Source organism: Mercenaria mercenaria, chromosome 12 (genome assembly GCF_021730395.1).
Source record: "Mercenaria mercenaria strain notata chromosome 12, MADL_Memer_1, whole genome shotgun sequence".
In the NCBI taxonomy this organism is placed as follows: Eukaryota; Metazoa; Mollusca; class Bivalvia; order Venerida; family Veneridae; genus Mercenaria; species Mercenaria mercenaria.
In genome coordinates, this window is record NC_069372.1 from 40,553,412 (window position 1) to 41,059,473 (window position 506,062).

General features: G+C 35.3%; 17 protein-coding genes across 42 annotated transcripts; 8 read left to right on the forward strand and 9 right to left on the reverse strand.

Moving 5' to 3' along the window:
- Positions 1-460: 460 nt before the first annotated feature.
- On the reverse strand, positions 461-13,005 carry LOC123534945 (lactase/phlorizin hydrolase-like). Its single transcript, XM_045317435.2, has 16 exons — positions 12,707-13,005; positions 11,296-11,414; positions 10,893-11,150; positions 10,376-10,559; positions 9,838-10,062; positions 9,378-9,501; positions 7,996-8,156; positions 7,615-7,827; positions 7,170-7,274; positions 6,521-6,648; positions 5,798-6,055; positions 4,034-4,217; positions 3,372-3,611; positions 2,816-2,942; positions 1,736-1,917; positions 461-1,164 (listed from the first exon to the last, which is right to left on the reverse strand). The coding sequence occupies exons 1-16, from the start codon at positions 12,843-12,845 to the stop codon at positions 965-967; spliced, it is 2,847 nt and encodes a 948-aa protein (XP_045173370.2). The 5' UTR covers positions 12,846-13,005; the 3' UTR covers positions 461-964.
- A 925-nt stretch (positions 13,006-13,930) lies between these two features.
- On the reverse strand, positions 13,931-25,523 carry LOC123533270 (lactase/phlorizin hydrolase-like). Of its 4 annotated transcripts, none has more exons than XM_053519812.1 (17): positions 25,404-25,523; positions 23,511-23,660; positions 22,725-22,843; positions 22,241-22,498; positions 21,804-21,987; positions 21,088-21,291; positions 20,499-20,622; positions 19,390-19,550; positions 18,539-18,751; positions 18,181-18,285; positions 17,860-17,987; positions 17,385-17,642; positions 16,968-17,151; positions 16,193-16,432; positions 15,619-15,742; positions 14,931-15,112; positions 13,931-14,663 (listed from the first exon to the last, which is right to left on the reverse strand). In XM_053519812.1, exons 2-17 carry the CDS (start codon positions 23,650-23,652, stop codon positions 14,464-14,466), a joined length of 2,826 nt encoding a protein of 941 aa, XP_053375787.1. In that variant the 5' UTR covers positions 23,653-23,660; positions 25,404-25,523; the 3' UTR covers positions 13,931-14,463. The 4 variants fall into 4 exon arrangements, with proteins under 4 accessions (XP_053375787.1, XP_053375788.1, XP_045170848.2 ...); XM_053519813.1 differs by lacking the exon at positions 25,404-25,523 and adding an exon at positions 25,260-25,390; XM_045314913.2 differs by lacking the exon at positions 25,404-25,523 and adding an exon at positions 25,075-25,367.
- Positions 25,524-25,731: 208 nt separating this feature from the next.
- On the forward strand, positions 25,732-96,965 carry LOC123534954 (uncharacterized). Of its 3 annotated transcripts, XM_053519808.1 has the most exons (71): positions 25,732-26,186; positions 26,416-26,462; positions 26,938-27,111; positions 27,907-27,993; positions 28,288-28,438; positions 28,913-29,122; positions 34,170-34,281; positions 34,544-34,728; positions 34,926-35,089; positions 35,762-35,927; positions 36,305-36,435; positions 36,823-36,943; positions 37,611-37,747; positions 38,033-38,216; positions 39,582-39,824; positions 40,035-40,164; positions 40,924-41,108; positions 41,781-41,947; positions 42,592-42,754; positions 43,333-43,436; positions 43,664-43,838; positions 44,232-44,314; positions 44,617-44,800; positions 46,222-46,443; positions 46,818-46,947; positions 47,621-47,805; positions 48,371-48,533; positions 49,122-49,273; positions 49,649-49,779; positions 50,524-50,781; positions 51,121-51,196; positions 51,417-51,524; positions 51,970-52,212; positions 59,745-59,874; positions 60,264-60,448; positions 60,938-61,100; positions 61,605-61,756; positions 62,131-62,261; positions 62,917-63,174; positions 63,509-63,584; positions 63,796-63,903; positions 64,351-64,593; positions 70,073-70,202; positions 70,592-70,776; positions 71,286-71,448; positions 71,965-72,116; positions 72,480-72,610; positions 73,264-73,521; positions 73,884-73,959; positions 74,203-74,310; positions 74,728-74,970; positions 75,382-75,511; positions 75,912-76,096; positions 76,547-76,709; positions 77,266-77,408; positions 77,910-78,040; positions 78,627-78,884; positions 79,112-79,187; positions 79,824-79,931; positions 81,668-81,904; positions 82,240-82,366; positions 84,816-85,000; positions 85,864-86,181; positions 87,853-87,980; positions 88,422-88,497; positions 89,123-89,304; positions 89,867-90,041; positions 90,208-90,450; positions 90,788-90,917; positions 92,472-92,656; positions 93,020-96,965. In XM_053519808.1, exons 1-71 carry the CDS (start codon positions 26,021-26,023, stop codon positions 93,397-93,399), a joined length of 11,589 nt encoding a protein of 3,862 aa, XP_053375783.1. In that variant the 5' UTR covers positions 25,732-26,020; the 3' UTR covers positions 93,400-96,965. The 3 variants fall into 3 exon arrangements, with proteins under 3 accessions (XP_053375783.1, XP_053375784.1, XP_053375785.1); XM_053519809.1 differs by lacking the exons at positions 51,417-51,524; positions 51,970-52,212; positions 59,745-59,874; ... (4 more) ...; positions 62,917-63,174; positions 63,509-63,584; XM_053519810.1 differs by lacking the exons at positions 51,121-51,196; positions 51,417-51,524; positions 51,970-52,212; ... (4 more) ...; positions 62,131-62,261; positions 62,917-63,174.
- LOC123534951 (uncharacterized) lies at positions 96,519-103,439 on the reverse strand. Its single transcript, XM_045317451.2, has 6 exons — positions 103,229-103,439; positions 100,221-100,348; positions 99,511-99,608; positions 98,532-98,744; positions 97,035-97,067; positions 96,519-96,590 (listed from the first exon to the last, which is right to left on the reverse strand). The coding sequence occupies exons 1-6, from the start codon at positions 103,349-103,351 to the stop codon at positions 96,577-96,579; spliced, it is 609 nt and encodes a 202-aa protein (XP_045173386.2). The 5' UTR covers positions 103,352-103,439; the 3' UTR covers positions 96,519-96,576.
- A 2,593-nt stretch (positions 103,440-106,032) lies between these two features.
- On the forward strand, positions 106,033-107,985 carry LOC123533271 (uncharacterized). The gene is made up of 2 exons (XM_045314914.2): positions 106,033-106,100; positions 106,421-107,985. The coding sequence occupies exons 1-2, from the start codon at positions 106,086-106,088 to the stop codon at positions 107,921-107,923; spliced, it is 1,518 nt and encodes a 505-aa protein (XP_045170849.2). The 5' UTR covers positions 106,033-106,085; the 3' UTR covers positions 107,924-107,985.
- Positions 107,986-114,537: 6,552 nt separating this feature from the next.
- LOC123534948 (beta-1,3-galactosyltransferase 1-like) lies at positions 114,538-194,584 on the reverse strand. Of its 19 annotated transcripts, none has more exons than XM_053519817.1 (4): positions 176,009-176,271; positions 139,531-139,633; positions 137,904-138,064; positions 114,538-119,706 (listed from the first exon to the last, which is right to left on the reverse strand). In XM_053519817.1, exon 4 carries the CDS (start codon positions 119,167-119,169, stop codon positions 118,069-118,071), a length of 1,101 nt encoding a protein of 366 aa, XP_053375792.1. In that variant the 5' UTR covers positions 119,170-119,706; positions 137,904-138,064; positions 139,531-139,633; positions 176,009-176,271; the 3' UTR covers positions 114,538-118,068. The 19 variants fall into 19 exon arrangements, with proteins under 19 accessions (XP_053375792.1, XP_053375791.1, XP_045173376.2 ...); XM_053519816.1 differs by lacking the exon at positions 176,009-176,271 and adding an exon at positions 173,928-175,942; XM_045317441.2 differs by lacking the exons at positions 139,531-139,633; positions 176,009-176,271 and adding an exon at positions 138,989-139,096.
- A 5,207-nt stretch (positions 194,585-199,791) lies between these two features.
- Positions 199,792-207,174, forward strand: LOC123534946 (uncharacterized). Its single transcript, XM_045317436.2, has 4 exons — positions 199,792-199,958; positions 202,071-202,580; positions 203,016-203,170; positions 203,636-207,174. Exons 1-4 carry the CDS (start codon positions 199,907-199,909, stop codon positions 204,803-204,805), a joined length of 1,887 nt encoding a protein of 628 aa, XP_045173371.2. The 5' UTR covers positions 199,792-199,906; the 3' UTR covers positions 204,806-207,174.
- Positions 207,175-208,185: 1,011 nt separating this feature from the next.
- Positions 208,186-251,275, reverse strand: LOC123533272 (uncharacterized). The gene is made up of 58 exons (XM_053519811.1): positions 251,125-251,275; positions 250,574-250,786; positions 249,629-249,734; positions 248,772-248,953; positions 247,816-247,979; positions 247,405-247,570; positions 246,792-246,922; positions 246,026-246,146; positions 245,610-245,746; positions 244,978-245,158; positions 244,519-244,761; positions 244,139-244,268; positions 243,613-243,797; positions 241,331-241,497; positions 240,684-240,846; positions 240,078-240,205; positions 239,613-239,784; positions 239,232-239,314; positions 236,918-237,098; positions 236,401-236,643; positions 235,420-235,549; positions 234,922-235,106; positions 234,061-234,223; positions 233,728-233,879; positions 233,272-233,402; positions 232,489-232,743; positions 231,901-231,976; positions 231,373-231,480; positions 230,486-230,728; positions 229,763-229,892; positions 228,561-228,745; positions 227,665-227,827; positions 227,064-227,203; positions 226,532-226,662; positions 226,052-226,309; positions 224,735-224,810; positions 224,385-224,492; positions 223,823-224,059; positions 223,355-223,484; positions 221,481-221,665; positions 220,888-221,205; positions 220,192-220,319; positions 219,859-219,934; positions 219,289-219,470; positions 217,975-218,149; positions 217,554-217,796; positions 215,885-216,014; positions 215,335-215,519; positions 214,836-215,113; positions 213,830-213,944; positions 213,041-213,168; positions 212,303-212,378; positions 211,676-211,857; positions 211,159-211,333; positions 210,576-210,818; positions 209,785-209,914; positions 209,362-209,546; positions 208,186-209,159 (listed from the first exon to the last, which is right to left on the reverse strand). Exons 1-58 carry the CDS (start codon positions 251,237-251,239, stop codon positions 208,588-208,590), a joined length of 9,918 nt encoding a protein of 3,305 aa, XP_053375786.1. The 5' UTR covers positions 251,240-251,275; the 3' UTR covers positions 208,186-208,587.
- Positions 251,276-253,764: 2,489 nt separating this feature from the next.
- LOC128547549 (uncharacterized) lies at positions 253,765-257,362 on the reverse strand. Its single transcript, XM_053520533.1, has 4 exons — positions 257,131-257,362; positions 255,804-255,850; positions 254,283-254,456; positions 253,765-253,911 (listed from the first exon to the last, which is right to left on the reverse strand). Exons 1-4 carry the CDS (start codon positions 257,276-257,278, stop codon positions 253,765-253,767), a joined length of 516 nt encoding a protein of 171 aa, XP_053376508.1. The 5' UTR covers positions 257,279-257,362.
- A 14,407-nt stretch (positions 257,363-271,769) lies between these two features.
- On the forward strand, positions 271,770-298,513 carry LOC123533885 (A-kinase anchor protein 10, mitochondrial-like). The gene is made up of 14 exons (XM_045315839.2): positions 271,770-271,923; positions 275,944-276,048; positions 276,933-277,007; positions 277,785-278,543; positions 278,959-279,057; positions 279,983-280,067; positions 281,434-281,557; positions 283,950-284,083; positions 286,259-286,403; positions 286,973-287,084; positions 291,223-291,433; positions 293,724-293,862; positions 294,175-294,323; positions 296,249-298,513. Exons 1-13 carry the CDS (start codon positions 271,899-271,901, stop codon positions 294,277-294,279), a joined length of 2,118 nt encoding a protein of 705 aa, XP_045171774.2. The 5' UTR covers positions 271,770-271,898; the 3' UTR covers positions 294,280-294,323; positions 296,249-298,513.
- Positions 298,514-301,103: 2,590 nt separating this feature from the next.
- Positions 301,104-317,251, reverse strand: LOC123543840 (transcriptional adapter 2-alpha-like). The gene is made up of 12 exons (XM_053519824.1): positions 316,964-317,251; positions 315,843-315,934; positions 315,329-315,426; positions 315,053-315,103; positions 314,475-314,639; positions 313,988-314,051; positions 312,984-313,027; positions 311,873-311,983; positions 307,541-307,701; positions 305,776-305,857; positions 304,061-304,134; positions 301,104-301,759 (listed from the first exon to the last, which is right to left on the reverse strand). Exons 1-12 carry the CDS (start codon positions 317,219-317,221, stop codon positions 301,580-301,582), a joined length of 1,380 nt encoding a protein of 459 aa, XP_053375799.1. The 5' UTR covers positions 317,222-317,251; the 3' UTR covers positions 301,104-301,579.
- A 5,734-nt stretch (positions 317,252-322,985) lies between these two features.
- Positions 322,986-364,082, forward strand: LOC123534118 (uncharacterized). 2 transcript variants are annotated; one of them, XR_008366467.1, is made up of 19 exons: positions 322,986-323,221; positions 328,466-328,585; positions 330,767-330,887; positions 332,552-332,671; positions 333,056-333,182; positions 334,441-334,614; positions 335,233-335,316; positions 345,324-345,452; positions 345,779-345,888; positions 347,730-347,882; positions 348,383-348,555; positions 350,347-350,479; positions 351,351-351,481; positions 352,225-352,331; positions 354,339-354,441; positions 355,762-355,904; positions 356,792-356,969; positions 358,294-360,524; positions 360,570-364,082. XR_008366467.1 is itself a non-coding variant. In XM_053519823.1 (18 exons), exons 1-18 carry the CDS (start codon positions 323,069-323,071, stop codon positions 358,417-358,419), a joined length of 2,385 nt encoding a protein of 794 aa, XP_053375798.1. In that variant the 5' UTR covers positions 322,986-323,068; the 3' UTR covers positions 358,420-364,082. The 2 variants fall into 2 exon arrangements, 1 of the variants encoding a protein (XP_053375798.1); XM_053519823.1 differs by having other exon boundaries at positions 358,294-364,082.
- Positions 364,083-365,080: 998 nt separating this feature from the next.
- On the reverse strand, positions 365,081-411,450 carry LOC123534926 (uncharacterized). 2 transcript variants are annotated; one of them, XM_053519821.1, is made up of 32 exons: positions 411,205-411,450; positions 409,706-409,816; positions 409,032-409,234; positions 406,760-406,806; positions 404,585-404,763; positions 401,263-401,379; positions 400,417-400,578; positions 399,373-399,432; positions 398,282-398,382; positions 395,529-395,561; positions 393,133-393,275; positions 392,105-392,369; positions 391,097-391,189; positions 390,415-390,538; positions 390,109-390,185; positions 388,940-389,051; positions 386,462-386,554; positions 386,026-386,115; positions 383,503-383,584; positions 382,288-382,361; positions 381,923-382,047; positions 380,841-380,956; positions 378,905-379,162; positions 378,248-378,420; positions 375,744-375,823; positions 373,849-373,915; positions 373,177-373,347; positions 372,564-372,633; positions 371,734-371,849; positions 370,694-370,879; positions 369,949-370,151; positions 365,081-366,719 (listed from the first exon to the last, which is right to left on the reverse strand). In XM_053519821.1, exons 1-32 carry the CDS (start codon positions 411,238-411,240, stop codon positions 366,563-366,565), a joined length of 3,924 nt encoding a protein of 1,307 aa, XP_053375796.1. In that variant the 5' UTR covers positions 411,241-411,450; the 3' UTR covers positions 365,081-366,562. The 2 variants fall into 2 exon arrangements, with proteins under 2 accessions (XP_053375796.1, XP_053375797.1); XM_053519822.1 differs by lacking the exon at positions 395,529-395,561.
- Positions 411,451-411,565: 115 nt separating this feature from the next.
- On the forward strand, positions 411,566-421,172 carry LOC123534927 (ribosomal RNA small subunit methyltransferase NEP1-like). The gene is made up of 6 exons (XM_045317409.2): positions 411,566-411,741; positions 414,552-414,653; positions 415,506-415,647; positions 416,947-417,005; positions 419,659-419,808; positions 421,005-421,172. The coding sequence occupies exons 1-6, from the start codon at positions 411,631-411,633 to the stop codon at positions 421,116-421,118; spliced, it is 678 nt and encodes a 225-aa protein (XP_045173344.2). The 5' UTR covers positions 411,566-411,630; the 3' UTR covers positions 421,119-421,172.
- Positions 421,173-426,322: 5,150 nt separating this feature from the next.
- Positions 426,323-442,944, reverse strand: LOC123534200 (mevalonate kinase-like). Its single transcript, XM_045316326.2, has 9 exons — positions 442,769-442,944; positions 438,597-438,744; positions 437,371-437,512; positions 435,296-435,420; positions 433,099-433,233; positions 431,830-431,875; positions 431,014-431,104; positions 430,544-430,669; positions 426,323-427,573 (listed from the first exon to the last, which is right to left on the reverse strand). Exons 1-9 carry the CDS (start codon positions 442,844-442,846, stop codon positions 427,292-427,294), a joined length of 1,173 nt encoding a protein of 390 aa, XP_045172261.2. The 5' UTR covers positions 442,847-442,944; the 3' UTR covers positions 426,323-427,291.
- Positions 442,945-442,973: 29 nt separating this feature from the next.
- On the forward strand, positions 442,974-459,206 carry LOC123534201 (corrinoid adenosyltransferase MMAB-like). The gene is made up of 9 exons (XM_045316327.2): positions 442,974-443,128; positions 444,420-444,484; positions 444,831-444,924; positions 445,318-445,375; positions 446,146-446,218; positions 446,872-446,969; positions 447,673-447,737; positions 453,775-453,834; positions 458,903-459,206. The coding sequence occupies exons 1-9, from the start codon at positions 443,052-443,054 to the stop codon at positions 459,000-459,002; spliced, it is 690 nt and encodes a 229-aa protein (XP_045172262.2). The 5' UTR covers positions 442,974-443,051; the 3' UTR covers positions 459,003-459,206.
- A 7,011-nt stretch (positions 459,207-466,217) lies between these two features.
- LOC128547125 (uncharacterized) lies at positions 466,218-470,226 on the forward strand. The gene is made up of 5 exons (XM_053518846.1): positions 466,218-466,370; positions 468,305-468,421; positions 469,192-469,308; positions 469,465-469,575; positions 470,057-470,226. The coding sequence occupies exons 1-5, from the start codon at positions 466,218-466,220 to the stop codon at positions 470,120-470,122; spliced, it is 564 nt and encodes a 187-aa protein (XP_053374821.1). The 3' UTR covers positions 470,123-470,226.
- The last annotated feature ends 35,836 nt before the right edge of the window (positions 470,227-506,062 follow it).

Genomic DNA, 506,062 nt, shown 5'->3' on the forward strand with positions numbered 1-506,062 from the left:
GGCAATTAATCAATTAAACTTCATAGAATGAATGTCTTTTTGTGAATGTATGGTCTGTATTGTTTTGGAGAATCACCAGTTTTTTATACCTTACTTCAGACCAAAGTACATTGAACAGGCCACCAAGGGGACATGAATATGTTCTACGATTCAACTCTCATTTTCAAAATAGGCCAGATTGTTCAGTATAAAAATAACATATAAATTATAAACATATAAATAATTAAAAATATATAAACATTAACTTAATCTGAACGAAATTCATCAACATTGCCCGGAGAGTACATTGGTCTTTGTATGAAAATAGTTACACGTGTATATCTCGTCCTGTATTGCATATCACGCCTTTAACTTTCATATCGGTAACATACTCTAGAGGTAACAGGAATTATCATTTTATGAAAAAATATCACCAGTACGGAAATAGTGAAAATGAAAACAGCATAAGGATAAACTAAGCTTTCATTTCATTATCTATTTTATTGACGATTATCAGCTTGCCTGTATGCTGCTGCTATATTCCAAAGTATGAAGTTCCACATATTGGACGTGAAAAAGAAATAAAGCCCTACGAAATTTTGTCTTTTAAGAAAGATGTATAGCATTTATATGTAGAATATTGGCTAAAGTGTTTATATCTATGTAATTTACGTATACTGATAAAAATTCGAAACAACACTGATTCATAAGGTAGAAACCCCAAAGCCAACAAAAAATATTACTACAGAATTCTGCCACAGTAATTGCGGGATCTCTTACATATATCACAGCAATAACAAAACAACAAAAAAACTTCAGTTATCAGTTTTGCTGAATTTTCTGTCCTATACACTTTACAACTGACCAAAATAGGGGTTGTACTGTTTTGATATTTTGTTGAAATGAAAATTGCGGTCTAAATGTATAAATTCCATGTACCATACTGCACAATAAATTGGTAAAATTGTATTCAGTCATATGTAATTCAGTTACTAGGAAACCCGTTGTCTTTTACAAGCTGGGTATAGAATCTTGCAGAGTCTTTTGGTGTTCTAGGTCTATCTGGATCTGTGAAGTTAACATTGTACAAGCCAAACTTGATAGTATACCCGCTGGTCCATTCTAGGTTGTCCATCAGAGACCAAGCCATATATCCCTTCACATTACAGTTGTCGAGACGTATAGCTGCAATAATACGGAACAAAATTTACTCATTTTAATTAGTAAGTTGACAATTTTAAAGACCTGTTCACTCATACAGCTGCTTTCCTCGTTAAATGAAAAAAACACAACAGTCGGATGTCTTCAAACCGGTTTTAGTAGTAACATTAAAGGTCCATTACTAAGGGAAAGTGAGTTGGCAATTTTTTTCATAGCCAGTGCATAGACTTCTGCAAGACACTAAATAATGAAGATTGGCAGGTCAAAATTTACAGAAGGTCTTTGGAACTCAAAGAAATGTATGTGTATTATGTTGAAATTTCAATGAATCGACAGAATGACCCCCCAGGTCTTTTTAACTTTCTTCATACTTCATAGAAAAATAATTGTACATATACTGCGATTTATTTCGAATTTTTACATACCAACTTTCATTTTCCAATAAAATGAAATAGTTTCTGTGCTTTTTAAAAGAAATTAAAATGTTCACTTTCCTTAGTATTGGACCTTTAATCGAGTTATAAATAGCTGACAGACACTATTCCAATGCGGAATTCTTACAAAATGTAAATCAAGTGCATTCCTTTTTCCTTACCTTTCAGCATCTCGTTTGTGTATGACCTATAGTAATCAACTCTTCCAGTATCTTGTATTTCACCGTCATCTCCAAAACCATTTTCTGTGACATACAAAGGTGGATTGTTATACCTGTCCCGTATCCAGCGTAATAAACTCCTTAATCCCCAGGGGTTCACCTTCAACCAGCCTGCTTTCGAACTAAAACAGACGAAAATAAATGTAATGTTAATAAAAGCCTTCATTTACAGTCGTAAGTTCTAAGTTTAGGTTATGTAAAATCTGGATACGAGAAGACTTGCAACAGAGATCTTTTATCATCGCTGAAAGCAAGGAACACGTGCATTTACGGCCAAACGCTTTCTTTGACACCATAATATGACGGGTATACTGCAGCACACCCAAGGGGTAGACTGACACTGACTGGACTGAGAAAAGTCTCACTATTTACAATCATATTTTCCTATCTAGTGCACACACTCGAAGTAAAACAGGGATCCTTTTTAAGATTTGTCCGACCCATTTATATAGCAGACACGACAAATACTGTGACCTCGCATCTTAAAATTCATTCAGGTTTGTTGAAGCTAGGTCTAAAGTCTTTAAGAATTTTTCACTGGTTGTAGATGCAGAACGGAATATCTCATTTGATGGCAACTGTTTACCTCTTGAAACAGTTACCCGAGAGCTGGATCCATATTTTCACCCACACCTATAACCAGTGACAGATTCTTGCATACTGTGTATTCTTCAAATAGAACAGGAAGCAAATAAGACGAATGAAAATTCTTTTAAGCACTATTTAATTATAGTAGCGGTTGAATTTATTCAGTATTTACAGCATGGGTGAAAGCAATGGCGAAAACACGGAAAACTCCTACCCGGCAGGCAAAAGCAGGTTTTAACCAGTGAAAGATTGTTGTAACTTTTAGACACATGTTGAAGGAACAATGGAAAAAGGGTAATACCAACAGAATTGTATGACCTTAATGCCTAGCTTCTTGATACATAGAAAGCAGGAACACTATATCGCTTAGCAACTGATAGGAAGTGGATTATGAAATTTGGTTGTATGTTTTGTAAACATAAAGACGGTCACCCCGGCCAGCAGTCGTCAGTCTTTGTGTATAGATCCTGGTCTCCCTCGTAGTTCTCTCTTCTGTTATCAGGGTTATGTCGAACGTACTGGGTGGTGTAGTGATTCAGGCCGAAAAAGTCGTAGGAGCCTGTTCAAAATATATGAGAGAGAAAATGTTATTTTTGTTATAACGGAAAATTTGATAGGGCTTACAGTCTATGTTACAAATTATATTTCTCAAAATAATAATTATACCTGACCGCATTCCTTATAGAAATGTGTGTCCACATCGGTTCAAGTTTTTTGCTGAATCAAAAGAACAAACATATCTCTTCCCGTTATTTTTACCACAAAACGAAGGAAATAAATCTGTATCAAAGCTTGTGGTCGATTTTCTCAAAATGTTGATTATGCAGATAAAGTTCGACGCATCTGGTCTAAGCTTTGGAGTTTGAGAAGTTTGATTGTGTCTTTGTCACTTTTTGTTATACGCATTATTTTTGCATACTCTACATTTTGAATATGATTACCTTCAATATTAAAACTATATTATTGATATTTCTAGAAATATTCTTACCACTGTTCATTTTTATCTCTTCTTCAGTAAACACGGGCAATCGTGATTCATTGCGACCTTCCTCTCGGCTTCTCTTATCCACGACATGTCTCATAACAGCAGGGTAATCTCCGTTACCATAGATAGGATTAGCAAACCATCCCAGTTTGAACTGCAGCGCCCGCTCAGCAGCGTAATGGTCCATCCCCCATGCTGTAATAGGTTCCTTCCAATCGCAATCTAACGTTATACCAACTTTGCCTGGAACAATATCAGAGTATTATCAAAAAGCACTGACATTAGTTTCTTTGTGTATGTGTTTTGATACATTTGTATGTCTTCAGAGCTGTAATATAAATCATAGGATGGGATAGACGATTTCATTATTCAAACCAACATTATAAAGCAAACTTTTGTACTGGACTACAGTACCTTCAATAGCACCACTATGGGTTTACGGCGACAATATAATAATGAGATCAATATATCATAGTTGATATAAATGTAAAATATATAATAATAAAACAAATTCCACGTTAACAGTCGGGATGCTGGCCGATGCCTTAAATTTTGGACCAGCTTCAAAATATTAAATTTCACTAACCATTTTTATTGGTTGAGTCATGCTGTTAAAATTATGTTTTTTTATGTACCCATGACGTAGACAAAGAAACATATCTCACCATGATATTTATGTCTGAATAGTTTATCGTATGTATGGTAGGCTTTTACATGTGATCTGATGATGTTATGTGCCACCCTGTATACTCCATCTCCTGGACTGTTGATACCTGGAGCGAACACGCCAATACCATAGCCTAACCATGACACCACAAACGCCTCGTTAAATGTGAGCCATAGTGGTACCTTCATAATATATTGCAGAATAATCAGATCTTTATAATTAAACATAAAATCACAGAGGATGCAATTTAGGTGCCTTGCGGAAGGTCGGTGGTTCTACCAAGGCGCCCGCCCATGTCTTCGACGGTAGGGTACTAACTAGTATTCCTCCGCCGTCAAAAACTGAAGTCTTCGTATTACCTATAATTACACTGGTGTGGCAATAAAGTAAAAAAGTATTAAATTAACTTTAAACATGCTACATGATTCATTTTGCTTCTATGATGACAGTAACTCTGCCATTGCAAAAGTATGTTTGAATGTGGAATAGTTCCCTCAGAGTTGTTGTCGATATGCAGCACCGATTTATTTCATGTTTCATCTGTAAATGCAGGTATACATTTCCTTTCTAAGAAATATTCCACAAAACAAACGTGATTATCATGATTAATCGTTATTTGAGCCGTGCCATGGGAAAACCAACATAGTGGGTATGCGACCAGCATGGATCCAGACCAGCCTGCGCATCCGCGTAGTCTGGTCAGGATCCATGCTGTTCGCTAATAGTTTCTCCAATTCCAATAATTTAAGGATAACATGGTGTAATAGCCATATTTCATATCTCGAACTGGATGGTAATATTTAAATGAAATTTGGTAACTTTAAAGACATTCAAAATTTAAAACGTTTCACCGAGAGATTTTTCGAATTTTATCATTTTTGGGGGAGATAATCGGTATTGAAGTTAACATTGATGCCTATGTGAAATATATAATTTCTTTGATTATGAGAATCTGAGCTTGAGTTTTCGAGAAAATTTTACGGTAGAAAGCTGCATTTTATGATTCTGATACAAATATCAAAAAGAAATTTAAAATTCCCCGTAGGGAAAAGGAGAAAATTATTTTTTTCTAGTTTTCAGGGGAGATAACTCATGAAAAACCAAAATTTTCAGGGGAGGTAATGTAAAGGATCTGTCACTATATAACTTGTCAATATGCACTTTATTTCTATCGTTTAACTTTTACAAAGCTTACATTATCAAGTTGTATGCACGCGTATGTTGAAATTGAGGCCTATTACGGGCAGTCATCCTTAAAAGCGAACAGCATGGAGCCTGACCAGACTGCGCGGATGCGCAGGCTGGTCTGGATCCATGCTGGTCGCATACCCACTATGTTGGTTTTCTCATGGCACGGCTCATTTACATCAGTACTAATATAAATCTGATAAATATAAATACCTGAATATATCAACAATGCATGTTGATATGTTGTTATAAAATCTCAGCTTCCATATTTTGCAGAAGACCAAATTAACAACACAATAAACAGAAATTGCAATGATTCGTTCTTTCAAGTAAAGTTTTCAGGACTAAGTCTTGCAGCTGCATTCAGTCGATTGGTCTCACTTAGATTATTCAATATCATTGGAATAATAATACATTGTATCTGTTTCATTCACCATGTGAACAAATTAGTATAAACAATGATGTTCACAAAAATAACTACAATCACTATTTTTTTTTCTCTCTTTTCTCGGTCGAATGATTAAAACCTGTCAGAAGGCAACTTAGAAAGAAATATGAATATAAGAAACTTTACCCTATCCCCAAATTGCTCGAAACACACTTGAGCATAATCATTGAAATAGTCGACTATTGTATCATTCTCAAATCCCCCGATCTCCTGTAGAGCTTGTGGTAAGTCCCAGTGATACAGCGTCACCATTGGTGTGATACCATTGGCAAGTAGTTCATCTATCAGGTTGTTATAGTAATCAACACCAGCTTGGTTCAGCGACGTGGACCGGCCGTCAGGTAACACTCGACTCCAAGCAATAGAAAATCGGTAATGTGAGACCTGCAATCATTGAAACAATGAATTTAATAAAGTTCATTACGTCCCTCTAATTCAAATATTTCAAATATTGCCATTGCGTTGAATAACAGAAATTCGTACTAAACTCTAAGTAAATTGTTACTTTCAGAGGATTGGCAGTACATGTCTCTTTTTTTTCTACTTTACAACGCGTCTGTAAATATATAATGAAAATATATTCTTTTATGCTATAAAATTACATTAAAAAAAGAACCACATGATTTATAACCTTAAGCCTGTTGGCAGCAAGTGATTCTGCCTACCAAGACCAGCCTGCACGTCCATGCAGGCTGATCATGGTCTCTGTTCGCTATTCGGTCAGAAAATTTTCATTGAACACCCCTTTGAATAGTAAGTGGTACTTCCCAAACTTAATGATGGACCAGTCCATTTTAGATATTTAGCAGGGTAAAAGTTAATATTATCGCAAAGCAGCGGTAGACTTACTCCTAATTTTTTGATATTCTGCACATCTTGTCTGTATTTATGGTAACTATCACAGGCAACATCTCCTGTCTGACCATAGGCAAGCCGATTGTTGTGAGAGAATTTATCCCAGATACTAGGTCCCTTCCCTGAAATTCAAGCAATTCTTTTGGTTTCATGTATATGCTAGCTGTAATGCGGATTATAAGGAATTTGAAAATATGCATACAAAGATCCTATTGTAAAGGCAGATCAGGTGCTACTGGCAACGACTCTATATACAACAGCATATAACCATCATACCATAGTTTTTGGTTATTGGATACCGACTGTAATCCAAACAGTCTGGCTATCCGGCAGTTAGTCAGGCTCCATACATTTCCTTATTATGCCTATTGGAAATTGAGAAACGTACGCACAGCATGATCCTCCAGACTGCGCGATGCGTAGGCTGGCCAGGATCCATGCTGGTCGCAAGCCCACATAGTTGGTTTTCTCATGCGCGGCTCATATAAAAACAGCTTATGTTAACCAGTTCTACTACACTGTATAGTTGTTGGCTAATATTGGTATACCGACTGATAAACCCAATGAGTTGTCTTATCAAAAGGAAATTACAGAGTACTATACAATTTTTATTTGACAGGAAAACGGTTGAAAGTATAAGTACCGTCTTCGTTCCATCCTCCTTCAATCTGGTACGCTGCCGTGGCCACGCCCCACGAGAATCCCTGTGGAAAGGTCCCATGCATAAACTCGTCTTTCTGGCGGATAGCTTAGTAAAATACAGGGAAGTAGATAAATATGCATTCAATTAATATGTTTTGTTGATCATTTGGAATTAGGTACGTCTTCTAAGAAAGGTTTAACAAATTTCTACAATATTTATGTCACCTAGTAGTAGACAGCTTTAAACAAATTTATCTGAACTTAGACGCACATCGTCAGTTAGAATAAGCCCGATCACTGGTCGAAAAAAAACACAACAACACTTAAAGTCATTTTATGTTTTTAAAAATCATTTTGTTGTACATTAAGCAAGTGTATAGACAAAACTCTACTTCATGTGCAAGTCTGTTTTAAACTCTAGTGTTGACAATTAATAGTATACATACTATCAGGAACAAAGTATTTTGGATAGGCGAACTCGTTTCCATTATGCTGAATCAGTGTTCTGTAATATCGTGCCGATGCTTTCTCCATGCGTTCTTTATTACCAAACTCAACGTGGTAGAGACCATACTTAGTTTTATAGCCGTCCGTCCAATCAAATCCGTCCATTATCTGCGCAGCAAAGAATCCACCTAACTGTACACCGTCGCTCATTGCTGAAAATGAAATTAGTAAGCAATAATGGACAAACTCTTGCATTACTATGTACCGAACAAAAACTTTTTTCAGTAAACGCTCTTTTTTAACTTATTTCATTCGTCTTAGATGCAAACTATAACAAAATTATAAAAACTATAAAAAAATAATGGGGAAATGAAACAAACCATTTCTCAGCGCAACCATGGTTTGTTTCATGAAGTCTATCCTATCTTGGTCATACAGGGTTCCACAATCGCCGAATTCACCATCAAACACGTGCAGGAGGGGATTGTTATACTCCGTTTTTATCCATACAAGTAGTTCTCGCAGGTCAGTCTCGGGAGACCTAAAGACATGTACAGATATTATATGGACTACACCTAATGCAAATAAAGCATAGGTCTTTGCAGGTTCTATATAGCACAACTATGTTTTAAATATGCTGAATGTTACATATTGTGAAGGTGAATGTTATCTAACTATATCGTATAAACACGACCGACTTTTAATCTTGTATTTTAGAATGAGCTCGGTAAAAGAGCATTGAATCACGTAGATTAAACACCAGCTTTAACATTTTTAACTACCGCATACTAAAAGTTGGTCACAATATGTGCTTAAAGTCATCGGTACTATTTTTGCCTCATGCTCATTTTTGTTTGCTTTATTTTGTTTTACGGTTATAACATATGCTATATTGTATTTAAAAATGTGAAATCTTGAAGTTAAAAAACACTTTAAATATGGCACTTTAGTAGATATACAGGTTACTCTTCGATAGTTTAGTATCCCTGTAAATATTTCAGAAGTCATTGCCACCTCTCAAACAAGGGTTTACTTAATTTTGCCGGGATGTAGTACACTTGTAAATGTCTTATAATTAGTATTCATCGATGATGATTACAAATTTTAAGACATATATGAACCATACTTTAAAATGTCTCAAAATAATTTGACTATTTTTACAGAATGATAGAGTAATACACTGAAATATTAATTTGTTTGAAACAATTTAAAATATACTTCATATGACAATATGAATATACCTTTACACATGCATGCACATTTAATGGCAAAATCACGTGAAATTGTGTCACCATCTTATCGCCATTTTTTTCCAAAACATATATTTTTAATCCGTATTTGTAAATATGTTTTGATTTGTCGTATGTCCCTTTAGACTCTAGCAGTTTTGGTTTACTTTGGTGCAAAGTATTTGAAAAGAATTTTTTTTAAACTCAGAGGGAGGATGGCAAAGAGTCTTTGGGCTTCCCCAGATCAGAGGGAGGATGGCAAAGAGTCTTTGGGCTTCCCCAGATCAGAGGGAGGATGACAAAGAGTCTTTGGGCTTCCCCAGATAAGAGGGAGGATGACAGAGTTTTTGGGCTTCCCCAGAACAGAGGGAGGATGGCAAAGAGGCCTTTGCAATAAGCACATATATACACAATTATTGAAACACACTTGTACAAGTGATATTTCATTGATGTTGATTTTCTATATTGTTTCGACATTTTCCTATTATCATAATTCTTCCATTGACATTTAATACATTTATAAACTTAAAGACCTTTGAATAGCTGTTCCTTCGACGTTTAAGTCGTCATAGTAACTGGCGTTTGATTGCTGGATGCTTTTCTTGTCCTTCACTCTCCAGGTAAGATCTTTTGTAATTCCAAAGAAGTTGCTGGAGCCTTGAATATAAATGTTTTTTTTGGTACTAGAACATCGGCAACATGGGAGACTGCATTACAATTTAATTTATAGTACTTAATCAACAGGATAACGCCCATCTTTTTCACGATGTTGAAGTACTACGTATATAATATAGTTTACTTATAGCATGTCTAAAAAAGTATATTCTGCTATGTGCGTGTTTACTATAATTTCTGTAGATCTTAATCAAAAGAATTATATATTATATAAGTAAAAGGCTACTTGATTAAAGAGAAATGAAAAGTTACTGGTTTTCAACTTTTAGTGAAAATAAATGCTGTATATATTTTCAAACTGTTCAACGTAAATCTTACCTTTATTTTTCGCTATTTCGTCGGTGGTGAATGCTGGAAGCCTTGAGGTTCCAGAAGTAGACCGTGCCATTACTGTGGTTTTCATAATTTCCGGATAATCGCCATTACCGAAAATAGGTTCAGCAAACCAACCAGTGGTAAACTGCATAGCACGTGAGACAGCCTCATTATCAGAAGGAGATTCCGGAATCATCCATTCAGAGTTCAAGACAATGCCAATCAGTCCTACAAATATATGAAAACAATATTTGAATCACAGTTTAACTTACTTAAATACCTTGAATAGCCTTTGTAAAAAATTGCCGCTCTTCAAAGAATTCAAATTTGTTCAAAATATCTGTAAAAAACTAACAAGGCTAATCATAAAACAGCCAAATAATGTCAATATACAATATTCTTGTAACTTACAAACCCTATTATTCTGTATAAATATATAAATAAATGATAAAATCTTGTCATTCGCCCTAACAGATGCTTGATTGATTTTCAGCATTATAACCTTAGACCTTCATAGAAAAAATATCTTATATACATTTACCTTTCTGCCTATCCTTAAATTCGTTTTGATATACATGGTAAGCCCTGGCATGCGCTCGTATTAAGTTATGAGCTACAGTATACGGAGCCGTGCCCGCCTGTTTGATACCAGGAGCATATGTGCCATCCCCATATCCCCTTTGCGCTTCTTTTAGGGGTTCATTGATTGTTATCCAGGTCTTAACCTTAAACATCAAAATAAATAAACTGATTGATAGATGTCATGTACATTTTCGCTTAAGAATATACATCTCTTAACATAACGCAAGTAGTACAAATTTCTTTTCTTAGAATAAGAAACACCCTGGAGATTTGTTGATTGAAAGTTAAATGCAATGTGTTTACCTTAGGCAATATTAAAACAAATAAAATACAAAAACTGTATATATCATTTAAAATTTTCTGATTTAGATAAATAAGAGCAAATTAAATATCATCTTAACCTTGCAGCAATTGTGTAAAGAGTTTGAAAATTAGACACACTTGTGTCGTGTAAATATATTTCCAGGACTACTAACCGAATCACCTAGTTCCGTGAACATTAGTCTTGCATACGCTTCAAAATGATCTACTGTTGTTTCGTTCAGCCAGCCACCCTGTTCATGGAGGGCCGTTGGCAGATCAAAATGATACAAAGCTGCTACTGGGGTTATATTATTCTTCAACAGCTCGGCAACCAGATTCTTGTAATACTGTAGCCCTTTGTCGTTTTTGCTCTCAATAATACCAGACGGCAAAACACGCGACCATGAGATGGAGAATTTATAATGTGTTACCTAGGAATGAAACAATATAGCGATTAAATTGATCGTGTAAATTATGTCTTCAAGAAGCAAGCGATATATTCTTTACGAAGTGTCTACCATTATATGGCTATGACAAAAATATACTAGTGTATATTAAGACAAAAAGTATACGCACTTTCAGTTCTTTAAGATGTTGTACATGGTCCTTGTATCTATTGTAACTGTCACATGTATCGTCTCCATTGTCTCCCCCTTTGTCATGTGTAAACGTATCCCAGATACTTGCACCTTTCCCTGAATAAAGATAAAATGTCATTTGGAACCGAATACTTTCTACACATAATAACGTGCAAGTTAATCATATATGTTTGAAGACCTATGACATAGAAGCTACATTGCTAGAAGATAAAGTGGGGTATTTTAAGAAGAATGGCAAGGTTTTAACTTTTTATCATAATTATATAAAACAGCATATAATAGGATTTTTAACTTGACCGTCGCATTTGGGAACATTTGGAGTATACTCCGTTCTTTCGACTTTCTGGATAAATAAAGAATACTTATGGTATAATTTGTTTAAAAATGACTGTGAAACATTTTACATATACAATAATATTTTAGATATATATTTGAAGTACTCTAATTAAGGATGTACGAGCGAATTTTTTCTAACGTTAAGAATTTTTTCATACCCTGTGAGCTTGTAGAACATTAGTTTCTAAGACAAACAAGAGCAGGAAAAACATAAGTCACCGGACTCATTTTAATTTTATAGGGTATTTTCTTCACCCATTGTTTACGCATTTCTGAAATTTTGTAAAATTGAAAAAATGTTGGTACTTTATAAAACATATAATATCCTATTTAATCTTACAGGGATTTCAGGTCTTTCAGGTTAATATGAATAAATGGTGATGTCAGTTATATGTAAGCATAAATGTCAGTAACAAATCTCTTTAATTTTTACATGTTGACATAATTATCCCACCCACTTTATTTTCAATGGAAAAACGTATTTAGATCTAAAAAAAAATTCTGACGATTTTCAAAATATTTTGCAGCATTAATGACACACAAAAATGCTTCAAAATGGAAAGAAAAAAAAGTTGGGGTCTCCGTGCATCTAAGAGATTTATTAAGAAAAAACGGTTAAAAAGTGGTGAACTTCGATATTTTTTGTTCTTTTTGTTTTAATTCATATTTTCTAGATATTATAAAGTGCTATCTTGAAAACTTTTATTTTATTTATAGCTTAACATAATATGTATCAGTCAGAAAAATATCAAAACCAAACCTGATCTACTTTAATAGATATTTGAAATTACCTACTCCTACCCCACTGTAAATTGTGTGTCAATTTTAGGCAAATGCCAGCCAAAAATAAGGGTGAACTTTTTTTTCGCAAAAAGCATAATATATTTGGTTAAATGATACATTATTAGCCATATTTTAATTATGTAGCATTAATTTTTGGCAAAACTTTTGTTAGAAAGCAATATTCGAAGAAACATTTTTCAAAATGGCGGATGTCCTGGAAAAAAAACGCTCGTACATTCTTAAATAAGAAAAGAAAATATATAACATACCATCAGCGTTCCAGCCTCCTTCTATTTGATATGCTGCAGAAGCCACGCCCCATACAAAATCGTCTTGAAACGCATTAGCTCCCGGTGGTGACGCGAATAAATAACAAACAAAAGTCAGAAGAACAAGAGGCCGGACCATAATGAATATCTTCAATTAAATTTCTGAACTGTTTCAGACTGAACTGATCTTAATATTTTTCATCTCAATTATAACTGCATATCATACACTTGTCACATTAATTGAACTCGTACGTGTATACTAGTATTATGAAACTATATTAGAGATGGTAGAATGCATGCATTTCATATCTGTTTAATCAGTAATCCCCAAGTTTTAAGTGATAAAGACGTTAAATTATATACATGTAGAAACGTAGGTATGTTTAAATATGACCTTTTAATTAAATGTATTTCATTGATATAAGCTGATAATGTATAATGTTCTTTGTGTTAAAATTTGACATAGACATAAATTTGTCCTGTGACATCAAACACATTCATCCAGTTTACTGAACGATCCTATAAGCAGTCTGCCTTATTTGAAAGTAATACTAATGTATGCTATTTAATATTTCGGATACACAGTGGAAAGTTCCAACAACATTTATTGAAAGTAATAATATTCGGCAATACGGTATAATCATATCTGGCAAAAAGGAGTCAAACATGTAGTCTTTAAGTTATAATGATAATCAAAATAACAATAATTGTTATTGTCACAGGGTGAGAAAAATGTGCAGTCAGACCGGGACTCGAACCCGGGGCCTCGGAATACCGTTCCGATGCTCTACCGACTGAGCTACCCGGCCGCGTACACATTTTATCCCCGTTTTTTAATATTCAAGTCCTATACCGTGACATTATTATTATTATAATCATCATCATCAACATTTTTATTTATTACCATATTTATAAAACAATATTCGCCGGCAAACAAGTTCAAGAGTGCTTTGCTGTAGTTACTCAAAAGAAAACAAATTAATACTACGTAACAACTCTGATATGAAACCAAAACAAGACAAACATGTTGCGGTAAGTAACGCTGTCCATTCTGCATTACTACAATCACCTTAAGCAAAACTCATTCCAGACACATGGTAAAAATAAGTACAATATATCTGCGCAATTTTATGGAAGAATTCAAATAAATGATACAAGGATCTCAATAAACATTGAAGTTATCACACCAAACTACTGCTGATGCTTATAAATCAACAAAATAGGTCAGCCCCTACCAGATTTATTCCCAAAAAGTTACCGAACATAAAATAAAAAGATAAAGGTTTTAGCTACCATACATGCCGTGTTAAGTATATAATACTTATACCCAAACATGTTTGGCCAAATTTATTGTTAGAACTGGACGGAAGATATAATGTCTACTAACTAATTATCTAAAATCATGAGCTAGCTTCCCTTCGAACTAGCTTACTTGTTTTCTGCCGTATAATTATAGATGCACATTTTCCAAGAAAGTAAATTAACTATACCAAGAGTAGTTCAAATAGAATAATACACAATTGAAATTATTACATATATCTTATATTATAAAATAAAATATAATGCATTTTGAAAAGTTTAGCCTTACACTGCTTGAAGTGTTTTTATACATTTTGTATTTCCTGGTCCAATGGGATCAAGTATCCATTAAATGTATATGTACAGCAGTGCCCTGCTTAAGGCAGTGCCAGGGGTACATACTTTTATATATTAATTATATGTGACATATTTCTTGCACATGGGAACATTAACATTATTTAGTTTCCAGGGAACCCATTGTTATTGACGAGTTCAGTATAGAATCTTGCAGACTCTTTTGGTGTCCTAGCTCTGTTTGGATCTGTAAAGTTGACATTATAGAGTCCAAATTTAACTGTGTAACCACTGGTCCATTCTAGGTTGTCCATCAGTGACCACGCCATGTATCCTTTCACATTGCAGTTGTCAAGTATTATGGCTGAAACAAACAAGAATGCGCATATGAAAAGCACCGTTGGTCAATTAAGAATTATTCCCGATTTTAGTCGTTTTGAAAAAAAAACACCATCTTTTCATTCCATTTGTAAAATCCATTCTAATTATGACACAAAACTGTATAACAATTTGATAGAATTGGCAAGGTCAATGAGTGCTGCGTCATATCTTATCAGATGTTTTCAATGCATCTATACGATTAAAAGTAGATTAGAAGTTCATGCAATTATATACTATCCTTGCAGCTTACCTTTCAACATTTCATTTGTATAGGATTTATAATAGTGTATTCTAGCCTCGTCATGTAGGTCTCCTGTGTCACCAACCCCATTCTCTGTGACATACACTGGTGGATTATTGTACCTGTCTCTAACCCATCGTAACAAGCTTCTTATACCCCAGGGATTTACCCTCAACCAGTCAGCACTGGAGCTGAAAGCACGGGATAAAATAAACTTAACCTTACTCTCCAAATTCACAGTCAGTCTGAACTTTTATGGCGAAAATAGGCAAGCGGTTTCGGAATTCTCCGTTTTCACGGGAAGCTAAAAGCGCGTTCAGCCACATTTACTTCCGAATAATGCCGAAATGCATAACAAGACTACGAAATCATACGGAACTTCTCGAGTATTATTACAGATGTCTAGTTTTCAGGTTGCTACAGTTGTCTGGAAATAGCGAATTAGTTAGTTCTCATGTACTGTTTGTATTATGAATATATGGCAACTGTATTTCTAGTTTAGTGTCAATTTTAAAGATTCAATTATAAACGGTGGTCATTCTTGAAATTCCTAATTACATGTAGTCCAGGAGACACGGAGAACTGATCATACGTTTAACAAACATCTTTTGCTTAACTTGCAGATACTCGCTAAAATTCCTCAAGAGAAAAATCAAAACACTTGTGTTCGCACAATGAATTCTTAAACAATATATACCCAGGCCAACAGTCGTCGACTGTAGTGTAGAGATCTTGGTCACCTTCGTAAGACTTCCGGTCATCCGGACTGTGATGGACATACTGGGTAGTGTAGTGGTTTAATCCGAAGAAATCAAAGGACCCTTTAAAATATAATCAATATTCCATGACAACCTCTTTCCAATTATCATACCATGTTTTTGATGATTATTGGATTTTAAACCAAAATTCAGCCGTATTAAGTAGTAGTATTAGTAGTAGCGTTTTCAGTTGAATTTCGTATTTTGGGACTAGAAAAACTGTTACTTATAACCGAGTGTTCCTTATAACCGAGTTCCCTATAACCGAGGAATTTTACATTGAATAAAGAAGGAATTAGATCGGGGAATTGAAAACTGTTTCTTATAACCGAGTGTTCCTTATATCCGAGTTCCTTATAAGTGAGGTTTAGTGTAATAGTTTGAATGCTGTAAAGATGAATTCGCCCTTTTAACTGAAACCATTTTACTAGTAGCCAATTATTTTTAAAGTAAAGTTCAAATCAAATATTTAATTTAAATAGTCCTTAAAATAGGGTTATAAAAAGGGATTGCCTTTATTCATCTCTATCTCCTCGGGTGAAAACACTGGTAATCGAGATATATTCCGCCCTTCTGCACGACTTTTACTGTCAACAAACTGTCGCATAACTGATGGATAGCCCCCGTTTCCATATATTGGATTAGCAAACCATCCCAGTTTAAACTGCAGAGCGCGCTCAGCAGCATATCGATTCATAGCTGAGGATGTGGCAGGCTCCTTCCAATCACAATCTAAAGTTATTCCTACCTTACCTGTAAGATAAACACGTATGACATATACGTCATACAATATGTATATTGTATCTTGACAAATCCTAACCCTCCCGCCACCCCCCGCCACCCCCCAACCCCCACAAAAAAATCATCTCGGAATTTGTCAAAACTTGCTGAAACTTACAAAAATCGAATTGTGGGTATTTTTACAAATATAAAGGTTTCCCACAAAAATATGTAGAGGATTTTTGTTTGTTTCAGTGTAAGCTTGAAATATTTTTCACAAGTCCGGATGCAATATTTTCACGGAGTGAAAATGCGAGATATGGTGTTCATGAGTGAAAGAAATTTTGATCTTACGTGTAAAACTTTATTTCATATTTTGACTAACTTTATTCATTTTATAGTTTTTTACCAGTGAAAAATATATTTAATATTCTTATTGTGAAAAATAACAGATATTTTTCTGTCTAATATTTCAGTAATTAGCTGGGAAAAAACCTATAAACAATAAAATGAATTATACAAATTATACTTTTTGATGAGATATTTCATAAAGTGGAAGCATTCCTACCGTGATAAAGTTTCCTGAACAATCGATCGTACGTGTGATAAGCTTTCACATGTGAACGAATGATGTTATGTGCCGCTGTATATGGGCCTTCTGCCGGCCTGTTCACTCCCGGGGCAAACACAGCAATACCATACCCAAGCCAGGAAACAACAAACGCCTCGTTAAATGTGATCCATAATGGTACCTGAGAAAAAATAGGACTAAGTTGTTTTTCTCTTTATCCAGCCAGCACTTTCTTTTTTGATCAAAGTGTGAAGCATGATGAAACTGTTTCGTTTTGGTATTGCGTTTAAAAAGAAAGTTATGTGGCCTCTTGGAACAAGATTTCCAAGCTTTGAGCAAGATTGAATGCATTAAAATATTGTTGACAATTTCTGAAATAATATTCATTTTGTTACATTTTTTGCATGTACCTACCCTGTCCCCAAACTGTTCAAAGCAGACCTTGGCATAATCGTTAAAATAGTCCGCAATAGACTCATTCTCAAACCCTCCAATGTCTTGCAGAGCTTGTGGTAGATCCCAATGGTACAGTGTCACCATCGGAGTGATACCATTAGCTAGCAACTCGTTGATCAGGTTGTTGTAGTAGTTTACACCAGCCTGATTGAGGGATGTGGACCTTCCGTCTGGTAACACACGGCTCCAGGCAATAGAGAAACGATAGTGTGAAACCTGTTGTTAAGGTTAAGTAAGTCTGTAATTTTAATCATATGCACGCGTGCGAATAGACGAAAAACAAAACAAGTGCTGTTCGGTTTTATTACTTTAATTACTTATTTATTCTAAATGTTTATTTTTCCAGCATGCTTTTCATAACTATCAGGAGGACAATACATAATTTCATTCAGTGCGGCTGATTCTCTTATTAGTTAGAGGTAACTAAACTTACGCCAAGTTTTTTGATATTTTGCACATCCTCTTTGTATTTGTGGTAACTGTCACATGCAACATCTCCTGTTGCGTTATTAGCAAGTCGATTTTCATGCGCGAAAACGTCCCAAATGCTCTGCCCCTTTCCTGAAAGACAACAAAAAGAACCACAAAACAAAACTGATGAATATAAAATCAATTTTCTTTTTTTTTTGAGTGACAGACATAAGACTATATTGTTGAGTTTAATATCATAAATAAGATATCGAATGTTCCACATACAACTTTAGTCTCTAAATGCAAAAATTGGAAATTATGTCTGTTTGAATAAAACGCCTACCGTCTTCATTCCAGCCACCTTCTATCTGATATGCAGCAGTAGCCACGCCCCATGCAAAGTCTTCTGGGAAATATCTATGCATAAAGTCGTTCTTTTGACGAATAACTGAAATGGACGAAAACATTGAGCATTTGCGTTTTACAATTTTATTTGTATTTTGATTTGGGAATACGCATATTACCCGAGAAATGTTTCGTGTATTTATATCATAATTTCATTATTTCAAAATTAATTTCATGGTCACCGTCGTAAAGATTTGTGAATCCGTTTTAATTTCAAGAAATAAAATGGTTCGAAATACGATTTTATGTTTACCTGTAGGCTTGAAATGTTTCGGATATTTTAATCAATAGTTTACCTTCAGGAACGAAATGTTTCGGATATGTGAATTCATCTCCATTGTGTTGGATTAGAGTCTGGTAATATCTAGCAGATGCTCTCTGCAACCGTGCTTTGTTACTAAAGTCCACATGGTACAGTCCATATTTTGTCTTGAAACCAGTTGTCCAATCAAATCCATCCATCAACTGAGCCGCGAAATATCCACCAATTCGTACCCCGCTTGATTTTGCTGTAAAGAAATGTTTCAGAAAGAACATAGAAAAACTTTATACAGGGAAGTATTTTATTCTTTCCGTTCTCTCACTTCATGTATCGACTGAATTTAGTCTTCTATTTCAATAAAATTACTGATATATCTGTAAGGCTTGAAGTCTCGATTACCACGAGTCTACAGTGATTCCTTGGTAGGACGTCTCGTTTCGCAACTGTATCAAGTCTCTAATGGATTATGCTAAGTCATATCAAGTTCTATTTAGAAACAAGGATAAATTTCCAATATGGAAAGCTACGTTCGAAGAACGCTGTCCTTCCCAAAACGAAAACCTACAGTGGTGTGTGCATAGATGGATAGATATATAGATAGATAGATTTCTTTGTACAATGTACATATTCATGGCAATATATATAACAAGACACAGAATAACAATGAACTAGTATGAATGTTAAATAAAGCCATGCCATATATATTATTCACAAAGGATGACACAAAAAAGAGATAGATATCATCTCTTATAATACCTTGGATGACATCTACACAGTAATACATAGACAGGTTATAAGACATAGACGACAAGGGCAAAATAACAACAAACAAATAAAGGAATACGGCGGGGCACTGCCGACAAAACACCACCACTGATACTGTACCATTTCTTAATGCAGTCATGAATTGTTTCATGTACTGAATCCTATCTTCATCATACTGAGTACCGCAATCACCAAATCCTCCGTCAAACACATAAATTTGTGGGTCATTGTATGATTTCTGTATCCATTTCAATACATCTTCTACAGATTCATCTATTGGTCTATAATTATAAATAATATTACAAAGAAATAACTGATAATTAGTAAGGTGAGTCATAATGCATACCGAATTTCCTTTTCAAAATAAAACCCATTAAACATCACTTGAAAGCATAGGACTTAACAAAGCAAAAATAATAGCAGACTCGGTTTGATTGAGTCTGCTCATTAGAGGTAATAAAATGTGCAACACCTCTCATGCCACTAGCACTGGCTTAAGAATGATATTATTATAGTAAAATTGAGTGTGCTCCAAAGGACTATAAAGTATAGCAAAGACAACTGTTGTGATAGTTAAAAAAGTGATAGTTAATAAGATCCTTCGGAAGCATGAAACACAGATGAGTAGATTACAGTGGAATGATTCTTCTTCGAGTCCAGCAAAGTTGTACGTGAAGTGTTATTTGTTTTTTTGACAAAACCAGAAGTTAATAATGACAACATATTCGTTATGGAGTATATCATACCAAACTTATACAGCAACCTTTTCATGACAAATACGCACAAAGGTTTATGTATAAAGACACCATTCAGAGCGCTAATTCATCGACTACTAACACAGACGCAGAGCAATTAGATGAGAGAGGGACAGAGTGAGAGGAAGTCCCCAGAACAGAGAGAAACATTTCAGATTAGGCATGTCCGGCTAAATTAGCGCAGCTCTTTTTGAACTTTACCGCGGCCTATGTACTTAACTACATACGCTATTTCTGTACAAAGGGGTGCGTTATCTCTACGTGGGCATTCTTTCTGGATCTTTGACCCTGCTTTACATTTTTTAGATTACTTCATATCAGAGTCAAACATCAAACGTCTGAATTTTATTGACCCTGATTTATATCTTTTAGATTACTTCATATCAGAGTCACACATCAAACGTCTCAATTTTATCTGTTTACGTCGGCATCGTATGAATTATGTTTTATTATGAATTCAAAAAGTTTATATACCTTTGTATCAGTGTGGCAGTATAATCTAGTTCCTCCATGTCAAATTCACCTAATGTCTTACTGTTGTCCCGTTTGCTGACAGAAAAGGTTTTCCCAATGGTTAAACCAAAGAAGTCACTTGATCCTAAAATAATGATATATAGAAAGAAATTTGGAATGATGATCTAAATATGTTTGATATGTTAAATATACATACATCTTATGAAATATCTGAAGTAGCCACTAACTGCTTTTAATTTTGAATAGTCCAATAAACAAAGTGTTTGTTTGTTTTTGGTTTAACGCCGTTTTTCAACAGTATTTCAGTTATGTAACGTCGGGTAATTAACCTAACCAGTGTTCCTGTATTCTGTAACAGTAAAGTAATTGTCAACTTCCCCGCATGAATAAGAGGTGGAAGACGAATGATTTCAGTCACAATTTTTTGTTATCAAATCGTCAAGGAGAAAATAACAAAGCTTGTGGATCGAACTGACGAACCAACGATCAGTAGATCTGCGTTTTCTCTACTGAGCTAAGCGAGGTACATCATTTACACCGTAGTATACACTTTTGGTATATCACTGCTTTTTCTTATTTACTTACTTACCCTTCATTTTAATCCTTTCGTCGGGACTGAATTCAGGCAGTCTTTCTTGCAATCTTGTTTTCATAACCTCAGGATAGTTTCCGTTTCCAAAAATAGGTTCTGCAAACCAACCAATAGAAAATTGCATCGCACGAGAGGCAGCTTCAGCGTCCGCATCTGTTGCTTGAACTATCCAGTCAGTGTCCAGAACAATACCAATATCGCCTTAAAAAAGAAACAATGCGGTGTGCCATGACACAATAATTAAATCGCATCCGTTTTCACTTTGGGAAAATGAAATGAGTTCTTTTTATTCTTCATTTCGATAACATGACAAGAGGTTGCAGATGTTGGCACTGACATTCGAGTATTGTTTTTAATGCTAAGAGTAACGCTGACATAATTTATGTCACACTCTGACTGTTCAAGCACATGATGGTGGAGAAAAACCACCCACTGGTGCCCCTGCAGACATTATTTCATATCGGGCGGGCACCTGGGTAGAACCACCGTTCATCCGTAAACCAGATGTATGTCTCTCTGACATGAAAAATTCTGCACCCCAAATGATTTCGAATCCCAATCGATGAGGGGCAAGTGATTTGGTATCAGTGAACTTAACCACTCTGCCTTGGAGGCCCGTGCTCACGTTCAAATTAATTCTAGGTTAATAATACAACATTAATACTACGGCTTGTAGTTCATCCGATGTACACATATATTTACAAAACATATACCATTTTTACTGCTTGCGAAATCGTTTTTGTAGGCATGATATGCTCGTGTATGTGCACGCATCAAGTTGTGTCCAACGATGTAAGGAGCTGTAGATGATTTCTTGACACCGGGCGCATAATCACCATACCAGTATCCACTTACCGACTGTTTCCATGGTATGTTTATAGTTACCCAACGCTTGACCTGCAAGGAACTTTCATAAGAATTTTATAGCGTAAAACCGATCGGACTTAATATGCCATAAGGTAAAAGAAAGTTTAGTAAGATGAGCATGAAGTAAGCTAGACTATTACCTATTAAGGGGCGTTTAAAGAAGAGCGAAATATGATGATTTCGGTAAATTTCCTTCTTACAAATCTTCATAAATATGTATGTCCAGTTATCATTACACATATCTATTTCTCAGAATAGACAAAAATGTCCATATGTTTCTTACCTTATCGCCTAGTTCTTTGAATACAAGTCTTGCATATTTTTCAAACCTATCTACTGTTGAATCGTTCAACCAACCCCCATATTTCTGAAGCGCTTCCGGTAAATCATAGTGGTACAATGTCGCTACCGGTCTTATTTTGTTTTTAACGAGTTCAGAGACAAGATTCTTATAATACTGCAATCCAAGTTCATTTCTGCTCGATGTTGTGCCGTCTGGTAAGACACGTGACCAAGTGATTGAAAATTTATAATCTTTCACCTGAAATTGGTGTGACTTATCAGATCATCAAAACATAACTAAATAGAATATAAAACTATGTAGTAGATATACTGACAATATACTGTCAGAGAATCATTTGACTCAATCTTTATGTTTACAAATGACTTTACAAAAGAGGTCAGGAATCTTCGAATCTTCAATTTATTATATATGATCTTTGTGACCTTTGGTTAGAACAAAACTATAATAATAATTTTATTCTCGCCTTTAGTTCTACCAAATGTTGAACGTGTTCTTTGTATTTGTGGTAACCGTCACATGCGGTATCACCATTGTCTCCACCATTCTGGTGAGTGAATGTATCCCAAATACTTGGGCCTTTACCTGTCAGAAACAATATTAGAGTCTTTTGATAATTTTCTGCAAAACTTCTCGTCGTGTTGATTCAGTACCATCATAATATGTATTTCCAATTGTGATATGATTTCTACATTCTACATTACAATGCTTTATATTCCTAAATTATTACTTGTTCGAACTTCACTATAAACTTACGCTATGGTCATATCCATACGGGCATTTACATGATTTCTTCGTTATAAATGAGATTGTTCATTCCGTATGTTTGCATTAGCATGTTATCGCAGCATGTTACTGCAATGGTATCTGCTTCTTCTGTACACGTGGACGGTTTCTACATTCATTTCTTCTTATTGTATTTGAACCGCATTGGTACTCTAGTTCAAGCAAATTAACATTGAATACAACAGTTACCGATAATGAAAAGAAAAGGCAAGACTCAAATGACTACGTATGCAAAAAGACTGATAGCTTATACTAATCGATTTTAGCTCAACTGCAAAATGATCTTGACGCTTGTTTGATTCACACAGGAGCTTGCATTTTGCAAACGATACATGTGAATGTTGAGCGATTTTCCCAGTCGAGGTTTGGACTTGCAACCTGAAGGTCGGTCGGTCTTTATTTTTCAATGCAATTACTCTCATTTGAAAGCAAATTGCTACAATTCAAAAGATCTATAAACAGTTACCGTCTTCGTTCCATGCACCCTCTGTTTGGTATGCGGAGGAAGCCACGCCCCATGAAAAATTGTCATCAAATGTTCCAGCTGCAGATGAAGGCGTAATCACATATGCCAAAATGACTACAGAAAAAAGTCCTGAAAACTGCATAATTCCGGCTATAAAGAAATAAGGTTTTCTTCTTGCTATCTGGCATGAACTTGTTTCAATATTGTTAATTTTACATTTGGAGAGGATCTTATCTCAGCGATTAATGTAAATCAATCAAAAAAAATAAAAATAAATAAAATAAGATAAAATAAAAAAAGTACTAGTTCACCTCCAATATACCGTTAGAAAATATATCACCCTAAATTACCTTAATACTTCGATACTTTAAAATAGTTACAGAGGCATTTTAGTATTTGTGATAGAAAATAAATGAACAAGTGGTAATATTGTACCCGATGATACCCTAGATATTTAGCTCAAGGTGAGTACAAAACATGAGTGTCAATCACTCTTAGCTGGGTAGCCATATTTTCAGGCCCTGAAATATTTCAAGTGCTTGGTAACATCCAAGTCGACTTTGGAGCTTCTATCACACGAAAAAGGTCGAGTTCTATATATTTTTGATCGTTTCAATTTCTTCTCTATTTGCAGTCGGCGACCAACCTGTTCCGTAATAAATTTTTTACCCGATTTCTCTTAAGGCACTTCTATTGAAACTACACAGTATTCAAACGATATCCAAGGGTGATAAAAACTTATAATTTTTAAAATATCTGAACACCAAAAGATGCTAAAGTTTCAATTTTGACTTTATTTGCTGAAATACTTTCAGGACATCTGAGTTAGCATAAAATATACCTTTCTATGCAAACGTCGAAAAGTATAAAATGTGATTTTGTCCGATTTTCATAACGGGGAAAATACCTTTCGGTCATGAAATTAGCATTGCTAAATATATTTTAATAATTGAAATAGGTCCTACCACCTCACACGGAAACTTTTAGAATGATTATAATTTGTAAGTGATTCCTCCACATTTAAAGCCGTAATTCACGCAAAGCCCTGCCATGGATAAGGTGGATCAACAGTATCAAAGCAGTGAAAGCGATTTGAATGTTACAACAGAACATTACCTATTTAAATCACTATCTGTATATATTTTTAAATCATTTGTTTTGGTTTTATTTAGAATTTGACAATATCTTATATCCCCCGAGCAGCCCGGTGTTCTTTTTTATTATATATCATAGATGCCTTTCCTGTTTTTTACCAGCCACTTAAAAGAAAATGTTAGCATTAAAAAATCTTCAGTAGCAACGCCGTTTTTTAAGGCAATGGATTCATAACGACAATCGGCAATTGCCGTCCATTTACGCATCAGCCGTATTTGATTCCGGTTTCCTTCTGCCATATTTTCATATATGTTTTTCATAACCACCGGAGAATGCCGAAATTACATACGGTGACAATGTAAACAAACGAAAATTGCGGGTCCACTATCTTAGTAGAAGAACTTCATTTTGTAATTACATTTTCATTTTGATGTGACTTATTGCAGTTTAAATACGAATAACTCCAGACCTGTTGATATTTAAATTAATTATTATACTTTCATAGCGTTCGAAATGTTATATTCAAAATAAAGCCCCGTTGATCTATCAAGTGTTTTCTTGAGGTAAATGTATAACATAACATAGGTCAAAGAGGGTGATATTGGATGTTGTATATTAAAATTGAATAAAAGTCATATCCGATGGTTTCATCACTTTTCTAAAGTTGACAAATATTCCGTATCACCCCAACATGCTTTTCTTCTTTGTTTCACTGTAAACTCAATCCTGAGAGATTTAACAAGCCTTATAATTCTCCAGTTGCATCCTTTCCTCCCCGATGATTAATGGCAAACTCACGTATTTTATCCAGTTCTTTGTAAGCATTTTCACTCAGTCGCCTCAATGCCTTTTAAACCTTCCCGGTGATATTCGACTTGATATAAATTCAAAATAAATCCTTGATTGTCATGGGGTGTTTATAAAAGGTATAATAAAAAGCAATATTGTATTTGCGTTGCATTTTGTGTGATGTTATGCATGTAAATGGAATGCGTTAAACGTAATATGAATAATATAGTGTTTGTCAGTGTCTGTTTCACATACTTACCAGTTTTTTTTTTGTAGTGACATTATATTTCGGCGGACTATACTAAAACATCAGTTTTCATTTTGCAAAATCATTTCATAAGGTCAAGACGAACGATATAAATACCGGATATCCAAAACAACGGAGGTATTACAACGACGTGTATACCTATCATTACGTGACTGACATTCGTGTTTGTTTTAGTAAATCCTATTTGATGTATGTATAGATAACAACGAGCAGCTACCCGGTGCAAACGAGCTTATCTATGTGACAGATATGCAAATTAGCAATTCTTGAAGGATTTGTAACTTGAGAATTTTCAAGAAAATATCTCTTGCGTTGTAAAAATGCCAAACATTTGACGGGTCCAGTTAAATGTACGAATATGGCTTCTTTAATAACTTATGTTCTTGCGGCATACATAAGTTTTGCAGCGTCTTACAATTTGACCAATGGAGATGAAAGTTTTCTTTTTGATACATTTCCTGGAGACTTTCGATGGGGAATCACAACGTCTGTTTACAGGAATTTTAATAACGGGAACCAAACAGGTAAAATTTAATTTCTTCAAGTTCATAATTTTATCATTTCAAAACATTGTGAATTTTTAAAATATATTTACCTGTAAAAACCCAAACTTCATGCACGTTTTTGAAAATTTACCCTTTTTTAACATTTGCAATCTGTTTGATGATGCATTTTTGTCATAGAATTTTTCTTGTAATGTATTTAATAGCTTTCTCTGAAAATTATCTTAAGACTTCTGCTTTTGTGTTGCAGCGATTCAAAGACTTCAGGAAGACATAGAAGGGCTTAAATACATTGGGGTATGCATTCAGTATTTCTATAACTATAGTGAAACATTTTAAGCAAGTCTAATGTAAATCTCTGTTTTTTTTAATCTAGAATTTCTTTTATTTTGAAATTCAAGATAAATTTCATGTGCCACTTAGTCTTCCGAGAGCAGTTTTAGACGTGAATGAGTGCAAAAGATATTTTATCTGAAACGTCTTTTGCTTTCGCCCGTCGATCTGTATTCTGTTTGTGTGCTAAAGAGCTAACAAGAAAAAACGAATAACAAAATTTGGTCGAGCACTATTCTTTTCCATCTTCTAAAACTGAGCATTGTTATGGAACACACGGCACACATATCGAAGACGCATACAGTTATAATTTTGTTATGTTTTGTTATAAGTATAATCGGGCGCGACAAATTGATTCCAAAAGTCACCTTAATGGCGTTATACCGCAACGTTGGATTCAAATACAAATGTGGCCCATTTATTGTGTCTGTTATTCTAGGTATCCACATTTAAATTGACACTAGACTGGGATGCCCTGGCAAACAATTCATCCACTACAGGGCTAGACGAGGAAACAGTTGGTTTTTATGTAACGGTGCTCGAACAACTACAACGTTATGGAATAGAACCGCACATAACATTGTTTGAAAAAGACGTTCCTGCAAAAATAAGGGTATATCTTAAAACAAACATTCTATTCGAGAAAGGTTTCGAACTGTTCTAACATTATGAACACATTTATTAACTTACAGAACTGGAAAGAATAGACAATGAGGACTTTCGTGTTTTATTGTTATATGGGTCGAATGCTGAGTATCTCACCAACCAGACTTTCCAAGCAATAAACTTTGTATCTTTATTTTGGAATACATTTTTGAAACGTAAGAAAAACGAATTAAGGTTGTTTTTTCCCTGTCATACTCCCATATAGCCTGTAGCACTAATGTCTAGGACAATATTTCACCTGACCTTGTAGAATTACTTCAAAATTCATAAATTGCTCTTTATAAACATACGCTTTATCTTCACACAACTCATTTAAATCCATGAAAAATGAATGGTTTTAGATGTTCTTGTTTAGTTTCTAGTACGTGGAGGAATGGTCGATAACATTTCTGTACTGCAACGACTATGAAACTATTATTAACCTTTACCCTGCTAAATTTCTATAACGAACTTGTGTATCTTTCAATTTGGACAGTATCATTAACTGTTAACAGGGTGCTTACCAAAAGATACTGACTGAATAACGAACAGTGCAGGTCATGATCAGAATGCACGGATGTGCAGGCTGATCATGATCTACACCGGTAGAATCAGTCTGTCCAGTATGATAAGGGTTTAGTCTATGCGGGATGTTTAAACATTGACAAATTCGTGCTAATGAATGCAGCTCAAACCAGTCATCGAATTTATTGAGCATAAATAGATATTTAGGAATGTTCATGTACTCGGTTTTCTTTTTCAGGATGCCGGGGGTTGGTTCAACAACAACAGTGCTGTTGACGCATGTGCCTTTGCTAAGAATGTTTTTGAACAGATTGGTTCTTCTAAGGTAAAATGCAAGTGTAAAGCTGTAAATGTTTTAATTGAAAAATATCATAGTAGCGACGAAGCTATAGTTTCGATAATATCAGCTTTGTCTTTGTTTGCGTGACCGTTAAAATGAGATTTAAATAAAATAGTATTGTGTTGTTGGGCGAAGTCCTTAAAGACATTTTTGACACAAATTTTAAATTTTTGTTTTTAATCTGATTAATAAGTATATACACTTTGTTTTCTCTTTGTAGAAATCATTAAATGATTATCATATTTGATTATTTATTTGTATTTCATTTGTCTTTACAAGGTTAAAATGTGGAGTACTTTTTCGGATCCAGTAAATATGGCCATAAAGACTTATGGAGATGCTGATAATAAAAGTGTCTACATTGCAGTACATAACAAGCTGAAAGCCCATTCATGCATATACCAAGAATATCATAAAACAGTAAACAAAGGTATCTACAGCGATCTTAATTCTGGGTTTTAAAGACCTGCTTGTTTTTTCACTCATACCTGCCAGGTTAAGGAAGCCGTCCACTGGCTTGTGGAAGCTCTAACCCAGTTTACCACCCGTATCTGAAACAGTATCCGGAATAGAAGAGCGCACATGGTCTTTCTTCCTCTGTTAATATCTGGAAAGTCATTACTTATACTGAACTTAGTCAGTTAAACCAAAGAAAGTTAGTTAGTTATACCAAAGAAAACAAACATGTATAAGGCGATTTCAGTATTAAAACTTAACTTCACGTACAAGTAAATATTTTACCCCGGCTATTTTTCAAACGGTTTCTTTCTCTTTTTCTCCACGTTTTTTTTATTTCATTCAATATCGGAAGGAATGTCAGTCATCATTTCCTCTTTAGTTCTTTTTCGTCAGTCGTTACTTTGATACTTTGAAGTCTTATTGATTTTTAATCCTCGCTTTCTAGGTAAAATAGGCTTAGATCTGAAGGGTAGTTGGTTCGAGCCAGAATATCCATTGGCGTCTGCCATAAATGATACATTAGATAAAGCGTTCGCGTTTGAGGTTGGTTTGATTATGGGAGTACTGAGTACAGGGGACTATCCGTCAGTGATGAAAGAAAGACTTGGTAGCAGACTACCGACATTCACTGAGCAAGAGCAATCTTCTTTGATAAGTAAGTATATGATTTATCTTTAGTTTTCGTCAAAACTTATCAGAAAGGTTACATATGGTATATTGAAATGAGTATAAAATATAATCTTTATCTCATAAAAGTCTGTTGGACAAAATCTAGGTCAATATTCAGACAAACGTTATCAAATTATAAGTTTTTATAAGGGTATGGTAGATATCATCTCATTATTTAAAATTGTAACCGAAAGGTTACGAAATATATGGTGTTTTACTCCCTTATTTTCTTTCCATTACAAGCAGATAAATAAACCTTAGTGTTCTGTCTCGATATCAGGAATGCATTAGGAAAATGACTATGAAAAGCATCATAAGATAAGATAATATTTATTTAACGTCAGTTATAGATAAAAAAAAATCAACATAAACTTGAAGCTTGTATCCTACATAAACATACTATCCTATAACATGCAAACAAACAAACTGTAAATAAGAGCATCATTAAGACATGACTAAAAATATTAGGTTCTGAAAATTAATATTTTGTAGCAGCCTAAAACCATATTTGAAAGACATGATATGACATCACAGCGAGAGAGACAAACACATAAAATTAATTGATCAATACTAATGAAAATACTTATAAAACAGTGAAATAAGACATATTTATACAAAAACTTAGACCTGTGTAGTGTCTGCTGATCATGATTAGGAGTCTAAAACTACTTGTATCTTCTCATAGACAAGTTTAGATGAAGTGATCAGCAGCTACCTTTCAGGATGGATTTAAACATGAAAGTATTATAAACAAAGAGAAATACATACAGCACATATGCAAAATAACTAAAACTAAAACTAACTAGGACATTAGCTTAAAACATGCAGCTAAGATAGAACTAAAATAAATAAGGTACAGCAAATTAAGAAGGATGCATAGCAGGGGGGCATCAAAACGAAAGAAAACACTAAGCAGACTGGGTATGATTTAGGCGCACATGGAACACGCACACTTGTGACCACTCCAAGTTTGGATCAGTCGCTTGAATTCCATATAACTGTCGTACACCTAACTTCGTTTGGAAGACTGTTCCAGTCAAAGCGAAAACCCTTCTTACCGTATGTGGTTGTGCTTACTATGGGTACCTCAAGAGTGTTCGTATATCTGAAACTGTAATTAGAGGATCTTACTGAAACAAGTTCTTGTATATATACAGGAGGGATTTTATTTAAACTTTTAAAACCTCCATAGCAATAAGTCTTAGTCTACCTATGTGAAGTGCTGGCATATCAATTTTGCTTAACAGTGAGTAATTACTAGATGTGTAATCATAAAATACAATTTTCAGAGCCCTAGGTTGCAATTTTTTCTAACTTATTAGTATTTTCTTTACTACAAAAATGCCAAAACTAACGGACTGTAATTGAAATTCGATCTTATGAAACATTTGAAAAAAATAAAATTTTAGTATCTTCTTTTAAATAGCGACTTAACCTTTTTAATACATTTGATTGTCTCGCCGCCTTATTACAGACACTTGAAAGGTGAACATTAAAATTTAATAGCGAGTCAGTTTCAACTCCAAGCAGTTTTTCATGAGATTCACAAGGTATATTTGTGTCTGATATTTGAAAGCTTTTGATAATAGAGTTTGAGATTTCAACCTTCGCCTTCCCCTTCAACGTCTCTTGTGAAGTTAACGTATGAAGTTGAAGTTCGATTAAAATTCCTTGAGATTTCAAACATTAGAATGAACCTTACTTCTTTTAATCCGCCCATTCAATTTATCCGTAATTATGATCGTTTTTTTTTTCGTGCATTTTGGTACCAATTGTCCGAAAGGGCAGGAATTTTACAAGAGGTTTTAAAAATGAAAAGAATGAAAATTAAATGAAAAAAAAAAAACATTTCAATTAATATAATCATCGCATGGATATTAGAGCGATTACCTAAAAAATCAACAACAAAAAAAAAACACAGAAAAAAACACGATAAAACAATGTGAACAATGTAAAAAACTCGTTAGTGTTGCTCCAAACATTTAGGTTTTATATAAAATTATGTCAGTATAGTCAGTATACAATGCACGATTGTAAATCATACACGAGAGGAAATAAAAATGATTATTACATTCCTAAAATTATTTTCCATTGGGTTTCAATGGACCGCGATCGTGCAATATTTTTCCATATCATGACGTTGAACGCTTTCATATCGGACTAGTCCCAATCCGTGACTCTAGTTACCTCCCCTGACGGTCCGTCCATTGCGAATCTCGTTTCTTTAGATTTCTGTTGCTATTGTGTATTTGTTTAATTTGTAATTTATGCAACATTTTGTTTACTTTTACACTTTGATTAATCTGACCTATTAGATACTGGCATGTAGTAATTTATCAGACTGAAATGAAATGAAAGTTATAATTACGTCATGAGTTGGACTAATATAGGACGTGATATGTTTTCTTAACGTTGTAATGGAAAGAATCGCGTGACGTCCATGGCGTCCACGCGCACGTTGCGACAACAAGTTGACGTCATTTTCGCGGAAAATATTAATGCGCGTCAGTTTGATTTGTTTATTGCATTTTCGGAGAATTCTTTTCCGTATTTTTTCCTGTCTTTCGTGACAAAACGATAATTTATATATAAATTAATCATTTGATAGTGGATATGTAATAAAAAGGTTATCAACTTTGTATGTGGATATTTGCACTCGTTCTTTCGCGGACAATATTGCGCTCCTAAAGTCGCGCAATATTACCGCTGCAGAACTCGTGCATATATCCACATACAAAGTTAATAGCCTATTATGATCATATCAAAGTGATAATGACACTCTGTATGACTCTGTATAATGCCAAACTCTCAGACAGCACAATATGATTTTAATATACTATTTTATAAATAAAGCATCTGCGGATCCAGGACTTTTTGTTAGAGGGACACCAACATTAAAGAGGGGGTTAGCCATTTCAGGGGATGGGGGGGGGGGGGGAGGGGGGTAGGGTAGGGGTAGGGTAGAGTCACACCGAGTTTCAAGACTGACTTTCTTTGTAAAATGTAAGAATCAAAGGGGGAATTAACCCACAATGTCTCTCTGCCAGGCTCTGGTTCCATGCATTTAAAAAATGGAGTTATCCCATACGGCTAACAGGCAAAGTCTCTCATCATGATATCATAAATCTGAAATTGTCTGATACTTCAAAAGAATTTTCCGTCTAACTAGTACCATTTTTATATGTTAATAATTAAAACGCAATTGTCGTATTAAGTGTCCGACAGAAACAGGTTGATTTTATTTGGATGTGAAAATAAAATGTTCCACCAAATGATCGCGCGTATTTTTTTATTTTTTCAAGTAAAATGACTGTCATGCCATGTCCCTCCATCCAGATTTCAGTCTTTGATGCCGAGTATGTGGACAGAGTAGATGTAAAAAGAATGAAGTTTCGACTTTCGTGATATACGTCTCCGGACGTTTAAAACTTCACTTCATACGACAAAAAGGCCCATCTGGTATAATCGATACCGCCTGAGGACACAAATATGCCGTAGAAGTTAAAGTTTGAACAAAATCTCAAAGTTTCTCAAAATCATTTGATAACTTTATACTTCCAGGTTCAATTCAATGTATTTAGTTAAAATCATTAGCCATACAAAACGTCATTATTCTTATACCTATTGATAGTGTTTCGCATCAAATTTAGTCTAATTATATATATGGATAATCAAATAACTTAATAAGCAGAAATCCTGAAACTAAGCTTTTTATTTCGCATAGTAATAAAGCGAAGTCTTAGGCTTACGTGATATTACATGGAAAACTTTAGTAGCAACGTGTGATTTAAATAAAATACACGCATGTCGGTGACGTTTTACCCAAAATATATATGAGAGACGTTGAAGGGAAAGGCGAAGTTTGAAATCTCAAACTCTCTAATATCAGATGTGTTACTTCCAATGCGTGTTGCCTGGAACTTGTCTGGATTTGAATGCATAAGATTGTTCTCAAACCAGTTTATCATATTAATGCTGTCTTCTTGAAGAGTGGTGTTAAGCATATTCATATCTTTATGTTTAAAAGAAAGCGTGTTGTCGTCTGCATAATTGTAAATAGAATTATGCAGTTTCAAGCTGACATTCTACAAGAACGTACCGGCGCTTGAATACAATAAATTTTTGCAATGTTTTTATGCAAATGATGTTCGTTATACACGGTAAAATCATAAAACTGAATCATGCAAAAATGCCAGCCGAAACTTTTTCTTATATAACGATAATATACTTTATCAAGGCTTTGCTTTTATTATTGTTTTACAAATATCTCTTGTTGACAAAAGACACAAATGAGACTTTTATGGGCATATTTGTAACAAGTTTTAAAGAGGTAAATGACATTTATAAACAACATGCAATTTAATCGTTCTTGATTTATGTGTTTTATCTTAATATGAGCGCAACGTCTAGAAAGATAACAAGTTGTAGATGAAAACAAAACGTCGCAACTGCTCACGTACGATCACTCAGCTGAAATATATGGCTAGAAATTTATTTTGAATATCACAGGCAACTTAAAACCGACTGAAGCTCTCACTTGAAGTCATGGAAGCTTTTATCAAGTGTATCTATGTATAAGAGCATTAATGGTTTGGGCATTCTTTATATAAATATGTTTAACAGGGGTATTTTATGATAAACATAGCAATGTACATGCTAATATCAAAAACACCATAATTACCATGTAAATACTATTTTTGAACGTTTTTTTCGCAATTAGTTTTATTTGATCTAGTGTTGCATATATTTTAAAGTTTAAAATATCTTGATGATGAGATGCTTTGTGTGCTATGTAGGGTTAACATATTTCATTGGAATTTAAATGCTATTACTGTATCAGGTTATATTAAGACACACACATTTGACCTTTAAATTTTTGATAGTACAAAGTATAAAATAAACCGCACTGTAAACTCTAAAGAAGTAAAAGAGCCGCACAAAAGAGCCGCATTAGTGGATTTAATATCATTTTACACAACGAGAAAGTACGAACGTCCAATGGCAGTAACTATTTCAAAAATTTATCTTCACAGATTCAACTGATTTTCTTGGTGTTGCATATTACGGAGCCTTTCTTATAGCTAAAGATGACAGAAAAGATACTGACAAAGGTTTTACTCAGAGTGTAAACACCATATGGAAAAGGTACGATTTACTGTCAGCGAAAACATACCTTTTTAATGATAATAAAGTTCAAGCAGAATTTTAAACGGAAGTGTATAAATAAACGAAGTATTTTTGACAGAGAAAGTATTTTTCGGTAGTGACTGACGCTGTAATATATATATATATATATATATGTTTAAGTAAAAGATGTCTCTTTTAATGCTGTAAATGATCACCGCTTATTTTATATGAAAAATAAGGTTTTTTTTAACTGGTACAATATACTCATTGCAAATGTAAGGCGAGATGATCCGGCGACGTATATGTATTCGCAAGGCTTGCGGCTTCTTCTGAAACAGCTGAGTGTTAAGTACCCTGGTGTAGACATATACGTTACCGACACGGGTGTCACGGACGTTACCGATGGTGTTCGCGACAAAATTAGAGTAGAATGGATTAGAGAGCATGCGAACGAAGTTCTCAAAGGTACGTTTAATACTTAAATTCCAACGATAAAAAAAAGTAAATTCAGCCTGAAAATATTCTTTCTTTCTTTTTTATAATCTGACAACTTTTCTTTCAAGTATAACCTTACTGTAGGTGAAATTTCCTTTAAAAACACGCAAATGTCGACGAAGTCATTATAAATTACGTCTATCTGTATTGAATTTGTTTTCCTTTAGCAATAAAAAAGGATCATTTGGGAAATGTAAAAGGGTTTTACGTTAGAACTCTGGTCGATGAAATACAGTCGCCTCTTGAAAAACAGACAAAAATTGGACTGTACACACTTGAAGAGGACAACATTTCTAGATCAAAGAAATCCTCCGCGGTGTTATACAAACAAGTATGTTTATTAGTTATAGAAAGAAAAATAACTTGTTTTTCTGCCGCTGCATTTGTTTAACTGATTTATCATCTGACATAGGAAGGAGAAGAAACTAATCCAGCTTCTTCAATGAGTGCCTGAAATAATTCTTCAACTCGAACAAAAAACAAACCAGCAGGATTTTATTTTGTTTTTGTTTGGTTTAATGTCGCACCGACACTATTGGAGGTAATACGGCGAGTTTTCAGCTTTTATGGGGGAGAAAGACCCCAGCTGCTCCAACATGCATTATTTCATCACGGGCAGGCATCTAGGTAGAACCACCGACCCTTCGTAAGCTAGCTGGATGGTTTCCTCACATGAATATATCAACGCCACGAATGAGGCTCGAACCCACATCGGTGAGGAGCAAGTAATTTGAAGTCGGCGACCTTAACCATTCGGCCACGGAGGCCACTTCAAGAGGAAATACCGAATCTTCCGCTTTAAATATAACACCAAAAATAGGTAGCTAACTTTCTCACATGAACAACAGAATTCAATATCGAGGTTTAGAACCAACACCGGTAAGGTACAAGTGATTTCGATCCAGCGAATTTGGCCATGAAGCTTCCCCCATTCCCCCACAAAAATGAAGAAAAAAGAAAATGATGTCTGATAAAAGAAGAAAACAATTTGAATATGTTTCAGATAATTACTGATAATGGCTTTGAAAGGGGTTACAATGGACCTGGTGGATTTCCAAGTGGACCAGTCTACCATGAAGATGGGATATACTATGACGAATTTCCCAAGGACTTTGCCTGGAGCTCGGCCACGTCTGCTTATCAGGTCGAAGGAGGATATAACGAAGATGGTATTGTTTTACACATGGCTTTCTTTTCAGACTGTTCATTGCAAAAGGGCAATAAAAATTGTAGGAAAATGAATTATACTTTGCAGTATGTTTGTAAAGCAATTGAATGGTTATTGTTATTCTTACAGGTTTGTTCTGAATTGACACATTAATTTGCCTATATCTATTTAAGGAAAAATATTACAAAGATACTTGTGTTACGTTTTGTTTAAAATTATAATTTATTTTGATAGAATAATTATGTCTGCCTGAGGTAATTTGTATGTAAAAGTGAGATTCAGTTCAAAAATATCATATAACTTCCATAGTTCTTTGATAATCAGGAAGGTATCAAACTATGCTAAACATTCTGATTTTGCATATTATCCCTTTTCAAGGTAAAGGCGTGAGTATATGGGATGTCCACGCTAACACGCCTGGTGCTGTTGCAAACAACGATAATGGAAATATTGCATGTGACAGTTACCATAAATATATGGAAGATATAAAGATCCTGAAAGCTTTAGGGGTAAAACATTTAGCAATATAAGGTTACAGAAACATTTTAATAACATGTGAGCCTGTTATGACACCAGGTTAATCTAAGTAATAGTTCTTTATAATCTAATCATGAAAACTCGAGTACCTAGGCCAAACACTCCCGCCTCATCCTAGCCTATCATGATCTAGAGTCAATCAGACTTCCATTGTTTAGTATAGAAATCATGAACTTGTTTTTGATCTTCAGGGTGTAAAATAAAAGAAACCGGCATAAAACGAGAGGAAAATGTTTAATAAATGTTTGTTTGTTTGTTTCTGAGAAAACTCAAATACTTATTAAAGTTGTGATGACGTGCATTTATTATTTACATTATGGGTGATGGATAATTTACTGTATAGAAATGGTTCATTGCAGACAAAATACTACCGTTTTTCGATCGCATGGACGAGAATTTTGCCAAACGGAATAAACGATACCATCAATGAAAAAGGAATAGAATATTATCTGAATCTAACCAAAGCTTTAAAAGAAGCAGGTGAGTTAATGTCAGAATTAAGCCAGAATTAAAGACAGAAAGGAATAAAAACAATTAAGGGATATAGTTTCTGTTATTTTGAATCACTTGCCACTCATTATCCCAAGTTCAAACTAAGGATATAAAATTGTGTTGAGGAATCAAGCTGTCTTTTGGGGAAGTAGACGCTACTTCCCATATTCTTGAAATATATTAGGAGATGCATTTGCGGTCTTATTTCACCATTAAAACAGTTTAATGTTGCCATACGAGTCAAACTGATGTCGCGTTTGGATAAAACGTGACTTTTTGAGTCTTTTCCTAAAAAAACAACATATTGGCGTCTTATTTGGAAGTGAGTGTTGCTTGAATTCCACATATATAATGCACTTATTACTTCTAGATATGTTCGTATTAGCAAATCCTCACTATAGCTTAGTAACTTGAGACATCAAATATGGCAATTTGGCTAAAGATTATTAAAGGTGTAACTTTTTCTTAAAATTTAATATCACCTACTTATCAAAAATGTATCATATTAATAATTCGTTGCTAATAAAATCCGGGGAGATACTTGAACAATTAACATGTACAGAATAAACTAATTAATACTATGAATGAATGAATTTATTGTTTAAATTTTCCTACATTTGTTCTCCAATATAATTTTGATAAATGTTATTTGTAGGAATTGAACCAATGGTGACACTGTACCACTGGGATTTGCCCGAAGAACTTAACAAGATAGGAGGATGGCTGAACGAAAGCATAGTGGATTATTTTGCTGAATATGCAAAACTTTGTTTCCAAAGATTTTCCGAACATGTAAGTTGAAATTGAAAATAATGTGCATCAACTATACCATTGACAAAGAGGATAAATAAATGTTAAAACATTCAGCTTAATTTACATAACATTGTTTTACACAGATATTAAAAATTTATTTCAGAGTAATATCCTCTACAGCAATTGTATACTGTATTCCAGTACAGCTTAACTTTTTCAAACTTGTTTTTGCCGGTTTATGGTTGTTGTTAATAGTTCAAGACTAACCATATCGCTGTAATGTTAGATAATTGTGTAAAATATAGCTTCATATTCAATTTGCAGGTTAAATACTGGATCACATTTAACGAGCCAAAGTTGATTGGACAAGCAGGGTATGCTGACGGCTCGTTCCCACCAAATATACACTCCCCTGACGTAGGTGGCTACATTACTGCGCATCATATTATTAAAGCACATGCAAAGGCATACAGAATATATGATAAGGAATTCAAAACCCGTTATAGAGGTAAAACTGTAGATGTAATGTTTCCGTGTTGTCTGTAATATTTACTGGTTAATCAAACCGAGTCTGTTATTACTTTGCTTGGTTCTATTCTATGCTTCGAAAGGATCCTCTTACAGACTTTATTAACTATCGCAACAGCAATATTAACGTGTCGTGTGGCGGCCTTATAAAGTCTTCACATGCTTGTTTTCAGTGTTGTTATATTTTCTGGTCCTTTTGGATGACGGACTTAATTCAATGTCTGTGTAATAGAGTTCCGCTTAAGGGGTGTTTTTATTACCTCTCATGAACACACTCAATCAAACCGAGTCTGCTATTATTTTTCTTGGTTGCATTCTATGCTTCCGAAGGATCTTCTTACTGATCTTATTGCTATTCAAAAGTCAGGTCCCAATTTCACGAAAAAACTTAAGTAATTGCTTATCTAAGTCTGTTATTTCAAATGCTTGTACTCGCCCTTTATGCGTCTTCAGTGTTGACTTTCTCATCCATAACAGAACCGCATATGTCTATTTCATAGATCAAAACACAAAATTTTTGAATTTTACAGAAAATGCAGTATAGAAATAAGAAAAATAATTAAGCAAATACTTAAGTTCGTTATATCGGGCTTAAATAGAAATATCATATTTGCGTGACTGAAATGAGTACTGCAGACAAATACAGTAACTACTAACCATAGTGTATTTTAGCTATAAATACATTGTTATAGACAAAAATGAACTTTGAATAATAATTACTTAAGTAATAAAACAATTTTAGAATAACAGACTTAACTAAGTAATTACTTAGTTTTTTTTCGTGAAATTGGGGCCAGATTTATTAATTGGCATTGTTAACTCCCTTTGAAATATCAGTTCTATCTGTTACACAGTTCTTTCGACCCACCTCCAGGTAGGTTACCCTTCAGGTATTGCTAATGAAGATTCTGTAACCAAATTGTTTTGTAAACTTGTTGCCTACTGGCTGGGTTCATTTTGCAAGTCCTGGATTTGAAATCTAAGTCTGGTTCCTACTGAAACTGCTTTGGAATGAATAATTTGTTTTCCTGTTCACAGTGTATAATTAAAGTTTGATCACATTTATTTCTTATTCAGATACATTTTGACTACATGTGTTTATTCTGCATATAGGCCTACTGGTAAATTATTTTATAAAGTCTACTGATTGCTATACAAATCAAAACAAGTAATGAGGACATTTGTCTGCGATTAAATTACGTTGCAGAGAGGTATTCTTATTCGTTACTTGTGTGTATAATTTCGCATTCCTTTGTTATACCTCAGTGCCACTACTGAGAAGAATGTTTCATCCGCTTGGTCTGTGATATGTTAATAGATTAAAAAATCATTTTATAACTTGTAGGTAAAATCGGTTTCACTGTAAGCGTGGGTTGGTCGGAACCAAATGACATGTATAACCCCGATGACTTAGAAGCCTCAGACCGGGCAACTGCATTTAGCTTTGGTTGGTATGCCCATCCAATATACATCAACGGCGACTATCCTGAAGTCATGAAGAACACCATCAGTGAGAAAAGCAGGATTCAGGGCTACAATGAATCAAGGTTGCCGGAATTCACAGACGAAGAGAAAGCCGAAATAAATGGTACATGTAGATCTTTTTACAAGCATCTAATTGTTAAAATAGCAACAGTGCAAAGTTATTTTACTGTTAATTATTGCAAACATTTACAAGGAGGCATGTTTTATCGAGACCGCGTGCTTGTTCACTTTTCGATACCCTTAAATGTTGCAGATAAATAGAACGAAGAACACCTTAATCGGTTAGACAAATAATCGTATTTTTGCTTTTCAGGCACGTTCGATTTTTTCGGCTTGAATCATTACTCTTCCAGCTATGTGACTTCTGACAAGAAAACGGACACAAACGCAAGTTACTGGGACGACCAAGACACGCGTGGTTTTGCCGATCCCAGTTGGATCGGGTTTGTTCTTATTTGTGGTTTTATTGTTATGTTTAGACCAAATGCGCGATCTATTAAAGTAAATCCCTTCAGAAATAGCAACTGGGTTATATCTTTCTTGTTTGTTAGTTAAATCATGTGCTAGTTTATTGCGATCTGAATGGTACCTGGTAAAATATGTATAGCCTTAAACCTAAGTGAGTTATCTGAGCCGAAGCGATACAGATACTGAATTGGTAAGATAAACTATAGCAGCTTGTAACTGATTTATTGTCTAAATATTTTCAGCAAATGATGTAGTTAATTAATATACTAATACTTTATTGCTTTTCTATACATTCAACATGGTAAGTAAATAAAATATACAGAACAGAATGAAATAAGTGCAAGAAAAAGAAAAATCTTATTATTTAAAACAAAAACCTTTTAAGAAAGTCAGTAATAGTGTTCCGAATTTTGAAAGCATTCGAAACTTTGTACATAATCAACTGAAGAAAGAAAATATGAAAAAAGTTCAACAAAGCCAAAAAGTGAACAGTTTATATTCGTTTACATTCAAAAGATAAAAGAAAGCAAATTCTGTTGAAGTAAATTTCTGGTATAGGTCTGAATCAGGTTGGCTGAAAATAGTTTTTAAACGCAATGACCATACATTCCTGTTACAGATCTGGATCAAGTAAGCTAGATGTTATTTCTAAATAAGATGGTTTGTTGTTTTATTTTAGGTGTAGATAAAGATGATTATTACTTTTCTATTTTAGTTGGTATAATAAATTTCAGATCTGGATCGAGCTGGCTAAAGGTGGTACCTTTCGGCCTGAGAAAGATCTTGAACTGGATTAAGTCTCATTACAACAACGTGGATGTGTATGTCACAGAGAATGGTGTGTCTGACAGGAACGGTACATTGAGGGACTATCATAGGATTCACTTTTATAGAACATATATCAACGAAATTCTTAAAGGTATTAGGGGATAGGGGGCATGGCGAATTCCTTTGTCGAGGTACATGGTTTTAAGTTAATAATACTAAATTCTGAGATACATGTAGAGTTGACACAACGACGATTTGCATAAGAAAGTGTAAAAGATTTGGAAATCAAAACAGACAAATATAAAACAGCATAAATAGCAAGGGAAAATGGAGCAAATATCTAACAGCTTGTACACAAATACGCGTCCTTTGAATTGAAACTTATTAATTATACACAAGAATTTTTCAGCTTCATTTTTCTTCTTTTTTTTTGTTGCTATTATTTACACTTTACATATAGTTTGTATTAACTGTTCATTGTGTTGTGACTTTAAAACATTGGCAACTGAATGATAATCAGGCCACATATTCGGTCTCGGCTGAGTTGTTCGAGACTGAAATTTTGATTTTGCAGATTTTACTATAACTTCAAGAATGAATTCCAATCGAAACTTACAATTAAGACTGGATAAACACTAACTTGAAAATTCATTTATTATCATTTTTTAAAGAGGTTTTGCGGTTTTGATATTAATGACAAATAAAGTTTCATTATCAAACACAGCTGAAACTGAAATAATTTTGTGAGCAAGGGGCCAGCATATAACTGTTTTATTTAACGCTTTTGTTACTTTAATGAACGAATTTGCATACTTGTTTCTAGCCGTAAAACTTGACGGTTGTAACGTCAAAGGCTACACAGCATGGTCGCTTATGGACAATTTTGAATGGAATGTTGGTTATACAGAGAAATTTGGAATTCATTACGTAAACTTTAGCGATCCCGAGAGACCTCGAATTCCTAAAGGATCTGCTTACTGGTACACACAGGTAAACGAACTCTGCTTGATTTTGTTGGTTGACATAGAGCGATGTAAATCAGATGCAGATCTAAGACATATTAATACTTTATTTAAGAAATAATTTATAGCAAAAGAGTGCTTTAACTATATTTATGCACGATGGGTGGTTATACGTCGGGTGTAATAATTTCACGAGGGCGCAGCCCGAGTGAAATTATTTGAACGACGTGTTATCACCCGAGTGTATATTATAGTTAAAGCTCGCTTGTGCTATAAATTATTTCGATTCTAATATGCCCTTAATCTCAAACATTAGATAGAATATAGAAGCGCTCTTTCTTGGTCGCAACAAAAACTTTGACGTCATCGCACGTAAACGTTACGTCATTCTAGCGTAAGAGTGTTTTAACAGAGGCAAGCATATTAGAATAATGGTTCAAGCTATTTTCTTGAGGTCTGTTTTGATTATGACACAATGCAGTTTGTTGAAAACCATATAAATATCTGCAAACGTTTCCATTTTAGAATGTGAAGGGAAGAATGTGTTTACTGTAACTGGATAATTTAGTTTCGTTGACTATCAATAGCCTATCTGATCATAGACATACAGACTATCGATTTTCAACAAAGACAGAATTATTTGTATAATTGTACATCGTTTTATTAATTCAGCTTATAAATGAGAATGGATACAAACCTGGTTATCCTGCCCTAGGCGGGCGAGGTACAGCCCCGGACTTTGTCGGCAAGTTTTACTACGATCGATTTCCAGATGGATTCGAATGGGGCGTGGCAACAGCTGCATACCTTACAGAAGGAAGTGCTAATAACGACGGTTAGGCATATTATTGAGAAACAATTTTTCTCTGTTTACACTAAAGAATTAATTACAACCTAAGGGTCTCCGTGGCCGGGCCGTGTGGTTGAGGTAGCTGACTTCAAATCGCCCCTCACCGATGTGGGTTCGAGCCTCACTCGGGTACTGAAAAATGTTCAACGGTTAAAGTACTTGCATTAGTTGTGACGTCTAATTAGACGTCAGAAATGACGCAACGATGATGCTCCATGCGTCAAAAAGTTCACCATTTCATCGAGTTTTCAACCTTTTTTTTCAAACTGTGGCTGATAACACACTAGAAATAGGTATATGCATATAACAAAAGAACCATTTAAGCAGTACCATGATCTACAATAATTCATTCGGCTCTTGTTGACTTTGCCGTTAACGTATCACACTGGACGCAAGAGTCCTATGATTCAGGCCTGACAACATCAAAGTATGTTATGATAAACCTGCTATATCGTTGATGCTAAAGATAGCATTTTCTCAACATTTGTCTAACTTTTTCATCTATGTATATAAAAGCAGACCTTAATAATTTTTTTCATTGACAATGTATGTTACGGCTTCAGGTCGAGGAGTTAGCATTTGGGACAAACACACAGGTGGAGAAGTGGTGACAGCAGATGGTTACCACAGATATAAAGAGGATGTACAACTTTTAAGACATCTCAAGGTATGTATGAATGCACAGACGATTACAACACACATAATTAAATTTTATTGTATTAGATATATTGTTGTCAGATTAAAGTTTCGTTTCGTAATTTTACTTCTTTTACTTAATGCAAAGCGTTGAAAGATGTTTATAAAATCATTATTATTATTAATATTATTATTATTTTTTTATTTTATTATGCCATTGTAATATTCTTTTGTAAATATTGAAATAATGGTTTTCAGGTCAACTCGTATCATTTCTCCGTGTCCTGGTCAAGGATATTTCCAAATGGCACCAAACCTATGAATATTATTGGAGTACAGTATTATAAGGACTTAATTAAAGAATTAGTAAAGTGGAATATTAAGCCTGTTGTGACATTGTATAACTACTGGGAGCTTCCACAAGCGCTGCAAGGTATGCTCGTGATAAACATGCGACTTCAGTCATTTTACACGGTTTTATGTCGAAATGATATAAATTAACGACCAAACTTGCTCGAGAGATCATGTCTATTAAGAGATTATTTTTCAGTTCCTTTTCCTGTTCATAAAAAAACCAAATTATATTGTATTTATAGACCAGCCGTGTTTAGAGACTGCATTTTGAACATCCGTTGGGTGGTCCCTTAATGTACTATATACACAGGCCATGTTATTGTATATTGTTTAGTGTAGGAATCAGAAGGTCAGTGACCGAAATATTAACCGTAAATTAATTGACTGTTTTCTTTCCTGTATGAAATATAACAATTCATTTATTGTCAGGTAAGGAATAGAAAATATAGATCATTAAATGTTTTACTTTTAGACAAAGGCGGTTGGTTGGACAACAGAACAGTCAAATACTTCAGTGACTTTGCTGACACCTGTTTCAAAGAATTCGGAGACCAGGTTATGTGTTAATCTTGCCTATAGAATAAATATCATTTTTCTGGTACACATTTTGTTTACACGTTTGACATTTTTGTGTCAAAATTAGTTTCATCAAAACAGTGTAATAAATACAGCACAGTAAAATATGAGAATTGCTTTGAACGAACCGTAAGTTTAATGTATGTTACGGTGCAGTTTGTTAAAATAGTATCATACATATATTACAGGTAAAAATGTGGATAACTGTGAACGAACCGTTCAGTGTTAGTAATATATGTGACGGTGCGGTTTGTTAAAACAGTATCATACATGCATTGCAGGTAAAAATGTGGATAACTGTGAACAAACCGTTCAGTATTAGTAGTATAGGTTACGGTACTGGATATGGCAAAACTAATAATAACGAACCTGGAGTAACAAACTATATAGCTGCTCATAATCTGCTAAAGGCGCATGCTAGAGTATACAGACTATACCAGACCAGATATGTTGGCACACAGAAAGGTAATTGAGATACTAGTACGTGTTACAGAAAGAACTGAATTTTAACTAAATTATAGTTATTCGGATCTAGTAGTGCTTCTAAGATCTTGAGCGTTACATTGTTAAGTTTTTTAATGTTATTACAACAGATAAAACGAAAATAAGTTGATTGTTCAGTATGTGGCAAATCGCGAAACAATGTTAAACCATGTTGTCTCTTATCTACAGCTATAATGTGCATACTTACACATAGCTCGAGCATTTTAGTACTGTTTCATACTAATGTAAAATTAGGAGCATTGTGATACCTATTAACGCCCCCCCCCACCCTGAGGACATTGCGTACTTCTGATCAGCATAAAGCTCCACGGGGACATATACATATTATTTAAAGCTAGTGGACAATCGTTTCTTTTAAAGCTCCCCAACACAATTGTGATCAACATAATTTTAATAAACTCCATAAATATCATCTTTATCATCGCTTTCGTTGTTGTCAGTTTCTTAAGAACACCATTATAAATGTTATCAAATATATTGGTCATTTTGGCTGGATTGACACCTTCCCCAGTGTCATATTTCAACGTTAAAAACCTTGTTTAAACTGAACCTGTTTATTTTAAAGGTTAAACATAACGTGTGAAGCCAGTTTTCAATGATATTGTAACAACAGTGCGTGCATTGTCCTCGCAAAGCATCTTGCAAGTAAAAATCCCAACGGAATCGTGTTAGGACCTTCGAATCATCGTGTTATCACTCGCAACACTCGCGCCTTTTGGCACGGTAAGGCTCGTTGTACCGTAGCTCTTCACTCGTCTTTTCTTATTCCATTACAATTCATTAGGAATTATTAACAATTAATTATTTATCCGGTGCAGAATTAACTTGACGCTTGTTGATGCCTTACATGATCTCGCCTAAGCTCAAAAGCATTAAAGTGAGTCCTGCACAGCTTCTATCCCGACGGGTCAGTCCTGTAAACGGGACATATACCGATCTTGTACATTGACATACGGGTATAAACGATGAGGAAGTAGATGATGATAATGATGGTTTTGTTGATGATTCTATGTTGATGACGAAAATCCACTCTGTATAAAGCTACCAGGGAGCGTTATTCGGGTGGGCTACAGTCGTCATATACAACTCTCCGGGAGCGACAAAGGGTTTTGTTGATGATTCTGATGTTGATGACGATACATCCACTCTGTATAAAGCTACCGGGGAGCGTTATCCGGGTGGGCTACGGTCGTCATATACAACTCCCCGGGAGCGACATAGGGTTCCACAGAACATACAGTTTTGTCTTTTTGACGGTACTCCTGTATATTTATCCGATATATATAAGCTATCGGCCAAGTAAACCGTGTGAAAGTGGGTTCCTCTTCTGACTAATTTTGACGAAAACAAATAGTTTTTGATGATTTGCTATCTTATTACAGGAAAAATTGGTATTGCACTCGATGTCGAATGGAGAGAACCTAAGGACGAGTTTTCACCATCTGACTGGACCGCTTCCGAGACCGCGATGTTGTTCAACCTAGGCTGGTTTGCCGAGCCTATATTTGGCGGGAACGATTATCCACAAGTAATGAAAGACAAGATCTGCAGTAGAAATAGAAACGGGAACTGTAGATTACCTTCGTTCACCGAAGATTTGAATGGTCTGTATAGACAAATATATTTTGTAGAGTGATACATCACACAACGACTAGCGGATACGGGAAATTCTCAATTAATATACGGCCATAATTAAATATGATACTACTATCGCAAGCCTCCACGATCTATATGCTAATGTCTTGTTTCTTGATATCCATGTGTTTTTGTTCGAAATATTTTTAGTTGTAATCAAATAATCAATAAAGCATTTAGGCCAGATACCGTTGAATAAGTCTAGGCCTCCATCAGTAGCACTGCCGAAGTAAGACTTTTGCAATAATATTTCTGAAAATCTGTTCTAAAAACAAGTTTAATGTTAAGAATGATATGATTAAAGTTTATGAAATTCATAATGTATTCTAAAATTTCTTCGCAGGATCAGCAGATTTTTTCGCTGTTAATATCCAACCAGCGCAGTTATGTCAACAGCATGAATATGACGCCAGTAAAACAGGTCTTTGGCCGGATAGTGGTGTTGAATGCAAACAAGATCTTAGATGGAACGAGTACGCGTGTTTTAATGATAAGTAATTATGGAAAATTAAGGAAAACTGTGGTAAACATTGACATACCCATCATGTCTTCACATGTGTTAAACATTGCATGAAAGTACGAATAAGTAAGCGAAGCCTCCGGGAAAAGGTTAGGTTGACGTTAAGATAGTTGAATTATTAGGCAAAACATTGTTATCTTTATTTCCCTTTCTATCTGTACCGAATATTAGTAATTACTTTATTGTCTCAGATACATGAACCATGGACAAAGCAATGTTATCTTTCTTTCTTTTCCTATCTTTACCAAGAATGATTGTCTTAGATACTTGAGCCATCAAGCAAAACAGTAATCTGTCTTTCCCTTTCTATCTATACCAAGTATCGCTCTCTTACATACTTAATCCATTAGACAAGCATGGCAATCTCTCTTTCCCTTTCTATTAGTACCATTCTCTTAGATATTTGAACAGTTAGTTAAACATTGTTACCTCTATTCCCATCTCTGTCAACACCGTGTGCCACTATTTTTAATAACTGAACCATTAGGAAAAACACGGTCGTCAATCTGTAAAAATTAAAATCTGTAGATAAAGCTTGAGAAATAAGGGAAAACAGTTAAATCTTTATAATTCTTTTGACGTATTTTGTAACAAACAATTACTAAAAGTCAATGTATACATTTTAGGCCAGATTCTTTGATGCCCAAGGACAGCCCATGGGCAATGAGAAAAACATTGAACTGGATCAAAGCTCACTACGGGGATGTTCCAATTTATGTTACGTCTAATGGTGTTGCTGATTCTACCGGACAGCTTAATGACACAGAAAGGGTTAATTTTTACAGAGAGTACATTGATGAAATGCTGAAAGGTATTTATGTTAATACGTTTTCTTGAACAATTATTTAAAGTAAAAAATGAAATATGTTTGATTCTTATTTATAAAATGAACAATATTATCTTGGCTTTGGAGTACACGTTATGGCGTTATATCCAAAGCCCAAGTTGAGCATGAGCGCAGCCCGAGTGATATTATAATACGCATCTGAACAAAAATGATTGTATTCAATTTTAGATTTAATATTTCAATTAAAACACGAAATCAGGAATTACTGTCTAATGCTTGACAACGTCCACTAAGTAAAATTTCCTGTTTTTGTGTGGTTTTCTTTTCCAACGCGCTGCAGTGGCTCTTAAAGCTGACGATATAGTTGCGACGTACAAACAGTGATTTTGTTTCATAATAACGTCACAGTTTCGGTTTTCTTCGTTTGATATGAAAACAATTGTGATCGTGTTAGAATTCATGTATGTTATGGTCAGAAAATATATAGTCACAACAGCGTCACCCCTTCAGTATGGCGGTCATGAAACCGTCGCTGCTTCATACTGATCGCCTATGTAAAATGTAAATAAAATGAATTAATTTTATTTAGCTACCAATCTGGATGGAGTAAATGTGAAAGGTTACACAGCCTGGTCGCTTCTAGACTACGAGGACGGTACTTCCGGACCTCAACAGTATCATGGATTCTACGGAGTGAATTTTATAGATGGAAACAGACATAGGACACCAAAAGCATCAGCAATGTTTTACAGGTAAACGCTATAGCTGTAAGTCAGGTTTAATTTTTTGTTGGGGTTAACGTTGCACCGACACAATTATAGGTCATATGGCGACTTTCCAGCGTTTGATGGTGGAGGAAGATCCCAGGACCCCCTCCGTGCATTATTTCATCACGGACTGGCACCTGGGTAGAACCACTGACCTTCCGTAAGCCAGCTGAATGGCTTCAAATATCTTAGATCTGCATCTCATCTCTGTAACAGTCATAACGAAACGATTTTAATTGCTGTCAAGTTGTTTTTGATGAGTAATTTGTAATGACACTATAGAAAAATGAAATTAGTTTTACTTCGTGCATTATTTCATCACGGACTGGCACCTGGGTAGAACCACTGACCTTCCGTAAGCCAGCTGAATGGCTTCAGATTTCTTAGATCTGCATCTCATCTCTGTAACAATCAAAACGAAACGAATTTAATTGCTATCAAGTTGTTTTTGATGAGTAAATTGTAATGACACTGTTTATAGAAAAATGAAATTAGTTTTACTTCGTCTCTGTCGTCCGTTTCGATACTTAATTTAATTCCATCCTTTGTTGATGACTATAATATCCTTTCTAGAAATGTTATAAGCAACAATGGATTCCGTGAAGATGATTTAGATGTTTATATACCGCAAGAAAACGAGTTTCTGAAAGAAAATCTTCCTGACGATTTTGTATGGAGTGCAGCAACTGCCGCCTATCAGGTAGAGGGCGGATGGAACGAAGGAGGTACTTATACATTGGGATATAAACTAGAGTACAATTGTACAATAGAGTATAGATTACATTTATCTTCGGCCGTATTCAGTCATATTTGAAATGTTGTTTATCATTCTTAGGGCTGAACATATGTATAAACATTGAAAGCGCTTCCAGGTAAAATTAGAAAACTATTGAACTTGCAGCGTTATTGTTTCCTAAAAACTCACATTTTCACCTTTACGTATAACATACAGCACAATGAACTTTTATTACATTTGATATTATATTCCTCATATATTATGACATGAATTGTAAACCATATACTTATTTGGCAGAGAAATATTGAATACACTGCTTCAGCAAATGCCACAGTCTGTATACTTGTAACTAAATGTATTTCAGGCCGTGGGCCAAGTATATGGGACACGTTTTCTCAAACACCGGGGAAAGTAGACAATAATGATACTGGTAATATGGCATGCTACAGCTACAAGTATTATGAAAAGGATGTAAAAATTCTTAAAGCACTAGGGGTGTGTATTCAATTGTTTCTATGATATACTAAAGTATGTATTTGGATATATTTTTTGTCAGTTATTAACATTTGTTATAACGCATAGTCATGCCATGCAGAAGACTTCGATGGATGTAACTAATACACGGTTTCTTTCACTTATTATTATACTCCTGTAACTACCAACCTAGACTATTTTGGAGAAAGACTACACTGTACATAGAAGTAATAAACTCTAAATATATTTGTAAAGTGATACAATAAAAAGGTACTTATCATATTTTTGTAATGCCGAAATTGATATGACATTTAAGCTGGTCAAAAACGGTGTTTTTCATTATCTTAAATTAAACAAATATTTAACTTAACACCCTGGTTGTGAGGTAAGCCAAGATTTAAAAAAAATAAACATAGATGCCCATATTTTACAATATTCTAACTACTTAGCCATCAGTGCTTTAGTCAATTAACATATATCAAGTATAAATGTAACAACCTGTCTCGCAGATTTATTTTGCACATGAAATTGTTAATTTTTGTACTTTTCAATGAATTAAAATATAAATTATTGATCATGTTTACGTAAAACATCGACAACTTAGTTGTAGTTCAACATTATGAGACGTTAAGACAGAACATGGAGATAGGCAAGACATAACATTTTGAATATGTTTTAAAATTTAGTAACTAAGCCACTCTAACTTAAGAAGAACTTATTTTACAGCAGTGTCGTCCAAATAATGCTCAGCTAATATCCTTTCAGGTCAGTCACTATCGGTTCTCGATATCGTGGCCTCGAATATTTCCCAATGGTTATGGTGATGTTCCCAACAAGGAAGGTATAGATTACTACAACAGGTTGATAGGTGCTCTCCTAGGTGCTGGTATAACTCCTATGATAACATTGTATCACTGGGATCTACCTCAAGCATTGGAGGACTACGGAGGATGGAGGAATGAAACTACGGCTGAACATTTTGCCGATTATGCTGATGTTTGTTTCAATGCTTTTGGAGACAGGGTATTTGAAATATTGCTCTTTGTGTCTTATTGATTGTCAGATGATTTGCTTAAATAATAATCAAATATATATTAATGTGTACAATGTTATTAGTTCTATGATTTTATTATGACCTTGTTATTTGGCCCAGGGTGGGTAGTTGTGTTTGCCTAAGACGTATTGCCAAAGGTCGATTCGACTGCCAAGGACAAATAATAACACACGATAAGGTTTTCATAGGACTGCGAAAGCGACAGTGTTTATTAATAATAAAACAGTTTAAAAATAGATAATTTTGCTTAATGCTTAAATTCTGTTTCTGTCTTATGACTACCTTATTCCTGACATATTTTGTTTTAGGTGAAGTTCTGGATAACGCTGAATGAGCCATGGGTTGTATCATTATTGGGACACGAGTATGCAGCCATGGCACCAGGTACATACTTTCATTGTATAATCATGTTGTTGTAATAACTGATAACGATTGTTTTTAATTTTTTTACAAATATATGGCAATCTCAGAAATTTAGCTATAGTAGTTTCTATCATTACTTTTATAGCCCCATTTTCCACAAAAAATACATAAACACATCTCCTTTTTTCAATAGAGTAGGTTTTTGGTGGCATTGTTGTGGCAGCAACATTTTTATTTATAGGTTTGAAGACAAGTGGTACAGCCATATACACGGTTTCGCGGACTCTTATTCTAGCCCATGCTAAGGCCTATAGAGTATATGAGAAGAAATACAGGGCCAAGCAACACGGTAAACTGATTTTCAAGACCTTTAAAAATAACATAAATATTCACAAATATTTACAGATTTAGTGAAAATGTTCAGTATCTTTGGACAAAAATGTACGAAGTGCTGATAATTTAAGGTGATTATGGCATCATTTTGGTCCAACGGGATGAATTTTTTATGTATCATAAAATATGACACGTGCAGATAAAGATATAATTAATTATCAAATATATGAAATAGTCAAGTATATATTTTTCCAGACTACAAATGCATTGTAACGAAGTTTATCTTTTCAGAAAATTTGATTGTTTTCTCTACAGTAATGCTTACATCAATTAGTTTGCAAGAAATACCACTTTTGAAAATAATTTAAAAAATAGATTGCGAAGATTCCTTTTATACAAAATGATCATTTACGAATCGCCTTTAGATACCTATACACATGGTATGCTATATTTCTCTACAGGACAGGTTGGAATAACTATGAATTGTGATTGGTGGGTACCGAAGAATCCATTTGACCCAGATGATAAGAACGCTGCAGAGCGAGGTCTTCAGTTCCATCTTGGATGGTTTGCCCATCCTATTTATGTAAATGGTGATTACCCAGACATCATGAAACAACAAATTGATAGAAGAAGCAAAGAACAGGGACTGAACAAATCCAGACTTCCACCATTTTTAGATGAAGAAAAACGCTTAATAAATGGTTAGTTGCTACAATATTTTGTTCCCCCCATAAAAATCATGATATTGTTCCAAAGCGCATCGTTCCCACATTTTAGGAAAAAAAAACAACAACAAACATTTCTCTCAATAGTAGTTTATTTGAGTCTCATCATTGTACAAATATTTACATACATACAAATATAAAGGTCATAAAAAGTAAAATGCCATTCATAATATTGAATTATAAGATACTATTAAATAAAACATTAAAATACTCTATCACACATTCCTGAAATTTCAACTTCATATCTAAACATTAAGATGTTGAAAATTTAATAACCTTATTATTCTAGGATAGAATTCCTAGGTTGACGTACCATCATATAACCTAAGCTTTCATGTTTAAAAGAAAATAACAACACTTCCGATTATAAACACAAGTTTTATTTTCGTTTAGGGTAAGTGTGGATTGAAAGACGGTCATAGTGGCTTACAACTTCAAACGTTAAATGGCGATTGAAGTTGAAAATCCTCACAAAGGGTGCGACCTTAGATAATTTGAACCTCGTTGCGCCAAAGCCAGGTAGAACCAGGCACCACCTTTGGTACCATATAAAAACCAGGTACTTCCATGTACCATTTACAAACCAGGTACCCATTTTGTACCATATACGAACAGGTACTTCCATGTACCATATGGTACTTCCATGTACCATATACGAACCCGGTACCCATTTTGTACCATACACGGACCAGGTACTTCCATGTACCATATACGAACCCGGTACCCATTTTGTACCATATACGAACCAGGTACTTCCATGTACCTTATACAAACCAGGTACCCCTTTGGTACCATACAATAACCAGGTACACCATGTACCATATACGAACCAGATACCATTGGCGCAACATAAACCTAATAACAACAAATGTAACCTATGTAAATGGTTGAGCAACTATAAGAACGCCTAGCCCTTTTCGCTCTCTGGCCAATTCTTATATGCTCGAAAAAATGAACCAGAAAAAATTGAATTTTGAACCCTCGAGTGTCGGTAAATGGCGGCGGCTGGTCAGGGACCCATGAGTATGCAAAAAGATTTAGTAACTGACAGTTAACAACTCAGTATGGCATGCCCTAGTCGCACCCAGACGTAAGAACTTTCCGCCAGTATGACAGAAGAAAGATTAGAAGAGAGAAAATAAATAAAAGAGATGAAAGTAAAAGAAAATATTTAGAGTTTAAAGTTATAAGTTCTGGTACCGGCTTAATATAACAAGCTAAGCAATTTTAAAATGACAAACAGGAATATATATATCTCCTTGACGCACTCACTTCACATCATTTATAACTGTCACCATGTACATCTGATTTGCAAATGGTATAAGTAATCATAATCATAAACTAGGCAAAATGTCTTAGAGTCAAGTGTTTCAAATAAACACCTTTAAACCTAAGTAAAAGTTGACAAACAGGAATATATGTATCTCCTAAACACAGGCACTTCACATCATTTCTAAATGTCACCATGTACATCTGATTACAAATGGTATAAGTAATCAAAATCATAAATTAGGCAAAGATGTCTTAAAGTGTCAAGTTCTTTAAATAAGCACATTTAACACAAGTAAAAGTTAACGCTGGTGAATATTAACGGTCAATATAGATATTTTGAACTAGTACAGAATACATTTCCATCACAGTGTCACCGGTTTCATCGTATCCTGTGATCCTTCCGAATAAGGCTGAATGATATAATCATTGGCTTCTGAGCGATACTATGATGTTGAACTTCAAAAGTAGCATATTGTGTCGATTCTGTCTGGTTATAGCGTTTCTTGACTCATGTGCTTTAACATCTGATGCCATAAAAAGTAAAGCATTCTGAAAGAGTGAGAAAAACTCGGCAGCAAAAAAGTAACAAGAATGTTGTAAAAATAGGCTAAGTATTGCATATAACGTGTAACTGCCTTAATACTTTACCATTATAATTATTGATTGAAAATCTATAGTATCATAAAACAAACGAAATAGTATTTAAATTATGCTAAAAAGGGGTGCGGTGGGCGGGTAGCTCTTAAAACGGCCTCGTGCTGAATGGCAAATCGGAAGCACGGCAAACACGTGACTTTACTTATAAATTATCGTCTGCTACGAAATCTCGCGATACATACCATAGCAACGACTTAGCGTTATGACAACCGATGCAAAATTACAAACAAACAATTAAATTGGAATTTAGCCAGAATAAACAAGATTAATTGGAAGGATTAATCTATATTATTCTAGGATAGAATTCCTAGGTTGACGTACCATCATATAACCTAAGCTTTCATGTTTAAAAGAAAATAACAACACTTCCGATTATAAACACAAGTTTATTTTTCGTTTAGGGTAAGTGTGGATTGAAAGACGGTCATAGTGGCTTACAACTTCAAACGTTAAATGGCGATTGAAGTTGAAAATCCTCACAAAGAGTGCGACCTGGGCATGCCTTAGATAATTTGAACCTCGTTGCGCCAAAGCCAGGTAGAACCAGGCACCACCTTTGGTACCATATAAAATCCAGGTACTTCCATGTACCATTTACAAACCAGGTACCCATTTTGTACCATATACGAACCAGGTACTTCCATGTACCATATGGTACTTCCATGTACCATATACGAACCCGGTACCCATTTTGTACCATACACGGACCAGGTACTTCCATGTACCATATACGAACCCGGTACCCATTTTGTACCATATACGAACCAGGTACTTCCATGTACCTTATACAAACCAGGTACCCCTTTGGTACCATACAATAACCAGGTACACCATGTACCATATACGAACCAGATACCATTGGCGCAACATAAACCTAATAACAACAAATGTAACCTATGTAAATGGTTGAGCAACTATAAGAACGCCTAGCCCTTTTCGCTGTCTGACCAATTCTTATATGCTCGAAAAAATGAACCAGAAAAAATTGAATTTTGAACCCACGAGTGTCACCAACCCCGGTAAATGGCGGCGGCTGGTCAGGGACCCATGAGTATGCAAAAAGATTTAGTAATTGACAGTTAACAACTCAGTATGGCATGCCCTAGTCGCACCCAGACGTAAGAATTTTCCGCCACAAAATAACAAAGAAATAACTTAAATTTCTTTTTATTTCCCCCAATATTCTTACAATACTAGTTATAGAACACGTTCATTCAATGAATCCCATGGTAATATTCCCAAACGGACTGAACCGTTATTATCCGAGAGCAAGCAATTGTATCGCGTGCTTTAAGCCCTAAAGACACACACTTCTCTTGCACCAGCAAGCGACGGACAAATTACAGGGTAACTTCGGGTTAACCTTATAAAGTCTCCGATTATTCTTCGTTAAAAAGATGACATTAATACTGAATGTGTGACATGCGAATCCTGGGTGTATGACATATGACAACAAGCGCCACCTGCATAAAACCTTATGGTACTTCCATGTACCATATACGAACCCGGTACCCCATTGGTACCATACACAAACCAGGTACTTCCATGTACCATATAAAAACCAGGTACCCATTTGGTACCATACAGTAACCAGGTATTTCCATGTACCATATACTTACCAGGTACCCCTTAGCCATAAAGACGGATCCCAAGCCTTGCCAATACAAAAACTATGCGTTTAAAAGTTTTAAAAAGTCTTAAACCTACGGAAAGATGTGCACTTGCGCAATATCACCGGAAATTGATATCGAGTAGCGTGATTACCATTTTTTTTTTTTTTTTTTTTTTTTTTTTTTTTTTTTCATTAACAAATCGTGGGCCTTCCCAACTGGAACTTGCCTTCGAATGAGTTAGGGCCGACTCAGTTGTTAAATTCAAAAGGTATACTGATCGTATCCGAAGTATAACAACAATTTGTTTCAAATGAATGCATTATGATTTGAACCGAATTGATACGTTCGAGAACAATGTTTTTAAATTGTATTGTTACATTGTGTTTCGCCGACGCGAAATAGTCAAGAAAAACATACAAACAAAGAAAAAGAAAACCATACAACTAGTCAGAACAAGGTCCGGAAAAGTTTGGACCAATAACCATTATATTAAACAAATTCCAAGTATTACCCTACAAGACCAAGTATGTTCAAGTTTTTAGAAGTGATACAAAGTACTATTCAAGTTAGCAATGTATTATAAAATGCCTCGAATATCAAAACTTCGATTTTGAATAAAGTACTGTCATATCACATTATCATGTTGTATGTTTTCTTATTGTTTCATTATACTGTTCGTCTTCAAATAATTTGAAATGCTGCTGTACCAAATATCGCATTAGACTTATATATTGTTAAAATTTAAATTATTAGGGATGCATATTAGTTTTCAACTGTCAGACCGTTAGTTAGATCGCTCGCCCGCCACGTCAACTTTGTGCCTGAAGACGTCTTACTCGCGAAGCACTGCACCCAGGATGCTCAAACTTCACATGCTGAAAGTACTTATTGAGTATACGACCCCCGCGACCCCGGGGTCACCAGGTCAAAGGTCAGAGCCACAAGACCAAAGCGCTGTGGGGCACCATCCAACACCAGTGACAGCTCATGTTTTTATTTATTTATTTATTTTTATAAAGAAACTAGCACCCGTATAAATATATATGTGGGCAATATCCCTACTCGCGTCAAACACTCTGATGACCAAAATAAATGAAGCAATTTCCGATTATTTCACGAATTGGACATAAATTCAAATAAAACTTAAATTTATCAGAAGAGGAATTCAATTCTTCATTGCCTTATGTAAAAATAAAAAATTACAAATTGTTCTGATGATATAAACCTATATTTGTACTGTGCCTACCCGCAGGCGATAAAACCAGTAACTTATATATGACTGTGAACCATTATTTTGGTCCTTAATATAACAGTTTTGACGTTTGGACTGCCAATCACAAACATACAACAATCCGACAGTCGAATTATTTTGACTGACAAGAACTGCTTATCCCTATATTTTCTAAAAACAACAATAATAAAATCAATTCAAACTTACCAAAACGTTACGACATCCTGTTAATACACTTTATGCTAAGTCGCAAAAATTCTATTTATAGACTCGTCAGCCAAATAGGGTGATCAAAATGATTTACCTAGCTATATTTAGATCTGAATTACTATTTTTACTGAATAACACTACCGAGATAACGGACCATTCCATTATTAATCAAGGAAAGCGCACTACACAGTGTATGTACTTTAACATGTGTAAAATTTTGCTAAATAGCAGTTAACGCTAAGTTTTTAAATTGCTGCAATACGTTCATTATTTAATATTTTCCCATTCTGATTTTTGTATTTTGCAGTCCAACATCTGAGCTTTATGCATATAGTGTGTTACATTTATTTACTTTTTGGACAAACGAAAAATTAAAGAACGCGCTGTATAAATTCGTAAGCATGCAATTTCATTGAAATCGACCGTTTTTGTAGAATTTTGTCTGTATTTCTTTCATTATCTTATTTTAACTGTTATAGAATTCAAACTTTATCATTTCACAAGTGGTGATAGAAATATTAAACTTTTAATAGTAAAACGAAGGTACCATGCGCGCGTTGTATATATACGCGGCGCCTACGGATCGCGAAGTTTCTGTTTATTACTTGCGCAAAGCTGATACTTGCAACTGTGTTCGTCTAGTTGATTACTAAATTTCTGCTATACGGGTATTTCCTATAAAGGACTCTTTCACGTACCTACTGCTTGCTACGGTCACCCGCCGGTCAATGCGTGCCCTCATAGCTCCCTATTCTAATTTATAAACAAACGTGGTGACCTAACTTTTGTGGGCAATAAATTTATTTGTTTAAAATATTTTGATAAAATTTCACGCAATTCCGATTTATAGGATACTGACCAATTTTAAATGGATTCAGCAGTTCACGCAATTTGTCTGGCTGAATTAAGGTATGTAACGTATCCCTTCGACGTTCGATTGAACCAATATTGTATCAACAGTTGTTTGAACGACATTCTATCGTACCGGTGTTTGAAACCTAGGAGTGAAATCCACTAACTCCACCGCACCCTTCAATTCGCCCCTACTTATATATATATATATACATTGTGTGTGTTAAGCTCGAATGAACATGCACAGTAATAACATTCTAAAGTAAACATGTAGTATTAATATTCTGCATCATAAAATCTGAGTAATAAAAAAGTCTCATTTCCTTTGTTTACGCGGTCCTATGTACCGCAGTTTGAAACCGAATTGTAATCTGTGGTAATAGCTTGATTACTACATTCGATAAAGGACAGAATTTTCTGTCTTCCTATTACGAAATGACTGCTGACACACGAGACCGTGAGACTCAAATAATTTGCTGGAAGTCGATAAAATTACCTCTAAAATTCTCCATCCCATCTGCGGCGTTTCTCTTATACCTTGCCGGTACCCAACACTTCTTGTTTTTTGCCACGTGGCATAACTATCGCTTAGCATATTTGGTATTCATGTCTTGTTCTTAAAACGGCCTCGTGCTGAATGGCAAATCGGAAGCACGGCAAACACGTGACTTTACTTATAAATTATCGTCTGCTACGAAATCTCGCGATACATACCATAGCAACGACTTAGCGTTATGACAACCGATGCAAAATTACAAACAAACAATTAAATTGGAATTTAGCCAGAATAAACAAGATTAATTGGAAGTTTTAATCTATATTATATTACATGTTAGCTTTAAGTCTAAACAAGAGCTGTCGGTGGACAGCAACGCTCGACAATTCAACAGTCTTGTAAATTGAATGAATGGGCATAATTTTGTAAAGTTGCAAAACAGGGTTATGGAAGCTAAAACGTAACCAAAAAAATTTAAGTCGAAAAAGGGGCAAATGCAAAATAGAGTTATGGAACCTGTGCACTGCATGCAAGATCATCATAATGATCAATTGTGTGAAGTTTCAATCCACTCCCATCAGTGGGTACTGAGATACCAGCTTACATACAAAAATCTAACCAAAAGTAGCTAAGTCAAAAAAGGGGGCATATGAAAAGGAAAAGCAATATGAAAATGACCAGTCGTATACATTTATTGACAAAGTGTTTTTGTATCGAAATGAAAAACCAAAAATATTATGCAACGCTTTGAAAAAAATGAGGCAAAGCTTAGCTTTCTACTTGCCCTTTAACCTACGTCTAATATATGTTTTAACTCACTTCGTCATGTTTCAGTATCATATAAACATTCTTTGCCAAATTTGGTGGAAATTAACATGTTGAAAAATTTACCCGAACTGTGGGCGAGTCACATTAAGGTACTATGTCAGTTTCACATTAATTTTGAATAATCTTTATCATGCTCTTTTGAAAATTTTTATTATTTAATTTGTTGATTTCCATCCGTCTTTTCATTGTCAAGTGTATACATTATAACACGACATAAGAAATGAATGAAACCATTTAAGATTTAGCATTTTTAGAAAATAAAGAAATATACTTCTGTTGTTCAATCAAACTATTATATAATTGCATATAAGATAGGTAAAAGCACGTGACTTGTATTTTGTTACAACAGGTACTTACGATTTTTTTGGACTAAACCATTACACTTCTGTGTGGGTGTCTCACCACACGTGCAATATTTCCGATAGCTCTTATAACTGCGACAAAGAACTCAATGAAGATAAAGATCCAAACTGGCTAGGGTAATAATATTTTGATCTTATAGGTATATTAGAACTTAGTACAGTCTAAAATGAAACGTATCAAGCTGATGATTTCTAAAAAAAGCTATACTGAAAACTGATATAGTCATATTGGTTTATCTTTCACTAATATTTTCGAATTCCATTCTACCGCGAATATTCAAAAGATCGCTAATATGTCAGTTATATGTTTATCAAACCGCAAATTATTACTCGCGCGAAATTCTACAGTATTTTGAATAAAGTTTGTATGGTGAATAAGCTCACAATATTACGTATTTAAAACTAAATCGCTATTCCTCTCTCTCAATGATACTTTTGCCACAACTACTTTGTTATATAGCATGCCATATTGTTTAAAATGTGCACTTGTTTCTGCTGTTTTGAAGATCTGGATCAGACTGGCTGAAGGTAACACCTTGGGGAATACGGAGAATGTTAAACTGGATCAAAGATCAGTACGGAGATGTACCTGTCTATATCACCGAAAACGGGGTCTCTGATAGGAATGGTTCGCTAAATGACCAACACAGAATATATTTCTATAAAAATTATATCAACAATGTTTTAAAAGGTATGTTCTTTGATTATATTTTGTCTTATACTGATGTAGATATTGCAAAGTGCAATCGATAAATCTTTTCCCGAAGTTTCAGTAATAATTGGTCATAATGCGGTAGGGTTTTAAATACAGAAATATAAGTTTCGAAGTGCAATCATTACATCGCTTTTTGTTTGTTTTTTGTTGCTTTTGTTTTACCTACATAATTTATGTCATATTGCGACTTTTCGATGCTGACGACCAGTTCGTCGTAGCCTAATAAATTGAAAAAGACACCAGCTGCTTTGAAATCAAAAGGACCAGTTCAGCTCTGTTCAAGTTATACTTTTAAAGTAATAATTGTCTATTTTCTGTCTGCAAGTTCCAACGTGAAGCTAAGGATGATGGATCTCCAAACTTTGTGTTAAATTAGATTACTTTATAAATATTTTGTATCGTTTATTATTATGGATAGCAGATTGGCAGCATAATTCAGTAATTTGAGATCTTTTTCTAATTCAGCCGTTAAAATCGACGGATGCAATGTCAAGGGATATACAGCATGGTCTTTGATGGACAACTTTGAGTGGGCACGCGGATATACAGAGAGATTTGGTCTGCATTTCGTAAACTTCTCTGATCCTGAAAGGACAAGGACTCCAAAGGCATCAGCAGTGTGGTATAGGTAACACACCTTTGTTGAAAACTATTATAGTTGAAGACATATATATATATATGTTGTTTGTAAAGTAGTTTAAGTGTTAAAACTAACATGTACAGTCCTGTAAGATGTGGCGACCGAAAACTATTCTTGCATTTTAAACATCTTTTTATGTAATGATTAGGGAGGATTTAATAATGTTCAAAAAATTATTAGTTTATCTAAACACCGACACAATTATAGGTCATATGGCGAGTTTTCAGCTTTTGATGGTGGATGAAGACCATAAGTGCCCCTCCGTGCATTATTGCATCACGGGTAACCATCAACCTTCCGTAAGCCAGCTAAATGGCTTCAAATGTCTCAGATCTGCAAGTCTGTAACAATCAAAACAAAACGGGTTTTGTTACTGTTAAGTTGTGCGTGATAAATGAATTGTAATGAGATTGACTTTAGAAAAATGACCGTTTTGTCCGTTTCGATACTTCATCTAATTCCATTCATTGTTGATGACAATTTCCTTTCTAGAAATGTTATAAGCAACAATGGATTCCGTGGAGTTGACTTAGATGGTCATATGCCGCAAGAAAACGAGTTTCTGATAGAAAATTTTCCTGACGATTTTGTATGGAGTGCAGCAACTGCCGCCTATCAAGTAGAGGGTGGATGGAACGAAGGAGGTACTTATACATTGAGATATAAACTAGAGTACATCACAAGTTATTGTACAGTAGAATACAGATTACACATGCATTCGGGCATATTTGAAATGCTGTGTATTATTTTACGGGCTGAAGATATGTATAAACATTGAAAGCGCTACCAAGTAAAATTAGAAAACAATGGAGCATGCAGCGTTTTCGTTTCCAAAAAGAAAAACAACAACAAAAAACTAGCCTTCAAACCTTTACATGTAACATACAGCACAAGGAACTTTTATTACATTTTATACCTCATATATTGTGACAGGAACTGTTGACCATATACTTTTTTGACAGTGAAATATTGAATACAGCCACAGTCTGTATACGATATGTAACTAAATGTATTTCAGGCCGTGGGCCAAGTATATGGGACACATTCTCTCATAAGCCTGGCAATGTGGACAACAATGACAATGGCGACATGGCATGCTACAGCTACAAGTATTATGAAAAGGATGTGAAAATTCTTAAAGCACTAGGGGTGTGTCTGTCAATATCTTTCGATGATATATGTATATGGATATATTTTTGTCAGTTATTAACATTTATTATAACGTATAGTCATGCTGAAGACTTCAGTGGATGTAACTAATATACAGCTTCGTTCACTTATTATTATACCCCTGTAATATTTCGAAATAAATTGTCCAACTTACCTTTTTTTTGAAGAAAGACTATTCTGTACATAGAAGTAATAAATTCTAAAAAGTATTTGCTAAATAGTGACACAATACAAAGGTATTAATACATATTTGATAGGACATAAGTCTGGTCAAAATGGTGTTTTACATTATCTTAAACTAAACGAATATTCAACTTAATATTCTAGGTGAGATAAGTCAAGATTTTAAAAAAAGCATACATGCCCATATTTTACAATTTTCTAACTCCTTAGCCATCAGTGATTCATTCAATTCACATATATCAAGTAACAGCCTGTCTCACTGCTTTATTTTGCACAAGAATTTGTTAATTTTTGTACTTTTAAATAATATTAATTGATCATGTTTGCGTAAAACTTCGACAGCTTAGAGGTAGTATAACATATGAGAATGTAGATAGACTAAACCTCTCTTCAAGAAGAACTTGTTTTACAGCAGTGTCATCCAAATAATGCTCAGCTAATATCCTTTCAGGTCAGTCACTATCGGTTCTCGATATCGTGGCCTCGAATATTCCCAAATGGTTATGGTGACGTTCCCAACAAGGAAGGTATAGATTACTACAACAGGTTGATAGATGCTCTCCTGGTTGCTGGCATAACTCCTATGATAACATTGTATCACTGGGATCTACCACAGGCATTGGAGAACTACGGAGGATGGAGGAATGAAACTACGGCTGTTCATTTTGCTGCTTATGCTGATGTTTGTTTTAAAGCTTTTGGAGACAGGGTATTTGAAATATTGCTCTCTGTGTCTTATTGATTGTCTGATGATTTGCTAGAGTAATAATCAAATATATATTAATGTGTGCAATGTTATTAGTTCTATGATTTTATTATGACCTTATTATTTGGCCCAGGGTGGTTGGTTGTGTTTGCCCAAGACCAATTGCCAAAGGTCAATACGACTGCCAAAGGACAAATAATAACAAATGATAAGGTTTTCACAGGACTGCGAAAGCGACAGTGTTTATTAATAACAAAATAGTTTAGAAGGAGGCAGTTTTGCTTAAATTCTGTTTCTGTATTTATGACTTCTTTATCCTTGATCTATTTTGTTTTAGGTTAAGTTCTGGATAACGCTGAATGAGCCATGGGTTGTATCATTATTGGGACACGAGTATGCAGCCATGGCACCTGGTAATACTTTCATTGTATAATCATGTTGTTGTAATAACTGATAACGATTGTTTTTAATTTTTAACAAATGTATGTCAATTTCAGACTTTTAGCTATAGTATTTTCAATCATTACTTTTATAGCCCCATTTTCCACAAAAATACATAAACACATCTCCCTTTTAACAGAGTTTTCGGTGGCAATGTTGTGGCAACAATATTTTTATTTACAGGTTTGAAGACAAGTGGTACAGCCATTTACAAGGTTTCACGAACTCTTATTCTAGCCCATGCTAAGGCCTATAGAGTATATGAAAAGAAATACAGGGCCAAGCAACACGGTAAACTGATTTTCAAGACCTTTAAAAAAGATAAATATCCACAAATATTTATATTTTTAGTGAAAATGTTCAATATCTTTGGACAAAAATGTACGAAGTGTTGATAATTTAAGGTGAATATGGCATCATTTTGGCCCAACGTGATGTGTTTATCACCTATCACACAATATGACACGTGCAGATAAAGATATAATTAATTATGAAATATATGAAATAATCAAGCGAAGTATATTTTTTCCAGATTTCAAAGACGTTGTTACGAGGTTTATCTTTTCAGAAATTTGATTTTTTTGCACTACAGTAATGCTTATATCAATGAGCTTGCATCAAACACCCCTTTTGAAAGTAATTTAAAAAATAGATTGCGAAGATTTCTTTTATACAAAATGATTATTTACGAATCGCCTTTAGATACCTATACATATGTTGTGCTACATTTCTTTAAAGGACAGGTTGGAATAACTATGAATTGTGATTGGTGGGTACCGAGGAATCCATTTGACCCAGATGATAAGAACGCTGCAGAGCGAGGTCTTCAGTTCCATCTTGGATGGTTTGCCCATCCTATTTATGTGAATGGTGACTACCCAGACATCATGAAACAACAAATTGATAGAAGAAGCAAAGAACAGGGACTGGAAGTATCCAGGCTTCCACCATTTTCAAATGAAGAAAAACGCTTAATAAATGGTTAGTTGCTACACTCCCCCTCCCTCTTAAAAATCATGATATTGTTTTAAAGCGAATAACCTTTGCCACAGGTAATATAACTTAAATTTACTGGAGTGAAAACTTGGTTGCGTCAATGAAAATATTAGCGCAAATATATGGGAATTGATCATGTGTCTTTGTCTAAATTGACATCTGAATTTAATGAAAAAGTGCCTGTTTTTCTGAAATAATCTTTACGCGAGACCTTCAACTGTTCAGTCTTGTAAAGCTTTATTAGTATTTCATACTGCGATTTTCTTCAGTACTTTATTTTTAACGCTATAGTTGAAATGACCAACAGTGCATGATGTCACAAAAATTATTTTTCGGTATTTTTCTCGATTTGTATCAGGTAAACTGGTATTACTCAGTTCCACAGATTTTTTGCTACGGCTAAAATTTATTTAGCGATTGAATGTTAACCATGTTTCAGTATGTTATACAAACTGGTTTTGTCCAGTTAACATATAGGGGAATATCTTGTTTATCATGTTTAATTGTATATAGATTTTTATAGAGAATATAATAATGTACCTGTATACGCTCATATGTATTATATCAATTTTTATTCATCTACATTAAAAACATTTTTAGATAAACTGGTATTACACAATTTCAAGTGTTTTGTTACGGCTAAAATTTATTTAGCGATTGAATGATAACCATGGCTATACAAACTGGTTTTGTCCAGTTAACATATAGGAATATTTTGTTTATCATGTTTACTGTAGATAAATGTATATAGATGATTGAATAATGTATACGTTCATATGTATTATATCAATTTGATTTGTAATTTGTATTTATCCACATTGAAATGGATAACACTTCTCTTTGCATTCGCACGATGTCTGATAGTACGTGCCCGTTTATCTCATTCATATATGGGACATAAACTTGTCAACATGTTTTTTTTTTAAAATCTAACAATAATTGTCTTTCTTCTAAAGATTTTGTAATTGATCTCTGCTTTTTCCTTATAGCTACAATTATGCAAAAAAGATTTTTGACTCTCGTAAATTACGCTTTTCATTGAACTGCATATTATATCAGTATAAAATATGTTATAACAAATTTCTAACTTCTATCTACTAGATTCCTTAAAAGAGTTCCTTGAGTTATTTCTGGGTTATTTAATTTAAATCATTTTTAAATTTCAATTTGGCAAAATTTAGGAATATGAACTGTGTTTTGATATTGTGCTTCTTGTTGTGGTGTTCCGAAGTGCTGCCCGGCCGTCCTACGCTCCCGTTCGCCCCGATTCTCGTACTGTTGTTCTGCGAATTGCTACATACAAATGCTCTCATTAACCGATTTTCGCTCCGATTCTTCATTCCTGTGATGCTATACCCAAATGGGTAACGACTTCAACTTATGGAGAGCGTCAATCGGTTTGTATTATAACAGGGGGCACTGTGTCACAAAACTATGCTCGTTCAGACTAAAATTTTTTGATATTCTAGTGTTTGCGCAGTATGTGTTTAAATTGCGGTCAGAATACTCATTTCTCACCTGTTTGAAAGTGTTCTAAACGTGCGCTTTGCTCTTGTCACATGTTTTCTACTCCAAGATTGTATTCTAACTTCTTCCTTGAATGAGAAATTAACGCCGAGTCTAAACAAAAACTCTTACTACTTTACCGAAAACTTAAATGTTATGTACTTCTTGAAAATGTTGCTTTATCTATCTGGCGATAACGAAACAAAACCTGGACCGGATAGTGAGGTCGATCACTGCTTCTCAATCCTTCATCAAAATATTCGGAGTATTAGGAATAAATTTGAGTACATCAAAGATAATTTTCTAGACTTCGACATTCTTACATTTACGGAAACTCATCTCTCGCCAGAGATTTCAGATGTAGGTATAATGCTTGAGGAGTTTGACAAGGTATTCCGCAAAGATGTTTCATCTCATTCTGGAGGTATCCTTACCTATTGTCATTCAAGTCTAAAACCAAAGCGAGTATTCGAACTGGAGCATATTTTACCAGAATCTTTAAATATTCAAATACACGATAGAACAAAGTCCTTCCTTATCTGTACAATATATCGAGCACCAAACCTTAAAGTTGAATTCTGGGATAGACTAAATGTATTTATCGAACAGGCATCTGAAATCACAAGTAGCATTATTCTGGTGGGGGACATCAATGAAGGCCAACTTAATGTATCAAATCATAAACTCCGTGATATTCTTCTTTTGAATAGCATGAATAATATTATAACAGAGCCTACTCGTGTACAAATAACTCAAGTACGTTGTTAGACCCGATAGCCATTTCCAGTGATATTATCCCGCTATACTCGGGCGTTTATTACACACAACGCGACATAAGTGATCATTATGGAACTTTTGCTTATATTAAAAGTGATTTTATATCTTCTACCTCTTATAAACGGAGAGTATGGAATTACAAACAAGCTGACTTCCAAACATTGAATAATTTGGTATTGTCGACAGACTTGTCTTTTTTATATACTGGATCAATTGATGATGCAACTCACCTTTTTCATCAAAAATATTTAGAATTAGTCGAATCCTGTGTTCCTTCTAGTATAGTAACAATACGGCCTAACGATAAACCATGGTACAACTCTGAAATTCGCCGTACCTCGAGACAACGCGACCGTCTAAAACGAACCGCATTAAGATCTGGTAAAAATGCTGACTGGTTAAAATTCAAAACAATACGAAATAAAGTTAATAATATAATAAAGTACTCAAAGGAAATATTCTTTAACAATTTAGAATTCTCGATGAATGAAATCAGTTCTTCTAATCCTCTGCAATACTGGAAATTGGTAAGAATGTTAGTAAAAGAAAACTCGATCAATATTGACTATATTCCGCCATTATTAAACGATAATAATGAGTATAATAGCTCCAACGAAGACAAAGCAAACCTTCTTAATAACTATTTCGTCTCTATCTCAACGCTTGATGACTCACAAACTGGTCTTCCAGAACTCAGTCTTAAAACCAGTATCATCCTCAACAACATTGTAATAACAGAACAAGATATAACGGACATTTTTATCGAACTTAGCTATTAATAAGGCTAGCGGCCCGGATGAAATAGGCCACCAAATGTTAAGATAGACGTCAAAGTCAGTATGTTTCCCGTTAAAAATCTTATTTAATCGATCACTATCTGAGCAAATATATCCGAATCCATGGAAACTAGCAAATGTTATGCCAATCTTTAAAAAGGGCGAAAAATCTTCGCCTTCCAACTATAGACCCATTTCCCTAATAAGCTGTTTAGGTAAAGTAATGGAAAGAATCATGTTCAAGAATATATATAATCATCTCCATTCCAACAACCTTGTATACAAACATCAGTCTGGCTTCCTACCTGGCCATTCCACAGTCTACTTTCTAACTAATTGATATCTATAATCAAATATGTAAATCCATTGACGAAAAACAACCGACATGTATGGTATTTTGTGACATATCTAAGGCATTTGATAGAGTTTGGCATAAGGGGTTAATATTCAAACTTAGAAAGTATGGTATCCCGGGCAATATTCTCAGCTGGATAGATAACTACTTAAAAGACCGTTCTCAAAAAGTATTCGTCAGACAATCATTTTCTGATACAAAATATGTGAATGCTGGGGTTCCTCAAGGATCAGTGCTTGGTCCCTTACTATTTTTAGTTTACGTTAATGATATTGCTGAGTCACTTATAAGTACTACTCGTCTATTTGCCGACGACAGCTCCCTTGCAGTTTCTACCAACAACATTCCTCTCATGGAAGAAATGTTAAATTCTGATCTTGAAAAAATTTCTTCTTGGGCAAAGCAATGGCTGATCAAGTTTAACCCAGCTGTTCTTCGGGCTATCTAATTCCATGAAACCATCCCTTATTTTTGAAAATACACCGCTTAGATTTGTCGACCATCTTAAACATTTAGGAATTACCTTCAGCCAAGATGGCAAATGGCATGACCATATCAATAATATTTTGGCATCAGCATCGAAAGTCAATTAAAATACAAACTGAAACGCGTTACACTAAATCAAATTTATATAGCTTACTTAAGACCTCTTTTTGAATACGCATCAATTGTTTGGGACAGTTGCACGGAATATGAAAAGAACTCTCTGGACAAAATTCAATATGAAGCTGCCAGAATAGTGACAGGTCTCACGCGTTCCGTATCAATAGAACGTCTTACACAAGAAATAGGTTGGGTCTCCTTGTCAGATCGTAGAAAAATTCAAAAACTGAATCTGATTTACAAATATAAGAATGGTCTATTGCCAGAATACCTTAGGGAACTTTTTCCCAACTCTGTTGAAGATTCGACTCCATATAACTTACGAAACAATTGTGACATCGTCACGCTATCAAGACGTACTGAAATGTACTCTAAATCTGTCGTCCCGTCATCACTGAATCTATTTAATGACGTACAGGTTTACATAAAAAATACAGGACGATTCCATCAACAAGTATAATTAATGGTCACAGATTACATGTAGTATCTATTTCAACAGGGGGTCGAGCATCGCGGGGACGGCCTTCGGTTGGGGGGGGGGGGGGGGGGGGGGGGGGGGGGGGGGCGGTAGCGTTGGTGGCATTGTAACAGAAGTACAACCATAGTTTTTGTATAATCATTTTTTCCCTTTTTGTTTCCACTTTTTCTTTTCTTTTTTGTTTGTATAACTGAAACATTTTTCTATGTGTTTTTCCTCATTTCTTTAAATTATAAAAACCTCCATTAGTTTAATCTACAATTATTTGACGCAGTGGGAAGGGCTGCTTATAATGTTGGTATAACTTAAAGTCCAGCCCATTTGCTATTTTCATACTTCTGTATTACATATGTGTATATTATGTATATAATGAAAATATGCAATAAAATATGATTAAACTAAAACTAAACTAAAGCGCATCGTTCACTCATTTTAGGTGAAACAACAACAACAAAATGTCTCTCAAATTGAAAGTGACCAGTCGTACTCATTTATTGACATAGAGTTTTTGTATCGAAATAAAAAGCCCTAAATATTGTGCAACGCTTTTGAAAAAATGATGCAAATCAGCTTTCTTCTCGCCCTTTTAGCTAGGTCTAGCACCTGTTTTCACTCACTCCGTCATTTTCAGTATCATATAAACATTCTTTACCAAATTTGGTGGAAATTAACATGTTGAAAAAATTCACCCAAATTGTGGGCGAGTCACATTAAGGTACCATGTCAGCGTCACACTAATTTTAAATAATCTTTGTCATGCTATTTTGAAAACTTTTATTATTTTTGTTGACTTCCATCCGTCTTTTCATTGTCAAGTGTATACATTATACCACGACATAAGGAAATGAATGAAACCATTTTAAATTTAGCACTTTTAGAAAATAAAGAAATATACTTCTGTTGTTCAGTCAAACTACTGTATAATTGCATATAAAGTATGTAAAAGCACGTGACTTGTATTTTGTTCAGGTTCTTACGACTTCTTTGGACTAAACCATTACACTTCTGTGTGGGTGTCTCACCACACGTGCAATATTTCCGATAGCTCTTACAACTGCGACAGAGAACTCAATGAAGATAAAAACCCAAACTGGCTAGGGTAATGATATTCTGAATTTATAATCATATTAGAACTTAGTACAGTCTAAAATGAAACGTATCAAGCTGATGATTTCTCAAAAAAGCTATATTGAAAACTGTTATAATCACAATGGTTTATCTTTCACTAATATTTTCGAATTCCATTCTACCGCGAATATTTAAAAGATCGCTAATATGTCTGTTATATGTTTATCAAACCGCAAATTATTACTCTCGCGAAATTCTACAGTACTTTGAATAAAGTTTATACGGTGAATAAGCTCACAATATTACGTATCTAAAATTAAATCGCTATTGCTCTCTCTCGATGATACTTTTGCAACAACTACTTTGTTATATAGCATGCCATATTGTTTAAAATTTGCACATGTTTCTGCTGTTTTGAAGATCTGGATCAGACTGGTTGAAGGTAACACCTTGGGGAATACGGAGAATGTTAAACTGGATCAAAGATCAGTACGGAGATGTACCTGTCTATATCACCGAAAACGGGGTCTCTGATAGGAATGGTTCGCTAAATGACCAACACAGAATATATTTCTATAAAAACTATATCAACAATGTTTTAAAAGGTATACTATGTTCTTCGATTATATTTTGTTATACTGATGTAGATATTGCAAAGTGCAGTCGATAAATCTTTTCCCGAAGTTTCAGTAATAATTGGTCATAATGCGGTAGGGTTTTAAATACGGAAGTATAAGTTTCGAAGTGCAATCATTTCATCCCTTTGTTGTTTTTTTTTTGTTTTGTTGCTTTTGTTTTACCTACATAATTTATGTCATATTGCGACTTTTCGATGCTGACGACCAGTTCAAACTCTCGTCGTAGACTAATAAATTGAAAAAGACACCGGCTGCTTTGAAATCAAAAGGACCAGTTCAGCTCTGTTCAAGTTATACTTTTAAAGTAAAAATTGTCTATTTTCTGTCTGCAAGTTCCAACGTGAAGGTGAGGATGATGGATCTTTAAACTTTGTGTTAAATTAGATTACTTTATAACTATTTTGTATCGTTTATTATAATTATGGATAGCAGATTGGCAGCATAATTCAGTAATTTGAGATCTTTTTCTTATTCAGCCGTTAAAATCGACGGATGCAATGTCAAGGGATATACAGCATGGTCTTTGATGGACAACTTTGAGTGGGCACGCGGTTATACAGAGAGATTTGGTCTGCATTTCGTAAACTTCTCTGATCCTGAAAGGACAAGGACTCCAAAGGCATCAGCAGTGTGGTATAGGTAACACACCTTTGTTGAAAATTATTATAGTTGAAGACATATATATATGTTGTTTGCAAAGTAGTTTAGGTGTTAAAACTAACATGTACAGTCCTGTAAGATGTGGCGACCGAAAACTATTCTTGCATTTTAAACATCTTTTTATGTAATGATTAGGGAGGATTTAATAATGTTCAAAAAATTATTATTTATCTAAACACCGACACAATTATAGGATATAAGGCGACTTTCCAGCTTTTGATGGTGGAGTAAGACCCTAAGTGCCCCTCCGTGCATTATTGCATCACGAGTAACCATCGACCTTCCGTAAGCCAGCTAAATGGCTTCAAATGTCTCAGATCTGCAAGTCTGTAACAATCGAAACAAAACGGTTTTTGTTGCTATTAAGTTGTGCGTGATAAATGAATTGTAATGACATTGACTTTAGAAAAATGACATTAGTTTTATTTCGTCTGTTTTGTCCGTTTTGATACTTCATCTAATTCCATTCATTGTTGTTGACAATTTCCTTTCTAGAAATGTTATAAGCAACAATGGATTCCGTGGAGTTGACTTAGATGGTAATATGCCGCAAGAAAACGAGTTTCTGAAAGAAAATTTTCCTGACGATTTTGTATGGAGTGCAGCAACTGCCGCCTATCAAGTAGAGGGTGGATGGAACGAAGGAGGTACTTATACATTGGGATATAAACTAGAGTACATCACAAGTTAGTGTACAGTAGAATACAGATTACACATATATTCGGGCATATTTGAAATGCTGTGTATTATTTTACGGGCTAAAGATATGTATAAACATTGAAAGCGCTACCAAGTAAAATTAGAAAACAATGGAGCATGCAGCGTTTTTGTTTCCAAAAAAAAACTAGTCTTCAAACCTTTACATGTAACATACAGCACAAGGAACTTTTATTACGTTTAACATTATATACCTCATATATTGTTACAGGAACTGTTGACCATATACTTATTTGACAGGGAAATATTGAATACAGCCACAGTCTGTATACTTGTAACTAAATGTATTTCAGGACGTGGGCCAAGTATATGGGACACATTCTCTCATAAGCCTGGCAATGTGGACAACAATGACAATGGCGACATGGCATGCTACAGCTACAAGTATTATGAAAAGGATGTGAAAATTCTTAAAGCACTAGGGGTGTGTCTGTCAATATCTTCCGATGATATATGTATATGGATATATTTTTGTCAGTTATTAACATTTATTATAACGTATAGTCATGCTGAAGACTTCGGTGGATGTAACTAATATACAGCTTCGTTCACGTATTATTATACCCCTGTAATATTTCGAAATAAATTGCCCAAACTTACCTTTTTTTGAAGAAAGACTATTCTGTACATAGAAGTAATAAACTCTAAAAAATATTTGTAAAATAGTGACACAATACAAATGTATTAATCATATTTGGTAGGACATTAGTCTGGTCAAAATGGTGTTTTACATTATCTTAAACTAAACGAATATTCAACTTAATATTCTAGGGGAGATAAGTCAAGATTTTGAAAAAGCATACATGCCCATAGTTTACAATATTCTAACTCCTTAGCCATCAGTGCTTCAGTCAATTTACGTATATCAAGTAACAGCCTGTCTCGCTGCTTTTTTATGCACAAGAAATTGTTATTTTTTGTACTTTTCAATAATATTAATTGATCATGTTTGCGTAAAACTTCGACAGCTTAGAGGTAGTTTAACATATGAGAATGGAGATAGACTAAACCTTTCTTTAAGAAGAACTTATTTTACAGCAGTGTCATCCAAATAATGCTCAGCTAATATCATTTCAGGTCAGTCACTATCGGTTCTCGATATCGTGGCCTCGAATATTCCCAAATGGTTATGGTGACGTTCCCAACAAGGAAGGTATAGATTACTACAACAGGTTGATAGATGCTCTCCTGGATGCTGGCATAACTCCTATGATAACATTGTATCACTGGGATCTACCACAGGCATTGGAGAACTACGGAGGATGGAGAAATGAAACTACGGCTGTTCATTTTGCCGCTTATGCTGATGTTTGTTTCAATGCTTTTGGAGACAGGGTATTCGACATATTGCACTCTGTCTCTTTCTGGTTGCCTAATCGATGATTTGCTAGAATAATAAGTGTTTTTGATATTGTTTATAATGTTCTTAGTTATATGATTTCATGTCGGCTTTGTCATTTTGCTGAGGATGAGGTCAATTGCCAAAGGTCAATACGACTGCCAAAGGACGAATGATAAGTCTATAATGAAATCACTTGATAAAATTGTAATGAGATTGCGAAAGCGACAGTGTTTGTAAAATATTAGATAGCATAAAGGAGGTTATAATGCTTAAAATCTGTTTCTGTCTTTATGATTACTTTATCCCGTATTTGAATTTAGATATATTTTCTAGGAGATATTTTTTTTGGTTTTAGGTAAAGTTCTGGATAACGCTGAACGAGCCATGGGTTGTATCATTATTGGGACACGAGTATGCAGCCATGGCACCTGGTACATACTTTCATTTTGTAATCAAGTTGTTGTAATTACAGATAACGATTGTTTTTATTTTTTTAACAAATAGATATCAAATATTTAGCTATGGCATTTTTCTGTCATTACTTTTATAGTCCCTTCTTCCACAGAAAAAACCAAGAAAAAAACAACAACAAAAAGAAACATAAACACATCTCCCCTTTTCAATAGAGTAGGTTTTTGGTGGCATTGTTGTGGCAGCAACATTTTTATTTATAGGTTTGAAGACAAGTGGTACAGCCATATACAAAGTTTCGCGAACTCTTATTCTAGCCCATGCTAAGGCTTATAGAGTATATGACAAGACTTACAGAGCCACACAACACGGTAAACTGATTTTCAAGACATTTAAGAATCAGATAAATACCCACAGATACTTACAGATTTAGTGAACATTTTCAGTATCTTTGAACAAAAAGTGCTGATAATTAAAAATGATTATGGCACCTTTTGGTCCAACGGAATGATTTTTTTATCTATCACAAAATATGACTCGTGCATATAAAGATATAATTAATTATCAAATACAATGTATATGAAATAGTCAAGCGAGGAATATTTTTTTTTCCAGATTTCAAAGGCTTTTTAAAATCTGAATGTTTTGCTCTACAGTTATACTTATGTCAATAAGTTTGAATCAAGTACCCGTTTTAAATTAAAAAAAAAAATCAGAAGATTTCTCATATTTGCAAATTATCTTTATATACTTATACATTGTACATGTTGTGTAACATTTCTCTACAGGACAGGTTGGAATAACTATGAATTGTGATTGGTGGGTACCGAAGAATCCATCTAACCCAGATGATAAGAACGCTGCAGAGCGAGGTCTTCAGTTCCATCTTGGATGGTTTGCCCATCCAATTTATGTAAATGGTGATTACCCAGACATCATGAAACAACAAATTGATAGAAGAAGCAAAGAACAGGGTCTGAACAAATCCAGGCTTCCACCATTTTCAGAGGAAGAAAAACGCTTAATAAATGGTTAGTTGCTTCACTTCTTTGTTCCCATCATAAAACTCATGATATTGTTTTAAAGTGCATCGTTCACACATTTTAGGTGAAAAAACACACAACATTTCTCTCAACTCGTACAAACTTATTGACACAAAGTTTTTCTACCGAAATGAGTAACCAAAAAAGTTGTGCAACGCTTTTGAAAAAATGAGGAAAATTAGCTTCTTCTTGTCCTTTAACCTATATCTAATGCTTATTTTCACTCACTTCGTCATTTTCTGTCTTTTTCTTTCAAGTGTATATGTTATACCACGAGAAACCATTTAAGGTTTAGCACTTTTAGAAATTAAAGAAAATACTTTTGTTGTTCAATCAAAATACTGTACAATTGCTTATATGATATGTAAAAAGCACGTGTCTTATATTTTGTTACAACAGGTACTTACGACTTCTTTGGACTAAACCATTACACTTCTGTGTTGGTGTCTCACCACAAGTGCAATATTTCCGATAGCTCTTATAACTGCGACAGAGAACTTAATGAAGATAAAGACCCAAACTGGCTAGGGTAATAATATTTTGATCTTATAGACATATTAGAACTAAGTACAGTCTAAAATGAAATGTATTAATTAAGCTGATGATTTCTTAAATAAGCTATACTGAAAACTGTTTTTATTCACAATGGTTTATCTTTCGCTAATATTCGCGAATTCAAATCTACCTCGAATAGTAAGAAGCATAATCCTATTAACGTTAATATTAGTGATCTTTAACAGATCGCGAAACATTACTGATGCGAAAATTTTGAAGTCTACAGTACTTGGAATAAATAAGCTCACACTATGACTGCTAAAAACTAAATCGCTAATGCTCTCTCTCAGTTATATTTTTGCCATAATCTAACTACTTTATTCTACAGCATGCTATATTGTTTAATAATGACACATGTTTCTGCTGTTTTAAAGGTCTGGATCAGACTGGTTGAAGGTAACACCTTGGGGAATACGGAGATTGTTAAACTGGATCAAAGATCAGTACGGAGATGTCCCTGTCTATATCACCGAAAATGGGGTCTCTGATAGGAATGGTTCGCTCAATGACCAGCACAGAATATATTTCTATAAAAACTATATCAACAATGTTTTAAAAGGTATGTTCTTTGATTATCTTTTGTCTAATACTGATGTAGATACTGCAAAAGCAATCGATATGACTCTTCCCGAACTTCGTATTAAATACTGAAGTATATGTTTCGAAGTGCATCGCTTTGTTTTATTGTTGTTCTTGTTGTACCTACATAATTAATGTCATATTGTGACTTTTCAATGTTGAGGGCCAGTTCAGACTCTCGTCGGAGATTAATAATTAGAAAGTGACAGCAGCTGCATTGAAATCAAAAGGACCAGTTCAGTTCTTATTCGGTTTATTTTTAAAGCAAAAATTGGCAATTGTCTGCCGAAAGTTCCTACGTGAAGGTAAGGATGATAGAACTCCATATTTTGTATTAGAAAAATCATTTTATGAATATTTTGTATAGTTTATTATTACGGAAAGCTGATTGGCAGCATAATTCAATAACGTCAGAATTTTTCTTATTCAGCCATTAAAATTGACGGTTGCAATGTCAAGGGATATACAGCATGGTCTTTGATGGACAACTTTGAGTGGGCACGCGGTTATGCAGAAAGATTTGGTCTACATTTTGTAAACTTCTCTGATCCTGAAAGAACTAGGATTCCGAAGGCATCAGCGTTATGGTATAGGTAACACACATTTGTTGAAAACTAGTGAAAGACATTTCTGAATGGAGTTTTCAAAGTAGCGTAGGTGTAAAAACTAACGTGTGCAGTCTTGTTAGGTATAGCGGCCGAAAATTTTCTTACATTTTAAAAATCATTTGTATGTAATTATTAGGGAGAAGTTTATAATGTTAAGATAATAATAAGCTGATCTACTTAATATTTTTCAAAATCTGAAAATGAATAACTGGTTCGTAAACGGAAACGTAAAACATACCACCGAAATAACGTCGACGTAATGTCACCAAAATATCGCAAGATTCTGCACTATGCCAGTGCACTTCCGTCTTTAATGTCTGCATTAACTTTTTATCGTAGAAACTTTTTCTGACTAGTGCAAAACTATATTCATACAAAGATTTCCTTTTTACAGTTCTTCACTGTCTGCTGTTCCATGTCAATTCTCATTATTATCTTTAATAATATATTGTACATGCAACAAAGTACACGGTGGTAGTTTTTACGCAAGGTGGAAACGATGTTTTCAACTGAAAACTTTATATCGTCACATACTTTCCAGAAAGTTGGTAGAACGTCATGGTTTTGCGGAGGATACGCGACTTCAGTATCAGAATGAGATGTTATATGGACAATTTCCCAAAGACTTTACTTGGGCTGCAGCAACAGCTGCTTATCAGATAGAAGGTGGATGGAAAGAAGGTGGTAAGGTCTCACTCTCTATGGTTTCAGAAAAGAAGATTTTTAAAGATTTTCCTATATAATTCTACATTTTCTACAAAATATTCAAAGTGCGCAGTAAGCAGTGAGCAGTAGGCAGTAAGCACTAGGCAGTAAGCGGTAGGCAGTAAGCAGTAGGCAGTAAGCACTAGGCAGTAAGCAGTAGGCAGTAAGCACTAAGCAGTAAGCAGTAGGCAGTAAACACTAGGCAGTAAGCAGTAGGCAGTAAGCGGTAGGCAGTTAGTAGGACGCTATCGTTTATGGAATTCTATACTTCTCTCAACTGTACTACAGCAAACAATTACACTTATATTTTTCCAAAACTTGCCATCATTTTGTAATATAAGTATAAAAATGAATTTAATATAATATTAGCTTAAAATATAGGAATTTAACACATTCTTTTTTTATAAAAAAAATGCTGTAGTAAACCGAAGTTCAGTAGTTTCGTTTCGGTATGGAATACATAGGTGTGTACTTTTTTAGGACGTGGTTTAAGTATCTGGGATGTCTTCTCACAAACACCGGGGAACGTCCTGGAAAATGCTAACGGAAACATTGCAGACGACAGCTATCACAAATATCCTGAAGACATAAATCTTTTGAGAGCATTAAAGGTATGGGTTTTTTTTTTCTTTAACCATTCGTGGTAAGTTTGTTTAGTCAAGCTTTAACCGAGTATTGAATGTGATATTGAAATAAAGGTTAATTCTTCCATAAGATCTGCTGACGATTTGCGATCATTTATATCATCTGCAGGGTATATGCTTAAGGCTATTTTTTGAACATATGATAACAGCTTAACACAACGATTATATCATGCATTTTATGAGTCATTCTATAGTTAGATTGTAGTTTATAATTATAATAACGTATTCCAAATGTATATGTGTCAAAGAGATATATGTCTCATGTGACCAGCTTATTGGATTAGGGAGATGGGGCGGAATGTAATTGTTCTGACTAAAATTATTCACATATTTAAATGATGTAGAATAGGAGTTCTACCGGTATAATTTCTACACAAATATAATTATGCACTGAAGCAAAAATGAAGTATGGACGACTTCGTCACGGAAAAGATCTACATTGACAAGAAATCGGAATAAGGAATTACGCTGATTTTGTTGTGTTATCCCGACATATAGTGTGTTTCAGATACCCAAGTTTCAGAATTTAGCATAAAATGTACTATATTACCAGGTTACACACTACCGTTTCTCCATCTCTTGGCCGCGGATATTTCCAAACGGTTCTGGTACACCAAATCAAGCAGGCATAGACTACTATAACAAGGTGATAGACATGCTCCTTGCTGCAAACATAGTTCCCATGGTTACGCTGTATCACTGGGATCTCCCTCAAGCTATACAAAAGCATTATGGCGGTTGGATTAACAGGACCACGGCCGATTTGTTTAAGGATTATGCTGACGTCTGCTTCAGAGAATTTGGCGATCGGGTAAACTTCTGTTTTCTAGATTTTTTTTTCATAAATGTTTAGGAACATCTGGATGACGGAGACTGCATCTGACGGACAAAGTTTATACATTTTCTATTATACTTTCTTGAGAACAGAAAACGAATGATTTTTTTTTAAATAAGATAATGTAATATGAATTCATATAGTTAATTCATCAAAAAATCTCAAAGCGATAATTAAGCGCAATTTACCTCACAATGTTTCAGGTGAAGATATGGATAACATTGAACGAGCCCTGGGTTGTTTCATTTGCGGGATATGGAAACGGTGAAATGGCGCCAGGTATAAATATTCTTTAGATACATAGGCTACCCTATACCTTTTTTATTTCATGTAAAATGCCGAAATAATTACAGTTGTAAACTGGTAGCTTTTCTAAGCATGAATCTCGGCCTTTAACACTTCGCCCGGTGCCTGTAACATTGAATATTGACCACGTCGGAAATTGACCCCATTGAAATTTTGGCGGGGTCAATTCTCAACGTTGAAACAGGACGTTTTGATCAAACTTTTAATGTTGAAATGTTGACAGGGTCAATTATCAACGTTGGTCAATATTTAATGTTACACCGGCAAACGATTTTGGCTCTGCGACAAGTGCAGACCAAGATCAGCCTACAAATCCTTTCAGGCTGATCATGGTCTGCACTGTTCGCTATTCAGACAGTAATTTTTCAGGAAACAACCCTTTAGTTAATGAATGGTATTGTCCAAATTGAATGATAAACCTGTCGATTTTAGAAATTTAGCAGGGTAAGGGTTAATTGAATTCACTTTGGTTGTCTTCATTCACATTCTCTATTTTAATTATTTAATTAAATTACTCTACTGAATCCTTGTAGAATCAAGTTCTGTGCTACTTTACATATTATGAAACTTACACGTTTTGTGATCTATTAAACACATTTTTATTTATAGGCATAAATAAAACTGGGACGTTGGATTATGAAGCTGGACATACACAAATTATAGCCCACGCAAAGGCTTATAGGTTGTACGAGAGGAAATATAAAACTTCCCAACAAGGTAGGATAAGTACGAGCGAAAATATAAAATTTACCTTGTTAAGATATGTGAGAGAGAAAATATAAAATTTCCCTACTAGGTGGGATATGTACGAGAGAACATATAAAATGACACAAAGCAGGATATAAACGTGCGAAAATTTTCCACGATAGGATATGTAAGAGAAAAAATATAAAATTACCCGACAAGAAGCGATATGTACGAGCGAAAATATGAAATTTCTCAACAAGGTAGGTTATGTACGAGAGAAAATATAAAATGCCCCAACAAGATACGATATGCAAGATAGTCAAACGGTAGGATACGTAAGAGAGAAAGTATAAAATGACCCAACAAGGTAGAATATGTACGATAGAAACTGTAAACTGTAAATTGTCCCAAGGTAGGATACGTTTAAAAAAAAAGAAAATATGAAATGTATCAAAGAAGTAAGGCATGCACGACAGAAATTATGAAATGTTTAAATAAGGTACAACATATACGACTAGAAAACAATGTAGGGTATGTACGACAAGAAATACAAAATGTTCCATTAAGGTAAGGCATGTACGAGAAGAACTATAGAATGTCCAAACAAGGTAAGGCACATTGGAGATGAACTATAAAATGTCTGAACAAGGCAGAACATATACGATAGGAACTATAAAATGTCCCAACAAGGTTTCAATTCAATTCAATTCAATTTTATTCAGGTTATAAGAATACAATATCACAATATAAAAACATACATCACATAAACATATACGTGTTCAATTAAAAGGCAATAATTGTTCTGAAAACATGGTGCTTATAAATAATCGTATGCAAATTCGATCTTATAGCTTATAGATAAGGTTACATGCATATAGGAGAAGAACTATAAAATGTCCCAACAAAGTATGGCAGAACTATAAAATGTCCCAACAAGGTAAGGCATGTACGAGAAGAGCTATAAAATGTCCAAACTAGGTAAGGCATATACGAGATGAACTATAAAATGTCCAAACAAGGTAAGGCATATACGAGATGAACTATAAAATGTCCAAACAAGGTAAGGCATATACGAGATGAACTATAAAATGTCCAAACAAGGTAAGGCATATACGAGAAGAACTATAAAATGTCCAAACAAGGTAAGGCATATACGAGAAGAACTATAAAATGTCCAAACAAGGTAAGGCATATACGAGAAGAACTATAAAATGTCCAAACAAGGTAAGGCATATACGAGATGAACTATAAAATGTCCAAACAAGGTAAGGCATATACGAGAAGAACTATAAAATGTCCAAACAAGGTAAGGCGTATACGAGATGAACTATAAATTGTCTTAACAAGGTAGAACATATATAAGATAGGAATTATAAAATCTCTGTTCAAGGTAGGGATATACAAGAGGAATTATAAAATCTCGATAAGGTAAGGCATAAACGAATGGAAAGACATGATTTGTCAGCAAGGTTTAACGTTTTTTGAAAGGAAAAATAAGATTTTAGTAAGGTATGACATGCGAGAGAATAAATAAAGCATGTATACGAAAGTAGAGAAATACAATGATGATAGAGTTTAAGGTAATAAAGTCTGGTTTGACTTGATTGAATATAAGGTCACGGTTCTTGCGAAAGTCCATGCAGTTTTCGAATAATATTTATAATAGTAAGAAGACTTTTTTTTAGGTTTTATGGTATTGTAAAACTTTGTAGTGTACGTATAATGACAATAAAAAAAACACCTAAAATCGTTTCTACTTGTTCTAGGTACGGTTGGTATCACGTTGAACTGTGACGCAGCTATACCAAAGAATCCTAACAGTACACTAGATCATGAGGCAGCAGACAGAAGAACACAGTTCCATCTTGGCTGGTTCGCTCACCCTGTCTTTGTTGATGGTGACTATCCAACCGTCATGAGACAAAAGGTTGATAAGAAGAGTGAAAATTTAAGCCATTCAAGATTGCCAAGGTTTACTGATGAGGAAAAAGCTATGATCAAAGGTACAAATTGTATTTATTCTTTTAAGTTTTTATCGTTTTATTTTAGCATTTGAGTGAAATAAACAGTCTCTTTCAAGTTCGTTTTGTGGGAAAAGTTAATCGTTTTGCTAGTTGCCCGGCATAGCAGAGACAAGAATCCATGGCATTTGAAACGAGTTACTTTTACACTATCCACGATGCCCATTATCCGCTGTTAAAATGATCTCTAGTTTATATAATCTCATTTACCATATATTTTATTGCAGAAAATTAGACAATATTAATGTTTAAATATTCAAGATACTGATGGTAAACAATACGATAAAATAAAACATAATGTGCATTTGTTTTCTAAGGATCTTCCGACTTCTTCGGTATAAACCAGTACACAGCAGTGCGAGTAGCAGATGCCGAGTTACCTACAGACCACACATATTATAATGACATGGACGTAATACAGGATGTAGATCCGAGTTGGCCACCGTAAGTATAGTCCGTAGGAATTTTATGATAAAATCGAAATGGTTTGAAAGCATCAACTGGTTTTATTCATTCGAATGAAAAGAACGTCTGTAAAAGCGACTAAGCCACACATCGTGACGTGAGATTAAAAAAAAACTAAAAAAAACAACAAACAACCGTTTACTTTTATTTACACTTATGTCGCATATTTGATATTCTAATAATGTATTTTTATCGAATTCTGTTGAAAATAGTTGTTTTCTTTATAAACTAAAAATAAAAACATTCGTCTACTATTTCTGATAAGGGTTTCCTGGTTTATAAAAAAGAATGAAATTCCGTTTAGCGAGCACCATGCTAACATTACGTGACAGTGAGAGAAAATAACACCAATTAGTATTATACATTTTCGTCGGGAAGTCGATTCCTAGACCCGAAAAAATTTGTTTTTGAAACTGTATTTATCACATGTTTGACGTCGCGGGAGCCATTAAATAAAAATGATTATACACGTGTAGTGTAATAAAGCTTTGACGTCGACGTCGTTTATAGTATAGGAGAAGTTGATCCAATTGACTTGTTTATATAGTAAAAGAAAGTAGAATTTTTGATGTTTCGACAGGAAAGGCTAACATTTGATAAAAAGAATATTACATTTGTGACTTTTCACATTGAATTTATTACACACTTTTCTTTGTTAAGTCAACGTTTACGCGACCAATATGTTCAGAATTGGAACGATATTTTAAGTAACCAGACAAAGATGCAATACTATGTAAAGTTTAAAACAGATTTCAAATTTGAAAAATATTTCGATGTTTTACAAAGTGAAAAAGTTAGAATAGACTGTCTTTTGAACATTTACGCCAAAAATTAATCAAAAATAGTTCTTGGACATTTGTTACCAAATTTACAAATGTTATGTCTAGTTCAAATGTTAGAACCATTAAAAGTCTTGCAAAATATGTGTATAGTGCAATGAAAATTAGGAAGGAAAAACTTACAGTTATTGCTGCTTCTTAGAAATGTGTAATATTAATAATGTATATTGAAATTGTTTATTGTATGTATATATGTTCAGCCTCTTGGTCATATTTATTTATTTAATGTGTTTGCAAATGGCCAAAGGCATTGTATAAATGCTGATTTGCCAATAAACTGAAACTGAAACTGGAAATAATTTCAGTATCGATGGATTTAAAGATACTACCGATTCTATACGAAAATAAAAACAAAATAATTAAATAGAAACCTGAGAGAACAAACTTACACAAAGTATGTAATGCAAAGAAATAAAATGTTGGTCGGATGCAAGGTTCGAACCGTCAAAACCATCACTACAAAATGAATATACATCCATCCACTAAGCCTGCTGCGTCTTCAAGCCAACCATTTAGTTTAGTATATCTTTTATTTTAAACGAGAATGCTGCTGACCGTTTATTTACATATTGCTAAAAATAATCAAAGCCTTGAAATGTCTGATGGTTGCGAGTTTTTGGTACATTAAATTTATTTTCTGTTTAAATGCCAGTCTATGAATATACATGAATGAGAAACAAATACAAATTTAATGTGCCTCATATCTAACATGAACTCTGCCTGACCCAGCTTGTGATATAACCATGGGCTGGAATACTTTATCATTGATTGATCTTATATAATCTAAATGGTCAGTGTTAGTTAGCCTGGGAAGCCGTTGATAATATTTGTGCTTTGTCAGAAGAAATCATATCTAATACCTATGCATTAAAGATCACTTAATTTGCGCTAATTAGTGTTAATTAGCATTCATCGAGTTTCTGATATTATCAATGTCAATTTGCAGGTGTTAAAAAAGTTAGAAATTGTCAGACTGGATTCCCAGGCTAAGTGTGAGTGGATACAGGTTGAACAAGAACTGCTTGTTCATTGATAATTCATCCGCATTGTTCATGAATGGGACTATTTTGTGTAGCACATAAACATTCTTTGGATGTTATTCGGAATAAAATAAAGATGCTATGATTGTCAGAAATACACTTTAACTTTGGTAGCGGGATAAACCCGCAGCCCAAAACGCCATAATAATGTGCGATACCTATACTATGTGTGCGCTCTATTATTAGTGATGGAAGCAAAATATGCGCATGCGCAGTTTTGATTTGCTGCCCACGTGATGATAGTTTCTAAAAATACTGTCGCTTCTCGTTCTGTATTTATCAATGTTGCAACGGTTTATAAATGCGAAAACTCGAAAGTTCCCTGAATTCTAAAAACTAGAATTTGATCAACCATTAATATAAGTTTCATGTAAACACATGAAACAGTCGCGGCATTTTGCCTTTCAATGAAAAGTTATTTAAAACTCACAAGTCGCAATGTGTGGGTTAGTCTCTTTAAAGAAAATGCTCTGTGTCCAATCTCTTATGACAATCAAATGCAAAGTAAATTAAATACATCTTGATTTATCGTTCTGTATACCTGTTCAGGTCTGCGTCGAGCTGGCTGTACGTGACACCATTTGCCATACGGAATATACTAAACTGGATCAGGAAAGAATACGGAGATATTCCTATATACATAACCGAAAATGGATTGTCCGATTATAACGGCACATTGGAGGATTATCACAGGGTCTCCTATTATAGAAGTTACATAAACGAAGTTCTAAAAGGTATATATTTCTAAAAAAATCTTGATATGAGCCGCGCCATGGGAAAACCAACATAGTGGGTATGCGACCAGCATGGATCCAGACCAGCCTGCGCATCCGCGCAGTCTGGTCAGGATCCATGCTGTTCGCTAATAGTTTCTCCAATTCCAATAGGCTTTAAAAGCGAACAGCATGGAGCCTGACCAGACTGCGCGGATGCGCAGGCTGGTCTGGATCCATGCTGGTCGCATACCCACTATGTTGGTTTTCTCATGGCACGGCTCATACATCGCATTCTTTCAAAATAATCATTCATTATTCTTCTGTGAGAGACAACTTTTTTCTAAGACTACTTTTATAACTTGGAAAGTTTGAATGCAAGCATTTACAAATTGCATGATTTTTGTAGTCGTGTTAAAAGTAAAACGGGAAACCTTTCTTATATAACGTTGACATTCGTTGGAAGCAACATGTGTCATATTTATTTCCACAGTATCTGATGTATACCAATACAGCTTGAAACAGTGCCAATTACTACCTAAACAGTTACCCTAAGCCGAATAATCCCAGTTGCACCTAACCAGTGCAAGAATCTTATATTACCGGTATTAAAAATGTTGTTGTTTTGATGCTCGTATATAAAAAACAATATGAACCTGTTATTGAAGTGCTAGACTCGCGATGGCAATCGGCAGTTTCCGTTCGTTTACGTATCCTCCGTGTGCAATTTCGGCATTTTCCGCTTGTTACGATAAATGCCGAAATCTCGTACAGAGAATACGTAGTTGCAGATTATCAGGGTTTTCTTACCAAAATTATGACTATAGTTGTGAAATAGATTGCGACCTGTCATTTCATGTAAACGCACTGTAATTATATTGCAGCCATGCAGTTAGACAGAATCAACGTCAAAGGGTACACGGCTTGGTCACTTCTTGATAATTTCGAATGGGCACGAGGTTATACAGAAAGATTTGGTATACATTATGTCAACTTCTCGGATCCTGAACGTCCACGAACGCCGAAGCTTTCCGCAGGAGCGTACCGCGAAATAGTACTAAGAAGTGGATTTCCGGAACATCCCGTGAACCAGACTGATTGGCAGTATCAGGACGATTTCCTGTATGGGTTATTTCCGGAAAACTTTGCTTGGAGTGTTGCCACGGCAGCGTATCAAGTTGAAGGTGGATGGAACGAAGATGGTATGTTGTAAAGAATCCTTGAAATAGTACACAGTTTGTCTACATTTGATGATGATTGAAGAAATGCATTTGATCCGGGTTGTTTTTAGTTCACATGATATAAAAAATCAATCTCAGAAGTATTAGAAGAAACATGTAGAAGCTATCACAGGACAGACAAAACCAAGCATAAAAGGCATTGTATGAATAGTTGAACAATAACTACAAATTAATCCATTTTGATAAAGATATTTAGAGAATAATAGGTTAGTGCCGTAGATGAGAAAGTTTATCTGGCGAGGTTGAGGAGGTTATCGGGTGAGCCGAAGGCGAACCTGATAACGTCCGGAGCCGAGCCAGATAAACTTTCTCCATCTTAGGCACTAACCTATTATTCTATTTATCTTGTCATTACTTCATTTTCCGATATTTGGCAATTTATTTTACAAAAATAAGTGTGCGACAACCGCTTTAATGACGTCATATTCGTAATGACGTCACTTATATAATGACGTGATTACCGGCAAAATCGCAATAACTTCTTCGTTTTTGAATAAAAACTCATTATTTGACCACTCATTTTCTTAGTTCGGACACTTCCAACACAATGATGATGGTTTCGTTGCAAAATTTCTTATGACATCAATATCGACCATAAGGTCACATGATCAACTGACCGTATATCACTGGTCACATGATCAACTGACGGTATATCAAGAAAGATATACGGCACCCTGATATCGGGTCGAAAATATTGCAAGTGACAGGATAAAACAATTTATCCTGTCACTTGCAGTAGTTTCGACCCGATATCAGGGTGCCGTATATCTTTCTTGATATACCGTCAGTTGATCATGTGACCAGTGATATACGGTGAGTTGATCATGTGACCTTATGATCGATATTGTTGTCATAAGAAATTTTGCAACGAAACCATCATCATTGTGTTGGAAATGTCCGAACTAAGAAAATGAGTGGTCAGATAATGAGTTTTTATTCAAAAACGAAGAAGTTATTGCGATTTTGCCGGTAATCACGTCATTATATAAGTGACGTCATTACGAATATGACGTCATTAAAGCGGTTGTCGCACACTTATTTTTGTAAAATAAATTGCCAAATATCGGAAAATGAAGTAATGACAAGATAAATAGAATAATAGGTTAGTGCCTAAGATGGAGAAAGTTTATCTGGCTCGGCTCCGGACGTTATCAGGTTCGCCTTCGGCTCACCCGATAACCTCCTCCACCTCGCCAGATAAACTTTCTCATCTACGGCACTAACCTATTATTCTCTATATAAATTGTACTCATAAAAGGGGCATGATTGAGGTTTACACAATCCATTTCCAATAAACTTTTTGAAGACAAAATTTATCTATATTCGAACGCTCAAACGTTCGCTATAAGCATAAACTTGAAAATGTTAGATACTGTAAAATCATTTAATTTCGTCGGCATGAAATTTCGTGGTTTTGGTCATAATGGGAATTTCGTGGGGACATGAATTCGTGGATTTCAACTTTTGAACATAAAACGAATTTTACTTGTTCGATGGGAATAAATTTCGTGGATTGACTTTACCACGAAATCCACGAAAATTAGTCCCCCACGAATATTAATGATTTCACAGTATGTGCTTTTTAAGACAGTCATTCCAGCAATGATGTAGCATTATTTGTGTAATTTGTAGGCAAGGGAGTCAGTATATGGGACACCTTTTCACACACGAACAGAATCAAAAATAACGACACGGGAAATATTGCTTGTGATACATACCACAAATATTTGACTGATATCTCACTCTTGAAGAATTTAAAGGTAGTAGAGTGTTAATCAGACCGCGGTTTTGAAATTAGCTTTCGGTAGGAGATACGTGTGTTTTGTTCAAGTGTTGGCCTGAACGCATCTTTGTTAATGTAATGTTCATGTTGGTAGTATTTTTGGAGCAGCAAACTCTAAAGTCACGTAACAAGAGCAATGTTGATAGTATTTCGAAAGCGTCTTGGCCACATGTACAATGTAATTCGTAGAATTTGAAATAAGACCACCATATGAAAAAACCGCATTTGGAATGTAAATGAAAATAGTTTATTGCTTCCTTTCAGTATATATGATGTGAAAAGAAAGATCTTCGAAACTTTGATTGTTGATATAACATTTTTACATTTTGTCATTTCTTTCTTTAAGCAATATGTATATGCTCTTTAAAAGGGAAAATAGTATATTGCAGGAATTAATGAAAAAAATTTTCCCCCACAGATTTCCCATTACCGGTTTTCAATATCTTGGACCCGAATTCTACCTGATGGTACAAATAAACACATTAATCCAGCAGGTAAAACTTTTTTCTCGAGGCAAGGAATCATTTGGTTTACTAAAGTACTAAATCCACTGAATTTGCTTAGAACAATTTATTGCACGATCCTCGGAGAATTGTGATTCATTCATTTGTTTGGACGAATGCTAAGCTATGTGTGTTTGAACTCGACACCAATTCTGTCATTGTATAAACCACTAGATGATAATAAGCACTGTTGAACTTCAGTACGACTGTTTTAAACGCTTAAAAGTATGCTAGACATAAATTTCATATCAGAAAAAAAGAACAATTTCTGCATATAGTTTATGTAAACGGAAAATGTGTATTAACAGTACGGTGCATTAGGTTTTAAATAGTACACGCGTAGTACATGTATAGCTAAATATAGTATGCATGTGTACTACAGCTAAAAGACTGAAGTCTTTTTAACAAAATGCTGTTACCGCATTACATTTAACTATGAATGTAGCTCAAGGTACACAATTAATTTATATATTTAGTAAAATTATATACATCTGATAAAAAGTTTTACATTAGAACTAAATATCTTACAATGAAATAATTTAATGAAAGGTGGGCAATGGACATCTTTAACTTAGACATACATGTATAATCAGAACATTGATATGACATTTTACAGGTATCGCGTATTACAATGATTTAATTGATGCTCTTCTGGACGCTGAAATTGTTCCCATGGTAACCATGTATCACTGGGACTTGCCTCAAGCTTTTGAAGATGTCGGTGGATGGACCAATGACAGTATTGTTGAAAGATTTGTTGATTATGCTAGAGTACTGTTTGATAACTTTGGAAATAGGGTACTCTTTAATTTATTAATCTTGCATAGAATTAAGATATGGCAGACTTTGTCGCATTACCTTTATATCTTTTGATGTTGCCGTCATACCTTTCGCAATGATTTATGTGAAAATAGTGACAAATCGTTATATCCAAAGAGGCCTAACTATAGTAAAAGAACCAGCGTGGGAACCATCTGGTGTAGTCGCGTAATGGCGGACAGGTTTTTGAACACTATTTTTTCACTTGGCATGGCAACAGAGGTCTAAATTAAAGCTAGTTCTGTTTAAATTTCATTGTGAATGTATTTTTTGACATTTTGGTAGGAAAAATGGGAGAGCAGGTTGTATTTGGTGAAGTGAAGCTCAATTTTAGTATGAGTAGTTCTTCCAAGTCACAGCAGTGTGATTTTGATAGTGATTTTAAGTTAGTAAATATGAGCAGAGAAATCTCTCTTAGAAGATACATGACCCCTACTTTTTCACTTCATTTTATATTAGTTTAAAATGAGGTAAGCAATATTCGAGTATGTACACATTCATAGAAACGCTCAATATTTGAATGAGATATGTTCTTTATCAGGTCAAATTCTGGATAACTCATAATGAGCCATGGGTAGCAGCTCACCATGGATATGAGAGTGCAGATCACGCACCAGGTCGCAAAGGTCAAGGTTATTCTGCCGGTCACAATTTTCTGCGATCACACGGAAAAGTATATCGCCTTTATCAGAAGGAGTATAAATCGTCACAACAAGGTAAGTCTGCTTTTTGCCATCGAAGATTGTCTACTTGAAATAGGATGTAAGAAATGAAGTGAAAAGTCAAGTCAGTACAATTCAGCTTTGTGGCACCTAGTAAAAGCTATATATAAAGTATCTTACTGTAACGTATAAAGAAACGCACCTTTTATATCGTTCACAGGTCAAGTTGGAATCACATTGAGCCACATGTGGGGAGAACCTCATGATAATCAAAGTCTTGCTGACATCGAGGCCGCCGAGAGGTTTAATCAGTTTAGTTTGGGATGGTTTGCTAATCCTATATATGGCAATGGAGATTACCCGGATGTTATGAAATGGCAGATCGGTAATAAGAGCTTAGAGCAAGGGTTAAAGAGCTCCAGATTACCTGAATTTACTAATGAAGAAAAAGAAATGTTGAAAGGTAATTACGTCAATTTATTTTCAATTGCTCTATTTTGTGATAAAATAGATAAAGAACACAAGGTATTGTAAAATAAAATATGCATGTATGAATTTTTATTAAATTCGTTACTGTATTACCTATTTTCTTAATAACAAAACGATAAGTGAAAACGATTACCTCTCCTTGGTAGGATCTATTCTCACTTTCGCATTTGATTAAAAGAGATCAATTTATTGATCAAAATGAATCGAGGATCCGATATGATTTTGAAATGGATGGTTGGTTACACACTACGACTGGCGGCAGGTTGACATATTATTTGCATTATTTAAGTTTCTATACTTTTTCCTTTCAGGAAGCGCTGATTTCTTTGGTTACAACTTGTATACGTCCGCTTTGATTCAGGCCAGTGTGAAACCCCTTCATCCACCCAGCTACGAGGGAGATCTCGATCTTATAGAAAGCAAAGACCCAAAGTGGCTTAAGTAAGTCACACTGTTTATTTAAAAAAATGTGTATGCATATCGGATCCATCTCTGTTGAAAATGAGAAAACGGATCCCTCTCTGTTCGCGCACAGGACATTCTTTGTGGTAAACATTGAAATCTAACGTCGCCGTTTTGCCAGGGAGGTCGAAAAATCAAATGTTTCGTCCTGAACACAAGGTTTGTGCATAAACATATATAAACCACGGGAAGGCGTAGCTATCTGTCATTGCCTTTTTATCGTTGCATTTATGATACCAGTTGACACAAGTCCAAACGAAGAATGTAGACCAAGGGTAATGGCTCGGATGAACATCGTGCCATATTTATGAAACTTGATTACGACTTTTCTTATAGCAAGTGTCTAGTACCTTAGATGCGAAAGCCGTTGGTCCCATCTTCCCAACTCCCTGGCAAAGCGGCGACGTTGAATTTCAATGTTTACTTAGAAGGTCTTGTGCGCGAACAGAGAGGGATCAGTTTTCTCATTTTCCACAGAGACAGATCCGATATGCATGCACATTAATTTTCTGCTTTTAGGGGGCTAACCATTTGATACTCGGGTGAGGGGAGGGGCTTCAACATACTTGAAAAACTATTTATATTTTTCTAAAAGCCATTTTCTTTGCTTTGAAATTGCATTGGTTTTAGTTTTAATATTTTATAATCACATAATAAGGTTAGTATATATATCATAACATAATACTTTTTCTTCATTATTAAGGAAGAGCAGCATTTCCATCAACGTTTAAATATTCAACACTGCAAAAAGAAGAGTGCGAGATTGATTTGAAAGTATTAAAGATGTGTGGTGTAATTTTGACTGCAATATGATAATTTCAGTATATGAACAGTAATCTATATTGTATACATAGGCGTAAGAGTAGGGAGGTGGTGGAGGGGAGCACCATCTTTTGAGTACATATGTACATTTAATTCTTATTTACAAGGTCATACTAATACTTTGATCCTAAAAGCTCAGTAGAAGTCAGAATTTGGCTTTTTAAATATTCAAAAACATCTACAGTACCACTTACTACATCTTGCACCCTAATAAAGATAATACATTATTTTTCAAGGCTTGTTTACACTATATATTTCAACTTAAACCTAAATTTACGGAGGAGGACCCCCCATACACCCATCATACTGACAAATTACAACACAACACGTTCAAATGATCGGCCCCTCAGGAAAGAAGTTTTAATACAAGCTTTTAACTTACTCCTCAATCCTATCACATTATTATATATTTGTATGATACATATCTGGATAATAAATATTGTTTAAACCAAATGATCGGCCCCTTAGTATGTGTTCTATGTGATGCATTTACAATTTATATGAAACATATCGTTTAAAATTTTACAAAACTGTTGTTATTTCTTGGTGCTTTGTACGCAGGTGTATCTTACTTAATGTAATAAATGTAGTGCCTTGTTTCTATGTGAACATAGTATGTGTTACAATCGTTTTTAAGTCGCCAACTAAAGCTGATAAAGAATCATTTGACTCAAATTATTTTATGCTAATAAAAGTTCTTGTTTTGAAAAGGTCAGGATCAAAGTGGTTACGGGTAACACCCTGGGGACTGCGACGGGGTCTAAACTGGATCAAGTCTCATTATAACAATTTCCCGGTCTACATTACTGAAAATGGCGTTTCTGATAATACAGGCACAACCTCAGACCAGCATAGAATAGATTATTACAGGCAGTATATCAACGAAGTGTTGAAAGGTATCGGTTTCCGTGAACCATTTAATTTCATAGCAGTTTCTATAGACTTTAGAACTTTCCGGGGTTTTTTTACGACGGAAAGTATAATTCTTGGCTGTAAAATGTAAAACAAAGATTAGCTTGGCATGCGCCATTGTGTTGAATTTGTCTACAGTTCGATCGGAAAGTACTACATTTATAATAAGACTTTTTTGACTTCGAGCAGACACAAATGATGTATCATTTCAAATTTGATAACTGAGCTTCTGTGAGAAGTAGTTCTCTGCATGTTTTGTCTCATTTTAATATGTAAGGATAACCAACAGCGTATCTTAGAAGAACAAAGGAGAACATTATAACTTGAACACCTCTTTTTCTTTACAGCCATACGATTAGACGGATGTGACGTCAGAGGCTACACAGCATGGTCTTTTCTTGACAATTTTGAATGGATGGAAGGCTATTCGGAACACTTCGGTTTACATTTTGTAAACTTCTCGGACCCAGAAAGACCACGAACACCGAAGCTATCGGCTGCTTATTTTACAAGCATTGTAGAAAATAATGGATTCCCTAAGTCTGGACAGGAAATTAGCGTTTCAACAACAACAGCCTCAAGTGACGTCACTCGACCGCCACAAATTATCGAGTTTCCGGGACATGAAAAAGATGTTGGTTCTAAGTCAAGTACATGGAGAGTAAACATTTTATCTGTGACATTCTGCTTTCTAATTAACTGTTTTGTTCTTTTACGAAGGTCCTGATGCCTTACAATCTGTACATTTTTGCATTGTTCAATAGTTAGGGTGTTTGGTTAGATCCATATTTGGATCCCGTGCTGTTGGATAAGAGATTAATGGCGACATAAACCAATCTGTTTATTAATGTCTTAAGTTCATTTTAAGCCATGTTGCCAATCTAAATTCTGCGAATGGTCCGATTTGTGACGTCATTGAAATAGCAGCCATATTTAAATTTAAACTTACATTTATTATCATCTTCAAGTGACTAATCAGAGTTGTTTGTTTTTGATGCTTAGTGTGTTTTATATAGTTTATATTCTACACATATATATTTCTCTCGCATAATGTTATTTTGAATAAAAGGAACGTCGTTTACATGTTAGTAAAGATATATTACGTACAAATTTTATATTTGAATGCATGAATATTATCCATAGGCCCCATCTAACGGTATCCTTATGGTATAGCATTATATAGTAAGAAAAGAAAAGGTAGGACACTTCCGAAACACCAAATCTGATTTGAAGCTAATATAGAACGTACGGTTCAAACGATACACTTAATTAATTGATATTATTGTAATAAACCTACGGCATAAGTTTAACCTTTATCACTACAGTATTTTTAAAGAAATCGGCGATTTTCCACGAACTTCAGATTTCTACATCTTCCCTGCTTGTATACATCCGGTTTGCAACGGAGTGAATTTTTAGTCCCTATTGCGGTGGTCAAAAATAAAACTTCGGTATCGAAGGTATAAAATTTCGTGAAAATAAATCGAAAAATTTACATTCTGTACCGGCTTGGCCCGGTGTAAAAATGTTGTGGTCACGCTTAGCAGCGCTCCTTAGTTGTTCTAACTGAATTGACATTTTTGTTTATTATTGTTTGTCGCTATTTTTTCATTCAGTTCTATTGAAGTAATGATGATGAAGGTATATAGCCGAGGTATATCGATTTTCCCGGTATCTGTCAAATTATACCTATTAACCAATGAAATCGCAGAGGATATTCGCACCGTAGATCCGGAAACAGCGGAGCAAAACAAATGTTTGACTCGATTCAAAATGTAAAACATCGATTTTATAGCTATAATAGGACTTATTTGAACATTTTTTGTGGTAAATTTGTTAAAATTAATATTTCCAACTAACGTTTAAATTTTATTCTGTTGAAATCGATCATATATTAATGAACAAGAGAATATGGGTATTCGGAAGTGTCCTACCTTTTCTTTTTTCTTACTATATAAATGCTATACCATAAGGATGCGTTAGATGGGGCCTGTGATATTATCTATGTAATAATGAAATTAACATGTTTGTGTGTATAAACGGTAGTGTGTTAGGTTTCAATACAGCATACTAATAAAGTGTAAATAAAACGCAGTAGTTTGGTTTCCAAGAGTATCAGAATGTTAAATAAATGAGCCGCGCCATGAGAAAACGAACATAGTGACTTTGCATCCGCGCAGTCTGGTCAGGATCCATGCTGTTCGCTAACAGTTTCTCTAATTGCAATAGGCTTTGAAAGCAAACAACAAGGATCCTGACCAGGCTGCGCAAAGTCGCAAATATAACCGTGTCAATTCAGTTTTGATTTTAACTTGTTTATAAATAAGTTTTAGCAATAATCTAATATTCTTTTTTTTTTAGATTTTATTGTCCAATTTTGACAACGCAATTTTGTCCATAGTTTCTGTAAATGCTGTCAAATTGTGCGTGCAGTCTCGCGGAAAGGGTCTTCAACAATATAATTACACATATGTTGCTTATACGAAAATAAACGCCTTTTTTCTTTTTTATATAAAGTAAAAAGTGAATGTAAATTTTACATTTTGATTGATTCTGGGTCCTTACGCGGGATGCGAGAATAACAATTTGAACATGTCATGGACAGCTGCGTTCTCAGCTCGTCGCAGAATCTTAAATGTACTCGATCCTTACATGTATGCAAACATCTACAATTCTACTCTGCTGTGTTGTATGTTTAAAATTCAGTTTTCTGTTTTGCAAATAATCGTACAAAATCCTGGCTTAAAGGAGCGGGTGCATGACAGTACTTGTTGACTTGAGTTGCACAAGTATTAGCTAGAATCTGCGGTTATGTTTGACTTTAAGGTAGTTCTGCACGTTTGGATCGAAATCTTTTCTACAATGCAGAATTTGATTAAACTCTGATTTTTCAGAACTTCAGAATATACGTGAAAAATTCAGCAAATAAAAAAGAAAGGGTCGTGTACTTGATTTTTTGCCTGTCTGATGTGTAAAATTTGGACCTCTCGCAATATTTCATAATGGGAGTGTATGGGAAAGTCATAACTTTCATAACATTTTCGCGAATAGAATTTTTTCTACAATGTAGATTTTGGTGAAACTTCTCACAGTTGTAAATAAACACATGTTCTATAATTTTGGTGAAATAAAATGTATAAGTCCGTTTGCTTATTTTTGAGATATTTGGCCATGATTAAAGTGAACCGGACATTTCACGCTAATTTTAAGACATTGTTTTGTTTTTTTAACGTGTAATATGTTTTAATATCATATTTTGACTTCAGAAATATAGCAACAATGCCACTGTAATACATTTACCAACAGGTTTCCATTAATTCATAAATTGATTTTCATTTCCGTACGCCGAATCCAGGCTTTATTCTACGTTTTCCTGATAAATGACGTTACGCCATCACTTCCGGTTTTTCAAACGTGCAGAACTACCTTATTAGCTGCAAGCTTGCTAGAGTGATGCAGCTGGCTGCTCGAAATGGACACGATACTTTGGGTACTCCACGAGTAAACACAAGTTAATAAAAATCCATGTGTATGAGCTTAAATCCAATATCAGACTTTATTTTAAATGATATTCCAAATAGCGGTTTTCGGAAATACTTAAAAAGAATAAACATATTTATTCCAGTCTCGAAAATGTAAACTATATTGAATGAAATACAACAGGAAGACATGTAAAACTGAAGTTTACACGGCGAAACAAATACGGTATGGTTAAGCTCGCGTTTTTACTACACTCATCATTTCACCTAATTTCAACCAGTATTTTACCTTGTAAATTACACAAACTTATGATATTGAAGATATATGAATATACATACACAGGAATTTAAAAGAATAAGCACTTCATTCCATTAGATATTTATTATTCCTGTATTTAATACGCTGTAGACAACAAATAATTTCATTACCGCCCGACCACTGAAAAATAGAGAAAAGAATCGGGGACTGCATTAATTACAATAGACAATGTACTTGTTTTCTTGTAGATCAAGAAAATAATACAGCTGAATGTCGATATCTCGAAATTCCGGCTATCTCAGAGATATTTTGGAAGTCACGTCCCGACAGAATACATGCACAAAGATATCAATTTAAATCGAATTTCGGTTATTTTGAAGTAAAACGCTCAATCTCTTAGAGTTGCAACTGTATACTAGGATGGTTACATAATGTTTTAAGCTAAAAATTTATATTGAAAATAACATTTTGATACAGATCTACCTAGTGTGTAAAAATTCATTTGGTTTATTGCCTTATATGCTACTTAATATTAAATTCTTGTGCATTTTGAAAGCTTACTGTTATCTATGTAAAAAAGAAATATCATCTAACTTTACTGAATAACTAATGCTTTTGACTTACACACAGGGTCTGGTGTGGGAGCAACACAAAGTCCTAAAATGAAATAAAACAAAATCATACAATTTACGTAAACTATTAAAATGTTTTGAAAGTACAGTTCATTTCCTCATTTAAATATATTTGCTACAAAGAGTTGGATATGAAATTGAACAAAATATATATGAAATATGATTTTATTTGCATTCGAAGAGACGGATCACCGCGTTTATGAATTACATGTTATATTTGGGCCCGCAAACGCTGCCAATGAATACGTCATCATAAATAAGACTGTAAAACCTTGCCTTGCAAACATCATTCCCATTGTTTTATCTTTTCAAAATTAAAAGTCCCCCGCCGCGAAAGCGGGAAGGAGATGTGTTAAAGACACTGGCCTCCAGATCGTACGACAACAACAAAAAAAAGGAAACATTTCAGGTATCAGGAAACTAATGCTACTTAAGAAAGCTTTAAAGCTTAATTACTGACATACTATAGATTATGGAAGCACATGAGAATTAGTTGTTTTTACTAGTGTTTACACTGAAAACGCGTTTGTAACGCTTTACTCAAGGTAAACTGCCTTAATTAAAAGTATGACTGATACACAGCAGTATTGGTAGAGAACGGGGGAAAGTTTTTATTTCCGCGGAGGTCCAGGTACGATTCCCGACGCGGGTATCTTTTTTTCTTGATTTTGCATTTTTCAAGATAGTCTAGAAACAAAATCTCATTTTAAAATGTTCATAATTTGTCAAAACTTCACTTTCAAAGAAAGATTGATTTTAGTAAACATCTGAAGGTCAGTGTATTTAATGCAATCCGTCCATCAGCCGTCCTTAATCATTGAGCATTGAGTAGGAAGAAGCTCTGTTCTCGATTGTCCTCCTCAGTAGGTTGAGCGTTGGTCTACGGATCGTGGGATCGTGAGTTCGAACCTCGGGCAGGGCGTATGTTCCCCATGACTATTTGATAAACGACATTGTGTCTGAAATCATTAGTCCTTCACCTCTGATTCAAGTGAGGAAGTTGGCAGTTACTTGCGGAGAACAGGTTTGTACTGGTACAGAATCCAGGAACACTGGTTAGGTTAACTGCCTGCCGTCACATGAGTAAAATACTGTTGAAAAACGGCGTTAAACCCAAAACAAACACACAAAAGTGTATAGGGTTATACACTTTCTACTCGAGAGGCTCTTCCATTATAAATCTTAAACTGTACAAACTTTAAGACAATTAGTTTGTTAAATTCCATAAAGTGTATGATACCTTAAGGCAATTAAATGAAAATCTAACCCACTTCCATTTAAAAAAAAACGACGAGAGATAAGAACTGTATTGTCTCAAAAAGTTTGTAAAAAGTTGAAATGGATGTATCTACTGCCAGTATTTTAACTTTGATAAAAGGCTGATCCAATTCAAGCCTATGATATCTTGTTGTAAGGCACATGTCAAGACAGATAGATTAAAAATTAATAATGAAATGGGCATCTAGTAATCACTCTTGAGTCTACAAACCTGTTAAAGCTTTAATGATATCCGCTTCTACTAAACATGTGTTGCCAAGGTGGCTGATCAGGGTAGACCTCTGCTGCGATGTAAGAGGCGAATGGCGTGACAACAATGATAGATGCATCTTACCCTTGTGACATACCCCGTTAACTAGCGGCTCATAACACATGTACACAAGGGCAACATGCTGATAATCTGTGTAAGCTACTTGGAAAGTTATTGAAAAGAAGAAAGGTCTATAGTTGGACTGCTTTTTGTTCTTCTATATCATTAATTGATTTAGAAAGCTGTTGTCATAAAATATTCTCTCATTCATTCTTTCACATACCATATTCAACAAACAAAAATAAAATCGAACAAACACTTTCTTATTACACATTTCTGACTCTAGCGTATTAACAAAGCACGGGAACTTTCGGTAAATAGGAGGAAAAACGTCATGGCGCTTAAAAGACAAAAGCAAAGGCAATAGTTTCAGTTTTGTCTCATAATCTGCAGTGACACGTTATTTTTTCCGCAAAATAACGTTTTTTGTTTTTGTTTTTTTTAATCCAGAAAAAAATTGAGCGGAATGAAAAAAGAGCTATTAAGGTATTTGGTTTTATCCGGTTATAAGTAAAATTATCACTACTACACTATGTATGTATGTATGTATGTATTTCATTATACCACATTTACAGCACAAGAGTCATTTTACAATCTCTGAAATCTCAGTCCGGTATATGCAAAAGAGAAGTTGTTCTAGTCAGTGTATATAATTCATGTTGGTTTAAAATAATTTCACACCAAGGCTGTTGAAATAAAAAATGTAAAGCCGTCTTTTCATGAAAGCATTTGTATACTTCTATGACAATCCTGACAGTTAGGCTATCTTAAACATCTTTTTATCAGTACGCTTTTGTGTCACGGGCAAGTTTTCACCAGGGAATTCATGTGTCTACAGAGTTTTTAATTACATATGCATAACGTGCTTTGATGGTCTTACGTTCGTATTGTCCTTTTTCTGACGTCAGAGTAACTCGACCATTCAGCGACGTATCAGTAAAGAATCCAGTCTCTGGAGAAGAACATCCTTTACTCTCGCTTCGAAATAAAACCATAGTGCGTCATTAATTTTGATAGCATAGTAATAAGTGAGTTGTTATGATTGATATATAAAGGCAAACCAAAGTATATAAAAACGACTAAGGCGGCCATTTTAAACTTATTTTAAATTTATTATTGTGTTCTTACAGTTCCTTTCCATTATGGTTCTCTTAAGGGTGGCGAAAATGAGTACAATGTACTTTCCTCCACACGAAACGTCTGCTATCAGTTCTCAGTTCTTTTTCTCAAACACTTCGCTCCCCCAATTGCAAAAGTGTGTGTGTTATCTACACAGTTAGCCTACGAAAAAGCATTTGGGCGAAATGTTTGAGAATAGTACTGAGAACTGATGACAGACGTTTTGAGTGGATGAAAATATTCATTTTCTTGTCTTCGACGCTCTTTCTTATAGGAAAATCTGTCAAGTAATGACAAATATAGGCACAATTATACTTGAAACGAGAAGTTTTCTCCATGTGTACGGGTGGGTAATGACCACCCTGTCTTTATATGAGGAAAGATTGGTATATCTAAATAGATTGAGAAACGTCTAAAAAGTGTTTATTTCGAAAACAAAGTATCTATGTTTTGTTATGGAAGCCAACTTACGAATGTCCTGTGTACGAAAAATAACTAGTCCCACTGGCAGCCTCGAACAGATTCCAGACTGCAGAATGCCACGTATTCTGTCCCCATTGTAGTTCCGTCCTCTCTTCCTCAAACCAATTACCAAGAAACTGTTTATAAAATCAAAAACTAATGATTATAATGAGAAAAAAAGTACACAGTAAAAGGAGATTTATCTCTGTAATCTCGAAAAATACGAAAGGTAATGGTAGATTTCCCGGAAGCACAGAACACCCTTAACACAGCCATATAGCCATGCATCGCAAAGTAGGCCCGCAACAAAAAGATACTGCAACGAAATATATAGTAGACAGGTTGCTTCAAAAAAATCCAGCGACAACTACATTTTTAATTATATGCAAAATACAAAAATAGGTAAGGGGTAGATAAAAGGATAGGGGTATTGGGGAATATGGAAAAAGCAAGGATTAATAGCCTACAGGGAAAGCCTTGCTCCAAAAACGCAGTCTCCCAACACCACAAACCACAGCAGTAAAAACAAGCACGTTTAAGATATCAGTGGCCCTGTTGTGTGCACGTTTATGATGTCATGGTCCTGTTGTAATATGAAGATTTCTTTCATTAAAAGTAATTCATCAAGCTATTTTAACTATTCAAGTCAAGTACAAAAACAAACAAACAAAACAACACTATAGATAATAACACTAAAGATAGAAGCCTTCGTGACAGAATTGTTATGGTTATCAAGTACAAATCGCACTTCACGCACCACTATTAGTTCGCCAGAGTTGAATGCTTTTCGTATCCCATGTTTGACGTTGTGGGAGTGAAACAAAGCAATTACATAAATTTGATAAGAAAGTAGTGTAAGAATATTTTTGACGTTGACGTCGTTTTAATTAAGTATGGGAGTCGTTGGTCGAATTAACTTGGTCTATAACAGGTAGAGAAAGAATCAATTTCAATGTTTCTGCAGGAAACGCTTGCATGTAATAAACTTGTGTCATTCCCCATTGAATGGCAGAGCCTCGCATTTTTTCATTTCATTCAACTCGTTTAATAAATTCAATATGAAAACACACTCGTTCAATATCCTCTACTTATGAGGATGTCTAAAATTTAGCTGAAGGCATGCCGGTGGTCCTTCCCAAATGAAAACACGTGCTAAAATTACCAGCAGAAGGTTAATTAGAACTCTCCATACAATAATAACATAAAACATCATTATAATTTTATAACTGTAGTTGCTGGTGGAACTTAAGCTCAACATAACTGAAAATAGGCTTATATTGTAATAAAATTTTCCGTGGCAAGAATTTTCCCTGATTTCACTTTATTGAAAAGGCGATACCATTCATGTTTTATACTTGTGGACTTCCAACTAAACCCATTTATACTTCAAATATCTGTAAAATGACATAAATAGAGGATATTATGTTGAATAAAATAATAAAGTGAGAGTCATTGCCGAGCATTTTATTAGTTTTATTCAACGAATTTAGTGCCTCGCAATTTATCCTTTTATTCAACTCGTTTAATAAATTCAAATATTGTACTGTCTTAAAGTATTATAAACAAATCAATTTGACTAATGTCTTCTATACTTTAAACGACGTCAAAGCTTTATTACACTAGTATATTATCATTTTTATATAACGGCTTTATTTCACTCCTGCGACGTCAAACATGTAATAATAGAGTTTAAGGATGACTACCCGTAATAGGCCTCAATTCCACCAAAAGCGTACATACAACTTGATAATGTAAACTTTGAAAATGTCAAATGATAGAAATAAGGTGCATATTGACAAGTTATAAAGTGACAGAAGTTCTCAAAAATTTACTTTAGATTACCTCCCCTGATAATTTTGGTTTTTCATGAGTTATCTCCCCTGAAAAATAGAAAAAAATAATTTTCTCTTTTTTCCTACGGGGAATTTTAGATTTCTTTTTGATATTTGTATCAGAATCATATAATGCAGCTTTCTACCGCAAAATTTTCTCAAAACTCAAGCTCAGATTCTCATAATCAAAGAAATTATATATTTCCCATAGGCATCAATGTTAACTTCAGTACCGATTATCTCCCCAAAAAATGATAAAATTCGAAAAATCTCTCGGTGAAACGTTTTTAATTTTGAATGTCTTTAAAGTGACCAAATTTCATTTAAATATTTCCATCCAGTTACAAGATATGAAATATGGCTATTACACCATGTTATCCATAAATAATATTTTGGAACTGTGCTACCACCAACCATCTGCTCAGTATAAATGCTTCATACATGCATTCATAAGAAATTCACCAAGTCCCAAATTGCACGCGAGAAATTATTACACAAAACACAATTATGTCACACTGTGTGGATTTATAAACAAGAACAAACACTTCAAATTTAGACTAACACAATAACGTTTCAAAAGCAAGCCCAAGCAAGCAAAAATGTCACTCATTATGCTTTTTTTTAAATCTAACTAATGGATTATTTTAAGATAATCGAGTGTGTTTACTATGATCCAGATATTTTTGATTTTGATTTTTCTTCATCATTTTTTACATATCTAGAGCCTTTTCTTATTACGCAACCACAAAAAAATAAATAAAACAAAAAACTGACCAAATATCAGTAATTCCATACATTGTATGGGACAAAGATAGCGCTATGTTATATGGCATTCTGTTTATCGAAATGTGCACTTCTAACCAACGTCTGAATATGTTTGATTGCACTACATAATTAAAAACGAAAACAACAACAACAACAACAAAAATATTAATAAACCTTTAACTGATAATTCATGCAATTTTCTTAATACTGAAGCTTGTATGATTATGAATTATGCAGTTATAGCCATACTCAGGTCAGAAACAGAGCTGTACATTCTGTCGTTTGAGACCTAGATGTCCATTCAATTTCATTTGCCAAAGGTGACTGGAGCTTACTTACATTCCGATATTTAGTATAAATAAATGGAAATTGTGAAGTTATTACTTAAAACAAACCAAAAATTGGATAAAATATACTTACACGTTTCATGTTAAAATTTTGTTGCAAAGGAATCCGGCTAAAGTCACAGGTTTCCGCATCTGTCAGATCAGAAATTGCGAATAACACGCAGAATAATGCATGTGCTAGGCAATAGATCCTCATGTTTACTACGATCTTTTTTAATCTCTTTCTGTGTACTTTAAACGCTTAATTTAGTTTAAACGACCAATTAGCAAATCTTAAACTCGCTTATCTCTATATTACATCAGTTCTCATAAGATATGGTGTTAAAGGGACTGGACTTTAGATTTTAGCTTAAACTGACCTTTCCTAAAAGTTTAAATTCTGGCACATAATGAACAACATAACATGGGGTTTTGCTTCTAAACTATATAAAAAAATGCTAAATAAAAACCAAAAGCATGAAAATCATGTCCGTATCGGGAATCGAACCCGGGTTGCCTCGGCCTACCACTTTGACATATCGTACTAATCGACTTCTTATATAACACTGTAATAAGGCAGTATACCATTGGTACCCTGTGACAACCGTTTTTCAATTTTCAATGGAATGATAATAACAATTAATTTCTATGTGTTTTATAACATATAATCTGTCAGTAACTAAGTTTCAAAGTCTTTTTAAGAAATAAAACAATAATTTCCTGATTCTTAAAACTCTTTTTTCTTTGTTGTGTAGTCTGGAGGCCAGTTCCTTTAAGGCTCATGCATTTTCCTTATCTTCCATCACGTGCATTTTCATTCTTGAATTAGAAGGTTATTCTTCCACTCAATATATATATTTACTTGTTCAGGATATGCGAAAGAGATTTTCTTGCTGGTTCCTGGATTTCAAAATATCAAATTTGTCCTTAATATCACATATTTTGTCTATCAATACCCAGCTTTGTGGTAAACACATAACTTTTATTTCAAACAGTTAGTTATAATTGTGTATCTGGTATACTGTTGTGTGTAATGCAGGTTATGATAATCGGATTCACTCGGATCCTAATTTGAAATGATCAGCATTTTAATTTTTGCTATTCTAATAAACTTAAATTTTAAAATTTGCAATTATTAAAAAAAATGTTTTGTAACGCAATCACAACTAACACTACCAGCACCAACAACTGTTTTAGGTATTAGGCACAAGTGCACAGTTATTTGCCCTTGGTTGACAATAAGGATGTGGTTACGCGGAAAATAGTTTCTCTGTTTGATGGTGAATATTGGTGAATGTTTTAATGAAAGACCTGCAATAAATTGCATAATTGAATAGAGGAGATATGAAATAGTAGGTACATGTACAATTTGATAGAATGAGAAAATCAGGATATGCATAACATGACTTTTTGATAGGGCCAGTTTTGCCTGTTTGTGGCCATCTAGAGGGTATTCTTCATACGCATCTGATTTGGTTCAGAATAGTGGAAAAAAGAGCCTGTCAACCCCGTGTTTATTGTGGCTGGAATTTTTTCTCTTGAATAGTTCTGTTGAGTGCAGTTATTTTAGTGGGTTTGGAATGCATGTAAAATTGCAATAGTGTCCAGTATCTATATAGAACATATAGTGAAAATAACTGTAGTCTTTGGCCATTATACGTATTTTGCTTATTGTGCTGACTACAGCTGGCAATATCTGAACATGTCCATATAATTCTTCGTTCGTTAAAGTAAGCAGCTACTTAAAAATCTTTAAACGAAGAAAGTAATTCATTTGCAGCATTAGATATCGCTAATAAACTTTAGTAAAAATTTAAGACAGAATAAAAGGTTCAGTTTATAGACAAAGTATATAGGTATATAAGTCAAGATGGTAAAATACTTAGATCTCTTAAAGTTGTGTACTCATGTTATTATATGGCTGAATCATGAGACAAACACAGTAATGTTTTTGCTCATACTTTTCATATATCGTTTCGTGCAAGACACGGCCAAAAATACCACCCAGCATTTTGCTTTATTTGTAGAAAACATTACCATTTTATAAGGAAAGCTTGGCATTCGAATTCCACAGTACTAGCTGATAATTCTTCAATTATTTGCTGATGATATGGTCATAGGTTGCCAAACTTTACAACACCTTATTAGTTGATGACCCATAGGGTTGGTTGGTACAATCTGGGCGGATTAGTTATCATAGTGATTTTTAGAAAGGTATATAAACCAAGTGTTAGATAATATGTGATAGCATTGTACTGGTGATACTGTTTGTTTGATTATGGTTTTTGCATACGTATCATTCTGCTTATAGTAATACTCGTTGAATTTTATGTGATAAATATCAGATGGTAGTGCAGCATTTAAGTTTTGGTCGGCCATAAAGGTGTTATATGCTGTTTCTTTGACTTTTCTGATTGTAGTTTTGACATTTCTCTTGCTGATTCTGGGTGAGTTCTTTACTTTACATTTGCAATTATGATATTATGTTCCACCATTTCACAGGCAATACATGTTAAGTATAAGGTTTATAGTTGCTAGCCGCCTCGGAGGTTTGGCCTTCCGTGTATACTGGAGCGAAGTGACTGGCATGCATTCTTCCATATACTGGGGCTTGACTAGTTTTAAGCGATAGTTTGAATATATCGTGTTATGACTAGAGCTCTCCTTTGTGAATATCCTTGAGCAGTCTTGTAGATTCTTTATTAGGATTATATCCCTTCAATAACGTAATCATGCTATTTCCTACTATGTTCCTTTAAATTGGATTACGCACTTTGTAGTTCATCAGATGAAATTTATCGTCTAAGTCCCTGATCTCGAACCGTACCTAACCTCGAACCTTTCATTTTTTCGCGTGTTGCTTTCTTCCGGAAATGCGTATGACGTCATCAGTTCGTGAGTTCAGGTGCTTTGTTTACAAACAAGACGCTCGCGGCTGTCAAAGTCTAACAATGCGTTTTAAACAGGTAATACGATGGATTTTTTATTTTGTTATGAAAAAATCTGAAAATTACTATTTCTTTTACATCCCTATAAACCCAGTTTATTTTTCTGACCTAAAATATGTTTTTTTGAAGAAAACACAGTAGTGGGAGGGGCAGCCGGCTGTCTGCTGCTCAAAAGTCACGTGACAATCATGTGACATTATATTTATAGCTCAGTAGTGTATTTACAGTACAGTTCATATCTTACGTTCTACAAAATTTGCAATGTGCATTTCTTGTGTGCTTTTTGTTTTCTCTTTATTCTTTCATACTTAAAATGAAGCATCTATTTTATTTTTCAGGCTCATCCTGTAAAGAGAGTCTTGAAGAATGGTAGATATTCACCTACAGCCCTGTACAACGCATATAAGTTTGTGAAGGAGAACGGCACGCCCATAAAAACTGCTGCTAGGCAGTATGGAGTTCCACATTCTACCTTGCGTGATCGGGTTAAAGGACGCATTGACCCTGAAGCATTAAAACCTGGTCCTGCTCCACTCTTCAGTCAGGAACAAGAGGCCAAATTTGTCGACCACATCAAAACCATGGCTCAGCTAGGTTATGGCTTTACAATTAGTGAAGTGGTAGATAAGGCCAGCAACTATGCAGTGTATCTGGGTAAGAGGCCTAAGGACAAGCCTCTTAGCATAAAGTGGTTCAAAGGATTCAGGGATAGGTGGCCAGAAATACGTGTTATCAAACCGAGAGCCCTTTCTAACTACAGGGCTGCATCTACAAGCCAAGCAGCAGTCAGTGATTATTTCAAAAATTTGCAAGCCGTTCTTGAAGCCAGTAATTTGATGGACAGGCCAGAATGCATTTATAACATTGACGAAAAAGGTGTTCAAACTGAGCATGTTCCTCCTTATATTGTCAGTGGCCATTCTAGAGTACCTTCCATCACATCATCAAGATCATCTGTAACTACAATAATAGGATGTGGAAATGCCATTGGGACACAGATTCCACCTTATTTTGTTTTCAAAGGACAACGTATGAGTGACGACCTCTTAGCTGGAACAACTCCAGGTTCTGATGGAACCATGTCACCTTCTGGATGGTCCAATTCTACTGTTTTTCTTAAATACTTGCAGTCACACTTCATAAAGTACATCCAGCGTGCAGACCAGCACCAACCAATACTAATCATTTTGGATGGACACAAATCTCACATAAACCTACCAGTGCTAGAATGGGCCAAGAGAAATAATGTAATTATTTTTGTTTTACCTGCTCACACAAGCCATGTTCTGCAGCCACTGGACGTTGGCTGCTTCGGTCCATTACAAAGGATTTATAATGCCAGCTGTCATCGGTTTCTTAGACAAAATCCAGCATCTAAAATCACAAGGTACAATGTGTCTTCTCTTGCCTCTACTTCATATGTAGCTGCCATGTCGAATTCAAACCTGAGATCTGCATTCCAGAAGACTGGAATATTCCCATTTAATAGTAATGCAGTAAGTCCAGATCAGTTCATACCATCTGAACCATACTGTGACACATCAAATGAGAATAAATCAATCTTACAAGATGAAAACCTACCTGAACCAGACACTGATGCTTTCTTTCATTCTGAAAGAAGTGTAATCGATAAGAAAAAAGATTACAACCAATCTGCAAAGAAGAGCACCCTTAGCAATCTTGTATCTGGCAAAGTTATTACCAACCCTCTTGTTGAAGCAGAACTTGTTAAAAACATCAACAATAAATTACCAGAAACCAGTATGTCTTCAAAAAGGACAAAATCTAGTCAACCTGTTAAATCAGTAAAGAAATCTCTACCAAATAACAAGTTAGTATAACCAGAACCAGTTCCAGGACCGTCTCATATTAACTTGGTGAATTCTAGTGCTTCTGATGTGAGTTCAGATGATGATGACGATGATACTGAAACATGCTGTGTCTGTGGTTTATTTCAGCCAGTAGAACTTCATAACTGTACATCAGTAGTTTTTACAAAGTGGGCACAATGCGATGTCCAAGGCTGCAAGCATTGGACACATTTGAAATTTTGTTGTGCCCAGAATGTTATCAGGCTGGGTGATGAATTCATATGTCCCTGTCATGATAAAAAGTCAAATACTGAAGAATAGAAAATAAGTTGTTAGTGTTATTGACGTTTGTAGATAAGTTTCTATGTTTGACACTTATTTCAGATGTTCAAAACAAATTTTGAGTAGACTTTATGAACTGAACTGTAAATTTATAAGCGGTTCAAGAATAGGTCATAAAAATACAAATGGCGGACAATTGTTGTTGCACTCATATTTCATATTAACATGAAATTTTATTGATATTGTGAAGTTAATCTTTACAGAAGTAGGTAAAATTGAATTCTGAATATTTAGTTGTTGGTGTTTTATTTCAAAGTTTCCTCAATATACTCATAACTATTGCGGAATGCTTAGCGGTTCGAGATCCGGTATGTCCACGATAACCAAAGAGGAATGAACTCTGAAAGGAAAAATCCCGGGAATGGGGCTTAATTTTGTTAAATTGTTATGTAAATAAGTCTTTTGTCTTCTTGGACCATCCCAGTGTTGATTGCAAAGATTAATTCCGTGTCCTGAATTCGGGTAAAACCCGTTATTTTCTATGCACATATGTATATAGTTATTTTTTAAAAAAAATGTCCGTTTTGGCACTATATTTAGCGTACTGCTGCTCCCCAATTTAATGCGTCATTCCAAAGGTCTTAGACTATAAGTATTCATGCAAAGTATATGTGCCTATCTACAGTATGATACATTTCTATGATATTTCTGTCGATCACAAGGCTTGGAGAACCCCATGCATGTATAGTTATTCAAATAAAAAAAAGTAGGAGCACCCGAGACAGTGGCTTCGTATTGTCATGTCGTAATTTTAAACCCAGGAGATCGAATTAGGGCTAATGTTGTCCTCTTTTTTGTGAACGGTGTTCTTCGAAGAATGTATGTTGTTGGAATAAAGAGTTTTCATACTGGGTGTTACATTGCGGGATCAAATATGTTAGTTTCCTTATTGCAAATATTTTAGATTCCTTATGAATATGATATTATTATGTTGAACAAGATAATACTTTATGTGATACTGCTTGTTTGATAATAGCTGTTGCATACGTATCGAACTGCTTATAAATATACTTGTTGAATTTTATGTGATGAATGTCAGATAATAGTTTAACATTTAAGTTTTGGTCGGACATAAACGTGTTATACGCTGTTTCTTCGACTTTTCTGATTGTTCTTTTGACATTTCTCTTGGTGACTCTGGGGGAGTTCTTTACTTTTGCAGTTATGATATTTGTGTTCTTTTACCAACTGAGATCTTTACTTAAAGTGACGCTGGTGTATTTTGTTCATTCTATTAATTTGATAATCATATTATGAAATAACTGTGTAATTGTAAATACTTTTTTTTCTTTCAATTAGTCTCGAGTACCCCATATTTATCTGGGTTGAGATCATTTTGCAGAATTTATGTAACAAGTTAGGATTTCCGCATGAGACACATATTGGGGGAGGACTCTATGATAAGCAGTTTTTAAATCCTACCAGGACTGACTGTTTTGATATCTGTCTTCTGGCCTGTTTCGTCGGGCCCTTAAGGGTGTTTCTCTTGTTGCTCTGTCTTCTGAAAAGGCATTGAGTACATACGTTTTTGGTTCTAAAGGTTTGCTTTCTATATATTTATACACGAACATTTTTGTGTTTTACCTGCCATGCCTTTTTGTTTCCATTACGTGTGTTAGAGATTCACCTGGAGGGGATTACTTTTATTTACACTGTCCCGTGTCTTTGGAACATGGTGGGGTTAAGAGTGAGGTTGGGTGCGCACCATAAACCGGTTTAAGCTCCCCAGTGGTGTTTTTGCCACTGACCGTTCCAAGGCGGTGCCCCACTGTGTTCCTTTGTTTGTTCGTTTTGTCCTCGTGTGTTGGCTTTGTGTGTGTGCGCGCGTGTATGTGTGTGTATTTGTGGTATGCACGTCTGCGTGCTGTAGGTTTCGTTTCGGGGAGGCTGCGATTTTGGTACGTGGCATTCCCTGTTTGATATTTGTCTTTGTTTTTTTGGTGTTATATGGAAATAATCTATTGCAACAATAAGTATTGCAACAAAGCTACAGCTTTGAAATTTTGCACACTTATTTATCGTCAATAGATGACTATGTAGGCCAAGAACCATAACCTGAACTGCATTTTATCAGAATTTGGCCCTTAATTATTTGGATATTCTGAATTGTAAATCATTTCTTACATACTGTCCAGCACTTACAGACTAGCGATGACACCCGTTGGCGTTGCACTTAGTAATTGCATAATAAGCAGGTCCGGATCCAGGGCCGAGCTCAGATGTCCTGTGCCCCCCATCCCTCACCCAAGTTTGTTGAGAAGTTACGTATGCTCATCAAAATTGCACCCGGCTGTTTTGGAAAAGGAATAATACTTTCTCATAATTCAGACTCAAACATGCACCAGATGCCACCATTACATACTTGTATTTCAAAACTTACAAGAGGGGACACCCCCACCCACCTGAGCCCCATAAAATGAGTGGGGTACCCCTTCCCGTGCCTCAAAGTTATACCAAAAGGTGCACCAGAGGCCCCTATTTCATACTTGTATTTCAACTATTACCCCACAAACACGGGCGGAGGGCCCCTCCAGTCCCTTGTGGATGACACATTTGTTCTCTACTTGTTCGTTCATACCCCTGCCCATTCAAATATTTCTGGATTCAGGCCTAATAACTTCGAAAGGAAAAGAGTGTTTTCAATAATTACTTTATTCAATATGTATACATTATTATTATTATTATACCAGATTTATATAGCGCCCTTTTCATGATCAATTTCACGTTCAAAGGCGCTTTACATAGTTCAAATGCAGCCGCACAGGGCGCATAATTCTTCCTCTACTAGTACAGACACAGAGCGATCTGACCAGAGGGACAGAGTGAGACAAAGCCCCCACGACAGAGAGATCAGAAATCAGATACAGGCTTGTCCGGCTAACTTAGCCTAGCTCGTTGCGAATAGAAAGCCTGGTTCTTTAACGTGCCCAGTGTATAGCACTGATACACGCAAGGATTGCCTGGGTTCCTGACCAGTACACTTCTAGTTGGGTGGGAAACACTGAAAAGCGTTTCTGAAAATTCCCGAGTAGCTGCCGGGGATCGAACTCCCGACCTCAGGATTGGAAGGCCGGTGTGCAAACCACTGAGCTATCCGTCCACCTTATACAAAGGTTACGGTTTATACAAATTGCAGGTCCTTTACTGTACTTTGCTATGCCGAAAAAGTTTTTTTCATGCACATTGCACTTCCTCTGAATAGCTAACGTTTCAGCAAGATCCATTCAATAGTGTTTTGAGTTATACTCTGGACACAGGGAAGGTCAATTAGGCCTTTCGTAAGAAGAAGTTGTTGAAAGGTATTTCTATTTTAGCACAGGTGGCATCTAACTGAGCCAAGCGTCAAAATTTGAGCAAAATTGAAGGAGGACATATATAATGATGGTACAAAGTTTGATGAAGATCCATCAAAAAAAAATAATGAAAATTTTAAAGGTATTTCTCCCGTAAGCTCTAGCTGCACTTAAAAGGGACCTAGTGTACGCTTTAGAACAAATTTGGGAGTGGCCTTACCATGATGCTACAGACCAAGTTTGATAAAGATCCATAATGCAGTTCATAAGAAGAAGTAATTTAATAGTATAGTTTAAAGGCATTTTTTTTTTATCTCTAGTGGCCCCTTGAAGGGTCAAAGCGCCACCATTTGAAAAATAAAAACTTGACAAAGGACCTTACAGTGACACTTATGACCAATTTTGATAAGATAAATCATCAGAGAAAGGTCTTGATGGTTCTTTAAACGGGTAACCCGGTCAATAACAGCATAATGTACAGTAAAATGGGATATAGACACTCCATTACCTAAACCTGACCCGACCTGTTACAACAACTGAGGTTGGAGCTATTTCTATTTCTATAAACTAAACAGAATATAAAATTTTGAAGCTAGTTACATGCATGAAAATCAGGTCACTCTAATTCAGATTCTTGTTTTATTCATGAACACATTTACTTGTAGAACCGTTGGATAGATGTTATCATAATTTTATAGAAATATACTCTATAGATTAACTGTCACAATCGTGCTGACGATCTGGAAATAATGACTAGAAGTATATAAAATTTTGAGCCGCACCATGAGAAAACCAACATAGTGCCTTTGCGACAAGCATGGATCCAGACCAGCCTGCGTATCCGCACAGTCTGGTCAGGATCCATGCTGTTCGCTAAAGGTTTCTCTAATTGCAATAGGCTTTGAAAGCGAACAGCATGGATCCTGACCAGACTGCGCGGATCTGGATCCATGCTGGTCGCAAACGCACTATGTTGGTTTTCTCATGGTGCGTCTCATATTATTCAATCTGCGACCCTAACTGTCGGTAACAATAATTGAAACGTATTTGTCAGCACTATATTTGATATTGATTGGTACATTTTTAAATGTTATTGAAAATAACATTTCATAATTTGTGTGTATTTATAGCATTTCCATCTATCTGTCAAAGAAACTGATATTAACATATTCATAGTTTGTGTGTGTTTGTGACTGTCTTTCCCTTTTCAGGAAGCATCACAGAAACTGATATTAACATATACGTAATTTGTTACCAGAAACGGACATTCATTTCATGTTGCTCGATGTACATGTTTTATATGTTGTATGTTCATTATTTTTTTGCCTGTTTTTTCGTTTAACTGGGAACCATACGCCGATATTCATTGAATTGCACTCTGTGTATCACTGAATGTTCCATGTGCACCGCTGCGGATGTCTCAAAATTATAATCTTGTACGTATAACACGCGTAGATTTTTGAGTTCTGCTCAACCCGGGGCTAGAGGGCGTAGACGTAGCTTACAGTTCCACGATCTTCCATGAACAGGTTCAATCAAACCGTGCCTGAAACATTTTTGTTTATATTGTGTTGGGCGACCTTTAGTATTTTAACTATTAAAGCTGTCTCAAGCAATGAATACACATTTGAACGTTTGCAATTTTGAAATACGCTGTTATGCATCAAAATGGACATCTTTATACCTATAGGATTTGACTGTAAATCAGAACTGAAACGGTTCTGGTTGTGTTTCAGAGGCAAATTAAAATAAAGCGGGCTATTGTACGTCAAACCGGGCACCGCTTCGGCTGTCTATTTCACTCTACTGTTTATGTTTAAGAATAGTACAATGTCATGTGGTTATCCCGCTGTTGAATAACTCTACGCGATCAACGGATTTGAACTGCAAAAAAAATGTATGTTTCAAAGAATTCTCTTTTTTACTGCATGTTCATATTTTTTGACTTCTACTTAGTAAATCAAAGCCTTCTCAAGCAACTAATAGACATTTGACATAATGACTATCATCAAATACCAGTCAGAATGATCAAATCCACATGTAGGCACATGCCCATTTCGACTTCTTCTGACATAAACGAACAAATAAAGGAATACAGATGGGGCACCGCCTTTGAACGGTCAATTGCAAAAACACTTCTGGGCACAGTTTCGATGACTGTTATCTACCTGTAGGATTTGATTGTAAGTCATAACTGAAACTGTTCTGACATTACGTAAATTACTATGATGAAATACAAAATGCCACAAACGGTTGGCACACTCTAATATCGTCTTCCACATACTATTTCATAGCTGCCTCACACAGTTAATAGAAATTATTGCGCCGCTTATCTGTTAATCTACGATTAGCTAAAACAATTCTGTCTCTATTATTTATGTATAAGGAGTAAAAGAGAAGACAATTCTAGCAGAAACAATCATTCGTTTCATGTACTAAATATTGATAATTCAGAAAAAAAATACATTCATTGCATTTCGTATTAAGTTTTATTCAAACACAAATGAGAATGATAGTTGAAATACATTTATTTGTCCTTTCAATCATGTATGTAGTACTTTGTACAACCAGGTTCTTATTGTTGTAATATCAAGCTTTTGCTATAGTGGGCCCGTTAGTGCATATTACCACTGGTGATTGGTTCTTTCGGCAACAACCGCAGCAGCACCAATAACAACAAGCAGATTCATTGAATTTATAAGGAATTTACGCAGCAATGATGAATTAAACTGTAAAGTCTTTTAAGTGAACAAGCTCGTCAAACAGTCAAACAATTAGTCAGTTTTTAACCATTTATTCTTCTAAGAATGCTTCGTATTTCAACATTATAACATAGATGGGGGTTAAGATGGAAGTGTTTATTTAGAAGAGTGCGGTTTACTTATGTTGGCTGCACCACTGGTCCAATTCCATTGCTATATTTGCACTATTATTGTTTATATAAACTATTATTGTTTATATAAATACATACCTGCAATAAAATACGTTTAAAGTAACTGTGAAGCGAAGTCATATTACCCATTTATTACAGATAGCAATTCTTACTGAACAGAATAGATATACCAAACACATATTAAACTTGAAAATAAATAGCACCAAATTGAAATTAGTATGAAAATTAAAATAGGGAAAAGTGGAAACTTCACAGGTCGCTCAACACGACAAAAAAGAAAATGTTGCAGGCTCGTTTTATTGAGCCTGTTCATGGACGGTAATGGAAATGCATGCTACCGTCCACGCCCTCTAGCCCCGGGTTGAGCAGAACTCAACATTTACACATGGTAAAAGTACAAAAAGCAATTTAGAGACATCCGCAGATGTATTCAAACGGCGGTGAACATGGAACCTTCAATAATACACGTGTTGAGGCGTGTAATTCCATGAAGAGCGGCGTTTGGTCCCCAGATAAAGTAAAGGGTTAGCCCCAAACGAGAAAACTATGGGCAGAACTAAACAAACTGGAATTTAGGAAGGGGGTCTGAGGTTATGGAGCCTGCGTATCACAGGAACTGTCAAAAGACAAAATTAAAAAGTAGGCATCATATCCAAGGGGTGATTATACAATACCCAAGGCTATGAAAGCGGGAGTATTGGGACCACCCAGGCCGAAATGGTCATGTTGAGAAACTAAACAGTACCAATAACACGACATAAAAGTCGTGATGAACGATCTGAGAAGATCGAAATATAACAGCCCTGATTGAATGTACGGGGAGACTTTTTACAGCCGCCACACGGCACAAACAATGCTGCTGTGATAATAAAATAGAGAAAAGTGGAAACTTCACAGGTCGCTCAACACGACAATAACGAAAATGATGTAGGCTCGGTTTGATTGAGCCTGTTCATGGACGGTAGTGGAAATGCATGCTACCGTCCACAACATCTAGCCCCGGGTTGAGCAGAACTCAACATTTACACATGCTAAAAGTACAAAAAGCAATTTAAAGACATCCACAGATGTATTCAAACGGCGGTGAACATGGAACCTTCAATGATACACGTGTTGAGGCGTGTAATTCCATGAAGAGCGGCATTTGGTCCCCAGATAAAGTAAAGGGTTTGCCCCAAACGAGAAAACAATGGGCAGAACTAAACAAACTGGAATTTAGGAAGGGGATCTGAGGTTATGGAGCCTGCGTATCACAGGAACTGTCAAAAGACAAAATTAAAAAGCAGGCACCATATCCAAGGGGTAATTATACAATACCCAAGGCTATGAAAGCGGGAGTATTGGAACCATCCAGGCCGAAATGGTCATGTTGAGAAACTAAACAGTACCAATAACACGACATAAAAGTCGTGATGAACGATCTGAGAAGATCGAAATATAACAGCCCTGATTGAATGTACGGCCGCCACACGGCACAAACAACGCTGCTGTGGTATTAAAAAAGAGAAAAGTGGAAACTCCACAGGTCGCTCAACACGACAAAAACGAAAATGTTGCAGGCTCGGTTTGATTGAGCCTGTTCATGGATGGTAGTGGAAATGCATGCTACCGTCCACGCCCTATTAGAACACAAGAAAGACTAAAAAAGTCGTCCCACAACAAACAGTTGTATATGATAAACAAAGTTCTTTTTATATCATATATACAATACATGTAAATTTAATACCTACTGAGCCATGTATGGTCAATGTAAATGAAATGCAATCATGACAAAATACACTAAGTATGAAAATATTGCAAAGCGTTAGAGTGTTAACAAATCAGCAATACCATCATATCTGATGAACCGAAACCTCACGCTTATATCGCAGTACAGTATGTTTAAGGACCTGCTCACTAATACAATGAGTAATAATGAAAATGAATCAATACATAAACACCTTCCAAATCATCAAATTTCGAAACTACCACATTTTTTTTGTTGGGGGGGGGGGGGGGGGGGGGGGGTCTGTTTTTTTTTCGTTTTGCATTTTCGTTGATATTTTATAGAAAATGGACCAAACTTCAAAAGACCCGGTAAAATGGAAGCTAATAAAATACCATATTAAAAACAACAGTTTTCTTACTTCCTTCTTTCTAGATAATCGGAGAAGTTGATAATTACATGAACTTTAATATAGATTTTGTCTACTACCATTATCCGGCATTTATTTCTTTTTCCTTACTTATCGGTTCGTTACTATAGCAAAAAACAAAGTTCAATGGTCTAAATAAAAGCCTGAGTATACCAAAACATGTTTTCTAACAGTACAAGTAATACAAATATGTTGCATCAATCAAGGCAGAAATAAGACTTCGAGGCAGCAACCAATAATGTTTTAAATAACGCTATTATATACCTTGCTACATGTATATACAGTAACAAAAAAAAAACCCGCTAAAACGGCCATTACGACCACCATTGACGGTTCAGTAGTGGAGCAGTTTGCTTCACACCGGGTAACCGGGGAACGTCCGCGTGTTCTGACGTTGACGAAATTTAGCAACGTCATACCTGTATCTCTATCTGTATGTTCTAGGTGTAGGACAAGTTACGGTATAGAACACCGGGGAGAGGCGCTAGTAATAATGGAGGGCTGACTTAAAGCCCTGTACTGTCTTTGCGCACACTATCTGATCTTCCAGACGGTTCCAATCCTTTGTCGTTTTCACAAAGAAAGAGTTTCGTAATTGCTCATTTCTACAATGTTTAACCAGAGAGCCACGTGAATTATTTATTACTTGTTTTTCAAGAACGTTTTTTGTCTCACAGTCTGTAAATTTCTTAATTTAAATGTGCCTTCTCTGTTTCGCCGGATGCAGGTATTCTGATGGTGGTAGTGCTGGCACCAGACCCTCAGCCACCTTGAATAGGAAATCAGTCGGTTTGACTGACGGCGTTGGTGTAGAGTTGGTAGTTCCAGTGTACTCAACATCCTTGTTACACAGCCCACATCTCTGGATTTGTAATCCCCTGTTATGAATCTAGCCGCTGGACGCTGAACTTTTTCTAATTTATCTACCATATGGTAGATGAGGGATGTTGAATCATTTTTAGTTATGATGGTATTGTTGATAAAAGGCAATATACATGATGCTTATATATTTGTGAAAAAAAAACAAACATGTAAAATGAAAATAGCAAGATAAAAATAATAAAAATGTCTAACAATAAGGACTGTTCTATCATTATACCTTTCAGTAAGGACAATTCAATGTGCAAATGTTTCGAATGACACTTTGTGGTACAATCAACTAACGGCTGCTCTACCATAATGATTATGCCTTTCACTAAGTAGAATTCAATGTGTAAATGTTTCGAACAGCACTTTGGGGTACAAACAACAAACGACTGCTCTACCATTATGCCTTTCAGTAAGTACAATTAAATGTGTAAATGTTTCGAATGGCACTTTGCGGTACAATTAACTAATGTCACACAGGTTAGTAAACTAGTTATACAGTGTGTTATCGTAGCACTGTGTAGGTATGTGATAAAATTTCAAAAATATAAACACGGTATTTAAAATGTTTAATACATGTACTTATTTCAAAAGAATGAAAATATAATGCACACATTTTCATAAATTGCCTTTCCAATTACCTTGTCATTGTTTGACGCACTTTCCATGCCATATTGACTTTAACATTACTGGTGTCAACTGATGAGCTGTAATCAATTTATCTCCTTTATAGAGGCATGGATCCATTTTTGGTCGACCTGCATTGAATCCAGAGATTGGCTGAAGTTTAAAGCCTAATTTTCTTATACATAGTGATACATAAACATCCTCTAGGTGAAAGAAAGGAATAGTATGGGAGATTTTATAAACTTCACTCGCTACATGCATGCTGGTCAAATAACCTGTCCCGGAACAAAACCCGGGATAAGATTTCTCAGGATAACTGGCCACTGAAGCAAACCACTTTGACTTCTGGTTTCGTATAGGGCTTGCTTTTATGTGACAGGCCCCAAGGATTGCTTTCTGTAACGTTTCATTGTGACTACCCTTGCAAGTATTCAGAACATTTGGAATGTTGACAAACATGTCGTCATCAGTTTTCATTACGTAATGCGCATGCGCACACTTTGTTGACGCCCATTTAAATCCCATAATAGTTTTGTAAGTTAAATTCACATACTTATCAATGAAATCTTCTTTGATGATGTCGTGGTATACACTGTTTTCTTTCAGTATAGCTTCCTGTTGTTTATTATCATCAATTTCACCTAAAAGAAATGCATATCTGACATTGGCCGTGTTATTTTTAGTATATGAAAGCCAGGTGGCACGTAATGCCATTCTTTCGTTCGTGTTTTTATGGATGGTCATTATGAGTACAATTAATTCCACAGTTTGATTGGGCGAATACAGTTTGCATATTCTGTCATTTTGTATCACATAATTAAAGTTGTGCTGAAAACACGAAATGCAATTACTCTGTCGTCTGCTGCTGGTGGTATTTGTATTATTACTCAATTTATCTTCCTGTTTTACACCGACATAGGGATTTGTCGATAGTTTAGAATTTCCATCCGTAACATTTCTCTTTATTTCTATCGAGCTATCAAATATTATTGACAATTGTAAAGTGGACGAAGTAAGTATGACACCAACACAAAGTCCTACAAACGAGAGAACTGTGACTCTGAAAAAGGGTATTCCATAAACTGAACACGGCTTTCTTTTCTCATTCGATGTAATCATTCTGAAATGCCTTTAACTATATCGAATGTCGCCAATAATATCAGATTTGCCCCAGTATTCTTTAATATCAATCGTTTGTTTATAACTTTATACAAAACACTATTATGAAATAGATAACAGCAATTTTCATTAAAAAATATTTTCATTTATTCAGTGTATTCTGATATTTCAAAATAAATATAATCCTTATTAATTTCACATGAGATATTTGAATTTTAAATTCTTGCATTGTCTAACATCATCTAAAAATCTTATTCATTTGCAACTGTGATCACTGTTGATGGTTTAAAGAGCTATCGCGCTATTTCTAGGGATGCTTTACTCAGTTATGTCAATGCTGATTTACCGATTTTATCACTTTTCGAGGTACGGACTTGATTCACTGCTTTATGGTACATCCCCAAAGGGTTTAGATTTTAAACTACAGTCCTCTACGTATTTCAATGGCATCAGCGAAACATCTGAAGATTGGTATTTGACCTGTCAATTGATTCCTTTTATTGTTGTGATTTAATCTTCATCATGACGTATGCAATTCTGAAAAATATCAAAATATTTTGAAACATTGCATGGCACATCTCCCCTGATAATCCTAGAATAATGTATAATACAAACTACAAACTATGGTTGTGTAACTTGCCATGTGAAGTAAATTCTTGATGCTAAAGACGCATGTGAAACTCGGAAACATTTGGCTTAGTAGTTTTTGAGAAACCTGCTTATATGAAATCATTTTGCCAACATTTTTGAGTTAGTTATAAAGGGAGGGGTAACTTCTACCACATTGAATATAACAGAAGCTATGGTTATTTAACTTGTCCTGTGAGATCATCTCATGCCAAATGCATGAGGGAAGTTTGAAAGTATTTTGCCTACTTCTTACATGGCAAAACGTTTGTGACAAAGGTCGATGGAACTTCTGTATGATGCCAGATCGATGAAACTAAGAATGAATGACTGGTCAAATTAACCCAAAATAGATGAAATATACATAGAAATAAAACACAGAACTTTAGACAGATTTTACGTTTAGTGGCACGTGTTCTTGATACTGGTTTTAATATGTTGTCTGGTCGATCAGCTTTTCCAAAGACGAACTGTTATATTGTAATTAAAGTGCTTCATTTTCTTGTTGTAATTCTCTTTGCTGATGATGCGTAAGTCTCACCTCATTATCATATGACTGTGATATGTCCTCATACATTTCTTAACACCATGGTTCGTGATAATGGTATTTATGAAATGCCTAACGTTGAGTGACAATTTATGACTCGTTTTAATGATTTGAAATGTATCGAATGAATTCCGACTATTTTCTTTGATTTCAATTTCTATCTTTCGATTCACCGATCGCTCAACTGCGACTAGCTTTTTTAATAAATGCTGTCGGAAAGACAGCTTACTCGACAATTCGAGGGAATCTAAGAAACAATACCTATTATTAGTTAGTCTGTACGCTTTCGTGTGAGTACGGCGTTAAACCCAAATAACACTTTTGATAATTTTAAACAGTAGAAAACATTTTAAACTCTCGTGTATCTGTATTTTAACTTGACAAAAACTGTTAACATTGCATTGAAATTGTAGACTGTATTAACAGTCTTCTATTTCTTTCACGTGAATACTCTCAAAAATTAAATTTCTGATGAAGGTTGAGACGACGCTTTTAAACTACACCTTTTCAGATTTTATACTTCTGAAATTTTATGATATTGAAATTTAAACCAGAAACAGGTATTTATCATATATGAACTTTATCATGGGTGTGTAAGAAAACGGGAGTGGAACTGGCGTGCACCCTTCCTCAGATTCATCAGACATGCATTAATTTTTATTGACCATCTATGTTATTCTAACTTGATTACGATGCAAAATGTATTGTGCTTTTATAAGTGATATAGTTACAGTCTGGGCCAGAAACTATTCATACAGGTATAAGAAAGATAATATGTACAGATAATCTATCCAATCACTGAGGTTTGTGTGTGTATGTGTTCGGGTTTAACGTTTTTCTCAACAATTTTATAGCATTTCAGTATTATGGGCAGTGAGAACAATGCCCAACTTCATAGTGCTGCCTCACCTCCACCTAGTCACATTATACTGACAGCGGGCTGAGCGCCAAGCGAGAAAGCTACTTGTACCATTTTTTACATCTTAGGTATGACGCGGCCAGGTATCGAACCCATGACCTCCCGCACTCGAAGCGGGAGTTCTACCACTAGGCTACCGAGGCGGTCTCATTGAGATTTAGACATACTACATAGTATACCGCTACACGCGCAAATTAGAACATTCTATATTGCATACCCTATGTTACACACACGATTAGAAGATGCTTTCGTGCTCACCAGACTAATGTATGATAATCTGTCACTGTTTTTCTTGCATACAGTCTTTTTACAAAAAATAATTAAAACACAGAGAAATACTTTCTTTGCAGCACTCTCGTACAGTGACGAAATTAACGTCCATAAACAATAGTGGCGTCATAACGTTTCAGTGACGCACAACAGCAAAGTTCTGATTTAGTTTTATCGTTTGTAGCGTAAAATGTTTTTCCGTAAAATAATTTATATTGCAGGAAATATATATAGGAAATGACGAGCTAACTATTACAATTATATAGATTTATTGATCGATTTTAAATATAAAAAAGGTAATATAATGTAATAAATTAGTGTCAATTTAACAGATCACAAAAGTCATTGGCATTGGATTGCACTTTTAGATGGGTATTTATAGCATTAGGTTAAAGCATGATTTTACAAGAATTATAATAAATCATTGTCCATGGCGATATGACACAACAATAAGAACAATTCACTATATGAAGCCCATTATTATGTAACACACATAATATGATACAAATCCATCATTGACATTGGTTCATGATGTTTACGCAGACAGTACAGAAATTCACATTGCATGCATTATACACACGATAAGAACATTCCACATTGCAAAGCCCATTTTACACACATAATGAACTCCACATTACATGTCTTGTTACAAACACGTAAAACTTTCACATTGAAAGCCATGTAACACACGATAAGACATTCCACATTGCATGCCATGTTACACATCAGATACATTACTATTCTCTCGATTATAATCTTGAAATTCCACATTGCAAGCCCGTGTTACACACACGATAAGAACTTCCACATTGCATGCCAATGTAGACACACGTCTTTATGAATAACTTGAACATTGCATGGTGCCTGTGTTACACACACGATAAGAACGTTCCACATTGCATGTCCATGTAGTACACACGCTTAGAACATTTCACATTGCATGTCCCTTGTTACACACACGATAAGAACATTCCACATTGCATGTCCTTTGTTACACACACGTTAAGAGCATTCCACACATTGAAAGCCCATGTCACACACACGATAAGATGATTCCATACTGCATGCCCAATGTTACACACACGATAATCTTTCTCTCGATATTCATCTTGAACATTCCACATTCCATGCTCCATGTTACACACAAGATAAGAACATTCCACATTGCATGCTTCATTTATACACACGATAAGAACATGCCCAATGTTACACACACTATAATATTTCTCTCGATATTCATCTTGAACATTCCACATTGCATGCCCCATTTTATATACACGATAAGAACATTCCCCATGTTATACACACGATAAAACTTTCCACATTGCATGCCCCATGTTACTCACACAATAAGAACATTCTACTTTGTATGCCCAATGTTACACAAGCGATTTGAAATTCAATATTGTATAATGTCCGGTGTTATACACATGCACGGTTAGAAAACTCATTACTTTATTCGATCTAAATGTTTAAGCTAACAGTGGAAAATATTTCCTCATGCTGTTTAAATATAATTACAGTTAGATAATTATTATTTCCTTTCAGTATTAACACCTCAGATTCTAAACCAGAAATATCTGCTAAGGTGTGCCCGCTATTCATTTGATAAAAGCCAATTTAATAAACGGGAAATACTAGTAAAAGGTAAGTTTTGCTTTGGTGACTTTTTTGTGTTTCAAGTTTAAAAACAAGAATGTGCAAATATTAGCTAAAGTTGTATTTCATACAATAGGTCACATCAGATGATACCCTCTAATGTGTTGTCTGGTTACCTCACGACGCGTAGCTAAGTTGTATTTTCAACAACATGTTAGAAAAACAAGAACAAGTTAATAGCACGACAACGTCCAGGACGTCCCGTCATAATCATATTTCTCCTGTATTGAAATAACTACCCGTGAGATACAATGTCAATTTCTTGCACACACCTTCAAGGCTCTAAACTCAGCCTATACGAAGGATAGACTACAAATACAGACAGGTTAGGAAACTACCATCTAAAGACATCATATAATTATTTGTGCCAAAGACCCGAACCGCGAAGTATGGCAACATTGCTCCAAAACTAAGAAACAACTTCCCCGATCAAAGCCAGATATATTTTACGTATGTTTAAAACCTTTTTATTTTGTAATGTAAAACACATTGCAAACAGAAGGAAATATCTTTTTTTATGGTTTATATATTAATTCGTTTGTTTAAACAATTTGTACTTGATTAAATATTGATATAGCAGTTTTCCAGCAATGAAATTTATTAGATCAGTTGTACATAATGATATTTTAATACCTAAATGTCGCACGAATTATATGAAAAGATCATTTGGCTATAATAGTGCTAAATTATGGAATATCATTCCACAAAATATTCGTTGTGTGGATTCACTTACATCTTTCAAAAGCAAATACAAAAGATACTTATTAGGACCTGAATAAGCTACAACTTTTTTTTCTGCAATTGCTATTTGTTTATTTTCTTTTAATGGGTGAATGCATATCTGAGTGATTTTACTTTTTATGATTGTATACATATTTTTTTTCTAATTAAATGGAGTGTTTGTCAAGAGTGAATGCTGTATTTAAATGTTTATCATTCTACTTCTGTCTTATATTATAATTAGATAATCGGTTTTAATCTATTTTTGTGTGTTGAACTGTTTTTATTAATATTACAGAAGACCACATTGAAATTTAAGATGTTTAATATGTTCTAACACTGTTATATATCTTTATGTGTTACCTTCTTTAAATAAAATTATTATTATTATTATTATTATTATTATTATTATAGATTTTTAATTGTTTGTACTGTCTTCCAGCTGCTGAGATGTGAAGCACTTTTGGAGGTGTTATGAAACGAGTGCTATACACATAAACATGACCTAAAACACGCCAGCATACCTTCCCACACACAAGTATAGATCCCATCACCACCACCGTTATTGGTATAACTTTTTGTAAACGAATAAGCATTTTGTTACAAAACAATGAAATTTATTTAGAAATGTTTTTATTTCATACAGGAAAATTAAGTCTGGCTACCGACTACATAATCTTTTTAGATTTTATTCTCAATCATTACTCTTATACATTCTGAATAGTCTTTCTTGGCTCTGATTATCCAATCGTTTTAGAAGAAAAGGGACATAATTCTACATGATTTGAATAACCTCAGGATTAATCTTCCGTGAACAAAACATAGGGTATGAATACAGATTAAGGAAAATCATACAAGTTTTAGATAGCTTTTGTGAATAGTTAAAAGTTCATCATTACCGTATAGGAAGAATATAAAAGATTGGCATGTGGAGATATTTGAAAGCATGCGATCAAAATATCCCGTTATGGTTAGATTTGACTTCCTGATGCATGTTTTTAAAGATAGTCAGTCACATTTGAGCAACATTTTATGACACATTTCAATTTTCGTATATATTCTGTTCGATATTCTGTTAGAAATATATTTAAGGATCAAAAATACCCTTTTACATAGAGTTAGATCCAAGCATATTGTATTACCTTTTATGAAATTTTGTAAGAAACTCCCGCTAGATAATATAAAAATATTCAACAAGTGGACTATTTCTTTATATTTCAATATAATTTCTAGTTTTACCTTTGCATTTGATAATTGGGATATTTCATGTACCTGTAACAAGAGGCAAGTCTATATTGCAACCGAAATAGGCAAAGAAAGGTAATGATAATAACGTTTCTAATGAATTTTGGCAAAATATATACCGATCAGTGAAAATCTTTGACAGCTTTAATACAAAGTATTTATATTCATATTATTTCTTAGGCAAAATATGTTTATTAAATTTATACTTATACTTAAATAACGCTATATTGTGTAGCAACCAGGGCAAGAAAATCAAATCTAAAAGCTATTTCCAGTGGAAATCTACGAACTCAATGAACACAAATAAGTGTGAATGATTAGTTGTTAAAGTTTGAACAAATCCATTTGGTGACCAAATTTGATCAACCTCCTTTAATGCAAATTTACAACTGAATTTACAGATTAACATTCGTACTAAAAACCTCTTTTACACTTCAGTTTAATAATACTACAAAAGAAGTAACTCAGTATGCATCCCTGGATACAAATTTGTCTTTGTTTAATTTTTCTTTCGTCAATTTAAACTCCATCAGGATAACAGTCCTTATAAAAAAAATAATACATGTAACATGAACAAAGACGCCGCTAAATGACTTTCAGTAAGTCATCAAGCCATTTACTAATTTTACAAACTCGCATTTTAGTACTGAAACACGGGTTATATATTTAGATTCAGAGTACAAACAAATACAGAAAGACTAGCGTGTTAACAGAATCCCAGTTACAATATTTGTAACATAAACAATACTTACTGAACAAAGTTAGTGTAACTCCTTTGTGAACTACTCTTATTCTTTAAACACCCAAAACAATAAATCATCACACGGTGCCAATCACCTTACTTTTACAAGTGGTAACGATGTTGAAAGCATTTTAAATAAATCGCAAATCACCGCTATTGACTTTATTATTTTATCAAGAGGATGTAATGTATTCTCAAATTACCAGTCGTCTTTATAACACACTTTAAAAGCAAATTTTAAGCCCATCCTTCGTTCATTTTGTGGTGTCATGGTAAGATCTCGATTCTCTAGAAAGTGGAAAACCACAGGTGACTTATTCTAAATGTAGAGGCTAGTGCTATTAATAATAAATGACTTAACTTGATCGAAAGCTATTAATGATGCATACAGGTTGATCTTAATCATTAAACGCTGATATCTGCCATCTCATTCTGGTGTGTTGGTGGTGCGTTTTGAGGGCGCCAACATACCAGAATGACAATGCTTGCCAAACTAGCGGAGAAAGTAAACATTTGTTTGAGCACGCGCCAGGGATATTCCTTAGGGAAAAACCTTGTCTAAATATAGTGTGCACTTAGGTGACATCACATAGTACTGGCACTATTATGATGTCATAAACTATAAAACATAATGCCAGGAAATACCCAAATCTATTTGTCACCACGATCTATTTGAATGCGATATCTAACATGTCTGCCTGTGTAAGACAGATAAAAAACCTCGCTAACGCTCGGGTTTTCATTCTACTCTGTTCTCGGGTTGGGAAAAACCCGTCTTACACAGACAGGCATGTAAGATCCTTATATACGACAAATAAAATATGCGTCTTTGTCAGAATAATTTGTATATTTGATATATTGATAACGTTATACATAAGCACAGATAGTGTTTGACTCCCTTTTCATGCTACCATTGCTATGATTATATTTGAATTAGGATTTGGGTCATTTATGGACGACTTGGGTTAATTACAGTGATAGCTGGATCCGAGCATCATACATTATGTTGTATACAATAATTAAAGGAACCAACGTTTTGTTAGAGCAAGTACTCGTTGTTAAATACTATGTATAAATTTGGACAAATCAGAAACAAGTTCTATAAATAGAACCAATCAAAGCTCACGTCTGCAGGGTATAAATAGATAGATGGAGGACAGAGAGATCATTCGGTATCCAGCGATAGAAGAAGACACATCGAGGATTCAAGTAATAATTTATCCCAGTACTTTGATGAGGAATTTATTGCAACTACACTGTCAGGGCGGATACATTATTAAAAAGAAGATGTTTGAAGTTCATAGACTAAAGAAGAGTTGCAGAATTTCAACAAGGTTTCGAGCTATAGGGCCAGCTGTTGAATGCTATAGACGATAGCAAATATAGGCTGAGCATCGGAAAGCTGAGACAGAGACCCAGAGTTTGGTAATCTACTGAGATAGTAGGAGAGTTCCAGCTTAAAGACGGTTCAGTGTTATTGGCGAAGTACAGCCGAGGCATCGGGGAAATACCTATATGGTAGTGAATGCTACATGTGATAGCTAGCATATAGGCGCTGAGTATCCAGGAGTCAAGGCAATCATATAGAGTTGCATATTCAATTAAGAGGACAGAGGCGGAGCATCTATGCGATAAGACTCGTATGTTGTTGATTCAAAGACATTGCATGACGGGAACTTCAACAAAAAGACCAGTCAAGTATAGAGTCTCCAGCCTATAGGAGTTTGAGCTAATTATTATTAATTGAAGATTGTTAGTTTGAAACATTTAGTGATTTGCCTGATCCCTAAATCTAGCTCATAATTGAACTCATTTACGAATATTTGGTACACGAATCATTTAGGCAAGGTAGCTAGAGGAAAATATATGTATGAGATATTTGGTCTCACCAGCTATACGTTTTAACAAAGGACATTCTATATCGTTTGTCAGCTAGTCTAAGACATAGTCACCTTAGCGATTGGACCCAATTCATTGTTCAAGATACTAAAGGCGTAGGCACTTCCCTGGGTCATATAACTCGTATTCTGACAGTCTTCCTGACAGGCCGCCAATATGTCAAGACAAGGATTTGATGCACGGGGTCGCCAAAACGATAAATACCTGATTTGTCACAATAGCGTTTTGATGTGTTGGCTAGAAATATAAAACTCAAAATCTAAGCAATATCTACATTAAAAAATTCCGCTTTTTCAGCAGTAAAACGTGGACATTACTACGGCCTGGTGTGCAATGACGCGGAGTTGATAGCTGTGTATCCCAGCTGTGACGTTATAAAATATCATATTTTCATCATTTAAGCAGAGCCATAACGATAAAATATGTTTTTATAGAATGGAAGTCACAATAAAGAGAAAACTTTGAATATGGTAAGCAGTATATATTTTCATTATATACTTATATCAATTCTTCTTGTATTTCACAGGTAAATATGAACAGGCTGAAAAAAAATCAATATTGTACCTTTTGTGTTGTATGATGCCGACTACTTTCATTTAATATGCACGACCTATAATAGCACACACAATAAAAATTCACTTGTTTATTTTTAAACATCGACAAACTATGACACTTTAAGATTTCGTTCGATAACAAAATAACAAACAAAAAAGTGGAGGTATATGATAAAAGGGTTATTACAACAGTAGCTAGATCTGGGATTTTGTATTTGGCTCTCGTGGATTTTGCAAGAACGGTTCACATTCGGCGCTTGTGCGCCTCGTGAGATCCGATCTGAAAAAAATTAACTCGAGCCAAATACAGCATCCCAGATCGAGCTATTAATACGATAACCCTGTTATATGTTATTTGTACTTTTCTCAAATAGGAGGTTTTATGGCTTTTGGTGTGTGGATTACAAGAAACATCTTAAATCTTTAGCCACTTGTACATACACATAACTTAATCTTTTTATATTGCCTATAAGTTAATCTTCTTATATTGCCTATAAGTTAACCTTCCTATATTGCCTAGAAGTTAATCTTCTTATATTGCCTATAAGTTAATCTTCCTATATTGCCTAGAAGTTAATCTTCTTATATTGCCTATAAGTTAATCTTCCTATATTGCCTAGAAGTTAATCTTCTTATATTGCCTATAAGTTAATCTTCCTATATTGCCTAGAAGTTAATCTTCTTATATTGCTTAGAAGTCTACCTTATATTGCCTAAACTCTTTTCGATGTACATTTTTGTACTATTTAAGCAATTAATTCATGTATTCATGTCTTTTACTTCACTGTCTTTGTTACAAAATAAGGGTAGAATTTCTACATTACTAGTATTGTGTTAGAGGACTATGTGCAATGTTAGTCTGGCTATAGCCAATTATGTTATCCTATTATTATTATTATTTTTGTTATTATTATTATTATTATTATTATTATTATTATCGGCCTTGTATCTAGAAATAGAAATAGTGCGTGGCATTAGGAACGCAATATTATTCCGCTAAAGAACAAGTGCATATTTCTCGGGGTAAAGCTAATAATCTTTTTATTACATACCTGTCTATACATATTAAATATCATTCAAATATATATTGATTCAAATATATAAAGATGTACTGAATTTGTTCATTAATCTGAATTAAATTGACAATACTGACGTAAATGAAAAACAACATTAACGCAATGACACACATTACAAAAACGCTACGTACCCTGTATGATATTCAGACGTCAATATGGAAATATATCGACGTTTTTGTTCATCGTAACTTAACGGAGAGTATCAAGAAGTATCTTTAAAAACAATATACGGCCGTACTTTTAGCTACGAAACGTTTACGGAAGACCACTCCGTATAGGTTTGTTGTTGAATTTACTACAGAGGGAATTCAAGTTTATGACGTAATCTATTTTCACAGGAGTCTTGCACGGATTATACTGTCTAACAATACAGCTCCGAGCACCTGCACATCCTTTAAGAAAATATTATCTATTCCATTCGAAAACCTGTGGATTTTTCCATCCACCAATCAAAATCTACAAGTTTAATTAGCTGTTAAATGACCTTCACTCCAAATATTTACAGGAAGTAAAGGTAAATTCAATACCGGCCTGTGGCCGGAAAAAACGAGTAGGCAATAATAGCGAATATAAGTGCTACAGTTTCCCACTTTGACCAATATATCATGTAAGAAACAACTACAGTAAGTTAAACAATGACCTTTTCAGGCATCTACGAGAGAATTACCAATGTAAGGCAGTATGTGAAGATGTAGAGCATTATTTTATTTTTATTCAACGACAAAAGCCTAAACATATAAAGAGTGACTGGGCATCTTCATCTGCTTGTTATTCAAAATCAATGAGCCTTTACCAGAAGAAAATGAAGAGCTATTCATTGAAGTTCAAAGTTATAAAAAAACCCAGAGTAGTTGTTTTGAACAGTAATTTGTATTTCTTACTTTAATATGTCTGTGTCGGTTATTAGGGACGAACAGTAATTCATTAGACGTCTACACACTTCTATGTTATTCCGCGGGACGTTTTACTCCCCGTAGTAAAACACATATATCAGAGGTGAAAAACGAATGATCCGAGACGTATTATTTTCGGGGAAGTACATCCGTCTCATATTAAATAGATCTATTTCTGGCTGTAAACATGCGTAAAAACTTTAAATTTGTTTGGTCCAACTCCTACTTTGGCACATAAACAAGAACAATTCAAAATACTGACAGCTTAAAATGCAACAGGGACACTCAAATTTTAATAAATCATCATGTCGTACACAACTTTTAGCATCACAGGAATCGAGGGTTCAACGCAATAAGGGCGTATCTACATATAATAATCATATGTAGATACGCCCTTATTGCGTTGAACCCTCGGAATACAATACCCTGAAATATCAGTTGTATTTTCAAACTTACAATACAGACGAATATACAAAGACTAGCGTGTTTAAAAACCCATCTTAGTTACACTATGTTATATACACAATACTTACCAGGCAATGTTTGTGTAACTCCTTTGAGAAATGTAGTCCATCTTAAAACTTTCAATGTCTAAAACTATGAATAGCAAGGCTCTACCATTCCCCTCACTTTAACAATTTATTTAAGACATTTGATGCGGTGTAGAATTGTTGAAAATGTTTCGCATATATAACATGATAGCGGTTGTTTCGTGCATATTTTATTGTATTTGTTGAATGATAGGTCTCTCAAATTACCGCAGCCAGCTGTTGTTTACTTACGTCTCTAACATAAACACAACTTTTTATACGCCCGTCTTGGAAAAAAACAGGACGTATAACGTGATTGCGCATGCGTCTGTCCGTCCGTCTGTCCGAGCTTACAGTTGCATACTTTGGTGGCTATAGGAACAGTATTTTTTCTTTGATGTCATTCATTCCGTAAGCTTTTATGTGGCTATTTTTCTTTTACCTGGCTAAAAGAACAACAATAGAGACAACACAAGTGTAGCCACATAAATACCCTTATGTAGGAACGTCCGTCTGTTCGTCAATCACAATTCTTGTCCGGAGCATAACTTAATAAACATTAAAGGCATTAACTTTTAACTTGGCATATAGGTAGATGGCGATTAGACGATGTACAGAGCAGTTAAAACACCTCTGTAGGTCAAAGGTCAAGGTCACAAATTGATTTTAAAAGTCAATATGTCCGTCATATTTCGTGTCCGGAGCATAGCTTATTAACCATTCAAGTTATTGATTTCAAACTTGGCATGTAGGTAGGTAGAGATGTGATGATGTGAGAGAATATAGAGCTTGTCTGCAAGTTAAAGGTCAAGGTCAGAAATTAGGCTCAAAGGTCAAATCTGTCTGTCATTTTTAGTGTCCGGAGCATTACTTGTTAACCATTTAAGGTATTAACTTCAAACTTGCGATGTATGTATACGTACATGTAGGTGGCGATGAGTGGATTCCAGTGAAACTTTACATGAAAGTTAAAGGACCATAATGCTTTAAATTTCTATCTTAAAAATAGATGAAACAGCTTTCCAAATAGATGTTATGCGTACTTACATGGTTAAAAAATACTACTTTTAATATTGCACATGAACAGTTATAGTTAGAGCCATAAAGGGAGGTAATAAAAACAAAAGACTCAATAAAACATTCTAATATATTCAGCAATATTAAAACCTTTGACAAATGTTAAAGAATGTAATTATCAGAAATGGGATTTAACAAGAAGTTAATGTATTTTATGTTGAAACCAGAAAATATGGAAGCCACATTTTAAACAAAGGCATTATGAGCCTTTAAATATGATAAGAAGATGTGTTACTCTCAATAGTCAGGTGTGTACTGTGAAGGTGGGAGGCAATTTGCAATTCACTTCGTTGAAGGTCCTTACCTTTTTGTGATATCTCTTGTACTTTAAGTAAAGATCTCCGTTGGTCGAAGCACATAAGTATCATAAATGCAAATTTATAGTAAAGAACTCACCAAGAAACAGTAAGAGAAATGTCAAAACAACAATCAGAAAAGTCAAAGAAACAGCATATTACATCATTATATCCGACCAAAACTTGAATTCTGCATTACCATCTGACATTCCTCACATAAAATCCAACGAGTATAACTATAAGCAGATCGATACGTTTGCAAAAGCTATAATCGAACAAGCAGTATCACCTTAAAGGACTTAACTTGCAATCCCTTGAAAATCGCAGTTTCCAGACCTCTCTCTCATATTATAATAGTATCATACCCATAAGGAAACTAACATATTTGATCCCGCAGTGTCACATCCAGTATGCAAACTCTTTATTCCAACAACATACCTTCTTTGAATAAGACCGTTTCACAAAACAAGAGGACCACATTAGCCCTAATTCGATCTCCTGGGTATAAAATTACGACATGAAAATATGAAGTTAATGGGTCTTGGGTTCTCCTATTTTTTTCTTGTTGAATTCAATCCATGCTTGTATAATAACTATACACGCACGGGGTTCTCCTAGGCCTTGTGATCGGCAGAATTGTCATAGAAAGGTATACTGTAGCTAGGCACATACACTGCACCGATACTAAGACTTTTGAAATGACACATTTAATTGGGAAGAAGCAGTACGCTAAATATAGTGTCAAAACGGACATTTCTTATACATAATTATATACATATGTGCATAGAAAATAACGGTTTTACTTGAATTCAGGACACGTAATTTTTCTTTGCAATCAACACCGGGATGGTCCTAGAAGACCAACGATTTACTTACATTACGATACAACAATATATACGAAGTGCGTAATCCCATTTTAAGGAACATAGTAGGAAATAGCATGGTTAAGTTTTTAAAGGGGTGAAATCCTAAAGCCTTTACAAGACTACTCAAGGAGCAAGCTACTGTAAAAACTGAAAATATATAGATTTAATGTTATTTTTACGTGCATTTATACGTGTATACATAAACCACATTGAGACTTCTTGCAAATGATCCAAGAATGATTTTTGTTGGGTAGTATAGGTCATATGGCGAATTTCCGGCTTTTGACGATAGAGAATGACCAAAGGTGCCCCATCGTGCATTATTTCATCATGGGCGGGCAAATGTGTAGAACTATTGATCTTCCGTAAGCCAGCTGGATGGCTTCCTCACAAGGAGAAATCAACGCCCCGAACAGGGCTCAAACACGCATCGTTGAGGGACAAGTGATTCGAAGCAAGCGACCGTAACCACACGACCAAGGAGCTCCCCCACCCTCCACACCCGCCAAGATTCGCTAGCGCAGTTCAAGGATTTACAAGAAGTACCAATGTGGTTTATATCCCTCAATACGCAAATAAATAGCACTTAATACTTAAATGAAATGGGTATGACCCACCCAATAAAATCTTGATTATCAGGAGTTACCAGTACCAGTGTTATGTTTTTCTCTTAAGATGTTTATTTTATTCTACTTTCTGTGAATTGCTGGTAACATTTAACGTTTTCCCCCAATAGTTTTTATGACACCGATATAAACTAAATTCAGTAACGGTATGTAGGTTTCCAAGGGTATCAGAATGTTAAAATAAATGTCAGGAGATCGATCTTTTTTTACATATAAATAGAACAGACCGAAAAAACCTGCCCATATTCTGTTGTCATTTGCCTTACGATAAAAATACAGTTCCTGTTTTTTATTCTCAATTTCGTTAAATCCAGTGAAAAATGATATAGCCGTGTCAATTCAGTTTTAGTCTATACCGTCAGAAAAATATATTTAGCTATAATCTAATATTCTTTTTTTGAAACTTTAGTGTCCAATTTTGACAACGCCATTTTGTTCATGTTTTCTGTAAATGCTGTCAGATTGTGGCTGCAATCTCGCAGAAAGGGCCATCTATAAAAGTTTTACACAAATGTTGTTTATACGAAAATAAAAGCTTTTTTTTTCTTTTCATACAGCTCGTCACAGAATCTTATTTGTACTTGATCCTTACACGTACGCAAACATCTACAATTGTACTCTACTGCAAGTATTCGTGGTCACAGTCGGTGTACTGGTAATTCAATATTTAGAAGTAAAGACCTTAAATATTTTTTACACGTGTTTATATTAATGTAGACTACTCGAAGAGAATGTAAAAATTGGAAAGTAAACGCAGCAGCAATTAAAAACAATACAAAAATATGATGAAAGTATGCAATAACGCATTAACGTTGGGTGGCTTCCTAACATGAAGAATTCTACTTCTCAAACAAGATTTCGAACCCATGTCAATGGAAGGCAAGTGACCTCACCATTTTGATAAAGAAAGATAAACTTTTTAAAAAGTGTTCTAAGTGTAAAACTCATTTTTGTGTTTTCAAAGAAAATGTCCAAAATCTGGCTATAAGGAGCGGGTGCATGACAATACTTGTTGACTTGAGTTACACAAATGTTAGCTAGAATCCCAAGATTGCGTTCGACTGATGCAGTTGGCTGCTCGAAATGGACACGATACTTTGGATAATCTACGAATTCTGATATCAATGTAAATATATGTTAATAAAAATCCATGTGTATGGGTTTAAATCCAATATCAGATTTTATTTTAAATGATATTTCAAAGAGCGTTTCTTTTTTCGGAAATGTTTAAAAGGAATATATATATTTATTCCTGTCTCAAGCATATAAATCATATTGAATGAAATACAGCAGGGTGACGTGTACAGCTGAAGTTTACACGGTGAAACAAATACGGTATGATTACGCTCGCCTTTTTACTACACTCATCATTTTACCTAATTTCAGCCAGTATCTGACCATGTAAATTATACTTAAACTTATGATATTGTAAATATATGAATATACATATAAAGAAATATAAAAGAGTAAGCATTTTATTCCATAGAATATTTATTATTCCATTATTTAATACGCTGTAGACAACAAATTAATTCATTACCGTCCGACCACTGAAAAAAAAAGAATCAATGACTCCATTAATTACAATAGACAATGCACTTGTTTTCTTGTAGATCAAGAAAAAATACAGCTGAATGTCGATATCTCGAAATTCCAGCTATCGCAGAGACATTTTCAAGTCACATCCCGAAAACACGTGCACAAAATATTCGAATTCAAAATAAGTCGAATTTCGGTTATTACGAAGTAAACGCTCGACCCCGTGGAATTCGAGATACCGAGTTACAACGGTATATTACGATATTACGTTATACAAAAATCATCCAATCATGTTTCAAACTACAAATTAATATTGATTCATTTGGTTTATTGTTAAAACTAATCAATACTTGTGCATTTTCAGAGCTCACAGCTTTCTACTTTACTGAATGATTAATGCTTTCGACTTACACACAGGATCTGATGTGGGAGCAACACAAAGTCCTAAAATGAAATGAAATAAAAAACATGAAATTCACGTAAAATGGTATTGAAATGTTTTGAACGTACAGACCGGGTTTAGGGTTTATTTCCTCATTTAGAAATATTTTCTACGAAGAGTTGGAGATGTAATTGAATAGAAAATATTTGAATTATGATTGTTTTTGCATTCGAAGGATCGGATCACAAAAAAAGTCAATGGATACTTAACCATAAATATGACAGTAAAGCCTTGGCTTGGAAAATACATTAACCCAATTGTTTCGTCATTTTAAAATTTAAAAAGTCCCCCGCCGCGAAAGCGGGAAGGAGATATGATAAAGGCACTGGCCTCCAGATCGTACTACAACAAAAAAAGAGAAAAAATTCAGGTATCTGGAAACTAATGCTATATTTCTTAAGAAAGCTTTAAAACTTAGACAGACTATAGGTTATGGAAACATATGAGAATTAGTTGTATGTTTAGGGCAAAGCCATTATTTTATTTGGGGACCATACGCCGCTTTTCATGGAATTGCACACTGTGAATCATTGAAGGTTCCATGTGAACCGCCGTATAAATACATCTGCGGGTGTCCCTAAATCATATTCTAATACTTATAACATGTGTTAATGTTGAGTTCTGCTCATCCCGGGGCTAGGTAGCTTGCATTTCCACTACCGTCCATGAACAGGCTCAATCAAACCGAGCCTGCAACATTTTCGTTTATGTCGTGTTGGGCGACCTGTAGTTTTCCACTTTTTTATTTTACTTATTTTTACACTGAAAATTTAAAAGCGTTTATAACGCTTTACTCAAGGTAAATTAATTATAAGTATCTGACTGAAACACATATTCCTCTATAGCGGTTTTGGTAGAGACGGGTGAAAGTTTTATTGCCGCGGCTGTCCTGGTTCGCGGGTATATTTTTTTTCTTGATTTTGGCATTTTTAAGATAGTTTAGAAACAAAAACTCATTTTGAAATGTTCATAATTTGTCAAAACTTCAATTTTAAAGAAAGATTATTTTAGCCAAAATCTGGATGTCAGTGAAATCCGTCCATCTGCCGTCCAATGTCCTTAAGTAAGAAGAAGCTCTATTCTCAGTTGTCCTTCAGTTTTTCAGATTTAGAAGAAGTTGCCGAAAGTGTGTAGGGTTATACACTTTCTACTCGATAGGCCCTCCAATTATAAATCTTAAACAATACAAATCTCAGTTGTCCTTCATTTTTTCAGATTTAGGAGATCTTACCGAACGTATATAGGGTTATACACTTTCTACTCGAGTGGCCCTTTCATATAAATCTTAAACAACACAAATCTCAGTTGTCCTTCTTTTTTTTCAGATTTAGAAGAACTTGCCGAAAGTGTATAGGGTTATACACTTTCTACTCGAGAGGCCCTTCCATTATAAATCTTAAACAACACAAACCTCAGTTGTCTTTCTCTTTTTTCAGATTTAAAAGGACTTGCCGAAAGTGTATATGGTTATACACTATCTACTCGAGAAGCACCCCCATTATAAATCTTAAACAATACAAACCTTAGAAAAATTAAGTTTATTTTTATCCATAAAGTGTATGCTACCTTAAGGCAAATTAACCTTTACCCTGCTAAATTTCTAAAATAGACTGGTCCATCATTCGATTTGGGCAATACCATTTATTATTTGAAGGGGTGTTTACTAAAAATTTACTGACTGAATAGCGAACAGTGCAGACCATGATCAGTCTGCACGGATGTGCAGGCTGATCTTGGTCTGCACTGGTCGCAAAGGCAGAATCACTTGTCGCCAGCAGGCTAAGGGTTAAATTAACATTTAACCCACTTCCATTTTAAAACACGATGGGAGAGTATTACTGTCTTGTCTCAAAATTGGTCTTGTTTTTAAAATAGGACATGGATTCATAATCTGAAAGGGATCTAGCTGTGTAAAATTTAATAAATAGAAGTTATTGCAAGAGTGTCTTTTTATTCAACGAGTTTAATAATTTCAATGTGGAAAGTCACAAATGTAATATTCTTTTTATCACATGATAGCTTTTCTTGCATCTACTTTAAGTAATGGTTTTATTACACTCCTGCGACGTCAAACATGTGGTCAAGGCTTATTCCATTCAAGTCTATAATATCTTGTCGTAAGGCACATGTCAAAGTTGACATATTAATTAATTCAAAGTGAAAAATGGGAATCTGGTAGATCTCATCACTTTTTTGAGTCTATATACCTGTTAAAGCTTTTATGATATCCGCTTCTACTAAACATGTGTTGCCAAGGTGGCAGATCAGGGTGGACCTCTGCTGCGATGTTAGAGGCGAATGGCGGGACAACAACGAAAGATGCATTTTGCCTTTGTGACATACCCCATTCACTAGTGGCTCATAACACCTGTAAACAAGGGCAATATGCTGATAATCTGTGTAACCTGATTGGAAGGTAACTAAAAAGAAAAACGTCTATAGTTGGACTGATTTTTGTTCTTTTATATCGTTAATTGATTTTGAATGCTTTGTCATATCGGATTCTTTCATTGGATGTATAGGTGCAGATTGGCATATCCGGCTTAAGGGTAACTGTTTGGGCGATAACCAAGCTCTGCTGAGTTACAGTGTAAACCGTTACCCGAGAGCCTGATATTCTGACCTACACCTACAACCAGTGACAGGATCTTTTTCTAACATGCCATACTCAACAAACAAAAATCAAATCAAACAAACACTTTTCTTATTACTAATTTTCTTACTGTAGTGTATTAAAAGAGCGCAGGAACTTTACATCAAACAGTAAGAGAACGAACGTCATGACCCTTAAAAGACTAAAAAAAAGGATATAGTTTCAGTTTTGTTTCATAATCTGCAGTGAAACGTTATTTTGTTTTCGCAAAATAACATTTTTAATCGAGAAAAATATTGAAAGGATAATAAAAGAACTATTACGGTATTTGATTATACGTAAAAATGATAATTACTTCAAGAAATAATACATGTATCTCGTTATTTGTCATTTACTGCATGAGAGTCATTATACAACCATTGAAATCCATGTCTTGTATATGCAAAAGAGAAATCGTTCTAGTCGGTGTATATAATTCATGTTGGTTTAAAAGTCATTTTATATAATTAAGGCTGTTGAAATGAGAAATGTAAAGCCGCCTTTTCATGATAACATTTGTATATTTTTATGACAGTCCTAAAAGTTATCTTAAACATCTTTTATCAGTACGCTTTTGTGTCACAGACAAGGTTTCACCAGGGAATTTAAGTGTCTACGAAGTTTCAATTATATTTACATAACGTGCATTCATGGTCTTACGTTCGTATTGTCCCTTTTCTGACGTCAGAGCAACTCGGCCATTCAGCGATGTATCAGTAAAGATTCCAGTTTCCGGCGAAGAACATCCTTTAAACTCGCTTCAAATAAAACCATAGTGAGTCATTAATTTTGATAATACAGTAATTAGTGAGTTATGATTGAAATGCAAAGGCAAACCAAAGTATATAAAAAGTGAGGCGGCCATTTTAACATATTAACTTTGCAACTTATCATTTCGTTCTTGCATTTCCTTTCCGGTGTGGTTGTCTTCAAGGTGGCCAAAGTGAGTACAATTTACTTTCCTCCGCACAAAACGTCTGCTATCAGCTCTCATTACTTTTTCTCAAACACTTCGCATAACTGCATAAGTGTGTATGTTATCTACACAGTCCAAGAAAAGCAGTTGGGCGAAATGTTTGACTTCGGAAAAGGACTGATGATAGACGCTTGGTGTGGAGGAAAGCACTCATTTTGTTGTTTTTACTACACTTTATTATATAAAAGTCTGTTAAGTAATAAGGAAAATATAGGCAAAATGATACTTGAAACGAGACGTTTTCTTCGTCTGTATGGTATTGCAGAATGTCACGTATTCTGTCCCCATTGTAGTTCCGTCCTCTCTACCTCAAACCAGTCACCAAGAAACTGTTTATAAAATAAAAAACTAACTACTTTAATGAAAATAAAGTTGACAGTATAAAGATATTTACGTCTGTAATCTCGAAAAAATAAAAGGTAACGGTAGATTTCCCGGAAGCATAGAACACCCTAAACACAGCTATATACAGAGCCATGTATCGCAATATACCCGCAACAAAAAAATACCGTAACGAAATATATAGCAGACAGGTTGCTTCAAAAAAATCCAACAATGAGTATATTTATAATTTACAAATATATGCAAAATACAAAAATAGGTAAGGGGTAGATAAAAGGTAGGGGTGGTGGGGAAAGTGGAAAAAAAGCAAGAATGAATAGTGAACAGGGAAGTCCTCGCTCGAAAAACGCAGTCTCCCTACACCACAAACCACAGCAGCGCCATAGTGCGTACACAAGATAGACAGACTAACAGACACACAGAAGCAAAACAAAACAACACAGCTGAACATCGCCTAGGACACACAAACAGATCAAACATGCAAAAAAATCCAACACATCCGGGCACCTTCCAGGACGTTCGGCGACCATAATTATGGTGGGCACCTAACCTCACTCGTAATAAAAGGAGACGGGGAGAAGGGGAGGGGTGTAGGGTAGAAAGAAACACCAACAACAAAAAATACAATATACGTAACATAACATACGAAACAGACGAAAAATATATATGGGAACCGCCTTGGAACGGTCAGTGACCCATGTAAAGGAAACTGATTGTTTAAACGTGTTTAGGTCATGTCAACCTCACACTGACCCTATTAACATTATTTAGTTAGACAAGACAGTGTAAAAGATAAATCCCCATTGAAAAAGGCTCTTACATTAGTGACAAATAACCAGCTTATATATAGGATCAATCTATAATAACACAAATGAACTCAACAAAAAGTTTGAAGTCAGAGCATCAATTGCCTAACATTTGAGCTCACGACTATTAAAGATGCAAGTCATAATTCCACTCCCTCCGTCCGTTTTTGTTGGAATTAGGAGAAAAAACTTCACGGAGATCTACACATTATTACATACACATTAAGTTACACTGGTACCGGAAACGTTAATATTTTTCCATACACTGACGCCTGAATTTCATATCGGGTCTTTTTTATTAAGTTCAGTACTGTCAATCCTATTCAGGCTATTGAACAAATTTATTATATTTACATTATATTTATACGTGTAGATGTGTATGTTAAAAAGGTTATTATTTTTGCCTCGGGAAATATGCACTCGTTCTTCAGCGGAAGAATATTGCGCTCCTAAAGACCTGCAATAAATTGCATAATTGAATAGAGGATATATGAAATAGTAGGTACATGTACAATTTGATAGAATGAGAAAATCAGGATATGTATAACATGACTTTTTGATAGGGTCAGTTTTGCCTGTTTACGGCCATCTAGAGAGTATTCTTCATACGCATGTGATTTGGTTCAGAATAGTGGAAAAAAGAGTCTGTCAACCCCATATTTATTGTGGCTGGAATTTTTTCTCTTGAATAGTTCTGTTGAGTGCAGGTATTTAGTGGGTTTAGAATGCAGGTAAAATTGCAGAAGTGTCCAGTGTCTATATAGAACATATTGTAAAAATAATTGTAGTCTTTGGTCATTATACGTATTTTGCTTATTGCGCTATCTACAAATGGCAATATCTGAACATTGTCCATATAATCCTTCGTTCATTAAAGTAAGCAACTACTTTAAAATCTTTAACTGAAGGAAGTAATTCAAATTTTGATAAATCGACATTTGCTGCATTAGAAATCAGTAATAAACGTTATTAAAAATTTAAAACAGACTCAAAGGTCAAGTTTATAGACAAGGTATATAGGTATATAAGTCAAGATTGTAAAATACTTAGATCTATTAAAGCTGTGTACTCATGTCATTATGTGCTTGAATCATGAGACAAACACTGGGCAAAAATACCACCCAGCATGTTTGCTTTATTTGTAGAAAACATTACCATTTAGTAAGGAAAGCTTGACACTTGAATTCCACAGTACTAGCTAATGTATAATTCTTCAATTATTTGCTGATGATTTGGTCATAGGTTGCCAAATTTAACAACACCCTATTAATTGATGAGCCACAGGGTTGGTTGGTACCATCTGTGGGAATTAATTCTGATGGTGATTTTTAGAAAGATATATAAACATAAAGTTAGATAATATGTGATAGCATTGTATTGGCGTTAGCATTTTGTGTGGTATCCTCCTGTTTATATTTCTGCCCTTTGATACACTTCCGTGATATTTGCCAAGTAACAGAAAAGATATTCTAACACACCCTGACAACATTTTGGTAATATTTAGTCACATTTTCACATCCAAGTTTATCTAACCTTTAGACATGATCATTTGCTTCTCAATAAAATGTACTCAGCATGCTTAAAATGAAAACTGTGACATTGCGATACTTACAGGACAGTACCTATAGCCACTGTGATAAATCATACCACTTTAAGAAAAAGTATCAGCTTAGATTAATGTTTGTCCATACAGTTTCTTAAACAAATGCAAAATTTCACAGATTTAAATACTCAGTAATGTATGAATGAAGAAAACAAATATCCTTATTACATAATACCATAGCATGACAATGAAAAACTGTCCAGCTTTAGGGAAAACAGTTACAGAATAGAAAATAAACAAGTATTGGTTTGCACAAGGATAAAAACCATAGCCAAAACACAATGTGTTGTTGATACTAATCCCCAATGATTACGTGATTTCCGCCGAAACGAGAGGAAGAGTCCATTTTATGATGACAATAACAATTCATAATGCTTGCACATTATTTGACAAGTAAATATTAGTATTAGTTTCATTTTATCTACTAGTATATCGTTTTTTTTTTTTACTAGAGCTATCCTTTGTGAATCTCCTTGAGCAGTCATGTGGAGGCTTTATTAGGATTCCACCACTTCGATAACTTAACCATGCTATTTCCTACTCTGTTCTCTAAAATCGGATTACGCACTTCGTTGTACATAAGATGAAATTTAAGCAAATAAAAATAGAATCTTGAAAGAGAAGACCCGGGTATGGGGCTAAATATTGTTTTATCGTAATGTAAGTAAGTCGTTGGTCGATATTATAACTGCATTTAAAAATACATCACGCTATCTGGATGATATTCTTAATATGGATAATCCGTTTTTTGGTCAATTGGTGGGTACTATTTATCCTAGGGAGCTTCAGTTAATTAAAACTAACAATTCGGATACTGATGCTTCGTTTTTAGATTTACATCTCTCTATTTATGACAATATTATACATACAAAAATTTATGACAAGAGGGATGATTTTAACTTAAGTATCGTAAATTTTCCCCATTTGGATGGGGATGTACCTCAGGCTACATCTTATGGGGTATATATTTCTCTATTAATTCGGTTTGCCAGAGCGTGTAGTCATGTCAAGCATTTCAATGAACGTAATCTATATATTACAAGTAAACTTCTTCAGCAAGGCTACCGTTATTACAAATTGCGTAAATATTTTGCTAAATTTTACTATCGTAATTCTGATTAAGTTTTAAAATTCAATAGTAATTTAAAGACACTTCTGCGGGAAGGTATTTCTAAACCCGTTTTTTATGGGGATGTGGTTTACAAACTTCGTAAGATCTTGGGTCATGGTAATTTTCCAAATGTATTTGGTAAAATTATAAAACGTTTTATTAAAAGAGGTTACGACCCAACTATTTTGAGACATACCGCATGTTTAGTGTTCAACCCTTTTACAGTTGGACACTACGCTTCCCTCTTTGATTGTGTCTGACGGAAGAGGGGGAGGACTCTATGATAAGCAGTTTTTAAATCCTACCAGGACTGAACTGTTTTGAAATCTGTCTTCTGGCCTGTTTCGTCGGGCCCTTAAGGGTGTTTCTCTTGTTGCTCTGTCTTCTGAAAAGGCATTAAGTACATACGTTTTTGGTTCTAAAGGTTTGCTTTTTATATTTTTATACACGAGCATTTTTTGTTTTACATGCCATGCCTTTTTGTTTCCATTACGTGTGTTAGAGATTCACCTGGAGGGGATTACTTTTATTTACACTGTCCCGTGTCTTTGGAACATGGTGGGGGTAAGAGTGAGGTTGGGTGCGCACCATAAACCGGTTTAAGCTCACCAGTGGTGTTTTTGCCACTGACCGTTCCAAGGCGGTGCCCCACTGTGTTCCTTTGTTTGTTCGTTTTGTCCTCTTGTGTAGGCTTTGTATGTGTGCGCGTGTATGTGTGTGTGTTCCTTTGTTTGTTCGTTTTGTCCTCGTGTGTTGGCTTTGTGTGTGTGCACGTGTATGTGTGTGTTTGTGGTGTGCACGTCTGCGTGCTGTAGGTTTCGTTTTGGAGAGGCTGCGATTTTGGTACGTGGCATTCCCTGTTTGATATTTTTCTTTGTTTTTAGGACCATCCCGGTGTTGATTGCAAAGAAAAATTCCGTATCCTGAATTCGTTCCTGCAAAGAAAAATTCCGTATCCTGAATATGTTCCATCATTTCACAGGCAATACTTGTTAAGGATATATGGATATATGTCTTTAGTTGCCAGCCTGGGATTTTTAGCCCTCCTTGTATACTGGATCGAAGCAACCGCAATCTTCCATCTAATGGGGCTTGACCAGTTTTGGTGATAGTTTGAATATATCGTTTTATGACTAGAGCTGTCCTTTGTGAATCTACTTGAGCAGTCATGTAGAGGCTTTATTAGGATTTCACCCCTTTTATAACTTAACCATGCTATTTCCTACTATGTTCCTTAAAATAGGATTACGCACTCCGTTGTACATTAGATTAAATTTAACCAAAGAAAAATGAAATCTGAAAGAGAAGTCCCGGGTATGGGGCAAAATATTGTTGTATCGTAATGTAAGTAAGTCGTTGGTCTTCTATGACCATCCCAGTGTTGATTGCAAAGAACAATTCCGTGTCCTGAATTCGTGTAAAAACTGTTATTTTCTATGCACATATGTATATAATTATGTATAAGAAATGTCCGTTTTGGCACTTATTTAGCGTACTGCTGCTCCCCAATTCAATGTGTCATTTCAAAAGTCTTAGTATCGGTGCAAAGTGTATGTGCCCAGCTACAGTATGATACCTTTCTCTGATAGTTCTGCCAATCACAAGGCCAAGGAGAACCCCGTGCGTGTTATACAAGCACGGATTGAATTTAACAAGAAAAAATAGGAGCCTCCGCGACAATGGTTTCTTATTTGTCTGTCGTAATTTTATACCCAGGAGATAGAATTAGGGCTAATATGGTCCTCTTGTTTGTGAAACGGTGTTATTCAAAGAACGTTTGTTGTTGGAATAAAAAGTTTGCATACTGGGTGTGACATTGCGGGATCAAATGTATTAGATTCCTTATGGAGTTTATGCATTATCTTTGGTGGTCAATCTTTTTCGATAGCGTTAGCAAAATGCATTACCATAATTGTCAGGTCAGTTTGCTGACCATTTCTCTAGATTCTCTTGTGTAAAAGTTATAAGTTTTGTTTCACAGATAACCTTTGAACTTGAGCAATGTTGTTTCATCATTTCACAGGCAATACATGTTAAGGATATAGGCCTATAGTTGCTAGCCTCGGAGTTTTCGCCTTCCGTGTATACTGGAGCGAAGCGACTGCATTCTTCCATCTACTGGGGCTTGACCAGTTTTTAGCGATAGTTTGAATATATTGTGTTATGACTAGAGCTGTTCTTTGTCAATCTCCTTGAGTAATCTTGTAGATTCATTATTAGGATTATACCCCTTCAATAACGTAATCATGCTATTTCCTACTATGTTCCTTAAAATGGGATTACGCACTTCGTAGTACATAAGATGAAATTTAACCAAAGAGGAATGAAATCTGAAAGGAAAGTCCCGAGTATGTGGCTTAATATTGTGATATCGAAATGTAAGTAAGTTTTTTTAGCTCCTAGGACCATCCCAGTGTTGATTGCAAAGATTAATTCATTGTCCTGAATTCGGGGTAAAAACGTTATTTTCTATGCACATATGTATATAATTATGTATAAGAAATGTCCGTTTTGACACTATATTTAGCGTACTGCTGTTACCCAATTCAATGCGTCATTTCAAAAGTCTTAGTATTGAGGCAAAGTGTATGTGCCCAGCTACAGTATGATATATTTTTTTGTATGATATTTCTGCCGATCACAAGGCCTAGGAGAATCTCATGCATGTATAGTTATTAACAAGAGGGTCATGATGACCCTGGATCGCTCACCTGAGTAATATGAGCTACATGTTTCAAATGTCAAACTGATGATAAAATATTAAGAAAGTCAGTAGGTCACATTCATGGTCAATGAAATTCAGTTTTACGATTTGTGTGCAAAACTGTGTATGTCATCAAAATGTCAAGGCTGTATCTTAAAAAACAAGAAAGTAGGTCAGTAGGTCAAGGTCACAGTCAAGTGACATCATATTACTTGGGGTCATCAGGTAATTATACTTAAACAGCCTTGGAAATACGATCAGATGATTTTTAAGTATTTTTTCCTATATTACTCACATAATAATCAAGTGACCCAGGGCGGGGCCTCTTTTAACCCCAGGGGCATAATTTGAACATTTTGGTAGAGGACTACTAGACAATGCATTATACCAAATATTAAAAGCCTAGGTTGTACGGTTTCAGACAAGAAAATTTTAAAAGCTTTTTCCTATACAAGTCTATATAAAACTTGGGACCGCCAGGGCAGGGCCTCTTTTCACCCCAGGGGTACAATTTTAACAATTTTGGTTTAGGACCATAAGACAATGCTACATTACAAATATCAAAGGTCTAAGTGTTGTGGTTTCAGACAAGAAGATTTTTAAACTTTTTTTCTTATATGAGTCTATGTAAAACTTGGGACCCCCGGGGCGGGACCATATTTGACCCTAGGGGGATAATTTGAAAAATCTTGGTAGATGACCACTCGATAATGCTACATACCAAATATCAAAGCCCTAGGCCATGTGATTTTGTACAAGAAGATTTTCAAAGTTATCCCAATATAAGTCTATATAAACCATGTGACCCCCGGGGCGGGGCCATGTTTGACCCTAGGGGAATAATTTGAACAATATTGGTAGAGGACCACTAGATGATGCTTCATACCAAATATTAAAGCCCTAGGCCATGCGGTTTTGTACAAGAAGATTTCCAAAGTTTTCCCTATGTAAGTCTATATAAACCATGTGACCCCCGGGGCAGGGCCATATTTGATCCTGGGGGAAAATTTGAACAATTTTATTAGAGGACCACTAGATGATGCTACACACCAGATATCAAAGCCCTAGGCCCAGTGGTTTTGGGCAAGAAGATTTTTAAAGTTTTTCCTTTTGGTTGCCATGACAACCAGAGTTCTGCATGGAATAAAATTCTTTGAAAAATTTTGAAAGGGGACCACCCAAGGATAATTCCTGTGAAGTTTGGTGTAATTCTGCCAAGTGGTTTTCAAGGAGAAGATTTTTTTTAGAAAATGTTGACGGACGGACGACTGACGACACACGACGCACGTCACACGACGGACGACGTACATTGAGCGGTCACAATAGCTCACCATGAGCCTTTGGCTCAGGTGAGCTAAAAATACCACCCGAGACAGTTACTTCATATTGTCATGTCGTAATTTTATACCCAGAATATCGAATTAGGGCTAATGTGGTCCTCTTGTTTGTGAAACGGTGTTCTTCAAAGAATGTATGTTGTTGGAATAAAGAGTTTGCATACTGGGTGTGACATTGTGGGATCAAATATGTTAGATTCCTTATGAATATGATATTATTATGATAAGTTTCAACAAGATAATACTTTATTTTATAGAATATAATGAGAGAGAGGTCTAAAAACTGCGATTTGCAAGAGTTGCAAGTTAAGGTGTTTAAGATGATACTGCTTGTTTGATAATAGCTGTTGCATACGTATCGATCTGCTTATAAATATACTCGTTGAATTTTATGTGATGAATATCAGATAGTAATGTAGCATTCAAGTTTTGGTCGGACATAAACTTGTTATATGCTGTTACTTTGACTTTTCTGATAGTTGTTTTGACATTTCTCTTGCTGATTCTGGGTGAGTTCTTTACTTTTGCAGTTATGATATTTGTGTTCCTTTACCAAATGAGATCTTTACTTAAAATGACGCTGGTGTATTTTGTTTATTCTATTAATTTGATAATTATATTGACAATTACATTATATGTGTAATTGTAAATACCTCTTGTCTTTTTCTTTCAAGTAGTCTCTAGTACCCCATATTTATCTGGGTTGAACTTCATTGACCAGTCCTTTTCCTATGCTTCTGGGGAATGGAGATCATTTTGCAGAATTTATGTAACAAGTTAGGATTTCTGCATGAGATACATTGGTGTAATATGCAAATAATCTACTGCAACAATAAGAGCTACAGCTTTGAAATTTTGCACACTTATTTATCGCCATTAGATAACTACGTAGGCCAAGAACCATAGCTTTAACATGCATTTATCAGAATTTTGGCCCTTTTTGTACTTGGATATTCTGAATTGTAACTCATTTCTTAACCATAACTTTATCCTGCATTTTGTCAGAATGTTGGCCCTTTTTGTATTTGGATATTCTGAATTGTAACTAATTTCTTACATACTGTCCATCACTTACAGACTAGCGATGACACCCGTTGGCGGTGCTCTTTCTTCAAATAAGTAATTGTATGATAAGCAGGTCCTGATCCAGGACCGGGCACAGGTGTTCTGTGCCCCTCTGCCCGCCCCCTCCCCTCCCCCACTCAAGTTTGTTGAAAGGTTTACGTATATTAATCAAAATTGCACCGAGTTGTTTTGGAAAAGAAATAATACTTTTTCATTATTCAGACTCAAACATACACCAGATGCCACCATTACATCCTTGTATTTCAAAACTTACAAGAGGGCCCCCCGAGTCCCATAAAATGTGTGCGGTACCCCTTGCGGTGCCACAAATTTATACCAAAAAGTGCATCAGATGCCCATATTTCATACTCTTATTTCAACTATTACCCCCCAAACACGAGCGGAGCCCCCCCCCCCCCACCCTCCCGTCCCTTGTAAATGACACATTTGTTCTCTACTTGTTCGTTCATACCCCTGCCCATTCAAATATTTCTTGATTCTGGCCTGATAACTACGAGAGGAAAAGAGTGTTTTCATTAATTGCTTTATTCAATATGTATGCAAAGGTTACGGTTTACACAAATTGCAGGTCCTTCACTGTACTTTGCTATGCCGGATAAGTTTTTCATGCACATTGCACTTTCTCTGAATAGGTAACGTTTCAGCAAGATCCATTCAATAGTGTTTTGAGTTATGCTCTGGACACAGTGAAGGTCTATAAGGCCTTTCGTGAGAAATTGTTTAAAGTTGTTTTTTTTTCTATTTTAGCACAGGTGGCATCTAACGGAGCCGAGCGTCACCATTTGAGAAAAAATGGAGGAGGACATATATAATGATGGTACAAAGTTTGATGAAGGTCCATCAAAAACTCATGAGAATTGTAAAGGTATTTCTCCTATAAGCTGTAGCTGCCCTTAAAACGGACCTAGTGTACGCTTTAAAACAAATATGCGAGTGGACTTATCATGATGCCAAAGACCAAGCTTGATAAAGATTTATCATGCAGTTCATGAGAAGAGGTAATTTAATAGTATAGTTTAAAGCTATATTTTATCTCTAGCAGTCCCTTAAAGGGACAAAACGCCACTATTTGAAAAATAAAAACTTGATAAAGGACCTTACAGTGATACTTAAGACCAGTTTGATATGATAAATCAAGCGGTTTATGAGAAGTCGTTTAAAAGTGTTTCACTTGTTAGCTCCAGCAGCCCCTTAAAACGGACTAAGCGTCCATATTTGAATAAAACTATGAAAAGGCCTTATAATGATGCTACAGACAAAATTGGATGAAGATCAAGCAAGCGGTACATGAGAAGACGTTGCTTTCTTTTAGCTCTAGTGACTCTTGTCGGGTATAGTAAACATATTGTGAACACGCCGTCGACGACGACGGACGTAAAGCAATAGGTCCTTAGACTAACGTCATGTCGATGCCACCTTATGTGTTTAACTACAAAAAATGAACACTTTTCTCAATTGAGCAACAATATAGGGTATAACTTTTATTTTGTTAAATTAAATTCAGACCTATAGGTATATAGAGACTTAGCTCATCTATAATTTTTCAATAAAAATATTTAAGTGCTAGAATGAGAAATGTTTCATAAGAATGACGACCTTGATCATTCTCTAAGCTTGCGTCGTCGAGAGTTGCTTCACAGCTAGCTAAATTTCTATTACACGCAATTAAAAATTAGACAAAACTCCAAATTACTGTTTTAATACTCATTAAGTGCGTTACTTTTTGACGCTCCTCCATTAACTCGTACAATTCTGAATTATATATAATTGACTTACAGATATATTACATAACATACTCACCTGCAATGAAGGTATCATAGCCTTACCTTTCGTAGAAAATGCAAATTCTGCCTTCTCCCTTTGTGTTAAACTGTCATTTTGGGATTATAGATTTTCACACACTTGGGAGACTCTGGAGATTGTCTCTTGAGAAAAGAATGGTCGTCTTGGAATGCTTTGGTCGTTATTATGTTTAAAAATATCGATTTGAATTTGGTTGAATTTAATTTAATCTAAAATTTATAAAAAAAATATTATGTTTAACCGTCCGCTAATGTTATTAACTGATAATCTGACGTTCGACTGGTAGACGGATTACCCATTTAAAGACACACCAAGACCTAGTGTTCTATTTTCGTCCACAAAACCTTCATGAAATCATTCTTATAATTCAGATAGTATAAATTGTCCACCTGAAAACATTTAGTATAGCTGTATAGTCCAGTAGAATAATAGAAAAAAAAAGAAACTGAACCTTGCAGACGGTTATATACAAGGTTTTATTGCAGTTTTCTGTCATTTAATTTATATTGATAAAGAAACTGCATAAAAAGATTTGTTATAGTATCTAACCGAAAATAACTGTGTAACTTTTAAATAAGGCCACAGCATTGTTTACTTCTGCGGTAGATTATTTGCATCAACTTTAACCTTTCCAAATAGCATGTTTCATTAGAAGGGACTTGATCCGCGTAAAACCGAAAATAACATAGTCTTACGTCTACAATATGTTTTTAGTTTTGTTATCATTGCCCACATATCATTGATGATACTATGTATAACTGTATTTGGATATAAGGAGGCATGTAAATTAGAGTGCGGTCGGGTTGCTGTTGCCTATAGATGCCACACACGAAAAATGAAGTAAATAGGAAGAATCAACCTGCTATTCCTAATTCAGCTAGTATTCTTATGTTTATTATGGCAGTTAATAAGAAATAATAAATCTCTTTAGGTTCAGCGAGTATCCAGCATTAGAAATGTGTACTGGAAAAGTGAAATGGGATATAGATAGCTTAATTAAGGGATACAGCGGCCAGTCGGTTAGCAGATAGACTGGAGCTGAATTGTACAGGTCTGAGGGGGCTTTCCAGATTTAGATTGTTTTTTGTTTTTTTGAAAGAAGAATTTGCTCCTTTCTGTGAATACAAAAGTAAACAATGAGGACTGACATATGTCTCGTCTGTAGCAGTTTAGCAGATCAGTAATGATATGCTGACATACGAAAACGCCTTCTCTGTATACGTTAGAAAAGTGTATGCATTGTTGTAAGTTGTCATATTTTCTTTCAGGAAGCGCTTAATTCCCTGGATACAACTTGTATACATCTGCCTTAATAAAGACCAGTCTAAAAGTCATTTATCTGTCCAGCTACGAAAAAGATCCATCATGGCTTAACTTAACCCTGCTGCTCATGTCATTTTCGACTATTTTCAGGTAACATGTTTTTATGAAACCTTTGTCAATGTGACAAAAATTGGCATATAACAAGAAAATATCCAAGTTAAACTCTATTTTTATAAATATGTATATGCCGCTCAAGTTTTAATATTTATATACATGTATATATTTTGATTCTTCATACACAAATATCTTTTGATAATGTAGTGCCTTGTTATATTTTTTAATTAATATTGAAAATGTATTTTTGTTTGTTTGCTTTGGGTGTATCGCCGTTTTTCAACAGTATTTCAGGTTATGATATGTATCGGTGAGCAGTCAATCTCAGCAGTGTTCCTGGACTTTGCACTAGTAACTGATCTGCGCATGCGCAGTACACTAACACGTTCTTTACTTCCTCTCAGTATTTTATTTAAAAAAAAACAGGTTCTAGAGTGTTTTAGCTTTCCTAAATAGTATAAACAGTGGTAAAATATCTTTATTTTCAAGTCCCAATTCAACTTTGGTAAGATTAGCAGGTATTTGTAACGGCATTTAGTTTTATTATACTCCCGCCGTGACCTCTGACCCCATTTCTCAACCGGAAGTTTACAATTTTTTAAAACCGGAAGTTTAAACAACATGGCTTTTACAGGTATTTTGTTTGTTTTTTGTTGTTTTGCCATGAGTATCTTAATTTGTGGCAATGGTAAGTCCTGCCTAGAGTTAGATAGCTCTATCCCTCGTCCCTGCCACAGACCAAATAGTTATATTACTCAAAAGTTTGCAGGTTGGCTACTTGATTTTCAAAAAGAAAAAGAATGTGGACATGGTAGACGTCTCAAGAGTCACAAAAAGGTATCTTTTTATTTTGTTGCTTTCAATTTCAGCAGATATTGAATTAAATCCTGGCCCTACTGACTTCCCTTGTGGCACATGTGACACTAGCGTCTTGGACACCGACCCAGCCATTGATTGTGACTCTTGTGGTTCCTGGTTCCACATCCAGTGTGAATCCTTTGACCCAGAATGTTATTCCAACCTGGTAAATAGCAACCAAACATTCTCATGGTCCTGTATATTATGTGAGTCAAACAACTTCACTATAGCTTCAAATTTATCGTTATCCTCTTATGAGTCTAACAACAGCTACTCTTTGCTATCCGACACCAACCCAGATACTGAGCACCATTCTACCCAACGTCCTCGTCCAATTAAAAAGAACCATTTTTCTGGCCTCAATACCCTCATCGTCAATTTCCAGTCATAGTAAATAAAAAATTCGAGTTGCACTCCTAACTTGAAACCGAAAATCCGGACATCATTTTTGGTACAGAATCCTGGCTAACATCAAATCATAAAGATAATGAAATATTTCCCCCTTCCCTAGGTTACATCCCATACAGATTAGACAGGAAAACAGGCCAAGCGGGTGGGGGCGTATTCATCTTGGTCAAAAACAATATAGTGGTCTCTGAAATGAAGGAGTTACAAACAGATTGTGAACTCATATGGTTAAAGCTGGAATTGGTAGTTTCTAAGCCCCTTTACATTGCCTCTTACTATAGACCACATGAACAGGATGAGGACAGTTTAATAGAATTTAGAAAATCTTTAGACAAGATCACTAAACTCAAAGGCAAAATTTGGATTGCCGGAGACTTCAATTTCCCCAAACTGTCCTGGGACCCCGAGGACACACCAACTCTGAAACATGGCTGCTCTCACAGTAGAATTTATGAAGAATTCCTCTCTGTCATAAATGATTTCTCCCTCCAACAAATGGTTAGTCTTCCTACAAGGTTAAACAACACTTTAGACCTCTTCCTCATCTCAAACCCAACTCTGGTCAAGCATGTAAACACTATGGCGGGATTGTCTGATCATGATATAGTACAAGTGCACTCAGATGTTAAGCCAAGGTTAATAAAATGAAACCCCGCCTAGTTCACTTATACAAAAAGCAGACTGGTCAAAATTTCAGCAATACATAAAGTCAAAATCCCCTTCCCTGTTTAAAGGTTACAACACACGGTCTGTTGAAGACCTATGGTCAGAATTCAAAGAGGTTCTATCTGAATGTATGAACCTATTCATCAACCAAGAGAATAGGCTCAAGACCCCAACTACCATGGATTACCCAAAGCATTTAACGTCAGATTAGGAAACGAAATAAGATGTTCCAAAAGGTCAAAAATAACACCAACCCAAAGGTCAAACAACATTACATAAAATTTTTAAATTCTTGTTAGGAAAAATATCAAACAAGCCCATGGCAGTTACATAGATTATATCCTGGAATGTCAAAATGATCCGGATAACCCACAGACAGGTCAAAACTTCTCTCGTAAGAAACTTTCCCCCATGCCAAAAATGCCAAGCAAGGCATTTCCCCTCTTCTAGAAAAAAAGTCAACTTCATACGGATGATAAAAAAGAAGGCCAATATCCTCAATCGTCAATTCCAATCAGTGTTCACCCCAATGTCACCTCTCAAATTGGGCCAACTCTGTAAAATGAAAGTGCAGTCTCTACTCTCTATACCAACTGATTACCAGGCAAAATATCCCCTAATGCCAAAGGTCACTATAGGCATAAATGGTGTTCAGAAACTCCTTTCGTCCCTCAAAATAGATAATGCATGTGGTCCCGATGGTCTAAAGCCGATCATTCTTAAAAATCTTAGTGAACAAATCTCACCACTAGTCACTAAGCTCTTTCAAAGGTCCCTTGACACGGGCGCTATCCCAGCTGACTGGTCCAAGGCCAATGTCACTCCTCTAAGAAGGGCGACAAAAGCAATCCTGCAAACTACCGGCCTATTTCCCTAACTTGTATTCTCTGTAAGTTACTGGAACACATCATAGCCTCTAATATTACCAAGCACTTCATAATTTTTCTTTTTCTTTTTAAAAAAATTTAATGTACAACGCGAGTGAATATACTATGTGTAAAATTAGGCGTTTAATCAAATAAAGCAGTTTCAGTTTTTCAGTTTCACTTCCAGGTTAACAATGTCCTCTATGACCTACAGCATGGGTTCAGAGAGAAAAGGTCATGCAAAACTCAGTTACTCGAACTTGTAGAAAATCTATCTCGAAACTTAATTCAAGGCCACCAGACGGACTTGATCCTTCTTGACTTCTCTAAAGCATTTGACAAGGTTAACCATCTGAAACTTCTGTACAAACTTCATCAACATGGTGTTCAGGGCACCACGTTGCAATGGGTAAAGTCTTTCTTGATTGACAGGCGCCAATCTGTCCTTGTGAAGGGTGAAACATCAGAGGAAGTTCCAGTAACGTCCGGAGTCCCACAGGGCTCCGTCCTAGGCCCCCTTCTATTCTTACTCAACATTAATGACCTGCCTGAAAATCTAATTTCACAGGTTCGCTTATTCGCCGATGACACTGCTGTCTATTTAACTGTAAACAGTTCTGCTCAAGAAAACATCCTCCAGCAAGACTTATCCTAGGGAGCTTCAGTTAATTAAAACTAACAATTCGGATACTGCTGCTTCGTTTTTAGGTTTACATCTCTCTATTTATGACAATATTATACATACCAAAATTTATGACAAGAGAGATGATTTTAATTTTAGTATTGTTAATTTTCCCCATTTGGATGGGGATGTACCTCATGCTACATCTTATGGGGTATATATTTCTCAATTAATTCGGTTTGTTAGAGCGTGTAGTCATGTCAAGCATTTCAATGAACGTAATCAATATATTACAAGTAAACTTCTTCAGCAAGGCTACCGTTATTACAAATTGCGTAAATATTTTGCTAATTTTTACTATCGTAATTCTGATTTAGTTTTAAAATTCAATAGTAATTTAAAGACATTTCTGCGAGAAGGTATTTCTAAACCCTTTTTTATGGGGATGTGGTTTACAAACTTCGTAAGATCTTGGGCCATGGTAATTTTCCAAATGTATTTGGTAAAATTATAAAACGTTTTATAAAAAGAGGCTACGACCCAACTGTTTTGAGACATACCGCATGTTTAGTGTTCAACCCGTTTACAGTTGGACACTACGCTTCCATCTTTGATTGTGTCTGACGGAGGAGGGGAGGACTCTATGGTGAGCAGTTTTTAAATCCTACCAGGACTGAACTGTTCTGATATCTGTCTTCTGGCCTGTTTCGTCGGGCCCTTAAGGGTGTTTCTCTTGTTGCTTTGTCTTCTGAAAAGGCATTACACGTACATACGTTTTTGGTTCTTGAGGTTTGCTTTTTATATATTTATACACGAGCATTTTTGTGTTTTACATGCCATGCTTTTTTGTTTCCATTACGTGTGTTAGAGATTCATCTGGAGGGGATAACTTTTATTTACACTGTCTCGTGTCTTTGGAACATGGTGGGGGTAAGAGTGAGGTTGGGTGCGCACCATAAACCGGTTTAAGCTCCCCAGTGGTGTTTTTGCCACTGACCGTTCTAAGGCGGTGCCCCACTGTGTTCCTTTGTTTGTTCGTTTTGTCCTACTGTGTTTGCTTTGTGTGTGTGCGCGTGTATGTGTGTTTGTGGTGTACGCGTCTGCGTGCTGTGGGTTTCGTTTTGGGGAGGCTGCGTTTTTGGTACGTGGCATTCCCTGTTTGATATTTGTCTAGTTTTTTAAATAGGTTACAGCTATGGGAATGTAAGTGGGACATGGAGTTTAACCCCTCAAAATGAACTGTTATGAACATAACAAGGTCAAAAACCTCTTTCAAATCAAAGTACACACTCCATGACAAAGTCTTGGAAACAGTTCCTGATGCAAAGTACCTTGGGGTCACTATATCCTCAGATCTTAATTGGAATAAACACATCAATTTAGTCACGTCCAAAGCTACCCGAACACTTAACTTCATCAAGGGAAATATCCAATGCAAAATCCGAAAAGTTCGAGAAGTAGCTTATAAAGCCCTAGTCAGGCCACAGCTAGAATATGCTAGCTGTGTTTGGAACCCTTACACCCAACAAAACATCCACCAGATCGAAATGATTCAGCGGAGGGCAGCGCAATGGGTTAATTATGACTACTGACCTTACAGCAGTGTCACAAACATGCTATGTCAGCTGAGATGGCCTACCCTTAAGATAGGAGATCTGATTCACGCCCCCTTATGTTCTACAAAATAGTGAATGGTTTGGTTGCTGTACCACTCCCCCCACCCCCATGTCAGCCCCCCATCCCGTCTAACAAGACATATGCATCCCCACTCCTATACTCAGATGTTCACACCCTGTAATTACTATAAGTACTCTTTCTTTCCAGCCACCATAGTGCTTTGGAATTGCCTTCTAGTACAACTTGTGCAAGCCCCCACCCTGAACCAGTTTAAGCAGGGTGTGACCAAACTTGCACACAATGCTTAACATGATAGACCTGTTTTTAAACTGCTTTTATCTGTAAATCCTTCTTGTTTTTAACACTATCAACGGTATTCATGCTTGCAATATTACTTTTATCCTCCTATCCAATCTACTTTTAAACTTCTTGTACAGGCGCGCAGCTGCACAATATGCTCGCAAAGAGGAGTGCTGTAGTATAAATAGATAGATAGTACAAACCTGTTCTCCGCAAGTAACCAACTTCCAACTGTCTCACATTAATCAGAGGTGGAGGACGAATGATTTAAGACACAATGTCTTTTATCAAATCGTCACGGAGAACATACGGCACGCCTGAGGATCGAACTCACGACCACGCAATTCGTAGATCTGAGCTCTCCTTACTGAGCTAAGCGGGTGAGTAAGAAAACGTTTAATAAATAGAGGATATTACACGAGTGTCTTTTCATACTGAGTTGAATATAAAAATAAAATGCGAGGCTCTGCTTGGCCTGTTTCCTAATCATTTTGCTGTTAATGATCACCTGGGGTCTGTTTCACAAAAGGTTATAAGTTTCTCTTTCTTCATCTGTTTCACAAAAGGTTATAAGTTTCTCTTTCTTCTTAGTATGGATTTTTAAAACGCATTTAATTTATTGATTGTAACTTAACTGTATATACACCGTTTAAAAGCGCGATATTACTTCAATTTTAGGATAGATCTACCATTTTTCGTCAGCTCAAATTCTATGAATAGCCGAATTGTTAAAAAGAACCTGCTTAAAAATGATGTTCGTCAGACACCTTACTCCTACATTCTAACTTGTCCTAATTTTTTCCTACGTAGTCTTCATTAAAAAGGCCCCTGCTCAATAAAAATACTTTTCTTTCATGCGAGCGGGTGATTTTATTTTCCTAATATATAAATTTTTGAGGAGGGCATTCCGAAGAAATACAAATCAATTTGGTATGGTCCCAACGGACAGGTATCCAGCCTATAACCTTTAACGGTTGTTAGATTTTACTATGCCATTCAATGACATACATGTATTGTTAATAGAGATTTGAAACGAATATTTTTGTCTGGCATATAGCACTCTAAGTAAAAAATAACTTTCAAGCCAAGCCAAATTGAGTTGGTTGTTCTTCAAATATATTGTCTTTGAGAAAGAAAACATTGTACCCGCTCGTATGTACGGAAAAATCTTCTCGATAGTTGTTGTGCAACATAATGTACAGTAAAATGGGATTTAGACACTCCATTAACTTACCTGACCCACCCTGTTAAAACAGCAGAGGTTGGGGGCTATTATAAAACTTCGAAGCTAGTTACATACATGAAAATCAGGACACTCAAGATTCTTGTTTTATTCATGAGCACAATTCCCTGTAGAACTGTTGGATAGATGCTATCATAATTGTATAGATATAGGCATTATAGATTTACTTGTCACATGCTTACGACCTAAAAAATGACTAGAAATATGAGCCACGCCATAAGAAAACCAACATAGTGCGTTTGCGACCAGCATGGATCCTGACCAGCCTGCGGATACGCATGCGCAGGCTGGTCTGGATCCATGCTGGTCGCAAATGTACTATGTTGGTTTTCTTATGGTGCGGCTGATATATAATTCAATCTGTGACCCTAACTATTGGAAACAATCATTGTAACGTACCTGTCACCATTATATTTGATATTGATTGGTGCATTTTTAAATGTTATTGATAACAACATTTCATAATTTGTGTGCATTTATAACTTTCTGTTCCTATTCAGAAGCTTATCAACATTTGTCACCAAAACTGATATTATCATATTAATAGTTTGAGTGTGTTTGTGACTGCCTTTTCGTTTTCAGGAAGCGTCACAGAAACTGATATTATAACGTATTTGTAATTTGTGTTCATTTCATGTTTGTATCTTGCTCGATGTACATTTTGTTATGACACACTATTAAAATTCTGTATGCGATCAGCGGGTTTGAATTGCAAAATAAGGCATGTTTCGGAGAACTGTCATTCCAGTTTTTATATGCTTTTTAATATGTTGTATGTTCATATTTTTGTCTGTTTTCTCGGTTAGAGCTAAGCCGTTATTTTAGCTGGGAACCATGCGCCGAAATTCATGGTATCGTGAAGGTTCCATGTGCACCGCCGTATGAATACATGTACATCTGCGGATGTTTCTTAATTGTATTCTGGTATTTTATAACGTGTAAATGAGGAGTTCTGCTCAACACGTAGCTAGAGGGAATAGAGTCGACGTAGCTTGCATTCCCTCTACCGTCCATAACATGCTAAATTAAATCAAACTTTCAACCTTTTCGTTTATGTCGTGTTGGGCGATCTGTGGTTTTCCACTTTTTTTTTGTTGGGTTTAACGTCGCACCGACACATTTTAGGTCATATGGCAACTTTCCAGCTTTGATGGCGGAGGAAGACCCCAGGTGCCCCTCCGTGCGTTATTTCACCACGAGCGGGCATCTGGGTAGAACCACCGACCTTCTGTAAGCCAGCTGGATGGCTTCCTCACATGAAGAATTCAACGCCCCGAGTGAGGCTCGAACCCAAATCGATGAGGGGCAAGTGATTTGACAAAAAACGGGCACAATATTGACTGACACTGGTTGCCGTTACATGACTGAAATACTGTGGAAAAACTGCGTTAAACCCAAACACAAACAAACAAAAAAATGACTTTTTTGGATTTTTAATGTTTTCGTTTTCCTTACAGTAAAATAGAGGTAAGGCATAGATGGATGACAACTATAAAATATCAGATCATAAATAAGTCATCCCGATATGCCAAAATGATTAAGGCTATAATGAACTATACAATTGTACGTTAAATCGGACACCGCTTTGACTGTCTATTTCAGATTTGATTGAACATTAAAGCTGAAACTATTCAGATTCTTCTGTTTATGTTTTAGGAATTGTACATGTGGTTATCATGCACTATTGAATAACTGTACGCGATCAACGGGTTAGAACTGAAAAATGCATGTTTCAAAGAATTATCTTTTTTACTGCAGGCTAATATTTTTTGCCTTCTACATATCAAATCAAAGCTTCTCAAGCAATTAATAGAAATTTGACTTAATTACTATCATCAAATACCAGTCAAAATGATCAAGTCCACATGTCACTAACTGTCGGCTTATGACAATTTCAACTTCTTCTGACAAAAACGAACATATAAAGGAATACAGTGGGGCATGCACCGCCTTGGAACGGTCAATGGCAAAAACGCCACTAGGTATAATCCTGTAGGATTTGATAGTAAGTCATTACTCAGACTGTTCTGACTTTACGTAAATTACTATGTTGAACTACAAATGCCATAGCGATTTGCACACTCAGATATTGTCTTCAGGCTGCCTCACAATATTAATGGATTTGAACATTCGCATTTACTGAAAAACGCTGAACATTATGCGTCAAAAATGGGCATCGCTTGATCAGTTTATCGACGATTTGTTTGTAGATCAAAGCTAAAACTATTCTGTCTCTATTATTTATGTATAAGGAGTAAAGAAAAGACCATTCTAGCAGAAACAATCATTCATTTCATGCTTGGATGTTAACAATTGCTTTACTAAATATTAATAATTCAGAAAAAGACAACACAAATACATTCATTGCATTTTGTATTAAAAGAACAAAGAAAATATCAAACAGGGAATGCCATGTTCCAAAAACGCAGCCTCCCCAAAACGAAACCCACAGCACGCAGACGTGCACACTAGAAACACACACACACACACACACACACACACACACACACACACACACACGGACAAAACGAACAAATGAAGGAAAACAGTGGGGCACCGCCTGGGAACGGTCAGTGGCAAAAACACCACTGGGGAGCTTAAACCGGTTTATGGTGCGCACCCAACCTCATTCTTAAGTTTTATTCAAATACATTCATTTGTTCATTCAGTCATGTACAGTATGTAGTACTTTGTACAACCAACAACCAAATTCTTATTGTTGTAATATCAAACTGAGCGTTAGTGCATATTACCACTAGTGACGGGATTCTTTCGGCAACAAAATCAAGGGGGAAATGCTCTGCCCCTATTTTGATCTACACATTGTTAAGTTCTATGAAAATCGAACAGTTGGTTACTTTTTTTAGGAATTTAGGAATTTTAAAATAAATAAAGAGCAATGACTCGGTAAATACTGAACAGATCCTGATAAAAGATATTCATGCACTACTGCCCTATAATACAGTCCGTGGGGGGGGGGGGGGGGGGGGGGGGTCTGTGTGCACGAGAGGTCCATAGAAAATTTCTCTAAAAATGATTAGAGGAACATCTAAGACGTAAGAAAATCGAGGGTGATGGTGTCGCATCATGGTGCGGTCCGAGAAAATCCAAGATGGCCGCCAAAAATGATCTATATTTTTGTTAATTATCACAAAGATCCATTTATTGATTATTTTGTAATGTGGAAATATGGATTGTAAGATAATTAAAGGGCAATATCTGTGGTCAATGAAGTGATCCTGACGAAATTGTGTATATACCACCACCATATAGTGATCTACGTTTGTGTAGTTTCATGAAGATCCATCACTTGGTTACTTAGATACAGTCAAAAATCCCTATTTTTTACCAAACCAAGGGGAGGAACTTTTACTGGGTTAAGGGGAATAATTTAATGTGTGTGCTAAATAATATTTATTTTTTGGTGACTTTACCTTAAATATTTTTTAATCATAAGCATTTTCTTTTTTGCTATAAATCAAGGCGGAAATATCTGCTTTACTTGGTCAAGAAGAGAAGTACAGTTTATGTGAGAGCAAAGATCATGTACTTAATAACAATCATGTGGTGTTTTGTCATTCTAGATGAAAGACCTTGAAGTTTAAGCATTTATATATTTTTTATCAAATCAAGATGAAAAAATTACTTTTACTGGGTCAAGGGCGATAATTTAATATATGAGCAAAGGTCATATGCTAATAATGTGAGGTTGTGTGATTCTAGCTTAAATACTTCCTGAGATAGCATTTTTTTCATACAAATCAAGGGGAAAAATCTCTGCTTTTGACCAGTCAAGGGGGATAATACTAAATGTGAGCGAAGGTCATGTGCTAATTAATAATTACGAAGTGGCAGCTCCTGAAGTGGTTGCACACTTACTTCAAGCGAGCGAAATGACTTCAAACTTGCAAAATGGCGGATATTTGCTAAAATTATCGCACATTCGCTTGTTTTTTGTTTTGGTTTTTTTTTTCATCAGGTATGGCAAAATAGTAATAAGTTCGATCCTCAGTCTGGTCGGTCCTGATATGACCCTTCACGTTCAAAGAGCCATTTACTCACTTACCTTCTTACTCAACTGTATGCTTCGTTTCCTTCAGCAGCTACTGGTAGTTTAGCGTCAACAGTGTAGCTGATCTGATACTGGCTTAACTGGTGTTGTTTTTGTAGTTTATGTCATCAGTGGCTTTTTCATCAAAGACTTTTCTTTGCGATCCTCAGTCTGGTCGGTCCTGATATGACCCTTGGCGTTCAAAGGGCCATTTACTCACTTACCTTCTTACTCAACTGTATGCTTCGTTTCCTTCAGCAGCTACTGGTAGTTTAGCGTCAACAGTGTAGCTGATCTGATACTGGCTTAACTGGATGTTGTTTTTGCAGTTTCTGTCATCAGTGGCTTTTTCATCAAAGACTTCTCTTTGCTATTCAAGTACCGCAAGAGCACATAAAATGAACGAATTCCAATATAAATATCCCCACCCATTTTATAGTTGGGTCAATATATTTATTTTGTACAGATTTGATTATAACCGCTTATAAATAAGGGCTGATTAAGTTAGAACACATCTTCGGCACATAACTTTTTTACTAGTCGTATGGAAAAATCGAGACCACTTTTCTATAGTACAACATGCATGTTACATCCAATTCTGAAGTGTATTTTGACTTATCTCTACCTTGTAAGAATTTTTGTATTGACTTACAATTTTTTTGGGGTGTGGGGGGGGGGGGGTAAGATTAACTTCCCTTAGTTGTTACTATAAATAGCTTATATTGTAACGTTTTTATAATTGACCGTAGGGAAAAACCAAGACCACTTTTCTGTGGTACAACATAGATGCTACTTTCAAATTTTAGGTGTATTTTAAGGTATCTCTACCTGGTAAGGAGTTTTATGTGGATTTAGAAAAACAAAAGAATTACAATTATTACTACCACAAAATTAAAATTCCATTTGCAAATACAGGTGCTAGTGTAAAGAAATTTGCTGTGACGGGCGTATATTGTGACATTCTGGCGCTCTTGTTTAAGAATACGTATGTCATCACTATAACATGGAATAGAGAGTTTGTTAAGATGGAGGTGTTTATTAAGAAGAGGGCGGTTTACTTATGTTGGCTGCACCACTGGTCCGATTCCATTGCTATATTTGCACTATTATTGTTAATATAAATACATACCTGCAATAAAATATGTTTAAGGTAGTTCTGCATGTTTTGACAGAGTTTTTTTTCTACAATGTAGACTTTTATTAAACTCCGATTTTTCAAAGCTATTAAGGAGTCAGATTTTTTTTTCAATATGTTGAAGCCAGAATATTTTTGCGAGCGAAACCAAACACTGGATTTTTATCAGGAAAAAGGACGAAGAAAAATGTTATGATGATATAATGTTCATTGTGTTCTTTCAATTTCATTCAAGGATGCTGTAATGGATCGTGTGGTTCACTTTGATTCACTATTGCCATTGTTGCTCCTTTAGGAATATGGGGACCTTTCAAAGTTACTCTACAGGTGCTAGAAGGCGTGAGGGGTGTTTCACATTTTATTAGGTCTCACGAACAAAATCAATCAAACCGAGTTTGCCACTTTTTGCTCAGGTGCGTTCTGAACTCACAGGGATTTTTTTTTACAGATCTGATTATAACCGCTCATAAGAATCGATTTAGTTAGAACACATCTTCGGCAAATAAAGGATCTGATAAGAATCTTACATAGCAGGGATGAATTAAAGTCGCGCTTTTAAGTGAGCAAGCTCGTAATAGTCAAACAATTAGTCAGTTTTTCACCATTTATATTTCTAAGAACGCTATACGTATGTCAACATTATAACATGGAATTGGGATAGTTGAGGTGGAGGTGTTTATTAAGAGTAAGAGGAGGGCGGTTTACTTATGTTGGCGGCACCACTGGTCCGATTCCATTGCTATATCTGCACTATTATTGTTTGGGGCCTCCGTGGCAGAGTGGTTAAGGTGGCTCACTTACAGGTAGGATCACTTGCCCCTCACGTCACTCGGAGCGTTGAATTCTTCATGTTAGGGAGCCATCCAGCTGGCTTACGGAAAGTCAGTGGTTCTACCTAGGTGTACGCCCGTAATGAAATAATGCACGGAGGGGTACCTAGCGGCTTCCTCCATCGTCAAAGCTGGAAAGTTGCAATATGACCTAAATTGTACTGGTGCGACGTTTAACTAAAAAATCTATTATTATTTATACAAATACATATCTACAATTATATACGTTTAAAGTAACTGTGAAGCGGAATCATGTTACCCATTTATTACAAATAGCAATTCTTACTGAACACAATAAATATACTAAACACATAATTTGAGCCGCACCATGAGAAAAACAACATAGTGAATTTGCGACCATCATGGTCAGGATCCATGATGTTTGCTAACGGTTTCTCTAATTACAATAGGCTTTGAAAGCGAACAGCATGGATCCTGACCAGACTGCGCGGATGCGCAGGCTGGTCTCGATCCATGCTGGTCGTAAATGAGCTATGTTTGTTTTCTCATGGCGTGACTCAAATCGCAGCAATCATGACAAAATACCCTGAGTATGAAAATATTGCAGAGTGTTAGAGTGTTAACAAATCAGCAATGCCATCATATCTGATGAACCTAAACCTCAAGCTTATTTCGCAATACAGTATGTTTTTAGGACCTGTTCACTAATACATGACTAATTATAGTGAAAAATGAATCCCTACATAAACACCTTCGAAAAATCCTTAAATTTCGAAACTAACACAGAAAATTTGTTGTTGTTTTTTTGTTTTGTTTTTGTTTTGCATTTTCGTTGATATTTTATAGAAAATGGATCAGACCCGGTGAATTAAAGCTAAAAAAAATAACCAAAAACAATTTGTTCTTACTTCCTTCGTCCTAGATAATCAAATCAAGTTATTTCTAATTCTTCCTGTGTAAAATGATTCACGGTTTATGTAATTTTACTGATGTATGGGGAAGTAAATAAATGCATGAACCTTTAGATTTTGGCTATTCACGTTACCCGGCATTTATTTCTTTTTCCTTACTTATCGGTTCGTTACTACAGCAAAAACAAAGTTCAGTGGTCTAAATAAAAGTCTGACTACATCAGAACATGTTTTCTAACAGTATAAGTAATACAAAAATGTACATCAGTAAAGACAGAAATAAGACTTCGAGACAACGACCAATGTTTTAAATAACGCTATTATATGCCTTGCTATATAAAGTAACAAAAAGCGCTAAAACGGTCGTTACGACCGCTATTGACGGTTCAATAGTGGCGCAGTGTGCTTCACACCGGGTAACCGGGGAACGTCCGCGTGTTCTGACGTTGATGGAATTTAGCAACCTCATATGGTGGATGAGGGATGATGATTCATTTTCAAATTGATTCTCAAATTATGACCGCTCTATCATTATGCCTTTCAGTAAGTACAATTCAATGTGTAAATATTTCGAATGGCATTTTGCGGCAAAATCAACTGACGACTTCTCTACCATTATACCTTTAAGTAAGTACAATACAATGTGTAAAAGTTTCAAATGGCACTTTGCGGTACATTCAACTAATGTCACACAAGTTAGTAAACTAGTTATACAGTGTGTAATCATATGCCTGTGTAGATATGTAATAAAATTTCAAAAATATAAACATGGTAACAAAAATGTTTAATAGATGTACTTATTTCAAAAGAATGAGAATAGTGCACACATTTCCATAAATTGCCTTTTCAATTCCCTTGTCATTGTTTGACGCACTTTCCGTGCCATATTGACTTCAACATCACTGGTGTCAACTGATGAGCTGTTATCAATTTATCTCCTTTATAGAGGCATGGGTCCATTTTTGGCCGACCTGCATTGAATCCGGCGATGGGCTGAAGTTTTAAGCCTAATTTTCTTATACACAGTGATACATAAACATCCTCTAGGTGAAAGAAAGGAACACTCGAGGAGATTTTATAAACTTCACTTGCTACATGCATGCTGGTCACATAACCTGTCCCGGAACAAAACCCGGGATAAGATTTCTCAGGGTAACTGGCCACTGAAGCAAACCACTTTGACTTCCGGTCTCGTATAGGGCTTGCTTTCGCGTGACAGGCCCCAAGGATTGCTTTCTGTAACGTTTTTCTGTGATTACCCTTGCAAGTATTCAGAACATTTGGAATGTTGACAAACATGTCGTCATCAGTTTTCATTACGTAATGCGCATGCGCACACTTTGTTGACGCCCATTTAAATCCCATAATAGTTTTGTAAGTTAAATTCACATACTTATCAATGAAATCTTCTTTGATGATGTCGTGGTATACACTGTTTTCTTTCAGTACAGCTTCCTGTTGTTTATTATCATCAATTTCACCTAAAAGAAATGCATATCTGACATTGGCCGTATTGTTTTTAGTATATGAAAGCCAGGTGGCTCGTAAGGCCATTCTTTCGTTCGTGTTTTTATGGATGGTCATTATGAGAACAATTAATTCCACGGTTTGATTGGGCGAATACAGTTTGCATATTATGTCATTTTGTATCACATAATTAAAGTTGTGCTGAAAACACGAAATGCAATTACTCTGTCGTCTGCTGCTGGTGGTATTTGTATTATTACTCAGTTTATCTTCCTGTTTTACATCGACATAGGGATTTGTCGACAGTTTAGGATTTCCTTCTGTTACATTTCTTTTTATTTCTATCGAGCTGTCAAATATTATTGACAATTGTAAAGTGGACGAAGAAAGCATGACACCAACACAAAGTCCTACAAATGAGAGAACTGTGACTCTGAAAAAGGGTATTCCACAAACTGAACATGGCTTTCTTTTCTCATTCGATGTAATCATTCTGAAATGTCTCTATCTATATCGAATGTCGCCGATATTACAGATTTGCTCTCATGTTCTTTAATATCAGTCGTGCCAAGTTTGGCTTTAACTTAATACATAACACTATTATGAAATAGATAACAGCAGTTTTCATTAACAATATTTCATTTATTCAGTATATTCATAATATTTCAAAATAAATATAAAAGTAAATTTATGTATTTAAATAATCCTTATTAATTTCACATGCGATACTTGAATTATAAATTCTTGCATTGTCTAACGTTATCTACAAATCATATTCATTTGCAACTGTGATCACTGTTGATGGTTTAAAGAGCTATCACGCTGTTTCTCCGTTATGTCAATGCTGGTAACGCTTAGAGCAATTACTGATATATCACTTTTCGCGATTTTCCGATTTTAAAACGAAATTGATTCACTGCTTTGTGGTACATCCCCAAAGGGTTTGGATTTTACACTACAGTCCTCTACGTATTTCAATGGCATCAGCGATACATCTGAAAATTCATTATAATTGCCTAGTATTTGATCTGTCAATTGATTCCTTTTATTGATGTGGTTTAACTCTCATGATGACGTATGCAATTCTGAAAATATCAAAATGTTTTGAAACATTGTATTGCACATCTCCCCTGATAATCCTTGAATAACGTATAATATTAATTACAAATTATAGTTTTGTAACTTGCCATGTGTAGTAATTGCTTGATGCTTAAGACGCATGTGAATTTCGGAAACATTTGGCCTAGTAGTTTTTGAGAAACCTATTTATAAGAAATCATTTTACCAACGTTTCTGAGTTAGTTATAAAGAGGGGTATTTTACCACATTGGTCAAAATAGAAGCTATGGTTATCTAACTTGTCCTGTGCGGTCATCGCATGCCGAAAGCATGAGGGAAGTTTGAAAGTATTTGGCCTACTTCTTACATGGCAAAACTTTTGTGACTCAGGTCGATGGAACTTCTGTGTGATGATAGCTTGATGAAACTAGGAATTAATGAGTCCGGTCAAATCAACTGAAGACAGATGAACTATACATTGAAATAAGTCTGAAACAGAACACATAACTTTAGACTGATTTAACTGTTAGTGGTACGGGTTCTTGATACTGTTACCTGGTCTATCTGCTTTTCCAAAGACGATCTGTCATATTGTAATTAAAGTGCTTCATTTTCTTGTTGCAATTCTCTTTACTGATGATGCATAAGTCTCACCTCATTATCATATGACTGTGACATGGTTAGTGATAATGGTATTTATGAAATGCCAAACGTTGAGTGCCAAGTTTTGAAACATTTTAATGATTTGAAATGTATGTATGAATTCCAACCACTTTCTTTAATTTCAATTTTCATCTTTCGATTCATCAATCGCTCGACTGCCAACACCCTAGTTTGTTTAAAATAAATGCTGACGAAAAGACAGCACACTCGACTATTCGAGGGAATCAAAGAAACAATACTTATCATTTGTTAGTCTGTACGCTTGCGTGTGAATACGGCGTTAAACCCAAAATAAACAAACAAATTAAAATTGTACACTGTTTTGCCAAAAGTAACAATAACAGATGTGTCGAAAAGACAGACGCCAATAAATTAACATCAGACCATTCATTCTTTACGTATATATCAAATTTATGAAACACTTTTGATAACTTTAAACAGTGGAAAAGATTTTAAACACTCATGTATTTGTATTATAACTTGACAAAGACTGTTTGCATTGCATTGAAATTGTAGATTATATTAACAATATTATATTTCTTTCACGTGAATACTCTCAAAAATCAATTTTTGATGAAAGTTGAGACGACGCTTTTAAACTACACATTTTCGGATTTTATACCTTAAACCAGAAACAGGTATTTATCATGGTTGTATAAAAAAAGCTGGAGTGGATCTGGCGTGCACCTTTCCTTTGATACACCAGGCATGCATTTTAATGACCATCTATTTATTCTAACTTGATTATTATGCACAATGTATTGTACATTCATAAGTAGTATACAGTTTGAGCCTGGAACGTTTTTATATTGTTAAACTTAAAGGGAAAGGCAATGTTGTTTTCATGTTATTTCAATATGCTAGGATTTATGTAATCATTTAAAGAAGTGAAAGAATTTTCAAAATCGACTTAAAAATGAGGAATTTATGAGCATTTAAATATTTTATCAAAATGTGGGCCATTTTGTTTCCATGACAACAAAAAACAAAATGGCAGATTTATTAAATTTCTAGAAACATTTTTGAATTGTATTTACTTATTTCTGTAAAATAATTTCTCTACTTTTTCCATCTATAATGAAAGAAGTTGCCATGTTTTACATCTTACACTCAAGAAACATATAAAATCGATCTATTTAAAAGGTTATTTGCTAAATAAAGAATTCAGCAGTGTGTAAATGACGTCATAAACACACAAAATGGCTGCCTCCATGTTCAGTAATTTTCTTAAATTTCAAACTGTCATATCTTTTTCAATAGCGGTCCGATTTTAAAAATTATTCCAGTGTTATGAAAGGCTTGAGGATGGCTTTCATACGAAATGAACTTATTTTCAGGCTTTCCTTGTCCTTTAAAGCTATGCAAACAGGTATTACAAAGTGGTGTTTGTACTGATAATCTATCCAATTATTGAGATTCAGACATTCTACATGGTATACCGCTACACATGCAATTAGAACATTCTATATTGCATGACCTGTGTTACACACACGATAAGAAGATTCTTTTTTTAACCTTTACTCTGCTAAATTTCTATAATGGATAGGTCCATCATTCAATTTGAGTAGTACCGCTTATTATTCATAGGGGTGTTCGCTGAAAATCTCACTGAATAGCGAACAGTGCAGACCATGATCAGACTGCATGGATGTGCAGGCTGATTTTGGTCTGCACAGGTCGCAAAGGCAGAATCACTTGCCGCCAACAGGCTAAAGGTTAATATACACTAGACTATGATAAGATGTCACTGTTTGTAGATGCAGATGGGAATAATCAGCTCAAGGGTAACAGTTTTGACTGTAACGCGACTCTGCCAGTAACCCGAGAGTCGGAATCTACAATCAGTGGTGGATTATTTTTATTGCATATAGTCTTTTATTGTATTCTTTATAATAAAAACACAAAGAAATACTTCCTTTGCAGCACTATTTCGTATAGTGGCGAAATTAACGTCCATAAACATTAGTGGCGTCATAACGTTTCAGTGACGCACAACAGCAAAATTCTGGTTTAGTTTTTATCATTTTAGCGTAATGCTATTTGCAAGATGGGTTTTACCGGCATGGGTAAAAACACGGGAAAAGTCAGTATGCAAAAACCTCGTTTGCTCCCGAACAAGTCACTTTCGAACCGGATATTCCCGTCTGCGTCTACAATCAGTGACAGATTATAAGAACATTCAACATTACATACCCCATGTTACACACAAAAAACTGAACAGTCTACTTGATGATTTGCATGTCATATGATAAACTAAGGATAAAAATATTCCACATTGCATGCCCATTGTTACATACACAATAACACTTTTCACACTGAAAGCCCATGTCAGTTAACTGCTGTTACTGCTGCTACTGCTGTACTGCCAACTTCACGCCGATCACACGATAAGATAATTCGATATTGCATGCCCAATGTTACTCACACGATAATCTTTCTCCCGATATTCATCTTGAACATTCCATAATACATGCCCCGTGTTACACACACGATAAGAACATTCCACATTGCATGCCCAATTTTTTACACACAATAAGAACATTTCCCATGTTTTACAAACGATAAAACTTTTCACATTTCATGCCCATATTACACACACGGTAAGAACATTCTACATAGCATGTCCCATGATACACACACGATTTGAAATTCAATATTTATAATGTCCGGTGTTAGACACATGCACGGTTAGAAAACTCATTACTTACTTTATTTTATCTAAATTTTCACGCTCATGGTGGAAAATACTTCTTCATGAAGCTTAAATATAATTACAGGTGGATAATTATCATTTGCTTTCAGTATTAACACCTCAGATTCGAAACCGGAAATATCTGCTAAGGTGTGCCCGCTATTCATTTGACAAAACAGAAAATAAAAATGCTTTTTACTGCTTCAGTAACTTTTTTATGTGTTAAAACTGTTCGTGGTTTTCAAGAAAAACAAACAAAAAAAACCAAAAACGAGAATGTGCAAATATCATCCAAAGTTGTATTTTAATCAAAAGGTCACATCAGATGATACTCTCTCGTGTGTTGCCTGGTTACCTCACGTAATATTGTATGTTATATCAAGGACGTTCCGTCAGTCATATTTCTCTTGTATTGAAATAACTACCAGTACAGTGTCAATTTCTTGCACCAAACTTCAAGTTTCTAAAAAGGAATTCCTCAGCCCATACGAAGGAAATATGTACTACAAATTTACAGACAGGTTTAGACTGACATCAGTCGTTAGAGTTCTTAAAATAAACATCTCTGCCATTAAATCCTCTAAAATAGCACACTTTGAAATACAATATCTCTTACCTCTGACTCTAACGATATTGAGATGAGCATAGAGAGAAAAGGGTTTACTTAGAAATTATCAGTGTCATTTTGAAGAAAGAAATAAACTTTATTACAGATTATTTGATCTCTACAGACTTTGTACGAGAAGAGCCTAGAGAGAAAAGGGTTTTCTTTTCTTAGAATTTAAAAATTACAATATCTCTTATCTCTAACTCTAGCGGCGTTGAGATGAGCCTAGACAGAAAAGGATTTTCTTAGAAATTATCAGTGTCATTATGTAGAAATGAATAAACTTTATCACAGATTACTTGATCTCAACAGACTTTGTAAGTCTAAGACAGATTAGGAAACTATCATCTAAAGACACAATGGCAGATTTGGAAACTCATCTAAAGACACCATGACAGGTTAGGAAACTATCATCTAAAGACACTATGACAGGTTTGGAAACTCACCTAAAGACACCATGACAGGTTTGGAAACTCATCTAAAGATACCATGACAGGTTTGGCAACTCATCTAAAGACACCATGGCAGGCTTGGAAACTCATCTAAGGACACCATGGCAGGTTTTGGAAACTCATCTAAAGACACCTTGGCAGAATTGGAAACTATCATCTAAAGACATTATGACAGGTTTGGAAACTCACCTAAAGACACCATGACAGGTTTGGAAACTGTCATCTAAAGACACTATGACAGGTTTGGAAACTCATCTAAAGACACTATGACAGGTTTGGAAACTGTCATCTAAAGACACCATGTAATTACTTATGCAAAAGACACGAACTGCAAAGTATGGCAACACTGCTCCAAAACTACGAAACAACTTCCCCGATCAAAGCCAAATATACTTTAAAACATGTGTTTAAAACCATCTTTGTAATGTAAAACACATTGCAAACAGAAGGAAATATCGTATTTTTTATGGTTTATACTTATTCAAATATTGATATAGCAGATTTTAGGTTTTTAATTGTTTGTACTGTCTTCCAGCTGCTGAGATGTGAAGCACTTTTGGATGGATCATGTTACACGAAAAGAGTGCTATACACATAAATGTGACCTCAAACACGTCACCATACTTTCACACACAGACATGTATAGATCCAATCACCACCACTTCTTCGACAGAAGAATCTATTGGTATATTGCTTCCTGTGTGTAAAATCTCTAAAATAAGACTAACTTTTTTTCTAAGTACCACAATAAGCTTAAAAAACACGAATTCTCAAATATCGAGATATAACGGCTTGTAAACGAATGGAAATAACAGCAACCATTTTGTTACAAAATGTAGAAACGTGTTCATTTCATGTATCATACAAGTTTTAGATTAAGCTTTTGTCAATAGTAGAAACATCATCATTGGCGTATATGAAAAATATTTAAGATTGACGTTTGTGTAAATATTTGAAAGCACGCGTTCAAAATATCCCGTTATAGTTAGGTTAACTGTCTTTTTTTATTATTTGATTCCCTATGCTGAAATAGGATACATGTTTTAAAGGTAGTCAGTTACATTTGAGCAACATCTTATGACACATTTCAATTTTCATATAGTCCTTTAGAGATATATAAAATGCCCTTGCTCTCTATTGGAAATATATACTTAATAACCTTTCGTAAAAATTAACTAACACCCTTTAATATAAAAGTATTTAAAAAAGTGAACTACTTCTTTTTGCATTTGATAAATAGTAGGATATTTGAACTACCTGTAACAAAAGGCAAGTTTTAAAACACCGCGTGGCTTTGTAATTCACCTATTTTCAATCTATCTTGTAACCAAGATAGGCAAAGGGCGTTAATGATAATTAATAAACTTTGGCAAAATATATACTTGTCAGTACAAATCTTTGACAACTTTAATACAAAGCGCTTATAATATTCATATTATTTCTTAGGCAAAATATGTTTATTAAATTTATACTTATGCTAAAATTATGAACGCTATCTTGTTAGGCAACCTAGGCAAGAAAATGAAATTTAAAAAATATTTCCAGTGGAAATCTACGAACTCAATGAACACGAATAAGTGTAAATGATTGATGTTAAAGGTTTGAACAAATCCATTTGTTGACCAAATCTGATCAACCGCCTTTAATGCAAATTTACTAGTGAATTTACAGATTAACTTCCATTACTAAAAAACCTCTTATATACTCTTCAATTCAATTATACTACAAAAGAAGTAACTCAATATGCATCCCTGGACATAAAATCAGTTTTGTTTAATTTTCCTGTTGTCAGTTTAAACCCCATCAAGTAACTGTCTTTTTACAAAAAAAAGTTAAATCATAAAAAATAAAATAAAATAAATAACAACAAGAACGCCGCTAAGTGACTTTCAGTAACTCAACAAACCATTTACTAGTTTTACAAACTCACATTTTAATACTGAAACACGGGTTATATATTTAGATTCAGAGTACAAACAAATACAGAAAGACTGGCATGTTTAACAGAATCCCACTTACAGTATTTGTTACATACACAATACTTACTAGACAAAGTTAGTGTAACTCCTTTGTGAACTACTCTTATTCTTTAAACGTCCAAAACAATAAATCATCGCACTGTGCCAATCCCCTTACTTTTACAAGTGGTAACGATGTTGAAAATGTTTCAAACACATAAGCGTTTTAAATAAATCGCAAATCACCGCTAGATCTATTGACTTTATTATTTTATCAAGTGGATGTAAATGTTCTCAAATTACCAGACGTCTTTAAAACACACTTTAAAAGCAAATTTAAAACACATCCTTCGTTTATTTTGTGGTGTAATAGTAAGATCTCGATCCTCTAGAAAAAGTGGAAAACAACAGGTGACTTATTCTAACTGTAGCGGCTAGTGCTATTAATAATAAATGACTTAACTTGATCGAAAGCTATTAATGATGCATACAGGTTGATCTTAATTTTTAAACGCTGATATCTGCCATCTCGTTCTGGTGTGTTTGTGATGCCTTTTGAGGGCGCCAACATTCCAGAACGACAATTCTTGCCAACCTATAGCGGGGAAAGTTCACATTTGTTTGAGCACGCGCCAGGGATATTCCTTGTCTATAAAAATAGCGTGCACTTAGGTGACATCAAATAGTACTGGCAATATTATATTGTCATAAACTATAAAACATAATGCCAGGAAATACCCAAATCTATTTGTCACCACTAACTATTTTGAACGTGATAGCAAGAAAAATAATCTAACATGTCTGCCTGTGTAAATCAGATAAAAAAAAACCCTTCACTAACGCTCGGTTTTTCATTCCACACTGTCCCTCAGGTAGGGGGGAAAAATCGTCTTACACAGACAGGCAAATAAGATCCTTACGAGATTTAGCTTACCAAAAGGTTCCTACCTGCTCAGCCAAGTGTGATATGTTCACCATAAATGTTCCTTCTCAACAGTCTCTAATACGACAAATGAAATATACGTCTTTTTGACAGGCTGCCAATAGGTCAAGTCAAGGAATTGATGCAAGGGGCCGCCAAAACGATAAATACCTGATTTGTCGCAATAGCGTTTTGATGTGTTGGCGCTGGTCAAACGCACCAAAACGACAAAATCAGACAAGCTTTGTCATTCTAGGAATATAGAACTCAAATTCTAAGCAATATCTTCATTAAACAATTTCGCGTTTTTTTTTTCAGCAATAAAACGTGAAAATTACTATGGTTTGGTATGCAATGACGCGGAGTAGATGCTGTTTATCCCAGCTGTGACGTTATAAAATATCATTGTTTCAACATTTAAGCGGAGCCATAACGATAAAATACGGAAATCACAATAATAAAGAGAAAACGTTCAATATGGTAAGCAGAGTATATTTTTATTATATAACTATATATAAATTCAACTTGTATTTCATAGGTAAATATGAACAGGTAGAAAATAGTCCGTATTGTACCTTTTGTATTGTATGTTGCTGGACTACTTTAATTTAATATGCATGACCTGACACAATTCTATAAATAGCACACACAAAAACTTCACTTATTTCTTTTTTAACATCGACAAGCATTTAAGATTCGTTCGATAACAAAGCAACAAACAAAAACGTGGAGGTATTTGATAAAATGTAGGGATAACGCATGTTTTTTTGTGTTATAACATCTGCAGAATCCCAAGGAATTAACACTGTTAATTCTAATATGCTTTTCTCTGTTAAAACACTCTTACGCTAGAATGACGTCACGTTAACGTGCGATGACGTCAATTTTTGTTGCGACCAAGAAAGAGCGCTACTATATTAGATTAAGGACATATTACAATCGAAATATCGAAATAATTTATAGCAAAACCGTGTTTTAACACTATTTATACACTCGGGCGGTAATACGTCGTACAAATAATTTCACTCTGGCTCGAAATAACATAAACAGAACCATGCTCTAACATCTCTCAACAATACGAATCGGTTATACGCCCTTGTGAAATTATTCCACAAGCGTATAATCGCATTGTATTGTTTCGACATGGTAAATATTTTATTTCTATCAAAAGAAATTTGATCAACCATTTATTAATAGGCCTTATTGCTAATTTTCGCAACTAAAGAGTCTGGATGATGGATAGTTACAGATTCCCCACATAAACGAATTATCCGAGACGTATTATTTTCGGGGAAGTACATTCGTCTCATATTAAATATGTATGACTGTAAACATTGCGTAAAAGCTATAAATTTATTTGGTCCAACTCCTACATACTGACAGCGGACACTCTATAACAAATCATCAAGACGTACATTGGTTTCACAAGTGACTATTAGCATCACGGGAATGCCTTGAAACATCAGTTACATTTTCAAAGACACAATACAAACTAGCGTGTTTAAAACATCTCATAAACAATACTTACTGGGCAGGGCTTGTGTAACTCCTTTGTGAAATATAGCCCACCTTAAAACGTTTAATGTCGTCCAAAACCATAAAAAAGCCAGGCTCTACCGATCCCCTCACTTTAACAATTTATTCAAGACATTTGATACGGTAAACGGTTTTCGCATGAACATGTTAGAGGCTGTTTCATGCATATTTTATTGTGTATGTTGAACAATATAGGTCTCTCATATTACCAGAGCCAACTGATGTTTACAGAAAACACAACACCCCATAGCGTTAAGCACGTCCTCCTTTTTATACGCCCGTTTTGGAACAAAAAGAGCGTATGATCTGATGGCGCGCGCGTCTGTCCGTCCGTCTGCCCGAGCTTACATTTGCATAAATAGGTGGCTATAGGAACAATAGGTAACTTTACTTTTTTATGTCATTCATTTCGTAAGCTTTTTTTGTGGCTATTTTTCTTTTACGTGGCCAAAAGAACAATAGAAAGAACAAAAGAGAAGCCAATAAATACCTGTATGTAGGAACGGCCGTTGGTCTGTCCGTCATAATTCGTGTCTGGAGCATAACGCTATAACTATTAAAGGTATTGACCTTATACTTGGCGTACAGGTAGATGGCGAAAAGACAATGAGCAAAGCGCTTGAACCAGCTCTGTAGGTCACAAATTGATTTCAAAAGTCAAATCTGTCCGTCATATTTCGAGTCCGGATCATAACTTTTTGAACCACAAAAGGTGTTGATTTAAATCTTGGCAGGTAGGTAGGTAGTGATGAGACGATGTGCAGAGAAGATGGACCTTTTCTGCAGGTTAAATGTCAAGGTCAGAAATTGAGCTCAAAGGTGACAGTTTAAAAAAATATAGTCTGGCGTGTACTGTGAAAGTGAGAGGCAATTTGCAGTTCACTTCGATGACATTCATTACTAACTGTATCTCTTGTACTCTTGGAATATTAGGTAATATATGTAAAATTTGTGGTGGAGGAGGATTGTAAAATGTAATCCACCATCCTTTCCCTACCCAAGCCCCGCCCTCCGGCCATGTGTCACATCCGTGCAGGTGAGAAGTAAGTCAATATACATGTTATCAGTATGGAATGATAACAGAGTATATTTTGGTAGAATATACTGACTCAGTAGTTGGTTTTGTTGAGTAGCCTCAGGTTGTTTTAGTTAATTTTTGGTGTAACAGTAAGATAAGGAACTCATCGTCGATTGCCTGGCAACTCTTTCGTCAGTCATAGGTCTGCCTCATCTTATCCGATTAATATGCATAAACGCTTAGGTATAAAAACTGATTTTGGCCATCTCCATCAATTGTGTTGATGCCCTTAAAAGGTACCAACACGCCATCAAGACACAACACGTGCCAGCACGACGAATGACATATGCGTCGTTCTGGCGGGGCGCCACCATGCTAAAACCCCAGTCACACACTTAGGCTCGGATAGCTACGTCCAGCCACGGATAGAAACGTAGTAATCCGTATCGATCCGTACCTGAGCCGTACCTTAAAGTAGTAATCCGTATTAATTTGTACGGCTCCGTGGCTAGACGTAGCTATCCGAGCCTATGTGTGACTTGGGTATAAGTCTCTGGCGTGATGGCGTCCCATAGACACACAAATTTCACACTGGCTTTCGTTTTGCAGCCCCCTCCCGGCCGCCATACACACGCACACACATACATTTATAAGCGTCCCTAAAACAAATAGACAGTTACTAGAGTATATCGTTCTTGGACATAACCCTCAACCAAATTAATATCTACATTAAACAAAGTTCTGCATTAGATTTCAAGAATCTCCGTGTTTAAGGTCGCTGACTTTGAATCACTTGCCCTTCACCGCTCTGGGTTCGTGTAGAAATCTTGTACGCGAAGAAGCCATCTAGCTGGCTTATGCAAACCCTGTAGTTATACCCATGTGTCCGCCCGTAGTGAAATAAAAAAAAAAATAAATAAAATAAAAAACCGGAAATTTGCCATAAGACATTTATGCTCTACTTGTGTCTTTGTGAGATTAAACCAGCTAAAAGTATCCAATGTCTTTGTCATTTATAAAACATAGTCATTACTGTCGCCTGGGATGTAATGATACCGGACGAACACTTTACAGTATATCTCAGCTTTGACATGATAAAATATCAAATTTCCAACATTTAAGTAAACCCATAAAGACGTAGTATTTTTTTGTAAAATGAAAAGTTTTGTACGTGATAAACAGTACGAGGATAAAACAAAAAGTAATGTCAATGCAGCCATAAACGAGTGTATAATAAAATAACATAAATAGTTCTCACACAAGCACTTCATAAATTATATTTACAATATTTCCCGACTTTATTTTTCAAAAACATTTTATTGAGATATTAACATACACGGAATGCAAAGTATCTGATGTAAATGTTAAATATGATTTTATGTCAGAAATTCAAAAAAATTAACTAGGTACCGTTATACTGAAACTGCGACATCACTGAAGTATTCACGGCAAACATGAGACACATCATTAAGATTTTTAAATTACTTTGTGCGTTATTTTGATATTATTTATGATGGTCCTTGTCTGATCACTTTTCCAGTTTATGAAATAAATTAATAGTTAAACATACTTTTAGCGTGAGACGAAAGGACATCGATCGTATACCGTTTATAACGATACAAACATAAGAAACAGCATTTCCGGTACATCTTGATAATGATCATAACTAAACAACATCGAATAAATGCAACCCGAAGTGGCAATACTTCTTGATCAACCCTCATATAACTTCAAATGCCGGCAGCTGAAGCAGTACGTTCTTTTTAAAAGAAGTAGATGACAATAGCAGCAACAAACAAAGGCGATGATAAACCGACCATTAGCAGTAAATACGACCCAAAGTATGACCAGGTCTGGTTGTTCGAAACTTTAATCGGTGTAAAACTAACCGCCGGTTAAATTTTGATTCAAAATACTAGACTTGATGGGAAACACTAGTATGATGTGTTGATTTCATTGTAAAGAATTTTCAGTGTTCATAATTCTTACCTCATACATTTGTTTTTCTAAGTCTTCTCAAATGTCGAAAAATAACCCTAAAAGTTAATCAACCGTTAACTTAATCGTCTGTAAAAGTTTCGGACAACTGGGCCCCAAAGCATAAATCATTGGTGATAAATATAAAACTTGTTAGAAAGCTGATGATTTTTCATCTATCTTATTTGTTTTTGAAATCTTCGGTGTAACTTTACAAAATCAAAATGTAGCTGAGCAAAAAAGAGGAATTTTCGTGCAAATCGGGCGACACTTCTTCTTTCAACCTGTGATAAAAAAAAATGCTCAAATTCACGACTGTCTGCGATAAAAGCGGTCACATGCCACATGTGACGTCATTTTAATGTTGGGTTTCGGTGTTAATGTATTCATAATTAGTCCATTAGTATCAAATCGTTCCTTGTAAATATAATTGTCCAGAAAAATGGATATTAAGGCATATTGTGTTTAGTTTGTTCACGTGTTGCCGTAAATTTTCAACATCTGCTACCGAGTTCTGACGTTCAATTTGATACTGATTTTCGCTGAAGTCAAGTCAGTTAAGGTATCCGATCTGCAGCTACGTATCAACGTTTTGATGCCTGGTGACCCCATGTTGTTCTTCTTTGTATCCTTTAAAAGAGCTGTGATTGGTAAGTAAGATTACCAGAATCATTGCTTTTTTACTCGAAATGATAAATCTTACACTGGATTTCTGTTGAAGTATATCTGTAAAACTATATAAAAAAATTCTATAAAATAGTTTTTGTCATGTAATTCATATTTATATTTTCTTGTTCAGTAGACATAACACTTTTAAATGATACCAAAATTATATGAGCTTACCAGTCATCAATATTTGATATATTTCAAGAGCACTGTTATATAGAACTTGCTTATTTGTGGACCGGATACGTTGAACGTATAATGATTACTGCAGTCTTTGTAGCTCAGAAAAGAAATGTAATGGGTTCAATATCCACCAGAGGCTAGATGAGACCGTTGATTAAAAATCACTTCCCACTTTCTGTTGTAAGATCGAGACTTGAACAAAATCCGCTTTAGGCAAAAAAGAAACTCAATGATGGACTTGTTGGAAGTAATGTCAGCATGGCCTGTCTGTCGGATGCACGCTGTATAAAAGTATGTATTTTTTATTGCTGCACTTTAAATAGTGGCATTGTATAATAGCGTGCTTTGCATTGGTAATATTGTCGTCCGGACACAAAAGATGTGTCATTTGATGCTTCATGACACATTTAGGGCCAATGAAGAAAAGTGTTTCAAAAGGGTATATTGTATGCAGTAAATAAAACATTTATAATCAAGAGCATTTATCTATACAAAAACGCAAAATAGGTTTTACATAGAGCAAGATCTGTAAAATTTTCGTTGGAAGTTTTCAAATATTTTAAAAAAGATATATGTCGCGTTGGTAAACTAAATGTAAGAAACAATACTTGAAACTGAATCATGGAAATTATGAATCTGAATAAAATATTAAAATGCAGGTTAATCTTGTTAAAATGTCTGTTTAAACTCACCGCTTCTATTATCACACCCGTTAACCGGTTGCGAGCAAAACAGTTCGTGGCGGACAAAACAGTTCTCCGATATTTTTGCCGGCATCTATATTGGGGTAAGTATTTTCGATCCAAGAATCGGTTGGTGCAAAATATGTTAAAGATCTTTATTTCTATAAAAAGTAGCATGGACAAAGAACATGCCATATGTTTCTCGTTTAAAAGTAACGTATATTGAGTAAGTTATGGCCAGTTAAAAGTGTGATCTTGTTGAAAAATACGAAAACGAAAGTTTATCGTGATATATTTAATTCACATTTCAACTTACGGCTATACTATTAACGTCAACCTTTAAAATAATGTTTGCTCTGAATATTGTCCAACTTTTAACCGACAAAACGCAATATTCAATGACTTATAGACATTCAAACATGACATGGTCGAAAAAATGTATGGCGGCATTGCACAGTTCAAAATTATTTGTGTGGCGAGACAGAGCAGTCTTGTGTCTTTTGTGATTTTAGTTTAATAAAAATAGTATAAATAGTGATATCAAGCTCGTTACTCATTGTAAACTGACAAAAGAAATCGGTACTAGCTCAGCAATGTCTCAGTGAGTGAAAATTTAGACAAACGTAAACCTTGGATTAAGTACCGACATTTGCGTAGTTTTAATAGCCACGTGCATTGTGTCTGTTTAAGGATTGATTATTTCTAATGTTTAAATAGTACAGCGGAGATGACATTATGCATTTCTTATGCATACACTGATGTAAAATACGCGTATATTCATTATATACATCGCCAGTCCATAATTATTAATAATCTATAAATAGTTTATAACATGAGATCTGAAATAGATTTTCAAGTTTTGTTAAATACCGAACACTGCTTGTTTATTTGTTGGTTCAGGGTTTAGTGTCGTTTCTTGTAGTATTTCAGTTATATAACGGCGAGTCTAACTTGTGGTTCTACCCTGTTCTCAGCCAAAAACCTGTCAACTTCTCCCCACGAATCACAGTGGGAGGAAGAAAGGTTTTAGTAACAGTGTCTTCTTTCAAATAGTCACAGAGGACGTAAGTGTCGTCCGGGGACTTGAACTCGAACTCACAGTCTCGTTATGTGTAGCTCTCCCTAATGATTTAAGTGAGTCGTCTTTGTTCGAACTATGAATTGGCTTATATAAGGATTCTTATAATTTAATTAGTTTAAACATCCAATAAGCTGCCAAATATTTCCATTTTTATCACTTATTGGATTAATATGCCAGGTTACAGATTTCCTAGTGAGTCAGCAAAGACACTTATTGATTTCGTTATTGATTAAGCTATTGCTTTCATTTCGGTGCGTCCATTACTGCAAAATGTAAATTTATTAGATGTTCAATAAATGATCTGCAGTTGTCAGAATATAAATATTACTTTTTAATAGTTACATGCTCGATATCACTATTTAGACACTATTTATTTAACTAAAATAAAAAAAAATACACAGGACTGCTCTGTCTCGCCACACAAATAATTTTGAACTGTGCAATGCCGCAACACTTTTTTTTTATACCATGTCGTATTTGAATGTCTATAACTCGTTGAATATTCCACTTTTTCGGTTAAAAGTTGGACAATATTCAGAGCAAACATTATTTTAAAGGTTGACGTTAATACTATGGCCATATGTTGAAAATTGAATTAAATATATTGCGATAAACTTTCGTTTTCGTATTTTTTCAACAAAATCACACTTTTAACTGGCCATAACTTACTCAATATACGTTACTTTTAAACGAGAAACACATGGCATGTTCTTTGTTCATGCTACTTTTTATAGAAAATAAGATCTTTAACATATCTTGCACTAACCGATTCTTGGATCGAAAATACTTACCCCAATATAGATGCCGGCAAAAATATCGGAGAACTGTTTTGTCCGCCACGAACTGTTTTGCTCGCAACCGGTTAACGGGTGTGATTATGTATCTGTCAGTTAATTTTGTCGCGCTTTTGAGAAGATTATAGAACTTCAGGAATGATTTTAAGAGATAAGCAATTGTTATGATATTAACAGCTAATTTGTAAGATCACTGACAAGCTTAATTTAAAAAGTAGAATACCATACAACTATAAGTGTGAAATACATAAAATTATTCACGTTTCGAAATTACTTTTCTTGGTAGTTTATCCCAGTACTAGTTTGGTCTGAAGTTTATGCTAGTATATTTGGGCGCTCTTTGTCACGTGAATTTCGTGAAATATTTCGGCGTATATAAGTGTGAACTGATTTTGTTCTCACCACTCGAGGTTTATGATTGGCAGCAAACAGTCTGTAATTCAGTATGAACGATTCAGAAAATACAAACAAGGATTCGGGACCTGAATGACTTCTTCGATGAATAATTCTATGAATAGAAACATGAGAAGTGCGAATTTAGAGAAGATTCACAGAGTGAGCTGCAGTATACGACAGGAAAGAGGAAGGTTGCTGGCGATTTCGATGAAGACAGAAAGATCCAAAGAGCTGAAGAAAGAGTTAGGGTAGGCTCGAGAAGTTTTGAAAGAATCAGACACAGTCGTCTGTCAGTAGTTTTGGACCTGTGGACATTGCTGTAAGTCATTTGAATTTATTTTCTTAATGTTGAAATCGCCCCATAGATGACCACAGTGTATGCTTTACCATCGATGTTATATAAACACAAGTCCGTTAATCTGCACGTTAAATTCATGACACAGGTTTATAGTTTAGAGCAGAGATCAAGCAATTTGTTATTAATCGTAAACAAATAAGCCTATGCTACGGTGGATTTATCACATACTCCTGATATTGGACTAAAATAAGTATTTAGTCTTTTAATATAGGGTTTGTTGTGTTCATATACGTTTAAAATTCTAACTGGAATGTTCTCTTAGTCTTTTCGAAGCTTTCGGTGCAAAGGTGCAGCCAGAGCTCCAATGGCGGGATTACAAACCGGAACTAGATATATCGTCTGCTATGTCTGTGGTATCTTGGGACGATTTGCTCGACAAGCTAGAATCCACAGTTGCAAAGCCACTGACGAAAATCAACATCATTGAGAAGATGATAAGTATTGCTTTTATTCATATTATGCAGACGTTAAATGCCAAGCGAATTTCTGCAAATCTAACTTTGTGTTTCCGTAGCAGAAAACTCAGTGAAAGGCAGACTGAAAATAGTATTTCACATTTTGGAATTAATGCCGATACAGATATCCTTTCTGTAATTCACTATGGATATGTTACTCTTTTTATCAAAAAAAAAACCCGCCGTCATTTGTTTTTAAAGAATAACAGATCTGATCTAGAAAATTTAGTGATTTTATTTTTCTGCTGTTAAAGATTTTGTCAAAAAGGCCTTCAAATGCGAGTCCTTTGTCGGTGGAGATTCATCTTAAAAGAAAAGTTTGATTCTAGATTTTAGTGTATTTTAAACAGAGTAGTTTAATTTTATAATGTTAGTGAATCGTATGGACCGTTTTTCTAGTGAGTGCAATAAAAAGTTGTCTCTATACAATTAATGATTTAGGACCTCAGACACGGAGGCTTTCGACGCTTGTTCCGTTTCTTGGAAAATTGGAAACGATTGGTTAGTTCCGCCGGTATTTCTTATACTCAAGTGTTTAAATTTCTTCTTGTTTTGTAAAGCTAGAGGTACATTGAAACAGTAACATTGGTTGCTCCTTACCGGCCATCTAACCCCCAACCCCACCCTGCGTTTTTCGCACGTTTTGTTTTCAAAAGGTTTTAATCTTTGATTAACCAGAAACATATATATGCATGGATATTTCAAGAATTCTACATTTGGTACAGTAGAGTTTAAAACATTGTGGCAAGGATTTTCGACAGTTTGACAGTTAAAGTCTAGTTTGAGATATCCCCCTTGTTAAGTACCGTGGGAATTTTAGATGATTTCATTTTAGCAGATGTAATATCAATTAAAATTTATGTATCATTCTTGTGTAAACAATGGTTGAAATACTATTGGTGTGTATATAGAGACGTTATTGAACATTTATATTAAAAGGTCTGTTACAAATTATAAATCTGATTTAAAGAGACAGTTGATCTATGTGTGTTTCTTACATTACATGCAATATTTACCCGCTGTTGATAATAGATTAATCCATTTGTACAGGTGTATCACTAGTGGTATGTAGTTTTTACAGTTACATAAACAACGTTATAAAGAGTGACAATTTAGTTTCACTTGTCTGCGTCTGTGACAGTGTATATCATATGATATTGAAATAATGCCATTTGTTTGCAGATTTGTTTAATACACACAGAAGATGAGAAACTGTTAAAAGATGAGCAGATATGATTTCACCGTAACTGTTTGCTTGTTGGAGGCAAAGAAACGTTTACATCTCTTGAATTTAAGAAGTTCCGTGACTGGTGTGAGAAAGTGACGTTACCTAGTTCGCCATTCACTGTGGCATTGTACTTGGTGTCTATAAGTGATAGCTGTTGCAGTAAGTCAGTGTTAAACATGGTTTTTTACTCTATTAATTGGTAATATGTTCTGTCAAATGTACAAAATCCTTGTAACGATGATTGTTTGAAACTGTTTAAATGACTGTAAAAGAATAACAGCCAGAACGGTGGTAAAGAATTCTAATATTATGAAACAGTTTATTGAACATTTCTGAGAGCAGTTCCCAATCTGATTTAAGATTAGATTAATTGTTTATTTATTCATATATAATTATTTTTTCATTTGCCGGAATTTTAAGAATCAATGAATCACTAAGGATTTCAGAATGTCATTGTTAGATATAGTAATTGAAAGTCAGACACTGTTGTTCTTAGAACGGAAACGTATACCGGACATTCCTCCTGCCTTGTCGCTATCTTAGAAAGATATTTACGAAAACCACTTATATCATTTTCTTCAGAATAATTTTTCGTTCAGACATTTTCAAGAAAAAGCTTAATAAACGTATGTTTTGCGACGTGATTCAGACAGCCGCTTTCTTGTTCTTCTGTTCATCTTGGTTTAAAACAAAAACTTCAGTTAGATGTTTGGACTTCATTCTTTTCGGTCGGGGACTGATACTATGGTTGCTAACAGAAGTACTTGTGAGAGGTTGTGGCAGAGACATGGCAGGTGGAAATGTGTCATCAAGAGATGGCTATGTGAAAGACTCTTTGAAAGATCGTCTTTTTGTCTCTCATAATTAAGACTTTTAAACATATCAGGTTGAATTTATTGCGTGTATTTTATTTTTCTATATGTTACACTCTTAAAAGGTGCTTGAGACTAATCACTTGAGGTTAAATAAATATGGTAATGTCACACTGGGTTTTATTTACATCGGAATACTGTACTTAGTGTTTTACATGTAACAGAATTATCTATATTGTTTAACTTACAGTTGCTGGTAGCGGAATGCTGCAATGTATGCATTACAAGCAGTTGAATGCTGTGTTATGTGCTCTTCTTACAGTGGTATGCTACGTCAGGTTATTTTCAAGAAGCGGAATGCTGCATTAGGTTATCTGCAAGCCGTGGAAGGCTGCGTTATGTGCTCTTCTTACAGTGAAATGCTGTGTTATGTGCTCTTCTTACAGTGGTATGCTGCCTAAGGTTATTTTCAGGTGCGGAATGCTGTTTGCAGCGGAATGCCCGTTAGGTTATGTGCAAGAATGCTGCGTTTCGTGTTTTTCTTGCAGTGGAATACTGTGTTAGGTTATCTTCAGGCAGCGGATTGCTGCGTTATGTGTTTTTCTTGCAGTGGAATGCTGCGTTATGTGCTGTTCTTGCAGTGGAATGCTGCGTTATGTTATCTGCAAGCAGCGGATTACTGCGTTATGTGCTGTTCTTGCAGTGGAATGCTGCGTTATGTTATCTGTAAGCAGCGGATTACTGCGTTATGTGTTATTTTTGCAGTGGAATGCTGTGTTAGGTTATTTTCAAACAGCGGTATGCTGTGTTATGTGTTCTTCTTGCAGTGGAATACTCCGTTAGGCAATTTTCAAGCAGTGGAATGCTGCGTTATGTGTTCTTCTTGCAGTGGAATGTTGCGTTAGGTTATTTTCAAGCACTGGAATGTTGCGTTATGTGTTGTTCTTGCAGTCGAATGCTGCGTTATGTTATTTTCAAGCAGTGGAATGCTATGTTATGTTATTTTCAAGCAGCGGAATGCTGCGTTATGTGTTCTTTTTGCAGTGGAATGCAGTGTTAGGTCATTTTCAAGCAGTGGAATGCTGCGTTATGCGTTCTTTTTGCAGGAACGCTGTATTAGGTTATTTTAAGAAGTGGAATGCTGATTTATGTGCTCCTTTTGCAGTGGAATATTGCGTTAGGTTATTTTCAAGTAGTGGAACGTGCGTTATGTGTTCTTCTTGCAGTGGAATGCTGTGTAATGTTATTTTCAAGCAGCGAATGCTGCGTTATGTGTTCTTTTTGCAGTGGAATGCTGTGTTAGGCTTTTTTCAAGCAGTGGAATGCTGCGTTAGGTGTTCGTTTTGCAGTGGAATGCTGTGTTAGGTTATTTTCAAGTAGTGGAATGCTGCGTTATGTGTTCTTCTTGCAGTGGAATGCTGTGTTAGGTTATTTTCAAGCAGTGGAATGCTGCGTTAGGTGTTTTTTTTTGCAGTGGAATGCTGTGTTAGGTTATTTTCAAGCAGTGGAATGCTGCGTTAGGTGTTCTTTTTGCAGTGGAATGCTGTGTTAGGTTATTTTCAAGCAGTGGAATGCTGCGTTATGTGTTCTTTTTGCAGTGGAATGCTGTGTTAGGTCATTTTCAAGCAGTGGAATGCTGCGTTATGTGTTCTTTTTGCAGTGGAATGCTGTGTAAGGTTATTTTCAAGCAGTGGAATGCTGCGTTAAATGTTCTTTTCGCAGTGGAATGCTGTGTTAGGTTATTTTCAAGCAGTGGAATGCTGCGTTATGTGTTCGCAGTGGAATGCTGTGTTAGGTTATTTTCAAGCAGTGGAATGCTGCGTTAAGTGTTCTTTTTGCAGTGGAATGCTGTGTTAGGTTATTTTCAAGCAGTTGAATGCTGCGTTATGTGTTCTTCTTGCATTGGAATGCTGTGTTATGTTATTTTCAAGCAGCGGAATGCTGCGTTATGTTATTTTCAAGCAGAGGAATGCTGCGTAATGTGTTCTTCTTGCAGCGGAATGCTGCGTTAGATTATTTGCAAGCAGTCGAATGCTGCTTTATTTGCTCCTCCTGCAGCGGAATGCTGAGTTAGGTGCTCTTCTTGCGGTGGAGTTTTAAGAAGTGGTATGCTGATTTTTGTGCTCTTCCTGCAGTGGAATGCTGCGTTATGTTATCTGCAAGCAGCGGAATGCTGTGATTTGTTATCTTCAAGCAGTGGAATGCTGCGTTATGTGTTCTTAATGCTGCGTTAGGTTATTTTCATGCAGCGGAATGCTGCGTTATGTTTTCTTGCGAAGGAAGGCTGCGTTAGGTTATCTGCAAGCAGTGGAATGCTGCGTTATGTTTTTTGTAAGCAGCGGAATGCTGCGTAATGTTGCTTTATGTGCTCTGCAAGCAGCGGAATGCTGCATTAAGTAATCTGCAAGCAGCGGAATGCTGCGTTATGTGCTCTGCAAGCAGCGGAATGCTGCGTTATGTGCTCTGCAAGCAGCGGAATGCTGCATGATGTTTTCTGAAGGCAATGTATTCCTGCTGATGGGTTTGAGACGATTGGGCTTTGGTGATCTGATCGATGGTCTTTCATAGAAGTGGGATATTAATGTACAAGGTAACCACGGTAATTAAGTATCGTTAGTAAGTATTTCTTTGTTTTCCATTTACTGCGTCAATAATTTCGATACAGAAGACTGTTAGCATTTCTCTCTTTGTTATCTCGATATGCTGCCAATTATATACCTTATTCCTACTGTTATTGTTTCTTTTTTGTCTTGTTGAAGGTAATTGAGATTAGAGAATAATTGATTTACTCACAGCTTTAGCGTGAGTAAATAAAATTATTCACGTTTCGAAATTACTTTTCTTGGTAGTTTATCCCAGTACTAGTTTGGTCTGAAGTTTATGCTAGTATATTTGGGCGCTCTTTGTCACGTGAATTTCGTGAAATATTTCGGCGTATATAAGTGTGAACTGATTTTGTTCTCACCACTCGAGGTTTATAATTGGCAGCAAACAGTCTGTACCCGCCCTCCCTCCCATGATGTATGTTGGTGCTTGTATTTCAGTTATAGCTTGCTTCAATGAAACAAACTGGCCTGGAAATTTCTTGTCTAGAATATTAAGTTTATTTTATTATAAAATAAATGTTGTTTTTGGTTTATGTTTCCTATTCTACACAGGTTATGTTAAGTTTTGAATATATATAATGTGTGTTTGTTTTTTCTAAGTAAATCACTCCAATTGTTAGTTGTAAAGCTACAATTTTGGTTGTATCTGTTTTGTTCTGGTGATGTATTTTCTAATAAAATCTTAAACACCAGATAAAATTAGAGATTTTATTAATTATTCACGCCTGTGTTTTACGCAAACTTGAAACATTTATCTTAACAACATGATTAAATTTACTTTTAGTCTCGTTTCAGTTCAAATTTACCCGGATACTAGATCGCTTGGAACCATACGAAGAACATTAAATCGATTGTTGAAATATGAATTTACTTCGCGAACAATTGTACACTTTTATGCTGCCAATTATATACCTTATTCCTACTGTTATTGTTTCTTTTTTGTCTTGTTGAAGGTAATTGAGATTAGAGAATAATTGATTTACTCACAGCTTTAGCGTGAGTAAATAGTAATATTTGAAGGTGGTAATAAGAGCATTATTTGGCAGAAAAATTAATTTGACAAAAATGAAACATGTTCAAATAACGTCTTGATGATACAATACTCAACCAAAATTCCCTAAATATTTAGCTTTTATTAAAAATGGGTTTTCACGTGTAGCGGATTCACCTGGTTTGTCTTTTTGTCTGTGTCTCCGTCTATGTCTGAGTGTGCGTGTGCTAGTCGCGCGCGCGTCTTTGCGCGAGCTGCTGTAGAAGTTGCGTTCCTGGAACATAGCTTTTTTATTGATTGATATTTGTCCTTGTTTTTGACATGAAATCCAACACCAAATCGTTTGTTGCATAAACATGACTTAAGAGACGATTTATCCCCTTCACAAATTACAGTCGATCTAATCTTAAACGTAAGAGTATTGCAGAAGGACTAGCTTATTTGAAATATCATCTACGATAAATGTTACATAAACAACACTTGCATGTATATTATACAAGTATTTTTTCATTCTGTGTAAGCTGTAGTAGAACTTACACTATCGCCAGCCAAAACAATGTAAATGGTCAGACTCCATACCGAAATAAAGTTCAGTCACGTTTTGTTTGTTTGTTAACGCCGTGCTTCAACAGTATTTCGGTCAGTATTTAACGGCGGATAGTTAACCTAACCAGTGCTCCTGGATTCTGTACCAGTACAAACCTGTTCTGCGCTAGTAACTGCAAGCTTCCCCACATGAATCAGAGGTGGAGGACGAATGATTTCAGACACAATGTCTTCTATCAAATCGTCACGGAGAACATACACCCCGCCCGGGGATCGAACTCACGACTCTGCGATCAGTAGATCTGCACTCTCCCTATTGAGCTTAGCGAGCGGGCTCTAGTTCAGTCAGGTAACAGTTAGTTCAAGACATGTGATACGATGTTGAAGTGTTTAAAAATGTTGTACATGATCGTCTCGTGAATACTTTATTGCATTTGTTGAATGCAAGGTATTCTCCATTTACCAACGCTTTTCGTCTATTTTATTGCAAGCCGCCGTAAAATGTCATACAGAATGAATTGACTTTGGAACAAATAGAGGCTGGATCGTTAGTGTTCAACTTTTAAATAGTATCTTGTTACCGTAACTTAAAACTTGAGTAAAAGGGCTGGAGACTTAGGCTACAATAAAATAAACATATATTATGATAAACCTAACTTTTAAAATAAAAAAAAATAAGAAATTAAAAACATCTGACCAGAAAACGAATCCCAATAAAAGTTTGGTTAGAAGATCTGCGTATGCTTTCAAAATAAGCTACATGAGTTGCGGACGGTAAAAGGTATTAATGCATTTGCACACATAAAAGGGAAATAAAATGTATACTAGTAGCTGTTTTAATAATACAATTGAGCCGCGCCATGTGAAAACCAACACAGTGCGTTTGCAACCAGCATGTATCCAGACCAGCCTGCGCATCTGCGCAGTCTGGTCTGGATCCACGCTGGTCGTGTCTAACATATCTAAATTAATTCCTTATTTGAGATAGCATAAAGAATTTACACAGTTTTCATAGCACACTGTCATATTAACCTGTAATAATATAATATATCGTTAAAGCATTATTGCCCGTCCCTGCAACCTGATTTTATTATGCTCATAAAACGTTTGATCACTAGGTCTGCGTTAAATCTTCTTTCAACAAGGAACTGACTACGAACAGCATGAATCCTGACCAGTCTGCGCGGATGCGCAAGTAAAAGACAATAAAGAAACTGCGGGTATATGTACGCGTACATCTGCAATGTGTAACAACGAGCTTTTCAGATTTCGGAAAATTGCAAGCTATTTACCAAGTGAAGTTTATTTCCGATCTGTACAATAAGTACATCATCGCAAATACATAAGTAATACAAATGTATACAAATATCTATAGCAATATTAAGAATCTTAGATTACTATATTTTTTTTATAGGAAGTATACCTAAATATGCTTCATATTCTTTAAGACTTGTATACAACGAGCATCTCGGAGGTCAAATTTCAGATCATTGCAATCTATTTATAAAATAACCTTATATATTTTCAACTGTACCGTAAAAGCAACCTTAAACCTTTTTAAAACGTGCGGATTCACTTTATTAATGTTATCGTACAATTTTATCGTTTTATGTGATCTCTGCTCTTTTCTTTTCGTTGTCAGAAAACACCAATTATGTATCTTCTGAAAGTGATATACATGTATATCGCATTACGAAATATACATAGAGACCGGAAGCCCAAAATTATAACAACCATGTAATGTATTCAATCTCTCTGTCGTTAATAAATGTAGTTATTACCGTGTCGTTACAAAAGATCATATTTCATGCGTGTTTTCTAAAATTAGCAACGACAATACATTTTATAGCTGGGAGAAATAAAATATGAAAATCACGAGAAAAAATGAAAAACTTTGTAACTGGTGGGAGAAATTATTCATTTCAATGGTCTTGTGGTCCCTAAATTGACTAGGTACAGTCAGCTGAACAAAATCGAGAGAACACCATCCAAGGATGGTACAGTTTGATGAAGATCAGTCATGCAATTGTTTGAATGATTTTCTATTTTTAGCGCTGATCAAGTCTAAAGTCCCGAATCAAATGTTAGAATAGAGATTAAAGTTTGGCTGAAAAGCTTTATCTACCGACAAGTCAATGCTTCATATGCACATATATAAAATATGTGACACCTTCTTAGCTTAATTCGCGCTTTGAGAAAAAACTTCCCTAAGAGCTAGAGGGAAAACTTAAACAGGTCAGAGCATTTAAAAACTCATCATTTTCAAAGAACTGTTACATATCTTCGTTTCGATGCATTTGTAATAATGTCCAAGTGCTGAAATTTCACAAAACAAGGTGGAACGTAGTTTTCGACAATTTTTTTTTATTTCTTTACAAATGGTATTTTTTAAGGGGGACAACTGAAAATGTTTTAAGTATCTATCGTATGGGACAGTACGACAAAACATGTAATGGTCAGGTAGATTGTTGGTATAAAGATGTTGTTCGTTTATCAAATAGGTCTGTGTTTTGTGAATATACTCCTAAACCTTAAGAAATAATATAGCAGAAATATATTTCAAAATGTCGAAATAATATGATTTGGTTATACGCTTGAAACAATGAAGTATATCCCGAGAGGCTTCCATAAAGCACATTCTTGCAAGAATAGCTTGGGATATGTTTGTGACCTCGACCTTCGGTCTCGGTCACAAACAATCCCGCGGGCTTCTGCAGACGTTAATACACACAAAAACGTGTATTATCCCTACATAAAAGACCAGATATAACTCAGTTTAGCACACTCATGTCCTCAGAGTCACTTAGCGTATTAAAACGGTGTTTTATATTAAACTATTTCCAACATTTCCAAACTATTCACTTACTCGGTAAATAAAATGTTAGGTGACGTCACTTTTTGAATTTCCGGTGAATAACAAAAAACCAAAGAATATTCAGTTTTCCAAAAACCGTTATATTATGATTCAACCAAATAGTTTACTTTGTCTACCAGAAAGGAATAGTTCTTATATCTTAATATTGGGATTTGGTAACTTTATAACAGACAATAAACTAAAACAAAAGACATTCATATGTGACTTCGGTGAGCTCAACAAAGCAATTTCAAGCACAAATATTAATGTGGAATGTAAAGTAAGTTACACACTACAATATCCGACCAAGATACTTTCAAAAACAATGCATTTGCAGAATAGAGAGATAAAAATAATTTTGACAGCTCGTGAAAACTAATGACAAATTTTGACAGGTATATGATGACTCATGACCTAAATAAATTTTTTCTGTTATTTCTTACTTCCAGTTTGATTTTCTTAAAATTGGGTATTCTATATTGTAGCTTACAACTCGTAAATGAAAACAATATAAAAATATATTGTTACGTCACTGTCGTTTTGTCCATCCAAGTCACGTACGAATTCTTATTGTTTCAGTCATTTGTCACTATTTAGAGCAACTCACAGTGTTGCAATCATACAAAACACATCCCTTATTTTCACATAGATATTGAGGATTTATCTAATGAACACATTTATTGGAAACACAATTTTAATACTGACTGTGTATTGCAATAATGCTAAACCATCTCAGTCGTGACGTGTCCTTAAACATTTTTTCTTGGCCTTATATATGTCACTGTCAAATTGTAACTAGATATTTGTAATTTCTCTTTTTCCATGCAAAGCATGTATAATTACCATCATGGAAATACAAAAGAATACAGTTATTTTGTGGCGCGTCTTTTAAACTGGCAAATGAGTGCCTTGTACGAATTAAATGCAGTTTAGTACATTAATGTGTAAACACTTATTTTATGGGAGATCTCCTACTTTCAAACACATATAACAAGTAAAATTACTGACAAATGCCTCAGCGATCTTCAAATGCGCCACGCCATGACACAACCAACATAGTGCGTTTGCGACAAGCATGGATCCAGACCAGCCTGCTTGCTAACGGTTTCTCTAATTGCAATAGGCCTTGAAAGCAAACAGCATGGATCCTGACCAGACTGCGTGGATGCGTAGGCTGGTCTGGATCCATGCTGGTCGCAAACGCACTATGCTGATTTTCTCATGGCGCGGCTCAAATACAACTGAATACAGCTGAATGGCTTTCAGTAAGTGGTCAAGTCATATTTCATAAACATCACAAGTACAATCTAATTTACTTTCAAATATCATCAGATATAATAAAAGAATACTTCTGAAACGCTTTAGCTTGTTAAAATATATTAAAACGAAAGTTTAATTATTACCAGAACTTGCAAGACATTTTTCCGTTAAACTTTTATTTTAAACATAAGAAACTTGGCTGCTTTAGTAGCTGTTAGTAAACATTACTTACGTGTCAGATTGTTCTTAAATCCTTCGCAATATACTATAATCATCCAAAACGATAAAATAAGTTCAAGACATCTGATACGACGCTATTTATGGTATTTGTGTTAAATATTTATATAGTATTTTGTTCACTCCCGTCTCTATTAAACACAATACCCATTAGGGTTGAATACGTTCTTCTTTTATGTATGAAAATAAAAAGCAACCGCTGAATCTTGACAGAATGGCAGTCAATAGTAGTTACTGTTAATAACTCATTTTGAGGTGAAACTTTGTGCGCTTTTTCCTTGAAAAAAGGGTCATAATATTCAACTGAATTGTGACATTCAGACATGCAAATTGCATTAAAACATGATCTTTGCAAAATTTTTAATTTAATTTTTTTTAAAGAGAAAAGATGAGATAACTGTTTGTACAAAGACGTTTTTCAGTTCAGTGTAAAATGAAAAAGACAGTTTCATTACATCTCCATGGCTCGTTGTTTTTCTCCGATACACTGTACTATTCCTCGGGTTTAGGAGAAACCTTTCTTACACAGGCTGCCATGTTATACTTTCATATTCTGTTTCATCATGTAGACTTATGCATCTCCACACACAGGAGCGATTACATACAGCCATATAAAAAATAACAGAAAGGTCAAAATATGAGCCGCGCCATGAGAAAACCAACATAGCATCCGCGCAGTCTGGTCAGGATCCATGCTGTTCGCTTTCTGCACATCCGCGCAGTCTGGTCAGGATCCATGCTGTTCGCTTTCAAAACCTATTGCAATTAGAGAAGCCGTTAGCGAACAGCATGGATCCTGACCAGACTGCGTGGATGCACGGCTCATCTCATTTTTGTCCTTTTTCCCACGAAAATTCTTAAAAAGCCCCATATTATATTCAAACTCACTGGATAAAAATACACTATACAATGTATATAAGAACCTGAAACCCAAACCCCCAACAGTATCAGCATTAACACATATCATGCTGGACACGATTGATTCTGCCTTTGCGACCAGTGCAGATCATGATCAACCTGCACATCCATGCAGTCTGATCATAACCTGCACTGTTCGTCATTTAGTCAGTATCATTTTGGTATGCACCCCTTTTAACAGTTAATGGTACTGTCGAAATTGAATGATGGATAAGTTCTTTATTGAAATTTAGCAGGGTAAGGGTTAAACAAAGTCCAGTGTTCTCTATCGTAATAAAACATGCATATTTATTACTGTGGCATGAGATATATTGATATGGGGTAATGGAATAACACAGCTGTGACGCTGTAAGGTATCATTTTCCAAACATTTTAGCAAAGCTATAACAATAAACTTTATTTTCATTGTTGCCAGAAAAAGCAATAAAAACCCAAATACCAAATACAAAGCCTTTATACACATTTTATTGTAATTGTACGAGGCGTTTCAATAGCCGTGTAAAGTTTCAACACAAGCGTCTTAATACATCACTCTCCGGTGTTATTTATTTGATGTTGGGAGGAAAAATAGGTCCTACTTAAAGATGCATTATACGAAATGAATAAACTAGCCAAGCAGATTCTGCAAGAATATAAAACTGTTTAAGGTGATTCTACCTTATCCAAAGCTGTTTATAGGTCGGTAAGGGTATTTTATAAAGGGGACTATCGAGTCCAAGTATTGCCAATGTAATAGATCCTTACTAATCTGTACTTTCCTCACGTATTTTTGTGCAATTTGTTCATTTAAAGCAGCAAATTTATTCACTGGAAGTGGTACCAAATCGGATCGTTTAAACAACCGGTTTACGGTGATTCTACCTCATCCCAAGCTACTGTTTATAGGTGGGTAAGGGTATTTTATAAACTCGATAGTCCAAGACCTACATCTTGTAAAGCGCGTAAGCATCCTGTTATAACAGTGTTGCTGTACCAGCCACTGTAGCAGACGACTCGAGGTATACATTTTTTCTAAACAGTTTTATCAGTGGGCATTTCGTCAGCAGCTCGCCCTCTTAGCTCAGCATGTAGAGCGCAGTTCTTCGATCTACGAATCGTTAATTCGATTCCAGGCGAGTTTGTCCGTGACGATTTTAGAGAAGACACTGTGTCTGAAATCATTCGTCCTCCACCTCTGATTCACGTGGGGAAGTTGGAGGTTACTCTCGGACAACAGCTTTGTACTTGTACAGAATCTAGGAACACTGGTTAAGTAAACTCCCCTCCGTTACATAATTGATGAAAAATGAAAAAAATGCGTTAAACCAAAAAGAAACAAACAAAATTTCATCGGCAAGTGTAGTTAAAATTATCGATTCGACAAGGGTCTATGCAGGATGGATACTCAACTTTTTACCAAAGCGCAATGTTGCAAAAACTTTAAAATCTGTAAAAATGCAGATGAAAGGAGGATTCATGAACTTCTCACAGAAGACGAGACATTATTTGAGCCGTGCCATGAGAAAACCACCATAGTGGCTTTTCGCTATCAAAGCCTATTGGAATTAGAGAAACTGTTAGCAAACAGCATGGATCCTGACCAGACTGCGCGGATGCGCAGGCTGGTCCGGATCCATGCTGGTCGCAAACACACTATGTTGGTTTTCTCATGGCGCGGCTCATTTTACACCTCAAAAGCGAACATTTGTGTAACATTATACGTCAAAAATATCTCAGTCTGTCCTTTTCACTCAGTGATTCACATGTCAAATAGAAAAACATGTACATTGTATACACAGAAACCTAAAACCTAACATTTTATCAATACCGACATTAAAAAGGCTCGTTATTCAAACTTTTTGCCATTAATTAAACGTGCTTATAACAGTGAAAAAGATCGCATTCATTCTCCTTATTCATCCTGATTAAAGACATAGTAATGATCGAAACCGGTAGATTTAAATAAATAAACACGTCAAACTTATACCCGGTGTTGACGTGATGTTCCTCTTTTTCTTTACTCTGTCCAGTTCATTCATCTTAGTAAAATTACCAATAATGAAATACTTTTATAGCAGTGACAAACGGAAATAATAAAAATATAGCGCATTAAAACTACAAAACAATACAATGTCATTGCATAGGAAGCATCGTCTGAGCGTTTGACATGCTTAGGAATCTACATTTTGGTTGTTTTATAAGAAAACTATGTCTCGGTACCCCTCCCCCTACCATATTTAAAGGAGACAATCCTTCCTTTTATCTCTCTCTCTCTCTCTTTTGTGCGTTACATGTAAAAATGTTGTATGTAAAAATGAGCACAGTCCCTGATGTAGAAAAAAAAACTACCAACATACGTTTCATTCCATGATCATTAACACATCATATGTACCCTTGCAACGCATTTTGTCGCTACCAAAACTCGGCCGAATTTTGGTAGTGACTACAAAAATGTGTTGCTACCATTTTGAGGTGTAACAAGAACAAATAGAAAAAAAAACTCTTCTCAATACCTTGTCCAGACCAGTAATTTGATACTTTGACCATCAGTAAAGCTAATAATGACTTTCAGCTACAGCACTTCTAATTTTTACCCTGCTAAATTTCTAAAATGGACTGGCCCATCATTCAGTTTGGGCAATACCATTTATCATTTGAAGGGGCCTTCACTGAAAGTTTACTGACTGAATAGCGGACAGTGCAGATCCTGATCAGCCTGCACAGATGTGCAATCTGACCTTGGTCTGCACTGGTCGCAAAGGCAAAATCACTTGCCGTCAGCAAGCTAAAGGTTAAATGCTACAACAGCAAGCAGATAACTCAAGTAACTACAACTTCGGTCGGCACTTAGAGCAAGAATAATGGCTGTAAAATAAAGATGTATTTCACTTGGTTCATCAAAAGACGAAAATCTGAATGCAACAGAGACAGTTAACAGTATATACACTTATTGGATACGAATATTTTTTCATTACTATTACAAGACTTCAAGACTCGTTGCATAAATCGCCGGTCCATAGTTTCTTATATTGACCAGTCTATAGTTCAACACGGCTTTGTAAATTATGGTTAAAGATTGAGAAAACACAACTTAATTAATTTATATTTGTTTGTTTGTTTTAAGTTTAACGCCGGTGTTACTGGATTCTTTACCAGCATAAACCTTGTTCTCCGTAAGTAACTGCCAACTTCCCCACATGAATCAGAGGTGGAGGACAAGTGATGTCAGACACAATGTCTTTTATCAAATCGTCACAGAGAACATACGCACCGCCCGGGGATCGAACTCGCGATCCCTAGAACCGAAGATCTGCGCTCCCATTGAGCTAAGCGGGCGGGCTAATTTATATTTGTCAGGTATAACAAAAAAAAATTGAATGGCTTCGGACCATGGGCAATAACTTTATGCTTCTGTCGGGCAAGTCATTTTCAGTTAGTGTGTACTATGAACCAATTTTTTTCTTCAGTATGGGTTTTATCACATGAAATCAGAAAATATTTTTTTCTCCATTTCGCATTAGCCTAAGTATGGACCAGCGCTTTATATAAGTGGCCGTGCAATGATTACATATTCAAAAGTATCTACTTTCTTGTTGAAAATGATATCGAATAATTTCTACACCAATGTAGTTGTTTTATTCTTTTTCTAGCCGACAAAAAAAGTGAAATGAGTAAGCAAAAAATACTTTAACAAGATGTCCCTGTTTATTGACATCGATATCCAAACGTCAAAATACCCAGCTGCCGCATAGACTATTGTGTATTGTAAATATTCATAAAGTAGCTAAATTATTGTATGATCGGGTTACAAGCATTCATACATCACCTTCTGTATCAATGGTGAGATATTTGTGAATAATATATGACTCATAATTGCTTGTTAAGATACAGGTGCAGATCGAGGGGAGTTTTACAAAGGCAACTCTCTACTGGGGTTTGCACGTGATTTACAAAAGCCAACTTTCATTACATTCCGAATAAAATAAAAATAAAGTATCGATATATGAGCCGTGCCATGGGAAAACCAACATGGTGGCTTTGAGACCAGCATGGATCCAGACCAGCCTGCGCATCCGCGCAGTCTGGTCAGGATCCATGCTGTTCGCTAACAGTATCTGTAATTCTTATAGACTTTGAAAGCGAACAGCCTGGATCCTGACCAGACTCCGCGGATGCGTAGGCTGGTCTGGATCCATGCTGGTCGCAAAGCCACTATGTTGATTTTCTCATGGTCACTCCACTATGTTGATTTTTTCATAGTCTTATCAATAATGACTTTTCTATACTGATATATTAAAAGATGGCCCGATCGATATAGGCACATTTTGTACGCACCTGTAATTGCGTAACAAAGTGACAATTTATTGGACCCCTATTATACATATACGAGACAAAGGTGAGCGTTTGTGCTAAATTAGACTACACCTGTACTTTGTCATTTTACTACGATGTACAGTAATTAATGTTTTGTTTACTCGCTTACAATGTAAAAACAGAACTTACCGTGACCATGTACATGTATGAACTATATTAATGAAATGTATGAAGTTATCTTTTAGTTACTAAAATGAGGATAAACTATATAATTTGCGTTGTTATAATATACGGATATGCAGTGGGTAAGAATATTAAACTTTTATGTGCATGATTTTTATTTTCAATATAATTTTAGATTTATAACCGTTTTATCTTGCTCATCTTTTATATAAGTCCAAATAACAGGACGTTTCGGGACAGCGTGATGACTTTTGACTGCCGCTGTTCGACATCTATAAAAACATCAGATCATAAAATAAGCATCCCGATAAGCCAGGAAGGTCTAATACGTATCAGTTGTTCCAGGATAAGCCAAACAATTAAGACTACTTTTATATAAAATTAGCGTTAAGAATTTCGAATAAAGTGCATTTTATCTGTACTTTTTACAGGAATTTAGTTTTCGTCTGAAAATAAATGTACATACTTTTCGAACACACTGCAAATGTGTTTCTGCCTGTAATATACACTAAATTACCATGCTTACATACTTGATAGAAAACGGTCCCTTTGACAGCATGTCATCATAACCCTACAAGGTTTTGCTTAAAAAGGTTGAGAAATACAAGTATCTCGTTACAAATAGACAGTGACCAGACAATATGTTTAACGTCTAAATATTTCATCGAATGAATGTAACAGTGAATATTGTATAAGTTGAGTTTAGATCACACTTTATTTCTACAGGATAAGCTGTTATTTATCTATGATTTTTAAAACTATTGAATATGAAGTTATAAAAACACATTAATTCAGGAATGGCCTAAATTGTCCATCTGTCATCGTGCAATATACGGTAGTTGCATTATACAAGAATTATCAAAATAATTTTCACGAAGTTCATATAGGAGGAAAATGTAGGTCATTAGATTGTGGGGGGCCAACCACAATATAGTGACCTACTTTTCCCTCCTTCATGAACTTCGTGAAATCATTCTGATATTAAATACAGCTATAGATGGACAATTTAGGCAAACTGAATGAATGTGTTTTTGCAATTTCATCTTGAAATGTATTCAGTCAATCTCTTTTCGGTATAGTTTCGAAACTCTTCGGAACGATAAATAGCTATTGTACATTCTAGAAACAAAGTGTGATATAAACTCAGCTTAATAAAACTAGTACCGCGCATATTACTACATAGATTTAATAACATATTTAGACATAACGACATCGTCTTGGCCTGAAATATGTCTCTGTCAAATTTTAACCAGATACTTGTGTTTCTCTTTTTTCATGCAAATCATGTATAATTACCATCATGAAAATACAAAATAACTGTATTCTTTTGTGTTTCCATGATGGTAATAATACATGATTTGCATGAAAAAAAAGTAAGAAGTACAAGTATCTACTGACACATTTACTGTGAAATAAAGTCTAAACATTGTATTAAATGAATGCAACATTAAGAACAGTATTTGATATATTAAGCTGAGTTTAGATCAAACTTTGTTTTTAAACTTAAGTATACTGAAAAGCGATTGACTGAATAAATGTGAAAATATATTAATTCAGAGAGTTTTTGTGAGAGAAAACAATAGGTCACTAGGTCGTGGTGGGTCTTAAAGACTTGCTCCAGTCCTACCTTTTAACCTTAAATTGTCACTGAAAAAAGCATGAAAATCCTGACTATGAACAGTGACGCCTGTCAAAATAGGCTATTTTATATAAATTCTATATAAAATACATGTGGTATTGCATGCTAAAGTGTGGCGCATGGCCGTTAACTGTAACCTATTGTAATCATGGGTTGCATACACACAACAGAATTTGAATGACCGCGGAGCAGGGCTTTAAGATAGCCGGAATTTTGTGATAAGCCAGTTCGAGTTATCGAGTTTCAACTGAATTTTGAATACAAAAATAGACATAAGAATACGCATTGATTAGGGTCGATCTTCGATGTGCTGAGAAACTTATAACTTATCTGATGTTTTGTCGAGTTGTAACGTTATATGTCTTAAGGCGTCTCCACATTCTAAATAATTTTGAAAGCCATGGCAATTTTCATAATACATGGATGTTGAAAAATGATCAGATAGTACATGAAATTAAAAAAAAAGTTCAGTTATCACATGAGTTTTGTTGAGGCAATGTAAAAATTTCAGTCTTACCTCGCTTTACTAGCACACATTTTAGCAATGCATTTATTCTGCATGATTAAAAAGTAATTAATAAACAATGGTTTTCAGGATTCGGTTTAGCAGAGACTAAAGCTGTCCGCACAACAACGCTTCACACAGACCTGGTTGATATCATTGGTAAAAATAACTCATGTGCAGGTCACATGCATGAGAATATTTCAACAGATGATAAACTATTTGCAAAGCAAGGGATTGTTATTTCAAACTACAAGTTCCACGACGTCAATCTACCAGATGCGGTTATTAGTAAATGTGACGTCATCAACATCCAGTCACAACATTTTGCTAAATATAGCTGGACCTGCTTTGCAACGGATAATTCGACATCACGTGATCCAAACTGGTTTTTCGTCGACTGCCGAAGTTTCAAAATTCTGTCTGTAAAGTGCCTGAACATCAAAGAAGTGCCAACTGTGACTGATAACTTGTGTCGAGGAAAAGTAATAAAAGAACGGAACAATACATGTCATGAATTTTCATACGGAAAGGGCAGGTATGCAGTGTGTTCGCAGAACTTCAGTTTGAAAAAAATAGTTCGCACCAAATCCGTCAAACAAGGCAAGTTGTTTTTGTGAGTTACTTTGGTTACTTCATTAAATTTTACTAAAACTCGCATCCACTTATTATAATATAGATCTATCATGTGTTTGTTACTTCTATGACGTAGAATTTTCATTAATTGTCAAGAAGAAATATACGTTTCATCAAATACTAACAATGTCTGGAATATATACATTGCATTTGTTTTACCTTATTTTGTTTTTCCAGCAGCAAAGACTACTTTATCGTAACAGAAACTAATGATTGCAGATAAAACCTTGATTAATTATATGTGTAGAGGTTAAAAAATTATAAAAGCAGTTTGGTTAGATAATGTTAAAACAGAAAAGATTCGTTTAATTCATCGAGAGGCGGTGAGCAGCTACACAAAAAGCATGAACAATTAGCTGCTACAGCATTTTTTTTTTAAATTCCTGTCGCATTTTATTTCAGCAAGCTATACAGACATTGAGGATATATTGGCATACCTAAGTGCTGCTTTCATTTTGGTAACATTTCTACTTGCCGTCGCGATACCATCAGAAAAATGCAAGCCTACTTACAACTATGATAAAGAGCAAGCACTCCGAGTACCACTCGAAATTTATGTAAGTAATTTTGCTTTTACTAAATAAACTCGAGATCTCAAATTCCAAGGAATCGAGCGTTTTACTTTAACATAACCGAAATTCGACTTAAAATGATGTGCACGTATTTTCGGGACGGGACTTGAAGATGTCTTCCGGAATTTTGGGATAAGCGAGATCGAGATATCGAGTTTCAACTGTATTTAATTGTTAATTAAGTTTTCCAATTATTAATTCAAACTTCCCTTTCATGATTACATCTAGCACATACATACATACATACATGTACAAGTCTTTTTAGATATTACAATGCATTGCGCCTTAAATCTAGACTTCTGTATTAAGCATCTACACTTTTTGCAAAATTTGTTTTTTTCTGTCAAATACACATGTAGCTTTTTCCAGAGAGAATAATGTCACTTTTCGTAATCAAAATAATACACGGAATAAGTAATGTAGATTACATCTAATGTATGTTTTGCACAGGAAATGTATGGTGTAAGCTATCAACCGTCTGCCAAGAAAAAGCGAAATTTAAAGTCATTGAACATGGATGTTATCCCTGCCGTTTCTTCACATATGAGTAACGTAGCTGCTGTTGCAAATAATCCGGTTAACTGGAAAGGATACAAGACAAAGTTTAATTTTGAATACAATCAACCACTATTTCAAGCAATGACAAGAGGATTTGGAGACAATATTAAAGGTAATTCAAATTGTGAGGAAAAAATAAACAAAGAAATTCTCGGTAATAATGACTTTGATGACAAAAGAAAAAGAGTTTCTATTAACAGTATCGAAAGCGTCGGCACATTTGATTACACTTTATTTCACAATGATCCTGACCTAAGATCGAACAACATGACAAGTGAAACGTTCAGTGATGAAGAACAGAAAGCAGCTGGCGAAGAGGGAGTGCAGGAATATCGAAATGGACATAACGATAAACTAAGTCAAGAGGAACGCAAATTAGATAAGGACAATGAAGACTTTATCGCTGAATTGACAAGTGCAAAGAGAAATGTCAGCACACATTTTATAAGTTCTGACTATGACGAAAAGCATGGTTCTAGTTATCAAAATGGATTAATAAGTAGTATCGATGAAAATAATGAGACTGATACAAATAAAGAATGTAATAACGAAAATGCATTCATTGAAAACTGTAAGGATGGTGTTAAGGATAAGAACGGGAAAGGTGACGATGAGTTTGATAATGTTTATGCTGAAAAATATGAAAAAGAAAATATTTTATCGCCGATTTACGAGGATTCAAGGGAAACATCCAGTTGCACGTGTGATAACAGATCGGACTTTGTCTGTTCTGACACTAGTTCCGTCAGTTCAAGCAATAATGGAGACGTTATGAATGTTAAAACAATAACTGAGTATCAAACTATTGAAATGGCTGATGCTGAAGGATACACGGAGAATGGTGATGTAAACAGCACTACAGACGCTTTGCGACCACGCATCTCAATCACAGTTGAATTTCCGAAGAACTTTGGAATAAGGACTGGAACGAAGATCGAACATATCGCCGATACAACTGAAGAGGGAGAATGCAAATATAATATAAAGCGAAGTTTAAGTGCGACAAAGGCACCAGTCAGTGGTAATTCCTCGCAGATGTCTCGAAAGTTCAGTTTGTGTTAGGCAATAATTATTAAGTTACTCTTTGTAAAACATCACTACTGCATGTTGTTGTAGGCAGGGATAACTTGTTCGTGTAAGAACATTTACCTTCAGACCACACCCCCTTCCTCTCCTCCCACGTACACACACCCGATTGGTTGGTGGCCCCAATGTACCCCGGAGGACTCAGAAACTATCATTAACAAGAAAACAAACATACGATCACGCTATTTTAGAGCCTGTAAAAACATTGAATAAATATAGGGTGTACCAGTATAAGATTTCATTATCTCTAAAAATAAATGGCAAGGGTAGATTTCTACGAATATATATTTACTCAGGAAAGAATTAATTTGTATTTATTAAGGAAAGTGACAGTCGAGTCGACTCCCTGAGGACACTCGAGTGTTTCTCAAATATTAAAATGCAGGTTTAAATGATAAATTTACAATCTTTAATTCATTTGAAGGTATGATAACAGTGTCGTGTGTGTATTTAAGGCAAAGGCACATATTTGTGAAAGTTTTTTTTCTTTTTTAATACGCAACAAAAATAGACAGTAAATTGATGCAAACCTATAGGCAAATTGAATATATATCTACGAAACATAGCCTAACGGGGCTCATCAGTCACTCCCAGAAACACACGTCCTTGTAACAGTTATTTACATTTAACACGCCTAGATATCGGAAAATTCATTCTGAATTCTGAAAAATATAAACATTTAATGTGTTATTAAGAAAACCTGTATCTATTAAATCTCATTTTTAAATGACTTCAGAAACATTTATTTTCTAAATGATATTTTTGTAATAATTGAAATTTACGCGGACTGGCTTTCGGAAAACACTAACAGTTGTTATAAAAAAAATTAATTTCAGCGAAAAATAAACTCATGTCTTTTCAGTATAAATTTAATTCTACTAATGCAGATGAGTAGACGGACAGACGGACAGACGTGTTATAAAACAAATGGACGGACAGACATACAGCCAAGCAATAAGATGACAACTTTTGACTTGGCATATATATCTACAAAAATAACGATCAGCACTTTTGCATACCTTTGATGTTATTGTCATATATACCTTTATAGTCCGTTAAATCCGTTGTATGCAATGAAACCAATATTTGAGTTGCCCCTCTAAAAGTTAAGATTGAGTGGGATTTATGGATATGACATTTCGAACGCCACTCTCACTCCCGCAAGGTCTACTCGAGGCCCATTTGAGTGATACTTACTAAAATTTGAGTCAAGTGTGAGTTTGAGTGACAACTATGAATATGGCCCTTAGTTGAGAAAACATTTGCGAAAATGCTAATTATTTGGCGTGTAGTTAAACAACAACATTTTTTCTAACAGTAACTATAACAAATACACCTTGTGGATCTGTAATCATGTATGTAAAGCATTGCTGTGTCTATTGAATAAAGTATTTATTAAATTATGCAGGAAACATATAAACAAGTTATTGGTATCATTATGAGGACTAACTGTGCCCCACTCATTGCTGATTTATTATTATACTGTTATAAATGAGATGTCATGCTTACTTCTTCCACTGAGACCCAGTTTGGTGTTACTGAAGTTTTGAAATACATTATAACTTAATAAAACTACTACCTCAGGTTTCGAAGCGTCTTTTTTTGGACTTTGAACTTGCATCTTACAACTATTTACGGTAATTTACAAACAAAAATATATGGTAAGGTTTACGATTTTAACTTTAACATTGTCAATTTCCCCATCTAGTCGGAGATGTCTCTTGAACAACATCATACGGTGCATATAAGTTACAAGGCAGTAAGTTATTTGTTTTGCAAGAGCTTGCTTAATGTGTTTTTAGTTATAGAATCTATGTATTACGAAAGGAAGTTGTTAGAACAGGGTTACCGGAAGGCTACGGAAGGTTTTTATCAAAATTTACCACTAATCGTCAGAACTTTTAAATAAATACAACACAAGCCTTAAAAAACTTCATAAATTTGGTGTTACACACCCAGTATACTACGGAAAATTGAACATAATGCTTATGTTAAATCTATTAGAATATTATTTAAACAGAATACTGCTCAAACATTCTGAAACACAGTGCGTGTTTGATGTTTGACCCTTCTACAATTAATTGCTACGCTTTCCTATTGGATAGTGTAAGGAGACTCTCTAATGCTTTTCTCCTATATCTGCTTATACAGACAGAGATTATTGTCTTTCAACTGCCTAGTCGTGCCCTTACAGTTCGTGCTCTTGGTGCTTTGACTTCAGACAAGTTGCTGAGTACATTGGTGCGCTGATACCTAGCCATGTCCCTATTTACATATTTTACTACTGGTAATATAATAAGTATGTTTTTTGTTGTTGTTTTTTTTTGTCATTAATGTCAGAGTTCAGCTCAGTGGGGAACCTTTTAATTTTCACTGTCTTTTAATACTAGTTTTTGGGTATTGTAAATGTGAAGCTGACATGGCCTAATAGCTTTTAAACCAACAGCAGTGTCCTTTTCATAGGTTACTGACTGTTACAAGGCGGTTGTCCATATTTTCAACTTCCTATTTGTCCGTTTCGTTTTATATATTACGCATTTTGTTTTGTGTGTTGGTGATGTTTCATCTCTTCCAACCCCATCCCACTTTATTGCCCAATGATTTAAGCTGTTATTGTTTGATGTTTGAAGTATTTCCCAATGTTTTAAGCCGTTGTTGTTGGATGTTTTAAGCATTGCCCAATGTTTTAGGCCGTAGTTTTTGTTGGATGTTTGAAGTATTGTCCAATGTTTTAGACCGTAACTGTTGGATGTTTGAAGTATTGCCCAATGTTTTAGGCCGTAGCTGTTGTTGTATGTTTGAAGTATTGCCCAAATTTTTAAGCTTTAACAATTGTTGGATATTTGAAGTATTGGCCAATGATTTAAGTTGTAATTGTTGTTGGATGTTTGAAGTATTGCTCAATGTTTTAGGCCGTAACTATTGTTGAATGTTTGAAGTAGTTCTAAATGTTTTGAGCCGTAATTGTTGTTGGATGTTTGAAGTATTGCCCAATGTATTGCGCCGTAATTGCTGTTGGATGTTTAAAGTGTTGCCTAATGTTTTAGGCCGTAACTGTTGTTGGGTGTAATGTCTTAAGCCGTAATTGTTTGATGTTTGAAGCAAGACGTCTACTATATCTTTACATCTTTCGAGTTCAGTTTTTATTTGTGGCTGGCCTCCTCTGTAATTTGTGGCTCTGGCTGAGTTTGCAATGCTCAATAGTCTCACTACTCTTTCTTTTTACTTTTTTACTAGACAAAACATAGACTGTTTAAGTAACCACATTCGTTTTTACAAACGAAATTAAGGTGTAGATGTATTTGTACCCCGTCCCTATATCCGTAAATATTTCGAAACACAACTCAGAAACATCATTTTTAATTTCGGATGTTGTATTACAAAGATTATTTTCAAAATATAAATAAGCAACTAAAAGAATTGAAGAATAAGAAAGGATTCATTCGCAATGATAAAACTAATTGTCTTAGAAAGGTTATGATTTAATCGAAATGTGTGTTATCTATTTGAAAAAAAACAACAACATTGTACCTGATTTGCTATATTTGCTAAATACAAAAACTGAGATCAATTGATGGAGATCTATACCTATGTCTGTAACCAGAAAACAAATCTGATCAGTTATTTTCAATATGCCTCAGAAAACGTCATTCTGTCTTGACTTCATGGAATCATTGCAATACAGCATTAATATTCTCACAAAATGTTCAAGTTCATGTAACCCAACTTGTAATTAAAATATACGTTTATGTAAATTTTCAGTAGCCTAGAATGAAGATAATCGAAAATAATATAATCACATATAAAGCATTTAAGTCGGTAGCCGATGACTTATTTTCAGGTGTTGTTACTTTGTTAACTGGCTTTTTAGTAGCAACTGTTGGAATGGTACTTTTTTCAGTTTTTTTACTAGCTAACACTTGAATGGTGCTTTTACTAGCTGGCACTTGAACAGAGCTTTTACTAGCTGACACTTGAACAGTGCTTTTTTCTGCCTTTTTGGTAACCACCGTTTGAACTGTGCTCGATTGTGGCATTTTGCTACTCTTAATTGTTGCATCAGTGCTTACTTCAGGAACAGTATTCGTATGACAGGTGATATTATAGTTATTTCTTTGACCAGTAGAATTTCCATATTTCAAAAATCCATTATTTTCTATGATTGATCTGAAATATGATGCGGATAACTTCGGTGTTCTTGGTCTCTCCGGATCAGAAAAATTTACATGGTGAAGTCCGAAATGTTCCGAATAACCTCTCATCCATTCAAAATTGTCCAAGAATGACCAAGCCGTATAGCCTCTTACATCACAACCGTCGATCCTAATTGCTAGAAACAGAAAGAAAAATAAATTCGTTAAATAAAAAATAATAATATTCGAAGAATAAACTGTAGTAAGATAAGCACAGTACTTACCTGCTACACTAATCTATAAGAGTATACAATAATTTTAAAATCGAAGTGTTTGCTCTAATTTGACTTGCCAGTTTTTTAAATTAAGCTGAAAAGAAATGGAGAAAACCTTTTTTACCTTTAAGGACTTCATTTATATATTCTCTGTAAAAGTCAACTCGGTGATGGTCCGAAGTCGTCCCTGTATTGTCTGAAACGCCATTTTCTGTAATGTACACTGGAAAGTTGTTGTAGTGAGATTTTAACCAATTCAAACCTCTCCGTAACGCCCATGGTGTCACACGTAACCATTCGGATCCAGTTCTAGAAGAAATGATAATGTTACTGTATATACTATTAAACGGTTTAGTACAAATTAACCAATGAACTAGACAGTTTGTTTTTACATTGTACAAAATACGATACATTTCGTTCCAAGCAACACTAAATACTAGATTTTTCAAGTTATTTGGCGATAACAATATAAAATGATAGTAGAGTAGAATGGAAGAAAAGATTATATATTGAAATTTCATTTTTGTGCAAACAAAAAAATATTTGCCTTTTCCAACAGGGTTCTTTTATTTGTATCACATCCAAATCTGTTTCGTATCCAACCGGTGTAAGCGGGCTCTTGCTGGCTTGGATAAGATTCTCTGTGTAGAAGTTGTACCCAAGAAAATCTGCACTCCCTGAGAAATATTAAAAAATCAAGTGGTATTAGTTTAAGTAAAACACTATGGATAATATGAATCCAGGGTTTCCCAAATAATTTAAGGACTATGAATACTCTAACAAGCACCGTGTTATATTTGTCCATTTCGCGAAATGCTTTAATGAAAAAGTATTGCTATTACATCTTTTCTCATACTTGGCTTGCAAAGGCAAGTGCAATGAAACAATTATGATACGCGCAGTGAGATAACTTTATGCCCAATGAGATAAATAGAAGCGCAATGAAAATAATATATGTGCAGTGAGATAGATATATGCGTAGTGAGATAAATATAAGTGCAATGAGATCGGTATAAGCGCAATGAAATACTTCTAAGATATGTACAGAGAGAAAAATATAATCTAAATAACTCAGCACATCTATGACCAGTTCTGTGTAAAATAATTACATGTTTTAAGACAGGTATACCAACTACAAAACTTTAATAATTATAATAATAAAAACTTTATTTCTTAGAGAATAGCATATTTGGCTAAAGCCAGTCTAACATATGGTCCTCTAACATAATAATGTAAAAAGTCATCCTAACATAGGCATTAGAGTACAAGACATGAATCAAAATAAGAAAAATATTAAAGTTGATGTCTGTTAAATTTTAATTTTTACATTTCATTTACCTTTAAGCATAGCCTTTTCTTCTGTGGTAAATTCTGGGAGTCTTGACGATTTGTAGCCTTGTTCAACACTCTTGTTTCCAACTTGCCATTTCATAACATCTGGGTAGTCTCCATTACCAAATATCGGGTTTGCAAACCAGCCTAGATAGAACTGGTTAAACCTTTCAGCAGCTTCTATATCAGCCTGAGATCCCTTGTTGTATGGTTCTCCCAGTCTATGACTGTATGTTATGCCAACCATTCCTGGAAGATGTGCAAGATTAGTATTTGAAAGCGAACGATGGTTTGGTTAAAAGGTGAAAGAGATAATGGTAACGGCTACCCTGCTTATATAGGCACTGTCCAACGCTGTTGTAAAATAAAAAAGGGATGTCACACACAGTCATCTGGTGTCAGAACAAGATGTGTTTTATATAATAAAAATAAACGAATTCTTCGAAAGATGTGGAGTTTGAATCAAAACGTGACTTACCATCTAAAATATCTCATCTATGGAAATAAATAAAAACTTGTTTTAAATTTCAAATTTTCTACGACCTACGCAATCATTTAAGCCTGTTTTATGGTAAGCTTGAGTCAACACCTTTTTGTTTCTTCTGGTAATAATCCCTGTAAATGTTGTACACTCTTCCATGTGAACGAATTAGATTGTGGCCTGCAGAGTAGCCCACACCTTTGCGACCCGGAGCATGGTCGCCAGTCTCGTACCCGTGGTGGGCAACAACCCATGGCTCGTTAATTGTTATCCAAAACTTGACCTACAAAAAGTAAATATATCGCATAAAATTATAAACGGAAGCTTTGAATGTGCCTTCAATTCAAAGGTTTTTCCACGCATATTATCTCTGTCAAACTTGTCTGACACACATTAAAGAGTATTCAAATAGATCTATAGGTGAATTGATCAAATGAAAACAACAACAACAACAACAGAAATTTGAATTAAAACAAACATTTCGCAAATTGTACTTCTGTATAGATCTAGCACTATATGATTATCATATTGCAGCGTGTGTAACACAGAATGTCATCCGAGGCGAAAGCAACATACCGCATTTTGAAAATAGAGGGGAAAAAATTGAAATTATTTTCGTATTTACCCTGTCACCGAAGTTGTTGAACAATACTCTTGCATAATCTGCAAACATATCCACTATGGTATTGTTGGTCCAGCCTCCTACATTTTCTAGATCTTGAGGTAGATCCGAGTGATAAAGCGTTACCATAGGAGTGATACTGGCGTCAAGTAACGCATCAATTAAATCGTTGTAGTAAGCAATGCCTGAAAATAACGGCACGTTTGGTCGTAAAATTAACAAGAAATTGAAACGAGCACGTCATGTCTCAGCTTATATACGTTGTTATCTCACTGTCGTTATTTTAGTTAAGAGTTTACAGACCGCTAAAATGTCATCACTATCTGTTTTCAAGTCTGATTTCAGCATGTGTCGGGTGGTATATCAAATATAACATAAACTAATAGCTACAATCCGCACCATGAAAATACCTAAGTGCTGTACACTATATTTTAAGAAAATTTCTAAAGAAAAAATCAAATTTTGAAACATGTCAATTTTTTTTATTAACAATGAGTTTTTAAGGTATTTCGGAATAATTACTCTTCACACGTTTGGGAAGTTGTCTATATACTTTACAATATTTACATAACGACTTATTGTTGAGACAAAAGTCTCAGACTTTTAATAAATTGTATTGGTTATACATACCTGCAGGATTTATGAATCTAGTAGTACCATCAGGAAGGATCCTGGACCAGGATATCGAAAATCGGTAGTGGTTTATCTGTTGTCACGACATATATCTTATAATCAATATTGATCAACACAATACAGTTTATTATACTTTAGTGAAAAATGAGGGTATAACGTTTACTATTAACAAAATTACACAATATACGCAATACAAAACGGTTGCTTGTAACAACCTAAATATCATGATTAAAGTCAACGCCTTGCATTACGATCTGCGTCAAACAACAAACAGCTTTTACTGACCGCAACGGTATATTCTGGCAGAAGCTTTGTCTATTTAAAAGTGTAAGAGCTTTAATATCAAGGTACGCAGTAATACAGGTATTTTTATTCTTTTAAGCTTTATGTCTGTTTATAGCTTTTCTAAATGTCAAAAAAATATTGTATTCATTCTTCAAAAACAATTTACCCAAGATCCAGACAATGAAACTGAAGAAAATGGTTTGGTTTTATTGGGTTTAACAATTGGGTTTGAAGTCATAAGGCGCTTTTACAGGTTTTTAAGGTCGAGGAAGACCCCATGTACCTCTCCGAGCATTAGTTCAGGCAAGAGCGGGTACCAATCTTCCGAAAGCCAGCGGATGGCTTCCGCACATCGAAGAATTCTTTATCCCGAGCAAGTTTTCAAACCAACAAAGCGGCCGAAGTCAGTGGCCTTAACTTTCTGCCACAGACGCCTTAGAATATACCAACCTTAAGGTTCTTTAGTAGTGTAATGTCATCTAGATATTTATGGTAAGTATCACAAGCTATATCGCCCGTGTCTTTGTTGTCTATCTTTCCCTGTCTCGAAAATGTGTCCCATATACTCATACCTTTACCTGAAAAGGAAAACAAAACGATTAAAACGTGTGAGGTACCATCTCCTTTCACGATATTTCTAATCTCAATAATTTGTTCTTTTTAATCTTTTTTTAACTATACGTTTTGTAAAGACATTAATTTGCATCATACAAATCTTTAAGTGTTCGTATCGTTTAGTTAAGAACCGTACACAAAAGAATTTCAGTTATCAATTTAATACGCTGTCCGTTCACATGTCAGTTTCTCTAGATTTCTTGATTTTATACTATGTTTTCTCTGTATGTCGATGATAATACAATGCTTTATGGCATAATGCATTTTGTCTCTTATCCCCACATTTGCAATTTGAAACTGTTCTTACTGAACTAGTGATAAATGTTTAACGTAACATAAAGTAACGTATTGATTAGCGCGTACTTCGAGGATGACGCCGAGAAATGTATATTATCTCTGTAGATAATAAATAGATCCAAGGACATTTTGAAATAAAAGAGAAGAAAATGAATTTGAAATCATCTAGTTATGTTTAACATACTATATCTTACCGACATACAGTCTACTAATGTACAACATCCCTATATCTTGCTGACATACAGTATTGTAATGTATATTTGTACAATAATGTATAATTATAGGAGGTTTATAACTAATCTCTATCTACTTATATATCTAGAATACCGTCTTCATTCCATCCACCCTCCACTTGATACGCTGCTGTGGCAACACTCCAGGCAAAATTGTCTGGGAATACTCCATACAGAAAGTCATCCTCATATGCCCATTCAGTATCGTTCTGAAAAATATATTGCATCTGAAAAGTTAAACAGTCTTCAAAAACTCGAATATTTGCGTTAGGGTTGTCTTGAAAGTCAACAACATTGTTCATGTTCTTGTGATCTAACTGGCAAATGACAACATGTGACCATTTTGCATTTCAGAGCTTGTGCTGCGAAACCAGTTCCACGCAGAAAACATTAAAAAAAAGTTCTGTAAAATACTACTCTTCATTTACGTACAGTCTTGTAAACATGACGTCTCTGCGCCACATATAATAAATGCACTGACAGGTCCATACGTGAGTGAGTGAAAATGAAATATCTGTACTATATAATAAGCATGTTCCCGTCCGCAGTAAAACAATTTACTCTGATCGACCAAGCTGCCCCTAGCTTACGGACAAACTTCATAACGGACAGAAGTCTAAAACGCAGGCTTGAGCACTTGTGGCGTAAAACAATAGTCATTGCTACAGAAGAAGACATCATATTTGTATATACTAAATGCTAAATTAGCAATGAAACCGTTCTAAAACGGCCGGTCCAAAACAAATGTTTTTTCTATAATCTATAGTTTGCGTCGTTTTGAAGCGGGCGCTGTTTTGTCAATACATTTCGCGGCACAAGTGTCCCAAAACAACGAAAAAAAAGGAACAGTCTCTGTTTTTGGATTGTATTATAAAATGCAGTTTTAATACCCAACAAAAACACGCCACTGTCAGTATTCTATAATCTTAAAGACCTTCAAACATCTGCGATGACACAAACCGAAAACTTGTTGTTCCAACACAATATGGGATGCTAATATTGTTATTTTCGGTAACATATATTATTTTTTCCTATGAAAAATGGCACCTTCTGGTAAGTTAAATAAAGCTGTTCTAAACTTGTATTAGGTGAGAACTTACACTGTCTTTTTCTGGATAATGGAAAACTTGAGGCGCAGGGGTGACAGTACTGATGACTGTTAACTCGGTAGTATCATTTCCAGGTTTGTAAAACCCATTGTCTTCTATTACGCTTGTAAAATATGCAGCCGATAATTTTGGTGTTCTCTGCCTTTCTGGGTCCGAGAAGTTTACGGAATGTAGACCGAAGTGTTCCGAATAACCTTCCATCCATTCAAAGTTGTCCAGGAATGACCAGGCTGTGTAGCCTCTGACGTCACATCCGTCTAATCGTATGGCTGTAATGAAAAATCAGGTGCAAAACCATCCCAATGTATCAGTTTAAGCAGTTTTTAAAGCAAATACTTCCATTACTCGAAAGATAAATCATAATTAATAGTTTTGTGGTTTCGTTTGATATCTTGAGAAGAACAAACAACAGGACAAGATTACAACTACAAGTAATTTTATCCCGTTTTATACATTTCTGTCATGCGGCATCAAACGACAGTTTGCATACCTTTTAACACCTCGTTGATATACTGTCTGTAATAGTCTATTCTATATTGGTCTGAGGTTCTGCCTGTATTATCAGAGACTCCATTTTCAGTAATGTAAACCGGGAAATTGTTATAATGAGACTTGATCCAGTTCAGACCTCGGCGTAGTCCCCAAGGTGTTACCCGTAACCACTCTGATCCTGACCTACAATAGTGTTTTATTTTCCAATAAAGAACAAATATACACTGTCAATATCGAAAACTTTATACTATGTAAGGAAAAAAATCGAAATTTAATACCTTAAAGAACATAACATCCACTGGCACCAGAGCAGAAAGAAAAAGCCAATGTACATGCTATACCCTAACCCTAGGCAAACTATATCTGGCATTTTCTTTCTGTTCTGGTGTCAGTAATAACGCCATTTACTTGAATTGTTGTTCTTACTAACGTTTCAAATAGACAATTCTATTGGACTTACATCAAAACATTTTTGATAACTTGACAGAAAATCGACTGCGCTTCATAAAACTTGCTGATTTATCTTTTTTTATAAAATATTCACTTACTTAAGCCATGCTGGGTCTTTGCTTTCTATCAGATCGAGATCCCCCTCATAGCTCGCCGGATGAAGAGGCTTTACACTAGCCTGTATCAAGGCGGATGTATATAAATTATATCCCATGAAATCAGCGCTTCCTGAAAGGGAAATATATGTCCTTATATTTATTTGAGCGTGGTCACTTCTATCAAAAATTAAGTCATGGTTTAACAACTCATACAGGTATAATAAAAACATTTTGAAAACTGGTTAGCATATTCTGGGAATAGTGTTTCGTTGTGCTAAATAGGCGAAACCATCTCTGCCTCGGTGGCTATGTTTTCTTTTAAAACTAAAGATAAATTTTAAAACTGCAGTGTCACCAAAGTAATATTACTATTGACTTATTTCAAAATCGGACCAGTTGTACAGGAGAAGATGGGGTTTGAAGACTTTCGATTTAAAGTCCTGGCTGCAATGTTTTCTGACAAATCAGAATTATTACTGCATGTTGAAACAATCTTATCAGTCACTCAAATGGGCATTTTTATGAAATTACTTCAAAATCAGAACAACGGTTTAGGAGGTGTTGCTTGGAAAATGCTTTAGTTTTTAGCTCTGGTGTTTTTAATATATCGGAACAACTTATACATTCATGTTAAATACTCACCAAAGAATCATTTTAAAATTGGAAAGGCAGTTTCTGGTAAGAAAGTTTTTAAAGGGAGTGACCTAGCACTCCTGTGGACATCTTGATAATCTGATCAGTTTGAACAACTTTGTAAAGGGTAAGCCAAGGAATATTTGTGTGAAATTCTTTTAATGTCGGGCAAAAAAAAACTGGCAAGAAGTTGTTTTTTTGTTGTTGTTTTTCTTAAAATTTCCCACTAAGTACATAATGGAATATTTGAGGCCATGCTTTTTTTTAATCAGAAGTTACTCATTTTAAAGTTCCCACTGAATACATATAGAAAATTTGTGGCCATTTCATTTAATTAGAAGTTATTTGAACAATCTTGAGAGAATCAACCAATAAACATTACTGTGAAATTATTTTAAAATTGTATCATTGGTTTAAGGTCGCTTTTAGATCTGGCAGTCATTTTCTTTCCATTTTTAACTGATCGACATAACTTGAACAATCTTTATAAAGGGTCACACATGTAATATTATGTGAAACTATTTTAATAACAGTTCCTGATTTATAGCATTCTATTTTTATTTCTGCAACACGCAAACAGAGAAAGATGACCTGAGAAAAATGTTCCCTGAAGGGAGAGGTTTACAACGAATCAGAAAAAAGCTTGATAGTCACCCAAGAAAGAATTTCTATGAAATTACATAAAAATCGATCTAGCTATTTCGGAAGATGTGCTTTTTGAATATGTTTATATTTCTAGTTCTTGCACACCCCATGTGAACAATTTTGGAAGAAAAGCACACAGGAATACTCAGTTTCATCAACCTTCAGCTGGTAGTTTCGGAGGAGATGTCGTTTGAAAAAAAAATATGCCAACGGCCGACAGACGTTTAGTTACTACAATAGCTTCCTTTGAATACCTTGTACTCTGGTTAGCTGAAAACGTAAATTCGCATAAACAAAGAAAAACGCTATATTTTTACCTCGACATATGCACCATGCTTTTTCATAAAACAATGTTTTGATAACACGTTATACATTATCAAAACTTACATACCTTTCAACATTTCTTTTTCTTCATCAGTAAATTCAGGTAATCTGGAGCTATTTAACCCTTGCTCTAAGCTCTTATTACCGATCTGCCATTTCATAACATCCGGGTAATCTCCATTGCCATATATGGGATTAGCAAACCATCCCAGACCAAACTGATTAAACCTTTCGGCGGCCTCGATGTCAGCAAGACTTTGATTACCATGAGGTTCTCCCCACATGTGACTCAATGTGATTCCAACTTGACCTGTGAACGATAGAATAAGTGCATTTCTTTTTACGTAACTGTAAGATACTTAATAAATAACTTTTACTGGGGTCACAAAGCTAAATTAAACTGATTTGACTTTTTATTTAATTTCTTACATCGTATTTCAAGAAGACAATCTTTGAAGACAAAAGGCAACTATTAAATAACGACTTACCTTGTTGTGACGATCTATACTCCTTCTGATAAAGTCGATATACTTTTCCATGTGAACGAAGAAAATTGTGACCGGCAGAATAACCTTGACCTTTCCGACCGGGTGCGTGATCTGCACTCTCGTATCCATGGTGAGCTGCTACCCATGGTTCATTATGAGTTATCCAGAATTTGACCTGAAAAAAGAACGTGTCTCATTTAGTTTGAACTAACAAATATAGTGTAAAATTCTTTGCCACCCTTTAGATATAATTCTTTGCGACTCTTTAAATAAAAGTCTTTGCCAATCCTTGAGACATAAGTTTTTGCAACTCTTTAAACACAAGTCTTTGCCACCCTTAGACAATGGCCTTTGTCACCCTTTAGCTATAAGTCTTTGTCACTGTTTAGACGTAAGTTTATCCTTGTTTCAGATTTAAGCCTTTGCCACTCCTTGGACATAAGCCTCTGCCACTATTGTAAAGTCTTTATCCCCCTACAGACATAACACTTTGTCACTCTTCAGATATATGTATTTGCCAATCTTAAGATAAAAGATATGCCACTCTTTAGATATATGTATTTGCCACTCTATAGACATAAACCTTTGCCACTCTTCAGATGTATGCCTTTCCTATCCTTTAGTCATAAGCCTCTGTTATTCATTCGACATAGGTCTTTTCCACCTTTTAGATATAAGTATTTGCCACTCTTTAGACATAAGTCCTTGCCACTCTTTTAGTGGTAATTATTTTGTTCATGAACATGAAACAATAAATTAACCACCTAATTTGTTTTTGAAAATTATATGCACAGTGTTGAGACAGGTTTTCCAAAATGTTATAAAACACACTTTTTCTATTTTGTTTTTATGGTGTACAGTCTCACAAAATCTATGATGCTATATGGTAACTTTCCAGTTTTACTGGTAGCGGAAGACGCCATGTGTCACTCCTGGCAATATTTCAAGCAAAGGGTGTTTGGGGGGGGGGTGAGCACGTGGGCAAAACAAGCGCCATTCCGCAATCATGCTAAACGTGTTCCCAATATTACGACCAAGGCAGGACTCTAACCTTCAGAAGTGAGAAGCAAGATACTTTAAGTAGGCGTCCAAGGTACCTCTCTCAAGGTATATCACGGTACCAAGGTAATCTCTCATAGAAACAGCAAACAGTTGAAAATGGTATATAGATGTCATGGAATAACTACTCACTATGTTTAGTAAATAAAATATGATATATATAATGTAAAGCAACGATGACAGCATCAAAAGATGAAAAGATAATGAGGTCTACCAGATTTTAATTCTTGACAAGATTGACAAATTAACTATTACCCTATTTCCAAAGTAATCGAACAGTACTCTGGCATAATCAACAAATCTGTCAACAATACTATCATTTGTCCAACCACCGTCATCTTCAAGAGCTTGAGGCAAGTCCCAGTGATACATGGTTACCATGGGAACAATTTCAGCGTCCAGAAGTGCATCGATCAAATCATTATAATACGCAATACCTGTGAAAATAACAGTTCGGGACACGTATTATACAATATAAAATTTGACAAACTTACAGATTAATCAGTATAGGACTGGTGGTCACGTTAGAAGGATTTTCTAAAATGTTTGAATTTGTCAAAACTATCGCATTCGTGGGAATAATTAATTACATTAAATGATCTATATATTTCTCTCATTGACCTCGAATCGCGAAACAGATAAAATCAAAATGTCTAGTTAAATCCTATGTCATAATTATATTAGATGTTCAGTAATAGAAATATCATATATCGAACAATGAATAAACCAGGGTGGTAGATGTCTTCATTTGAATTAAAAATGTAGATAGAAAAGTCAAGCGTAACATGTTATTTCTTGTCCAATTCCGCACTCCATCGTACATACCAGCTGGATTGATGTATTTATTGGTACCATCAGGTAGGATTCTTGGCCATGATATTGAAAATCGGTAATGGGAAATCTGCAATAAAGTACAAAAGGTATTCCAAATGTTCAAACAAAACGGTAATAGCTTTCAAATTATAGCGGCTTTTCTCATGAAAGAAAAACTTATGTGATTTTTAAAGATGTGTATCATCGCTCGGAGTGAATAAAATATCTTTGTTTTATCAACTATTTTCGTATCGCATACTTGCGCTGTAACAGCAAATAAAAGTTATAATACTGTACTGATTTCATCCAAAATAACAGATAAGTTTACAAAGCATATACATTTACCTTTAAATTCTTCAAGAGTGTGATATCAGTTAAATATTTGTGGTATGTATCACAAGCAATATCTCCCGTGTCGCCGTTTTTGATTCTGTTCGTATGTGAGAACGTGTCCCATATACTGACTCCCTTGCCTATCAAAACAGAAACAAATGCTAACTGTTACACACAAAATAATTCAATTTCTTTATAGGGATTCGACTCCAGAGTTTGGTCAAAATGATATTTCTTTAAAATTTAAGTTTGACCATATTATGAACATTAGAACATGCGGTCTTCTTTCTAAACTATATTTAAAAAAATACTGAATCAAGAGTAGGTTGCCTCGACAATAAAAACTTCCAGTTAACTACGAGGAATTAGTACTTAACGACCGCTTATATAAAACTTTATAATAAAGTCAGTTAACTCTGAATGGAAAAAATAGTTTAAAAAACTTATTTCATGTGTGTCCAGAACATAAATTCTGTCACTTACTAAGTTTTGAAGTCTTCATAAGAAATATAGCAATAATTTTCTAATCTTAAAATTTTCTTTTTTCTTTATCGTTGTACCATCTGGAGGCCAGTCCCTTTAACATATCAGCTACATGTATGTTTTCATACTTTCTTTCTATTTCTTTCACGGGATAACATTGTTAGTTACTATACCATTTTTATCACATTATCATCTTAAAATATGTTCCATTTGTTACAGGCATACCATCTTCGTTCCATCCACCTTCAACTTGATACGCTGCCGTGGCAACACTCCAAGCAAAGTTTTCCGGAAATAACCCATACAGGAAGTCGTCCTGGTATTGCCAATCAGTCTGGTTAATGGGATATTCCGGAAATCCTCTTCTCAATACTGTTTCACGGTACCAGCCTGCGGAAAGCTTCGGAATTCTCGGGCGCTCAGGGTCCGAGAAGTTGACATAATGCAATCCAAACCGTTCAATATAACCATGAGACCATTCAAAATTATCAATCAGTGACCAAGCAGTGTATCCTTTTACATTCACATTATCCAGCAGGACGGCTGAAAGAAAGACACCATTGTGAGCATTTGTATATAAAACAACACAAAATAAATCAAACTGAAAGAAAAACATTAGCTTTCCTTAATTCTGACACAAATATGAATCATGTAAAATCAAAACAACTAAATGTTAGCAGCAAGCAAAGGGGATTAAACAATATAATTGACTGATACAAATGTATTTTATTGTTTTCAATAAAAACAAATCCAATAAATGGTCTTGTACTGAATTGTTTACAAAACCATGTTTCTATATGTTTTCCAAACACCACTACCTTTTAGAACCTCATTAATATATCCCTTGTAGTAAAATATTCTATGGTGATCCTGTAATGTAGCATTTCTATCAGTGATACCGTTCTCCGTGATGTATATAGGTACGTTGCCATAGTGACTTTTGATCCAGTTCAACAGTCGACGCATTCCAAATGGCGTAACAAACAACCAGTCAGAACCAGACCTAAAGCAATGTGAACAGTAAAGAAAATGAACAATGAAATAACATACAACCTGTCGGAACCAAACTAAAGCAATGGACAATGAAGTAACATAAAACCAGTCGGAACCAGAACTAAAGCAATGTGGACAGTAAAGACAAGGCGATCGGTAACGCCGATGAATGCACTCCGAAATAACTGTAGCATATGGGTCTTTTCAGTCACGGAGGTAGTGTTAAGGTGAAATGTGGTCAGCAAGAGGTGTGGTTCTTTAACACTTGACTTGGACTCCCTCTTATTGATCTCTATGCATATGTTAAGTATCAAGTCAATACCATACATATGTTAAAATTGGACAACAGAGTTATTGTTCCTTATTATAACCCCCTCTCACCAACCTCAATATGTAAACTATCAAGTCAATACCTTGCGTAGTATTCGAGTTATGTCCCAAACAACGTTTTCAAAATGGGAGATGATTTTAAAATGGGACCACCTAAAGTTACGGTTCCCTGTCTTTGCACTTTCTCTCACTGACCTCTTTGAATATGTAAAGTATTAAGTCAATACCTTACATAGTATTTGAGTTATGCCTAGAAAAAAGGTTTTTTTAAAAAAAACAGAGATAATTCAAGAACAGGGCCACCTAGAGTTAAGGTTTCTTGTCACTGCACTCCCTCTCACTGACCTCTATCCATATATCAAGTATATCAAAGTATCAATTCAATGGACGGAAGGACAATGTGGCGACTACTAGTATATGCTGCCCCCTTCAGGGAGCATAAAAATGAATAATGAAGTAACATAAAACGCGTTAGAACCAGAACTAAAGCAATGTGAACAGTAAAGGTGGTGACTTTATGCTCCCCCTTCGGAGAACATAAAATGAACAATGAAGTAACACACAAACAGTCGGAAGCAGAACTAAATCAATGAACACTGTAGTAATAAAAATGAGCTGCTGAAACCAGTTATAAATTAATGAGAACAGTAGAGAAAATGAACAATGAAGTAACATACAACCAGCCGTCGGAACCAGAACTAAAGCCATATGAAAAGTAACGAAAATGTACAATGAAGTAACTAAGAACGCTGAGGAGGAACCAGAGCTAAAGTAATGAAAGAAGTAAAGAAAGTGAACTATGAAGTAACAAATAACCAGTCGGAACCAGAACTAAGCAATGTGAAAAGTAAAGAAAATTAACAATTAGGTAACATACAACAAGTCGGAACCAGAACTAAAGCAATATGAAAAGTAAAGAAAATGAACAAAGAAGTTAACCCTTTAAGGTAATAGGCCTATAAAAGCACTCGACAATTTCTGTGTGATTTCTTATTCTCGTAACGAAAAGCGGCATTTTCCTTTTTGGCTTTCCGTGACCAATGGAGATTGCCGAAATTGCATAAAGAAAAAACGTAAAATGCTAACTGTCATTTCGGGTCCTCAACCTTAGGTAATAATTGCTGAGCATTCAAATAAGTAGGCCATCTCTTTCTAAAACAGTTGTTTTAGTGCTTTATTTTGGGGGAAAGAAAGTTAATAAGATGAGAACACGATGTTTGAAATCAAATATCAAATGCAAAGAAATGCACTGAGTACATTCAGGAAGTTTAATGAAAGTATTCTAGTTGCCCGAATAACAAACAGATCTTATGGCTGTCCAATATTCGATATAATAAAAAAGGATTAAGCAATATCATTCGACCCTTACCCAAGCCAACTGGGATCCCTACTTTCTTTAATGTCCATATCATTGTAGTACGTGTGATCCACGGTGGGGAATTCATAATCTTCTACCAGTAGAGTTGTATACTGGTTAAGTCCCAGAAAATCGGCAGATCCTGAAAGAAATATGATATTGAATGGAATTCCATAACCATTGACCATAATAGATATGTAAAAAAAAACAGTATGATAAGAAAAAACATGATAAAAATATCTATCAAATAATACAGGAATTCTCATTGACGACATCTGAAACTTGAAACTTGTATGTTTTCAAGGGAAGACAATGGCAAATGAAGAATATCTATCTTCAAAACTTTAAAACACAAACAACCGCAACTCACCTGTAGCTACAGAGCTAGTGCACGATGTTTTAAATGTTAAAAAGTCATTAGAACACTCATTGTGCTTCTTGTCCCTATGATGAATGATTTAATACAAAGCCGATGAATACCTTTGATAAGTTTCTTCTCCTCTTCCGTAAAGTGTGGCAGTCTTGATTCATTTAAATCTTTGCTTTTCTTGTCTATTTGATGCCTCATAACCCTAGGATAATCTCCGTCTACAAATATTGGATGAGCAAACCAGCCCAACTGGAACTCTATATGTCTGTCAGCTGCTGTAAAATCCGCGGGGTTCTTTCGGTTCTTTGGCGTTGCGTAATCACAATTCATCGTAATACCCACTTTACCTGAAGTATCATAAGTTTATGCTTCTGAATCGTAAACAGTGAGCTTGTGTATTTGTAAAAACTCGACTATTTTTCGTATTTCTGAAAACTGCTAAGCTATAAAGTATTGCTAAATACGTATATTCTCATAGTCATTGTAATGACAATTTAATAGCATGCAGCTTGAAACATTTTTAAGCATTGTTTTATGGAATATGGGTTTACTTTAATTATATGTTTCAATACAAAAATGTTTTATACAACTCCTGTTAAGAATGAAATTAATTATGTCTCAGATTTTATGATTTGTATCATAAACGTTCAAAGAAAAAATCATGAATGTTACCTTTCTGTTTGTTCTTGTATTTGGTCTGGTATATATTGTAAGCCTTTGCATGTGCCAGAATCAGGGTATGCCCTGCTTGGTAGTCGGATGTACCCGTTTTATTCCAACCTAAAATACATAAACAGTTTCGGTTGTAATTCTTGATACATTGTACAAACAAAACTCCGACAACCGATGTAATCAGTGTGCAATAGATAAAGAGACACTGGTTATACAATTTTATACAGTGTTATATACAATGCTATACGTAAGTTTTCTTTATCTATGATATTTTTAGCACATGTTTACTGTAATTTTATTTTATGATCTAGTACGTGATCTCGCGCTTCTATTTTAAAAATGAAACATACCTGGTGCATATTCTCCAGAACCGTATCCCATATATGATACAACCCATGGTTCGTTCAAAGTTATCCACAGTTTCACCTGAAGTGTATGAAACAATATTTAGGAACGTAGATAATACAAAAATGAGTAAATTCTTTTCTTTTGTTGCGATATTTTACACCAAAAGATCTTTTTATAACATGTTTGACTTCGCGGGAGTGTAATAAAGCCATTATATAAAGCTGATAATACACTAGTGGTATAATCCTTTGACGTCGACGTCGTTTAAAGTAAAAGAGACGTTTGTCAAATTGACTTGTTTTTAATAGCTAAAGAAAGAAGATTTTTGATGTTTCGGCAGGAAAAACTAACATGTGATGAAAAGAATATTAAATTTGTGTCTTTCCACATTGAATCTATTAGACTCGTTGAATAAAACTGATAACATGCTCGGCAGATTTGTATCATTTTTGGTACCAAAAAATAACTTTTTGTATCTACATGTTGTATGCGAACGCAGGAGCCAGTTGCGATTGTAATTATGTAACCTATGAAATAAGTACGACTTTGGTCATTATACTATGAGATTATTTAACAGTGTTGAGTGCAATGCTGAATTGGACGAGTACAGAGCAGAAATAACTCATGGCAAATGCCGAGTCCAAATACGGGTTACTACTGCTGTGTACGAGTCCAACTAAATTCAGTATTGTACTCAACACTGTTAGATTACCTCTTTATTTCATACCATAGCAAAAAAGGAAAGAAATATTAAAAAAGCAAATATTCACACATTTTTATATGACGATTTGAAACATTTCCAAATACAACAAACATTACATGTTGATATTCTTCCCTCATAATATGTAATGATAAATGTGTTTCACTCCAGCCCCAGAAAATGAAAACAACCTTTCATCAATGTTCCAGCCAAAACGGTGATCATCGGATAAAAATGTTCTAACTTAGAAATCGAATGCTCACACTTACATGTTTCGTTCAAAAATTAAAAGTTATCGCACTTTTTATTTTTAAACTTTACTGGTGTCTGTAGACGGAATGTGCACCATACATGGGAAGTAATCCCGATTGACTCCTTGCATTAAGGAATCGAAAGATTTGTCCCGTCCAATAAGAAAAAAATAAGGATATTTTGGACCCTAGTCCAATACGAGAAAAAATATGGCTTTTCTGGACTGTAGGTTTCGGATATTGTTATAAATATTTAAAAAGGCAATGAATACAGTAGGCATACTGATTTCTATTGTATTGTCAACTGACATAAAGAAAAACATACTATTATTAAATTTATATAGGTATGAAATAGAAAGGTGTATTACCCTATCACCAAAATGTTTGAAACAAACATCGACATAGTCCGCGTACAAATCAGCCGTCGTCCTATTTGTCCAACCTCCGTATATTTGCAATTCTTGAGGGAGGTCCCAATGATAGAGTGTTACCATAGGAACGATATTTGCAGATAGTAGAAGATCTATAACTTTGTTGTAGTAGTCTATACCGGCTTGGTTTGGAACGGTACCAGAACCAAGAGGAAATATCCTGGGCCAAGCAATCGAGAAACGGTAGTGTGACACCTGAAAATAATAAATTTGACCGATTACGATAAATGTCATGAACTCGACATGTATTTGAGAAAACTCGGTTTAGTATATGTAAAAAGAAAATTAGCCTAGAATTAAATGTATTTATATTCTATTTATTTATTTCTAGATTTACCTGAAATAAAGTCGAATAGAATAGAAAACGTCATAATGTTTTGGTTCAAATTATTTCAAAGACATCCGTTATAACCGCACCTTTAAAGATCGGAGCAGATTTACATCCTCTGGGTATTTATGATAACTGTCGTCTGCTATTTCCCCGGTGTGACCTTCCAGTACTTTTCCAGGAATCCTGGAGAACACATCCCATATACTTTCTCCCCTACCTGAAAGTTTGATAGAAACATTTGGAGGATACTATGTTAATGGGCATTTATTGACAATATTTATCTTTACACTGAAGTGCATAATTGTTAAAGAGCTAATTATTCACCGTCCCGAGTTAGTGAAGATGTATTAATAAGAAACAGTTCTGTAACCTCATCCAAATTCAAATTCGTTTCATTGAAATACTGAATGATTTTTTTTTTCTTAAAATTACTATCTTAAAACATTTTAATACACACACACACACAAAAGGCACTGGGAATAAACATTCCTGCTTCTTGTTAACCTGATTTCTTGTCAGTTTGATAATATATATAATATTATAGTACTACATGGTCATTTACTGTAACTAAACGTATAGGACGGACTTCATTTTATACACTAGATATTCATGCAATACCTCCTTCGTTTGCTCCACCTTCTATCTGATATGCCGCCGTCGCCACTGACCAGGCGAAATCGTCTGGAAATTGTCCGTAAAACATCTCATTCTCATATGGAATTGCTGTCTCAACGAATCCATTCTGACTGATCAGATTTCTGTAAATATAATAATTTCTGATAAACTATTTTCCATTTTATTGCACTAGACAGTCTTTGTTTATCATTCTTAACCTCGGAATCATGTTGCAAAATAATTATGTTCAAATATTTCATGAAAAAATCTAACAAAACGGGTAGATCATCAAACGTACTCTATACATGTGCGTTTTAATAATTTTGTACTTGCAAAAGTCTTTGCTGTCTTTTGGAACAAGTTTTAATTCATTTTCAAAAAATAGAATGAAAATCACATAAGCAACTTCAAACACCGAACACAGTGCTATTACTTTCTCCTATCGGTACAGCAGATACTGCATTTTAGACTCGATTTGTTTGAAACCTAGAGACTTTAATAAAGGGAAATATATTTAAGGATATACAACAAAGGGTAGCATTTTGATACCCTTGTTAAGACTATAATTCATTGTTGCTGCAACGTGTTGCAATCTGCCATATACCTGTACCAAACTGCTGACGCCTTCGGTGTCCTTGGTCGTTCAGGGTCGGTAAAGTTTACATAATGTAGGCCAAATCTTTCTGTGTAACCTCGTGCCCATTCAAAATTGTCCATCAAAGACCACGCGGTATACCCTTTTACGTTACATCCATCAAGCTTAATGGCTGAGAAAGTATTGTATTACATGATCAGGCAAATATAATATACCAGCATGCAGAATTGAAATTAAAAAAGATGTACTATTGTTTTAACTTCGAGTATCTACATAAAATGCATGACATTTACGAGTATATATACGTATCACTGCTTATATAGAATATGTTTGAAAGCGCATAGCCAACTTTCAATTTTTCCAATAATCGTTATTATTACTTTTTGACGCATTAGATAAAGAAGGATAAATCCGATTTATTTGTTATATCTTTTAACTGGCTTAAGATATCGAATTTGCTATTGCGGCAAGAGTTGCTGATATAACTTTGAAAACTGTAAGTCTATGATTTCACTTACCCTTTAAATCTTTTAAACTAATACCCTTGTTTTCCATTGAAGTCAACAGTAAAAGTATATTTTTGAGCAAAATTTAGAGTAATTTTCTTTTATATATTGGAGCAAAAAAAGAAAAACGAAAAAAAAAATCGTTTTTTGCTTCGGCGATGTTTCAAAGAAAAATCATTGGTCGGCTCAAATGGGTAAAAATAAAAAAAATTGATATTTTTATGATTTCGCTTACCCTTTTTACCTTTTATACAATCACTATTACTTTTCAGTAAAAGCTTATCAGCAGTCGCGTTTAGTACAGAGAGTTCCGTATTTTTAGAATGTTGCGCGATGGATATTACAGTTAACGATAGGGCCAGTTGTCATTGGCTTTAAACAGCCTCATTAAAGAATTACCTTTTAAGACATTGTTAATGTAATTTTTATAATAGAATATTCTATGCTGATCCTCAAGTGATCCGTTACGATCAGATATGCCGTTTTCGGTGATATATAAAGGAACATCCCCATACTCTTCTTTGATCCAATTTAACAATCTTCTAATGCCGACTGGTGTCACCTTCAGCCAGTCGGACCCAGAACTAAAGTAAAACAAACATTAAAACAAGCAAATATATTATGAATTGCGAATTTGTATTTCTCGTCCTACTCAATTGAAAAAAAAGCTAATGTCATTTCAAGAATAATATATACAGATATGCAGTTAATACTGTTTTCTATAACCAGTTCAGGGTTTACAACTGTTATACGTATGAATAAGATTAGACAGAAAATATCTGATGTAGTCTTCTTGTTCGTTTATAAAACAGGATCAGTAACATTTGGCAATATAGAGGAACTGACCTTGCAGTGTTTAATTAATTTCAGGCAAATAACTCTTGTATAAATGTGAAGAATCTAATATTCTAACACTTTTAAGATCTCCGTTTATATAAACGAAGAAGGATTTTACCGTGTATTGTCTGGTCGATTAGAGCACGTTTCGCGAAATGAACTACTTTGGGCTATTCCAGTATACTCCCTTGTATTTAAAACCGCATTTTATCAATGAAATCACGTGATGTAAACAGTGTAGTAGGTTTAGTTATAGTGGTAGTAGAAGTATTATGTAGTCTCTTGTTCGTTATAAAAAAGACATAAGATTTGGAAAAAAGCGCTTAGTGTTTATTAACTCAGGCAAAGCTCTTTTAAATTACGGATCTAATATAGAGTGTCATCGAGTTAACATAAACGGGAGCAAATAAAATATACTTACTATCATATACTACAAGAAATATATCAGCAAAAAAAGATTATTTAACTAAATTTGGAACAACTAATGTGATTACACAAGGTCGATTTTAACAGCATTTACAAGGAAGCAGCTACGTTGTGACTTAAGAATACACGGAAGTGGTAACACAGTTTTTAATTCATTGAAGGGAATTAACACTTGAAATAACTATTTGACATAAAAATGTAGAAATAAAGAGATTAATATATACAAACTCACAAAGCAAATATCAATGTGACCATTACCAACTTTGATTACTAAAGGATTTTTTTCCACAGAACATTTACTTATATTAAGCAGATTAACTAGATAATTAGAAACATACCCGAGCCAGTTCGGATCTTTCTCCTCGATGACTTCTTCGTCACATTCGTATGATGTGTCCGACTCGTCACATGTATTATGAGACGCCACGACTGACGTGTACATGTTCAGTCCGAAGAAATCAAATGAACCTGTTTTATTTTTAATAGGTCATTTAATTGACTGTTATTGTGCAAAGATTTATACCTGATAAATTAACGCCTGTTTATAACAAAAAAAGTATTTATATTGTGTTACAGCAGTAGTTTGAACAGAGGTGGTAATTTTTTCAGCATAAGTAAAGTGAAGCTCTATCGCTCATATCTATGGAGAAGCCCGCCCGCTTAGCTCAGTAGGTAGAGCGTTGGTCTACGGATCGCGGGGTCGTGAGTTCGATCCTCGGGCGGGGCGTATGTTCTCCGTGCCTATTTGATAAACGACATTGTGTATGAAATCATTAGTCCTCCACCTCTGATTCATGTGGGGAAGTTGGCAGTTACTTGCGGAGAAGAGGTTTCTACTGGTACAGAATCCAGGAACACTGGTTAGGTTAACTGCCCGCCGTTACATGACTGAAATACTGTTGAAAAACGGCGTTAAACCCAAAACAAAACAAACAAATATCTATGGAGAATCAGCAGATCTATTTTAGAATGTATATATAATCTTTTTAAGAAAATCAAACTGTTAAATATGCAAGATATAAAGTTTCAATTCTTGTGCAATGTTCATTTTACGAACCAACCTTTAATCAAACGTTTTTCTTCGTCTGAAAATGGTGGAAGCCTGGACTCGTTCAGTCCCTGTTCTTTGCTTCTTCTATCAATTTGTTGTTTCATGATTTCTGGGTAGTCACCATTTACATAGATAGGATGAGCAAACCATCCAAGATGGAACTGAAGACCTCGCTCTGCGGCGTTCTTATCATCTGGGTCAAATGGATTCTTCGGTACCCACCAATTACAATTCATAGTTATTCCAACCTGTCCTGTTAGAAAGTAAATTTGAAAGACGTATACTCTTCATTGCAATGCAAGAGAATTTAGAAAATGTTGGGAATAACAGGCTTCCGTACAAACTATTACAAAAATAGGTAAGCATTTTTCATAGACTTCTACTTGGTTTCTATAGCCATGTTCATCTAAAAGTACAATAACTTTGGTTTTGTTATAACTGAATTACAAGCGCTTTAGCACACCATACTAAGAACTCAAGGTTGTATACGGTTTTTATTCGCATTTTCCATCAATTCCTAAGGCCCTGTTGTGCAAAAACATAACTATAACTGGAATGTTTTACATGTTAAAGGTTCTAAAATCAGTTAGAAAACATTATGTAAAACATCGCCCACAAACCGGTTTGCGGGGCATCTGCCTAACTCGTGGCAATGCACTGCACACAAGAGCAAACTTTTTCAGCAGTATTTACAGGACCAGCAGTTCAATTGCCACATCCTCCATATGACCCTTCTTATTTCCCTGCGATTGTTGCTAGAAAAATAAATCACTGACTCGGCGTTGCTACGATTCCAGAAGCGCCCATGGTAACGCAGTGTATCAGTGTCTGCATGTATTGTATAAAACAGATAAGCGAATGGTTTTTTTGCGAAGTGGTGCTCAGTTATGTACTTACCATGTTGTGTTGGCTTGTATTTGGCGTCGTATATTCTGAAAGCTTTTGCATGAGCCAGTATAAGTGTTCTTGACACCTGGTATATTGCAGTACCTTTAGTTCTCAAACCTATAAGTAAAAACAGTATATGCCGGCGTATATGATATAGGCATCCAGGCCCGCAACTAATCATTCCAGTAAAGTTTCATATTAAAGCAATTAACAATATAAGAAAAGTTAGAAAAACTTAATTTAAAGTAGCCTTTATCGGGCCATTACTCTGCAAAAATAGAGTTTGACCACGTGCCAAAACTATAATTATATACTAAATACATAAATTATCTCCAGCGAATTCCCATCATCGTCAAGCACAGTTTCACTTCCTATTTATTTCTCCTGTGAAGTGTCTTGAAACATTGCCAGTGGTTTTGATGATTAAGTGCGGACAAAGTAAATTTGGACATACGGACAGCAATTGAAAAAAAAACAATATGTCTTCCATGAAACTGGGACATAGTATGATAACAACAGAAGATGAATTCAACATACCAGGCGCCATTGCTGCATATTCATGTCCTAACAGAGATACAACCCATGGCTCATTCAAGGTAATCCAGAACTTTACCTGTTATATACATGTTTAAATTATTGTTAGGTGTTTTAGAAATATACAAAAGAGAGTAAAAGAGTAAAAGATAGTAACAAAATATGATTATGAGACGAGAATGCTAAAGCTACTCTAAAATACGCGAGCGTATTAAATATTAAAGCAAAGTTCAACCTTTTTATTTTTTTTGGATTTAACGTCGCACCGACACATGATAGGTCATATGGCGACTTTCCAGCTTTAATGGTGAAGGACGACCCCAGGTGCCCCTCCGTGCACTCCGTGCATTATTTCATCACGAACGGGCACCTTGGTAGAACCACCGACCTTCCGTAAGCCAGCTGGATGGCTTCCTCACATGAAGAATTCAACGCCCCGAGTGAGGCTCGACCCCACATCAATGAGGGGCAAGTGATTTAAAGTCAGTGACCTTAACCACTCGGCCACGGAGGCCCTTCTACCTTTTGTGCTGTTATATATAAATACATTTTTCTTCTGTATAATACATGTATCAATTTTAAGCCATATACCCGGTCTCCAAAATGGTCAAAGCAAACATCAGCATAATTGGCAAAATGATCAGCCGTAGTTTCATTCCTCCATCCTCCGTAGTTCTCTAATGCTTGAGGTAGGTCCCAGTGATACAATGTTATCATAGGAGTTATACCAGCATCCAGGAGGGCATCTATCAGCCTGTTGTAATAATCTATACCTTCCATGTTCGGATCACCATAACCATTGGGAAATATTCGTGGCCACGAAATTGAAAACCGATAGTGGCTGACCTGAAATAAATATTTCAATATTATTACGGCCGTATACAATCAGTCCACTGTTCCCGTATTTATGATGGATAATTGCTATCATTTCTTGTTCGAAGTACTGAAATAAGGAACGAAAAGCAGATAAATAGTGTTTTTGTATGCTTTAATTGCGCAACGTGAAGGTAGTAATTATGCTTTTTTTTTAATTAAATATTAGTTCGCTATACTTTGCTTTGGGTTTATCGCCGATTTTCAGCAGTATTTCAGTTATGTATCAGTGAGCAGTTAACCTAGCCAGTTTTCATGGATTCTATTCTCTGCAAGAAACTGCCAACTTCCCCTTATGAAACAGATGTGGAGGACGAAGATTTCAGACACAATGTCTTTTCGTCTGGAGATCCAACGCATATCCTTGTGGATCGTAGAGCAGTGCCCATCCTACTTAGCTAAGCAGACGGACTGAATGATAAGTTATTCTTCACTTGAAAGCATGAAAGGTTAGCATTTTTCATTATGAAGAAATAATAACTAAAATACAAAAATACCCACCCCTAATCCTTGAAGAAGTTTTACATCCTTCTCATAGTATTTGTAGCTGTAGCATGCCACGTCGCCAGTGTCATTGTTGTCCACATTTCCAGATGTATGAGAGAATGTGTCCCATATACTTGGTCCACGACCTGGAGATATCAAGGAATAGAGGAACATCTATTTCTTTGGCATAGCATTTAGATTTCAGGTCAAAGATTTTCTCAGTAATTAAATCAAAGATCGCGTTTATGCAATAGCATGAACTTATCTGTTTTATTATTTTAGCTCTACTGTTTTAGTAATTCATTCTATCAATTTGACAAAGTAAGGAATGTGAGCACTTTTATGCATACGTTTGGATAATCTTTATGGCATATCGTATGCGTATATATTTCTACTTTAGAAATTTGTTAGCATTTCCTTTTCGCATCAGGCACACTTTGTACACATTGAGCAGAAATGTGTAACACATACCTCCTTCGTTCCACCCTCCCTCAACCTGATAAGCTGCAGTGGCAGCACTCCATGCAAAATCATCGGGGAAATTCTCGTACATGAAATCACTTTCTTGTACTAAATTCTTATCTTGGTCGTTTTCTTGGAATCCATTGTTTGTTATGACATCCCTGTTACGAAAACGAATATAAAAACAAATTGATTAAATAAGTTACTTTAGGCAAAAGCTGTTCAATATTAATGAAAATACAAGAAAAAATTAATTTTTAAACAAAATGTAAACAGTACACGTGATAAATTCAAAGCAATTTAACGTATTCGGATGAACGTTATGAATTTAACATTGCTCACCTGTAAAATCTGGCTGATGCCTTTGGCGTCCTTTTCCTATTTGGGTCTGTAAAATTCACGTGATACAGTCCAAAATGTTCCGAATAACCGGAAGTCCACTCCAAGTTATCAAGAAGAGACCAAGCTGTGTATCCCTTGACGTTGACATTGTCAAGTTTCACCGCTAAAATATTAATCATTTTCTTTTTTAGTGAGAAAAAATATCAACATGATCTTAAAAAAATGAAAATGTCATTATTATCGCGTTCCAAAAGCTATAAAAATAACTTAGCGATTCAAGCAAGATATGTCAATTGAAAAACTGGTATTTGCTCTATACTAATGAAATCCAATACTACTACTCTATAAAAGATGTAGCCAAAATAGATCTTATATAAGTTAACCATGCACTTTGAAACATTTTAACATTGTCGAGGAACAAAGTAAGGTGTACTGATAACAACGTTTCCATACCAAACATCAATAACTAATGGGCAACAACAAACTATCTAAATTACAAGTTATACGTCACAAAAACAAGTAATTGGGCAACAACAAATTACATAAAAATCCAATTATACATCACAACAATAAGTAATGGGCAGGAACAAATTATCTAAATTACCAGTTATACATCACAACAATAAGCGATGAGCAATAGTACATTATTTAATTAACCATTTATACCACACAACAATAAGAAATGTGCAACAACACATTATATTATCTAAATAACCAATTATACATCACAACAATAAGAAACGGACAACAACACATTACTTGTATATTATATAGATAACCGATTATACAACACAAGGATAAGTTATGGGCAACACTCAAACTATTCAAATAACTAGTTATATATCCAAGCAAACCAGTCACCTTTCAGTAGTTCGTTAATGTATTCCCTATGATACGCAATTCTGTCTGTATCGTTTAGTTTGCCAGTTGTATCAGAAAATGTGTTAGAAGTGATGTATACTGGAACATCTCCATAATGAGACTTGATCCAGTTCAGTGCTTTCCGCATAGCCCATGGTGTCACTTTCAACCAAAATGATCCGGACCTTTAGTTAAGTATACAAAACATGGTAGTTTAATACAGTCAAACCTGTGCTGAGAACCACCTCGTTAAGAGACCATCTGTTCCTAATACTGACCTTTACAGATAGATTCGACTGTACTGTGTTATATATGAAGGACATAGTTAATCGAATTGATAAGCTTTCGTTATAATAAGATTTAAAGTAGAATCTAATTAAGATTTTCCATTCCAATTACAAATCAGATATGTATATTGAATAAATGAACTCCAATTTTATCCTAATACATTGAAGATAAAATTAATCAAACAAAATCGGACATTGCAAGGTGATTTACCCTTCCCATTTTGGATCCTGGTCGCACTTAGTTGCACTGTCCTGCCAAAATCCTTTATCACTGACAGAGTAATTCTGTTCCGTACATAAGTAGGCAGTAAACACATTGACGCCGAAAAAGTCAGCCGAACCTTTGTTGTAATAGAATAACAGCATGAACTGGTATTTATTAAACCAGCTGAAAAATTTAAAATCAATCATACAAGCGCTGTTATGTCCAACGGTTATTATCTAATTATTGCAGAATTTTCTGACAAAGTTATTATTTAACATACATGTCTCGTCTTCTTTCAGAGGACACGATTCAAACATTCAGATACGCATATCTACACGATATGGTAATTAAACTATATGGTTTTTTCGTAATGATTTGTAAACACCAACCTAAAGTAGCATTTGATAAATGTCTTTTTGTCCAGTAACTAACCGGACCCTTGTACTGAAAACTTGCACATGAAATTTGATCTATTTTAATTTTTCATGATATTATTCATCAAACTTATTTGACCGACTTCGTTGAGTTTAAATGATGACATCTAATCTATTGCTCTTCAGATTCTTTTAATGTATTTTCATTAGAGTTATTTCGATTTTACATATCCGGGCATTTTTTTGGGATAACTTATTTTTAAACTCTCTTGTAAATCTAGATCATAGTAGTGGTTACGAGCCAAGGCTTGTGCGCAGTTAACCGGTTAAATTTTTAGTGTGGTTTGCCACTAACCACTCCATAGCATGTTCGTTTTACATCATCTGTCTCTATCTGTGTAAATGTATATGATTTACATAGCCATACATACACGCCAGTAGGGTTTTACTTCAGGGTGTCTGCGTCCTGGAACTTGTCTATTCCAATTGCAGATTTGTTCTTGTTTCTGTGGAGTTTTTTTAAGAAATTTTTAAAAAATACCATAATTTAACAAACATATCAAGTGTATGAACTGTAAATGTTAGAGTTCCAAGATAAACATGTTTAACATACCTTTTAAATCTCTCTTCTCCTCCTCTGTGAATGTTGGTAGTCTACATTCCTTATGCCCTTGTGCAAAGCTTCTGTTACAAATCTGTTCTTTCATGACCTGTGGATAGTCCCCATACCCAAATACAGGGTTCGCAAACCATCCTAGCTGGAATTGCAATGCCCTCTCAGACGCCTCCCAATCTGAGGGAGAAAATTCGTCCTTCGGCTCCCTCCAGTCGACATTCAGGGCGAGGCCAAACTTACCTGATTTAATATTAAATGTCGAAATGATACAAAAGGCATATGATACGAACGGCTTAAATACATGAAAAAATATATCAGATTAGATATTAAACGGGACAGATGCGGGATGATAAATTGATATATTAATTTACTGGATGTTTGAAACAAACATTCTCACTCAAATATTTAATGTGAAAGGTGTTTATTTTATATACTTGTATCTAAATGAAGCCAATTCCTGTAAAGAAAGTCTATAGTGTTTTATATCATTTTGAAATAATACTTTTACACGCACCTTTATTAGCTGAATATTTATCTTGATAAAGTCTGTAAGCTTTCGCATGTGCTTTCAGTAAATTATGGGCTACAATGTAGTTGTTGACCCCAGGTCCAGTTTTACCAGGCGCATCATATCCAATACCATAACCCATGTTACTTATAATACCTGGCTCGTTGATAGTTATCCACATTGAAACCTACGATGTTATCAAATATTTGATTTGCTTGGTTGTTTAGATATTCCGTGCTTTAAAATCTATACAAAAATGATGGTTTTAAGGGGACGCATACTTTGAAATTAGAAAAAAGTGGGTGGGGTATTATAAAATTTACCTGCAAAAAAGTACAAGGTTTTGGTAAATGAAATGAATACTGTTTCAACTGTTATAAGTACACAAAGGATTGCTCACTAAAATAAAATGAGAAAAACTGAAACAAGAAAGTTATTGTTGAATTACATAAGACTTCTTGTGTACATTCAAAGTCAACAATTAAGACTTTTTGGTGCGAAAATAATAGTGCTTCACTTTGTCCAAACATTTATCAATGTCCTACAGATTCTAATTTAAAGAAAGAATGTGAAATAAGTTCACTGTATTGCTTTTCATTTCGCATATGTGAGCTAAAACACATTATTTAGTTTGTTTACAAAGTAGTGCATAAGAAAAGATACGGTGGTCAAGGAATGCCACATTCCAAAACTAAAAGAGTATATTCCCCTTAATACATTAAACATTTATCGTTACAGAAGTCTAGTGGCTTACAATAAAGGCCTAAAAATGTTGACATTATTAATTTTTAACTTGGTATTCATGAACTACAATGCACTTAAATATCAAAACACATTCAACAAACTTTTGAAAATGTATTGTCTTAAAAATCCCTAAAATAAGGTATGAAATTTGGTTGAGAGGTCCAATCAATGTGTATATGTGCAAAAGTAACATTCTTATCTTGTTCACAAAACTTACTAATACACAGCAGGAATGTTAATGATCAAAACTGGACGAATATACAGTTATCCTCACTTTAATGTAATTTATAATTTGTCCTTGAATTCTCCACCATACTTTTCATAACTCTGTTTGCACGAGTTGCACGAGAACGCTGTCATTCACGTAAAAAAACGGGTCAAATAAGTTGTAAATGCAATATCATCTAAACGTAATTAATGGATTATGCAGTTCAAGATAAACTTTATCTCATAACGTAACGAACATGTATAATGTTGTAACAACAACTTTACTTACACTGATTTAAGTAGCAGTCGGTTTATAAGTGACTTTATTGATTCATTTTGTGTTTTGTTATTGTTGTCAAAAAGTATAACGGAAGTGCCTCACAACTGAAGCGGAAACCAGTTTGATGCGCAAAGTAGTCCACTGTAAGTAATATTTTTTGACAAATGTCCACAGAAATTAATAATTTTCTAATATTAAAGACGATTATCTGAATAGGATTCATTATTTGATAAGAAATTATAATCATCGACATGTTTTTTTAAAAATCGTACACGTGCTGAAACCTAAGTTGTCTCCCGTTGTTTATTAGAGTTACCTTTCGTCCGTCGCAGTAATACATTTGCAGTGAATCGCCGAGAAGTCGTGGGAAAATTAAAAACCATGTAAACAAACTAAAATTAACCACCTTTTCAAGATGAATTTCAAGTGATCGACATTATGCATTTAACCCGCCTGACCTGTGTACCATCTTAGATATCTGTTCTAAGGTATTCATTGTATAGAATGTCATGTTATGCCCTTGCAATGCTAATCCCACTCTGATTTTTTTTGTTTACATTTTTTATCAATGAGAAATATGGCGTCCATCCCGAGATGAACTGACGTGGCGTTAAATTTTTACATGTTTAAGCAAACCTGGTGTGTTAGAAAGAAAATCTCATCCCTTCAACATTATTTGGAACACTGTTATTGTAAAAAACCTGTTTTTTCCTTATACAAAGCTTAATATTTTGTGTTGAATGTACTTTCACAAAGACCTCTGTTTTCCTATTACATTCATAGTACCACATCCTTATCCACAAAATACTGAAAATTACAGGTGTCCATCAGTATTATATCAGTTTAGGAATATGTTTTTTATTTTCCCACCATCGATTTCTTGAATATGCACCCCTAACGCATTGCTGTATGAACTGTGAATGTAGCAATATACGTCCCCTTAAATCACGTTAGTCGTCATATTTGACAAATCATTCCAGATTATACAATATACAAAAAGTTTGGTTGTATAAAATAGTTATAAACGATAAACGAAAACACGACAGTTAATAACAATTTAAGTAAATTAAACAACAATCTGATTGTTACCCGATCTGCAAAGGCATCAAAGCAGGTGTCTGCAAACACCTTGAAATGATCCACTGTTTCATTGTTCAACCATCCACCATTGTCTGAAATAAATATGGTAAATACAACGTTAGCAAGCTAAACTGGCAATGAGGAATGTTAATGTCTTCAAACATTATATAGTATTTTAAGGTTAAGTATAGAAATCGTGCTTTCTTTCTTATACTGACGTTTGGTGGCAACAGCAAACCAAAATACAAACATCACGATTTAACTTATGTAAGATCTTGTTAGACTGAAAAGGGCTGTTAATTAACTGTTATTTTCAAACACTTTTGACTCATGAAAAGAGTGCTAAATAAATATGGTGTGATGCAAAATATTTTTAAAATACAGACATACCTTCTAATACCTGTGGAAGATCCCAGTAGTACAGAGTGACTACTGGTTTGATATTCCATCGAATCAACTCATCTATCAGATTGTTGTAATACTGGATGCCTTTAGGATTGGCTTCGCCAGTTCCGTTAGGAAATATTCGCGGCCAAGATATAGAGAAACGGTAGTAATTGACCTGTAATGCAAAGTTACGAAAAGCCGGAATAAATTGAAGCATAGAAATAAAAACTGATACTGTATTTTTCGTAAACAGATTTTGTTTCTTTGGTGTCTTTTATAAATCTGAGAACGCTATCAGAAAAACTAAATTAAGGTTAAATATAAAATGCTAAGACAATTTCTCTATCCTGAAGAAGATTTTAAAATTACTTCCCCTCCAAAACCAGATCACCCCAAGTCCTACCTTTATATCCTGAAGAAGATTTTAAAATTGTTTCCCCTCCAAAACCAGATCACCCCAAGTCCTACCTTTAGATGTCGTAGCAGTTGAACGTCCTCTTTATATTTATGGTAACTGTCAGCAGCAATGTCGCCCGTGTCACCGTTCTTGGCTTTACCAGCATGAGTAAATGTATCCCATATACTAACACCGCGGCCTTTAAACATGTCAATAATTCACGATATTGTTTCTCGTGATGAAAGGTTTTAACTGTCTTAAAAGCTCACAATACCTTTGTTTATAATGTGGCTGCCACATCTTTTGTTATGGACATAAAATATATTGATTTCTTGCTACATTCTGTTTTTGATAATTGGTTTCTATAATAATTGTTAAAGGTTTGAAAATTGATTGAACACAGTAGAAAGTTTTATTGAACTCATCGCTGTCATTACCTCCCTTTATGGTTCTAATGGAATAAGTTCATGTACAGTAAGGAAAGTAATGTTATTCTATAATTATACATAACTTCTATTTGGACAGCTATTTCATCTAATTTTAACATAGAACTGGGACATACTTGTGGAAACGTAAGTATTAGCTTATAAGCGTTCAAATAGTGCTGATAACTGAAACATTTCTAAAGTTTGATCTGAATGAAATTCATTTCGATTTTCGAGAACAAGTTAGCTTACCATCCTCATTCCATGCACCTTCCACTTGGTATGCAGACGTCGCAATACCCCATTCGAAATCTTCGGGAAAGGTGTCATAATAGAACTTTCCAACATAGTCTGGAGCAGTACCCCTCCCTCCGATAGCAGGGTAGCCTGGTTTAAACCCGTTGTCCGCCACCATCTGAAGAAAATAGATGCTAGAATGAAATAGCTGCAATTTGGATTTACCTTAGATAAAAGGCTTCACATCATTGTTCAAATTCTTACTCTTGGCGTATAAATTATATATACCTATACGTACAGTATTAAAATTTTAAAACCCAAGTTATCTTTCTTGTTAGAAATTTATGTTTCTCGAACACTAAAGATAACCATAACATTAACGCATATTGTCTGAAAGCGGGACATTGAATAGCTACAGTTACATTGTTTTGAATGTAACAATCAATTGATTAACGCCGTTAATTCTTTAACCGACGGTTCATGTAGAATGTGGTAGTATATTGTCAATTAATAGTTAACATTTTCACATTGTCAGACAGATGACACCGACACAGCTATGAAGCTATGTAGCTATGTCGATATGTGACGTAGTTGTCACATTTAGAAAAAAAAAAAATATGTAAAAGATCAATGTCTGTTTACAAAAAGTAATGATTGAATACCTGCGTATACCAATATGCAGAGCCTTTAGGTATTCTGGGTCTCTCAGGGTCACTGAAGTTGACATAGTGAATTCCAAATTTCTCCGCGTAACCAACACCCCATTCAAAATTGTCCATCAAAGACCATGCTGTGTATCCTCGTACATTACAGCCGTCAAGCTTAATAGCTAAAATATGAGGAAGTTGATTAAGTATATATTACCCCTGCGACGTGATAGTCGGAGGTTATAATTGTAATCTATTTTCATTCACAGTAACATAGTAGTCAATGTAAGCTTGTTCTATTTAATTTAACACCTTCAGTTCGACATCTTAGTAAATAGAGATAATGAAATGTGAAACACCCATCATGCCTCCCAGTAGCGGCTTGAGCGGAATTATGAATGTTCTTTATGATTTCAAAGAACCAGAAAATATAACATCACTGAGTCTAAGTACGGAAAGACTTTTACCGCCGCCAAACGGCTCTTAAAGACTGCTGTTGCGATAGTTATAAAAATCTACGAAACAATCTTGCGAAAGGGTAGAATGCAACCAAGCAGCATGATAGCTAAGTTTGATTGAGTCTGTTCATGAGAGGTAATGAAATGTGTACCCCAAAGCACTAGCTGCTTGAGTGGAAATCTATCACATATAAACATCATTTTAATGTGATTAGGCGTACTAAGGGATTGCCAGCAGTAAACAAATTAAAAACAAGAGGGCCATGATGGCCCTACATCGCTCACCTGTTATCATTGCACTTGAGAACAAGAAGGTCCTCAGTAAAAATATTTAAGTCCAAAGGACAGGAACAACAATGGGAAGAAATTTAACCAAAAAGAAAAAACAATTCTTACAAGGTACAGATATGTCAAAATGCACCTAAAAATTGGAGGTACCATCCATGTTGTACCACAGAAAAGTGGTCTCGGTTTTTCCCTACGGCCAATAATAAAAAAGTTCCTAAAAATAAGCTATTTATAGTAACGTAAAAGGGAAGTAATTAAAAAAGACATATTGTAAGTGAACAAAAGAAGGCTCTGCCAAATAAATCTGTTGACATAAATGAAATTTCAGATCAGTATCTTCATTTGTTACGGAGATATACCCATTTTAATTTGAAATAAAGGGAGGTAATTTGACATAAAATCACTCCATAGATATCTACCCTGATTGTCTCAGTCCAACTAATGACAATTATGAAATTTCAAATAAGTCCTATAAGTACTTACTGATATACATCCATTTTGATTACAATCAGGGGAGGTAATCAGATATTAAATAACTCTGGAACCTACGATTGGATCTGATTTGTCATGGAATCTAAGATTTATTGTTGTTGAAGATATTTTGGGAGTTTGTATCAAATAAAATCATAAATGAAGTCTCTATATGGCTGCAAAAGCCAAAATAGCCAATTTTGGACCTTTAAGGGGCCATAACTCTGGAACCCATGATGGAATTTGGCCAGTTCAAGAAAGGAACCAAGACCTTGTGGTGATACAAGTTGTGTGCAAGTTTGGTTAAAATCAAATCATAAATGAAGCTGCTATTGTGCAGACAAGGTCAAAATAGCTAATTTTGGCCCTTTCAGGAGCCATAACTCTGGAACCCATTATGGGATCTAGCCGGTTCAAGAAAGGAACTGAGGTCTTATGGTGACACAAGTTTTGTGCAAGTTTGATTAAATTCAAATCATAAATGAAGCTGCTATTGTGCAGACAAGGTCAAAACAGCTAATTTTGGCCCTTTCAGGGGCCATAACTCTGGAACCCATAAAGGAATCTCGCCAGTTCAAGAAAGGAACCAAGATCTTATGGTGATACTAGCTGTGTGCCAGTTTGGTAAAAATCAAATCATAAATAAAGCTGCTATTGTGCAGACAAGGTCAAATTAGCTAACCTTGGCCCTTTCATGGGCCATAACTCTGAAACCCATAATGGGATCTTGCCAGTTCAAGAAAGGAACCGAGATCTTACGGTGATACAAGTTGTGTGCAAGTTTGGTTAAAATAAAATCATAAATGAAACCACTATCGTGCAGACAAGAAATTGTTGACGCACGGACGGACGCACGGACGCACGAGACGCACGGACGCACAGATGACGGACGACGGACGAAGGGTGATCACAAAAGCTCACCTTGTCACTATGTGACAGGTGAGCTAAAAAAATAGTCAACAGAAAAAAAAAACACGTTCCAAGAACACAGCTTCTTCAAATAGAAATGCAACAGTAGTGTATATCTTGATGTGTACTTAAACATAATCCTACAGAGACAAAACAAAACATGTACCTTACCTTTTAGCATTTCATTTATGTATGTCCTGTAATAATGAATTCTATGGTAGTCACGGAGTGTCGCGTTTCTGTCTGATATTCCATTCTCTGTCACGTAGACTGGTACATTGTTATATTCCTTCTTTAGCCAGTTCAGAATCTTCCTCATACCAAATGGAGTGACTTTTAACCATCCTGACCCAGACCTACAGAAGGCATGAGAATTTAAATAAAATGTAAGTCTGAAAATGAAAGCATCTTAATTGCAAATAATTCCATTTAATGACTATATCCCGTAGCCATATGAGGTATAGATGAGAAATGTCATTTCAGTAATATGAAAATGGTCAATTTATTTATTTGAGCTTTATCGGTTTCTTTGTCTTAGTTCGATTATTTTCTACCTTTCAGCAGTAAGACTTAGATTAGGGCAACTAACTTAGTAACATTCACATTACACAACCTAATACCTATTTTTGATATTAATACTTCTTTAATGAATATAATTGTAATAGTATTTGCCTATATAGAGGTTGGTGTAACTTACCCGAGCCAGTCGGGACTTCCAGCACCTTTTATATCTTTGTCATCATCATAACTACCGTGTTCGTCAGTCTTTTTGTCCGCAGTCACCATACCAGAAGTGTAAAAGTTCAGTCCGAGGAAATCATATGTTCCTGTATCAAAGTTTCAAAAAGGGATACTTTCTAAGCAGGGTTATTCTTAAAGAAAGGGAACGCATATAAAACTGTTTCCATATTTCAACTAATGAAATGTGAATACTCACCTTAAGTGTAATATTTTTACAGAGTCTGACGACAAAATAACTAACTAGAACCAGAAAATCCGAAAACCCAAATACAAAAAAAAGTTTCAGATTAAAGGTAACTGTACTGATACTAAACCAATATATTGTTAACACATTACCGTTTATGAAGATTTTTTCTTGAAATGTAAATTCCGGCAATCTTGACTTTTTGTATCCTTGTTTCATACTTTTATCATAGACGTTCTTCTTCATCACATCAGGATAGTCACCGTTAACGTAAATAGCGTGGGCAAACCAACCAAGGTTGAAGTTAATGTCACGATCTGACGTTTCCAGGTCGTCAGGGTTATACTTATCAAATGGCTCCGACCACCCCACGTTCAGTGTTATGCCGATTTTACCTGCAATAACATGTACATAGATTTCAATCTTACATGACGTTAATTATGTAAAAATAGGGTCACAAGTTTACCAAATGATATTATATTACGTTGATATTTTAATATGTCTAATTAAAGAACGCTTTTGAGAGTTTTTTTAAGTGCAACAATCACTCTCATTCTTTACTTGCTGTGAAAACATCTGATTAGTTACTGACATTCAAATTTGGCTCTTACCTCCTTTCTCCTTATGATCGGACTCGTATATTCTGTAAGCTTTAGCATGAGCCTTGATGAGGTTATGAGTGGCTATGTATACATCCTCGCCAGGGGAGTAATGTCCCGGGGGAAATACAGCTATGCCGTAACCCATGTAGGCAACTATCCAGGGTTCGTTAAATGTTATCCAGAACTTCACCTTAAAAATGATTTTAAATATATTCACTTTTAAAGAATATCAGCTATTAAAGCAAATATCAAATTTGCATAATATTGAATAATTGGACATAATATAAAGGACAGAGTTACAATTAAGCGCTATGTCCACAAGTTCTAAATCTTAAATGTTAGCTGGGTAAGTCAATAGATTAATCAAAAGAATGATTATTCAATAGGGAGTGTGATAAGTCTATCTTTAATATTAAAACAAACGACTTGCTTGCTTTTTTCACAAATTTGCATTAATTTCCTTACATGATCGTTTTAAACTAAATAATATTTCCATTTAAAAAATTGTCTTCTCGGTTGGCATGCTACTTGCTATCATCTAAATGTTACTTTCAAATTAGTTAATTAAAACATGCGAGACCTTTCGTGCCATTTCAATTCGATTGTTTTTTTTTTTTGTTTTAAAATACAATACTTTATACCCTATCTCCAAATCGTTCGAAGCAAAGATTAGCATAGTCCCTGAAATGGTCGGTAGTTGTCTCGTTCAGCCAGCCTCCGTGCTCTTGCAGAGCTACCGGTAAGTCCCAGTGATACAAGGTTACCATTGGCTCAATCCCTGACATGAAAAGGTATGATGGAACTTAGACTTAAACCGGAATTGTTTAAAATACTTGCTAAAACTGTATTTCTAACGTTTATGTCGCCCTCCCATCCCTCCTTTTACCCACAAAGAAGTCAAAGTAAAAATCACTTAAAGGCTTGTATTCATATACGCAAAAGATAAAGTTAAACTGTTTTCTGACTGAAAAAAGTATATAGTCATTTAAAAAAAAAATATGTTTTTGTCCTCAAATCAATTATGTTGAAAAAATGCTGGTAAAAAATTATATTCTACCTTCGGCTTTCAAAGCATCGATCAGATTGTTGTAATACTGTATTCCTTTTTCGTTAATATTGTCTTTTGTACCATCTGGCATCAGTCGAGTCCATGCTATCGAAAATCGGTAATATTTTGTCTAGAAATTGAAAGCATAGACTTAATTTTGATCTTTATGACAATATGTGTAATTTTACTTTGCATGATAATCTGTCTCATCTTGTTTCTGACAAGTTGTAATAAAAGCAAGAAACAGTTCATAGTCTTGATTTTAATGAATTAACAAAAGTGCTTAAACTTAAAGAGTAAATTAGAATGAGTCTTTCGTAAATTTATATTCCCTAAAGCTAGAGAATGTTTCTTTCAAATTGTGATTTTGAATGGAACATGTTAGGCAAACTCCTTGTAGAGTAGACTCAAGAAACTAAATGACCTACGTCTATATTTTTGAAACTGCTATAAGTGGAAGGGATATTTGTTTCTGGTTTGAAGTACATATTGATATGAGCCGTGCCATGAGAAAACCAACATAGTGGGTGTGCGACCAGCATGGATCCAGACCAGCCTGCGCATCCGCGCAGTCTGGTCAGGATCCATGCTGTTCGCTAACAGTTTCTCCAATTCCAGTAGGCTTTAAAAGCGAACAGCATGGAGCCTGACCAGACTGCGCGGATGCGCAGGCTGGTCTGGATCCATGCTGGTCGCAAACCCACTATGTTGGTTTTCTCATGGCACGGCTCATATGTGTACTAAGCTTTTCAAAGGAAGTATCTAACTTACATACCCCTAAAGCTTTCAGTATTTTAACATCCTCCATATATTTGTGATAACTGTCACATGCAATCTTCCCATTGTCATTGTTGAACACATTTCCAGGTTTGTTAGCATGTACATCCCAAATACTTAATCCTTTGCCTGAAAATATCAGTCATGGAAATAAAAGGCTTAAAATCTATTTAGATTGTCACAAAATTATATGAGCCGCGCCATGAGAAAACCAACATAGTGGCTTTGCGACCAGCATGGATCCAGACCAGCCTGCGCATCCGCGCAGTCTGGGCAGGATCCATGCTGTTCGCTTGCATAGTCTTTTGCAATGAGAGAAACCGTTAGCGAACAGCATGGATCCTGACCAGACTGCACGGATGCGAAGGCTGGTCTGGATCCATGCTGGTCGCAAACCCATTATGTTGGTTTTCTCATGGCGCGGCTCATATAGAAATGAGAATCCTCTCTACAACAATTAAGTGTGTTAGTCCTTACTATGTGATAAATGCCCTGTATGTTTTCTGTATCATACCAATATTAGCTTAGTGCAATGCAAAATGTTTCTACAATGTAGTTGCAAACTGCATGTCAAAAATTATAGGGTTCACAAATTTTTAAAATTGTTTTACCGTCTTCATTCCAGCCACCTTCAATCTGATAAGCTGAGGTAGCAGAACTCCAAGCAAAATCATCAGGAAAATCATCGTAATAAATCCCATCTTCGTGCAGGATGTGACCGCTTGGAAACCCTCCTGGGCCGTTGTAACCAGGCATGATTCCATTGTCTTTTATGATCTACAAAATGCATTTCATTAATCAAATAAGTTTTATCCAAGCACACATACAGTGACTTGTAAAGTAATGATTTTTGAGTTATCAAATAAGATGGGAAAGCTAATAATAGAAGTAGTTTTACCTTAAAACTATGGTGAATATATGCAAAGGATACTGACCCTCTTCTCTCAAAGGCAAAAGAATCATTGCAGTTTGCAACTGGTTTTCATGCTGTGGTCGGTCAAGAATTGGCAATTATTACTTACCTGAGTATATAAAACAGAGGATAGTTTTTTGGTTCTCGACATGGTCTCAGCATCCAGAGTGTATAAGCCACCGATCTTTTGGTTTGCAACGACTGTTGGAATGCTGTCCACAAGATTTTTAACATATAGACCTTTGACTGCTGTGACTTGCTCAAGGTTTATTGCTAAAATGCATAAAAGCAGACACTAATGAATGGTATCAAATGCTTAAACAATGTCAGAATCTTTAATGAGTAAAATTTGACAAATTCATTCTTCTTTTTATATAATTTTGTCATCATACCCAGATATCTAAGCCAATTTGCTGGCTTATTTAAGAAATAATCTCCCTTGAAAACAGGAACGGTTCCTATATGTATCAAACCTGTAACTACGTTAACACGTAACGTTTTATTTTCATCAACCAATTGGAAAACTCCTCATCAAGTAAAAATTAAATCTAGCGGCAGTGATAGTGTTATTCATTTATTTTCTTAAGCACTCCTAACTTAATCTTAGATGAGATTTCATTGTATAGCCATTGTCTCTAAATTTCAACTCAGCTTTTCCAAGTGTGTAATAAAAGAGAAGAAGATGTCTGCGTGAACAGTTGTATAAAATGAGCTAGTTGGTTTTGGAGTGTTTTTCCCATATTAATCATGTTATATATATTGCTTTGTTTATCTCGTTTTATTCATGCAATTTGAAATGATACAGATTTATTCTGAGTGAAGAGATTAACAGAGTAAATAAATTTGGTATATAGCAGCTGATATATTACTTTCTTCACACAGTATTTGAAGATAGACGATACTACATTAGAAAATTTAAAAACAATTTTTAACAATATAAACTATAATACTCATATCAATGACATTTTGTCGGTATATCAATTGTTACCTTGAACGTAACAATTTGCATATTTGTCTTTTTTATCATGTAGCCGTTGTATAAATATATGTTTTTTACGAACTTACCTTTAAGAACCTCATCAATGTGTTCCCTTATTGATTCCACTCTTAGTTTGTCCCTTACACCATCAGCAACTTCATTAACTTCTGGTATTTCAACATACATGTCTACCTTGTACCTTTCGCTTAGACTCTTCAGCAATTTTCCTAAACCTTCTGGATACATGTATGTCAATGGGTCATCACTTCTACAAGTAACATAAAACATTCTTTCTTGTCTGTCCTATTGCAATAGAGAGTTCAAACACACGTCAAGCCATACTGATTGAATTATATCTTCAATGTTTGTATTAAATCTGGTCCTTTGAGTCCATAGAGTTCATTTTGAAATGCTTCTACATAATAATAGAATTCCACTTTAGCCAGTGCTAGGTTTTGCAGGGGGTGTTGTACATTTCATTACCTTTCGTAAACAGACCTAATCAAACCTAGTATGCTATTATATATCTAGGTTGTGTTCTATGCATCCAAAGAAACCCTTCGTAAGTTTGATTTAAAATGACTACATGTATATACTTGCGCCAATCGCTCATACAACAATTTTAAGATAATGGAACCGAAATGACATTCGGCAATTTCTGTACAATAACGTTTTTCGCTGTTGCTCGTATGAATTACATTACAGCTGCAGAATACGTAAAAGAACGAAAAGTGCCGAGTGTCATTACGGAGTAAACTATATCTAACACATCAATTTCCATGTGAATGGATACTGTTTTGATGAAGCTATATTACCAGTGTAGATATTTGCAAAATCATTGCAGAATATATATAAATATTTTCTGTAATTTTGAAAACGGACTTTCTGTTATGCTCTAAAAATCATTCAAATCTACGTTTCCATTTTGGCTACATATATTTACTTCTTCCAGGTAGGGTTCCTCTTCAATACTGCCCCTTTGTCTGCAATGTCATCTCTAGTGACCAGGTAAGGCTCGTAATTAGTCACAGTGATGAAATCGGTAGAACCTGAAATGTCCAGCGAGTGATCCTTTCAGATTAATCAATGTCATTCTAAACGAAATGTAACAGACAATACACGCTTGAAATTCGATATCTTGAACTCGTTTATCTAAAAATTCCAGCTATCTCAAAGACATTTTCAAATCCCGTTCGAAAACACGAGCACAAAAGTCATTTTAAGTCGAATTTCGGTTATCTCGAAATCAAACGCTCGACCCCGTGGAATTCAAGATACCGAGTTTGTTTTGATAGTATTCTGTATTAAAATATAGAGAATATCATACTATGTATTTATTAAACGAGCTGAAAAGATCGTAAATGCGAGGCTCTGCTGAGCATTTTATGAATTTTATTGGATGCGTTTAACAAATACAGTGTGAAAAGACACAAATGTAATATTCTTTTATCACATGTTAGATTTGCCTGCTGAAACACCAAACTGATTTCTTTATATATCTATTATAGACAAAATTAATTCGACCAGCCTCGATGAGATCTCCGATACTTACAACGATGCCTACGTCAAAATATTTTTTCATTGCTGTCATACCAAATATGTAACAGCTTTATTACACTCCCACGATGTCAAACATATGATAAATCTACTTAATCTGTGACATATGTATATATAACTGGCAATGTTCATGATCTAATTAGCACGGGTTGTATTGTTGTTGCGGGTTTTTATCCTTGTTTTTGCTATTTGGGATACCACTGTGCTCATTTTGAAATTTTAGCTACTAAAATCAAAGTCATAATTATGCTAAATGGGCCTAAATTTTCAAAATTAGATATATATCAACAATGCAATTTCAAAATAAAATATGTCACAGTTATCCAGTTACCTTTAAGTAAACGTTTCTCCAGGTCTGTGAAGTTGAGGAGTTTATCTCCAAGAATAGTTTCCATAACGGTTGGGTAATTTCCTGTCTTTAGTAAAGGATCCAACATCCACCCTATTTCAAACTGGAACACTTTTTCCATCGTGTCATTTATAAATGGTTCCAATGATCTCTCCGGCTCAAACCAAACACCATGAAGACCAATGCCAATTTGTCCTGTAAATATGAACTTTTCATATTAACAATTGTTCGGTATACGATGTCTTAAAATCAAATAAAAAGCGTCGGAGAGAAATTCTTAGTGGCTTTCCGCATTCGTGTGTATGTAAATGTGTGAAAAAAAGAGTTGTGACTCTTTCTAACTGCAACAACTTTGGAACAATTACGCAAGTGCACATGATATACTGCTATCCTATTTCATAAAATTCATATTGTGTTGCCGCCTAAAATGTTTAGGTTCACAAAACAAGCTGTTTCTTTACGGGCATTCGGATGGCGAGATATAAAAAGACAAAGTGCAAATTTCTTGAGACTCATACTTTTTATTCGCTTACCCGTATATTGTGCGTTCTTGTATGCATGGTACATACATTCATGTGCCAACAACATGTTGTGTACGGCTTTGTAGACGCTGGTGTCCTTTCTTCCGCTGTACATGTCATTTGCCATTTTGATAGGATCGGCGAAAGTGCTCCAGACTCTAATCTGTTCAATGTTGATGTAAGATATGTCAATAACTCAAAATGTCACATGTAAAGAGACCATGCTCGTACAACAAAAGGTAAGGACCCATAATCAAAACAATTTTATTTTAACCTGATATCTATTTTCTTGTTGTGCGATATCACAAAACTTGCAATTAGAGCTAAAAAACTAGTCATGATAGAATAAAATCTCAAGAACATTCTTTGGACACATAGAAATTAGAGAAGACTCTGAAGTCTGATTGAGTCAGTTCATAAAAGTTAATGAAATGCAACATCTATCTCCTATAGTTCATATTGCAACTTTCCAGCTTCTGATGGTAGGTGCCCCTTAGTACATTATTAGATAGAATCATAGACCTTCCGTAAGCCAGTTGAATAGCTTCCTCGCATGAAGAATTCAACGCCCCAAGTTCACTCAAAACCATATCAATGCAGGGCAAGTTATTGGAAGTCATGCCAGCGATCTTAACCATTCGGCCACGGGGGCCCTATGGAATTCTTTTTCAGATATATTGAATGAACCCCTAACGGAACATAAATATAACAACGCCAAGTCCAAGTACGGGAAGACATTTTACGCCCGCGACTTACAGACTGCTGATGTATTAACTACTACTGCCCATTAGACGAACTTATGGAAGCATAGAACGTAAACAAAATATAACAATAATAAAGTAGGTCCGTATTCATCATTAGCTTTTATCTGAAACCAAAACTTTTAATTTACTGGAACTGTTTTTGAAGTATAGAAACACGGCACATATCTTACAGTGATGGTTGTAGTTTTTAAATATATGCATGCAGCGTTTCATTTGAATACACATGTTTATCTACACACTAGTAGAAAACAAGAGAGCCATAATGGCCCTGGATGGCTTACCAGTGTTACGCTGCTTTCATGAACAGTTTTGGTAGATTGTTATGCAAGTAAAATGTCTGTGAAATGATTTTAAAGTAGTGTTAGTGTTTTCTTAAAAAATTACTTCAAAATTTCTACTAAATAAATATGGGCAGGTAATCTGTGTGTGTGTGGGGGGGGGGGGGGGGTGGTGGGAGTGGGGTAAGAAGGTAGGAGAATGATGTGATATTTTTCTCCTCTACACATCAAACAAGAAGATTTTTCCACTACATATATATTAAGAAAAGTGACCACACACACCATTGGCCGTATTTTTGACGAAACAGAATAGTTTGTACAATCATCATAAAAGGTAACCCAAACAAAATTTGTGTTCAATTGTATTAGAATTGGGACTGCTGTTTCTGACATGAACATTTTTATAAGTTTCCCCTACATATTTTTAAGGAAAAATACCACAGCCTCTGGTGGCCATGTTTTTGACGAATCAGAATAATTTGAAAAATCTTTATAGAAGGTCATACAACGGCCATTTGTGTGAGATTATTTAAAAATGTACCGGCAATTTCATGCAAAAAGATTTTTAAAGTTTGGAAGCAATGTTTTTGATGAATTAAAATAATTTGAACATTCCTGATGGAAGGTCACACAAAGACTGGCTATTTGTGTGAAATTATTTTCAAACCAGTCAAGCACTTTCACTAAAGACGTTTTTTTCAAAGTTCCACTAAATACATGTACGGAAAAAAGGCCATGCCCCCTGGTGACCATGTTTTTGACGAATTGAAACAGTTTGATAAAATCTTTGTAGACGGTTACATAAGGCCCATTTGTGTGAAATTATTTAAAAATCGGACCTGTGATTTAGGAGATGTCGTTTGAAGATTTTCCTATTTTAACCTCAGGAAGTCCCTATGTGCAACCAAGCAGATCCGTTTGAATAACTTTGATAATAGGCCAACCAAGGAACGTCCAGGCCAAGTTTCATTATAATCAATTAAGAGGTTTTGGAGGAGATGTCGTTTAAAGAAATTGTTAACGACGGACGGACACATGCACACACGCACGACGTACGACAGACACAGCGTGATCACAATAGCTCTTTTTTGGAGGAGATGTCGTTTAAAGAAATTGTTAATGACGGACGGACATATGCACACATGCACGACGTACGACAGACACATCGTGATCACAATAGCTCTTTTTTGGAGGAGATGTCGTTTAAAGAATTGTTAATGACGGACGGACACATGCACACATGCACGACGTTCAACAAACACAGCTTGATCACAATAGCTTACACTTCGTGCTCAGATGAGCTTAAATGCATTTTAAGGACGTATGCTAGAATTTGGTGCGAAAATTTTCCCAATAACAGAATTTCTTTAAACTTTGGATATTCTAAGAAACAAAAAAATGCAATAAAAATCATAGGTCACCGGATTCGAAAAAGAGTTATCTGCCCTTGAAAACGGCATTTCCCACAAAAATGACGTTTTCAAGGGCAGATAACTCTTTTTCTAATCCAGTGACCTATGATTTTATTGCATTTTTTTGTTTCTTAGATGATTGTCCTTCAATATCCAAAGTTTAAAGAAATTCTGTTATTGGGAAAATTTTCACCCATCTCATATACAGGGAATTCTAGCGTACACCTTGAAGCAAATTTCTAAAATTAACGACCAAGTATCTGTCAATACCTTGTCTCCATATAGACTGAAAACTGTTTTGCCTAAATCACATGCTCTGTTATCATTGATCCATCCTCCATCCGCCTGAAAGACAAAGAAAAAAATGAAAGTGTTCTAAACATATATTATTGTCACCAAACATAAAATACTATCAATTTCAATCTTATCCATCATCTTCCTCAATAATTTTGGTGTTTTAACTGAACTTGAGTCCTTCTGGTTTATTGATACTTTCTTTTGACCTTAACAACCAGAAATATTCATTTTGTTAATTTCAAAACATTTTATTTATCTCAGTAATTAAGAAGTGTTTTGCCAATGCCTTTTCAATGTATCTTTAAAAATAAATAATAATAATTCAAAAATGTGCATAATTTCTAAACTCATTTAAATCTGCTTTGTTTAAATATAGACATGTACGTCGCAAAATTATTGATGACATGACGTTTTCTGACCTGAATTTTCTCTGGAATGTCGGCATCAAACAATGTGATGTGTGGTTCTATTCCATGTCTCTGCAACTCTTCGATCAGTAAGCTATAGAACTGAACAGTATCACCGTGTAAATTTGTGCCCGTGGCGCCTGGGGAAAGCCGCTTCCAGTCTGGGGTAAATCTGAATGTTTTAACCTGAAGAAGTGCGTATCACCGGCTAAATTATCATCACATACAATGTATTTCATTTACTTTTTGCTGTGTTAATTTCGAAGAAAATGTAAGTAATGTTTTCAAATACTTTTCTCTAAAATTTGCAATGAAGTCACATGATTAAAAGTACAAATATGTATAAATATGTTCTTTTCTAAAATTTGGGAAATTATATAGCTAATCTTAATGTTAAAATTTATAAAATGTAAATATTTACAGTAAAACCTGTCTAAACCGACAACGATTGGAAACATGTAAACCGATCTTAACCGATATCGACTAATAACAGTCATTACCAGGTTTAGCAATTAAAACAGATTGTCGATCGAAGAAAATTTGTTACAGTTTTAAGTCTTAACCAGGTGCATTTCAAAATCAGTTTACAAGATAAATACAACATTACTGATTAACCCTTAGCCTGCTAGCGGCAAGTGATTTTGCCTTGGCGACCAGTGCAGACTATAAGATTCTTTCACTGGTTGTAGGTGCAGATGGGAATTTCCGGCCTCGAGGGTAACTGTTTAGGCGGTAACGAGGTTCCTACCGAGTTACCGCCTAAACAGTTACCCGAGAGCCGGATATTCCCATCTGCACCTATAACCAGTGAAAGAATCTTTTTCTTTCATACCGATCTCAAGATATAATAATAAAAATAAAATCAATAGAACGGCTTTCTTTTTAGAACTATTTCTTATAGCAGCGTATTTAAACAAAGCGCGGGAAACCAACGTCCGTAAACAGGAAAGACGTCATGAAGTTTCAAAGACAAATAACAATGTTTAGTTCCGGTTTTGATGTATCAGTTGCAGCTTAACGTTATGATTTTTTGATAAAATAACGTGTTTTGAATCGAGAAATATACCATCAGGAATAAAAAGGAACTGTCAAGGTATTGGATTTTTATTCCGTTTTCTTAAATAAAATATAAATTACTACATAAATCTTAGTTCGAAATACGTCATTTAAAGCGCGAGAGTCATCTTACACCCCGGGGTGTAAGATGGATTTTTCCAGCACCGGTAAAAACACCGGAAATCCCCGTCTGGTATGCAAGAACAAACTCATCCTGCACAGACGTGCAGGCTAGTCATGGTCTGCACTGTTCGCCATTCAGTCTGTAAATTTTCAATGACGACCCCTTCAAATTATAAATGGTACTGCCCAAATTGAATGATAGACCATTTCATTTTAGAAATTTAGCAGGGTAATGGTTAATTAGTATTGCTCTTTTCATCTATTTTTACGTGCAAGATATTCAGTCTGACATATTTAATATCTGATGACGACTTATCTTGGGACATTTAGAATCGTATCCTCTTGTTGTCTTACCCCAAGCTCCTGTAGGCCTTTTATATCGTCTTGCAGTCTCTCGTTTGCTGAAACATTAGAATGAAATATGATTAAGATGCTCTTATTTAAGTAGATAAGTGTGCCTTGGTTCATTAATAGTTACTGTTGCAAACTGAAATTTTAACGTCGAAATTAGATTTAATGTAATTAAGTTTTATAGCGACGAAAAGCGAAACACTAAGGAAAAAGAAAAAAAAGTAATTGCGGGTGTTTATACATGAAATTCCTTATGGTATAAAAAAACAACAAGAACTTTGTTCTGAGATGCCATTCGGGCTGTTTCGAGTAGTCGGCCCGGTTTGCTTACAGAGATCCTGTTCTATGCAAAGTTATTAGATGTAGTAATATGCCTATATCTCTTGTACTTCACGATTGTAAGAAAAATGTTTCCTTGAATCTTGATAATATATGCGATTAATACATTTTGCATATATGATACGTTTTCATAATCATTTTTGTTATGTGACCAGTGCGGGAGGTCGTAGGTTCGATCCTCGGCCGCGTCATACCAAAGACGTAAAAATTGTTACTAGTAGCTTCCTCGCTTGGCGCTCAGCATTAAGAGGGTAGTGCTAGGACTGGTCAGCCCGGTGTCAGTATAATGTGACTGGGTGGGGTATCATGTCATGTGTCTACGGCGTGATATTCCAGTGAGGCAGCACTATAAAGTTGGGCATTGTGCTCACTGCTACAAGTAGACACCGTCATTTATATGACTGAAAAATTGTTGAAAAGACGTTAAACCCGAACACACACACACTACCAATTTCGATTGAGGGTAAATATAAGATAATTCTCAGCTATTTTGTCAAAGAATGGTCTCCTTGTTCAATGTCATATCTATGCTAAACTTTCAAGACGTTCACTTTAGTTAGTCTGTAGCTATTGCAGAATAATGTTATTCGTCATAAATCTTATGTTTTCATGCTGTGAAGGAAATTAAGTTTTCACTATACTTCTTTTTAACATTTTAACATATTGAAATTTTAGATTTGCTAGTGTTTTTTTAACGATACAACCATGTGGTACTCTTTAAATTCCAAATTAATTGACACGCAAGAGTGTTACTTGATTTAACTTGTCATAAGAAAGATTCCAACTTGTAGTGAAATAAAAATAACTTGTAGATCCAGTTGGTAAAAAAGATGAATGCTGTGTAAATTGTCTACAAGACAATAACTGCACATTTTGAAGTCAGTTAGAAGTGTCTACAGATTGTATAAAGATCCCAGAGACAAATATCATGTTGTTCTCTCTTAGAAAAAAAAACTGTTAAACGAAAATCTAAGTCCGCTGTGAAACTTACCACTGTAATTTCCATTCGCTCCAGTTTTATAAACTGACGCACTTAAGCCCCATTCAAAATCACTAGGAAATGTTCCAAAATAAAAGTCGTCAGCACAGATTACATTTGCCACCACAAAAATACAGAAGAAATTTAGAAAATACGTCATTGTCTCCTTTAAAGTAAAGTACAGGTGGTGTTAATTTTTATATGAAACCCATTTCGGCCGATGTACCTAGCCGATGTACCTAAAGTTAAAATGTGATGGAAGCTTACGGACTGAATAGTTTTGTAACCCGTCTAAAGCCTGGGTAAGCTGCGATTTGCAGGATTAGTCAAGTGTAGACAGATACGACTGAAGACCATTCCAGAGTTGTGAAACATCCAGAGAGATATGGACATCATAGTATTATTGCCAAATCTTTTCATAACTAGGTTTGTCTATCTATATTTGTCCATTAGTGTACCTAGTGTAATTAACAATTACGCATTACCATATCATATATGAGCCGTGCCATGAGAAAACCAACATAGTGGGTTTGCGACCAGCATGGATCCAGACCAGCCTGCGCATCCGCGCAGTCTGGTCAGGATCCATGCTGTTCGCTTTCAAAGTCTATTGCAATTAGAGAAACTGTCAGCGAACAGCAAGGATCCTGACCAGACTGCGCGGATGCGCAGGCTGGTCTGGATCCATGCTAGTCGCAAACCCACTATGTTGGTTTTCTCATGGCACGGCTCATATATACATAAATGATCAGTAGTTCAAAATGTAGGAGTGTGGTATTAAAATATTTCTTTAGTTGTTGCGACGAAGGCTTGAAGTACCTTTTTTTTTACGAAACTGTTTAAATAATTTGTAGATTACTGTACTATACAGTGTCAGTTTCATCATAAATATAATAAGCAAATGTTAAATTAAAAATAACATATATTTATGCATGATCAGAAGACATGCTAATCTCAGATCAATTCAATAACTCATACGGAATTGATTACTCTGCGTGTAAACTATAGTATATGTAATTATAACTTTATACAGTTTCAAAACATAACTATATTTGCATTTTCGTTTATTTAGCGTGTGTTTGTTGGGAGAGAAGTTATTATATTGAATCGGAGTTTCCCGTTTATGGGCATGTATTTGAAATATACCTCGAATTACCTTAAAGCAGGATTCCTCCTTAGTGCCATTATATTGATACCAGATTTCAGCTCAAAGATGCATTTTTTTCAAACTGCAGGATAAACAGTTTAAGATCTGGATACAATTTTTCGATCATTCAAAAGACCCTAGTATTTGAAAAATGTTGATACGTCCCATATGTATCCAGAGATCTTCAGATTACCCGATCTGATCACCTCGGTCTTTATGCTTCGCAATAGACGGAGAATGATGTTTCTTGATTGCAACTGCTCTCGTTAGCCTCTCTGGTGTTTTGTTATTAAAACTTTTCTCTGAAGTAAAGTTTTCCCAAAGAAAGTTCCTCGTTTCGGGACGAGGCTTCCGCGAAGAAACGATGATACCCGTTAGCTTCGAATGTAGTTAATTTTTTTAAAAGCTAAACTCAAATTATTTCATAAGAGAAATTTATTTGTATGTTTGCGGAAGGCTGACGGTTCTGTCCACATCTGTGTCATCATGCATATATCGAGCCCACCTATTACTTCAGCTGTGCCGGCTTAATATTACATTGTTCCAGACATCCAAAGTATGATACTTTTGATAACAGGACTCGATAGACCATAATCATGTTATGCTACACCCGCCCGCTTAGCTCAATAGGTAAGAGCGTTGGTCTGCGGATCGCGGGGTCATGAGTTCGATCCTTGGGCGGGGCGTATGTTCTCCGTGACTATTTGATAAACGACACTGTGTCTGAAATCATTAGTCCTCCAACTCTGATTCATGTGGGGAAGTTAGAAGTTACTTGCGGAAAACAGGTTTGTACTGGTACAGAATCCAGGAAAACTGGTTAGGTTAACTGCCCGCCGTTACATGACTGAAATACTGTTGAAAAACGTTAAACTCAAAACAAACAAAACAAAAACTCTGTTATTTAACCACCACATTTCAGTATTTTGTAAATCTTAAAAAAGGTGCTGAAACAACTGCTCTATCTATATTTGTCCCTTATCATGCCTTGAGCTCTCTTTAAAAAACTTCAGAAAAGTAGATTAGGTAATACTTTGTTCGTCAACGGCGATTAAAGATAATCTGCTTAATCCGTAGTTTGCTTTCTGCAACAGATAAAGTTAGAAACTAACGCGAGTTAATGTCAATTTTCACGAGCACGTGCATCAAATATACAGATCGCGAATGTGTAGACAAAGGGTTTTCGACGAATTAATGACATATTGTAAATGCCAATAAAATGGAATGTCATCAAATGTGATTTAATTCATATTCCGACCTCCTCTTTATTTATACATTATGAAAATAACAAAAATATTCATAAATGAAAACTTGATTTATAAATGAATCATTATTAAGAAAGAACCGCCTCAATAGCCTAGTGGTAGAGTGTCCGCTTTGAGTGCAGGTCTGGGGTGCGATCCCCGGCTACGTCATACCAAAGACGAGAAAAATGGTACTGTCAGCTCCCTTGCTTGGCACTCAGCATTGAAAGTGTTGAACCAGGACGTAAAAAAAAACAGGTAAGAATCTGTTACTGGATACCTCAGTAATTTGTCGCACAAGAGCTTTGTAGCTCGTGTTGTATGGTGAATTATATGCGACGTTAAATAAAGCTTACCTTTACCTTTAAAAATAAAGAAAATACTAACATAAAGTATATTTTGATATACCTACTTTTATCCAATCGTCACCTTAGCGCAAAAAGTAAATAAGCCCTTCTTTAAGTCAATGCAGTTATTCACTTCTTGCGTTTAGGTGACGCGATATTAGTGCATTTTTGACATCACATTTGTTCCTGTTATGAAATTTACACCTTTCATATAAGACATTTGTAAATGCATGATTGTGTACTTCTATGACCATTTCTGTATCTACACCAACACACGGTAGCCGGCAAATAGCATAACGGACGTAAATAACATCTACGTTTTTTAAAATTGTCGAATGTTTTTTTTAGCATATTTGATTGATTTTTTTTTTCAATTACTTGTTTTTTTCTGACAATTATTTTTATTAAATTTGGGATGCTTAATGTTGATTGATAAAAGTAGGACATAGCTAGTTAGTCGATCGCCTTGACTGTAATCCTGTGGATGTCTTGTTTGTACGTAAAGCAGAGCACAGCGTTACCTCTTACATGATTTTGGCATATTCATTGATAACATATTCTTAAAAAAAACCCTCAAAATTACGTACAATGTAACATTTTTATTAACATAAATAAACATTAAAAAGCAAAAAAAATAAAATAATAAATAAATAAATATGGCAGCAGTGTTTTAAATCAAAACTCCCATTTTTAAAGAAAAAAAACTTAAAAATTTTGGATTGTAAACAGGCAGACCTAATATTGAAAATAGGTCTCAGAATTCAACTTTGCTGAGTCTATGGTTCATTAGCAGCTCAGCATAAATTAATAAGAACAGATGGAGAAAAAAAACAGTGCCCAGAAGCAGATCGGATGCAAGAGTGGTCGCCGCACTGCAGTTGCCACGGTAACATTGACTACGAAACCACTGATCGTGAGTTCAATTCCCCACTCCTTCAACTACAAAAAGAAACAAAACTTTGCAAGAGAGTCCGTGTAATTGTGTTTACACCTGTGACGCTAAAGAACCCAGGGAAACATCTGGAGCTGTGTCCTCTGTGCCTTTCACTATCTTCCCACTACATTTATTATAACAGTCTTCTCGACGAACCGTCCAGATTGATAACCGGTCGTGACTATGAGTCCCATATAATGGTGTTTTACATTTCGTTCGCTAAAGAACCAGGAATGCAACTGGACTGTTGCACCTTGCGGTAGGCCTGCCTCTAATTTTAACCATCTTCTTAGGGAGGCGTCCATATGGTTTTACTAACAAACATACCCGCTTGGCGCAAAAAGAGTACTACTAGAGTAGGAGTGTACATAACTTCGGAGTGTGTGTGTGTGTGTGTGTGTGTGTGTGTGTGTGAGGGGGGCGGGGTACTTCTAGATGAAGATTTATTACAGTATATCTTGATAGATCTGATGTAATATCGTGTTCTAGCTAAAACCACAGGCTTTCGGCAAACTTCTTTTGTCAGTAAATAATATTTTACTTTTCTCTAAATGTACAATGTTCACAGAGTAGTCATACATAGCTAGATTCATTTCAGAGTTCAAATCCTTGCCTCATTTCGACATACTCGCATAGGCCTACCGGAGGAATATCTGATGGATGAGAAAGCAGTTTTGAAAATTAGTCTTAAAACTGAAACAAAATTAATACAAAAAGTAAGGTAAGGTCAGTATTTTTTCAATTAGAGTCATTCTCCCTTTGTCACGTTTTGCCATAATATAATGACTTAACATTAAAATGATGTGACCTGGTACTCCTACCCATTTACATCAACAAATGCAGCGTTTCTCTCAACTTGGATCAGACCAGGAAGAAAATGAGCCGTGCCATGAGAAAACCAACATAGTGGCTTTGCGACCAGCATGGATCCAGACCAGCCTGCGCATCCGCGCAGTCTGGTCAGGATCCATGCTGTTCGCTTTCAAAACCTATTGCTATTAGAGAAACTGTTAGCGAACAGTATGGATCCTGACCAGACTGCGCGGATGCGCAGGCTGGTCTGGAACCATGCCGGTCGCAAAGCCACTATGTTGGTTTTCTCATGGCACGGCTCAAATACTATTGTACATACTATACCCCCACCCTTAATCTCTCATAGTATACCTAAAGGTAAAGTATAATTTGTACAATGGTATTTTTTCTGGTCTGGTGCCACTGACTTTAGCTCAATCTTAGTCGATGTTCCAAAAAAATAAAATATAGATATTGGAAATATGAATAAAATCCTGATACCTACTTAGGCCTTTATGGTTATAGAAGTTTTCTTCGAGTTGATATACAATTTCTTCCATTATAGATTAACCAATCTGAAATACTACTAAGAAGTCAGCCCAAAGAGCTATATACTTCTTTGTACAGGCTAATTAGTCCCCTTAAACAGAAGAGAGTTTGTTTCTGAATATAGTCAAAGAACTATTTTTGACCATTACTAATGAATTATTCTTACCATTCTCTTTTGAAATTTGTATTCAAAGCAAAAGGATTGCCAGTGTTTCCAAACTCAATCTGAAATACTCTTAGAAGTCCGCTATAACAGGCCAAAGAGCTATATACTTCTTTGAACAGGATGATTAGTTCCCTTAAACAGAAGAGAGTTTGTTTCTGAATATAGTCAAAGAACTATTTTTGACCATTACTAATGAATTATTTACACAATTCTCTTTTGAAATTTGTATTCAAAGCAAAAGGATTGCCAATGTTTAAAACTCAATCTGAAATACTCTTAGAAGTCCGCTATAACAGGCCAAAGAGTTATATACGTCTTTGAACAGGCTAATTAGTTCCCTTAAACAGAAGAGCGTTTGTTTCTGAAAATAGTCAAAGAACAATTTTTGACCGTTACTAATGAATTATTTACACAATTCTCTTTTGAAATTTGTATTCAAAGCAAAAGGATTGCCAGTGTTTCCAGACTCAGACATCCTGTAAATTGAGTCATGTTCACAGTCATGGCGATATAGCCTAACATTCACAAATCGAACCATGCTAACTTAACCCTTACCCTGCTAAATTTCTGTAATGAACTTGTCCGTCTTTCAATTTGGGCAGTACCATTAACTGTTAAAAGGGGTGCATACCAAAAAGGTACTGACTGATTGGCGAACAGTGCAGCTCATGATCAGACTTCATGAATGTGCAGGCTGGTCATGATCTGCACTGGTCGCTTAAGGTAGTTCTACATTAACGTTGTGGAGTTCATGTGACCTTTTTTTGTTCAAAATTATTTCAGTCCCATGTTTGCATGACCGGTAGAACATGCTTTTGATTCAAATCAGGCTGATAGATATGTTTTCAAAAAAAAAAATACATGTTTCGGTGAATAGTTAAAGATGTTTTAGATTTGATGTTAAGTAATTATAAATATTATAAAAAAACAACCTGAATGGAAATATCGGAGCTAGAGCTATCACTGAATATAATGAATATGCCACTGGACCGCTTTGTCAGAGGGAAAAAGAAATGTTGTCTCAGTCAAAAGGTGCATATAATTCTTGTTCATTTATTCATTTATTTATTTTCGTAAAAAAATAAAAACAAATATATAGGTAAATAAATAAAAACTGCACGAAAAATTTTGGTTTGCTTCTAGATATTTTTGCAATAAATAAATAAAATTCTCTAGTCACTTTTGTTCCACCGTGGTGTGATTCATATTAGAAATGTATATTTTATTGCTTTTATAAACTTTTGTAATACATTTTGTATCCCCTTTTAACAAAGCGGAGTATTTCCTTTGATTTCAAGTTACATTTTCATTTGATAGATAATGGGATATTTCAAAAGACAAATTTTAACACTGTGTATATTTCGGGTTCCATTTATTTCTAATCTAGTTTGGTTGCGCAATCAAGATAAGCAAAGGGAGATAATAATAATTTTTACAAACTTGCATTTCTAATGTATATCGTCTTAATATGTAATTGTTACTGCAAACCTTTGACAAATATAATACAACAGTTCTTATATTTACATCATTCCATAGGATAAGTACGTTTAAAAAATTAGTTTGTGCTTGGTTTGGTACCCATGATTTTAGAAATACCTCCAGGGAAAAACTAACATATATTAAGCACTAAGTGAACATAAATAAGTGTTAATGTTTTGAACAAAGCAATTACTTGAGAAAAATCTTATTAACTACATATAAGTAAAAACTGCAGATAACTTGCATCTTTCAAATAAATGTCTATCACAATATTTGAAAGCACACTGCTGGAACGTGGATCAACTGATGTCACCAAGTAGGATAAACCTCTACTTCACAAAGGGTTAGAAAGGAAGGATAGTTGTGTATGATCTTCAAGAACTTTCCTTTCACAGGTTGAGTGCATGTGACCTTGACTGGTACAGCAGGTGACGCTGGGGGACCGACATAGGTTGCACAGTCTGTTCCGATATTGTTGTTGGAATCCGCTCTTGTAGAGGATATCAACAAGCGTAAGTTCGAGTTCCTTTCATCTGAACAGAAACATTGAATATTTAGAATTAATTCGGCGTAGTATGTATGAATAAAGCTAGGACAAAAGTCCAACAGGAAAAGCAGCATTCAAAGAACGCAGCCGCCCATACAGCACTCCACGTGAAAATAGGGGAATGTGTTAATGAATACAAGTACGCAGCGACTGAGCACCTATAAACGTTAACATAAACGAATGCAGCAACAATATAAACTAGGTTACTGGCACCCATTCTCATCCGTCAGAGGTTCGTCAAAATCCCGAGACGTTCATCCGGGGAACCACGGTAGACCTCTGGTATGCATGAATGACTGGCACCAAAACTCACTTTTAACACCTGTCATATTCCTATATTACTAGAAAGTGAATATAAAAGGTTAATCTCTCACATACATAACAGTAACCACATGAACGCATCGTAAAGCACAAAAATGCTCGGTGTAAAAATATATAAATCCCCAAACATATGCGCTCGATTACGTTGCAGAAGCCAGAGCACCAAAGGAAACACCATTAAGAGGACAGGGGACAATCAAACCAGAGAGGGATGTAAGAAATAGTTGCCACGGAGTCCTCCACTTATCCTGTCATCGCATACCCAAAGAGGAAAGTGACGTGAACAGCTGCAAAGGGCTGAACACTAAGCATGCAGTATGGCTCAGAACAATACTGTCAGATAAATAATGGTATAAAATGACTAATTCCGAATTACGGTGATAAAATTTAGCAAAATTTAATGACTAAGAAGATCATTATGTACGCAAGGCCGGTACGCCATGCTAATTGCCAAATGCTAAATGACAAATCCTCAATGTTAAATGCCAATCCTTGGTGCTGAATATGCCTAATACATGTACTTAATGCTACCTACCAAATGCTATATGCCATATAGGCTACTTATTGCTGAATGCCAAGTGCTAAATGCCATATAGGCTACTTATTGCTGAATGCCAAGTGCTAAATGCCATATAGGCTACTTATTGCTGAATGCCAAGTGCTAAATGCCATATAGGCTACTTATTGCTGAATGCCAAGTGCTAAATGTGAAACAGCTAAAGCTTATTGCAAAACGATAAATGCTAATCGTCAAACTCTAACTTTTTGAGATATTGATCTGTATCTCTTAAACTAATAAATGTAACATTTAATTATGTATCTCTTAAACTAATAAATGTAACATTTAATTATGTATCTCTTAAACTAATAAATGTAAAATTTAATTATGTATCTCTTAAACTAATAAATGTAAAATTTTATTATGTTTCTCTTAAACTAATAAATGTAACATTTAATTATGTATCTCTTAAACTGATAAATGTAACATTTAATTATGTGAAAACATACTATGTTCTAGGTGTCTGATTCGAAGCAATGACATGTTATAACGGACATGTGCAAATGGGGACCATTTTTCTGCCAAAAGATGTTTAGCATTTTTTTTTATTTAACAGAGACAAAGTTATGTACATGTAACAAAGGCCAATGAATATTTAAAGGATGCATTCATACACTGATATATTCAGCTCTTACCACTTTAGCACTATTTGGGATTTGACAATTGGCAACTAGCATGGCGCAACGGCCTTACATAGATACCTGCAGAAGAAGCTTTTAGGTAATAGTAATGTCACGAAGGTTAAATTTTTCAAGTCGTCTAAAATAAAATATTTTTCTTTAATATCTGATTTCATTTGGAAAACAATATAAAAGTAAACTTGTTTCGAAATACTTGTATTTTGCTAGAGTTATAAATCGCTTACTCAAATTCAAGTGAATTCGAATGACAAAAGAACGAAAGCCACCTCTGTTACACGCTCAAACTCCATACCCCAGTGCGAATAGTTGTCCGCAGTGTGGGCACAGCGCAGGTTGTGGTCATCGGGTGTCTCAGTATTGACGCGGTTACCATCAACAGCGTAGCTCGCTGAGAGAGGCTCGTTAAAGCTAATGTATGTTGACTTCTGCCATGCATCAATAGCCAGAATTTTGCGATCTGAAAATTAGTGAATACTTACAGTCGACAGCCTAGCCCCTTTAAAGAGTAAATAGTGGTGTAGGCCAAAGTGTTATGCAACATGAAATGTTAAAACATAAATAACATATTCCTCCAGTCTTCATGGAAGCTTTAAAGCTAGGTGTGGTTGTATGTTTTCAATAGATAAACAATTTGACAATTATGATAACTTTTAATTTCTACCACTGCCCTATGAAGTAAGCAGAATGGTTCTCTTTTTTTTTTTTTTTTTTTTTTTTTTGTTTGGTATAAATTGACGAAATACAAACTATACAATATGTTTGATACCTTAAAAATAAACGAGCAAAGCTTTACAAATGGATAGAAATTCAAGAATACATTTTTGATACAGTTCCACCTGCGGCGCTAACAGAACATTCTTTTTTCATTTTAATCATTTGTTTAAAAGAATATTTTTCTAAGGTGAATCAAACTTCATAAACTGCATAAATTTACCTAGACCTAATGCGGACTTCTAGCAGTCTTTTCTGTTGTACATTTGTAAAATCAAAGAGTAGACACGTTAGAGAAAAGAAGCTACTTTTTGATTGGGTATCTTGAAATCCAAAGGAGTTTAGTTCGAGATATCCGAAATTCGACTTAAAATGATACTTTGTGTACCTGTTTTCTGGACGGGACTTGAAAATGATATTTTGTGCACCTTTTTTCGGGACGGGACTTGAAAATGATATTTTGTGCACCTGTTTTCGGGATGGGGCTTGAAAATGATATTTTGTGCACCTGTTTTCGGGACGGGACTTGAAAATATCTTCGGAATTTTGAGATTAGCGGGTCCGAGATATCGAGTTTTAACTGTAATTGCTGTTTATTATTTTTGTAGGCTATCAAATAGTATATTCTCGGCATTTTATTTCGTTGTTTTTTATTTAATCATATTTAATTGCTTCTGAACATATGATCATACACAGCACATATACATGGGTAACAAAAGCAAATGGGTTGGGCTACAAGTTATTACAACATTAGATTTCAGCCCTTCCCAATTTTCGGTGTGACTGGGATGTGAAATCAGTTCACCTTTAATTATGTCGTATAAGATGTAAAAGTGTATATCAGAACGTAGGCAAAAGAACTAGTCTTGCAACTAGGCGAGTCGGCGTTATGTCTTGTTTTCTGTAACTCTTCTTCCATAAAAGGAACACAAGTTTCCTTCATTGTCTTCTGGGGAGTAAAGGAATTTACAACAAACTTTAGACATTTTTAAAAGACACAAACCCTTGTAAATGACGCTCCAATTTGGTTCAGTTGCTATCGCTTGAGCCAAGTCCTCTGGACTCTGGTCTGCAAGCTCGCACATGTCGGTATCCATGTTATGGTTGACAAACGCACATTTGTCCATTCCATCGCACATCGTAATGCAACGTAGTGTAGAAGCGTAAAAGCCCTGTCCGGTAACGTTCGTACACCTAGCATTGTCTATAACAGAAAACTTGCGCCATCTCATAGGTTTTTGTAACCCCGCAGTTAGAGATGGCATGAAAACCACAAGCATGAAATATTCCACTATATAAAACCGTAGTTTTCCACTAATAAATGACATTCTTGGAAATTCTTTAATAACAGTGATTCCTAAAGTTTCATTTTCATTCTGATTTTCTGATACGGATGCATTAGTAGTTTAACAAAATTACAAGAAACAAAATTTGTTGTTATTGGCACGAGACGTTAAGTGGTACTACCCTCTACCTTATATCTTTTGCGATATTTTCATATTGTCAATACCTACTCATTTATCATTTACGCCTTCACACGTGATGCATCATTTTCGAAAATAGATTTAGAAACGTCTTGTAAAAGACATGTATTTTAGAATTACAGTACTGATATTTTTATTAAAATCACATTAATGTGTATTGTTGTTCAAAGTAAATTACAAATATAAAAATTCAGAATAAGTACATTGCCACTCCTAAACTGGGTTATAAGAGACTATAATAGTGTTAAGTATCATGGTACATGAAACTGAAACAATAATTACCTAAAAGGCTGAAAATATCTTTGCTAATCTGGTAATTCATTCTGCCATAAAATGAAAAGCGCACACTAGCTAAGAAATAATAGTATGAAAACGATGTATCCTCTGATCAGATTAGGGAGAACTTGATAAGCAAAGATATTTCAGCACATGCTTGAAACACTATATGAAATAAAATATCAGTACATAATTTACAAGGACAAGTTAAAGCTTCCTCTAGAGATAGACCTTAATATAAATAACAGAAGTTTTAATATTCAATTTAAGGTTGTGATCCGCGAAGAATGACAACTCTTGCCTTAGGCCAGTACTTACAAGCAGAGAAAATCTGTTAGTTTACTTCCCTTGCAATTATACAATTAAAGGGAAAATGAAAACGGTTTGAGACACAATACCACACCTTTTTCCACAGCAAAAACATTTAGGATTTATTCATATGTGTTTGATTTACCCTTTTAAACCTGCTTCATATAATTTTGTCAGCTAACTTATTGTAAACAAGTAACTTTTAACAAGCCAGTAATAAAATAAAATACCAGTAAGTATTTCATAGCGCAGATGATACATTTTTGCTTGTATCAAAATGCCACAATAGATGCACTTTTGTCAAACATAACAGATAGGATTAGTAAAAGTGCAAATATATTGATCTCTATTTTCCTATGCCTATAAATTCCTCCGCTGCAAAATCAGAAAACAGGATTTGGCACATTAAGTATTACTAATTTAGAGTTAGAAAGTAAAAGATCAAACTTTTCTTCTTCTGACAATGTGTGTGAACTATTTAAATGTAAAACAGCTTTCTGGAAAAGAGACGTCGTTATGATTTTAGTGTGAAACAAATGACCGAATATTGCAGTGGCAATACAGAATTCCCCTACCAGTAGAAAATTTGTTAGTGTTTGCCCCTTGTGTTTGTTGGCAACAGGGTTAGGACTAAAATGCTTAAAAGCATTCAGGAAGCAAAATCAATTTTTTACTTAAATTTTAATAGTGGACTTGACCTACAATCATAGGTCATGTACGCAACACATTGTCTCATCATACATGGGAAACATTTGTGTGCAGTACTAAGATAATCCATCAATGCACATAAAAGTTATGGAGCAGAAACAGTTTTGCTTGACCTTCAATAGTGACCTTGACATTTGACCGACAATCATGGGTCATATATGCGAAACATAGTCTAATCATGGGGAACATTTCAGTGTAGTAATAAAAAGATCCTTCAATGCAATTAAAACTTATGGAGCAGAAACAAGATTTTACTTGACCTTAAACAGTAACATTGACCTTTTACCGACAAGCATAGATGATGTGTCGTCATGGGAAACGTTAGTGTATAGCACTAAGATATTCCATCTACGCATATAAAAGTTATGTAGCGGAAACAATTTTTACTTGACCTTCAATAGTGAGATTGACCTTTGACCTACAAGCATAAGTTGTGTACGTGCATAATCTGCATATTGCTTTCTATTCACATACCAAGTTTTATGAACCTAGCTTGAATACTTTATGAGTAATTGCAGGATCCAGATTTAAGGACGGACGGACAGTATTCCTATACTCCCCTCCGGTGTCCCACCGGTATGGGGCCAATTACATGATTTCATTTATTTGTCCATTATCTTTGTTCCAAAAAATATTTGGTATATGACCTTTAATGGATATGTTTTATATGTAACAGTACCTTTAATTTCAGAAAAATTGAGTATCCACCTTAATTTGCTTAACTTGGTCATGTACTAACTATCTGTTGCAGGTACATTAATACAACATTTATTTCAGTTATGCATATTTTGGTTATCTATCTTTAATTTCAGTATAATCCAAATACTGCTGAAGATGGCGTATAACAGCTACAGCAGAATTTCTTCTGAGTCTTTCGAAATGCTCTTTCGAAATGTTTTTTTTTTTTTTTGTTTTGTTTTTTGCATAATGACCCTTTTTACTGAAAGGAACTATTTTCAAATGCAAGTAAAAATGTTTTGAGATATATTCTTTTCACAAAATATTCAGTTTAAAAAAATAAATGTTGACATGTAAAGCATATCAGTTCATACTGGGTACTATAGTATGTGTAGTTTATTGTGGCATACAGACACTAAATAGAAAAATGGCGCGAAAAAAATGCATAATGGCGGATACAAATAGTCCTCAGATTTTTTACTCTTTAGAGCTATTTTCCTTATTTTCTTTGCATTTTTTTTTTGCTAAAATCACATGACAGATCTATGCTTGATATGTAGGTAGCATTTTCATAATGAAATAACAACATGACAAAATTTTTCATGGAAACTTAGATCATACACCACCAGTATAATTTGGGGTCTCATTTTTTAGCTGATTTTGCAGTTTGTGTGTTTGACTGAAATTATTTTTCTTGCATCAAACATGACCCCCACTTTTCTTTTGATTTTTAGTTAGCACTGACAATATTCTTCAAGAAAATGTAAGTTACAGACATTTAAAATTGGTCCTGATGTGTGCTGCGGTCATTGGAGATAGGTCAATTTTATAAAGAATAAAGAACAACAACTATTTAGTGTGTTATAATCTATATTGTAGATATTTTATAGTTGTAATGTAATGAAATGTCAGGAGACATTTTCTCCTAGCAGACCCGGGGAGAATGTCACGAGTCGTAATTTTCATATACTGTTTTGATAGCAAGGGTCAGAAACTATTATATGAATGATTCAATGTGTTATTAAGCTGGTTCCATTGAAACGAAGAGTTTTTCAATGAGAATGTATCCGTTTCGGAACATAAAATGCACTTGCATTTTCGTTTATAACCAGGACATATGTTTGAATCTTTTTATTGGGAAGGAACGCATTAACTGGCATTAAGATTTTCTCTGAAGCGAAGTTTTCCCAAAGAAAGTTTCCCGTTTCGGGTCGAAGCTTCCGTGAAGAAACGATTAAGCCCGCTAGCTTCGAATAAAGTTAACTTTTTGAATAGCTGGAGTCTCAAATTATTTCATTAGAGAAATATATGTGTATGTTTACGGAAGGTCGACGGGTCCACACCTGTGTCATCATGCATAACATAAACTGGATTACCATGTATGTCGAGCCCACCTATTACTTCAGTACAGTTGAGTCGGCTCAATACTAAATAATTCTAGACAACCGAAGTATGAATCGTTTGATGACTATAATTATGCTACTTTTATTGTTTAGATTACTCAAAGAAGTATAAAATACATTTTTATAGCTCTTTGGATTAATATTATTTAACTACCACATCATCGTGAACCAGCTGCTCTATCTATGACAATCTGCTAAATCTGTAATTGCTTTCTGTGAAAGATAAAGTTACAAACTAATGCGAGTTAATGACAATTTTTAGGAGCACTGCATCAAATATCAATTTGGTGATTTGAAACCGTCGGCTCTGAAGTAAAAACTACAACGTCTTGTTCTTACAAATGCAATCACAAATTTCACTTCCGGTTTGTTATCTGTGGAAAAAAAAATCACGAACTTTTGTAAATTTAATGCATACACAGAAATATTTTGTTGAAATAATAATGCCATAAATTTAGAAATTATAGTTAACCTGTTTTGCAGCAATGTCATTTTTCCGAAGGCATTCTGGTAAGAATTATTTCAGCAGGGTTCGGTAGGCGTATCCTGCCTGGCTCTGCCATTTGAAATTTCAGTAGGTTAGCTCTGTTCATACAAAGAGCTATAAAAATAAATAGATTGGCAACTTGAAAGGCATATAGAGCAAATCTCGCCAACCTCCTGTGACCATAGGGGTCTGGCACATGAGTGGATTAAGTTTAATGGCTTATTTTTGAATCCTAGAGTCATAATTATGAAAAAAATCATACTAATATAACTACTCCATAGACAAGGGTTTTTACCCTGCAGAAGCTATGTTTTCAACTACTTTCTTTACATGGCCAGGAAAAAAATATTATCAGCTATTTTCCCATTCAAACATTGCATTCAGTTATTCAAATGAATCAACTTTTAAAATTACCTCAACATATTTTCATATATTTATCTGTTTTTCGACAATTCGACATCATACCGAACAATACACAGAGCGAATGCGAAGTCTAACAACATCACGTAACAACATATCAAGCTATACGCAGTCAGTAAAGACAACATTCTAGACCTTCCGCGGACAAAGCAACCATTGCAATACAAATGGTGAATAAAAACAATAATCTAACCAGCAAAATTCAATTCCTGTAAAGCCAAGGTTGTCTCCAACACCTTATTATTTTTATTTGATCAAAGTAGCTGTCAAATTACAAATCACGCGACTCTGGAAAAACCCATAATGCAATTAGTCGCCGATTGGTCAGGTAAAAATAGTGAGCCAATCAGAGCGCGTATGTGCAAACATATGACGTACGAAGCAAAATGGTAGCGGTTAGATATTTTACAAAGAAAAAAGTTTGAAACAAGGATTATGGCCGATGTTGGTGCTATGTAAATACAACTTTGGCGGTTAGTTTGTAGTTTTTAGGTAAAACTCATATTGCAATGGTTGTTTTGTTCGCGAATGGTCCAGAACGTTGATTTTACTGACTGCTTATATCTTTATTCGTTGTTACGCGATGTTGTTAGACTTCGGATTCGCTCTGTGTATTGTTCGGTATAATGTCGAATTGTCGAAAAACAGATAAATATATGAAAATATGTTGAGGTAAAGACTTGGAAATTTGTTCTGTTTTCATACAAGTCCACGTTTTATCAAAACTATTTGACATATTGCTTTTAAACTTTGAACACTTGTTTATCATCAGGATTTCAATCTGTAGGCAAGAGTACATAACTCTGACAGCTATTTTGGCTGAATTATGGCCCTTTTTGGACTTTGAAATCGGTTCACACATTGCCATTTAGTGCAAGACTTATCGAAATCCACAAATACAGGAACATTGTCTAATCTTTTTTTAGCTCACCTGTCACAAAGTGACAAGGTGAGCTTTTGTGATCGCGCGGTGTCCGTCGTCCGTGCGTGCGTCCGTCCGTAAACTTTTGCTTGCAGCGTTCGACACTAACGGTCACATTTTTCATAGGATCTTTATGAAAATTGGTCAGAATGTTCATGTTGATGATATCTAGGTCAAGTTCGAAACTGGGTCACGTGCCATCAAAAACTAGGTCAGTAGGTCTAAAAATAGAAAAACCTTGTGACCTCTCTAGAGGCCATATATTTCACAAGATCTTCATGAAAATTGGTCAGAACATTCACCTTGATGATATCTAGGTCAAGTTCGAAACTGGGTCACGTGCCGTAAAAAACTAGGTCAGTAGGTCTAAAAATAGAAAAACCTTGTGACCTCTCTAGAGGCCATATATTTCACAAGATCTTCATGAAAATTGGTCAGAACATTCACCTTGATGATATCTAGGTCAAGTTCGAAACTGGATCACGTGCCATCAAAAACTAGGTCAGTAGGTCTAAAAATAGAAAAACTTTGTGACCTCTCTAGAGGCCATATTTTTCATGGGATCTTCATGAAAATTGATCAGAACATTCACCATGATGATATCTAGATCAAGTTCGAAAGTGGGTCACGTGCCGTCAAAAACTAGGTCAGTAGGTCAAATAATAGAAAAACCTTGTGACCTCTCTAAAGGCCATATTTTTCATGGGATCTGTATGAAAGTTGGTCTGAATGTTCATCTTGATGATATCTAGGTCAAGTTTGAAACTGGGTCACGTCCGGTCAAAAACTAGGTCAGTAGGTCTAAAAATAGAAAAAGTTTGTGACCTCTCTAGAGGCCATATATTTCATGAGATCTTCATGAAAATTGGTCAGAATGTTCACCTTGATGATATCTAGGTCAAGTTCGAAAGTGGATCACATGCCTTCAAAAACTAGGTCAGTAGGTCAAATAATAGAAAAACCTTGTGACCTCTCTAGAGGCCATATTTTTCATGGGATCTGTATGAAAGTTGGTCTGAATTTTCGTCTTGATGATATCTAGGTCAAGTTCGAAAGTGGGTCACATGCCGTCAAAAACTAGGTCAGTAGGTCAGATAATGGAAAAACTTTGTGACCTCTTTAAAGGCCATATTTTTCATGGGATCTGTATGAAAATTGGTCTGAATGTTCATCTTGATGATATCTAGGTCAAGTTCAAAACAGGGTCATGTGCGGTCAAAAACTAGGTCAGTAGGTCTAAAAATAGAAAAACCTTGTGACCCCTCTAGAGGCCATACTTGTGAATGGATCTCCATAAAAATTGGTCAGAATGTTCACCTTGATGATATCTAGATCAAGTTTGAAACTGGGTCACGTGCCTTATAAACTAGGTCAGTAGGTCAAATAATAAAAAAATCTTGTGACCTCTCTAGAGGCCATACTTTTCATGGGATCTGTATGAAAGTTGGTCTGAATGTTCATCTTGATGATATCTAGGTCAAGTTTGAAACTGGGTCAACTGCGGTCAAAAACTAGGTCAGTAGGTCTAAAATTATTAAAATCTTTTGACCTTTCTAGAGGCCATATTTTTCAATGGATCTTCATGAAAATTGATCTGAATGTTCACCTTGATGATATCTAGGTCAGTTTCGAAACTGGGTCATGTGCGGTCAAAAACTAGGCCAGTAGGTATAAAGATAGAAAAACATTGTGACCTCTCTAGAGGCCATGTTTTTCATGAGATCTTCATGAAAATAGTGAGAATGTTCACCTTGATGATATCTAGATAAAGGTCAAAACAGGGTCACGTACCTTCGAAAACTAGGTCAATAGGTCAAATAATAGAAAAACCTTGTGACCTCTCTAGAGACCATATTTTTCAATGGATCTTCATGAAAATTGGTCAGAATTTTTATCTTGATAATATCTAGGTCAAGTTCAGAACTGGGTCACATGAGCTGAAAAACTAGGTCACTATGTCAAATAATAGAAAAATCGACGTCATACTCAAAACTGTGTCATGTTGGAAGAGGTGAGCGATTCAGGACCATCATGGTCCTCTTGTTTTCTTTTGTCTGAATATCTTTGGTAATATTTTGACCCCATTCTTCAATCAATTCTTCGAATAGTAGAGCACGCTGTCATCAGACAGCTCTTGTTAGTCTGGCTCCACCCCCTTTTTCTAGAGTTATGGCCCCTGAAATAGTAAAAAAATGCACATTTTCACCTAATAATGTGCCTAGCTCAAAAATTATTTGATGTTAATTCATGAAACCTTGCTTGAGTCATTATCATGAATTGGCTTTCAACATCAAGGTGAAGGTAAATCAAATTATGGCCCTTATTTTGTGGCTTTTATGAAGACGGCTATCAACATCAAGGTAAAGGTAAATCAAATCTCTGGAGTGATTAGTGTGAAAGGTAGTTGTGTGTTAGTGTATTATCATCATGTTCTGATTGGATCATTTTCAAAAGACTCTGACATGACCCTTTATTTCTCAAATTCTTTTGTCTGTAATACTTCTCCTATACCAGTGGTTGGAATTCAACTAAACTTCACAGGAGTTACCACTGCCAAGCCTGGTTATGTGTGTCATTGGAGCATTATTGGTCAGTGATTTTCCCTGGAGTTATGGCCCTTATTTTGTGGCATTTTGCGATTTCTGCATGGTAAAACAATCTCTAGTTATGTAAATGTTTAGGAATTTGTTTTTATTTTCAGAAAAGAAGAAGAAAGAGAGGACTGCCTCGTTTAAGAAGAACTCAGTACCACAGATACCTGCTAATCTTGGTCTTGCTGAATCAGAGGCTAGGAATGGAAAACCTGGTATATATATTTAGAAGTTTCATGTAGTTCAGCTTGATTGCAATTAGGGGCCACTAGAGATAGACATATTAAAAAAACAACTTCTTGCCATGAATCACATGGTGAATTTTTAACAACCTTTTGTATTGACTATTCATAAATATGTTCAAAATGTTTACACACAGTAGAAAAAATTAAAACAGCTTTTTCTTTTGAACCATGTGATGGATCTTCACCAGACTTGGCCTGTAGTACTGTTGGATTGTCTTTTCTCATATTAATTCAAATGGTTATGTTAGGGTTTGTCTATATTTCCTTGTCATATGGGTCCAAACTAGGTCAAAAACCGTCAAGACTACTAGTCATATTTTGACTACTATGGTAGTTAGTAACTCAAAATTTTGAGTTGATAAGGAACAAACACCTTGCACTAATGTTCTGCAATACAAATGTGTCTCAGACTCTTTTTTTTTTTTTTAAGAACTTCTTACTTGCAAAAATTACCCGCCCTCTGAACTCAGTAGGGAGAGCGCAGATCTACGGATCTTGGGGTCGTGAGTTTGATTCCTTGGGCGGGGCATATGTTCTCCGTGACAATTTGAAAAAAGACATTGTGTCTGACATCATTCATCCTCCACCTCTGATTCATGTGGGGATTTTGACAGTTACTTGCTAAGAACAGGTTTGTACTGGTACAGAATCCAGGAACACTGGTTGGGTTAACTGCCCCCCCCCCCCCCGCAGTTACATAACTGAAATACTGTTAAAAACGGCGTTAAACCCAGCCTTGCAAAAATTATCATGTCTGTAAGTATTCAAAGGCAACTAATGATAACACATTTTTGGAAGGCTTTATTTTGAATTTGTTACTTGAATATAACACAAGTTTCTTCTGTTTTTTCCAGCATTTAATATGGCAAGGCAAACACAGACAGGGGGATTACTTCTGGAACAGGATGACTTCTATCCGGGTGATCTAGGTATTATATTAAAAAACTATTTAATAATTTTAATGTATTTCAGCAAGACTATTTTAAGAATAGAATGTATTGCACCTATTCCTTGGCATTGGCATCTATGTAAGCGTTTACTTTGGCATCCAGATTTGATTAAGTTTTTATATGTAAGCTGTTATCTCAATAACCACTTGTAGGAATGGATTAAACTTCACGCATATGTTCTCTGTGGTGATATAACATGATTTGTACAGGTCTTGTAACTCAGTTTTTTCCTCACAAAGTCATGCCCATTTTTCAACTCTGCAATATTTTTGCTGTGATTTTTTATCTCAATAAGCATCATAAGAAATGTCTATGACTCAAAAATGTTGGTCCATTAGTACTTGTTTATGAATATGTTTTCATTATATTACCGTAACTTTTCTTTAATGACAACATAAGATTTTTGAAAAGTGAAGTGTTGCTGTCCTCCAAGAGCTCTTGTTTATTTTTGTCATTACATCATATAGCAGAAGCAGAAAAAAATACAATTTTGTAGGAAGCTTGCTTGCTTTTCATTTTATATGAATAAAAGCAAGTAAAGTTTTGCTTCAACATTAATTTTGTTTTCTGCTTAGATCCTATATGGGTAACTGGTATGTGACAACAACTATTTTCTAGTTAGTTTGATTTGATTACACTGGTTTTGTCAGAAGAAATTCCTTGTTCTTTTGGAAGGCATACATCTAAACCAGTTTTGAATAAACACCTATTTAGCTCTGGTGAGAGGGCCTTGTCTGTATCATTTTCTTATTTCAGGCATGAGCCATCAGCCACAAGATGAATATGTAAAAAAATCCAGATTATCCAAAAGCTTGACTGAGGTGTTGAAAGATCATGAAGCAGTTGCATATCTGATTCAGTACATGGATTCTTGTAAAGCATCTGCTCTGATCAGATTCTGGTTAGATGCAGGAAGTTTTCAAGCTTCCACATGGACTCGGATCAGGACACACTCTTTACAGTCAGTCAGCAAAAGTTCTTTGATAAAAACCACAAGTGATCTATCTACAGACTCTTTGACACAGTCCATAAATAAAGATATAACCAGTCCAGTTTCTGGAGCCAGTCTAGATTTGGTTGATCAGGGTCTTCAGTCTGGCTCAGTAGAAGCTCATTCAAGTGCATTTAATTCAAATTTAGACCAAAACAAACCATGTGACCAAACTGAGCAAGCAGATGCAAAGGAAGACAAGACAAAGCAATATAAAATTCAGTTAGATGATTTAACAGAAGAAAACATTCCAAGTGATGTTAGTGATAATTCAGAAGGGAATGTAAAAGACTGTGATTCACGAGTAAGGGAAAAGTGTAAAACTGGGGAAGAAAAGATTAATATGTCCCTTCCAATAGAACCTTGTGATAGTTCTGCTGTTGATAATAAACTTTCTGAAAGTGCAATATCATATAGAGATATAGCATCCCCAAGTCCAACTGACCAAGAAGCAAATGATAGTCAGTCAAGTGCAAAATCTAATAGTTACAGCAGTAGTAACTTGGCAGAAAAGCTCAAGAAAAGTAAGTCACATATTTCCAGGGTATGTATCAGTTTATTTAGGTTTTGGCCTATGTAGACAAGCATACATCATATCATGGGAAAAGGAAATTGTTCATCCTTTGTTTTGCAATATTTGAATACATTACTGCTTAAATTATTAACACCTCAAGGAATTTACTTATCCCCATTTAAAAATTGCATATTGATTCAAACCTATTTCTGTGATACATGTAATTAAATTTACAGAAACCAGTCTTGGAATGCAGCCTTGCCATTGGTCAGTTTAAAAACTACCCTCAGAAACAAACAATCAGATGCTGGAGTTTTGAGACTGGTCTACAAACTCACTTTTATACTTACAAAACCCGATTCTACTACAAATAGTTGGATTTCTTTCTCTTCAGGATCTTATAGATTTTATTTACATTATTTTAGGTGTAGAACAGGATGCTGTGAGGATATTTACCAAATACCTAGCTCAGGAAGCCACACATCCCATTGGTATAACTGATGATCTCAGAAATGATACAATAAGTAAGTTTTGTATAAACACCTAGTTTATAGATATTACTAGCTTGACTACATTTTTTGTATTTGAAAATGTTTTGCTTATGTAGGTCTGTTGGACAATTTGTTTTCTGGTCACTTTGACATACTAATGTTAATCTTCATAGTATGATTATCTATAGTAGGAGGTCAGTAGGTCAAGGTCATGATGGCATTGAGACTGAAAATGGTTTTCAGTCAATACATGTGGAACACTTTCCTCAACAAAAGTTAGGTTACTTGAATGATTATTGGTATGTGTGGTCACTAGATGAACTCTATTTTTGGAGTCACCAGTCAGTAGGTCAAATGTCAAGGCAGCAATGACCTTGAGACTGTAAAATGGTTTCTGGTCAATAAATGGAGAATGCATGGGCCTTTAACCATCAAACTTCATAGATTTGATGCCTATAGTCATGCCTGCTTTTTAGTTTAGTAGGTCAAAGGTTAAAGTCATAAGATCTTTGAGACTGGAAACAGTTTTGGCTGACTGCTGTGAAATTATTCTATAGTCATGGAACTTCCTGGTTTTGGCCAAAACAGCTGGTTTCACAGATATATGAATTCATGGAACATTAAATGAATGGGGACTTTACTTGTTCATTGGGATTTAGTTTCATGGCTCAATGACAAAATCCTAGAAACTTCTTAGCATTGTTGTCGATAAATAACCACATTTATTTTTGGGGTCAGTAGGTCAAATGTCAGGATCAGAGTGACTCTCGGCTTAAGACTAAAATGGGTGTAGGACCTATAACTGATGAACACTTATTTTCAGATAGCTATTTGCAAAAAGACAAACTACATCCCATTTGTATAACAAAAATGGGATTAATAGTTTGTTGGTTATAAGTTACTTAAAGACACTGGATTTATAAATGTAATATGTATTTAACCATTGATGTAATTTCAGGAAAGATTTGCAGGGAAGATGGTCAGGTTGACCCTGAGTGTTTTGTAGATTGTCAGAACTTTGCTGTAAACCAGATAGAGCAGAGGTATGTTTGTTTAATTTAGGGTTTATAATTTAATCAGTTTTATTTTAGCTGCAGATATAATTTATATATCATCCTAAAGATCCTTGAGATGGTAACAAGAACTATTTTGAATCATGAAGTTATCTTGAATCATGTCAGTTTTTTTGCCCAAAAAGTATTTTCCATGGGTAAAATTCTTGCTTATAAAGAATGTATAAATAAAATATATTTCATGTGGAAATAATGCTTTTATTCTTACAAAGGTAATTAGGTATACTAGGTTTTGTAACATTTCATGAAGCCCGCCCGCTGAGCTTAATAGGGAGAGTGCAGATCTATGGATCGCAGGGTCTTTAGTTCGATCCCTGGGTGGGGCGTATTTTCTCCGTGACAGTTTTATAAAAGACATCGTGTCTGAAATCATACGTCCTCCACCTCTGATTCATGTGGGGAAGTTGGCAGTTACTTGCTGAGAACAGGCTTGTACTGGTACAGAATTCAGAAACACTGGTTAGGTTAACTGCCCACCGTTACATAACTGAAATACTGTTGAAAAACGGCGTTAAACCCAAAACAAACAAACATTTCATGAACAGTTCACGCCAGAATTGAAATTTGTAAACTTTTTGGTATCCAAACTGGCTTAAATCTACATTCTAGCATAAAACTCCTGTTATTGTCACATTTTGGGGGTGTTTTAACAGGAGTGAAAACGTTTGTTAACAGAGAGATTCTCGCACTCATGTGCTGTTATAACACCTTTTTATATATGCGAGTTCCGTGGCAAAGCCTAAACGTCATTCGGCCCCAAAATGGATAATTCAAAACAAAATGACGTCAACGTAAAAAACAGCTCAGACATTCCCGCACATTTCATGGAAATTTAATGGCGTTGAGGTAGGATTTATTCATTTTATAGTATTTTTCCACGTTTTATGCTAGAATGGCGTTAGCGCATGTTCATTTCGTGTTATAACATCTGCAGAATCCCTCGGGGATACGTTGGTACCCTCGCCCTACGGGCTCGGGCACCAATCAATCCCTCGGGATTCTGCAGACGTTATAACACGAAAAAACATGCGTTATCCCTACAATGGAAATAGCCTGTATCAGAGTATTTTAATAAATTTTCAGCTAATTCAGACATTCTGAAGATTTTAAGTATCTGTTGTTACCACCATTGGTGTTCTTTTAACAAATGATGGTATATTTAAGGAGAGATCAAGCAAAATTCCTGTTATGTAAAGATACAATAGATGCTCCAATTCTAGAAATTCACAGGTTCTTTTGCAAGATGTAAAGCACCCATACCGCTAGTTTCATTTTCATAAAGGTAATGTAATTCCTTGAGTATATAATGAAAGAATGATATATTGAATATTTTCAGATACTTTGAAGGTTTTGCTGCCAGCGTTTACCACTGTAAATACCAGGTTGAAGTCCTAACTGGGGGAAAACTGCATTTAACAGATATACTGTACAACGATACTGCATTGTTCTATTTCATGGAGGTATGATTTCAGAAAAGTTCACTAAAGTAGCAATATAAAGTTGTACATTTACTTTGTCAGTTTAAATACAGTCGAATTGGCTCTGGAGACCATGTCTGTTAGGAGACCACTTGTATTAGAAGAACATCTTTTCAGTTACTTTTTTAGCTCACCAGAGCCAAAGGCTCAGGGTGAGCTATTAGGATCACTCACTGTCCGACGTCCGAAGCTCTACAAAAATTGTTCAAACAATTGAATTTCATGCTGAACTCTGGTTGCCATGGCAACCGAAAGGAAAAGCTTTAAAAATCTTCTTCTCAAAAACCAGAAGCCCTAGAGCTTAGATATTTGGTGTGAAGCATTGCCTAGTGGACCTCTACCAAATTTGTTCAAATCATGACCCCGGGATCAAAATTGACCCCGCCCCAGGGGTGACTTGATTTTACATAGGAAAATCTTAAAAAATCTTCTTCTCAAAAACCAGAAGCCTAGAGCTTAGATATTTGACATGTAGCATTGCCTAGTGGACCTCTACTAAAGTTGTTCAAATTATGACTCCGGGGTCAAAATTGACCCCGCCCCAGGGGTCACTTGATTTAACATAGATTTCTATAGGAAAGTCTTCAAAAAATTTTAAAGAATAAATCAGAAGGCCTAGATCTTACATATTTGACATGTAGCATTGCCTAGTGGACCTCTACAAAATTTGTTCAAATCGTGATCCCCGGGGTCAAAATTGACCCTGCCCCAGAGGTCACTTGATTTTACATAGGAAAATCTTCAAAAATTTTCTAAAAATAAACCAGAAGGCCTAGAGCTTAGATATTTGACATGTAGCATTGCCTAGTGGACCTCTACAAAATTTGTTCAAATCATGACCCCGGGGTCAAATTGACCCCGCCTCATGGGGTTACTTGATTGTACAAAGAAAAAACTTCAAAATTTTCTAAAAATAAACCAGAAGGCCTAGAGCTCTACAAAATTTGTTCAAATCATGACCCCCGGGGTCAAGATTGACCCCGCCGCAGGTGTCGCTTGATTTAACATAGGAAAATCTTCAAAAATTTTCTTAAAATAAACCAGAAGGCCTAGAGCTTAGATATTTGTCATGTAGCATTGCCTAGTGGACCTCTACAAAATTTGTTCAAATCATGACCCACGGGGTCAAAATTGACCTCACCCCAGGGGTCACTTGATTTTACATAGGAAAATCTTGAAAATTTTTCTAAAAATAAACCAGAAGGCCTAGATCTTAGATATTTGACATGTAGCATTGCCTAGTAGACTTCTACAAAAAAAATTCAAATCATGACCACCCCATGGGGTTACTTGATTGTACATAGAAAAATCTTCAAAATTTTCTAAAAATAAACCAGAAGGCCTAGAGCTTAGATATTTGACATGTAGCATTGCCTAGTGGACCTCAACAAAATTTGTTCAAATCTTGACCCCCTCCCCCCTCCCACGGTCAAATTGACCCAGCCCCAGGTGTTACTTGATTGTTCATAGGGAAAACTTCATAAATTTGCTAAAAATAAACCAGAAGGCCTAGATCTTAGATATTTGATATGTAACATTGCCTAGCAGACTTCTACAAACTTTGTTGAAATCATGACCCCCAGGGTAAAATTGGTCCCGCCCCAGGGGTAACTTGATTGTACATCGGAAAATCTTCCAAAAAATTTCTAAAGATCATCAGTTAGACATTTGAAACATGTAGCTCATATTTCTTAGGTGAGCGATCCAGGGTCATCATGACCCTCTTGTATGTTGTTAAAGAACAAATTGAAAAAAAATATTTTGTTATCAAGAGACCAATGATGTCAAAAGACTGCATTTTGCCTGTCCCTGAGATGATCTATTAATGCAAGTTGAACTGAAGATATTTTCAGGGAAGGATCTAGGATTTCAGGTTAGAGGGTGCGGGTTTCCAGAAAAGTCTGGGAGTGTACTGTCAAATGGTTAGCACTGTCGTCGAGTGCCATCCAAATAATTCTAGTACTAGTAACAATATAGTACAGTGTACAATCAAAGAAAGTAGAAAACTCTTTCAGAAGGGTATAAATCTTCATTTTAAGGCAAAGCATAGGACTTTGCTTATGGTGTTCTGTGGCCTAAACGTTTAAAATGATACCTCATAGCCTCGTTTTTGCAATGTGTGTAGTGTTGCAGGTGATTTTAGGTGTAGTAAATTGTTAAAAGTATACAGAAATCAACATTGTTATTAATACCAGATTGTCAGAATCTTGATTTTCTAAAGATTTATAGTGTTAGTCTCTGCATCAAGGCTCAGTTTTGCTTTAGAATCGAATCAGTATTAAGATCCTGTGAAGTCATTAACACTCATTTAGGTCTGATTGTTACAACCTGTGTACAATTGCTACAAACCTATGTGGTTAATGTTTTGTTTCAGTACATGGAGCAAGAGGGGTTGAGCCATATGTTACAGTTTGTGATAGCAGCGGACAATTTTGAACATTTACTGATCTCTCAAGGGAATTATGATGGCCTACAAGCTCAAGAAGATGCTATGGTGCTATATGATAAGTAGGTTTCTATATGATAAGTAGGTTTTCTAAGTGATAAGTAGGTTTTCTATATGATAAGTAGGTTATATGATAAGTAGGTTTTCTATGTGATAAGTAGGTTTTCTATTTGCTAGGTACGTTTTCTATCTCATAAGTATGTCTTCTGTATGATAAGTAGGTTTCTGTATGATAAATAAGTTGTTAATATGATAAATAGGTTTTCTATATGATAAGCAGTTTTCTATTTGATAAGTAGGTTTTCTGTTTCATAAGTATCTCTTCTGTATGATAAGTAGGTTTCTATAATTATGGTAAATAAGTTGTTAATATGATAAGTAGGTTTTCTATATGATAAGTAGGTTATCTATGTGATAAGTAGGTTTTCTGTATGATAAGTAGGTTTTCTTATGATAGGTAGGTTTTCTGTAAGATAAGTAGGTTTTCTGTATGATAAGTAGATTTTCTATATGATAAGTAGGTTTTCTGTATGATAAGTAGATTTTCTGTTTGATAAGTAGATTTTCTATATGATAAGTAGGTTTTCTGTATGATACATAGGTTTTCTATGTGATAAGTAGGTTTTCTGTATGATAAGTAGATTTTCTATATGATAAGTAGGTTTTCTGTTTGATAAGTAGATTTTCTATATGATAAGTAGGTTTTCTGTATGATACATAGGTTTTCTATGTGATAAGTAGGTTTTCTGTATGATAAGTAGATTTTCTATATGATAAGTAAATCTACATGATAAGTAGGTTTTCTGTATGACACATAGGTTTTCTATGTGATAAGTAAGTTTTCTATATCATAAGTAGATATTTTTATGTCGCTGATTGAGAAACAGTTTTTCTATGTGATAAGTAAGTTTTCTATATCATAAGTAGATATTTTTATGTCGCTGATTGAGAACCAGTTTAGCAATATATTGAAATATATAAGCTGTGAAATAAATGTGTCTCTTACTATATTGTGTGGAAGTGCCAGGTTTGGTTTTGTTAGGTAAACAAATGAAATGGATATACAGTCGAAACTCGGTATCTCGAATTTCAAGGGACCATGCTTTTTATTTCGAGATAACCGAAATTCGAGTTATGAGAAGAGACGTATATGGACGAAATGAGTACACATTACGAACAGATTTAATGAAAAATCAGAACAGTCTCGATGCCGTGTATATGCTGTCGGCAATTTACGCGTACACATTTCCGTACAGTTGGTGTTTATTAAAGTTTTAAGTTTTTCGAAGAATAAAAATGGTACCAACCTCAAATGTTTTTGAGTCACGTTTCTTTTTTGTACTACGTTTCTTTCCCAGAGGATTGACAGCATTTCGATCTGACATTTTGAATGAATGATGCTTTCTCCCAATAAGTTAATTTTTATACAGTCTCATCGCGATTACCACTTAATCCTTATTAAATATCCCAACTGGTAAAACCAATCATTTCATTAGTTTATATTAAAAGCAATTTTCACAACGTCTCTAAAATAAATGTCTGTTGATTAAAGAAATCTACTGTTTACATCAAACAATTATCATAATGGCACGCGCAAACAAGGATGACGTCATCTCTTTTTGATAATCGCCGCACCTTTGATATGACGGCATCACGGCCTTCTGGTTAGGCAAAAAACATAGACATGTGTTAAAAACCAACCCTATTTAATGACATGTGCGGAATTTTATCGCATATTTTTCTCACTTCAACTTACCGAGTTTACAATGCACTTAAATGCTATTGACAGGACTGAAAATCCCTTTCGACACATCCGGAGTCTCGGTAAGTCAAATTTTGACGTATCCGAAGTTGAATTACATATATAAAGAAGGAAATTTGACGGGACTTGAAAATTTCTTCGACTTAAGCGGAATTTCGAGGTAAGCGAGTTTGAGATACCGAGTTTCGACTGTATATAGGAAGTGATCCATCTGGCTTTATACAAAAATATATATTCCATTATCATTTTCATAAAGTATTCTTCATATATTAATGGCTTTGCACATCTTTAATTGTCAAAGCTATTTTGCAAACACTTTGATATGATAACTCTTTTTTTATAGACAAAAAAGCTGGAAAATCAAATCTTAAAACAGTATAGCTTGAGTGAAATGATTGCTTCAATCTTTGGACAGTAATTTTGTTCATTTTGTTTTGTGTTATCTAAAATTTGAATTTGACCATACCTTTTTCAGATATTTTTCATTACAAGCAGTATCACCACTGGGCTTTCCTCAGAGTATCAGGTTTGAAATAGAAGGAAATATATGTCGCGAAGGTGGACCTTTACCAGATTGTTTCTCCAAACCCAGGAAAATTGTTCTACATACCATTCAAAGGGTAAGATAAACTTGAAAAGAAATGGATGTGACCATATTACACATCTAGCATCTTCAGCTGTATTTTTGAGTCTATCGAACAGATTGCCTCAGTTTACCACACTTTATAGTGTTGTTTTTGCTTGTTTGAGCTTAGATGAGCTATGTTTTTAAGCCAAGTTTATTTTGCTATTAAAGCTGAACAGTTGAAAGATACTTCATAAAAATCTGAAATTGGATACAGTTTCTTCTTTAATAAGACATTCACCCTCCAAATTCAAGAAAAAAGTTGTGGAAAGTTTGATATTCTATAATTAACGGTAGGGAAAACATACTTTTTAATTGGTCATCTTCTGCTGACAGTTGAATCCTTTGTGTAAGAGATTTTGATTGGCTATTGTGTGTGGTGAAAAATACCAGGTTTGTCAGTAACAGAACATTGGTCTGAACAGGTATTCAAAGAGAAAGATAATATTAAAAGGTTTAGTCAGTATGATACATGATGACTTTTTTGCATAAGAGAAATACAAAATCTTTATAAAGACTTCAAAATTAATGTTGTAGATTAATATTGGTAAACTTATTTTTCAGCGTCACCTGCAACATTATCTGACGAGTGATGTATATTATAAGTACCTGTCTGAGCTTGTCTCGGCGGTACAGACTGCACAAGACTTTCCTATTGGTCAAAGAAAACGAAGAGGTAAGTACCTTTATATCTGATATGTATAAAAAAAAGCCCTCATGTGCAGGCAGAAACAGTTCTCATAATTGTCCTGTTTTGTACTGTTTGAAATTGTTCTGGTTTTTTTATAGCAAAAGGTCATTCATGAAACAAAACTAAAAGGAACATTTCCATATTAATGCTGTGATAGATTTACTTAAATGTTGTAAACCATTTTTAATATCAACTTGTAACATACATGTGATAAGTTCAGAATCCCAAAACTGGAGGTTTGCCATTTTTCAGCTGGAGTTGGGGTCTCAAAACTGGAGGATTTTTATCGACATAAATTAAGCGCGCGGACACATAACTTATAGGCTAAATCCAACATTTTTGGCCACACAATAATGTATATAAGTGTACATCAGAAGAAACAATCCTCATAACTCTTGATTTGAATTTTGACAGAGTTATGCCACTTTTAACTTCATTTTTTTTGTTAAAGTTTAATATAATGTCTAATATCTCTGTTACATAGAAAGCTATTGCCTATTATGCCCCTTTTACTGGCAAAGCTTTAATTCAGAGTCAATCACTGAGAAAAGTCGAGCATGCTATCTTACAGAAGCTCCCTCTTGTTCTAACTTTAAACTTTCTTAACAGATTAAATTTGTAGAAACAAAGTCTCAATTTAGGTCTGAAATGAAGGTGAACATGCATTAACATTATTCTACTCGAGGACTTCAAAAAACGAAGCTCTAAATTGGTCTGAACACAACTCATAAATTATGTAAATTCCTTACCCCACCCACTTTGGTATAAAAATACTCATGATTTTGACATGAAAAATAGAAAACAGAATGTATCAGCATGTATTTACCCGTACCAGAATAATGTAGATTGATGTTATCAAATAAATGAGCGTGTGTTTTCATCCAATTTTCAATGAAATAAGTCCGATTTCGTAGCAAATTAATTTGGTAAACATTGGAAGAAAATGGCGTAACTCCGTACGGGGAAATAACACTCCTGTTCTAAAAATAGTAATGGGTTGGTTTTTCCAACAATTATTTGTGATTTTATTACCGAGAAAAATTTTTCTTTGAATAATCAAAATTTATTTCAGTTGGGAATTATTTCTTATGACTGGGAGTTTTTTGCTTCAAATTGGTAAAAAATTGGAGCTTAATTGGCATTGAGAATGGGCAAGTATTCGGCCCCGTGAGACAGGTGGAAAAGGCCCTGCTTGTCTAATCCCTTATCAAAACAAACAATTAATAATTTACCTGTGAAAAACAACTCTTTCCTCCAGCTACATGTGTGTCAAACATGTATAATACACAACAGTCGGTGACACTTTGATTTACTGTGTAAACATGTTTGGCACTCCTCGGTAATTATCAACCCAGTCATAATACTGATTTTTATTTCTTGAAAAGCGGGAGAAATATGGTTTTGGTCGGGAGACGGGAGGCAAGGTGAAAAAATCGGGATTTTGACCCTCCCGCGCGGGAGATCACATGTATGACTTGTAAAGATGAGTGACTTAGTGCTTGTTTATCATTTTTCATGTAGATAGTCATGGCTTTTTTCAAAGATGCAGTTTTTGATAAAACAACTATGGGTATTTTATTATGCTCCCCGAAGGGGAAGCATGTAGTCACTGCTTCGTCCGTCTGTCAATCCCACAATTCTTGTCTGGAGTATTTCTCAGCAACCACTGATTGGAATTTAGCGGAATTTCATAAGAAGCTTCTCAGAGGAGATGCGCATATTGTCTTCGTGTTCCAGTCAGATGATTTTTCATCGAGTTATTGCCCATTGATTATTCAACATTAGTATACTGTAGTACAATTCTTGTCCATAGTATTTCTCAGCCACCAATTGTTGGAATTTAAACTCCATAGGAAGCTTCACTTTCAAGAGGAGATACGCATATTTTATTCATGATCGGGTCGGATGATTTTTTAGCTCACCTGTCACAAAGTGACAAGGTGAGCTTTTGTGATCGCGCGGTGTCCGTCGTCCGTCCGTGCGTCCGTAAACTTTTGCTTGTGACCACTCTAGAGGTCACATTTTTCATGGGATCTTTATGAAAGTTGGTCAGAATATTCATCTTGATGATATCTAGGTCAAGTTTGAAACTGGGTCACGTGCCATCAAAAACTAGGTCAGTAGGTCTAAAAATAGAAAAACCTTGTGACCTCTCTAGAGGCCATATATTTCACAAGATCTTCATGAAAATTGGTCAGAATGTTCACCTTCATGATATCTAGGTCAAGTTCGAAACTGGGTCACGTGGGGTCAAAAACTAGGTCAGTAGGTCTAAAAATAGAAAAACCTTGTGACCTCTCTAGAGGCCATATTTTTCATGAGATCTTCATGAATATTGGTCAGAATGTTTATCTTGATGATATCTAGGTCAAGTTCGAAACTGGGTCACGTAGGATCAAAAACTAGGTCATTAGGTCTAAAAATAGAAAAACCTTGTGACCTCTCTAGAGGCCATATTTCTCAATGCATCTTCATGAAAATTGGTCAGAATGTTCATCTTGATGATATCTAGGTCAAGTTCTAAACTGGGTCACGTGGGGTTAAAAACTAGGTCACTAGATCTAAAAATCGAAAAACCTTGTGACCTCTCTAGAGGCCATATTTTTCATGAGATCTTCGTGAATATTGGTCAGAATGTTCACCTTGATGATATCTAGGTCAAGTTCGAAACTGGGTCATGTGGGGTCAAAAACTAGGTCAGTAGATCTAAAAATAGAAAAACCTTGTGACCTCTCTAGTGGCCATATTTCTCAATGGATCTTCATGAAAATTGGTCAGAATGTTCACCTTGATGATATCTAGGTCGAGTTCGAAACTGGGTCATGTGCGGTCAAAAACTAGGTCAGTAGGTCTAAAAATAGGAAAACCTTGTGACCTCTCTAGAGGCGATATTTTTCAATGGATCTTCATGAAAATTGGTCAGAATGTTTACCTTGAAGATATCTTGGTCAAGTTCGAAACTGGGTCACGTGGGGTTAAAAACTAGGTCAGTAGATCTAAAAATAGAGAAACCTTGTGACCTCTCTAGAGGCCATATTTTTCATGAGATCTTCATGAATATTGGTCAGAATGTTCATCTTGATGATATCTAAGTCAGATTCAAAACTGGGTCACGTGGGGTCAAAAACTAGGTCAGTAGGTCTAAAAATAGAAAAAACCTTGTGACCTCTCTAGAGGCCATATTTCTCAATGGATCTTCATGAAAATTGGTGAGAATGTTCAGCTTGATGATATCTAGGTCAGGTTCGTAACTGGGTCATGTGCGGTCAAAAACTAGGTCAGTAGGTCGAAAAATAGAAAAACCTTGTGACCTCTCTAGAGGCCATATTTTTCACGAGATCTTCATGAAAATTGGTGAGAATGTTCACCTTGATGATATCTAGGTCAAATTTAAAAGTGGGTCACCTGCCTTCAAAAACTAGGTCATTAGGTCAAATAATAGAAAAACCTTGTGACCTCTCTAGAGGCCATGTTTTTCAATGGATCTTCATGAAAATTGGTCAGAATTTTTTATCTTGATGATATCTAGGTAACATGTGCTCAAAAACTAGGTCACTATGTCATATAATAGAAATAACGATGTCATACTCAGTTGAACACTGGGTCATGTGGAGATAGGTGAGCGATTCAGGACCATCATGGTCCTCTTGTTTCATCAAGTTATTGCCCTTTGATTATTCAACATTAGTAAACTATAGTCCAATTCGTGTCTGGAATATTTCTCAGCAACCACTGGTTGGAATTTAGTCAAACTTCATAGGAAGCTTAACTTTCAACAGGAGATGCATGTTTTGTCTTTGTGTTCCAGTGGATGATTTATCACTGAGTTATTAACCTTTAATTATTCAACATTAATAAACTATAGCGCCATCTTAGTCAGGAGTATTTCTCAGTAACCACTGGCTGGAATTCGGCGAAAGGATGCTTCACTCTCAAGAGATTTGCATTTAATCTTCATGTTCCGATGGGATGATGTTTCAGTGAGCTTTTGCCCTTTGATTATTCAATATTAGTAAACTATATGTGCCTAATCAGTGAATTCCACTTATATTCTTTTAATATTGCAATAATTGTATTTCAGGGAGCATCCATCAGTTTTATCGGTATTTTCTTGTTATTTCAGGAAGTGAAACTTCCTCAGAACATAGTGTTGGTGCCCATAGTGTTGGTGCTCATAGTGTAGGAAGCGAAAGTGTCAGTTCTAGAAATACCTTATTGGCAGCTGGAACCAGTCGACGTGTTCAGCTTCACAAACTGGATGAAAACATGAAAAATATGACCCTGGATCCGGGACTGCTCAATCCTGATAAACTTTGGGAAAGGCCAGAAGCTGGGTAAAGTTTGTTCTTATTATGTAGTTTGTCAAATTTCTCAGCTAGTCAGGTGATGGCTAAGGTATTAACCCTTATCATGCTGGACATGATTGATTCTGCCTTTGCGACCAGTGTAGACCTTGATGTGCAGGCTGATCAGGATCTGCACTGTTCGCCACAGTCAGTATCTTTTTGGTAAGCACCCCTTTTAACAGTTAATGGAACTGTCCAAACTGAAAGATGGACAACTTCATTATAGAAATTTAGCAGGGTAAGGGTTAAGGTTGCTGACTTCATGTCACTTGCCCTTCACCACCTTGCTTTGGGTGTAGAATACTTTTGTTAGAAAGCTATTTTGCTGGCTAACAGAAGGTTACAAGATTCCAATCCCTGTTGGAAATAATGAAGGGCCATCTGAGATCTTCCCCCACCATTGAAAGCTGGAAAGTTGCAATATGACCTTAAGTTGTGTCCATGTTGTCTGTTTGATCTGATATGATGGTTTCCTATGTGATATTCTAAGCATGACCGTTGTCACATGTGCTCATGGAGCTCATGTTGTAATTTATGTACATGAAGAATCCATAGCATATTTTTACAAAAATCAAAAGCTATTAAATGTAAAAGTTACAAACTTCAAAATTGCCCAATTTCAGTGCATTTTCATTATAATTATGTCTCCCCCACCTATAATGAAGACATATTGATTCTGCCTTCGCCGTCCGTCTGTCTGTCCGCATTAAGCTAGTCCGCCTTTTACAGGTCAAACTGCTGGCTGGATTTCGACAAAACTTCACAGGAGTAGTACCAAGCCTTGTTATGCATATCCCCAGCACGTTCCGCTTCGCTGCACAAAATGGCCACAAGAGCTAAAAATAGAAAAATCTCGTCCAGCTTTCACAGGTCAAACTGCTGGCCAGATTTAGACAAAACTTCACAGGAGTGATCAGTACCAAGCCTAGTTGTGCATATCGCCGAAACGTTCCGCTTTGCTGCACAAAATGGCCGCCAGAGCTAAAGATAGAAAATCTTGTCCGGCTTTCGCAGGTCAAACTGCTGGCTGGATTTCGACGAAACTTCACAGGAATGATCATTACCAACCCTAGTTATGCATATTACTTGCACGTTCCGCTTCACTGCACAAAATGGCCACCAGAGCTAAAAATAGAAAAATCTTGTCCAGCTTTCACAGGTCAAACTGCTGGACAGATTTCGACGAAACTTCACAGGAGTGATCAGTACCAAGCCTAGTTGTGCATTTGGCCAACACGTTCTGCTTTGCTGCACAAAATGGCTGCCAGAGCTAAAGGTAATACATAGGGGGGAGACATAGGTTTTTGCACCTTCTAGTTATTATTGACTTTTATTTGTATCCAGAAAAAGCATTTTTCCAAAATCTTCAAATTATCGTTGTGACACCGCAAGGCCTATTAACTTTCAGTTATTTAGAAATGGTGAAGTCAAGGGCAGACTGTGATAAAGGAAACCGCATGTGACATTAACACATCAATGTATTCAGACACATCAGCATTCACATATGAACACATTGTGCAACATAAAAAACTCCATGATTTTAGAATTGAAGATCTTGGTCAATTTTTTAATCATTTAACAACATCATGACTTTTACGGATACTCAATATTCCTTGCTAACAGTCGACTTTCTATATATGGAAATAAAGTTCATCCAAATATGAGTTTCAAGGATGATGACAAGGGTCATGCATCAAGTATCACAAAAAAGTGGATGTTCCATATTTAGTTTTAGAGTGTATGTATACAAAAAAAACAAAAGTCATAGGGCTAAGGCAGGACAGGAAAATTGTCATAAAACGTTTGACCTCTGAGTTTGATTTTAACATTAAGCTAGTTGCAGAGCAGACAAGAAAAATTACCTTCAATCTATAACCTATTAGTATGACATTGATCTTTGAGTTAGGGGTATGTGTCTTGCAAGCCACACATCATCTTGTTATGGTGATTGTTTGTATCCTGTTCTTTCAAAATGCACAACAAAATTCTTGGCTAAGTACGATTTTTTGCACACACAAATATATGGGGACATGCGCGCTGACACAAACATGTACACATGCAAATGTACGCATGCAGCACTGTATGCCTTCCCATTCTATATGGCAGGCGCATATAAATTCTTGATACAGCAGGATAGTTAAAAAGTATTGTAATATTATCATAAAATCTGGACTGGTAGGTTTTATTCAAAATATACTCATTTTAGTAAAATTAGTGGATATGACACTTTTGTCTTAATAAAACCACCCATGTAATTAAGCATTCTTTTTTTTTTCAGGAGAATGAGTTTAGGTCAGATAGATGGGCTTGGTCAGTTTGTGTCCAGATTTGACCCAGACCCAGAGGTCATGACCTCCAGTAGGAAGAAATCTACAACTGGCTCAAAATTCTTCAAAAGTAAAAAGGAGAAAGAAAAGGTATCATTAATAATGTATTTCAAAACTGAATGTAGAGCTAGGGTTTTATCTATCAAGAGTGACTTGGTGCACTTAACTAGTTCATTTGTCAAACTCAAAGCATTATCATTTGCTTTGCCAACAGGATGTTAAGGTAATTTTTAAGTTAAACTATAGAAAAAGCTCTTGGTTTCTCGGGAGTGGGTTCAGACCCGGAGAGAATAAATCAGGTGAGCAGTTTGGGATAATTTGGTTTTCTAACTGTATAATCTCGTGCATGATTTAAGTATTTTATTAATTCAATTTTTCATATTTTTGCATTTTTGTTTGCAGGAGCAGGAGGAAATGGCGAGAAAGGTGGCAGAGATGATTCTGAAAGATGTTACATCAGTTACGCAAGCAATTAGTGCAATAAAAAATGGTGGCGATGATACATGATTCCAGCAATAATACAACAGTTCATCAACTCTAGTCTGTGATAGGTCAGTTGATAATAAACATATTGACATTAATACCTTCACTACAAATAATCAGTGAGTAAGATTATTAGCAACAACAAAACAAAAAAACACCTGTTAATTAAGAGTCAGTTAGTGAAGGTCAGCCAGTGACATTTCAGTCTGTGAACACTAGTTCCAGATACTTAATCCAAGAGATGTTTATACTTCATTTGAAAGCATGTTTTCATACTTGTCAGTGTTTATCTGCAGTCTATTCATTGAGTGTAATGTTGTAAGCTCGGTAGTACTGGTTCTCTACAGCAGTACAAGCTGTTCGGTGTATGTGCGTGCGTCCGTGTGTGCATGCGTCCATCCGGATTTGTTTGTCCGGACCATAACTTTGACATGCATGGAGCAATCTTGTTTATATTTGGCCTGAATGTTAACCTCAGTGAGACGGAATGCCATGCGCACACCCCAGGTTCCTATCTCAAAGGTCAAGGTCACAGTTAGAGGTCAAAGGTCATATAAGATCTTGTCCGGCCCATAACTTTGACATGCATTGAGGAATCTTGTTTATATTTGGCATGAATGTTTACCTCAGTGAGACAAAGTGCCATGCGCACACACAGGTTTCTATCTCAAAGGTCAAGGTCACAGTTGGAGGTCAAAGGGCATGTCAGATCTTGTCCGGCCCATAACTTAGACATGCATTGAGGAATCTTGTTTATATTTGGTGTGAATGTTAACCTCAGTGAGACGGAGTGTCATGCGCAAACCTCAGGTTCCTATCTGAAAGATTAAGGTCACAGTTGGAGGTCAAAGGACATGTCAGATTTTGTCTGGCCCATAAATTTGACATGCATTGAGGAATCTTGTTTATATTTGGCATGAATGTTAACCTCAGTGAGACGGAGTGTCCTGCGCAAACCTAAGATTCCTATCTGAAAGGTCAAGGTCACAGTTGGAGGTCAAAAGTCATGTCAGATTTTGTCTGGCCCATAACTTTGACATGCATTGAGGAATCTTGTTTATATTAGGTGTTTATGTTTAACTCAATGAGACAGGCTATCTTAAAGGTCAAGGTCACATTTAGGGGTCAAAGGGCGGGCTCGACATGTTGCCCATGGGCATCTAGTTTTAGTTGTATGAAACATTGGTAGGCATTAATTCTCCCGCATTGAGTGTATGCATGCATTGAATGTACACTATTAAACCTATGTTAAACCTAACCCTAACCTTAAGTCAGTATATTGTATGCTCAATACATGCATACATCCAGTTGGGGCAATTTAATGTTGGCGATGAAACGTGATAAATGGTTTCAAACCTTGTAGCAATATTATATGAGCCGTGCCATGAGAAAACCAACGTAGTGGCTTTGCGACCAGCATGGATCCAGACCAGCCTGCGCATCCGCGCAGTCTGGTCAGGCTCCATGCTGTTCGCTTTTAAAGCCTATTGGAATTGGAGAAACTGTTAGCGAACAGCATGGATCCTGACCAGACTGCGCGGATGCGCAGGCTAGTCTGGATCCATGCTGGTCGCAAACCCACTATGTTGGTTTTCTCATGGTGCGGCTCATATACATTTCAATTTCAATAGGGATTTTCAACACTTAATGATAATTATGCTTTAAACATTCAGTGTCTGTGAATCCTTTGTTGGCAACCTCGCTTTGGTTGCGGAATTATTTCATGTGAGGAGGTTGGTGGTTCTACACGGGTATCCTTGCCCGTGTCTGAAGCGATACTCATAGTCAACCATTAAAGGTTGGAAAGTTACCATATGACCTAAATTGTGTTGGTGTGTAATAAAAACACCAATAAAGTATTCAGAAAAATCCAGGATGAAATGATGAAAAACAATGGACTTAGTAATCCATGTGTTTTGTGTATAGAAGCTTTCTTCTTAATTTTCTTGAACTTGTTTAATTTATGCAATGATTTCTTAAAATTCCATTTCAGGTGTGGTTCAGTGTGATGACAAGAGAGATTAGTGTAATCATTTCAAAAAAGAACTATTTTTCTATATATTATACGTAATTGTATCATGAAAATATTTTAATTCTTTGTTGTATGTTCTGCAGATTTTTAAGCTTCATAAATGTGCCAAAGTGTGTATATTTTAAAATCTGTGAAATAATCCTTGTCCAAAATGAATGCCTGTTTGAATCCCCGTCCAACATGGAGGAGATATGTTGCCTTTACACCAGTTATCTGTCGGTTCGTGATATTTTTCCATATTTATGATTGTAGGGGCCTCCGTGGCTGAGTGGTCGCTGACTTTGAATCACTTGCCCCTCACCAATATGGGTTCAAGCGTGCTCGGGGCATTGAATTCTTCATGTGAGGAAGCCATCCTGCTGCCATACAGAAGGCCGGTGGTTCTACCCAGGTGCCTGCCTTATGAAAAGCCACCATATAAACTGTTGTTTCGGTTGACTTTAAAACCAACAAAAAAAAAAAGATTTTTCCCTGAAAGAACTACTTACAGAAGACTTCTGTAAGATTAGTTACATGTAAATCTTTGAGGGAGTTATTTTTGTTATGTTCGCTGTCTGTTTCTGCAAATAGGAATAGTTGCAAAAGTGTTAGTTTTGTTGTGAACAGTCCTATATTTCACAAGTTGGCCATAGTACATTGTAAATATTCTACCTCGTACTGTTTTTAGCTTTGAACATTCTGAAAGTTTAGTCTGGCAAATAAAATGTCTGATTTTACAGCATTTAAAACAGTAGAAGCAAACAAATGACATTGAAAATAGATTTATTGTTTTTGAGATTGACTATTCAAAGTTATAGGAGAGCTACTGTACTCACCCAGGCATCAGCATTGCCATTGGCATTGTTCTCAGGATAAGATTCTATGGCAAGCTACTCAATTTTGTAATGGTTGCCACTTTTATCATCAAACTTCTTATGCACTCAGATCGATTTTAAACTGCACATACGAGGTGGTCTTGGCAAGGGGCAGACATCTGTTAGCTTTGGTCAGTATATGGTAATTAATTATAATGCTGGTGACCAGCTTCACGTTTTCATTTCATCTTCTTTGATAATCAAACCGCCTTAGTAAGGGGCAGATATCTTTTGTGTCAGGCACCTCCAAGATCAAGGTCATTCTTACATTATGCTTCTCCGTGTTACTGTATCTTCTTAAACTCATATCTTGCAATTTTTCTTAGTAAGAATATGCTTCATACAACAACTGCTAAACTATATCCCTACTGTCCCCATCCCCACCCATTTGACACCTGCTCCTAACATTTTATGCCCCAAATGTTAAAGACCGGGTAGATAGTGTTTGAACCATCACTCTGTCCATTAGTCTGTCACACTTTCTTGTTTACTAAACTCCTGAATCAAATGAAATTTGGTATGCATCATCAAACAAAAGTGGACATGTACATTTTGACATCAGTTTTTGTTTTTACATTCTTCACACAACTTACAATTTTGTGTTTTTATGCATTCCCTCATACCTCACCCCTCCATCTCCCCAATATTACACCCCCTTCCTCTCCCACCCCTTGACTTCCAACTTTTTATTACCAACCCACTTTATGCCCACTCCACCCAACACTTACACAAAGGTAAAAAAAAAACATTACAATGTTTTATTGCATTTACTGTTACCATTTTCACTTGTTTCTTGCTAAAAAATTTTGAATAGTCGAGTGACCTGTCCTTTCTACAACTCTTGTTGTAAAACATGTATGTGAACATTGGACATTGATGAGTTATAACCAGTCATGTTTCCATCAGGAATAATGCCCATCTTTGTCACACATATGCCACAGCATTATGTGAGATAGAGAAATAACCAAGAAAACTAACCAAAGCCAAAATCTGTATTGCATAACACACTAATTGTCTGTGTGATTGTGAACGAATGTGCTAGCAATTTACTTTTTATTCGTTGATCTTTGGAAAAAAAAATGTTTCTTTTTCTGAATTAGAAATAAAGGTGTTATTTATATGTTTGACATTTTGCAAAAATGATGAAGAAAAGGGCAAGTGCATTAACTTTATTAATAAAGAATAGAGGGAAACCTTTGACGTTAACCGAAATACTCCATATAACAAATAGTGCCTCTGGTTTTTACTTTTGTACCTTGATATGACTATGCTTCTTATACAGAAATGTAATTTTTGTTAGGATGTCTTTTTAAAAAAAGGGTTAAGTGCTGATATTCATGTTAATTGTAATGATTAAAAGAGTTAAAATGGTGCTAATAATTATATTTTTTGCTTTTGATAACAAATTTCAGAGGAAAAAGCAGTTGTGATGTATAGGCAACTCAAAGGTTATTATTCCTTCAAGGGCTTTTTTCTGAAAGTTGTTACTATACATATTATAACAATTTATGCCGTTATTGTATATAATATGAAATCCTGTTTAACAATTTAGACCTTCAGAGATAAGCAAAATAAAGTTTTTGTTAAAAAAATATCTAAGCCAGGCAGCGAGGATTCTTTGTCAAGATGAGCCTAAAGTTGAGTAATTAGTCTAAATATCTTGTGTTAAAAGCAGGAAATCTTTTTGTTTCTCTCTATTGTATTTGATATAATCGACATAACGATACACAGTAAAAAGGAAAAAAGTTGTCCATTAAGACATTTTACTTTTTTCAAATTTTTTATAATATGCAAGAATTTTTCTAGAAAATCTAAATAAAAACACGTGGCTTTTGGAATTTATATGGTTTTTTATATGAGTTGTGATATTCTATGTACTGAAGTGAATATTTAAGAAAATTGAATCAATTTATCATGAAGTTTAATTATGTCTACCCCGTAGGTATTGTTTTTGCCTTGGCAGTCTGCCTGTACATCCGTCCGCATTAAGCTTGTCCGGCTTTCACAGGTCAAACTGCTTGCCGGATTTTGATGAAACTTTACAGGAGTGATCAGTACCAAGTGTAGTTGTGCACACCGCCAACAAGTTCCGCTTTGCTGCACAAAATGGCTGCCAGAGCTGAAGATAGAAAAGTCTCGTTTTGTTTGGCTTTCACAGGTCAGATAGCTGGCTGGATTTCAACAAGCTTCACAGGATTGATCAGTACCAACCCTAGTTGTGCATATCGCTGGCATGTTCAGCTTAGCTGCACAGTAATGGCCACCAGAGTTTAAAAAAGGAAAAATCTTATCCAGCTTTCGCTGGTCAAACTGCTAGACAGATTTTGATGAAACTTCACAGGAGCGATAGGACAACTTTTTCCAAATATTTTAAGTACAAATGGCATTAATTTTCAAAGGGAGACAACTTTTTCTGAATATTTTAAGTATTCGTTGAGAAAAAGTTTTTTCCCTTTAAAAATGAATGCTATTTGTAAAGAAATAAAGATAAACAATTGCTGAAAACTGTTTTACTGTACACCTTGTTCACCACTCTCGCGCTATTGCAAATGCATCAAAACGAACATGTGTAACAGTTCTTTGAAAATGGTGTTTTTAAAGGTGTTTGACTGTCCAGAAGTGGGGCCCCTTTAGGCAGTCCTTTTCGGGAATTCAGTGTTTATATCAGTATACTGACACTTGTCTCGTAAAGTAATATACATACATTTATTCAAGGTCAAATAGTCAGTTTTAGGTAGGTGATTTAGGGTAACTGTTGAAGTTACCTCTTGTTGAAGTTACCTCATTAAGCTGTCATAATTGTTCAGGTTCTAAATTATCTAGCTCATGTCAGGCTGGTAAAGTTCACCTTTTTTTATGAATTTTTTTTCCAAGGTAAATCATGCCCAGAAAATAAATTGCTTAGTAATTGTACATGCAAGCTATTGCCTGTTTGCTAGCAGTTTTGATATTGATCACCAGATTATTGTATTATGTTAGCTGTGTCCAGTATGTTTCCATTCTGAATACTCCGAATATATTCCCTTATTGTTACAGTTGTTAATCAAAATTTGAAATAAAGTTACAGTTAAAACAAAATTCATGTTTTTATACTCTATAAAAAATCCTACAATCTTTCATTTTACGAGGTGCTTCCATGGCCAAGCGGTTAAGACAGCCAACTTTGAATCACTTGCCCCTTTCCAATGTTGGTTTGAAACTTTGCTTGGTGGCCGAGTGGTTGAGGTAGCCGACTTCAAATCACTTGTCCCTCACTGATGAGGGTTCAAGCCTGGCTTGGGGCCATGAATTTTTCACACAAGGAAGCTGTGCAGCTGGCTTACAGAAGGTCAGTGTTTCTACCCAGGTGCCCAAGCATGATTAAATAATACACAGAGGGGCTCCGTGTGTCTTCCTCCAAAATCAAACGCTGGAAAGTTGCCATATGACCTATTATTGTCATGGGACCCCCTGATCCATAGATCTGCGCTCTCCCTACTGAGCTAAGTGGGTGGGCTCCATACACCAAACAGCAATGATGAGCATGCCTTTCATATCAACTAATCATATCAAAGTACCAATATACATTTCAAACTGAAGTTCACAATGGTTGATCTGTTAGAAAAATAAATGTGTAAAAGAACAAAAATCTGTCCTGTTCTTAAAATTGGCAGAACAAACATGGACAATGGAAAGACTCTACATAAATACAGCAAAATCATTTTATTTCATGGGCCTCAAATCTACTGGCTTTTCAAAATGGCCATTTCATGGGGAAATGAAATTGTGGAAATCAACTTTTGACGATAAAACAAATGGCAAATTTGCTAGGATTTAATTTAACAGACTGACATAACTATGAAATTAGTTACGCTGATGAATATCTATAATTTCACAGTATGCAGCTCTTTTAAAAGCCAGTGACAGTGGGTTCCATTCTCATATCAGGTTTTCATTTAATGAAAAGAAAATTTTAATGCCAGTTAGAAAATTTAAAGTAAACTTTATTTCTTCCAAGAAAACTGTTATTAAAATTAAATATGGTGGTATATGCAATACCATACTCTAACAAAAATGAACAGTACATAAAACTATGGTCATACACCATACAATATATTTTGTACAGAAAATAGCTTCATAGGACTTAAAATACATAACACTATCAAACATTTTCTCCTCATAAACATTTCTGTTACGTATTTGTTCAAGATATCCATATATGACGTACTATATTTCAATATATTTGTAAATGTAACAATGAACAAATTGTTATTTGCTTAACTAAAACTCCAACATCTTTGACAGTTTGAAATATACTAAACATGCAATATAACTTTCCATCTAGAGACAAAATACATGTCATTTCATGCATCGTGTTGTTTGAAACATTAATATTTTCCAGAGAAAGTGTGAGACATATTTTAGAATAGACAGAAAACATCACAATTTGCATATGATCTTATTTTATAGCTCCCTCTTGTAGCAATAAGTCAAATATTTTACGCGTTTTATTCACATCAATCTTGATCAGTTGACGAGCCTGCGCCAGCCGAAGTCCTCCATGTTTATCACTCTCGTTAATCAGCGCAACTTTAAAATCCAGGTAAGCACTTGGTATAAGACGTAAATGTGAGCACAACTGAAATATAAATAGCTTTATCAAGACAATTACTAACTTTACGGCAGAAAGCATATACAGTCGATCATTGTTCGCTCAAACTCAACGGGACCAGCAAAATTTGTTCGAGTTATGGCTTGTTCGGGCCATCAAACAAAATATAATGAGATTTTGCCAAGACCTAATGACGAGTTCGAGCAAAGGGTGGTGTCAAAATTATCCAAATTCGAGCAGATTAAGACCGACTATACTTGAAATAAATAAATAAATAAATATGTGTGGAACTAACTTTATTGTTTTTTCCTGGTTGAGTGAATCGTAAATCAAACACAAATGAAACAAGAGCACCGCCTTGCGGGTGCTGACGCTCATCTGATTTTTTTTTGTGTAATAGAAATATTGTCCTACCCATGATTTTCTAAGTCTAAAAAGGGCCATCATTCTTGCAAAAAGCAGGATAGAGTTATGTTTCTTGATGTTCAGTGTCCACTTATGATGGTGAAAAACTGTTGCAAGTTTTAAAGCAATAGCTTTGATAGTTTATGAGAAAAGTTGACTTAAACATAATACTCAACCAAGAAAATTATTTTCTAAGTCCAAAAGGGGCAATAATTATTGCAAAAAGCAGGATGGAGTTATGTTGCTTGCTGTACAGGGTCAGCTTATGATGGTGAACAAGTGTTGCAAGTTTCAAAGCAATAGCTTTGATAGTTTAAGAGAAAAAGTTGACCTAAACATAAAACTTAACCAAGAAATCTGATATTTTCTAAGTCCAAAAGGGGCCATAAATCTTGCAAAAAGCAGGATGGAGTTATGTTTCTTGCTGTACAGGGTCAACTTATGATGGTGAACAAGTGTTGCAAGTTTTAAAGCAATAGCTTTGACAGTTTAGGAGAAAAGCTGACCTAAACATAAAACTTAACCAAGAAAACTGATTTTCTAAGTCCAAAAGGGGCAATAATTCTTGCAAAAAGCAAGATGGAGTTATGTTTCTTGATGTACAGGGTCTGCTTATGATGGTGAACAAGTATTCCAAGTTTCAAAGCAATAGCTTTGATAGTTTAGGAGAAAAGTTGACCTAAACATAAAACTTAACCAAGAAATCTGATATTTTCTAAGTACAAAAGGGGCCATAAATCTTGCAAAAATCAAGATGGAGTTATGTTTCTTGCTATACAGGGTCAGCTTATGATGGTGAACAAGTATTCCAAGTTTCAAAGCAATAGCTTTGATAGTTTAGGAGAAAAGCTGACCTAAACATAAAACTTAACCAGGCAACGCCGACGCCGACGCCGACAACCGCTCAAGTGATGACAATAACTCATCATTTTTTTTCAAAAAATCAGATGAGCTAAAAATATACTGTAAAATAATTTAATTTCATGGGCAGGAAATTACGTGGATTTGGCCAAAATGGCAATTGTGTGGGATATGAATTTGTAGATTTCAAATTTGAACATAAAATGAATGGGAATTTTACTTGCTCGTTGGGATTAATTTTGTAGATTGACGACGAAATCCATGAAAATTAGTCCCCCATGAATATTAATGATTTCACAGTAATTCTATTTGTTTTATATTTCACCATTTAAAACTGATTTGATTAGCAGCAAAGTTTTGAAAAGTTCTATATTTTGGAAAACACATTTTGAATTTATCACGGCCTGCTGCAAATATTTTAAGGCTGAGAAATTATATCCAAAATATTCTAGATGGAAAATCTCAAAGTATAAAAAGTATAAAAAGTGAAACTCATATAATGAACCGTAAGGCTAAAGAATTACTGACAATAATTTCAGCAAGAGGGAAGAAAATTTAAGAGATCATTAAACAATTAAATCACAGGTAAAGTTCTGCAATACCATTGTAACAAGAAAGCTTGACGCCCACTACTTCACACCGAATAAAGTTTTTGCCCCATTACTTCTGACTTCAGCCTGTTTGGACATGTATGTGTTACATCGGTAAGTTTTGATTTATCTTACTAATTTGTATCTGTTGAATCAAATGATATGCTAAAGCTCTGCATAAATGAAAATAGGTCATTTCTGACAGTTTCTAACTTCATCAGCCTTTCATGAGAGGTTAACTGTTGTCCCCTACAATGGCAGCAGAGATGCTCAAAACATCATAAAGCATCCCTTCCTGAATATTCAACAGAGTGCATAAAGCATTTGAAGCACACTTTGGTTTTAAATTATCAAAAGTTGTAACACATAGGTAACAAGAACACCGCCGCTGGGTATCAACACTTGTCTTAAATGCTTGACACAAAGACAATACACAGATGAAACTTGGTATCTCGAATTCCAAAGGACGTACCTCCCTTTCTTTAACACTAAGCCTATCATAGCTTGGGAGACCTGTTACATCCAGGGGAGGTGCTGTTCTCCTTGCTGAAATAAACAGAAGGCTTGCATTTTTAATGTCTGTACAATCAGGTTGTATACATTCAAAGCATACACTTTCAAATACAGTCAAATTTCGTTCGCTCGAACATGGATATTTCGAACACCGCCCCTTGCTCAAACTCATCGTTAGATCCAGGTAAAATCCTTATATAATGTATATTGTTTGATGGCTCAAACTACTGATAACTTGAACAAATTTTGCTGGTCCCATTGAGTTTAAGCAAATGAAGTTTGACTGTACTTGTACCTGATACTGTGCTCCTTCTCTGTTAGCATTTTCACTGAAACACATTTCAGAATACATAAACTAGGGACATGGAAATTCCATGAAATTCAGATTTTGATACATTGCATCATGCCATCATTTTCTGTTTAAAAAGGGTCATGTTCTGTTATACATATCTGACTGCATCCAATCATGCTTTATAGAAGCATAGATACAACAAGCAATGATGCCAAGTTCTGTCACAAAGGCTGTGAATCATGTTACACATGGTGCAGCCTGCCCTCTAGAAAATACACTAACACACATTCCTCATACCAGTTACATTACCCTAAACTATATACTAAGTTTGCTGACAACAGGTTTACCCAAACTGAAGATACTAAGTGGAAGCCATATTTCTATTTTTAGTAACAGTGACCTTAAAATACAATCCAAAGCCAGTGCTTCATAATAATAAGTTTGCTACACACCAAGTTTGGTAACAGTAAGTAAATGCTAAAGAGAAATTTTTTAGCTTAAGTAACTGTGACCTTGACCCTATGGCAGCAAAATCACTCTTTTTTTTATTAAAAAACTAGATGTGTCTCCATAGGACACTAGTGCACAATCTTTTAGGCCCTTTTTATGCATATATTTGTCTAAGACAAGGGCCAAAACTCTGGTCTGGCTGTGTAAAATCTCAGTTCAATCACCAGGTGCACAACTTCACATGCTGAATGACAATACTGTGAGGTTTGATGTCTCTGGGTCAAAATCTTCTTGAGATGCTACATGCTACACAAATTTTAACAGGCAGATTGATTCACAGATAAACAGACAAGGGCAACTCTTAAATGCCCTCTGCCACCACCTGCCAGCAAAAATGTGGGGACACAAAAAGTTAGGCCCAGACCGGACTCTGAACCGCAGCCCATCTACTCAACATTACAAAATGAACAACAGACCAACATTTAAACTCTGTGCCACAGTTGAATTTTCTATGTATACAGATTATTCAAATTATGCTGACCTTGAACTTGATTCCACTAATGCTATAGATAATCCCAATCTTGGTTTTACTAAAAGCTATTAAAATTCTATAGGTCAAGCATAATTTCAATACATCAATCCAAACTAAAGTCATTGAGCAGAAACCATTTTTTCTACTTTTAATAACAGTCACCTTGACCTAGTGATTTTATGCAATTTCAAACTCTATCACTAAGCAAGCTACCCTTATTCCCATTTTCACTGCATAGGGTAATTCCTCACTCTAGTTATTGGGCGGAAATTAAAGTTTGACACAGTCCTCCTGAAGACATCCACCAGTATAACAAGTATTTTTGAAAACCTGGCAAAAAAATTTAACTAGACAGTTCCGAAGAAATCTAATGAACAAGAACCTTTAAAAAACGACTTACGTGCACTTGGCAGATGTGAAGATTTACCAAGACTTTCTAAGGCAGCTTGTCTCTGTAGCCAGGACTGACAAGCAGACTCATCCTGTGTATGATATAAAGTTGAAAAATTGTGAATAAAAGGTAAGTGTACATTAAGGATAAAATTGTGAGCAATTTATCCAACAGACTTGGGCCAGATCTTAGGAAGTTTGTGAGAAGAAAATTTATCAGTTTTCTGTTCATAACAATTTACTACAGTTGATAAGATTTATACTCGCAGTGGGTTACTTTCTACTAATATTTGTGAATAAAGCACCTCCTGAATTCAAAATAATTAAATCTTAATTCTTGAACATTTCATTTTTAAATTGGTGGGAAAATACGAGAAAACATGTGAGAAATCATCATATTAAAGGGAAGTAATTCTGAAGAAAATACACAGTTTTTTAATTGGGTTCATATGACACATAAGCTTACATTAACATATTTTACAGACTGGACAGGAAAAGACCAATGTTGACTTTTGACCTTCAAATGTGACCTTGAACTTTGAGCTAAAAGTCTGGGTATTGTGCATGACGAGTCATCTCATTATGAAGAGTTTGTGCTATATTAAAATCCCTTCATGGATGACCAAGTAACAAACTGGACAGCAAAAATTAAAAACTCCTAATGACCTCTGACCTACAAGTGTGACCTTGACCTTTGAGCTAGGGGTCTAGATGTTGTGCATGACACGTCGGTTTATGGGATGGTGAACATTTACACCAAGTAATATTATAATCCCTTCATGGATTGCAGTGTTCTGGAGCAGACACAAAATAGACCCTGTTCTTGCCATATTAACCTCTGACTGCCAAGTATGACCTTGAACTTTCAGCTACAGGTACATTGTCTCATTGCATGGAACATTTGTGCCAAGTAATATTAAAATCTCTTCATGGATTGTTGAGGTACAACCTGGATAGGAAAAAGCCCTTTTGACCTTCGACTTCTGTTTGTGATCTTGAAGTTTGAGCTTGGGGTCCGGGTTCCGTGCAAGACATGTCGTCTTATCATTGGGAACAAGTAATATTAAAATCCCTTGATGAATGACACGGTTATGGAATGAACACGAAATTGCAAACAGATAGACAGACTGAAAAGTGCAATCCTAGTCCCAATACCTAATCTACAGTACAAAACATACTGCTTCAACTGGATGCTGTGCATAAAAACATTTCAATATATGAGCCGTGCCATGAGAAATCCAACACAGTGACTTTGCAACCAGCATTGATCCAGACAAAGCCTATTGGAATTAGAGAAACTGTTAGTGAACAGCATGGATCCTGACCAGACTGCGCGGATGCGCATGCTGGTCTGGATCCATGCTGGTCGCAAAGCCACTATGTTGGTTTTCCCATGGCACGGCTCAAGTATGATTATATAACACCACAAAAGTGCTGTTGTTTTTCTTAGATTCTAAATACAATAGTCTTGAACTTGAAATAATAAGAAATCAAAAATATTTTAAGAAGTCTCCATCTAATATAGACTAAATAATTTACTGATTAAGATCTCTCAAAATATAGGAAGGAACTGCGTAATAGACGTTCTGTAAGGCCCTTTTAATAAAGTTTATGTGAAGATGGACGAGATAAGATGACCTTCTGCAGGGAAGTTGCATTAGAAATATTAAACTTGCCTGTAAATCAAGTCCACGGATAAAGTTTTAGCCCAAGGGACTGGAAGCATGCAGTTAAAGTGAGAATTAATGCAAACCGCATTTTAAAACAAAACAAACCCTTATGTGTGAGACCACATCACTGAGCAAATGTCGATCACCTCTTTCCTTTTCGCGCTTTTTCTTTAACAGACGGAACATCTTTATATGTTGCAACTTAGTGAGACCGTTACTTCTGTACTCCTTCAAATGTCTTATCTCATTCTTCAATTCCTGCTCGTCTGAAAAATGAAAAGATTTTTTAAAATTATAATTTACTATTTTGAGTAGTATTTGTATCTTATAACTTTATATACTAATAACTGCCTGCAAATAGATCAACTGTTTCTGAAGCTGCACATAAAAATGCATTTATTATTTTCTTTCAGTTCTCTTTCACCTTGGCCATACAAATAAACTTAGGTAATATATTCAGGTTTTCTTTATGTCAGCCCAAGCTGAAAATCCGCAAACAACCAATAGATCATTACCAGGAATTATGTTATTTTACCAACAGCAATTGATTTCAACTAGGTCAAAATGAACTAGAATGTGTCTGTAGGACACAGAATGTGCCCCCACTGGTACATTTGTCACAAATAAGGGGCAATAATTCAAATGTTTGCAGTCTTAATGGGGTATAGCCTCAACAAACATTTTATGAAAAGGATTCATTATTCTAGGCCCTATACTTTTTGAGCTATGAGCATTACAAACAAAAAATCCACTATTTTGGCTATTTCAAGGGACATAACTCTGTAATAAGAGCTAAGATTCTCAAGAAGAATGCCAAGTGTGCAAGGTCACATCAGGTTAAAGACTGCAGCAAGGTTTCCTGAATTTACATCTAATACTTTTTGAGCTAGGCACATAATCAGGTGAAAAAGTGCATTTTTTTTACTATTTCAGGGGCCATAACTTTAAAAATAGGGGGTGGAGCCAGCCAAAAAATTAGAGGTGTGCAAGTTTATATCATGATAAAGACTTTTGCAAGTTTTCAACCATTTATATTAAATACTTTTTGAGCTAGGTGCGTCACAAGGTGAAAATGTACATTTTTGACTTTTCAGGGGCCATAACTCTAACAAGAGGGTCATGATGACCTTGGATCGCTCACCAGAGTAATATGAGCTACATGTTTCAAATGTCAAACTGATGATTTTTAGAATTTTTTTGGAAGATTTTCTGATGTACAATCAAGTAACCCCTGGGGCAGGGCCAAGTTTACCCTGGGGGTCATGAATGGAATAAAGTTTGTAGAAGTCTACTAGGCAATGTAACATATCAAATATCTAAGATCTAGGCCTTCTGGTTTTTTTTTAGCAAATTTATGAAGATTTCCCTATATACAATCAAGTAACCCCTGGGGCTGGGTAAATTTGACCCTGGGGGGTCCAGATTTGAATTTTTTTTGTAGAAGTCTACTAGGCAATGCTACACGTCAAATATCTAAGATCTAGGCCTTCTGGTTTATTTTTAGAATTTTTTTGAAGATTTTCCTATGTAAAATCAAGTGACCCATGGGACGGGGTCAATTTTGACCCCGGGGGTCATGATTTGAACAAATTTTGTAGAGGTCCACTAGGCAATGCTACACGTGAAATATCTAAGCTGTAGGCCTTCTGGTTTATTTTTAGAAAATTTTTGAAGATTTTCCTATGTAAAATCAAGTGACCCCTGGGCCAGGGTCAATTTTGATCCCGAGGTCATGATTTGAACAAATTTTGTAGAGGTCCATGAGGCAATGCTACATGTCAAATATCTAAGCTGTAGGCCTTCTGGTTTATTTTTAGAAAAATTTGAAGATTTTTCTATGTACAATCAAGTAACCCCATTGGGCGGGGTCAATTTGATCCCGGAGGTCATGATTTGAACAATTTTGTAGAAGTCTACTAGGCAATGCTACACGTGAAATATCTAAGATCTAGGCCTTCTGGTTTATTTTTAGAAAATTTTTGAAGATTTTCCTATGTAAAATCAAGTGACCTCTGGGGCGGGGTCAATTTTGACCCTGGGGGTCATGAATTGAACAAATTTTGTAGAGGTCCACTAGGCAATGCTGCACGTGAAATATCTAAGCTCTAGGCGTTCTGTTTATTTTTAGATATTTTTGGAAGGTTTTCCTATGTAAAATCAAGTGACCCCTGGGGCGGGGTCAATTTTGACCCCGGGGTCATGATTTGAACAACTTTAGTAGAGGTCCTCTAGGCAATGCTACATGTCAAATATCTAAGCTCTAGGGCTTCTGGTTTTTGAGAAGAAGATTTTTTAAGATTTTCCTATGTAAAATCAAGTGACTCCTAGGGCGGGGTCAATTTTGACCCCGGGGTCATGATTTGAACAAATTTGGTAGAGGTCTACGAGGCAATGCTTCATACCAAATATCTAAGCTCTAGGGCTTCTGGTTTTTGAGAAGAAGATATTTAAAGTTTTTCCTTTCTGTTGCCATGGCAACCAGAGTTCTGCTGGAATTCAATTCTTTGAATAATTTTTAAAGAAGACCATCCAAGGAACATCCCTGTGAAGTTTCATCAAAATTGGCCTGTTGGTTTAGGAGGAGATGTTGTTTAAAGGAAAGTGTGGACGGACGGACGGACGCCGGACGGTGAGCGATCACAATAGCTCACCCTGAGCACTTTGTGCTCTGGTGAGCTAAAAATAGGGGGCGGACCCAAATGAAAAATAGGAGGTGCAAAAGTTCATATCATGATTAAGACTCATGCAAGGTTTCATGAATCTATATCAAATACTTTTTGAGCTAGGCCTGTCACAAGGTAAAAATGTGCAAATTTGACTATTTCAGGGGCCATTACTCTGAAAATAGGGGCGGAGTCAGATGAAAAATAGGAGGTGCACAAGTTCATATCATGATAAAGACTCATGCAAGGTTTCATCAATTTATATCAAATACTTTTGAGCTAGGCGCGTCACGAACTTCGGACGGACGGATGCACGGGCAGACGCACGGACAAGACCAAATCTATATGCCCCCACCACTCATGGGGGAGAGGGGGGCACAAAAAGTATCATCACACACATTAAAAATAATAGCTATCTCTAATTGGCACAAAAAGCACAAATGTTTTTCAAAACAATAAATTATGTGTTGGAATTAATGATAACTTCTAAATGAACTTGGCAATATCACCTAAAAAAAAACAAACTCATGAGGCAAATCTAAAATCTGAAAATTTAAACTAAAATTTTATGATAGCACTTAGCTGGCACAATTTAATGGTTTATTATATGTACCTACAATATAAGGCATCAAGAAACATTTTATAGTTACCTACAGTACTTACAATTCAAAGCTTCAAGAAACATTTCATCCTTAATCTGGTGTACTTGCAATTCAACGTTTCATGAAACATTTCATAATTATCTAGTATACTTACAATTCAAGGCTTCAAGAAACATTTCATAGTTATCTAGTATACTTAAAATTCAAGGCTTCAAGAAACATTTCATAGTTATCTAGTATACTTACAATTCAAGGCTTCAAGAAACATTTCATAGTTATCTAGTATACTTACAATTCAAGGCTTTAAGAAACATTTCTTGGTTATCTAGTATACTTACAATTCAAGGCTTCAAGAAACATTTCATAGTTATCTAGTATACTTACAATTCAAGGCTTCCAGAAACATTTCATAGTTATCTAGTATACTTACAATTCAAGGCTTCAAGAAACATTTCATAGTTATCTAAAGTACTCACAATTCAAGGCTTCAAGAAACATTTCATTGTTATCTAAAGTACTTACAATTCAAGGCTTCAAGAAACATTTCATAGTTATCTAAAGTACTCACAATTCAAGGCTTCAAGAAATATTTCATAGTTATCTAAGTACTCACAATTCAAAACTTCAAGAAACATTTCATTCTTAATCTAATGTACTTACAATTGAAAACTTCAAGAAACATTTCGTAGTAACTGTTATCTAATGTACTTACAAATCAAGGCCCTAAGGTATGACCCATGTAATAGTGTGCCTCCTTTTGAAGAGTATTCAATTCCTACAATAAACCTACCTTGACTTAAACTTTTTTCAAGAGGGTAGGTTAAAGGCCGACTAGGACAAATATTTTTTTCCCTTGTATTCCTTTTTCTCTAATAAGTTTTTTTTTTTTTTATCTTTTTCAAGACTTGTTGATTTATTGTACAAAAGTGAAAATTTTTCATTTGATAAGTGATTTCTTGCTGTTCAAAGTGAATTTATCTCTGAAACAGAAGGGGACAGAGTTAGACATCTTTAAAAATACTGAGTTACAAGTGGTAAAAGTTCTCTATTTTGCCTTTGCTCTTTAGATTACATATTGTGGAAGAAATGTAGGTATGATTTACTTCTGCCCCAAACATTTCATCCTGAATTTGGTGTACTTACAATTCAAGGCTTCGCAGTTGTGTACTTACAATTCAAGGCTTCAAGAAACATTTCATAGTTATCTGGTGATACGAGTCGAGCAAACACTCGCAATCCTTCCATATACTGGCCACATGTTACATCATTTCTATACACAGATCCTTCAAACATAAAAAATACAACAAAAACTTTATAACTGGGATCTTAACTTTACATTCAATGTGAAAATATGCTGTATGACCTAAATTGTGTTAGTGTAACTTATAACCCACAAAATAAAACTATTATTGTCAACTCAAATTAACGTTTAGAAGGATATTTCATGTTCTGAAATTTGAACATCGCCAAACCAAAGAATTTTAGAAAGGGTTCTTCTACATGAAAACTGAACAGTTTGTATATTATTCTTAAAAACTATAGTCATTGTCCCGATGTATGCTTGAATTCCAGAACATCCATCGAATCCTTAAAATAGTAGTGTAGACTTTACACTTAACATAAATACTGCCAATGATGGTGGTTGTGAGTATAAAAATTTTAAACAAAATGGTACAGGTGGTAAGTGGAATACATGTTGGCAACTCAACCCAGATGAAGAGTATTCAACCAGCAATCTGACCCAAAGTAGGACATAAAGCAGGAAGCTGATCAAATAGAAACTCACCAGTTTTAGGTCTCTTAAAAATCTGGTAAAACAAGAGTGCCAGACTGTCACAAAATACGCCCATCTAAATATTCAGTTACGTAAAATTCAGGGGCCATAATCCATTAGTGCCTTGAGTGATTTGGGTGGTTATCGAACTTGGCCAAGATATTGTGCCCAAAAACATTGTCAGCAAGTTTGGTGAAGATCAGATGAAAACTGTTTGACTTAGAGAGCGGACAAGGCTAAATTTGCAGTTTTTAAGAGTAATTCAAGGGCCATAATCAAAGAGTGCCTGGGGAGATTTGGGTGGTTATTGAACCTGGCCGAGATACTATGCCCAAAAACATTGTCAACAAGTTTGGTGAAGACTGGATGAAAACTGTTCGACTTAAATATCGAACTTGCTTTTGGTTGATGAGTGCCCGCCCGCCGGCACATGTATTCACATGATACGCCCCAACAAGTGTAGGAGCAAAATATATATCTAATAAAAAAAATTTTTTTTTCACACTCACTCATATTCTTTCTTAAGTTTATCAAGCCGTACTTCCTGATAATTCTGAAAAGAAAAAAGACATACCATTAACTTTTCATCTTAAAATGCTACAATATATTAATATACAAACTGTCAAATGGCTAGTACTTATTAACCACTACTGATATTTTTTCCTTGAAGAGGATTATGGTGCATTTGAAAGCTTAATGAAAACTGGTTCACAAACAAAACAGATACCAGTATATCCATTTAAATATTATCAGCAGAATGAAAAAGGAAGCCATTCTGAACACTGTCAATTTTTTGTCCTTTCCTTAAAATGACATTAAATTTGTATCAATTTACCTTGACAGCAAAATAATCTTTTATACAATTTAATGTAAAACTTTGTAGTCAGACTAAGATTTCAATTATATTACAATCTGCTAAATATAATTATACTTATTGAAGAAAAGAGGACAGAAACGTTCAATTATTCAAAAGCCTTGTCACTAAATCAAGAAAGCAACAAAAAAAAATGTTATGGAACCTGAATACTGAATCTATCGTAAGAACATCACAATGAACAGGATAGTGAAAATTCACTCCATTCCAACTAGTACTTACTGAGATACCAGCTTGCAAACATAAACTTTAGCAAAAACTAAAAAGTCAAAAAAAAAGTAAAACTTAAAGAAAAACTCAAGATCGAGTTATGGAACCTGTAAAATGCATATCACCATCATAGTGAATAAATATGTGAAGTTTCAATCCATTCCCACTGACGGTTATTAAATAAATATACCTGACTTTTGTCAAGTTTGTTGATAGTCTCCTCAATAACCTAAAGTAAAATACTATGCACGACTTTTAGCACATTAGCAGTTTATTGAATAATGCTTCTGTTTGTTATCTTGAATGGCATGGGTTGAATTCTCAATGAGGTCTCGGCCATCTATGAGGCACTAGCCCACTTCTTTACTGTGGATCTTAAAAATATTGAATAAAAGGTAATTTGTCGATAAATTTCTGTAAGTTTTATACCTTTTTCTTCTTTTTCTCTCTTTCAAACATCTCATGTACACATCAACAACTGCAAATTTAAGATCTGAAAAACAAAATTATGTTAAGTGTTGCAAACAACACTCTTTTACTATACAGTGTACAGATTGCACCAGAGTCTAAAGAAATATATATGAATACCAACATTGAATTTCATGTTTTTTTTTAGGAAATTGATTAAAAATACAGTAAAACTGTATTCGCTCTAACTGTGATAATTCGAACACTGCCCTTTGCTCACACTCTCATCAACGTCCAAGCAAAATCCCTGTACAAATAACAATGTAAATAGTGTGATGGCTCAAACTACTGATAACTTGTACAAATTTTGGCAGTAATGACTGGAGAACCATTCGACCTAGAATCTTCAAACTTCATTTGCTGGTAGGGCCATCGAGCTTGAGCAAACAAAGTTTGACTGCAGTATGCACTTATATTCATCGTTTGAATATACAATTACAATATATACCAGTTTCAGCTTGGTCATCCTCTTCAAAATCAAATCGTAGATTACGAAGGTCATGTTCGAAATAGTTTTCATATTCCACCATGAAATCCCCTCTTCCAGCCATATAACCAGACATTTCTGTGGTAACCTGAGAACCTTCAGCTGGTCGTGGTGGGTCCTCTGCCACTGAAATAAGATAGGGGAAATAAAGACTTAGATCACTCTTTTTGTTTAGTTTTTGTGAGAATTTAAGTCACACTGACTTGTTTTAGATCATACACTCATTTGATAATGAGGACAAGGATGCTGCTGCTGCTGATGATGATGTTGAAGATGAAGATGGACTTTAATGATAATGATGGTGATGATGATGATCATGATGATGATGGACAGCAATGATGTTTCAGTCAAAACTATTTAGAGCACACAGAATCTATTCTCACCAATATCAAAGAAAAGCCAACTTGCTTTCAACAGACTGATGGAGGCATCAAACTATAAAAAACTCACATGAGCCTAAAATATTGCTGACATTCATGTATTGTAAATCTCTATTTTTCCCTTTGATTTAATTATCTAATTTTAATAAAAGCACTTACATTTAAACACAACCGGCCTAGGGAAAAATGACAACTCATTTCCTGGAAATTCTGCAAAAGAGAAATGAAAGTGCCATGATTACATATAACTACTCTAAATCTAAAAATTTTTACTCTCATCAAGTTTGCTAAAATATGATTAAACAAATTAAAGCCATATAACTTAAGTCTATCATGTACACTACCTATAAAACAATGATTATAATTTATAATATCTCTCACCTGGTAGTCCATCATGAACATTATCAAAATAACCTTAGTTTTATTGCCTCTCACCTGGTAGCCCATCTTGCACATTATCTATATAACATTGATTGTAATGTCTTTCACATTCCAGGTATGTTTTAGTTCTCACTTTGTGTGCTACATCCACCCTGTAGAAAACAAAAAGAAAATGTTATCATTGTCCTTCATTTGCTGAATATACATAACACAAGATTAATATTTTTAACATACAAGGCCCAATGGTAGCATGAAATAATACAGGATCTGCTAAACAATATACTGTATGCAAAGACAATGAAAAAAAATCTGTTTCCATCATGAACATTAGTGAGCATGCTTTCACTTACCAACAGGTATATAATAATATAACTGAGTTTGGGAACCAGTCTCAAATCCTGACATCTGATTGGTCGTTTCTGAGTTTTCTGAATTTGAAACTGACCAATAGCAAGCCCTCAAGCTGAAACCAAATTCCAAACGGGAGCACAGTAATAAGACTTCTGTAAAAATGATGTTTTCAAAAAGTCTGGTACAAATGTATTTGGAGATGAAATAAGTTTTATACCAGTTGCCATATCCACAATCACATACAGCTCTTAACAGGTGCATTTCTTCTAGTGCTGTCCAATTTCTTTCAAACAAGGGAAAATTGTTCTTCTGAAATATTTCAATAAATATAAGGTAACAGCTGGTTAAAAATCAATTAAGATTAACAAACTATTTAAATCATCTTATTGCAGCAAACAATTATAAAAATGTCACCAAGGCCATAAAATATATGAGCCGTGCCATGAGAAAACCAACATAGTGGGTTTGCGACCAGCATGGATCCAGATCAGCCTGCGCATCCGCGCAGTCTGGTCAGGTTCCATGCTGTTAGCTTTTAAAGCCTATTGGAATTGGAGAAACTGTTAGCGAACAGCATGGATCCTGACCAGACTGCGCGGATGCGCAGGCTGGTCTGGATCCATGCTGGTCGCATACCCACTATGTTGGTTTTCCTATGGCGTGGCTCATTTTTTATTTTAAAACATTATTAAACTTGATAGAAGCATTTGATTTTATAACTGCCAAGTACCTAATTTTCATGTCTAGTTCTCAAACATTGATTTCTTGTATGGAGATAATTTCTGCATTATGTTTTGAAACCATTTGGCCTTGTATTTTTCGAGAAACTTGCTTGCATGCAAAACTTCCATAATGCAGATGCGGATACAGGCAAAGTGATGACAATAAAAGCTATACTGTATGAATACTTTCAACTATTCAGGCTAAAAATCATCAAACGAGAACCAAACTAAAACTCATTCTGTACAGCTACATTATACACCTCACAAAAATATATTTTGATATCTGCATGGCAGGAAAAAGTGGTGAACATTTCTGTGGACAATGCCATAAAATGAGCCGCGCCATGAGAAAACCAACATAGTGAGTTTGCGACCAGCATGGATCCAGACCAGCCTGCGCATCCTGTCTGGTAAGGATCCATGCTGTTCACTTTTAAAGCCTACTGAAATTAGAGAGACCGTTAGAAAACAGCATGGATCCTGACCAGACTGCACGGATGCGCAGGCTGGTCTGGATCCAAGCTGGTCGCAAACCCACTATGTTGGTTTTCTCATGGCACGGCTCAGTAGCATGCTTTATTTGTTCAAAGAATGCAAAACAAACTGAACTGCTTACCACTACTGTATATGGATGGTCACTTTGGTGGTCATCAAACTCCACTCCCTTTGCAAAACAATGAAGGCATAGTGTAACTGTACCACGACTCTCTGACTTATCACAGGCAGCACACTGAATGTAGGGCTCCATCAACAAGGAAGTGCAATAAAAACAGCATGGCTCACAATCTTCAACTGTCTCCATCTGTCTTAGCTTCTGTTTGAAAATACAAATATATGACATAAAGTTATATGCCTTATTGGTCTCTGACATCATTTAACTTCATTTGCATAATATAGTTTGGTGTATGGCATTTTGTGTATTTGGTCAACATGCTTATTTCAGGCGGACATTATTTATTGATCTGAAAGTTTTATTAAACATTTCATCTAATCAACATACAACACAAGCTACAAAGCTTTTGTATGACAAACTAGGTATAAAGTTACAGATACTTACCTTAATTTACCTCTTGGTACAACTTTTTAAATACTGAGTGCCAAGCAAGGGAGCTACCAGTACCATTTTTCATGTCTTTGGTATGATGCAGCAGGGGATCTAACCCCAGACCTCCTGCACTCAAAGCAAACACTCTACCACTGAGCTATTGAGGCAGTGACTTGAAGAGAAAATAAATAGGAATTTTATCTTTCTTTGGATTGAGGCAACCTTGAACCCCTTGAAATTTAGTTACACACTTTCTACTAGCATTATAATTATAAAAACAAAATGGCTGCCTATAATAAAAACACCAAATTTATGAAGCAACCTTTACACAATAAATATGTTGAAAGTTGCTTTACATACATTCTGACAGACAAACACAGAAGTAAATCAGACACAAGACTTTGTCACTCCAAACTGGACAAGTTTAATTTCCCTTTCAAACTTTCTTTCTATATAGTTAATGTGTGTCTGCCAAAACCATAAACCTACTTTATCTGCTCAAGTTGATATTTTTATTACTTAAGCATGGTTTGTAGTGTTTCTACCCATAATTTCCTTTTTCCACTATAAATAATGTTTAGTGCAAAAATCAATGATATAAAATTACTTGCAACTTCAAATATTTCTTAATCAAGTGCAGTGATCATAAAAGAAAGCTTGCCAAGAGGCATGAAAATTGTGATACTGTACATGGTGTTCTGGTGGTGCCATGATGTTTCTTACATGTGACTTTATGTTGTTGAAATGTGTAAAATATTGTCAAGACCACTAAAGAAAGGTATGTAATTTCAATAATATAGTCTAAGAATGCAAAGTCAAAATTTTATTTCACTTGTGATCACCATATTTTTTCATCATCAATCTACTCTGTTGTCAATAAGTGAGAGATTTTCATCTTCATCACCAAGCATATCCTACTAAGATAGATTTTCAACAGATTTACATTCATTACATAATTCTATCAATGTGATAACATGCATGCCAAGAGAAAATGACATCACCTGTACTGAAAATATTAGGAAGGAAGTGTCTAGCCGTCCGGTTACCCAACGCCTAGCCTGTGTTCCTGCCGTCCAGTAACAGGACGCCTAGCCTGTCCTCCAGGGGTTTTCTATGCATTCGGTAATAAACAAATTTATGAATTAAGTATTTTTCAATGACAGAATTGTATTACTAGGATTCTAGTTAAAAATTTAAATGGCTAAACTACATCAGATCTGATCAATATTTGTTGAAAATGCTGCCGATTATAGATAAAGTTATGGTCACGGTCGCTGTTTTAAAGGATTCCAGTGCTGCTGTTGTTGTGCAGTATCGTCCCATGACAAAAAATAGACAAACAGGAACATTATTTCAAAGATAATGGCACAAAGGAAATGTTGCATTCAGAGGATATGATGCACAGGTAGTAATAAGAAATTTTAAAATTTCCTATTTTAACATGCTTGTGATATGTCTAGGTATTATTAAACATGATCATTAAAATAAGAATATGCAGTTTTAATTAAAATGTCCTCAACCATTTTCAACATTCCTTTTACCATGTTTACAAAATACATTATTAAAATTCATTCAAAGATTGTTCACTGGATATGTATTCATTAAACTTGTATAAATCAAGGACGTAAATATCTAATTTACATCCTTATATAAATGAAGTGTCAGTCAATATGTTAAAATATTCACTTTGCTGAATTTGGTAACTTGTTTCCTTGTTTTCATCATTTCACCATCATAAAATTTGTCACACTTGCATCTTTTTAAATCATAGAAATACATGTAGTTAAAATTGAGACTAATTGCTTTTGAAATCAGCATTATTTAGCAGGAATAATGTATATCTATTTATGTCCCTGGCATTAGTAACCATTTATTTACAAGCAAATATTGCTACCTTAGACAAACAAAAATGATAATTCATTACACAATTCATAAACTGATAATCGGACCTCTAGAAAAACCCTTAAAGTATAAGCTAGGCATCCAGTTAATGGATGGCTAGTATGCAGGTTAGGAGTCTGATTTCTGCTAGTCTAGACACTTCCTATTAGGAAATGTTCAGAGCCAAAGGAAATCATAAATGATATATGGAAACAAAGATTTCCATGGAAAGGACCATAAACATACCACATTATCGTCTTTTGGCAATCTTTGTTTGTTTTGGGTTTAACGCCGTTTTTCAACAGTATTTCAGTTATGTAACGGCGGACAGTTAACCTAAGCAGTGTTCCTGGATTCTGTACTAGTACAAACCTGTTCTCCGCAAGTAACTGCCAACTTCCCCACATGAATCTTTTGGCAATCTACTGGATTAGATGCCATAGGGACTTTTTCTAAGGAATAAATTGCACTATCACCTTCTTATGAAAGTAAGTTATACACTTCTTATGAAAGTTAGTTATACACTCGCGTTCATTCCAAGAGTGACACACTTTAATGACCTGGTTTAGACACTGGGGTGCAAACCAGGAGTATATAAAAGACAATGGGGAAAGATAAAAAATTTGAACTGTGAACTGTGTGTAACTATATATTTAACTTTCATGGCTGTGACTAAAAACAGATCTGGTGCGCCTGTGATATATTACAGATTCCAGTATATATCAGATTCAAGCAATTTGAACGAAAAGTATCTTAAATGTATATATTTTGTAACTATGGTGATATTAACCCTAACCTTTAGTCAGTATATTATACATATTATACATATTATACACTAAATGTGTGCAGACTAAATGCGAGCATGCCCAGAACAGTTGTACCAGATCTGCAATGAGAAACATTGAACTTTCATAAGGTCAATTAGTTAGGGTGACAATGTAATTTATTCCGTAGATGATACCGTGACTACTCCTCAATAAGGATGGACCTAAAGAATAATGCAAAGTCTACCATCATTGCCTTATATATACTCCTGCTTTAAACCCTGAAGGCTATATAAACAAGGAGTATGTAAAAGTGACTTAAAATACAGTGACTACTTGTCTATTATAGGAATGAACCTGAAGAATATTGCAATGTCCACCATCATTGCCTTAAATAAACACCTGGTTATTTTTAACACCCCGGGGGCTAAACCAGGAGTATATAAAAATGACTTATTATATAATACAAGAAGATAAACAAGAGCTGTCGGAGGACAGCAACGCTCGACTATTTAACAGCCTTGTCGCTTGAATGAATAAGAAAGTCGAAAAAGGGGCATAATTTAGTAAAAAAGTAAAATAGGGTTATGGAACCTGCATAGTGATTATCAGCTCATGACAGTGAACTAGTGTGTGAAGTTTCAATCCTTTCCCATTAGTGGATACTGAGATACCAGTTTACATACAAAAATTTAACCAAAAATTTCTATGTTGAAAAAGGGGCATAATTTTGTAAAAAAGCAAAATAAAGTTATGGGACCTGCTTTGGGCATGTCAGATCATGACAGTGAACAAGTGTGTGAAGTTTCAATCCATTCCCATTAGTGAGTACTGAGATACCAGCTTACATACAAAACCTTAACCAAATAATTCTAAGTCGAAAAAGGGGCATAATTTTGTAAAAAAGCAAAATAGATTTATGGAACCTGTGCAATGTAAGTCAGTTTATCACAGTAAATAAGTGTGTGAAGTTTCAATCCATTCCCACAAGTGGTTACTGAGATACCAGCTTACATACAAAACCTTAACCAAAAATTTCTAAGTCAAAAAAGGGGCATAATTTTGTAAAAAAGCAAAACAGAGTTATGGAACCTGTGCAATGTAAGTCAGTTTATCACAGTGAATAAGTGTGTGAAGTTTCAATCCATTCCCACAAGTGGTTGCTGAGATACCAGCTTACATACAAAAACTTAACCAAATCGGGACGCGGACGCGGACGCCGACGCATGGGCGAGTCCAATAGCTCTACTATTCTATGAATAGTCGAGCTAAAAATTTGTATAGAGTGAATGCAGTGGTCCAGTGGTAACACTGTCCAACTACGAAACCAGGGGTCTTGAGTTCGAGCCCCGCTCCTCCAACTAAAAATTACTAACACTGGGATAAGAGTCCCGTGTGTGGTTTCTTTACACCTGGCAAGCTAAAGAACCAGGGAAGCTTGTGGAATTTGAGCATCTTTTGTACCTTGCACTATCTTCCCACTTAACATTACTAACAGTCTTCATAAAGAAGTCTCCAATATGGGTTACCTGTGGCAACTATATATAAGCTTACAAACAAACAAACAAAAAAATTGTAATGATTTAGGCATCCAAGTATAAATTCTACTAAAGAAGTATAAAATACACAAAATGGCAACTGGCTGTAATCTCGCGTGATCTCGTGTCAGAGCGTGAATCAGCATTATCTTAGTGAAGCGTACAATTTATATCTTTAAAACTACATTTAAACTACATGTTAGCTTCTAAAACAACATAGGTTAATGTGAAATAGTCTTAAGACACAAAATACACGTTTCTTACCATAAAAAGAAGTGCGGTCATACGGTGATAATTAAATTACCGATGAATAATTGACCGTGTCCTTCTTTTGCATACAAAATGCCGCCTGGAGAGAGCGTCACTTCCGGTAAACGAGATCTCATTTAGTTGTCATTTTGGCGTGATTTGCTCTATATGCCTTTCAAGTTGCCGATCTATTTATTTTATACTGGGTATACCAATTACCGGGATATACATATTACCGTGAATGTCCTGTTTTAATACTTAACATGAAAATTGCTTTACAATTTTTCTCTCATTATTTATGCTCAATGTGCTTAGATTTTTAGCAAAACTATTTTTGTAAATTGGAGTGTCTTTCTTTTTATTTCACACTGATCCCAGAAATTAAGGAATTTAGCTAAGTGAGTGCTCATTATGGTTAAACTTTGCAATTTTTCACCACAAATTTTCAATGAAGTTGCTTACTTCTGCCATATCTTTTTCATATTTAGTTTGGCCCATTGTAAAATAGAAATGCTTTCTTTGTCTTAGTTCAATTTAACAACTGCTTTAGCCTGAAAGTTGAAATTCACGGTAATAGGTATATGCCAGAAAATACTAAAATTCCCCACCTCTGTTCTTTGAATGACAGTAGTGGAACTTTTACCTGGTGTTTTGACGATTTTTTTCCCAAAAGTCTAAAGCTAAAATATAAATTAATTAAACAGAATAAAATTTATCCTTTCATAAAATCATTTTGTTATAAATAGAGTCCACTGAATATAAGACTCCCGGTAATTGGTATACCCAGTATATAGCTCTTTGAGTATAAAACTAACAAAATAACTTTCATAGTCAATTTGATTCATTCTGTAGAGTTAATTCCCTTGGATTCTAAAGCAGGAGACTGCCGTGTTTTCTAGTCCACTTTGCTGCCACCTAATTTTATGTAAATTAAAACGGAATGAAATCAATTTTAAGAAAGGTCGCGTAAACAGAAGACAAATCAAAATATTTAGATAATGTCGATAAAATAAAGGACACTGAATACGGTGATTGTTGTAGCGTTGATATTGGAATATGCAGAAGTAAACTAGCAACGCTTCAAATACTTATTGCTCGTAATAACAGATTTTTTACATTATACCTCGTCAAAATCGCTGATGAGTGGTGGAATTTCACACATAGCAAATTTTACATACACCGTTTTCAACTGCGAAGAAATGAAATTTTGGAATTTTAATCAAATTAAGCTGTAAATACTTGTTATGGCATCAGAATTTGTCAGTCTCCTCATACCCCGAACATTAGACAACAGATACCTGTTGTTGAATTTCGGGGGTCAAGGTCTGTGGCTGCCTAGTTGCGATAGAAGCGGGGACGAATCCCTGAAAAATGTTGCCACTAAACTTGGCGAACAGGTAATAAAATCGCTTGCTGATACCTGTCTTTTGTTGAATATTTATGAATTAATTTTTTCACTGACATTAATTTTCAGTGACAGTGGTTAATGTCGGCACAATTTTTGTCTGCCAACTTTCTATATAGTCTGTTGATAATTGAAAATGTTACGCGCATATAGCCAATCTGCGCATTTGGTAAATCGCGCAGCGCAAATAACCAATTTGTTATCTGCGCAACGATTTGTAAATCAGGCAACCTTATATATTTCTTATATGCGCAGGGTAACTGTCTTGGGCGTTTGGTAAATGAGTCTGCGCTTTTAACATATGGATGATATCTCCCGATAAAATTGAATAACATTAGAGGGTTAGACTTCTAGGCCTACACTAAACTGTTTAATTTTAAAACTGACGGTGATCAGGCACGCGTAAAGGTGTGAATTGACTGTGCTTAATTTGTAAAGAACAAGAAAAACATCTTTTGAAGTAAATGAGCGTATTTATGCGGTAATTTCAATGAGATCCTCATGTCCCTGGTAGTTTATGGACTAAAGATTTCTGTTGACGACGGTATTAAGAGTCATTTGTCATAAATGTTAAAAAATTTCAAAATGATACAAAATATCCAAAATATCGAAAGTATATTTAATAACACACGTTTTTTTATTTATTTATTTTTTTTCTTAACTTTTAAACGAATTTTTGTTACTGCGCAAGATGTGTCCTGCGCTAACAGAAAATCTGGAAATTACACCGATAATATGAATAACTGCCATAAACCATGCTAACTTTTACATTGTTTAACAATTATAGACTGATATTGCAAATCTTGGTTTTAAAAATGTGTTTATTTCAACATCAGTAAATTTATGGGAGTCGGTCAGCAGGTTTCAATATCTGCAATATGATACAATATGCAATAAAACTCAAACATGCGTGAAGTTGTGATTTCCTTCGGATAGCCACATTGTCCTCTCTATTCTTTTTATAACTAAAGTATTTTTACTTCATTCGATCACACGCAGTCATTTTATACCGGATATAGAACATAAAGGAGACTTACATAGAAAACTGAATTGCCACACACTTACCGCAATTCACCATATCGCTTTTTTTTCATCATATTGAAAAAGCGCAATTCTTTTTTACCAACGTGAGCATATCTCTTGACATGGCCAAGATTAAAAATAAAACAAAAATAAGCAGAATTAAAAGACAATTCTTACAGATCTTTTATACTTATATCATTTTTTAATGTTTTATAGTGAGATAGATAGAATAACTTATAAGTTTCGTCAAAATGTGAACGAAATTTTACGTTTTGTAGGTGCGCAAGATGTGTGTCCTGCGTTAATAGAACTCTGAAAATTACTCCAATTACTTGAATATCTTTTATAAACCATTTTAACTTTTACTTCGTTTTTCGATAACAATCTAAAAATGTAATTTTTGAAAATCTGAATATAATGTTTCATCCGTAGCCTGCGCGGGATGTTGTTCCTGCGCTAATAGCAAATTCTGAACTGACGCTGATATTTCAAACATATTTCAGTTCTAAAAGATACTATTTATGTAACTTCATAAAAAATGTTTTCGGAGTAGAAAAAAAAGAAAGAAGCGTGATTTCCGTCATAATGAGAAAGAAATATTACAATTGTTATCTGCGCAAGATGTGTTTGCCCTGCGCTAATAAAAAATCTGGAAATAATCCTGATAACTTGGATATCTTTCATAAACCATGCTAACTTTATCATTGTTTTGTGATTACGGGCTGAAATTGTAGCTTTTGCCAAATGAATATTTTGTTACATCTGTATCCTGCGCGGGATATCGGCCCTGCGCTAATAGCAAATCCTGAAATGACGTCGATATTTCTAACATATTTCAATTCTAAAAGATACTATTTATGTAACTTCTTAAAAAATGTTTCCAGAGTAGAAAATAATTAGAAAGAACAGGGGTTTTCGTCATAACGAGAACGAAATATTACATTTGTTATCTGCGCAAGATGTGTTTGCCCTGCGCTAATAAAAAATCTGGAAATGATCCTGATTACTTGAATATCTTTCATTAACCATGCTAAATTTAACTATGATTTATGGTTACAGACTAAAGTTGTAGCTTTTGCAAAGACAGATGTAATTTTAATTTTTAATTCTGTAACCCGTGCAGGATTTCAGTTCTGCGCTAATAGCCAATGCTGAATTCAAATATATTTAATTTATAAAACATATCATTTATGTACATTTTAAAAATGTAGTAGAAATAGATAGAAACAAGGGTGATTTCCGTCATAATGAGAACGAAAAATTATATGTTTAACATTACTCCGATAATTTCATACGCTATGTCCACTTTAATTTTGTTATTTCAATTACAGACTAAAATTGTAGCTAGTCTACATAATTCGCGAGATGACGGTCCTGCACTAATCGCAATTCCTGAAATGTCAACAATATACCAAATATATGTCATTTCTTACAATTCTAATTGATATTTTTTCATGCTTTTATAATGCAAAATAAATAGAATAACGAGTAAATTCCATCAAAACGTGCACAAAAGTTTAAATTTTGTAGCTTCACAAAATGTGTGTCCTGCTCTAATAAAAAAACAACAACTGAAAATTACTCTTTTCACTAGAATATCTTTCATAAACCATGTAAATTTTACCATTGTTTTACAGGCTGAAAGTCTAGCTTTTGCCAAAATGAATGTCTTGTTACATCTGTAACCGGCGCGGGATATTATCAGGTGTAACATTATAGATCCATTTAGATTTGTAAAAAGACTATAGTTTTAGTCTGTAATCGTAAATCTAAGTAAAAGTTAATATGATTTATAAAAGATATTCAAGTTATCAGAGTAATTTCCAGATTTTCATTTAGCGCAGGGCACCGAACACATCTTGTGCAGCTACAAAATATAAAATTTCGTTTACGTTTTGATGAAAATTAGGCCTACTCTTTATTCAATCAATTTTGTACTATAAAATAATAATAATAATATAGATAAAATCTGTAAGAATTTTCTTTTAATTCTGTAACTTTTTTATTTCATCTTTTATCTTAGACATGTTGAGAGATATGCTCAATTATTATTGTGAAATTTCAAGATATTTCAATATAATAAAAACGATATTTTGCTAAGTGTGTACTCGGGTGAAGTAGAAAATTATAAAAATAGCCTAAAACATACCAGAGGATGACATGTGCAAGCTGGAGGAAATCACACCTTCACGCATGTTTGGGTTTTATTGCATCTTGTATAAGATCGGAAGTATTGAAACCTGGTGACCGACTGCCGTGAATTTACTGATGTAGAAACAAATTTATGACACATAATTTAGGTACCAAGATATTCAGCATTTGACATCTATATTTATTAATAAATTGACCAACTGCATGATTTATCAAACACGAAATGCAAATTTCTGATATATAAAGTTACATTTGTTATTTGCGCTGGACATTTGGTAAATCGCGCAGGTTAAATTTATCCTAACGATTGGTAAATCGTTGCGCATATAACCAACGTACAAAAATTTGTTATATGCGCTGCGCGTTTGGTAAATAGCGCAGATTGGTTATTTGCGCTCAACAAAAATATTCAGCTACTCTGAGATGTGTAGTGATAGTAGGTTTATAGGCCACTTTCAACAGCCTTGCTGTTGAGTTAACTCTTTAGGGACGTGGTTAGAGTGTCCGCCTACGGATCACGAGAACTAGGGTTCAAGCTCAGGTAGGGACCTTGGTATTTTCTCTCCCAGGGTTTACTTTAATGGTGTCTGAAGTGTTTGACAGACTCATGCAGGGGTAGTCCAACTAATTGTACGTGAGCCATGATATTGTGATAATTTTTGCATAGGTCAATATCTTTCCTCCACGTACAACATAGAAAGTGCCTTTTCTGAGTGTTGAGCCTTCCGCGATGATTTCTGGGCGGAGAGGCGGCGATTTTTAAATCGCATTGTAACTATTAAAAAACCCCAAAAATATTAGTGAAATTTTAAGATACCTGGAAAGAATATCCATTTTTCCTTCCATTCAGTTGATGTTTATGTAAATAAAAGGCAAAACACGAGTTTGTCACTGTTTTAAACAATACACCCTAAAGTTTACACAAATTTTACATGGCTCCGATTCATGTCAGGTGATCGATAACGACCAACCGCACTGTCAGCGTGTACTGAGTGTAATGGTGGACGTGTAAATACAGCGAGGCAGCCAGAATGAAACATATAGTGTTTACGCTTTATTAACGTGTTTTACTGTTAGTGTTATGTTTAAACAATAAAATGATTCAGTTTTATTTAATTTTTTTTTTACGATTTCATTGTGTAAATATATTGCCTGATCGTGTTTTAACCTAAATCTGACTTCACCACAGAAAAAGTCATTCTTGGTTTTGACGTAAAGAGAGGGATTATGTTTTTTGACAAATTATGATAAAAAATGGTAACTTAAGATTTTAAAAAAAGATGGTGATGAATTTCTATAATGATTGTAAACTCTTGCAGCGTCTAAAAATTGTATGATACCTCTGTTGAAGATATACTTAAATGAAGTATTCTGTTTAAGATCACAACTGAAGCCTTTTAGTGGTATTAAATATATTCTTATTTCTTGCATACCAGACTAGGATTACTGATGATTTCACCAGTGCTGGAAAGCTCTATCTTACACCCTGGGGAGCTGTAAATGACGTATAATGAACTACATCTGCATTGTAGATTTGTGTAGTAATAATTATGTTTTACATAAAACGGGATTAAAATCAAATACCTTAATAATTTCTCTGCGTTCCTTAAAACATTTTTCTTGATACAAAAAAACATCATTTAAGGGAAAAAGCATAACGTTTCACTGCAGATGATAAAACAAAACGGAACTATTACGTTGTTTTCATCTTTGTAACATCATGATATTCTTCCTGTTTACAGAATATGTTCCTGCGCTTTGTTAATACGCTTTTATAAGAAAAAAGTGCTATAAGAAAATCATTGTTGTTTGAATTAATTTTACTGTTATCTGTGGAATATGGCATCCAAGTGCGGAGCCTCGTTACTGTCTAAACAGTTACTCTCAAGGCGGGAAATTCCCATCTGCACCTGCAACCAGTGAAAGAATCTTATAATCCATAACAGTTGATAGTAAAAAAACTGCTATAATTGTTCTGTTTAGCGATCCTGCCAGTATTGTAAACTAATGTACATTTGTACTGGGTTAACAAGTAATTTAAATCGTAACGAATGTATTACAGGTAACTGGACAGAAAATTGTATTGAAAGGAGTGTTAAGAACACAGTTTACCAGATACCTACACCTTTCTACCAAAATACATGTCATCTTTCTTGCCGCTCCAATTTCATCTATAGAAAAGGTATGTATTCCGTCTGCCTTCATGGTTACAATGAGTTCAGGTGAACAGGCCCAATGTACAGTTTCTTTTTCATTTTCTTTTAACAAATGTTTAAAGATGAAAAAAACATCATTTTATCATATTTGACATAGTGGTAGCAGAATGAGGCCATTATATAATTTTGATATTACATAATGTACAATAGTGTAAAAAAGCTCCAACATTAATGTTTTTTAAGTGTAGGAGACGTTGGCTGAACTGTCTATAATAGTAAAGAAAGCTGAAATTTTGATGTTCCAGTAGGAAAAGCTAACATGCAATACTGATAAAAAGAATATTACATTTGTGTCTTTACACATTAAATTTATTTAAACTTGGTGAATAAAATTGATAAAATGTTCAACTGAGCATCACAATTTATTATCCTGTTCAACTCATTATAAATTCAGTATGAAAAGACACTCATTGTAATACCCTCTATATATTAAATATTTTGATGATACCAGCCGAAAGTTTTTTCTTAGAAGTATTTCTGTAAAAGCAGAAATTTTCGCAAGGGTTTAATTTTCGCTATATTCGAGAGGCACTACATATCATGAAAATCAATCCTTGTGTAAATGTTTACTATTAGTATAATGCAAATTCGAGTAGGATACCATAAATTTTTATAATTTTGCGAATATTAAACATTGCAAACATACTGAAAATTTCAAATTTGTGAAATTTTGACCTACCGAAAATATGTGCTTTTACAGTAAGTGGGAATGTATTACTTTTTTAGCTCATCTGATTTTTTGAAAAAAAATGATGAGTTATTGTCATCACTTGAGCGGTTGTCGGCGTCGGCGTCGGTGTCGGCGTCGGCGTCGGCGTTGCCTGGTTAAGTTTTATGTTTAGGTCAGCTTTTCTCCTAAACTATCAAAGCTATTGCTTTGAAACTTGGAAGACTTATTCACCATCATAAGCTGACCCTGTATAGCAAGAAACATAACTCCATCTTGCTTTTTGCAAGATTTATGGCCCCTTTTGTACTTAGAAAATATCAGATTTCTTGGTTAAGTTTTATGTTTAGGTCAACTTTTCTCCTAAACTATCAAAGCTATTGCTTTGAAACTTGGAATACTTGTTCACCATCATAAGCAGACCCTGTACATCAAGAAACATAACTCCATCTTGCTTTTTGCAAGAATTATTGCCCCTTTTGGACTTAGAAAATCAGTTTTCTTGGTTAAGTTTTATGTTTAGGTCAGCTTTTATCCTAAACTATCAAAGCTATTGCTTTGAAACTTGCAACACTTGTTCACCATCATAAGCTGACCCTGTACAGCAAGAAACATAACTCCATCCTGCTTTTTGCAAGATTTATGGCCCCTTTTGGACTTAGAAAATATCAGATTTCTTGGTTAAGTTTTATGTTTAGGTCAACTTTTTCTCTTAAACTATCAAAGCTATTGCTTTGAAACTTGCAACACTTGTTCACCATCATAAGCTGACCCTGTACAGCAAGCAACATAACTCCATCCTGCTTTTTGCAATAATTATTGCCCCTTTTGGACTTAGAAAATCATTTTCTTGGTTGAGTATTATGTTTAAGGCAACTTTTCTCATAAACTATCAAAGCTATTGCTTTAAAACTTGCAGCAGTTTTTCACAATCATAAGTGGACACTGTACATCAAGAAACATAACTCTATCCTGCTTTTTGCAAGAATGATGGCCCTTTTTAGACTTAGAAAATCATGGGTAGGACAATATTTCTATTATACAAAAAAAAAATCAGATGAGCGTCAGCACCCGCAAGGCGGTGCTCTTGTTTGACAATGATATGAATAGTGCTTTCTGAAAATGAAACTATTGAAATCAGTCTTGTACAGCAAAGATAAGTCAGGAACCTAATGTGTTACATGGGGCCTCCGTGGCCGAGTGGTTAAGGTCACTGACTTTAAATCACTTGCCCCTCCTCGATGTGGGTTCAAGTTTCACTTGGGGTGTTGAATTCTTCATGTGAGAAAGCCATCCAGCTGGCTGACGGAAGGTTGGTGGTTCTACCAAGGTGCTGCTCGTGATGAAATAATACACAGAGGTGCATTTTGGGTCTTCCTCCGCCATCAAAGCTGGAAAGTCGCCATATGACCTGTAAATGTGTCGGTGTGAGTTAAAACCAAAAAAAAAAAAAAATTAAATGTTGTGTTATATTTCACAGTGTACAATAGATGCTGTGTGGTTGTCGGAGACAGAGATGGAGCAACATATGGATGGTATAACACCCTACATGCTTGGCCCAGAACCTATCAAATTTGTAAACCAGGTTAAAGAAGGTTCAGGTGAGCACCAATCTGACTAAAGTACATCTCCTATTACCCTACGCATAGGATCTGAGAACGACCTATTGATAGCCTAGTTCTGACGACCCTTTTGCTATCCAATCAGAGCTTAATTTACAATATTTTGCAAATCTTCATTTAGACTTGATTTTTATGCCCCCGAAGGGAGGCATATAGTTTTTGAACCGTCTGTCAGTCTGTCGGTCTGTCCGCATTTTTCATGTCCGGTCCATATCTTTGTCATCGATGGATGGATTTTCAAATAACTTGGCTTGAATGTGTACCACATTAAGATGACGTGTCGCGCGCAAGACCCAGGTCCGTAGCTCAAAGATCAAGGTCACACTTAGACATTAAAGGATAGTGCATTGATGGGCGTGTCCGGTTCATATCTTTGTCATCGATAGATGGATTTTCAAATAACTTGGCATGAATGTGTACCACAGTAAGACGACGTGTCGTGTGAAAGACCCAGGTCCGTACCTCAAAGGTCAAGGTCACACTTAGACATTAAGGGATAGTGCAGTGATGGGCATGTCCGGTCCATATCTTTGTCATCGATGGATGGATTTTTAAATAACTTGGCATGAATGTGTACCACAGTAAGACGATGTGTCGCGCGCAAGACCCAGGTCCCTATCTCAAAGGTCAAGGTCACACTTAGACATTAAGGGATAGTGCATTGATGGACGTGTCCGGTCCATATCTTTGTCATCGATGGATGGATTTTCAAATAACTTGGCATGAATGTGTACCACAGTAAGATGACGTGTCGCGCGCAAGACCCAGTTCCGTAGCTCAAAGGTCAAGGTCACACTTGGACGTTAAAGGTGATTTTTCATGATAGTGCATTGATGGGCGTGTCTGGTCCATATCTTTGTCATTCATGCATGGATTTTAAAATATCTCTGCATGAATGTGTGACACAGTAAGATGACGTGTCGCGGGCAAGACCCAGCTCCGTAGGTCAAAGGTCCTAAACTCTAACATCTGCCATAACTATTCATTTAAAGTGCCATCGGGGGCATGTGTCATCCTATGGAGACAGCTCTTGTTGATATTTACAATTCTTATGTCATAGTATGTCAGGTAGCAGGTTAGCTCAGTCGGCAGGCCACTTGCTCTGTAAGCGACGGTTCCGGGTTCGAGCCCTGGAATGACTACCCATTTTTCTTACTTCTTTGACATTCGAACAAGTTGTCTGATTGGTTCAAATAAAAATAGATTTGCGAAAATAAAAATAGCAATACTGGAAATCCAAAATATACAGAACACATATGTGAATGGGTCGTTCTCAGATCTTTGTTTAGAAGATCCAGTACTTTAGTCAGATTGGGTGAGCACAGCATTTCAAATACATGTACTTGATTCTTTTATTCATGAATCTCTGAATGCATCCAACAGCAAACATTGTTATGAGGAGAAAATTGTGCATTCTCTCTGTATGTTCTGTATATTTTGGATAAAGATTCAAAATTGAAAAATAAAAGATTCTAAAATTATATTAGTAGTAGTAGTAAAAAGAAGACCTTTGTTAATAAACCTACATTTTTAGGGGGATTGGCTTGCCAGTGAACATTGAAAACTATTGCCCTATTCAAAACTGTTGACCATGAAACCATTTGATAAGCATACATAATATACCTTGAACTACTTATATTCAGGGTCTGTACCACAGTCTTCACTGAGTGAGACCAGTCTAGAATATGTGGACATAGATTCAGACTCCTCTCAGATGACTCCACAAGAATCCCTTATCAAGTCCTCAAAACTTGGCAAGAAAGGTTTGTTGTTAACTAAACATCATTTTCTCAGACTTACAGACGAATTTTGCTACTTATAAAATTTCAATTTGTATTTTTTCTTGGTACCTATACAGAATTTTTATCTGTGCGTAAAAACTAGGCCAAATTTGCTGACAAGCTATTTCAGATTATTGACCCTTGAAATACTTCTTTATCTCTATTTAAACCAGAACTGCTGTTCCAAGAGTTCATAACTTCTTTATCTCTGTTTCAGAACAAGAACTGCTATTCCAAGAGTTTATGACTTCTTTTTCTCAATTTTAGAGCAAGAACTGCTGTTCCAAGAGTTTGTGACTTCTTTATCTCTATTTTAGAGAAGAACTGCTGTCCCAAGAGTTTTTGACTTCTTTATCTCTATTTTAGAGCAAGAACTGCTATTCCAAGAGTTTATGGAGCATGTACATCCTAGTCATTTCATGAACAAATCTGTCTTCACTAAATACATGGACTTGAAAGGTGGAAAAGTGGAAAATATTGACCATCTTTTTAGGTAAGATTAACTTATATATCTGTATCATTTCAATATAGGCAGTTGAGGTAGAAATGTCAGTTAAACCTTGAGTTGTACTGCCTTGACTTAATGAGGTTTATAATATCTGTGATAAAGATTTCACTATTCTTTACTTTTACATAATGTACATGTACATAAGAAGAAGAGTGCCTGCGAGTCCAGAACTTTTTATCAGGAAATTTGGAAGAGAAACTTGGCCTTCCAAACTGGGTAAATTCACTTGCATCAACTGCTCACCTTTTGGGACTAGGGCATTTTATTGAAAGAGGGCCTGTTTTCATACTGTACAGATGTCTCAACACTGGCTGATATTTGGTAGTTCCCCAGTCTAGCTATTAATTACTTCCTAATGTATGAAATATAATTGCGAAATTGCAGTTTACCTGAGCACAAAGTGCTCATGATGAGCTTTTAAGATCGTTGGATTTCCGTCTGTCTGTCGTCTGTCTGTAGTCAGCAACTGTTTTAAAAGAACATCTCTTAATCCACCCAGCCAATTTTGAAATAACTTTATAGGAATGTTGAATGGTCTCCTTTCAGATTCCATCTGATCTAGGTCATCCATGCAGAATTCTGGTTTGCCACAGCAACCAAAATTTGAAGACATTAAACTTTAAGATCTTCTCCTTAAGAACTCACAGCCTGATTTTGAGATAATTTCACGGAAATGTTTATTTGGTGACCCTCTAATAAAATATTTCAGTTAATTTCTGGTGGCCGCAAGGGGATGTGTCTAGTTTTCTCTTTGACATTGAAAATCATCTCTTGGAACCTTGGGTTTGATTTCAAGACAGTTTGACAGTAGCGCTCCTTGGGTAACCCTCTTCCTAATGTCTTTAAGCTATGTTGATTTATACAAAAACAGGACTGCCTAGCGGTGGGGCTAGTTTTTCACATATACCAATATGGAAGCTTTAAAAACAGTTTTCTCTGTATTGCTGGCCTGAATTCAAGGTAGTTCCACACAAATGTTTCATGTTCAAATGCTTTTAAAATGTATTTAAGGATAATTATACTGAAACTTTAGAGGTTGAAATATAAGGATAATAATATATACAATGTATTACCTATCCCTTTGTGCAGAGACATGCATTGTGCAGATACCAATGTAGATTGACACCATGACTGTGCTGGCAAATTATTGATAAGAGATCATTTAGATAGGCCATGTTTTGTAAATATTGTATGACTTACAGTACATACTCTCTTTTGTATCAGCATTAGTATTATTTTTTAGGGCATTTGATGTACATAAAAGGAAGTACCTCTCTTGTAAGGATGTTTTACTTGGTCTTGCTGCAATGGAACCTTCGACACAACATGGAGGAATGCCTGCAGAGATGAGATGTAGATATATATTCAGATATTACGATAGGAACATGGATGGTCATCTACAGTTCGATGAGTTTAAGTAAGACAGCTTTGTTTGTCATCTGTATACTTGTGTCTGAAATCTTGTAGAAGGCATCTTTGGGATAATAGAAAACTTTTTTTGAAATGATAGTTGTCTTAGTAATAATACATGCAGTAAATGTTTACAGTTAAGGTTTACATATGGCTTATAAATTTTAGCTAGAGGACAGAAAATACAATTTTTGGCAAAATTTATTTTTCATGTATTGATATGGTAGTGTAAATATTGCTTTAAAAAAGACTGTCATAATTAATATATCAAAGTAGCCGTGATCTGATGTTAACCCTTATCATTCTTGACACGATTGATTCTGCTTTTGCGACCAATGTAGATCATGATCAGCCTGCACATCTGTGCAGTCTGATCATGATCTGCTCTGTTCATCATTCAGTCAGTATCTTTTTGGTAAGCATCCCTTCTAACAATTAATGGTACTGTCCAAATGAAAGAAGGACAAGTTCATTATAGAAATTTAGCAAGGTAATGGTTAATATCATCAAAAAAGCTTGAATGAATGTTGTATAAAGTAATCCTGGTTTCATCAGTTTTCCTATAATGAGGTCAAAAGCAACCTCCTTACCTAAAGATTTGCTGTATACTGTTTTGTTTGTGTAGGAGGTTGGTGAGTGACATCAGACAGAGCAAGGGGCTGTCAGTCGACGATGCTGCTGTAGAGGAAGATGCTATGAATAGTGCCAAGTAAGTACATATGTACCTAACATAGCAATCTCTTTCACAGAGTTATCATTCCTGACCTTACTGCCATCCCTGTCAATGTCGCAAAGTTGTAGGACCGCGTCCAGTATTTAGCATTGAATGTTCAACATGTATATTTCAAATGGTGGCTGATGTTGACATGAGATGAATGTTTCTGAAGCGGAGGTGAAAGCACAGCAGCTCTCTATTGGAGATTGTTAGCATACATGTCGAGTTATTTTAAACTGAAAATAAATACACTTTAGTATGAGGACACTACTAATATATTCTCTAGTGTCACAGAAAGGACAAAACTTTGGTTAATGAGTAGGAATCAATGAATTACTTTTATTGGAGCCTGAAAGACAAGTTTTGGTATATTTGATAACTTAGTTGTGAAGGTTGCAGCCTTGTTGCTCCTGCTACTCTATCATACCTATTACTTTTCTTGTACAAAAAATTCAATATAGGCAATACCAGCCAATTCAGGACAGTGTTCCAAAATATTTGTTTCCCTGTGCAGTTTAGATTTTGCTAATCTTAAATTTTACTGCATCTGCCTGTGTAAAAATGTTGCTTGTTCTATATTGTAACTGTTCCATTGTTGTGTTTTGATTTTTGGGTACTGTAGAAAATCTCGTTCTCTTTCGAGGGTCATTTATTTTATTGTATCGCATATTATAGCCTTTCACATCTTGTAGCTGTCACAGCTTTTAGCCTGATACGGCTCTGGTCATTTGGTTTACAATTTTACTTAAATTTCTACATAACCAATCAAAGGACCTGCACAAGGTTTCCTTGATCTTCAAGATTCAAATATGAGGTGTTCAGTTTGAATTACTGTTTGATCTGCCGCATCTGTAACAGGTTTTCTCATGAATTGTGGCTTTAGTAAAATCCCTATGTCAACTAAACTTCATTCTTTAGTCTCCCAGAGTAGAAATATGATCTTTTGAATTTTCAAAATAAATTTTGTAATACATTTCAGGTTTATGGCCAATGATGTATTTTTCCCAAATTGTAAAAAGCTTAGTAAAAATCATTTATTCCTAAAAAAAAGTTTCTGTATAAATTTTACATTTTTTTTTGCATGTGAAATGATATCCTGAATAGTCAAAAATTAAGTTTTAAAACTTTTTTTGTGTCAAAAATGGCTGAAATTTACATGGAGAATACATCTATCTAAATCATTTTTGACAAAAGTCGATAGATTCGAAACTAATCAAGATACTTTAAATGTCCTATATTTTTCAAAATGGTGAAGTGGTACTGTTTTATATAATCAATTAATAATCCTGTTATGGAAAAGGTAGGTCAAATAGTAGTTGTCTCCTTTATAAATATATGCAAGGTTTTCTTTTTCAAAATTTCAAGATTTTGGCTGTTAAAATTGAAGTTTGATGAAATTATGGACATTTGAATTTGAGGTTTTGTTTCTAAAATATTTCTAAAAATACTTAATCAAGAAGTCTGGTGTTGAACTTGTCCTGGCAATGAAAAGTTTCCTACTGTCTTGACCACCACATCAAGGAGAATTTCGTACTTAACAACTGTTTATAAAGTTCTATGATAAAGTCAATTAACCTTCGGTATGACATGATAAACACTTCTCAGTTTTTAATGGAAAAATAAGGGAACACAACTAATTCTCCTGTGTTTCCATAACATGATCTGTCAGTAACTGTTTTAAAGCCTTTTTAAAGGGAAAGGCAATGTTGTCCTCATGTTAAATACATCTGCTAGGATTTCTTAAATCATTTAAAGAAGTGAAAGAATTTTCAAAATTGGTTTAAGAATGAGAAAACTATGAGCATTTAAATATTTTATCAAAATGGTGGCCATTTTGTTTCCATGACAACAAAAAACAAAATGGCGGATTAATTAAATTTCTAAATACATATTTGAACTGTATTTACTTATTTCTGTAAAATAATTTCTCTACTTATTCTAACTATAATGAAAGAAATTACCATGTTTTACATCTCACACTCAAGAAACATATGAAATTAATCTATTTTAAAGGTTATTTGCTAAATAAAGAATTCAGCAGTGTGTTAATGACGTCATTAACACACTAAAATGGCCGCCTCCATGATCACCCATTTTTAGCTCACCTGTCACAAAGTGACAAGGTGAGCTTTTGTGATCGCGCGGTGTCCGTCGTCCGTCGTCCGTCCGTGCATGCGTCCGTGCGTCCGTAAACTTTTGCTTGTGACCACTCTAGAGGTCACATTTTTCATGGGATCTTTATGAAAGTTGGTCAGAATGTTCATCTTGATGATATCTAGGTCAAGTTCGAAACTGGGTCACGTGCCCTCAAAAACTAGGTCAGTAGGTCTAAAAATAGAAAAACCTTGTGACCTCTCTAGAGGCCATATATTTCACAAGATCTTCATGAAAATTGGTCAGAATGTTCACCTTGATGATATCTAGGTCAAGTTCGAAACTGGGTCACGTGCCGTCAAAAACTAGGTCAGTAGGTCTAAAAATAGAAAAACCTTGTGACCTCTTTAGAGGCCATATATTTCACAAGATCTTCATGAAAATTGGTCAGAATTTTCACCTTGATGATATCTAGGTCAAGTTCGAAACTGGGTCACGTGCCATCAAAAACTAGGTCAGTAGGTCTAAAAATAGAAAAACCTTGTGACCTCTCTAGAGGCCATATATTTCACAAGATCTTCATGAAAATTGGTCAGAACGTTCACCTTGATGATATCTAGGTCAAGTTCGAAACTGGGTCACGTGTTGTCAAAAACTTGGTCAGTAGGTCAAATAATAGAAAAACCTTGTGACCTCTCTAAAGGCCATATTTTTCATGGGATCTGTATGAAAATTGGTCTGAATGTTCATCTTGATAATATCTAGGTCAAGTTTGAAACTTGGTCATGTGCGGTCAAAAACTAGGTCAGTAGGTCTAAAAATAGAAAAACCCTGTGACATCACTAGAGGCCATATATTTCATGAGATCTTCATGAAAATTGGTCAGAATGTTCATCTTGATGATATCTAGGTCAAGTTTGAAAGTGGGTCACGTGCCTACAAAAACTAGGTCAGTAGGTCAAATAATAGAAAAACCTTGTGACCTCTCTAGAGGCCATATTTTTCATGGGATCTGTATGAAAGTTGGTCTGAATGTTCATCTTGATGATATGTAGGTCAAGTTCAAAAGTGGGTCACGTGCCATCAAAAACTAGGTCAGTAGGTCAAATAATAGAAAAACCTTGTGACCTCTCTAAAGACCATATTTTTCATGGGATCTGTATGAAAATTGGTCTGAATGTTCATCTTGATGATATCTAGATCAAGTTCGAAACAGGGTCATGTGTGGTCAAAAACTAGGTCAGTAGGTCTAAAAATAGAAAAACCTTGTGACATCTCTAGAGGCCATACTTGTGAATGGATCTCCATAAAAATTGGTCAGAATGTTCACCTTGATGATATCTAGGTCAAGTTTGAAACTGGGTCATGTGCCGTCAAAAACTAGGTCAGTAGGTCAAATAATTAAAAAACCTTGTGACCTCTCTAGAGGCCATACTTTTCATGGGATCTGTATGAAAGTTGGTCTGAATGTTCATCTTGATGATATCTAGGTTAAATTTGAAACTGGGTCAGCTGCGATCAAAAACTAGGTCAGTAGGTCTAAAATTATTAAAATCTTTTGACCTCCCTAGAGGCATATTTTTCAATGGCTCTTCATGAAAACTGATCTGAATGTTCACCTTGATGATATCTAGGTCAGTTTTGAAACTGGGTCACATGCGGTCAAAAACTAGGCCAGTAGGTATAAAAATAGAAAAACCTTCTGACCTCTCTAGAGGCCATATTTTTCATGAGATCTTCATGAAAATTAGTGAGAATGTTCACCTTGATGATATCTAGGTAAAGTTCAAAAGAGGGTCACGTACCTTCGAAAATTAGGTCAATAGGTCAAATAATAGAAAAACCTTGTGACCTCTCTAGAGACCATATTTTTCAATGGATCTTCATGAAAATTGGTCAGAATTTTTATCTTGATAATATCTAGGTCAAGTTCAAAACTGGGTCACATGAGCTCAAAAACTAGGTCACTATGTCAAATAATAGAAAAAACGACGTCATACTCAAAACTGGGTCATGTGGGAAGAGGTGAGCGATTCAGAACCATCATGGTCCTCTTGTTTAAAATCAAACTGCCATATCTTTTTCAATAGTGGTCCGATTTTAAAAATTCTTTCAGGGCTATGAAAGGTTTGAGGATGGCTTTCATATTGAATTAACTTATTGTCAGGCTTTCCTTGCCCTTAAAGAAATAAAGCTATAATTTCCTGATATATAGAACTTTCCTTTTTCTTTGTTGTTAAACCACCCACTTAGCTCAATAGGGAGTGCGCAGATCTGTGGATCGTGGGGTTTTGAGTTTGATCCAAGGGCGGGCCTTATGTTCTCCGTGACGATTTAATAAAAGACCATGTGTCGGAAATCATTCGTCCTCCACCTCTGATTCATGTGGGGAAGTTGGCAGTTACTTATGTAGAACAAGTTTGTACTGGTACAGAATCCAGGAACACTGGTTAGATTAATTGCCCGCCATTACATAATTGAAATACTGTTGAAAAATGGCTTTAAATCCAAAACAAACAAGCAAAATAAATTTTCTTTGTTGTATTATCTGGAGATCAGTCTCTTTAAAAGCAGTTTTACAAATATCTGTTCAGTGTTTTTCTATAGTACACTTTACAGTTAAAAATGTTTTGAAATGTTTTTAAAACAATGATTTTTTCTTAGGACTTATGTTTTTTTCCTGGGTCATGTCCATGATCATGTAGAATGGTTAGATACAATTATAAACAGCTGCACTAACTGTTAGACTGTTAGATAAATATACATAATTCTGACTTCCTCTTTTATGATTAATATGGTGTTGTGGAAAAAGGTTAATTAAACACCTGGAGAATTTAAAATCATATGATTCAAGAAATATTAAGTTATTCATTGTTTTTCCTGAGAAATATATGATTGCCATGTGGCACATGACTAAAAAATGTTCAAAAAGTTAATATTTATTAAGTACCATGTAACACTGTTTAATTTTTTCAAAATATCAAATGAATATAAATCATATGGTTTTTCAGAGATTTTCAGAATGGGTAGGTAGTTAGTTCTATAATGCTTTTGCTTATATGTAATGTTTATCTGCTATGTAGACCTGGCATGGTGCTTATTATATTATTTAATTTTTTTTATAGACACTTATAATGCAATAAAGCACCTAACTAGAATTAATTTAATAATATTACAATACTCCTGCAAAACAAGATTTTCTTGGGGGCTACATTGGTACCACAGTTCTTTATACAATGATAGATGGCAATTACTGCGAGTGTAAGGCTTAAGAACTATAAATATCTTGAATAATTTAGAATAACCTCCCTTTATATATGAATTTTTATGCCCCCGAAGGGAGGCATATAATTTTTGAACTGTCTGTCTGTCTGTCGGTCTGTCCGCAATTTTTGTGTCCGGTCCATATCTTTGTCATCCATGGATGGATTTTCAAATAACTTGGCATGAATGTGTACCACAGTAAGAGGACGTGTCGCGTGCAAGACTCAGGTCCGTAGCTCAAAGGTCAAGGTCACACTTAGACGTTAAAGGTCATTTTTCATGATAGTGCATTGATGGGCGTGTCCGGTCCATATCTTTGTCATTCATGCATGGATTTTAAAATTATTGGGCATGAATGTGTACCACAGTAAGACGACGTGTCGTGCGCAAGACCCAGGTCCATAGGTCAAAGGTCCTAAACTCTAACATCGGCCATAACTATTCATTCAAAGTGCCATCGGGGGCATGTATCATCCTATGGAGACAGCTCTTGTTTCAATGTTTTTACATTTAACTGTGACTCCACTGAAGGAATTTAATGTCCTGCATTTAAAGCAGTTTTTGCTAGGCAGATACTTTTCCAAACTAGTCTTGGATGTCTTCAGTGACAGCTCTAGTTTTGGAAGAGAGAGCAGAGCTTCCTGTTACAAACATACGCTTTTAGAGTTACTTATCCTTATTGAAATTCAGAGCTTGCTTTTTGTTTAAACCATGCAATAGAGTTTCTATATACACCCATTTAGTTACAATGTAAATACCTTGAAAAAAAAGATCTGTCAGTGAAAATGTAGTCAGTAGTGTAGTTATTTAGGTTTTGTATAACAATAACTACAGTTACCATATATACTATAATATTTTGCCATGGCATAGAGATTTTTGTACCTCCCGACAACAAAGTTGTAAGGGGGGCTGGTATACTGGTTTTAGGTTGTCTGTCCGTCTGTCCGTAGACACAATCTTGTGTGCACCAACTCTCCTCATCCCCTTGACACAATTTATTTGAACTTCACACAAGTGTTCAGTAACAACTGTAGTGTGCATGGTGCATGTTAGGGTCTTTCAGAAAAAAAAAATGCAGAGTTACGGGACTTTGATTTTTGTTACTATACTATATACATACAGTCTGCATATGCAATCTTGTGCGCACCAACTCTCCTCATCCCCTTGACACAGTTTAATGAAACTTCACAAAAGTGATCAGTAACAACAGTAGTTATGCATGATGCATGTAAGTTTCTTTCAGAAAAAAAATTTGCAGAGTTATGGGACTTTTTTACTATACTGTATACATAGACACAATCTTTTGCGCACCAACTCTCCTCGTCCCCTTGACACAATTAAATGAAACTTCACACAAGTGATCAGTAACAACAGTAGTTGTGCATGATGCATGTTAGGTTCTTTCAGAAGAAAAAATTTGCAGAGTTACGGGACTTTGATTTTTGTTACTATACTATTTACATACGGTCTGCATATGCAGTTTTGTGCGCACCAACTCTCCTCATCCCCTTGACACAATTTAATGAAACTTCACAAAAGTGATCAGTAACAACAGTAGTTGTGCATGATGCATGTTAGGGTCTTTCAGAAATTTTTTTTGCAGAGTTATGGGACTTTGTTTTTTGTTACTATACTATATACATAGACACAATCTTGTGCGCACCAACTCTCCTCATCCCCTTGACACAATTTAATTGAACTTCACACAAGTGATCAGTAACAACAGTAGTTGTGCATGATGCACGTTAGGTTCTTTCACAAAAAAATTTGCAGAGTTACAGGACTTTGATTTTTGTTACTATTCTATATACGTACAGTCTGCATATGCAATCTTGTGCGCACATAATCTCCTGAACCCATGCACACAATTTAATGGAACTTAACACAAGTGATCAGTAGTATTACCCTAGTTGTGCATGGTGCATGTTAGGTTCTTTCAGAAAAAATTTCTGCGCAGTTATGGGACTTTGTTTTTTGTTAATATACTATATACATACAGTCTGCATATGCAATCTTCTGCGAGCCTAATCTCCTGAACCCTTGCACACAATTTAATGAAACTTCACACAAGTGATCAGTACTACTTGTGCATGGTCATGTTACATTCTTTTAGATAGATATTCTGCAGAGTTATATACATAGAGTCTTTATACTAAGTGTCCACATAATTATGCAGTCTTGTGTGCGTCAAATTGCAATGTACTGTCAGTGCGTGCGGGGGGTACATTCATCATCTTCAGTGAAAGCCTGATAGGTCTAGTTTTCATGTGTTTTGAATTGGAGACATGTTCTATTTCCCTATCATTGATTGCCTTTTTGTTGCCAGCATGGTTTGTATATTTGGATTTAAATTTTAGGTTTTCAGGTTGGCTATTTTTGCTAGAGTAATGACCCAATGAATTGGCTATTTTTGCTAGAGTTGCTGTCCTTTGCATTGGCTATTTTTGCTAGAGTTATGCCCCTTTGAATTTCTCTAGTGCTGTTTGTTAAGCAAATATTTATTTATTAGCCTGATTAGTCTGATGTCACAGGGAAGTATATGCTTAAACTTTCAAATAAACTTGAAACTTGACATTTAAATTTAACAGAATTGATAGAAGGACAGTGGTTTTTAAGCCATATATGCAAGGAACGTTCAGGTTGTAACTATCTGTGAAAGGTTACATGTATATTTGATAACTGACTGCAGGGTAGCTAAGTATAAATAGAAAACGATAAGGAAAATATTATCGGAAAAGTCGATTATGTCTTTATTGGTAATTCAGGGTTTACTTCACGGTAAATCAGAGTTTTCTTTTTAGTAAATACGATTCAAAAGTAGTACAACTACTTTGTCAGGGATAATGGTTTCACTACCCGATTCCCCTTTTCTCAAAAATAACATTTAACATGTTATTGTTACAAATACCATGCGAGAGTAGTAGCTGTGATGTTTGTAGAGTACCCAGTTTGTAAATGACAATAGATACTGTAAACACAAAGTGATTAACCACATTTCGTAGAAACTCCTGTGTATCTCAAAATTCGGTTGAACTGTTTTAACTGACTGCTTTCATGTACACACATTTTGACCATATATTCTGTCATCCAGCTGGCTTACGGAAGGTCGGTGGTTCTACCCAGGTGCCCGCTCGTGATGAAATAATGCACGAAGGGGCACCTGGGGTCTTCCTCCACCATTAAAGCTGGAAAGTCACCATATGACCTATCATGTGTCGGTGCGACGTTAAATCCAAACAAAAAAAAAAAACAAAAAAAAAATATATTCTGTCTGATGAACACACAAACTAAGTAATTTTGACCATATATTCTGTCCTAATACCAATTTATTTTGACCATATATTCTGTCTTTTGTACACACACTGATATATTCTAACCGTTCCATCTGTCTTGTGTATACACTGACCATATCTACTATCTTGTGTACAAGCACCAATTTATTCTGACCCTTTATTCTGTTTTATGTAGACACACTGACTTATTTTAACCATATATTCAATTTTGTTTACACACATTGATTTTTTTTTACCATACATTATGTTTTTTGTACACACACTGATATATTTTGACCATATATTCTGTTATATTTTGACCATTTATTCTGTCTTTTGTACACACACTGATTTATTTTGACCATATATTCCATCTTATGTCACACATTGATTATTTTAACCATATATTCAATTTTGTTTACACACATTGATTTATTTTGACCATACATTGTGTCTTTTGTACACACACTGATTTATTTTGACTATATATTCTGTCTTTTGTACACACACTGATTTATTTTGACCATATATTCTATCTTGTGTACACACACTGATTTATTTGACCATATATTCTATCTTGTGTACACACACTGATTATTTTGACCATATATTCTGTCTTGTGTACACACACTGATTATTTTGACCATATATTCTGTCTTGTGTACACACACTGATTATTTTGACCATATATACTGTCCACATAATTATGAATGGATTTAGCTCAGTGGCACCCAAATTTCACTACATTCTTATAAGAAAGTGTTATATCATATAGTTGCATTACCTTCTACTGTAACAATGGTTATCAAAATTTGTCTTTCTGGCTGTTGACATCCTTTTGATTACGATAATAGCATGACTGATAATTCTGTAAGAATTTAATCATTAATAACCAGTTTGTGTGATATCTAAGGCTTATTGTATGAACTGAAGGCCCAAGACTAGCAATAAGTATGTGACCATACCATATTTCTGAATAAACACCTTCCTTTAATATACACTTCTCAAAATGTCACCAATATTTGTAATTGTGTTCCTTTTATGAAGCTTGTAGTCATTAACTGAGTGAGTGAAGTTTGTAGTCATGTTAAAAGTAATCCTTTTCTGCTGAAAGAGGCTTGCTACATGTAAAAAAAGAAATATGAAAAAGATGAAATATGTATGAAAAGATTTTCACATTATTAAAATGAATTTTCACCAAACATTGGAAATTTTACATAATAAAACTTACATATTTGTAGTTATTCCATCATTTTTGGTGACCTTGGAAAAAAAAACTTTTTGGTTTTTAAAGTTTTACTGGTTTAGATTGACTCTCTTCAATTCAGCATGTAATTCCTCATTGTTCTCAATTGTCTTTTCTTATTTCAGATTATTCGGAACAGAAACCAAAGACAAACTACCCCTGGCAGATTTTCTGAGTGCGGTTGGTCAGCTCAAGTTTCGAGGGACCTCAGTTCTGTTTCGCTTGCCACATTCTTGTACACTCTCATTAAAAAGGTAATATGACAAAATAGTTTGCGTATATTTTATTGTTCCTGTTTTATTTGAATTTCAAACAACAGTTATCTAAAAAAAGCTAAGTTTTTTGTGATTATTTTATTTGAAATAGTGGTAATTGTAATGAATGTTATCTTATGCTAGTAATGTTAAGAAACTCTGATATTTTCAGTTTAACATGTTTAATTGTCCTGAAGTAGTAGCTCAAATCCTTGACAACCAGGAATATTTATTCCTATCACTTGATATGATTTTGACCTGCTCGACACATTCATGTAGAAATGTCACAGTGAAACTGGAAGAGATTTTCACTTTTATGTTCACAGTTTGGAAGCAGATGAGAATTTATCAGATGGTGATATGGAACCTCCATATAAAAGATCCCGTCCAAAAATCACAGATCCAATCAGATCCAACAAAAAGCTGGGAAATACAGGTATTTTGCTCCTTTGAGATAATTTCATGAGGAGCAAACAGGTTTTATGCTCACCCAAGCATGAAGTGCTCATGGTGAGCTTTTAGGATTGTTTGATGTCATTCCATTGTCATTAGTTTCTTTAAAGAACATCTATTCTGATACCACCAGCCTCACTTGGACAAAATTTGACAGGAATGTTCTAAGGGTTGTCCCCTTCCAGATTCTGTCAAATGTAATACATGTAGAATTCTTGTTGCTACGGCAGTTAACAGGAAAAATTTAAAAAATCTTCTCTTTTGAAACTGCTTGCTCAGTTTTCCAATAATTATCTAGAACTGTTCCTCAATTGAACACGGTTTGATAAAAAAAAAAACATGAGACAACCAGGAAAGGGGGCGGGGGGGGGGGGGGGGGGGAAACCAGGCCCTGTGTTCACAAAATTTTGTTAGCCTCAGCTGAGTTTGATGATAAAACTTTTTTGTGGCCCTGTGTTCACAAAACGATTTTAGTCTCAGCTGAGTTTGATGATGAAACATTTTTGTGATTTATATCTAAATAGCATGTTAAAAACAAAAAATTAAGTTAACTGTTTTCAAGTGGCTATTCAGTATTAATGATCGGTCTCAGTTGGAATTTACCCTTGAAGTTTAAGTAAAATTGATATTTAAATTTCAAACTCAAATGAGACCGAAAAATGTTATGTGAACACGAGACCAGATGGTTTTCCAAGTTGAGATTTGGGAAAATATTCCTGTCAAAAATTGCAGACCCCGCTGTTAAGTAAATAAATTCACACAGATTATTTGGTGGTGTGGGGGTGGGGTGTGAATGGCTTTTATGATGCCCCACCTATGAAAAAGGAGGGATATATTGTTTTATAGATGTCGGTCAACCAGTTGGTTTCCGGATGATAACTCAAGAACGCTTGGCCCTAGGATCGTAAAAGTTGATATGGAGTTTGGTCATGACCAGCATATAATCCCTATTGATTTTTAAGTCAAAGGTCACAGTGACCCGGAACAGTTTTAACGGTTTCGGGATGATAACTCAAGAATGCTTGGGCCTTGGATCATGAAAGTTGATAGGGAAGTTGGTCATGACCAGCAGATGACCTCTATTGATTTTGAGGTCAGTAGGTCAAAGGTCAAGGTCCCATTGACCCAGAACAGTAGAATGTTTTTTGCCAAATAACTAGAGAATGCTTTGGTCTAAAATCACATTTGATACGGAGGTCACTTATGACTGGTAAATGACCCATAATTATTGATTTACATCAAACATCCATTGCACAGTGACCAAATAATTTCTGTTCCTTGTTCAGTTACTGAATGCATCAACAGGGGCATTTCCTGTTCTACAAGCTCTTGTTATCCTTAACTCTGTCTTCATTTGTAAAAGATATGTCAATGAGTGATTTAGCTTACCTTTATTGCTGTATGGAAAACTGAATAACTCTTCTTTTCTCATTGTGAAGTACATTTTTCAATGTGATTTTGACAGAAATGACTCCCAACCAAATAATTATTAACTGTTTGCACCTCAAAACTCATGTGAGGGGAGTAGGGCCATGATCATGATTCTTTGAATGAAACTAAGGAAGGTTTGAATTTTGTATTCAGAATTTTACTTTGCTGGAACAATGAGTAAGTGAATAAATTGAAAAGCAGAGCTTTATACAAAAATTATATCAGAGCTTTCTGGTATCATATTCAACAATTTATATGAAAGGCTCTTCATTTATTTCATACTTGTTAAAAAGTGCTTGACATGTATAAAATGATTAGCTTTTATATATACAGTAACTATGTATTCTAGGCTGTATACATCTTTTAGATCAACATCAAAAATTGTTGTTATAGGTCCAGGGCCAAACAATGATATATTCAAGCACCCAGAAGGTCGGCCTGTTACTGCTGCACATAGACAACACCGGTATGAGTTGGCAACACATACCGTCAAGGTTCGGAGAACTGGTGCACTGCAGGAAGTGATGGCAATCTGGGATTTACATGGTGAGTACTCTGAATGGGAATCTAATTTTTGTGGATTTCCAGGTTGGATCAATCCATTTAAGTAATTTCCAAGGAATACATAGAATTTTCATTAATTTTATCTACAAAACATATCCCCATGAAATAGCTGCTTTGGTTCATGAAATTACTAGTAAATGATTCCACAGTATTTATTTAGTATGCAGCTTTTGAAAATACCTTTGTATATACATGTATATTTTTAATAAGTAGTAAACGGTAAAAAAATACTATAGTGAAAATATACATTGTAATCCGGTGTTTGTTGATAAATAAATTTCATTTTATCCAGTGTTAAAAGTTTGTTAACTCCGATATTTTATATGATGCAGCTTTTGAAAATACCTTTGTATATATATTTAAGTGGTAAACATGAAATAAACACCATAGTGAAAGTATCCATTGTAATCCAGTGTTTGCTGATTATTGTTGTGATAAAAAGTTTGTTAACTTCGATATTTTCTATCATCTACAATAAATAGGTACTGGAGCTATAACCAATACAAGTGTGACACATTTAGAAGGAGATATTTCGAGATTTCAACGGATGTCATCCATTGATTCATTCAACCAGAGATCTCATCCAAATGAAATGTTAACGGGTCTAAGATACTTTGAGCGCTCAATAAAGGGAGATAATGGCTCATTTACAAAGGTACACACACTTTCTTCTTCTGCTCTAAATATATCTTCTAATATAAGCTACAGGTATTTGATGTTATACATTGACCTTTGCTTTTTCACAGAAAGAGCAGGGCATATGTGAACACCCGTGGGGGGGGGGGGGGGGGGTCGGCTTCCAAAAGCATATCCTCTCTGAGTCTCTCCAAGTCAAATAGTTTTCATCAGATCTTCACCAAACTTGCTGACATTATTTGTGGGCATAATATCTCGGCTAAGTCCGATAACCAGCCAAATTGCCTGAGGCACTCTTTGATTATGGCCCTTGAATTTTAGCCATGTCCGCCCTCAAAGTCGAACAGTTTTCATCCCATCTTCACGAGACTTGGTGACAATGTTTATGGGCATGATATTTTGGCCAAGTTCGATAACCACCCAAATAGCCCCAGGCACTCTTGGATTATGGCCCTTGAATTACTTAAAATCTTTTTTGGTATGTAATTGAATATTTAGACGGGTGTATTTTGTGACAGTCTGGCCCTCTTGTTCCTAAAAGCTAAATCATTTTAGTTTTCAAGAAATAATTACAAGGCAGCCCAAATCAGAAATAAAATCTGGAAAGCCACACAGTCCTTTAGCTAAATCAGAATTTAGGCTGCTTGAAATATTAAATAACCACTGCAAAAAGGTTGGTCTGGATTCCATATATTACTAGATAGAAAAGGAAAGGCCCTACTCAGGAATAGCCAGTTCAGATTTTACATGTTTTCACTCGGCACCCATCTTCTAATTATGACTGCTTTAACATAACCTGTCAAGAGTAGGCTACCCTGCCTTTCTGTCTACAGATGTGCATGAAGTATTGGATAATTCTCTGAATACTGATACTGTACTTAAGGTAGTTCTGCACGTTAGGATCAAATTTTTTTCTACAATGTAGAATTTGATTAAACTCTGATTTTTCAAAACTTCAGAATATACTAAGAAAATTCAGCAAATAAAAAAGATAGGGTCGTGTGGTTGATTTTTTGCTAGACTGATTTGAAAAAGTTCGCCCTCAAGCAATTTCTCATAATGGGAGTCTATGGGAAAAACGCAATTTTCATAACATTTTTGCGAATAGAAATTTTTCTACAATGTAGATTTTAATGAAACTTCTTAAGGACGTAAACAAACATATGGCCTATAATATGGTGAAATAAAATGTATAGGTCCGTGTGCTTATTTTGGAGATATCTGGCTATGATTAAAGTAAACCGCCTATTTCAAGCTAATTTTAAGACATTATTTTGAATTATTTAACGTGTGAGATGTTTTAATATCACATTTTAACTTTAGAAAGATAGTAACGGTGCTATTTTAATACATTTACTCACGGGTTGTCCTTAACTCGTAAACTGATTTTCGTTTCCGTACGCCGAATCCAGGCATTATTCTACGATTTCCGGATAAATGACGTTACGCCATCACTTCCGGTTTATCAAACGTGCAGAACTACCTTAATGCAAGACATGTCCAACTTGTGTACATAGACATGTATATAGTCAAACCTAGTAGTATGCAGCCAGCCCAGGGAGTGAAATAGTCTGACTGCTAAGGGCATGTTGAAATAAGAAAATACAATACAGAAAGTCAATTGAATGGCTACTTAAGACAAAGTTGCTACATAATACAGGCAGCTTTGAAGACATGTTCAGCTATAATTTTCTTTGAAATATAAGAAGTATGATGTGAATTGAATTTCATTGTTGATAATGAGGTAGATAATACTTTGGAAATGTTATATTATTGATTACATAGAGAGACATCTTTTTGAATATTTCAGAATGCTTTTGACTGGGGTCAGGTGGACAAGAATGCCCTGGCTAAATGTTTGTTGACCTTGTGCCGACAGGTGAAGGACATTTTAACTGAAGAACCACGACTGCTCAAACTGAAATCACCAACATACATTCTAGGTTTGTATCACTTAATGTCTCACATTGAAACTGTTTCATCCCAATTGAAATGAAACAAGAACCAATTGTTGCTAATTTTAGAAAAATGACTGAGATTTTTATTCTATACCCAGTATATTTGTTTATGTAAAATTTTGTATATGCAGAGGTTTCACTAAGGGCAAGGGTGGGGATTTCTCCTTGCTATAATGGTCTGAGGACCCGTTTACTTTTCCTGTAGCAAGTGATTAAACCCCTGGACTCTCGTCTCCCTTGCAGCTTCCTACTTCAGAAATGATTGAAACCCAAGATATTGTATAATTAGCCAGATAGTATAATTAGACTATTATTTCGGTCCACTGTAAAATGTTTTCTTTGGTATCCAGAGTTAACTTCATTTATAAGTGTTTATTGATATACATGTAAAATGCCAGACATTTTTGAAAAAAAAAACAACAGATGTTAACATTTCCTCTACTGTTTTTGCATACCAGTATATCTCAGTATATATAAATGAGAAATGCACAAGATTGGCTTAATGATTGTTCATGAAGTTTTCAGGTTGTTCCGCACATTCAATAAAACGGAATTGATTGCGTAACATCACTTATCTGTAAAACATAGAAATAAGCCTAATTTAAGGATTAAAGTTATGAACAGAACTGTTGATTCCTGCAAAAATCCAAATAAGGTCATTAAATCAGCTTGGCTAACTGCTTTAATCATTGGGAAGTTTCTTAGAAACAATATTTTCAGTACTAGGTGCTTTCAGTTAGAGCAAATTTTTTGTAGATTTAAAAGTGCTCAACCAAACCCTTTTTACAGTTCAAACATTCAGATTCTCAACTCATCTTCAAAGCAATGTATTACATTTTATGATTTGATATTTCAGGTGATATTCATGGAAACTACAGAGATTTGGTTTGTTTTGAGAAAGCGTTATGGAGGATGGGCCCTCTCTTAACCCCGGCTTCTTTTCTCTTCCTAGGAGATTATGTAGACAGAGGAGATTTTGGTATTGAGGTACTAACATAATGTTAAATATAGGGGTAGGTCTGTTTATTGTAGAGTAATTATGCTGATAGTTGACTGCAGAAAAGTAATTACGGATTGTAGTAAAATACAGTCAAACTTTAAAACACATAATTATGTTGATTAAGGTGCTGTTTATATTTCCATTGTGACCAAATTTATCAAAACTGTAGAACAGGCTAATAATTATGTGTCTGGCCAAAATCTGCCACTATTGAATGTGAAAAGCTTTCAAAATCTACTGAAGAGCAAATTAAATTCTCTGGATATGAAACTGCATCATTAATCCTTAGAAATCTCCCAGAAATATCCACAAAATACTTTAAGATTGGCTACTTGCGTAGAAATCAGCATGTGAAAAATATCTTTTGAAGAATAATTGTAAATTAATCATTATTTACTTTAGTAGTACTGGTGTATGTGTAACAGATTTTCCTTTCTCTTACTGTATCAGTGTTGGTAAAAGTAACTATGAAAAATAGTGACTGTAAACCTTGTTACGGTTAGGAATTCTTCATATGAGGAAGCCATCTAGCTAGCTTACCGAGGATTTGTGGTTCTACCTAGGGCATCTGGGGGTCTTTCTCCACCATCAAAAGCTAGAAAAAATGCAACATGACCTAAATGGTGTTGACGTGACTTTAAACCCAACCAACAAAAATACAGAGCCTGTCTCCTTGATGATTTTGTTGGAGAACCACTTTTCATTTCTTGTTTATATTATTTATTCACAGGTCATCTCGTACTTATTTGCCCAGAAGATTTTAGCACCTACCAAATTTTTCCTGCTGAGAGGTAACCATGAATTACGGAGTGTTCAGGAAATGTTCTCATTTAAAACGTAAGACAATTACCACTTGATTTGAGACATAACTAGAAAAAATGGATATTGTGTCATTAAATAAAATGATCCTCAAATTGTATTGACGCACTTGGAAAAATACTGTTCATTTTAACCTGCAAGGAATTATGAATATATTTGTAGCATTTACCATGAAATGATTTTTTTTATGCTAACATAAAATTTTGAGCTTTGTACCAAAATGGCTATATTGTACTAAGCTCTTAAATTCATGGATATCTGGTTGTTAAGAGAAAATGTGTAGGATTTTGTTCTGTTCATCTAGGATTTAATTTCCTAATTGATACAGCCACGGTGTCTATGCATAAAAGTCCCCCATGAAAATTCTTTAACAGTAAGTGGAGCTCATTTTTAGCTCAGTGTGAGCTTTTCTGTTAATTTTTCATCTGTACATGTATATCTCCAGCTTTTCAGCTGTAATGTGATGCTAGGAAATATTTACTACAATTATTGAATGTTTCACCTTGAACATGTAAGAGTATGTAATGATATTTGTGGTTAAGCTTTCTGTTGCAAAAAAAATCAAGACAGAGGTTAAGATTATTGTCAGATTCGTGCTGTAGCTTGACTGTTAAAAGAATAATGCTATTGTATTGGCCCTCCTCAGTGAGGCCCTAGTCAGCATTGGCGGGTATTTTTGAATAGTCGAGCATAATGTGCTTCCGACAGGTCTTGTTATCACTTGCGTTATGCAATAATAAAGGAGAAAATTTAATGATGTGACTGTGGAATATTTTTTGCCATAATCTGTTGTCAGCCTATGAAAAATTGAATTTTTAATCCCCCGCCATGGCGGAGGGATTATAGGAATGGTCTGCGTCCGTCCTTCCGACCGTAACAAAATCGTGTCCGGTCCGTATCTCCTAAACCCCTTGAAGGATTTTCATGAAACTTGGGTCAAATGATCACCTCATCAAGACGATGTGCAGAACCCATGAGTCAGCCTTGTCGGTTCAAGGTCAAGGTCACAACTCAAGGTCAAAGGTTTGAGCCTGCCATTTTGTGTCCGCTCTATATCTCCTAAACCCCTTGAAGGAATTTTATAAAACTTGGGTCAAATGATCACCTCATCAAGACGATGTGCAGAACCCATGAGTCAGCCATGCCGGCTCAAGGTCAAGGTCACAACTTAGGGTCAAAGGTTTGAGCCTTTCATTTTGTGTCCGCTCTATATCTCCTAAACCCCTTGAAGGAATTTGATAAAACTTGGGTCAAATGATCACCTCAACAAGACGATGTGCAGAACCCATGAGTCAGTCATGCCGGTTCAAGGTCAAGGTCACAACTTAGGGTCAAAGGTTTGAGCCTTCCATTTTGTGTCCGCTCTATATCTCCTAAACCCCTTGAAGGATTTTCATCAAACTTGGGTCAAACGATCACTTCATCAAGGCGATATACAGAACTTATGAGTCAGCCATGTCGGCTCAAGGTCAAGGTCACAACTGAAGGTCAAAGGTTTGAGCCTTCCATTTCGTGTCCGCTCTATATCTCCTAAACCCCTTGAAGGAATTTTATAAAACTTGGGTCAAATGATTACCTCATCAGAACGATGTGCAGAAATTATGAGTCAACCATGCCAGCTCAAAGTCAAGGTCACAACTAAGGGTTGAAGGTTTGAGCCTTCCATTTTGTGTCCACTCTGTATCTCCTTAACCCCTTGAAGGATTTTCATCAAACTGGGGTCAAATGATCACCTCATCAAGAACTCATGAGTCAGCCATGTCAACTCAAGGTCAAGGTCACAACTGAAGGTCAAAGGTTTCAGCTCTGTATCTCCTAAACCCCTTGAAGGATTTTCATGAAACTTTGGTCAAATGATCACCTCATCAAGACGTTGTGCAGAATTCATGAGTCAGCCATGTCAGTTCAAGGTCAAGGTCACAGCTAAAATCAAAGGTTTTACCCTTTCACTATCCATAGCAGTGGCGGGGGATTTAGCTGTCATTCAGACTGCCTTGTCTATCTAGCTGTTTGTGTTTTTTTCAGAGAGTGTACGGCCAAGTTTGGAGATGGTATAGGAAACCAACTATGGGAGTCAATCAATGATTGTTTTGATGTGATGCCTATAGCAGCTACAGTAGATGAAAAGGTATTTAATATGTATTTTATACAATTATCTGGATTTTTGAATATACAGTATGTACATAGGGAACAATATAACTTACTTTAGTATTTTGTGGATTTCAACTGTATTTTGCAGTATTCAGATATAAGTTAACAGATCTGTAATTATGTCAGTTCTAATGCAAATGTTTATTTTTTCTTATAGTAAATTTCTGGCCAGTGAAAAATTTCATTTTTTGGGGGGTGGAAATAATACAATTTTTTTTACACGTAAATGTTGCTTTTAAACTAATCTTTAGAGTGTTATAACAGTCCATCAACAGATGAGTCAGATCGAAATTTTAAAACTCAAGTGTCCAGAATGGGCTGAAATTTGCAATGGAAAATACCTGATCAGTTTGACATAAATTCTTTTTATGCACCCGTCTCTGAAAGAGCGGGACGTATTACTGCGGGCGGGTGGTTGGCGTCCAAAGCATGTCCGCTCTCTAAGTCGAACAGTTTTCATTGGATTTTCATTAAACTTGCTGACAATGTTTGTTTGCATAATATCTCCGCCAGGTTCGATAATCAGCTAAATAGTCCCAGGCACACTTGGATTATGGCCCTTGAATTACTTGAAAAAACGTGAATTTAGCCTTGTCCACTCTCAAGTCCAACAGTTTTCATCTGAATTTCACCAAACTTGCTGACAATGTTTGTGGGCATAATATCTCCGCCAAGTTCGATAACCAGCCAAAACACCCTAGGCACTTTTGGATTATGGCCCTTGAATTACTCGAAAAACTAGAGTTTAGCCTTGTCCATTCTTTTAAATCCAACAGTTTTCATCCAATCTTCACCAAACTTGCTGACAATGTAATAGGCCATAATATCTTGACCAGGTATGATAACCACCCAAATCGCCTCAGGCATTCTTGGATTATGCCCTTAGGCCAAGTTCGATGACGGGCATATGTTGTGACAATCTGACACTCTTGTTTAATTATCTGTTTCACGGCATATTACATTTACACCTTGCCACAGAATGCATATTTGTATAAAAGGTGTGTTAACAAGAGTGTAAGCAGAAGAATCTCTCTGTTTACATATGTTGACTCTCATGTTAAACACCCTTTGGGGGAAAAAAAGATAAAATAAAAAAAAAACAGTTTTATGGTAGGATGTTGTTTCCATTAGTTAGTAAAGTTGGTAGGACAGTTGGGATGTAGTTCTAGAATTTCAATACAGTATATTGCAAATTGAATTATTTGCTTGCTTTTGTCATTGTGTAATAGAGTGTGTTATGTTTGTCATGGCTTTATAATTAAAGTATGGCAGTATGTTTTTCCATTACCTTCCTCAGATATTCTGTGTACATGGAGGTATACCACAGCCAGAGTTAGATGGAGGTTTTATTGATGCCATTAACAAAGTGCCAAATCCATTGAAAAACCCAGAAGAAGAGAGTACACTGGCCTGGGACATCATGTGGAGTGATCCTGTCAGGTAATCTACTGCAAACATGCCTCGAAGGATCATGGGAAGGGGTGAAGGGAACAGGTTTGTGGTTGGGATGTGGGGGGGTCTCTGTGGCTGAGTTGTACTGGTCACTGACTTGGAATCACCTATCCCACCACCATGTAGGTTTGTAACCTTGCTTGGGGTGTAGAATTCTATTAATGAGCTGCGCCATGAGAATACCAACATAGTGGCTTTGCGACCTGCACGAATCCAGACCAGCCTGCGCATCCACGCAGTCTGGTCAGGATCCATGCTGTTCGCTTTCAAAGCCTATTGCAATTATAGAAACCATTAGCGAACAGCATGGATCCTGACTAGGTCATGTCTGGATCCATGCTGGTCGCAAAGCCACTATGTTGGTTTTCTCGGCGCGGCTCAAATAATGAAGTCATCCGGCTGGCTTATGGGCGGCCAGGTGCTTGTCTGTGATGAAATAATGCCAGGATGGGCATCTGTTGTTGTTCTTTCATCATCAGTAGATTACAAAGTTGTCATATGACCTACTTTGTATCGGTGCAACTCTAAACCCAACAAAAAACGAGAATTAAGAGATCACATGTAAACAGAAAAAGAAAGTTGCAAAACTATAGATATATGTTTGGTAGACTATATAGAGGATTTTTTTTTTTATTCAGTGTAAGATTGAAATATTTTTGACTTGTGAACACCAGGTGCAACATTTTCACAAGTGGCATAGCCACAGGCTGAACTACCCAAACACAATGAGTTTTGTTCATAAATTTTAAGCAAAGCTCTGCTTGGCTGCACAAAATGGCAGTGAGGGTTGATTCATGTCAACATTTAGTCATTGGTCTATTCAGCTATTTTTTTTTTCAGGTTTTTAGCTAGTCGTGTATATTTTGTGTTTTCAGTTTAGATGTATTAACCCCAGAGACCATACAGGAACTGAAGGATAATAAAGGTTTTATTGCAAACACTCGGCGAGGGACGGCACATTTTTTTAGCTGTGATGCTTTATTTGGCTTCCTGGACAGAAATGGTCTCACGCATGTTATTAGGGCTCACGAGGTGCAGGAAGCTGGCTTCCAGGTATGTCTTGTAGAGACTTTCTACAATTATTACTCTCAAACTTTGTGGCACTGCCTTGTTTGAAAATGCATTTAATAACAGTTCCTGTCTCTTGAATAGGAGTAACAAGTTCTAGGTTATTTTTTCTTGAAGAAAATTCACTGCTAATCAGCTTCTGTATTCCTGTTGATTCCTATACTATGGGCAGATTCCTTATATTTGTAAGGACTTCCATTGTCTTCCTGTGTTATGAAAAATTCTCCTCATGTTTTTAGGTCTTCCACATGTAGTGTGGGAGACATACTGATTTAATGTTGTCTGTCTGTTCGCAGTGTGTCTGTCCATCAGTCCATCACAAAGTTTGTCTGTGTATCTTCTTCGACTCATTGGATGGATTTGCACCAAACTTAACAAGAGCGACCATTTCCAAGCTTAGTTGTTCATTTTATCAGCATTTTCCAGTTTGATGATTTTCAAGGGAGTTATGGCCCTTGATTTATCCAATTTTATGACGTTTTGGCCACTTTACTGCAATGTTTGGGCAGATCCCCACCAGACCATATTACTTGGAGGAATTACACTAAACTTCATATAACTGATCATTGCCATGCCTGGGGATGTTCTGGTTCACTGTTTTTCAGAAAAGTTATGGCTCTTGATTCATAAAATTTTATGATGTTTTTTTCTACTTCTCTTATATAATAGAGTGGATTTCCACGAAACCTTACAGGAGTGATCATTGCCAAGTCTTACTATGCATATTATTGGCATCTTCCAGCATAAAATTCCATGGTTTTAACCAAATTTTTGAGGGGGCTTGAATTTGTGGATTGCAACATTGGAAGACAGAAAGAACAGAAATTTTATGTGTTTGTTGGAATTAAATTTCTTGGATTGATGCAACAACGAAAGCAATGAAAATTAATCCTCATGAATATAAATAATTTCACAGTGTGTTAAGAGATTGTTTACTTAGTACCATGCTTGTCTACATATAAATTGAACTGTTTAGTACCATGCTTGTCTACATATAAATTGAACTGTTTAGTACCATGCTTGTCTACATATAAATTGAACTGTTTAGTACCATGCTTGTCTACATATAAATTGAACTGTTTAGTACCATGCTTGTCTACATATAAATTGAACTGTTTAGTACCATGCTTGTCTACATATAATTTGAACTGTTTAGTACCATACTTGTCTACATATAAATTGAACCATTTAGTACCATACTTGTCTACATATAAATTGAACTGTTTAGTACCATGCTTGTCTACATATAAATTGAACTGTTTAGTACCATACTTGTCTACATAAAATTGAACTGTTTATATTCGACCAGGTACAACAGCAGGGCAAGTTACTGACAGTATTCTCATCTTCCCATTACTGCGGTGGCAGCAACGAGGCTGCGTGTGTTCTCGCTGACAACTACAAGTTACGTATGATCAGAATTGACACTACCTGAGAAAACTGATGTCTCGTCAGTTAGGTTTACGTAACTATCTGGAACAAATAACATGGCCAGTCTGTGAAAATTAACATTTTCATGCTGAGGTATAACTAGCAAGGCAAATAAAACCCTTTCAGCCTGGAATATCATTTAGCCATGAAAATCAACAGTTTCAGCCTGGGAGATCAACACTTTCAGCCTGGAATATCATTTTAGCCTGAAAAATCAGGGATATCATTTTAGCATGGGAAATCAACACTCTCAGCCTGGGATATCATTTTAGCTTAGGGAATCAGCATATTCATACTTTGATATCATTTGAGTGTGGGAAATCAACATTTAAGGGCTTGATAAACATAAATATCTTTTCAGCCTTCGGCATCATTTTAGACATGGAAATCTATACTCCCAACTGGTGACAGGATTTTTGTCTGGGAAATCAGCATTTTCAGCATGTCACATCATTCTTCATGCATTAATATATTTTTGGTCACATCTTAAGAATTCAGCATAATGTATTAAAACTAGGACACCATTTCTCCCTCATTTATATCACCTCAGTCAGGGTCAGGATATCACCATTTCCAGCCTTAGGCACCATTTTTAGCAGTTGGCATCATTTCAATCTAAGACAACATGTTAACTTTGAAATTAACATTTCCAGCCAGGGATATGATTTTCCAGCCAGGGATATAATTTGTCCAGAAAATTGACATGACCAGCCAGGAAGATGATTTTGAGCCTAGTGAACCAATGGTTTCAGTTTGGAGTATGATTTAACAATAGGAAATCAACATTTTCACATAGGAATATAATTTAGCACCAAGAAATCAACACTTTTGCTCTGGGATATGATTGAGCACTGTGAAATTAACATTTTCACCAGGAAATAAATATTCTCAGCCTTGTGCATTGCTTTGAGTCGGGACAAAAAAGTTTCCGAGTTTTTGATATAACCAAAAAGTAAGTCTGGACATAATCAGAATTAGGAACAGCTGAACAAGTGCATGGTCATTGTAATGTAATCATTGTAGTTAGCGATTTTTCTCTTCTTTCATAGTAATACGTGTTGTAGCATACTAGGCAATAAATGCTTCCATTTAAAACAGTTAATTACATTGAAATGTTCATTATTGTTATAACATACTTACATGTATTTTGATGGTTGAAGTTTTAGATTTTGTAAATAAAATTATGAAATGAGCCGCACCATGAGAAAACCAACATAGTGGCTTTGCGACCAGCATGGTTCCAGACCAGCCTGCACATCCACGCAGTCTGGTCAGGATCCATGCTGTTCGCTAACAGTTACTCTAACTGCAATAGGCGTTGAAAGCGAACAGCATGGATCCATGCCGGTTGCAAAGCCACTATGTTGGTTTTCTCATGGTGTGGTTCAAATCTTCTTCAAAAGATACTTTTGTCCTCATAAATATAAAACCAATTCTCTTGGTATATAGGCTATACATTTTGCTATAAGTCCATTTATCTACATTTAAACTGTACGATAATTATTTTAGATACAAGACAATTAACCAAAGACCTTGGTTTGAAATGATTACAAAATGTATCATATTAATAGAATCAAGTGATATTTTTTTTAACTACTTACATGTAGTAAATAATATACTCAGTTTTGTACTTCATATTTTTAAATTGTTTTTAATGTTGATTACAATGGTAAGTGTCTTGTTATTTTACATGTAAATCTTATTAGTTGTCTGCAGTTAAAGTAATATTGTTCTTTAATTCTGTGATAAATCACAGATAATAATTGCCGTCATTGTAGAATGTACTTAATTTGCATCTTTTGTTTTACATTTTGTAGTAGTGTAATTATAAAAGTATGTGCTTGTTGGGAAAACGAAGATGCCAAAGGACTTCTTCACAAACAGTATTATTAGTATATTTTTGATGTCCCTTTCTGAAGTTTAAATTTCGAATGAAGACCTGTTTGCTTATTATAGAAATGAACATACAGGCAATGAACATACAAGTGATGAATGTATAATTATGTAATGAACATATAGACAATGAACATACAAGTGATGAATGTATATGTAATGAACATACAGGTAATGAACATTCTGGTAATGAATGTACAGGTAATGGACACAGAGGTAATGAGCATACAGGTAATTGGTGTACAGGCTATGAACATAGAGGTAATGAGCATACAGGTAATTGGTGTACAGGCTATGAACATAGAGGTAATGAGCATCAGATAATTATTGTACAGGTAATGAACATACAAGTTTTGAGAACAGTTTCTTAAGTTTTGTGATTTATACATCTTTCTTAAGTGCAATTTTGCAGTCGTTAAACAGCACAACCAGGAAAGTTATATACATGTACAAGTGCTATAGTTAGCACTGGTCACAGAAAATTCATATATGAGCCACGCCATGAGAAAACCAACATAGTGCGTTTGCGACCAACATGGATCCAGACCAGCCTGTGCATCCGCGCAGTCTGGTCAGGATCCATGCTATTCGATTTTAAATCCTATTGGAATTTTGGAGAAACCGTTAGCAAACAGCATGGATCCTGACCAGACTGTGCAGATGCGCAGGCTGGTCTGGATCCATGCTGGTCGCAAAGCCACTATGTTGGTTTTCTCATGACACGGCTCATATGTAATGTGTAGCATGCTAGTTTAGCTAAGGGCAAAATCCTTCTGTTGTTGCATATCTTAATTGAATCCGAAATCTAGACTGCTTACATGATATTGATGAAATTACTTTTACAGTAAGACATTTTTCAAAAATCATTTTACTGTAGAACAAACATGTTCAGCTTAATATATTACGTAAATGCTCATTGAATACAGCTTTATGATATAACACTGTTAAAGACTTGTAGCGGGGCCTCCATGGCCGAGTGGTTAAGGTCGCTGACTTTAAATCACTTGCCCCTCATCGATGTGGGTTCAAGCCTCACTTGGGGCTTTGAATTCTTCATGTGAGGAAGCCATCCAGCTGGCTTGCGGAAGGTTGGTGGTTCTACCCAGGTTCCCACTCGTAATGAAATGAGGAATGGAGGGGCACCCAGGGTCTTCCTCCACCATCAAACTTGAAAGTCAACATATGACTAATAATTTAGTCAATGTGACATTAAAGCCAACAAAACAAACAAACAAACAAAGACTTGTAGATTTCAGTCTGGATGATGCCCTTAGTAGTTTTATTTAGTTAATCTAACAAAATAGGTCAGTTGACACATTGTGTACAGGAAAAGTTTAGCAGTAAGGGTCATTAGTTTATTAATATATGGTATTTGTTATTAACCCTTACCATGCTGGACACCATTTTTTACGCCTTTGCGACCAGTGTAGATCCTGATCAGCCTTCACATCCATGCGGTCTGATCATGATCTGCACTGTTCGCCATTCAGTCTATCTTTTTGGTAAGCACCCATTTTAACAGTTAATGGTACTGTCCAAATTAAAAGATGGACAAGTTCATCATAGAAATTGAGCAGGGTAAGGGTTAAGGCATATACACAAGAGTATGAACAAGAAAAGGGATGTATACTTATGTAAGCTGTATGTTTTGATACCAGTATAAAACTTCAAATTAAGAAGCTTTGGTTGTGCAATTAATCATTTTGTTCCAAGAGATCGAAGTGAAGTGGATATTTCTGTATTTTCTGAAGCTGATTTTTGCATAATTATGACACTAATTGTGCAGTTTACTAATTAGTATCAAAATCGTTCTTATTAATCTTATTATCTGTTTGGTTATGGTTTACATTCAAGCCAGCTAAGGGAGTAACCCAGTCGGACTGTTTTAGGCAGGTGGTTGCCTAAGACAAGTTCAGCTTAGAATAAAAAGTCCATGACTGACTGCTTTAGGCAGGTGACTGCTGAATACAGGTGACCACTTACACAGATTAGACAGTAAATAAAAATCTGAAAAATTTTAAACATGTACATATGCATATACATGTCATCTTGAAGAAAGTAGACCTGTGACGAGACTTTCTAATTTTGCAATGCATTAAACATGAACTCTAGGACATATTGCATGTTAGAGTGTTTCCTTTATGGCTTATTGTTAAATTGTGTGTTTTATATAACCCGGTTTATAAATATTTTTACTCCCATTGTTTTTAATCATATCAACATGATTTGATTTGTTTTAGATATTTTTGTATATTTATGTTAATCTTTGAATTTCACCCAAAAATGATCATTGTTAAATGTTACTAAAAGCGGATAATCTTTGTAAAATGTTGTTGCCACAAAAAGATTTAACCAGAGAACTAAATTGATTAAGTTGCTGATTAATATATATGGTGAAAAAATCTCACTGGCTTAATTTATACAAAGTTTGATGTAAAAAATAACAATCTCCAAAAGGTAAGACACAACTCTAACAAAACATACCTTTAATTTGATACCTTTTAATTGTCCGATAGTGCTCAGGAAAGATAGTTACGAGGTAAAATAGCCGTTTTATATTGATCAATGTCGTTAGATTATAAATAGAAAACTTTTGCTTATTTTAATTCATTTCACTCTTAAAATTTGTTGAATCTGTGATTAAGATTTGTTTGAAGTTTGTTGTATTTCAGTGAATGATAACACATTTACTGCAAAACAGATAAAACAATTTGGCATAAAATTTTGTTGTTCTGGCAAAAATGATTATTTGCATTAGTTGCTGATAATCTTTTGTTTGTTATGTAAAGTAAATGGGCATTCTTTCTAATCAATTTGATTTTATATTGTGGATTGGCACAACCTCAAACTCCTGAGAAATGAGACCACCACAAGAAATAAAGGAAATGTATTGGACACATTATTAGCAGTATGGTTAAAGTGGTGCATTGTGAGATAATCCAGCTGTTTTTAAACAGTTGTAAGGGGCTTCTGTGGCCGAGTAGTTAAGTTCGCTGTCTTTGAATCACTGGCCCCTCATCGATGTAGGTTCAAGCTTCACTCGGGGTGTTGAATTCTTTATGTGAGGAAGCCATCCAACGGAAGGTCGCTGGTTCTACCTGCCTGTGGTGAAATAATGCATGGAGGGGCACCTGGTGTCTTCCTCCACCATCAAAGCTGGAAAGCCGCCATATGATCTGTAATTGTGTTGGTGCGACATTAAACCCAACAAAATAACACCTAAACAGTTGTCTAAAATTGAAAGTCATCTACTATATAAAGCCCTTCCTTCCACAATTCATAAATATGATAACACAAAAAAATGAAAAAAATGTCTTTCAGAACTTGGGCACTTTTTTATCTGCAAGAATCTTCTAGAAATCCAATGAAAAAAAGGTTACTATTATAAAAACTTAAATACTGTTCATTGTCGCATTAAATCGATGTCTCCGCATCACAATATTAGAACTGCTGAACCAAAAGCTGCCGGTAGTTCTACCAGAGGGGCACTGAAAATCTTCCTCCACCATCAAAGCTGGAAAGTCCCCAAATGAACTGTAATTGTGTTGGTCTGACATTAAACCCGACAAAACAAAAATTCAGTGAACGTCAGAACAAAATTTGATTAATGAATTGATGTTACAACTGCTGTTACAGCCTGTCATATACAAAAATTATGAAGTATGTCATTGTTTACATGTGTTGTCATGTGTTATATTCTAGAATTTTTAAAGTGTGTTATTGTTCTGTTTTATATGATGTTTTCTGACAGAAATATATACATTGTATAAATTTTGTTTGTTATTTTATGTTACATGGAAAACCAGAATAATTACCCCTCCCCCTGCACAGTTGACTCAGAAGTGACCTATACTCCTCAAAGTTGCACCCAATTATTTTGGCAAAGGAATAATATTTTCTCAAAATTTTGACTCAAATGAGCCAGAGGCCACAAATGCATACCTTTATTTCAAACCCCCTGACCCTCCTAAAATGAGGGAAGTACACTCATGTTCCTTAAAATTTAGACCAAAACACCAGAGACCTCCATTCCATGCCCAATTAAAAAAACATTCAGGGGTTGACCCCCTAACACATTACTTGTAGAAAAAAAGTGGAGGAAATAAAAATCATTTTCTAGAAAATTACAAAAGCATGTCTTGCTGCAACTGAAAAAGTAAAATAAACACATTTCTTTCACTTTGCTGTAAATTATTCATCTTTGTATATTCAAACTGGTGATTGTGACAGAAAATGGTAGCAGCTGATAATTTTAAATATCAGAGGGCTTTGCACTTTAATATTTCAACAGCATTTCTGTCATCGAAAAAAACAACAGTCCATATGAACTGATGGTGGAGAACTAATAAGCTAAAAATAATGTCCAGTCAGTTGTTGCCTACCTTGAAGTAGGGGACAACTCCTAATAATTCAAAAGTGGAGGACATGTCTGACATACTATGATCTTAAACTCTTCAGAGAACTTTAGAATCCTGACCTCAAAGTTTATAGTGTTGTTTACATCTTGTTGAGCAGACCAAACAGACTCCAAATGACTGAATTTCTGGTATTTCGGCAGTACATAAGTTACATACAACTAGTAAACCCAATCAGTGTTCCTAGCTAACCTGTTTCCTTCTGGTAACTGAAAAATTCTAAACATGAATCGGAGATGGAGAACTTGATGACCTGTAATAACGTGTTTTCAGTTGATTGTCGCACATAATTTGAACCTACAATGTCACTAAGCTTGGCAACACACTAACTGAGGACTAACCCATAGAAAACAGATCTAGCATTTATACTTCACTTTTATTAAAAAAATATATAATCAAATATCCAAACATTTTTTTAAAAGTGTAAGCATTTAATAAATAAAATATAACAGTATCTATCTGATAGATTAACAATAAGTAATAATGAGATAAATTAACAACAATGATACCGATATCCTGAAATTCCGAAAGGAAGCTAAACTCAAGTTCTGTAGCATGACAAGGTCTGGTGATAAAATATGGTGAGTATTTCAAAGTATTCTGTTCCTAAAAGTGAAATTTCTGTCACAGGACACCAATTTTTTTATTGACAATTTAGTCATATTCTGAACATGTGCCTTGCCTAACTGTGTAAAAAGCTAAAACCAAATGATGTATAGTATAATTTTGTCACTTCAAGATCTGCGAACTTCTTAAAAAATTAACCATTTTTTCTTCTCGAGGAGGAAAGCAGTACTCAAAAGTTAGCTGTGCTCGAAAATAGGTCATCCTAAAGAATAAGTTGCCAGATTCTCAAGAAAAAATAAAATACTGTACAGTAATTTTCAGGATTTCAGGCTATTTGGCGATTATCACCGTAGAAGTTTAAACATGATGTGCCTACTAGATTAATATCCATAATCTTTCAGAAATGTCTGTAAATGACACATCTGGAGTGCAAATACATCTGGAAATAGACTGTCATTTCTTAACCTTTAGCCTGCTAAATTTCTAAAATGGACTTGTCCATCATTCAATTTGGCTAGTACCACTTCTGATTCAAAGGGGTGTGATCACTGAAGATTTACTGACTGAATAGCAAGCAGATGTGCAGGCAGATCTTGGTCTACACTGGTCGCAAAGGCAAAATCACTTGCCGCCAGCAGGTTAAAGATTGACAAAACTGTTGTTAAAGTAAAATCTTAACAGTGTGGCATTAAAGTATTGAGATCAAAATGTCTATAACGTAATACATTTGTAAATAAATCCACAACAGTTACCTAATTCTCTTAAAATCTTTACACTACCACATTTAAACTTTTCAGTTTCTTTACTACATCCTGACAAAAGTTGTTCAATGGCAATAAAACTACTGTCTGTTGTTAGCAGTGGGATAGTTAAACATTCTGAATTCAATTTTCAAGTAAACAGCCAAGCTGAACAGTTTCAAAACTAGGTCTTAAATTCACAAAATCAAGATTCTTTCAAAATACACTTGATAATCCACTAACATAAAACACTGAAGAGCATTTTTAAGAGCCTAGCAAACATGATGGAAGATTTTTTTCTGGTCACTCTTGTAGTACATTTACTATAATTTCTTTTGCTGTTCCAAGAAATGAAAAAAGTAACATCCTGGTAACACAATTCCTCTGCTGGCCATCATATAAGAGAGTTTTCACCTATGAAAGTTGGATTTCCTGGGCATGGTAGTTACACCAGAAGAATTCTTATGTTACTTCACCTGGTGAAGTTTGGATTGTTCAAGACACCGAAGCCAAGGGAATGCCTTTGTCATTGCTATACATTCTCTCTAATGGTCATCATGTTTGCAGGTTTTTTCCTATAATAGTCAGGGTTGTCTAGAATACTGGAGGCTACACTAGCGGGTCTAGAGGTTTGGTGATAAACATCTGGCTGTGTTAGGTACGGGTCCAGTGGCTGATCATTACTACCCCTACAAAAATAAATTTTGACAAACTGAAATTAATTTCATATAAATTAAAAACTTTTGACCATATGATATACAGTGACATCCAAGAATAAAGAAAAAGAACAGTTTTAAGCCCTGTTTTGGCAGTCATCACTACACTCTTCCCTCTACAGGCGTGCATCTAGGCCACTGAAATTTGAAAAACCAACATGTTTGCCATAAGATGTAAACTAAGTGCACAATGCTTGCATCAACCTGGTACCAATCAAGTTCAGCAGCCAAAAATAGTTGAGCATCCTGGGCATGTATTCATCTATGTTTCAAGTCTGGAAATAGTCTAAAAACTAGAATGTGTCTGTAGGACACAGGGTGTGTCCCCACTGTTACATTTGTCACAAATATGGGGCAACAATTCAAATGTTTGCAGTCTTAAGGGGGTATAGCCTCAACAAACATTTTAGGAAAAGGATTCATTATTCTAGGCCATATACTTTTTGAGCTATGAGCATCACAAACAAAAATCCACTATTTTGGCTATTTCAAGGGCCGTAACTGTGTAATAAGCGCTAAAATTCTCAAGAAAAATGCCAAGTGTGCAAGGTCACATCATGATAAAAGACTCGAGCAAGGTTTCATGAATTTACATAAAATACTTTTTGAGCTAGGCACATAATTAGGTGAAAATGTGCATTTTTGACTATTTCAGGGGCCATAACTCTGGAAATAGGGGGGCAGACCCAGATGAAAAACTAGAATGTGTCTGTAGGACACAGGGTGTGCCCCCCACTGGTACATTTGTCACAAATAAGGGGAAATCATTCAAATGTTTGCAGTCTTAATGGGGTATAGCCTCAAAAAAAAATTATGAAATGGATTCATTATTCTATACCATATACTTTTTGAGCTATGAGCATCACAAACAAAAAATTCACTATTTTGGCTATTTCAAGGGCCATAACTCTGTAATAATAACTAAAATTCTCAAGAAGAATGCCAAGTGTGCAAGGTCACATTATGATGACTCGAGCAAGGTTTCATGAATTTACATTAAATACTTTTTGAGTGAGGCACATAATTAGGTGAAAATGTGCATTTTTTGACTATTTCAGGGGCCATAACTCTGGAAATAAGGGGCGGACCCAGATGAAAAATAGGAGATGCGCAAGTTCATATCATGATAAAGATTCATGCAAGGTTTCATCAATTTATATCAAATACTTTTTGAGCTAGGCGTGTCACAAGGTGAAAATGTGCATTTTTGACTATTTCAGGGGCCATTACTCAAGAAATAGGGGGTGGACCCAGATGAAAAATAAGAGGTGCGCAAGTTCATATCATGATTAAGACTCATGCAAGGTTTCATGAATCTATATCAAATACTTTTTGAGCTAGGCATGTCACAAGGCTTGAAGGTGAAAATGTGCATTTTTGACTATTTCTGGGGCCATAACTCTAAAAATAGGGGGCTGAACCAGACAAAAAATAGGAGGTGCGCAAGTTCATACCATGATTAAGACTTGTGCAAGGTTTCATCAATTTATATCAAATACTTTTTGAGCTAGGCGTGTCACAAGGTGAAAATGTGCATTTTTGACTATTTCAGGGGCCATAACTCTAGAAATAGGGGGCGGACCCAGATGAAAAATAGGAGGTGCACAAGTTCATATCATGATTAAGACTCGTGCAAGGTTTCATGAATCTATATCAAATACTTTTTGCGCTAGGCATGTCACAAGGTGAAAATGTGCATTTTTGACTATTTCAGGGGCCATAACTCTAGAATTAGGGGGCAGAGCCAGACGAAAAATAGAAGGTGCACAAGTTCATATCATGATAAAGACTCATGCAAGGTTTCATCAATTTATATCAAATACTTTTTGAGCTAGGCGTGTCACGAACTTCGGACGGACACACGGAATAAGGGGCATATAAAGTTCATATCATGATTAAGACTCATGCAAAGTTTCATGAATCTATATCAAATACTGTGAAATCATTTAAATTCGCTGGCATGAAATTTCGCGCAAACGTAAAAAAGGACTGTTTCGCGCGGGCTTTAATTCGCACATTTTCAATTTTAGAAATGAAGAAATAAAATAAAAAAATAATAATAGCGCGGTCTTAAATTCGCGCATCGGTCCTAGCGCGAAATACGCAAAAATTCGTCCTACACGAATAAAAATGAATTCACAGTACTTTTTTAGTTAGGTGTGTCACAAGGTGAAAATGTGCATTTTTTACTATTTCAGAGGCCATAACTCTGGAAATAGGGGGCGGAGTCAGACGAAAAATAGGAGGTGCGCAAGTTCATATCACAATAAAGACTCATGCAAAGTTTCATCAATTTATATCAAATACTTTTTGAGCTAGGCATGTCACGAACTTCAGACGCACAGACAAGACAAAATCTATATTGGGTGGGTGAGGGGGGGCACAATTAGACTAAATAAGATTTTAAAATGTTGTACTAGACTATGCATGAATCAGTCTTCTATAGCTGCAGATAATACAGCAAGTCCATCTATATAATTTTAGTTTGGTTTAATTTCACACTGACATCATTATAGATCATATGGCAACTTAGCAGCTTTGATGGTGGAGGAAGACCTTGGGTGCCTGTCTGTGCATGATTTCATCAGGGGAGGGGGGCGGGCACCTGGGTAAAACCACTGACTTTCCGTAAGTCAGCTGGATGGCTTCCTCTCATAAAGGATTCATCGCCCCTGAGAGAGCGATTGATTTGAAAGTCTGCAACATTAACCATTAGGCCATGGGGGCTCCTCCATTTATATATAATTATAGTTTACAAACAAAGTTGTGGCAAATTGAATATTTGGCATTCCTGATTATCAGTCTAAATTTCAAACTGTATTGTTGATGAATACCGACACACTTCATACTGAGATATTATGTTACAAAAAATTATTAGAAAGCAGCTTATTCACACAGTCGACAGACAGTTGTTCAAGGACAGACACATAAAGCAAAGTCTATCTTTTTGTTCTTTTGAGATTTGTGAATAAGTTACAAAAATGCTCATAAACACCTGCCAATCAACCTTGTGGGTTTAAAACCTTACCATCAGACAGACATTTTCATCTCACTAAACTAAACAGCCGAGTGTTGGAAGATTGGCAATTGTCCAAGACTGAAAAAATGCCTTGTGGGACATGTAAGGTCTTACACCATAAGAAGCTTGCAAGTGAACCCAAACTTGAACATAATCAGCTGATCAAAATCTCAACAACAATACCTAGTTTGTCCCACAGAACCTCTGGTTCTAGGTGTGCGTGGTGTTTTCTTCTTGAACGACTCTCCTATCTGCATCTTTGGTGTTTGTAATCTCTGTGGCTGGTATTTTATCTGGACATGCTGACAGACGCTTTGTATATCACCACTGAGTGTGTCCTGAAATATCTTCATTATACTCTTCATCTCCTCCAGACGGAATATCGACTGAAATAAATATTACTGAAGATTCTAACATGACCTGATTTATTTATCAGTTAAACACAGGCAGAAAATCAAGCATTATATATTCTATTATAAACAGACCATTGTGACATTAATTATGACATGAAATTGTTTAGATGGGACTCGCCCCCTAGTGGTTCAATTCCTGCACATCTAACCTTTAAACAATTATTTTTTAAATAAATAAATGAAAATAAAAACAACAAAATTTATACTTGTTTATTTACAATTTTTGGAAAATTATTTATAAAAGATTTTATAGCAATATATCAGTAGTTAGTAAATTGAAACTTTTATGATTACCTCCCTTTATGGCCCTAACAGTATAAGTTCATGAGTAATATTGAAAGAGGTGCCATTCTAACCATGTAATCATGCACAACATCTATTTGGACAACTGCGTTATTCTGTTTTTAACATAAATAAAAGTCTTATGGAACTTTAATAATGATTTTGCAATAATGGTTATTAATCCTGAAAGCATTCATCAAGCACACAAATATATCTAACTTAAAGATAGATACCTGATCTTCAATAGCGAGGTAAGGTTGTCCAGTTCCAGGATCAAATTCCAGGGCTGACTTCAGTTTGCTCTCTATATAGTCTGTTAGGGATCTAGCAGCCATTGTCAATCTAGCTTCACATACATACATCAGTTTCTGGTAAAATGCCATTACCATTTTAGTCAGGGCTGGCTGTTCCACAGGGTTCTGTAGAAAACAATCATATTCCAGTTTCATTACAAGTAGTAAAGGTTGCTGAGGAATACTACACTTAAGTTTTATAGTATACTATGTTAAATACTTAAACGGCAATAACTCGGTGAAAAATCATCAGACTGGAACATGGGGACAATATGCACATCTCCTGTTGGGTGTGAAGTTTCCTATGAAGTTTTGATGAGTTCCACTAGTGGTTGCTAAGGAATACTCCAGACAAGAAAGGGTACTATAGTATACCATGTTAAATAGTCAAAGGGGAAAAACTCAGTGAAAAAACATCTGACCAAACCACATTAAAAATATGCACACCACCCTCCTATTGATAGTGAAGCTTTCTATGAAGTTTCTTTAAATTCCAACCAGTGGTTGCTGAAAAATACTCTGGGCAGGAATTGTGGGACAGACAAAACAGATGGAGCAGCGACTATATGATTCCCCTTTGGGTAGCATAATAAAGTCCACAACAAGTCCAGAAAAAAAAGTAAGAAAAGAAAGTCCCAATAATATGCCCATGTCTGCTTCATATTGATGACATCCATTAAGTTTCATTTATTTGGACAGAAACTGTAGGAGGAGTTAAGTACACAATGTTCTAATGTATTTATAGTTCCAAGTTCAATAAAAAAAACTATCTCCAGAAAAAAATACAAAAAAAATGTAGACAGAAAATGTTCGACAATCTATATAATTATGTACTCACTTCATCTTGATCCATCTTGATGATGTATACCACAAACAGCCATATACATTGAGTAAGACTTTTTAAAAATTAGCTCTATAGTGTATGAACAGTAGAATTACTGACCACTGACGCTGAATAATACGATATTGCTTATTATTACCTTACGGTTTTTGCCTTGTGTGCTGCCCCTACTGCTTTGTCGGCTGGCTTGTTTTTTGTCATCTACTCCGGCCTGAAGGAGGGTCAGAACCAAGTCCTGTAATACCTCCATCATTCCTGATAGTAAACAAATAAGGTCAGAGGTAGTGTGTGTATGTAAGCTTATTTATAGTCGCCACTGGTAACACATATAGGTGACTCCTCCAGAAGACTGTAAGTACTGTTAGTAGGATAGTGCAAGATACAGAAGACACTCCAATTCCAGAAGCTTCCCTGGTTCTTTAGCATGCCAGGTGTAAAGCATCCATACACAGGACTCTTATCCCAATGTTAGTAAATTTTAGTTGGAGAAACGGGGGCTCGACCTTACGGCCCCTGGTTTTGTAGTCAAACAGTATTACCACTGGACCACTGCGTCCGCTCTTCGTTCAGAGGGAGGCACACCAAAATCTATTTTAAACACAACCAGCATAGACTGGTATATAAATCTGAGCATTAAACATATTTTGACTGGTTCACAATGTCATCACTAGGACCATTTGATCAGTACTACTATGAACTCGAGATTTGATTTCAGCAACTATGCATCCAAAATCCTGCCTACATATTATTCACTGATAAAGTATTGGTGCATTTTTATTATTTCTTAACTTTTAGCCTGCTAAATTTCTAAAAAGGACTGGTCCATCATTCAATTTGGGCAATGCCATTAATTTTATTATTCGAAGGAGTGTTCACTGAAAATTTTACAGACTGAACAGCAAAACCACTTGCTGCCAGCAGGCTAAAGGTTAATTAAGGACAGTATGAGAGTGAGGTATCAGACATTACCAACAACATATTCCACTTGTCCGGCCATACTGTGTAACACTCTCCAACAATCTGCTATATGACTCTGATCCTGAAATATCAACATCATGGTATCTTAGCAGCCTGTGTCAAACTTCAATTTTTTCGTTTTCCAAATTCAAAATCTTATATTGACATCAAAGGGGCATTTCAGAGGTCATACATATATATCACCTTATATCAATCATACATTTTACTGAATGTGGCTATACCTACTTTATAACCATCATGGAATGCATGTATTGTGGTGTGACAACAGCTTCCATTAATGGATGACTATGTTTCATAAAGGAAATGCATTAAATTCAATTAAATTTATTGTGTAGTTTATTTCATATTATGTACATACTATGAAATCATAATTATAATTTGGTAGCCATGAAATTTTGAAGTTTCAACATAAACTTTTTTCCCCTGGATACAAATTCATAGATTTCAACTTTTCAAAATAAAATGAACGGAAATTTTATTTGTAAATAATAAATTTTGTAGACTGATGCATTAATGACATCCACAAAAATTAGTCCCCCACAAATATTAATGATTTCACAGTGAGCTGATCATGTGACCAAATGGAAATACAATGTTCCTTTACCTGTGAAATAAGATCCCTGAGCAGTAAATGACGATAATAATTTAACCAATCACTTTTCCTCTGAGATTCATACATATTCTTCTCAATGAAGTTAGTAACTGCCCGCATGTTGGCAATACTCATCGGGTCGCCATCATGTGGAGGGCCGCTGTTCTGATAATGGAATGCTGCCTGTTCAAAAGGAAGTAGATGGTTTAGTCAAGAAAATATAATTTTAGGTATTTATGGCGTAGAATTATACTACCGTGAAATTATTCACTTCAGTTCAAATGAAATTTCATGGTTTTGTCTGAAATTTATATTTCAAGGATACACAAAATAACAAATTTGAAAATTGAAATATGGACAAGCAAGTCAAAATCAGATTTCATCATAACATATAATGCCCATTTCATCAAGTAGAAAGAGGTTCTCTTATGAAATATGACTTCCTTTTGCCAAAACATTTGTGTAACAGTCACTTGATACTTTGTTGATATTTACTGATTTATACAGACACAGAAATTTATCAGCCACTGCATGGAAGCCTAAGCAAAATAAAATACTTCAAATACTACAATGTTAACATACCAACTAAATCAGGATTACACTGACTGAAACATATTTACCAAGTTTAATACACTGTATCATTACAATTTTGAAAATACATGGAACTCATGTAATATAACTTACTCTATCCTTAGTTAAGAACACAGACTGGTAGAACGCAGCTGGATTTTCTGGGTAAAATGTCTGAGATCTGAAACAATAAAGAAAAGTTCGAAAATTCCACACTTAGTCTAAGTCTTACAGGTTTTAGCATATTCATAACAATTAAATTTTGTACCAATAATTACAAACAAGAGGACCATGATGGTCCTGAATCGCTCACCTATTACCACATGACCCAGTGTTGAACTGAGTAAGACGTCGTTATTTCTATTATTTGACAAAGTGACCTAGTTTTTGAGCACATGTGACCGAGATATCATCAAGATAAAAAATTCTGACCAATTTTCATGAAGATCCATTGAAAAATAATACCTCTAGAGAGGTCACAAGGTTTTTCTATTATTTGACCTAATGATCTAGTTTTTGAAGGCACATGACCCACTTTTGAACTTGACCTAGATATCATCAAGGTGAACATTCTCACCAATTTTCATGAAGATCCATTGAGAAATATGGCCTCTAGAGAGGTCACAAGGTTTTTCTATTTTTAGACCTACTGACCTAGTTTTTGACCGCACGTGACCCAGTTTCGAACACGACCTAGATATCATCAAGATGAACATTCAGATCAATTTTCATAAAGATCTCATGAAAAATATGGCCTCTAGAGAGGTCACAAGGTTTTTCTATTTTTAGATCTACTGACCTAGTTATTGACCGCACATGACCCAGTTTCGAACTTGACCTAGATATCATCAAGGTGAACATTCTGACTAATTTTTATAAAGATCCCATGAAAAATATGGCCTCTAGAGAGGTCACAAAGTTTTTCTATTTTTAGACCTACTGACCTAGTTTTTGACCGCACGTGACCCAGTTTCGAACTTGACCTAGATATCATCAAGATGAAAAATCTGATCAATTTTCATGAAGATCTCTTGAAAAATATGGCCTCTAGAGAGGTCACAAGGTTTTTCTATTTTTAGATCTACTGACCTAGTTATTGACCGCACGTGACCCAGTTTCCAATCTGACCTAGATATCATCAAGGTGAACATTCTGACCAATTTTCATGAAGATCCATTGAGAAATATGGCCTCTAGAGAGGTCACAAGGTTTTTCTATTTTTAGACCTACTGACCTAGTTTTTGATCCCACGTGACCCAGTTTCGAACTTGACCTAGATATCATCAAGGTGAACATTCTGACCAATTTTCATGAATATCCATTGAGAAATGTGGCCTCTAGAGAGGTCACAAGGTTTTTCTATTTTTAGACCTACTGACCTAGTTTTTGACCCCACGTGATCCAGTTTCGAACTTGACCTAGATATCACCAAGGTGAACATTCTGACCAATTTTCATGAAGATCTCATGAAAAATATGGCCTCTAGAGAGGTCACAAGGTTTTTCTATTTTTAGACCTACTGACCTAGTTTTTGACCGCACGTAACCCAGTTTCGAACTTGACCTAGATATCATCAAGATGAACATTCTGACCAACTTTCATAAAGATCCCATGAAAAATGTGACCTCTAGAGTGGTCACAAGCAAAAGTTTACGCACGCACGGACTGACTGACGGACGGACGGACGACGGACGCCACGTGATCACAAAAGCTCACCTTGTCACTTTGTGACAGGTGAGCTAAAAAAATGATGTACCTTAGACAACTACTAAAATCACAGACATACCACAATCAGACTGATATCTGAATGAATGCTGAAGTAAAATGGAAACCTTGATAAACTTGTACTTTGTTTTTTTTATTAACGTAAGCATAACCATAGACTGAAATGGTTTAAAAATCTGTTGTTAGATATCATCAATGTTTCACTGCAACATGTCTACTGCATAGAACATAGTACAATGTAAATGAATTACAGACATCGGTCTGTGTGTCTCCAAATATCTTACCTTGATCCTGATTCCAAAAAATGAAGTTGGAAATACTTTTTGAGAGTCACGTATCTCCAGCCATCAACAAGTACATAAGCCTAAATAGGAAAAATAATAACTGAATACACAGCAGCATTATATAACATAATCTAGACCATAAATATAATTCATGGTGACCACAATACTATAAATTTGACATTTTATTACAATGCCCTATGCTCTATGCCAAAGAGGTTTGATACCACCACATTTACTCGCATGTAAGACGGGGGAAATTTAACAACTATTTTATGTCCTAAGTTGCCTCCCCGTCAAATAAGCAGATAAAACAAAATCCAAGTTTTTTTCCAAGTCAAAACCAGGCAGACAATTCGCAAATTTTGAACTGGAGAAATTTCTATCAATAACGTAACTTCAACATTTTAACTTACATCTTTTAAAGGAAAATCAAAACCTTGTGCTGAAATATCCTTGCAAACAAGTGAAAAATATTTTTTACATGATGCATTGAAACAGCTTTCGTCTATTGTGAAACAGAAAATGAAATAAAGTAATTGGATATGTCTCAATGCATCAAGTGAAAAATAAAAAACATGAAATACTTCTTAAATTTCCCCAACTTACAGGTGAGTAAATATGATATGGTGATATGAAAATTATAACATTTTTTTCATCTTTAAAACTTCTTAGAATTTGTACATACATAAACAAATTGCTACTTCTTCAATCTTGCTAGGACTGAAAATGTAAGCCATGTAAAACTAGAAATGTCACTTAAGGGAATCATATCCCCATTAAAAGGCTTGTTCGAAAAAGTCATAGTGGTAATACATGATACAGTACACATCAAGTTAAATAAATTCCAAGAAATAAAGTCAAAGTAACTGTTGTAAATGACAGACAGACAGAGAAACAAATGAATGCACATATTTATATACACACAGCACAAAGTGTTTCCAATAAAATGTTCCCATCCAACTCTTCTGAAGTAAGGTAAAAAACAAAAAACCTTGTAGAGTTTGGCCTAGCCTGTACAACAATCTGAAATCATGAGGGTGATAACGGCTCTAGACTGCTCAACTGAGTTCAAACCTGGCTTGAACAATTCTGGTAGTGTCAGTCAAGCAAAATATATGATTATGAAATTGGACAGAAGTTTCTGACTTTGAGACTTCAAAAGATTTCACTATATGCATGTAGGAACCACTATATCAATATAGAAAAGTGACTATGCCCTACGGTGGTCATGTTTTATACAAAAAGAACGACATGTATTGAACAAACTTGGTATAGAGTCACTGAAGGGACATTTCTTTGAAATCATTTAAAAATCAGTCTGGTGGTCATGATGACAACATTTGAAGATATTTTCCATTTTTAGCTCTGGCAGCCATGTTTTTTGAAGAACCAAAAAATCTCAATATTATCTGCGGAGGGTCTTCCAACATATATTCAAAGATTACAGGAGATGTTGTTTGAAGAGCTGTCTGCTTTTAGCTGTTGTAGTCCTGTTTTTCAATGAATCAGAACAATCTTAACAATCTTGGCAAAGAGTCATTCGAAGAACACCTGTTGGACTTATTTCAAAATCATGCAAGCAGTTTCTGGAAAGAAGATTTTTTAAGCTTCTATTATTCACAAACTGGGAAAAGTGACCATGCATACTAGTGTTTATTGATGATTCAAAATAATGTAAACACGCTTTGTGAAAAGTCATCATATATTACATTTGCATACAATTATTTTAAAATCAAGCCAGCAGTTTCTGACAAGATTCTCCAAACTTCTGCTGTGGCCATATAAAAAACATGCCCGATCCTTGGGGCCATGCTAATCAATGTAGAGAAATGATCTGAAGGCATTGGTAAGTGGTCACCTAAGGAACATTTCCAAGGAATTTCTGACAAGTCTACACTACACCTATATAAGGAAAACCTGTACAACACCCTGGTGGCTATGTTTTTTAACAAATCAACAAGGTCTGAAAGAATTTAGTGGAGGATCACCCTATGGACCAATAGATATTAATTTTAATTCAAACCAGCACTTTCAGGAGGAGATTTTCTAAGTTTTCCATATAGCAATATAGAGAAAACTAACACTGCCAGCTAGGGGCCATGGTTTTTTTGACAAATCAAGATAACATTAAGTAACTTGGTACATGGTCACTCAATGATCATTGCTGTGAAATTGTTTTGAATTCAATCTAACAGATTCTGAGAAGATATTTTTAATACTTCCTATGCATTCTGCAAGGATGGCCCAGATCTTTAAGGATTCTCCAAGGGAACCACCAAAGGAATAATTGTTTGCAGTTTAGTTGGAAATTAGTGATGGTGAACATCCAACAATCCTAAAAGCTCATCTTGAACACTTAAAACTCAGGTGAGTTAAAATCTCAGAAGGTGTTGAGACATGTACAACATTCAAATCTCAGCATACATGTATGTTGCTTTTTCTGTTAACGAGTACAGACAAACCCGGCACACATTGCTTGTTTCTGTAAACATTTACTGACAAACCTTGGCATAAATTGCTTGTTTCTGTGAGCATGTATAGGCAAATTCTGTAAGAAATCCTCTCTTCTTTCCGAGCACATCTTCACTTGTCCAATGGTCTGGTGAAAGATCACCAAAATACACACCCATTACAGGCAGCCCAGACTTGGTGATCATATCCACCATATGGTTATGGACTGGAACATAAGTGAAAAGAAGGTATAAATTACTACTATTCCAATACATAACACAACTGTCCGTGCAATTTTTTCATGCTGTAATTTCAGAACAATCAACTAGTCTTAGCGCACTTTACTCTAACTTGTACTTATGATACTCTTTGACAGATTCCCAATATTTCAAATTCATTTAAAAATGGTTCCAATGTAAGGAATCGAGCAATAAAATTAGGTTTGACATCACTTCGTTATTTAATATAATATTTTCATATATTTAATATGTCTGCTTTACTATAATTATTTTATACCATGGATACATCCCTGATAAATCATCTAACTTTGTTAATCATATAATGTAAAATCAGACTTCTTTGTAAGACATTGATCTTTGCTAATTAAGCTGTTCTAATCATTTTGCAAAAATAAAACCGTCTTGGAAAAAACAAGATCCTTGATGATATCTGTTAAAATTACCCAAACTAACAAAATTAAAGTTTATTACCTATAACTGCACAAAGTTGCATTGCCTCCCCTTGACAACCTGAAGGTCCTTGTATATAATAATGTTCATGCAATTCTATCTCATTTAAATATGGCTGTAGTCTCCCATACCAGATACTGGGTCCACTCAGGGCCAGACATATCCCAATCCTGTATGGCCCTTTCTTCTGTATATATGATCTCTGCTGAAAACTTCGGAAGATCTGCGATAGCATAATGTAAGTTCCTGTGTCAAGCATCATTAATGCAGTCAAAGTACCTAAAATACATGAATGATGATAAAATTTATTGATGGAAATTGACAAAAAACAACTAAGATAATTGTATAAAGTAAAAAAACCCATATATCTTGAATTAAAATTGATTTTGCCATGACTACCATATTTGGCAATGACCATGCCTTATTATAAGGAATGAATTGGCCAAAATGGCAGCTGTTTCGTTATATAATGCAGTACCCAAATGGTTGTCTCTAGGATCTCAGTTTGCTATAAAAATAGCATAATTTACTCATCAGTTTATATGTTTTTCCAAGCTGTATTAAACTGAGTTAACTAATTCTGCTGCACTCCCTACCATGCCAGATACACAGGTGGGCAAGATATTCTGCTGTACTACCTACCATGTCATATTTCGTGTATGACAGGTAAAAATCCAATTCTGTTGCACTACCTACCATGCCTGATATCTGTGTATCACAGGTGAGCCAACTAATTCTGCTGCACTACCTACCATGCCAGATATCTGTGTATCACAGGACTGGTGAGCCAACTAATTCTGCTGCACTACCTACCATGTCAGATATCTGTGTATCACAGGACTGGTGAGCCAACTAATTCTGCTGCACTACCTACTATGCCAGATATCTGTGTATCACAGGACTGGTGAGCCAACTAATTCTGCTGCACTACCTACTATGTCAGATATCTGTGTATCACAGGTGAGCCAACTAATTCTGCTGCACTACCTACCATGCCAGATATCTGTGTATCACAGGACTGGTGAGCCAACTAATTCTGCTGCACTACCTACCATGCCAGATATCTGTGTATCACAGGTGAGCCAACTAATTCTGCTGCACTACCTACCATGCCAGATATCTGTGTCTCACAGCACTGGTGAGCCAACTAATTCTGCTGCACTACCTACCATGCCAAATATCTGTGTATCACAGCACTGGTGAGCCAACTAATTCTGCTGCACTACCTACCATGCCAGATATCTGTGTATCACAGGACTGGTGAGCCAACTAATTCTGCTGCACTACCTACCATGCCTGATATCTGTGTATCACAGGTGAGCCAACAAATTCTGCTGCACTACCTACCATGCCAGATATCTGTGTATCACAGGTGAGCAAACTAATTCTGCTGCACTACCTACCATGCCAGATATCTGTGTATCACAGGTGAGCAAACTAATTCTGCCACACTACTTACCATGCCAGATATTTGTGTATCACAGGTGAGCCGACTAATTCTGCCACACTACCTACCATGCCAGATATCTGTGTATCATAGGACTGGTGAGCCAACTAATTCTGCTGCACTACCTACCAGGCCAGATATCTGTGTATCACAGGACAGGTGAGCCAACTAATTCTGCTGCACTACCTACCATGCCAGATATCTGTGTATCACAGGTGAGCCAACTAATTCTGCTGCACTACCTACCATGCCAGGTATCTGTGTATCACAGGACTGGTGAGCCAACTAATTCTGCTGCACTACCTACTAGTATGCCAGATATCTGTGTATCACAGGTGAGCCAACTAATTCTGCTGCACTACCTACCATGTCAGATATCTGTGTATCACAGGTGAGCAAACTGATTTTGCTGCACTACCTACCATGCCAGATATCTGTGTATCACAGGTGAGCCAACTAATTCTGCTGCACTACCTACCATGTCAGATATAATTCTGCCACACATCTTACCATGAGCATCTATTCCTGGAATATGGTATACAAAGTTCTCATTATCCTCCAGTTTTACCTCCAAGTTGAACATCTTCTCAGTAAGAACTGATGCCTTCTCATAAAACAAATCCATCCTGTAAATATGCATATATTTAGGTGTCAACCTATACTTTTAAATACAGTTGAATATCGTTATATCGATATCGGTTAGTTCAATACTCGGTTAGCATGATGTGTTTTGGTCGGACCCGACTTTTCTCTATATATTTTAATGGTATTATTTATCATTACCTTGATATTATTAGCACGTTATTTTGTTTAGGTCAATTGGACTTTTCAGTCCCGTCAACTTACCTGTCAGGTTTCATCGATATCACAGCTTGTCAAAAATTACGCATGATATTTGTAAGGTGTGAAAATCAACCTATTGTTGTCCAACGATGTATCAATTATAATCAGGTTAGTTTATGTGTTCGTTTTGTTTGCTATTTAGTCTTTATTCCAATTCAGATGTTAGCAAGTTTGCATTTAATTCCTAATAATTAGTCTAAAACAACGTGCAAGCTGGCAAGCTGTTTTCCAATTAATGAAATTTTTTTCTGTCTGATGGAGTAAACATCTGCCATTTTTTATTGAGTGACAATATGCGTATTTAAGCATCCGGTAAAAATTTAAAAAGTTGTATGTATGTACTATTGAATTAAGATGTTTTTTTGTCAATAATATTAAGTTCGTATTTATGTTTTATATTATTTCTTTCCTCTTTCAAACCCTCTAAAAGAAGCATGTGATGTAATGACAATATAGACATCCTATACAGATTCAACATGTAGTTCTAGATAGACTATATTGTTATGTCAAACTTCGGATATGTCGATACAATTTTTGCAGTTCCTTGAATATCGAGGTAACAGTATTTGACTGTATATTGAAGTTTAAAACTGCCATGTGCAACAGAGTAACATTTTTTATATAAGTGTGAGTTGGTAGTCCAGAGGCCATTCCTACCAATATTGCTGTATGAGTTTAACATTGCAAAGAACATTGTCTCAGATATATGCTCATTTACATTTACCCAGGATATGATAACTATTTCTTACTTCATTGTGCACTGTCTAAGAGAGGATATAAGTCTTGGGAAAGGATTTGGCGGGAAAAGGTCACCTCCTGCAAGGTCAATCAGGTAATCACTCCACATCTCATCAAACTTGCAATCTAACATATACTGTAAAAGGAAATGTGACATATCAAATCTTTTTTTTATTAAACACTTCCCTTATAAACATAAGTACTTTAAGTTTGAAAAAAATCTATTTCCACTGACTTTTGATTTTATGACTTTAAAGTTATAGAAAAGGTAAATCAAGAAAAGGTATGACTGAGTGAGAAAGTTTTTTCTGAGTGAGAAAGGAAGTTTTCTTACTCTTGACTCTTTCTAATGTAATCACAAACAAAACAAAAATACCTTCATCAGGACATTTTCTTTGACCATGACCTGTGGAGACATGTCTTTGGCTATACAAGTCTTTACATTCAAAACTGAAATATAAACAAAAATCATTCCAGATTTACTATTATAATGTCAGCAAACAATCTTTTTCTTTTAATCAATTGTATCAGTCCATATTAGAAATATAGCAGGGTAAAGGTTAAGAATAGACGATTAGGTAGTTTACTGTGTATTCAACAGTCAGCTCATTGACATAATAGTATTCAAACATGCAACCTATGTAACTGATGTCAGTACACTTCCATTTAGACCATCATGTCAATATATTGAAAGCTATAAGACAAATAAAACAGAGAATATGTTAACACAATCCGCAACAGGCTGTTTGAACCACACTGAGCCTGTATGCAACAAACACTGGTGAAAGTTCCATCTAAAAGTTACTGTAAAATCAGAAATTTTGGAAAGGGTTAATTTTTGCTATATCCCCGAGACCCTACATCTCGCGAAAATTAATACTCACATAAATAATCACTATTAGTATAATTCAAATTCAATTATGATAACATTTATACAATTTCACAAATATTAAACCTTGAGAACATACTCAAAATTTCAAATTCGCAAAATTCTGACCCAGCGAAAATATGTGCTTTTACAGTAAAACTTGTGTTTCTTTCTTATTTTCACTTATCAGGTTCTTTTGTGCACCGGAGTGAACCATATAAGTAAGTTAAAAGCATGCTACTGATCAGGCCAAATCCTACAGTTTTATTACTCATAGCTTCCAGTTCTTGCAATATTCCTATATTTCTGACTATTCTCTCAGAACATTAATCTTCCCACCTGACCAAAACATGTTCTTTCCTCATATTGATAAAAAAAATTATTTATTCCTCAGGAATTAATTTAATAAAATGTCTGGACTGCAAAATTCATTAAATCAAACCCTAGTATATAGTCCAAGGCCCAAATTCATCATTTAAGATTCAGATTACATCATCCCCGAGTCCCTTGAATCATTCAGAATATTCAACTTGTCATTACTTTATTTTTAGCTCACCTATACAAATGAAATTTTGCAGAGCTGTCTGTGGCTACAGAATGAAAATTCCTGCAAAGTTTTATTGCATTCTGTGCTAATTTAACACTGATAAAAGAAAATTTAGTATTTCAAAGTCTTAAGTCTTTTGTTGATGAGTACCGGTCCGGATTTCACAGTATTCTCACCTGAAGTTTCATGTCTTTTGATATGTTCATCTTCAATACCATGTTTGATTATTTCATCCTGTACGTCTTCTGCTTCCCCAGCCTAAATACATCAACCACAGGCATAAATGCCCAGTGTAGGAAAAATCTTATTTTACATCAATATACATTCATGATATTTTTTGGTTTCACAGTAACACTGAAATATCTTTCACTGGTGAATACCAAATGCAATATCTTTACAAGCAGCCAAGTCACAAACGAAAAATGTAACATCTCATATTAACAAGTGATAAAATGTTTTGATCTTACATGTAAACAAAAAACATTTTTTATTTCATAACTTTTCAGTGATTTTACCAAACTTCTACTCATTCTGCATTTCTCTACCAGTGAAAAAAATACTGTAGAATTAATTACTTTTGTCAAACAAAAATTTCAGTTTTTGAAAATCACAATCGGTTTGCAAGTTTAACTGTTTGTGATGTATGGCCAAGTTTAAAAAATAAACAGAATTATTTAAACTAGAGTTGTCACAGGAGTGACGAATTATACCCCCACAATATGGCCTTGTCACAGAACTAAGCCAATGTCAAAGTTGAACTTGCTTGACCTTTGACCTACTGACCTCAAAATCAATAGAGGTCATCTGCTGCTCATGATCAACCTCCCTATAAAGTTTCATGATCCTCGGCCCAAGTGTTCTCAAGTTATTGTCTGGAAAATGTTTAAATGACCTTTGACTTTTGGAACCCAAAATAATTATGGGTCATCTGCTGGTCATGACCAACCTCCCTATTAAATTTCATCATCCTAGTCCCAAGCATTGTGAAGTTGTTGTCTGAAAACTGTTTAAGTGTTCCGGGTCACTGTCACCTTGACCTGTGACCTGCTGACCTCAAAATCATTAGGGGTCATCTGCTGGTCATAACCAACCTCGCTATCAATTTTCATGATCCTAGGCCCAAACGTTCTCATGTTACCATCCGGAAACCGTTTAACTGTTTCGTTTTATTGTGACCTTGACCTTTGACCCACTAACCTCAAAGTTGATTTTATTGTATTTTATCATGTTACACCTGTGTACAAAAAATTAAGATCCTAGACCCAAGCGTTCTCAAGTTATCATCTGGAAACCGTTTAACTGTTCCAAGTCACTGTGACCTTGACCTTTGACGTATAGACCTCAAAGTCGAACTTGACCTGCATTTCATGATGTTACATCTGTGTACCAAAAATTATGATCCTAGGCCCAAGTGTTCTCAAGTTATCATCCGGAAACCATTTAACTGTTCCGAGTCACTGTGACCTTGACCTTTGACTACAAGCCCCAAAGTTGAACTTGATCTGTATTTCATAATGTTACATCTGTGTACCAAAATATATGATCATAGGCCTAAGTGTTCTCAAGTTATCATCCGGAAACCATTTAACTGTTCAGGGTCACTGTGACCTTGACCTTTGACCCCAAATTCGAACTAGACCTGTATTTTCTGATGTTACACCTGTGTACCAAAAATTATTCAAATCAGTCAAGCCTTTCATTAGTTATCATCCGGAAACCACAAAAACCAACGGACCGACCGACCGCCAAGCTCACTCCTATATACCCCCCAAACTTCGTTTTGTGGGGGTATAATTAGCAATCATGGCGTTTTGCATATTTTATCAATTTTTGCAAGTATGGACAGCAAATAAAACAAATCTTAATCCATTGCAAGGAATTCTGATTTTATAATAATAGTTAACATTTTCTGCTGTAAATTACCAGATATATTTCATTCCAATGTTTCAATAAGACACTGAAAAACAAGAATGATGTCAATATTGTCCACTGAAAATGCTTGACAGACAAATACTAGTGTGAAATCATTAATATTCATGGGGGACTAATTTTTGGGATTTTGTGGTAGAGTCAATCCACAAAATTTAACCCCAACAAACAAGTAAAGTTCCCATTCATTTTATGTTCAAAAATTGAAATCCATGAATTCATATCCCCATGAAATTGCTGTTTTGACCAAAACCACGAAATTTCGTGCCCACGAAATTAAATGATTTCATAGTATTTAAGACTGAAAAATGGGAAAACTCAAAAGAAGTACTCAGACATGTAACAAAAGTCCCAACAATATATCCATGTCCGCTTTAAATTTTGATATACAGGTATACCAAGTTTCATATGTATTGAATGGAAGCTGTAGGAGGGGTTCACTACACAAGAAAGTGTGGACAGTCTGACGGAAAGACTGACAAAGGGATGGATGGACAGTCTAACCTACATATGCCCACCTCCAATGTCTTTGTCACCGGAAGCATAAAAATAGCATGATCACATCATCTGTGAATAGGAGGATTTTTACAAAAATATTTCATATAGCGTTCTCTTTTTAAGTAACAAAGAACAATGTCTTTTTATAATGGTTGTTAAAACTCTTGTAAAATTTTCAATTCTATTTAGGAAAACGTTGGCTATTTCATTTTAATTTTGCTCCAGAATTAAAACCTTTTTCATAAGTTTGTAACAACACCTATGTGAGGTACCTGAAATGATGTGGTGACCCTTTTCTTGTAGCGGGTAGGGGGTCTGGGATCCTCTTCCGGAAATGTATCTTCCATCATTCTGATAAGTTTCTGAAAATACATTGTATTGATCAGCATAATTATACCTCTATTATTTTGTTTGACAGTGTGACCTGACAAATTTCCTTTACGTAAAAGTTGACAACATTAAAATTTTATAAAATCTAAATTTCAACAGATTTAGAAAATACATAACAGCTAACTTGTTCAGTAAACTTTAAATGTTTCACTGAAACTTTTCACAATATAAAATATACCTGTACAGAAATAAAACTTGTTAGTTATTGTTTTTATTTATCTTGACTAATTCAAACAACCAGAGACAAAGACTGCTTTCTGGTTGTGTTCTTTTGATATCTCATAGACAAGTTAACTTCTCTATATTGTAATCACTTACTGCAACTTCTGGACACTGTGAGCGACTGTCCTCTGCCAGTTCCATCATCAATGGAATTAAATATAAGTTTATGTTCTTTAAACCTCTTAAAGTCTGCAAGTAAAAAAGTAATACCTTTTAAAACAAAAACACAGGTATCCAGAATACTATAATGTAAAAATCTGTCATTTTTTTTCAGTAAATTTTGCTACTGCCCAAAATTTAGCTCCGGAGATCCATTATGAACAATTCTGGTAGGAGACTATCTGGAAATTTAACAATATTTGTCTCTAAGCTTAGCACTTATAGAAAAGATGATTTTTTTTTAAATTTTCAAAGTAAAAGCTGATAATTTTCTTGGGCAGTGCCAAAAATAACTAAAGTGTCATGATTAAGATCAGAAGGCTTCAAGGATGAAGTAATCTGAATCTAAAAGTTAATAATGAACAGATGGATGGATGACAGCATGATCGACATAGCTGGTCTTTGAGTCTTCGATTCCGGTGAGTTGATAATTTTGTATAACATGACTGCTTGAATTTCAGAATTCTTGATAGCTAGAGTTTTAGACATAAACAAGAGGACCATGATGGTCCTGAATCGCTCACCTCTTCCCACATGACCCAGTTTTGAGTATGACGTCGTTTTTTCTATTATTTGACATAGTGACCTAGTTTTTGAGCTCATGTGACCCAGTTTTGAACTTGACCTAGATATTATCAAGATAAAAATTCTGACCAATTTTCATGAAGATCCATTGAAAAATATGGTCTCTAGAGAGGTCACAAGGTTTTTCTATTATTTGACCTATTGACCTAGTTTTCGAAGGTACGTGACCCTGTTTTGAACTTTATCTAGATATCATCAAGGTGAAAATTCAGATCAATTTTCATGAAGATCCATTGAAAAATATGGCCTCTAGAGAGGTCAAAAGATTTTAATAATTTTAGACCTACTGACCTAGTTTTTGACCGCACATGACCCAGTTTCAAACTTGACCTAGAGATCATCAAGATGAACATTCAGACCAACTTTCATACAGATCCCATGAAAAGTATGGCCTGTAGAGAGGTCACAAGGTTTTTTTTATTATTTGACCTACTGACCTAGTTTTGTAAGGCACGTGACCCAGTTTCAAACTTGACCTAGATATCATCAAGGTGAACATTCTGACCAATTTTTATGGAGATCCATTCACAAGTATGGCCTCTAGAGAGGTCACAAGGTTTTTCTATTTTTAGACCTACTGACCTAGTTTTTGGCGGCACGTGACCCACTTTCGAACTTGACCTAGAGATCATCAAGATAAACATTCAGACCAACTTTCATACAGATCCCATGAAAATTATGGCCTCTAGAGAGGTCACAAGGTTTTTCTATTATTTGACCTACTGACCTAGTTTTTGATGGCACGTGACCCACTTTCGAACTTGACCTAGATATCATCAAGGTGAACATTCTGACCGATTTTCATGAAGATCTCATGAAATATATGGCCTCTAGAGAGGTCACAAGGTTTTTCTATTTTTAGACCTACTGACCTAGTTTTTGACCGCACGTGACCCATTTTCGAACTTGACCTAGAGATCATCAAGATGAACATTCAGACCAACTTTCATACAGGTCCCATGAAAAATATGGCCTTTAGAGAGGTCACAAGGTTTTTCTATTATTTGACCTACTGACCTAGTTTTAGATGGCACGTGACCCAGTTTCAACATTGACCTAGATATCATCAAGGTGAACGTTCTGACCAATTTTCATGAAGATCTCATGAAATATATGGCCTCTAGAGAGGTCACAAGGTTTTTCTATTTTTAGACCTACTGACCTAGTTTTTGATGGCACGTGACCCAGTTTCGAACTTGACCTAGATATCATCAAGGTGAACATTCTGACCAATTTTCATGAAGATCTTGTGAAATATATGGCCTCTAGAGAGGTCACAAGGTTTTTCTATTTTTAGACCTACTGACCTAGTTTTTGAAGGCACGTGACCCAGTTTCGAACTTGACCTAGATATCATCAAGATGAACATTCTGACCAACTTTCATAAAGATCCCATGAAAAATGTGACCTCTAGAGTGGTCACAAGCAAAAGTTTACGGACGGACGGACGCACGCACGCACGCACGCACGGACGGACGGACGACGGACGACGGACACCGCATGATCACAAAAGCTCACCTTGTCACTTTGTGACAGGTGAGCTAAAAAAATGCAACATTGTATTATATTCTAGGTGATAAAGTTTTCCTGTTTTAAAGCAGTATTTTGTGGGGACATTCTTTGGTGCATAAAAATGTCAAAGGTTTTCATTTCAAAACATTTTAATAATCATATAAGGAAAACACTACAATGATTCTTTTTTCTCCTTGCTATTATTACTTGATGAGTAATTTATCAATTTTGATGGTAATGATAATCAATCAAGTGTACTGTTACTTCTCAGCTCTAAAACCATATACCAAAATCAGTTACCCATAAATTTAAACTTACAAACTGTAGATGAGTAGCAGACGCAAATTCCATGTCTGGTGAGTAAATCATATCATCCACTTTGGCAGAAATGGATTTTCCAATTGTCATATGGTCCTGACTTCTCTCCAACCTAAAATTGTCAGTATCAATAGCCAACCATTTCTCTCAAATATAAACTTACAGGAAACAATTACAGTTGAAACTCTGTATATCAAATTTCCAGGGATCAATCAATTTCAAGGATAACTGAAATCTGACTTAAAATGAAATTTCATGCATGTGTTTTCGGGATGGGACTTGAAAATGTCTTCGAGGTTATCAGAATTTTGAGATAAGTGAGTTTGACATATCAAGATTCAACTGTAATTCTAGTTAATTTTTGTCTTAAAGAAGGACTGTTCTTATTCACACTGGAATGTCTTCTGAATCTTGCACTATCCTATCACTAATATTACTTGTTGTTGGATTTAACATCATACCGGCACAAGTATAGGTCAGATGGCCACTTCCAGCTTTGATGGTGGAAAAAGACCCCAGGTGTCAATCTGTGCATTTTTCCATCAAGGGTAGGCACATGGGTAGAACCATCGACCTTCCGTAAGCTAGCTGGATTACTTCCTCCCAGGAAGAATTTGATGCCCCGAGTGAGGCTTGAACCCACATAGGTGAGGGGCAAGTGATTTGAATTCAGCAACCTTAACCACTCAACCACCGAGGCCCCACTAATATTGCTAACAGTCTTCTGTGGTCATGACTTAAAATAATCTTATGCACATATACATGTATATCTAGTGAAATGATCAAAATTCCTCTTTATAAAACTAATTAGAATTTTATTCCCAGAGTAAATATCAAATTTCCAGTCTTTCAAACTAATCAGGAGTTTGATTCAAAAATGCCTGATGTTGGAAAGCCTGATAAAGAGAACACTACTGTAAAATCATTTAATTTCGTGTGCAAGAAATTTCGTGGTTATGGTCAAAACAGCAATTTCATGGGGATATGAATTCGTGGATTTCAACTTTTTAACATAAAATGAATGGGAATTTTACTTGTTCGTTGGTATTAAATTCATGGATTGACTCAACCACGAAATCCACGAAAATTAGTCCCCCACGAATATTAATGATTTCACAGTATTATTTGTCCAGATGTAAAGTTAAAATTATTGTTTCAAACATACTTACAATGGATTGAGAAACAACTTTTGAACAGCTTCATTGTATTGTTGTAGAAGTGTCCTGATCACTGGATAGTCAGCTGTCTGTAATATATAGTTGTCAGTAAATCCAGTGTGGTAAAAGATGGATATAAATCTCTCTTAGAAACCAGTACATATGTTTCATAAAAAGTTAGTTTTACAGTGTCTTAATGAGCTTCCAGTCTCCATCATAACTAATCTAATTTAAATTTCTATTAATTACATTAACATTTTCTTTTATTGCAACATTTATTACTCCAGTTAGATGTATAAAGAAAATCAGCAAACTTACATTTGCAACGGCTTGTATAACAGCTCGGAGTCCCTTATTGTGCTCCATAAGATGGTGTAAATGCCCTGATGTACTGTGGTACAGTCTGTATGCCTCAACCAGGATCTCATCATCATACGACTCCCTGTACAAACACATGATAAATATTCACTGAATATAAAAGCTTACATATATTGTACCACATGCAATAAGGACACATTGTACTATATGCAACACAGACACACTGTACTACATTCAACATGGACACAATTTGTACTACATGCAACACAGATGCATTGTACTACATGCAACGCAGACACTTTGTACTACATGCAACACAGACACAATTTGTACTTCATGCAACACATACACTTTGTACTACATGCAACACAGATATATTGTACTACATGCAATGCGAACACTTTGTATTACATGCGATACAGACACATTGTACTACATGCAATGCTGAAATATTGTACTACATGCAACATGGAATATTGTACTTCAAAACAACAAAGACACATTGTACTACATGCAACAAGGACACATTATACTACCGGTACAATGATAACTCCAATTTTGCCAGGTCAACTGAGTTTGAGCAAAACAAATTTAACTATAGTTTAAAATGGAAGATTTTGAATTTTACAGCTTAAATGACACAGATATTACATGACCTAAAGTGATAAATTATAGATTTTACCTATCCATTATAACAAGTATGATGATACAGTAGAGAATTTCAAACAACTCCACATCTCTCCAGTAACTGGCTATCTTCTTCTGGTAATTGGATCTGAAAATTACATTTAAATGTATTCAATAAAAACATTTTCTCAACTTTTAACAGCAATTTTGTTAAGATTTCACTTAATTCATAAATGTACAAGAAATTTATCCAGGTTTTCTTGCAAGAGTAAATTCCATCTACTAATTGACACTGCCAGTACCACAATTTATGACCCTACATTTTAAAATTTAGACGTAACAGGTTTTGCAAAGAAACTATACGTGAAAACTGAAGTCTGCAAGTCAAATCCAGATAATCTGTACTCCTTAGTAAAATTTTTTTAATATATTAATCGATTGCATGTTCTATTTGTTTTCTACTTTTAAAAAATTAATATTAACATAACTCAGCAACAGTAAAAAAATAAACTTACAATAAGTAAAAGTAAAATAACTATCAAACTAATAACAAACAAGCATAAGCATAAATAATATAATTAATTTAATTATTTTCTATTGTCAACCTATACTGCCAGCTTACACCCATTCCCTGAAAGAAATAGGCGATTTACAGTCATTCAACATTAATTATTAAACTATTCCATTGAAACATTTCTAACTGGAATCAAATGCAGTCTTCCTCTGTGCTAATAAAGATACTGTAAACCAGTGAAATCTTTTGAGGGCATGAAATTCTGTGTTTTTGGTTGAAACAGCCATTTCATAGGGATATGAATCCGTTAATTGCAACTTTTTTAAATTTCCCTTCTAAAAAGTGTGCAAATATTAGAAATTCAAGATCAATTTATAAAAGTAAACATAGATATGGTAATAACACGAAATTCTGTCTTCAGGGTCCAAAGTTATAAAACTAAGTTTGGGGATTAGTCTCATATAATTGGTCAATTTCAAAATTGAGCTCACAATCAACCAATTAAAACTTGAACCAGGTTATTATAAATATAGACAATTTGCAACATACTTGATAGGAGTTGTTATCTGCCATGCAAATGGTCCTGTTGATTTCTCATCTCCAAATCTAAACCCATCAATCTTCACTTTCCGTGGTTTCACGTGCTCGAGACGTCGATGCACATGCTGCTGTACCTGGTGGGCATCTTGCTGTTGCGATACTGAGAATCTGCGATTCATACTTTGAGCCGTGGCTGCTCGAGACTGCCTTGATGTCAACTGAGCTTGTGAACCTTGACCTAAAGAAGCCAGACCCGGACTCCTTGGTGGTGCACCTAGTTACAGATATAAATATAAGTTATCAGACTCACTGTTTGAGCTCAAGTTACAAAAGTACACTTATTCATAACCAATCTTGCAACAAATTAATTTATATATGACGTAAATTATTTTTTGACTAAAAATTTAAAGCAGTACCCTTACATATGCAAAGGACTCATATCATAAATATACTTGAGTTTTTTATTTAAAATACGTTATATACAGTAAGACACTGATAGCTCCAAGATGCAAGGGGAGGAGCTTTCTAGTGTTTCAAGTGATTCAAAAATATATTTTAGGAGAATAGCTGGGCCCACATACATTGCTTGAGTAAGCCGTGGTGACTGAAGCACTGATGCTTGAGCAAACCATGTTTCATTGTATATTACATCAATAGCCAAAGCTTGACTTCACACAATGGGGCCTCCATGGCTGAGTGGTTAAGGTCGCTGACTTCGAATCATTTGCCCCTCACCAATGTGGGTTCAAGCCTCACTCAGGACATTGAATTGTTCATGTGAGGAAGCCATCCAGCTGGCATACGAAAGGTCGATGATTCTACCCAGGTACACGCCTATGATGAAATAATGCATGGAGGGGTACCTGGGGTCTTCCAACATCAAAGCTGAAAAATTGCCATATGATCTATAATTGTGTTGGTGTGACGTTAAACCCAACAAAAACAAAAGCATGCCACATGGCATCAAACAGTAAGAAACAGAGTTCATGACAATTAGATCCTAGGTTACCATGGAAATCAGTCTACAGATTTCATACCTTCACCAGCTTCGTATGCGTCCGCTGTTTCAAAATCATCCATCTGTGTCTGGAAGATTGAAATGTATGCTTCTGCTTGCGACCTCTCGAAGAAAACACCTTCATGCAGGGATGCCATTGGGTATTCACAGAAACTTGCCAACCTTAAATTTCAAAATTACCTTGTTCTCTTTGTGCAGAAAATATTACAAGAAACCATAATACAACAATTGGCTCTGCTCTGAGTTCCAAGAGAAGCATCAGTAGTATGGAAAATTTATTGCGCGATGTCATTGCAAAGCAACCAGCTTATAAAACACACTGTGATTTTAACCCTTACCATGCTAAATTTCTATAATGAACTTGTCCATCTTCCAATTTGGACAGTACCATTAACTGTTAAAAGGGGTGCTTACCAAAAAAGATACTGACTGAATAGCAACAGTGCAGATCATGATCAGACTGCACGGATGTGCAGGCTGATCATGATCTACACTGGTCGCAAAGGCAGAACCAATTGTGTCCAGCATGGTAAGGGTTAATTGAGGTTGACATAAACAGGGAAGTACAATTACAGTTTTCAATGAGAATGGGCAAGAAAATCTTGCATTAAAATTAGGTACAAGCACTAAATTTCACTAGAAAGACATCTTTCAGGCCATGCCACCAGTTCCAAACAAATTAAGTACCTCAAAAAGTTGCAACATGTACCTCTTGTATACCCTTTTCAATGGAAGCTTCAAACAATCTTTTTAAAATCTAATCATCATTCTAATATGAAAAATCCATGCACATTTCTGTTAAAACACAGAAATTTAACATCACATTATTTAACACCAAGGAAGAGTGCTGCTATATTTGATCTACTATTGATATAAAAAACGTTTTAGTATAGAAATGATATAACAGAATGGTGTTATACTTTTAAATTCACACACACTATATAGGTAATAAGTGTGAAAAAGAACTCATTTACTCACTCCTAACTTATTTCGCGATATTACATCGACATACTATATTTGGCGCAATACATGCGCCATGAAATGTTTCCCTTTTTCATCTACCTGTTTACATGAAAGACATACAAGAATTAAAATAATATACAGCACCACCATATTTTAATATATATATAAACAATACAAATTGGTTATACACTGCGTGTATAATTCACTCAAGCTACGCCCTTGTGAAATTATTCTGCAAGCATATAACCTCTTTGTATGGTTTCAATTTATTAAAATATGGTTCTTTTATATATTATTCATTAATCAGCAAACATACCCCTATCTTCTTAAAATAACAAATGTTTCCTATATGACCAAGCAAAACATAGTAAACTATAAATTCTTGTGCAGCAATGCTCAACCATCACAGTGCATGTACACAGATGCTGTGTTTTATTTATAAGTATATATGCTAGCATTTCAATGGTTCCTACAAACAAACACAGTTAAACCTGTCTGCAAAGATTACTCTTGGGAAATGAAAAAACTGGTCTTTGTGGACAGATGGTCACTTACATTAGGTAAATTTACACTACAGTCAAACTTTGTTCGCTCAAACTCAATGGGACAAACAAAATTTGTTCGGGTTAACGGTAGATAAAGCCATCGAAAAATATGTAATATATGGATATTTTGCCGGGACCTGACAATGAGATTCAAGCGGAAGTGGTGTACGAATTATCAGAGTTCAAGTGAACGATGTTCAACTGTATTCATTGTCAAATGGGAGAAGAAAAGTCTGAAGAGTGGCCTTTATAAGCAAGTTCGATAACAGTGGTCTTTATTAAAAGGTGGTCTTTAGCACAGGTTTGACTGTAAAGCAGATACATACTATTATCATACCTTATGTAAAAGATATATGCAAAATTCCCATAATGCTAAATGGAGTATTTTATATAGCTGCAGTTTCAGGTGGCTTCCTCAAATAGTCAGGTTTGGTTATAATTATGCTCATGTGACTCTTTTTCATATTATCAACCTAAAGTTTAAGTACAGGTTGTTCTTTTCAATGCCTAAACTGATGCATTTTTTTCATTCTACACTGCATTATTATTAATGATTTTTTTTTCTCCATTTTGACTCTTTATAAAAAGTATACTTAAAGGATAATTGTTTGTTTTAGTGTAAGATCAAAATATATTTCACCGTGGGAACACCGTATGCAATATTTTTACAAGTGTAAATTATGGTGTTCATGAGTGAAATATATTTCGATCTTACATGTGGAACAATTCATGTTTTGACTAAATTAACCCATTTTTTTTAGGTTTTTTAAAATAATTTTTCACTGTGAAAATACCAGATATATTTCACTCTAATATTTTGACAATTCACTGAAACACATGTAATAAAACACTTTAAACGTGACTACTGTGTATCCCTTTTACCACAGTGACAGTGAAGTACACTCACTTTTTCTTTCTTCGTCTTCTGTAGATTTTACCTCTAATGAACGAACAGTTGAATGTTAGTTACACTATTATGATCTTCAAACTTAGCCTTAAGATTAACAGACAAGAGGGCCATGATGGCCCTATATCGCTCACCTGTTATCATTGCACTTGAGGACAAGAAGGTCCTCAGAAAAAATATCTAAGTCCAAAGGACAGGAACAACAAAGGGAAGAAATTTAACCAAAAAGAAAAAAAAAATTCTTACAAGGTATAGATATGTCAAAAATAAGCTATTTATAGTAATGTAAAAGGGAAGTAATTAAAAAAAAAATATTGTAAGTGAACAAAAGAAGGATCTGCCAAATAAATCTGTTGACATAAATGAAATTTCAGATCAGTATCTTCATTAGTTATGGAGATATACACATTTTAATTTTAAATAAAGGGAGGTAATTTGACATAAAATCAGTCCATAGTTATCTACCCTGATTGTCTCAGTCCAACTAATAACAATAATGAAATTTCAAATAAGTCCTATAAGTACTTACTGATATAAATCCATTTTGATTACAATCAGGGGAGGTAATCAGATATAAAATAACTCTGGAACCTACGATTGGATCTGATTTGTCATGGAATCCAAGATTTATTGTTGTTGAAGATATTTTGGAAGTTTGTATCAAATAAAACCATAAATGAAGTCTCTATATGGCTGCAAAAGCCAAAATAGCCAATTTTGGACCTTTAAGGGGCCATAACTCTGGAACCCATGATGAAATCTGGCCAGTTCAAGAAAGGAAGCAAGATCTTGTGGTGATACTAGTTGTATGCAAGTTTGGTTAAAATCAAATCATAAATGAAGCTGCTATTGTGCAGACAAGGTCAAAATAGCTAATTCTGGCCCTTTCCGGGGCCATAACTCTGGAACCCATTATGGGATCTGGCCGGTTCAAGAAAGGAACTGAGATCTTATGGTGACACAAGTTTTGTGCAAGTTTGATTAAATTCAAATCATAAATGAAGCTGCTATTGTGCAGACAAGGTCAAAATAGCTAATTCTGGCCCTTTCAGGGGCTATAACTCTGGAACCCATAATGGAATCTGGCCAGTTCAAGAAAGGAACCAAGATCTTATGGTGATACAAGTTGTGTGCCAGTTTGGTAAAAATCAAATCATAAATAAAGCTGCTATTGTGCAGACAAGGTCAAAATAGCTAATTTTGGCCCTTTCAGGGGCCATAACTCTGGAACCCATAATGGGATCTGGCCAGTTGAAGAAAGGAACCGTGATCTTATGGTGATACAAGTTGTGTGCAAGTTTGGTTAAAATAAAATCATAGATGAAACCACTATCGTGCAGACAAGAAATTGTTGACGCACGGACGGACGCACGGACGGACTGACGACGGACGAAGGGTGATCACAAAAGCTCACCTTGTCACTATGTGACAGGTGAGCTAAAAACTAAAACATGTATACCATATTTACCTATCTGTCATTACAAAATAAATTAAAACAAATTTCTACATTTTATCACAATTTAAACGGGCTACACATAAAAATAACTGTTATGATGTTGTGTCACTTCTTCATTTTAAGTGCTTTAGACAAGACAGAAATTGACGTACTGTCATTGAGTATTTTCAACAACTTACATACTTTTTGTAAAAATATCAAACCTCTCCTCATTATAAATACTAAATGTCCTCAAATATATGCTTAGGTGATGTGTCTACACAAATATATGCCAAAATTATGTGTCAACACAAATATATGCCAAAATCTGTGTCTACACATACATTAGATGATGTGTCATTACTCAAATATATGCCAAAATGATGTGTCTACACAAATATATGCCAAGATGATGTGTCTACACATATTAGATGATGTGTCTACACAAATATAGGTTGAGATAATGTGTCTACACAAATATATGCCAAGATGATGGGTCTGCACATATTAGATGATGTGTCTACACAAATTTAGGTTAAGATGATGTGTCTACACAAATATAGGGTAAAACAATGTGCCTACACAAATGTATGCCAAGCTGATGTGTCTACACAAATATATGCTAAAACAATGTGTCTATGCTTATTAACCTCCTAAAGAGTAGCAGCAAAGAAACAAGAGCTGTCCGTAAGACAGCAAAGCTCGACTATTCGCAATATTGTCCCAGAAGCAGGAAAATATTACCTAAAATGTTAAAAATCAAAAGAGTTTTAAGTTCAAAAGAGGACATAATTTGACCAAAATGCATATCAGAGTTATGGGACTTGATGCTATCAACTAGTTTTATAACCCCGAAGGCACATGTGAAGTTTCAATTCAATATCTGCATTAGTTTTGGAGATAGTAACTTGCATGTAAAACTTTAACCAGAATTTTTTAAGTCCAAAAGGGGGCATAATTTGCTCAAAATACATGTCAGAGTTATGGAACTTGACCCAGTGAGGTTGGTAATTGACCTAGAAAAAGAAAAAATAAGTTTCAAAGCTATATGCCTTTAAATGATAGCTGTATGTACTTGCATGCAAAAACTTAACCAAGGTGTGACGCCGACACGGTTGCCAGGATGAGTAGAATAGCTAGACTATTCTTCGAATAGTTGAGCTAATAAAACTAGTTGCTGTGTGTGACGTAAATACTTGACTATGAAGAAACCGAATACTTTTCTGCATGCTTTCCCAGTTTTCAGTTTTATAAAGAAACAACTTTCCAATGAGCTCTGACGTATTTCCATGAATAGAAATAAACAACAATAACATACCCTTCTTCCCGCATTTCATCAACAACTTCCACAAAGTTCAATCCATACTGTTTCTCTCCCCTTATATATGATGGATAGGATGGGTTCAGAAGAAAGATACACTAAAATGCAAAAGTCAGATTCTTATTTAAATGTATAAAATTTACATTTTTAGCTTGAACAAAAGTGTCAGATATTAGCTTACTACGTTGTCACTAAATGTTTGCAAATTTGTAAAATGAAATTAATCAATCAAATCAAGTTGTTTACATGGTTCAATACAATTGTTTAGAATCGATAATTCTCTGCTTGTGTCACTTGCTATAATTTTGTGAAGTGACTCCAGATTTTATCTTTGGTAAATTATCATAATAATTTATCATTTTTTAAAACTCTGCTAGTTTCAAGTTCAAAAGGATATTAGCTTAAAACAGCTCTGATAAATGATAACCTCCAAGTCAGCTCATTGCATTATTTAGATTATAGAAAAGTAGTCTATTAATTTTATCAATGGCATGGTTTTTATATCACTACTGACATGTTCTCTGCATGTAACTGACAACTTCCCTTAATAAATCTGAGGAAGGCAAATGACTTCATACTTTGGTAGTTTTCAGGTCTACAAACTGAGTCAACCTTGCAGGTAATCAGTCAAGATTTAAAAATGATTCACATGTCAAATGTATTCTATCCTAAGTTAATGGACGGCTTACTCCTGTAAAAGATTTCAAGTTGGAAGTTTTCTTAAATCTTCCGAGTTAGACATAGCAAAGGGAGATAATTACACATACTTGATAAATGAATCGAGCGTATTGGTTTGTTTCAGTGCGAAGAAGATGCGTTATTCTTTTTTTGTTTCCAAAATTTTGAGCAACTCATTTCAAAAGATACTTTGACAGCCTCATATGCCTTCTAATTGTTGGCATTGCATTCTTACTTTTTCTGGAAGAAATGTTCCGGTCTAAACCATATGTATAGAACCTTGTTATAGTAAACTATGACTACAAGCCTAAATATGCAGTAGTTGCATTCTTTAAATGATGAAATTAAGCTGAGGAGGAGGAATTATGCTGATTTCATATTTTGGCAGCATTTTCTTTGCAACAACTTACCTCGACAAAGATATATCTGTTACCAATAACTGCATCACTTATCTTCTGCAGAAACGTTTCCTGAAATATAACACAGAATTATGGCAATAACGTATACTGTGAAATCATTAATATTCGCGGGGGACTAATTTTCGTGGCTTTTGTGGTTGTGTCAATCCACAAAATTTAATCCCAACGAACAAGTAATATTCCCATTCATTTTATGTTCAAAAGTTGAAATCCATGAATTCATATCCCCACGAAATTGCTGTCTTGACAAAAACCACGAAATTTTGTGCCCACGAAATTAAATGATTTTACAGTATATAGAGTACTGAAGTTAATAGAAACAAGGCTGGAGGGACAAAACATTGGTTAGGCTAAATAATTGGTTGAAAATATGATAAACTGTTTGCAAGAAAAATGATCTAACATGGCCACCTGTGTAAACAAGGCCACCACCAGAAAGTGTCTCGCGCAAGGGCAACTAGACTCATGCTAGGGAGTTTTATACTCGCATTATATTTTTAACACTATGGCAAAAATTAAAATTTTGATTAAGTTGAGGTGCACAACAACTCACCATGGGGGGTGTAAAATGAGTTTTTGGAACATCCTAAAAGGTTTCAAAGCAATATGAGCCGTGCCATGGGAAAACCAACATAGTGGGTATGCGACCAGCATGGATCCAGACCAGCCTGCGCATCCGCGCAGTCTGGTCAGGCTCCATGCTGTTCGCTTTTAAAGCCTATTGGAATTGGAGAAACTATTAGCGAACAGCATGGATCCTGACCAGACTGCGCGGATGCGCAGGCTGGTCTGGATCCATGCTGGTCGCATACCCACTATGTTGGTTTTCTCTTGGCACGGCTCATATATGTAACGGTTTTTGAGAAATTGTCATTTTTGTGAATTGTCAAAGATTTGTTGTCCCTCAGTTTGGGAAAACCTTGCCTTACATAGGCAGGTACAGTAAAGAAAATGTCAGTGAACAGTAGATGCAATTATTTCACAAGTGGTGCAGTAAATGTTAAATCTAGTGTATATTCAGTATCTGATACCTACTTTTTCAGACTGTATTTTCTCTGGTTCCCAGTAGTGTTTTACCCACATGTCAGGGTTGGTAAGACTCATGGAGGGGACATTTACCCCCAGTAGGAAATGATGTTCACTGTTAAACATGTCATCTATCTCCTTCATCAAACTGTTCACATATATTGATATACCCTAAAATACAAGAAACCATATTTTAAAAAAAAATGCCATGTCACTGCAAACTGATATGATTACTAAGTTAATGTTTAATGCCTTGCCATCTAGCTGAGTATCGTTTAAAGCAGTTTGTAAGTGACAGACAGAAGGTGTTCTTACCACTTCAAAAGGAAAGCAACTGAGTACCAATTTAAGTGGTGTATTTGCTCAACTGTAGGGTAAGAACTTAGTAAATATTTGAAAGGAAGTCATGTATGCTTCACCTAATCCTTACTGGGAAGCTGTCAATTATTGCTAAAAATAAGAGTTCTGATAAAATCCAGTGACATTTTTTAGTAACTGATAATCATTTCACAACTGATACTATTTTTTTATACCTTTTACTACTATGGAGCAAAAAAGCTTTCTCTACAGTCTTGCTGAAAAAAGTGTTCAACCTAATACAAACTATAACTTCCAATAAAAGATGATTTTGTTTTACATCTGTCAAGTATCAATGAATTTATGCAGTCATACATTCACATATACACTGTCCCATTCACCTAATGGTAGAATGCCCACTTTGAGTACTGGAGGTCATGGGTTCACTCCCTGGCCGTGTGAAGAGATTTGAAAAATCTTCTCTTATACCTTTGTTGTGATGGAAACCACTGCTTTACATAACTTAAATGTTTAATTTGATCAAAGAAAATTTATTACCTTTTCAACATCCGGCCCAGCAACAAGATATTCTAACCTAAACTGCACATTATGAACACTGGGATAAAATGAGCCATCAAAAATACATGGTCCAATCAGGGCTACCATAACTTGATTCTACAAAACATGAAATACATATAGCAAATAAGTATGAATATCATTTCATTAATTTATTCCATAAAAATATACAAGAGAAAGATACTTATATTTAGCACCACTCTTCTTAGAACCAAAAAAGACAAGAGCTGTCCATAAGACAGCGCGCTCCACCATTCGGCGATTTGACAGTAAAATGAATTTATGTCTCAATAAGAGACCTCTACTTTAAAAGGAAGATATATAGTACCAAAGTTATGTCCAGAAAACAAAGTTTGTAAAAATATTTAAGTATGAAAGGGGCATAATTTGGTCAAAAATACAAATCAGAGTTATGGGGATTGTTACCACACATGCAGATGATAATGATAAAGATACATTTTAAGTTTCAAGTCATTATCTTATATTGTACTAAAGTTATATCCAGAAAGCGAAGATTGCCAAAAAACTTCAAGTATGAAAGGGGCATAATTCTGTCAAAAATACAATTAGAGTTACGGGGATTGTAATCACACACGCAAATGATGATTATAAAGAAATATGTTTAATTTCAAGTCATTATCTTTTAAAGGACCAAAGATATGTCTATAAACGAAGCTTTCAAAAAAATTTAACATTAAAATAATTCTAAGTATAATACTTTGGTGACCTTGACCTTGGGTATAATGGGTCCAGCCCCTGCACATATTTTGTTTTTATGCTGGACAATGTTTATGTGAAGTTACAGTAAGATATAAGCAATAGTAACAAAGATATAACAGAAAAACAAAGGTTGCCAAAAAACTTTAACCTTAAAAATAACCTAAGTATAACACCTTGGTGACCTTGACCTTGGGTATAATGGGCCCAGCCCCTGCACATACTTTGTTTGCATGATGAACAATGTTTATGTGAAGTTACAGTAAGATATAAGCAATAGTAACAAAGATATGACAGAACAAGAGGGCCATGATGGCCCTATATCGCTCACCTGTTATCACTGCACTTGAGACAAGAAGGTCCTCAAAAAAAATATCTAAATCCAAAGGACAGGAACAACAAAGGGAAGAAATTTAACCAAAAAGAAGAAAAAAATTCTTACAAGGTATAGATATGTCAAAAAACACCTAAAAATTGGAGGTACCATTCATGTTGTACCACAGAAAAGTGGTCTCGGTTTTTCCCTATGGCCAATAATAAAGAAGTTACTAAAAATTAGCTTTTATAGTAAGGTAAAAGGGAAGTAATTAAAAAAAAAAAATATTGTAAGTGAACAAAAGAAGGATCTGCCAAATAAATATGTTGGCATAAATGAAATTTCAGATCAGTATCTTCATTAGTTACGGAGATATACCCATTTTAATTTGAAATAAAGGGAGGTAATTTGACATAAAATCAGTCCATAGTTATCTACCCTGATTGTCTCAGTCCAACTAATAACAATAATGAAATTTCAAATAATTCCTGTAAGTACTTACCGATATAAATCCATTTTGATTACAATCAGGGGAGGTAATCAGATCATAAAATAACTCTGGAACCTACAACTGGATCTGATTTGTCATGGAATCCAAGATTTATTTTTGTTGAAGATATTTTGGAAGTTTGTATCAAATAAAACCATAAATGAAGTCTCTATATGGCTGCAAAAGCCAAAATAGCTTATTTTGGACCTTTAAGGGGCCATAACTCTTGAACCCAAGATGGAATCTGGCCAGTTCAACAAAGGAAGCAAGATCGTGTGGTGATACAAGTTGTGTGCAAGTTTGGTTAAAGTCAAATCATAAATGAAGCTGCTATTGTACAGACAAGGTCAAAATAGCTAATTCTGGCCCTTTCAGGGGACATAACTCTGGACCCCATTAGGGGATCTGGCCGGTTCAAGAAAGGAACCAAGATCTTATGGTGACACAAGATTTGTGCAAGTTTGATTAAATTCAAATCATAAATGAAGCTGCTATTGTGCAGAGAAGATCAAAATAGCTGATTCTGGCCCTTTCAGGGGCCATAACTCTGGAACCCATAACGGAATCTCGCCAGTTGAAGAAAGGAACCAAGATCTTATGGTGATACAAGTTGTGTGCAAGTTTGGTTAAAATAAAATCATAAATGAAGCTGCTATTGTGCAGACAAGGTCAAAATAGCTAATTCTGGGCCTTTCAGGGGCTATAACTCTGAAACCCATAATGGGATCTGGCTAGTTCAAGAAAGGAACCAAGATCTTATGGTGACACAAGTTTTGTGCAAGTCTGGTTAAAATGAAATCATAAATGAAGCTGCTATTGTGCAGACAAGGTCAAAATAGCTATTTTTGGCCCTTTCAGGGGCCATAACTCTGGAACCCATAATGGGATCTGGCCAGTTCAAGAAAGGAACCGAGATCTTATGGTGATACAAGTTGTGTGCAAGTTTGGTTAAAATAAAATCAATAATGAAACCACTATCGTGCAGACAAGAAATTGTTGACGCACGCACGGACGCACGGACGGACGCACGGACTGACGACGGACGAAGGGTGATCACAAAAGCTCACCTTGTCACTATGTGACAGGTGAGCTAAAAACAAAGGTTGCCAAAAAACTTTAACCTTAAAAATAACCTAAGTATAACACCTTGGTGACCTTGACCTTGGGTATAATGGGCCCAGCCCCTGCACATACTTTGTCTGCATGCTGAACAATGTTAATATGAAGTTACAGTAAGATAGAAGCAATAGTAACAAAGAAAAACAAAGGTTGCCGAAAAACTTTAACCAAGAAAGTGACACGCTGACGCTGGGGCAAGTAGAATAGCACCCCTATTCTCCGAATAGTGGAGCTAAAAAGGAGTTCTATGAACAAAGGTGACCACAGGATATTAAACACTCCAAATACTTAAAACAGAATTGAAGCAAGTAGTTGTCTCTGTTCATGGGAGGACTTTAGCACAGATTTAATCATACTCTTAAGTTGGTCAGTGAGGTATTAATACATATTACTATGTACAAACAATTTGTAGCTTTGATTTTGTATAAATGACGATATAAAATGCTGACAAACTTACTACTTATTGTTTTACGAAAATGTGTACAGCCACTGCCTCTAAAACATTCAAAGCTTTATGTGCAAGGAAAATGGCTTGGTGTCTATTCAAGCATGGTATTAAGCAAGCACCAAGTGATTTTGCTTGCATGTAAAGCTTTGAATATATTCGAGGCAGTATTATAAGCAATAAATATATTTCAATCTATGGATTACAAAAAACTCACAGAAAACCCTTCAAAAGACGGCAACTGGTCAAGTTTTGGTGTAATGTCATTTATCAACCAACGATACTTCTCAAGTCCATCAGGATTGACCACTCGTAAAATACTACTCAAACCCCAAACATTCTGGTAGTTCTGGATGGTGTACAAGTTCTGTATGTATGTGTCTTTCAGAATATTTCCTGAAAGAAATGAGATCATCTTGGATTATTTGTATTTTCTCCGAATTAATCACTTGGAAAAAAAATTGCCTTTTATTGCTCATTAGCATTTTAACTCAAGCAACATAAACATTCCCCAAGCCATCACTGTCAATCAACATAACTGTTGTTGTGTTGATTAAAGCAGGCCATAGTTTTTACTGCCAAGTACAATGTGACATACAGATACAGTAGGCGAACTAAATGAAACCAAAGAAAATTATATGTGCACTGTATACTAAACAAGAGGGCCATGATGGCCCTATATCGCTTACCAGTTATCATTGCACTTGAGGACAAGAAGGTCCTCAGAAAAAATATCTAAGTCCAAAGGACAGGAACAACAAAGGAAAGAAATTTAACCAAAAAGAAAAACAAAATTCTTACAAGGTACAGATATGTCAAAATACACCTAAAAATTGGCGGTACCATCCATGTTGTACCACAGAAAAGTGGTCTCGGTTTTTCCCTACGGCCAATAATAAAAAAGTTACTAAAAATAGGCTATTTATAGTAATGTAAAAGGGAAGTAATTCAAAAGAAAACTATTGTAAGTTAACAAAAGAAGGATCTGCCAAATAAATCTGTTGACATAAATGAAATTTCAGATCAGTATCTTCATTAGTTACGGAGATATACCCATTTTAATTTGAAATAAAGGGAGGTAATTTGACATAAAATCAGTCCATAGTTATCTACCCTGATTGGCTCGGTCCAACTAATGACAATAATGAAATTTCAAATAAGTCCTGTAAATACTTACTGATATAAATCCATTTTGACTACAATCAGGGGAGGTAATCAGATATAAAATAACTCTGGAAACTACGATTGGATCTGATTTGTCATGGAATCCAAGATTTATTGTTGTTGAAGATATTTTGGAAGTTTGTATCAAATAAAACCATAAATGAAGTCTCTATATGGCTGCAAAAGCCAAAATAGCCAATTTTGGACATTTAAGGGGCCATAACTCTGGAACCCATGAAGGAATCTGGCCAGTTTAAGAAAGGAACCAAGATCTTGTGGTGATACAAGTTGTGTGCAAGTTTGGTTAAAATCAAATCATAAATGAAGTTGCTATTGTGCCGACAAGGTCAAAATAGCTAATTCTGGCCCTTTCAGGGGCCATAACTCTGGAACCCATTAGGAGATCTGGCCGGTTCAACAAAGGAACTGAGATCTTATGGCAACACAAGTTTTGTGCAAGTTTGATTAAATTCAAATCATAAATGAAGCTGCTATTGTGCAGACAAGGGCAAAATAGCTATTTCTGGTCCTTTCAGGGGCCATAACTCTGGAACCCATAATGGAATCTGGCCAGTTCAAGAAAGGAACCAAGATCTTATGGTGATACAAGTTGTGTGCCAGTTTGGTAAAAATCAAATCATAAATAAAGCTGCTATTGTGCCGACAAGGTCAAAATAGCTGATTTTGGACATTTCAGGGGCCATAACTCTGGAACCCATAATGGGATCTGGCCAGTTCAAGAAAGGAACCGAGATCTTATGGTGATACAAGTTGTGTGCAAGTTTGGTTAAAATAAAATCATAAATGAAACCACTATCATGCAGACAAGAAATTGTTGACGGACGGACGCACGCATGACGGACGAAGGGTGATCACAAAAGCTCACCTTGTCACTATGTGACAGGTGAGCTAAAAAATATTTCAATCAAAATTCTGTTTTAATTTTGACTTTCAATTTGAAAACCATATCACCTAAAGTATTTTAAAATTTAAGAAAAATAGATATATCTTAAATTATGCACACATTAACCTTTAGTCTGCTAAATTACTAAAATGGACTGGTCCATCATTCAATTTAACATTTATTATTCGAAGGGGTGTTCACTGAAAATTTACTGACAGAATAGTGAACAGTGCAGACCATGATCAGACTGCACAGATGTGGCCTGTACTGGTCACAAAGACAAAACCACTTGTCCCCATTAGGCTAAGGTTAAGTACGACTTACTCAAGGATGCAAGGATTCTCTGCCTTGGATGCTTTTCAAGATGGAATCTGAAAAAGGCAAACCACATATTAAAAGTTTTAAAACAATACATAGTTTTACTTAATTAAATATAAAACAAGAGCCATGTTAGACATGGCCAATCCCCCCGCCGGGCATATTATAATTGAAGGCTAAAGTTCCTGGCAAGTTAGTGTCTGAAAGTACTAATTTTGGGGAAAATTTTGAAGAACCACTTAGTTGTGGTCCGCACCAGGGGTTTTAAAGATGTGGAAGAAAGAATAAGTCAGTGGTGAGGTGGTTTACTGCTAAATTTTATTAATTTTCATGAACAGTATAGCTATGATGTTTTTCTATATGGCTACTGTAAAAAGAAGGAATGGAAAGCTAACAGGGAACAAGAGTGCCAGAATGTCACAATATAAGCCCGTCACAGCAAATTTCTTTACTCTAGCAGCTGTATTTGCAAATGGAATTTTAATTTTGTGGTTGTTTAGTAATCATTGTAAGTCTTTTGTTTTTCTAAGTCCACGAACAAACTCCTTACCAGGTAGAGATCTCTTAAAATTCACCTAAAATTGGAAAGTTACATCCATGTTGTACCACAGAAAAGTGGTCTTGTTTTTTCCCTATGGTCAATTATAAAAATGTTACAATATAAGTTATTTATAGTAACAACTAAGGGAAGTTAATCTTAAAAAAAAACAAAAAAAAAACAAAAACAAAAATTGTAAGTCCACACAAAAATCTTTACCAGGTAGAGATTGGTCAAAATACACCCCAAAATTGGATGTATTATGCATGTTGTACTACAGAAAAGTGGTCTTGATTTTTCCCTACGACTAGTAATGAAAAAGTTACAATAAAAGCTATTTAAAGTAACAACAAAGGGAAGTAATTCTAAAGAAGGGAACTGCGCATGACACTTCGTCTCATGATGGTGTATAAATGTGCCAAGTTACATCAAAATCCCTCCATGCATGAAGAAGAAATGCTTCAGACAAAGTCATTCTTGTATCTGACCTTTGGCCTCTAAGTGTGACCTTGACCTTAGACCTAGGGACCAGGATCTTGCGCATGACACTCTGTCTCGTGGTGGTGAACATTTGTGCCAAGTTATATCAAAATCCCTCTATGCATGAAAAAGATATGCTCCAGACAAATTTTTTTAAGAAAATATGATAAAGGGGAATAACTCAAAAAATAGGCAAGGTAGAGTTATTGTTCTTGCACACTGCACTTCCTCCCAATGTGTTCTATCAGTGTATGAAGTTTGAAGAAAATCCCTCCAGTACTTTTGGAGTTATGCTCCGGACAAAATTTTTTAAGAAAATAAGATAAAGGGGAATAACTCAAACAATAGGCAAGGTAGAGTTATTGTCCTTGCACTCTGCACTTCCTCCCAATGTGTTCTATCAGTGTATAAAGTTTGAAGAAAATCCCTCCAGTACTTTTGGAATTATGCTCCGGACAATTTTTTTTTAAGAAAATAAGATAAAGGGGAATAACTCAAAAAATAGGCAAGGTAGAGTTATTGTTCTTGCATGCTGCACTTCCTCCCAATGTGTTCTATCAGTGTATGAAGTTTGAAGAAAATCCCTCCGGTACTTTTGGAGTTATGCTCCGGACAAAGATCGTTGCGGACGCACAGACGGACGGACAGCATTTCTAATATCCCCCGTGTGCACTTCCTCCCAATGTGTTCTATCAGTGTATGAAGTTTGAAGAAAATCCCTCCGGTACTTTTGGAGTTATGCTCCGGACAAAGATCGTTGCAGACGCATGGACGGACGGACGCACGGACGGAGAGCATTTCTAATATCCCCTTCGCCTTTGGTGGGGGGATAAATAAGCATTGTTATATCAGTGAAAGACTTATTTCATAAAAAAATGCAAAATGAATGTTGCAGAAAAGCTCATTTTGCTCAATGAATGGTCACATAAAAAGCACTGACTTGCAGGATGTTTTGTTGAAAAAATATAATTTTTAAGTTCTATTTATCAAGATTTCTTCACTAACATGTTGTATTTTGGAGAAATGACATCTTTTTCAGGAAATAACTTCTCAACTTTGCTTGTCTCCATGTAGAGCACCCATAATGACAACTGCAAATTTCTGTGCAGTTATATATTCTCATAGGTAGTTTTGACATTTTTTCACAATTAATACTAGTCTTTTACGTGACAACTATAGAATGCCAAAATTACTTATACAATATTTAATTAAACTGACACTGTCAGTTGTCATTACCAGTCTACAGGAATGCATTGTTACCTTTCTTGGTGAACCCTTAACCTCCCATAGAATCCTGGGTAAGGGTTGTACGGAAGCTCCGGTCTGTTGAGAAGGATATGAAGAAGTTTTCTGAAGATCACCTGGACCTGGGTGTCCTCCAGGTATTGCTCGAACCTTGCCAATGATGGACTGTAGTAGCCAGGAGGAGGTTGATACCTCTTTCTAGGCATCACTGCAGACAGCTGAAAGTATAAATTCAAAATTAAACCATCTGCCCAGAATGGAGTAAACAATATTAGAAATTTAGAAATTTTGAGATTGATCTCTAGGTATGGCAGTGTTCTCCTCACAGACTTGGCAGAACAGAATAAATCTAACTTATTTTTCCTCAACCTGTGAGGATGTAGTTATAGTTACTTTGGAAGAACAAGACTTAGTATGGTTTTCACACAGACTGAAGGAACACTAGGTACGTTATCTGACCGCTACACTAATAAAAATGGTAACAAGCTGATATCAACAAAGAAGCAAAATTAAACAACATTAATCTAGATGTCATGATATGTGTCATTTGTATAAATAGGGATAAAAAGATAGAGAGTGGTAACAGTTTTACGACAAAAAAAACAGACAGATTAATGTTGAACCAAAGACATTTATTTCTTCCCACAATTTGTGAGACACATAATAAGCATCATAAAAGACATTTATACCTCAGTTCCAAGCGTTTCTGCATCATCACCCTCAGATATAGGAGTCATGCCAGACCTGATTGACCCTGCCCTGCTCTGTCTTGTCCCAGATGTGCCTGGAGTCTGACCTTTCTGTTAAAAAGAAGAAATTTATTGATGTTTATTACGACAGCTAGTGGTGGATCAATATTTTAATGTATCACACTACCATATATCTGACTCAGTGAAGAATGGTGTTGTTTTGCGTATGGATACTGTCAAAAGGATATATTCACTTAATATAAGATGGAATCTAACCATGTATATTTTATTCTCTTTATTCTGTGATATGCCTTCAAACCTTAGGCAATAATAAATTAATTCCTAGATTATCATCCCCGTCTGCCCCCTCTTTTTTATGCCAAAAAAGGAACCAAAAATGTACAAGCCGCGGAGGAAGGGTCCCATATATTTGTTTTAATGCTGCTGCAAAATAAACATGATAAAGTGTGTGTCGCAAATTAAACTTGCGCTCCTCTGATTGAAGAGCATTGTTGTAAAATAACAACTTTCACTATGGTTTTTATAATCGCGTAGTGGTTTTTCAATGTGAAATAACTCTCAAAGACTGGTTTGTATGCAATTATTCCGATGCTAACTCATTACTGAACCTATACAATGACTTTATTTCAGGCAGTCTAGATCACAAAACGTCGAATGATCATGGCGAAACCAATTGTATACAAGAGTTTGTTGGTCGGTCTAAAGTTGGTTCATCACAAAGTTGTCAAATGCAGGTTGATCCAGCTATTAAATAAAATGTTGAATCGTTGATAATTTGTAATATGAGAGTAAAAAAGAAAGTCTACAAGTTTGTTTTTACTTTATTCTGTTTTGCCGACTGTCTTGCCTTGTACTCAGGGGTGCGATTTATATATAAATAGCTGTCATTTTGAATATAAAAGGCTTGTTTTTGTGAGTTTAAACTGAAATATATCTCATGTTGATAAAAAGGACCCTTCACTTGGCTTCATCTGAAATCCTAGGAGTCTGCATGTACACATTTGCTTATATCAACAGTCGAAATCCCTACTCCTGGGTTAAGTGGAACCCCTGCGTAAGTTGTTTTAAAAATAAAAAATAAAATTCTACCCCCACCTCCTTTTTAAACAAAATTTGGATTATAATCTAGGAATTAACTTATTATGGCCTTACCACTAATTTCTTTTATTGTTTTTTATAGCAAATTTGAAAAAAAAAAAATAAGTAAGCAAAATCAAAATATTATAAAGTAACAATCTGACATTTACCTGATATGATAAACAAGCAAATTCAATTACCTTAATATAAATTATTATCCAGTAGAAGAAATGTATTTTTTGTCTGAATCAGTTAATACAATGATTATTTACAACACCAATGAGTGCATTAATCAATTTACTTTGCTGGTACCTGAAGTATTCCTCTGCTCAAAAAAGTATATTTTTCCCAATTTTGACTAAGATATAAAAAAACAAAAAAATGTAATTATAGATACTTACCTTGCCGCTCCCTCTTGTACCGCCTGGTCGTGACATCCTTGAAAAATTGTGCAGAAGGCCTTAAACTAATGCTATCATGCAATTATTTGCAATATGTTACTCACTAGTGCTATTATCCAAAAAAGCAGTCCTGGTTCGGATAAGAAATTTATCCGGAAATCCTAATAGTTAGCCAAAAATGTAACGCGAAAATATATCCGGTTTGATGAAAACTACTTGCTCATATTACTTTTATTGATTTTTATTGATTTAGATAACTTATATTATACTAAAGATGTATCAAATTTTACTTGTATTTATCGTTAAAAACGAAAGAAATTGCAGTTGTTTACATTGACGACTGTCCGAACTCTTCATTTCATTTGGATATGTTCGGATTTTTACCAAAATTGTAAACACGTGAAAATCAAAATAAAGTAAATAAAAATGGCATCCGAAGCCCCAGAAAAGGAAAAAATCATCAAAAGTGTGCCCAAAACTTCCAATGAAAAACGTTTAATCATCATATTAGAAAAATCCTCTCTTGAGTCTGTAAAGGTATGAAATAATAAGACATGAAATATGATTTCGCGACTCAGATAAACCAGTTTTACACAAATGACTTGCAGATACCTAATGCTGTCTTAAATACTGATTAACTGTTATGTCAGAGAACATGTAACTGCAAATGTAGTCTTGACTGGAGAGTTTAGAAATACAGCGAACTTGCCCTTTCCGAACCAGTCTTTAATTTTTTATCGTTTTACTTCGTCAAGTTTATATTTTAAATATAAATTTCATCTTAAATGCTGGACAAATATGTCACGATCAAAATAACATGAAAAGAAATTCGAAACAAAACATTGTTCGTAACAGGTTTCTGTAATTGATCAGACAGGTACTGTGCGTAATCCGGGTCATACTCGCCTATTCCGAATCACCACAAATGAACTGAAATTGTTTTCTTATTACTATCCACAACAACATAAAACTACCATCTTGAATCGAAAACTGAAATTATTTTATGTTAGGAATAGAAATAATCGCACTTAAGGCCAATTAAATGACTAAAACGATAGGCATGACATACTTCTCTGGCATTATTGAAATATGCTGTTTTAAAACAGTCATGTGGGCGGTCTTGTCCTTCGTGTGAATAAAATAGTCACATGGTATAATAAGACCTCTGCCTTTTCCTTTAACATCTGGCAATGGGTAAAAATAATAACATAAATTAATATTTTGGACACATTGAATGGGCATTTTTTCTGCAACCTTTAAACAACATGCAGGCTATTGCAGCAGAACAGAACTGAAAATGTGTGATTCGGAATAGGCACAATGTATGCCATCTATATTTCCTCTTTAGGCATCTCAATGGTAAAGTTGTTTTTAATGTGGATATATGACTGGAAAGAGCGTAAAATTTCCTTCTTTTTAATATCCCTTTCGTTTCATTTCGTTAAAAAACTAAAACGTAAGCGTTTCTTGAATCTGACATTTTTGTTTACATTGGTCAGATTTCCACATAAGAAAAAATATAGCATTTGGACAGTGTTGCAAATATGGATTATGTAAGAATAACTTGAACTATTACCAGCAATGAATTATTACTTTAATGCATTAGATATAAAACCAAAACATAGCTTACGGTTTTTCTTTACGTATGCGCGACGGCTGCTTTAAAGCTTGGAAATGAGTCAATTTACAGACTGGTTCGGAATAGGCGAGTACGCTGTAACAATTTGAAAGTCTAAAGATGTTTATTTTGAGCTTTTACTTTTTTTAGTTTTAGGCATTTCTATTAATTAATTGTTTAATACCTCAAGGTAAGCACTTTTCATATCATATATGTTTGACTCACCAAACTTAATACAATGCGATGTCAAAATTTTTGTTGATGACTCAAAGATGTATCACGATAGACGAGAAAGACATCCTTCTAAATGATCTTGACATTGTAAATATAATTCCCCAGGGCTTTAGACGCATATACATATATATACATTATACATTCCATGTATATGTAACAGCAGGAGACTTCTTCTCACATAATTTCATTGTTTCTAATGGTCTCATAAAATTATAAGCAAATCTCCTATGAAAATTAAAAGACAAAAACAAAACAAAGTTTTTCGATATATTAATTAGCAAATATTCATTATCTTGGACATTAGTTTCTCATGATATTATGACTGTGGATTCTGATTCTGTATTTTTTCAGGTGCCGTGGTCAGATATTTTTTATACTACATATGTTTTTAACGTAGCTGTTTATTGTAGAACTTTATAACTGCAGGGATTAAACATTAATTAATGGTTTTTTGTCCGCTCTGTAACTCTTGAACTGATTGAAAGGATTTCGAAGAAACTTGGCCACATTGAGACGACATGCAGAGCGCATGTTTCAGATGGCTTGCTTCAAGGTCAAGGTCATACTTAGGGGCCAAAGCATGTCCACTCTGTAACTCTTGAATCCCTTGAAGGATTCCGAAGAAACTTGACACAAATGTTCACCACATTGAGACGATGTGCAGAGTGCATGTTTTGGATGGCTCGCATCAAGGTCACACTTAGGGGTCAAAGGTCATATGACCTTGATTTGTGTCCCCACTGTAACTTGAACTGCGTGAAGGATTTTAAAGAAACTTGGCACAAATGTTCACCACATCGAGATGACGTGCAGAGCGCATGATTCGGATGGTTTGCTTCAAGGTCAATTCATACTTAGGCATCAAAGGTCATACATTTGAGCGCATATTGCTCGGCATTGCGGTGCTCTTGTTTACATTTAATTTCTTTTCAGTCTTAAATGACTTTAATAAAGGAAGTAATTTAAAAACAGTAACAAGTGTTTTGTTCTCAGATATTGCTTGACATTTTTTTCAAATTCTACAGACATCTTTGGCATCATGAGATGACCTGGCTTGACAGATTTATTTGCTCTGGCTTACAATTTGCCAAAATTATGCCCCTTTGACATTTTTGGTGGAATCTGCATCAAGAGCACTTTTAAAATCATGTTTTTCTGTTTCCAAGCAATGAAATAATGCTTGTAAGCCCTGTCTGTCTGCATGTTATTCAGGGCTTCCCAAAGGGCCATAAAGTATGGATAATTTGTTCTTGTTTTTCTTTCTTTTATTGTGATGGCAAACCTTTTTATATGTATTTGCTATGACAACATTCAGGTCAGTATTGAAAATAGATAAGAAGACAGGATCTTTCAACTTTCATGTTTTCCAGAAGCCTTTGGATTTCTTGGAAATATCTAAACCTAATCTACCTTTTTCTGTGTCTTTAAAAGTGCATTTTAGATAAACAGGTACTACCACAATGGAATTGAATCCTGTATTTCTTGATAATTTCAGGTTGGCAAAACCTTTGAACTCCTCAACTGTGACAAACACAAAAGTATTGCAAAGAAGTTTAAAAGAGATATTGCAACATGTCGACCAGATATCACCCATCAGGTATTTTGTCAGTTAGATTTCAGTGCTTGTTTGCAGTTACAGGGCTATTCTAAACTGCAGCAGAATTCCTTGTGCAATGCTAACTTGCAATAAGCAATTTCAAAGCATTTGGCATCAATGGTGGTAACATAGAAAAAACTTTTTCAAGCTCCTATTCAATTGTTTTCTTCAGCTTGCTTAATTTGTGTTGCCTCAGTTACCTTGCAAACTTCAACTGCATCAGTGATATATGTTGCCTCGATCATGAAACACATAATAACAATGTATCTATTCTAGCAATCACTGAAAAGAAATTGTAAAATTAAACCAACAGCACAGCCTTTTGTGGACAGTGCCCATCATACAAAGGCGAAACTTTATGACAATATGCAAGACAGAATTATGGGTATAACTTACCTGCTTAAAGATGGTTATGTAGAAGTTTTCCCAGTTCAAGGCCAAATATAGTGCTGTAGACAAGTTTGTTCAATCACAAATATTACATAATAAAAAAAAAACAGAGTTCAAAAAGGGCTGAAATTTTTACACTCTGTTCTTTTTCTACAAAATCTCTTGATAATGAATGTATATTTAACATGACTTGTTACAAGACTGTCTCTTAAATATGGCTTGAAATCATGTGTAAATACAGACCTTGTAAAACAAAAGCATATTATCAGGATACAGACAGGACAGCAGTTTTAATAAAATGCAAAGTACAGTGGTTCTTGGCTTACTTTCTGATCTTGTTTTACTGCGCCAGTTTTCAAGCTTTCAGCTATGATACTGTTCGTGAAAAGTAAACCATAGACTTAAAAAGTTTTGGGTTACCTAGCTTGCATATTAAATTGTAATTTCATTGCTTGATTTCAGTGTTTGTTGATGTTACTTGACAGTCCATTAAACAGAGCTGGTTTGCTACAAGTTTATATACACACAGAGAAAAATGTTCTCATAGAGGTCAACCCACAGACAAGAATACCAAGAACTTTCGACAGATTTTGTGGACTTATGGGTAATTTTTTCCAATGTTAATTTTGATTATTTACCTTAGAACAATCAATAATCGAATGAATTTGCTAGAATCTTGTCAGTAATAAAAAAACAACATGTTTGTACCATTCGCAAGTGACCTTCGGATAAGCTGACTCTTTAATTATGTCTTCCACCACACAGTGGTGTGGCAGACATATTGATTTACTCCTGTCTGTGTTTGTGTCTGTCTGTGTTTGTGTCTGTCTGTCTGTCACAAAGCTTGTCCGCACTCTAAGTTGAACATTTCTTATCCAATCTTTACCAAACTTGAACAAACTGTGTTTGACTATAAGACCTCAGCCAAGTTCAGTAACTAGCCAAATCCGCCCAGGCACTTTTGAATTATGGCCCTTGCATTACTGATTGGATCCAGTCGTTTAGACTATCTGGACAAACTAGACATTTTTGATAGGAACCATTCGTCTGAACAATCCAAACAAACAAGGCAGTTGTGGGAGACATGCACTTTTCTCAAAAGCATCTCTAGTTATAAACTAGCTTGTGATGTAATGATTTTTGTTAAACTTTTTGCATCTAACTAATTACAAGGAAGACTTATGGTTCTTAGTCTCTATACTTGTCAAGTTTAATAAACAAGTGTACAAAGTTTTAATAGCAGAATTAAATAAAAAAAAACTTAACAATAACACAAGTTGAAAAATAAAGAATGTCTTTATGAATTTTCATGTGGCTAGTTTACTTTCTTCAATGATTACAAAAAAACAAAAATTCATACAGGCTGCCTAAATGTAATGATTTATAAAATAAATAATTTTATATGTACAGTAAAACATCGATCACTCAAAGTCCCAAATGGGCTGAGCAAAATTCTTGAGTTATCAAGTATTTCGAGAATTCAAAACATGAAAAATATAAGGAATATTACTGGGGACAACATGTGTTGCTCAGGTGATACTGGGTGCTCGTGTTAGTGATGATGTACTGTATGTCTGATATAAATAATTGAGCCACGCCATGGGAAAACCAACATAGTGGCATTGCGACCAGCATAGTGGCTTTGCGACCAGCATGGATCCAGACCAGACTGCATGGGATCCATGCTGTTCGCTTTCAAAGCCTATTGCAATTAGAAAAACCATAAGCGAACAGCATGGATCCTGACCAGACTGCGCCGATGCACAGGCTGGTCTGGATCCATACTGGTCGCAAAGCCACTATGTTGGTTTTCTCATGACATGGCTCATATGTATTTGTCAGTTGTTCATCAAACAATACTGCTGAAATCACTTGTCTAATGAATGTAATTTACTGTTTTCAGTTCAGTTACTTCACAAGCTCAGTATACATGCAGCAGACGGACCTCAAAAACTGTTAAAGGTAAAAATCTTTATGCCGTTTCAGTTATTATGTCTCCCACCACACAGTGGTGTGGGAGACATATTGATTTACTTCAGTCTGTTTGTCTGTCTCTGTGTGTGTATGTGTGTCTGTCTGTCACAAAGTTTGTCCGCACTCTAAGTCGAACAATTTCTCATCCTATCTTCACCAAAGTTAAACAAAATATGTTTGACCATTAGACCTCAGCCAAATTTGATAACTAGCCAAATCGGCCCAGGCACTTTGGAATTATGGCCCTTGAATTACTGATCGGGGTCCACTCGTCTAAACCATCCAGACCTCCAAGACATTACTGATCAGGGTCCAGTTGTACAAACCATCAAGAAACCCCAGACATTAATGATGAGAACCATTCACCCAAACCACTTGAATCACTAAATAATTAGGCAGTTGTTTGAGACATGCACTTTTCTCAAAAGCAGCTCTAGTTATTATATCACGTTGGAAGGAAAGCTGCATCCTGGGAAAAAATTCCAATATTATGACCTGCAAACTTCATTGTTGATTCACTACATCACTACTTACTGATACTTCTATGTTTATTAGCCCACCATCATCAGATGGTGGGCTATTCAAATCACTCTGCGTCCGTGGTCCGTCGTCCTTCCGTCTGTCCTTCCGTTAACAATTTCTCGTTATCGCATCTCCTCAGAAACTACTAGGGGGATTTTGACCAAACTTTGTCAGAATGATGTATTGGTACCCTAGTTTTGTCCCTCTGAAAATCAGATTGGTTCAACAATTATTTAGTGAGTTATGGCCCTTTGTTTATTTCTATAATTTACATAGATTTATATAGGGAAAAACTTTGAAAATCTTCTTGTCCAAAACCACAGAGCCTAGGGCTTTGATATTTGGTATGAAGCATCATCTAGTGGTCCTCTACCAAGATGTTTCAAATTATTTCCCTGGGGTCTAATATGGCCCCACCCCGGGGGTCACATGGTTTATATAGACTTATATAGGGAAAAACTTTGAAAAACCTCTTATTCAAAACCACAGGGCCTAGGGCTTTGATATTTTGTATGTGACATCATCTAGTGGTCTTCTACTAAGATTGTTCAAATTATCCCCCTAGGGTCAAATATGGCCCCGCCCCGGGGGTCACATGGTTTACATAGACATATATAGGGAAAAACTTTGAAAATCTTCTTGTCCAAACCACAAAGCCTAGGGCTTTGGCATTTGTAATGTAGTGTCATCTAGTGGTTCTCTACCAAGTTTGTTCAAATTATCCCCCTAGGGTCAAATATGGCCCCGCCCTGGGGGTCACATGGTTCATAATTATAGACTTATATATAGGGAAAAGCTTTTAAAATCTTCTTGTCAATAACCTACAACATTCAAATTTGGACCACATGTATGGTTTTGAGTGGCAAGATGAACCTTGACATGAGTTGACCTTGATTTTGACCTGGTGACCTACTCTCACATTTCTGTAGCTACAGCCTTCAAATTTGGACCACCTGCATAGTTTTGTGCACTGAAAAAAACTTTTACCTTGACATTGACCTAGTGACCTACTTTCACATTTTTGAAGGTACAGGCTTCAAATTTGGACCACATGCATAGTTCTGTGTTCCGAAATAAAATTTGACCTTGATTTTGACCTAGTGACCTACTTTCACATTTCTCGAGCTACAGCCTTCAAATTTGGACCACTTGCATAGTTTTGTGTACCAAAATGAACTTTGACATTGACCTAGTGACCTACTTTCACATTTTTGAAGGTACAGGCTTTAAATTTGGACCACATGCATAGATTTGTGTTCTGAAGTGTAATTTGACCTTGATTTTGATCTAGTGACCTACTTTCACATTTCTCAAGCTACAGCCTTCAAATTTGGACCACTTGCATAGTTTTTTGTACCGAAATAAACTTTGACCTTAAGATTGACCTAGTGACCTACTTTCAAATTTCTCAAAACTACAGCCTTCAAACTTGATGCACATGCATAGTTTTGTGTACAAAGAACTTTGTCCTTGAAATTGATGTAGTGACCTACTTTCACATTTCTCAAGCTACAGCTTTCGATATACCACATGCACATGAAATTTGACCTTGAGCTAGTCAATAAGTCTTGAAATTTGGAACACTCAAAAATGGCACATTGGTAGGTGCCAAGATCACTCTGTGATCTCTTGTAGTATTATATAGTATTAAATGTTATTGAATGGTCTCTAGGAAAATGATATCATCTCCTTCCCCAACTTTGGAGTTATATGGCAGGTTTCAAACATTTTTGGTTACCAGCTTTATTTCCGTTACGGATGGACACCTTGATTAACTAGGAACCTTCCACATCAAGGCATTTTTAGTGTTTGAATACCAATGTTTGATACACAGCCTTATGCCAGACTCAGATAATGAAAATGTGTCTTTTAAGATGTGTTGAAGATGTAAGATCATTCAATTTCATGGGCATGAAATTTCATGGTTTTGGTCAAAACAGTAATTTCATGGGGATATGATTTCTTTTGAACATAAAATGAATGTGAATTTTGTTTGTTGGGTTTAAATTTTGTGAACTGACTCAACAACGAAAATTAGTCCCCAACTAATATTAATGATTTCACAGTAACTATGTACTTTAATATTAATTTCTTCTGCTTCTTACACAATTTATTATAGGTTATAAAGAATCCAGTGACAGATCATCTTCCTATAGGATGTAAAAAGATCGGCATGTCATTTAAAGCAGAGCAGTGTGTAGATCCAAGAACGTTAGTTCCTGCTGATGAACCTATAGTGTTAGTGGTAGGAGCTATGGCACATGGTAGTGTAAGTATAGCATCAAAACTAGGACTTCAGAGTAAAAGGTTATATGGTTGGGCTTGAGGACCTTTTTAAGATTTACTAACTTTTTAAATCTTAAAAAGTAAAAACTTACATTGTAGTTTAGCAGGTCCAGAAATGTAAGTGTTCTGCTCATCGTCTTCTGCTGCCATCAAGGAAAATTAAGTCGAGATTTAAACAGTAGTGAATTCTGAGAGTTGTCCCAGAAATAAAACCTTAAAAGGATTTTTTCTCATGGTCTCGGGATATATTAACTGACAGCTTACATCATTAGTAAATACCTTCTCATTTAAGTAATCATGCAGTTGTCATACTGCTTTCATGTAAAAATGCCAGTTACAGGAAACCTCTTCCATAAGTGCTTTATCGCTCTCATTAACCCTTACCCTGCTAAATTTCTATAATGAACTTGTCCCGTCTTTCAATTTGGTTCAGTTTGGACAATACCATTAATTGTTAAAAGGGGTGCTTACCAAAAAGATACAGACTGAATGGCGAACAGTGCAGATCATGATCAGACTGCATGGATGTGCAGGCTAAGCATGATCTACAATGGTCGCAAATGCAATATCAGTCGTGTCCAGCATGATAAGGGTTAAGTTAAATAGTGTTACTTACAGACCGAGTATGGCTTTGTTGGATTTTATGCAGGACAACTGATCGATATCACCGACACCTTTCATTTAGCTGTGTACATTTTATTTATATCCCTGATATAACAAAGAGTATACAGGAAATACTAATATATTGCAAAACCCTCCATTTAAAAAAAAAAATGGCCCGCCAACTTAGCTCAATAGGGAGAGCATTGGTCTACATATTGTGGGGCTGCGAGTTTGATTCCCGGGTGGGGCATAAGTTCTCCGCGACGATTTGATGAAAGACCTTGTGTATGAAATCATTCGTCCTCCTCCTCTGATTCATGTGGGGAAGTTGGCAGTTACTTGCGGAGAACAGGTTTGTACTGGTACAGAATCCAGGAACACTGGTTAGGTTAACTTCCCGCCATTAAATATCTGAAATACTGTTGAAAAATGGCATTGAGCCCAAAACAAACAAACAAAATTGTTAAAATGTTTTATTTAATATATATTACAGATTGATCAGACAAACCATTAATTAAGTTTACCAGTACTTCCTTATTTATATTAGAATAAATGCTTCACTTACTTGTGTTACAGATTGATGCAGACTATACAGAGGAAGAATACTCTATCAGCAATTACCCACTGTCAGCTGCATTGACTTGTGCAAAACTTTGTAATGCTTTTGAAGAGAAATGGGGTGTCATGTGATCAAATTTTATGTTAATGTATTATTATACTATTATTAAAGAATGTAAAACATTATTTGTATTTATTTTTTCTTTCTTATTATGTTTCAGTGCTTCATGAGCTGCTGGGCTCATAGAATTGCACTTGTTCATTTATGCATGACAAAAATCTTACGTTAATTTCCTTTTTTATCATTTGGCAGAATTGGCTGGAACTTCACAGAAAACTGGCCATAATGTGTAGATGTACTGTCTACCATGTGTTAAAACACATCTTAACAGCAAATACAAGCCGGGTAATACTTAAATCAAAACCCAAATATTTGCATACCAGTATTTGCTCTGTATGCATGAGGCATTTAGTGCGTGTTCGTGTTTAGCCTCTTTTTCATCATTCAACTTCTGTCATATAACGATGGTGTCTACTTAATTGTAGCAGTGAGCACAATGCCCAACTTGAAATACTAGAATATCACGCCACAGAAACATTACACAACACCCCACCCAAGTAACATTATATTGACGCTGGGCTGACCAGTCCCAGTATTATCCTTTTGATGCAGATTGCCAAGTGTGGTAGCTGCTTCGTACCACTTTTTTCACATCCGGTACGACACGGCCAGGAGGAAATCAATGACATCCAATACTCCACTTTTTTTTTTTTTAGCTCACCTGAGCCAAAGGCTTATGGTGAGCTTTTGTGACCGGTCAATGTCCGTCGTCTGTCGTGCGTAGTGTGTCGTGTGTCCGTCAACATTTTCTAAAAAAATCTTCTCCTTGAAAATCACTGGGCAGAATTACACCAAACTTCACAGGATTGATCCTTTGGTGGCCCCCTTTCAAAATTCTTCAAAGAATTGAATTTCATGCAGAACTCGGGTTGCCATGGTAACCGAAAGGAAAAACTTTCAAAATCTTCAAAACCACAGGGCCTAGGGCTTTGATATCTGGTGTGTAGCATCATCTAGTGGTCTACCAAAATTGTTCAAATTATTCCCCTAGGATCAAATATGGCCCCGCCCTGGGGGGGTCACATGGTTTATATAGACTTAATAGGGAAAACTTTGAAAATCTTCTTGTACAAAATCACATGGCCTAGGGCTTTGATATTTGGTATGTAGCATCATCTAGTGGTCCTCTACCAAAATTATTAAAATTATTCCCCTAGGATCAAATATGGCCCCGCCCCGGGGGTCACATGGTTTATATAGACTTATATACGGAAAACTTTGAATATCTTCTTGTACAAAATCACGTGGCCTAGGGCTTTGATATTTGGTATGTAGCATCATCTAGTGGTCCTCTACCAAGATTGTTCAAATTATCCCCCTAGGGTCAAATATGGCCCCGCCCCAGGGGTCACATGGTTTATATAGACTTATATAGGGAAAACTTTGAAAATCTTCTTATACAAAACCACATGGCCTAGGGCTTTGATATTTGGTATGTAGCATCATCTAGTAGTCCTCTACCAAGATTGTTCAAATTATCCCCCTAGGATCAAATATGGCCCTGCCCCGGGGGTTCCAAGTTTTACATAGACTTATATAGGAAAAAAAGTTTAAAAGTCTTCTTGTCTGAAACCACAACACTTAGACCTTTGATATTTGGTTTGTAGCATTGTCCTATGGTCCTCAACCAAAATTGTTCAAATTGTAACCCTGGGGTGAAAAGAGGCCCTGCCCTGGGGGTCCCAAGTTTTATATAGACTTGTATAGGAAAAAGCTTTAAAATTGTTCTTGTCTGAAACCATACGACCTAGGCTTTTGATATTTAGTATGATGCATTGTCTAGTAGTCCTCTACCAAAATTGTTCAAATTATGCCCCTGGGGTTAAAAGAGGCCCCGCCCTGGTGTCATTTAGTTATTATGTGAGTTATATAGGAAAAAATACTTAAAAATTATCTGATCCTATTTCCAAGATTGTTTAATTATAATTACCTGATGACCCCAAGTAATATGATGTCACTTGACTGTGACGTTGACCTACTGACCTACTTTCTTGTTTTCTTGTTTTTTAAGATACAGCCTTGAAACTTTGATGACATACACTGAGTTTTGCACACAAATCGTAAAACTGAATTTCATTGACCATGAATGTGACCGACTTTCTTAATATTTTACCATCAGTTTGACATTTGAAAATTGTAGCTCACATTACTCAGGTGAGCGATCCAGGGTCATCATGACCCTTTTGTTTTTAGCTCACCTGTCACATAGTGACAAGGTGAGCTTTTGTGATCACCCTTCGTCCGTCGTCCGTGCGTGCGTCCGTCCGTCCGTCCATCAACAACTTCTTGTCTGCACGATAGTAGTTTCATTTATGATTTTATTTTAACCAAACTTGCACACAACTTGTATCACCATAAGATCTCGGTTCCTTTCTTGAACTGGCCAGATCCCATTGTGGATTCCAGAGTTATGGCCCCTGAAAGGGCCAAAATCAACTATTTTGACCTTGTCTGCACAATAGCAGCTTTATTTATGATTTAATTTTTACCAAACTGGTACACAACTTGTATCACCATAAGATCTTGGTTCCTTTCTTGAACTGGCCAGATTCCAACATGGGTTCCAGAGTTATGGCCCCTGAAAAGGCCAGAATTAGCTATTTTGACCTTGTCTGCATAACAGCAGCTTCATTTATGATTTTATTTTAACCAAACTTGCACACAACTTGTATCACTATAAGATCTTGGTTCCTTTCTTGAACTGGCTAGATTCCAATATGGGTTCCAGAGTTATGGCCCCTGAAAGGGCCAGAATTAGCTATTTTGACCTTGTCTGCATAATAGCAGCTTCATTTATGATTTGAATTTAATCAAACTTGCATAAAACTTGTGTTGCCATAAGATCTCAGTTCCTTTGATGAACCGGCCAGATCCCATAATGGATTTTAGAGTTATGGCCCCTGAAAGGGCCAAAATTAGCTATTTTGACCTTGTCTGCACAATAGCAACTTCATTTATGATTTGATTTTAACCAAACTTGCACACAACTTGTATCACCACAAGATCTTGGTTCCTTTCTTGAACTGGCCAGATTCCAACATAGGTTCCAGAGTTATGGCCCCTTAAAGGTCCAAAATTGGCTGTTTTGGTCATGACCAGCAGATGACCCCCAAAAGATATTGAGGTCAAAGGTCAAAATCACAATGACCTGGAACAGTTAAACGGTTTCAGGATGATAACTTGAGAATGCTTGAGCCTAGGCTCACGAAACTTATTAGGAAGGTTGATCTCTTTCTTGAACTGGCCAGATTCCAACATAGGTTCCAGAGTTATGGCCACTTAAAGGTCCAAAATTGGCTGTTTTGGCTTTTGCAGCCATATAGAGACTTCATTTGTGGTTTTATTTGATACAAACTTCCATAATATCTTCAACAACAATAAATCTTGGATTCCATGACAAATCAGATCCAATCTTAGGTTCCAGAGTTATTTTATATCTGATTACCTCCCCTGATTGTAGTCAAAATCAATTTATATCAGTAAGTACTTATAGGACTTATTTGAAATTTAATTATTGACATTAGTTGGACTGAGCCAATCAGGGTAGATAACTATGGACTGATTTTATGTCAAATTACCTCCCTTTATTTCAAATTAAAATGGGTATATCTCTGTAACAGATTTATTTGGCAGATCCTTCTTTTGTTCACTTACAATAATTTTCTTTTTAATTACTTCCCTTTTACTTTACTATATATAGCTTATTTTTAGTAACTTTTTTTATTATTGGCCATAGGGAAAAACCAAGACCACTTTTCTGTGGTACAACATGGATGGTACCTCCAATTTTTAGGTGTATTTTGACATATCTGTACCTTGTAAGAATTTTTTTTCTTTTTGGTTAAATTTCTTTCCTTTGTTGTTCCTGTCCTTTGGACTTTGATATTTTTCTGAGGACCTTGTCCTCAAGAGCAATGATAACAGGTGAGCAATATAGGGCCATCATGGCCCTCTTGTTCATATTTATGCCCTCCTTCGAAGGTGGGGTATATTGTTTTGCAGATGTTGGTCGGTCTGTCTATCCATATACCAATCCATTTCCAGATGATAACTCAAGAACTCTTGAGCCTAGGCTCATGAAAGTTCATAGGGAGGTTGGTCATGACCAGCAGATAACCCCTATTGATATTAAGGCCAGTAGGACAAAGGTCAGTCACAGTGACCTGGAACAATTTAACCATTTCTGCACAATAACTTGAGAATGCTTGGGCCTAGGATCATGAAAGTTGATAGGGAGGTTGGTCATGACCAGCAGATGACCCCTATTGATTTGAGGCCAGTAGGTCAAAGGTCAAGGTCATAATGACACGAAACAGCTGAACGGTTTCCGGAAGGAAACTTAAGAATGCTTGGGCCTAGGATCACGAAACTTAATAGGGAGGTTGACCATGTCCAGTAGATGACCCCTATTGACTTTGAGGTCAGTGGGTCAAAGGTCAAGGTTAAAGTGACCCAGAACAGTTAAACCATTTCCAGACAATAACTTGAGAATGCTTGGGCTTAGGATCATGAAACTTAATAGGGAGGTTGAATATGACAAGCAGATCACCCCTATTAGTTTTGGGATCAGTAGGTCAAAGATCAAAGTCACAGTGACCCGGAACAGTTAAACAGTTTCCTGATGATAACTCAAGAATGCTTGGGCCTAGGATCATGCAAGTTGATAGGGAGGTTGGTCATGACCAGCAGATGACCCCAAAAGATATTGAGGTCAAAGGTCAAAATCACAATGACCTGGAACAGTTAAACGGTTTCAGGACGATAACTTGAGAATGCTTGAGCCTAGGCTCACGAAACTTATTAGGAAGGTTGATCATGACTAGCAGATGACCCTTATAGATTCTGAGGTAAGTAGAGGTCAAAGGTCAAGGTCACATTGTCCCAGAACAGTTAAATCATTTTCAGACAATAACTTGAGATGGTTGGGCCTAGGAAACTTAATATAGAGGTTGATCATGAACAGCAGATGACCCCTATTGATTTTAAGGTCAGTTGGTCAAAGGTCAAGGTCACAATGACCTGAAAATTTCTGTTCCTTGTGCAGTTACTGAATGCATCAAGGGGGCATTTCGTGTTCTATGAGCTCTTGTTGAATACAAATAGAACTCTGCAGGAAGCTTTTGTTTGAGTGTTCTAGTAGTTTAGAGGGTACTAATCAAGGAACACAAAATGCTAATATGACCTATTACTTTGATTTATTAAGCTAATAAAACAGCATTTTTCGCTCAATTCTCTGTATGCATTTTCGCAGTTGTTACGAAAAAGAATTTTGTTGTAGGCAAAAGATGCAGAAACAGCACAGAGAAATTGCAAATTGTCATTAAAGGTTCAAAGCCATAAGGATATTTTCTTTAAATTCATACCACTTAAAGCATGATAACGCAATTTAACAAAACATAGTATAAAGATTCAATTCTTGACAAAGACAAGTTATCTATATTTCATCAATTTATTCAGTTTACATATTTTTATTGTTCATTTCATTTCAGTCTTATACAACACATACTTTATAATTAAAGAAAACTTATATTCTCCACTTCTGGTTTAATGTATGCACATAGCCAGAACAGATTTAAGTGAAATGCAGAATTTTGTCTCAGCTCTCAAGGAAAACTGAGGTACTGTGAATTATGATATTGCCTAAAACAGCTATTTTTGGGACATTAATTTGTGGTATCCACTTGTCAAGATCAAAGAATGGGAACTTTTCTTTTATGTTTCGATTTAATTTTGTAGATAGATGCAACCACGAAATCCATGAAAATTAGTCCCGCATAAATATAAATGATTAGGCAGTAAAGGGAACCTCCTTTCAACTTGAGTTTTATATGAGCCTTTTTCAACTTGAAGTTTATATGAGCCTCTATCACCTGAAGGTTTACAGGAGTCTCTTTAGGTGAAATTTAGCCCTCTGTCTGCTACATATACATATATGTTAATTTTGCAGTCAGACATGCACCTTTCCATCAAAAGAAAATCGATAGTTAACCAACAATCCTCAGATGAGTATATACTTGAGTCAACGTATATTATGTCTGTTTATGTGTAAACTTCATACATAAACGCATGTCTAACTTCTGTCTGTGTACACCTCGCACATTAACTGTGCTCATGTTTACGAACATGCGTTTTCTACTCATTAATGTCTGTCTTTACCATCAATATTAAAGACTTATAGGCATGTTCATGACACTCCGTCAGGTAAAGTATCATGCACCATCACTCCATAACTTCCAACTTCTGTTTCAAAACAATTAAACCCTTCGGCTTCCAATTCCTTCACTACATCATTTAGCATACTGTGTTCTGTATCAGGCCTGAGCAGAGTAAATGCACACCCACCACCACCAGCTCCTGTCAGTTTGGAATGCAGTTTATATTTAGATGTCACATGACATATTTTATCAAGGGTCACATGACTTACACCCATAGCTTCCAGTAAATGTTGGTTGATGTCAATCAATTCCTGTAAAAGAAATGAAATCAAATGCACTTAATATTTGCTTCATGAAAGAGCCATTAGTGAATTTCATTTTCATTCATCATTGAAAATATATGAACCTGCTGTTAAAAAGTACAGCTTGAAAGTCCGTCTCTCAACCTTACTTGCTATGAATTTCCAGTTATCTCAAAGAATGTTTTAGGACTTTTCAAAACTCTTCAGTGTTTGTGTTTTTAGCTCACCTGAGCCAAAGGCTCATGGTGAGCTTTTGTGACCGCTCAATGTCCGTCGTGTGTCGTGTGTCCGTCGACAATTCCTAAAAAAATCTTCTTCGTGAAAACCACTGGGCAAAATTATGACAAACTTCACAGGAATGATCCTTGGGTGGCCCGCTTTCAAAATTGTTCAAAAAATTTACTTCCAAGCAAAACTCTGGTTGCCATGGCAACCGAAAGGAAAATCTTCTTGTACAAAACCACAGGGCCTAGGGCTTTGATATTTAGTATGTAGCATCATATAGTGGTTCTCTACCAAGGTTGTTCAAATTATTCCCCTAGGGTCAAATATGGCCCTGCCCCAGGGGTGACATGGTTTATATAGACTTCTATAGGAAAAAACTTTAAAAATCTTCTTGTCTGAAACTAGAAGACCTAGACCTTTGATGTTTGGTATGTAGCATTGCCTTATGGTCATCTACTTAAATTATTCAAATTATGCCCCTAGGGTGAAAAGAGGCCCTGCCCTGGCGGTACCAAGTTTTACATAGACTTACATAGGAAAAACTTTAAAAATCTTTTTGTTTGAAACTGCAAGGCCTAGTGGTCCTTTACCAAGATTATTCCCTTTGGTGAATAGAGGCCCCACCCAGGGGGTCCCAAGTTTTACATAGACTTATATAGGAAAAAAAAATTTAAAAATCTTCCTGCCTGAAACTGAAAGGCCAATGCATTTGATATTTGGTGTGATGCATTGCCTAGTGGTCTTCTACCATAATTGTTCAGCTTATGCCCCTGGGGTGAAAAGAGGCCCTGCCTGGGGGCCCCAAGTTTTACATGATATAGGATTTTTTTTTAAAAAAAAATCTTGTCTGAAAGTTCAAGGCTTAAGCCTTTGATATTTGGTATGTAGCATTGCTTAATGGTTCTCTAACAAAATTGTTCAAATTATGCCCCTGGGGTGAAAAGACGCCCTGCCCCGGGGGTCACTTGTATATGAGTTATATTGGAAAATATACTTAAAAAATTATCTAATCATATTTCCTAGACTGTTTAATTATGATTACCTGATGACCCCAAGTAATTAGGGGTCACTTGACTGTGACCTTGACCTTCTGACCTACATTTTTGTTTTTTAAGATGCAGCCTTGAAATTTGGATGACATATACAGTTTTGCACACCGATCTTAACAGCATAGAAATTTCGATCACGTCAATAACTTTTGATAAAGATTTCAGTACTAATATGTTTTTAGCCCTGACCTACTGACCTACTTTCTTGTTTTGGAAGCTACAGCAAAAAGATTTGAACCACATGTACAATGTTTGATACAGATTTCAATACTCATCTTAAATAGTCTTAATCAGGTGAGCGATATGGGGCCATCATGGCCCTCTTGTTATACTGTTTAAGTAATTTGGCACACCGGGATTACAATTATGTCAAAGCAAATCTGAAGTTGAATTATAAAATATCTCATTTTTATATTCTATGAATTTACAAGTCTATGAGTCAAAGTGGAAAGATGAGTTCAATTTTGTAAAAAATATATTGATTTATGGAATAACTGTTCTTCACATATGAAAGTGTGTTTCAAATTGCTTTATTCTATCCTATATTATTATGTATATTGTTCAGTTATAATAAACTGTTACAGGTGCATCTAATCACATGATCAGTTTTCAAGCTATCTTATGTTCACGCATAATAAATACAGGTAGTGTTGTTTGGTTTAACGTTGCACCAACACAACTATAGGTCATATGGTGACTTTCCAGCTTTCATGGTGGAGGAAGACCCCAGGTGCCCCTCCGTGTATTATTTCATCACGAACCGGCACCTGGGTATAACCACCGACCTTCCATAAGCCAGATTGATGGCTTCCTCACATGAAGAATTCAACAACCCAAGTATGGCTCGAACCCACATAGGTGAAGGGCAAGTGATTTGAAGTCAATGACCTTAACCACTCAGCCATGGAGGCCCCTAATACCAGTAGCAATTTAAAACAAGAGCACCGCCATGCGGGTGCAGACGCTCATCTGATTTTTTGTCTCTGTATAATAGAAATATTGTCCTACCAACGATCTTCTAAGTCCAAAAGGGGCCATAATTCTTGCAAAAAGCAATGTAGAGTTAGCTTTGAATGGCAAATAACTGCTCCAAGCTTTAAAGCAATAGCTTTGACCATTAAGAAGAAAAGGCGACCTAAATGCAAAACTTAACCAAACAATCTGATATTTTCTAAGTCTAAATGGGGCCATAATTCTTGCAAAAAGCAGGATGGAGTTACATTTCTAGCTGTACAGAGTCAGCTTATGATGGTGAACAAGTGTTGCAAGTTTCAAAGCAATAGCTTTGACAATTTAGGAGAAAAGTTGACCTAAACATAAAACTTAACCAAGAAATCTGATATTTTCTAAGTCCAAAATGGGACATAATTCTTGCAAAAAGCAGGATGGAGTTATGTTTCCTGCTGAACAGAGTCAGCTTATGATGGTGAACAAGTGTTGTAAGTTTCAAAAGCAATAGCTTTGATAGTTTTGGAGAAAAACTGACCTAAACATAAAATTTAACCTGGCAACGCCAACACCAACGCCGATCAAGTGATGACAATAACTCATCATTTTTTTTTCAAAAAAATCAGAAGAGCTAAAAACTGCATGTCCAAAGTCTGCGGACGCTGCCGGCCTGCCCACCAGAGCCCATAATACGTCCCATCTCTCAGACGGGCATATAAAATGGCATGAATGTACCTAATAAAGTGTAAAAACATACCTCTAAAGATGTGTATTCACTTTCTATCGAGGTTTGAGATTCAGTTGCCATGGTTTCCAACAGTCTCTCACACTGTTCTGTGACAGCTTCAGTAGCATCCATTACATGCTGCATCACATCTGATAGCTGTAAAATATTATTTCTATGACAATAAAATATTTTTATGATTGTATTGGTTTTTACGCTGATCAGTGGTCAAATGCATATCACATGACCTGGAAACTTCAATGTGCCCTGCCTGTTTCCCTATAGTTTAAACAGTGACTAACCACCAACTGTACAGAAATGATATTAAATAACCTGTGAATTTGCACAGGAATCATGGTATATGCAATTTCAGATACAAAAAGCTATGACATATAAAGTACATAATTATACTGTACTCTTTTGAAAGAAAATGCCCAACTCATTTACATATCACACACAACCCTTACATTAAAGCAAAACCTATTCCTACCCTGATATCTTACCCTGTTGTGTCTTTCCCTTACATTGGCTACCAGTACTTTTGTACTTCTTGGTACATCTGTACTTGTAAGAAGAATCCTCAATCTCGGAATCCTAGAGAAAACATAGAGACATTATATCATACCTGTAAGTTTAAGAGAACTTTATACCATCAAATGAGCTGTTCTAACAGATTTGTCATTCTTGTACTATTGTTTAGGACAATGCAGGCATTTGTGGCAGAGTGAATAAGGTTATTGGCTAACCACCAGTCTGATCCTTATTGCAGCTTGCAAAATGTCAAAGGCTCTAACAAGCTGCATGTTAAGAGTTCAAAATGATGTGTGCAGGAATACCCAGGCCCACATTTTCAGAGCAGAATGCACATGCAAGCCAAGTTTCTTCACCATCTTTGCTAATTTAAAATTGACAAAGCAAAAAGAACCTTCAGAATTTCAAAGTCAACATTTCAGACTTAAAACGTTGATAAAGACAAACCCTGGGATTTTTATCTCCAATACAATCTTTTAAGTTGCATGTTAATTGTTGTTGTTATTTTGAACAAACAAGAATGGAATGTACCTTACACACATTTTAAACTTGCTTTATGATTTGAAGAAAAAATGACTAGGCTAAGAGAACAATGCCTAATTATTTCAATTAGTACATTTTTTACATGTATTGTAAAAGGTTAATAAATAATCAGGTTTTACCAAACATGTCAAGCCAAATATGTAATTATCATCAAAGTAAAAAGTGAAATAGCTTATCTCCTTTATCAACAAAAAGATGTATATTCTTGAATCACCAAAACTTTAATATTTCATACACTTACTTACTTGTTTAATTTGGTGATTTTTCCAGCCTGAAATTTAATAGCACCACCTGAAATGAAAACATCAGTTCAATTACTTTTCCACCATCCGAATCTGTTTACTCTGATTTCACAACTACTAGAAAATAATGTTTTCCCCAATAAAGATCATCTCTTTAACCAAAAATAACAACATTCATGTTATAAATGATTTTCAGAACTTAGCAGGAGCTTTAATTTTTTAAAATATACTGAAAACAACAGTGATAAAATCTGCAATAAACAATATTGAAATAAATGAAGTTCACTATAATTTTTGGCCAGGTTTCCGAAGAAAAATCTGGCTTGTAGATTAGGTCGGTCTGGGCGGAAGGATGGGTGGGTGGATAGGCGGATTAATGGAATAATGAGTCTCATGTTAACGTTTTTGTTCATTCAATATCTAGACAAGTATTTCACCTAGGACCTTGAAACTTCAAAGGTATGATGGTCTTGATGTGTACATAATCCCTATTGATTTCAGGGTTACTTGGTTAAAGGTCAAGGTCACAGTGACCTGAACATTTGAAAATCGTTTCTGCACAATATCTGGACAAGTATTTCACCTAGGACCTTGAAACTTAATAGGTATGTCTTGATGCGTACATGCACCCAATCAATTTCTGGGTCACTGGATCAAAGGTCAAGGTCACAGGGACCTGAACATGTTTACCTTTTTGTTCACTCAATTTCTGGACAAGTATTTCACCTAGGACCTTGAAACTTGAAGTTTTCAAATCACTTTCCCCTAACAGATGTGGGTGCAGCCTCACTCAGGGCATTGAATTCTTCATGTGAGGAAGCTATCCAGCTGGCTTACAGAAGGTCGGTGGTTCTACCCATTGTGCCTGCCTGTAATTAGACAATGCACGGAGGGGCACCTGGGGTCTTCCTCCACCCCCAAAGCTGTAAAGTCACCGTATGACCTATAATTATGTCAGTGAGATGATAAACCCAACAACAACAACAAACAAGAGCTGTAGGAGGACAGCAAAGCTCAACTATTCAACAGCCTTGTCAACTGAATGATAACAAAAGTCGAAAAAGGGGCAAAATTTAGTAAAAATGCAAAACAGGGTTATGGAACCTGCATAGTGCTTATCAGCTCATGACATTGGACAAGTGTGTGAAGTTTCAATCCATTCCCATTAGTGGGTACTGAGATAACAGCTTACATATAAGAATTTAATTAAAATCTCCTTTTAAGAAGCATTTTCCTTTCAGTTGTTCAAAACAAGATTCAAAGTTTACTTACCATATGTTGCTACAGAGTTATCTATCCCTGAAGGTGTTCCATGTATAATTCTCTCCCCTTGAATTGCCCATTTATTGATAAGATCTAAATCTTCCTCTTTCCACTGTTTTAGTTCTTTGTCACCTTTTACTGGAGCTAATAAAGGTTATGTATTAATGCAAAAAATCAATCTCTTACACAGTGCTCTCCCCTACAGTAAGGAGCTATGCCACCAGAAACATTTTTATCAAAATATTTTAGTATTAATTTATTTTTTCATCTAGAATGTTATTAGATTTTAGTCATTGAAATTGTTCTGAATATTTTCCAGAGATGTAAGCCTAACATGGGTGATATGCCATCAAAAAAATAAAATGAAAAACTAATATTTGAATTTCTTTGCAATGGTCAAGTGGTTTTCATGGTCACATGGTTTTGTGATGGCAATGATTAATATAGTGCTAGGGGAGGTAATCTGTAAATATGGAATCAACAAAGACTTTCTGGAGCTAAAAACAGATGTCCTGAATCATTAGGTCTGGACTAACTAGAGCTATCACTAAAGGTGATGAATGTACCCCCCGCATGCACTGACACAGTACATTGCAATTTAACGCACACAAGATTGCATAATTATGTGGACTGTATGTAAATAGACTGTATGTATACAGTATAGTAACAAAAAACAAAGTCCCATAACTATGCAGAATATTTATCTAAAAGAATGTAACATGCACCATGCACAACTAGGGTTGGTACTGATCACTTGTGTGAAGTTTCATTAAATTGTGTGTAAGGGTTTGGTAGATTAGGCACGCACAAGATTGCATATGCAGACTGTATGTACATAGTATGTTAACAAGAAACAAAGTCCCATAACTCTGCAATTTTTGTCACTGAAAGAACCTAACATGCCCCATGCACAACTACTGTTGTTACTGATCACTTGTGTGAAGTTTCATTAAATTGTGTCAAGGGGATGAGGAGAGATGGTGCGCACAAGATTGTGTCTATGTATATAGTATAGTAACAAAAAAACAAAGTCCCATAACTCTGCAAATTTTTTTTCTGAAAGAACCTAACATGCCCCATGCACAACTACTGTTGTTACTGATCACTTGTGTGAAGTTTCATTAAATTGTGTCAAGGGGATGAGGAGAGATGGTGCGCACAAGATTGTGTCTATGTATATTGTATAGTAACAAAAAAACAAAGTCCCATAACTCTGCAAATTTTTTTTCTAAAAGAACCTAATATGCCCCATGCACAACTACTGTTGGTACTGATCACTTGTGTGAAGTTTCATTAAATTGTGTCAAGGGGATGAGGAGAGATGGTGTGCACAAGATTGTGTCTATGTATATAGTATAGTAACAAAAAAACAAAGTCCCATAACTCTGCAAATTTTTTTTCTGAAAGAACCTAACATGCCCCATGCACAACTACTGTTGGTACTGATCACTTGTGTGAAGTTTCATTAAATTCTGTCAAGGGGATAAGGAGAGATGGTGCGCACAAGATTGCGTCTACGGACAGACGGACAGACAGACGGACAGACAGACAGACAACCTGAAACCAGTATACCCCCCCTTACAACTTCGTTGTCGGGGGGTACAACAAGACTTCAAACACATGAAACTATAGTTATCATTGAATGTGTTTTGTACCCTAACTTTGTCAGAGGAAAGAAGCCCAAAATGAATGAAGGGGTATAGGGAAAGAACTTACCCAAATTAAATGATATTGAACTTCATAAAATTAACAGATGAATAAAGTAACAAAGGAAACATGGGGTGGGGGGAGTATAGTTACCCTATCCCACCTTTATTCACCAAAGAAAATACATGCTACACACATCGACACTTCATAGTGATCATGTAAATGAAGCTGCAACCAGACACACTAAAAATGCCATACCTGTTATTGACTTTGCACTAAAAACAACGCTTAGCTACCAGACAGAGTGAGAAAGGACTCCCTGTCATTTGACTTTGCACTTAAAACAAATCTGCTACTATACACTCCTAGAAAGACTTACCAGTAATATGACCTTGCATTAACAGCAAAACATCACATAGACACACTGAGCAAGGTTTACTTGTGATATAACCTTGCACTTACAACAAATCTGCTGCCAGATACATTGAGCAGGGCTTATAGGTAATACAACTTTGAACTTAAAACAGTGTTGAAGTCAGAGACTTTGGGAATGACTTACCAGTAATATGACCTTGCAATAACAACAAAGCTGCAGCCAAACACACTGAGAAGCTTGCAGAAGATCCAAGTCCAGCTCCCACTGGTAATTTTGATGTTATTTTAACACTTACAGATGGCAAAATGCTGAAATAAAATGCAGATTTTGTTTTCTGAAATCACAACTGAAAGACATTTTAAAACTAGAGCTGCTTTTGAGAAAAGCGCATGTCTCCCACAACTGCCTAATCATCTAAATACTAAGTCAGTATTTTTATACTGTTTAGTCGCAACAAATATACCTTTGAAGAGTAAAATGGCTGATTTTCAGTAATTCAAGGGCCATAATTTTGAAGTGCCTAAGCCAATTTTGCTAGTTATCGAACCTGGGAGAGGACTTATGGTCACATACATTTTGTTTAAGTTTGGTGATGATTGGATGAGAAATATTTGAGTTAGAGTGCAGACAAGTGTAAAAAGGCTGATTTTTGGTAATTCAAGGGCCATAATTCCTAAGTGCCTGAGTCGATTTGGCTAGTTATCTAACTTGGCCGAGAACTTATGGTCAAACACATTTTTTGTTTGGTGTAGATCACATGTGAAATGTTTGACTTAGAGTGCGGACAAGATGAATGGTTTTTGGTGCATGTTTGAGAATGAATACTTCTGCATTTTTACGAGTCTAGGTGATTCATTAATTATTGTCAAGGGCCATAGTTCCGAAGACCCTGGGCCGATTTGGCTAGTTATCGAACTTGGTCAAGGTCTTATTGGCAAACACATTTTATTCAAGTTTGGTGAAGATCGGATAAGAAATGTTTGACTTAGAGTGCGGACAAGATGAATGGTTTTTGGTGATGAGAATGAAGACCAGCATTTTTATGAGTCTAGGTGATTCATTAATTATTGTCAAGGGCCATAATTCCGAAGACTCTGGGCCGATTTTGCCAGTTAATGAACTTGGCCAAGGTCTTATTGACAAACACATTTTGTTCAAGTTTGGTGAAGATCGGATAAGAAATGTTTGACTTAGAGTGCGGACAAGATGAATGGTTTTTGGTGCATGTTTGAGAATGAAGACTTCAGCATTTATATGAGTCTAGGTGATTCATTGATATTGTCAAGGGCCATAATTCTGAAATGTCTTGGCCATACATGCCATAATTTTTCAGGACCTTTCCGGGATTCTGAGTTAAAATTTCCGGGATTTTTACCCTTTGTCCGGGACATACACCGTGACATTTGTATTCGTCTGTTTCATACATAAATATCATAAAATTACATGCAGTTTCCGGAGGTAAACATAGTTCCTCGCTTAGGTAGCAGTTGGTAGTTTCCAGCCACAGATTCAAATTGGCCAGGGTCAAAATCTGTCAGTACAGATAAAACCTTGAAGTGAAGGCTGTTTTGATGTTTGAAATATTTGTTGATGTGAGTTTGTGATTAACAAGTTTAAGAATGGTATGTTGCTGAAATTCTGGCAGATGCGAATGTAAGCTTGATGGCATCATTTTCATATAACTGCTTGAAATGCATATATACCACTATCAGCATTGAGTGTCTCGTGAACTGTCAAATGTCATATAGGCCTCACACAGTTGAAAATAGTGAAAAAAGTAATCGGTTGACAGGTATTTTTGTCCAGCTCTGCAAGTAATACTTGAAACTGAGTACAGAATGCAAGTGGCCATTTGACTCTATCATTTCCCCTAACATTTTAAGGCCAGTTGGAGATATGGCTAATTTGGGCTGAAATGTCTTGTATTTTCGCGGGCTGAAATTATCTTTCAGGTGGCTTGTGGATTTAAAAATCTATGCTTTGTATGAAGTTTACTATGTATTTTATTTCTTCTTCAAGTAAGATGTAAAACCGGTATCTTTTTATTTTCAGGTCTGCATCTCGTAAGATATCGGAAGCCGTCTGACTTGGCCACATCGCTCGGAAGTCCGAAGTACTAGAAAAAACCGCCACCTGCTGGATACCACTATAAATTTAACCATGCTCTTACAGACATATTCATGATTGTCACAAATGTTTATGTTGTAAACTACTATCTACACTAGCAAAAGTCAAGTTAAATATTATTATAGACTAACCTAGCACTTCCACAGATAGTTATGTACAGGTATAGAAATGTTAAAGATGCCTGCAGCTTTGTGTCTTCTAAATCTTTGCATAAAGCCTCCTTAATAGTTCTCAGGAGTTCATCATTTTGTGTGCTGGGATTCTGTATGTCCACTAGAAATACAATTCAAACATTTTTGAAGGTAGCATGTTAGCAGATCATATAATTTTACATTACTGCATTATCTTATTTTGAAACTGTCACTTTCTCACAATCTGCATTATCTGTGTACAATTTCAGCAGTCTTTTTTTCCCATGACAACAACAAAATTATGTGGCACTGTCACAAATTAATTCTTGAAACTCAGATAAGTAATGCCCCACTGGCACATTTACGATCATATGATGACTTCCGAGCTATAATTGGTGGAGAAAGATCCCGGGTGCCCTGTCAGGATTTATTTCATGCATGAACGATCAACTGGGAGAAACCAGTGACCTTCCATAAATAAACTTGGTAGCTTTGTAATATGATGAGCTAAGCAAAGCTTGAATCAACAGAGATGAGTGGCCAGTGATTCAAAGTCAGTGTCCTTAACCACAAAATCATAGAAGCATATTCAGAGCTGGAGCACAAATAACTACCTTCAGTAAAAAGTCACTGACGAAAGGGTCTCACGCAAGAACACTCTTACTTCTGAATCAGTAGTCTTATGCCTAACCAACAGAACAAACAGGGTTAATCTAATGATACTAAAATCAATATTGTGAAAACATTTTATACCTCTGCCCGGCTATGTTGCCGTCTGGCAGTCTGAGACTGTTCTAGTTCTATAGAAAGTAGTTCCAAAGTAACTTCATCATTATATTTCCTCAATACAACATAATATGAGCCATGCCATGAGAAAACCAACATTGTGGCTTTGCGACCAGCATGGATCCAGACCAGCTTGCGCATCCGCGCAGTCTGGTCAGGATCCATGCTGTTCGCTAATGGTTTCTCTAATAACAATAGTCTTTGAAAGTGAACAGCATGGATCCTGACCAGACTGCATGGATGCGCAGGCTGGTCTGGATCCATGCTGGCCGCAAACCCACTATGTTGGTTTTCTCATGGCACGGCTCAATTATACTTTACCTATGTTCTATCTAGCTATGTTCTGTACTGTATCTGTCTGACAGACCAAGACTGGTCCTACACAAGGCAGTTCTACAATGACTTAATCTTCATCTTTCTTAATACAACATATACTTTACCTTTGTCATGTCTAGCTATGTCTTGCAGCTGTTTGATTGACCAAGACTGTTTTAGTCCTACAGCAGGTAACTCTACAGTGATTTCACCATCATCTTTCCTCAATAGATGCACATAGCTACGCAGGTTTAGACTGGCAGCAATTGCGGACTGAAACATAGTTATTATGCTAGTATAAATTCAAACAAAAGAATAAGGTAAATACTGTTAACTAACATTAATTATTCTAAATACCATCAAACATTAATACAAATAATCAACAAAAAGCCAGAAACTTATTGTACTCACTGGATAACAGTCAGTAAAATAAACTTGTAAAGAAAATGAAATGATATGTGACTCAGCATTCTATAATTTGTCAAGTCCACATGTTGAAGAACTTCTTGTGGCAAGTTAAGTCAAGACAGATTAAGAAGTTTAATTTTTCATGCAAACCAGTGGCAATAACTGTAGATTGTATGAAAATGCAAATACTAAAAATCTGGCATTTTGTCTAGATTTCTACAAAAGTGTTTATACTAAGACTTCAAAGGGAACAATTAAAGGTCTATAGTGCTTTTAATTTTATGTTAAACAAAGATAAAACAGTCAGAATATACATAACTACATGGCAAGCTGCACATGAGCGTATACTGCCAAAGCCATAAAGGGAGGTAATATAAAAGAAGGGATTCAGTAATATTTTCTACAATTTTTATCATATATTCATACCTTTGACAAAAATATGAGATAACACGACTGAAAATAGGAAATAACAAGAAACCTGATATATTTTGAGTGTGTGTTCGGGTTTAACGTCCTTTTCAAAAAAAATTCAGTCATTTAAGTTATGGTGTCTACTTGCAGCAGTGAGCACAATGCCCAGCTTTATAGTGCAGCCTCACTGGAATATCACGCTGTAGACATGTGACATGATACCCCAGCCAGTCACATTATACTGACACCTGGCTGACCAGTCCTAGTACTATCCTCTTAATGCCGAGCACTAAGCGAGGAAGCTACTAGTACCATTTTTACGTCTTCGGTATAATGCTGCCAAAGATCGAAACCAACACCTCCTGCATTCAAAGCAGGCTCTCTACTAATTGATATATTATATGTCAGTAACAAAAAGTAAGGCAACCACATTAGGACGTACCAATGGGAGACTTTGGTCAGTTATCTCCCTTTCATACTCTCTTAAAGTAAGTAGGTCCTTCCATTTGGATTACTCTGTTGTTATCGCTATGTTATTTGTAACAATATGATGTAAAAGGAGCTAAAATATTGATCATCATGACTATTAATTTAATAATGCCTTCAGCTACATATTCTATAAACACACAAGTGTCTTAATTTTGACATTCCAGACATTTGATTTATCAAATATGCAAGATACCTCACACCTTAAAACTAAAATATCTCATAGACAAAACGGCGATAGTCAGAGGATTCCAAATGATGGGACCTACTAACAACTTTATTATCTTGGACATAATCCAATAAGGGAGACAATTTGAAACTCACTAAAGTCCCTTATTTCATATTAGGTTAGAGACCACAAATTGTTTCCCCATAGACTTACATTGTAACATTATGGCGTGTACGGCCTTCCGTACATCGAAACATGTATATCTAATTACAAGTTTTTCAAGAACTATCTTAGTTCTACCAAAATATCGGACGAAAAACATATGAATAGTGCTACTTTATTTAAGTAATTTTCGTGTGAATGAGATGACCCCCTGTTTACATCATTGACATGGCGGGAGAAATTCGTTTGATAAAACTTTTTTTCAATACATAAAATGTAGCAAATTTTGTCAAAATGTATAATAAAATACTGTAAATGCAGTGAAAAAATATCAATTTTGAAAAAATAATCACTTCCTGGGTTTGTTTACATGACTGACCAATCAGAACGCACGGATGTTACCTTATTCCCAGGTATACACTTACCTCATTCCCAGTAAGTTCCCTGTACTTTTTTGAATTGGAGGTCTCTGACCTATAGATGAATGTTTCATGTCACATTTTCCAATTTTACAGTGATATTGTAAAACAAGATCCAATACCAAATGTCTTACAAAGTTTCATCAAGAAATGTTCAGTTTTAAGAAAGATATGGACAGTTTACTGAGGTCACCCCCTGTCGATTTATATGCCCAGACTCAGTCCCTGTCGTCGTCAGATTGAAATTTTTCATGAAAATTTTAGTTGTCTGCTTTTGATTTGACTTGGAAGCTGAAATACGATTCATTCCGTAAAAAATAGAAATAAGGTCTAATGATTTTGATCATTCTCTAACATTACAGAGATAAAAATGATCCTTTTTGTCCAAAAAGCTCAGATAAAAATGGGCACACCTGTTAAAAAAAAAAAGAGGCCAAATCAAAAAAAAAATCAAATTTCACGCTTATTTTTGCACGAAAACGTCTTTCTACATCATTTACAACAGATCTGTGGCCATTTACATTACCTGTGATGACTTCCGACGAAAGTCATGTTTTAGCTCTATTATAGGTTAGAGACCACCAATTGTTTCCCCATAGACTTACATTGTAACATTATGGCGTGTACGGCCTTCCATACATCGAAACATGTATATCTAATTACAAGTTTTTCAAGAACTATCTTAGTTCTACCAAAATATCGGACGAAAAACATATGAATAGTGATACTTTATTTAAGTAATTTTCATGTGAATGAGATGACCCCCTGTTTACATCATTGACATGGCAGGAGAAATTCGTTTGATAAAACTTTTTTTCAATACACATAACATGTAGCAAATTTTGTCAAAATGTATAATAAAATACTGTAAATGCAGTGAAAAAATATCAATTTTGAAAAAATAATCACTTCCTGGGTTTGTTTACATGACTGACCAATCAGAACGCACGGATGTTACCTTATTCCCAGGTATACACTTCCCTCATTCCCAGTAAGTTCCCTGTATTTTTTTGAATTGGTGGTCTCTGACCATTATGTAGTTCTTCAGAACAACCTCACCAAAAATTTAATCTTCAAGTAAAAGAAAAACAAGAGATCGTAGAACACAAAATTTCCCCCTTGATGCATTCAGCAAGGAACAGAAATTATTTGATCATGCAGTGATTTTTTTCTAGCCAATTTGGGACCCAATCCCAATGGCAAATAGTATGTTTTTTCCCCAATTTCAAAACTAAAATTCCAAAGTTAAATTTTTTATTTTATATTTTTTTTTCAACTTTTTCAAACAAGACTAAAACTTTAAACATTTGAAACACAAGACAGCTAGTTTGCTAAATTAATGCATAATTTCTTAAATGTGACATTTTAAGTGAAGATATATGACTTTTAACAATTCCCAATTTAGGCATTTTCTGACTCATTTTTCCCAAATGTAAAGGCCCCGGCCCCATTTCCAAACTGGTGGGAAAAAACACTGCTGTGACCTTTGACCTACTGATTTCAAAATCAAAAGGGGTCATCTGCTGGTTATGATCAACCTCCCTCTTAAGTTTCATGATCCTAGGCCCGTGTTCTCAAGTTATCGTCCGGAAACCATTTAACTTTTCCGGGTCACTGTGACCTTGAACTTTGATCTCAAAATCATTAGGGGTCATCTGCTTGTCAGGACCAACCTCCCTATCAACTTTCATGATCCTAGGCCCAAGTGTTCTAGAGTTATCGTCCGAAAACCAACTGGTCTACAGACAGACAGACCGACCTACTGACCGACATCTTCAAAACAATATATTCCTCCTTCTTCTTTTCCAGTGACAGTCGGAAATCAACGGTTGGGTGAAAGATGTAGATAATAATTCGACAGTGAAATTGTTTTATATTTCAATTATTTGTGACGGGCAATCTAACCGTTAAAACTTCGAAGGACCAAAATAATTGAGGATAAATCACAGTACACAGTCATGTAAAGTTACTGACTTTATCCCACTATTTTGGTCTTTCGAGTGTACGTTTTACGTGTGTGGAGATATAAATCTACCCACAACTTAGGCAAAAGAAAAAAACTCAGTATTTCCTAGAATGGTGTCAAATTAGTTGGACTACACGGCAATGTGGCATGATGTTTTGAATGGGCTATTCGGCATGTCTGGTCTTCATTATATATACAGAGAATTGTTTTTTTCAAAGACAGGCTTCTGTAGTCTTACTGATCATAGCATTAAGAGCTTGTTGATTGCTAGAGTACCTTTCCATAAACAACAGCATGCTCTCCATGAAGTATAACTTTTCCAGGTGCAGAAATGATAAAATTCATGTCAGTCATTTGAAAACTTGCTGACAATGTGAATTATCAGCAAAAAATTACTATCTTTCTTGTTGTTTTTCTTTTTCACGTGTTCTTCGCTGAGCTTACGCACCGGCTCTGGTACCGAGTCCAAGAATGAAAAACAACGTTTCCGCTTTAGAAGCCGGACTCCAGCAGATACTCTCTGCAAAGGAGGTAGCTGTCAAAATTGTGAAAAATAAAAATGCGAAGATTTGCAAGCGTTTTTGTCAAATTATTGCGATGTCATCCGAATTTAAGTAGTAGAAATGTAACATATATGTAAGCTTTTTTATGACATTATTAAATTTTATATAAGATTCCTTTATAAAAGGCAAAATTTAGCAGTTATTTAGCGTTCTTGATTTTTTTTAGCCTCTAGTCTAGGTATTCAAATTTCAATGACATTAGAAAAACCATGAAAAACATCTTTCTTAGTTTTCAGAATCAATATTTTGTTTTAAAATGTTAAGAAGATACTTTGATTTATTACAGAAAACATTTAAACTGCATGCCTATGTTTCTCAACATTTTTCATGATCAGGTCCTAGAAAATTCATCAAATTAAATATATATAGCTAAATATAGGTGTATATAGCCAGAATAAATAAAATGAGCTGTAATAATTATGTAAAACATGTCAAAATCAAATGCAAAATGGTTATTATCACATTCTAATGGTTTGTAATATGAAAGACAATTACACAAAACCAAGGTCATCGATAAAGCTAGTCCTAGTTTAGACATGCTGCTACTGTGGCCATGCATTGCTGTTTCTGTGCCTCATAAATGACTTTACAGGACTAGTCAGATATGCGAGGTCCGACTCTTTATAGATGATTTCTCTTGAACAGGGCCATGAGTGCCATCTAACTTACATCAATGGGTACAGGACTTGAGAATGAAGTTCAATGCTAAGAAATACTATCAGCGCCTGTACTAAATTCTTAACCAGCAGATGACCCCTTTTGATTTTGAAATCAGTAGGTCAAAGGTCACATCAGTGTTTTTTCCCACCAGTTTGGAAATGGGGCCGGGGCCTTTACATTTGGGAAAAATGAGTCAGAAAATGCCTAAATTGGGAATTGTTAGATTGAATAAGCAAGATGTATGCGTTTATCTGGGAGTCTATTGGCAGTGTCTAAGGTTTCTTCTAAGAGTGATGTGCAATTTCTATTTGAGATCATTGTAGGAGAAAGAGAAGCCTAGATATGGGTTGTCTTGGACATATTCCAATATTTTGTTCTTGACAGGGTAAAAGAATAATCATGTGCATGGTTCATGTCACTTTCTTTTAGATAAATATTCTGCATAGTTATGGGACTTTGTTTTTTGTTACTATACTGTATACATACAGTCTATATAAATACAGTCCACATAATTATGCAGTCTTGTGTGCGTGAAATTGCAATGTACTGTGTCAGTGCATATGGGGGTACATTCATCACCTTTAGTGATAGCTCTAGTTGTTATTAGTCAGTTCCACTTTGCATCAATGAATTTCACAGAATAAAATAATGCAATGCATTGTATCATATGCTGGTAACAACTGCATTTCTTTTTTTCTGTTTAGGCATCCAAAATGCTTGATTGAGTGTAGAAGATTTATGAAAATTTACACAAAAACTGGGGATAAAGGTTTGTATAATTTATTGAATGCCTAAATATGAATTGTTTGTGTTGAGCTAATCTTGTTGTGGTTTAAAGTAAGTGCAGTAAAATGATAATTAGTAGAAGCAAGATAGTAGAAGCAAGAGTGACTTGTTCACTACATTTTCTCACCAGAGTCACTTGATCCAATCTCGGGACCTTAAATTAAAGATCTTTACAAAAGCATAGTTATTCATATATATTTGTAAACATGCTGAATATCATCAGATTTTTGTAAAGAATGTAAAAGAACGAAGAAAGCATTTATTGAAGATGTAATCTTTTAGGGTATTCTTTAAGTTCTGTGAAAAATTGATTTCATTATATATTACAGGTTCCTCAGCAACGTTTACCGGGGAACGACGGAGGAAAGATGACATTGTTTTTGAAGCTTTAGGAAGCACAGATGAACTTACATCAGCTATAGGGTAAGCAATTGATGTTTGAAATAGCATGTTTTCATTTGCTTGCTTGTTAATTTTTTTACATGAACAATTCACCTGTAGTAGTAAGAAGAAGAAATTGAATATACTTCCATAAGATTTTAGAACACTGGCACCAAAGATAACTCTGAAGTATTTAGAATTCTTTATGATAAAATTTCATAGTTTTAGCCAAAATTCCCTTTTAATTTGAACTATAAAAATCTAGTAAATGATATGGTTATTCCTGTCTGTTTGATTTGATTTTATTCATAGATTGGCACATTCTGTAATGTTTCGTTTTAAGGCAGCTAGCCTGCCTTATTCTTACTTTTGACATTAACAAATAGAACTATAAAATCATTTTTACAGATAAAGATAACTGTTGTTTATTTTCAGGTTAGCAAGAGAGTATTGTAAAGAAGCAGGGCATCCTTTTATAGACAGATTGGAAGAGGTCAGTAGGCTGTGTTTCTTCAACCTATAGATGTTTCCTTTACAAGTTATAAGACTTTTCACATTAAAATGAATTATTCTAATAGGGTTTGATTTGTTTGGCGGCTAAACAAAAAAGCAAAACAGCAGTGATAAAATCTGAAATTAACAGTTGTTGATGAGCAGACAGGGGGGATAACAATATGATGTCAAACAGCCACATGACATATGGTAGAATACTACCTGAATAAACAGTTCAGCAAAAGGTCATTCTGTCATTCCATTGCACTTTCCTGTACACGTACTTAGCTTGTACAATTTCCATTCCTATTGCTTTCACTTTCATATCCTATTTCTTCTTGTGTTATGCCTCATTTTTGGACTTTACTATAATCATAACAACTAAATCTGTACCTTGTGTGCTCAACTCCTCCTACATCTTCCATCCATTTCAAACAAAACTTGGTATACAACATTTACATGAAGTGAATATGCATATATTCTTGAGAGTTTTATGTCTGATCTTTGTTTTTGAGTTATGTCCCTTGTATAGACTTTATAGTCATTATGTTTTCAGATACAGTTTGAGCTACAAGATGTTAGCTCAAATTGTTAGTAACAAGATGTTCTACAAGATGTTAGCTCAAATTGTTAGCAACAAGATGTTCTACAAGATGTTAGCTCAAATTGTTAGCAACAAGATGTTCTACAAGATGTTAGCAACTTCAGTGTCATTATGTTTTCAGATATAGTGTGTTAAATATGTCTAATTCGAAGTCATTATGTTTCCAGATACAATGTGTACTACAAGATGTTAGCTCAAATATTGCTACTCCAAAATCATCAGCCAGGGAAAAACATAGTAGTAAGTTTTTATCAGCATATTATGGAACATCTTTCAATCACAAGGGCAAAACTATTTGAATAACTTATCAAAAAGTCTATATATGTAAAAGAACAACCTTGTCCATAAAATGTTTTTACTTGACCAGAGCATTATTGATAGTCTAAGAATTACAGGCTTCTGTGATTTTGATAAGAAGTTGTTGCATGAAGTAGGTTAATAGGAATTGTAATAGTTCACTGAATATATTGTTTAAAGTATACTTTAGAGTCATTTAGTGGTCACCATCATTAGTTCATTACCACACTGTGGGATGATGCACTTAAAGGTAACCACACTATGTTAGCTTGTAAGACCCCTTTGTTTGACTAACATCATAGTATTCTTTGGATATCTTAAACATAATATTGAGCCGTGCCATGAGAAAACCAACATAGTGGGTTTGCGACCAGCATGGATCCAGACCAGCCTGCGCATCCCCGCAGTCTGGTCAGGATCCATGCTGTTCGCTTTTAAAGCCCATTGGAATTGGAGAAACTGTTAGCGAACAGCATGGATCCTGACCAGACTGGGGATGCGCAGGCTGGTCTGGATTTATGGTGGTCACAAAGCCACTATGTTGGTTTTCACATGGCACAGCTCATATTGTGTCCAACAGTTTCTATATGTTTCAGATTTAACAGCTTTTAGTGAGAATTATGTACCAACATTAGAATCATGGATAGATGAGTATACTGAGGATTTACCTCCCCTGAAAAACTTTATATTACCAGTAAGTAGGCTGTAAAAATTTAAATTTATACATCATTTGCCACTTAATTTAGCTTCATTAGAAATTTTCATGAATGGTGATCAAAAAACTTTAAAGACAAACTTCTTGAAAATACTCAAGTTGTTTAAACAACTTTGCCAAGTTCTCTACTAAGGTCAGGGTCTTTCAAAAATGAATTTCGTTTTGAGTGACCCTGCTAGATATAAATCAAAATGTAGATGAATGTTTGATCAATTGTGTTATGGGCATAATACATGGAACAACATTTCTGAAATTCTTGCTTCAAAATTTTATGTTTTGCCTAATATAGTAAATGCCTGTCAGCTACATGTCCAGCACAATATGATTATGATTTTCTTGTTTTCCATTACATCATCAAAGATGTCCGAAACTAGAATGTTCTAATTATTGCTAATAATATAGCTAGTTTTAACGTTAGCAAGTTCAACTTATGGACTATGGGTTAACTCTAGTAACCACAAAGCATACCTTCCTCGGAGGAGAGCTGAATTCTACTAACTCTGCTCTCTGGCTGGATTGACTGGTTCCTTGCTTGTATTGGTCTTGCAGAATGAGCATTGCAAAAGCAGTTTAACTTATTACCAGGGCCAAGATTGTGATCAGTCATTTAATTTATAGGTGGGAGTAACTATATTAGCTTGTTCTAGAATGTTCAGCTGAACTTGTTGTGTATATATTTCAGTCTGGCGGGAAGTGTGCAGCATCCCTTCATGTAGCCAGATCTATCTGTAGAAGAGCTGAGAGAAGGTATCTGATACTTAGAGTTTTCTATAGGGGTTTTATGGTGTTCATTATCTATTGTCAGTCAAATCAAAACCAATAATGATTGGATAGTAGTTACCTGAGGGAATTTTACATCTTACTGTGAGTAGGTTTGAAACTAGTAATTTTGGAAAAAATGTGTAAAATGACCATATCTTGAGAAACATGCATCTAGATAATTTGACAAAAAGTTTGACAGTAATTGTATTTCTAGGTAAATTGCTGGTGTAAAAGTGTCTCATACGAGAACTTTAACATCAAAGATTTATACCGAGAAGCGATCAGAAATCGTGCATGCATGTGATTATGAATATTCACAAGATTTGTCAGGGAGGGAGAAGAAAATCTGAAGTGTGTTTGACAGTTTCAGTATAGAACACATGTAAAACTTTTTTTCAGTTCAGCTGGTTTTTAGCTCAACTATTCAAAGAATAGTCAAGCTATTCTACTTGCCCTGGCATCTGCCACACCTTGGTTAAAGTTTTGCATGCAAGTACAATGGCTATCATTTAAAGGCATATAGCTTTGAAACTTATTAGCTCGACTATTCAAAGAATAGTCTAGCTATTCTACTCACCCTGGTGTCAGCGTCACACCTTGGTTAAATTTTTGCATGCAAGTACATACAGCTATCATTTAAAGGCATATAGCTTTGAAACTTATTTTTTCTTTTTCTAGGTCAATTACCAACCACACTGGGTCAAGTTCCATAACTCTGACTGGTATTTTGAGCAAATTATGCCCCCTTTTGGACTTAGAAAATTCTGGTTAAAGTTTTACATGCAAGTTACTATCTCCAAAACTAATGCAGATATTGAATTGAAACTTCACATGTGTCTTCGGGGTTATAAAACTAGTTGATAGCAGCAAGTCCCATAACTCTGACCTTCATTTTGGCCAAATTATGCCCCCTTTTGGACTTAGAAAATTCTGGTTAAAGTTTTGCGTGCAAGTACATACAGCTATTTCTAAAAGGCATATAGCTTTGAAACTTATTTTTTCTTTTTCTAGATCAATTACCAACCTCACTGGGTCAAGTTCCATAACTCTGACATGTATTTTGAGCAAATTATGCCCCCTTTTAGACTTAGAAAATTCTGGTTAAAGTTTTACATAAAAGTTACTATCTCCAAAACTAATGCAGATATTGAATTAAAACTTCACATGTGTCTTCGGGGTTATAAAACTAGTTGATAGCAGCAAGTCCCATAACTCTGACCTTCAATTTGGCCAAATTATGCCCCCTTTTGGACTTAGAAAATCCAGGTTAAAGTTTTGCGTGCAAGTACATACAGCTATTACTAAAAGGCATATAGATTTGAAACTTACTTTTTCTCTTTCTAGATCAATTACCAACCTCACTGGGTCAAGTCCCATAACTCTGACATGTATTTTGGTCAAATTATGCCCCTTTTGGACTTAGAAAATTCTGGTTAAAGTTTCACATGCAACTTACTATCTCCAAAACTAATGCAGATATTGAATTGAAACTTCACATGTGCCTTCGGGGCTATAAATTTAGTTCATAGCAGCAAGTCCCATAACTCTGATATGCATTTTGGTCAAATTATTTCCCCTTTTGAACTTAAAACTCTTTTGATATTTAACCTTTTTGGGTAATATTTTCCTGCTTCTGGGACAATATTTCGAATAGTCGAGCTTGGCTGTCTTATGGACAGCTCTTGTTTTTAGCTCACCTGAGCAATGCTCAGGTGAGTTTTTCTGATCGCTCGATGTCCGGCGTCCGTCGTCTGTCGTCTGTCGTCTGTCTGTCTGTCAACATTTAGCTTGTGTATGCGATAGAGGCTGTATTTTTCAACTGATTTTCATGAAATTTGGTCAGAATGATAACCTTGATGAAATCTAGGCCGAGTTCGAAAATGGGTCATCTGGGATCAAAAAGTAGGTCACTAGGTCAAATCAAAGGAAAACCTTGTGTATGCGATAGAGGCTGTGTTTTTCAATTAATCTTCATGAATATTGGTCAGAATGATAACCTTGATGAAATCTAGGCCGAGTTCGAAAATGGGTCATCTCGGGTCAAAAACTAGGTCACTAGGTCAAATCGAAGAAAAACCTTGTGGATGCGATAGAGCCTGTATTTTTCAATTAATCTTCATGAATATTGGTCAGAATGATAACCTTGATAAAATCTAGGCCGAGTTCGAAAATGGGTCATCTCGGATGAAAAACTAGGTCACTAGGTCAAATCGAAGAAAAACCTTGTGTATGCGATAGAGGCTGTATTTTTCAATTAATCTTCATGAATATTGGTCAGAATGATTGCCTTGATGAAATCTAGGCCGAGTTCGAAAATGGGTCATCTGGGGTCAAAAACTAGGTCACTAGGTCAAATCAAAGAAAAACCTTGTGTATGCGATTGAGGCTGTATTTTTCAATTGATCTTCATGACATTTGGTCAGAACGATTGCATTGATGAAATATAGGTCAAGTTTGAATATGGGTCATCTAGGGTCAAAAAGTAGGTCACTAGGTCAAATCCAAGAAAAACCTTGTGTATGCGATAGAGGCTATATTTTTCAGTTGATCTTCCTGAAATTAAGTCAGAATGATTGCCTTGATGAAATCTAGGTCGAATTTGAATATGGGTCATCTGAGGTCAAAAACTAGGTCACTAGGTCAAATTAAAGAAAAATCTTATGTATGCGACAGAGGCTGTATTTTTCAATTGATATTCATGAAATTTTGTCAGAATGATTGCCTTGATAAAATCTACGTTGAGTTTGATTATGGGTCATTGGACTCAAAAAGTAGGTCACTAGGTCAATTCAAAGAAAACCCTTCTGTATGCGATAGAGGCTGTATTTTTCAATTAATCTTCATGAAATTTGGTCAGAATGATTGCCTTGATGTAATCTAGGTCAAGTTCAATTATGGATCATCTTGGTCAAAAAGTAGGTCACTAGGTTAAATCAAAGAAAAATCTTGTGTATGCGATAGAGGCTGTATTTTTCAACTGATCTTCATGAAATTTTGTCAGAATGATAGCCTTGATGAAATCTATGTCAAGTTCGAATATGGGTCATCTGGGCTTACAAACTAGGTCACTAAGTCAAATCAAGGAGAAACCGTGTGTATGCAGTAGGGACTGCATTTTACACTGGATTTCATAAAATTTGGTCAGAATGGTTGGCTTGATGAAATCTAGGTCAAGTTCGAATATGGGTAGTCTGGGGTCAAAAACTAGGTCACTAGGTCAAATCAAAGAAAATACTTATTTATTCTCAAGATTATTTGCTCCAATTTTAATAATTGGTCAGAATATTTTTTTCCATGAAATCATTAGGTCAAACATGTTTACACTGTTATGGTGTGTTATGGTGTGTTTATCAGGTGAGCGACCTAGGGCCATCTTGGCCCTCTTGTTTCTTTTCTAGGTCAATTACCAACCTCACTGGGTCTAGACCCATAACTCTGACATATATTTTGGCCAAATTATGCATGCTTTTGGACTTAGAAAATCGTGTGCAAGTACATATAGATATTTCTTAAAGGCATATAGCTTTGAAACTTATTACCTTTACTATTCATAGAATAGTAGAGCTATTGGACTCGCCCGTGCGTCGGCATCCCGATTTGGTTAAGGTTTTGTATGTAAGCTGGTATCTCAGTAACCACTTGTGGGAATGGATTGAAACTTCACACACTTATTCACTGTGATAAACTGACCTACATTGCACAGGTTCCATAACTCTGTTTTGCTTTTTTACAAAATTATGCCCCTTTTATGACTTAGAAATTTTTGGTTAAGGTTTTGTATGTAAGCTGATATCTCAGTAACCACTTGTGGGAATGGATTGAAACTTCACACACTTATTTACTGTGATAAACTGACTTATATTGCTCAGGTTCCATAACTCTGTTTTGCTTTTTTTTTTATAAGATTATGCCCCTTTTTTGACTTAGAAATTTTTGGTTAAGGTTTTGTATGTAAGCTGGTATCTCAGTACTTCATGATGGGAATGGATTGAAACTTCACACACTTGTTCACTGTCATGATCTGACATGCACAAAGCAGGTCCCATAACTCTATTCATTTTTTTTTCAAAATTATGCCCCTTTTTGACTTCACAGTTTTTGGTTAAGTTTTTTATGTAAGCTGGTATCTCAGTATCCACTAATGGGAAAGGATTAAAATGTCACACACTTGTTCACAGTCATGATATGACATGCAGTGCAAAGGGTCAATAACTCTACTTCGCATTTTACAAAATTATGCCCCTTTTTCAACTTAGGAGTTTTTGGTTAAATTCTTATATGTAAGCTGGTATCTCAGTACCCACTAATGGGAATGGATTGAAACTTCACACACTTGTCCACTGTCATGAGCTGATAAGCACTATGCAGGTTCCATAACCCTGTTTTGCTTTTTTACTAAGTTATGCCCCCTTTTTGACTTTTGTATTCATTCAATTGACAAGGTTGTTGAATTGTTGAGCGTCGCTGTCCTCCGACAGCTCTTGTTTTTTAGCTCACCTGAGCAATGCTCAAGTGAGTTTTTGTGATCGCTCAATGTCCAGCGTCTGTCTGTCTGTCTGTCTGTCTGTCAACATTTAGCTTGTGTATGCGATAGAGGCTGTATTTTTCAATTGATCTTCATGAATTTTGGTCAGAATGATAACCTTGATGAAATCTAGGCCAAATTCGAAAATGGGTCATCTGGGTTTAAAAACTAGGTCACTAGGTCAAATTGCAGAAAAACCTTGTGTATGCGATAGAGGCTGTATTTTTCAATTGATTTTCATGAAATTTGGTCAGAATGATTGCCTTAATGAAATCTAGATCGAGTTTGAATATGGGTCATCTGAGGTCAAAAACTAGGTCACTAGGTCAAATTATAGAAAAATCTTGTGTATATGATAGAGACTGTATTTTTCAATTGATTTTCATAAAATTTGTCAGAACAATTGCCTTGATGAAATCTAGGTCGAATTTGAATATGGGTCATCTGGGGTCAAACAGTAAGTCACTAGGTCAAATCATATAAAAACCTTGTGTATGAGATAGAGACTGTATTTTCACCTGATCTTTATGAAATTTGGTCAGAATGATTGCCTTGATAAAATCTAGGTAAGGTTTGAATATGGGTCATCTTGGGTCAAAAACTAGGTCACCAGGATATATTTAAGAAAATACTTACTTAGATTCAGGAGACCACATTTTTTGTTCAATCTGAATGAAAATTGGCCAGAATAGTTGTTTCCATGAAATCACTAGGTCAAACAAGCTTACACTGTTATGGTGTGTTTCTCAGGTGAGTGACCTAGGGCCATCTTGGCCCTCTTGTTTCTTTTTCTAGGTCAATTAACAACCTCACTTGGTCTAGTTCTATAACTTCAACATGTATTTTGGGCAAATTATGCCCCTGTTTTGCTTAGAAAATCCTGGTTAATGTTTTGCAAGTTACTGTCTCCAAAACTAATGCAGATATTGATTTGAAACTTCACCTGTGTCTTTGGGGTTATAAAACTATAATCCTGACATGCATTTTGGCTAAATTAATTAAAATCCTGGTTAAAGTTTTGTGTGCAAGTTACTATCTCCATATTAAAACTAATGCAGAGACTGAAATGAAATTCTGTAGATATTTTACCATTTAGTAAAAGATTCCTGCTTCTTGGACATCAATTTGAATAGTGAGCATTGGCTGTCTTACACACAGCACTTGTTTGGTTTTAGCTTTGGCCAAAGTTTACCAGTTTTGCCCATAAAGCCAATGAAATGTGTATATGATATTTGCAACAGTGAAATTTATTCACATACATATTGGGTGCCATTCACTAAAGAATGGGGCTGGTTGTTTGGGGACTATACCTATTTTATTAGTGTTGCGTAGCCTACGTAAAGGTTTAATCACAATTGCTAAAAGTTACGTTCACCCTCTTGGAACCAACCATCTAACTGAAAGGTTGTACAATTTTGGTAGAGATGTTTCTCTAGAACTTTTTGAAAACTTTATTGTTTTGTTATCAAGTACTTAATCAACTGTTGCTTTCATCAGGGTAACAACAGTAGTCAGGGCCAGGGAAATGGATACTGAACCATTGAAATACTTAAACAGGTAAGACAGACAAGTCCACGCTGATCTCGGATCAACCACTGAAATACTTAAACAGGTAAGACAGACAAGTCCACGCTGATCTCAGATCAACCACTGAAATACTTAAACAGGTAAGACAGACAAGTCCACACTGATCTCAGATCAACCACTGAAATACTTAAACAGGTAAGACAGACAAGTCCACACTGATCTCAGATCAACCATTGAAATACTTAAACAGGTAAGACAGACAAGTCCACACTGATCTCAGATCAACCACTGAAATACTTAAACAGGTAAGACAGACAAGTCCACACTGATCTCAGATCAACCACTGAAATACTTAAACAGGTAAGACAGACAAGTCCACGCTGATCTCAGATCAATTGTCCCTCACCACTGTAGATATGAGTCTTGCACCAAGTCACAGGTATCAAGACGTTTCACCTCCTAGACGTTTCTCCCCTAGACTTTTCACCTCCTGGTTGTTTCACCCCTAGATGTTTCACCCCCTAATTATTTATAGTCATTAAATAGGTGTTAATTGATCTATCCTTATACTTGACTGATCTTTGATTAATAGTCTACAAGGTGTTGAGCAGTCTCAGATCAAAGAAGCATAACAGCAGAACTTTATCACATACTTAATCAACATATTCAGCAACTTTGATTATTATTTGGAAATAAATAATGATGTTGATTAAATTTTAAGAATAATTCTGTAGTTTTTGCAGTTTATAGGTCTGTTGAATTAAATTGATATGTTAATTTTTGTAGATCTACATATATTTTTTATTCCTGAATAAATCAAAATAATTAAAGTATTTTTTTAGAAAAACTCACAAAAATATATAAAAAGTAAATTATAATATTCCTTCTTGTAAATTATTCAATAATGAATTGCTTGAATATTCATTTTAGGCAAAATGTGTAGATAACTTTGAGTCAAACTGAAAAAAAATCAGTAAAAAAATGTTATTTATTTCATTGAAATAGACTACATAATTTAGAAACTTAGAAAATTTATTATACCTCTTGAATTACAGAAAAATTTTGATTAAGTTTTTAATAATAATCCTGTAGTATTTAAAAAGTTGTTGCAGATTATAGTTAAATGTGTACATTATTCAAAAAATTAATTTGCTTGAATGTTTATTTTAGGCAAAATGTGTAGATAACTTTGAGACAAATGGAAAAAAAAATCAGTGAAAAATTAATTAGTTATATCAGGAAGGTCTAATACGTATCAGTTGTTCCAGGTTATATCAATACAAATGACTACATAGTAATTTCTAAAAAAGCATCATTACACGACAAGACTTATTTCAATGAATGTAAAAACTGCATGTTTATTTCAGAATATAGAATTTAAAAGAAAAAGCCAAAAATACCTAATTTTAATGGATGTTAAAGATAAAATGGCAAGGATTTGCTAGTTGGGTTGGGGAGAGGCTACTCAGAGAGGTGTGAATTCCTATGAAATTCCTGTGAAATTCTATGTCAATTCATTTTTGAAATTCCTGTGAAATTAATGTGTCACTGATTGGCAGCTGACACTTGATACACATTCTACATTCCAGACACAGTGTAACTAAAGACAGAAAGGGTCATTCTTAATTCTTTATTGAATTAAACAAGGAAACACTTGTATTTTCATATATTTTATTATATTGTACATTATTGAACTATTTTCTTTCAAAAATAAGCACATTTGAAAAAAAACACATAAATATCTTAACAAGTATCACCACTTTCATTTACACACATATAATCACAGTGAACTTTGTCCTTATGTAATCATCAGTGACACATATGTAAGTGCATTTGAAAAAAAAACTTTTATATTTAATATCACATAAATATTTTAACAAGTATGACCACTTTCATCTATACACATAAACGCCGTAAAGGACTGGTTGAGCTGGTCTATGATGATACCTGATTCAACCTCAACATCCATTACCTCTACCTTGTATAAGTAAAACATAGGTCCTAAAAATTTTGATTATTCGTTTTAATGATGAATCAATTCTACAAAATTGGCAGTGAATTCAATTTTACAGCTGAACTCTTCATAATTGTAACTTATACTACATATAGTGGAAGTCTTCATTTTTTACAATTGTAATTTAAGGTATAATTTATCATCCACTGTATTTTCTACTTATCATCAGTGTGAAACAATATTCTTCGAATTGAAGGTCCTGTCCACATCTACGGCTTTCTTGTAATCAGCACGTGTGATACCTAGGTTGGCATAGACCACATAGGAAATATTTTATTTATCACGTGCGCACGTGAATTAACACGTTCGCACGTGGAAGCTAACACATGAGCACGTGATAAATAAAATATTTTCTATGTCCCCGCTATGCCACCGTAGATACCTGTAACGAAAAAAATGTGAAAATTACCAAAATAATTTTTCGTTCATATGCACTATTTAAAAAAAAAATCAAATAACTTATTGTATACTAATCAAGAAACAAAGAAAAATCTAATGTGATTAATATTTTATATGATAGGTTAATATTTTTCCTAACTTCATGATGTATTGTAAAATACCTTGGTGAGAATAAATAACATGGTCTGTTATGTATTTTTGTTGAATTAACTTAACTTTTTTAATATCTGGAAAAATTTGATAACAGAAGTTATTTAGAAACCAATAAAATGATAATTAATATAATTACCAGTGGTTCCACACTTGATGTGCTGCCACTGTTCACAGATGTCACATGATACAGCAAGATGCCGGGCATGCACAGGACTGTGACAGAAAATACATGGCGGAGAACGAGCCCGCAACATTATTTAATATTAAGTTAAAAAATAAATTATCCAGATTTATCTGAGTATGACGTAACTTCAATGATGTTAAAAGTTTACAGTTTTCGTATTTTTTATTTGTTGGAACTACACAGCAAACTGACCCTTTAATCATGTTAAACATGATAATTATGTGATAATAGGATTAAATTAGTTCTTTGATTATATACACATGTAACTTAACGTTATTTGTAATAAGGTGTGGTAAATTGTTTATTTATACATGTTTACATCAATCAAATATATCTTTTTATGATTAAATTATGACATTAATTATATTTATGTGTTGCTGATTTTAATTATTAGTGTTTTGAAAACACAAAATATTTAAATTTAACAGAATAGCTATTGACACATTAAAAAACAACAACAACAAAAGAGTTGCTGTATTATCTCAAAGAGCTATAAAAATATTTTATACTTCTTTATCTACAAAGGCTTAATTATTCACCATACATCAACTAACATTATTATATGCTGCTTTCTCCTTGATTCGAGCCTCTTAAATCTTTTAGGGTTGTGTATATTTCTGTAAACCTGTTCAATTAAATATTTTTTGTTTTTTGGTACAAAAATATTTGCATTTAACAATGGACAATGAGAATTACAATGTTATCATCTTTTATATGTACATTTTTGCAAGAGACTGAAGGAGGTCAAACTCTACATCTTTTTAAAACTTTCTCATCGATTCGAGCCCTTTGTTTGGTAGGTCAATAAGTGTTAATGTTTGCACAGTCTATTTCCATAAAGCAAGTTTCTATAAAGACTGACTTCTTGTTCACTTGTTACAACAGTCAAAATATGCTCAGGATGCTTTTAATTTGAAATTTTGGGTCACAATATTGCCCACTGTGTAATTTCCTTTTGAAATAAGCAATTTTTGATGTGAAATATTAAAAGAGGTATTTACTCAATTTTCCAGTGGTTTCATGACTGATATTTTCCAAGGCATTTTAAAATGTAAATTACACAAGTTTCTGATGGAAGAACATGCTACTTGAGCATGAATTTTACTAAAATACAAGGGCTCGAATCGATGAGAAAGCTCGGATCGACGAGAAATAGGCATATATCATAATTGCATGTTTATAGCCATTCTTTTTAGGATTAAACCTCTTTTTCGATAATTTAAACTGAAACTTCAACTAAAATCAATCATACTTTTCATATTCACATGGGGGGTGAAACAACTAGGGTTTTGGGAGGTGAAACAACTAGGGGTGAAACATCCAGGGGGTGAAACGACTGGTATTCAAGTCACATATATGAGGAAACATCCATTTAGCTTGCAGGTTTGTTGTGAAACCTGATTGCCTACATGTCTGTATGATAACAAGCTGAGATTATGCACCTTGTGTCTTTCTCCATCATCAAAGCTGGAAAATCATCATAGCATCTAAAATGAAATCATCTTAAAGTCCAATAAAAACAATAAACAAATAAATATTATGTTGTATGCTAGATCACGAAAGTCAATGGTTCATAAAATGTGTAAAAGGTATTAAAATCTTTTCTTAGCACAAGTGCTTACTTTTATTTTGATTAAGGTAGTGGACCCATATTTAAACAACCAGCAAATTACGTATATGTATTCACCATATATGCGATTTCTGCATTCTCTTTTTCTTACGACAAGCCATATTTGTATGGTACATGTGTAATGTGCTACATATATGTCAGAAGAATGCCAAATTGCCGAATGAGTAATTACGTAATAACACAGAAATTACCCAGTGTCACTATGGGTCCTTTACCTTAATGCTATAGTATGACTTAAAAATTGAACCATGTAATGACCAGGAAAACATTATTTAAAAGTAAGAAAAACCTTTCTAGAATAAATTGTAGCGATGGACTTGAAACTGATAAACCTATTGCTTTAATCAGGATTTTTTTGAGAAGTATTTATCATAAGTGTCTGGTTTTTATTTGCTTCTGGTGCTCTTGTAATAAATCCACTTGTTTAGAAAAGAAAACATATTTTGAAAAATAGTAAACATTAATGAGCTGTGCCATGAGAAAATCAACATAGTGGGTTTGCGACCAGCATGGATCCAGACCAGCCTGCGCATTCGCGCAGTCTGGTCAGGATCCATGCCATTCACTAACAGTTTCTCTAATTGCAATAGGCTTTGAAAGTGAACAGCATGGATCCTGACCAAACTGCGTGGATGTGCAGGCTGGTCTGGATCCACGCTGGTCGCAAACCCACTATGTTGGTTTTCCCATGGCACGGCTCAATTTTTTTATTTTTCAGACTAAGTGATTTATTGTTTACAATGGCGAGATTAGCAGCTCATTTAGAAGGTGAAGAAGAGAAAATATACAGAAGAATCTATACAGAACCAAACACATAAAAAATAATATTTTAATGACACTACTAGTGTTAAAGTGTGGTTTATCTCATGTTATACTTTTATTGTTGTTGTTTATATAGAATATGAAAAAATTATGTTACTTGAGATATTTACATTGTAGACATGTTTGAATGTAGAAGATATTCAATACCTACTTTTTTGATTAACATGTGCTGAAGTTAAAATAAAATTCAGTTATATACTCTCAGTGTTTGGTCATGTGTTCCACTTCCTTTACATCTATGGTTTAATTATGGGCTGAAGTTATATAAACAATTATTGTTTGTTTTGTTCTTTTCATTTTCATTTTGTTTTTTTTTTACTTCAGCAACAAAAGATAAAGTTTTTATGGGTCTAAAAGTATCTTAGCTCTTTTCAATAGTTCTTGGTTTGTAGTTAAGTATAAGATAATTCTAATGACATATGATAATCAATTAAAAAGCAATGGTGGTAACAGAAACTTTTCAAATTTTCAAATATCTTGATTAGAATAAATTATAAAAAGAATTATTTTGATGTGCAAAAAGTTTTGAAATTTCATTTTTTCTTGTGGATGAATTGTTACAAAAATGAAACATTCAGGACATCTAAGATATCTTTTTGTACAGATTTTGTAAAATTGCGATATAAGTATAGTTTGGGCATAGAATAGACATGATTAAAGATATCATAAAAAGTCAAGAACTTTAATACCATGCCTGAGAAAACATTTACATATCACTATTACTAGCAGCCCAGAAGACCTTTAGAATGAAATAAGTTATGAATAATTTTTCAAAATCAAGACAGAATTCACAAAAATGTTATTGCTAATTTGTTGGATGGAATAGTAGATGGTTTCACTTAGATAGGATTAGCATCTGCAAATGTAAAAACATCAGTATCTGCAGTAAAATCAGTATCTGCAAATGTAATAGTATCAGTATCTGCAAATGTAAATACATCAGTATCTGCAAATGTAATGATATCAGTATCTGCAAATGTAGTAACATCAGTTCTGCAGTAATATCAGTATCTGCAAATGTAATAACATCGGTATCTGCAGTAATATCAGTATCTGCAAATGTAATAACACCAGTATCTGCAGATGTATTGATATCAGTATCTACAAATATAATAAGATCAGTTCTGCAGTAATATCAGTATCTGAAAATGTAATAACATCAGTATCTGCAGTAATATCAGTATCTGCAAAGGAAATAACATCAGTATATGGAGTAATATCAGTATCTGCAGTAATATCAGTATCTGCAGATGTAATGATATCAGTATCTGCAAATGTAAATACATTAGTAACATCTGTATCCGCAAATGTAATAACATCAGTATTTGCAGTAATATCAGTTTCTGCAAATGTAAAAACATTAGTGTCTTCAAATGCAATAACAACAGTATCTGCAAATGCAATAACATCGGTATCTGCAAATGTAGTGACATCACTATCTGCAAATGCAATGCAATCAGTATATGCAAAGTCAGAGGCATCAGTATCTGCTAATGCAATAACATCAGTATCTGCAAATGCAGTGCAATCAGTATATGCAAATGCGGTAATATCAGTATCTGCAAATATAATAACATCAGTATTTGCATATGCAATGACATCAGTAGTGCAGTGACATTAATATCTGAAAATGCTGTGACATGAGTATCTGCAAATGCAGTAATATCAGTATCTGCAAATGTAATAACACCAGTATTTGCAAATGCAATGACATCAGTAGTGCAGTGACATTAATATCTGAAAATGCTGTGACATGAGTATCTGCAAATGCAGTAATATCAGTATCTGCAAATGTAATAACACCAGTATTTGCAAATGCAATAACATCACTACCTGCAAATGCAGTGACATATGTATCTGCAAAGGCAGTAATATCAGTATATGCAAATGTAATAATATCAGTATTTGCAAATTCAATAACAGTAGTATTTGCAAATGCAGTAACATCAGTATATGCAAATTCAGTATTATCAGTATCTGCATATGCATTAACATCAGTATCTGCAAATGCAGTAATATCAGTATCTGCAAATGTAATAACACCAGTATTTGCAAATGCAATAACAGTAGTATCTGCAAATGCAGTAACATCAGTTTCTGCAAATTCAGAAATATCAGTGTCTGCAAATGCAGTAACATCAGTATATGCAAAATGAGTGACATCAGTATTTGCAAATGCAGTGACATCAGTTTCTGCAAAAGCAGTAACATCACAGTACATGCAAATTCAGAAACATCAGTATTTTCAAATGCACTAACAGCAGTGTCTGCAAATGCAGTAAGATCAGTCTTCACAAAAGGAGTGACATCAGTATTTGCAAACGCAGTAACATCACAGTATATGCAATTCAGAATCATCAGTATCTACAAAGGCAGTAACATCAGTATCTGCAAATGCTGTGACATACGTATCTGCAAATGCAGTAACATCAATATACGCAAAAGGAGTGACATCAGTATTTGCAATTTTAGAAACATCAGTATTTGCAAATGCAATAACATCAGTATCTGCAAATGTTGTGACATCAGTATCTGCAAATGGAGTATCATCGGTATCTGCAAATGCTGTGACATCAAAATATGTGCAAATTCAGAATCATCAGTATCTGCAATTGCAGTAACATCAGTATCTGCAAATGCAGTAAATCAGTATCTGCAAATGCAGTAACAGCAGTATCTGCAAATGCAGTAACATCAGTAACTGTAAATGCCGTAACATCAGTATCTGCAAATGCTGTGACATCAGTATCTGCAAATGCTGTGACATCAGTATCTGCAAATGCAGTCACATCAGTATCTGCAAATGCAGTAACAGCAATATCTGCAAATGCAGTAACATCACTATCTGCAAATGCAGTAACGTTAGTATTTGCAAATTCAGAGACAACAGTATATGCAAATGTAGTGAAATAGTATTTGTCAAAGTGATAATATCAGAATCTGCAAATGGAGAAACATCTGTATCTGCAAATGCAGTGAAATTAGTTTTTGTCAATGTAGTAACATCAGTATCTGCCTATGCAGAAAATCAGTACATGTATCTGCAAATGCAGTGACAGTAGTATTTGTCAATGTTATAAAATCAGTATCTGCAAATGCAGAAAATTCAGTATCAGTAAATGCAGAAACATCAGTTTATGCAAATTCAGAAGCACCAGTATCTGAAAATGCAGTTAAAAAGTATTTGTCAATGCAATAACATCAGTATCCGCAAATGCAGAAACATCAGTATCTGAAATTGCATTGACATTAGAATTCAATTGCAATTACATCTGTATCTGCAAATGCAATAACATCAGTATCTGCCAATACAGTAACATCAGTATTTGCAAATGATATGATGTCAGTTTCTGCAAATGCAATAACATCAATATCTGCAAAGGAAATTGCATCAGTATCATCAATTACAGTAACATCAGTATGTGTAAATGCAATTACATCAGTATCTGCCTAAGCAATGAAATAAGTATCTGCAAATGCAATAACATCAGTATCTGCCGATACAGTAACATCAGTATTTGCAAATGTTATGTTGTCAGTATCTGCAAATGCAGATATCAGTATCTGTCATTATAGTATCATCAGTATTTGCAAATGTTATGATGTCAGTATCTGCAAATGCAAAATAACACCAATTTCTGCAAAAGAAACTACATCAGTATCATCAATTACAGTAACATTATTGTCTGCAAATGCAATAATATCAGTATCTGCCAATTTAATATCTTCAGTATCTGCAACTTCACTAATATTTGTATCAATAAATGCAGTAACATCATTATCTGCAAATGTAATAACAACAGTATCAGCCAATATTTTACATTAGTGTCTGCAAATGAAATATTATCAGTATTTGCAAATCTAATGACATCATTATCTGCAAATGTAATTACAACAGTATCTGCCAATATTTTACATTAGTATCTGCAAATGAACTATTATCTGTATATACAAGTGTAATGACATAATTTTGTACAAATATAATAACACCAGTATCTGCCAATGCAATAACATATGTATCTGCAAATACAGGAACACCAATATCTATAGATGTAATAAAATTACTATATGCAAATGTAATACCAGCATTTGAAAATGCAATGACTTTAGTATCTGCAAATGTAATAACATCAGTATCTGCAGTAATATCAGTATCTGCAAATGTAATAACATCAGTATCTGCAGTAACATCAGTATATGCAAATGCAATACAATAAGTATCTTCAAATGCAATAACATCAGTATCTACCGATGCAAAACACCAGTATCGGCATATGTATTGATATCAGTATCTGCAAATGCAATAACAACAGCACAGTATCTGCAAATGTAACAGCATCAGTATCTGCAAATGTAATAACATCAGCATCTGCAGTGGCATCAGTATCTGCAAATGCAACAACATCAGTATCTGCAGTAACATCAGTACCTGCAAATGTAATAACATCAGTATCTGCAGTGGCATCAGTATCTGCAAATGCAACAACAGTATCTGCAGTAATATCAGTATCTGCAAATGTAATAACATCGGTATCTGCAAATGTAACGACTTCAGTACTTGAAATGTAAAAACATCGGCATCTGCAGTAACATCAGTATCTGCAAATGCAATAACATCTATCTGCAAGTGCAGAAACATGAGTATCTGCAAATAGAAAAAAACACCAGTATCGACCAATGTAATACTAGTAGCATCAGTATATGCAAATGCAGTACATCAATACCTGTCGATGCAATAACATCAGTATCTTCAAAAATGTAACGACAAAGCTTCTGAAAATACAATGACATCGAGATCTACAAATACAATAATATCTGTACTTATAAATGTAATAACATTAGTATCTGTAAATACTGTAAAAGCAGTATCAGCAAAAGCAATAACATCAGTGTCTGAAAATAGAATAGCACTAGTATCAACCAATGTAATCATTGAACAACACTATCTGCAAATGTAATTATGTCAGTATCTGCAAATACAAGAACATCGATATCTGCAAATGCATTAATATCATCAGTATTTGCAAATTTATTCGCATTATTATATGCAAATACAGTAATGTCAATATCTGCAATTTTGATAACATCAGTATCTGCATATGCAGTACGGTGCCTCCGTGACCGAGTGATCAAGGTTTGCTGACTTCGAATCACTTACTCCTCATCGATGTGAGTTCGAGCCTCGACTAGGGCGCTGGATTCTTGAAATGAGGCCATTCAGCTGGCTTACGGGAGAACAGTAGTTCCGCCCAGGTGCCCACCCATTACGAAACAACAGATGGAGGAGCACCTGGGGTCTTCCTCCACCATCAAAATCTGGAAAGTTGCCATATGACCTGTAATTGTTTCGGTATGAAATTAAACCCAACGAAAACAAAACAAATAAATACAGTTTCACCAGTATTAACATCAGTATTTTTATATGCAATTTCCTAGCTTTTTGAAATATATGTTTTTCAAAATGAAAATAAAAAATTACAATTGCATGATTAGCAAATCATAAACGCACTATTTTTCAAAATGATACAAAGTTTCAATGTATTCAGTCTTTTGTAACTCAGACGTATTTTATTTATAATTCATTAATACACTTTTTTTCAAAATGATACGAAGTTTCAATGTATTCAGTCTTTTGTAACTCAGACGTATTTTATTTATAATTAATTAATACACTATTTTTCAAAATGATACGCAGTTTTAATGTATTCAGTCTTTTGTAACTCAAACGTATTTTATTTATAATTCATTAATACACTATTTTTCAAAATGATACAAAGTTTTAATGTATTCAGTCTTTTGTAACTTGGACGTATTTTATTTACAATTCCCTTATTTCAAATTACATATACACACCGAAAATATGGGCCTTCTAAAACCGGTGCATTTCAGTAACTCAAGGTCAAACGGAAGCTTTTTGCGGATATGTAAACGAAATGATTACATCGCGTATAGTATTGCTTTGGCTTGTATTATAAATGAAAACAAAGAAAATAACATTGTTATATAGGGCAAAAGGAAGTTATAACTATTCATAATACAGAGAGAATCGTGACATTGCTTTGTCCACGCTTATTGTTTAGAATACAAGATTGAAATGATAAACTCGTCATAAAAATATTAGTTTTTTTACGTTTTAAAATTTGAAGAAAGAAGAATTAAAAATTCGACAAATATTCATATGCGTTTAAGGGAATGAGAACTTAGAACACTTTTATCTTTAGATTTGTAGGTAAGTATTATCTTAGTACTTATATATTTTTAAAAGTAGGCCTATACATGTATAATGTAACAGATTCAAGCACATCCGCAGTTGCACATTTAAACTTCTTTCTTTGTTATGTTTTAGAGGGGACGGGGACGGGGACGGGTAGGGGGTTGTGGGTGAAAGGGGGAATTAATATCACATTGCTATGACTTTTTAGCTTTTAATATGGAGGAAGAACCCAATATGCCCCATCTGATAGGCAGAGACCTGGATGTCGTAATCCAGGTGGATCTTCAAAGATGATGGCTACTACATCTCAAGCGATTTTTCGAAAACACATCGATAAGGCGTAAGTCATTCGCAGTGGCCCACGATTTGTGTCCGGTATTGATATAGGACCTTCTCGCATACTGCTACGTCATGGATGGTACACAAATGTAGTGCATTACACATATAAGGAAGATAGGGAAATGCATTTACCTCCTTATTAATTGATTTTATGAGCGTTTATGAAATATCAAAATTGCGCTTAAGAAAACAAACATGAGAAGTACATGTAAGTCGTTCATTGAACTTGAATTTACTTTTCAGCCACAGTTTTCACGCTTCAGTTATGCATTTATCCATTCAAGAAGCAACTATTTCAGTTAGGATGTAGACAATAAAACCTGCAGGAGCATAAAACAAAAGCATTTCATATCTCTGATCAATGTAGTTTTAAGCGATTATAACAGAAATCTATGAATTGATAGAGCTGTCAATAGACAACAGACCTCGCCTGGGAGATGAAAAAGTTGACATTATAAGTTTATGGTTTTTGTGTTCCACACTTCCTCTTCTTGTAGATATAACACTCATTGTCGTATTAGAGTATCTGCAGAATATTTAAGGTATACCAACTAATAACATACAAAAACGATATGTTTGTTCTTCTGTACCTAAATGTGGGAATAACTGTGATTAAATTAAATAGAATTATCTCACTTTATTTCGTTTAAATCCCATAATGATTCATGTTCTTGTATTTTTCAGGTGTACATGTGTTGACACAAGAAAACTAGACTGTAAGTTTGACATGGATATGGATAATATTTCCGGGAAAAAGAGTTCACATAAACACACACTAGCCATGGGTAATGAAAGCATTGAGAACGACGAGGTATATGTAAAACAATGTTGTATGTCTACGTGCTAGTAAACCATGATAAAGTGTCTTAAGTTCTAGTATTATAAAGTTTATGCAGAAACTGCTAACTTAAGGAGGTAGGATACCTTGTTACAAGGGTAAATTCAAATTAGTTGAACCGCAGCATGTTTTTGTATTTCGTGTAATATGAAGTTTTAACTGCTACAATCTCAATTTTGTTTGTCTCTGTCCCTTCAAGTTCAATTTTTATCCAGGTTTGAAGAACATGACCCTCCAAAGGTATTTCATATTGAAAGAAGAAGGAAAATACGGATATTAAACACTTTTCAGTGTATTTTAGTTTCATTGATATCCGTAGAAGTCTGCATAATTGATAATTTTACTGGTATGCACGTTATCTTTCTAATATAAGCTTAACATGTATATGTCGCGGGGCTCGTGTTTCCATGGTAACGCATTTTCTCTCATTTTTAAACAACTATGTATAAAAATAGGGGTTTTCGACGGCTTCAGTGCCATTCTGTTAATGACCAACATGATATATTTGGGTAATATTATTAGCACAATACCAAGCACTTTATATGGTACCCTATTTTTCTTAAATTTTAAAGTAACCATGGCAACAGAGATGTTTAAAATAGCTTATATCTTGCTGTTTATCGTAATTTCTTTAAAAAAAATATTGAATAAGATTATCTTTCTGGTTGATGTAGCTTTAAAACATATTATTTCTAACGTAGGTTACATTTTCGTGCTATTTGCATTTATTCAAACAAATTTCATAGCTTAGAATACGTACAGCAGTACCCCTCGTCTGCCATTTTTCATGGAAAAATCGTTCAGCGTGCTGCTATTATTCTCATGGATATTGTTGAAATGAAAATAAAAGCCGAAGCTGTGTTTCTGAAATAGACCAGTGTCAACGCTTTTGAATTTTACATTTAGATACATAGGTCACGGGCTTCGTTTCCATGGTAACATCAATTCAATTTAAGAAACCACAATTTTCTACTGAAATTTGAACAATTTTAGATCTTAGTTTTAGTATGTAAGTAACAAATTATCAATGTAACCTGAAAAATAGGTATTACAAATCAAACTGCTACACTTTTTATTTGAAAATGGCCGTAACAAGTAACCTTTTACCCAACTATATTCCAAATAACATTGGTTGCCATCATCCATTTTCTTACATTCCGCATAACATTTCAATATAACTACATAAAAGAAGCAAAATATTGATTATTATTCAGAGCAAAATACTCATAAAAATATTTCAGCAAATAATGGTTATTTGAAAAATACTAATAAAGAAAATGTACAGAATTACGTATTTTCAAGATAAAAGCTATTAATTTTGCGCGGTAACTGACACGTAACGTCATGACGTCAATGACGTCATTTTAAGGCAACAATGTTTTGAAGTGTTTCTGCGGCAATTTATTCATTATTTCTGCATTATTAAACCATAAAGCATCAGATCGAAGACAAGTTCATGATTTGTTTTCAGAAGAATGAATATACAAACACATTTAGTTTGTCGTAAACGTTGTCGTAAATCGTCACGTTAGCTTCCGGTTGGACATGCGCGCATACAAATATGAAGGTAACCTACCTCCTTAATTGTAACTTTTACTAAACATTTATTAACTGGACACTTTAGTGTAATTTCATATAAATATTCTGTCAACGGTAATAAAAATAATGAGAAACCAACTGCATGAGTCTTAAAGATACAGACCAAATACTCTCGGTCCGTATATTTGTAACAGTGCGGCCTGCAGTTCAAAAAGTGTAATTTGGTTTTGTAAGTTTTACTATTATACTAATAAAACAACAATGTAGTTTAATTTATAAGTTTTGTATGCGAAATCTGCAACATTCTATCACCTGCTTTTACAATTGCCTGATATTACACCTCATGATTTTGGATTTATTAATTTAAGCCTAAATTCGGAACTGACTGGGAATATTTCGAAGAAAAGTTTGACGTAAGAGACACAATTGAAAGATTTGAAAGATGTTCCAGCATGTTCACCGAAGGAGAAACAGCGGGCCACTCGGTAGGTATATCATATTAAAGGATTCAAACGACTTTTAATATGCAAACATCTACTGCATGATGAAAGTATAAATTGACATAATTGCAAAGAATGTCAAGATTATACATGACTGTATATCGTAGCCTACATTTGTAAATAAAAATCTATTAGAAATTTCTTTGGAAGCTTAGATCGCACTCGGTTTGAACGCGTCTCTTAGTGAGAGATATCTCTCTCCATCTAGCACCGGTTTTAGCAGAACTCTGATAGATATCTTGAATAGAATTCGTGATCTCAAAGAAACAGAAATAAACACAGGCCCCATGTTCACAAAACATTTTCAGTCTCGGCTGAGTTTGATAATGAAAATTTATTTGTCATTTATATCTAAGTAGCATGTTTAAAACTAAACTTTAAGTTAACAACTCTTTTCAAGTGGCTATTCAGTACTGATAGTCAGTCTCAGTTGGAATTTTAACCTTGAAGTTTTAATAAGATTAATATTAAAATTTCCAACTCAAACTCGGCTGAGTCCGAAAAATGTCTTGTCAGCACGGCGCCTGGTCCATGTACGGGAAACATTTTGAACGCTATGTTGTACCGGCTGGACTATGAAATATGGCTTTTTGTCGTATTTGAAAATTACTTGTAAGCAGTTAAACAGAACTATAAATATCTCGATACCATGGGTTTTAATTTTGAAATGACTCTGCACATTCACGTTTTCTTAAAACATTTAACCATTTCAATTAATTTTGTTTAAACGCTTTTACGAATATTTCTCTTTCAAGCCGAAATTTGGAGCGGACTGGGAACAGTTCAGTGGCGATATAAAGAAAACAGACGCTCGGCAGACAGAAAATACAGACGATAAAGAAATAAATGAGACAGACACTGTGTTTGATTCAGTATGCCTTTTGTTCTTTTCCAATCACTGATTCATATGTATAAATTCATATTGACTTTTTTTTAATATAATGGTATTTTCCATTCATAAAATAACTCTAGCTTGCCATTTCCAAACCTATGCCCTAATCCGTCCCTTTTATGATTTCATATTTAAGCAAAAGTTTGCAATAAACGAATGGGAGAGACTTGAGAAAGTGTTTGCGAAAACAGGAACACAAAAAGAAAAGCATTCAACAAATGACCAAACCAAAGCTGAAGAAGAATCGGTAGGACATTTTCATTGTCATATCAAAAATAGTAATCTTTTATAATATAATGCTATTGATCAAATGATGTCATACTAACTTAGTTTTTATCCGAGGGCAGACGTATGGGCATTGGGTCAATACGACAGCCAGATGACATATGATAAGGCCAACATGAAACCACCTATGATAATTTCATTTTTCCTTTCCTCATTGACCCCCTTAATTCAACCAGGCAAATTGTTGAATTCCGCATTCCGCAAATGGGTCCGATTTCTTGTAGTGGTTCTGATTTTTCATTAGATCATTTGAGTTTGCTATTGGCTCAGTTTTTTTTTCATATGATATGCGCATTTTATCTAATACTGAATACCTGCATACTAATGACGCGTATGATGTTCAGCTGACATAAATAATGTGTACAGACACTGTACCTCTTAACTATAGTGGTGTGTAAAATTCTGAACAGTATGACCAATGAGAAAAACAATGCTCCTTTCAGATTTCAAACAGGACAAACTCATTTGAAGATTTTTCTACCCTCAGGTATTTATTTGTTGTTGTTTAATATCACATTTACTGGTTATATAAACAATTGAATTGTTTTCAATACTTTTTTGTATAAATGCAGTCTAGTTATGTCAAATACTTTCAAGTTATTTTTAATAGTATACTAACTAGTAACACAAACAGTAGATGTGTCCAATGCTTTCTGACTCCGTTTATTTTGATATGAGCCGCGCCATGAGAAAACCAACATAGTGGCTTTGCGACCAGCATAGATCCAGACCAGCCTGCGCATTCGCGCAGTCTGGTCAGGATCCATGCTGATCGCTTTCAAAGCCTTATGCAATTAGAGAAACTGTTAGCGAAACAGCATGGATTCTGACCAGACTGCGCGGATGCTGGTCGCAAAGCCACAATGTTGGTTTTCTCATGGCGCGGCTCATATGTCTTTTGAGATCTTGAGATGAGTACTTCATACGTTGGTGCCTTTCAATGGCTTATGGTGGTTCTTGTATGTCAGTTAACTGAACTGTGGTCAATGAAACCCCAATAATATTGAACTGATTTGTTTGGTGTTATGAAGTCTCAAATTCTTTATTGTTAGCCAGTGTACTTTTTGTCAATCACATGTCCTGAACAAATTTCAAAGATAGCATTTTACTTTCAATACAAGCATATATTTGAAAGTTTTTAATGTTTTTGTTGTACATGTATGTACAAAAGTATGTACAATATTTGGTATCAATATTTTCATATACTGGTACTCCTATTTAACTTTTAGCCTGCTGGTGGCAAGTTATTTTGCCTTTGCGACCAGTGCAGACTAAGACCAGCCTGCACGTCCATGCAGGCTGATCATGGTCTGCACTGTTCGCTATTCAGTCTGTAAATTTTAAGTGAACACCCCTTCGAATAAAAATTGGTACTGTCTAAATTGAATAATGGACCAGTCCATTTTAGAAATTTAGCAGGCTAAGGGTTAGATATGATATTTCTTTGTAGATTACGAGCAGTGTCCTTGCAAGGCATTTACCCTATAAACTCAACGAAGGAGAAGTACGTCTGCGAAACAGTGCCGTAGCCACACTGAGGCAAACCGAGGCAGTTGCCTCGGTTAAAATTTGAGGAGCCAAAAATAAAAAAGGAGTAAAAAGCAGGCCTATCACACTCATGAAAATTCAGTTATAAAAGTTCAAAAAAGTATATTAACACCATTAGAATATATCAGAATATCATTTGCCTCATGACATCATTGAGGCAAGGTGAGACAGAAATCCTAGCAGTCCTATTGATAGCCTGGCCAGGCCCAGATCCAGGGCCGGACCGAGTAGGCCCTTGCCCCTCCCCCAAATTGGCTGAGAAATGCACCAGAGACCACCATTTCATACCTGTAATTCAAACTTTTCCAGGGTTAGTGCCCCCAGACCCACTAGAATGAGGGGTTCCCTCTACAGTACCTCAAAATTTAGACCAAAAAATGCACCATACTAAGGCCACCATTTCATATCTGTATTTCAAAATTTTCCAGGAAGAAAGCCCACTGACCCCACTAAAATATGGGGGAAACCCCCTCCAACAACTTAAAATTTACACCAAAACATGCACCAGAGGCCACCATTTCATACCTATATTTCAAAAATTTCCAGGGGGAGAGCCCAATGACTCCTAAAATGAGGGTTTTCCCCTGCAGTACCTCAAAATTTAGACCAAAATATGCATCATAGGCCACCATTTCATACTTGTATTTAAAAAATTTTCAGAGGGAGAAAAATGCAGGGGTCCCCTCTCCCACACCTTAAACTTTAGACCAAACAAAGCACCAGAGGTCACCATTTCATACCTGTATTAATCCCCTGGCCCCCCTAAATTGAGGTGGTTCTTCCTAAAATACCTGAACATTAAGACCGAAAATGCCCCATGGGCCATCATTTCGTATCTGTAGTTCAAAAAAAAAATAGAGCCCCTTCAGTACCTCAAAATTAAAAACAAAAACCAAAAAAAAAAAAGTCATGTCATGCCTGTATTTCAAAACGTTTTAGGGGGAGACCCCTGACCTCAACCCCCCCCCCCCCCCCCCCCCCCCCCCCCCCCATCACGGACAGAGCCCACCTCCCGTACCTACGCCCTCTCGGGTTGTAAACTATTGAACTACTAGTAACCTGATAAATAGCATGTTGCTGTATGTCTTTACTGATGGTTTTCTTGTTATCAATATATATATTTTTTTCTTAAAATATGAAAGTGTGAAAGTGACTGAGAAATAGGGCTAAAAGGACGATTTTTACTGTGATATTACACAGTCTGAGAGTGCTCCAGAACGCACCAGAGATGCCCTGGGGAAAAAATTTAGGCGGGGCTTGGAATGGCTGGCATGCACCCGGACGCCCCTAGTTTGCCTCGGTTAAAATTTGTGTCTGGCTACGGCACTGCGAAATAAGTGACATCTGTCAAATGCCAGACGAAGTTCTCGTTATGACCGATACGAGAAATAAATGTTTGAGGAAACTTGGGATAAACTATGTCCTGACTGCATGTCTCAGTCTACCTGACTGTCCATTTGGTGTCTGTAAAGTTGACAAAACAAAAGTAGCCATCACTCTTGTCACATTAAAGAAAGTTCATTTTGTCTCAATAAAGAAGAAAATGGCCCTGAGGAAGTCTTTCAGTGTAAGGGATTGTTGTCAAGGAATCGCGTATAGCGAGGGATTATTCTATATTTGTTGTGGTGGGTCGTCTTCGTTGGACACGGATGGAATCGAAAGTCCAGGTCATCTTGAGGTATACAGTCAAAGCGGGACTTATTTGGCAACATATAGTAACGGAATTTCTTCCCCAAGGTACTTGTGTATCAACAATGACATCACTAGAATTTTCGTTACGGACCACTACAACGGCATAGTTGTTCTTGACATGGACGGTCGTCTTGTTTCTCAAATCAGTCACAATGAGTGTACGTATCCTAGCGGCATCTGCAGCTTGAATAAGGAACTTCTTTGTATCGCCTATCATGGAAGAAACGAAATATTGTCGTTCGACGAAACTGGGCACTTCAAGCAGGTATTGCTTCAGAGAAAGGAGGGATTAATGGCTCCAAAGGCCGTCTGCTACGATATCGATAGATCCAGGCTTATAGTATCGACGATGTGGGGCGACGACACAATTAAAGTGTTTCATCTACACTTGACAAAGAATAAGTATGAAATTAGCGCGGAAACTTTTTAACTGTCTTATTAATTGTCTTCCGCAGATATACGTTGTATCGATACAGAGGCTTACACTATTTTGTCCAACCAATTTGTTTTAAGTTTATGTATACGCAGGTTCTATTTACTTTCAAGTGTACAAATTGACTTGATAGTGTTGGTTCTGTCGACAAAAGCACATATGTCCCGGGTCTATTCAATTTTGTTCATTTATTACATGTTTCAATCTCCCATACCATGAATATAGCCATAATGTGTATTTTGTATAATAACCTTCGACAGATATTTTACACCTTTAGATAATATAATTATCATTTTAAAAAACACACAACTGTTGTTGGACCTTTTTATTACAAGCTTAAAATGATTACCATTATATTCATAACATTTTAAAGACAAGTTATAACATTTAATGATGAATACGATGGTGACGGTAATTGCTGTTCACTCAATGTTTTACAGTCACTACGAGGATTGTTCAAATATGAATGCATCTAAGCACATAGAAATGTATCTTTGATATATTTCAATGAAAATTTTATTTGGTCCCCTCGAAGTATTCACCTCCAACAGATATGCAAAGTTTCAGTCTTCTAATCCTATCCTTGAAGGCATTTTCATAGTCTTTTCTAGGTATACTATGAAGACACTGGAATATTGCAGAACCGAGGTGTTTGCGCTGCACAAATTTTCGACCAGAAAGGTACTTTTTGAGCCTTGGGAACAAAAAGAAGTCACACGGGGCAAGGTCAGACGAATAAGGAGGGTGAGAGAGCACAACAACCTTTTTCTGCTTCAGAAAGTCTTGTACAATAGACGCCTTGTGCGATGACGCATTGTCATGTAACAATCTGACATTGGTCAAACCAGTTGCGGGTCTTCGATTTTTGAATTATTTCTTCAGTTTTCGAATAACTTTAGTCTTGTAAAACTTCGCATTTACGGATTTGCCTTTAGGTACAGCAACCTGAATGGCAGGACCCTGAGTTGTGAAGAATAAGGAATACATTACCTTCTTGACACTCATGGTCCGCTTTGCAATGCATGTTCTTTTGCCAGACTTTGTTGCCCATATTTTGTTCTGAATCTTTCGTTTGGGCTCAAAAAAGTGAACCCATGTCTCGTCACCAGTGACGACATTTGCGAAAGACCGTGCATTGTAATTTGGAAACTGTTTAAGCAACAATTTTGTACATTGCACGCGTGCCTTTTTCTGCTCATCTGTCAACAGATGGGGAATCCATCTAGCACAGATCTTTCTCATTTTCAAATTACGTTTCAGAATTGTATGAGCTGCTCCTAATGAGATGCCAACCATACTAGCTATTTGCCTAGCGGTGTATCTGGCATCAGTAGCAACTATTTCTTTCACTCTAGCAACCATCTTGGCAGACGTTGCTGTTTTCGGCCGACGGCCATGTGGTACATCTTCTGTTGAAACTAACCTACATTTGAATTTCTTAAACCAACGAATAACTGTCGAAAAAGACATTCTATTATGCCCATAAACAGAACATATGTCATCAAAAATGTCTTTACACCCTATGCCAAGAACACAACGATTCTTAATATAGGACCGTATTTCAACGGCGTACGCTGACCTTCTTCCAACCATTTTTGTATTAGTATACACGAGTAGGCAATGTTTAGCGAGCGATAGACACAGCTAACGTGAACGGATTTTAATAGGTGTGGTATCAATGTAAAGCTAACATGTTTATCTACCCAATAATCTTAATTTCCTCGTGATTTTCGCATTATTGAGCGAGATAATGTTCTAGATGCATTCATATTTGAACAATCCTCGTAGCTAAACAATACAATGAAATACTAATAATATCTGTCATGTGTTTACGAATCGGATAGAAATATCCGTCCCGAGGGCACCTGCGCATTGGGCGGTAATGAGGCTTGCCGAATTACCGCCCATGCGCAGGTGGCCGAGGGACGGATATTTCCATCCGATTCGTAAACACATGACTGATATTTTTTCTTGCATATCGTATACATGTTAGCATTTTATTCTGGCAGACTTTTTTATTGCATACCGTATTTTACAAAAGGTAGAAATGATGTTTTGCGTTACGCACAATAACAAAGTTCCACTTTAGTTTTGTCGTTTGTAGCGTAACGTTATGTTTTTATGGTAAACTAATGTATTTTGAATGGAGAAATATACTATAAGGAACGGAGATAAACTATCAAGGTACCTGCTTTTTTCGTATTTTACATAAACAGTATCTTATTAGTGCATGAACCAGTAGCTGTCATTAACAGCACAAGAGTCATCTGGCATGGGGGGTGCCAGATGGGTTTTGCCGGCATGGGTAAAATCACCGGAAACGCCAGTCCGGTGTGCAAGAAAATTTCATTTAGCTTTAAACAATGTTACAATGTTTCTAGCTACAAATAGTCGAAGAGAACACAAAGAGAACATGGGATTTTTATATTAACGTTAAACAAAGAACACAATATGCTTCATTTTTAATAATCTCTGTGAATGTTTCTGTTACATGTATAATATTACATTGTACAACAATTCATATTCATGTTATGTTTTATTAAAGTACTGGTATCCTTTCAGAAATATTCTATACATGCGTATCAGAAAATTTTAACAAAACAAGGTATGGTTGGGATTAACGTCACAGCGACACAATTCTAGGTCATATTGCGACTTTCCAGCTTTCGTTGGTGGAGGAAGACCACAGAAGTCAATCCGTGCATCATTTCATAACGGGTGGGCACCTGGACCGAACCACCGACCTTACATAAACCAGCTTGATGGCTTCCTCACATAAAGAATTCAATGTCCCTGGCGGGGCTCGAAACCACATTGGTGAGGGGCAAGTGATTCTAAGTCTGCGAACCTTAACCACTTGGTTACGGGAGCCCTCTAACAAACAAGATATAAATAAGGTGATCGTTGCATTTTGATTTTGTACGATTCTGTATAACAACCCCAGTGTTGTACAAACATTGACACTGGGATCCCCGTTGTAGAACAGTGTATTTGTTTAAAACGTTTATTTGTAACATTTCATTTCGACTCCTGTATTTTTCGGGGCCTCAAAATCATCACATAAATATTGCAACAGTTGTTGCAAAGTTGAATAAATCGTTTAGTATGCATGAAACGCATTATATTTAACAACACCAACGATAATTTATTGCAATCATCATTAACATGGTTTTGGCAATGAACAGAACAAAATGAACATAGCATGCACAAATATATGTTAATACATATGTTACTATATATAGTAACAAAAATGAATGCGTTTTCAGCAGGTTATTGCTTTCATGCACTGATTATCACTTATCGGACCGGGCCGAAAACTCATAATCATAATCCGCCCGTTGAACACGTGCGCGTGAAACCAATAGCTACATAAAACGTCATCATAGACGTCATAATGGTCTGTCACTGGTCTACACGTTAAACCGTTGTTTACCGCAGAATTACAATTCTTGGCTTAAAATTAGTAATAAAACATGACATGCACATATTTAGGCTACTTTGGACCCAGAGTTCCGTGTTTCAACAGTGTTCGAGTATGCGTTGGAAAACAGCATTATTCGCACCAATTTCTACGAAGTTGCGGGTTTCTTCTCAGTGAAAATGCATGACTGCTTTTCATAAACATAGTCCGAGATATCTAGCTAGCAGATCTAGATTCTAATAAAATCGCAGTTTTTTTGCTTTGTTTTTTCATGAACTGGCTCAAAGTAGATCTGGATCTATGTGTTCTTCCACATTTTTAGAATGGCGATTTTATGTTTGATAGATCTACATTAGATCTACGAATATACTTTTAGCTCCTGACCGACAAGAAATTCTGTAGATCTAATTTGTTTTAATGTGCAAGAATAAGTTACTGTAGTACTCTCACTTAGGACCCCAAATTGCTTCCGGCTACGCACAAACACAAATTTTGAGACAAGAGTAGGCCTACCCCAAACTATTTAGCCATATAAATCTAGGACAGGAGTTGTAATTCCACCTTCCTGGAGTAGTACAACAAAACATATGTATTAAAGACATTAATACACGCAAGAGCCTGGCCGGGAGGTGATAATCGGCCCGAAACTCATAATAGCCCTCGGGCTAAAGCCCTCGGGCCATTATTCATTTTTCGGGCCGATTATCACCTCCCGGCCCGGCTCTGTTGTGTATTAACCTCTAAATATATCAATCTGTTGACAAAACAACATATTATCAATATGCACTGTGCGTTTCTTAAATGCATATTTTAAATATTTACAAAGGCGTACAATTGTTCTTGAATTTTCACTTTTCATTAAGTTAATAAATATTTGAATAGTTGGCCAAGATTGACAAAATCTTGGTAGATATTTACATCTAATTTCTCTGTAATATTGACATGTCATTAGAAAATGGTATTCAGATTCTACTGCATTTGTGTGTAGGCCTACACTTTTCACATAGTCTATTATTTCTTTCAGTTCCAATATATCTGCCAGTTTCTATGGCTAAGCAATGTGAAGAAAGTCGAAAACAAGTCAATAACCTTCTTAGATAGTCATCATAAATAAAAGATAGATATGGTTCGAATTCAAAATCTGTCTTAAACTTAATGTAATATTCAAGTTTTGGAGAGCTAAATACTGACCCATGCCACTCTTGAATAAATTGATCTCTTAATCTCCTCTGAAATAATGCAAATAGCTTTCATTGATATCTATGTTATCCCAAGGGTTACTATATCCTATGCTATCAAGAATTCTTTTCACCGCTTTAACCCAGTTAACACTACTAATAAATCTTTTTTTCTGAGTCAAATATACTGTACATCATAGAATTAGGATTTGACATAACTTTAAGCCAGTATTTCAAAACACGCTCTTTACACAAAGTAGTTTAGGAATAGCGCCCTAACTCCCCTAGCACTGCCGTGGTCGAAGTCTGATACTTTACATCTAAGATTCTTTTACAGAATTGTGTATGAATCTTCTCAATATCTAAAGTATTGTATATTCCCCATATCTCAATATAATAGAATTGGTGAAACCATTTTATCAAATAAACATTATTTTGTTTCAACATCAAAATTTAATCTTGAAAAAAAAATAGAATACTAAACAACAGCAGACTAAGTTTTATTGAATCTAATTAGGAATGTTTTTTTATGGCCGCCACACGGCATTTTAGTATCATTATTATTATTATCATTCTTATACACCATTCTTTTCGTGCGTATACACATTAAAAAGTGCTTTACAATATACAATTCTAAAGAATACAAAGTCGAATTAGAAACAAATACAATTTAATACTTTAAGTAGTTTTAAATTGTTTGAATTTCTATAGCCAAATTAGGTAAAACTATGTCATCTGATTAAACTGTTGTTCAGAAGCCTTGTGATATCAATGACACCAACGTGTTTCTTATCGGACCATAGTTATTAGCATTTCCTGCCGACAGTTTTCCAGACTCGAATATTTCCCAGCGACCATGAGACCCGCGTGAGACGGAACACATCACAACAGCTTGGGACAAATTTGCATGATGAAAAGTTGTTTTACACAAGTTCTTTGTTGGATTCGACTCTTCATGAAACTTAAGGCTGGGATTTGGGTACCGCGATATATTTGGCGAGTTCCATGCACTTAAGGTGAAAAACAAATGTGTTATATTGCTCGGAAGCTGTTTTAAACTAACTTTTATCGTGTGATGCCCTATCCTATTTACACTGTCCATAACATCTCCTGAATGGTGAACTGCTGGAAGGGGTCGAGTATGGCCGTAGTCGCACAGCGAAATGTAACTCTTTCCGTTATATAGAAGGCATGACGCATCTAGATAATCACGACCTGTGGAAGGATAACCCCAAAACAAATCAAACACAACGCGATCGAAGTTTTCTGGAATGGAGTATAGTATGATAACTAGACAAAGTGTAGAATTTGGCTTCACACCAAAGTCTAGAATCCGTGCACGGCTACCGTTGCTACTGTAGTCCTGAAATGAAATAAACATTTTCAAAACAAACCTCAACAGTGGTAAAACAATAAGCTAATTACACGTATATGTATTCAAGCATTTTATCACATATTTGACGTCACGGGAGTGTACTAAAGCCATTACTTAACAAGAGGGCCATGATGGCCCTATATCGCTCACCTGAGTAGAGTTGCTTGCTTGAACAAATTTCTTAGCTAAAGCTTTAAGATCTAGGCCTTCTGGTTTATTTTTAGCAAATTTATGAAGATTTCCTTATGCACAATCAATTAACCCTGGGGCTGGGTCAATTTGACCCTGGGGGGTCAAGATTTGAACACATTTTGTAGAGGTCCACTAGGCAATGCTACATGTCAAATATCTAAGCTCTAGGCCTTCTGTTTTTTTTAGAAAATGTTGAAGATTTTTCTATGTACAATCAAGTAACCCCATGGGGCGGAGCCAATTTGACCCCGGGGGTCATGATTTGAACAAATTTTGTAGAAGTCTACTAGGCAATGCTACATGTCAAATATATAAGATCTAGGCCTTCTGGTTTATTTTTAGAAAAGTTTTGAAGATTTTCATATGTAAAATCAAGTGACTCCTGGGGCGGGGTCAATTCTGACCCAGGGTCATGATTTGAACAAATTTTGTAGAAGTCTACTAGGCAATGCTACATGTCAAATATATAAGATCTAGGCCTTCTGGTTTATTTTTAGAAAAGTTTTGAAGATTTTCATATGTAAAATCAAGTGACTCCTGGGGCGGGGTCAATTTTGACTCAGGGTCATGATTTGAACAAATGTTGTAGAGGTCTACTAGGCCATGCTACGTGTCAAATATCTAAGCTCTAGGCCTTCTGGTTTATTTTTAGAATTTTTTTGAAGATTTTCATATGTAAAATCAAGTGACCCCTAGGGCGGGTCAATTTTGACCCCGGGGTCATGATTTGAACAACTTTAGTAGAGGTCCACTAGGCAATGCTACATGTCAAATATCTAAGCTCTAGGCCTTCTGGTTTATTTTGAGAATTGTTTTGAAGATTTTCATATGTAAAATCAAGTGACCCCCGGGGCAGGGTCAATTTTGACCCTGGGGACATGATTTGAACAACTTTAGTAGAGGTCCACTAGGCTATGCTACATGTCAAATATCTAAGCTCCAGGGCTGATGCAATTTGAGAAGAAGATTTTTTAAGATTTTCCTATGTACAATCAAGTAACCCCTGGGGCGGGGTCAATTTTGACCCCGGGGTCATGATTTGAACAAACTTGGTAGAGGTCCACTAGGCAATGCTTCACACCATATATTAAGCTCTAGGGCTTCTGCTTTTTGAGAAGAAGATTTTTAAAGATTTTCCTATGTAAAATCAAGTGACCCCTGGGGCGGAGTCAATTTTGACCCCGGGGTCATGATTTGAACAAACTTGGTAGAAGTCCACTATGTAATGCTTCACACCAAATATCTAAGCTCTAGGGCTTCTGGTTTTTGAGAAGAAGATTTTTAAAGTTTTTCCTTTCGGTTGCCATGGCAACCAGAGTTCTCAATGGAATTCAATTCTTTGAATAATTTTGAAAGGGAGCTACCCAATGATCATTCCTGTGAAGTTTGGTGTAATTCTGCTAAGTGGTTTTCAAGGAGATTTTTTTACAAATTGTTGACGTACGACGGACGACGGACATCAAGCGGCCACAATAGCTCACATTGTCACTTCGTGGCAGGTGAGCTAAAAATGATAATACACTAGTTTATCACATGTTTGACGTCGCGGGAGTGTAATAAAGCCATTAAATAAAAATGATAATACGTATAGGTTAATAAATGGGAGAGAAGCCCGAGGGCTATTATCTTCTTCCAGGGCCATTATCACTCAAAGGCACCGCGCTCCCATGTATTTACCTGTTTATTACATGTTTACCTAGAATATAGTAAGAAAAGATTATTGTGTCATTTTTATGGGTACTGGCATCTACTGGCATAATAATTTATAGCTTTTCACTTTCTATATTATATGTATGAGAGACTATAGACTGTATAAAATCAAATGCCTTGATAGTTGTACTATGTAGCAATTAGCATAATTTAGGGTTGAAAATAAGTCATGTCACGAAGAATAAAGAACGTTACGCTTAAGATAATAAAACTAAAACTGAAACATTCGCTGTTTTACCTCCATGAAACGCAATGACGTCATTTCTGTTTACGGACGTTAATTTCCCGCGTAAACGCCAGGGCCATTATCGATAATGGCCCCGGGGCTAATTATGATAATGTGATAATGCATGACGCAATGCGATAATGGGAGAATTTTTAGCACAAATTTGTTACTATTTATAGGTACTCATGTAATAAACTAGTGTAATAAAGCTTTGACGTCGACGTCGTTTTTAGTATAGGAGACGTTGGTGAAATTGGCTTGTTTATATAATAAAAGAATGTAGAATTTTTGATGTTTCAAAAGGAAAAACTAACATGTGATAAAAAGAATATTACATTTGTGTCTTTCCACATTGAACTTATTAAACTCGTTGAATAAAATTAATAAAATGCTCGACAAAGCCTCGCATTTTATTATTTTATTCAACTCGTTTAATAAATTCAATATGAAAAGACACTCGTGTAATATCCTCTATTTATTACATGGGTACCTATAAATAGTAACAAATTTGTGCTGAAAATTCTCCTGTTATCGCATTGCGTCGTGTATTATCACATTTTCATAATAAGCCCCGGGGCCATTATCGATAATGGCCCTGGCGTTAGCGCGGGAAATTAACGTCCGTAAACAAAAATGACGTCATGGCGTTTCATGGAGGTAAAACAGGGAATATTTCCGTTTTATTTTATCATCTTGAGCGTAACATCGTGTATTCTTCGAGAAATAGCGTATTTTTCTCCCTAAATTATGCAATAAGCAAGAAAGTAAAACTATCCAGGTATTTGATTTTATACAGTAAATACACTCTTATACAAATAATATAGAAACTGAAAAGCTGAAATTTATTGTGCCAGAAGATGCAAGTAGGCCTACCCATATAAATGACACAAAAAAACAACATTTCTTACTATATTATAGGTAAACATGTAATAAACAGGTAAATACATGGGAGCGCGGTGCCTTTGAGTGATAATGGCCCTGGAAGAAGATAATAGCCCTCGGGCACTGCTCTCCCATATATTAACCTATACTTATTACATGAGTACCTATAAATAGTAACAAATTTGTGCTAAAAATTCTCCCATTATCGCATTGCGTCATGCATTATCACATTATCATAATTAGCCCCGGGGCCATTATCGATAATGGCCCTGGCGTTTGCGCGGGAAATTAACGTCCGTAAACAGAAATGACGTCAGTGCGTTTCATGGAGGTAAAACAGCGAATGTTTCAGTTTAAGTTTTATTATCTTAAGTATTCTTCGTGCCATGACTTATTTTCAACACTAAATTATGATAATTGCTACGTAGTACAACTATCAAGGCATTTGATTTTATACAGTATATAGTCTGTCATACATATAATACAGAAACTGAAAAGCTGTAAATTAGTATGTCAGAAGATGCCAGTACCCGTAAAAATGACACAATACACTTTTCTTGCTATATTATAGGCAAACATGTAATAAACAGGTAAATACATGGTAGCGCGGTGCCTTTGAGTGATAATGGCCCTGGAAGAAGATAATAGCCCTCGGGCTAAAGCCCTCGGGCTATTATCACCTTGCCAGGGCCATTATCACTCAAAGGCACCGCTCTCCCATTTATTAACCTATACGTAATAAACCTTTGACGTCGACGTCGTTTATAGTATAGGAGACGCTGGTCAAATTGACTTGTTTATATAGTAAAAAAAAGTAGACTTTTTTTATGTTTCGACAGGAAAGGTTAACACGTGATAAAAAGAATATAACATTTGTGTCTTTCCACATTGAATTTATTAAACTCGTTGAATAAAATTAATAAAATGCTCGGCAGAGCCTCGCATTTTATTATTATTATTTTATTCAACGCGTTTAATAAATTCAATATGAAAACACACTCATGTGAAATCCTCTATATAAACATAAAATTTTAAGATGAATTTTTGACCGCCTATAAGGTAAATTCGATATTTCTTGCAACTAAGGATCCCAAAGTTCTAATATTTACACATCTTTGCAAAACATTACAGAGATACATTCATTGGATAAGAACGTAGTAACCTGACGTTAATCAAATAAAATCACCATGGAAACCAAATTCTAAAAGCTTACAAGTAACATAAGTAAGGTACTGTTAGATGTAGTCTTTCCCGTGCAAAGAAAAGACATAAAACCTCGCCAACAGTCATGACAGTAAGGCACTATCTGTGAAAGTAGAACATATTTGCCCAAGTCAGAAGCGTGTCCACTATCTAGTTTACTCAGGTTATGTTCTCTCAAACGTATCTTTGAAAGCTAAAGTATGGGGACATGTCGATGGCAAACAAAGTATTTTGAGTTGAAAGACAACAAAATACTGTCAAAATGAAATTAACTTTAGAGTAACTTTAAAAGTGTGGTGTCAATGAGAACAAGACTCTGCTGAAGAGTCATTCGATGTATTAAACTATCTATCTCGTTGTAAATGATTTTGTGACAAGACATTATATTGTAAACAAAGCAGATAAAACATTGTTTATCCTTAAACCATTGTCATTAATGTTCATGTGTTAGGAGCAGAACTACAAAAATATTAAAGAAGATTTACACCAATAATGATCCAATTTATGAATTTGAAATTCACGTTTACTAAGAGATAACAATTTTCTCAAAATTAAATCGTTATAAACGAAACATTGATAAAACTAACCATTTGACTTGAAATTTACGTTCCCAGATTTTTTGATAATTTTCTTACTTTGGAAAGTTGGGAGTTAAAATGTTGGATTAGTAATTTTACTGAATTTTAACTTTGTTGATCTCTATTACCATGCCGAAACATTGTTTTCACCATTTCAACTCTAAAATTGTAACACTAAATTGTATTTATTTCTGAAATTAACATGGAATGATTACACATTATTATTAACCGCCTCGGTAGCTTAGTGGTAGAGCGACCGCAGCGAATGCGGGAGGTCGTGGGTTTGATCCCTGGCCGCATCATACCAAAGACGTAAAAATGGTACTAATAGCTTCCTGGCTTGGTGCTCAGCATTTAGAGGATAGTGCTAGGACTGGTCAGCCCGGTGTCAGTATAATGTGACTGACTGGTAGACACCGTCGTTTATATGACTGAAAAATTGTTGAAAAAGAAATTAAACCCGCACACACACGCATATACACATTCTTATAATTTTGTTAACGTTCAAACAAACTGATAAACTCATCTGCCAATTATGTATAAGAGAAGATTAAATGTCATGACCCCATAGGCCATAAAACATGACGAACACTGATCACACACAGATGGTTGTCAAGCAAATGTTTAAAAATAAAAAAAAATACATACAGCCAATTCGCCATCTTTGTAAAGTAATTTCTGTTTCTCGACGGCGTGATTCATTGTCTGGCTTATTTTCCTTTTCAGCTGCAGAACTTCCATGTTAGGATCATATGGTACAGCCATACTCTCGCCTGTAAGTACGGTGATGGTCAAAATGCCCCCGGCGAATGATGTATTTTGTGCTGTTGGACTGTCGTACACAGAATCATCAGCGTTATATTCTTTAAACATGTCGTCCAGAATTGCTTGGAACCACAACATTTTTTTATCAGATATCTTGACCGGCTGGTTGCAACCCGGGTGCGGACATTTTGATGTTTCCTTTACAGCTTTCAGAGTACACTGAAATTACAAAGAATAATCAAAATGGACAAACTAATAACTACAGAACACCAGTCGTGTAATAATGACACAAAAGTCATTAAACATATGCAGTGCAACTACACTTCAACGCTGTGTTCTATGCAACATTGATAACGTAACTCATAAGAACAGATAGTGTTTGACTCCCTTTTAATGCTATCATTGCTATAATTATTGTTGAATTACTATTGATAATAGGATTTGGGTCATTTGTGGCTGATTTGGGTTCATTATGTTGATAGATGGATCCCAGCATCACACATTATGCTGGCTCGTCTCGACGAGCCAGTATTACGATAGGATTTTACTATTAAATCTACCTAAAAGGCAGAACATCTCCTAAACCTGGCTCTCAGCTTTTTACTTTCATTACAAATGCAAGCCAGCAACCAAGAAAACAAAATAGCATTTCCTTTACGAGAAGTGTCCAATCGAAAGCAGGCTTACAAAAAGTGACCAATCGAAAGCTGGTTTACGAAAAAGTCATGTAATCCACATAGGCCGCAACCATCTTATATTAATGAACACAAAGAAGCTCAATGACACGCAAAGGACCAATCTATGCAAGTAGAAAAGTGAAAGAATCTCGCCTCTCAAAGGATTTGCACTCACGACGTTTTGATCCTGAAAACTTTCTCATATGAAAATAGCAAACATTCAGTAATCAACACAAGCATGGTCGGTTAAAACTGAAAACCTGTAGATGTGCAAAACATAATTTCTCATCGCCATAGCTGTAACTTATATTACGCTATATGATATCCATCGCCATGAATGTACAAGAGAGAGGAAGTTGGTTTTCTTTTTAATGCTAAGCAAAAAGCAAGGGAGTTTCTGGTAAAATGCTCACGTTCAGGCATTGAACACATAACCTGTGTACCCACAATAAACGTTCTACCACTGACCTATCCAGGCATCACAGACCCTATAATTTTCACTGGCATATCACTGTGCTTCATAACTGCCCTGTTAGAACAAGAGCTAAGCGAGCCACTTTCTAGCTTTTTTAAAAGCTAAACTTGTGTCATATACAATAGTTAAAGGGGACTAGATATTTGTTAGAGTAAGTACTCAAGGTAGCAGGGTACACTTCGAATTTTGGCCCCCGTCAATATTTGTTATAAATAGAACTTCGTGATTTTGGATGTCTGTAAATTAAGCCGATACATGTAAAATTCTGATGTCAGTTGGAAAACCAACTGCTGGTAGCTTTGTATGATCAATGAGACACCTTTTCGCGGAAAAATTCAAATCACGGAAGGGTTCTGTGCTTGTTGATTGATTTCAGAAACATTTTCGCTATTTTGTGAAAAAAAAAAACGAGCTGGATGGGCCCCCATTCCGTTTATGTCCTGACGTTCAGTAAGGACTATTAAATTTAGAAATGCAATAAAATTGGGCATTGGTCTTGCAGCGGTATCATTGCAGGCTGTTCAAAAAGTGCAAAATTGACTATTTTGGCATGCTATTTTTCATGGATGGTGTAAACCTTTCGTTTTGATAACTTTCTTTATTCTTGTATGAGAATCCTGATCTTGCCATTAATTAAAAGCACAAAAAATGAACGCAATTTATAAAATGGCCACCTTAATTCTGCTCATAAGGGAAGTGCAATATCGCGACTCGCTACATGTAAGACCGTCCGTGCCCAAAATTTTCGCATCTAAGTGTACCCTGCTACCTCAGTCTGACTAAAGTACATCTCCTATTACGCTACGCGTAGGATCTGACAACGAGCTATTGATAGCCTCGTTCTGACGACCCTTCCGCTAGCCAACCATTCCTTTGACTAAGTGCTTTAACATCATCATTAGTAATTAGAAATAAATGATAAAATGTACTAGTGTATGTTTTTTATCCTGTTTTTTTCCTTCTTTTTTATGACACTGATTCAAGTTCTTGCTTTTTGATGGAAAATATGGGCTATTTTCTTGTTGTTGTTTTTTTTTTTTTTTTTTTTTTGCTCAAGTTTGATTTTCACTTCAAATTTTACACTTCTAATAATCAACTAAGGAAGATAATAAATCGGTGGGTATTTCTATAATTTTTAAAAAGGTGGGTTAATTTTGGATAAATTGTTATTCTGGGGGTTGTTATGATGTTAGTCAATGCCTTCGTTGTATTTGGCCACATTGTGAATCAGGACAGGGCCGCAGCTGGTCCAATCCTCAAGTACGAGTATCTTTGACGTTTATTTGATGCCAGTAATTTTTTCATTGCTCTTTTGACTGAGGCGTTAAACTTAATATTACCCCGCTAACAACAATACGACCTTGGTGTTTTGATATAGGTCGACTGTCATGAGTCAGCAAGCTTATTTGACATAATTTACAGGAAACAAAAATCATGTATAATTTGACAAGCATATCATTTGGAAGGCAACTGCTACGGTGTTACTCAAAGGTACTCAGCAGCTAGACATATTGCCGCCATGTTGACTACCCGCCGTGATTAGCCCGTTATTCTATTTGAAATTCTTTACAAATGTAGTGACCAAATAATCCAAAACTTTCCAATAAAATGCTTCGTTAAGATATTAAGAATTTACCGAAAAGAATGAAAAATACAAGGTAGTTCTCATACCATTATTTTCGGCGAATGCCGTTATAAGAACGAATTGGTGACTTTGACCGACCCATGTCACGTGACTTCAGTTTGCAAATCAAACTACTTGATAACGCGTTATAGATAATTTATCAAAATGAAAGATTTATGCAACACTCTGCCTGACTGGACGAGAGTGTCAATTTGTTTCACTCTGCTGATTGAAAGCTAACTTTCGCTCAGTATATTTAGCAAAAATATTGCTATATCTCAAAATGATAAGTAAGTTTAATAAATATGATAAAAAACAGTTCAAATACCAACATATATCAAATTAAAGAAAGAGCTGAATACGGTCTGCGTATCACACGAATAAGGGTGTGATAAGGGTCTTCTATGTAGAGAAGTGTTTTTGAAAAGATTTTCCTTGTTACAACTGTCGTCTGTATATGAAAAGGTTTCTTGCTTTTGTGACTTATTCAGATTGCATATTAAAATGAGTACTTGTTTGCTTTGATATATTTGTTATAAATTATTTAACTGATTTATTGTATATGAATATTTTTCTTTAGTATGGTATGCAAATATTGAACTCAGTTGAAATCTGTTTTATTATGTATATGCTATATCACGACTGAATCTCATTACATTGAAATGAAGGTACGCTGCATACAGTTTATCTACATGATATGACTACGGTCAAACTTTGCTGATGAAACAGAAATATTGAAATAATTACAGTTGTATGTGTCCCTTGACCTTCACTTTTTATAGGTGTGACGTCATTGTCCAAAGATTTATGAATAGCGAATATGCAATTGTTAAAGCGGGATCAGTTGGCCTATTTTAGGGGCCGCTAAAGCTAAAAATAAAAAATCCTTTAATTGAATTTTTTTCTCATGTATTCTCATCAAACTTGATTTGTAGTATCTTTATTAGGCCCGCAGCCAACTTTGTTCAGTTGGGACATTTGACCCCTTTTAGGGGCTGCTAGAGCTAAAACTAGAAATGCCTTTAGACAGCGTCTCATGAACAGCTTGATGGATCTTTGTCATACTTAGTCTGAAGCATCATTATAAGGTCCTCTTCCAAATTTATTTATATAGGAACTTGGGCCCTATTAGGGACCACTATTATAGCTAAAAGTAGATATGCCTTTCTTCGCATTAACCACTAAAATGTAATGGATTTTTATCAAACTTGGCGTGTAACAATATCGTAAGGTCTCCTGCTATTTTGTTACAAATGGGGATAGGGACCAATTTTGCTAAAAATATAAACACTTTTAAGGGGACGCATATTGCTACATTCACAGTTCATACAGAAATGAGGAAAGGGTGCATATTCAAGAAATCGATGGTGGGAAGATAAAAAAACATATTCCTAAACTGATATAATACTGATGGACACCTGTAATATTCAGTACTTTGTGGATAAGGATGTGGTACTATGAATGTAATAGGAAAACAGAGGTCTTTGTGAAAGTATATTCAACACAAAATATTAAGCTTTTGTATAAGGAAAACACAGGTTTTTTACAATAACAGTGTTACAAATAATGTTGAAGGGATGAAATTTTCTTTCTAACACACCAGGTTTGCTTAAACATGTAAAAATTTAACGCCACGTCATTTCAGCTCGGGGTGGACGCCATATTTCTCATTGATAAAAAATATAAACAAAAAAATCAGAGTGGGATTAGCATTGCAAGGGCATAACATGACATTCTACACAATGAATACCTTAGAACAGATATCTAAGATGCTACACAGGTCAGGCGGGTTAAATGCATAATGTCGATCACTTGAAATTCATCTTGAAAAGGTGGTTAATTTTAGTTTATTTACATGGTTTTTAATTTTCCCACGACTTCTCGGCGATTCACTGCAAAAAGTATTACTGCGCCGGACGAAAGGTAACTCTAATAAACAACGGGAGACAACTTAGGTGTCAGCACGTGTATGATTTTTAAAAAAACATGTCGACGATTATAATTTCTTATCAAATAATGAATTCTATTCAGATATTCGTCTTTAATATTAGAAAGTTATTAATTTCTGTGGACATTTATCAAAAAATATTACTTACGGTGGACTATTTTGCGCATCAAACTGGCTTCCGCTTCAGTTGTGAGGCACTTCCGTTATGCTTTTTGACAACAATAACAAAACACAAAATGAATCAATAAAGTCATTTATAAACCGACTGCTACTTACATCAGTGTAAGTATAGTTGTTGTTACAACATTATACTTGTTCATTACGTTATGAGATAACGTTTATCTTGAACTGCATAATCCATTAATTACGTTTAGATGATATTGCATTTACAACTTATCTGACCCCGTTTTTTTACGTGAATGACAGCATTCTCGTACAACTCGTGCAAACAGAGTTATGAAAAGTATGGTGGAGAATTCAAGGACAAATTATAAATGACATTAAAGTGAGGATAACTGTATATTCGTCCAGTTTTGATCATTGACATTCCTGCTGTGTATTAGTAAGTTTTGTGAACAAGATTAGAATGTTACTTTTGCACATATACACATTAATTGGACCTTTCAACCAAATTTCATACCTTATTTTAGGGATTTTTAAGACAATACATTTTCAAAAGTTTGTTGAATGTGTTTTGATATTTAAGTGCATTGTAATTCATGAATACCAAGTTGAAAATTAATAATGGCAACATTTCTAGGCACTTATTGTAAGCCACTCGACTTCGTAACGATAAATGTTTAATGTATTAAGAGAAATATACTCTTTTAGTTTTGGAATGTGGCATTCCTTGACCACCGTATCTTTTCTTAAGCACTACTTTGTAAACAAACTAAATAATATGTTTTAGCTTACATATGCAAAATGAAAAGCAAGACAGTGAACTTATTTCACTTTTTGTCTTTAAATTAGAATCTGTAGGAAATTGATAAATGTTCGGACAAGGTGAAGCACTATTATTTTCGCACAAAAAAGTATTAATTGTTGACTTTGATACACACAATAAGTCTTATGTAATTCAACAATAACTTTCTTGTTTCAGTTTTTCTCATATTCATTTTAGTGAGCAATCCTTTGTGTACTTAAACAGTTGAAACAATATCCATTTCATGTACCAAAACCTTGTACTTTTTTGCAGGTAAATTGTATCATACCCCACCCACTTTTTTCTAATTTCAAAGTATGCGTCCCCTTAATGACCTCTTCTCATGAACCGCTTGATGAATCTTCATCAAACTACTGCTGTAATTATTCGTCTAAGGATAAACGAAACAAAATTGCAACCCTACGAAACCTTTGTGAAAAATTAAAAGAGAACCATTTAAATTGTTAAAGTGCGGTGTTTAGTTTTGCAATTTGAAAAATGTTAGATGAAAGATGAATGTTAGATGAAAATTTCATAAACTTCTTTCCTTATTACAATTCGCCGACCATCTTTTTTTTAAAGATATTTCTTGTCAATTAATGGAAGTGGATTAAGTCCGGCTTAACGATGAAAACGCAAGTGCACACCGGGTACCTCACTCATTCTACCTTTATCGCGGTTTTTGTCGCCTTACATTTAAGGTATAGGTCCATGTTTCGGAGAAAAAAGTTCGAACGTCATCAAATCATAGAAAGAAAGCATTGTTTTACATGAAAATATAACAGCATATAAAACATTTATATTATTGTACAAAACCATTGTCAATTTATTCATATATGTATTGAATTCCGGAAAGGGACTACATGAAGGGGTCACACTTCTGGACAGTCCAGCGCCTTTTAAACCTCACCATTTTTAAACAGCTGTTACATGTCTTCGTTTTGATGCATTTGCAACATCGTGCGAGTGTTTAAACTTTACATAACTAGGTAAAACATCGTTTTGACAATTGTTTACATTTATTTTTTTACAAATGGCATTCTTATTCAAAGGGGGACAATTCATTTAGAATATTTTAGGTATCCAACTCCGTAGGACAGAACAGTAAAACGTGTATTGGACAGATAAGTTGTGTGTCAAGATGCTGTTCATTCGCTAAAAAATCTGTTGTTTTGTGATATACTGCTAAACCTTAATGTTGGCATATGACATACCACGGACGATAACTAATGTTTTACGATTTTCTAAGCATGTGTTAATTTTACTATAAAACGTTGCTATTTGGCGACAACCAGATGAGGATCACCTTTGTATTTTTCTTGTTATCGTATATACACTTACTATATTACAATTGTTATGAGAAATTAAAATGGCTTTCATTCCTTTGGTCGACTAAATGACCCTCAAAAGTCATACAGGTATATTTAGCCGACACACGCGTATAATATTTGTATAATCTATAAGGTCAGTGTACTACAGATGCAGTAGGTCATACTACTTTAATATTGCTTATGCCACTTATGTATATGCTTCTGCAGATTTATTTACAACATACTTGTATGCAAAGAAGGGTTGCACCTGTTCTGTTTATTGTTTACGCTTAGCTTTACATTTTGAGAAAAAATATCAAACACCAAACCATAGAAAAAAAGGATTGTTTCACATGCAAATTGAGCGTTTAAAACATGTATATTACTCTACAAAGCAATTGTCAGTTTACTGATTTATACATTGAATTCTGGAAAAGGACTGCATAAAGGGCAAACTTCCGGACAGTTCTGCAACTTAAAAAACTCACCATTTTCAAAGAACAGTTACATATCTTCGTATTGATGCATTTGCAAAAATGTCTCAGTGCGTAAAATCCTCCATATATAGACTATGAGCCAGAAGGGGTTTTGCTCTCTACCCCCCCCCCCCCCCCCCCTACCAGGGGGAATTTTGTGGACCATATTTTTTTGAAACTCCAATGTGTGGTGAACATTTTGGCATAAAGTTTGCAACTGGCGAGTGGGGCTTTTCTCCGTAACAACACCTTAAAATACGTTACCCTCAAAACCAATAATTTTTTCATCAATTTTTACAGACAAATGGTACCATTATGTTAGTAAATCATTTCAGGTTTGCATATTTTATTACAAGGTGTATACTAGATGCTGCAATTTGATTAAATTTCAATATCTAAAATGTGATGTTAAAGAAGAAAAATATCGGAAAAAGATACGTTACCCTAAAAAAACAACATTTTTGGCATGAAGTTTTTATTGCAAATTTAGTTGACCAGGTAATTAGAAATTGAAGTTACTATTAAAAAGTTCAAAGTTCAGCAAAAACAATGATATATATATTGCTAGTATAAGTTAAGGGAAAGCATACTTTTAGCGATTCTTAAAATGTAACGTCATTCTTCCAAAATATGCTAATTTTCAATCATACCTACTTCAAACATGTTTTTCATAAAAATGTTCTATTAATTTTATATTGACATTCTTTTAGTTACATGTAATACAACTATATACTTATTTATCAACAAACCTCTAACTTGTAAGATGTCTTACATTGAATTCTACATTACATTTTACGTTACCAAACATACAAATTATATTGTATGTCTTCATTTTCTTTTAAACACACTTTATCAGTTGAAAAAAAAACAACAACAATATAATTCTGTTCTCAACAGCATAGTTTTGCATTTCAAACTGAAGGTTTAACTTAAAACACGTATAAATATATCAAATTAAGTTACAATTTACGTTACCGAACAAACTAACTATATCTCTTGTGTTCTGTTACCTTAAATATACTGTAGCACTTAGAAAAGGCATATCTACAATTCAATCAAAATATGTTTTAACACAGCTTTGCATTTTAACTTTAAACCCATGTATTTAAAAACAGTCTACGTTACAATTTACGTCGTACGTTACCTAACATATAAGCTATACAGTTTCATGTATTCTGTATTGTGAACATATACTTTATCTTTGAAAAATAGCAAACTTACAATGATTTTTTTTTTGTTTTAAATATTTTGCTTTCAATTCTAAACACATTCTAGAACCTAATTTACATGGTCCATGATTACACCTTCACGAGAACACTACGCACCCAAACATTTTTTAAACAATTGATATATATATATATATATATTCAGCTATTTAAGCACATTTGTAGTGACATACTTATAATATATACAGACATTGCCCAACACAGTGCTCTATAAAGATGCTAAATTTGAAACAGGCATATCACGATATTTAGAAATCTTGTGCATGTTTATGCACACACATTTTACATTTTGTTAACTGCTGTATGTTGTAACTGTGATTGTTTTGAATGTACAGTTAATTTATTCATCAACATAGACTTCATCCAACATGTTGTCAATCTCAGCTGTATCCTTAAGTAGATATACTATGTACATGTTACTTCTATGGAGACGGTATCCAGTAATGGTCATGACTGGAATACTGTGACTTTCTTTAATACGGTATGTATATATTGATGGTAATTCAATAAGACAATTATAGGAACTGCCTCAAAATAGGATATTCTGCAAGTGAAATTAATGTAACTCTAGTAGGTAAAGTAAAGTGCATTTGATTGCCCGATCTGAAGGCAAGTTCTTACAAAACTAACTCTTTTGATGGCAAATATGGGACTTTAAACTTTTATGGGTGAATTCCGTTACCAATTGACAAGTTTATGCCAGACAGAGGACCTATTTGATTTCCAGTCATTTGAACCTCAACTGGTTCTAGAGAACCTAAGGTCAGAGACAAATAACACTATTGGGGAATATTGTTACTAAAAGTCAAGCCATTTGTGTGAAGTTCGGCGGCCACTTCCTTCCAAAGGTTTGTGGACCTCATACTAGCAACCCTATTCAACATCAACATCAAAAGCCCGCTAGAGTACTGCCCTTCAATCACACTGGGCAGTGGCCTTTTAATAATGTTGGGTACCAACAGTCAATCTATCATTGTTTTGTCTAGGTCATGAGGGCATTTGTCTAGGTCATGAGGGCATACAGGCCTGGTGGTTGCCACCACTAGAAACCTTATTGTATTCGGTACCACCTTCTCTAACAGGGTTCCGTCCTCCTGTATTTAAACTAAGTGCATGTACATCAAGTCCATCTCCATGACAGCAACTATGGAACAAATATATGTTGAGCAATACTTGTCCTGCGTCGCAAACTGCAGTGTCGTTGTTTGGGGATCAGTGTCCTTCATGTCTATTTTACTAATTCCTTCATTCCGAGGTTGGTAGTTTACACTACCCTTACTGTGCACATTTCGGGGGAAAGGGTTGGGTTATGACAACAATTACTGTATGGACCTTGCTCCTGAAACTATGGCTTTACACAATTATGGAAACATTGACTTGGAGGGGCTGGGTCTATGGGATGTGTTCAGGTCTCCTGTTCTGAAGGATAGACCAGTAGGGGCACGTTGTGCCAGAGTCTCACTTATTGGTCTGGTTTTGGCTTGCTTACCCTTACTCAGTAGGTGGACGTGTGGATTTGGTTAAGTGGCGGCAAGATCAACTTATCTCCAGTGTGAGACTGCAGTATCTAAAACTGATGGTAGATATGGCTGTGCAGCCTTTATTTAACCACAACATCCTTTGTACTTTGGTTGAAACACGAGTCCCTTCCAGATGGGTATTTGTATTTCGGGACCTGTTGCGGGACCTGTCTGGTTTAAGCAATAGAGATTCTTGGGCTGGAGGCCTAGGAAAGGGACTTCGGGTCTTGGATCATTTACTTTAGATCCTCGTTTAGATATGTGTCAGCAGAGGCAAAGCCCAGTCCAGCAATAGACGCAGAAACTGTGTCCATCTGTTTGAAATCTTCCCAGCTTCCTGGGTATCCCAGGTTTATCCTTGTGAAAGATGCAGAAGCTATGTCCATCCGTTCGCCAAACTTTCAAGAAAACCCAAGTTTCTCAGATTTGTATGTTTTGCTAGGTATCTTGACTGTGTTTTAGAAATTTAGGTCAGAATGAGTATCCCATAGTACACATTAGTATGGGTATTCCAGCACGGTAATAATTTGGTACATATCTCCGTGCAACCCAAGAGTTTATGAACTAATGCAGTATGTGTACCACCTGGCATACATTAGTGTCAGTATTATGTTCCTTGCTCTGGGTATCCCAGGGCCTTAATAATTTGGTATTTTTTTTCCAGGCATCCCGGAAGTTTATGAACTTGGGTCAGGGTATCCCATGACCTTAAGTTTTATTATTATAAGATATGTGTGGAATAACTGCTTCAGTATAGTAATTAACCATCCATTGGGAAATCTCGTAAGTACTTGTGGCCTGCTTCGCATTAGATGTATAATCGTTATTGGCAAAACCTCTATGTTAATTCTCCTGCAGGGTATCCCTGTTAAGTCTGATTCTGCAAGGAATCCATTTGTGGCCTCCCAAGCCCTTATGACTCACTTTATAGAACAGGGCTGGGGGAGTGTTGTGAGAATGCTGTTAATGTTTACCAAGGTCACTGTCAAGAGGTCACAGGAGATACAGCAAATCAGCGAGGAGGATCGACATCACATCTATTGAATGCAGTTGTATTTATCATCAACAAATTAAATCTAAGGCCATCTGCCTTTTAGCGTTAGAAACCTTTTCCGCCCCTAATAAGAGTGTCGACCCTGGTATAGTGAATACCATTTTCACTTCAAGCTCAATGTCACACTTAGTCGTCAGAGGTCATACCTTAGGACTAATATTGCTTCGCATTGCGGAGTCTATGTTATTTAATTATACTAATGATAATTATGATATGCAGTCATACTGGTACATTCAAAGAGCTATATATTCTTAATATACATTTATATAATATTCAGTTTTATTATATATATATTTGATTACTGAACTGTGTATTGGCCATTATCAGTATTTTACAACTTAAAAAATCATTGTTGAAATATTTCTATGTTCTAGTAATTTCAAAAAGAGTAACGTAAGTTACGGATAATACATAACATCTGTTCACCTAAAATGATATGAACATATGATAATTTCAATTTTAAATACATAAACATATCTAAGTGTCTTGTTTATTACGATTAATTGTACAACAGGCATGTTTATAATATTAAAATAACATAAATGGTGAATTAAATGAAAATTTGCATGGTAACGTATTTTAAATCTCCGTAACTCGTTAAAGCCCAAACGGAAACTTGCAAATTTTTGTCTGTGAATGCCAACTACCATAAAGTTTAAAGAAAATAACATTGTTGAAAATTCCCCCTGGGGGAGGTGGCAGTGGGGGGGGGGGGGGGGGGGGGGGAAGCAGGGTCAGTTGTCAGCTCAAGGTCTAATATTTAAGTGAAACGAGTTTTCAGCAATTGTTTTTTTCTTTACAAATGCAATTCATTTTAAAGTGGGACAACTTTTTAAGAATATTTGAAGTATCCATCGTACGGAACAGTGTGGTAGAATGAACAGGCAGATTGTTGGTATATTGTTTTGTTTGGTAGAAGGCAACAGCTCTCTAAGTGTGCAACTGACAAAATACTACAAATATGCACTGTAGGTTATTATTATCTTTATTTCCTCCATAACTGAAGAGTATTTACATGATAAATATATAAGTACAGGAAAGGAACACATTATATACACAATATAAATACGAACATTTGTCATAAATAACTATAAATGTAACGTAGTATTATAGTTACAATATATATATATACAAGTGCATTTGTCATGAGAAAGAACAATATAGCAAGTAGCACACAGAATAAGACAGCCTTAATCGAAACGAAACATTAAGACGACTTGGATGTGCAATGAAATTTAATCTCAAAAGTAGTTGATGATAACATCGCAGTCTTACGTATGATACGAAAGTGTAAGATCGCAAATGTTTCATGCTTAATGCAAAAAAGTAAGATAAAAAATGGTATATTTTAGTGACATATTAAATTATAAGAATAACCATCAACACAATCACATAGCAAACATGTAATATAATTTGAGTAAAAATCAGATTGCGGTGTGAACAGCTATACAATAATCTACAACGGATATTGGTCTATAAAGAACAGAACTTCTCATAGACATGTATAGTTTTCTTGTTACAAAACTTTTAAGTAATTGCTAAATGAGTCTGCTGTTGGCGTTATTATGCGACAGTTTATAACTCATATATAATTACATACAATTTGATGTCATGTTGTGGATACTAGTCAAGAAGACTTTAAAGCACGATACTCTTACTTTGTCGTCCAGATCAAAAGAAATAAAACCGCTGAACATTTCTAGCAATTGTAACTCTGGAGAAAGGCTACACAGTACTTCAAATTGTTTTACCCCTAACAGCTTTGACAGATTTACCCATAATACTGCTCTTGAACTGTCTTTTTTCTCGCAGAATAATGCAATATGCAGAGCAATGGTTTCTGTAAGTAAGTCACAATTTACGCACTTTACTTCGTAATTTCTAGAAAAAAAACTTACAAAGCAGTTTAAATGCTGAGGCACATTGTATCTGATATGATTTGAACTGGCGACTAAACCTCCATAGACTACATGACTCATATTTCGAATGTACTTGGAAAAAACCTGACAGACTGGCATCGCATAAAATTCTATGTCGCCAGTTGAATTCCACGGTTTTATGAACGGCTGATTTGACAATTTTTTTCCACGCATGAGATGATGGAATAATTCCGGTGTGCATATAGTTTCTCAAGTAAGTGCTTAATCCGTAGCGCCCTAGTATTCTATATATGTCTGGGACAAAGCCCGACACTTTTCTTGGTTCCAACATATAGGACGTTAGTCTCGAGGCAAACATTTGTTTTATCTTAAATTTTGTATTTAGGCGACACAACAAACCAAAGAAAAGAAGTTTCCTCTTATCAATAATTGTGCTTATCGGGTATATGCCGAGACTACTTAAGATAATATCGGTTCTTGAACTTGTCGGTACGCTTTGAATATATTTGATGCATTGGCGATGGGTCCAAGGGAGCTAATTGTGTATCTGTAATGTCACTCCATAATTCGCTCCCATACAATGCCCGCGGTAATACAATCGTTTCATATATTTTCTTAGATGTCATTATTACGGTTTTTATAACTGTTTTGTGATAACCAAGGTCTACACTGAATACCCTGGGGCCAAAAGCATGGGTCATTAACAAGTAAATTGGCCATATCGTTGTCTTCTACATTGATTCGGACAACAGTTGTTCTAGATTTCTTATTTCGGAAGATTGAGACTTTTGTGACCGTAGGACCCCTATGTCCTACATACTTTGCCAATTTTGCTTCTGTAATCGTATGTCGGAAAGCGTTTCGTTCGCCGACGAACATACTGTGAGAAGTCATCACTACTATCTGTATGCTGTGTTTCACGCCGCCTATCAGTACAACCGGTGGGTTCTTGATGTATTGGCAAGTTTGCGAAGTTATTTGGGTTTGGTTGTCTTGAGTTTGAAGCCCGAGACTCATGTGGGTTTAAACCATGGATTGTATCACCGAATGAAACCGGTTTTCTATTGGGGTGGTCAGACATGCCTGTCTTTCGATTGGTTATGTAGGATTTATGTACCACATGTTTTATGTATTCTATATCAATGCTAAAAGCTATGCTTTATTTCATTTAAAGTTAAATCATAATGATGTTTGTATTTCTTAAGAATGACAGTTACCTTTTTTTATCCTGCAATGTCAGTTATTATCTTGCACGTTTTCTCCCATGTTTATGCATGTATCTTTTTGTTATTTCATATTTCCAAGGAGTACATTGCACTTTAAGTAAATTGTCACCATTTATTAACTTTACTCCATCCATTTATCTGTATTTTGCGTGAATGTTAACTTCCTAAAACTTTTCCTGAAATTAATGGAGGCTGCCATGTTGTTTACTGCAGTGTGTAGAAATACATCCGTTTTCATATTCTAATGCAGCATATTTGTATCATTTTGTGTAATGTTCATTGATAGGATGTTAGAAACATATTTTAATCATTAACTGTCACTGAAACTTTACATTATTGTTCATTTTTGTGAAAGAAGTGCGTACTATTTGTTAGGTCATTCGCGGTGTAAATTTGGAACTTTCAGTCACCGGAATTCTCCATTTTATTGCATCAATTACATTTTATCTACCCAAATGTTACTCATCATTTGATTCAATACCATAAAAAATATATTGTCTTGGAGTATTATTGCTCACATTTTATTGTATGTCGTATTATTCGTAATTTTACTTGGAGATTCCGCTTAGCGTATTTTAGGATGAGATTTCCTACCCAACTCTGATTGGCTTAGAAAATTCCTATGTGCAATCTGATTGATGAGACATCTCTCCTAAATTCCTAAACGGTCAAAGCTTATAAATAGAGCGATCTGCCTCACTTTGAAAGAACAGTTGCGAAGGCGCCATTATTCAAATCATTATTGGTCAAAACAACTAACGTACAATTCCTAAATCCAAATTTTAGTAAGTACTTAGGAATTTTTCGTAAATATCGGTTATCCAATCTTAGGTTCATTGAATTAGTATTATATAAATACAAGTATAGGTATTCTTGTATACGAAATAGTTTTTAGTACGAACTTTAGGAAATAAAATCCTAAACTTAGGATTTTATCTTAGTTTTTAGGAATACGGTTTAATATATTTACTTAGGCAACTGTCCCCATTTGAGAGCCGGCGCACTTCATGAATATGATTATTTTTAGGATTTAGGATTGCTATTAAGTATTTGTATGTTATATATATATATCAGTTATAATGCATTATTGCATTTAATACAGAGTGTTAAAACTGATATCGTTGTCGTCTTCTATATTGAAGTAATACTACTGCTGGTGTATTGAAACTCCAGTAGTCCTGTGTATTGTAGTGTATTTCATCAAGGCATCCTGACCCCCCTGGCTGAAGTACGCTACAAACTGGTGTCAGAAGTACGGTATTGATGCCAAAACATACTGTTTAACGAACACACAGTCCAAATTTTATGGTCACAATTCAAGGACAGCTGTACCTCATTACTGCAAACAATTTATTTCTTTTCAACAATCAACCAGTGACGTACGTCAATGATGGCTTCACCAGATCCTGAAGTCACATTTCAGGCACCATCTAATGTAGCAAGAGGTGACCCGGAAGACGAACTTCAGGTAGAAAATAGTCTTTCTGATGATGATATGAGTGACAGAGGGAGTGTAACTGTTTCTGTCAACTGTCAACACTTACCTGAAGGCAGACGATATCTCCATCAACGGGATGGTAATAGAACTAATAATCACTGTGGTGACTATGTTCCACTACCACCTCCGCATCACAGTATAACACACACAATTAAACCTGACACATATGATGGTTCACAGAGTTTTGAGCAATACCTTTCTCATTTTGAGGATTGCTCTGAACTAGCTTGCTGGTCTTTACATACACGTGTTCTAACCTTGTCTGCCAGCTTACGTGGGCCGGCTCGAACCTACTACTTGACTCTATCAGTGAGTGAGCGCAGAAACTACGACACCCTTATTGCTAGGTTACAAGATAGGTTTGGTCATTTAAAGTATCAAGCTTTGTGGCTGCAAAAACTAGACAACAGAAAACGTCAAAAGGGTGAAAGTGTTGCATCTTTAGGAGACGATTTAAGACAACTGGCACAAAAGGCTCACTCAGATCTTGGAGCTAGAGCACAAGAAAAGCTACCACTAAATCAATTTTATAAATCATTGTCTACCGACATGAAATGCCGGTGTGTTGACAATGAGTGTACTACGGTAAATGAGGCTGTAACTGTAGTAGAACGTTATGAAAGCATTTTAGGAATTCAGAATGCAGCCCCCATTAGAGCTCTTGATATTAATTCAAAGCAGAAATCAGAAACTGAAGAACTTAAAACAATGATTAAAAAGCTAGAGGAAAAGTTAGAAAAGATTGAGCGCACCTGCAGCAGTAACTCAACTCGGACATCTAGCAGCAACGCCAGACAGTGTTTCGGTTGCAACTCTGCAAATCATTTGTGGAGAAACTGTCCCCTTAACACTATCACTGACCGAAATAACACTTTCCGTAACAGACAAAATTTCCGTCGCTCTGAAAATTCTCAACCTTACCAGAACCGCAATAATCAAAGTACTGAGAAGCTGACTTCTAAGCAAGGGGAGTCACAGGGTCTCTCTACTAGCTTTCAGGAAATCTAGATGTGGCTGATTCTGCGGGCAAAGAATCAGCAATAGTCAAAGAGCCCAAACAAAGTACCGAGATTCATACTGCTCGAGCAGGTTCGAACCTAAATAAATTTGATAATGGTTTTTATACTACATGTTACGTCAATTCTGTTGCTGTAGATTTTCTTGTCGACTGTGGAGCGACATCCTCCCTTATTTCAAAGAAAAAAACTCTTTGAAATTGATCCTCATCAAACTTTATTTCCTGTTTCACCAGTTACACAGACCTTACATGCAGTAAATGGTGAAGAAATGTCTGTATGGGGTAGCGTTGACCTTATTGTTAAACTTGGAGATCAACGCTATGACATAACATTCATTATCTGTGACATGGATACTGGGGGTATCCTGGGGCAAGACTTCCTAAAGCGGAATGTTGATAGCATCAACTACAAGCAAAACTGTCTCCAGATGGGGAACAATATTGTACCTCTTTGGAGTGGTGGTAAGGCATTCCAGATTTGCAGGGTAGAAGTGAAAGATACTATACGCCTGCCTGGTCAATCTAGGATGTGGATTCCCGTAAAAATTCCACATTCTGAACATCTCAGTGAAAACGGATTCCTTGAGCCGTCTACTAATGTAATGGCCAAAAATGAAGTCATTTTAATGAGTGGAGTTGTTAAAACAGAGAAAGAGGTTGTTGTTAATGTCGTAAATTACGGCCAAACTTCAACAACCTTATATAAGAACATGAACACTGGTACATGCGAATCCTATTTTGAAGAACAGAAGCGAGACTCAGCTAGGGTAGCTCACGTGACTGAAACAAACGCAGAATCAACCTTACCAGACCATTTCAAAGATCTATATGAACGAAGTTCTAAAGATCTTAATGAAACTGAGAAGCAAGGTTTGGTTAAGCTACTGTGTAAATATTCAAGTACCTTTTCCAAATCTCAAGAGGATATAGGTTTAACTAACATAGTTCAACACTCTATCAATACTAAAGATGCTCTGCCTATTCGTCAGCCGCCACGTCGTCTACCTTTAGGTAAGCGGGTAATAGAGAAGGAGGAAGTCAACAAAATGCTTGAGAGAGGTATTATAGAACCCTCTAATAGCGCTTGGGCTTCCCCTGTTGTTCTTGTTACAAAGAAGGACGGCAGCCCCCGTTTCTGTATCGACTATAGAAAGGTCAATGACGTAACGGTCAAGGACGCCTATCCGTTGCCTAGGGTGGATGACTGCATCGATGCTTTATCAGGTGCCAAATATTTTAGTTCACTAGACCTCAATAGTGGGTATTGGCAAGTTGGTATGAAACCCGAGGATAAAGAAAAGACAGCCTTTGCTACAACAGTCGGTCTTTTCCAGTTCACTGTTATGAGTTTTGGTTTAGCCAATGCCCCTTCTACATTCGAGCGGCTTATGGAAAATATCTTGCGAGGCCTTCAATGGGAAGAGTGCCTGCTTTATATGGACGACATTATAGTTCCAAGTAACACCGTCACTGAGGGTCTCGTAAGACTAGAGCACATATTTCAAAGGCTCAAAGAAACTAATCTTAAACTTAAGCCATCTAAATGTATTCTGTTTCAGAAAGAAGTTAAATTCTTGGGTCATTTAGTCTCTGAATCTGGTATAGCTACCGATCCAGATAAGATTTCGGCTGTGCAAAATTGGCAGAGACCTAAGAATGCCAGGGATGTCAAAAGCTTCTTAGGCCTTTGCTCATATTATCGCCGTTTTGTTGAGGGCTTCGCAAGGATTGCCAAGCCCTTACACAAAGTCGCTGAGAAATCTGCCAAATTTATATGGACCGATGAGTGTGAACAAGCCTTTAAAACCTTAAAACAAGCTCTAGTGTCATCACCAATTTTAGGATATCCTGTACCTGGATCACAATTCATTCTTGATACAGATGCTAGCCACGTATCCACAGGTTCTGTACTTTCACAGGTTCAAAATGGCAGAGAGGTTGTCATTGCCTACTTTAGTAAAACCCTAAACAAGCACGAAATGGCGTATTGTGTCACTCGAAAAGAGCTTTTGGCTATTGTGCATGCGCTTAATGCCTTTCATCATTACATATATGGCCAGAACATTGTCCTTCGAACTGATAACGCAGCAGTTAGCTGGATGAAAAATCTCAAACAACCAACTGGACAAGTAGCAAGATGGCTCGAAGTTCTAGGTACTTATGACTTGACAGTGAAGCATCGACCTGGTATACAGCACAGGAATGCTGATGCATTATCCAGGGCACCCTGTTCCAAATGTGCCAAGCAACAGAGTAATAATGAAGTACTTGATGGAACCAATGACATTGTACCAGATGTCTCTGCGACAAGAATTAATCTTGATGATCAGTCCCTGAATATAGACATCTGTGCTGTACAAAAGCTAAACAGCACTGAAGAAGATGTCTGTAATTCCATTCACTTCTCACGAGCTGTAACAAGAAGCCAAAAAGCACCATTTCATGAATCACTTTGCTCATTGCCTGGGTGGAGCCCAAGTGAGATCTCCGATCAGCAAAAAGCTGATCCGGAGCTCAATTTTATCATGCAAACCTTAGAAAACTCTTCTGGTAGACCTAGATGGCAAGATATAAGCTCACAAACCTCTTCAGCAAAATCACTCTGGAGAATGTGGGACTGTCTATCTTTAGAAAATGGAGTCCTAGTCAGAACATGGCATGATGATGTGAAACATCGTCATAAACAGATTGTGGTTCCAAAACTCAGATGTGCTGAAGTTATTCACTATATGCACGATGTTCCTACAGCTGGCCATCTTGGTGCTGAGAAGACTCTGGAGAAAATACGCCAAACTTTCTATTGGTCTGGCATGAAAGAGGATGTTCAGGCCTACTGTAAACGATGCAATCAATGTGCATCTCGAAAGCCAGCAAAGCCAAACAGGTCCCCTTTAGGTTCGTCTTATGTCTCAGAACCTCTAGAAAAATGTTCTGTAGATATTTTCGGACCTCTACCCAAAACAAGCTCTGGCAACTTATATGTCCTAGTTATCTGTGACTGTTTTACTAGATGGACAGAAGCAGTTGCCCTGCCTAACCAGAAGCATCTACAATAGCAAAAGCTTTTGTTGACCATTATGTGTCTCGTTCGGTGTACCTTTGACTATTCACAGCGATCAGGGTCGTAATTTTACATCAAAACTTTTCAGTGATATGTGTGAACTCCTACATATACATCACACAAAAAGCACGCCAATGCATCCGCAATCCAATGGTACTGTTGAGAGATTTAACCGTACTCTTGCTGCTATGCTGACCATGTACTGTGCTGATAATCAGCAGTCATGGATCAGTATCTCCCACAGGTCATGATGCCTACCGATCTTCCAAAAACTCGACCACTGGTCAAACACCAAACAAAATGGTGTTTGGGCGTGAAGTAGTTTTACCGTTACAGGCCTGCATTGGTCTGCCGCCATCAGAAAACGTCCCTGATGATATCAAGGTGTCACCAGAGAATTATGTAACAGAACTTCAAGAAAATCTTAGTGTTATACACAATAAGGCCCGTGAAGTTCTCAAAACCAATGCCGTATACCGTAAAGCCATTACGATCTTTTTGCAAAAAGAAGGTCATTCAAACCCGGAGATCTTGTATGGGTTCATGACCCAACACGACGTCCAGGGGTATGCAGCAAGTTATCTGTCCGTTGGAAAGGTCCGTGTGTAATCGTAAACAAAATTGACGACTTGGTTTATCTAGTTAAACGGTCAGCAAAAGCACCGGCCTCGCCGCTGCATGTTGACCGCCTCATGAAGTACGTTAGCTCTCAGCTCCCCTCATGGATAAAGAAAGAACTGCCTAGTAATGATGCTCATCCGCAGTAAATTTTTAACAAAGCAACAGAATGTCAAGGAAATGTGGTTGTCTGCATCTGGTTTAGCTGATGTTGGTGGCTGGTCCATCCGACAGTGTCTTTGCAACTTTTAATTCGAACCGAGAGATCTCTCATTTGAGTAATGAAGGTGAATTGATCACTCACCAGCGATTTACTCCTTGGCGTCGTGTAAAATAAACGAAGAGATGCAGTTAGGTTACCTTGACATGTTTTTGCTTCACCATTGATGTCTTCTGTTGGATATTCATCTTTAGTTATCTGAGGGTTGAGTCTGCATGTCTTTCATATAATAAATCTAGTCTTAACTTTTTACTTAATCTTTGCATTTCTTTACACAGGAATGAACTGTGGTGACATAAGAAAAGTGAAGTCAACCTTAGGCACATTCAGCTGCCAAGAGTGCCCATCAATCTTCCTGTCGAAAAATGACTTGAAAAAGCATAAGAAGACAGCTAAGCATGACCTTGATCTTGATCGTGTTATCTGCGCATTCTGTGTGCAGAAAGAACAGAGGGAGTTCCGGCGTGTGGGCGATCTTCGCTTTCAAATT

Excerpts from the sequence above, each read along its gene's own strand:
- LOC123534945 (XM_045317435.2), bottom strand. The coding sequence starts at position 12,845 with ATGGTCCGGCCTCTTGTTCTTCTGACTTTTGTTTGTTATTTATTCGCG. Across the intron at positions 9,502-9,837 it reads CGAAATAGCGAAAAATAAAG|GCTCCAGCAACTTCTTTGGA; the intron begins GTAAGATTTACG and ends TTTATATTCAAG. Across the intron at positions 3,612-4,033 it reads ATTCAGACATAAATATCATG|GCAAAGTTGGTATAACGTTA; the intron begins GTGAGATATGTT and ends ATATTGTTCCAG.
- LOC123533270 (XM_053519812.1), bottom strand. The coding sequence starts at position 23,652 with ATGCAGTTTTCAGGACTTTTTTCTGTAGTCATTTTGGCATATGTGATT. Across the intron at positions 18,286-18,538 it reads GAAACATTTCGTTCCTGAAG|TTATTCGTCAAAAGAACGAC; the intron begins GTAAACTATTGA and ends CGTCCATTTCAG. Across the intron at positions 17,988-18,180 it reads AGGTGGCTGGAATGAAGACG|GAAAGGGGCAGAGCATTTGG; the intron begins GTAGGCGTTTTA and ends GTTGTCTTTCAG.
- LOC123534954 (XM_053519808.1), top strand. The coding sequence starts at position 26,021 with ATGGCTTCTTTAATAACTTATGTTCTTGCGGCATACATAAGTTTTGCA. Across the intron at positions 48,534-49,121 it reads GCATCAGCAATGTTTTACAG|AAATGTTATAAGCAACAATG; the intron begins GTAAACGCTATA and ends TATCCTTTCTAG. Across the intron at positions 59,875-60,263 it reads AAAGATCCAAACTGGCTAGG|ATCTGGATCAGACTGGCTGA; the intron begins GTAATAATATTT and ends GCTGTTTTGAAG.
- LOC123534951 (XM_045317451.2), bottom strand. The coding sequence starts at position 103,351 with ATGAGGATCTATTGCCTAGCACATGCATTATTCTGCGTGTTATTCGCA. Across the intron at positions 99,609-100,220 it reads TTTTCGTACACAGGACATTC|CGAGAGTAAAGGATGTTCTT; the intron begins GTAAGTTGGCTT and ends TTTATTTCGAAG. Across the intron at positions 97,068-98,531 it reads TATCATTAAAGCTTTAACAG|GACTTTGTGTTGCTCCCACA; the intron begins GTTTGTAGACTC and ends ATTTCATTTTAG.
- LOC123534948 (XM_053519820.1), bottom strand. The coding sequence starts at position 119,169 with ATGATTACATCGAATGAGAAAAGAAAGCCGTGTTCAGTTTATGGAATA.
- LOC123534946 (XM_045317436.2), top strand. The coding sequence starts at position 199,907 with ATGAGGATAAACTATATAATTTGCGTTGTTATAATATACGGATATGCA. Across the intron at positions 199,959-202,070 it reads AATATACGGATATGCAGTGG|GATTCGGTTTAGCAGAGACT; the intron begins GTAAGAATATTA and ends AATGGTTTTCAG. Across the intron at positions 203,171-203,635 it reads GAGTACCACTCGAAATTTAT|GAAATGTATGGTGTAAGCTA; the intron begins GTAAGTAATTTT and ends TGTTTTGCACAG.
- LOC123533272 (XM_053519811.1), bottom strand. The coding sequence starts at position 251,239 with ATGGCAAATGACATGTACAGCGGAAGAAAGGACACCAGCGTCTACAAA. Across the intron at positions 247,571-247,815 it reads CCTCTGTTTTATATACTCAG|ATCATAAAAGACAATGGAAT; the intron begins GTAAGTAATAAT and ends TGCATTTTGTAG. Across the intron at positions 246,923-247,404 it reads AGGTGGCTGGAATGAAGACG|GCAAAGGATTAAGTATTTGG; the intron begins GTAAAACAATTT and ends TGATATTTTCAG.
- LOC128547549 (XM_053520533.1), bottom strand. The coding sequence starts at position 257,278 with ATGACGTATTTTCTAAATTTCTTCTGTATTTTTGTGGTGGCAAATGTA. Across the intron at positions 255,851-257,130 it reads AGCGAATGGAAATTACAGTG|CAAACGAGAGACTGCAAGAC; the intron begins GTAAGTTTCACA and ends CTAATGTTTCAG. Across the intron at positions 253,912-254,282 it reads ACATTCCAGAGAAAATTCAG|GCGGATGGAGGATGGATCAA; the intron begins GTCAGAAAACGT and ends TTTGTCTTTCAG.
- LOC123533885 (XM_045315839.2), top strand. The coding sequence starts at position 271,899 with ATGTCATTTTTCCGAAGGCATTCTG. Across the intron at positions 284,084-286,258 it reads GCTATGGTGCTATATGATAA|ATATTTTTCATTACAAGCAG; the intron begins GTAGGTTTCTAT and ends TACCTTTTTCAG. Across the intron at positions 291,434-293,723 it reads TGGGAAAGGCCAGAAGCTGG|GAGAATGAGTTTAGGTCAGA; the intron begins GTAAAGTTTGTT and ends TTTTTTTTTCAG.
- LOC123543840 (XM_053519824.1), bottom strand. The coding sequence starts at position 317,221 with ATGATGTCAGAGACCAATAAGGCATATAACTTTATGTCATATATTTGT. Across the intron at positions 315,935-316,963 it reads ACCATCCATATACAGTAGTG|AAGAACAATTTTCCCTTGTT; the intron begins GTAAGCAGTTCA and ends GAAATATTTCAG. Across the intron at positions 301,760-304,060 it reads TTAGTGTTAAAGAAAGGGAG|TTGTGCTCACATTTACGTCT; the intron begins GTACGTCCTTTG and ends TTTATATTTCAG.
- LOC123534118 (XM_053519823.1), top strand. The coding sequence starts at position 323,069 with ATGGCATCAGAATTTGTCAGTCTCCTCATACCCCGAACATTAGACAAC. Across the intron at positions 332,672-333,055 it reads CTCAAAACTTGGCAAGAAAG|AGCAAGAACTGCTATTCCAA; the intron begins GTTTGTTGTTAA and ends TCTCTATTTTAG. Across the intron at positions 354,442-355,761 it reads CAGCTACAGTAGATGAAAAG|ATATTCTGTGTACATGGAGG; the intron begins GTATTTAATATG and ends TACCTTCCTCAG.
- LOC123534926 (XM_053519821.1), bottom strand. The coding sequence starts at position 411,240 with ATGTCACGACCAGGCGGTACAAGAGGGAGCGGCAAG. Across the intron at positions 386,116-386,461 it reads CACAGTGTCCAGAAGTTGCA|AAACTTATCAGAATGATGGA; the intron begins GTAAGTGATTAC and ends ATGTATTTTCAG. Across the intron at positions 370,152-370,693 it reads ACCTCGCTATTGAAGATCAG|TCGATATTCCGTCTGGAGGA; the intron begins GTATCTATCTTT and ends TATTTATTTCAG.
- LOC123534927 (XM_045317409.2), top strand. The coding sequence starts at position 411,631 with ATGGCATCCGAAGCCCCAGAAAAGGAAAAAATCATCAAAAGTGTGCCC. Across the intron at positions 411,742-414,551 it reads CCTCTCTTGAGTCTGTAAAG|GTTGGCAAAACCTTTGAACT; the intron begins GTATGAAATAAT and ends TGATAATTTCAG. Across the intron at positions 417,006-419,658 it reads GACCTCAAAAACTGTTAAAG|GTTATAAAGAATCCAGTGAC; the intron begins GTAAAAATCTTT and ends AATTTATTATAG.
- LOC123534200 (XM_045316326.2), bottom strand. The coding sequence starts at position 442,846 with ATGACTGACATGAATTTTATCATTTCTGCACCTGGAAAAGTTATACTT. Across the intron at positions 435,421-437,370 it reads ACTATCTGTGGAAGTGCTAG|CATTTTGCCATCTGTAAGTG; the intron begins GTTAGTCTATAA and ends ATTTTATTTCAG. Across the intron at positions 431,105-431,829 it reads AAAATCACCAAATTAAACAA|GATTCCGAGATTGAGGATTC; the intron begins GTAAGTAAGTGT and ends TGTTTTCTCTAG.
- LOC123534201 (XM_045316327.2), top strand. The coding sequence starts at position 443,052 with ATGCGAAGATTTGCAAGCGTTTTTGTCAAATTATTGCGATGTCATCCG. Across the intron at positions 443,129-444,419 it reads AGTAGAAATGTAACATATAT|GCATCCAAAATGCTTGATTG; the intron begins GTAAGCTTTTTT and ends TTTTCTGTTTAG. Across the intron at positions 446,219-446,871 it reads AGCCAGGGAAAAACATAGTA|ATTTAACAGCTTTTAGTGAG; the intron begins GTAAGTTTTTAT and ends TATATGTTTCAG.
- LOC128547125 (XM_053518846.1), top strand. The coding sequence starts at position 466,218 with ATGATTCATGTTCTTGTATTTTTCAGGTGTACATGTGTTGACACAAGA. Across the intron at positions 468,422-469,191 it reads GAGAAACAGCGGGCCACTCG|CCGAAATTTGGAGCGGACTG; the intron begins GTAGGTATATCA and ends TTCTCTTTCAAG. Across the intron at positions 469,309-469,464 it reads CAGACACTGTGTTTGATTCA|CAAAAGTTTGCAATAAACGA; the intron begins GTATGCCTTTTG and ends TTCATATTTAAG.